Raw genomic sequence first — 541,783 nt, 5'->3', positions numbered from 1 at the left:
ACAGAGGATTGGGGGACATTCCTCTAGTGCTGAGGCAGGCAAGGCAGGATGGGCTGTAGATGTGAATATCCTGGCTTCCCCTTCGGAGTCAGAACTCCCAAAGGCCCATGGACATAGCTTGGGGAACTTCAAGGCACCCGTTTTCATTTTCTTTCTTTCTTTTTTTAAGTTTATTTATTTTGAGAGAGAAAGAGATCGCAAGCAAGGGAAGGGCAGAGAGAGAGAGGAAGAGAAAGAATCCCAAGCAGGCCCTGCACTATCAGCCTGACATGGGCCTTGAACCCACAAAGCCATGAGATCATGACCTGAGCTGAAATCAAGAGTCTGATGCTTAACCGACTTAGCCACCCAGGTGCCTTCCACCTTTTTTAGGCTTATTTATTTATTTTGAGAGAGACAGAGACAGAGTGAGTGGGGGTGGGGCAGAGAAGGAGGGTGAGAGAGAGAATCCCAAGCAGGCTCTGTGCTGCCAGTGCAGAGCCCGACATGGAGCTCGAATTCACGAAACTGCAAGGTCATAACCTGAGCCAAAACCAAGAGTTAGACGCTTTAACTGACTGAGCCACCCGGGTGCCCTGCAGTTTCTTTTTTTAAAGTTTATTATTATTATTATTATTATTATTATTTTTGAGAGAGAGAGAGAAAGAGAGAGAGAGAAAGAGAGAGAGAGAAAGAGAGAGAGAGAAAGAGAGAAAGAGGAGAGAGATGATGAGTGGGGGAGGGGTAGAGGGAGAGAGAGAGAGTTTCCCAAGCAGCCTCCATGCTCAGTGTGGAATCCAACACGGGGCTCGATCCCACAACCCTGGAATCGTGACCTGAGGTGAAATCAAGAGCTGGGTGCTCAACCGACTGAGCTGCCCATGCGCTTCCATCCTTACCATTTGCATTTTCATGGTCCTGCTCCAGTGTGGCTCAGGGACAGCAGAAGCAAGTGACTGGGGGAGACTCCTTGGGAAGGTGGGCCCTCGAGCAGCCTCACCTGGTCCCATACACTCTGGTCTCTGGATAACTTTGACATGTCAGGAAGGCCTTGCCCGATCCCCCTTTCTCAATCTGTGAAATTAGCGCCTCCTTTATATACTTACAAAGTACTCCAGCCTTCCCCTTTCGTAACATTCATTACACCTATAACTATTCAGTATCTATTTAGCCTAGCAGACCATTGGTTCCATGAGGCGGGCACCATAACTTGTTTGTGGTTTTATCCTTTTCCTGTAACTCAGTGGTATCGCTGACCGAAGTGGTGTGCAACGAACGAATGAACACATGCATGCATGCATGAATGAATAACTAGCTCAGGAGACCACTGTTTATCCCACTAGACTACTGACTAGTTTATTTTATTGTCTAGTAGCTCTTGGCAGTTTCATCACTGTGAAAGGCAGTTTCCCCATTTAAGAGAGGAGATGAGAAAACCATTAGCTGAGCCTCTGCATTTGCAGGCAGCATTCAGAAACCACAGAAGGCCCTAGAGCTAAGATGCGTTCTTGAAATTTAAGCATCTACATTGACATATGCCCATTACGGGACTCTTCAGTAAGCTGTTGCTGGTATCTGCAGGGAACGAAGACTTTCCCCTGTCAGGTTTCTAAGTTGAAGATGGCCCCAAAGGGCCATCATTTAACTGACCCAATTAGCTTGAGGCATGACCACTGCACGGACGGACAGAAACAATATGCCAGAGGAGGGATCATCTGGCAGAAGGATCCTTGGACTAAGAGAAGTGGGGTGGGGGTGTGGTCAAATAATTCAAATAATTTTGTGCTTTTATGTATGTGTGTTATACTTTAAGAACAAAAATGAAAAATGAAAAATGAAAAAATAATCTTGGCAACTTTTTACCCCAATCAGTAATAATAGTAAAAGACATTTGTTTCGTGTTCAGCGAGGGCTAGATACTCTTCAAAACACTTGGCACGCATTTTCTTATTTAATCCTGAGAACAGCCCCATGAGATACTTACCATTGATTGAAAAGCGATGTAATGAACACCTACCCATAGCCAGCATTGCCCAGGCCCTGAGAGACAGCAGTAAGTGAGGGAAAGAAGTGTCCGTCCCTGCTGTCCCCATGCAACTCACATTCCAGGGGATAGGTACTATTATCAGCCCCGACCTGTAGTTTAAAAAATGGAGGTTCTGGAGGTTCTGTTTAAATCCTGTTTCTGGTAATTGATCAGGCCAGCATTCATTTCCAGAAGTCTCTGACTTCAAAACTCCTAACCACTCTGCCATGCTGCTTCCTTTGCTTTGATTCTCCCCATAGATTGTGTAGACAACTCTCGAAACTGGCCCAGGAGTTCTTCAGTACCTTGTAAGGCAGATTCTTTTCACTTATTTTTTAAAGCAGAAAAGTTTCATGTCACTGAACACTGTGAGGGAGGGTGGATTGAGGTGCTCCAACATTGTTAGAAGGACACCCTTTCTAAGCAGGATAGCTGCTGTCCTTGGTGTCAACTTCCTTCTCTGGTGGGAACTCCCTATGGCAGCCTGCGGCTTGCATGGCCCCTACGACTGGCCATCCTGAGAGAGTTGGCATACTTCTCTCCTGGGTTCTAGCAAAAATCAGGACAGTGCCCAGCTTGGGGCATGTATCTTTCGCAGAACTAACTGCTTGTAAGGCCAAGGGTATGGGTATTCTTTTTATAATTTTATTTATTCTTTGAATATGTTATATATTCAAATGGCACAAAATTCAAGATGGCAAAAAAGAAAAGGTTCCAATGGAAAGGTGCCCCTCCCACCCTGTCTTCTCAGCACCAGCTTCTCTTCCTGGACTTCCTTGTTCTTTGTGTCTGCCGGTGGAGAACATTCTAAGACAAAGCGAGTGGAGACATCACTGGGTGGCTCTGCTTAATGGATAAAGAAAGATGGCGGGCTTGTCCCAAGGTTCCTAAGACATTGTTCCTAAAGTGTGATAGGATCTGGAAATATTTCCCCCATTCATACTGAGGCCATCTGCATGTGAGTCACCTTCTGTTCCATGAAGCCTGCATTCCAGAACTTCTGAGAAGCCAGGCCAGTGATTGGGAAGAGTAGTCCCCAAAGGAAACAAATACACTTACTTGTTCTGTGTCAAGTGTGGGGGTTTGTAATTTGGTTTACTGGGAGCCCACTGTGGACCTGGTGCTTAGACAAGGGTGTCGCCAGCAGGGACAAGACCCAGGAATGGAGCGACCACTCCAAAGGACTATGTTCCCTCCGCTCCTATGAGTTCTCCTCACTCTTGGTGCCTGTTTCTAATAACTTTTCAAATGACTATTCAAAACACCTAATTCTCTCCTATCCAGTTCCTATGCAGGTAAAAGACATTTGAAACATTGAGCTATTGGTTTTAAGAGCACCCAGAGTAATTAGTTCTCTGAATCTTTGGTGATAGAAGACACAGATCGACTCTGGTCACTAGCAGTAAGCCCTGTTCTGGGGAGGGAGTCAGCTAGTGTGCATTGTATAAGCTCACTGCTGGGGGTTGATTTAGTGTTACAGTCGGGCTGTTTGGCAGGACAAGATAATTATTTCTAATGTCTATTGAATTTGTCTCTTCCCTCAGTTCCAAAAGGACCAAGAATATGTTAGGAATGGGTATTCTTGACCATCCTTCTGAGATCATGCCTAGTATTTTAACTCCAAGGCTTAATGAAATAAGAAATATTCAAGGTCATAGAGTTGGCATGCTGTTTTGCTTTATCTTTTATTTAAGTGGATGTTTTCCTTTGCAATGAAACGTTTTGTTACCAAAGACCATTTTGGCTCTGTTTCCGTGCCCCCATCAAACTCTCCAGACTCTTGCTAACCCAGAACCTATTTAAATAAATCATGTGCATATTGGTATTCTGTGGGAACTGGGGTTACAAAAAAAGCTGCCCATTTTTTCTTGTATCAATCCTCTAAACACTCTCTAAATTCTCCACCCATGGCTACAAGTTATTGACAAAAGAGCGTGAGGCTTGGTGCATCGCAAGAGGGGATGACAGGTCAAACACTGATTGATTCCAGCGTTCACTAGGCAAGAACCAATGTCTCTGATCAGAATTATTCAGAGACTGGCTGGAGATCTGGGGCTCTCACAGGGTTGGCTGAAGAGTGCTAGCAGGGGATGGTAGATAAAATTCAATGTGCTTGGTAAGAACAGAAAACGAAGATGATTGAGATGTGGTCCGATTTGGGGGACCCTAGAGTCTAGGATGGGAGATGGAGGTTCATTCAGGAAATATGGCTCATCTACTATGTGCCAAGAATTGCAGAAACAGAGATAATAAGATGGGGGGGGGGGCTGCTTGCTTGTAGCTCATAACTAGATGGGGAGACAGACACGTGCACAGAGAACTGTGATTGCAAATAGGAAGTGAGTGCCAAGTGCTCTTGGGAGAATGGATGGGGGCATGAAGGATCAGTGATAGCTTCATGAAGGAGATGACCAGAGCCTTGAAAGATGAAAAGGAATTTGTCAGGCACATGAGACAGGAAGAACATTGGGGAAGGAGTCGCTGGGAAGGAGAAGCATGGAGAAATAGTAAGTGGGAATGTTCAGAAATAACAGTGATGATGATCACTTACGTAGCACCAACATCAGGTACTGCTCTTAGATTTCAGGTATCCTGGCTCACTTAATCCTTATGCACAGATGAGATTGGATCGTGTGCCTGTGATCGCAGAGTTGATTAGTGGTAGAGCTGGGATTCCAACCCTGGCAGGCTGGCTCTGGAGCTTGTACTCTTCACCGCCACACTCTGTCACCGTGTGCCCTGAGCACAGGACATAGGGGTGGAGGAAAGCTGTGGAGAGAGATCAGCAGGTGTGTCAGGACTGGATGGTGGACAGCGTTGTCTGCCATCTGCCGGCGCGGAGGCTTTACTCTGTAGCACAGAAGGATTCGGCGTAGGCGAGCTTGCGACCCGAGCTATGCTTTGGAACAAGCATCTTGGCATCTGTGATGATGAACTAGAGCAGAAGAACCTGCGAGTTGACTTAAGGCCACTGCAGGTGTTCAGGTCACACCCGGTGCCACCTGAAGGGCAGGAACCATGGCCTGAGAAGCAGGGAGCAGATTGAGAGCTATTTAAGGAGCAAAAAGACCAGGATCAGAGGAACAATTGGATACAGAGGGGGAGACAGGAGTTGTCTGAGACCGAGGCTTATAGCTTGGGTGCCATTTGCAATTGCCAGCCCTGCCCTGCTTCTCTGGGCTGCTGCAGTGTGGGGATTCCGTTCCTCCACTGAGATACTGCTACCGTCCTTGCCCCAGGCTGTTCCAGTGTGGGCCAATCAGTCCCCTTTAGAACCACAGACACCAGGCTGCAGAAGTAACAAAGGAGCAGAGACTTGCACTCACACAGAGGAATTATAGCACAGGAGTAGCTGTGTCTTCTCCCAGGGGGTCTGAAGCTCTTCCCACCGCAGAGTCTGATGAACCCAGATCCTCTTTCCTCTGAGTCTTGGGGCCCCACATCCCCATTTCCTCCTACCCAAGAAAGCAAAAATGTAGTTGGCATCATTAAAACTTCAGCGCCCTCGAAACAGTTTACATTTTTGGGCAACACAGGTATCTCTTCACTGTTTTGCCTTCTCCCTCCAGACTCATTTCTTAGCCTCACCTCTGCATACTCAAGAGGCTCATTAAAGCATTTCCCAAACAGGCGAACAATCTTCTCCCAAAGATGAATTTTGCTGCCACCCCTGGAATGCAAAAACAGCTGCAGGCATCTCTGAAAACTGCAATGTTTTTATTCCTCCCATAATATTAAATAAGACCAAAAAAAAAAAAAAAAAAAAAAAAAAAGGCCAAGCACGGAGACCATTTGATTTAACTCATGTCTTCCTGAACAAATACTTACTGAGGGAGAATTTCCACCTCTAGCCATAGAGGGTCAATCCTCTTGCTAAAGACGGTGAGAAAAGCTGGACATATCAAAAAATAGTCTGTTGTCTGTTGTATTGAGAGTTCAGCCAGCTCTTGTCCAGGCTGCAGCCCAGCTTCATGGTGGCCCAGAAAAATCTCAGCTCCTGAAACGGCATTAAGATGGTCCTAGGCTGCTAGTGCCCCACCCCCACCCCCACCCCCTGGGCACCTGGCAAAAGCAGACAGAAATCTTCTCTGGTGGAAAGTATCATCATCTGAAGCCTCCTCTTATGCCTATAAACAATTTTTTCTTCCAATATAACATCTGACATTCAAATCCATGTACGTCAGGCATATGGTGGAGTGAATACGATAATGTGACTGACGGCCATCAGGAAAAAAGACAACAGAAATACAGCAGCTCAGATGTGAAAATGGTCAGACACAGATTTAAAATAGTTTTTGAGTAACGATTGTATGTGATGGGCATGGAGGGTAAAGTAGGCAACACGCAAAACAGAATTCCTGCCCTTCGAGTGTTTTATAGTCTCGTGGGGGAGACAGACATTCATCAAATAAATCACCCTGTGGTAGATGATTGCAAATCTGGGTCCAGTTCTGAATGTACAGTGGTGTGGCCCCTGTGGGGAACAGTATGGAGGTTTCTCAAAAAAATGAAAAATAGAAATACCATGTGACCCAGCAATTCTACTTCTGGGTGTGTACCCAAAATGATTGAAAGCGGGGTTTCGAAGAAATATTTCTACACCCATGTTCATAATGTCTTCGTTCACGACAACTGAAATGTGGAAGGAATCACGGGGCGCCTGGGTGGCTCAGTCGGTTAAGCATCCGACTTCGGCTCAGGTCATGATCTCGGGGTCCGTGAGTTCGAGCCCCGCGTCGGGCTCTGTGCTGATGGTTCAGAGCCTGGAGCCTGCTTCAGATTCTGTGTCTGTCTCCCTCTCTCTGTGCCCCTCCCCCGCTCACGCTCTGTCTGTCTGTCTCTCTTAAGAATAAATAAACATTCAAAGAAATTTTTAAAAATGTGGAAGGGATCCAACTGTCCGGTGACAGATGAATGAATAAGCAGAATGTGGTATAGATGCAAAGTGGAATATTGTTCAGCCTTGAAAAGGAAGGAAACTAACACATGCTACAACGTGGGTAAAGCATGACATTACGCTAAGCGGAATAAAGCAGTCACAAAAAGACAAACACCGTATGATTCCACTTACGTGAGGTCCTTGGAGTCATCTACATCATAAGGACAGAAAGTAGAATGATGGTTTTGCTGGGGGCTGGGGGAAGAAGGGGGAGTTATTAATAGGTATCAAGTTTCAGTTTTACAAGATGAAGTGAGTTCTGGGGATGGGTGGTGGGGCTGGCTACACGACAGTGCGAATGGATTCAGTGCCACTGAGCTGTGCACTTGAAAATGGTTAGTAAATTTTATGTTATGTGTATTTTAACACACTACAAAGAACAAAGGAAAAAATGGACCTAATCCCACTCTTCCCTGTAGCCACCCCTTTGTGATGTGACTTTGCAGCCCTCCCAACAGGTGAAGGATTTCCCATTTGTCAAATCTGAGCTAGCATTGCATTTGAAGCAATAGTTCTTAGAGCAACAAATAGAATGTGTCTGACAAATAGAACGAGGCAGACGTTCTTAGAGTTCTCTGATCATTTAAATTCCAGGGTTTTGTTCTGTTATCTGTGGTCTGCTGGTTTTTCTTGTTGATTTTTTTTTTTTAAGAGAGAGAGAGAGCAGGGGAGGAGAAGCGAGAGAAGGACAGAAAGAATCTCAAGCAGGCTCCACGATGTCAGTGCAGAGCCTGACGTGGGGTTCTGTCTCACAAACCACAAGATCATGACCTGGGCCGAAATCAAGAGTCAGATGCTTGGCTGACTAAGCCACACAGGTGCCCACTCGTTGTTTTTTTTACGCTCTTGTTTTGCGAGGGTTATGTCGGCTCAGTGTCCTAAGGCATGGACAGAGATTGGCAAACTTTTTCTGTAAAGAACTGTGTAAGTATTTTAGGATTTGCAGGCCACACACTGTCTCTGTCACTCCTTTCTTTTCCCTTTCTTCCTCCTCCTCCTTCTTCTAACAGCCTTAAACATACGAAAACTGTTTTTAGCTTGCGAGTCTTACAAACAGACTGTGGCCCAGATTGGCCTGTGGGCTGGAGTTTGCTAATGTCTGGCCCAGGATGTCTTTCTCCAAAGAGTTTTGTGTTTCTTTCAAGTATTTAGGGGCATCATCAGTCTGGAACTGCTTTAACTAAATTTATGGCTTATTTTTTTATTGGACCGCTTAGAGGATGTGAATATGGGCTACAAATAGATGAGGACAATTTATTTTTTCTTTTAATCAAAGTATAATTAATGTACAGTGTTATATTAGTTTCAGATGTACGATATAGTGATTCAACAATTTTATATGTTACTCAGGGCTCATCATAAGTGTACTCTTAATCCCTTTTATTTATTTTACCCATCTCCCACCTCTCCTCTGGCAACCGCCAGTTTTTTCTCTGTATTTAAGAATCTATTTTATTGTCTTTTTTGTTGTTCATTTTGTTTCTTAAATTCCACATGTGAGTGAAATCATTTGGTATTTATCTTCCTCTGACTTCTTTCACTTAGCATTATACTTTCTAGGTCCATCCATGTTGTTGCAAACAGCAAGATCTCATTCTTTTTTATGGCTGCATAGCATTCCATTATATATATATATACCACATCTTCTTTATCCATTCATTTATCAATGGGCACGTAGGCTGCTTCCATATCTTGGTTTTTGTAAATAATGCTGTAATAAACATAGAGATGCATACATTTTTTTTTTTGAATTCGTGTTTTCATTTTCTTTGTGCAGATACCCAGTAGTGATATTACTGGATCATATGGTAATTTTATTTTTAATATTTAAGGAACCTCCATGCTGTTTTCCACAGTGGCTGCACCAATTTACATTCCCACTAACAGGGCACGAGGGTTCCTTTTCTCCACATCCTCACCAACACACTTTTCTGTGTGTTCTGTACAGAATGGGTAATGATCTGAGCCATTCTGACAAGTGCGAGGTGATATCTCATGGTGGTTTTGATTTGCGTTTCCCTGATGATGTGTGATGTTGAGCATCTTTTCATGTGTCTGTTGGCCATCTGTACATCTTCCTTGGAACAATGTCTGTTCAGGTCTTCAAGGGCGGTTTATTTCGGTTCAGCCTTCCCTTGAGGAAGTAGTCCTTTGAGAGTCCTGCCATGTACGTAGAAGATCTTCAATCAGATGCCCTGCCTCAGGTATGCTTTGGTTTCTGAGTTCTTGCTCTCAAAGCTGTCAAAAGCAAAGTTCAAGTTTGCCAGGATTTGAAAATGCCTTTGCACAACAATAGTTTCTTCCCTCTTCCCTGGGTTCCTGTCTTTCCTCCGGTTTTGGCCTGATAACTCCTTTGTTTTCATGCTGGCTCTGCAATACTTCTCAAGAACTTTTTAGAAATATTTCACTCATTAAAAAAAAAAGAAAAGAAATTTTTCACTCATTACTTTTGGTGCTTTGTAGCAGGCAGGACAGTCCAAATAACCTAACCTGCTATAATGGAAAGAGAAGTGTTGGATGAGAGAATTTTATTTTCTTCTAAAAATTATATCAAATAGTCTTTGTGCAAAAAGTGACCGGAGAGACCATTTAAATTTGTTTCATTTGGTTATATTAGTAAGTCTTAGTGGTAAACAAAACATGCTGTCATTAGGAGAGGTGTGCACAGCAAAGGAATGTGAAAAAGATCGATGTGAATTTATGACCTTAAAAAGAAATATTTTTCAAGCTCTGTTACTAAAAGTGACCCAACAGTAGCAGAAACACTGTACCGTGCAGTATGGTTTTGCATAGTTGAAAGCTGCTAAGAGAGTAGGTTTTAAAAGTTCTCATCACACACACACATACACACACATTTGTAACTATGTGTGGTGATGGGTGTTAACGAGATGTATTGTGCTGACCATCTCACCATGTAGACAAATATCGAATCATCGTGCTGTACATCTGAAAGCTGACATGCTGATGTATGTCTGTTATACTCAAGAAAACAAAACAAACAAACGAAAGCTCAACCTAGCATCCAGATTATGATGAATGAGTATCATTTTCCACCTAAAGAAGTAGGAAAGGTCTGGATGATTCTGGAAAATTGTATTATTTTCCAGAAGCAAGGATAATTTCTCGTATGTTTGGGTTGAAAGGACTTAAAGAGGTTCCCATTCGACAAGTTGTGACCGTCTGAGCATAAAGAATACAAATAGTTATGACTATAATTATTTGGAATGAATTCAGTACACAGAAGTCCACGGTTCCTAATGACACTCAAAAGAGAAAGGTTAATAGAAAATGAACAAGAAAGTTGTTGTAGGACAAAATAAGGTAATGGATGAAACCAAATATGCTTAATTTTCATTCCTTTAAATAAGCATAAGAATCTTGGGACGCCTGGGTGGCTCAGTCAGTTAAGCATCCGACTTTGGCTCAGGTCATGATGTCACAGTCAGTGAGCGTGAGCCCCGCGTCGGGCTCTGTGCCGACAGCTCAGAGCCTGGAGCCTGTTTCGGATTCTGTGTCTCCCTCTCTCTCTGACCCTTCCCCGTTCATGCTCTGTCTCTCTCTGTCTCAAAAATAAATAAACGTTAAAAAAAGTTATAAAAAAAATAAGCATAAGAATCTTGATAGAGTTTCTGGTGCTTTTTAAATACATGTTGGGTTATTCAATAAAATTCCTTTAGTGTTTTAATCTGTGTAGGCAAGAATGAACACAATGAAATGTGTTCACATGCAAATGAGCCAAGAATCCTGGAAAAAAATCAGAAAGGTACCAAGAACAAGAAGGGATGTTTGAAATCAAAAGAACCAGGCTGATGTGGGGTCAGCCATTGTTCTGCATCAGTGGTCATTTCCAGGAGGACCGAAGTGAGTTCGAGGCTGATAAATTGGCCAAGTGTCCCCAAGAGGAGAAATGACGGCATGGACAGACTCTCATGTTTAGATGTTCTTGCTAATTATAACGAGATTCTGACAAGGCTCACTTAAAACTTCAATAATCCCTGGGGCGCCTGGGTGGCGCAGTCGGTTGAGCGTCCGACTTCAGCCCAGGTCACGATCTCGCGGTCCGTGAGTTCGAGCCCCGCGTCAGGCTCTGGGCTGATGGCTCGGAGCCTGGAGCCTGTTTCCGATTCTGTGTCTCCCTCTCTCTCTGCCCCTCCCCCGTTCATGTTCTGTCTCTCTCTGTCCCAAAAATAAATAAGCGTTGAAAACTTCAATAATCCTAACAGAGAAGGTCAGTAGATCACAATGACAATCAATTGTCTAGGTAATTCTGAGCTTCTGAAACTTCGGGAGACATCATATCTGGGAAAGAGAGGAAAAGTCAAAAGTCTGAATTTTTTGTGAAATCAATTCCCATTGATGTAGTGAGTGAACTTTTCTTCTGAAAAAAGCCCGGGCCAATGACGGGGGACTCAGGTTGGAATCTCCTGGGACTGTACAGCCGGGTCCCGTGTTTCAACCAAGAGCTGATAGGTTGACACCCCAGATTCTACAGATTGAGCTTCGCTGAGACATCATTGGTTCCTTCTTCCGAGTCTAATAAAAGATGACTGTGACCATGTGTGGTGGTGGAATGTCCCACATCGATGCTCTCCACCCGCTGCACATAGCTACTGAACACCAGTGAGAGGGCTAGTGGGAACTGAATTGTAAATTAGGTTAATTTGAATTTAAATTACCATATGTGGCTACTGGCTGCCCATATTGGGCAAAGCAGGTATAGATATTACGTGTGGTAATATTATTACAATCATGGGAGGTAACCCCGAAGAGGGGGACGTTATTAAAACTTAAATCAGTGGTATTAGTATTTTTTTTAAATGTGTTTCAATGCGACAGTAAAAATCAGATGGTGTGTGTGATAATTAGGGGGTGTTTAAGGTCTTTAGGAAAATCTGGTGTGAGCGCTGCGATCTTAAATGTGTAGAAGGATCGAGTGAGTCGGTAATCAGCGTGTTCATGCTGGTGGCAACTTCATTTTGACAAATCCTTCCATTGCGATTTATATTTTGTGCAAGTCGTGTGTGACCGAGGGGAATGCTGATGGGTTCAGTGTATTACAAGATGCTAAGTGCTTCGCAGAATTATAAGATCAATACGTCTGGATATTAAACAAAGTTCGGGGCGTAGTGAGTGTTCCTCTCAAAAGCTCCTGGACACATTTCTTCCTTTGGATTTTCCTATCCTGGCTCCATAAAAGTTTCTGAATACAGATGTGCTTTGCTTGAAGAAAACTCAGCATGGGGCTCTGTGACTTCCGACCCCGACCAGTTCTATCCCTGGGTCGTCAGTTTTTTCAGGAAGGTCCAGTGTGTTTAAGCAGACAGTATCCTTCAATTCCCTCTGCTTAGCCTTCCTAAATGCATCCTGGTAGATCACCTGGCTTTGTCCACATGGAGCTCATCCTACCAGGACGTTCTGATGAAAGACTCAGCCAAGGATGCTGCTCCATCTGCTGGTCCCCACTAACAGGCTGGAGGCACACTCGGGAGCCGGGACTGTGGAGCCAGACAGATGGAAGTTTGAACCCCAGGTCTGCCACTTAAATCTGTGTGACCTACAGCTAATGATTCTGAGCTTGGCGATGATGGTAAAAATAGCTACTTCTCAATGGGTTTTGTTAGGATTAAATGACCTAGTTCACGTATAGCGCTTGGCATTACTATTGACTTCTCAATAAATATCCGAATTCTCCATACTCAGTGAATCAGCTCAGATCCCACCTCCACCCACAAGGATCCCACTTATGGTCCCTATTGTCTGAATGACCCAAAGTGATAGGCCGGTTTTCACTCCGACCAAGAGCATCCGAGTTTGTCTTTTTGCAAACTGGAAACTGCAAATTTGGACTGTTGGTTAAGCCTACCATTCCCTCTTTTTAGTTAGGGAGATTATTCTCTAGTCTGTGTCTCCGTTCCTTTTCCATGTTTCTTCCTCTGTCCTCGAGCCCTAGCACTGGTCGGTGAACTCACTGTCAGAGAAAACAGAAACTTCCAGAAGAGACTTCTGCAGGCATCCCATACTGCTGCTGCATCTGTGGCCCTGGCCTCTGCCCACCCGCCCCACCCCCCTCCTGCCCCCTGGCTGGTTCTGTGGATGGAGGGCCTGTGTGTGTCTTTGGCAATGCCTCCACTCTTCAGCTGTGATGGAGCCCAGCCTCCTCACCCATGCAAACACTTCTGGCTCCTTCCCCCCTCCCCCCGCCCCCAATGGGCATCCATTCCGTGTACCCCCTCCTTCATTCCCAGGGGCCAGCAAAACATGCGGAAATGTGTCCCTTCTCTGCTCCCTGTCACAGCAGAGCTTCTTAAAGAGAAAGATGTTGTCTCCATTTCTTCTTCTCCCCTGAGCTCTCGAACCCTCTCGATTCAGGCTTTTGCCCTGATGGACAGTATTGTCACCAAGGTCATCAGTGACCACCCCATCGCCACGGCCACAGGTCAATCCTCAGTCTCGCCATCCTTGATCTTTTAGGGGTCTTTGGCACGGCTGCTCTCTCCCTTCTCCCAAAATGCTTCTCTCTCTGCCTTCCAGGACATCCTGGTCTCCCCATCTCCCACTGGGCCCCCACTCTCAGGCTCCATCTCCGGTCCCCTGCATCTCCCAGCCTCTGAATGCTGCAGGGCTCAGGCCTTGGAGCTTTTCTTTCTTCCCCTCTTGCTTGGTGGGTTCATGCAGTGGAGTTTGAAATGCCATCTGCACACCGAAAACTCCCAAGTCTTGCCCCTGGCTCAGGATTCTCTCCTGGACTCTGCCTTAGAGGTCCAGATTCCTATGAGACATTTGCAGAAGACCGGCTATTAAACATATCAAATGTAGAATGTCCCGAGTGGACTCTTGATCTTGCCCCAGAAACCTGCTCTTTCTCCTCTGAGTGGATGCTTACTCCGGCCTTCTGGTTGCTCAGGCCAGTAACCCGGGACTGGGAGCCACCGTTGCCCCTCACTTTCTCTCACACGTCACCTCCAGTGCTTTATAAATCCTGTTGTGTCTACCTTCAAACGTACCCGGATGTGACCATGCCTCTCCGCGTCCCCCGCCTGCTGATCTATCCTCACGGTCTCTCAGGCGGGTTCTTGTGCGAGCCTCATTCCACCCTTGCTCCCTAGCGCAGAGACCGGGATGAGGCCTGGTTAGCACCTCACTCAGACCTCATCATTCCTCTGTTCAGAGCCCTCCATGGCTCTATCGCATGCAGCATGAGAGCCAAAATCCTTGTGATGGCCTCCGTGGCCCTACTAGGCTGGTCCCTGCTGCTCTCTGACCTCATGTGCTGGCTGTCCCCACCCCGCTCTGCTTTGTTTGTTTTTTAATTTTGTAAATTTTTTTATTATTTATTTTTGAGAGAGACAGACAGAGAGAGACAGAGAGAGAGAGAGACAGAGTATGATGCTTGGACAGCTCTTCCCCTAAGTGGCGAGAGGCGGTCTCTGAAAATGGTTCGCTCGCTATTCCCTTGACCCAGAAAACCCTACACCACCATGCAAATCAAGAGGTTCAAATCTTTGTGTGCACTTTAATTTTTTTAATGCTTTTATTCATTTTTGAGAGACAGAAAGAGTGTGAGTGGGGGAGGGGCAGAGAGCGAGAGAGATAGAATCCGAAGCAGGCTCAGAGCCTGATGTGGGGCTCAAACTCACAAACCGTGAGATCATGAGCTGAGCTGAAGTCGGACGCTTAACCGACTGAGTCACCCGGGCGCCCGTTTGTTTGTTCTTTAAGAGAATCACATGGTGGCTTTATTCTTCTTGCTACTTAAAAAAGGTGATGTGTTGATGGTTTGGGTGGTTAACATCAGACGGGGAAGACCAAGTCCACACCTTGTCCTGCATCACCTGCCACCACGGGAGTCTTCTTGGTTGTCACTTGCACCCACAGTGACAGAATAGGTCCCTGGGTAGAGGTCCTTAGAGCTGTTGGGAGCAGGTTGGGATGACTCTGGAGCACACTCTGATGCTTGATAGGCGCCTCCAACACCAAGGGATGTGTCTTTATTCTGACCATTCCCCATGTTCCAGCCCAAGGGCAGCTCCGGTTTCCCTCTGTGATCACCATAAATATGGTTGCCCCTCTTTCCTTTCTCCACGGAGAAGAGACGGAGGGCTGGCTGCCGGCCATCTTTCTCAGGAGGGCAGATCCAGGGAAAGCATCCTTGAGCTCTCTCTGGCCTCCTTGCTGTTCTTGACCATATTGGAGATGCTCCATCTTGGGGCTTGCCTCTCTGTTTCATCCCTTCAGCTCCCTTCCCTGTGCCTCTGCTCTGTCTGCATTGGCTTGCTTCCTGGCTGTTTGCTCAAAATGCCAGGCTCACTCCCTCACTACCTCAGGGCCTTTGCACTTGCTATCCCATGCAACTTGCTCCTGTACATTGGGAGTTTTATGGTCTCAGTGAGGCTTTACCTGACCCCTGTATTTAAAATTAGAACTCTCATCTCCTGATACTTTCTGTTTTCCATCACTGCATTGTTTATCTGTTTCTCTCAACTCCCATCCCCGTTGAAGGTAACTCCACGAGGCTCAAGATTTTAAAACTGCTCATCTCTATTTTTAAAGTAATCATTTCTAAAACCAAGGCACACAGCAGGCACTCAAAATACTCATTGAATAAATGAATGAATGAAGTTAACTGAGCTTAGTTAACTTCTGTGACAGGCAAGAATTTTTCGAACTATAATTACTTTCAATTAATTGGTCAAAACCAGAGTTTTAAAAGCTGTTTTTTTTGTGTTTGGTATAATTAGTGTTCTTTTTTTTGACGAGACCTTGTACAATAGAAAAGGATCACATTGTCGCGAGATTAAAAAAGGCTGAAAAGAAACACTTTTAATTTTAAGTGGATGAAATAAGACTTCTTCCTCTCTTCTCCGAGCCCTGTATAGATTGCAAATTGTTTTGAGAGAAGAATCATAAAATTAACATTTCATTTGAATTCCTGAAACCAGACACATGGCGCCATAAAAAAAAAAAAAATCGTGGCTTGAGTACATTGCGAGAGATTTGGGGTTTCTCCCAGGGGGGAAATGGTTTGACTGAGGTCATGTTTTCAGAAAAGACCACTGGGTGGCATGGGTCACTGAACCTCGAAGGTGGCCTGGCAGAGTTGGTGTGGAGGGGTGGGGAGGAAACCGGGTTTGCATCAGCACCTGCTCTTTTCCAGGACAGGAGGAGGCCTCTGGCGGTCTTCATGAGCACCCTTGAAGTGGGCGGGGGGGGGGGGGAGGTAGGGGGTGGGAGGGTTCCCTTTTCACATATGGGAAAAACAAAGTTCAAAGAGGGCCACTCCCAACGTTATGACTCTAATAAATGGAAGAATCAGGATTCGAATACAGGTCTGAATCTCATACTTGCTCTGGCCTTGTACAGACAAGGACACCTTGGCCCACAGAGGAGGGAAGACTCGTCCAGGGTCCCAGGAGGTAGTGGACCCGGTGATCCCGTCCTTGCGGTCACCCTCCTCCGTGGCCTCGTAGCCATTTCGCGGAGTTTCTCTGTCTTCCAGCTTCCGAAATGGCCTTAACTTTTTATTGCTTTTCATGTCTTCAAAAGCAATAATACATCAGCATTCAAATAATACAGAAAGGTAGTCTATACACGGTGATAGTTCCCCATAAGGTCCCCAAGCCACCACCATCAGCTTGAAATTATCCTCCGTGTGTAGACACACACGGACCCACACAGACACGAGTCACACTGCAGGTATCATTTGCTAACCTGCTATTTGCCTTCTGGTCTCTTATGGGAACTTTTCCATGTCAATAAATGGTACAACATCATTCTAACCATGGCATAATATTCCACAGATGAATGGACCATGTGCCATGCTTTATTTAACTCCCTCCTAATGGACATTTGGGTTGTTTCTTTGGGATACATTTCTATACCTTGCCCTCCAAAGTATGGTATCAGGTGTTTTAAATTTTCACCAACATGTGGGCAAAGCCCATTTCCTCACTTTCTCACCAGTAATGTGTTTTAGCATCTTTTCTTTCCAGGAGGAAGAGAATCAGGAGTGGAGAATCAAGCTGGAGTCAGGAGAGTTCAGGAGCTCACGAGAGTCAGCAGGAATTCCAGAACATGATGGGCAGGGCATTTGAGAAACAGTGTGGGGACGATGGAGACACCACCGACCTGGCCCCTCATCTAGTCCCAGCAGAAAGAATTCTGGTTCTAGATTCTTTTCACACAGTAACTCACAGCTGTCCTCTCTAGCGGCCTGCTGCTTGATCTAAAGACACGTTCCTCAGCAGGGCCTACAAGGCCCTCCAGTGTGGCCATGAGGGCCACATTTGCCCCATACTCCCACCACACGTTCCACATTTCTGTTTCTCAAATGGGTGCACTGGGCAGTCTTTACCACTTCCCAGTCCCATCCCAGTGCAGTTAAGGGTTCTGCTTCTCATTCTTCCCCAGGCCCCTCTGAGAGCCAGGAATACCACCCTACGCTTGGGAGATTATGTATGACCTGGATTGTTGACCAAAGGGCAGCTCCAATGACACTCAGCACAACTTTGGGGTCCAGAAGAGTGTCCTACTTCTGGATCATCATGGGTGACCGGCAGGAGCCGTCAGTGAAAGCCCCTTTCCAGAGAGTGGTGATGGCCGTGTGTATGTGGCCCAGGGCTGGCCCCGTGGTGGTCTTTGAGCCTTGGCTTGGCTTCCACACTGCCTTGCCATTGCCCAGGACCCACCAATATCGCCCATGGAGGACGGCTCGTGGCCCAGCTGCCCTCCCCCACTGGGTGCCCAGGGGAGATGTGGTTGATCTCTTCTCTCCCTTCTCCATTCCACAGCTGAAGCTTAAGTTCTACATCCTTTCCTTTCAAAGTCTCAAGAGAGACTCTTTTTTTTTTCTCCCAGTAAAACCCAATTCTTGCAAATAATAAATTTTGGCTTTCAAAATTACTGTTTCTGACATGGGGTTCAACCAAAAGGCTATTTTAAGAAGTTGAAAAATAGAGCATTAAATATTTATCTTTGCATTCCTGATAGAAAAATCCTAATTATCTTTGCAGCAACCAGGATGCTTCTGACTGGTTTTTGAAACTTTACAGGTAAGGAAATACGAAAAAAAAGGACAAAAGGTAATCATGGCTATATGCGTTCATGTGACAGGCAACTTTCATCTTATCACAGGGCCTTTGCACATGCTCTGGCTTGCTTACTTCTCTCTCTCATGATGATTCTCCAAAGCTTCCTTCATATCTCAGTGCAAGGATCACCCCCTCAGGCAAGCTGACTCTGTCTATCCTCTGGTTCCATGGCCTCCTAGCACCACATGCTCCCCTTCCTTAACATTCATCAGAGTTACAATTTTACATGTGTTTCATGGTGTTACGATCAAATCTATCTCACCGCTAGACTGAGCTCCAAGAGGATGAGGACCGAATGTCTTTTCCCGTCCTGTTTGTCTTCCAGTATTTCACACAATGCCTGGCTTATTCTTGATACAAGAAAAAGAATGAGTGAATAACAATCACAGACCTTACCTGTGATCACAACAGCCTTGGAATCAGCCATGGCGGTAGTACTTACACCACAGAAATCAGCAGATTTCTAACGAGCCACATCTCGTTTGCTTCTCCTTACCTCCATCTGTTACATGTTTACCAGTTCACCCCTGGGCACATCTGATTTCTGGACGTTTTCCTCCTTAATGTCTGTATCCACTTCCACACTTTTGATGCAATGTTACGTAATCTTAATACGCCCATGGTCAGTTCTTTGTCAAATTTTCTTCTAATTAGCATGCATTCTTTATTCTATGCAGGCGTGCAATGTAAAATCAACCCGAATTGAAATGTGTGATATTTGAATGACTGCTGTAATAGAACCTAAGGACTTCGCTGCAGATCATTTCGCCAAAGTGTGTTGGGATTTCAGGGAGCACAAAGGCAGAAGGCAGACTTCACAGTTTTCTTTGTTAAGAAACCACAGGTGGGCTTATTTGGTGGCAGCATGATGACACAAGACAGGCAGTGAGCAGAGGGACAGGAGAGCTCCACTCCGTGTTCCATTCTACCATGTAAGGGCTGTGCAGCTCTAGGAAGTCACCTAGTCTCTCTGGTTCTTCTCCCTAAGTGAAACACGACAGGGTGGAGTTTAATGGTTCAATTGTAGGTGTTACTGAAAAAAGGTGCGGGCAAAGTTAACCACGTAGCCTCCAGGTCGAGGAGAAAAGTGGAAGGACGTGCTTAGCACAGATGGGTGGACAGGTGACACTCTGGGGGAAACCAGAGCACAGGTGTGAAAGAGGCCACTCTGCCAGCGTTCTTCTGAGTCCCTGGGGGCAGGCAGCGTGGGGCGGGGCTTGGAGTGTTGGGGGCGGGGGGAACTGCTGTGTGCCAAACTCTCAGCCGGGTGTTTTGTCTCTTAACTCACTCCGAATGTTCCTGCCCCCCAAGAGGTAGTATTATCTCCAGGATGGGAGTAGGAGAACCAGGAAGGGGGACTCCAGCTTGACGTGAGGGTGACAGTCTGGTAAGTGGGAAGTTTAAAGTGATACATCAAGATACAGGTCACAGTGAGGGGCCAGTCCCAGATGTCCATTTTCAAGGGTGATACTATCGCACTGGCTCGTTGGCTCTTAATGCCCTCACCCGGGTCGGGGGTACTAAAAGGTCACACTGTAACCACTGGTGGAGAGGAGTTTTAGAGCGAGCTGTAGGTGTGCTGTAGGGGGCCCCCAACAGCCCCCTTATTACCCCGTTGGTAATAAAAATTGGACCAACGTTTGGTTGGTTTTATTATGATTAAAAAAATTTTTTTTAATGTTCTTATTTATTTTTGAGAGAGACAGACAGAGTACAAGAAGGGGAGGGGCAGAGAGAGAGGGAGACACAGAATCCGAAGCAGGGTCCAGGCTCCGAGCCATCGGCACAGAGCCCGACACGGGGCTCGAACTCGTGACCTGTGAGATCACGACCTGAGCCCAAGTCGGACGCTTAAGCGACTGAGCCCCCAGGTGCCTCGGTTTTGTTATGATTTTTAAATTCTCTACCACTACTGCACCTCCTCACTGACCCAGCTTTGGCGAAAGCCCCCACTGCCCGTCCACCTCAGTATGCTGCTGTCAAATTTCCTTACGTCCAGAGAGAAGGGCTATTCAGAAACTTAATTTATGCCCCTGCAGTCTGGGGACGGTGGTGGGATGGGGTCTGATTCCCATCTGAGAAATCTATGGGGAAGGGGGAAGGGGAGGCTGGCCAGCCGGGATGAGAGGGGCACTCAGGGCAAAGGAGTGTTTTGCTCACACCAGCTCTGGGCCCAGAACCCAAGCGGCCTCAGATGGAGTCATGCTAGGTCCCATCTGGTTGGTCTGCTGGAGGAACAAAGACAGCAGGGTTGCTTGACCAAGAGAATGGCAGATGAGAGTCCCTCCGTGATGGGGGGCGGGTAGGGGGCCAATCCCCGAAGAAGAAACTACAGAACCACACTCATGAAAGGAAAGGCCAACTTTAGACACCTGGCTGTCCCCAGAGAACCCAGAGGATGCACAGTGCCCACCAAATAAGAAATGTTCTGTGTCTTCAACGCCCAGCTTGGAGCCCAGCATGGGGCTTCACCTCACGACCGTGAGATCGTGACCTGAACCAAAATCAAGTCAGCTGTTTAACAGACTGTGCCCCTAAAAGGGAGAACTCTTTGCCCCACTAGGTCCCAAGCATCAACAGCACAGGGTTGGCACCTGTGTTGCTCATCAAAGCATCTTCGACACCTGGCACAGCATCTGGCTTTTACCAGGTAGTCCATAAATCTCTGTTGAATGAATTGGTAAGCGTGAATAAAGCTGATTGGGCTGTGTTGCGGAGGGGTGAGTTTCTTGCGGTGAGCACAATGGAAGCAGGTGGTCCCTGCAGTGGGCTTGCAGAGGGTCCTTCTTTACTTGGAAATTGGCCAGATGGCACCTACATTTCCTTTCTGCACTCTGGGTTCGTGGCCTCGCTCTGGCATGGGCTACTGTTCCCATAGGGAGTTCGCACCTAAACCCAGGATAAGCCCAGAGCTTAGAAAGGGTGTGCTCTCTGCTTCTGCCGTTGCTTTTTAGCAAAAATGAAATCATTGAGCAAAGTGCCAATCTTTGTGTTTGGTGTTTACACATTTTCCCTCTTATCCTTGAAACAAGCCTGAAACGCAGGTATTACTTTCAATCCTTAACCTCAGAAAGGTTAAGTGATTTACCCAAGGCCATTACTCCAGCTAGTAAGTTGCCAAGGTGGGATTCGAGGGCAGGATGATTCTTTTTAGGTGATGGGGTGTGGGTTCTGTGAGACTCTCCCCCTCCTTATTAATGAGGTGGGAAGCTTTCTCAGGCACGTTGGCCAAATGTTCAGATGGTTTGGGGAGAAATCCCATGGGGTTTTAGGATTGGAGGAGGCAGATTTTGAGAGGAAAGAGGGTAGACATTCAAAGTGCTTGGGGCCCAAGGAAAGAAAAGGTACGGGAGGACTCAAGCCCTTTATCTGCCTTTGCAGGTGGGCGTTGGGGCATGCTGATGGCTGTGGACTCGGGACGAGGAGCTAAAGCCCAGTGTGTAGTAGGATCTCTGAGTTTTGAGGAGTGGCCAGTGGGTTTCTCCAGGCCTGAGAACGCGGATAGTCACTGGTAGTCACTAATCCCTCACTCCAAAGGGAACCACTCTGCTCCTTTCCAACCATAGAGAGCTTTGCGTGGTTTTGAAATTTCTACAAATGGGGTGACGCGGTGTGTAGGTTTTGTGTATTGGGCTTCTTCTGTTCAGCTTTACGTTTGTGAGACCAATCTATGCTGCAGCCGGCTCATTTTCATTGCCAGACGTGATTTCATCACAGGGATTTGCCGCTCTTTGTTTTTTCCACTCTGCCAATAAACATTTTCTCCCCATCTGGGGCTGTGACAAAAAAATGCTGCAGACGTTCCTGTACACATCTTTTGGTGCATATATGTCCATTTTCTCTTGTGTATATCTAGAAATGCAATTATTGGGTCCTATGTTCAATTTTACTAGATGCCACAAAACAGGTTTCTAAAGTGAGTATACCAATTTACACATCCACGAACAGTGCATAAAGATTTATTCACATCTTTGCCAATACTTGGTAACAGTATTGGCAACTCTCTCTCTCTCTGTCTATCTACCTATCTATCCATCCATCCATCCATCCATCCATCCATCCATCCATTGTGTTCTGAGAGTCTTTACCATAAAGAAGGTTGGATATTGTCAAAAGTCTTTTTCTGTGTTAACTGAGATCATTGTATGGGTTTTTCCTCTTTGTTTTATTAATGTGATGGGTTACATTGATTAATTTTCTTACGTTGCGCCTCCCTTGCATTCCTGGGATAAATCCCTCTTGGTTATGGTCAATAATCCTTTCAACGCTGTCGGATTGGATTTGCTAATTTGTGTTAAGGATTTTGCATCTCTAGTCATAAGTGACACTGGTCTATAATTTCCTTTATTTTGGGGGGGATGTCTTTGGCTTTGGTATCGGGGTCATGCTGGCCTCATAGAACGAGTTAGGAAGCGCTCCCTCTTTAATTTTTTGAAAGAGTTTGAGACAGATTGGTGTTAATTCTGTAAATATTTGGTGGATTTAACCAGTAGATTATTCTGGGCCTGTGGTTTTCTCTGTGGGAAGTTGTCTTTTTTTTTTTTTTAATATTATTACTAATTTAATATCTTTACTTGTTACAGGTTTTTTCAGATATTTTGTTTCTTCTTGAGTCAATTTTGGTAGTCTGTGTTTTTCTAGGAATTTGCCCATTTCATCTGGGTTATCCCAAGATTTAGCTGATCTTTGTGTGCAGTGTTATGCAGCCATTTAAAATGATCCTATAGGGGCGCCTGGGTGGCTCACTCGGTTAAGTGTCTGACTTCAGCTCAGGTCATGGTCTCCCAGTTTGTGAGTTCAAGCCCTGCATCTGGCTCTCTGCTAACATCCTGGAGCCTGCTTCAGATTCTGTGTCTCCCTCTCTCTCTGCCCTCCTCTGCTCGTGCTCTGTCTCTCTCTAAAATAAATAAACATTTAAAAATTAAAAAAATTTTTAAATGGTCCTGTAAACAAGTATTAAATGATAGGGGAAAATGTTCACACTATATTGTTAAATGAAAAAGCCAGATTAAAAAATAATATTACATTCTGATTCTTCCATGTTTGTAGAAATCATATAATATATATCTATATATGTTTAGAAAAGAGCAACCTAGATGACCATGTTCAGGGAGATTAGCAAGGGGTGATGGAATTTTGGGTGTTTTTTCTTACAGGGTAATATTTATAGTTTTCTTTGGGCTTCTCTGTATTTTCTAAAATTTCTCAAATATGCCATTTTTGTAATAGGAAATAAATGATAAAAGTTATTTTTTAAATTTAATTTAAGTTCATTCATTTGGGTTAAGGTTCTGTATCTTCACTGTAACCCATGATTCCAATCAATGTTCAGGCTGTGATCCCTCAGTAGAGCTCTAATCTGTTAGATAATTAATTGTCACCTTGGAAAGAGGTGAGTCAGGCAGCATGGTCCTAAGAGAACTGGACAGGCTGATTTGGGTTTCTTTCTTTCTTTCTTTTTTTTAAGCTTTTTCTTTTTTAAGTAATCTCTACACCCAACGTGGTTTGAACTCATGACCCCAGATCAAGAGTCACATGCTCCACCAACTGAGCCAGCCAGATTGGTTTTGAGGAGGAAGATGGAAAAGGTGGTGGGGTACTGAGGAGGCAGGACTGAGCTTGGTCCTGGTAAGGTCTAGGCAGTTAGAAACCAGGACAGTGGGCTGGAGAGGGGCAGGTGGGAGGGATGGGAGAAGGACTTTACAACTTTGTTTATAGCAAGTCCTAATATCAGTGCATGTCTGGAATTTGTGGGTCCTGAGTTTATACAACCCAGGGTGCCCTCATTCAGAAGAATGACTCACAGATAATAAAGTCAAGGACTCAAGTGTTTTCTTAGAAGGAAAAAAAAAAAAAAAAAGAAAGAAATCGCAGGATGCCCCTGGGTGGCTCAGTCGGTTAAGCGTCTAACTCTTGATTTCGGCTCAACTCATGATCTCATGGTTTGTGAGTTTGAGTCCTCTGTCAGGCTCTGTGCTGACAGCTCAGAGCCTGGAGCCTGCTTGGGATTCTGTGTCTCCCTCTCTCTCTGCCCCTCCCTAGCTCGTGCTCTGTCTCTCTCTCTCAAAAATAAATAAACATTAAAAAAGAAATCCCAACAAATTGCTGGGTCCAGGAGCGCCAGGGCCCTTTCTTCTGCAAGGCCAGAAATGCCTGTACGCTGTTTCTGATTATCACCTGGCTTCCCCTCCCCTTCGGGAACCTTCTTCCACTCCCAGCACCTCCAGTCTCAGTAGCTTCGTGGGAACTCTGCTTTTAATGGTCTTTTTCACTGCAAGCCTTTCCAAGCCTTGTCCTGGTTGGTTCTCACACTCCTGGGCCATACAACTACTGGACAGCAGCGACTATGAATTCTTGGAGGCTTATCTTGCCTGTGGGCTGCTCATACCTCAAGCTGTTCCCTTCTCTTAAAGCAGAGGCTTTTCTTTCTTTCCTGCTCTTCCTGGAAGAAGAAGGGAAACTGAAATTAGGATTTGCGAAAGGAGATCTACGATTCTGCCCCAAACAAAGGCTGTAATATATGTAAATCGTATTTATTCATTCCCCCCCCCCCCGCCCCCCGCCGCCGATATTATCGTGGGTGATTGGGAATTTATGGCAAGTGTCAAATCTTGATTTCTCCAGTGGGGAAATTGTAGGTCAAGGGGGTCACACAGATAGGCCTAAGATTTGTAGTTTATATTTAGGTCTAACACACAGCCGAGCATTCCAAGTGCTCAGGGAAAATGTCACTAGAAAATATATTTCCCTGGATGGTAGATTTCCAAGTATTACTGCGTATCATGGGCCATTTTGTTTTTGTTTTTAATCTGAGAAATTCAACCTGCAGAGCACACAGTTATTACTTAAGCCTCAGAGCACTTCAGTGGAGAAGGTTCAGCAAACATCTTTGCTGCACAGGTGAGAGAAAAACTGAAGCATGATGAGGTTGCAGGGACACATCCAGCGAAGCTCAGATATCAAGCAGGCTCCTGTCGATCTCTGCCTCTTCTCCCTTCCCTGTTCGGTTGCTCAGGAGACAAAGAGCGAGGATGGTTGTGTGAGCAGCTCTTTGGGCCAGTTAAGGCGGGACGCCTGGAACCTTCCGCTCTTGCTCTTCTTGGCACTCTCTTAGTTGTGAGGAACAGAATCCAGTTGAGTGAGCCCAACCTGGAAAGGGGAACTTTGCCACAACACTCTAGGGGTGTCTCATGGAACTCCAGAGTGGGAACGGAGCCACCTGTGGAAGCTCCATGGAAGACTCCGGACGTTCTTTCCCTCCATCCCTCGCCTCGGTTTCGGTCTTCATCACTGGTGACAAAATTCTCTATCTCTTCCATTCGTGGTAGAGAACATGGCTTCTGAGTTTCAGCTCCAGGCAGAGACTGGCTCGCTGGAGTTCTCTGTGCCGGTCAGGGAGAATCTGATTGTCCCAGGGACAGGCGGCCTTCCCCGGTCCCATCCTGTGTTGTCCCACAGTCTAAATGTGACTGCCAGCAGCCTGCCCTGGGAGATCCAAGGCAGTTCCAAGAAAAAGGGGAGGGAGGGGCGCCTGGGTGGCTCAGTCGGTTGAGCGCCGACTTCGGCTCAGGTCACGATCTCGCGGTCCGTGAGTTCGAGCCCCGCATCGCATCGGGCCCCTGTGCTGATAGCTCGGAGCCCGGAGCCTGTTTCAGATTCTGTGTCTCCCTCTCTCTGACCCTCCCCCGTTCATGCTCAGTCTCTCTCTGTCCCAAAAATAAATAAACGTTGAAAAAAAAAAAAAAGAAAGAAAAAGGGGAGGGGTTGTTAAGAGCTGGGCCAGTCATCTCCAAAATGCTTATTTTAGGTGGAAATTTTATGAGAGCACTGAAGGCCTCATTAAGGTCTGCCTTGGGGACATCAATCTTCACTTTAATCAAAATGGCACAGCAGCCCCTCCCTCAGAAGACTGCCCAGTCCTTATTCTGCTTTGTGAACATTCATAATGTATAAAGAGCACTGGCGGCAGCCGTGCCTTTAAGATGCTTGGACAGCTCTTCCCCTAAGTGGCGAGAGGCGGTCTCTGAAAATGGTTTGCTCGCTATTCCCTTGACCCGGAAAACCCTACACCATCATGCAAATCAAGAGGTTCAAATCTCTGTGTCCACTTTAAATTTTTTTTTAATGTTTTTACTCATTTTTGAGAGACAGAGAAAGAGTGTGAGCCGGGGAAGGGCAGAGAGAGAGAGAGAGATAGAATCCGAAGCAGGCTCCAGGCTCTGAGCGGTCAGCACAGAGCCCGACGTGGGGCTCAAACTCACACACCGTGAGATCATGAGCTGAGCCGAAGTTGGACACTTAACTGACTGAGCCACCAGGGTGCCCCTGTGTTCACTTTAAGAACACACGTGAGGGGCACCTGGGTGGCGCAGTCGGTTAAGCGTCCGACTTCAGCCAGGTCACGATCTCGCGGTCCATGAGTTCGAGCCCCGCGTCAGGCTCTGGGCTGATGGCTCAGAGCCTGGAGCCAGTTTCCCGATTCTGTGTCTCCCTCTCTCTCTGCCCCTCCCCCGTTCATGCTCTGTCTCTCTCTGTCCCAAAAATAAATAAACGTTGAAAAAAAAATTAAAAAAAAAAAGAACACACGTGAAACTGCTAGGGCCATCGAGGGTATGCATATCCAAAAAGCCACCAAGTATCTGAAAGATGTCACTTTGTAGACACAGCGTGTGCCATTCCGTGTCACTGCAGTGGTGGAGTTGGTAGGTGTGGGTGTGCCCAGGCCGAACCGTGGGGCTGGACACGGGGTTGGTGGCCCAAAAAGAGCGCTGAATGTTTACTGCACATGCTTAAACATGCAGAGAAGAATGCTGAACTTAAGGGTTTAGATGTAGATTCTCTGGTTATTGGGCACATCCAGGTGAACAAAAGCCCCCAAGCTGCGGCGCAGAACTTACAGGGCTCGTGGTCGGTTCAACCCACACGTGAGCTCTCCTGCCACGCGGAGATGGTCCTTACTGGGAAAGAGCAGCTAGTCCCCAAACCGGGAGAGGAGGTTGCAGAAGAAAAAGAGATCCCAGAAGAAGCTGGAGAAACAAACACCTATGGCCTGGGAGTAAATTCTGCATAAAATAAATGCAAATAGAAGTAAAAAAAGAAAAAAAATGCTTAGACACCCTTTAAAGGAGGTTGTCCTGGTCCCTCAAAGTGCGAGGCACAACTGCCTTCAATAACAGTGGCCTGGAGGGGGCCGGATAAGATTCTTTGAAAAACTTCATAAGGAAAGCAGAATTTATGTTACGACTTCTTCTAATAAATACTGCTGAGGCATGGGAACACAATGTGGATGAGCTATCATCCCTGCCGTCGAGGAACTTAGTCTACCGGGGGTAAAACAGATGCATAAAGAGGATATTAAAATACGTTGTGGCAGGTGTTAGGTGCAAGGTGTACGTGAGGGAGGGAAGGTGGAAGGGACAGTGGGGACACCACAGAGAGGCACCTCATCAGACTTGGGGTGAGGGGCATGACTTGGAGAGATGGGGAACGGTGGTGGTGGTTAGGGGGCAATTTCTGGGAAGCAAGGATATCTGAGTTGAGTCTTGAAGACACAGAGGATGTCTGAGCTAGTTAGGAGGGAGATGAGAATGTCTAGAAGAGTAAGAGAAATTGGATTAATCCCACAAAAAGGCATATGCAGGTAGCTTTCAGTATAGGTAAATCCATGTCACGTGCTCAGGACATTCGCTGATAGACACACTGTCAAGTGTACATGCACACACACACACAAACACACACGCTCAGGCAAGTTGGTGAAGGATCAAGACCTTAAGAACACTGAATAGTGTTTGTGCTCTGATTATATTTTCTAATGCAACTCAAGAGAAAAAAAAAAAATGTGGTCATCTCGTCCAGCTCATTTTAAAATGGTAGATAAGGGGTGCGTGGGTGGCTCAGTCAGTTAAGCATCCGACTTCGGCTCAGGTCATGATCTCACGGTCCGTGAGTTCGAGCCCCGTGTCGGGCTCTGTGCTTACAGCTCAGAGCCTGGAGCCTGCTTCAGATTCTGTGTCTCCCTCTCTCTCTGACCCTCCCCCGTTCATGCTCTGTCTCTCTCTGTCTCAAAAATAAGTAAACATTAAAAAAATAGATAAATGGGTAAGGGGCATTAAGGAATCTACTCCTGAAATTATTGCTTCACTATATACTAACTAATTTGGATGTAAATTTAAAAAAATATAAAATAAATTATAAAAATAATAATAAAATAGGTAAATAAGTAAATAAATAAATAAAATGGTAGGTAAAATGGGCCCGATATTTTTGAAAGGATATTGTTTGATCGGTGTGATAGTTTATTTTATATGTCAACTTGGCTAGGTACCCATAATAACCAGATATTTGGTCAAATACCATTCTGGATGGGCTGTGGATGCTTTCTAGGTGAGATTAATATTGAAATCAGTAGACTTTGAGTGAAGCAGATTACCCTCCATAATGTGGGTGGGCCTTATATTATAAAATATCCAATCAGTTATAAGGAAGGCCTTATCCAATCAGTTAAAGGCCTTCAGAGAAAAAGACTGAGGTCCCCCCAGGAAGAAGCAATTCTACCTCCAGACCGCTTTCAAGCTGAAGCTGCATCATCAACTCTTCCTTTGGCCTCCAGCCTGTTGGCTTACCCTGAAGAATTTGGGCGTGCCACTTGCCAGTCTCCAGTTCCTTAAAATCTGTCTCTATCCTATTGGTTCTACTTCTTTAGAGAACTCTTGACTCCTACAGTGTGTCTACTTCATCCTGTAAGGTTTTATTTTTATCTATTTATCTTAAAGAACTCTATGCTGTCTACTGTACTATCTTATGTGCAACTAAATAAAGAGGCTAGAGGGGCACCTGGGGGGCTCAGTCAGTTAAGCACTTGACTCTTGATCTCAGCTCAAGTCATGATCTCACGGTTTCATGAGCTGGAGCCCTGCATCAGGCACTGTGCTGGCAGCACGGAGCCTGCTTGGGATTCTCTCTCTCTCCTTCTCTCTCTGCCCCTCCCCCACTTGTGCTGTCTCTGTCTCTCTCAAAATAAATAAAATTACATAAAGAGGCTAGAAAGTGGGATTTTTAAAAATGATTTATTTATTTATTTATTTATTTATTTATTTATTTATTTATTTATTTTAGTGAGAGAGAGCGTGAATGGGGAAAAGGCAAAGACAGAGAGGGGGACAGAGGATCCAAAGTGGGTTCTGTGCTGACAACAGAGAGCCCAGTGCAGGGCTCGAACTCATGAACGGTGAGATCAGGACCCAAGTCAAAATCCATTGCTCAACCAACTGATGCACCCAGGTGGCCCAGAAGTCGAATTTGATGTCAGTCTTCAATATGGGCGACCTGTAAGTGATTTAGCTCAGGGAGTCACTCTGGGGAAGTTTTCAACTGAGCTGTTCACACTGAGCGACCTTCTTGCTTCTTTTACTATCCGTTCATAGGGTTTCACTTAAACACTTGCCCACATTGTCTATAAGAATGGAGGGTTTCTTTTCTCTTCTTGCTCCTTCTTCCCTCTCTCCTCTTCCCTCCTATGCACAGATAATCCATGTTAATGACATGAGCGTATACAATTATATATACACACGTATTATTTTTGTCTTCATTGTTTTTATTACATAATCTCTAGATCTCGCTTCCCCCATTTAGTAAGTGGGCAGAGACGAAGCCTATGTTTTATTTGCTGCATTGTGTCTCATAGCATGCATGTGACAACACTTCTTCAACCAGTTTCCAAGACAGCTTTTCACTCTGTTTTGAGGGTGTTTGTTTTTTTGGTTTTTTTTTTTTTGTTTTTTGCTTCTACAGTGCTGCAAAGAACATCCTTGTACATATGTCCCTGCAAGTTTTACCACTACTTAATTACTTCCAAAATATGCCCCAATTAACCTACTTTGGTAGAAAAAACAAAATGTGCTGTGATTTTTAATCAAATACCATTTAATTAATCACCCTGAGAACAGATTGAGCTTTCAATGTTTTTATTTATACTTTATTTCTCATATTTTGGTATCTCTCAATATGTTCCTCTTGTACTTAAGGAAAGATGCAGAAGCCCTCAGCACAGTGTTATTAAAAACTCAACTTTCAAGAAGTTTATTTATAATAAGTTAGATGAAAAAAAAATGTTCCCCCTTACCCCCCCACCCCAGATTTGAACATAGTTTTAAGATGTGCAAATGCAAGGGTATAACTATGATATAAGAGTTGTTTCTAATTATATACATGGCATTTGATATACCATTGTCTCAGATCGTCATTTTATTTTATTGTTTTATTTTATTTTACTTTTTTTTTTTATTAAAGTTGCCATACAGAGACCTTAGTTTCAGGTGTATAGCATTCTCCAAATCTATACATTACTCAGTGTTCATCATGATAATTGTGGTCGCCGTCCATCTCCATACAGCACTGTTACAATATTATTGACTATATTTTCTATGCTTTTGTCTCAGATCATCTTTTTTAAAAAAAAAAACTTATTAACATTTATTCATTTTTTGACAGTCAGAGAGAGACTGGGCACAAGCACGGGAGGTGCAGAGAAAGGGAGACACAGAATCGGAAGCAGGCTTCAGGCTCCGAGCTGTCAGCATGGAGCCCGATGTGGGGCTTGAACCCATGAACCGTGAGATCATGACCCGAGGTGAAGTCAGTTGCCCAACAGCCTGAGCCACCCAGGCGCCCCATGTCTCAGATCATCTTTCAGAAAGTTTTATACATAGTGTAGAACAGGCACTTGTCAGCTGTCTTCTTGTGACAGTCACAAAGATTGTAAGTAAGGATAATCTTTTAGAAAAAAAGTAATTAACAGGATCTGGTGGTTATGGCGACAGAGTTCTGATTTGAGCCCAGAGCTAACAGCAAGCCACTCAGTGCTGTCAAACACTGCTGTGGGGCAGCGGAAACAGCTAGGTCCCTTGGGAGAAGCAATTCATGAAAAGGTTTGAACTCTGTAACCTGGCAATCCCAGTTCTAAAATAATTCGGGATACAAAAAATACATGTTCAAAAAGTTTTCTGTCACGGGTTTTTATTTCTATGAATAGGAATGGAAAGAAACGTAAATGTCCCATAGTAGGAGAAAGGTTAAATAATTGGAGAAAGATATGATGGACTATTAGACGTTATCAAGGAAGGTTGGGGAGAGCAGGAAGAAGGCATAGGGATATTAACAGGATAGCACAGGCTACAAAGTTACGTGTGCAAATTGGTCACAACTGCATTAAAACCTATGCAAGCATAAAAGGCTAGCGAGAACTAGAATAGTTGAGGATATGACGTTTTGGGGGAGGGGAGGATTTTAAGGGATACCATTTCCCAAATTTTCTAAAATTGTGTTACATTACTGCTGGACCTTGTCTTCCCAACCAATTAATCAGTATAAAGAGCCCACTAAATAGTAAGACCCTCTTCGATGTGGCCTCTTCTCTACGTTTAGTCATGGGGCTAATTCCGCCAGTCTTGAGGTCGTTTTCTGGGTTATTTACCCTGATGTGAGCGTTCTCCAGTTGTTTCCCTAGGACAAGGTGAGCCTAGGGTCCTCCTACTCTGCCATCTTCCTCGGAAGTCTCTTACTTCTGTATTTTTTTTTTCTCAAAAAAGAGAACCAAGTAAGAACATACGTTTCTCATAAGATTACAAATTCACCCTTATGATCGGTGAGAATTATCCGGATTGAAGTGACATAAATAAGGGGACAATACAGGTTTTCATAGCAATTGCGTCTTTTCAAGACAAAGAATATTTGAGAAGAGATCACACAGGAAGGATTTTGATTGTTTTGTTTAGGTTTTTCAATTTATTATAACTCAGAATTGATTCAGTCGCACAATATCACAATCTACAAATGGACAGAAGGTGGAAGAGGACAGAGTTGACCGTGATGATGAAATTATGATGAAATACAGAAACGTATGGAAGGAAAGTGACAGCATATCCCTGTGTTCCCTGAACCCAGCTCTGGCAAGACCTAATAGACCCTTGTTTTGCTTATGACAAAAAAATAAATAAATAAAATAAAGACTGGGTTGAAGTCCCTGAGAACTTCTTCCTGATCCCGTTTCCCCTTTCCTTGCCCAGAAATAATAATTTTGGTTTTATCATTCCCATGCATATTTTTATATTAATTAGTACATCCGTGTGTATCTGAATTATAGGTAGCATAGTTTTCAAGTTTTAAACTTATTGCCAATATTGCTGTCCTGAGCACATCATTATGAACTTGCTTCTTCACTCAGCATCCTGTCTTAAGATTTATCCACACGGACATAGGTAGCTTTAGTTTAACTATGTGCCTGTTGTAGAGTAGTCCACTGAAGAAACTTGCTACAGTTTATTTACCCTTTCTTCCATTTATGGACATTTAGGTTGTTATCCATATGCTTTCTTCTCTTTATGGACATTTCGGTTGTTTCCATTTTATGCTTTCATTGCAATGCTGCAGTGAACATTCTTTTTTTTAATTGGGTTGATAATAATAATAATAATAATAATTACTGGTGCAGCCACTCTGAAAAACAATATGGAAGTTCCTCAAAAAATTAAAAATAGAACTACCCTACAACCCAGCAATTACACTACTAGGTATTTACCCAAGGGATACAGGTATGCTGTTTTGAAGGGGCACATGCACCCCAATGTTTATAGCAGTGCTATTGACCATAGCCAAAGTATGGAAAGAGCCCAAATGTCCAACGATGGATGAATGGATAAAGAGGATGTGGTGTGTATATACAATGGACTATTACTTGGCAATCAAAAAGAATGAAATCTTGCCATTTGCAACTACATAGATCACTCACATGAGGACTTCAAGATACAAAACAGATGAACATAAGGGAAGGGAAGCAAAAAGAACATAAAAACAGGGAGGGGGATTAAACATAAGAGACTCTTAAATATGGAGAACAGAGGGTTACCGGAGGGGTTGTGGGAGGGGGGTGGGCTAAATGGGGAAGGGGCACTAAGGAATGTACTCCTGAAATCATTGTTGCACTATATGCTAACTGACTTGGATGTAAATGAAACAAAAATAAATTTAAAGATAATAATAACAAAAAATAATAGTTATTATTATAATTCCAGCATAGTTAACATACAGTGTTATATTAAATTTCAGGTGTACAACATAGTGATTCAACAATTCCACACATTACTCAGTGCTCATCCTAAGTGCACTCTTAATCCCCAACCCCTATTTCACCCATCCCCCACACCTCCCTCCTGTCTGGTAACTGTTTGTTCTCCACAGTTAAGAGTCTGTTTTTGGTTTGTCTCTTTCTTTCTTTGTTTTGTTTCTTAAATTCCACATATGTGTGAAATCATATGGCGTTTGTCTTCCTGTAACTGACTTATCTTGCTTAGCATTACACTCTCTAGATCCATCCGTGTTGTTGCAAATGGCAAGGTTTCATTCTGAGTCATACTCCGTCATATGCATGTATCTCTCTCTCTCTCTCTCTCTCTCACACACATCTTCTTTATCCACAGTGAACATCCTTGTCCGCTTACACACACGTGTGAGTCGCTTTGCTCTGCATACCTAGGCGTGTAACCACTGACTTCCAGAGTAGCCTCTACAAGATAAGGTCAGATTATTCTCCAAAGTGGTTGTACCTACTCATGCTTCCCAAAGAGTCTGTGGGAGTTCTTGTGGCTATAGGTAGTCCCTGGTTCTTGGTGTTTTTTTTTTTTTTAATTGAAATAGAGCTGACATACAATGTTATATTCATTTCAGGTGGACAACATAGGAATTTGACAATTCTGTGCGTTACTCCATGCTCACCACGGTCAATGTGGTCCCCATCTGTCACCAAACAGCATTATTACAGTGTTATTGATGGCATTCTCTATGCTGTACTTTTCATTTCTGTGACTTATTTATATTATAATTGGAAGTTTGTACCTCTTAATTCCCTTCACCTATTCTACCCAATAAAAATTTTAATTTTGACAATCTGATGTCATAAAATGTTACATAATCTGCAACTTTCTGATTCTGGTGTGCTCATATATTTCTTCATTGATTATAGTCCACTCCAGTTTGCTCTTCTATGAATTTTCTGTTAGGTTTTCTTTTTCTCACTTTCTCACTGTACTGTTTGTCATTCTGTTATCAAACTGTAGACGTTCTGTATGAATTTTGGACACTAATCCTTTGTCAATTATATGCATCACAAATATTTCCTCTCATTTTGCATCATTAACTTCGTTCATGATAACTTTTGTTGGACATAACAAGTTAATTTTAATGACAAATGTATCAGGGTTTTACATGAGGTTTGGTCCTTTTGCTTCTCATTTAAGAAATCTTTTTTTTTTAATACTTCTTCACAGCCTTAAATGTATTCTATATATATATTTTTAATGTTACAGTTTTAATTTTAATTTTTTTTCAACGTTTATTTATTTTTGGGACAGAGAGAGACAGACCATGAACGGGGGAGGGGCAGAGAGAGAGGGAGACACAGAATCGGGAACAGGCTCCAGGCTCTGAGCCATCAGCCCAGAGCCTGACGCGGGGCTCGAACTCACGGACCGTGAGATCGTGACCTGGCTGAAGTCGGGCGCTTAACCGACTGCGCCACCCAGGCGCCCCTACAGTTTTAATTTTATTTTTTTAATTTTTTTTTTCAACGTTTATTTATTTTTGGGACAGAGAGAGACAGAGCATGAACGGGGGAGGAGCAGAGAGAGAGGGAGACACAGAATCGGAAACAGGCTCCAGGCTCTGAGCCATCAGCCCAGAGCCTGACGCGGGGCTCGAACTCACGGACCGCGAGATCGTGACCTGGCTGAAGTCGGACGCTTAACCGACTGCGCCACCCAGGCGCCCCAGTTTTAATTTTAATAGTAAGTCTTTACTGGAATTTATCTGATCTAATGTGAGTTAGTGATTACACTTTAATTTTTTCTTTTGGATGTGTCACAGCATAAGTTATTAAACAACTCATCCTCTCTGCTTTGGTTACAATGCTGTCTCTGTCATAGGAGGCTTTCGTATGTGTGGTAGTTCTGTGCCTACACTCTGTCCCACTCCACTGATGTCGTTGTCCATTCCTGAGCCAATTCCACATTGTCTTAGTTGTTTTGGCTTCCGATAAAGCTAGCTTTCTTGTGGGCAAGATTCCCAACCTCCTTTTCAGAATTATCTCAGATATTTAGGTCTTTTTAGTCTTCCAAATGAATTTCAGGATCGATTTTGTTTTTCTATTGGGATTCTGATTGGCATTGCATTCAATATCAATATTTTAGAGAGAATTGCCATCTTCAGGATGTCAAGCCTTCCTCATCCTTAAACATGCTGTGCCTCTCCGTTTCTTTTCATCTTCCTTTATATCTTTTACAATGTTTTATACTATTCTTTAGAAGGCTGTGAACATCTTTCACTAGATTCATTCCTAGGTGATTGATGGTTTTGTTGCTATTTTGAACGATAACTTTTGTCTATTACATTTTTGAATTGATCGTTACTGGTATTTAGGAAAATTATTAATGTTTGTTATCCTTGTGTTATGAACTTTGCTGACCTCTCTTATGACTCTAAAAGTTTATCTGTAGAATCTCCTATATTTTCTGCACTGATAATCAGCTGCAGTTTGTTATACTGAAACTTTCAAACTCATATACCTCCGATTCCTTTCTCCCCTAGTGGGAACTGACTTTGGTCTCCAGTACAATGTAGAATAGAAGTTGTTCATAGGAACATTCTTGCTTGTGCCAACTTTTATGCTTCTGTGGTGGCACTATTGTATACATTATTTACTTCAGGTTGGAAAGAAAGTGTAACCGCTACTTGTTGGAGACACAACTGTACATATTTATAAGATCTGTGTTTTGTAAACTGGAGGCCACAATACCTCCTTGGGTTGCGAAATCAGTGTAGTTGGTTACAACTCACATTTTTTTTAACAGGTGAAATAGAATGGAATGAAACAAATTATCAGGATGCATCAGGTGATGCATCTATAACAGGTGAAATAGAATGGAATGAAACAAATTATCAGGATGCATCACTTCTATTAAAGGTGAATATTGTTTGTAGAATTATCTATCATCTATCTGTGTAGGTGTGCACTTGTGTGCATTGGTATACTAGGTTTTGCTATAAAATATATTTCTTAAAGGGACCACATTAAAAAACCATTTGGAAAATTCTATACTATATCATGGTTATAAATTTTGTTCTTCAGATTTATCACAGTCTTATGAATTTTTTGCCTCAGTGACCTATCTGTGTTTGATAGAAGTGTTTCAGAAATTTTGGACTCTGATTATGGATTTGTCCATTTCCTTGCAATTCTGTCTATTTTGTTATATATATTTGGAAACTATGTTTTAGAAGCATATAAATTCACAATTTTTCTATCTTCCTAGTAGATTATTATTGTTATGTAATGCCCTCCTTAATTCCCATGAACTTTTTGCAGTAAATTAACATCCTTGCACTAGCTTTACTTGGAGATGGACATATATAAGTTTTTCCATCTCTTTACTTTCAGTCCATTCAATCCAATATATGCATTTTGTCATAAATGCATTTAGTACAATTTCATGTGCTGTGATTTCCTATGTACTTTAACTTATTTTGTGTTTTCTCTTTATTAGCATTTTCATTGTGTCCCTCCTCACCCCCTCTCCAGTCCTTTTTGACTATTAGGCTGCGAATTTTTAAATACTTCTTTTATTTTTTTCCTCTGTTGATTGTTAATCCCTTCTTTTAATTTTCCTAAAATTTTAACATATGCAATTTGAATAAAAGATATTCTAACAAACACATTGTTCTTTAGCATTTCTATCCTTTTTAAAATTTTTTTTAATTTTTTTATTTTTGAGACAGAGAGAGACAGAGCATGAACGGGGCAGGGTCAGAGAGAGGGAGACACAGAATCTGAAACGGGCTCCAGGCTCTGAGCTGTCAGCACAGAGCCCGACGCAGGGCTCGAACTCACGGACCGCGAGATCATGACCTGAGCCGAAGTCGGCCGCCCAACCGACTGAGCCACCCAGGCGCCCCTAGCATTTCTATCCTTCTAAACATAGCATATGCGCAATCAATATTTAATTAAGCATAAAAACATAATTTGTGAATTTTTTCTCACCATTATTTCATTGTTTCTTCTATCCCTGACCTCTGCTGTAGTTTCACATTTCTTAGGGTAGTTCTATTTTTAGTTTTTTGAGGAACCTCCACACTGTTTTCCGGAGTGGCTGCAACAGTTTGCATTCCCACCAACAGTGCGAAAGGGTTCCCATTTCTCCACATCCTCACCAGCATCTATAGTCTCCTGATTTGTTCATTTTAGCCACTCTGACCAGTGTGAGGTGGTATCCCAGTGTGGTTTTGAGTTGTATTTCCCTCATGAGGAGTGACGTTGAGCATCTTTTCATGTGCCTGTTGGCCATCTGGATGTCTTCTTTAGAGAAGTGTCTATTCATGTTTTCTGCCCATTTCTTCACTGGATTATTTGTGTTTCGGGTGTGGAGTTTGGTGAGTTCTTTATAGATTTTAGATACTAGCTCTTTATCTGATATGTCATTTGCAAATATCTTTTCCAATTCTGTTGGTTGCCTTTTAGTTTTGTTGATTGTTTCCCTTGCAGTGAAGAAGCTTTTTATGTTGATGAGGTCCCAATAGTTCATTTTTGCTTTTAATTCCCTTGCCTTTGGTGATGTGTCAAGTAAGAAATTGCTGTGGCCGAGGTCAAAGAGGTTGTTGCCTGCTTTCTCCTCTAGGGTTTTGATGGTTTCCTGTCTCACATTCAGGTCCTTCATCCATTTTGAGTTTATTTTTGTGAATGGTGTAAGAAAGTGGTCTAGTTTCATTCTTCTGCATGTTGCTGTCCAGTTCTCACAGCACCATTTGTTAAAGATGCTTTCTTTTTTCCATTGGATACTCTTTCCTGCTTTGTCAAAGATTAGTTGGCCGTACATTTGTGGGTCCAATTCTGGGTTCTCTATTCTATTCCATTGGTCTATGTATCTGTTTTTGTGCCAATACCATGCTGTCTTGATGATTACAGCTTTGTGGTAGAGGCTAAAGTCTGGGATGGTGATGCCTCCTGCTTCGGCTTTCTTCTTCAATATTACTTTGGCTATTCGGGGCTTTTGTGGTTCTTTTTACTAACATGCATCCTTTACTAAGTGTGTAAATGTGGGGCTGTATGTGGGAGGACTCATTTAGTCCGTGTGTTTTGAAGTGTCTTTTTTTGTCCCCACTCTTAAATAATAATTTAGCTGCATATAAAATTTTAGGCTGACAGCTGTTTTCCTTTAGCGCATTAAGGATGTTACTACATTGTCTTGTGGCCACAATTGTTGCTGAAAATAAATCATTGTCAACCTATCAGTTTCTTCTGGGTCTTTTTTTTTTTTTTCTGTATTTTCTCTCTGATAGCTTTTAGGGGCTTCTCCTTATCACCAGTGATCTGAACTTTCACTCTCATGTGTCTTGCTCTGTCCACACAAAGAGTGGTCTTTCCATCAAAGGACACGTGTCTTTTGCAATTATGAAAGTTATAAGATTTAATCTCTTCAAATATTACTTTTCCATCATTCTCTCCATCCTCTTCTTCTGGAACATCTTCCAGATATAGGTTGGAGTCTCTCAAGTTATCTTCCATGTCTGTTAATTACTGTTTTAAAAATTATTGGGGCGCCTGGGTGGCTCTGTTGGTTAGGCGTCCAACTTTGGCTCAGGTTGTGGTCTCACAGTTCATAAGTCTGAGCCCCTCCTCGGGCTCTGGGCTGACAGCTCAGAGCCTGGAGCCTGCTTCAGATTCTGTGTCTCCCTCTCTCCCGGTTCCTCCCCCACTCATTTTCTGTCTCTGTCTCTCTCTGTCTGTCTAAAACATAAATAAACATTAAAAAAATTATCTTGATGTCACTCAGGACTAAGCCCTGTGTGTGTGTCTCACAACTATTTCCCAATTCAGTGCTCTCTGGATCTAATCTAGAGCTTATCTTACCTTTGTATTTTGGGAACCCTATTCTTTTAGTTCCACAGATATATATTTGCGTTTTCTTTTTTTTTTAATTTTTAAAAAAAAATTTTTTTTTTCAACGTTTATTTATTTTTGGGACAGAGAGAGACAGAGCATGAACGGGGGAGGGGCAGAGAGAGAGGGAGACACAGAATCGGAAACAGGCTCCAGGCTCTGAGCCATCAGCCCAGAGCCTGACGCGGGGCTCGAACTCACGGACCGCGAGATCGTGACCTGGCTGAAGTCGGACGCTTAACCGACTGCGCCACCCAGGCGCCCCTATTTGCGTTTTCTTAAAACCCACTTGTTTTTATTTTGATTATGTCTCTTTTTTGTGTTTCAAATTTCTTACTCATTATTAATGGATGTATTACCTTGGTTTGTGCCTTTGAACATTATAGACTTATTTAGACTTGTTTTAAAGTTTTCGTAGGACTTTCATAAAATTAACTCTAGGCATTTCATGTTTCAATGAATAATTTCGATGGTTCTGTAGGCTGTCTTCTTTGGTATTAGATTTCTTCATTTGTTATGACAGCCACATTTTGAGTGTGTGTGTGTGTATGTGTGTGTGTGTGTGAGAGAGAGAGAGAGAGAGGGCGGGGGGAGAGAGAGTTTCTCTCATCCTGTTTGTCTAGCAGCTTTGGGATTTGCAGTTGCCTCAATGTGACCCTCCTCCATGTACCGAGCAGAGCACCAGGTGGAATTTGCTCCACAGTGATGTTGGGGCTAACACAGATCCAGTCATGGTCACGGGGCAGCAGGTGCCTGGCTCAGTTCCTAGCCAGGAAGTTGTATCTACAGCCTGCTTTTCTAAGCCAAGAATCTCCTGTAAAACTGTAGTCTCAGGAAGTGAATTGATAATTGCTTTTTCTTAACAGCCTTCTTCCTATAGAAGGAGGAGCCCAATCCAGCCCCTGGATTCAAGCAGTGAGCCTAGCTCGGATCCACTTTTGAGCATGAAGCTCTGTTAGTCCCCATTACATGGTAGAACGCAAAATTTGAGCTGCCACTATGTGCTTGCAAACTCGGAACATAACAAACTCATGGCTTCAAACCCTCTCACCACTTTATAATTCATTGCCAGCTCTGGTCAATGGAGATGTTTATCTTTTTTCCTGCTATTATATTTTATAAATCATTGCAATGTATTTGGAGCAAAGGGTGGATCAAAGCATTCATCCTTGGTGGTTCATCTTGACTGGAAGTCCAATCTACGTTGTCAAGTTTTTCTTTTTGTTCAAAAATCCATTTAATTTCAGTTTCTGAAAGTTACGCATTATAGCCATATAACTACATACTGAAGATAATATTTTTATTAAATGATTTTACTTGTATTTCTTATAAACAATTTCCAAAATTTATAAGCATTTTTATTGTTTTGATGAAACTAAAGCAACTTAAAAGTCTGTTGCTTTGCTGGGGATTTTTGTGCTCTTCATGTAAATGTGGCATCACCCCCCAGCAAAAACAACACAAAAATTCTATGATTCAACTGTAGAACTGGGTGGAAAAAGTGCACAATTGATGTGTTGATAGAAGTCCACCTGCTGTGGTGGGGAAGAGTATTGGGAATCCCTGGGAATTCCTCAGTCTTGGCTTTAAGTCCCAGTGCCACTGATTACTAGTTGTGTGACTCTGGAAAGGTTACACAGCCTTTTAAGCCTCATTTTCCTCAACTTCAATGTGTTGGTAATAGCAGAAACAAATAGGATTGCTTGAGGATCGAAAGACGAAATGCCTATGATGTGGTTACATCTGGCACATAGTAAGTGTCCAATAAATGTTAAGCATGATCATCATCATGATTAAATCATGAGTATATGTGTCAGTTAGCTTTGGTAGATAAAACAACCAAATCATGAGGTTAGGAAATAGCTGGAAAGTTCATCTGAAAAAAAAATAATAGCAAAATAAACTTAACTCTTTTATTATGCATCATGTATGGTCCAAACAATGAAAACCACATCAGTCTTCACCACAGAACAATAAAGTTGTATCAAACCACAGCAATGAAGAAAATTTGGCTAAACTGAGTTTTCCAGACTAGTAATTTTAATCAAATTTGCCCCAGCCTCCAGTGGTCAAAATATCACCTTCAAATTTTCCATAGCTATGAATCAAAACCTTGCCAGGAGAGAATCTGCCTTTCTCACCACTAAAAAGTTAGCATCTTGACATTTTTCTACTCTTCTGTTTTTATCAGTAGTTTCTATTAATGAAATCACAGTTCATTTCTTCCCTCCTGAGTTAAAAAAAAATCTTAACAAACTGAAGGATGATCTCAGTCTGAAAGAACAGTTCAACTCTGCGATGATGCAATGCCTATAAATATTGTCCTATTAGACAAGGGCTCAGTGGCTTAAGTGGCCTAGTTAAACAATTAAAGCTAACCTGCTTGGTCCCTTGGGCTCACAAAACCAAGAACTTAGGGACTCAATACAATCCCAGGGGACTCAACTTTAAAGGCACCTTATTTAACTTGCTTTTAAAAATAGTGCATGGTGCGTTCGTGTGTTTAACTTGGCAGACACACTGACTGGGGGGGTCGGTCTGTCTGCCTGGTTTAACATCCACACAACACCTTTCTTTAATGGATGTGGGGCAGAAGGGTGCTAAAACGAGGTATTGATGCATGTGTGAAAGCTTGTCACTTGTTCACAGAGTAATGAGACAACCGTAGGGGGAAGGAGAGGTCAAAAGCAGGATCTCTGCTAAAGAGAGAAAAAGGACTGTGTCTCCAGGGCTGAATTCACACCATATTTGGAACAAGCATCAATATTGGAACACATGACCCCTCTTTCTTTGGGAGCTGGAGAGGAAACTTGACATGCTGGGATTTCAAAGACACATTCAAAGGCTTGTGGGTTCACCTTTAACACCAGCCAGCATGGTTACCGGCTCACTATTGCTTATGTCTTCAAGGTGAACTCCATGGAAGAGTAGATATATTTATATTGGAGGCTGAAGAGCTCTCCCTGTCCTGCCCTGAGGTGTAGAAGGACTCTGCCAAGTGGGAGCCTGGAATTATCCACTTTCTGGTCTTATTATTGCCAAGGAAGAACGTCAAGAGAAAATAGAGACACGGAGTATTTTTTTTCTCGTAGATACCTGTTGGCCATTTGTACGTCTTTTTTGGAGAAATGTCTATCCAAGTCCTTAGCCCATTTTAAAAATCAAGTTATTCGTTGTTTTTGCTACCTAGTTGTAGGAGTTCTCTATATATTTTGGAAATTAATCCCTTATCAGATAGATGATTTTTAAATATTTTCTTTCCTTCTGTAGGGTACTTTTTCACTCTTTTGATTATTTCTTTTATGAAAAAAAAATGTACATGACTCATCATCAGGGAAATGTAAATCAAAACCACAATGAGATATCACCTCACATATGTCAGGATGGTTAGTACACTAAAAAAAAAAACAACAAGTGTTGGTGAGGATGTTGAGAAATTGGTACCCTTGTGTACCACTGGTGGGATTGTAAGATGGTGTGGCTGCTATGGGAAACAGTATGCAGTTTCCTCAAAAAATTAAAAGTGGACATTTCATATGATTCAGCAATATCACTTCTGGATATTTATCCAAAAGAAATCAGAATCTAAGAGATAACCACACTCCCATGTTCATTGCGGCACTGTTCATAATAGCCAAGATGTGGAAAGAACCTAAAATGTGCATGGACAGACAAATGGGTGAAGAAAATGTGATGTGATACACACACACACACACACACACACACACACACACACGCATACAACGGAATACCATTCAGCCTTTAAAAAACAGGAAATTCTGTCATATGTAACAACATGGATAAACTTTGAGGGCATTATGCTAAGTGAAACGAACCAGTCACAGAAAGACACGTACTGCATGATTCCACTTACATGAGGGATCTAAAATAGTCAAATTCATTCACTCGGAGAATTATAGAGTGGAGTGGGGTTGCAAGGTCTGGGTAGAGAAGGGGGGTATGGGGAGTTATAAATCAATGAACATAAAGTTTCAGTTAAGCAAGATGAATAAGGCCTAGAGACCTGCTGTAGACATTGTACCCATAGTCAGCAATACTGATTGTGCACATAAAAACTTGTTAGCAGGGTAAAGCCTTATGTTAAATGTTCCTAACATACTACATTAAAATGAAATGAAAAAGAGAAAATTGAGAAAGCAGCCAAGGAGAGAACCTTGGAGAATGACGGAAGTTTGTAAATGTGCAAACTGAATCTTTCTGTGGTCTGGCATTCCCAATCTTGATGTCTTTGCTCAGACTCTTATCTTATGTTTGGATTCCCTTCTGCCATCTGTGTCTGAACTCTTCCAATGCCTCAAATGGAAGTAATCCTTCTCAATATGATGTCTGTTCCTGTTTATTGGCATTGATCACTCTCTCTTTCATGTCATAGTTCTTTGTACACACACACACACACACACACACACATATGTTTCATGGTCTGGGTTTTCTGGTGACCAAGAATCTCAGCTTCCTGGTATTGTGGTCCGAATAATCACTGAGCTTCCAGAAGAAGGAGGAGGAGGAGGAGGAGGAGGAGGAAGAGGAGGGGGGAGAAGGAAGACAAGGGGAAAGGGGAGGGGAATGAGATAATGAGGAGGAAGATGAAGATCATCATGATGGCAGCATATCTGAGTGGAACAAATATAACTTTGCAAGGCAGACCGTCCTTGGTTTGAACTTAACCCTGCCATTTGCTAATTGTGCAGCAATTGGCAAGTTCCTCAACATAGAAGAGCAAAGTTATTTTGAGAATTAAATAAGTTAACCTACAGTTGTATGTGCTCTCTTCTAGAGCACCACAACAGATGCTCCAGAAATAGTAAATTTGTTTTTCTTCTCTGTCTGCCCCCTACCCAGTCCATGATGGTTCCTAGCTTTAAAGAGATTCCATCTTCAATGTACTAGTTGGGAATCTTTCAGTTGCAAGTGACAGAAACCCAGCTTAAGTAATGTAAAAAACGAACATTTGCTCATGTAATTGCAAAGGCAAAGCAAGGCTTGATCCAGGGCTAGTGTCGTGATTGGAACCTGGTTTTTCTCTCTTCGCTTCTTAGCTCTGCTTCCTCTGTGATCATTCACTTCTCAGGCAGGCTCTTTACCTTATGGCAGATGGCCACCAAAGCTTCAGTTTATGTCCTTAGCCACATCAGAGGAAGGAAAGCACCTTTTTTCCTAGCTGCCCTAGCCAAGGTCTGAGAATTTCATCCAAGTGGTTTTTACTGGCCTGGCTTATATCACATGCCCATCCCTGACCCAACACTGTGGTTTGGGAAATGTGACACACTGAGTGATGGCATTGAGTCTCATATTTTCTCATAACTGAGGGAGAGAATAGCCCTGCCTAATCCACATGTACCAAGAGAAGGGAAGAGATGGTTCCTTAAGGAAAATCTGGGGGCTGTGACCAGAAGAAGGTGACTAAGTGACAGGTAGGAAAAACCTCACCATGACTTACATGAAGCTAGATGTGCCTAGGGAAAACTCCTCTTCTGCTTGGTGGAATTTCTAAAAACTCTGTACAGACATACAGACGCCTTTACACTTCAGTGATCTTGGGTTTCCTTATCACTTTCCCGGTGCTATAGAGTGTGTGTGTGTGTGTGTGTGTGTGTGTGTGTATGGTTCTAGTGAGCTAAGTGACATCTTGGGAATATGGTGGTTCTCTCAGCGTCCTGGAAGGAAAAGACACACTCAAAGGGGTTGGACGCAAGGCCTATTTATATAGATGTGGGCAGAGTTAGCCAACAGCAGGTAGTGAAGCTCCCAGGGTCTAGCCTGGTGTAGCACAGAGAAGGAAGCGGATTACCAGAGTCCAGTGGGAGCTGGGATTGCAGAAGAAGGTGACCGCAGAGGAGTTGTGGCCTAGGAGGAGCACAGTCACTCTCCGGAGCCATGGCAAACAGGGAGGGAGCAGGGAAGTGAATACTCCAACCTCCCTCTACTCCCACACTCTATTCCCAGGCTGTTGCCTCGCATTGGCCAAACCCGAGCAGAAGCCAGACAGCAAGGGAGCCCAGGTGAGAGCATGCACAGAGCAGGCCAGAGAAGGGCAAAGCACAGACAGTAGCCAGCAAGGTCCTACTGTTCTGCAAGTGTTACTCTCTGGGAGGAAGGCACGGTGTGTTAGCCACTTGGCCCGAGATCAGTGCAGTTGGGGGAAGGGGAGTGTTTAGTCAGCGTCTGGCTAAATTCTGATTTATTCTCTTTGCTTTTGGAAATGTAATAATCTCTCCATCAAAGCTCCATCTATCTGCCAAAATGGTGCATGTCCTTTTGTACAAATGAAAGAATTACTGCTATTATACAAACACTGAAAGGGGAACACATTTGCATGCAAAGGCGAAGAAAGAAAAATCCTATTTGCAATAAAATTAATTATACCAGTGTGGCGAAGAGACACATGAGTATCCATTTAACACTTGGACAGGAGCAGAACCAACTTTCCTTGCCAACCCTGATGAAATAATGGAAGCCCCAAAGAAAAGGCCTAGATAGAATAAATAGGAATTGGGAATTTCTGGCCATTTTAAGACTCCCCCCACCCCAACAGAAACAAAAGATTGAAATGAAGGGTTTTTTTTTTTGCAAATATTAACCATGAATATTAATGTTCTATGGCTGATGCCTGAACCCGAGTTCCTCGTGAAAACGGCCTTTTGATGGAGGAACGTCAGCACGCAGGGTTTGCGCCTCGTGTCGTGGAGAATGTCCTTTGCATCTGAAACCAGAAGGAAGGTAGATGCAGGTTTGGAACCTGTCAGGGGTTTCTTACACTATTGTATTTGATCATTGGGAAAGAGGAACTTTGAAAAGAAAGCAATCACCTTTTTTCTGGAGAAGGGAAATCTGAACTGTCAACCAAGGGACATTCAGTTGATAAAATGCTCCCTTACTGGAAGCCTGGGTGGCTCAGTGGGTTAAGCATCCGACTCTTGATTTTGGCTCAGGTCATGACCTCACAGTTTGTAGGTTTGAGCCCCACACTGGGGTTTGTGCTGATGGCATGGAGCCTGCTTGGGATTCTCAGTCTCCTTCTCTCTTTGCCCCTCCCCCACTTGCTTGCTCTCTCTCAAAATAAATAAACATTAAAAAAAAATGCTCCCTTACATCCCAGGCTCTTCATGTCATATAGATGCTGGCATTTTGCTTGTTGGTCTGCCTCAACCAGATTGAGAGCTTCCAGGGCACAAGGACAGCCTACGCAGGTCTTATTCATCCCAGGTTTCCAATGTTTGGTACAGACTAGGCGTTCCATAAATGTTGAATTGAGACATTTATTAATGAATGAACCACAGAATTTTACTTGGGGCTCCATGTAGCCTCAGAAATCACCAACTTCAGTGGCTCTGAAAGAATAAGTGTACTCGGGGTGAGGGGTTGGGGGGGTTAAGGAAGAGGAGATATATATGGGAGAGACTGTTTTGAAAAACAGGGCCCCCAGATCCACCTGCCATTACAGCCTCCACCTGGGTATCAGGACCCAGCGAGTGTGAACATTTATTTTGAAAAGCTCCATTAGGTGACTCCTAGCCCAACCTGGTTGAGAACCACTGGCCTAACATCTACCCACCCAGCCACCCCTCCAACCCTTCCTGTTTCCAGGACTCAGCTCAGCACTCGACACAGAACAGGTGCTCGCTCCTGAGCAAATGAATGTCACAGGGGAGACTATTCAGAAGTAGCAATAATTTGCCCGAGGTCGCCTACAGTCAACTTTGGGTGGTCCAGGCCCTCAACGCAAAGACTCATCACAGAAGAAATGTTGACTGTGGTTTTTCAACACCTTCCCCACTGCTCTCCAAATTTGATTAAAGTTGAAGGCTCTCAAGTGTGAAAGAGGATATATGTCAGGACTTTCTGGAGAAATGGGATGCCACTAAACAGTGGGACCAGCCCTCAGAGGACGAGTGGGATTCCCTTGCTAGATCCTCTACTTGAAGGGTTCAAATGTGATGGACGCTCACTTTTCCAGCTTGATTAAGATTAGATGCAGCCTTTGTGGAGGCAAAGCGTGGACTAGAAGCTGTTTAATAGCATGAACCACACACCTGCGTCATCTTCGATGGGAAATTACATTGCTACCACGTAACTTGGAATAGGTGAGCGATAACGAGCACACCATTGAATACTGGCTCTGTCACCTACTAGCTGTGTGACCTTGGGTAAGTTACCTAACCTTTCTGTGCTCCTGCCTTGTCATCTGTAAAAAGGGGTTATAATGGCACTTCCTGGGGTTGTTTGTTGGGATGAAATGAGCTAATGTATGTAAAACTCTCCGAACAGTGTTTGGCATGCGGTAGGTGCTGATCCAAGTGGGAGCTGTCATTAGTATTACTATTGTGGATGGCATACCCCACGGGAGATGGGGCTGATGTTAACTTTTGTTGCTTGTCTACAAGGCTCTGCATAATTTAATAGATGAAGTAAAGACTGACAGTTGAGGTTGTCTTTACTGTATGACACTGAATCAGATGGAGCCTCTTTGTGAGAGAGAATACTTTGTTTTCTTAGGCATGGTGGTAACGTAAATGGTTTCCTTTGCATTTCCCGAATCCCAGAATCTTAAGTAGTGGTAAAGGGCCCGCGGTTCATCTCAGCCTGAACTGACAGGAAACTGACTTGCCCAAGGTTGCACAACTAGCGTGGCCTGGTCTTCTAATTTCTAGACCGTGCTCTTTCTGTCCGTCACCATAGTTACAATAACTCAGCGCATGGAAATGCAGTTTGTTTTCACATCTGTAACGTTTAAAGTGAAATGCACGCATATATACACACACACACACACACACACACACACACACACATCAAGGTGCAGACAGCACTTCGAGTTTGCAAGGAGCCGTCAGCACTGAATTGGAATGCACCATGTTCTCTGTTTTAAGGGAGGTGATGAGGCCACATCAATGTACCGGGGTCTTTAGTTATAAGTCACAGAAATAAGCTCTCACTTGAACGCTCAAGGAATGCATTGGAAGGATAGCAGGTGGCTTGAGGATTGAAGGAGACTGGCAAATCAGGCTCAGAAGATAACCAGGACGAGAGGCCAGGCAGCGACTACCACAGCCAGGGGTCACCCCTCAGGGTCAGTGTAGTGAAGATGCTGTCGGGTGCAGCTGCCCCTGGACACCAAGGCCAGAGCCCCTACTCCAGCCACTGCTGCTTCCAGTGGATGCTCACCCTGGGGCTCAACTGTCATCAGTTGTCTCTTACCTCCTCTGTCTTTGCATCACGCTCTGTGATTCAAAGCCCCAGAAGGAGGACTCTGCTAGCTGAGCTAGATATCTGAGATCTGGTGTGGTTGGCAGCTGGGGGTGCGGGGCCAGAGGGAGAGTCTCTGGCCTTCCCATGCTGGGCATTGGGAGGAAGGTCGCTCCCTACAACCAAGATTTACAAAGAAGGAAACCCCCTACTTGGAATTCTTCCCAATGAGAAGGTGACAGAATGCTGAGTAATCACAAACAAATGAATAAACACAATAGAAAATCCATGACATAAAAAAAAAAAAATTCCAGGAAAAGTATATGGCCCAGATGCCTGCCCTCCTCCCTTTCTGGAGTCAGCATACTCTACTTGCCCTGTTCCCTCCCAGCTCTTCTTTACCCCCATCGCTTCCCTGTGCCGAACAAAAGAGATGCTCCAAGGAGGAAGTTCAAGGTCAAATGATTCTCCTGCAGCTCCGTTTACCTCGGTCACCACCAGATTCACCCTGGAACCCTTGAGTGTCTTCTGCCTCCCATTAATACAAAATCCAACTGCCTGACTAATTTTTTTTATTGTGATAAAATTCACATAACATGAAAGTCACCATTTTAGCTATTTTTAAAGTACACAATTCAGTGGCATTGGGTACATTCACAATGTTGTACAACCATCACCACTATCTAGTTCCAGAGCATTTTCATCACCCCAAAAGGAAGCCTCATGCTCATTAAACAGTCATATCTCATCCTGCTTCCCCTGAGCCCCTAGAAACCATTAGTCTGCGTTCTGTCTCTATCGATTGGCTTATTCTGGAAATTTCATATAAATGGAATCATATGCTAGGTAACCACCTTCCTATTAATTTTCTGCCTGCTCCTGCTACAGGTTCTCTAAGATCTGTCTCCTCCCTACCTCTGAAACCTCATCTCAGCACATGACAGGGAACCAGCACTGGCTATTCAACCCTTCCCCCATAGAAGGGAGAGGGAGGAAACATCAGAAAGATAATGAGAATCCCCTGGAGAGACAGAAAACGGTTGGGCATCTCTGTATGATTAACAACGACACAGAACAGAAGAGGGCTGGGTAGGAGATGGGGGGTAGGCCAGAGGAAAGCTGTTTAGTTGAGTAGTATTCTTTCTCTTTTGGGGGCCGTTCACTGCCCACCCCTTTAACTCTTCAAGGCAGAGAAACAGCAGGGCCACATCAGTGCTGGCCGGGATGGTGACATATAGCAGGGCAGCAATGGGCTAGATGGGGCAGGGAGTGATTCAGGGCGGGTTCAAACCATCCTACCCATCTCTGAGTGTCCCTTCTTCCCTCCAGTGAAGGGCAAAAAGAGAGGCTGGATGGCCAGTGGGGTGGAGTGGACCGATTCTTGCTTAATGCTGCCGGATCCATTCTCCACCCTTCTCTGCTTTATTCCTTCCCTGGGTGGCTGAGCCCTCTGGATTGCATCATGTGGACTTGCTGGAGGGTTTTCTGTTCGGGTTGGTCGATGATAGGCACTTCCAGACTAAAGAATGGGAGGACAGTAAGGGTCCAAGGTGCTTTTTCCCTTCTGGCTCTGCTCTGAAGCCATTCCCCAGGCAGGACCTCTGCCTGACTACAGCTCCTATGAGGCAGCCTCTCCTTCACGTTCCCCTCTCGTGTTGCCTCTGGTTGGTCTTCATTCTTAGGGGTGGTAATGGTTTCCTGCTGTTGTTGGTGTCTGGGTGCCTCCCCCTCTCCCAATAGTCCTTTCATTGAAGTCTTCACTTGAGCCACACGGGGTGAGCTCTGTTTCCTGCTGCGACCTGACTGATCTAGTGTCCATTTCCTCCCCCAGCTCCTAAGCTCCTGAGGAATAGGAACATTGTCTTAGTCACCTCTGCATGCAAAGGTTATCTGGCCATAAAATGTTAAATGAATCAATCAAAGCTGTGCTGAAATCTGTCTTTTCCCATGAATTTTGCAAAGTCAGAACAAAGAGCAAGCGTAATCAGCAGCATGTTCTTAACTTCTATTTCCAGGAAAGCAACTTGCGTTCTTTCCACATTGCCCCTTCCTGAGGTTCCCAGTGCCTTCAGGTATGGCCTTGGTGTCCCATTGCAGTATTGGACAGGGACCCAGGCAATGCTTGGACAAATTAAGGTGTTGATTACAATTGCTTGTCCAAATGCATTATTTTAAAAGGGCTACATATCCCATGTGTGAAACCTTTCTACATAATTGCCAGCACAGTGTATCAAACAATTTGTTCAACCCTTCAGGCTTCTAAGGTGCTTAATCTCATTTATTAAGTGACTCTCCTCCACTAAATAACCATCCTGGTCTCCTTCCTCTAGGCCTTGTTGCTACGGATAGACAAATCTGTGCTCTGGACTTGCTGGCTAATATATCATCGCTCCCCACTGATTGAAGGTGATCAGTGCTGGGAATGCAGACATGGGGGGAGGCTGGCAAGTTAAATGCATGATCCAGAGGTCAGATGTGGGGGGAGAGAGAAGGTGCAGGGGCGTTCTCAGGTCTAAGAGTTCAGGTAGAAGAGGTCAGAATCTGAACCATGGGTCTAAAGCCATGGGCACCACGGTAAGAAGACAGTCGGAAAGCAGGGCCACCTTATATGCTTCCTTCCCAGACCACCCCCCTTCCCTCCCTCACTATTTTCAGAGTGTAGAAACAAGCGGCTGAAATGTGGGGGGGAGGGTAGAGATCTGGGTAACTCCTGGTATAGGCTAAAGCTTGAGGATTTCTGTTTGTATTTCTAGTTTCAGCTGTCTTTTGTTGGGTTATACTGGAGAGTCTTATTTTCCTTAGTGCTTACTAGTAAATGATAATGCACTTACATCTTTTTGAGTATATTTGCCCTTCAGAGACTTAGAGGATGTGAAAGCTGGCAGAATTGTTAAAGACCCTTCATATTATCTTTATTTTACTAATGGGAAAATAGAGTCCCAGAGAGATTGTTAAGTGTTTTTGTTAGGACTACTCATGTTAACAGACAGAAAACTAAACTCTAACAATGAAGGGAAGGTTATATTTCCATATAACTGGAACGTATGGGACAATAGTTTCAGGTATGGCTTGATCCAGCAGCTCACTGCTCAACAATGTAACTGAGGTTTCTGTTTATTTTCTATTTTCCCATTCTGCCTTCCTCAGGATTCATCCACTGCCTGGCAGTCTAGTCTTTATCCTTGTGGTCACATATGGCTGTATTAATTCTAGGCCTTACATTATTGATAGGAGCTACAGCATAGACAGCAATCTTCTTTTTGTCAGGAGTCCTAGAAAATGTCTTCTCAAATCTCATTGTCTGGACTGGTCTTCATATCTTCCTTTGAACTAATTTCTGTAACTAAAGAGATGGGATAGAATGATTGCTTTAGGACTATTAGGCCTAACTCCTGGAGTTTGGAGTCAGGTTAAGTAAGACCGTTTGGGTTAGAGTGGAGAAAAACTGCTTTTCCAAAGGAATTTTGTGGTTCTGATGGTGGTATAATGAAGGAATGGGTACTGGGGAGGCTGACTGCAAATATCCAAGGACAGGGACTCAGCCAAAGTCAAGCAGATGGTTGTGGCCAAGGTGGGACTAGAACCCACCTAATGTCTTCAACATTTGCCATAGATGGCTACATAATGCCACTCGAGGTAGCGTGTGTTTCACAACAGACATACAAATGAAACTATGCATTTGCTTGTTACATTGTTATTCTTCAGCTATGATCACAAGTAAGTACAAAAACACACCTTGCCACTTAGGAACCATATGAGTACAATTGTCTGAGTTACTTAATTTCGCATCTCATTAAGGCATGAAGACTTTCAGGAGAAATTGAGTGGATTTTTGAGATCAGAGTCATATCATTTAAATAAGTGCCTTTTAGTCTTACTGAGGGTTTAGCTGTCTTCTGGAACTTTTTTTTTTTTTGAATTGGAATACAGTTATGGGACAACCTGTATGAGATGCTTTAGGCCTGAATTTTTTCTTCTCGTCCTTCTGGGGAAAATGCTTGTTAATGTCCCTCAATGACATCTCTTTTTCTTAGTCAGGAATTATAGAGGCAAAGAAGAAGAAAGGAAGGGTTGTGAGCACCTGCCATGGGCCAGGCACTGTGTTAAGCCCTAAAGATAAAGAAAGGAAGGCTAAGCCTTTGAGGAACTCCAGGTTTAGTGGGAGAGGCAGATAATTAAATGGATAAGTAAGATACCATGACAGTAAGTGCAATGGTGGGTAGAGGGTAGGGTGCTTTAAGAACACAGAAAAAGGCAGCGAGTTCAGAGCAGGGAGAGCCAGGAAAAGTTTTCTGGAGGAGAACTCAGCAAAGGATGAAGCTAGCTGGGTAAACAGGGAAGGGTGTTCTACACAGAGGGGCCTCGTGCACGCAGAGGCATGAAATCTTACAGTGTGTGGACATGAATCTCCAAGCAATTTAGAAGGGCAGAAATGCAAGGGCAAGGCAGAGAGTGGGGAGCAAAGATGTGGGAGAGGCAGGCCAGGGCTGGGTCCCAGAGCTTGAAGGCTCTCCCGTGGGCGATGGGATGCTGCTAACCACTTGTCAGTAGGTAAAGACACGGTTTGTGTTTTAGGCATATTTCTGTATCCATTAGGTGCCATGGTTGCAGGCAACTCTGGTTAATTTCCAAAGAAGGAATGGATACTTTGGAGAGAGGTAGAATCGTCCAGAAAACCGAAGGAAGAACCTCAGCACCCGGGCTCTGAAGGGAACTCCCAGCACAGAGATAGCAGGAATTGACTGGGGGTCTCCTTGGTTGGGAACAATCAGGTCCAACCACTTTCATTGTTTATGTGGCTCTGCCTGGGATCCACATACCAGATGAAGACTGTCCTATTGCCTCAGCTTGAGGGCACACCTAGCCTGGGTTGGGTAAGCTCAGCATCTTGAGTGACAGTCTCACCAAGCCTGTATCTAATGGGAAAGGGTGGGTTCCCAAAGCAAGATCAGGGTGTTGCTATCATAAGAAAGAGGAATGCCAGCTATGTAAGCTAAAGCAATGGGTGTTCACTTCCACAGCTCTTTGGAAGCTGGATTTGAAGACAAGAAAAGATGGGGGTGGGAATTAGAAGGCATAAGATGATGGGGGGTGTGGGTCAGGGCTGTGGTAGTACCAATAGAGAAGGACTGTGGGATTTAGGAACACTTAGGGGATAAAAATTGGTGGTTGACTCTAGAAGAGGGAAGAGGGAAAAATCAAGGATAACTCCCAGGTCCTAGTATGCAGCAATAGATATCACTACTGGAGAGAAAGGAGAGAGTGGGGGCAGGGAAGATGACAAGTTGCTTAGGACACACTGAGTTTGAGAAACCTGTGAACATCAGGTGGAGGTTAGAATTTGAAGCAGTAACTGAACTCATAGACACGGATAACAGAACGTAGAAAGGATTTTGGAAACGGCCACAGAAAAAGCTGGCCAAGGAAAAAGCCAAGACAGAAAGAGTGGAGAGGAGGAAGAGAACCAGGAACTCTCAGGCTCACAGAAACCTTCAGGATTCCAGGAGAGAGATTTCAGCTCTGGTACCAGTAGAAGCCACATTCTAGGGAACTAGTGTATAAATGGGAGATGAGGAAGTTCTGGTAAAAACATGTATGCCACCTTTGCAAGAATCTCAGGTGTGTGGGGCGCCTGGGTGGCGCAGTCGGTTAAGCGTCCGACTTCAGCCAGGTCACGATCTCGCCGTCCGTGAGTTCGAGCCCCGCGTCAGGCTCTGGGCTGATGGCTCGGAGCCTGGAGCCTGTTTCCGATTCTGTGTCTCCCTCTCTCTCTGCCCCTCCCCCGTTCATGCTGTGTCTCTCTCTGTCCCAAAAATAAATAAAAAACGTTGAAAAAAAAAATAAAAAAAAAAAATAAAAAAAAAAAAAAAAAAAAAGAATCTCAGGTGTGAAGGTCTGGGAAACTGCAAGGTAGCTAGCTGTAAGGCGTACAACCTCAAGGGAGCTGCGTGTTTTCTTTTTGTTTCTGTTAGATACATTGATTTTTTTTTTAAATGAGAACAATTGACATGCCATACCTTTCACTCCCTTAAAGTATATTATCCAGTGGTTTTTAGTATATTCACAAAGTTGTATCATCATCACTCCTATCTAGTTCGAGGACATTTTCATCACCCCCAAAAGAAACCTCATGCCCATTAGCAGTCACTCCCCATTTCTCCTTTTCCATGGTTCCCTGGCAACCATTCACCTACTTTCTGTAGATTTGTGTATTCCAGACATTTCGTATAAACAAACTCACATGCCATGTGGTCATTTGTGTCTGACTTTCTTCACTTAGTTTTCAATGTTCCTCCATATTATAGCATGTATGTGTACTTCATTCCTTTTTATGGCCCAGTAATATTCCATTGTATGGATAAACCATAATTTACCCTGTCATCAGATGATGGACCCTCCGATTGTTTCCACTTATGGCCATTAATGAATAGGCTATGAACATCTGTGTGCAAGTTTTTGTGTAGATGTTTCCAATTTCCTTGAGTATATACTTAGGAGTGGAATTGCAGGGTCTCAGTGTATTCTTGCTGGGAGAGACTTTATCTTTTTTTTTTTTTTAATGTTTAAAAAAAATTTTTTTTTTCAACGTTTATTTATTTTTGGGACAGAGAGAGACAGAGCATGAACGGGGGAGGGGCAGAGAGAGAGGGAGACACAGAATCGGAAACAGGCTCCAGGCTCCGAGCCATCAGCCCAGAGCCCGACGCGGGGCTCGAACTCACGGACCGCGAGATCGTGACCTGGCTGAAGTCGGACGCTTAACCGACTGCGCCACCCAGGCGCCCCTTTTTTTTTTTTTTTTTAATTTTTTTTTTCAACGTTTATTTATTTTTGGGACAGAGAGAGACAGAGCATGAACGGGGTTTAATGTTTTTTAAATGTCTTATTTATTTTTGAGACAGAGAGAGACAGAGCATGAGCAGGGGAGGGGCGGAGAGAGAGGGAGACACAGAATCCGAAGCAGGCTCCAGGCTCCAAGCGGTCAGCACAGAGCCTGAGCGGGGCTCGAACTCACAGACCGCGAGATCATGAACTGAGCCAAAGTCAGACGCTTAACCGACTGAGCCACCCAGGCACCCCTGGGAGAGACTTGATCTTGTTTGCAGGCTGAAGGTACTGGAACCAGCACAGAGGGGAGAGTATGGACAGGGGGTGGGGGAGGAGGAAGAGGTAGGTGCTGGAGAAGGGCCACTTACTTCAGCCTCACTCACTTTTTCTGCTGGCAGAACCCTAATGCCCTAACCTCATTTCTCAACTACTAGACCCTCTGCACACACATCACACTTGCTGGATAAAGCACCCCTGGGACCCGTCGCAGATGCGTCCAGGCTGGTGGCTCGTTTTCTGTTGCAGTTCACAATTTTGGGGTCTCCTCTGGTTAGAGCCTGGCCTATTCTGGTTTGTTTTTTCTCCCGTAGATCCGTTCACAGGTGAATAAGGACCATCCACCATGTAGTCTGAGTTTGATTCCTGGTTCCTCAGGGCCATCCAGGGCTCCCAGACATCCCGGATGAGGAAGGACGCCCGGTACCCACCGCTGGGGACCGAGAACGCCAGCACTCCGCTTTCTGCGTTGCCCTTCGCAGCCACCGCGCACGCGCCGCTCCCTGCCAGGGAGGAGGCGGGGAGTGGGCGGGGCGGATATCTCTCAGACCAATCGGAAGCGAGCGCCCCCGCCCGCCGGGCTGGTGGACCGAGCTTGACCCCGGCGGTGGGCGGAGTAGGCAGGGCCAGCCGCGCGGCCGCGGAGGGGGCGGGGCCCAGGGCTGGAGGCGGGGCCTGGGGCTGTCAGTCCCGCGCCCGCCGCTGCCGCCGCCGCCGCCGCCGCCGCCGCCGACGCCGCAGCCGCCGCCGCGGTTCCTTACATGCCGTGGCCCGCTGGCTGCCAGCGCTGCCGCCCGCCGCCCCGGCATCCCGAGCCTCCTCCCGCCTTGCCGGCCCGGCGCGCAGGTAAGACCGGCCGCGCTACCGAGCCCTCGCGCCCCCTCCTCGGCATCGGTCTGCCGCTCGGGCGCCCCCTCCGGGCTGTGTCAGCGCCGCGGCTCCCCTGGCCTCCCGGGGGCGGTCCCGGGGGGCGGGACGAAAGGCCTCCCCAACCCCCTACAACCCCCGGGCGCCGCGCCTGCCGCGGGGTCCCCGGGCCGCGCATCTGCAGCCCAGCGTGGGGCCGGTGCCGAGCCCCCCCTTCCCCGGCTGATTACACAATCGCAGGGGCTGGGGGCGGGGGTCTCCTCCCGAGGCCCGGCTCCACACCTGTCCCCGCGACGCGCTCCCGGGCAGAGGGCAGAGACCCAGCGCGACAGCGGGGGCCCGGAAAGTTTCACTTTGTGGTCGGGGTTTGTTGACATCTCAGAGATGCGGGGAGATGGAGGCTGAGCCTCAAGGATGCGCCTGGCGCACAGCCTTCCCTTTGCCCCGGGGTGGCCCTAGTCCAGGTTTCCCTTCCAGAAGTCCTGCCTGAGAGCCCTGCCCCGGGGCTGGAGGCTGCTGCAGGGCACACGGGTCGGTCAGCCTTGTGTTAGCGAACCCTGGCCCCAGGATTGCAGCAGCTGAGGACAGCTCAGCCTCCCGCTCGGCTCTTCCCCCTTTCCTAATTTAGTATTGACATTTAGACCAGGTAGGCGAATTTACTTAGCGTTTCCCTGACAGTTTATATTTGTGAAGTGCTTTGCCATCCCTGATTAGTTAATTAACAAGGTGGGAAAGCAAAATAGATCCTGAAACCCATGGCTAATGCCTTGAGTCTAGCAACTCTTTAAGAGCCACTGAGAGCTTTAGGCTGTTTGCGATGAGATGCTTTGGGCCAAGGTGCTGCCGGGAGAGCTATTCAGTGTCTTCTGGTTGCCTGGGAAGGTTTGGGTAATAATGGCAAGGCTTTCTCTGCCTCTCCCTGCTTACGCTGTTTATTCAGAGTCGCCAATCTCATGTTGAGTTATTTGATCTCCACTTAAGCAAAGGAGGTTTTAGAAGTATTGCTGAGGAAGTAGCTAAGGAAAACAAACAAACAAACAAACCTGAGATTCAGATTAAGTTTGGATACTTGTCTGCTTTCCCAGGATGCCCCTCCTGTGCAGAAAACCTTGGCTCTTCCTGTTCTTTCCCCATCTTCCCGTAGGACTGTATCCAACTGGGTTGGCGTTACTGGCTTCTCATTTCGTACACAGACCTCTTGCTACCTGTGGTGTACTGACCTGCCTAGGGACATGCTGTAAGAGGGGGCTTAATTAACACTTTTATCTTCCCATTAAGCAATACAGCCTGAAATCTCTTGTAATCAGGCACTGTTGTAGTGTTGAGTCTTTAATAATATCTAATTCATGTTAATAGTGTTTCTGTAATAATCTTTCTATTAGCATGCCAGCTCTGCAACGCCAGTACGTTTAGTATAGAGGCAGCAATTTACCAGAAATATTATCATGGCGAAAACAATTCTCCCGCAGATTTGCAGCCCACTTTACTTAGATAATGCCTGCTAGAGGCGGTTAAGGTTTTTTATTCTTTGGTGCAGTAGGTGTTACAATGCCTTTGATCTATGAAGTCCTTCCTCCCTGTAGTAATGGTCTCAAGCCACTGGGTCACTTAAATATTATTTTGAGTACTGTCATTTGAGTTTCTCCCCATGTTGATTTCTTTTGGGACAGGGTATAGAGCTAACAAGATTTAGTTTGATTTGCCAGCCTAAATTTTAAGAAGGATGATTCTTACTGTGTTCGGGCTTATGTTAGAGGTCTGATGGTAATTTTATTAGCATATGTACCAGATACTGTTTTGGGTGCTTTATGGATATTAAGGTATCTAATTCTCACCTGACCATGTAAAGGAGGTGTCCTTGAGGCCCCTTCGATTGACTTAGGTCACACAGTTAGGTAAATGACAGCCAGATTCTAAGCTAGGCAGCCTGGGTTCAGAGTCCACGTTCTGAACCAACCGCTGTACTACCCTGTCTCTGTAGGTTATTCTTTCAACAGGTATTTATTTCTTCCTTCTGTCTGTACAACACTGCATTCTGCAGTGTGGGTGAAGAGTGCTTTACAGTGTAATAGCAAACACGGGGTTAGGGGTTCTTTTTGTGGTCTCAACTCTACTGCCAGCTAATCTGTGATTTTGAACGACATACCCGATCTCTCCCTGCCTTCCATTCCCTCACTGATGGAACAACAGCAGTTGAAGCAGATGAACTGACTAGACTTGACCTGTGGGGTGCTGGAGAGATGAGTGAATGCATGTCTGAATTAAATATCCTCCTCTCTAAGGCACAGTATAAGATCAAGTATCCAATGAGTGGATTGTGCATGTGTGTGTGTGTGTGTGTGTGTGTGTGTGTGTGTGTGATGCGAAGGAGCGGTGGGTGTGTGCTCTGGGCTGCCAGTGGTTGACAGGCTTCATCTTAAATACTTCAATCTGATTTTATTCTGTTGCCACTAGCACAGTCCCTTTGGCAATTAAAAAAAAATGCAAGACAACACGGAAAGAAGTCATCCCATAGAAGTGGGGTAACCATGTGCAGCACTGTGGGAGGGGCATTTGTGGGGGACAGTTTGGCATTACTGTGCCAGAGGCTTGGGGTCAGATGATGATGGCAGGCTCTGAATGGCAGGCCCAGGAGTTCTGAGAATCACAAGTCAGGGTTGAAAGGAAAATTTAAGGTCATTATGTTTAACACCTTCTTCCTTTTTCTCCCTCCACCATATATCCAGTGGATAAATCCCTTATGTGTGTGTGCCTTCCCACTCAGCGCTCATCCTGCCCTTGCTCAGGCTTCTCCTGGGTCAGACACTGGGTGGGCTCCACAAGTCTGCGCACCAAGGAAGCTGGGATTGTATCCAGTGACAGGGAATGGGAAACCGCAGAAAGGTTCTGGGTCCTCTGGCTTGTGCTCTTGAAAGACCATCACTGGCATAAAATGTGGATTAGAGGGAAAATGTGAAACCAGGAAGTTAGTGAGGAGGCCTTGGCCAGAATCTAGGAGTGGGGTGATCCAGTGGCACGGGGGTAACAGAGGGAGGAATGGACAGAATCTCCCACACCCACAAACATCAGAGAGGAAGAAACAAGTCAGCATCTCCCTAGGGTGAGGGGGGCTTTGGAGAACCCCTGAGTAGAGCTGGGGAGTCTGATGGGATGGGGAGGAGAGACAGCTATGTATGTCTGTTCCCCAAAGATGGATGATAGACTGGGGCTAATGTAAGGCCTCTGCAGACTGGAAAACATTTTCTTTCTTCTCAAGAAGGGAGCATCCCATTTAAATATAGTGGGAAACTCCTTCTGCCTAATGAAGAAATCTAACAGTATTTCCCCGTGGATGTTGCAACCTCTTACACCGGCTGGTTTAGCTGTGTTGTGCTTCTTGGTCACATTGGGAATCTGGTGTTATTTGAAGTTGTAACAGGAGAACATGTTGGTGATGCCTTTTTTGCGATTTCGTTAGGAAACCTTCTTTTGGGGGATTCTGTTTTCCAGTGACACCAGTTAAATGCCGGAGAGCCAGCATACCTTGGGGAGTGCTCAGAGAGTCATTAGAAGTTTCTCCTTCTAACACAAATTATGGGGGCACTTCAAAGAAGGCCTGGGTGAAATGATTACCACATTAACAGGCAAACAGGATAATTTGGAGGAAACCAGATTTACACGGGGAAACCACAAAGACAGGAAAAATAGCTGGGAGTGTTATGAGTTTAGTTTTCTCTTGTTAATTTATGTGTTTCTGGCTTAGGATGCAGCATGTCTTAAATATTTGTACTCACAAATTTATTTTATTTATTAAATTTTTTTTTAAGGTTTATTTATTTTTGAGAGGCGGGGGAAGGGCAGAAAGAGAGAGAGACACAGAATCCTAAGCAGGCTCCAGGCTCTGAGCTGTCTGTCAGCACAGAGCCCGATGCAGGGCTCGAACTCACACACTGTGGGATCATGACCTGAGCTGAAGTCAGACATTCAACTGACTGAGCCACCCAGGCACCCCTATACTTACAAATTTATAAGTTAAAATGTGTCTAATACTGCATATGGAAATGAACTGTATATCCTCAATTTTTTTTTTTTTTTTTGCCAAGACAACATGGGACTTGGGTTTTCAATATCCTTTAGACCAGTGGTTCTCAAGCAGGGGCAGTTTTTGCTGCCCCCACTCTCCCAGGGAACATGTGGCAATGTCTGGGACAGTTTTGGTTGTCACAACTGGGGCTGGGGTGTGTGCTCCCCTCATTTAGTGAGTGGAGACTAGGGATGCTGCTGAACATCCTATAATGCACAAGACAGCCCCGCCCCCCACAACCAGAAATTTTTCAGCCCAAGATGTCGATAGAGTTGAGATTGAAAAAATCCACTTCAGATCATAGAAACATTTCTTTTAGGAACAAGGGGAAGTTAAAGGGAAGAGGAAGAAGAAGGAAGGTAAGTGTTCCTTGACTCTCTGAAAGTGATAATAGTACCCTCACTTTGGAGCCCCTGGGAATGGGAGCCAGCTAAACAAGCTGTTGGAACCCAGGCATCTGTCTGCCCCCCAGGAACTATTTCAATAACTGGATTGCTCAACATACTAGTTTGGAACCAGAAGTAGAGGCCCTTGTAGTGGGATGAGGCTGTAGGGGTGATTTCTGGAGGCAGAAGGTTTACAGGCCAAGAGGGGAAGTTGGGTTGTGCCAGACTCATTTTGAAAAGTTCTAGGGAATTTTTCGAAGGTGATTTTGTCGAGGACACCAAGGGTGAGGCTTAGAAGATGCAGTCTCTGCTCTGGGAGGGCATGATCCCTCTGGGCTGTCGATCTGAGAGTCTGAGGACTTCCCAGATTTTTCTGTGTCCCAATACAGGGTGACAAACACTTGGTTTTGTTTTCAGGTTGTATCTGTGTCTTCTCCCTGCACCCCTTTAAAAACTTTCTTACTAGGGAACATTTTAAACCTATACACAAATTGAGAAAAGAGTGTAATGAACCCCTGTTTATCCAATGTCCAGCTTCAATGATTGTCAGCACCTGGCTGATCTTGAATTTTACACACCACCCCCCCCCCCCCGTTTTAGACTCCCCTCCTCCTCTTTTTTTTAAAATCTAGAAAATAGCTTAAATAATTCCTGATCACCTGCCTACTAGGAGAGGCTTGGCAGTGAAGGAGGGAGGTGATTTTCCAGTACTTGGGTCTCCCTGGAGGAAAACTGATAATGGACATGTGGAATTCTGAGGGCCTTGAGAGGCCAGGAGGTAGGAATAGGCCCAGGCAAATGTAGGATGGGGGAGCTCAGCTCACAAGTACAGGGGACTTGGCACAAGTTTCTTTCTTTTTAAGCCTCATTGATGGAGCCGCCTACTTCCTTCGAGTCTCTGCTGGTAGGAATGTGTTTCTGGGGTTTGCAGTTGAGGGCCCTCCCTGTTCCTGGAGGGAGCTTCCTTGTGTGTTTCCTTGTAGGATGACCCTTTCCTGTTTCATGGCTCACTCCATGTGTGCTGTGTGGCATGAAGTCAAGTGTTCCGTGTGGCCCTCTGGCTCTGGCCTGAGGGGTCCTCACTGCCTGACTCCTCCCTGGAAGGCACAGGGCAAGGCACGGGTGGGACATAGGGGTGTCATTTCCAGTGGTTGTGGATCCTTGTTTGCTTCCCTGTGTTTGTTAGCGGATGTAGGGCTGTCCTGTTGTATTTCCTGGCGGTCCATACCAGATAGGGACGGCAGTGCAGTTTAGGCTTTGCAAACAGGGCTTTCTGTTTTTTAAATTGTGTCTCCTGGAGCTAAAGGATTAAGTTTTATGGTTTTTTTTTTCTAGGCCATTGGAGAATTGGCATGCGTTTACTTGATTCAGTGTTGTGTTGAAATAGGCATCCCAAAAACATGGCTGTAAAAGTTGAGAGAGTTCTTGAATCAGCAGATAATTGATGTCTACGAATTTTTTTTTTTTTAATTTTTTTTTTCAACGTTTATTTATTTTTGGGACAGAGAGAGACAGAGCATGAACGGGGGAGGAGCAGAGAGAGAGGGAGACACAGAATCGGAAACAGGCTCCAGGCTCTGAGCCATCAGCCCAGAGCCCGGTGCGGGGCTCGAACTCATGGACTGCGAGATCGTGACCTGGCTGAAGTCGGACGCTTAACCGACTGCGCCACCCAGGCGCCCCTTGATGTCTACGAATTTTAATTAGTGCTGGTTTCTAGAAATGTAGACATTCTGGACAAGGTTCACAGGCAAATACTTTAGTGTGACGTTCTGGACGCCTGAATGGCCGTAGTTCCCATCCTCGTTTTATTTACTAAATACGTTTTTACCCTTTCCTTATTCCACATCGATGTTTAGGTGGCACCAGCTTATTATGAGCATCCTGTATCCACAATCGTGGATTTTCGGGTATCACGCCTTTCTGTGGGGAAGGCGGGTCCTACTCTGTTCTACTAATTATTACCCTGTGCGTCTCCTATGTGCCGGGCACTTTACTTATATTAACTCTGTTAGGACCCTTCTACGTAGGAATTAGTATTCCTGTTTTGCAGATGAAGAAACTGAGACTTAAGTTGAACTGAGAGGTTGGGAAATGCCAGGAGGTAGCACTGGCTGTTAACCCAGGTTTAACCAAAGCCTGAACGCTTTGCACTGAGCCTTGGCTCTCAAGGTGAAAAGTTGGTGGGAGTTTGTAGGAGGGTTGGTAGAGAAGATGGGCCAGGTGAAATCCTGACACTGAACCCCCTGGGAAACATTGCTTTTGAGTCTGATAAATTACTTGTGTCCTCTTTTTGAGCTGACTATATAAAACAGAATCACACTCAGCCATATTTGGTCAGCAGATGTGTCTTGTTTGGTCTGCCCAGTGTTTTTATTTTATTTTTTTTTAAATTGGATTAGTTGTCATCATTTAAAAAGTGGGAGATTTCACACTAAAATTTCCAAATTTCTTGGCTTCTCTTGAACCATCAGGAGATCTGGCAACAGCAGGCCCACATTCCTCCTTGGCGATAGTTAGTAATAGTGGCTGCTCCTAGCTTTACCATCTTACCACCCCGCCCTCTTCACTCGTTTCTGTTACTTGCCAGGACTGTTAAGGCATTTGAATTAGAGGCCCCCTTATAGACATTACGCACATGCTCTCTGTCAGGGATGCTTTGGTGGAGGCTTGTTCTGTATTTAAATTAATGATCCCCAGCAATTTTTCCCTTTGTAGAGCGCCTAGAGAGGATGGCTGTACTTGGCATAAGAACAGACACATCCACAACCCCCTTCTCCCTCCTTCACTAGCAATGGCTACGTGGGCTCTGGATGGGTTCTTGGGCTGAGGGTGGACCAATTAGATATCTGGGATTTGGATACCAAATTGGTGAGTTGAGGAGCCTGAGGCAGGAAGGACTGCTCGATGCAGGCTGACAGTAGTGACATTGGAAAGGTAGATGAGTGAGCAAAGAAGCTGGGTGGCAGGTGCATGGCAGCAGAGAGGGTGGAGCTGCCTGGTCTCTGCTTCCTGTGGCGGGGTTCCTCCGTAGACATAGCATTCATTCAGTGGTGTTTACTGAGTGTTTACTATAGGGCCAAGCACTCTTCTGTATTCTTGTGGTATATCAGTGAATAAAAACAGACAAAGGTCTTTGTTCTCAGAGAGCTTATATTTTGGTAGGGGAAAACAAACAACTCTGAACAACACAAAAAGCGAATAAATATAAAATAGGTAAGGGGGTGGTGATAAGTGCAAGGAAGTAATATAAACTGAGTAAGGAAACAGAGTGGATGTTAGGCATAATGCTGTTATGTTAGGTTGATCAAGGAAGGCCTCTTGATTGAGTGATACTTGAGCAGAGATGTGAATGAAGTGAGGAGTGAGCCACGAGGAAACCTAGGGGTGCAGCATTCCCTGCACAGGATTTGGCCAGTGCAAAGGCCCTGAGGTAGGACTCTGTTTGACTTGTTTGAAGAACAGCAAGGACGGTATTGTGGCTGGAATTCAGCAACAAATAATGAAAGGGGGCGTGGAGGGAAGGGGGGGCCTTACAACTATGTTAACGACTGATGCTCTTCTAGTGAAATAGGAAGCCACTGGAAGATTTTGAGCACAGGTGGCATAGCTGGCTTCCGTCTTGAAAAATGTAGATGTTTTATGGGGAAGAGACAGTAAGGCAGCTAAGGCAAACCCAGGACAACTAATTAGAAGGCAGTGCAGTAGTCCAGATAAAGTACAGCAGTGGAGGCGGAGGTGGTGAGAAGTGAAGTTCTGAATATATTTTGAAGATAGAATTGACAGGACTTGAGGACGTATTTGGTATTAGATACGAGAGAAAGAGAGGAGTCAAGATAAGTCCAACCTTTGAATAGAAACATTACTGTGTTAGTTGGCATTTTCCTTTCTTTTCTTAAAAAAACATTGAAAAGCAATAAGGGAGGTGAAACGATAATGATGAAAGCCTTTAAAATTATTCTATTTTTTGGCAAAACGGGGAGAGAAATTTAATCCAGTGACTTCAAAATGTATGTGAAGACTGTCCTGAATAGATGAGATCAGGTGGAAGCCAAGCAGGAGGAAGAAATGAAGAAAAACAACATAGAGATGGTGAGAAGGCCCAGTAACTACAGATCTCAGAAAGTTCTGGGAAATCATGCTCTTTAAGGTGAAAAATGCACGCTGATGTTTTATCCCTTGCCTGTAGCAAGTGTTGTGGGTGTTGGGTGTCCAGCTGGAGGAATATACCTTCCTGGATGTAGTTTGACTGCAAGAAGCACAAGAAGCGGGGTTACCTAAAAACCCACACAGGCAAGCCGCCATGTTTATGAGAAGTATTCTGTCTCTGTGGGAGTGGGGAGGAAGAGGGCCTTTGGGTTGCAAAAATAGCTCATTTAAAAGAGTATGGTGGCTGTCCTCCCCTCCCCTGGCAAGAGGAACCCCATGCAAATACTGTAGCTGCTAAGGAAAACTAACTCATTCAATGATAATGAAGAAGGAAATGGTAGACTTTGATTTCTGATAGTGGTAGGCAAGCCTATTTGGACTGAAGTTCCTGCCGAAAAATATTAAGATGTTGGGTATATTTTTTAAATTAAAAAAATTAAATTTCCTTAAAAGCACTTAAGGGACTATCAGGCTGAAATCTATGGCCAAGTGGGAACCGGAGGGATGTGCAGATCACTAGAATGCTTAAGTTGCTTTTACCCTGAGGACATTGGTTGATTCTAGTAAATAGGGCTTTGGTTTTGGCAGCCTTGCAGGACAAGGAGGTTAGAAGTCAAAGTCTGTAGCTTGCCCAAGGTGGAGAGTCTCACAGGAGACTTTTTCCATATAAAACTGAAACTATGCAGGGTAAAGGTGACCCAAAAGTAAAGCCATCTCTTCCCATGCCTTAGAGACAGCAGAGAAGGTTGTCCAGTGGCTGAGAGGAGCAAGATGAAAAGGAAAAGGTAAGCTGTAATCACTGGCCAGCCTTTGCACAGATTTTGAATATGGTTTTATGCCACCTTGATTTTACAGAACCACAAGCCGTGAATTTGGTTTGAGGTTGTTACCAGGTCACTAATGCTATCCCCCCTCCCTGTTGTGGGACCCCAGCCTTGTCATTATTACATGAAACCAACAATGAAGCCACCATGTTGGAAAGCATAGCAGAGAAACTGCATAGGGGAGAAACTGTATCCAAGTGACATTATTAGAACCATACCTAGTTTTTCTTTCATTGCTTAAGCTTTTTTCAGTTGGATTATTTATTATTTGGAATTAAAGGAATCAAAACTGACACAACAATCGACACAAAGATCAGGGTAGCTGAGTGTTGAGTTCAGAAACACTCACAGACCTATGGGATTTCACCTCACTAGATTGGATACTCCTTAGTCATCTTTGCTATGGAACCTCTCTTCCCAATTTTTAAAGTTGGAGTATCGCAGGGTTCAGGTCTTGGACCTCTTCTCCATTCCTAGATGAATTTATCTTGTTTTAGGGCATTAAATATGTATTTGTACCTGACTCCTAAGCCTATATCTCCAATTTTCATCATTCTTCTGCAATTCAGACCATTTTGATTCTACACTTGAGTGTCTAACAAGATCGGAAACTTAACATGTCTTATACCGAACTCCTGGTTTTCAACTTCCCTACCCCAAACCTACTCCTTTCCCTTTATTCTCAGGCTCATAAGAGAGCACCACCATCTACCTAGTTGCTCAGACCAGAAGTCTAGAAGTTATCCTCGAGTCTTCTCTTTCCTATAACTCCCACCCTTAGGCCAGCAAGAAGTCCTGTTGACTCTGCCTTCAAAATGTAGCCTGAATCTGAGCACTTCTCCTGGCCTCCACTGTTCCCACCATAATACAAGCCATAACCATCCTTTGCTTGGATTATTGCAATAGCCTCCCCCAGTCTATTCTATACACATTAGTTTGAGGTGTCTTTTAAAACATAAATCATATTGTGTTACTTGCCTATTCAAAACCAGTGTTTTCCTATTACATTTGGACAGATCATTTCCACAGTCTATAGGACTGTGCACAATCGGACTCTTAAGTAGGTTTCTAAATTTCTCTTCGTTCTCTCTCACTAACTCTGCTACAGTTGCATTGGTTTCTTTGCCCTTTCTGGACAATCCCAAGTACATTACCACCTTATAGCCTTTGCTGTTATTCCTTCTGATCTGTTATGGCTCATTCCCTTACATCATTCCGGTTTATGATCAGATATAACCCCTTCAAAGTGACCTTCTCAGGGGCGCCTGGGTGGCGCAGTCGGTTAAGCGTCTGACTTCAGCCAGGTCACGATCTCGCGGTCCGCGAGTTTGAGCCCCGCGTCGGGCTCTGGGCTGATGGCTCGGAGCCTGGAGCCTGTTTCTGATTCTGTGTCTCCCTCTCTCTTTGCCCCTGCCCCGTTCATGCTCTGTCTCTCTCTGTCCCAAAAATAAAATAAAACGTTTAAAAAAAAAAAAAAAAAAAAAAAGAAGTTCTAGCCGTTGTAGCAAGGGCAGCAAAAGTATAAAATACACACGGATTGGAAAGTAAGAAATAAAACTATCACTATTAGGAGGCAACATGATTGTGTATTCAGAAATTTGAAAGAATCTATAGATACACTCTTGGAATTAATAAGAAAATGTAGCAAGGCTGATGGAAACAAAGTCAAAATATAAAAATCAGTTGTACTTCTGTATACTAGTAATGAAGAATAGAAAATGAAATTTAAAAAGATGATACCATTTACAATAGCCTCAAAATCATCAAATTCATAGGAATAAATGTAATAGAGATGTACAAGACCTTTACACTGAAAACAAGAATATGTACTGAGAGAAATTAAATAAAACTTTAGTAGATGGAGAGATATACCATGTTCATAGACTGGATGACTCAATTCCCCCAAATGTATCTGTAGAGAGTGCAAACCATTCAAAATTCCAACAGGCTTTTTAAGTGGACATTTACTGAGTTTGAAATTTGTATGGAAAGGAAAAGGGCCCAAATTAGCTAAGACAATCATGAAGAATAAGAACAAAACTAAGAGAACTTCCACTACCAGACATCTAGACATATCATAAAGCTATGGGAATTAAGACTGTGGTATTTGTGCTAGAATGGGCAAAAGGCCCAATGGAACATATTAGGGAATTTAGGAAGAGACCTTAATATGGCCACTTGATTTACAACAAAGGTAACACTGAAAGGTAGAAGAAAAAGGGCGTCTTTTCAACAATTAGAGCTGGTTCAATTTAATATCCGTATGGAAAAAATGAATCTTGGCCTCTACCTCAAACCATTCACAAAAATTAATTTCAGCTGCATTGTACATCTAATATAATAAGACAATAAAAGTCTTAGGAGAAAACATAAGAGAATATCTGCATAACCTTGGGATAGCAAACATCTTTTAAAGAAGACACAAAAGCACTAACTATAGAGGAAAAGATTGAAAAACTAGGTTAGGTTGAAATCAAGAACTTTTTTTTTTTTGAAAGAGAGTGAGTGCTAGTGGGGGAGGGGCAGAGGGAGGGAGAGAGAGAATCTAAAGCAGGCTGCACGTCCAGCACGTAGCTCAACTTGAGGCTCCATCTGTGAGATCGTGACCTGAGCTGAAACGAAGAGTTGGACGTTCAACCGACTGAGCCACCCAGGCACCCCTGAAATCAAGAACTGCTGATCAAAAGACACCATGAAGAAAATGAAAGGATAAGTCATAGAGTAGAAGATACTGTAAATAACTAAAAATCAATAAGGGAAAGTCAAATAGCCCACTAGGCAAAAGGACTGCCCAGTAGACAAAAAAAAAAAAGTAAATGAACAGTTCACACAGAGGATGTTCAAATGGTCAATACATATATTAAAAGGTACTCAATTTCATTTGTTCTCTGGGAAATGCAAATCAAAGTTAAAATAAGTCTCTCTACATATCCACTAGAATGGACAAAATTAAAAAATTAGATAATACCAAGTGTTGACAAGAGCATGAACAACTGGACTCTTACATATTATTGGTGGGAGTATAAACTGATACTGGTTGTATCTACTAAAGCCGAACACACATACTCCATACTCCAAATCCCATGCCTAGGTATATACCCAACATACATGTGTATATATGGTTATAAACAGTCACGTATAAGAATGTTTGGGGCATCTGAGTGGCTCAGCCGGTTAAATGTCCGACTCTTGATTTCAGCTCAGGTCATGATCTCATGGCTGATGGGATTGAACCCTGCGTCAAGCTCTGCACTGACAGTGTGGAGCCTGCTTGGGATTCTCTCTCTCCTCTTTTTCTGCTCCTCCCCCCACTCATGTGTGCTTTCTCTAAATAAATAAACAAACAGACAAACATTAAAAACAAAAGGATTTCATGGCACTCATATTATATTATTAACAGCCTCCAACTAGAAGTAAGCCAAATGTCCAAAGGCAGTAGAATGGATAAATTAATTATAGTCTATTCATACAATGGAATGCATACAGGAATATGAGTAAGAAATCTATAACTGCGTACAAAGGCTTCGATGAATCTTAGAAGCATACGCCTGAGGAAAAGAAGCCAGATAGCAAAACAGGCAGAACTAATCTTATGGTGATGTAAGTCAGGATAGTGGTTGCCTAGGGGAGGTAATGACTGGAAGGGGAAATTAAGGGGGCTTCCTGGGTGTGGATCATGTTCTGTTTTCTGTACTGGATGGTGTGGCACACAGGTGTGGCACATGGGAATATGGCATGGGAGGCTCATGAAATTTACTTTGTGGAAATTCATCAACTTGTGCATTTGTGGACTTCTCTGTATCTTATACTTATTACATTTTTTATTTAAAAAGATCTGGATCCTTACTAAATTCTTAAACCAAAGTAAGTTACAGCTAGGTTCAATATTTAAATATGAATAAATAAATAAATACAATTCATTTAAATAGCAAATATTTAATATTCGTTAAAAATGAAAATTTCACAATTAAATATGGGTCAGCATTAAAAAATCTTGGTACTATAAATTGGACTGCATAAAATTAATTTTTTTTCAAAAAGCACAATTAAAATTGTAATTAAATCAAAGGTAATTGTCAAACTAAGGAAAATATTTGTAAAATAATAATATATTTTGTGTTGCCAATCATGTCATCAAATATTAAAAGACCAAGTGTTGCTAAGGTTTTTCAGAAGAGAACTCTGATGCCCTGTTATTGGGACCATTTCTACAGCATTTTTAGAGGCATTTGGCAACATCCTTTAAATTTAAAATGTGCATCCTCTATGACCTAACAGTCAATTTCCAGGGATTTTATCTCAGAAAAAATATTTGCATAAATGTGTAAAATTATATAGATCAAGATCCAAATATTCATTAAAGCATTTTTTGTAAGCTAAGTTAACCAGTTGGTGTACTGGTTATATAAGGTATACTCTATATAATAAAATATACTATGTCTGGTAGAAAGACTGATATTGATCTGTATCGACTGAAAAAATCAGATGGTCAACAGAGATTGAGTGCCAAATGAAAAGAGTAAATTGATGAACACTTATTATCTCATTTAAAGAAATATATATTTTGTTGAAAAATGTTTGGAGGGGTGCCTGTATGGCTCAGTTGGTTAAATGTCCTACTCTTGATTTCAGCTCAGATCATGCTGTCACGATTTGGGAGTTCAAGCCCTGCATCAGGCTTTGTGCTGACAGTGTGGAGCCTGCTTAGGATTCTCTCTCTCTCTCTGCCTCTTCCCTGCTCACATGTGTGCATACACACTCTGTCTCTCAAAATAAATAAAAACATTTAATATATATTAATATATTAATATTATAATATATTATATATTATTGTATATAATTATTATATATTATATATTATTGTATATAATTATATATTATATATTATATTGCATATTATATACATAATATTAATATTAATATATATTAATATGGCAAAGATACAACTCCTAATGAAGGCATTTTTTCCCCATCCTTCTTGCCTGTCTACCTTTATCTGTCGCTTATCTTCCACATGCACCCTACCTTTCAGTTTTCTACAGAACACAGATACATTCTCCTTGGAAATAATTTAAACAATATGGAGCATATAGAGAAAAAAATGTGGAAGTCTCCTTCCCAATTTTACTGCTCTCCCAGGAATTTTTCCTGTACATTTGCTCATGTGTGTATGTCTAGATACAAAGTCTTTTTTTAATTTTTTTTTTCAATGTTTATTTATTTTTGGGACAGAGAGAGACAGAGCATGAACGGGGGAGGGGCAGAGAGAGAGGGAGACACAGAATCGGAAACAGGCTCCAGGCTCCGAGCCATCAGCCCAGAGCCTGACGCGGGGCTCGAACTCACGGACCGCGAGATCGTGACCTGGCTGAAGTCGGACGCTTATCCGACTGCGCCACCCAGGCGCCCCCAAAGTCTTTTTTTAAAACATAAATGGGATACTTGCCCTCTACTTTTTAACCACATCCTACTATTGGCTGTTCCTCGGACTTTCATGCTGTTTCACCCCTACAGGAAAGCCCCTTTTGCCCTTTTCTCCAGTCCCTGTGCAATCAGCAGTTACAGCATGTAATTATTTGATGTTTTTACTAAGGACTTTGGAAGGGGGAAGTTCAAAAGGGACAAAGCAGGAGAGGAAAGCAGACACAGCCAGGGCCACAGGCAGCTGAAGGACGACGGGCAGTGTGGCAGGACACCATTTCCAGTTATTCACTGAGATTTTTGTCCCCTTAGTTCTTTTTACTTATAGCGCATTCCCCTGCCTAGACAGCCAGGGCATTTCACGTTCATTGCCTCAGGGGACAAGTGACAGAGCAGAATTCAGAAATTAATGCTTGGCTTTTGATTTTCCAAAGCCTGGTCCTCACGGGGGCACCAAAGGACTCAGTGCAGGGACAGTAGTTTTAGAAGGGTACCTGATGAGTAAGAGAAGCCTTTTCTAGCACCCCTCAATCTCTCCTCCCTTTCCCAATGTGGTAATGGTGCCCTTGGTGAGGGGAGGGGGAGGTTAGAAGGGAAGGAGGAGAGGCACATGTTTGTGGACCCTGAGGAGGCTGGCAGCACCTGTGTCGAGCCTGAATCCTATGTAAGCCCCTCACAAGTCTGGGGACAGATACCAGAGGAAGGCTGTGCTCCTGTGTTTAGGCAAAGCCCAGGACAGTGGTGTGACGGTGCTTGCCATTGCCAATATGGCCCTGGAGCATCCAAGCAGAGATGGCCAATATGTCCCTGGAGCATCCAAGCAGAGATGGCCAATATGGAGCTGAAGCATCTAAGCAGAGATGGCTTCTTGCCCTATGGAAGCAGAGAAATCCCCCCTGCCCCCCAGAGCCCTTGCACAGCACAGGGCAGGGAAAATGCTCCTGAGAGGGGCGGGTGAGGCTTGGAGGTTGGCTTAGAGAGGGCTGAGGAGGCCTGTGGTCGGGAGAGGAAGTCTCTGTGGTGCTCTGAGTGGCAGTGATCCAAGGCTAAGAGGGAGAGGGGAGGTGTGGGCAGAGGCTGGGGGATGGGGGAAACTTGGAACACTGGGTGCCTGCCCTCTGCCTCTGACACCTTGGCACTCGCTGGGTAAGGCCCTGGGAATTAAGATGTAGCTCTGTGGACACGAGGCTGGGGGAGAGACTTTGAATTGCCTGCGATTACATTTGGAGGATTTAAATATAAATTAGATGATTAGAGGAGAGTAAAGTTACATTCCCTGCACACCTGAGTTTGAGAACTGAGCATTGTCGCCATTACAAACAGAAGAGAAGAGATTCAGTTTTATTTTTTGCTTTGATTGTGGTGCCATTGGGCTTTGGTGTGACTGGCTCAGAGCCCAGGGATTTCCTTAAGTATGATCTGTGGGAGCCATCTCACTTTCTCCCTTGCTTGGCTGCTCCATGGGGCTTCCATGGACCTTTGGAGGCCAGCGCAGTTCTGGAAGTCACGGATGTGTTTGCCATCCCAACTGTCTATGAGCCGAGTAGGAAGGATGAAAGCAGAGTGGGACCTTTCTGGACAATACTATACAGGAACCCAGCCCCTAATGCACTCAAAGTCGATGCTGAACCATCCAAGAGATATGGATGAGAACCAACAAGGAACCGTGGGTTGCTTTTTGGTTTTAAAGTGAGCACCATGCCCAACGTGGGGCTCGAACTCATGACCCCGAGATCAAGAGCTGCATGCTCTACTGACTCAGCCAGCCAGGAGCCCCAAGGAACTGTTTTTTAACTTATTAAATTTTGGGGAAAATGCCGGTCACTGACTTGCATTAATTCAAGGGTTGGTTAGGTGATTTTCAGACCTATATTTATCAGCGGTTCATAGAATTTGGAGTTAATTCTGGAAACCACCTGGCAACTTTAGCATCATTGTTGCCTAGAAACTCCACTTCAGTGGACATCACAACACAACAAGCTGATGGTGATGAAATGACAGAGGGGTGGCACTGGACTATACTAGGGGAAGTTTTCTCTTCTCTTCTCTTCTCTCTTCTCTTCTCTTCTCTTCTCTTCTCTTCTCTTCTCTTCTCTTCTTTTCACGTTTATTTATTTTTGAGAGAGACAGAGTGTGAGCAGGGAAGGGCAGAGAGAGAGGGAGACACAGAATCTGAAGCAGGCTTCAGGCTCTGAGCTGTCAGCACAGAGCCTGATGTGGGGCTTGAACTCACAAACCTTAAGATGATGACCTGAGTTGAAGTCAGAAGCCACCCAGGCACCCTGAAGAAGTTTCGTTGGAGCTGCTCTAGGGACTCTATAAAGCTCGGGACGTAGGTGCTTTTCGTGGCCCAGTTTTATTTGTGCTCTGCTGTCTCCCCATTATTTCAGATTTTGCTGATCTTTGTCACAAATTTTAATCTACTCATCTCTTCTGTCCCCTTTCTTTTCCTGCCTTCCTGCTTATGCTTTGCACACTCTGTTAACCTCTTGGCTCTTTGCTGTGGCTGTTGGTTTTTCTCCTTTTCCCTGAACCCTGACCCCGCTTACCCTTGGCTTCTTTCTTTCCTTGTGATGTGCGCATCCTTGCTCAAGTACAGGCTGCATTGTTAATTTAGTGGCCTGCCTTTTTCTTTTCACCTAGCAGACTCTTCACCAGCTGGGAAGGAACACGTATCTGCTCTTCAGGAAATGCTGCCCTTTGGGTGGAAAAGGACTGGTTTCCTGGCAATGCCAGAATGAAGATCCTTCTCTGCTGGAAACAAACAAAACCCCTTTATCTGGGGAACTTCCTATTTCCTCCACTGAAAGCTGTGGTTCTCAAACATGGGGCATTATGCCAGGGGCACGTGAAATCATAGGATAAACTGGGCACATCTTCCTAGATGTTACTTGGAACTTTGGGGGAAATTGTCTCGAATTTTTCTTCCTCATCAAAACCACTGCCGCATGTGGGTTGAAGAGTCAAATTCACGTGGCATTTAAAGATTAAACAGGAGATATAAAAATTTCATGCTTCTGGTAAGCTGCTTTGGGTTATGTCTTCAAAATTCCTGGGGTGTCTTTCTACTGCTCTGCTGTCAGGAAGTACTTCAGTGGAGAATTTTGAGAAGCATAGAAGGCTTTCCCTGGAAATGACAGACCGCTACAAGTTTCACCCAGTGAATTCAGCACCTTGGGCTGATTTAATGAAGTTGGAAAAAACTTTGAAATATTAATGGAGATTGTTTTCCTCCCCATCCCTTAAAGTTACCCAATGCCTCCACTTATGCTGTTATTAATTCATTGCCTGGGGAGCATTTGGATTGTTAAAGCAGAAAGGTAAAGATAAAGAAACAGGGTTTCTATCGAGATTTATATATGAATTTATATATAAATTCATAGCAGAGACCAGCAAGTCTTTTGGTTTGTGAGAGTTGGGTATTGAACATCAAAAGCAAATCTCTTTGAAGGGATCGGTGTGTCCTGGGTTGAAGTGTGTTTCCCCCACAATTTGTATGTTGAAATCCTAACCCCCAGTACCTGAGAATGTGACCTTATTTGGAGATCGGAAGTTACAGAGGTAATCTACTTAAAATGAGGTCTTTAGGATGGGCTCTAGTCCAATGTGCCTGGTGTCCTTATGAAAGAGGAGAGGGAGTTTGGACACAGAGATGCATAGAGGGAAGATCCTGTGAAGACACCTAGGGAGAAGATGACCCTGTATAAGCCAAGAAGAGAGGCCTGGAACAGACCCTTTGCTAAGCCCTCAGAAGAACTAACCTTGCCAATACTTTGATTTTGAACCTTAGCCTTCAGAACTGTAGACAATAAATTTGTTTTTTCTTTTAAGCCCTCCAGTTTACGGCAGTCCTGGCAAACACGAGGGATGAAGTTATGCCATAAACCACAGATTGGAAATACTGTATGTCCTGAAATCTAAGATGTTATGAGTTGTAGGATACACCCCAGTTTAAGAGTTGTCTATGTGTAAAGAGACGTACATCCTAGAATCAATAACTATGGCAGTGTAGATGAGGGGCAAAAGTACCTTGTTCTATAAACTAAACACGAACTAAGCAGAGATTGGGAAGAACTGGAGGAGACGTGCTAGAGTTTATATTGCCATGGGTTCAGGGAAAGCGATTTAGTGGCCTGTCTTTATGCCATAAGTTGCTGTTCCCCAAGGTGAAGCCTTGTAGAGGAGTACTTTGTGTCATCATGGGATAGCACCAGTGAGAGTACAAAAGGACAAGGTAACAAATCTAAGATTGAGATTAGAGAGTATCACAGAACAGGGTCCTAAATTCCTGGTCTTCAAGATAGTCTTGAAAGAGAGAAATGGGGGAAGACACTGAGAGCGAGTGAGCCAGTGAACCCAAAGGAGTGTGTGGTTGACGTTAAAAGGATGCAGATGATCCTTCTAGAACTGATGCTTGAAGGCCAACATGAGAACCAAGGACATCGGTGAAGGATTTGGTGGGCATAGAGACCAATGACCAAAGATTAGGTAGGAGGAAGGCAGTGCGATAGAAGCCAGGGCAGGCACCAGGTGCCCAAATGCCTGAGCTGTGTTTGATAGAACCTTGGCAAGAAGGATGATAGAGGTGTGATATTTTGAAATCACCAAGTCTAAGCTTGAAATTATTACTCTTACCCAAGAGTGACTGGGTTTACCTGAAAATAACCTGGATTGAATTTTCTGACTTTGGAGGGAATTGAGGAGGTAGGTCAAGACAAATTAATTCTGGTTAAAATCAATTTGAGAAAAGTGTATTTGACTTTATACACTCATACTTGTCTAGATAATGTTTTGTTGTTGTTGTTGTTGTTTTTTTACTCAGTATACCAGTTTTCACTTATAACCCATTGCCTACCCCTCCTCCCACATTATATGGATTTCACTTGCACCAAGAACAGTCAATTGTTTGTCTTATCCATTTCCCCTTGGTTTCCTAACCTGCTTTGAGTTACAGACCACTTGAGAATGTGATGGAAAGTATGACTATTTCTGTAGAAATGTGCATGTGTGTGCACATCCATATCAAATTTGGCATGAAATTTCAGGGACTTCCCAACCACTCTAAAACCCCTCACACTGTCAAAAAATGGAAATAAAAAGTAGATTTGTGTTAATAGAAATGTATTAAGAATTCTAGTTCAAGATAAGACTTGGGTACGTTCATTCACCTCCCTTGCCTTCCTAGAAACCACTGAAATGACAGTTAAAGATATGTAGAGAAAAATGAATCCATGACAGCTCTGAAAACAGGAAGGAGTGCTCTGGGTAGACAAGAGATTTCATCAAATTTCTGGAAGATGGAAATTATATGGGCTTGCATTTTATTATTTTGAAAGTTCAGTATATAATAGGAAACCATGGCCTAAAACTCAAATGGAAGATTCCATGGGGCAAATCTCTCTTCAGAGAGGCTCTAAGTTTAGGATTGGTACATATAGAGGATAAAAATGAGCTGTGAGGCAGCAGTCTGGGTGGTTAACTGGAAAGATGTCCTCAGGACATTTTGGCTTAAGTAATTCCTTCCTTTCTTAGATGTGTATAGAGTTTGAATTCTAAGAATTGTTTTTGTGAACTTATAAAAAGATTTGCTGAAGGAAAGCTCAAGGTCTGAAGTTGGAGCAAGGAAGCAAGGCAGAATGATATTTGAAGCAGGCCCAGAGGATAAAGTGGAAATCCTGGGGGTTGAACAGGAGGGTAAAAAAAAAAAAAAAAAAAAAAAAGCCATTTCAGACCAGGAGAGAAATACTTTTAGGTGCTCCACTTTTGTTTGACAATGGTGGGAATTCCAAATCCCCCTGCCTGCTCTCCACCCAGGTATTCCAAAGAGAAGGATCTCTCCTTACAAAGGCCATAGTCTGCCTTCATATTTAGAACAAATAGACCCTGTTAACTGCAAAGGAAACTTGCAATGAGCTACCTATACTTTCTACAAACTCCTTCATCAGTAAATATAAATGGTCAACTAAGGACCACTTGACATCTGAGGGAAATCAACACCATAAAAGATGAAGACCAAGGTAAACAAATAAGAAGTGACCTGGAAGGATATGGAAATATTAAAAGCAATTCAGAGATTTTCACATAGATGAAATAATGACACATTGCTATGAAAAAGATGTAATTAGAAGAAGAGAAAAAAATGCTCATAAATTAAAAATGTAATTGTTGAAATTTAAAAACGTAGTAAAACGTCTGAATAACAGAAAAGACACTAATAACTTACAAATGACTAAACAGGAAGATGTAGTTAAAAAAACTTTCTGAACCCGGTACAAAAAGATAGCAAGTTTAAGAGATATGTAAAAAAGACAATAAATATGGTTTGAGAGGGTCTAATATTTGTATAAAAGATACAAAGGAGGGGCGCCTGGGTGACTTAGTTGGTTAAGCATCCAACTCTTGATTTTGGCTCAGGTCATGAGTTCAAACCCTGGGTCGGGCTCTGTTCTGTCAGTGCAGAGCCTGCTTGGGATTCTCTCTCTTTCCCTCTCTCTCTCTGCCCCTCCCCTGATCATATGCACTCTCTCAAAAATAAATAAATAAACTTTAAAAAAATAAAGGAAATATTCAAATAAAACAATAAATTTCGTCTGAGCTAAAGAATCAAATTCTTGAATTTAAAGGAGCCCACTGACTTCTAAGCAGAATGAATGAGAAAAGACTCAAACTAAGACACACTCTGATGGAATTTCACTACTCTGGAAGTGAAGACAAATACTATGAATGCTCTAGGCAAGAGGAAAAATCAGATTATTCACAAGGAAATGGGGAATAGATTCACATACCACTTTAGTAATCAACTTTAGATGCTAGTAGACAATGGAATAATACTTTCGAAGTTTGAAATGAAAGTAAACCAAGAATTCTATACCCAGCTATATTTTCTTATACCCAGCTGTAATAATTAGGCTGCTTTTGACTATAAGAAACAGAAAGCCAACCTCAAGGGGCTTAAATAAGAAGGAAATGTATTATCTCACTTTATATGAAATTCAGAGGTAGAACATCACAAGTGTTGGTAAATTCATCAGCTTAATATGATAAATGACAAAAAAACTTTCCTGATTCTTCTGCCATTCTGCTGCGTCATCCTCAGCTTTTTGGCTTTGTAATCTTCTCTAGTTCTTCTCTAGTTGGCTAGTTCTTCTCTAGTGACAAGATGTCCACAGTAGTTCCAGGCACCACATCCAGAAACAACAATGTCCAGAGGAAGACAAGAATATCTCTTATTCAGAAGTGCTGATAGGGGCGCCTGGGTGGCTCAGTCGGTTAAGCATCCAACTTCGACTCAGGTCATGAGCTCACGGTCTGTGGGTTCAAGCCCCGCATCGGGCTCTGTGCTGATAGCTCAGAGCCTGGAGCCTGCTTTAGATTCTGTGAATCCCTCTCTCTCTGACCCTCCCCTGTTTATGCTCTGTCTCTCTCTGTCTCAAAAATAAATAAACATTAAAAAAAATTAAAAAAAAAATTACATCTTTTTCGTCACGTTTTTGTCCACTAACATTTTATCACATGCTTATTCCTAAGCCAATCATTGGAAAGGTAATAGGATAACCATACTGATGTAGGTCAGGAATTACCCTGCATGGACACATGGAGAGGGAGAATGCCTGTATCAAAGAAGATCCTATTATGAGAAGCATAGGGGTGGGAGTAGATGAATGTTGTGACATGCAGTAGTGTCTGCTGTACCAGGCACATGAATAATTAAATGTGAGAATAAAATAAACATATTGTCAGACATGTTGGGACTCAAAATTTGCCTTCCACATAGCCTTTCCAAAAAGAACAATTACTGGAGCATATTCTCTAGCCAAACAATACATGATCAAGAAATGATGAAAATATTGGACCCAAGAAACCATGGTAATAACTCAGTAGGGCAATGAAAATAAATCCTAGTATAACAACTAGGAGCAGATCTAGAAAGCAACTGTTAGCAATCAAAGTCAAGAATGTCTTCAAGAAGAAAGTGGATTCCATTACACACAGTGTATCCTTAAGAATGTTTATGGGCTCCTGCTGCTTATGGCTTTCCCTTTCTTCTCAGAAACTCTGGGGTGCAATGGAGGCTGGAGTGGGAGGAATACTTTTCTGCTTTGCATTTTCTATTCTTCTGTACTACTTTTTTTTTTAAGTGCACGTATTGCTTTTACAATAACATTTTAGTACAGTACAGATATTGGCATGTTGTGGAGTAGGCTGCTTTCTCATAGGCACCAGCACTAGAAAAGTTGAGAATCCTGCAACGTGAGGAGGTGCTGTATAGTGACCACTGGCTGCCACTTTTCTGTGTGCTCTCCTGGCACTTCCTGGACCTCTGTTCTCACAAGAAGTGTCCTGGTCATTACAATGTGTCTTCCTATGCTAGATGCTCCTCTGTGAGGAGACTTGCCACTATATGATGGTGAAGTTTCAGAGGTGGTGGAGGGTCAGTATTACTTAGAAAGTCCTCAAATTGCCCATGAGACACTCTGTTTACCTGCAGTTCTGGAGACTGTGATTTCTCTCACTAAGCTCAATAAAACTGGTTTCTCTCCACTCAGTTGCCGTTCTTTGACTAGGCACTCAATGAAACTCATGGCTTGTGGTTACACACCACACCACACCACACCACACCACACCACACCACACCACACCACACCACGCCACACACCATACTACACCACACTGCACCAAACCAAAGTATCTTCATCTCCAGAATCCTGCTCAATGTGACAAAATGCTCATACTTGGAGAGAACTGTAGGACCTGAGTCGGGAGAAGGAACAGGGACTCACGTCCCTATCTCATGATCCCTCAAGGGCATGTACTTTTGGAAAGAAATGCTGCCTGTAGTGGCCTAGCCTCTGAAAATCTGTCTTCTCTCTGTTTGTGGTAAAGGTGAGGGGCAGGGCGCCTGAACATATGTGCGAGTAAGTCGGATACTTGCCTGACTCACCTCCGCTGAATTTCATAATTGTGCTTACATTACTCAGGAAAACCCAGATTCGGTACTGTGCACATGATCTTTCCTAGCGATGAGCTTTCACATACCTTGTGGTGACCTTAAAGCTCTCTGTGTAGAAACATGTTATAGAAAAAAAATCTAGAACCGGAAATTCCCAGGAATATCATAAAAAAGAAACTAGCTACAAAAGACTGGACATCCTACTTCCAAACCACTCCTGTTGAAGCGGCCAGGGAAAGATCATAGGCATTTGGCACGATTTCCCATTTCCCATTTTAAGCTAGAAGCAGAAATATTGAATTTTAGTTGACTGTGATGGTTGTGCAATTTAATTACCAGCCTTAACTTTTAAACACTGGAGAAGGCTTTGTTTGAGAGAAAGTATTGTCAGACGAGTGGTGCATTAGACTGATGGCTAAGATTTCTTTCTTTTTAAAAAAAATTTTTTTAACATTTATTTTTTTTGAGAGAGAGAGAGAGACAGAGTGTGAGCAGGGGAGGGGCAGAGAGAGACAAGGAGACACAGAATCTGAAGCAGGCTCCAGGCTCCGAGCTGTCAGCGCAGAGCCCAATGCGGGGCTTGAACTCACAAGCTGTGAGATCATGACCTGAGCCGAAGTCAGATGCTTAACTGACTGAGCCACCCAGGCGCCCCATTGATGGCTAAGATTTCTATACACAACACTTTCACTGCTGGTTCAGAGTGTGGCTCTAGCAGTTTTCTCTTTCCTGAATGTTGGTTGCAAGGCAAGATTATCAGCCATTTGGATACCTTCAGAAGCATGCACTGTGGGCACCAACACAGGGTCCTTAAGCGAGGTGCTAGAACAATAGTCCTCTAGCCCTCCATGAGACAGGGAAGCTTCTCGAGTTCATAAAGGTAGGCTCTCACTTTAGTCTTTACAAAATAAAGGAAGGCTGTGCCCCCTGCCTCTCCCCAAATGTTTGTGCTGGGGTTTTTCTGATTCCTATATTCATTAAACAGATACATATGAGTGCCTGCTATGTGCTGGGCCCTATTCCAGGCTGTCTTAACAGACAAAACAGATTATTGTCATACAACTTATTCCTACTAGAGGGAGACACACAGAAAACCCTATATTACTTATCCTATATTAATAAGGAAAGCTTATGTTCTTTAGAAAGAGGTAAGAACTTTGGGAAGAATAGAGCGGGCGAAGAGGAATCGTGGGTGAGGGGTAGGCCTCATTGAGAAGGTGACATTGCAGCTAAGTCCTCAATGGGATGGGGTGGAAGGGACAGTGTTCCAGACAGACGGAATGGCCAGGGCAGAGCCCTGTAGGTGGGAGCATCCAGGACAGCAAGGAGGCCCGTCCTGTGTGTGTGGAGTTTCCCCTTCCTCTCGGATACAGATACTGACCGTTGGAAGTAAAGGCTCCGGAACCACGTGATAGACACGCTTGCAGAGAAATCTGATGTTTGGAACAAACACATTAGGAGCTATTTTGTTTATGAAATGAGTCACCACGGCAGTGCATCAGGGAACCCAGATTGCTGGTGCCCACTCCCAGAGTTTATGAGTCAGTAGATCTGGGTTGGCGCTCGAGAATTTTGCCTTTTGAACAAGTTCCCAGGTGATGCTGATGCTGCTTCTTTGGTCACCCCTGTTTGAGAACCACTGCTCACATACAACGGGATTTCTCTAGCGGGAAGTCAGCGGTACATGTTAGGTATGATTTCTTGCTTGACACCTTGTTTGGTTGTCATAAATAACTTCTATTCCTCAGGAATTTATACCGTCACATGTTGTGAGGCTCACGTGGCCATCCGGGCCAACCTCTTACCTTTCTGGGCAATAATTTTTTACCATTTTAGCCCCAGCTTGACCAACGAGGAATGGACACCTGAAGAGGTTGTGGCTTGCCTAAGCGACATACTGAAGTTTCTGAAAAGATGCCGGTATGCGAAAGGAATGAAAATATGACCTCCCCTTCTTCCTTGTTTCTAACCACTGGATGTACAAACCGGCTTCAGTTTGGCTTTTCAACTGGAGAGGGGCACATTATGGTTTTAAAAGAAAATCAGAATTCCTGAGACCTCGCTGTGATCTTTGCCACATTTTTAGGCCCGGAGTGCATGTTGGGCTCTGCCTGTTTTGAACTGGTGTGCTTCTGATTTCTTCCTCAGGCCTCCGATGCATTTCCTTGGTTTGCTTTCCTCTCCTCTTTCCACCTCGGTTATGCCAGGGCCTGTCCCTCCCTCACCTGGCGGCCCTCCTCCCAGTGAAGATGTCTTGCTGGGAGGGGCTCGCTTCGCAGCGTGCAGGGGCCTCTGACACGAGGTGGCTCATTGCAAGCACCTAGCCTGGGACACTGGCATCCACTTGATCCTTTTTTAGTGGCAAGATTTGTGAGATGAAAAAACTACACGTTTAACAGTAGCTTCATTTCACCAAAATCTTCAGTTTATGTCTCCCCAAAGGCATGTCTGAAGTTTTTCTCTGTACTCTACCCTTGAGATGATGAGAGGGACATTTTTTGCCCTAAAAAGATATTTGCCCGTTGAATTGGTCCCTTCACCTCCCCGCACCTTAGTTTCCTTGTCAGCAAAGCGGGAAATGTGATCCGTCTTTAGAAGGGAGACCTTTAGAGGTTCTGGGGCTTGAAGGCTTGGTTCTCTGCTAGTCTGAGCAGCCACCTGGGAGGTGCAAGGTTTCAGGATCTGTGCCCGGAAGGAACGCCTGAAGGGCTTGCTTCCGAAAGCAATTTATCTTTGGTCGTCCCTGCCCTCCCTGTGGCCCCGTTGACATTAGGGTGTGTGGACAAGGACCCCTCTGCTGAATTAAGGATGGGATCCTTTGCAGAGGGGCTCAGAAGGCAACAGGGTCTCATTTATGTTATGGTTTTTTTTCCTTTGGTATATTATCTTTGAAGAGTCAGCTTTTAAATCTTAATCTCTAGATAAGTCACTAATATCTTCAAAAAATTAGCAGTTGAGACAATACCCCGGAAATCCCTGGAAGGCAATAATGAATGGCGTTGCCAAAATTTGTAACCTCATGTTTGGATTTGAATAAATGTCTTTCTTGTTCTCGCTGTCTAGCCGCCGTGTGTGGGCAGAATGCTAGAACAGTCTACCCTCTGGACCTTGCCCCAGGCAGAAGTGGGGACACCCCCCATGGCTCAATCTGCTGTACAAGCACATGGCAGGGTGCTTGGGGGAGGCTGGAGCCAGACTGTCATCCAGACATTCTCCTTCTGGGCTGCAGACTGTATATAGGAAAGTGGAACCCTCTAGTCTCACTGGGCCACGGAGGCAGTTCACAGATCTGGCACCCCCTGTCCCCCAAGTCCTGTCAGGCCCCACTGGATCAGCGGTCCACACTGGTGGTGCCTGGCTAGGGCCTGGCATCTATATTTAAAAGCACCCTTGGGTAATTCCAAGGGGTCGACAGCACAGTGTTAACAGGGAAGCCGGCTGCTTCTGAATCTGCTTTTGCACATCTGTCTGAGCTCGTCTTAATCTTTCTGGGCACCTGGGCAGGTAGAGGGATTTCCCAGCCAGTGAGGCTGTCATGTGAGCGGGCAGGTGAAACTGTGACGGGTGTTATTTGCCACTCCTTCCTGAGGGACACATCCAGCAGGAGCCTGGGCCTGCAAGAGGACCCTCTGGTTACCGTGGCTGCTGGGCCATCTGGGGCTGTCTCTCTGAGGCCTCTGCTCTGAAGGTGTCTGTTGGCAGGCACTGCAGTGGGTGGCAGGGGAGGAGAAGATGATTTGGCCCCATCTTGGCAAGATGTCCTCTGCGTCAACGGTTAGTGCTCAGACAGTTGCTGATTGTCATATTGTGTGTCTGATGCTTTTCCTTTTTTTTTTTTTTTTTTTTTTTATAAAATAAAGACCTACTGTTTCTAACGAGAACTGGCAATCAACCAGAAAAGTGTGAATTTAAAGCTTACTTAGAGAGGGAAGATACTTTTTGCAATTCGGCTACTTTTAGTGCATATGAACAGGGGCACAGGCACCCACTGATCAGAACAGCCGCAGGCCATGTGCTAGAGTGGGGTCCTGGAGACCCCTGCTGGGCCTGGGTTATTCCTCCAGTTGATGGATCATGGGGACGTTCCAGGGTCTTGGGAGAGGGGCCAGGGCAAGGTGGGCAATGGTGGGACAGTCAAGAGATTTACCAAACGGTAAAAAATGTCAGTATTTTACCAACCAATATGCCTATAAGGGTGCATGCTGTTGAGATACCAGATCTGCTTGTAAAAGATGCTAAAAGTTCTGGTTGGCCTCTGTTAGAGTATGGGACGGGCCAGGGTGGGTGGAAAATACCATGAAAAAGCATGGTTATGTCTGGTCGTTGTTGTGTGTGTCCCCAGGGCTGGACAGACACGTAGAAGGTACTCAGTAAATATTTTGCAACCCTTGTGACTCCTAACAACAGGAAGTCAGAGTTGCCTAAAAATTAAGGAAACACCACTGAGCGTGGTAATGTACCGATGCTGCATCGGGTCCTGGGTAGAAGGGTTATCCCCAGACACTGAGCTGCCTTTTGTGGGCACAGCATCTGCAGGAGGGAGAGGATGCTTTCTTACTACTAGTGTGGGAGGAGCCCACAACCTGGATTAGATAAACCAGATCGTTCCCAGCCTCTTTAGACTGGTGTCCCAGCCGGTGTTGGGGCTCCACTGATAGGTGCATGTTTCTGAGCTGATAGTTCTGTGTCTACATTATGTTATTACATCTTCTTTTTCTGTTTTTCTGTTGTAGATTACTTGGTTTCAGTGTGGTGTTCATCATCGTAACTTTTTTTTTTCTATTTCTTTCTTCTCCATTTTTACTTTCTGATTTATTTTGAATGGAGGCACTGAGTCTAACTTTGGGGTTAGGAGCCTGGCTCTGGAGCTGGATTGCCTGGGTTCAAATCCAGCTGTGTGGTATGCGCCCTCTCTGTGTTTTGGATTTCCCATCCGTAAAGGGAGTGATAATAGGTCCCACCTCATGGGGTTGTTGCAAGTATTACTAAACATAACACACTTCGCATAGTACCTGGCAAATCCTAAGTGCCGTACGAATGCTTGCTCCGTATGTGATTTGATTTAAATGACCAGATTTCAGCTATGCTACCCAAGACCTAAGAGCTGAACCAGGTGGCTCTTATACTGTGTGTGTGTGTGTGTGTGTGTGTGTGTGTGTGTGTGTGTGTGTGTGTGTGTGTGTGTGTTTGGTTGGGGAGTGATTGGATTTTCTGGTTCTCTGTTTTGGAATTCAAAATAGAATTTGGTGAAAATCTTTGTCTAGAGGGTCTTTTAGGTGCTGACAGGAATGTGTCTTTAGCATACTTCTCATCAGTGTGTATTGTAGGAGGATTGTTGCCTGCTTGCCGTCCTGCCCAGGTGACTGTCTGGAGGAGTATGATGCTGTATCTCCATTTTTGGGATGGAAGAAGCCCCCCCAAGTATCTGAAAGATAAGCTGTGATAGTTAAAACTGTTATCCGCCAAGCACATTCTCCCATCCTGCTCTTCTTCCTCCAGGAAGCTGTTCTCCCACCTCATGTGTCTGTCTATTACTGTGACTCGTGCCACCTCGTTCCCTCATGTGGACGTGTGACCAATGCTAGGCCAACCCTAGTACTACATCCTTCCAGTCACAGTGATTGGTTTACAGATGGACATTCGCCCCATCTAGGCCACAGAGATGCTTCCCTGAGGGTTTTCTACTAGATCTCCTGGGGGAGGACCGTGCTTTTCATTTATGTTGGCAAGTTGTAAGGATGTTGGCCTGGGACCGCCAGAAGCTATCCTCCTGTGATATGGAAAGAGTCTATCTACAGTAGGAAAGAATGAAGAGAACATTCAAGGAGAAGAAGATATGCACAGACTAGAGAAAGAGAAGCAGACAGAGACAGAAACAAGCACCTAGATCCAGCTTTACCTGAATTGGCCTATACACACTAAGCTTCTCGGTTGTGTGAGTTACTAAATTCCCATGTTTTGCTGGTTTGAGTTGGGTTTCTGTCAACTGCAGTTAAAACAATCCTGGCTGGTAGATTCTGGAAATGTTTTATGATATTAAATTTTCTAGAATGCCCTGATATGGCCTCATAAGAAAAAGCTAGAACAAAAGAATAGATCAACTTGCTGTCTGGCTTGACTCTTGATTTAAGAGTAGGTCATTAAGGCACTTCTTCTGTGACCTGATCACTCTCTGTATTGGACTTCACAACTGACTCTGTGCTTTGCTTTGTGTTCTGTCTCTTTGGGATGTGGCTCCCTTGACTTGGTGGCTTCTTGATAGCTCATTTATCATTCCAAGTCCCACTCAAATGTTTCTCTTCTGAGGCCATCTCTGATCCTGCATTCCCTCAGCACTTCATTTTTCCTCGATTTATCTCAACCTGCATTATGTTATGTTTGATTGCATGACCCATTGTCCTTTGGAGTCCTCCTGGCTTAGAGATTCTAATGGTACTGGCTTGAATGCCCACTGATGGGAGGGGTAAACTCGGCCTTCTCCTGATCAGATCCTGGCCATGGGACTGTTGGAAGGTGTTTGAAAAATTCTCCTCTAACACTTTTATGTGTTAATCATTGTATTGGCCTCTTTGCACCAATTCAGATTTCTTTCGATTGAAGGAGTGAGAATGGGATCCAATGGAGGGGGTTTAAGGTAAATTATTATGGAGGACTTACTTTTTGACTTAGTTGGTTTGTATTTTGTGAATTTTCTTTTTTTAAAAAAATTTTTTTTTCAACGTTTATTTATTTTTGGAACAGAGAGAGACAGAGCATGAACGGGGGAGGGGCAGAGAGAGAGGGAGACACAGAATCAGAAACAGGCTCCAGTCTCCGAGCCATCAGCCCAGAGCCTGACGCGGGGCTCGAACTCACGGACCGCGAGATCATGACCTGGCTGAAGTCGGACGCTTAACCGACTGCGCCACCCAGGCGCCCCGTATTTTGTGAATTTTCAACCACGAGCGAGCTTGTGTGTTTTTGTCATTAGAAAAAAAAAAGTATTAAACACAATAACATGATTCCCAGTTATGTAGGTGGGATCCAAGTAGGAGAGGCAGAGGGAAGTGGTAAGGACAAGCTTGTTTTATCTTCTAGCCATATTCTTGTACTATCGAAGACACAAGCAAACTGTTTGTTAGTTAATGCTTGACCATTTCAAATGATTTCAGGTGGTAAGTTTTGAATGACCAGACCTCAAATAAGGTTTTATGATCAGATTCAACGATTACGTAAGCATCCAACACTGTCTAATGCATATGTTTAATTTCACATTTGACAGAACTAAACCACACCGAAACAACTTACTCTTAGGATATTAAATACATGCTGGGTGATGTACAACATCCATTTAAGATGGAAGGGAGAGGCCTGCCTGAAATGCTCAGTATTCTCAAAGCATGTATAAAATTGAGCAAAAATCATGAAATCACGAGGGTATACTTTTGCTTAAGCCTCCCATCCCACCCCCTCCCCCACTTAACAAAATGTGCCAAATATCCAGGATCAAAGATCGATGGAAACAAATAGTGATGGTTAGTTTCACTGGGCAAAATTCAGCGCCCAGTTGCTTGAGTGTACAATAGTAAGACAAAACTTACTTGATGTAAAACTTAATTTAGGGCAAAGCAAGACAGAATACAATCTTCTTCGGACATGAAATGCAAACTGAGCATGCTATGTTCGATTTTACAATATATTGACTTTACTTTTTCACGTTAATCTTGTATTTACCCCCTTGCTAATCTTTATTTTAACAGACCGGCTTTTAACACTCTGGGGCTGTTTTGTTCGCTGACGTTAAGCCAGGGTACCTCGGGATATTTTACAAACACATCCATTGAAATTGCTGACTTCTCCAGTTTTGACAATTTACTAAACTGATATAACAGGTAGTTCAATTTAGCCGCTGTATGGAAGGCAATTGTTTAGCACAGTTTGATATTTAACACTGCGGCTTAACCATAAAAACTACAATGTATGCTAATATGTTCTATTCAGGCCTGTTTCCAACAAAGCCTACAATTTAGCCACTTCGAGTTCCTACAACTGCTGTTTACTAATAATGCTTGATTTCAACCGAAGAAACATTCCTTCAATGCCAACAGCATGGGCAACTCGTATTTTGAGGGAAGGCGATCATTTGGTGAGTCTTTAATCCTTCCGCTAGAAGTTGGATGTAATTTTCACATCTCCCCTGTTTTCTTTCTTCGTATTATGTTGTGTCTTGGATCCTTAACAGAATCCAACCGAGTGGTCACAGTTTATGCAAGGGATGTATTCCTAAAATACCCACAAAACTTGCACAGTTCCCATCTAATTTTCACGGAGGAAAAATGTGAAGATTCGCTTGACTCTGCACAATGAGAGGATGTATTGTTTTATGCAACATTGTTTGAAATGCGACCGCACTGTCTGTCTTTTGCCTTCAGTCACATCTGTGGAATCATTAGATTGTCCGTCTCTGTGTGTTCATCCTGCTGAGTTGAGAGTGGGAGCGGAGCCCCTCCCTGAATAGTAGACATGGGACAGCCACCATAGGAATGACGGCGGATCTGTTTCACCAACATGGACACGAAGTCATTGGCATTCCTTCCATTGAGAGGTTGATTTGTGTCCCTTCCTCTGGACTCAGGGCTAGTTAAGACTGTTTTGACCAATAGCGTGCAGTGCAAGTGATGTGGTGTGACTTTCGCAGTGTAGCAGGTGGAATAATGCCCTCCCCCTGGCCCCTATGGATGTCCACTCCTAATCCCCAGAACCTGTGACTGTGTTACCTTACATGGCAGAATGGACTTGGATTTTGTTAAGGGTCAAGTTAAGGCTCTCGAGATGGGAAGATCATCCGATGGGCCCCGTGTAACCACAAAGGTCCTTATAGGAGGGAGGCAAGGGCGTTAGAGGCAAGGGGAGGTTTGAAGATGAGGCACTGCTAGCTTTGAGGATGGGGGAAGGGGTCACAGGCCGAGGAATGCGGGCGGCCTCTAGAAATTGGAAAAGGTAAAGGAACAAGGTCCCCCTTAGAGCCTCCAGAAGAAAGGTGGTCCTGCCAGCACCTCGGTTTTAGCCTAGGGAAACCCATTTGGGGCTTCTGACCCCCAAACTGTAAAGTAATGAATTTGTATTGTTTGAAAGCACTAAGTTGGTGGTAACTTGTTACAGCAGCAAGAGGAGTCTAACACATAAGGCTGGGAAGGCCTGGTTCTCCTGAAACATCCCCAGCCCTGGTGTTGTCTCCCAGGACATACCACGCTGTGCAACCCGAGCTGCACGGAGAAGAGGGGTGTGGGTATTCTGTCGGCAGCTGCGGGGGGCCAGTCCTTGAGTGATCCCAGGCTCCAGTGTCAGATCATAAGTGAAGAAAGCTCCATATGGTCCTAGTCTCCAGCCATTCATGTTCCCCCAGTGGTTTGAGTCTTTCCAGCTGAGTCCCCAGACATAGTGGCTCAGAGACAAGCTATCTCTGTTGTCCTCTACCTGACTTCCTGATCCACAGACTCCATGAATTTAATAAAATGGCTGGCATTTATGCCAGTAAGTTTGGGGTGGCTGGTTGGGGCAAAGGAGGAGGTCAGAATATGGGAACCAAGGCAAAATATCTTAGTTGTTGCCCGAACACCAGTGTGGGTTGGCCCGCGGTCAGAGCTAAATGTTACATGCTGGTTTTCACTGATGCTTTGATGAGGCTGAAGGAAAAGGAGATGAATTCAAGAAGTCTGAATCCTCCGGTGGTTTGGTGTGGACATTGTGTTCTGGAGACCCCAAATTGATGCAAGGCTTTTTTTTTTTTTTTTTGGAAGAGAGAGAGACAGAGCACAAGAGGGGGAGGGGCAGAGAGAGAGGGAGACCCAGAATCCAAAGCAGGCTCGAGGCTCTGAGCTGTCAGCACAGAGCCTGATGCGGGGCTTGAACTCACAAACCGTGAGATCATGACCTGAGCCGAAGTTTGAAGCTCGACCGACTGAGCCACCCAGGTGCCCCAAGGCCTTTTTGTTGAGGCCTTAGGGGGTGGGATATGCAATCACACTGCGTCAGTTAAGATGATCCTAGCAGTAAGCAGCAGTCAACCTGGACGCCAGTGGATGAAAATACAAAGATGTTTACCGTTCCTGCACAAGAAGCCAAGAGGGAGCGAAAGCCAAAGAGGGTGGCTTTAGCGGCTTAACAAGATTCTTCTGCTTGGCCATCCTTAGCCTGTTGGTTTGTCCCCAGGCTTGTCTCTGTGTGGCGTTAAGCCCAAAAGCACAAGTTTGGAGGAAAACATGCAGCCATTTTAAACGTATGGCCACTAAGCCCAGGTGGACCCTCGCGTTGCCTGACAGGCCTGCACGATGACTAGCCGTGTGTTTGCCATTCATTCGTTTACGTGGCAAATGGTGACCGAGCTCCTCTGTCAAGTGCTCATTTCTCACTTCCTGTCTCTCCACGCATTTCCAGCATGGCCTTTCTGCCCTCATTCTCAACGATGACCTTGTTTCCTATGCTTTTGAGAGCATTCAAGCGATCAGAAGAGAAGCTCCTTACTACTACATCTTACAGCAGCTGCACCCATAGCACCCAGCCGTGCCTTCCTGCCCGACCGCGGACGCTCCTGGCCGTGTTCTCGTCTGCGGCTGGCCCTCTGCTGGTGCACAGGATCCTAGCCCTGCTCCCCCCCCCCCCCCCCCCCCCCCTGCTCAGGAGCATCGTGTCAGTTCTCTCTTGCATCCCCAGTTTTTCCTTTTCCGCTGGATTACTATTTTCTGTTGTTGTTAATGTTTATTTTTTTTTGAGAGAGAGTGCCAGGGAGGTGCAGAGAGAGGGAGACAGAGAATCCCAAGCAGGCTTCACACGCGCAGCGCAGAGCCGGATGTGGGTCTCGAACTCCCAAACTGTCAGGTCATGACCTGAGCCGAAGTTGGACACTTAACTGACTGAGCTGCCCAGGCGCCCCTCTGCTGGATTCTTCTTCTCAGGATACAAGCATACTGGACTCTCTCCCACTGTGGTCTCTCTTCATCCTTCTTTAAGCACACCTCCATCCTTCCTTTTGCTTAGGGTGGTGTCTTAATGAAAATGAGGACATTTTGTATGATATATTGTGTATATATATATGTATGATATAATATTCATACATATACAAATGTGTATATATTATATACTTGTATACATATCTGATGTCTGTATCAACTTTCTCTTGGTATTTGCACTGCATAGCTTTTCTAGCTTTCTGTATCTTTATATCTTATGTGGGTCTATTGCAAATGGCATGCATACAGCTGGACTGTGTTTTCTATTCAGTCTGACAATCAGACTTTTAGCTGGGAAATTTCCTTCATGTTTAATGCTACCTCTGAGCTATTTGCGTCTACATCTCTTAGGAGGGCTTGTTTCTATGTTGTGTTTTCTTTCCTTTCTTACCTTGTTTTCAGTTAAATCAACCCATCATTTCCCCTTTCCTGGTTCTGAATTTATGCACCCTGTTCATGTTTTTCTAGTGGTTACTCTGGAAAGCTTTAACTGCATTTACCTCCCTCCTGATTATAAATGATTACTGCCATACATTTTATTCCTCTTAAAAAAACCTCACAAGGCATTTTTGCTGTTTTGTACCAATGGTGTTAATTTGGTTCTGTCCACATCTTGGTTACTTTGGTCTTTTTCCTTCTTGCATCTCTGATCTTTCATCTGGGATTACCTTTCTTCCTCCTGCAGAACATTCTTTAGAATTTCTTTTAATGAGTATCTCCTGGTAGCAAATTCTCTCAGTTTTTGTTTGAAAATGATTTTATTTGGCTCCCATTTGCAAAAGATGTTTTCACTGAGACTGTAATTTGAGACTGGCAATCGTTTTCTCTTAATATGGTGAAGACCTCATGACATTGTCTCTGGCCTCCACTGTTGCAATTGGGGAGACAGCTGCCAGTCTTTGAAGGTAATCTTTGTTTTCCCTCTGGCTGCTTTTAAGATGTTTTCTCTGTCTTAATTTTATGAAGTTTTACTGCACAATTTGTCTGGAGGTGGGTTTCTTTTGTGATTGGGTTTCATTGGGCTTATTGGAATCTGTGGTTGGGATCTGGAAGGCTCCGTGATGGAGAGTAAGAGGTGCACTTGTGATGAGCACTGGGTGATGTAGGGAATTGTTGAATCACTAGATTGTACACCTGAAACTAATATAACACTGATGTGAATTAACTGGAATTAAAATAAATACATAAAACAATTATCACACGTATACACATATACACAAAATATCACTTCTCTCCCACTCTGTCTCTTCTTGTTCTGGGACTCTGAATAAATGTCTGCTGGACCTTATCTCCTCTGTGTCTTAATTTCTCTTTTGTATTTTTTTTTCTGGTATTGTCTCTCTTTGCAGTATTTTGGGTAATGTCTTTGGACCTTTTCACTAATTCTCTCTTCAACAATATCTAATCTGTTGTTAAATTTAGCCATTGATCTTTGTGTGTGTGTGTGTGTGTGTGTGTGTGTGTGTGTGTGTGTGTGTGTGTGTGTGTGTGTGTGTGTGTGTGTGTGTTTAAATTCTGGAGGTTTTCTTTGGTTATTTTTCAAGTCTTCGATGCCATTTTCAGATTCTGGTTCCTGGCAGATGTTGTCAGGCTTGTGCTTTACTTCTTTAAACAAGGTAAGCATGATTGTTTTATAATTTGCCTTTCATAATTTTCATGTTGCAAATCTTGTCTTATCTGCTTCTGCTGATGTTGTTTCCTAGGGTGCATGGGTATTTTTTCTCATAATTTCTGGCAATTCGTTGAGGCCTAAGATGAACATGCTCTGCCCCAGAGAGGATTTTTTTTTCTTTTGCTTCTGCCAGGTGCTTTGGGTCTCGGTTAACTACCTCTCACTCTCTGTGCTGTGGCTTGTAGTGGACCGTCCCCCTGATATCTGTCCATTAGCAAAACTAGGCCTTTCTGTTAGAAGCGAATATACTTGTTTGCAATAAACAAAGCTTCTCTGCCCTCTAGCCTTTGTCCTCCGTGGTTTCTCTTTATCCCTTATGTCTCTATCCTTTCCCTTGGCTTTCCAGGTGACTTTTCCCCCTCCTCTTAAGCCAGGACTCCTCACCATAGCTGTCATTTCTAGGATGTTAATTGTGCTTCTGGATATTTCGCAGGCAGTTTCAGGTTCTCAGTTGGTGTTGCCTTTTTCCTCATTTCTCCCTTAGCTCAGTCGTATCGACTTTGATCCAACAGCTTTGATCTCTTTGTTTTTCTTTTCCATACAGGTGACATTCTTTTTAAGTTTCCTTCAGAGAACAGAATTATTTGAATTCTTCCTTGCATTTTTTTCTTTTTATTGTTGAAGAGTTACTATTTGTTTTCTACTTGTATTCTTTTCTTTCTTTCTTTCTTTCTTTCTTTCTTTCTTTCTTTCTTTCTTTCTTTCTTTCTTTCTTTCTTTCTTTCTTTCTTTCTTTCTTTCTTTCTTTCTTTCACCAAGGACGGTTTGAATCCAGGACTATTATTTGGTAAAAAAAAAAAAAAAAAAAAAGAATTAGAAAAGTTTTCTTGATTCCTTTACTTCTTTATCTGGCTACCCTTGAACCCTCTCCTTTGTGGAAGAGAGTCTGTACTTCTGTTAAGCCCTCCTAGAAGACGGGCCATGGGCTGAGACTTTTGGTAGGGTTGCTATCAGCAGGAAATTTTCTTTTTTTTTTTCTAATTAAAAATGAAGCTGGGGTGACTGGATGGCTCAGTCGGTTAAGCATTTGACTCTTGGTTTTGGCTCAGGTCCTTATCTCATGGTTTGTCAGTTTGAGCCCTGCATCATGCTCTGCACTGCTGGTGGGGAACCTGCTTGGGATTTTCTCCCCCTCTATCTTTGCCCCGCAACGGCTCTCTAAATAAATAGATAGATAAATAAATCTATCTATCTTTTTTTTTTTTTTAATTTTTTTTTTTTCAACGTTTATTTATTTTTGGGACAGAGAGAGAGACAGAGCATGAACGGGGGAGGGGCAGAGAGAGAGGGAGACACAGAATCGGAAACAGGCTCCAGGCTCCGAGCCATCAGCCCAGAGCCTGACGCGGGGCTCGAACTCACGGACCGCGAGATCGTGACCTGGCTGAAGTCGGACGCTTAACCGACTGCGCCACCCAGGCGCCCCTAAATCTATCTTAAAAAAAAAAAAGAAGCCAGACAAAACCTTCAGGAGCCACTCAGCTGCTCAGAGCGATGTGGATCTGGTGTCCTCGTGAGCCCTTCTAGCTTTGGTGTCCCATCCCATCCTGCGTGGGCGTGCGCCAGCCACTTAGGAATGCAGAATTTATTCCAAGGGTTGGCTTAGGTGAGACTGTCTTTTTTCCTCCACCCAGCTGCTCCTTTGTTTGCTGTTCTGCTAAGACTGTTACTCTTTGGTGGTTATTCTCTTTTGCCTTTCTTGCCTTCTCATTAAGATTGGGGGAGGGGTGGAGATATCCACCAGCAATCTCTCTCTCTCTCTCTCTCTCTGACTATACTTAAGGAAAAGGATAACAAAGTATGCATCACGTTTTGAACCGTGGTGCATGTTCTCTAGAACATTGGCTCTTGTCAGTTAAAGCAGATTTATGCGCATTATTGATATGTCGATCTTGCTTTTGGTGAGTTATGGTTATGTTGTTTTAAGAAATTTAATTTTTTTAAATGTTTATTTATTTTTGAGAGGCAGAGAAAGACAGAGCATGAGCAGCAGAGGGGCAGAGAGAAAGAGGGAGACAGAGAATCTGAAGCAGGCAACAGGCTCTGAGCTGTCGGCACAGAGCCCGAGATGGGGCTCAAACCCACGAACTGTGAGATCACGGCCTGAGCCGAAGTCGGATGCTCAGCCAACTCAGCCACCCAGGCACCCCAAGAAATTTTAGATTGGGTTTAAAATGCATAATAGGTATCAGTGAAAACTTGCTAATGGTTATTACTTTTTCCTTCTTCGAAGAACCATGTATGCTGGTCTTTTGCTTTGTTGCCATTTAATTTGGTCTAACCAACATTTATTGAGCATCTGTTTTAAATTAGGCAGAGCCCTGACAATACCAAATGGTTTCTCTCTGTCTTCTAGCTTGTCAAGACTTGTTTGTATCTTAACTATTTCTTTTCTAAATTGGCAAATTTTAGTGATACACTTCTAATTCTCTCACCCGTTCTGTCAGCAAGTAATTAATGGAAATGTTAAATAGTACTGGGCCAGAACTGATCCTTGTGGAGCTACATTTATTAAACCCCCAAACTGACATTTACACTGGCCTGTTAATCAATGTTGCATTTCCTGGATACATAAATGACAGTTTCCCAGGCTCGTGATGGGCAGGTCATGCGAGATGAAACCTGCGTTAAACAAATTCCTCTCCTTGAAGGACGAGAATCCTCAGATTTATTCTCAAAACCATGTTGATTTTTCTCCTGGCCATAGCTGTTAATTAGAAGAAGGTAGGGTTGGCTTTCATGTTTTCCAGAGACTTCAAGTGATGCAGTAGGCAAAGGACTTCGTTCCATCCATGCCTTTCACTGCTTTGTTTGCAAGACAGAAGAAAGGCAAAGTGTAAGAAGAATCTTGTTATCTTCCAGTTCCCTTTTTGTATTTCCATCCCTGCAACTTTTGAAGTAGTTGTCACTCAAATAGATTCTGACCTTCGCAGCCCCTTTGACATGGCCCCAGTTTCAATGCTGTATGTTTGTTGTTAATTAAAAGCAGGCAAACCAGGAAAGCCTGGGAAACGCCACCATAAAGAAATCCACTTTGAAAGTGGCATATCCTTCTATGTACATATAGGGGTACTTACCAGTGGGGTCAGTATGCTCCCACCCCCACACCCTTTCATGCTCGGCTCATTTTCAAGAAGGAAGCATTTCTTTATTTTGAATGACTCATGTCAGAAATACTTGCCTGTCCCTCCTGTTACTGCCTATAAAGGCAGCAGACCCTTTGCAGCAGTTTTTCTGGGGCAGCCTCGTAAGAGCCCACCTGCACCTTGAGAATCACCCAGGCCTCTCTCTTGTGGGGCAGTGGATCCTAGGAGTGCTTCTGACTCGGCTTCCCTCAGACTCACTCAGCCATGCGCCCATATCCCCCTGCATCTGTGGGCACACCTCGCCCTGGTGTGATCTCAAGTTCTCTGCTCCTTGGCTGGGACACGAGTTTCTCGGGGAATATTTGCTCAGCGGGACTTCTGCTCCAGTGGAACTGTCCCCCGGGGTTGTCTTTCAAGGCATTTATCCAAGAAGAAAAAATGTATTTGCTCTTCTCTGCCCCCCCCCATCCCTGCCCCCTGGGGTGCACCTGTGTGTTAGGGTCAGTGAGCCTTTGTTGTACCAAATCAAAGAGCTCATGCCCCTGCACCTCAATGGCTTTCATTCACAGCACCCCTATTTTTATTAAAATTTTTAAAAATGTTTTTATTTATTTTTTGAGAGAGAGAGAGCAAGCAGGAGAGGGGCAGAGAGAGGAGACACAGAATCTGAAGCGGGTTCCAGGCTCTGAACTGTCAGCACAGAGCCCAGCGTGGGGCTCAAAACTCACGAACTGCGAGATCATGACCTGAGTCGAAGTCAGACGTTTAACCAACTGAGCCACCTTGGCGCCCCATTTTTTTCAATTTTATTTTTTTAATGTTTATTTTGGAGAGAGAGAGAGAGATAGAGAGAGAGAGAGAGAGGGAGACAGCACAAGTGGGGAAAAATTCACCAAGTTTACATGTGCAATGTAATGACTTCAGAGATGTGCAGCTATTACCGTAAGCAGTTGTAGAATATTTCCATCCCCCAGAAGGATCTATTGTGTCCCCAGCCCCAGGCAACCACTAATCTACTTTCTGTCCCTACAAAACTGCATTTTCTTGGCATTCATCTAAATGAAATCACACGATATGTGACCTTTTGCATCTGGCTCCTTTCACCTAGCATAATGTGGATGAAATCCATCCATGGGGTATCTGTCGTTGGTTCCTGTTTATTGCTGAAGAGTATTCCAGGGTGTGAATAGCCCATATTTTGTTAATCCATTCGCACATTGATGGACATTTGGGCTGTGTCCACCTTTCAGCTGTTATGAATAACATTGCTGTGGACTTCACGTACAAGTCTTTATGTGGAAAAACTTTTTCCTTTCTGTTGAGTAGATACTTAGGAGGGGGGATTGCAGGGTCATGTGATAAAGTTATTTTTAACTTTTTAAACAATTGCCCAATTGTTTTCCCCATTTGTTTTAAAAAAAAATTTTTTTTTAACGTTTATTTATTTTTGAGACAGAGAGAGATGGAGCATGAATGGGGGAGGGGCAGAGAGAGAGGGAGACACAGAATCTGAAACAGGCTCCAGGCTCTGAGCAGTCAGCACAGAGCCTGACACGGGGCTCGAACTCATGGACCGCGAGATCATGACCTGAGCCGAAGTCGGATGCTTAACCGACTGAGCCACCCAGGCACCCCTGTTTTCCCCATTTGTATTCATTTGGTTTCCTCGGACACTTTCCCCAGGTGGTTGCTGCATTTTATGTTACTGTCAGTGGTATATGAGAATCCTGTTTCTCAGCATCCTCGCCAATACGTTCCCTTGTTTGTTAAAGGCTGGCTTGGAGCAGACACATTCTGAAGGCTGCACCACTATGTCTGTTCCTTTGCTAGGCATCGTGCCTTCGCTGGCCCGAAGGTCCGTTCACTCAGATGGTTTTGCTCCCGGATGCAAGGCTAAAATGGCTATAGAAATATCATTTCCTGAGACTCGTATTCCTGCTTTCGTAACTAGTAGTGGATTTTTAAAAGTTTTTCTTTACGGTAGATATTTTTTTCCTATAAAGAAGGAGAGAGTGCCCCATTCCCCCCAGATGTATATAGTACATTTGGCAATACAGTGCAGGGAGGTAGGGAGGAGATAATTGTGTCAAATTGTCTGTAGAAGATAGTGTTACTGTCAATATGCAGAGATTGCTGAGCCGTGGAAACATGTGCTGACATTTCCTATTAGGCCAGGTGGGACCTGACTTTTGTGCATCAGAAGGGCCTAAAAAAATTAAAAAAAAAGAAAGGAAAAGAGAGTGAGGCAGTTGGAAGAGAGAATGAGATAGTAAGAGGCCTGAGGGAGAAGCATGCAGTTTGGCCTTTATTACCCAGATCCTGTGACTGGCTGTGTGTCTTCGGGAAGGAATTAAGCCTCCTTGAATCTGAGTTTCCTCCTCGGGAACTTGAGGATAACTGTGTCAGCCTGGTGGGTGCCAAAGGCCTGGAGCCAGGGTGCGGAGTGCCTCACACAGAGCCTGGCACTCAGAAGGCGGGGATAACGGAGAAGGACAAGGAGGGGGCCGGGAAAGCTGGTTCTGGGTCAGGGTGAATGCTACGGAGGGTAGACCAGTCATTGTCAAACTTTTATCTGCCTGAGAATCACTTGGAGACCTGGCTGTGTATACTCCCCACATTTATGATCCAGGAGGTCAGGGTGGGGCTGGAGAATGTGCATTTCTAACAAGTTCCCAGTCCTGCTGCTGTTGCTGCTGGTGCAGGTGCACTAAGAGCCACAGGTGTGGGAGGGAAGAACTGCTGAGGAGCCAGGGCACAGAAGCAAGGGTCCTATACTTCTAAGATTTTGTGAGGGTTCCCCCCACCCACCATGGCTGTGTATCTTTTGTTTATTGCTTTATTCTGGGTAACCGGAAGAGTGCCTGGCACAGAGTAGGTGCTCAATAAATAGCTGTTGCATGAATGAATAAAAGCTGAGGCTTACGTATATTTGTTTGCTAGGGCTGCCATAGCAAAGTGTCACAGACTGGGTGGCATGAACCACAAATGTATTTTCCTACAGCTCTGGAGGCTGGAGGTCTAAGATCAAGGTGCAGGTAAGTTTGGTCTCCTGAGGCCTCTCTCATTAGCTTGCAGACAGCCACCTCCTCACTGTGTCCTCATGCGGCCTTTCCTCTGTGCATGTGTATCCCTGGTATCTCTTCTCTTTCTTCCTTTCTCCTTCCTTCTTCTCCTCTTCTCCTCTTCTCCCCTTCTCCCTCTCGTTCCTCTTCCTCCACCAGTCCTATTAGATGAGGGTCCCATTCCCTATGATTTCATTTAACCTTAGTTATCTCTTTCAAGGCCCTGTCTCCAAATACAGTCACATTAGGGGTTAGGACTTCAACAAATGAGTTTTGGTAGGGACACAATTTAGTCCATAATACCACTGTGGTGAGCCTGACTGCTGACCGGGATTGGGGGTGGGGGGTGGTCATATTTCTCAGCTTGGGCTTGCAAAAAGGTTGAGGACCCCCAAATCTAGTAGATTCCTTTGTGCGTTACTGAAAGGCTGAGTTAAGACACAGACTTGGGTCTTAATGGAAAAACAAAGGGAATCAAAACACTGACAGTTTTGAGAAGGAATTGTTTGTTTCTTTTATTCCAGAACCATCCCTATTGACGGTATGATGAGTTGTTTTTTTTCCCCCTTGACTTCATGGTGTGAGACCGCATGGGATTATTTCTCAGTTACGTGTCGCTCATAACCCCAAGTCTTCCCATGCTTCTAAAATTTGACTAGAGCCAGAGTACCCGCGTGAGGTATACTGTCCCGAGTGGGGTCAAGGAAAGCCACATTGCTGTTGTCCCGATTGTCCCAATTGCACAATGGGACAGACACAGCAGGGAGTCCCTCTGTTTTGCCTCTGGTGATGAAAGGAATTATGGAATTTGTCACTGATGCTTTGAGTCGTACAGCATCTACTCCCCCCACCACGCAGCGTCTGTGCATTGTAGGATCTCAATGAATACGTGACCCCAGAGACCTGTATTTTATTTGCAAATGTTATGATTAATGGGTTTGATAACATAGGTGTTTCCTGAACAGCCCGGTCTCCATCCCCTGTTCATGCTCAGGCGGGAGCATTGTCAGCCTGGGAGCTGCCGGAGAGATCTGCTCACCTCCTTGCCTACACCTGCTTCCTCCCCCTGCTGGCAGGCCAGGACCACCTGAGGCTGAGAGAGGAAGGAAGGAAGGCTGCTGGGAGACAGGGGAATGTGGGGGTCACCTCCCTCTCCTGGAGTGGCTGTGTTCCCTCATCTGGCGGTAGCGGGAGGTGGCAACTCACACAGAGGAAGAGCCAGCTACAGCGGCGGCATTGTGGACTTGCAGGAGCCCTGGAAGGCGCTCATTCCCATCCTGTCCTTGCCAGGTCCTGTCCTGAGCCCCCTGCCTGATTTTTGTGTTCTCTCCCTCTCTCCTCTCTCTTCCCATTCAGCCTAGTTCAGCGCACTCCGTGCGCCCAGCTCCTCCTTCGCATTACGCAGATCACCCAGTCCCTCTCTCCTATAGTTGTAAACAGGTGGGCTGTGAGCCCCCTCAGGGGTTGGAAGCCAGAAACTTTGGAGATACGCCGAGCATCGTGGTCGTATTAGTTTGCCGGAGCTGCCGTAACAAAGTGCCACAAGCTGGGTGGTGTAGCTTAGAACAAGAGTTTCTTGTCTCTCAGTTCTGGAGGTCGGAAGTCCAAAATCAAAGGGTTAGCAGGGCCACACTCCCTCCAAAGGTACTCAGGAAGGATCAGTTCCAGGCCTGCCTCCTACATCTGGCAGTTCCCTGGCTTGTGGCAACATAGCTCCTGTCTTCACGTGGCGTTCTCCCTGTGCGCATGTCTGTGTTCCCCTTGGGAACATGGGAACATGTCCCAAAGTTCCTCTTTATGGAAGGACACCAGTCGTATTGGATCAGGGGCCCACTCTGTGCCAGTATAATCTCATCTTAATTTAACTAATTACATCTTCAATGGCCCTCTGTCCTTAACAGTAGCTTTGAATTACGATGAGAAATAACTTTAGAGATAGTCCGACTTGGGGTTTCTAAGATAAATAAATAAACACTGTACCACACATCTTGATAACGTGCTTGCTTTTAAGATAGCAAGAGGTGGAGGTGACATCTTTTTTCAAATGAGGAAGCAAAGAAAGGGGGCAGTAACATGCACAGGTGTGAATTCTTGGAAGCAGAGAGAGAACAAACCGGCGGCTTAGTGGGCCTTCAGCTGCCTGTTTTGGGGTCGCATTCTGGAACAAGCAAGACCAGCAAAGCAGGCTGAGAGTTGGGATTTCTGAGCTGGGTTTGTGGCATCGGATGGCTCCACTTAAGCCAATGACTTGCCCTCTCTGGGCTATAGGTTGCTCCATCTCGGGAGGGAGAACAATGGAGCCTTGGAGAGGAGTGGCGGGAATGAATGAATTATGCTACAGACGTGTTTAGGTGATCGTCAGATGAAAGGTGTTCTTTCAGTTACCACCTGGTCTGGACACGAAAAATGACCTTCCCTTTCCTTTTCCTTTTCTCTCCATGGGTCGTAGCTGCGATTGCAGGGGCAGAGGTGAGCACTGTTGCTATGGAGGTGAGCATGGTTGACCTAGAAGGCAGATCAAAGAGAAAATCAATCAGGTGGACGAGTTCACTGATCTTGACATAAAATTCCGAGCGTGGCACACGCTGTTCAGGTTCCAGCACGTTCCAGGAACGTTCGCCCTCCCTTGAGGGCTGGCCAGGTATGCCTCCCCTGCTCAACTGCTCTCTGTGCCCTTTGCCACTCTGTGAGCCCGCAGTAGGACCCTTGATCTCTGAACACAGCCTTGTGGGTTCATCAACTCCCAACGGGTATGTTCTTCAGAAGCATGATTCTCACTGGACATTTGTCATCACAGAGTCTCTTTATGTGCTCCCTAGCAAGATGCACAGCACCGGGCTCCTGGTGCACGTGATCACTGCTTAGAGGATCTCGGCCTTCAATTTCAACTCCTTTGGTCTAAAGACGCATTCTCTGAAAACAAGCACTGGCTATATGCTTTCCTTTGGAGCAATAGCGAGAAGCAGAATTCACTTCTACTGTGCTCAGATGGATGCATTGTAACTAAGACCAGCTGAAGGAATGATGAGAATTCTTTAAATTGATTTTTCTTACTTCCAAGAAAATACAGTGCTTTGAATCACTCACCAAGTGTGTGGTGCGAGTCACAGAAGACTTCAAGGACCAGATGACCAGGTTGATTCATGCAGTCAGTATTGGCCTATGGCCTGGTATGTGCTACCATAGAGGCTGACCTAGAAATATTGCAGTGGGCATCCTTGTGCTTGGGGAGTTATTTGGGTGGAATTCATTTCTGTTTATCCACTTGTCTCAGGGAGATTTTCAGGCAGGAGGCTGACTTAGGAATGTTCTCTGGATCGACATCAGTGTGGGCATGAGGGACGCAGGACTGGGTAGAGGGGGAATCTGAGCTGTGACGCAGTCACAACAAAGGCTTCAGCTGGTCCCACGGGAAGCTTGGGAGCTGGGATAGCCTCTCAGAATTGAGACAAGGGGACGAAACCTTTGTATTCCTGTATCTGGCAGTCAGTGGACACAAGGACTGCCCTGAGGAAAGAGGTGGAGGCAGCCCTTCCTGTCCAGAGAACTTCCCAAAGGGGCAGCTGAGAGCAACAGCAGTGATGGGAATGAGGGCCTCAATGCTGAGGGGCAGGCTGTGTGGAGATAATGACTGTGGCAGAGCGTCCACTGCTCCCTCAATACATTAATGCTGAGCATCTAGTACTGAAGCTATGGTAAATAACACAGGCATGGCCTCTGCTCTCACAGAGCCTTCTGTTCCATAGAAGGCCAACAAGTGAATAGACAATTACAGTATGGAGTTTACAGTCCTATGGGATTACATGGGTTGGGGGAGCCAGGAAGGCTGCCTGGAGGAAATTACATCTCAGCTGAAATCTGAACAATAAGGAGCTGGTTATGTGAAGAGGGGTGTGGGAAAAGTATTCCAAGCAGAAAACGTGCAGGACATCCCAAGGGCCAGAGGGGGAGAGCATCACATCTTTGACGAATGAACAAGGTTCAGAATGGCCGGAGGATACACAGTATGTGCGGGCATGGGGTGGGCTGGAGACATCGTTATAGCTGGAGGGGTGAGCTGGGGCCAGGTGTGACAGTGCCCTGAAATCATCAAGGGAGACAAGCTGGCCTAGTGGGAGTTTAGAATAGGAAGGGAAGAGGAGAAAAGAGAAGGGAAGAGACCCCAGCGCTTATGGGATGGGCTATAGATAACAGCAGGTGGTAGCAAATGAAGAGTCAGGAATAGGAGGAAATCCCAAAGACTTTTACTCCTCCTTCTAGTTCAGAATCCTGTCATTATGTTTATGTTTGCCTGAGCCTGTGGGAATCTCACACAACAAACAGGCATCATCCTTTCTTTGCTCTTCCACGGGACTTTCCTCCAGTCCTCCCATCCCCATCCTTTACTGTAGCTATGTTCAGTCCTCTTCTTGCCCAGGGCAGTCCTCTGTCCCCTTCTCAAGCTGCTACTCTAGGCTCCTCTTGCCTTTGATGCCCACTTCCCTGAAGATACTCATCTTTGGTCTGTCTCCACACCTCAGATGCCCTCATTCCTGTGCTCATAATCTAGTTTCCATCCCCTTCCGTGGAAATTCCTTCAAGTGGCGTGGATGACCGTTTTCAGAGACCTTCTCTGTTGTTATCTTCTAGACTCGCTATAGCATTTGGTTCTGGCGCCCCCCCCCCCCCTTTTCTCTCGGAGTGTTCTTTTTCGAGCTTCCTGAAACTGGGGCCTCTTGATTCTCTTCATGATTCCCCCACTTTTGCCTCCTGTGCTTCCTACTCTTACTTCTCTAGAAGTAGGAGGTCCTGTGATTTTATCCCTCTTCCTTCTCTCTTTTCTAGCAATTCTGTGTACTCCCATGTGGACATCGCCCGCTCCCCAACACCAGATTGGCATTTCCAAGGCATGCTGATTTGTCTACCTGGTTGTGTCCTCAGAGCTACAGACTCCAAGTTCTATTTTCCTTTATCCTGCATCCATACTGATGCTTCTTCCTACCTTCTGATTTTCGTGAACTACATTCTTCCTATTCATCCTTGTTGGAAACTTGAAGCTTTGACAAATCCTTCTTTTTCTTCTCCCTCTGAACCCCAACCCTGCCCCATAGGCTGTCAGTTACCAAGTATTATCAGACTCTTCCTTTGCATTCTGGCCTTCTTTTCAATATTGGTTGATAAGTCATTTAACTTTTAAGCCCTAGTTGCCTTATCTATGAATTGGGAACAGTAGTTAACTTGATTATCTCATGAGGTTCTTATATTTATCATATATGATGTTTGATAAAAGTAGATAGTGCTTTAAGCCTCTATTATCTAGACAAGCGCATTAGCCTCGTAATTGGTTTCCCCAACTTCAGTCACATTCTCTGCTTCCAGTCCATCCTGCACAACATTGTGTAATCTATGGAAATGATCTTTCTGTGGAGAACTTCTGATCATGTCACTCCTATGCTCCCAAACTTTCACTGGCATCCTACTACCTAATAAAATACAAGTTCCCTTCACAGGCATTCAAGACCTCATGGCATATGGCGCTGTGTTAGACATACTTTAACACAGTCCCCCAATGACCTTCACTTTCTCTTATTCCTTGTGTGTGGGCTAGACCTAGTGACTTGCTTCCAATGAATAGAATAGGGCAAAAGTGATGGGATATCACTTCTTTTATTAGGTTACAAAGGACTGTAGCTTCTGTTTTGCCAGCCAACACTCTCTCTCCCTTTCCCTCTCTCTTGTGGCCTTTGATGAAGCTAGCTGTCATGCTGGAGAAGCCCACATGGCAAGGAACTGAGTATGGTCTCTGGCCAGTATCCAGCAGGGAACTGAGTCCTTCAGTCCAACAGCCCATGAGGAACTGAGTACTGCCAACAGCCTGTGAGTGCCGACAACCAATGGATGATCTTCCAAGAAGTTCCTGCCCCAGTTGGACCTTGAGATGACTGTGGCCCAGCAGATACCTCGATTGCAGCTTGTGAGAGACCCGGGGCCAAGACCTTGGTTGTAGCCTGTGAGAGAAGCTGGTAAAGAAGACCCGCTTAAATCTTGCCTGGATTCCTGACCCACAGAAACTGTGACATAATAAATGTGTGTTGTCATAAGCCTCTCAGCTTTGGGGATAATGTTCTATTCAGCAATTGATAACTTATACACACACCAATGTCATTATCGCTTACTAAGGCCTCATACTTCTTTGGAACTAAATTCCACGGTCTTTCCAGACCACACTGCTCTCTTGCCTCCCTTATTTTTCTGTGGTCTCTACTTTCCTTAAAACACTTTCTTCTGTCTTCTTGATGTGGAAAAGTCTTGTTCATCTTTTTGCCTTGAGCACTGAGCACTTAGACACTTGCATATAATAATGTTTCAATAAATGTACATTTGAATTATTGAAAAGGATTTCTAAAATAATAATACTTATTTGGAGGAACTTACTTAGAGACAGTGTTTAAGATACTTAAAAATTAAAAATATTTAATTCATAAATATTTACTTAGGATCTGCCTGGGTCAGATCCTATGGATGTGATGTCAAGAACCAGAATGTTCGGTTTGGAACATGGAATTCTCCTTTCACACACGTTCAACCCTTCACCCAGTTAATTCCTGTTTATCTTTCAGAGCTTATCTGTTAAGTGCCATCCCTTCAAGGCAGCTTTCCCTGACTCTCAACATAGATCAGGTCCACCTGTTATATGCATTCACTGATGCCTGTACTTTTCTTTTGAGACGTGCCCCATCATTGTAATTAAATAATGAATTGTGTGAGCGGTGGTTAAATGCACATTAATCCCACTAGACTGTGAGCTCCAGGAGGCCAGAGACCCTTCCTGTCCTTGGTCACCCTTGAATCCTTCCAACTGGTCTAGTGCTTTGTCTCTAATAGGAGACCAGTACGTATCTGTTGAATCAGTGTAGACCTGTTTTTGTCCCTAGTAGTCCCTGGACCCCAGGAAAACATATTCTAGGTGGGGCAGCTGCAATGGCAATCCAGCATGATGGCAAGGGCCATGACACAGATCTCGGTACGGGGTGAACTGCAAATATAGCAGAGGGGATGTGGGAAAGACATCACAGACAAAATGGTAAAGTGAGCTGGGTTTTGAAGGATAATAATAGTTTGGGAGGTAGGGGAGCGGTGAACTTGGTGAGATTTAGGGTTTCTTGCATGAGAACCAAGGCAAGAAGAATCATGGTGAATTAGAGTAGAACTTCCCAATGGGGTGGGGTGCTGTGGTATCCTGGGGTTCCCTGAATAGGTACGGGTTTGCCAATTTGTTAATATTTGTCTATTTACCTGGTATATCCTCAAATACAATCATTTTCTGTGTATGCCTTGATAAGAAGAAGTCTGGGAGGCATTGGATCAGCTCCATATGGAACAGGACAGGTGTGATGGGATTCGGCGAAGATGAGTCAGGGAGAAGGGCTGTGACTAGGCTGTAAAGGGCCTCAAAGCTCTGCTTATGGAGTTTGGGTTCTGCCCTGTAGGACGTGGCAAGTCATTTGTGGTTGGACTACTTTGTATACATTTTTTGATTGATATCAAACTAACGTGGTCCAAATGAATAACTTTTATAAGTTCTACCTCCAATTTTTTCAAAGGCACAACACAGAACGTCCTGTGGTATGGCAGTTTTCACTGTGGTGCTGTGACACATTGGTGCCTTGGATCAGTTGAGAGTACATTATAAGCAATTTACTACAGTTAGTAAAATATTGATGCTTTCAGATTACTAATTTTTTTTTTAACGACTCTTTTTTCAAGAGCAGTTTGAGGTTCACAACAAAATTGAGAGAAAGGTACAGAGATTTCCCATATATACCCTGCTCCCATTATCAATATCATCCACCAGAACGGTAGGTTTGTTACCAAGGATGAACCTACACTGACATATTATAATCGCCCAAACTACAATAGTCGACTTTAGGTTTCACTCTTGGTGTTGTACATTCTGTGGGTTTGGACAGATATACGGTCATTATATTGTCACATAGAGTATTGTCACTGCCCCGAAAATCCTCTGCTCTGCCTCTTCATCTCCCCTCCCTTCACTCCTCGTGACGTTGATCTTCTCACCGTCTCCATAGTTTTGCCTTTTCTGGAATGTTGGAAGCATACAGTGTACAACCTTTATAGATTGGCTTCTTTCACTTGGTAATATGTATTTAATGTTCCTCTATGTCTTTTTGTAACTTTTAAAAATTTCATTTCTTTTTAATACTGTAGAGCATTCCATTGTCTGGATGTCCCACAGTTTACCCATTTACTTGCTGAAGGACATTTCGATTACTTCCAAGTTTTGACAGTTATGAATAAAGCTGCTATAAACATCTGTATGCAGGTTTTTGTAGAAAACACCCTAGTTTTTTATCTTTTTAAAATTTTTTAATGTTTATTCATTTTTGAGAGACAGAGACAGAGCGCAAGTGAGGGAGGGACAGAGAGAGAGGGAGATAGAATCCAAAGCAGGCTCCAGGCTCTGAGCAGTCAGCACAGAGCATGATGTGGGACTCAAACCCACGAACCGTGAGATCATGACCTGAGCCAAAGTTGGACGCTTAACCAACTGAGCTACCCGGGCACCCCCAAAACTCACTAGTTTTTTTTATTTTTTTATTTTTTTATTTTTATAAATTTTTTTTTTTCAACGTTTATTTATTTTTGGGACAGAGAGAGACAGAGCATGAACGGGGGAGGAGCAGAGAGAGAGGGAGACACAGAATCAGAAACAGGCTCCAGGCTCTGAGCCATCAGCCCAGAGCCCGATGTGGGGCTCGAACTCACGGACCGCGAGATCGTGACCTGGCTGAAGTCGGACGCTTAACCGACTGCGCCACCCAGGCGCCCCTAGTTTTTTAAAATAAAGTAAGTTTAATATTTTTTTCCTAGATCAAATCTGTATTTGCTTCCTGGATTGCTGTTGTAAAGTACCACAAACTGGGTGGCCTAAAACAACAGAAATTTATTGTTTCCTTGTTCTAGAGGCTAAAAGTCCAAAATCAAGGTGTCCTGAGGGCCATGTTCCCTCTAAAATCTGTAGAAGAGGACCCTTCCTTGGCTTTTCCAGCTTCTGGTAGCTCCAGATGTTACTTGGCTTCTAGCAGCACTGCTCCAGTCTTCACCCAGTACTTCCTCTGTACATGTCTGTGTGCCTATGTCCAAATGTCTCCTTTTTATAAAGATGTCAGCCATATTGGATTAGGCTCTACCCTGATGACCTCTTCTCAACTACGACTACATTCCCAAAGACTTTACTTCCAAATAAGGTCACATTATGAGGTACCAGAGGTTAGGACCTCACCATATCTTTTTGGAGGGGTATGGGAACACCAATCCATAACAGTAATCCATCATTTTCATTCATGGGCACTTTAATATTCTTTCTTGGGTCAGATTTAACTGGTGGAGTTTTGCATTTAACTTATAGTCATACTATGTCGGAATCTGAATACGTTCATGGCATTGCCGTGCTTGTGAATTTGAATCTATCAGACAGGAAAAAATGTACGACAGCCACTGTCACTTGACTTTTGTTTCTCAAAGACTTTGTTTCTTTTTCATCCTTTAGAAACTGGTCTTTTAAAACTAGACCACATTAATGCATTGGGGATCAACTGAGAGTGATTTTGCCCCCCTCCCCTGCCCTGGGAACATTTGGCAATGTTTGGAGATGTTTTTGGTTGTGACAGCTGAGGTGGTGATGACAGGGTACTCCTGGCATCTTGATGGTATGTGCCCGGGGTACTGTTATATAAACATCTTGCAGCGCTCAGGACAGGCCCCCACAATGAAGAGTGTCTGGCTCAGAATTATCAACTGTGCTGTTGTTGAGAAATCCTGCAACATTGGGTTTTGTGTGCTTCAGTGTCTAGGGTGGTAGTAATAAAATGCTTGGTTTGAGTTAGGTCGGACTCGAGTTTGTCTTTGTCTTAGAAGATTTTCAAAGTTGTCTTTCTAAGAGGCCTTTATATTCTTCATACCTGTGCCACTCTGGTTAGTGTGATGAGGTAAGTTTGAATATAGACTCATCAGTATCCCTAACGCCTTTGAAACATGAGTAAGAATTCCAGTATCCCATTTGGTCCTCCCTTATAGACCAGAGTAGATGTGTAACTTACATGGACTCAGTGTCTAGTAAAGCCCCAGGGGGCACTTAGTAAGTACAATTTTCACAAATGACAAGTGTTTGGTGAGATGAACATTAAAATCAGAATTTGATTGGTTTAAAAAACATTTTTTTTTTTTTAACATTTATTTACTATTGAGAGACAGAGAGACACAGAGCATGAGCAGGGACGGGGCAGAGAGAGAGGGAAACACAAAATCTAAAGCAGGCTCCAGGCTCTGAGCTGTCAGCACAGAGCCCGACGCGGGGCTCGAACTCAGAAGCTGCGAGATCATGACCTGAGCTGAAGTCAGACGCTTAATCGACTGAGCCACCCAGGCGCCCCAGAATTTGATTTGTTGAACGACTTGGTATGAAATTTCCTTTCCTCAATTTAAAAAAGGCACTAGGTAATAATTATTCTTGTATATTGTCAATTATTTGCAAACATTCATTTGGATCATTGGACCCAGGGAAGCTGAGCGCTTTTGGCCAAGAGCAGCCCTGAATAAGGCCTGGGCTTGAGGTTTGGTTGGTTCTGGAGGACTGGGCCCTGGTTCCTTCTCTTTTTTTTTTGCATGGCTTCTCATTTTGGCCCTCAGTGTCTGTGGGTAAATATCTACTGTCTTTATTCTTTTGGATTGAAGTTTATTTTCCATATTCCTGGCTTAAATGAATCTCTTGATGCCTTTTTACTTATAACCCCAATACACTGCTTGGATGAATCACTACTCATCCCCTTTTTGATGGGATTCTTGATCTCTTATCCCAAGGGACTCGTAAACTAATTCTTGGCTTCTGGTGCTTCTCATTCTAGCTGATCATTGCTGGGAAGATTTGCTGTCTATCCATTGTCTTCTTTTTGAGTCATGCAAGGCACGTGACAACATTTCATTCTATAGAGGCTGATTAATTAAAGCCCATGAGGTCATTTGTCATATGTCTTTAGGGCCTCAGAAAAAGGAACAGTATCTCTAATTGGGCTTAAGAAACAAGGGAGAAGAATATTAAAATTTCAAGATAAAGATTTTATTGGATAATCCTGCTGTTTTCATTATTTTTATTGATAATAATCATAAAGCCTCCTTAATTACCAATTATGAAGTATCCTATCCTTGGGAACAGGGAACGTTTTCATCTTTCCTCTTGGGTCAGTTATTGCCGTAATGCCGTGTAACAACAACAACAAAAATCCCACAAAATCTCAGTGGCATACAGCTATAAGCATCTGCTTCTCATTCGTGCATCTGCAGGTCAGTTTGGTGAAGGTTTACTGATCTGGGCTGGTTGCAGGTTTCCTGAGGTCCACTACGCGGATCTTTCACTTTTCCTATATCATTGGCATGCTTGTACTTAAGACATGCGCTGTTCACGGTGACGGCAGAAATACAAGATACAGACTCCATTGGCCAAAACAAGTGATGTGACAAAGCTCCACATTGCAGTAGATGTCCTGGTTACCATTGCTATGGAAAAGGTTTCCCTGAAACTTAGTGGCTTAACACAGCAACAGTTATTTCATGGTCTCTCACGGTTTCTCTGGGTCAGGTCTTCAGGAAGGGCTTAGCTGGGTAGTAGTAGCTGGGTAGTCCTGCCTCAGGGTCTCTTGTGAAGTTCTGGCATAGCAGGAGCTGACCAATGTTTCCAGACTTCTCTACGGTTCCCTCACTTCTCCAGTGTGGGTGAGTTTGGGCTTTCACTCAGCATGGTGGCTCTAGCGTTGCCGGACCATATGCAAGGCGGTTTAGAACTCTGGTAGAGTTTCAGAGAACCAAATGGAAGTGACGTCGTCTTTTATGACCCCCTTTGGAAATCACAGAGCCTCACTCTGTCACTCTTTTGATGGAAACAATCACGAAAGCTGCTTTTAAGGCAAAGAGACACAGGTCCCAACACTGTATGAGAGGGGTGTTGAGGTCACATTGGGAGAAGTGCATGAGGGATAGGAGATAGTGTGGCAGCCATTTTTGAAAAATACAATCCGTTGCAGTGGGGCATGGAAAGATTTTCTGCCACAGTGGAAGGGGAGGAGAGTGGATATTTGTTAAACAAAAGCTCCAACCATCACACCTTCAGCACGTTGTATGGGGTTGTAAACACAGTAGATGCATAAAAATGTATACTGGATAGGTCTCTGAGGCTGGGTACTTAGGGACATGGCCCAGATGGAAGCATGTGCAAAATATTCGTTGAGGGATTGCTTTTATGAAAAACGTCTAATGGAGCGAGAGAAACAGTACAAGACAGGGAGAAGTGGGGCAAAGATACAGTTTCAGAAGTCTGGCTTCAGCCAGGGTTATGGACTGAATGTTTGTGTCCCCTCAAAATTCACATGCTGAAATTCTAACCCTTAATGTGATTGTATTAGGAAGTGGGGCCTTTGGGAAGTAATTAAATCATCAGGGTGGAGCCCTCATAAATGAGAATGCCCTTATAAAAGAGGCCCCAGAGACAGCTGTAGCCCTTTTCTCAGCTTGCAAGGATACAAGAAGACCGCAGTCTGTGACTCCGAAGAGAGCTCACATCAGAACTCAACCTTCCTGGCACCCTGATTTCACACTTCCAGAACTGGGAGAGATACACTTCCATTGTTTATAGGCTACCAGGTCTATGGTGTTTTGTTATAGCAGCCTGAGCAGATTAAGACCCCTTAATCCCATAAGGTCCTCGAGAGTGTGAATTGTACCACAAAGGTTTTCTGGCCTTGAGGCAAGGGAGTTGAACTTGTATTTCCCTGCATCAGTGGGTCACAGGTATCCCGGGGGGGGGGGGGGGGGTGAGGAAAGAGGAGGCACCTCTAGATAAAGCAGGTCTCATAAGCTAAGAGGAATCCTCCAGACAGGAGTGCAGGTGTGAGCCATACCAGCCAGCACCCACAGCAGCAGGAGGAGGATGGGTACACCTGCCTGATAAGTGGGGATCTGGGTGGGATGCCAATAGTCCAACCCCCACCCCCCCGCCCCGTACCACTCAGATCCACTTGCTTCTCACTTTAAACTTACTCTATCCTCTCCCAACTTCTTCAGGCTTCTTGGTCAGAATTTTGGGGTTAATGGGACAAACTATAGTCCCACTGTTACAATTTGTCCTGAGGCCATAACTGATACCCATCATCTCCCTTGTCGACTACTCTTTCTAGAATCTCCTTCCCTGGCTAGCACTTCTGTCAATCAAGGTGGCTGGTCTGGTGGAGTGAGCCAGACTTGCGTCCCTGAGGGGTCTGAGTCCCTGGCTACCATGTCTTTATCAGGCTGTGGTTGTTGCATTTGCCAATTTACGGTTAAAACTGCAATGCCATGGCATACCATGGAGGATCACTTCTCATATCTATCACGTGTCATCCGTATTCTGCTTTGCCTCATTATGGCAGCAACCCTACATCCTCATGAAGATCATGGTCAAACCCACTTGCCAGCAAGACAGCTCTACTTCTTGGCCTACTATGGGAATGAGGAGCTTACACTAAGGAAGCAGTCAGCAGCTATAGCTTTGATTTTAGCAAAAACTGTGTCCTATGATGGAAGCACTCTAGACCTACAGAGCCTCAAGTATCAAGTATAGGAAACACAAATTTCTCCAGTGACATTGAGAGTAATAGTGAGTGAGGCCACTCCCGGGCCCCTGATCCACTTTGTTCCCAGACCTATGAATTTTATTTATTGGGAATGAGCCTTATATTATGGCTCTTAATATTCTTTTGTATTTTAATTAATTTACTTAAATTCAAATTAGTTAACATACAGTGTAGTATTGGTTTCAAGAGTAGAACCCAGTGATTCATCCCTTACATATGACACCCAGTGCTCATCACAACAGGTGCCCTTTTCAATGACCATCCCCCATTTAGCCCATCCCCCCACCCTCCCCCCCTCCAGCAACCCTCCGTTTGCTCTGTGTATTTAAGAGTCTCTTCCGGTTTGCCTCCATTCTGTTCTTATCTTATTTTTCCTTCCCTTCCCCTGTGTTCATCTATTTTGTTTCTTAAATTTCACGTATGAGTGAAATCATATGATATTTGTCTCTCTTTGATTTGACTGCCTTGTTTCACTTAGCATCATACACTCTAGTTCCATCCATGTTGTTGCAAATGGCAAGATTTCATTCTTTCCATTGTATCTATATACCACGTCTTCTTTTTTTATGTTTGTTTTTTTTTTTGAGAGAGACAGAGAGAGAGCAGGGGAGGGGCAGAGAGAGAGGGGAACAAAGGATATGAAGCAGGCTTTGTGCTGACAGCAGAGAGCCCGAAGTGGGGCTTGAACTCATGAGCCATGAGATCATGACCTGCCTAAGCCAAAGTCAGATGCTTAACCAACTTGACCACCCAGGCGCCCTATATATACCACACCTTCTTTACCCATTCATCAGTCAATGGACATTTGGGCTCTTCCCATAATTTGGCTGTTGTTGATAGTGCTGCTATAAACATTGGGTGCCCTTTCGAATCAGCATTTTTGTATTCTTTGGATAAATACCTAGTAGTGCAATTGCTGGGTCATAGGGTAGTTCTATTTTTTAATTTTTTGAGGAACCTCCATACTGCTTTCCAGAGTGGCTGTACCAGTTTATATTCCCAGTGCAAAGGTGTTCCTCTTTCTCTGCATCCTTGCCAATATCTATTGTTTCCTGAATTGTTAATTTTAGCCATGCTGATAGGTGTGTGGTGGTAACTCACTGTGGTTTTGATTTGTATTTTCCTGATGATGAGTGATTTGAGCATCTTTTCAGGTGTTTGTTAGCCATCTGGATGCTTTCTTTGGAAAGTGTCTATTCATGTCTTCTGCGCATTTCTTCACTGGATTATTTGTTTTTTGGGGTGTTGAGTTTGTTAGGTTCTTTGTAGATTTTGGACACTAACCCTTTATCTGATATGCCATTTGCAAATATCTTCTCCCATCCCATGGGTTGCCTTTTAGTTTTGTTGGCTGTTTTCTTCACTGTCAGAAGCTTTTTATCTTGATGAGCGCCCAAGAGTTCATTTTTGCTCGTTTCCTTTGCCTATAGAGACATGCCTCGTAAGAAGTTGCTGCAGTAGGGGGCGCCTGGGTGGTGCAGTCGGTTAAACGTCCGACTTCAGCCAGGTCACGATCTCGCGGTCCGTGAGTTCGAGCCCTGCGTCAGGCTCTGGGCTGATGGCTCGGAGCCTGGAGCCTGTTTCCGATTCTGTGTCTCCCTCTCTCTCTGCCCCTTCCCCGTTCATGCTCTGTCTCTCTCTGTCCCCAAAATAAATAAACGTTGAAAAAAAAAGAAGTTGCCGCAGTAGAGGTCAAAGAGGTTGCTGCCTGTTTTCTCCTGTAGGATTTTGATGGCTTCCTGTCTCATATATTTAGGTCTTTCATTCATTTTGAGTTTATTTTTGTGTATGGTGTAAGAAAGTAGTCCAGTTTCATTTTTCTGCATGTTGCCGTCCAATTTTCCCAGCACCATTTGCTGAAGAGACTGTCTTTTTTTCATTGGATATTCTTTCCTGCTTTGTGAAAGATTAGTTGACCATAGAGTTTTGGGTTTAATTCTGGGTTGTCTAATGTGTTCCATTGATCTATGTGTCTGTTTTTGTCCCAGTACCATATTGTCTTGATGATTATGGCTGTGTAATACAGCTTGAAGTCTGGAATTGCGATGCCTCCAGCTTTGGTGTTCTTTTTCAACATTACTTTGGATATTCGGATCTTTTGTGGTTCCATACAACTTTTAGAATTGTTTGTTCTAGTTCTATGAAGAATGCTGGTGTTATTTTGATAGGGATTGCATTGAATGTATAGATTGCTTTGGGTTATATAGACATTTTAACAATATTTGTTCCTCCAATCCACGTAATGGCTCTTGATTTTTAAATCAAGAGTATATGCTGCCTCCCAGAGGATAGTGTTTCACTTGTGCCAACTATCCTGTCTACACTCGCACCTCATCTGTGCTTTTGAGAGGTCACTCCAATATTTTGTCAAGCGAGCAGCTTCTGAGTGGTGTGCCAAGTAGTAGGACCAATGGATTGCATGGTCTTGTGCCCATGTGCACCTTCTTTGCTGTAAGATGGATTTCTTTGTCCAAAGTGAATTTATGCAGGATTAGAATTTCAGCATAGCAGTCAAGTGGAGACTTTCTGAGTCCTGGTGGCTGAGGCCTACAGGCAAGAAAGATAAATGCACCCCCGAAATATTTGCCAATCTAATTAGGATGAACTATTGCCGTTTATAGGATGGAAGGGAATCAACTTATCAGCAGCTAGTCCGTTGGTCTCCTCTAAGGACGTACCATATTGGGGGCTCAGTAGTGGCCTTTGTGGCTGGCAGCTTGAATGTTCAGCAGCCTTGAGCTGGTAGAACCCATGGTCCTGCCATTTTGGCTGCTCCATTTATCAACCAGCTGCAGTATGTTCTTGCTTTGCCACCCCCCTCCCCCCACCAAAAAAACCCAGCAGCCTTCTATGCCACCCATTCTATGAATGAGAAATCTTAAGTTCAGAGGGGTTAAATTTTTTTTCAAGAGCTTAGAGCTAGTAAGTGGTGGTTCTGGAATTTATACGTGCCATTCCCGCAGCACCACATTGACTCTTCTGTGTTTTCAGACCTATTTCTAGGATATCTATGAATAGAAGAAAAACTCACCTGTGGTTGATTGCATGTGGGTGAATTGGCTTGCCCTTGAAATGCCAGATGTAGATTAGTTTTAGCTTTTCAAAATAGGCTCTGACTCAGGTAACCGTAGTGCTCAAGGACAGGAGCTGGTGCCCTGTCCTGCCCTGACTCAGGGAGTGATTCACACTGAGCTGGCAAAATCTGGGAGGCTTTTGTATTGCGTTATAACCTTTTAGGTATTCATCTTATTCCTTAGCTAAGAATAGATCTGGACTATGAACAACCCCTTCTGAAATCATCCTCCTCCTTTGGAGTTCTGAGTTTCTTTCTGTGTCCAAGCTGGACAATAGGGATCATTGCATTTTGAACTTCTTCTCTCTTCTGCCCGTTTTGTCCTTGGATGATAGAGTTCTCTGAGGTGCTTTTGCATTGGCTGGAACAGTAAGGATGTGGTTGGCTCAGAGAAGTTAATTCACTTGCCTAAGTGATATATGTGGGAGCCGGGACCTGACCTTAAATGGCGTGGCTCCAGAGCCCACACTTTGTTCGACTGTATGAAACTCACACCTACATGTTTACCAGTGTCTTAGGGAATTAAAAACTATTTGGGGGTTGGATCAGGTTTCATATAGTAACAATTTTGGATTGTATTCCACTTGATTTGACGAAATGCATTTCTACTTATTTGCATAAAGATTATCCAGGCAAAACTTTTAAGTTTTCTGAGGACACAGAGCAGTTCTTCTAACTTTAGTTTATAGTGGCTTATTACTGGGAGGTAGTTTTTAGAAAGTATGGTAAAAACATAAATAATTCTCCTTCTTTTATTGAGTAAAGATGAAAAATCATGGAATCATTTCATGCTAATAGAATTAATTTCATATATTAATTTCCCTTTTAAATTGTGTGTGTATGTGTATTTCTGTATGTGTTGTGTGTGTATGTGTGTGTATGTGTAGTCATACAATTTTGACTAAAAGAAAATTTGAGGCCCCTTTCCTACTCCTTGGAGAGCTTTTTAGTCACCCAGGTGATTCACTTCTCATCAGCCTGGAGTGTCGAGAAAGGAGTTTGGAGAATTTATGTATATGAATAAAAACCATAAGCAGGAGCACCTTCCAATTCCCTCTGCTTCATGGTTCATATTGTCGCTTCCATAATTTGTTTTCAGTGATGTTCAAAACCTGCATAAGCTTATATTCAAACAAAAATTAGAAATAAATTTCAAGCTGTATAATATTTGGGCCCACATGTCTTTCTGTTTCCATCAGTGGAAACACTTTGGAGTTGTTCATGTCCCTCCGTATTGCCAAAGCAATTGCTTCTGTATTCTAGGGGAGAGCTAAGATAACCTTGGCCCTCGTCACACAGGAAGTACACTTGTATGGAAACAAGATAGTTGATGTTTGGCATGAATTGGTCCTGCTGGTCCGTTAGCATGGCTGACCTGGAGTGGCTGTAGTTATGGAAACTCCCAGAATGGATTCATTGGCAGAGTCTACTTTCTGTTGCTGTTGGTTTACAGAGATCTTGACCCAGGGAGTGTTGTGTTTCTTGATTAGGATCAGGCTGCATTTCTCCTGGGAACTCCCAGCACCCTGTACTGTTTCACTTCTAATTCTGACCATACGCCAGTGGGTAATGGGCTACAGGTTGGTGTGTGTACTTCTATGAACCATAGCAGCCCAGCCTCCTTCCCCTGAAGGCAGTGCATGCTTGTCTCCCTTACTTTCTCTCGTTGGCCAGGCAACATTTTCCTGGGTTTGGGCCAAAGAGTGAAAATCCAGTGTGATGTTGTCTTTGCTTTTCACCTTCTCCTAACTGTTATGATTTCCTGCAGGAAGCTTATCTACACTGGGGAAGTAATTGACATTAAAGCCTCGTGGTGTTAGCACCAAAGGGGTTATAATGAGTCCCTTGATGAATTCAGCCTTAGTTGGTGTTCAGCTTCAGCTGGGCGTAAGTCCTGGCCACCAGTCTAGATCATCAGGGGAGGAAAAAGAGAGGTCCAGGCAGCCTATCTCTTCTGACTATGGAAGGGTGCCAGAATTTTCCTTCAATTTCCAGATCATCTCCAGAAATAATTGAAGTCCCAGAGGCCCTTTTCTAAGCACCCTGCCCCCTGAGTCATTCCTGTGTGCTCCCATCTCCCGCAATGATTGTATTCCACTGTCCATTCACAATTTTAATTATGCGTTTACTCAATGGGCTTCCCTTCTGGTTAACTTCTCCTGGTAAGTCATTAAACCTCTGAGTCACACGTTCATTATTAAAGAGAGAGGAAGAAAAGGGAAAGAATAAAAAGGAGCTGTGCCCTGGGAGGAACTTGGGGGTGGATTGCTGTGGTGAAGTGTAGCTGGGTCTCTGGAGGCTTCAGTTAGTGCTTGTCCCTGACTAGGGATGTGCCCTGCATTGCAGGCCACCATACTTGCTGCAGTGAGGTCATTCGCCACGGTGGGTTTTAATATGAGTTTCTGCTGTTGGAGGAGACCAATTCTGGTGAAAACGCTTCCCTCCTACTTAACTGTGCCCTCTGAACTTCGGTGGTCTCAAAACAACAATGGAGCTACTAATTAAAAAGGAATTCCAGTTGTAACTTTTGTCTCTGAACGAACGTTAGAGGGAACCAATTCATAACCGACAGAGACACTTACTATTTCCTTTCCTTTCCTCCTCAGTTTTTCCAAAACCATCTCTTCCCCACCCCCTTTCTCCCATTCCCCAGCCCCCCGCTCCCCAGACCACCAAGCTGTTTCTTTCCTTCCTCACCTCTCCCCAAGGTAAGTTATTTTACTTCTTTAAGCCTTGTACACCCCTCTCTAAAATGAGGTTCATGGTAGTACCTGGCCCATATGTTGTGAGGCTTAACTGAGATAAAATATGCAAATACCACCTATACTGTGCCTGGAACATTGTAAATGCCCCTGAAGGTTAGCTGTTCTTATAATTTTCTTTTTTTCAAAAAAAATTTTTTTGATGTTTATTTATTTCTGAGAGAGAGAGAGAGAGACAGAGCATGAGCATGGGAGGGAAGAGAGAGAGAGGGAGACACAGAATGTGAAGCAGGCTCCAGCCTCTGAGCTGTCAGCACAGAGCCCGATGCGGGGCTCGAACCCACGAACCGGGAGATCATGACCTGAGCCAAAATCAGAGGCTCAACCGACTGAGCCACCCAGGTGCCCCAGCTGTTCTTAAAATTTTCAATTCAGCATCCTTAGCCTCAGTTTTGATTTTCTTTCCCAGTGGAAATGTTGCCGAACAAAATCTGGAAGCTGAAAAATGATTCCTCAATAATATTAATAATAGCTATCATGTACCACAGTGTGACTTGTGTACCAAGTACTATCCGGACTCCTCTTTGTGCATTATCTGCACATTTTCCTTTTTTCCCTTCTGTGTATTTAATCCTTACCATAGCCCCGAGGGGTAGATGCTATTATTAGCCCCGTTTCACAAATGAGGAACGTCAGGTTTAGAGGGAGGAGCAACTTGCCCTAGGCCACATGGCTAGTAAGTGCAGGGGCTGGAATTCAAACTCAGGCCTGACTGATTTCCAAGTTCATGGTTTAATCGCTTTGCAAAAATCTGCAAGCCAGCAGTGCTGCCAGCCACTAGGAAGGCATGTGTTCTCTGTGTGGGATTTGACTCACGAGGGCCATGACCCCCTGTTCAGAGACTTGGGGCCTCTGATGATGAGTGAACTGCCCTTGAAAACAGCTGTAGGGGTGGAGCTGGCCCCCACAGCTAGGGTGAAACCACCAGGCCTATCCCAAGGTGAAGGTCCCAAAGGCCTCCTTGATACTCAAAGGCAGAGAGAAATGTATTTTTCTGCAAAGGTTGGCATTTATTTCTTACTAATCAGTTAAAAATTTATGTAGCCTCCCTAATCAGCAAAACAAAGGCTTTCTGTTCTTTTATGTGTGCTAGAAACCCCTAACGAGTTCTTGGGGATTTATTACGGACTCTAGAATAGAAGTAGAAACCGGTATGTCTGGAGTCAGTAGAAACAGATTTTGCCAAAATGCTTCGGCTATGAGGGAACCTTTAAGTATTCCACGCATCCAGTGCTGTATCTGTTCTGGAGAATTTGAGGATGAGATGATGCCCTGTGTAGGGTTCCCAGTGTACATTCTCCCACCTCAGGTGACTTGGAACGTCCTGGGTAGGTCCCGTGCCATCCTTGTCTCCTCCGGTTGTCTCCAGGGGTCCATCTGAGGGTCCCTCTTGGGGACCTGTTTGAGACCCTCTCTAGGCAGTGTAACAGGTTACACTACTCAGTTGTCCTGGGGACCAGAATGTAATGTTGAGCTTTGTACCTTTGTTTAAGGACCAACATTTTCCTGGACCCCAAAGATTTAGCAGTAAGACGGGCCATGGCACGCTGCGGTATTGTGGTCGATGCCTGTTTTCTGTGCACACAAGTATCAAATACCATTATTAGTAACGGCAATTGATTACTGTTCTCTTCTTCCTCCTCTTCCTTCCACCTCCTCCTCCTTCTCTTTCATCTCCTTTATTCTTCCTCTCTTTCTCCCCATATTCCTTTTCCTTTTTTGGTTTCTCACTATGAAAAAATATATATATATATAGTAAGAGAACGTGTCAAGAGGATTTGGCAAATCATTCATTCATCCCTGAAACATTTATAAAGCACTTTAAACCGAGCATGGGGTAGGAGGTACAAAGCTAAAAAAGAAATCTGTCCTGGGGGGTGTACAAAGTCCAGGGTGAAGAGACAGACATCTGACGATCATAAGTAACGCGTTCCCAGAACTTACTAGGTGCCGGGCATTGCACTATGTTACCCTTGACAGGGTCCTCTCATTTAATCCTCACAGAAATACTCTGTGGGGAATTCTGGCATTTTTGCCCCTTTTATACATGAGACGGAGGCAAAGACAGATTAAACAAGTGGCCAAGTTCCACAGCTAGTAAGTCACCGATCTGACTTGAACCCTGGCAGTTTGACTCCAGAGTTAGCATTATTGACAACTCTGCTGCCTCCCTTACAATCACAGCACCTTGTGACAGGTGTTACATCAGTAGGGTCTAGCAGAAGTAAAATTTGAACCTGGCCATGGCAGCTGAGTGGGAGTTTTTGAGGCTGGAGAGGTGAGGGGAGAGCGCTGTGGGCACAGGGAATGGTGCAAACAGAGACAGGGCAGTGCAGAACACCCAGCATCCACAGTCCACGACCACTGTCACACAGGTAGCAGACCAACTCGGTACCGTCTAGAAAGAGAGGGTAGTGATCAGACTTGTATATGAAAAAGACAGCTGTCATTTAAATATGATGAATAGTCATGTTATTAAAAATCTTTGAGGGGGGCCTGGGTGGCTCAGTCAGTTAAGCGTTTGACCCTTGGTTTCAGCTCAAGTCATGATCTCATGGTTTGTGAGATTGAGCCCCACATTGGGCTCTGCACTGACAGAGAGGAGCCTGCTTGGGATTCTCTCTCTCCACCCCTCCCTCTTTCCCTCTCTCTCTCTCTCTCTCTCTCTCTAATTCAAAATAAATAGACATTAAAAAATATTTGTTGAGAATATGAATGATAGGGTCTTTTTCCTTTTTATTCTTTTATGTATTTTCCAAATTTTCCTTTAATGAGCTTGTCTTTCTTACTTAAAGTATAAAGGGCCTGTATGTTGGAGAAGAGAGTTGTGAGATGCTGGCAAGTGCAGAGGGGGGAGCAAAGTGGTGAGGAAAAGTTATTGGTGAGAACATGTAGGAAGTATCACCTATGTAGGAAGCACTTGAAGGTGAAAGTCAAGGGCTTTGGTTGTCAAGAGGCCACATCTGACTTGCCTCCACAAACCTCAGCCCCTCTCATAGGACCTAGCAGGGAACACATTGCACAAATACACATTAGGTCCATGCAAGAATGAATGAGTAAATAAATAAAAGAAGGCAAATGAAAGCAATGTGGCTGGAGAAGAGGGCAGGGACTTGAGCAAGAGTTCTGAGAGGGAACCGCCAGGAACTAAGTACACAGTGGAGTGACAGGGGTGAGGCCTCTACCTTAAGCAGCAGGAAGTTGAGTATCCTCTTATCTGTGATAGGGAAACTGGGAAGAAATGCATGAAGGGAGAAGCAAGAGATGGTTAAGAGTTTGATCTTGAATATGTTGACTTTGAGATTAAATTGATAAAACAAATTTAACCACTTGCTGTAAAATCCAAATTGCATGTGGCAGACAGATGGGCTAAAGAGAGAATGGGGAAGACAACCCTGAAGGGGAATTGCTACTCTTTATGAGGGCCAGTGGATCACAGGTAAAAGCATTCTTCAGAACCTTCTGGTTCAGGTTCCTTCTGCCTCCCTTGTTAGGGAATGTTTAGTTGCCCAAATGATTTATTTCTAACTTCATGTTTTGGTTACTTTTTATTTGAGTGTATCACATACACACCAAAGTGCACACATCTTAAGTATACAGTTTGTAGAATTTTCACAAAATGAACACACTTCTCCAATCTCCACTCAGAATTAGGATAGAACATTACTAGCACATCAGAAGTCTGACTTGTACCTCTCTGTCATTATCTGTTCCCATCAAATATAACTGCTACTACGGCTTATATCAGCATAGGCTAGTCTTTAATCTTTACATAAGTGGAATCATGCAGCATATTCTTTTTTTTCTTTCTTTTTCCCACAATGTTATGTTTATGAGCTTTGTCATCATGGGTTGCATGGATGAAGTCTGTTCTTGTTCATTGTCTCATATTGGACGAATATGCTACCTTGGATTATACCATTGTTGATGGACATTTGAGATTTTTTAAAAATTTGGGCTATTATAAATAAGACTTTTATGAATATTCTTGGCTATTATCTTTTGGCTGACATAAACACTCACTTTCATTATGTATACCCCCTGGAGTGGAATTATGGAGTCATGGGGTATGCGTATGTTTGGTTTTTGTAATTTCTGCGTAACAGTTTTCCAAAGTTCTTGCATCAGTTTACATTTACACCAGCAAGTTATATAGTACAAATTTTTCCATATCTTTACCAACTTTAAAATTTTTATTTTTTTAATTTCTAGAAGGTTTGTAGTATTATCTCATTGTGGATTTAATTTGCATTCCTGATGATTAATGACTTTGAGTTTCTTTCCAAATACTTATTGGCCATTTAGGTTTTTTTTTCTTATGAAGTATTGGTTTAAGTATTTTGTTAGCTGTTAAGTGGAAAATCCATGTCAGTTAATGCCAGATCACCTGTGGATCTGTTTCTACTGTCTGTTTTTTCTCTTTGTTTTCTATCATTTGGTTCTGTTTTCCGGAATGTTTGGTATTTTTCATTGATTGTTGAACATTATGTATGAAAAATTTTGGAGCCTCTGGATGACATCTTCCTTCAGAGAGGATTTAATTTTCCCAAGTAGAGCAAGGGGAGATCACTTTGAACCAGTTGAAGCTGATCTGTTTCTAGTCTGTTCTTAATCATAGGTCATGGCTCTTCCAGACTCTCAGTTGAAAGCCTGGTGTTTAATGGGCCCCTCATCCTCAGTGGTCCCTGAATCTCAGTTTTTGTATCTCTAGCCCACTGATACTTCCAATTACTGTTTGGCCCTGCATTGTATATTAATAAATGTCCCCAGGGGAAAATGTGGTCCTTCCAGGGGGCTCCCTTCAGCAAACATTTATGCTTTTTGGGATCTTAGTTTCTTAAGTGTTGGCTGTCTTGGTTGTTCTCCAATGTCTTCAAGCAGCTAGTGTGTGTGTGTGTGTGTGTGTGTGTGTGTGTGTGTGTGTGTGTTATTGTTGTTGTTGTTTTGGCCAGCTTTTTATAGATGTTGTTAGCAGAAGAATTAGTCTGATATCAGCTACTCCATCGTTGCTGGAAGTATAAGCTTGTTATTTCCATCTTAAATAATGTTTAGAAGGGCATTGCAGTCATCTCCTCCTTCTTCAGTATTTAATTGTCTTTATGGTCAAGGGCCTCAGTGTATCTATCTGTACTCTGTAAGTGGTACAAGAGAAGCAAAGCCATGTATTAAGAATATGGGGTTTCCAGTGTAGTCAGGAGCAGAAACTAGAAGATCATAACTTGCAGATTTCATCTAATGACGTTTCCTTTTGTCCTCCCCAGTGTTCATATATGGTTGGAATTGTGACTGGCTAGCAAAATATCCTTCAATTTATTTATTGTATGTTTTATTTTAATTAATTAATGTATTATTGCATATTTCATTTTTTAAATTAATAAACTTTATTTTTAAAGCATTATTAGGTTTACAACAGATCAATTGGAAAATACAGAAAATTCCCATATAGTCTCTCTCCCTGCCCCCTTTCTGCACAGTCTTCCCTGTTATTTACATCTTTTTAAATGTTGTACAAGATGCAGAGCTTTACCTGGGGAAGATAAATTCTTCCCGAGTGGTTTCTCAGCCTCCATAGTAGCTCACAGTGCAGCAATTTCCCTGTGGGAATGGAGGAGAAGGATAGAGCATTCCACTCAGGAGCATTTTGCTCAGAAGCATAAAAGCAGATATTATGAATCAATGCCAATACAAGGCTCTGATTAGGAACAACCATCAAGATCTTAGAAAACATCTTTTAAATTAATCTGCTGTGTATAACTCCTGGTTATACAAACCCCAGAGGACAAAGTAGTCCCAGGATAGACTTTTTCTATTGGAAATACTCTTTTGGGGAGAGCATGCTACCATATTTTAAGCAAAAAGTCAAATCTTTCTTTCCCAAGTGACCCCTAATGGCCCTGGAAAGGATAGTCTTGGTTAAAACTGTTTATATTAAAAGGTATTAAAAATTCCAGCATTAGAAGGTATTCCCATGGTCCATTTTTTTTCTTTTAAAGAAATTTTAAAAATTGTAGTAAAACATAACATAAAATTTACCATTTTAACCATTTTTAAGAACACAGTTCAGAGGCATTAAGTGCATTCACACTGTTATGCAACCATCCTACCATCCATCTCCAGAACATTTTTCATCTTGGAAAATTGAAACTCTGTACCCATTAAAGAATAACTCCCTACTCCCTACCCTTGGCCCCTGGCAACCAGCATTTTACTTTCTGTCTCTCTGAATTTGACTATTTTAGGCATCTCATATATGAGGAATTGTACAGTATTTGTCCTTTTTAGACTCATATATTTCACTTTAAATAATGTCTTTAGAGTCCATCTATGTTGTAGCATGTGTCAGAATTTTATTCCTTTTTAAGATTGAATAATATTCTATTGTGTGTATATATACCATATTGTTTACCCATTTTTCCATAGATGGTCACTTAGGTTACTTCCTTTATTGTCTTTGTTTTCTAACTAGAATGTTATACTCTTAACCAGATATTTTATATGTTATTATCAAGGAGCTCAATCTTCTTTGAATTCTTCAGAATAAATGTAAAATTTTCAATAACTTTCAGATGCAAGAATTGTTAGTGATATATATTATGGTAACTAGAGATTGAGCATTGCAGGTTTCCAAAATGGGTCCAAAGTGGATTTCATTTTCAAGCAGTGTATGGTCTCGCTGGTAAAATTAACTGGGTACTCAAAAAATGTTAATAGTTTGTATGTGAATACAGTAGGTGATGGGGGGAGTGGATTGGGGGGCAAGATGGGAATGTGTATCTAGGACAGACTTAAGAGAGCACTGATACCAGACTGAGGAGTTTGGACTCAGTGGGTAAGTAGTGGAAGGCCACTGAAATTTTTGGATTGTTTTTCATACTTATAAATTACTTTGTTTCTTTTCTATTTAGTTCTGCTTTTTAAATGATTTAAAATGTTTACGTGCTTTCAAAGTTAAAACCATAAAAGATTGTACATTCAGAGAGGTATAGCACCCGTTCCCATCTCATTCCCATTGTTCTTTCCCTTCTCTGACAGGTAACCTATTTTTGTTGGATTTTGATTTGTTTTTCCATTTCTTCTTTTTGAAAACATAAGCAAATGTGGATATGTACTAATCTTTTCCCTTTCTTATTGAAAAAGTAGAATACTGTGTACACTCTTCTGCATCCGGCATTTTCACTTAAATTCCTTCCTATCAGCTTATAGAGATTTCCATCTATGTCTGCATAACATTTCCATTATATAAATATAATTTATTCAACCAGTCTTTTTTGATGGATATTTGGTGGCTTTTGTCAGTCATTTGCTATTATAAATTGTGTTTCAGTGAATGGGCATGTACACATATCATTTTATATGTTGCCTGCGTGTCTATGGGATAGATTCCCAGGTTAAGAGGTCAAGGCATGGGTAATTTGCTATATGTTGCAAAAATCTCACCCCAAATCCGGCCATACTCCACAGGGGTTATGCCATCTTGCATTTTCACTAGCAATGCATGTGAGTCTCTGTTTCTTCACAGTCATGCCAGCAGAGTATGTTGTCACACTTTTGGATTCTTACTTTCCTTGGTGTCTGCATCTTGGTGTAATTCTAATTTGCATTCACAGAAGTTACTAATATTTTAGGGATAGGTCAATCAGCCTTAATGACTTACTAAATGTGGAGGTCAATCAGAAAGTCAAAGAATTGAAGACCAAGGAGAAACAAATATAGGAGGTAATTTACTGTTTGAGTTGTTCATGGGACACCCATATAGATGTGTCTATCAGGCCACCGGAACCAAGAAAGGGGTCATGATATCCACATAAAGATGGTGACTGAAGCTCTGAGATGGTATGAAGTTGCCAAGGCCAGAAATGCAGATGAGAAGAGGGGCAAAAAAAAAAAAAAAATGTATGTTTGCTACAGCCACAATTGGGTATATCAGAACACTGCCTTTTCCATGCTCCTTTACTTTTAAAATTACTATTGAGGTATTGATTTTTATTACTATTATTATTTTCAGACTTAGAGGTGACAGACCTGCTGTCTACCCTAGTGAAGCACTTGAAAAGAGAATGCATAGGAAAAGGCCTCTAGCCCCTTGTCAATCAAAGTGTGGCCCAGCAATCCAGTAGCATGGGCATCACCTAGGAGCTGGTTAGAAACGTAAAAGCTCAGGCTCTACCCCACATCTTTGACTCAGAAGCTCAAGATGCACAGGTGATTCATGGTTTCTCCATGCCCTCCTTGAGATGCTGAACTTGCTAGAGAAAATAATAAAAACAGAGTTGACTGGTTATGCTTTAAATTTGTGATCCCAAATCATAACTGGATGTTCTACACTTCTTACAATGTTTCTCTAGTGAGATTGCTTTCATACTCCCAAGGGAGTTATTTCATACCTTCTCCCTTCTCTGCAAATCTCTCACCCTCCCTGCTTATTTTCAGATGATGTCCTCCCTTATACTATATGTAGAAAATAGAAGCCATCCAATGAGGACTCCTTCATACTTTCACCATCAAATTTATCACCATGCTGGTACTCATACCCATCTTTTCTTCTCTGTAGTGTGATGTAAGTGTCCCTCCTTAAATTTTTTTAATGTTTCTTTATTTTTGAGAGAGAGAGAGAAAGAGACAGAGTGTGAGCAGGTGAGGGGCAGAGAGAGAGGGAGACACAGAATCTGAAGCAGGCTCCAGGCTCTGAGCTGTTAGCACAGAGCCTGACACGGGGCTCAAACTCACAGATCTTGAGATCATGATCTGAGCTGACATTTAACCAACTAAGTCACCCAGGCACCCCAAAGTGTCCCTCATTAGATCAGATACTACTCTTCTGGATTCCATTCCCCTTCTCTAGTACTTGGCTCCTTTGTGCATCTTCCTTTAACCACCATCACTGGCTCTGCCTTGTGGTGCCTGGGTGGCTCAGTTGTTAAGCATCCGACTCTTGGTTTTGGCTCAGATCATGATCTCACAGTGGTTTGTGAGTTCAAGCCCCTTGTTGGGCTCTGCAATGCTGGTGTGGAGCCTGCTTGGGATTCTCTGTCTCTCCCTTTCTCTCTTCCCTTCTCCCACTTGTGCTTGCATGCTCTCTCTCTCTCTCTCTCTCTCTCTCAAAATAAGTAAACTTTTTAAAAAATGGGGGCACCTGGGTGGCTCAGTCAGTTAAGCATTTGACTCTTGGTTTCAGCTCAGGTCATGTTCTCACAGTTTGTGGGATCGAGCCCCGTGTTGAGCTCTGCACTGACAGTGTGGAGCCTGCTTGGGATTCTCTCTCCGCCCTCCCCACCTCTCTCTCTGCCCTTCCCCTGCATGCGCTCTCTCTCTCTTGCTAAAAAAAAAAAGAACAAAAGAAAAAAAGAAAAAATGGCTCTGTCTTTCCTTAATCATTCCCATTAGTAGACACACCTGATCTGATATCAGTGGTATTTTTTTTCAATTTTTAAATTGTGGCAAAATATATGTAACTTGAAATTTACCATCTTAACTATTTTTTTAATTTAATTTTAAAATTTTTTTCAACGTTTTTATTTATTTATGGGACAGACAGAGACAGAGCATGAACGGGGGAGGGGCAGAGAGAGAGGGAGACACAGAATCGGAAACAGGCTCCAGGCTCCGAGCCATCAGCCCAGAGCCTGACGCGGGGCTCGAACTCACGGACCGTGAGATCGTGACCTGGCTGAAGTCGGACACTTAACCGACTGCGCCACCCAGGCGCCCCTTTAATTTAATTTTTAAAATTTGCATCCGAATTAGTTAGCATATATTGCTAACTATACATATACATATGTATATATGTATATGTATATATGTATATGTATATACACATATATACGTATATGTATAGTTAGCCCATCCCTCCTCCCACACCCCCTCTAGTAACCCTCTGTTTGTTCTCCATATTTATGAGTCTTTTATGATTTGTCCCCCTCCCTGTTTTTATATTATTTTTCCCTTCCCTATGTTCATCTGTTTTGTCTCTTAGAGTCCTCATATGAGTAAAGTCATATGATATTTGTCTTTCTCTGACTGACTAATTTCACTTAGCGTAATACCCTCCGGTTCCATCCATGTAGTTGCAAATGGCAAGATTGCCAAGTAATACTCCATTGTACATATATCACATCTTCTTTATCTATTCATCCATCGATGGACATTTGGGCTCTTTCCATACTTTGGCTATTGTTGATAGTGCTGCTAGAAACGTTGGGGTGCATGTGTTCCTTCAAAACAGCACACCTGTATCCCTTGGATAAATACCTAGTAGTGCAATTTCTGGGTCATAGCGTAGTTCTATTTTTAGTTTTTTGAGGAACCTCCATACTGTTTTCCAGAGTGGCTGCACCAGCTTGCATTCCTACCAACAATGCAAAAGAGATCCTCTCTCTCTGCATCCTTGCCAACATCTGTTGTTGCCTGAGTTATTAATGTTAGCCATTCTGACAGTTGTGAGGGGGTATCTCATTGTGGTTTTGATTTGTATTTCCCTGATGATGAGTGACATTGAGCGTTTTTTCATGTGTCGGTTGGCCATCTGGATGTCTTCTTTGGAGAAGTGTCTATTCGTGTCTTTTGCCCATTTCTTCACTGGATTATTTGTGTTTTGGGTGTTGAGTTTGATAAGTTCTTTATAGATTTTGGATACTAACCCTTCATCTGATATGTCGTTTGCAAAGATCTTCTCCCATTCTGTTGGTTGCCTTCTAGTTTTGCTGATTGTTTCCTTTGCTGTGCAGAAGCTTTTTATTTTGGTGAGGTCCCAGTAGTTAATTTTTGTTTTTGTTTCCCTTGCCTCTAGAAACGTGTTGAGTAAGAAGTTGCTGCAGCCAAGATCAAAGAGGTTTTTGCCTGATTTCTCCTCGAGGATTTTGATGGCTTCTTGTCTTACATTTTGGTCTTTCATCCATTTTGAGTTTATTTTTGTGTCTGGTGTAAGAAAGTGGTCCAGGTTCATTCTTCTGCATGTCGCTGTCCAGTTTTCCCAGCACCACTTGCTGAAGAGACTGTCTTTATTCCATTGGATATTCTTTCCTGCTTTGTCAAATATTAGTTGGCCATACATTTGTGGGTCCATTTCTGGGTTCTTTGTTCTGTTCCATTGATCTGAGTGTCTGTTGTACCAGTACCATACTGTCTTGATGATTACAGCTTTGTAGTATAACTTGAAGTCCGGGATTGTGATGCCTCCTGCTTTGGTTTTCTTTTTCAAGATTGTTTTGGCTATTCGGGATCTTTTCTTGTTCCATACAAATTTTAGGATTATTTCCATCTTAACTTTTTTTAAGTATACAGTTCAATGGTATTGGATACATTTATAATGTGTAACCATCACCACTATCCATTTCCATAAATCTTTTCATCTTGTAAAACTGAAACTCTATACCCATTAAACAATAACGCATCATTCCCCCTTCCCTCAAGTCCCCAGCAACCACCATACTACTTTATGTCTCTATGTGTTGACTACTTTAAGTATCTCATATAAGTGGAATCATATAATATTTGTGTTTTGACACTGGCTTATTTCAGTTAGCATTAAGTGCTCAAGGTTCATTCACGTTGTGGTATATGTCAGTGTCTTTCCCTTCGATTTAAGGATGAATATTTTACTGTATATGTATACACATTTTGCTTATTTTTCATGAATGGACACTCAGGTTGCTTCCATGTTTTAGCTATTGTGAATAATGCCGTGATGAACAAGGATGTACAGATAGCTCTTTGAGACCCTGCTTTTAGTTCTTTTGGGTATATCCCCAGAAGTGAAATCGCTGGATCAAATGACAATTCTATTTTCAGTTTTTTGAGGAACCACCATACTGTTTTCCACAGTGGCTGCACCATTTTATATTCCCACTAACAGTGCACAAGTGTTTCATTTCTCCACGTATTTTCCAAAATTTGTTATTTTGTTTTTTTTATAGTAGCCATCTTAAAGGTGGTATCTCAATGTAGTTTTGATTTTAATTTCCCTAATGATTAGTGATGTTGACCATCTTTTCATGTGCTTATTGGCATTTGTTGATATCAACTGCCTTTTACAAAACCAGCTCTTCCATGACTGCTTGTCCCAGTGTATCTACTGTCCAGTCCCTTTGCTTCATTCAGAGTAAAACGTATTGAAAGAATTGTCTTCATGCTTTGTCTCTTCCTCTGCCCTCCATCCACTTTTCAACCTACTTCAGCCTTTCCTCCGACTCCAGCACACTGCTGAAACTGCTCTTGTTAAGGGTACCAGTGACCTCAATTTTGTCAAATTCCATAGATAGTTTCAGCAAAATTTCACACCATTGACCATCTTCTCTGTCTTGAGAAGTTTTGGGTGTTTGGGGACACCATGCTCTCCTGGGTTTTCTCTCATCACCCTGGTCTCTGTCTACCTACCTCCTCTACCTAACTTCTGAGCATGGAAGTTCCTCAAGGCTCAGTCCTGGTACTTTCCCCTCTCTCCCTTCCCCTCCCCTTCCTCATCCTCCCTCCCTCCATCCCTCTGTATCCTCCCCTTCCTCATCTTTTTCCTTCTTCCCTTCCCCCACCTCTCTCCCTCTCTTTCTTCTCTCCCCGTTTTCCTCTGTCTCCAGTCTTCTCTTTTATCTTCATTTCTCCTTCTCTTCCCTCTTCTTGCTCCATCATCCCACCTATTCCCTTTGCTTCTATTCTATCTTTATCCCTTCTCTCCTTCTCCTCTCTCTTCATGCTCTCTTCCTTTGTGTTCTGTCTCACTTTTCTCTTCACTCTCTTCTTAGAACCTTCCTCTATTCTCTCTTTCTCCATACTTTCCCTTAAAACAAAGAATAAAATTCTTTTAGAGGGACTGTTCATTCCATTCCCTGTTGCCTTACACTCAGCTGGTTTCAGGCATTATATCATCCACCTGGTCTCTGTGGGCATTTGAGTTTGTGATCACTCTCTTAGGTCATATATTATAGTTGTTTGTATAAACATTTTCCTCTATTTCTTGATTGTATTTTCTCTAAGAGTTGGTTCTGCATCTGCTTTCTTCCCAGTTGTGCCTAGCAACATGCCTCAAGAATAATAGAAATCAATTGAATAAAATAAGTAAGCAAAGAAACAAATATAAGTATTTTTGAAAATCTAAAATTGAAAACATCTTTTTATCTTGAAGAAGGTACATTTCTGGAACAGTATGGTTCCCTAATGGGCATTCAGGGTTTTTGAATAGTAGCAACGTATAGACTCCTGATATGACAAAGAGCTTAATGATGATCATTTCCACCATTTAAAAGTATGCTGAAGTGGAGCGCCTGAGTGGTTCAGTCAGTTGTATGTCTGACTTTGGCTCAGTTCATGATCTCATGGTTCATGAGTTCAAGCCCCACATCAGGCTCACTGCTGTCAGTGCAGAGCCCACTTGGGGTCCTCTGTCCCCCTCTTTCTCTGTCCCTCCCCGACTCATGCTCTCTCTCAAAAATAAGTAAACATTTTAAAAAAGTATGCTGAAGTATTTATATTTTTAAAGATTCAGCTCAATTATTTATACATACACACACACACACACACACACATATATATATATATTTATATTTTTATTTATTTTTTGAAAGGGAGATAGAGAGCAAGCAGGGGAGGAGCAAGAAGAGAGGGAGACAGAGCGGCTGTCAGTGCAGAGCCTGACGTGGGGCTTGAACCCACGAACTGTGAGATCATGTCCTAAGCTGAAGTCAAGAGTTGGCTCAGCCAAGCCACCCAGGTGCCCCTAAAATATGTATTTTATTAGAAGTAGAAATAAGAGGCAAAGAATATCAGGATATCAGAAAAGTGTGATAGAATATTTAATGGCTTTTGATTGAAAGCAGAAATACTGTTATGAATAAAATAGTGTTTTGCATTGAGATGAATATATATTCTCTTTTTATGTGTAGATCAAAAATCATCTTTGTTAATATTGCTAAATACTAATACTCTAGGTCAGGCCAGGTGCCTTAGACTAATGTAAATATGACCAATGATGTGATTGAATTATCAATAATGAAAATATACCAATAATGGGAATTGAATAATCAGAAATAAAAATAACTTGGAGACTGAAGACATGTGTTTAGCTGAATGACCTTGGGTAAGTCCTATGCCTTGGTTTTCTCAGCTCTAAAACAAGAAGATTGAATTTAATTATCTGAGATATTTTTGAGCTATCAAATTTCTGTATTTCTGTATTTCTATAAATCAGTGGTTTCCAGTTCTATGACCCTGATGTTTGCTTTTCCAATGCATGCCTGATTCTGTTAAGGAAAAATACCTAGTAAGCCCTAATGGAAACCGTCTGTTAGAAAAGAAAGGAGACAGAATTGCAGGGCTCTGTACCTACTTCCTCTGTAGGTAATCTTCTCCAGTCCTAACAGAAAGAGGAGGTGTGGTAATTTTTTTAAAGGAGCGAGGAAGAGAGGTCAAAGAGAAAAAAAATAGAGAGAGAGAGAGACTCTCCCACGTTTTTCAAGACTCGTCAGCACCTGCCTGGTGGACAGCACCACATTTCGCACCCCTCTAAGCCCAGGTTGCTGGAGTTTTCACTAAACAAGTGGTTTGCATTCTTAACAAAACAAAACAAAAAACAAAACAACAAAAAACCATGAAACCAGAGAGGGCCGTACAGGCGGGCCTCAAGGATAATATTCTAGATATTAAATTGGTTGCTTGGTTCAAGGATGTCACTTTTATTTTGTTCTATCATAACAAACATAACATGAATTCTTTTTTTATATCTATCAACGTTTCCATGATAAAATTAATGAATTAAAAATATGTATCACATTAAAACAAAATGAAGAGACATTCTTATTTAAAGAGAGGCTTCACATCCAGAGGAATAATTAAGAGACTATTATTTATCAATCCTAAAGAGTTTCAGTCACAAAACTCCCTCCTTCCTCAAGGTGGAAGATCAGTAAAGCCAGCAAGGTAGACCCTGTGTGAGAACAAAAATGTAAACAAGAAAATAGTAGAGGTTCTTCACTTTTGTGGATCCCAGAAAGGCTGGCTCTGGGATATGGCCAGGACAGCATTTCAGCCAGGTTCGTGAGGAGTTCCACAAAGCAGAGGTCAAAAGCGTGATCTTGTCTTAGAGCAGAGTCAGATAAGAACTCTTTGAGCAGAGCCCAGATCCTCCCATATTTTTGCATTAAGGTTATAAGAACCTTATATGTGTCTAAGAACCATATTGTCACTACAGAAAACAAAACCTCATGCAGAATTTTTATTGCGTAAAGTTCAGGAATGATTTGAACTGCAGACTTCACCATTTTTGTCTCTGATCATCTATTTTTATACCTGGGGGGAAATCCAGGGAGCCACTAGAGTTCAAATCCTTCCAGACCTGTTGTTCATTTGTGTGTTCTCACCCTGTGTTTATGATTTTCACGGACAGTGTTAACCAACCCCTCTCTGTGGCTTGATTACAATGGATTATCTGGGTTCCCTTACCACACTGCTTCACCTTCCCTTGGCCTTCTTCTTTCCCCTGTCCCCTTTAAAATTCACTCCTGGTATTCAGCAGATGTTTATTGAGCACTTACTATGTGTTGAGAACTGTTCCAGGTGCTGGGAATGAAAGGCTGAACCACATACCCATGATCTAAGCTAATGCTGCTTATAGTATAGTGGGGTGGAGTAAGATAGGCATTAAACAGACATGTAAAGAAATTAATATACAGTTGACCTTTGAAAAACATGGATTTGAACTGTGAGGGTCCACTTATATGTGGACTTTTTTTGGATAAATACAATATAGTACTGTAAATGTATTTTCTGTTTCTTATGATTTTCTTTTCTCTAGCTTACTTTATTAAAGATTATATTGTATGTAATAATATATAACATACAAAATAGGTGCTAATTGACTATGTTATTGGTAAGGCTTCCAGTCAACAGTAGGCTATTAGTTGTCAAGTTTTGAGGGAGTCAAAAGTTATACCTGGATCTTCAACTGCTCAGAGGGTTGGTGCCCATAGCCTCATGTTATCCAAGGATCAATGATGTATTTTGTTTCACACATCTAGAGAAGATGAAGTGCTATGAGAGGCAATAACAGGAAGACCTACTCTAAATTGAGTAGTAAGGGAACTCAGCTTTGGGGTGATGGCATTTAAGTTGTGACCTGAGGGAGCAGACAAGTGCAAAGAGAGGACAGAATTCCGGTAGAAGGTAAATGTGTGTGAAGGCCTGAGACAAGAAAGAGTGTTGACACTGGAGGACCTGAAAGAAAGCTGGTGCTATATACTGGACCCAGGGGTATAAACAGAAAAGAAATCGATGATTTATCCACATATGGAATTCTTTATGGAGATCTGGCCACACTACTATTATGGTTACTGGCATGGACAAATACCCATGATCTGTTGTTCAATGGGAAAAGTAGTATCCTGATTGTATAAGTATCATTCTACATAGGACTATACATTCTTTCAATCAGGACTTCCAATTTTTTTAACTTTTAAAAAAAATTTATTTTTGAGAGACAGAGCATGAACAGGGGAGGGGCAGAGAGAGAGGGAGACACAGAATCTGAAGCAGGCTCCAGGTTCTGAGCTGTCAGCAAAGAGCCTGACATGGGGCTCAAACTCCTGAGCTGCAAGATCATGGCCTGAACTGAAGTCAGGTGCTTAACTGACTGAGCCACTTGGGCGACCCTGTCAATTAGGACTTTCAGATGTGAGTCCTAGAAAGCCCAGTCAGAATTTGCTTTTTAGCAAAATAGGTATCCATTAGTCCACATATCTGAAAAGTCTGTGGGTAGGACTGCCAGACCTCTGACTTTATCAAGCGTTCAAATGTTCTAGACCAGTGCTGTCCAATAGAGACAGAATGCGAGTCATATGTATCATCACTTAAACATGTAGTCAATGCAAAACTTATTAGGGAGATATTTTACATTCATTTTTCTTACTAAGTAGTTTTGGAATCCAATGTGTCTTTTACATTTACATCATTTCTCAATTTGTACTAGTCACATTTCATACTCAACCACTACATGTGGCTAGTGGCTACCATCTTGGACAATGCAGGTCAAGGCGTTAGATCCTCCCAATTTCAATACATGTGAGAATGAACTAGATTGTTTTCTAGAAGGCTGGGCAAAAGCTTCTTTGCATCTCATTGGTGCTAAAAAATCATGTGACCGTATTGAACTAACATTGTGACCAGGAAGAAAGTGATTTACCCCCATGATTTAGGTCCAAACATATGCTTTACCTCAGAAGTGCAGGAGAGGGATAGATCCCCCTAATTTCCATGTATGGGATAGACATTTGTTATTTTGGCCACTTGGTATTCATTTATCTGGCTTTGGGTAATAGTGTCCACATGGAAAAGAAGACTGTTAATGAAAGTTTTCTCTGGGAAGTGAGATTCCTGGGGTTGTAAAGGGTGCTACTTTAATTTTCTGTTTTATATATTTCAGGTTTTAGTTTCTTGATTCTAGCATGTACTGTTTTATTTTTACTTTTGCTTTTAAAGAAGAGGATAGGTTTCCTTGTTCTAAAATGGTGAAGATCAAATGAGGGAATAGTATAATACCAGGGTGACCAAATGTTTTAGTTTGCCTGGGATCGTCCTGTATTTAAAGCATTATCGGTATTGGGGCACCTGGGTAGCTCCGTCAGTTAAGCATCTGACTCTTGGTGTTGTCTCAGGTTATGATCTCACGACTCGTGAGGTTGAGCCCCAAGTTGTGCCCTGAGTTGTGTTCACAGCACAGAGCCTGCTTGGGATTCTCTCTTCCTCTCTCTCTGCCCCTCCCTCACTTGCGCACACTCTCCTCCCTCTCAAAATAAATAAATAAACATGAAAAAAATGAAAGCATTCTGGATATTGATCAGGCTAATTGAGAGTTTAAAACAACATCTTGAGATTGATAGGATACTTTGATGGAAACACCTGGAAGCCCGATACAATGCAAAGCATTCACATTTTGTATTTCTCTGTACCCTCACGGAACAAGGCATTCCAAGAGTTAGTTTTTCTAATAACTGAAGCTCTCCCTTTAAGCATCAAAATGTTTTAACATTAACCACTTCTGATGAAAATATTGCTCTGATGTATTACATTTTCACAATTTCTTAAGTAGAATAAATCGAACATAATGGAACTACTTTTTGACACGAGTTATTGCAGAGTTTTCCACTGGTGGACAGCCACACACTGGTGTGTTGTGAACGGATTTCAGCTGTATGGAAATATGATCCCCCCCCCCTCTTGTGGAAGCCAGGTGGGGCTTGGGGGGAACAGAGGCCCCTGGATCAGTTGCCTCTGGCTATCTTCCCCAGCATATCCTCTAAATGGATTCATTTTCTATGTGCATCTTGACTTGGGAAGGGTAGGGAAGCACTAGTTATTGCTTTGTGTTACAATTCAGAGATTTTGGCAGGGCCCCCTGGGATTCTCCTCCATCTTGGGGTGATAGAAGGTACTTCATTTACATCCACCCTTCAACTGAATTTCTCCAGATGACTACTGCCCTTTGCTCTTTGTGGCATTCTCTTCCTCTTTCCTTGATGGCAATTGCCATTGCTTCTTACTGCCTTTGCTATCGTAGTTGACACAGCTTGTTGAGGTAAGATGAACTATGCTTGAGTGTAGCTTGCCTCTCCCACCTGTAGATTTGGTAGTGGCTGTTTGCATTATTGTCTTTCACACTCGTTTCTTTGCTGTTGCTATATACCATATATTTAAGATAGTCTTAGAATGTCACATTGTGTCTCTTCATTAGAGATAGTAGATACAGAGCTCTTCATTCTTTATTTTTTCCTCAAAAAATTAAAAATAGAACTCTCCTATGACCCAGCAATTGCCCTACTAGGTATTTTTTATTTTTTATTAATTTTAAGTTGAAAAAGGTTTTATATATTTTATTTGTATTTGAGCTCCTTATTCTTTAGAGTGAGTTGAGGGGCGCCTGGGTGGCTCAGTCTGTTAAGTGATTGACTTCAGCTCAGGCCATGATCTTGTGGTTCGTGGGTTCAAGCTCTGGTTAGGGCTCTGTGCTGACAGCTCAGAGCCTGGAACCTGCTTTGGATTCTGTGTCTCCCTGTCCCTCTGCCTCTCCCTCACTTGTGCTCTGTCTCTCGCTCTCTCTCAAAAATAAATAGACATTAAAAAATTATAAAAAATTAGTTGTGTTTTGTGTATATATTATATAACACATATAAATATAATTGCAAACAGACTACAAATATACTACTGGATGCAGCAGCATAATGTAGTGTTATAAGGAAGAAAAGAATATTTGGTATACACACATGTATACAGAGAGAGAGAGAGAAATTCAGAAAATATGGAGGACATTTATACCCTTTTTTCATACCAACCTCATAAAGGTCAGTTGTCATGCTCTCTCAACAAATGGTCCCTTGTTATATTCTAAAACCAAATGTCCTTCTGGTCAGACAACTGGTCTTAGCCAATAAGGCATTTCTGGTGCTTTTGTGTTCTTATGCAAGGGTGGACTTCTTCCAGCATTGTAAGTGACAGAGGGAAATACTCAATGGGCCACACGAAATCTTAACTAACATTATTTTGGGACAGTCTAGCTCAGAAGTTAAAAACAAGATCTTAGGAATCTGACCTGCGATTGAATTCTGGTTCTAGCACATACTAGCTCTGTGCATTGGACAAGTTTCATAATCCCTCTGAGTTTCAGTTTTCTCACTGAGTTTTTGTGTGATGAAATGAGAAAACATTTGTATTGTCTCTGGCCTTGTAGTAAGTGATCACTAAATGGTATTGTTCCATTGTCATTACTGTTAATAGTAGTAATAATAATAATAATAATAATAATACATGGAGTGGTTAATGCTTAATGCAAGACTTACCTTTGGGAAAAATATCATAAATAATAAAGCATAAATATTACTTTTTGGATATTTTTGTCATTGGTCTAATTTTGTGTAATCAGTCACCCATCATATTTCTCAGTAAATGGTGCCATGTATGAAAATTCTGAAGTTTTCTTAAATGGGCTAGAAATTCCCTAGAGTTAATTTATTCTTAGCTAACCATGATGTTTGCTATGTAGTGTTATATTCTGTGCCATGCATTTGCAGACTGGTAGGTGCTTTCAGCCAGACAATTGTCCTGGATTACTGCTGACTGGTACCCAGTTTATATAGGGTCTACCTTCCACTTTATGAAAAGTCGGTACATCATTTATATTTTACTTAATTCCTATGGGGCTTTTCCTAATACCTTACATCTCTCAGAAAACAACAGATGGAGGTATTTCCAGGACATCTATCACTGCTAAAGCCCCTTAGGGAAGTTTTCAAGAAGACAATGATTATTACGGCCACCTGCCATACCTTCTCCTGATTGCTGTTGCAAAAGATGCATAAGTAGTACATTAAAAGAAGTCAAGTCCTGGCTTCTACTGACAGAGGTAGAGAGCTTAAAAGAGAATTCCTCCCAAACTTACAGCAAAAGAAATCTTGACAAACAGTGAATTCATTTTTCTTGAGCCCACTGGAGTATTGAGGTTGCTGGGAAACCAGCAGGCTCAGAATTTAGGAAGAGGCAGTTCTGCATGAAGAAATGAGACACAAGCCCTTACTTACCTGGGAAGAAGGCAGCCAGACACCTGTAAGAATTCAGCCAGAGTGATTGATGAATATGTGGAGTCTGGCTGAGTGCACACTAGCAAAAGGGGGTGAAGCTAGGGGCCCACAAATAAAGGCATTTCTGTGTGAACCCACCATGAGCTCACATAAATGGTTGGGAGAGGCTGCAGAAAGCCTCCCTTGTGGTACATTGCTGGAGGAGAGGAACAGAAGTAGCTGTGGGAGGGGCAAAAAACTCCACTAGGACCCTTTTTTGCTATGAACAAAAGCCTTCATTTGTGTGGTATGTGTGTAAGGGTGAGCACTATCATCCTTAGGTTTCTGGTGAAATCCTACTATATATGGAGAAAGGGAACAGGAAAAAAGTCTTAACTCCTGGGGAAAATGCAGGTACACATACTAGATGTAGAAGTAACCCAGAAGAGGGGTAGGATCACTGAGAAGGCTATACCTCCGAGACTTAATGATGTAGTCCAAGACTGAGGCTTAATCAGAACAACAGAGACCACTTCCTTCCTCCGTTTATTCCCAAACCAGACTAACAAAAAAGATACAAAAATAAATTTAAAATAGAAAGACAAGATGGAACAAATAAAAAAACAGCCAGCAAGATAGTGGGTTTTAATTCAGTCATCTCAATAATCACATTAAATGTGAATGTTGTAAACACAACAGTTAAAAGAGAGAGATTGGCAGATTGGATAAAAAAAAAAAAAAAAAAAGACCAAACTACACTATAATCCACTTTAAAAATAAAGACAGATGGGTTAAAAGTAAGAGGATGGAAAAAGACATACTATGCAAACACTAACCAAAATAAAGCTGGAGTCATTATATTAATATCAGATAAAATAGACTTTAAAGGAAAGACTGTTCTCAGGGATAAAGAATGATTAGATAATTATAAACGGCACACTTCTCCAGGAAGATGTAACAATCCTGCATAGGTGTATACTTAACAACAAAGTTCTGAAATACATAATTCAAAAGCTGATGGAGTTGAAAAATGAAATAGTGTTTTCTCTGTAAATGATAGAAGGTAGAAGAAGGTTAAGAGTATAATGACCTGAACAATGTTATCAACCAACTTGACCTAATTGACATTTATAGAACACTCCTCTTCATAACACATCCTTCTGAAGTGCATGTGGAACATTCACCACAAGATACTGTATTTTAGGCCGTAAAACAAATCTTAACAACTTTAAATTATTTATTTATTTATTTATTTATTTATTTATTTATTTATTTATTGAGAGAGAGAGAGAGACAGAGAGAGAGAGAGAGTGAGTGTGAGTAAGGGAGGGGCAGAGAGAGATGGAAACACACAATCTGAAACAGGCTCCAGGCTCTGACCTGTCAGCACAGAGCCCGACACGGGGCTCAAACTCACAAACTGTGAGATCATGACCTGAGCTGAAGTCAGCTGGTTAACTGACTGAGCCAACCAGGTGCCCCAAATCTTAACAACTTTAAAAGAATAAAAATTATGGAAGGTATGTCTATGAGCCGTAATGGAATTAAACCAGAAATCAGTAACAGAAATATACCCAGAAAACTCTAAAATATAAGGAAAATAAACAATATACATCTAAATAACCTATGTGTCAAAGGGGAAGAATTTGAAAATATTTTTAAAAAACTGAGTGAAAAGGAAATGCAGCGTGTCAAATTTGTGAGATGCAGCCAAAGCAATGCTTAGGGGGAAAATTATAGCGTTAAATGATTTATATTAGAAAAGAAGAGAGGTGCCTGGGTGGCTCAGTCGGTTAAGCGTCCGACTTCAGCTCAAGTCATGATCTCACAGTTTGTGAGTTTGAGCCCCGCGTTGGGCTCTGTGCGACAGCTCAGAGCCTGGAGCCTGCTTCGGATTTTGTGTCTCCCTCTCTCTCTGCCCTTCCCCACTCATGCTCTGTCTCTCTCAAAAATAAATAAACATGAAAAAAAATTAGAAAAGGAGAAATATCTGTAACCACTAATAGAAGCATCTATCTTTTTTTTTTTAAACGTTTATTTATTTTTGAGACAGAGACAGAGCATGAACGGGGGAGGGGCAGAGAGAGAGGGAGACACAGAATCGGAAGCAGGCTCCAGGCTCTGAGCCATCAGCTCAGAGCCCGATGCGGGGCTCGAACTCACGGACCGTGAGATCGTGACCTGAGCTGAAGTCGGATGCGCAACCGACTGAGCCACCCAGGCGCCCCTAGAAGCATCTATCTTTAAAAAAGAGCTAGAGAAATAAGAGCAAATTAAAACTAAACCAAACAGAAGGAAGGAAATAATAAAGGGCAAAAATCAATGAATTGGAAACAGAAAAGCGATTTAGAAGTATCAGTTGAAGCAAAAGCTGGTTCTCTGAAAAGATCAATGAAATTAATAAACCTCTAGTCGGACTGACCCACCACTGAGATGGCCAGGAAACTGCACACTCGGTGCCCTGATCTCAGTTTCTAAACGCCAGTTATGGAAACGAGGACTCCTTGGAAAAGTAGGCTTTAAGACTGAGCGGGGGAAATACATGATCCTGGAGCATCATGTGGTGCCACAAAGTGAGGAAGTGCTAATCAACAACAACAAAAGAACAGGATTGTGTGAAATACAAGAGCTGTCACGAAAGAGCTCTCAGCGATCAACGCTGGAAGGATGTTAGCAATAAATAAATAAATAGTTATAACTCAAAAAATAAAATAAACATCCATTAGTTCATATTGATAAAAACAAAAGTAGAATAATCTGGTTATTTAATGGGGAGAAAGGACAACTCTCTTTATAGAAGAATTCCAATTAATAAATATAGAGGAGTGAGGGAAATAGAAAATCACCTTCGGAACACCACAGCCATAGTTGCTCACAGTTCCCATGATGAATCCTAAAATTAGTAAGTGAAAGCTTGGTTCAAAGTACCCTCCCCCAATATTTGTCAACTACAAAGGGAAAAAATAGTAACTTTATAGTGGAGAAACCTGTAAGACGCTACCTTAACCAAGGGATCAAGGTTAACATCACCAGACATATTGACATTATGACCCCTTCCCTGATTTGATGTACTGAGAAAGGCACATCACTTCTATGGTATTCTTGCCGAAAACTGTAACTCCAGTCTAATCATGAGAAAACATCAGACACACCCAAATTGTGGGACAGTCTACAAGATACATGACCAGTGCTCTGCAAATGTGTCAAGGGCATGAAAGACGAGGAAAGACTGAGGAATGGTCACAGATCAGAGGAGACCCTGGAGAAATGACAACGAAATGCAGTGTGGAATCCTGGATTGAAACCTGGAACAGAAGAAGAACATTAGTTGAAAAACCGACAAAATTAGAGGAAAACTTATAGTTAATAGCATTGTACCAATATCAGTTTCCTGGTTTTGACAATTGTACTGTGGTTATGCAAAATGTTGATCAACCCCAGGGAAAGCTGGGTGAAAGGTATGTGGGACTTCTTTGTATAATCTTTTCAACTCTTCTGTAAGTCTAACATTATTTCAAAATTAAAAGAAAACAAAAATTGGGAGATCTTTTGATGAAATAGCCCCAAGGAAAGAAAGAAAGGCTCTATTGTACTATACGGGAATAACAACTGTATTTTTTATTTTATTTTTTTACTTTTTTCCTCAAAAAATGACATTTATTCAAAGAAAAGAACACAAATGATAAGATGTCCATCCCTTGGCTCCCTTCCTTCCCCTCTGAAGGGACACCTTTAGATGGTGAATGAGACTTGTTTAGAAGAGAATCTTGCACACTACCTCTGGCCCCTGTGATTCCCTGTGTTCTTGGGACCTCAGCTTGTTTGAAGACATCCTGTTCTTCCAGGCACTCTTTTAACTCTTTCTAGATCTTACTTTGGCTTTTTATCCGTCTCAACTAGGTCTTGGAAGTGATGATGACTTTAAAATCCCTTTTTAAAAAAAAAAGCCAATTTTCTTTCTCTAAGAGAGGGGTGAATATTTGTCCTCTTCTCTTCTTTTACTGACTGTCATCATTGGGGCCAGGGGGTGCAAATTAACAGTTCATCTTCTGATTCGAACTCTGTCTAGCCAACACAGCTTTTATTTATTTATTTGTGTGTTTGTCTGTCTGCTTAGAAATTAGATTTGCAGGGGGTGTTACCTGGGCGGCCCAGTTGGTTAAGCGTCTGATCTCATGGTTCCTGGGTTCAAGTCCTGCGTTGGGCTCTGTGCTGACAGTTCAGAGCCTGGAGCCTGCTTCAGATTCTGTGTCTCCGTCTTTCCTTGTCCCTGCCCTTCTCCCACTCTGTCTCTCTCAAAAATAAATAAACACGAGGGGCGCTTGGGTGGTTCAGTCTGTTAAGCGTCTGACTTTGGCTCAGGTCATGATCTCACAGTTTGTGAGTTCGAGCCCCACGTCGGGCTCTGTGCTGACAGCTCGGAGCCTGGAGCCTGATTCAGATTCTGTGTCTCCCACTCTCTCTGCTTCTCCCCCGCTCATGCTCTGTCTCTCTCTCAAAAATAAATAAATATTTTAAAAAATTAAAAAGAAATAAACATGAAAAAAAATTAAAAAAAAAAAAAGAAATTAGATTTGCAGGGAAGCATGACCTCTATAGCACTCTTTGTCTTATACTATGCTGTTTTATACTCTTATGTTTTTGTATGACCCCTGAAGGCACGTGAGTTTTTGATATTAGGTGAATATAATGAATTACATATAATTTATGGTGTTTGTTCATGATCTTTGCTAATCAGACCTCTTTTCCAGTCTGCCTGAAATTTCCAATCCTGCTACTATGGTTTTTTTAGGTCCCTCTTTGGAATTGTGGCCCTCCTATAGAAGTTTGGGAGTACCTAAATTTTTCCAAAACTCCCCAGGAATTTTGATATGCAATCTCAAACAGGATCCTCAGGCTTCCAGGGACTTTCACTCACATATTTTCTTAATTTATCTTAATATTACTTCTTTCTTTTATTCATAAATTTATGACTGTTCCATTTAGGGCACTGATTCTAAACAGGGTCAGAGATTTTTCCAATATCTGTGTTTGTAAAAACACTCCTGCTGGAGAGTCTGTGTGCCTCCTGGTGACATTCAGTGTCTCCCATGGATTTGGGGGTCCCTGATGGGTGTCCTCACATCTGAGGTTGCAGCAGGTAGAATGGTTAAGAACCAGTGCTATAAGGTTTTGTCGTGTGCATGTGTGCTTGTGCACACGTGCGTGTGTACGTGCCTGCATGACTTTAGATCCCAAATTATTTACTTTTAGGTAAGCAGATGCAAGAAGGGGGATCCATCATGGCCTTCGCTGTTTACTTTTTTCTGCATTGGAAACCACCCCGCCGGCCCCCAAACAAACTGAATGATGTAAAAAGAAGGCCTTGAGCCATCCAGCCTGTTCTACTTTAACCAGTGAAAGCTGCTCTAAGGAATTTAGAAGAAAACCACAATTAACTTCATTTGGCTCTCATCTTGAGTGTCACATTAAGAATCATCTGACCTTACCTCTGGTGGGCAGGCTATCCTTTTTGGAGTGATTTGGTAACATATTTTCTGCTTTTATCGTGATATCTTCCCTCTTTATCTTTGGAAGAGGAAAGAGCGTGCCATGACGTGGGAATCAAATGAACCTAGGGTTTAATCCTCATCTGATGATTACTGCATCTGACCTCAGACAAAGAACATAAGCCTCATATTCATCATCTGCAAAGTAGGGGCAAGTCTGGCTTAGAGGGTTGTGGTAAGCATAATATAGCCCTAGTTTATCAAAAAGGAAACCAAGGCAAGAAAGGATTAAGCAATTAACTCAAGGTCCACAGACTTTGAACCCAGATGGTCTGACACTACTCAGAACCTGCCTACCAGGTCCTTCTGCCATGCAGCTCTACAGAGGGCCAACATGAACTTACTTCTGATCTGTCTCAAGATGACCCACTGTAGAGGTTTCTGAAAATACTGTCCAGTGTCCTACATTGGACAATTCTTGAGTTAGGTGCTTAGAATATTTTTATCTTTGACCGTGAGCCTGGCAAGGATGCTGACAGCATATTTTTCAGGTATCCAAAGAGAGGGTGGGTTTGTACATGGACTTAGGCAAAGAGGGATTTGCATGGGCTATAGTTTTCTGCCCCAGCAGGAGGTGTTCCTGGTGACTGCTTCAAAAAACTAATATTATCACTTTAAAAAATGAATGAGTGGGTCACCTGGGTGGCTCAGTTGGTTAAGTGTCTGACTTTGGCTCAGGTCAGGATCTCACAGTTACTGAGTTTGAGCCCCACATCAGGCTCTGTGCTAATAGCTCAGAGCCTGGAGCCTGCTTCAGATTCTGTGTCTCCCTCTCTCTCTCTGCCCCTTCCCTCTGTCTCTCTCTCTCTCAAAAATAAACATTAAAAAATTTAAAAAAAAAGAAAAAACCATAAACGAGTAAGTGAATGAGTGAAGTATTTAATAACTGACATAACAACAGAGAAATTCTCAGCAGAGTGCCTGGAACATAGTAAGCTCTTCATAACTCTCGTCTCCACCCTCAGTCACCTCCTTCTCCTTCATTTGATCTTAGCTTAATATGTTATTTCTTTCCCCATAAACTGAGGTCACTGTCCTTTCCATTATATTATCGTTAATCTCAGTCCAGTATTGAAGAGCACTGATTTTTGGGTGCTACAGCTAAAGTGCCTTTCAGAGTGACGTGAAATTAGAAAGGATGGAAGCTACTTTGGATGACAGAACTGGGTCCCAGGCATCAGGACAAAAGGATGCACTGATTCTCACACTCTGAAATATAATGGGGCTAAATGTAAGGTCTTGTGATGGGGTCCAGAAAATTAACTGCATGAAAGCAGAATGGGAGAGATGTGTGGCTTAGCGGTCACAAATGTAAAAGATACTTGGGAGATGAAATTGATAGTTGTAGTGGTTATGACACAGATTCAGTTGCTGTCATCGACCTAAAATAACAATGGTGTAAATAAACGAAAACTTTATTTCTCTCTCACAAACTGAGAACAAGCAGTACAGGGTGAAACAACAGCAGTAGAAACCCAGGATCCTTCTATCTTGTTGCTCGGCCAGACTTCATACACAAGGCTATCAGGTTCACATTCCAGTCACCGGGAGACGAAAAGAGGGAAGGGAGGGCATGATCTTTTCCTTTAAGAGCAGGACTAGTAAATTCTACAATTCACATCTGCTTTTATCCCACTGGCTAGAAACCAGTCTTCTAGCCACACCTTCCTACAAGGTAGGCTGGGAAATGTAGTCTTTTTTTAAAAATTAAAAAAAAAAATTTTTTTTAAGGTGTATTCATTTTTCGGAGACAGAGAGAGAACGTGAGTGGGGGAGGGGCAGAGAGAGAGAGGAGACGCAGAATCCGAAGCAGGCTCCAGTCTCCGAGCTGTCAGCACATAGCCCCACACGGGTCTTGAACTCATGGACCACAAGATCATGACCTGAGCCGAAGTCGGAGGCTTAATTGACTGAGCCACCCAGACACCCCAGGCTGGGAAATGTAGTCTTTAACTGGTAGTCATGTTCCTAGCTAAAAATTTTACTGCTAGGTATGGAGACGAGAATGAATACTGATTGAACAATTAGAAGACTTACAGTTAAGTCAGTATGATACAATAGTGCAATTTGTTTGCAAAAAAAAAAAAAAAAAAGTCCTGGGCAATATTACATTGTGTTGATAGAAGAATAGTATCTTCTAGAAACTGGAGTTGGGAAATATTTTCTGAAAAGAGCCAAATAGTAAATATTTTAGTCTTTGCAGACCATGTATGGTTGGTGTTGCAAATTTTTTCCTATTGTTGTTTTTTAATATAATCCATTAAACATGTAAAAATCATTTTTAGCTCATGGACTAGAAAAAAATAGCCTTACCAAGGGCTATAATTCGCCAATTCCTATTACAGAGCATCGATGGTGATGAGCGTGGAATCAAGCCCTAAGATGTGAAAAATATGTTCAGGGTTGATGATCAAGATGATGAGGAGGGGACTCTGGATGAATTTGCAAGAGCAATTATTGAAGGCATTGATTGCTTTTAGTTTGGAGAAGCTAAGACTTTTGATGGCATTGTTTTCAGATTTTGAATGACAGTTACGTAGTTAGTATGTTTCCAAAGGGAGGAACTGGAATCAGTGAGAGGATGCTCTGGAGACTGGGGCCCAGCATAAGGAAGGTCTTTCTCATTTATGGAGCCCTTATTGCCAGGCACTGTTCTAAGCACTTTACATAGATGGTCTTACTTTATTCTCAACAATCCCATCAGGTAGGTCCCATTTTTACCTCTACTTTCCAGATAAGACAAGGCAACATTAGAAGGTTATATAACTTACCTAGGCATATAGGCTACTAAGCAGTAGAGTCATAGTAACTTCAACCCTCTACTGCCTTCTTGCATGCAAATTAAATGAAATTAGAGATGTATATAATTTAGCAGGCACTTAGAGGCAGAAGAAGTGTTGTTGCAGGTGATAATCATTATTATAAGCCATAGAAAATACCCTGTCTCTCGTAATGGTGCTTGTATTGGTTTCCTGTGTAACAGATGACCAAAAACTTGGTGGCTGAAAACAATGTATTTATTTGTTTTGGGTTCTGGAGGCCAGAAATCTGAAAGCAGTTTCATTGGGCTGAGATCAAGGGGTCATCAGGGCTGTGCTCCTTCCATAGCCTCTAGGGGCAGAATCTGTTCCTGGCCTCTTCCAAGCTTATGGTGGCTTCTCTGTTTCCTTGGCTTGTAGCCACATCACTACAGCCTCAGCCTTTGTGGTCACATCGCCTTCGCCTCTCTGCGCTCTGCCTCTCCCTTATAAGGATATGTTGATTACATGTAGGGCCCTCACAGATAATTCACTATAATCTCCCCATCTCATGACCCTTAAATAAATCACACTTTTTGCCATGATCCATTCAGTTCCCCCATTCTTTTTTTTTTTCTCAATATTCTTGGCTAATGGCTCTTCTGCTGTTTTTGTTTGTCATTGTGTATTTCAACCTAAAAACTTCTTCTTATCATTGTAATGTGGTTGTGGGAAGAGAGGAGATAGATGGAATTGTAATTGTCTGTCTTCCATGATGATCCTCTCATCCTATATTTTATTCTGGTGATTTTACTTACTCATCTCCATTGAGATTTTCCATTTTTGTTGTTGTTGTTGAAATCATGGAAGTTTAATTCCATATCTCTTTCTCTCCCTCTCTGTCTGCCTAATATTTCAAAACTTACAACAATTAAACTTTACAACCACACGATCAATTATTTTTATACTTTACCATACCTTTGATTGCTTTAGTTCTCATTATACTTCCCATATAACATATCTTCTCCTTTCTTGAGTTCATTATTCTGGCTTTTTTTTTTCTTGGCCAGAATAGATCTTCAAGTAATTTTTTAAAAATTTAATAAAGGGTATTGGGGTGATATAATTTCTGTGTCTTGGAACATGCCTTTCTTTTGTCATCACATATAAGAGAAATTATAGTTTGGCAGCTGGTAGAATTCTTGAGTTACGATAACATTCTCTTAGAATTCTATAAAAATCGTGCCACTGTCTTTGATCAGTGCATTGAAGATGAGAAATATGTCAATCTGATTTTCTTCTATTTTTTTAAATTTTTAATGTTTTTATTTTATTTTTGAGAGAGAGAGAGAGAGAGCATGAGCAGGGGAGGGGCAGAGAGGGAGACACAGAACCTGAAGCAGGCTCCAGGCTCTGAGCATCAGCACAGAGCCCGATGTGGGGCTCGAACCCACGAACCCGGGGCTTGAACCCACGAACCACGAGATCATGACCTGAGCAGAAGTCAGAGGCTTTACTAACTGAGCCACCCGGGCGCTCCAATGATTTTCTTTTCTTTTAAGCAGCCTGAGTTTTCTCTCCTATCAGGAAGTTTGTAGTTACTTCTCCCTGTTTTTGGAGGATCAGCCCACATCCTCAGCAGTATTCTGCTGCCTGGCACTTAGACTTATATGATCTAAGGCCTAAAGTCTTTCTTCAGCTCAAGGAAATGATCTTCAATTTCTTCCCTAATTATTGCTTTCCCCTTCATTAACGATGTTGTCTCTTTCTGGAACTCCTATTTATTAGACTAATTTTGAATATTCTGGATCTCTCTGTTATATATTGTGTCTAATATGTTTATTTCAAATAACCTTCTCCTCCTCCTCCTCCTTCTCCTCATCCCATAACAAGCTGGGGTCCTGCCCCAATTCAGCCTCTACTTCTACCCATATTAGGGACAAACTTCCACTTTCCCAAGATGTTTCGGAGTAGCTGCCGTTCTGTGTGGAGAGAACCATCTTAGTTCCTGATGTTCTTTAATTTGCTTCTGAACTGATGCCCAGGACTCTCTCGTTCACACTCTGATCTGCTGAGCTTGGGATTTTCCAAGACCCTTCTCTGGAAACCTATGCACTTTCTTCTTAAGAAGTCTGTGCAGAACTGTGAGCTTATCAGCACCAATCAGCTTTTCCTCACCCACAATCCACCGACTTTACATCTTCCTTATTTTCTACAAAATGTTGCCTTTATTGACAGCATCTTTCTCTGATCCGCAACACTGCCACTCATGTTTTGGTCATTATCTCTATCTCTATATAGCTGTACCTATATCTATATCTATATATGTTGTTTTTTTTTTTTTGAGGAGTGGGAGTAAATGTATATGCCCAATTTACCATCCCAGAGATCAAAAGCCCCAGAGTGGAAATACAGGGTAATGAAGCATCATCTGGGTTCTGGACCAAATGACCTTGCAGCCTCTTCTAGCTCTGGGAGGCTTGTCTCTGAAATCTAAAGAATAAAGCAGCATAATGAAAGGGTTGAGAATCAACTTTCACAAAAAGGTCCAGAGAGATAGGGTTTAATTTAGTCAGGAGAACAGAGTGAGGTAGGCAAATGGCGAGTCACATTAAGCCTGCTGAAGATAGGGCAAGAGAGACTAAGCTTAAATTACAGCCACAGTGACCCAGGTTGGTCACTACAAAGACCATTTAACTCTCAAACACTTGTGTGACATCATGAGGCATTGCAAAACCCAGGGAAAAAGCTTCCTTCTCCGGTGAGTTTTCTGGAGGGTAAGGGCTGTTCTGTTTAAGGGAAGAGAATGGGCTGAGCCTCCTTCCAGGTTCCCTGGCAGCCTTGGGGTATTATAATTATGACACCTTGGTGCACGTGATGTTGGATGGGGAATAAAGCAGCAGATAAACTCCCAAAAGTAAAAAAAAAAAAAAAATCTTGTTTTCACCTAGCCTTGCTGAAAGATATATATTTTTAAATGTGAGAGACTGTTTTTGTCGGGAACCCTAGCTCCAAATCTTTAGAACCGAATGGAGACATCTTTAATTTCTTCCCCAACATGCTGGGAGGAATGGGGTTTTCAGCGGCCCCCTCTCTCCCTGCAGCTGGAGGTTGCTGGAGACTCGTCCACATGTCCTGGCAGTCCCTTCCCCCAGGGCTGGGTACAAGAGAAGCTGGGAGAGGGTAAGGGGGCAGACTAGGGAAAGGAGTGCAGGGCTCCCTGTGGTAGGTCTGAGCCTTGTCACACTGCCTTTTGGGCTGAGGTCGCTGGTGGCCACGGGAGAGCCAGTTCCAACCTGTGTGGCTGGTGACATTTCCGGCTGCCAGTGCCCAGCCAATCAGTGACATGCCCAGCTAGCTGGGGCGATGACACATAAAATATGATAATTTTCTGCCAAAGAGCCCTGGAAGCAGGGAGAGAAGAGTGTGTGTGTGTGTGTGTGTGTGTGTGTGTGTGTGTGTGTGGCTGGGAGGGATCAGCACAGGCTGTGCCTGCCTCAAGGTGGGAGGCGGACAGTGCATTGGTTTTGGTAGTTTGCCAAGGGAAGGAGTGGGCTCTGATGTAGGGCAGGAGGGACATGCCCAGGGAGTGTCTGTAGGCACATCAGGGATGCTTTTCAGGTAAGCTGCTGCTGCCACAGCTGAGTGGGAATCTGAGAAGAAGCAGCCAGTGCCATTAGGAAGGTCTAGGACTCCCCGGATAAAAAAGAAACTGCAAAGGGCATTTTCCTTCCTTTCAGACACGAGTGAGGTTAGGAGTTTTGGGTTCTTCTTGGTGCTACCTCTTTAAAAGCCAAACCAAAACTGGAATAACTACTATCCAAGTGGCTCAAGTACTTAATAATTTTTTTTAAAAAATTTGGGATGGAGGTTATCTCCCCCTCCCCCACTGCATTTTTCTACCTCTGGGCTCAACCTAGCCCTGGGGGGGAGGGGGGGGGAAGGGTTGTTAACAAAATCTTGAAGAAGGGCCTAAGTCTGAATCTTAGAGACTCTAAAGGCCCAGGTGGTAGTTTGATTCTGGATTCTGGTTGAAAAAGAAAATGTCTTGGAATAAGACCTGGTCCTAGATTACATGATCCTTTAGAAGTAGTGCTAGAACACTTCTTTAGTTTGAGGACCTGGGACCTGAGGCTGGAGGGCAAGGGATAGGGCAAGGAGGGCCCTGTGGTTAACTCCGAAGTGGCCAAAGTCCCTACTTCCTTCAGCCCCTTTGGCAGGCTTCCAGGTCTTTTGACAGCAGTTAGGTGCTTGTGAGGGGTGTCACCCGTGCTGACAGGAGTCCCTTGCATTGTCTGACCCGGTGAATGTGTATGTTCAGAAGTGAAGGATCATAGTGTTTGCATAACATGCTGATTAGTCACTGAGGAGCCCATCACTGCAATAAATATGTGTCTCTAGTTTTATACCTTGCATTTGCAGCCCCCCCCCCCCGCCCCATCTTGTTAAAAAGCCACAGATTAAATCATGATCACTTTGTGCAAGTCTATCCTGTGGCTTTAGGCCTGGGACCGACTTCCTGCTCTCGGAGTAAGAGCTATTCGGAAGTGGTAATTGGTGTACTGTACCTTTAAAAGGTTAAAACCTCGCTCAAAAAAGGTCTGGACTCATAGTGGAAAAGACAAGCGAGGCATGGGTTGGCTCTGGATTCAGAAAACAGCTGCTGATTAGATTCTGTGTCTGCGGGCTGAATTCATTCCGTGTTTTTCAGCAGCAGGAATTCAAGAGGGATGCCGCTGTTTGGGTTTCTGATCGTGATTTATATTTATTCAGAGGAATAACAGAGGGTGGATCTGTTCCCGGCGCGAGCATGCTCACAACCAGCCGACTCTCCCATTATCCAGCTGCCTAGTTTGGTGCTTCGATGTACATGTACATTCCGTGTGCATATGTGTGTATACAAACACGCACGCATGCCTGGACGGACATACGTATGCACAGGTTATTTTTTAAGGACAATTCTTTCAATAAGGTCTTTACCCCTTACTTGAAACAGGTGTTCATGAAAAAAATGCACAAAATCCTGACTGACCGGAATAATTCATGAAGAAGGGGCTGGATCCGTGGGTCAGAGAACACAGGACCAGTTTGCCATCCCAAGGCCGAAGGTAGGGGACTCTGGATTTTTATTCGGCGGATGGATTCCTTGCGCATGATTTTATTTATTGTGCTTTTGCCTGCGGCCGCCTCGGGAGAAATGAAATAGCGGGCTGCGATTCCATCTTGACGTTGCCTTTCTTGGGCAAGGTGTCCGGGTGGGCGGCCGCGCGGCGTGCGGTGCCCTGGGCGGGCTGAGCGGCTGCTCGGCCTGGTGCCGGGGGAGCGGCGCGAGCCTCAAGTGACCCCCGCGCGTCAATCCCGGCGGCCGCGGCTGTAACCCTGTGCGCGCCGCGCGCTCCGCGCTCGCCCGCCGCCGCCCTGCACCCGAGCCACCGGCTCGCCAGGGAGCAACCCTCCCCCCCCCCCCCCCCCGACTCCCCGCCCGGCGATCGCCTCGCCGCCCGTCGCGGCACCTGCGCTTCCTGCTGCCACCCGGGCTGCCGCCCCGGGATGGTTCGGGGTCACCGGAGCGGTCTCCGCTGCCCAAAAGGAGGTTGGGGTGATGCTAGGGGCCAAGGCAGAGGGGGAGCTTCCCCCTCTCCCCTTACAGCCCCCCTCCCGTTACTGGAGCAGAGCAAGCTGCCTCCCCTCCAAACAAAACCGAACAGTAACCAAACTCCTGCTCTGTTGGGGATTCTTGCCCCTCTCCAAGTTGTGCCCCACATGTTACCGTCTTTTAACGCTGGACACCCTGGTGACACTGAGGGGCCCCGGCTGAGACTGCGCGGGCTGCCGGAGGACTGCCGAGCGTGGCGGACAGCCTGAACCCGCGTAGCCTGGGACCCAAGTGCTGTGGAGGAGCTGGGAGGCTGGGTGTTGATTTCCTTGAACGTGGCTGCTTCGGTTTACCGTTGCAGGTCAGGACAACTTCTGTGGTTCGGCCCGCCCTTGAACTTTGGGGGCAATGATTGCAGGCAGGAGGGTCTGTTTCTGGCAGCCCTTGGCATTGTCACCGCAGGAGCCAGGTGCCCCGCCCCCCCTTCCCCTGCCACATCGGTGCGCTTCGGTTGTGTTAAACCTGGCTTGTTTTCTGGGCTTCGGGGGTGGAGAGATGGGGGGGGTGCGCTGAGAATGGGGTGTGCGCTGAACTGATCTCCACGAACGTTCTCCAGCCCTCGTCTGTGTGATTATGTAACCCCAACTAATGATCAGACCCTGCGCCCCAGCAGCTCCCCATTATTTCCTGGGCCTCCCCCGGACTGAAGGAGCTGGGTCCCACGTTTAAGATGTTTTTATGTAACTGTGTGTATGCTGGGGGCAGGGAGAGTGTGGGAAAAGGTGGAACAATCAGAGCACCTTCTGTGAAAAACACAGGGGCGAAGACCACGTGTTTGCTGGGGACAGGGTGGAATTGGCTTTGGGTGGGTGTGGACTTGAAGACCCTCCCATATCCCTTGCAGCTAGTCATTGCTTGTTTGAATTTTCCTGTGGTCCTTCCATCCCTGTTGAACCACGTAGAAGCTTGGAATCACCCCCGCAGGGCCCTAGGTTCCTGAGGGGTGAACACGATCCTGAATCCAGGGTGACCACCCAGGCTCACTTGCTTTGGGTCCCAGCTGTTCTTCATGCCTCCCAGAAAGGGAAGAGTCTCTGGGCCGCTGGGGTTTCAGTTTTGTTCTGGGGTTGGGCTGCACTGTGGAGCTTGAGAAAACCTCGGAGGCCCACTGAGCCGCTTGGCATGTGCTCTTTAAAACTGATGGCTTGCAGAGGCTAGAGACCCTGTGCATTCTTTCATTAAAACGTTGTGGGATTCTTTGGGGGAAGAATCAGGAGCACAGGACAGCTCTCCCACTGGGATACCTTCGGGCAGGAGGGGAAGGCGTGTATAATACTCAGCTCCCTGTTCCTCCCCCACGTTGTTTGGTTAAGGCACCCAGAAGACAGAATTGTCAACATGGGGCTCCTTTATCACACCCCGTAGCACCGCAGCCTGGGGCTGCTGGGTAGACTTGTTAATTTGATGGGAAAGTCTGGCCTCTTCAAGCTAAAATTGTTTTTTTTCCTCTCAGCACCCTGGTGGGTCTGCTTTAAGAGCCAACTACTAAAGGGTACACATGGCAGCCGCTCAAGATGTGTTCAGCTGGCACTGTTGCTGGATTGTCTCCGCCCATTGTGTTTCAGCAGCAGCCACTCTCCTCGGAGTGCAGAAGGGTGTGCTGCCTCCGGGTCCTTGCCAAGTGAGCCTTTGAGGCGGCTAGTGTGTGAAAGGTACAGGCAAGAAGAAGATGCATTTAGTCTGAAGTCCTGGCAGGTTCCAGGCCCCAATATGACGGGAAGTAATGTACCGAAAGCTGTGCGACAACTTGGTAGCTTTTACCTTGTCTCCGACTTCCTGCTCTGTGAGTTACCGATGTCTTTCAGGTTCTTTTCCGACTCCACATTGCCCACCAGGGAGGCCCTGACATACTGTTGTTCATTCTGTCTCTGGTGGGATCAGAGCATGTTTACAGACCTACAGATGCACAGGGAAGGTAGGGTAGGGAACACTGGCCACATGAACAGGAAGCACTGATGTTTCAGGCCAGACTTGGCCAAGTGTTGACCCATGTTCTCCATCTGTAAAATGGGTATAATCATCACAGCCTTACCAAGCCCACGGAAATATCTCGAGAAGAAACTGAGATGGGCTAAAAATGAGACGTGCTCTGTAGCTCGTGAATATTAAGATAATACCACAACCGTCTGCAACTCACATTTTCACAATTTCGCTTATCCAGTTGGGACCTTAGTGGTAAACCAAGAGAGAGAGATGTCATAAATCCATGAGGTACAGTTCGTGTATTTTGACGATTGCAGAACATTTCATACTTTCTTTCAGGAGTCTTCAATTAGGTAAAGTCCTAAGGAGCTTGGTTTTAATTTGTCAAAAACACTTAACAAATTGGAAGAGATTGATACAGTACTGAACATGGGTAATTAAAGGTCTTTTTGACATGTGCCAGTTAGAAGTACTAGTAATGCAAGAAACAGAAAAAATTAAAAAAAAATTGAAATAAGATTTAAAAAGTATAGGAATTAAAAGCGTAGAATTTTAAGGCTATCTAATAAAAGTGCTTAATGTAAGCAATTCAGTGCAATATTCTGTATTTTGATAGGTTCTTCAGAACTCTGTTTTGTAGCCCAGTAACTGATGTTCACAGTGACCTTTATGCATCAAGAACAGTTTTAGTGACGTGCTCTGTGCCCAGTTTAAGAATGCATCTGAATTGGAAGTATTCCCCAAACGATTTTTTTTATCATGATGCTTAAAGGAAAAAGTGCATTTATGGAGGATAACAGAACACTTGAGGTTTACAGATAGCCAGGAGCTTGTTGATCAAAATATCAGAACTATAAAGCACTCCTGTTGAAATTGAGAACTTTGTGACCTTTGGCCAAAATTTAGCAGGTTACGGTTGTGCTGGTATTATACAATGCTTATATTCTAACATTTGATGCTGCGGAAAATACTAAGGGAAACACGGGAACCCCAACCTACCTGCTGGTGACTAGAGACACACGTAGAGCCTTCCAGTTGGCTACTCTAGTGCTGGAATTAACTGGAGGAGACTCGATGATAGAAAAGATGAAGCAGGAGAGGTCAACCCTAGTGGCCTGCATCTCTTACGTCAGAGTAAGATGTAGACTCCCCGCAAGCAGTGTGCTGTTGAAAAACTAGTAAAAAAAATGAGTTCAAGGTATCATGGCAACACTCTCATGCTACACTTTGGTGTTTATGCAATTCTGACATCGTGCTCAAAACTGGAAAGCTATCTGTGTTACACCAGCAGTGCTAAGCTTGGCCTGACCCTTCTGCCGATTTCCTTAGTTACAATTTACTCCCAAGACAAAAGCAACAGAAAAAAAAAAAAAAAAAAACCACAAGCAGAGGGCAACGAATGCTGATGCATTTTTAGAAGTATTTAAAAAATGTTTTTAATGTTCATTTATTTTTGAGAGAGAGCCTGCACACACACACACACATACACACACACACACACACACACACACACACACACACACACACACACACACGTGGGGGAGGGGCAGAGGGAGAGGGAGTCACAAAATCCAAAGCAGGCTCCAGTCTCTGAGCTGTCAGCACAGAAGCCCAATGTAAGGCTTGAACCCACAAACTGTGAGATCATGACCTGAGCTGAAGTTGGACGCTTAACTGACTGAGCCACCCAGGCATCCCCAAGAGTATTTTTGAATTTGATGCATACGTCAAAACATGAAGACACTAATTTAAAGTCACAGAAGAGTTCAGTTTCTAGATGCACATTAATTCATCATTTGGGTAAATCATTTCAAGACATTTTTGAACTTGCTGAAGAAAAAACCTGTTGCTAACAATTCACTGAATATGGTCAGAAATGCACAGAACTGTCCAGAAGTTCCATGTCTATAGGCAAAGGGTTACTGCTGCAATAACGTGGGGAAAAGGGTATTCTCCCAAATCCCAGGGGGCTTAGAAGGCAGAGGAGGTAGGGGTTGGAGGTGACTGAACTGCCCTCTCCAGAGTGCTGCCCTTTTGGAAGGGTCACACTTGGGAATATGTGCTTGGGCCGTAGATCCGGCTTGTTGGTGAAAACCATGCGTGCACGAGTGATAGGATTCCTCTCCTCATAACTAAGTGTTACAAAAATACCAGGTGTGGCTGGCACTCTTGTGAGAAAAGGAGAAGAGTGGGGCTTTACATCTAGACAGATGTGCAGTAGAGATGAGCTGAGAGTGTCTCATAGGGAAGGTGGTCTCAGGAATCTTGGAAACCCTCTGAATGCACATGAGTCCTGGAATTGGGGCTCAGAACCAACTTTTAAAAAAAACCGAGTAATGTATGCACGACTGATAAATCATAGAAAGTGATGCAGAAAAATAACAGCAGAATTATAAATACACGACATGCTCTGTGAGCCTCTGACACCGAAGTTAGTTTGTTCACTCATCCATTGGACTTCCAGGCTTGGTGTTAGAGGCTGAAGCTATCTTAAGATCAGAGGAGCCTGGTAAGAATGGACTGATTTAATTTTAATAGAAGAATTCTGAAAACCTCAATCAAGATTCAATATGGCAGACCCTTGACGTTTTCTACAGAGAGATTTCAAACTTCTGGCAGATCTCCAAATTTGGAGATGCAGAAGTATTTGCATAGGCTCTTGACTTCCTTCTGAATCAGGTAGAAACCTGATTCTACCTCTCTGTCCAGAGAGGAGAGCTTTCCATGATTAGTCACCAGCCACCAATTATTTGCCTTTTCAATGCGCAGTCAAGGAAATAAAGTTTTTCTCACTTGCAGAGTTTCTGTTTTCCTGGCGGAAAGAGCTTTGTCAAAGCTCCCTCTCTAGCTAAGAGACCAGCTCTTGCCCTGTTGCTTTGCAATGCAGAGTTAACACTTGTGCTTCAGGGGGAGGAAGGTTGCCATTCGAGGTTGTTCACAAATAACTGAGAAAGTGAATATTGAAGCTACAAATGCCAGGCATGGCTGGAGTTGCTAAAAAATCATACTTGTGTGCAGCCTTTCAAGCTGCCTCCACTCCCGGGCCCTCAATATATACTCACCACACTCTTAGAAACTTCCCCTGGCTGTCAGCAAATCTCAGTGAAGAGAATTGGGGCGTCACACGGCTGACACATATGGTAAAGGACTAAAAATGAGAGCATTACCATTGAAATCTAGGCAAGAGAAACAGGATGTAGTCATTTGCTCTGTGCCCTCATTTTAAGGATTTCAGAATTTGAGAAGATTCCAGGAGATTTTATTTTATTTTTAAAAAATATTTATTTATTTTTGAGAGAGAGAGCATAAACAGGGGAGGGGCGGAGAGAAGAGACAGAGAGAGAGAGAGAGAGACACACGGAGAGAGGGAGGGAGGGAGGGAGGGAGGGAGAGGATCTGAAGCAGGCTCTGCAGTGACAGCAGCCAGCCTGATTCAGGGCTCAAACTCAGGAGCCATGAGATGGTGACTTGAGCTGGAGTTGGATGCTCAGCCGGCTGAGCCCCCCAAGAGCCTCGAGATTCCAGGAGATTAAGGAATAACAGCCTTGTGATTATAATTATAATAAATAAAAGAGTCAGAACAAATGTACTCTGGAGGTCAGGCCTTGCTGCACCTTACTGGAGAGATTCTTGCAAGGATGTTTCTGGAGTGATTTGGGTGGAAGCTCTTAGAATTTTAAGTGAGTTTAAGAGCTACACCAATTGCAGTTGAAGAGATCATCTTTGCCAGGCAACTAGAAAGATGTGGCAGGAACCACAGCAATTCGTTATAAGAGTGTCTTATTAAATTTTTCTCTGTGAACTTCTTTTTAAATAATGTTGATAAAATAGCCACTAGATACAAAAGAATACTTACAAACTGTATATAAAGGTGCAAAGGTATTCACCAGTCAACTAACAAGAAAGAATGTTACTCTTACCTTTGAAGAGTGTTACTCTCACCATCCTGTCCCATCTCCCCCCTTTTCAGGGATAACTATTTTCTGGACATTTCTGCCTCTTTTCCCAATGCTTTTCTTTTTTTCTGTTTTGCATCCCTAAACAATATCTCTAGCTGTGTATGTTCGTGAACTTTGTGTAAACGGAATCATACTGTTTGTATTCCTGTGTCTTAAGTACAGAGTCAGCCCATGCAGACCAGAAGGCTGCATTGGTGGGCAACAACTGAAATATTTCCATATCCGTTGGTGGTAAATTGCTGATCACCTGACCACCTCTCCACAAACCCCTCCTTCCCCCAAGTGCTCTCACAAGACCTCTTCAATTCCCTTCACCTTCCTGAAGGGAATCCCACCTGGCACAACAGGGCTCCCACACTGTGTTTGGGATCTCTTCTGACTATGGCAGCTGGTTGTTCAATGCTTCATTCCTGGATTTGTTCATGTTGCTGAGTGTAGCTGAAATTTGTTCACTTTGCTGAACTGTAATACTCCACTGAACGAGTATATTGCAGTTTATATATCCTGTCACTAACAAACACTAAAGGTTTTTCCAGTTTTTTTTTCTGTTTTAAATAATGCTGCTGTGAATACTCTTGTTCAAGCCCCCTCGTGAGCATGTATATAGGTTTCCTCAAGGAATATACATAGGAGTAGAATTACTGGTCGTAGACTGTGGGCACCTTCAGTGCTACTAGCCTAGTTTGAAATTAATTTCCATTATGCTATGTGAATTTCACCTCAATAAAAATAACTAGTTTCCACTGTGTTTAACCAATTTCTATACCCAGCTGCAGTGTGTAGTTGTTCCTTTTGCTCTATTTCTCGTTGCTAACGCTTCATGTTTTGTTGGATATTGTCAGAAACTTTTGCCAGTCTTACGGGTATATAATAGTATCTTATCTGGTTTTAATTTGTATACATTTGATTACTCGAGGGGTTCAGCATCTCCCCAGATGCTTGTTGACTTTTGGTTGTGTGTGTGTGAAAGAGTGCCTTTTCAAGTGTCTTGTCCATTTATTTTAAAATTGGGTAGTGTGTATTTTTCTTATTTATTTGTAGAGGTTATTTATGTATGCTGGAAACTATATTCTTAGTGTTGATAATATCCTCTCCTAATTTCTGGAGTATTTCCTGGTCTTTTTTAGTACTTTTAGAGTGGCAGGAATTCTGAATTTTGACGTCGTAAGATTTTATCAATCTTTATTTTATCATTGAGCTTTTCGTATCTTTTTAATGACATCTTTCCCTATGGCAAAGTCATAAAATAGTCTCCTGTATTGCCTTCCAAAAGTTTTAGTTTTGCTTTTCATGTTCAATAGTTTCCCTTGAGAATGATCCTCTCTATGGATTTGATATTCTTTATCAGGATAAGGAACTACCTTTCTTCAGTAGTTTGCAAAGTGTTACTTTTAATCATAAATGGATCTTTCTAAAATACCTTTCCTGTATTTTTGAGAGGATTTATGTAAGTTTTTCTTCCTTTAATTTGTTAGTGTCTCGTCAACTACTTTCCAATGTAAAATTAATCTTGTTTTCCTAGAATAAACCTGACTCGGTCATGATGGATTCATTTTGTTATATGTTGCTAGATTTGTTTTACTAATATTTTGTTTAGAAGTTTTGCATCTATATTCATTCATGAGTGTATTGGACTGCAGTTTTCATTTCTCACATTATCCTTGTCAGGCTTTTGCATCTAGTTCTGCTAGACTTGTTAAGTGAGCTGTAGAATACTTCCTCTTTATCTGTTCTCAAAAAGAGTTAGGGCTGGGATTCTTTCTTCTTTGGGGATTTTTCACTGGAGATTCAGTTTCTTCAGTAGTTATTGATCTATTCAGATTTTAGTTTTTTTTTTTTTTCTGGAATTGATTTTGGTAAGTTAGATTTTTTTTTTTTAGCAATGTATCCATTTTGTCTGAGTTTTCAAAATATTTTACCATAAAGTTATTTATAATATGCTTTTTAATTTTTTAAGCTGTATGGCATCTGTGGTGATATAACTCCATTTATATTACTATTGTGCCTTCTATATTCTTTTGTTGAATACCCTTTTCAGAGTCTTGTCAATCTTATTAATCGTTTAAAGAACAGTTGTTGATTTTGTGATCCTCTTTTATTTTCTAGTCCATTAATTTCTATACTAATTTTTATGATTTCTCCATTCTAAATTATTTAGGTTTGATCTCTTGTTCTTTCTGAACTTCTTTTTTTTTTAAATTTTTTTTTTTTTAACGTTTATTTATTTTTTTGGGACAGAGAGAGACAGAGCATGAACGGGGGAGGGGCAGAGAGAGAGGGAGACACAGAATCAGAAACAGGCTCCAGGCTCTGAGCCATCAGCCCAGAGCCCGACGCGGGGCTCGAACTCATGGACCGCGAGATCGTGACCTGGCTGAAGTCGGACGCTTAACCGACTGCGCCACCCAGGCGCCCCTTATTATTTTTTTTTTTTTTTAATTTTTTTGAACTTCTTAAGAGTTTGACTTTTTTCCTCTATGAACATTATAGGTTGTGTATTTTCCTTATGACTTCATCACACATTTTTTGATATGTAGTATTTTTGCATCATTTGGTTCTAAGTGTTTTATGATTTCTACTATTATTTATTCTCTGACTCATAAGTTAGGTGTGCCTGTGTTTCTCAGTGTCCAGACATCTGTTTTTTTTCTTGTTGTTACATTTTTGATGTTGATTTCTAACTTAATTGTATCATGGTTGGTAAATGTTGTTTGTAAATGTTACTCAACATTTTATATTTGTTGAGTTTTGTTGTGTAAGGCTCAGTATGTGGTCAATTTTCACAGTGTTGCATGGGGTCTATCATTGTTAGCTCTATTATCTTTTGTATAGCTCTGTTGGATAAAACTTCTTAACTGTGTTGTTTAAATCTTTTCTGTCATTATTGATTACTGTCTGCTTGATCAATTAGTCATTGAGAGAAGTGCCTTATAATGTCCAACTATGATTGTGGATTTCTCTGTTTCTTCTTATGGTTCTGCCAGTTTTTTGTTTTATATGTTTTGGGCCTTTGTTAATAGGTACCTACAAGTTTAAAATAGTTTTATCTTGCTGGTGAATTGGATCTTTTATAATGGAGTGGCATCTGTGTCTCTAGTGATTCTTTTAGTCTTAAAGTCTATTCTGACTGATATTAACAGAGATTTACCAATTTTGTTTTGTTTAGTATTATCTGAAGGAGTCTGAAATACATTTTTTAGAATTTTCTTATGTGAGGGTCTGCTGGTGACAGCTTCTCTGTTTTTTTCTTTGCCTGAAAATATAGTAACTTTTTCTTTGTTTTTGAGAGCTAGGGTAGGATTCTAGGTTGACAGTTATTTTCTCTCCAGTAATGAAGATATTATTTGCATGTTTTCTGTTTCCCAGCATTGTCTTTGAATTTTTTTAATGTTTTTATTTATGTTTGAAGGAGGGAGAGAGAGTGAGAGAGAGCGCGCACATGAGCGGGGGAGGGGCAGAGAGAGAGGGAGACTCAGAATTTGAAGCAGGCTCCAGGCTCTGAGCTGTCAGCACAGAGCCCGAAGCGGGGCTCGAACTCACAAAATGTGAGATCATGACCTGAGCCGAAATCGGACGCTTAACCGACTGAGCCACCCAGCCGCCCCTCCACCATTGTCTTTTTTTTTTTTTTTTTTAAATATATGAAATTTATTGTCAAATTGGTTTCCATACAATCCACCATTGTCTTTGAAATCTACTGTCAGTCTTGTCTTTCCTTTGAGAAAAATCTTTCTTTTTTTTTTTCTGACTACTTTTGAATGTTTATTTTTTTGTCTTCGGTGTTCTACATTTTCACAAAGATGCACCTAAGTGTATATTTCTTTTAATTTTTTATATTTGCTACTCATTGGACTTCCAGGATACATGTAATAGTATCATTTGTCAGTTATGGGAAATTCTTATCCTGTCTCCTCAGGCCACAAAAGATGAACCTCAAGTTTACTTTGTTGGGCAGATATCCTCATACTAGCCTCAGGGCTTGGCTCCCATTCTGGGCTCCAACTTGTACTTGGTTTTCACTCTCCGAATATTTCTTACAAACTTCCCAGCTCATTAGTCGTTCAAAGAGATGTTTTTCAGGGTGTCTAGGTGGCTCAGATGGCTAAGAATTTGACTTCAGCTCAGGTCATGATCTCACGTTTGGTAGTTTGAGCCCCGTGTTGGGCTCTGTGCTGTCAGCCCAGAGCCTGGAGCCTGCTTCGGATTCTCTGTCTCCCTCTCTCTCTGCCCCTCCCTGCCCAAATAAATAAACATTAAAACAAACAAACAAACACCAAAGAGATGTTTTTCTATACTATCTAGTTGTCTTTGTTGTTTTCAGGAGAGTTGCCTACATACTTCATTCCCTACAGCACTGGAAATAAAAGTCTACAGAAGTTCATTAGCTGCTAGGGGGTTAATTCTTCTTCCTTGGTAACTTGGGAGAACTGCTGGATTTTTAGCTGATTTTCATTTCCAAACGTTGGCTATTATGTTTTGGCAGGGCATTTCTTCTGGAGGCACCTTTTTTCCCCCAAACCTGGAACAGAGTTAATTAGGATTAGAGATGGTCTCCTCTCTTCCACTCACTAAGGGCTAAATGCTCAGAATTGCTACCTTTTCTTTTCTGGCTACCTTTTTTTTTTTCCCCCCCGTGCCTTGGGCTGAGTTCCACCTTCATGCTACCCTTATCTCTTTATTTTTAGTTTGTGATTGAATGATAAGTCTTCCCACCTGGGGACCAACTCTCTTTTGGGAAAAAAAGAAGTACAAGCATCCAGTTCTCTAAGACTGGCTCTCTCAACTTCCAGCAAGCGGGACTCAGAGACAGCTGGCATCCCCAGACCCTCCCTCTGCCCATGTGGCTGGGTTGCGCTTGACTGAACTCAACTTGCATTGTTTTTGGCTGATGGACTTTATAACTCTCTGTTGCTAGGAGGGGTTTGTCCAGGAGAGCTCTGACTGGTTACTTTCACGTGGCTTACTCCTGGGCAGGTGGGCTCACTTGCTGGTGTATTCGTGAGGGGCTGCTGGGTTGTCATTGTCCCCTTCCCTTCCTGTGAGCCTTCTAGTGGCAGGGCACAGCAGATGGACGTTCCGGCTGCCACGGACCCCCTGCAGACCCGGTGGAGGGAACGGTGCCAATATCATGTTCTGTCCCCATTCGTGTTGCCTGCCTGCCCTACTAACTTCTCTGTTCACCTCTCATCCAGCCAGGCCAGGGGCACCCCTGGTGCCAGGTAGCCAGGCAGAAACTGGTTGAGTTAAGGATTTCCTCTTTCCTTCCATCTTTTCCAGGGTTTGAGATGGTCGGAGCTCATCTTGCTGCTACCCCAGAGCAGGGTGGCATTTGCTCCCCTCTTCCGCCCACCTCCTTTTCTCCCCTGCTACAGCCCCTCACCCCAACCCCATCCCCCAAGGTTTTAGAGAGAACAGTTCAAGGGTGAAAACATTTTTTTCAGATGGAGACAAATGACCTCCCCTTCTCCCAAGGCCAAGTCGTTCTTGGAAACGCCTTTCCTTTTTTTCACCTAATATATGCATACTTTCCACCTGGGAGGCAGAAGCTACAGAGGAGCCCAATGAGAGAGCCTCATGGGCTTGCCAGCCTGCTCTGTGGGTCATTGGCCGGTTTTTGCTGAACATCTGCCCCACTGAAGCAGGCTGAGAATCAGTCTTCCCTGGATATCTGATCATTTCCCCTAATTTGTAATGGCAGTGCTGGAAAGGCTTGGGGCTCAGGGGCCTGCCGCTAGCTTGGCATGGACAGGGAGAGAGTAGGTTTTCAGGAGGGAGAGAGGGAGGAAGGAAGGGAGGGAGGAGAAAGGAAAGGGAGAAGGGAAGAGGAAGAGAAAGAAAAGGAAAAAAAAAAGCAGCAAAGGAAGCAGAACATATCTAACTCTTGCTTCCAAGCCCAGTACATCTCAGGTGGGACTGTAAGATATCAGGTCTCTTTTTTTATTTTTTTAATGTTTATTTAGTTTTGAGAGAGGGAGAGACAAAACGTGAGCGGGGGGCAGGGGGTGGGCAGAGAGAGAGAGAGAGAGAGAGACAGAGAGAGACAGAGAGAGACAGAGAGGGACACCAAATCCAAAGCAGGCTCTAGGCTCTGAGCTATCAGCACAGAGCCCAACGCGAGGCTCAAACCCATGAACCGTGGGTTCAGATCATGACCTGAGCTAAAGTTGGAAGTTTAACCAAATGAGCCACCCAGGTGCCCCATCAAGTCTCTTTTTAAAATTGAGCATAATGTATATATAATAATATTCACCCTTTCAAGTATACAGTTCGATGAGCTGTGACCAACATCTACACCCATGTCGCCACACCACAGTCATGATACAGAACATTTCCATCATCCCTAGAAGTTCCCTTGCGCCCATTTGCAGTCAGTTCTGCCTCCCTGCCACCCCTTTCCCTTTGCCACCACCACTCTGTTTTCTGAAATGAGCGCTTTGCCTTTTCTAGAACTCCATATAGATGGGATCAGAAAACGGGTGCCTTCTGGCTCCTGACTTCTTTCCCTCAGCACAGTGCATTTGAGGCTCCTTCCTGCCGTGTGCATGAGCAGCTCATTCTGCACTGCCTGGGCTATCCCCTTGCACAGATGTACTGCCGTGTGTCTTTCCACGCACCTGTTGATAGAAATTTGGGTTGTTTTCCATTTTGGGCGACTGCAAATAAAGCTCCCATGTAGGCTTTTGTGTGCACCTATCTTTTCATTTCTCCTGGGTAAATACTTAGTCAAGTTCCTTTTCTGGTTTATCTCTCCAGCAATTGGAATACCCATTTTATCTGTCCATGTGCCTATCAGCCTGTCACCAGGTGGCCCCTTATATTTGCCTTCTTATGAGTGAGCGGGAGATAATAAAGAGATTTGGATACCACCACCTGTGCCAAGCTCTAGTATATCCCTCAGACCCTGTCTCTCTATCTGTTCGATACCCTCACTAGACTAGAAACAATACAGCACAGGAATTGAGAGCATAGGCATTGGAGCCAGACTTCCAGGGTTCGTATTCCACCTCTGTCGCATTCTAACTGTGTGATCGTCCTCAAGCTTCTTAACCCCCATGTGCCTGAATTTCTTCATCTGCAAAATGCGGATAATGGGAGTACCTACTGAACGGGATGTGAAATATTGACAGACAGATAGATGTGCTTAACCCATAAATACTATCTGTTGGATGACTCTTCATATAGGAATGTCAGGGTGTGGACCACATAGAGGCAGATCTCTTCCTAGCAGCTCATGATGGGACCGGAATAGTTCCCATCAGCTACTCTGTTGCTGGGCACCCTAGTGGCTGAGCTCCCATTAGACAACAAGCTCTGCCTTGACACTGGGTGGACGGGACATTTTTTTCCCCCTTGTCATCTCGTAGCTCTCCTTCCAGCCAGGGCGCCAGCTGCTTCCTTTTCATTCCTGAATCGAAGTTCTGTTTCGGTGCTCTTGACTGTTAATTATGCTTTGAAAAATATAACTACAAGTCATAAGGGATCTTACTTGTTTGCTTTGTCTGAGTTCCTTCTCTCAGTTCTGGGTCCAGACATGTCAACATGTAGGAAACACGGCCCGGAGAGGCCCCTCCCACACTCAGAGATCCTTATGCCGGGTTTGTGTGAGTCTTCATGCATCACAGGGCTTGAAGCCCTATATTGATTAGAGACATGACAAGGCGGGGCACAGGCCCAGAAGTAGTTTCCTACAGTTCTATCAAGGATGTAACTATCAGGGCCTTGATAGTCGCCAGCATTGTGGATGCCTGTCCCTGACCCTGTCACCTCTGCAAGCCAGGGACTGAAGCTCTTTTCGAACGGCGGCTTCCTTGTTAGGGTGGCAGATATGAGGCCCAAGTGCATCGTTGAAAACGAAGACTTAGCCTAACAGCCCTGCATTCCAAGAAACACTTTCTGGGTCTGAGCCTTTTCTCTCCAAGAAAAAGATGATTTAGGGCCAGGGTGATCCAAAGAGCTAGAGAAATCACCATGTGGGATTGATCTTTGATATTTGCCAAAGTGAGGCACCTGAACAGAATTTTCCTATGAACAGAATAACACTTCCAAAGTACAGACTTCCGTGGGTCTGTGGGGAGTGTTTCTGGAGTCTGGGAGCTCTGAGTGATACAATGTGGTAACTACCTTTTATGGGGCACTCTGGGTAAAGCACCGTGTTAAGCGGTTTCCATGGTTAATCTCAGTTAATGTACTGTGGCGACTTAGAAGATGATGGCCATCCGCCCTTTCAACAGTGATTCCTACCCTGGGGGGTTCTGATTTTATTGGGCTCGGGTGAGTCCTGGGCCTCTGGACTTTTAAACACTCCCCCAGTGATTTTAATGTACAGCCAAGGCCAGGAACTGTTTTAAAGACAAGGGAACCGAGCCTTCAGAGGTCAGAGTCACTGGCTGCAGGTCATACAGCTGTGAGTGGAGATGCAGGGTAGGAGCGCTGGCCTGTGTGGCTGCATTGCTTGGGTCTGGGCGCCCCGTTCTGTGTGCTGATCAGAAAGGTGTCAGCACCTGCTCCTGACACGGGGCAGGCCGTGGTCAGCAGGGACACAAAGATGCTGATGGCTTTCCTAGTGCTTCCTTGCTGACCCAACACTCTTTAGAGTCTGAGCACATGTGTGCTGTGAGTCTAAAAGGCTTCCAGCACAGACAGCCACTGGCCTTGGCTCCTGGCCTGCTCAGGAGAGGGACATGCCATCTGCCTGCAACTCTTGTTTCCACACTTAGCTTGGTTGCATCTGGGTCCAAGAAAACATGGGTGGATTTTCTTGATTTTTTTTTTTTTTTTCTAGTGAGGTCCCATAGTCAGGCAAAACATCTTGGTCCTTCCTGAGCAGAGCAGGGTAGAAGACAAGTCAAGCAAGTAGTGATCTTTTCCACTCCCCACCGCCAATAATGACTGCGACAACGGGGCTCCCAGGAGCTGAGCGCTTACTGTGTGCATCAGGCAGTGCTTTAAGGGCCTTACCCAAATTGTCTCATTTTATCCTCACGGGAATCCTGTGAAATAAATGCTGTTATTACCCCATTTATCAGCCAGGGAAAGTAAAGCACAGAGCATCCGGTGGTGGAAATGAGAATAATCCTGGGCCGTCGGAGTCTGAGGCCCACTCTTAACCATCAAACTACACCGCCTCCCCTCCCCTCCCCCCTGCCCCCCTGCATCCTATTTCACCTTGTTCTTTAACTGTTTCCAGACTGTCATCTGGCGATAGATTCACTTTTAGCACAAGAGGCATGTCTCCATTTCACCATTTCTGGCACAGAGCCAGATTCATAGCAGGTATTCAGTAAATGTTGGCTGGTTGATTGATTCGATTTGATTTCAACTGATGTGCTTTCTGAGGAGCCTACACTGTCACGAGACCGTGAGCATCCTCCGTGTGTTCCAGGAACGTAAAACAGGTTATTTGGTTTTCTGCTGCTCGACTCTGAAGTATTTCTAAATACTCTAAGTCCTTCTTCAGGATGGCACCTCACATTCAGCTTTGGTATGTAGGTGCAGTAAGATTCACGCCCTTACAGTTTTCCAAGAGTAGCACTTCTGTGTACTTTAGGAGCGGATCTTTCTCGGAAGGATTCTTTTCCAGAACCACTTTTCTCAGTCGTAACCACCCCTGGACCATCCAGGCCGCGGGAATGAAGCTGTGTGTGGCGGGCTCTTCCAGGCTAATCCACTCTGATTTAGTAGCGAACACGGCTGGCACTCTGCCCAGACACCCTTGGGTCACTTTGACCAGTTCTGTGCGTCCCCGCGCCCCGTGCAGCTTCTGTGGCTCCTGCCCTTGTCCCCTTCTTCAGATGTTGCCCTCTGGCCAAGAGAGCTGGAGTTTCGGTGGCCAGTATTCACTGGTGTGGGACTGTGGAAGCTCAGGTGTCTTGCCTTGGGAAGGAGGTGCAGGTCTTACTCCAGAAGTCTCCTGGGATCAGGCTGAGGCTGGGACTTCACCTGAGGACAGACCCTGGCCTGGCCTCTCCCGTTCTCTGTGGGCTCCCCCCCCAACCCCAACTGCTTCACCCACCTCCTGGGAATATTTCCTTGAGCAATCCCCTGCCCAGGGGTCCTTGTCTCAGGGCTTGCTCTGGGGGCATGTGCCCTGAATCCTGGGCATGTGGATTGGATGTCATTTAAAGGAGAAAATACCCGTAAGTCTCTCTTTTAAGCTTTTGTGTTAGTGTCCTGCCTCTGCCGTAAACCTCCGCCCCAGCCTGCGACCCCACCTTCTCAGGGCACCACCCACCTCTGCTCTCCTCCCCACTGGTGCATCCGCACCAACAGATTCTGCTGGCAGCCCCCCCACTTTCCAGTTCCCTCCCTCTCTGCTTATTAACCAAACTTGTGTCTACTCTCGGATTCGGCTTCATTTGTTCGGTATCCCACACACAGGTGTTTCTGGAGTCACTGTTCTGTGCCAAGCAGCCTGCTAAGTGCGGGATGTACGGTGTGCCTCGAGGAGACCAGGTGCTTGCCCTAACGGAACTTCCATCTCCAGGGAGGGAAGAACACAGTAAATGAGTCAGCAGGGTGATCACACCTTGAGATGAGGGCTGTGCGGTGGACACGCTAAGTGATGCGACAGAGGACAAGCTTGGGGGCAGCCGGTGAGACAGAAGTGCACGTCTCTCCCCCTGCTTGCTCCTCAGGCCTTGCGGGCTGCTTCCCACCGCACCTACTCCTAGGAAGAGCACCTGTGACCTGCAGATCTGTCAAGGTCGATGACATTGTCCAGACTGCATTTCTCTTACCCTCCGAGCAGCATTTTATTAAGCTTAATTAAAACTCTAAATCCTCTTTTCTTCCCGTGGCATTGGAGGCGCCACCCTCAGCTGATTTTCTTCCTACTGTTCTGGCCCCTCCTGCCTGGCATCCTTTGCCGCTCCCTCCACCCCGCTGCCTGGCCATTAAGAGCTGGAGTGCCCTAGAACACTCTTCTTCCTGTGGCCTCTCTCCCCGGGTGAACCCTTCACTCCCCACCTTGCGTTGACACGCGTCCCGTCTGGACCGCTCTCTGGAACACCTGACTTTCAGTGCAGCTGTCTGCCCAGCGTCTCCACTGGGGTGACTCAGCACGTGCACCACTTGGTTCAGTAGCTGGTCACCTGCCCCCCACCCAGCCCCTGCCCTCTGCCTTTGAGTCTCTCCTCTTCAGACATCCCCTGTCTCGGTAAGGGGCACCCCTATCCCCCCCACCCCAGGTGCTTAAGCCAGGAAACAGACCTCACCCTCTCTCCTTCTCACCACCTGCACACCTAAGCTGTCACCGAGGGCCATCGATTCCTCTTCCTGAGCACCTGGGTTGGAGTGCACCCACTTGTCCATCTGATGTCCGTTCCTCTTGTCCAGACTTGGGTGCTGCAAAAGCTTACTAACTGCTCCCCCACACCTGCTGTGTCCCTTCCAGGCTGTTCTTTTTGCACTGGCCCCGGCCATGTCAGAGGCTTCTTGCTGGATGAAAGAATTGAAACTTGTTAACACAGCCTGCTCACTGCCCCAGCCTCTCTCAGCCACTCGCTCTCAACTGCCCCCTGCCTTCCTGAACATCGCGTTCTTTCCCAATCATGAGCTTTGCATGTGCACCTCCTTTTCCCCGGAAAGCATTTCAGCGAGGCCCTCTGTGGCCAGGTGCACACTGTTTGTGAAGGAGCTGCTTTCTTTTTCCCTGAAGTGTTCCGGTCACCACGGGGAGCCACCCCCCACTCAGCCCCTGTCCCCAGCCGAGAGATCCGAAAGACTGCTGCTGTCTATTCCCTCTCTATCGGGAAATTTGGAAGAGATCTAGGCCGTGGCATGTGGGGAGTGGGGAGGAAGGCACACAGAGTGGGGAGTAGGGAGAGGGGGATGTCTCCCATAGGTGCAGGCAAGAGAGGCTTACATCATCTGTAGAGAATTTAAAAACAGTAGTAAAACCAATTAAAAGTCGGTTTGCTTTTTACTGTCATCATGCATAAGAAATTTTTAACAATTTGATGACGAAATACTTTTTCCCCACCGTGGAGGACTGTTCCCCGCCTCTTCCCCGGATCTGGGAATAGTTCCTGGAGGTCACCAGGAGATAGTAGCAGGAACCATGGTTTACTGACCACCATGTGCCAGGCGCTTGTTAGATCTGTTAGGATTCGTACCACATTAACTCCTCATAGCAGCCCTAAAGGTCAGGCATTATTGTACCCACTTTAAAGGTTAGGAAACTTGAAGGAGTTGGCACAGGCACATCTCAAACTGCTGGTGGAGAAGCCCTGAACGTGGGCGGTTCGTCCTTAAGCTGGTGGCCGTGTTTGGCCTGGTGCAAAGCAGGCTTTCTGATCTGCTTCTGGTTTTCCTCATGGCCCTCCCAAGGCCTGTGCTTCCAAGAAATTTGCTTGAGGAACGGGCTTTGGAATTCAAACCTAGCCTCAAAACATTCCTGACAAGGTCTAGCCTCACCGGAATGCCAGGGTTCTGCTGATAGGGGAGAAGATGGCCCTGGCCTGCAAGCATTTGGTGCAGGGACAAGAATGTAGATTTGGAGGAAAGTTGGGCTGAATATGAATCCTAGACCTACCATTTATGTGACCTTGGGAAGACCATTCTCAGAGCCTTGGTTTCCTCTTTTATAAAATGGGGACCTGGGAGCCGCCTGGGTGGCGCAGTCGGTTAAGCGTCCGACTTCAGCCAGGTCACGATCTCGCGGTCCGTGAGTTCGAGCCCCGCGTCAGGCTCTGGGCTGATGGCTCGGAGCCTGGAGCCTGTTTCCGATTCTGTGTCTCCATCTCTCTCTGCCCCTCCCCCGTTCATGCTCTGTCTCTCTCTGTCCCAAAAATAAATAAACGTTGAAAAAAAAAATGGGGATCATAGTACAGACTGACTTTATAGGGCTTTTGGGGGAGCTAGATGATTCGAGGCCTGTGATGCTTTCATCACCGTGCACATTCCCGTTACGTATCAGACTCTGTAAGGTATGTCAAGCTCATGGCAGAGGAAATGATGTGTAATAGGTATGTGACAAACGTTTCCTTCCACATGAAGGGCGCCAGGGGCAGTGTCATTAATATTTTTAAGGGGGCACTGCACTCTTCAGTGGGGTCCATGAGACAGACAAGAGGGCACTGAAAATGCCTGCCAACATCAAATGGGAAAGCAGATTTCTGGTTGAAGCAGTTTCCTTTGGGGAGAGGGCTTTTTTTTTTTTTCTTTTTTTCTTTCGGAACAATCAGCGGATATGTTCCCTGAACATAACACCTTGTTAAAAAAGGAACATTTTCAGGCACCTCGGTGGCTCAGTCGGTTGAGCATCAGGCTCTTGGTTTTGGCTCAGGTCATGATCTCCCGGTTGGTGAGTTCGAGCCCCACATTGGGCTCTGCGCTGATGGCACAGAGCCTGCTTGGGGTTCTCTGTCTCCCCTCCCCCATGCTCACTTGCTCACTCTCTTCAAAATAAATAAAGAAAACCTTAAAAAAGGAATGGATTGATACAATTCAAGACATCACAGCAGATGTTGGATTTTTAACATTTTAAATTTTTATTGCCTCATTGAAGCTACAAGGAAACATCCCAAATGGCCTTAGCTGTGTTCACCTTCAGTATCTTGTCTGCGTCTCTGTGTCAAGGATGCCAGCCCATGGGAGTGCGCTGTACTTCCTCTTGGCAAAGAGCGAGTGGGGTGGTTGGTGTATTAATTAAGCAGTGGGTTTTTAATGCTTGCAGAATGAATAGATTTGGCCTGTCTTCTAGCTTGGGAACCAGAGCTCTTAGATTTTATGTTATTTCCCTAAAACAATCAATTCTTACAACACTCCAGTGAGAAAATAAAGCTCTGTTCACATCAGCTGGAAGGAAGCTTCGTTTATCTCTCTTCCTACCTGTAGAGACATTACGATTTTCAGAAAGTCAGACCTCGATGTGGCTCTGTGCATCCCAGCCTTCATAAGATCTTAGAGAGGAAACCGTTCCGTCTCTCGTGTCTGTCCAGTGTGCAGGTGTGTGTGCGTGTGCGTGTGTGTGTGTGCATGCACACACGTTCTCACATGTGCACGTAGGGTCTTATCACCTGAGGGCAGGCTGACCTGAAGACGTAGCTCAGCCCTGAGGCCCTGAGGGCCCTCCTCTGAGCCAGGGCAGGGATGTAGGGGAGAATGGCAGAAACCCTGACTATGGGAGTTCTGAGCCTTTGCTCTGGGGCCGTGGGACAGTGCGAAGTCGACACTGGTGACTCGACAGGCCGATGCTTTTTCCTGGTGTGGTGTCGGCACTTCTTCGGCGGTTGGACTCCAGATGATCTCCTTCCCCTCCATCACCCCATCCCACCTCAGAGAAAGAATGTCTGGGAAGGAGAGGCCTTTCCTTCTGTCCTGTTGGCTTTGTGCCCATCAATGGTTGTTTACTGGACACCAAGTTTTTCTTTCTTATGTGGATAGAAAGAGTCCGACTTAGTTTTGTATCCATACAGTGAGAACTTAAAAATTTTTTTTAAATGTTTATTTTTGAGGGAGGGAGAGAGAGAGAGAGAGAGAGGGCGAGCACAAGTGGGGGAGGGGCAGAGAGAGAGGGAAACACAGAATCTGAGGTAGGCTCTAGGCTCTGAGCTGTCAGCGCAGAGCCTGATGCGGGGCTCGAACTCACAGATTGTGAGATCGTGACCTGAGCCAAAGTCAGACGCTTAACCAACTGAGCCACTCAGGTGCCCCGATACAGTGAGAAGTTTGATTCCCAGTTTTACAAGTATATTGAGAAATAAATAACCAAAAAAGACAAAACCAGTGTTTCCTGCCCCCAGGAATGATTAAATGGCTGCTTTATCACGCAGAGCAGCTGAGGCCATAAGAGCAAAGATGTCATTAGTGATGCTAAGCACCAGGGCTCTGTCCTTCTCCCTGCACCTCCCTCTCTCTCCCTCCACCCTTTATTAGCCCCCGTGTCCTCCTGCCAGCGCGGAGGAAGTAGGTCATCCAAGGAATCACCTCCCTTGAAGAGTTTGGGCCTCACCCACAAGCATGGTGTCCTGGAGGTTGGGCCTGACAGTCTCTCCCAGACCAAACTCTAGTGAGGCTCTTCTGAGCTCTTTTTCTACTAGGCCTCAACTTTTAAGCTTCTGTGTTTGTTTCTGCTTTATCCAATTTTAGCAAGAACGCTGCTAAGTTGGTTCGACCAGAATCCCCTATCCTTCATATCTCCATAACCCTTACTATCTGGTTGGGTTCCTCTTCCCCCACCTTCCCCAGGTGAGGGCTGCTTACCCTGGCCTGCCTTTGGCGAGAGTCCTGCTAGCTCTGTTTGGCCACAGTCCCCCCTGACTCCTGAGGTTTCCTCTTCGTACTTTCCCATCCACTGACCCCCACCCTGCTCCTAAGCTATAAATCCCCCTCTTCCTTATTGTCTTCAGAGTTGGGCCCAATCTCTCTCCCCTGCAGCAAACTGCATGGCCGTGCTCCCTACGCCGATCGTGTGGTCCTCCTGAGTAAAGGTATCAAGTTTTCCCAGTGTTTGGCTTGGTACTTACTTACTTGCTGTGCTTCCGGACCTGACCACACTAAAACCTGTTGTGCATTTTCCTTCTCGTATTGACTTACTGATGCGGTGTTAGCTTCTGCTTCTACAAAATGCCCAGCCCAGGTGCTCTTATAGTGTGTGCTTCTGAGAGCGTTTTCAGATGGCCTAGGAAGGTCTGCTTATCTGTTAACCGTAGACTACATTTACCATTAATTTCCAACTAGACTCACTGAGGACCTTCCAAAGCCAACACACAGAGGGCCAGGGGAGGCCTTTGGAGTGGGGCTCCAGCAGAGAGCAAGGTCAGGTCTGGGAGGTTGCTCTCAGTGACCCTGTGGTGGCCAACCTCGCCGAGCCACGACTGAGTTGGGGTGTATTAGGGCCAGCCTCACTAGGGCTCATTTTGAATTTCTGAACGAACATTTTGGTGTTGTTGCATGTTTTGAGAATGGAAGTGTTTGAATGCCATTTTCCGGGGGTGAGAGGGGAAAGAGAAAAAGCAAGTGGCAGGATCAGTATTCAAGGTTAATGCAAACAGTATAGGGTTAATGCCAAATGAAGGATGAGAAGCCACATTTGCTGCCCACCTTTATATCAGGGACAAGTTAGATATTTAATAAATGTCAATGTTAACCTGCGAGGCATCCCTGAGAATGAGCTAATGTAGGAGTGTGGGCTGTGGCTCCAGATCACTGGGTGTGAATCCTGGTTCCTCTGCTTATTAGCCGGGTGATCTTGGGCAACTCACTTAACTTTTCTGCACCTCAGTTTCCTCATCTGTAAAATGGGGATGAGGCTAGTACTAGGGCACCGGGCTGTTAGGAAGATTAAATGAGTTAATATGTGCAAAGTGCTTTGAACAGCACCTGGCACTTGGAAGCTGCTGTGTAAGTTTTGTTAAATAAATTCAAGGTACCTGTGGCTCTGAGAAGTGAAGTCATTTGCACGAGGTCCCTGAGCTGGTAGGTAGTGGGTTGGGATTTGAACCCAGTGCTCCCTGGAGCAAGGTTTTTCAGCTTCAGCCCTACTGACATTTTGGGTCAGACGATTCTTTGTTGGGGGGCTGTCCTGTGCTTTGTAGGGTGTGGAGCAGCATCTCTGACCTGTGCCACTAGGTGCCAGGAGCAATAGTTGTGACATCTCCCGTTGTGACAACCCAATGTCTCTGGATTTTAACAGATATCCCCGGGCGGGGGTGGGGGGTGGGGGGGCAAATGGCTCCCGGGAGAGAACCATGGGGCCACAGGGGCTACCGCTTGGAAGGTGTAACAACAGGCTCATTTCCCAGTTCTAAGGTGAAAAGATCAATTTCCAGTTGTCACCTTTGTTCTTTAGAGACCAGCGGTCAGCGAAGATGGGGCCCCCGGCCGCTGGTGTCTACACACACTGCAGCCCAGAAGCCTCTCCATCCGCGCCCAGGCCAGCGGCTTCCTAGCCACATTTGTGAGATGTTCCCTTTTCTTCCTTTGGCTGGGCATGATGTCACCAGCCCATAAGAGAGCCTATAAGGGAGGCTTGGCCCGGGGCTGGCAGCACCCGCAGGCTGCACCTGCATCTATGCAGCCAGACCCACCCCGCTGGCTTTCCTCGGAAGCACAGCTGGCGGGTTTAATTGGCGGTGGAACAGGAAGGGTCCCCGGAGCAGAAGGGTCAGCAGACGCGAGGAGGACTAATACCCACGGCTGCCGTGTCTCGATGCCGCCCCTCCAAGCGCCTACTCTCATTTGCCTATTTCCCGGTCCTGTGTTCACCTTGTGACCTTTTCTTTGTTTTATTAAAAAAAAATTTTTTTTAATGTTTATTCATTTTTGAGAGACAGAAACAGAGCATGAGCGGGAGAGGAGCACAGAGAGAGAGGGAGACACAGAATCCGAAGCAGGCTCCAGGCTCCGAGCGGTCAGCACAGAGCCCCATGCAGGGCTCAAACTCATGAATCGCGAAATCGTGACCTGAGCCGAAGTCGGGCGCTTAACCACCTGAGCCACCCAGGCACCCCCACCTTGTGACCTTTTCTGTGCTTTCAGTTGCACGAAGTCAGACTTGTGGCAGTGATGCGCTGTGTGGTTCAGCGTCGGCACAGACGTGGGATGCGAGCAGAGCACCCAGCGGCTGATTCCGCTACCTCCCTCTGCAAGAAATCCGCTAGCCCACCACTTGGTGTCCAGAAAACTCTGAGTTAGCAGCACCTGTTGCTCTGGGGGTGGGGTGGGGCAGGCAGGGGTGATAGTTGTTGTTTTTTTTAAGGTAAAATTCTAGTGTTTGGGCCGACTTAAAGAGAGCTACACGAGGTCCTATTCAAATAATCACTTTTGTAGGTTAGCAGTTTTAAATCCGTACTCACAGCTTGGGTGACTCAAATTTTTGGTTCTGGTCCAGACCTTGCGTTTCCCTTGTTTCGGTGCAAGCTCATCTCCCAACATGCTCTATTCCTGTCCGCTGGAAAGGGGATGTCTGCCCTGGTGTTGAATTGAGGCTGGGAAACAGGCAGTTCGCCAGTGCCGACAGATCTGGGGGTGCCATTCGCGTTAAAGTCTTTCACGGACACTTCTCTTGTGAGTTTGACTCTTCCTTTTTCCATTGGAAGGCCAAGCTGTAAAATCAGGATGCGGGAAGACGAGTTTGTAGGGTGCGTTGTGGAAGATGGCTCCTCAGCAAACACAGTTAACCCCTGATCCTCTCTGGAGGGCTTCCTCTTGAGTGAGCTGCTGCTCTAAAGCAGCCCAAATGGCTGCTCAGGACAAAGAGAGGAAGGGGATGGCCAAGGGCTTCTGGAGGGTGCTCCCTCACTGGAGGGAGCCTTATTTGTCCAGCTAATATTTGTGGATCCTCTCCAGGCACTGTGCTGGGGACTCACCGATGGCAGTGTGCAGGAGCTCCTGGCCCAGCGGACCCAAGTAGAACGGATACCCCAAATCCACCTGAGACGTGAGCTCGGCCCTCAGTGCACTAATGCATGCCATCAGGCCTTCCCTCCCCCTGATGTGCTTTCAGTGAGTTTGTGTTTTGGCAAAGTTAAGTTAAATCTCTGAATCCCTCCGGTTGGATACAAACCATCTTCTGTGAGTAAAAATAAATGTGAAAACCCAGTGTTGGGAGATATGTCTGGGGGCTTTTAGTCTATGGTCTGCCTACTGTTTCCTTGGTTTTCTCTGTGATCCTGCACCTTTTACTGGAATTCTTGTCCCTGTTAGCCCCTGGTTGAAGGGGAAGACCAGCAAGTTTGGACACATAAATCAGACAGTGTGGACAAGTTTCCCGAAAAAGGACCAGGTTGTGTCTAAAGCAGAGGTAGTCCTTCCGGCTGAGCGCTTCAGAGCCATCAGATGGCAGTGGCAGTCTGGGGACCCTGGAGCTCCTGGGTCAAGAAAGGGTCAGCCCATGTTTCCAGCTTGCCTGCTCATTTCAGGGCCCCCATGTGGTGAGAGGGGGACTTAGGGTAACAGGTAGACCTCCCAGGCAGGCCGGTGATTCAGACCTCTTTCTAATAGATTACCTGATAATTACATGGTAAGGAGCAGGAGCGGTGCCCGAGCCAAGTATTTATTTCCAGGTGAGGGCACTGTCTTCTTGGGCGCAGGTAGGGCCCATTGACATTTTGCAGGTTATGTAATGAACCTTGCACAGAGATCAGAGCTAACTGTCCCACATTTCTCAATTCCCCTGAGCTGCTCTGGAGCCTCTTAGAGAATTGCCCCCCGGGGCAGCTAGCTGCCTGGCTGGCCATACCTTGCTCAGGCATGGAGTCAGGATTCTGAAATCAGACACACAGGGGCTTGAATCCTGGCCCTATCGCTTACCAGCTAGGTGACAGGGAAGGGCTGGTGTTCCTTAAATTCTCTGAGTCTCAGGCTTCCCATTTGTAAAATGGCCAAGGATTAAATGAGAAACTATATTAAAAGGACCCATAGAGCTGCCTGTCCCATAGTTCTTTAGGACTTAAGCTAGTTGTCATTTTGCCCAGGAATCAGGCCATTTCTGGCTTCAGGGTCCCTCCTGTGGTGTCCCAAGCACGCTCTGTACTCTAGAACGTGGTCATTTTTCTGTTTTCCCATTAAGCTGTAAGTTGCTTGATGGCAGCGGCTGTGTTTAGTTTTCTTTATAGACCTGGTGCCTGGAACAAGGCAGCTAACACAGAATGCTTGCCACATTCCAGGCTCCGTTCTGATTACTTCCCATGTATAAATTTATTTAATGCACACGGGGACCCATGAGTGGGTGTACTGTTATTATCCCCATTTTACAGACAAGAAAGCTGAAGCATGGAGTGCGTGAGTCACATGCCCAAAGGCACACAGCTAGTAATTGGCAGAGCCAGGATTCGATCCCAGGGAGTCGGCTTCAGAACCCAGGCTCTTACCCACTATGCAAGCTGTCTCCTACGAGTTGCTCACTGGGTGGTGAGTGGGTGGAGCAGCGTTATTAGTACCGGTTAACTCTGGGCAACTCACTTACCTTTTCTAGGCCTGTTACTTTGTTAGTGAGTGGGAGTCGAAGGGCTCTTACCAGGGTGAAGTGGGAGTAATGAATGTAGAGGGAGCCACTGTGTCTGCAGGGTCCCCATAGTACTGAGTCCTCTCTTCCTGCTGGGGGCTCCATGCTAGAGCTGCTCCGGCTGCACACTTCCTTGCCCTCATTTTCCCAGGCCTTCCCACCTTCCCACTCCCGGGCTGCAAAATGTAGGTCCCTCACTCTGCCGGGCCTTCTTGCTCTGGAACTCACTGAACTTGTGCCCTTGGCAGTCCATGAAAGGAGCTGGAGGCCCCCACCCTGCCCTTTAATCTCAGAACACGGGAGGTTGGGTGTGTGAGTTATTCCCGGAGTCAGGCCCAGCAGGAGCGGTGAAGCAAGGTGTCCCTTCAGCCCCAGGAGAAAGGGGGGGTACCGCCCTTGACATCTCCACAGAGGTCCGGACTTGGCAGCTGCACTCTGGGGAGTGGGGAGGCAGAGGAAGGGGAGGCGTGATGTGGCCGGGAGCTCTGTGCTTCATGTCTGTAGACATTCCAGCTGTGCAAGGCTATGACTAAGACTCCACAGCAAAGTGCACTTTAGAGTGTGTGTGCACGTGTGTGTACGTGTGTGCACCTGTGCGTAAAGAGACAAATAAGCTTGATTCCGGAGCTAACATTTCTACTCCTGACTCTTTATCGGGTATGATTTGAAATCATTTTCTTGCCTCATGTGTCTAACAATGCCCTTCGTCTCTGTAAGGCTCCCCACATCAGCCAGCCTGGGTTCTGCTTCCTCTCTGGCACTCCCTCAGCCATTCTCTGCAACCAGATGCTCCACTTTGCTTTTCTTTCTGGATGGGCCTTCTTTTCTGCTACGTCTCCTCCTCTCCTCGCATGTCTGACAGTGCCCTGTGCTTGAGAAGAAGAACTTAGATCTGTCTTACTGATGAATAATTTAAATCAGTTGAGCAGATTTGAGGGAGGATGGAAACATTCTATATTTGCACTGTCCAGTGCAGTAACCATCAGCCGCACGAGGCTGGTGAATCCTTGAAATGTCACTCAAGCAATAAGGAACTTGATTTTTAATTCTATTTCATTTAAATTAAATTTAAATAGCTCCATATGGCTAGTGGCTGCCATTTTAGACAGTGCAAGTCTAGGGAATACGGCACCTGGAAGAATCAAATCAGGTTCAGTGATGTCGTGTGGGAATGTGGGATTATCTATCCTTAATCTGGGCTCTTGGCTGTAATAGAGTCAAATTTCGTCGGTGTCGGATTGCATATGCACGTCCTCAAAATGCCCCTTGCCTGCCTACCCAGGTGAGGTAGAAACCTAATGTATTGGCTGTGGTGATAGAGCCTGTGGCTAATGGCTAATTTATCACTCTTTACCCTTTTCTGCTCCAGTGCAGGGTGCCCAGTGACTGGGTGCTCGTGGGGTGAGTTGCAGGGAATCCCAGACTCAGGGTACCAAGTCTGGCAGGCTGGGGTCTGCTATTTCCTGGCTGGGAAATTATTTCACCCTCAGATGTGTTTTGAGATTTTCGTAGGGCTTGAAGCTTATGCAAATTTGGGGGACCCCTTTAAGAGAAAAAAATGTAAAATGACAAATACAAAATGAAGTACAATTGTGAAGATTTACTTAGAATGAGAAAAGAAATCCCATCCAGCATAAGTTTGAAAAACCCTGACGCATATCACAAACTTTACAAAATCCAGAAAAACGACCAAATGTTTTTATGAATTATTTGCCTATCAAACCTCTATGCTTTCTTCCCTTGGCATCTTTTGGCTGAATACTCTCTGATCACCTCTTCATATGATAATGATTTTGTAATTTTTGTAAAGGGGGACTGAAAAGATCATTTAGTGTTTCTTCTCGCATGGTTGACAAAATTTGTTTTTTATTATTGATAGTCAAAATGCATAAAACATGACTTTGTACACAGACATCCACTCTGGGCTGTGTGGCTACAGGTTTGGTCCTGCTGTGCAGGAATTCTGATAAAATCTACTTTGCATAACTCCCGTCAAGAAGTGAAAAAGTGTTTGTAGGACTCTGTTCGATGTTTCATCAAATGTATTCCTGACAGGAGAAAACTTCCCTTTATGAGTAGATATCACTGACAACTAAAGTCCCCTCCTACAATTCCCCATGTCTGATGACTGGAAGAAATGTTCACAGCCAAGCTTCTGGCTCTGTATATTTCAATCCTTGTTTTTCCTCCCTTTCCCATATGTCTGAGGGGCCAGGTGTTGTACCTTTGCGTCTCAGTGACGGTGAGCTGGCCCAGTGGACGGGAGGCATGTTCCCGGAAGCTGTGGGGATAGCTGTGGGGGCAGATATAGCAGTAAACCTGCCTCCGTATTAAAGTGGCTGTGAGCCACAGACAGATACCATTACACCTAAACTAAATTTACCCACAAGTCTACTTCCCCTTAGCTGGATCCCAAAATGCCCGTAGCCACTGTAAGTCCATTTGACATGAAAGGAGATATAACAAGAGGAGACGTCAGAGTGGAAAGAGACAGTGCTCCGAACCAATTGCCGCTAAAATATCTTGATTTTGTACATTTCAAAAAACAAGTCTCTGCCTTTCTGTAAATACATTGTTAGGGCTCGAAAGGGACCCGTGCAAAAGGTCTCAAGACTTTCTTCGTTAGTTTCATGGTCAGTCTGCCTCTGTTCTTTCGCTCTGAACCTCAGGATCTTCATCTTTAAAATGGGAAGAAGACCCCTTTCGTAGAGTCATCCTGAGTATTAAATGAGCTGTATTTGAAAACCCATTAACATTCTACCTGGAGAAGAGACGCTCAGAGGGTTTAAGAATGAACAAATGAATGAATGAATCAATGACAGAATTTGCTAGCCATCTGCTCAAGTCCGGTGGCCTGTGTTGAACTCACGGTGTCTCCCAGCCTGCTGGGCAGACTCAGGGGAGGCTCCTCACTGCCAACCCAGGGGAGCCGAGAGTCAGAAACTGAAACCCAGCTCACAGGAGCTGAACGCTGAAGGGAATTTTTGCGTGGGCAGAATTTGGTGATTTGCCTTCAGCCAAGTCTTGCTGCTGCTAACTTTCCCACGTGCTATGCTTCAGGGGGACTGTGCCTGAATTATGTTAAGGCCAGGGTTGATCCTCCAGTGGTGTGAGACTGGAACGTGGTTCTCGGCTGGTTCAGAGCCTCCCCCGTAAGAGGGACTGCTCTGCTGGGAGTGTAGGGGGGTGATGCCTTTGGAATTGGACAGCTGGCACCAGGACACTCCCCAACAAAATTCCGCAGCCAGACTTAGATAGCCTGGATCTGAAAATTGGCTGTGGGGCCAGGAGCTGCATGATGATAATGAGAGATCCCTGGAATTTGGAGCGTGTGTCGTGAGCCCCTGAGCCCCACCTGGGCCTGCCCTTGGTGGCTGTGGCCTTCTGTCAAACATGGCATATCGCTGGGGGATGGGGGCTGGTGAGCAGAGTCTAGGCACAGACGGCAAATCTGGAGGACTCTGGGCCTGGTGAGGAAACACCACGAGGCTCCAGCAGAGGCTCAATCTGCCTCAACTCTCTTGTCCTCATATTCAAGTGAGGACATGGGTCCTGATCACTTCTAAAATTTCTTCCATTACTAACCTTTTAGGATTTAAAAAATTCAACCAGATTGAAATTGACCCACTCCAAGTGGTAACCTTCTGAGGTTGGAGAGATGGGTAGCGTCAGCAGAAAACATAAGCCTCAAACCCTTGGTGTCCCGATTTCAGTTCCCCATCCTTCTGGATCAGCACTGCTTGACCGTAATCCTGTGGTGGTCAGTGCGGCCACAGGAAACTGTACGTTGAAGGCACTGTAGGAAGAATGCCCGTGCATCCTTCCAGATGGCGGGGTTGCGTGTGTTCGTGCTCCGCACAGCGAGAAAAGCAGGCCTCTCAACGGTCTGGTGTCATGCCATTTTTTTTTTTTTTTTAAGCAGAAAAACCATATCTGTGTCTTCGTGCATAGAAAAATACGGGAAGGAATTAATCCCAAATGTGAACAGTGCTTCTCTCTACTTGGTCAAATCATAGGTCGCTTGATTTTTTTCTTCTTTTTTTTTTTACATTTTTTGAAGTTTTAAAAAAATGTATTTATTTTGAGAGAGGGCGAGCACAAGTGGAGGAGGCATGTAGACAAGGAGAGACAGAATCCGAGCAGGCTCCATGCCATCAGTGCACGGCTCGGTGCGGGGCTCGAACTCACGAACCATGAGATATGACCTGAGCCAAGATCAAGAGTCGGACGCTTAACCGACTGTGCCACCCAGGTACCCCAGTTTTTTTCTGAACTCTTTGTAGCCCACCCCCCAGGCAAATTTGCTATCTTAATTGTGTACTATTGCAATTTTGGAATTAGGAGAAGGATGGCAGGTGTTCATAGGGAGGGGTTTGGGAGCCCCTGTCACCCTGGGAGACCCTAGGGGAGCGGCTCTCCTCCATGAACTAGCATAATGATCATGCAGGAAACTTGTTAAAACTTGATTTGTACATTTTTACATGTACAAGTAAAAATTTTGGGGGGGGCCACACTCCAGAGATTCTGACCCTGTTGATCTGGTGTGGGGCCCAGAATCTGCCAGTGGCACAAACATTCCAGGGACCGCCCTCTGGGGAACACTGGCCTGGGGACTCTCTTTGTTTGGAGCTGGGCTAACAGAAGTGTCAGGAGGGATCTGGCTTGAAGCAGGCAGGTGAGATGAACATCCATCCAGCAGGGCAGCCGAGACTCTGACATGATGTCTTCCAGGTGGAGGTGGCTCCAGGACAGAGGTCAGGGACAGGCAGGGTGAAGCCGGCAGGCAGTAAGCTGTGGGAAATAACCCTCAGAGCTCTCAGAAGATCAAGCTGTGTCAACAGCAGCTTGCTGTCAAATCCTCTGTCCCCCCAGGCTGCCTTGCACAGGCATGGGAGGGCAGGCTGGGTCCCACGGGGCCCCAGAACAGCCAGCCCCAAATAAGAATTCTGGTTCTATTTCTTACCAGTTGTGTGGTTGTAGGTGAGTCACAGTTTCAGCTGTGGCTTTGTGTAATGTAAACAAGGTCACCAGCCTCATAGACATTTCGTGGGAGAACGAAGTGGTCCATAGCAGGAGGTGACAAACAGTAGGTGACTGCTCCTTCTCACTCTTTGGCCTCTTGGGAGAAAGGCGACACGAGAGACCCCTTAGCCAGGGGGAAGGACAGCCTGGCTCACAGTGCTGAGGTCTGATTGCTGCCTAGGTCATCTCAACAACAGCTTCTTCCCTGCAAGGCGTAGTTTTCCTGGAGGATAGTTGCTTCCAAGACCTCCAAGCAGGTCAAGCCCAGCCTGACCCAATGCTTCCTTCCAGCCCCAGTGTAGCCAGTCTGTGTCTGGGAGTCCTCAGAGCTGCAGGGTGGAATCCTGGATGGTGTCCCTCAGGCTCTGTCCATTAGGAGGACTTTGCTTTCACCTTCATGTCCCCTAAGCAGCCAACTGGCTCCCTTCTCCTAGATGGTCCCTCATGTTAATCCGGAATGTCCAGCAGGCAACTCTGTCTTGCTTCTTTTTGATATTTAAAAAAATTTTGCCTTTCACCCTGCTTACAACACAACAAGCCAAGACTGTAATATAGCGGATCCTATCCCTGCTATTGAACTTCAGTGCCAAGCCTTTAGCAAGAGGCTTTCCAAGTGAAAGGTTATGTTCTTTCATTCCTTCCACTATTCCATTCATGCAACAGCTATTTCTTGAGCACGCACTGCCACAACAATAATTCTCCTGTGTCGGGGCTCATTCCGTGCCCTGGGCTGGATAGTCCCTGCCTTCCAGGAGCTGCAGTCTACTGGGGATGCAGACAGGCAGGCGGTTATTTACGGCGTGATGAGCAATGTGGGATGGAAGGGATGGGCTGCCTTGGGAGCAAGCTGAGATGGACACCCCACCCCCCACTCCAGAGCCTCGCTATTACATAATACAGCCAATTGCACAATGATCTCTTTTTCATGTGACATCTGCTTCCCCGGCAGCTCTCCCTTCAGCCATCCTTCCACATGCCTACCTAGGAGACGGAAGACCTGCCGGGGGCCTCTGTCCAGAGCTGGGACTTCGAAAGCTTCAGCCCGTCTAGGGGTGGGGATTGGCCCAGCCGCAGAGCAGTGTGTCTGCATAGGTGTGGGCTGCCATCTTCCTTTTCAATTTAAACCGAAAAACAGAAGTGCCAGCCAAGCACAGGGACAGCCCTTTGGTTCCTTTTTCCTCCTTAATGCAGCAGGCAGCTGTTTATCTGAGAGAAACAGGTTTGCCCAGTGGAACGTTTATTTGGTTTCTTTGGCTGATCATGGGAACACACCTGCCACTTTGCCACTTCCTGCAAGTCAAGCGGTTTCTTAGAAAAGGGACAGATTCCTTAAAATACATGGTGTGGTTTGGGGGTGAGATACGGTTTCTTGGAGTTTTATGATTTAATGTGTCTGCAAAAACATTCGAGCCACAAGGTAAAAATATATTGACTGTCCCTGATGGGAAACTGGACTTTCCTTGGGGTTAGGGGCTAGTCATTTTAGTGTCTGTGCCCGGTTTCATTGCTTTTAAGCTGTCATTTGCTCCTCTTCCTGTTTCTTAGCTCATCTCTTATACGTCTCTCCAAGTTCAACGTGGGCAGGCAGTCACTGGTTCACGAAGGTAAAATGTCTACCTGTTAACCAAAATAAGTTAGCCAAAGGTCTACAAGGAAAAGGCAAATAATAAATTTTCTTAGCTCTTATTTTTAAGTACCCCTCTTTCAAAGCATACTGTGGGCTTAGGGTGCGTTCTGAAAGTGAGGTATTAAAAAAATAAGATATAAATGTGGGGCACCTGGAGGCTCAGTCGGTTAAGTGTCCGACTTCGGCTCGGGTCATGATCTCGTGGTTTGTGAGTTCAAGCCCTGCGTCGGGCTCTGTGCTGACAGCTCAGAGCCTGGAGTTGGCTGCGGATTCTGTGTCTTCCTTGCTCTCTGCCCCTCCCCCGCTCACACTCTGTCTCTCAAAAATGAATAAAGTTAAAAAAAAAAAGAAAGAAAGATACATAAAAAATAAGACATAAACTACACAAAATAAGATGTAATATATTATATTATATATTATATAATTTTTATATTTTTATAATGTTTTTATATATTTTTATAATATGTTATAAAAAATATAAATTATAACTATAATGTAAGTTCCAAATTACAAAAATATATAAAAGATACAATTTATGATATAAATTATTAAAAAGATAGATATCTTATACCTAACGTATTACATATATTTCATGTATTATATGTGTACCCAGACATACACAGTGGGCTGTATATTAATGTGGTCATCCTCAATTCCTATACCTGCATCTGAAATAGTGTACAGTCCGCCTAATTGTTATGGCAAATAGCCGGGAGACAGTTCTGAATGTATCTATTAAAAAAGCAGAAGTAGGAGCGCCTGGGTGGCGCAGTCGGTTAAGCGTCCGACTTCAGCCAGGTCACGATCTCGCAGTCCGTGAGTTCGAGCCCCGCGTCAGGCTCTGGGCTGATGGCTCAGAGCCTGGAGCCTGTTTCCGATTCTGTGTCTCCCTCTCTCTCTGCCCCTCCCCCGTTCATGCTCTGTCTCTCTCTGTCCCAAAAATAAATAAAACGTTGGAAAAAAAAAAAAAGCAGAAGTAGACTTATATTTAGTGTGCTGTACTTACTAAGACAGGAAAAAGGACCATGGACATTTTGGAACATTTACAAATCAGGATTTGGAAACGACTGCCTGTGTACTTCCCAGAAATGTAGAGTGAGCAGCACACCCTGTTTCTAGAACTTTCTGTAAGATTTGCTTGTAAGACGAGAGCGTCAAGCACCGGATAGGAATGTGAAATTGTGGAACCAGACTGGCTGGGGTTTGTATTGGGATCCCAACCACAGCACCTTGATCCCGGCTACTTGACCTCTCTCACCTGATTCCTCTTTGTTAAAGTGGGTGTTGAGATAGCACTGACTTCTCACGGTGGCTATGGAGATTAGATAAGATGGTGAGTGCACAGCCCTCCGCATGGGCCCTGACCCACAGTGGATGTGGCAAGAGCTGCCATATAATCGTCTCCATCAGCCCTGTCGTCATCACCGTGGGGATCGTCCTCTCCCCTTCGGGCCCTTTGCTGCAGCCAGCTCCTTCTCCAGAGGGGCTTGAGTTTGAGGAACGGAATTGTGATTCAGTGTTTCTGGGAAGTTAGGCTAGCAACAAAGCGCGTTCTTGAGTTTTATATTAGTGCTTCTAGAAATAATGACCTTTTATGCTTTAGTTTGGTTATCAGTAAAATCAGATGAATGCTGCTGTGTTAGCCCTAGAGAATGAGCCCTCTTGCGCAACCTTCTAAAGCCTGTTGGTGCTGATACCGGATCCAAGATTGGGAAGATTCGACTCCTGGGACATCACTTTCCTGTTCCCTATCAAGCCCGAAAGCAGCACCGTGAGATGGAGAAGGCGCACAGAGGTCAGACTGCTGTCGTGCCTCCTTGTTCAGATGACGTCCTCACGTCTGGAGACCTTGAAAACTGATCTTGAAATCCAGGGCTTGGTCTCTTCCGTGTTTATTTTTTTTAGAAATTAAAATAGAATCTCTCAAGGGCACAAGTCTCCCCTCTCCCTTGGTCTCCTCATCCCTGCAAACCCTGCTCTTCCTGAAGGTGATAGCTAAACACCGGCTCGGTGTGCTATATCTGCAGGGCTTGCTGGGGGTCCACAGGTGAGTGCTGCATTGAAGGGGCCACGGAAGTCCCTCTGTTGTCATGCTGAGGGCGTGCCCTTCCTGGTGAGCAGTTCCACTGAGTCCACGGGCTGAGGTTCCGATCCCGGCTCCACCACTGATTCATTTAATGACCCTGGCAAGTTTGTTTAATTAGCCTCTTTGGGCCTCACTCGTCTCATCTGTAAAATGGGGTTAATAATAATAAGTACATCATAGGGCTGTGGTGGGGTTTAGTGTAGAGCACTTGGAACCATCCCAGGTGCAATAATCAGGGCTATGTGACCGTTTACCACTGGAAGTAGCTTTACCTTGTCACTACTCGTCACCAAGCCACTTACTTGGGCCACGAATTTCCTAATTTTTCTGAAAAACGAAGAGAAAGTTCAGATGTTCTTCAAATACAAGCTGTAGAAAACGAAACAGAGACAGAGGTGATCACAGTGTGTACCCCTCGGTCTGAAGTATGTGAAATCTGTCAGACGTACTTCTCCCGGGGGAGGAAATCAGAGTCGGAACAGGCAGAGGTGGGCAGGGGAGACCGAGCAGGGGGCTGCGTGCTGGAGCCCCGGGAACAAGGGGAGGTTTGCCTGCGACGCTGTGATTCCCAGACTCAGGCGTGCTGTGTAGTACTCCAGAGCACGTCAAAGCAGAATCGGTCTTGTTTTACTTCAGTTAAGAAACTCATGGAACTGGGTTGCCTGGGTGGCTCTGTCAGTGGAGCAGTTGATTTCGGCTCAGGTCATGATCTCACGGTTCGTGAGTTCAAGCCCTGCATTGGGATTCTCTCTCTCCTTCTCTCTCTTCCCCTCACTCCCCCCCCAAATAAATAAATAAACTAAAGAGAGAGAGAGAGAGAGAGAGAGAGACAGAAATGTGTGGTATTTTCAGGAAGAGGGAAAGAGAAGGTAGTGTGAAACAAATAGCTCAAGGTAACACACGCAGTGGAAAGTTAGGATCTGTTTGTATGATGCGCTGAGGGGAATCCAAGCCTGCAGGACTTGAATATCTTCCTTGAGATCTGCCCCAACGATGGGAAGCGACGCCTGGGATCCCTGTGGTGGATCACACATCCTGCCCGCGTAGGAGAGACAGCCCTTCATGTAGGGGTGACTGTGCTGGACGGGGCCTCCTCTAGACAACTCCAGACACTGGGGCAGGCAATGCAGATCAGCTGCGATCACACATTGGTCCCAGAGCACCTGCTCTCCCACTGGGTTGCCCTTTCGTTGACGTGAGGACAGACAGCCGGGCATTTTGCATCTCTGGATTTCCAGGAAAGGCTCAAGAAATGCTCAGGTGCCTATATTATGCATGGATTACAAACCTGGGGTAGCCTAGGAAGTAAAATTTTAAAATGGGGCAAGTGCTGATAGAAATATTCCCAAGCTCGGCAGGGTCACATCCTTGCTTTCTCTCACAAGCTGCCCCTTGTTCTTCGGGGCAAGCGGAGTGTGAGATGTTCCTGCTGTCACTTGGCCTTGTTGATGGAATAGAAGAGGTAAGGCAAGGAGGAAGGAGGGAAGGAAGGAAGAAGGAAGGGACGGAGGGAGTCTTTTTTTTTTTTTGTTTTTTTTTTTTTTTGTTCAGCTTAGACCAGTTTTTCTTTCACTTCTGCTTGGTGAATTTAGATCCTGTGATGTGTGTGTGTGTGTGTGTGTGTGTGTGTGTGTGGGTGGGTGGGTGTGGGTGTGTGTGTGGGGGTGGTGGGGGTGGTGGTTTCCTTTTCCACCCTCTCCCCAACATCAATTTACATTTCATCACTTGCAAAAGTGATTGTAAACTAAAACCAACTATCACACAACCAGATTTATGCTAATGAGGTGATTGTTCAGAGATAATCTCACCCCTTTTTTTCCCTGTGAAATTATTTCTTTCTGAGCCTTAGGGGTTTGGCTCCATTGAAACACAGCAGGACCCTGTTATACTTTCGGAGAGAATGATGAGGAACCCTTGCAAAATAGGACGTCCTTAAAATTGGTAGGTAGGGTCCTGGTTTTCCTGTGTCTTCCAGAAAGTTTTACAAATTGCCTGTTCTGTGGGTTCAGAAACCTAAATCCTCCACAGTTGGGCCAACTAACTCATGGTGCTTAATTCATATTTGTGGATTGCCAGATATGCAATTAATTAAAAAACACTCTTAGGTGGATGGTTCCACAGAAACTTGCTAGGATTCCCTGGTGGTTTTTACAAATGAAATTAGGCCTTGTGGGAAATATAAAATTATAGATGTATGTGTATTTCTTTAAATCTCAAAGGCAAGAATAATATTTCTGAATCCAGTTTTCCTTCCTGTCTTTAATTTATGCTTTCATCCTTTCTCTACAGCGGGGCTGTTTGTAGATCTACTCTAGGACTACATTTGGAATCAGATAATTTTGTTGACTCTGTAGTCAGAAAACGCATTGATTTGGTTTCTAGCTTCTTGATAATGAACGTCAGAAAGATAAAAGGAATTTCTTCGAACATTTCGCCATCTTTCATTGGTAGCCTTATTGACATCTACTTAATACTATTATTTAATATGGATCCCCTTTCACACGAGCCGTTTGCTGTATGACCCGTATCCATTTTTGTGTTTGGGTATCACTGGCGTGGGGAGAACGGTTCTAGCTTCAGAAAGTCAACACACACACCTGGGATAGAGCACGGAGTTCGGTGGAATCGACCTTGCAAATAAAATGCTGGGATTCACTTAAAGACAATTTCTGCATCTTCAGAAAGCCTTCTGTTGAAGGGAACCGGGATTCCGTTAAAATGACTTGAATCCGGGTGTGAAGGGCTGTGGGGAAGAATGGTGTCTTTGTCCAAGGCCAAACAGAAATACCACAACTTCAAAAGCCCATCCAGCCTCAGGAGCAGCCCGAGGGCTGACTTACCCTGCTGATCACTTGAATGCCCCCAAGAAAGAATTCCCTGCCACGGATTCCCCGGGGCGTTAACCCCCCTGTTCTGCCTGGAAACCTCAGTTAGGGCAGTTTCCTGAGTGAATTATAATACTATTTACCAAAAAAGAAAGAAAAGAAACTTGAGGAGCTAGCACTTGGCTCATTAGGGCCCAGTGAACCTCTCTGTGCATCTGACCTTCCCACTTTGCAGAGCTGGGGTGGGGGGTCCCGCCCAGGGCTGCGGAACCTCCGACCTGCAGAATTTTCCGGGCTCCACAGCCACCATCTATTTCCATAATGATACTCATCTCATCAGTTAGTTAAGAAGTAGGAAAGAACATATTTCTAAGACAGTTTTATCTGAAATGAATCCATCTTATCCGAGTTGGTGCCTCGCTAGGAGAAAATGTGGTTGAGGGGGAGAGTTTCCAAGTGCTGGATTTCAACCTGACATTTAGGGGTGGCCAGGTAGTACAGAGACGATGTCGGGAGATCACATTTTAATGTTTACTTATTTGAGAGAGAGAGAGAGAGAGAGCATGAGTGGGGCAAGGGTAGAGAGAGAGGCGGACAGAGGATCCAGAGTGGGCTCTGTGCCAACAGCAGCAAGTCCTATGTGGGGCTTGAACTCACAAACCACAACATCGTGCCCTGAGCCCAAGTCGGACTTCCAACCGACTGAGCCACCCAGGTGCCCTGGGAGATCACATTTTAAAGAGGAAGGGGTCCTGGTGCGGTTTTTAGGCGAGCTGGGTTTGGTAGTACCGGCGGTAGCTAAGAGCACTGGTGTTTGTTCAGCATTAGATTATGGGCTGGACGCCGTTCCAAGAACTTCACATTCTCAGTCCTCCCCAAAACTCACTTCGTTCTCCCCCAAATCCCCTGAAGTAGATTCTATTATCATCCTTATTTTATAGATGTGGTGACTGAGGCGTAGAGGTTAAGTAACTCGCTCGGAGTTTTGTAACTACCAAACAGCGGAGCAGGGACTCGAACGGAGTCTGACCACAGAGCCCACCTCAGCTCCGTGACTCAGTTCACCTCTTTTGGGCTCCACACTGTGACCCTTGAAACATATCGTAGACTCAACATTTCAAAAATATTTCGGAGAGCCGCTGAAGGTTGCCATTTAAAAATTTTGACAATTGGGGCGCCTGGGTGGCGCAGTCGGTTGGGCGTCCGACTTCAGCTCAGGTCACGATCTCGCAGTCCATGAGTTCGAGCCCCGCGTCAGGCTCTGGGCTGATGGCTCAGAGCCTGGAGCCTGTTTCCGATTCTGTGTTTCCCTCTCTCTCTGCCCCTCCCCCGTTCATGCTCTGTCTCTCTCTGTCCCAAAAATAAATAAACGTTGAAAAAAAAAAATAAATAAATAAATAAAAATTTTGACAACTACCATTTACCCTTCTTATAATTTCATAAAAGAGAGGAGAACATTAATTACTCCCCCCCACCCAATAAAAGGTAGAAGGACACGATTTCAGATTAAAGAGCAGTCCTTCCTGAGAAAGGGAAGTTGTCAACTTTATTTGAACAAACACCTAGTCGTTGATTTGACAAGTGTGCCTTGAGTACCTGCCGTGGGTTAGGGATGGGTTTACAAAATAGACATAGTTCCCACTTATGTGGAACTTGCATTCCGGCAGGGGAGACAGCAATTTAAAAAAGTAAACCAAAAAAAAATTGTATAACTACAAGTTTGTTAAGTGTCCCAAAGGACATGGGCACAGCTCAGGGATAGAGAATAAAGATGGGAGGGGGGCAGGTGCACCGCTAAGGAATCGTCTCCCAGGAGGCGAGGAGACAGCATGTGTGGTGGGGGGGGGAACGCAAAGGAACCAGCATGCGTGAGGTCAGTATAGCTCTGGGGGCAGGAGGAAGGCAGAGGAAGCCATGTGGCTGCTGGAGCTAGCTCAGGGCCCAAGAGGAGGCCACAAAGAACAGCCTAGGTCTTCTGCCCTCTCAGGAGCCAGGTGAGGAGCTTTGTTTTTTGTTTTGTTTTGTTTTTTAATTTTTATTTAAATTCTGGTTAATATATAGTGTAATATTAGTTTCAGGTGTACAATATAGCGATTCAACACTTGGCAAAACTGGACAGCAACATGCAAAAGAATGAAACTTGGCCCACTGTCTTACACCATACACAAAAATAAATTCAGAAAGGACGAACAACCTAAATGTGTGGCCTGAAACCATAAAAATCCTAGAAGAGAATATAGGCAGTAACTTCTTTGACATTGGCCATAGCAACTTCTTTCTAGACAAGTCCCCTGAGGCAAGCAAAAATGAACTATTGGGGCCTCATCAAAATAAGAAACTTCTGCACAGCAAAAGAAACAGTCAACCAAACTAAAAGGCAACCCACAGAAATGGGAGAAGATATTTGCCAATGACATATTTTTTTTTTGAACTTTTTTTTTTTACGTTTATTTATTTTTGAGACAGAGAGAGACAGAGCATGAACAGGGGAGGGGCAGAGAGAGAGGGAGACACAGAATCTGAAACGGGCTCCAGGCTCTGAGCTGTCAGCACAGAGCCTGACGCGGGGCTCGAACTCACGGACGGTGAGATCATGACCTGAGCCGAAGTCGGACGCTTCACCGACTGAGCCACCCAGGCGCCCCTGCAAATGACATATTAGATAAAGGGTTAGTATCCAAAATCTGTAAAGAACTTCTAAAACTCAACACCCCCCCAAAATGAATAATCCAATTAAAAAGTGAGCAGAAGACACGAACAGATATTTTTCCAAAGAAGACATCCAGATGGCCAACAGACACATGAAAAGATGCTCAACATCACTCATCGTCAGGGAAATGCAAATCAAAACCACAACGAGATGCCACCTCACACCTGTCAGAATGGCTAAAGTCAACAACTCAGGAAACAACAGATGTTGGCGAGGATACGGAGAAAAGGGACAACACTGTTGCGCTGTCGGTGGGAATGCAGACTGGTGCAGCCGCTCCGGAAAACAGGATGGAGGTTCCTCAAAAAGGAGCTTTGGTTTTACTGGGAGTGCAGTGGAAACCGTTGCAAGGTTTTAAGCAGGGGCGTGATGTGATCTGATTTAGATTTCGTGGCCTACCTCGGTAGGCCGCAGGGGAGGGCAGGTGAGGAGAGGCCAGGAGGAAAGCTGGGGCCGAGTCAGGTCGCTCTCGCAACGGTCAGGGCCGGAGAGGCCGAGGAGGTTGGGATGCGGGAAGATGGGGACACGGAGGGCAGTGGTAGCAGGGGTCAGTGCTTCATCTCAGTCAGGGTCACGACGGGAAGCAGCCGACTCAGAGTGTACATAGGAGTGAATACAGGCAGGGCTGGTGCTGGGGCTCATGGCCGTGCAGATGTTGCCAGACAGCGGAAGGGCTGAGGAGAGGGGGCTGTTACTGGAACCCTTGAAGGGAGCAGCGACCTTCGGTGAAGGTCAAGCCAGGCCGGTGTTCTGGCCCTCTCCCCTGCGGGCAGGGAGCTGGGGCATGAATTCACTGACCTCTCCACCTCCCTCCCTCGTCTCTCTTGTGATCTCCCTGTTGGCTGGAAACCAGGGGGCAGGGTCCCATTGATGTGGTCCTTCCAGGCCGGCCCCGGCACAGAGAGCAGGGCAGAGAGGGTAGGGGGCAGATGGGGTGGGAAACAGGACACAGTCGGCTGCACCAAGACGGTCTCCAGATCTGGGTGTGAGCGGCCAGGTGGAGATGGAAAGGCCGGGAGAGGAAAAGGCGGCCGGGTGGGGGAGCGTCAGGAGCTTCCTGTCCCCAAGGACTGGCATTTAGGAACCACTGACTGAATCCCAGGGGGGCTCTGGGTTTTCGTCTGTAAAACCAGCAGCTGGACTGAATGACCTCTGCAGTCGCTGGCAGCTGTTTTCCTAGAGGATCCTGTGGAGGGCTTACTGAGTGTTTCTCACATGAGACCTCTCTGAGTCTTCTAGAATCGCGTCCTCCTTGCCGCTGCCCAGTCGCTGAGACGGAAAGGCCGTGGCGGGAGGGGATGGGCGGGGGGGGGGGGGGGGTGTTCTGGCCTGGCCCTCCGCAGAAGCAGCAGGGTATTGGGCGGCTGCCTCATCTCCAGTCTGCACTGCTGTGCGTGTGTCCCCGGGAAACCCTGTCTCTGAGGCCCTGACTGGCAGACACACCAGGCGAGGAAGAAGAATACTCATCTCTTTACAGATTTGTGTTCCAGCCAGCCAAGCCCAACACCAGGCAGAATCCCCTAAGGAAAAGGAAATCGGTGGGCAATCTTCAGGCCTTTGTTTTGCCTTCCAGACCATCATCCCAGGTGAAATCCCAGCAAGTAAATTTGTTCCCTCTTCCCTCTCTTGGCTCCCCTTTAAAAAACCCGGTAGATAAGAATAAAAAATGCAAACAGGCTTCTGTGATCTGCTCATATCTGTGCTGATGGAACTTCAAGGAGTATTAGCTATATTCCCGATCACTTTTTAAGGCAAGAAAGGATGGTTTCAGTGAAGCCAAGGAGTCTGCTGTACCCTGAGTTGTCACGAGATCAGGCCGGTGATGCTGGGGTCATATCATGACTCCTGAGCGGAGTCGGGGGCAGATGTAGAGGGGCAGAGAGGAGGGGAAGGAGGTTCCTGACCCCAGAGTGAGGCCGGTGTGAGGGCTTGGGGCCAGAAGCTCTGGGAAGCTTCCCCATGTTCCCAGAGTTCCTTGTTGCCCATACCCTAATTTGATCTCTCATCGCTCAGCGCCCAGCTCCTGAACTTCTGTTAAAGCTTCAAAGCCCTAAGATTCCCTGCCTCTGAGGAATCGCAGTCCCCCTTCTTCTCTTTGTCCTCTTCTCCTCTCTCTAACTTTCTGAAGACGATGGGGAGTTCTGGAAGGATTTTAAGGGGAGTTTATTACCTTTCAGAAAACGGGATTAAGCCTAGTGTGAAAAACATGTCCGCGAGAATCCAGAAAATGGAAATGTATCAAATTGCAATTTGGTGTCTTGGGAAGTTACCTTGTATAAAAGAATGAGCACCTCTGAAATAACATAGGTATGTGGTTGTAAACATACCGATTTGCTTTTTTTTCGTTCTGATGGTAGTTTTGTAACACGACATCGCATGAGACACTTCCTGGCCTCAGCTGAAGGCAGGATGTGAGGACCCCCCCCATGTTCTGAAGAGAAGTGCTGGGTTCTGGGCAAGGCTGGCTAACACATGGGCTGCACTGGCTCCCCACAGGCAGAGAAGGATGCTGGAGTCCCTACCATGAGCTTTGCCTGGCCCCCCTCAAGGGGGAGAAAGAGGAATGCCCCCTCCAGGTGCTTTACGCCAAGTGAGGGGCTCCGTGGCCTGATGTTGCCGCAGCAGTGGAGCCTGGTAACCAGAGCTCCTAGGCAGCTGGGTACATGTCCCCACGTCCTGACTCTCCTGGAGAATTCTGCCAGTAACAGGCCAGTCAGGACTGCCCCTGAAGACAGAGCGAGCAGAGGACCACTGAGGTGGGACAAAGGTAGCCTTCTCCCCGGGTGAGGTGGGCACAGGGGGGGTGACCGGCAGAAGCTGTCCTGACAAGACTCTGGGCCAGGAAGTGCCTGTCGTCTCCTTCAGCAAAACAGTCCTGATGTGTTTCTGGATGCACTTGCTTCCTTGCCTACTCTGGTTTCCTCTCTTATTTTAAAAATCTCTCTAATAAGCACTTAAAGAGTGAGTCTATTGATGATTTCTATTACTCAGGATAAGTTTGGCATTTTCTTATAAAGTTGAACATCTACATGCATGACCCAGCAATTTTCCTCCTAAATATTTACCCAAGAGAAATGAACATTTATGTTGGAAAAAAGACTGCACATGGGTATTCATAACAGCTTTATTCATAATAGTCTAAAACTGGAATCATCGCAAACCCAAATACCCATCGACTAGGGGACGTGTAAGCAATTTGAAGTCCCCTCATATTCTGGAACACAACTTGGTAATAAAGAGGCATACGCTGCTGATTACAGACAGTGCTGGGTGAGAGTTGTCTAAGGATTATGCTGAAAGAAGCCAGATAGAAAAGGGTGTGTGTTGTATAATTTCGCTTATATGAAATCCAAGAATAGTCAAAATTCATCTATTGCCCTGTGCTGGGATTGGGGGAGGTAGGACCAGGGGTCACCAGAACGGGGGGGATAAGGGAAAGTTCTGGCATTATGGAAATTTCTGTGTCTTGATTTAGGGTAATGCTTGCCTGGGTGTATATATTTGTCAAAAAATATCCAACTGTTCATTTGAAATGTGTGAGTTCTACTATATATGTTATGCCTCAGTAAAGTTGATTTTAACAAAAGAATGTAATAAATGGAACATAAAAGTTTTCTTGAAAAAGTTAGTAGGGAGGGGCGCCTGGGTGGCTCAGATGGTTAAGCATCTGATTCTTGATTTCGGCTCAGGTCAGGATCTCATGGTTCATGACATCAAGCCCCACATCGGGCTTTGCACTGATAGCGTGGAGCCTGCTTGGAATTCTCTCTCTCCCTCTCTCTCTCTGCTCCTCCCCCACTCATGCTCTCTCTCTTTCTCTCTCTCTTTCACAATAAATAAACATTTTAAAAAGTTAGTATGGAGGGATTTGCTGGCTGACAGTCCGGACTCACTGATTTGCCAGGGTTTTTGCCTTATTAGCCATTGAGGACTTGGGGCTTCTTGAAGTAGGCCTCTTGTCTGTCACCAATAGTCCTTCCTGTCGACTCACTGAAGGCTTCTGTGAAATCGTTGAGAAGGCTGTTGTTTTATTGATTTAGTTGTCAAATACAGCACAGATTCTGGAACAGTGTTTTACAGAGATAGTGAAATCATCCCCCTATCTGGTTATTTCAGCAGATCAGCTTGACCCTGGCCTCTGTGGAAGCATATTCATCATCCGATTCATTATCAGGAGGAGTCTGCGTCCACTTTTTCATTGTCCCCTTAATGCGTGAAGGTCTCAGAGATAATTGTTACAGTTAATTTCAGGGTCATCAGGCGACTCCTCCACACTTCTGCAGTCTGTTCTCCTAGGGCTTAGTACGTATACTGGACAGTAAGATGAATAGACTCTGGAATGTGTGCAGTTTGCTCAGCCCTAAATGGTATTTATTACAGAGCAACCCACTGGCATCTTCTAAGCCTTAAACGTGTGCTTTCAGCGTGCTAGGTGCTGTGAGATGTATGAAATCGAATATCAGACTCCAGGCCTGGGGACGCGTTGAGGGCTCATTTGCTGCCGCTCTTAATTTCACACAGGTACAGCGCTGAAGCAGCTTCGTGGGTAACGCAGCGGTTACAGACTGAGTTGTGTCCCGCCTCCACCTCCAGTGCATACATTAGCATCCTAACCTCCAACGTGGCTGGATTTAGAGATAGGGCCTTGAAAGAGGTAACCAAAGTCAAACGAGGTCAAGGAGGTAGAGCCTTCATCCAAGAGGGCTGGTGTCCTCAGTAAGAAAGGGGAACAACAACAGGGATGTGTGTGCAGAAGAAAGGCCATTTGAGGACACAGTGACAAGGTGGCCACTTGCAAGCCGAGGAGAGAGGCCTCAGGAGAGACCAAACCTGCCCGCACCTTGATTTTGGACTGCCAGCCTCCAGAACTGTGAGAAAACAAATAAATGCCTGTTGTTTAAGCTCTCCAGGCTGTCGTGTTTCGCGGTGGAAGCCCTGGCAAACTAATCCAGCAACCGAGACTGGAAAGTTGAAGCAGACAAATCATCTACCTGCCCTTGAGTTATTTCGTTTCAGTAATAGGAAATCTCGGAGATCTGGTCTGAGTGGCGTGGGAACTTAGTGAAAGCATGTCCAACTCCTTGGTTTTGGCCTTTCTTTGTTCTCATTCTTCTGGAACATAAAAATAACTATATTCGGTGAGTTCTTAGTGTGTGCAGGGCACCCTTCTACTGAGTAGTTCGTGTGTACTAACTCATTGAATTATTAAGGCGATCATCTGAAGTTAGTATTCTTTTTTGAAAGTCTTAACTTAAATCCCAGTTGGTTAACATACGGTGTATTCTTAGTTTCAGGTGCACAATATAGTGATTCCGCACGTCCATTCATTACCTGGTGCTCATCACGACGAGTGCATTCCTTCATCCCCGTCACCTGTCTCACCCCCCCCCACCCCCACCCAACTTCCCTACTTAATAGTCTCATTATTCCCAAGGTACAGATTTGAAAACTGGAGGACAGAGAGGTTAAGTAGCTCGCCCAGAGCTGCACAGCTAGTCTTGACCCCTGGAGGGGTCAAGGCCCTAACCCAGGCAGTCTGTCTCCACCCACCTTGCCCTTAACCAGCACTCTCTACTACCTCTGCCAAGCACAGGATGACACCCACGGGCCTGTCCTCTGACCTACACCAGAGAGCTGCCCCTGTGGAAAGGAACTCTCGGCCTTTTGCTTTACATCTTATTGTTTTCAATTATATGTTTATCAATACATTTATAAACAAATTAATAAGTCTCCTTTATTAAATTTAGAAGTCCTGTTGATTGTGAGGTCATTTGTAGCTGTGTGAGGTAGACGGCAGGGCACATTTTGCAATTTTAGAGTATGAACGGAGCTTTTGAATGCTTTCGCCGATGGACTTTTACATCCGTTCAGCAGGTGTTGACAGAATGCCTACTGTGCTCCAGGTACTGTGTCAGGTGCTGGGCGTAAAATGACAGATGAACCAGATGTGATCTCTGTCTTTATGGAACTCGTGAGGGCGATGGAAAGTAACTCAGAGTCCTGTACGTGTAAATATTTAGTTACAAAGTGAAAGTGGAGAGTAATGAGGAAAATTTGACCCAGTGTGGGAGCTCACTAGTCATTGGTGAATGAGTGAGTCAAAGAATGAAGGAATGGGGGCACCCGGGTGGCTCAGTTGGTGAGGTGTCAGACTCTTGGTTTTGGTTCAGGTCATGATCTCACGTTTTCATGAATTCGAGTCCTGCATTGGGCTCTGTGCTGGCAGGGAGGAGCCTGCTTGGGATTCTCTCTGTCTCTTTGCTCCTCCCCCACTCATGCTGTCTCTGTCTCTCTCTGTGTCTCTCAAAAATAAATAAACTTGAAAAAAAAAAAAAAAAAGAATGAAGGAAAGACCGCCCAGTCATTCTTTGGAGAAGTGACATTTTGGCTAAGGTCTGAGGTGAGAGCAGGTGAGGGTGGCGGTGGGTGGCCAGTGACCATCAGGACTGCAGCAGCCTCCCTTCTTGGAGCAGTAGGGACACTAAGTCTGGGCCGTCAGTGACCTCAGACCCTTGACTCAGGACTTGTATCCTGGGAGAAGCTTTTTCCTCTTTCAGCCACACACATTGCGTTCTGTTTCTTTTCAAATTAGACATTGTTTGGGCTGTCTCCTCATTGTTTGTCCTCTAAATGTGTCACCTAAAAGGTTTGTTCCTTAATAATTTACATTTTTATAATGTCTGAGGTCTGGTTTTTTTTTTTTTTTCCTCCAGGAGGAACACATTTTCAACTTCCTGATGAAAGCTAATGGAAAAAGCACTTTCACTGTATAAAAATTTATGGGTAGGATTACTGAATACATGTGCTCCATAAAGAAAATTACTTGTGTATGGAAAGACCGATCCCTTCCATGGAAGCATTCGGGTTCAGTGCAGCTTTTCTGCTTTGACATCAGATCTCAGGGGTGGCTGCATGGGTTCTGCTGTGTCCCTCGGGGCGGGGGGGGGGGTGCTGGTGTTGGGATTTCCTGATGCACCCTACTCATACTGAGCGTGCTTTCTGTTCATCTGTTGGCGAAAGGGAAGCAGTCCTCTTCCATCTGTATATATGAGGGACAATTAGCAAACAGGGCAGCTGAATTCTTTTAGCTTTTTGATCCCTTGCTTTGGACAATCAGATTTCTCAGTGTTGAGATGTGACCCCTCCCACCCCCAACCCCATGTAGTGTCATGTAGTGAAGCCAGAAGGCCCTGTTCCAAAGTTCACCAAGGAGGTTGATGGAGAGCCAACACTTGCTTTTATGCTCCTGACCCAGGCAGTGTATAATGTGGAGGACATGAATAGACAGGAGGCTGCAGTCCGGGGGGGAAAAAACGTACACCATTGGTTGGAGCCCCAGCTTTGCTGTGGGGCAAGCCCTCTGACCTCAGGCAAGTCATTTGACATTCTGAATTTTAGTTTCCTGGCAGAAGGGGAGAAATTGGTGTTTATTGAGTCATTGTGCCAAGAGCTGTCTGTGTTTTTTAAAAAAATTATTCACATAAGCCTTTCATCAATCTTATAGAATAAGTATTAGTATCCTCACTTAACAGATGAGGAAGTTGAGGCCTAGAGCGTTTGGTCCCACGCCCAGAATCAGTGTACTTGTGAAGGCAGCGCTAGGATTTAAAGCCTAGACCCTCCACCAAAGCCCGTGATTTCCCTTTCCTCCCTCCTTTCCTGCAGGGTGGTTGTGGTGAGCACTGAGGAGCCATGAGCAGGTATGTTCTAAACCTGAAAGCAGTCGCTTGTTTTTCCCCACGGATAATTGGTTAGTTTGGCTGAAATCTGACGCTCCTTTAGGATTGAATATAAACAATTTGAGACTGTTGGCTCCAGGGGTATATCTGTTTTCATTGTTTGTTAGTTCATCTGCACCCCTCCCCCCAGGGGCCTTAACAGCAAGATGTTTATTTGCATAAAGGTATCCCAGTGCAAATGGGGACCTTGTCACAGCAATGCTGCCATCTGTCACCCACCAGCAGGGGACCCTATCCCTGTGCATTCTAGATATTTGTGCATTTGCAGGGCAGTTACTCTGTGCTTACTACTGAAGAAGTCAAACCTCTATCTGACGGAACTTAATATTCCAGTGAGAAAAACAAAAAAACAAGACCAAAAAAAATAAAAAAAAACTCATGAAAAATTACATAAACTATTGATGATCAGGGTTAAGGAGACAAAGAAGCTGGGTGAAAGACAAGGAAGCTGGAGGCCAGTGTGGCTAGAGTTCGCATCAGCCAGGGCAGGGACGTGCGAGGTGAGGCCCGGCAGGTGGCCAGTGCAGGCCCGGGAGGTGTTTAGTAGGCCGGTGGAAGGATCTACCATGCTGGGTTTATTTTTACTGTTTAGAGACATTGGCCTTTATTTTGCATGGGCTGGGAAGCCTCTGGGGCCTTTGGGAAGGAGATAGAGAAGGGCAGAGATGGAGGCAGGGAGCCTTGATGAGATGCTGTGACAGTGGTCCCCAGAGGAGTGGTGTGGCCTGGGTGACAGCAGTGGAGGGGTGGGAAGTGACTGGGTTCTGGCTGTGCTTTGAGATGGAACTGATGGGATTTGCCACGCCCCCCTGGTCTGTCCGCCCTGTACTGCACAGGTGACAGACGAGGAAGAACCCAAGTTAGGCCATTGACCAGTTGGCACCCCCATGGCGGGGAGTCGAGTGGGTACAACCACACGAGTATGATCAGATGAGACCTCACGGTGCAGGGCGCGGCCATCTGGACCTTGTACATCTCGGCTTGAACACAGGCAAGACAGAATGGCTCATGATGTGCACAACATGCTGAGTGAAATGAAATGCATGCTGTGGGCAGGCCCTCCTGGGGCCTGAGCAGGGACCTGCCCTGGGGCCAAGTGCAGCTGGAGAATGTCAAGGGCAGTCCTTGGGTATGTGGGAGGGTCTGAAGGTGTCAGCCGGGGGAGGGAAGATGGCAAGGGACTGCTTGGTGGGGACCAATCAAAAATGTTGCAGCTTCTTTCTGGGTGCCAAGGGTCTGCAAACTGCAGCCTGCCTGTGAGCCAAATCCGCCTGCTGCCTGTTTGGGTCCAGCCCCTCAATTTAAGAGTGGTTATTACATTTCCAAATATGTTCATTAAAAAAAGTCAAAGAAAAATCGAATATACAACAGAGACAGTGTGTGAGCCTGCAAAGCCTAAAATATTTCCTGTCTGGCCCTTTACAGAGAAAGCCTGCTGCACGCAGATTATGGCCGGGGAAACTGGGACCAAGACGGGGATGCCCATCCGCCCCAGTTCATGCCAGTCTCTGGAAGATGGTGCTTGGGTGGATTCCTGGTCCGGGAATGCCGGTGCAGACCAGCACACTCCCTGGAGTCCCTGCTGAGCACCCTCTTCTACGAGGGAAAGTCCTCCATAGCCACTTAAAGACTGAATGATCAGAAAGGCCTGATCTGGCTCCCCATCGTGGTGGCTGTGAGGATCCTGGGGGGGGGGACGACAGAGTAATAGATTTTATAAACTTTGAAGGTGATGGTTTTGCCTGTTGGGTCTGAAATACTCAGAGGTTTCTGTTACGGGTTCCCTTGGGACAGAGTCTGGGTTTAAGGCAGGACGTGTGTGGTGAGTTGGGACATTTAGAGTCTTGTCCAGCTCTTTGGGTGACCTGTGCTCTGACACTGCCGACTGTATAGGGCGGTTTGTTGGGGGAACAGACCAGCCTCATGTCCTCTGAATGCCTAATGGGCCAGCTGTGCTCCTTGGAAAAACACCCAGCATGCCAGAGATCAGCCAAGGTCAGGGAGAAACTGATCCAAGAAAAGGCTGATTTGGAGAAGGGAAGATAGCCAGCAGGGAGAAAAGAAAAGAAGAGGTAGGGGGTAGGGGTCACCTTGTCAAATATACCTGACCTTCTGCTCCAGCCTGGTTGTGGGTCCAGACCCAGCAAATCCCACAGGGAGCAGCCAAGTTCACTGTGAGACCTTGGCAAGTGGCCTGCCGTGGAGAGCAGGCCGCACTACATCCAGAGGTCAGGAGGCAGGCCAGGCAGTGGCCAGCCCGAGGTTGACCCGGAGCTGCAGGTCAGCCTGACCTCTTTGGCTTCCAGCTCTGGCTGAAGAAGGGAGGGCTTTACTGTCTCCTTCTGCTGATGTGGTGGCACCCGTGGTTTCCACTGTGTCCCTGTCCCTGGGGCTAAGTGAAGACCCAGCCTCTGTGAGCAGTGGCTTGGGCAGAGAGGCTGGAGCCTGGCCCCTGCCCTGTGGATTTGTCCATCCTCCACCTTCTCAGCCCACAGACTGAAGGCATCCGCACCCCATCCTTTGAGAACTGCCCATGTCAGGGGGACTCAAGAGTCCTGGAATGTCAGCCTGGATCTGCCTCCAGGGGTGAACTTCAGCTTGGCTGGGTCATCATCCACCTCTCTGTCTATTCAGGGACAGCAGGGCTGGGACACCAGCTGCGGTCGCAGTAGGGGAGGGAAGGCACGGAGGGGCTCAGATTTTGATGCTCTTTTCTGTCTTAAAAAGCCTTAGAAGCTGACTTGTTAAGTGCTTCGGGCCCGTTTGTGAACTCAGAGCTCTGTGGTGTGTCTTTGTTTGTTTTTAGCCGCCCCCCCCCCCCCCCCCGAAATCCTGACCTCCCTGTAATAGGCAAATGCTGTTAATCTGGAAACTAGCCATAGCTGAAGCTGCTGCCACTGCTTCTCCTCCTCCTTGCCATTGCCGTCAATTTTAATTTTCGTGACTTTTTCTTACAGCAAATGTAAGGTCCTACAAGCTAATTAAATCTGATTTCACTCCTAACTAACAATTTACAAACCGAATGCAAATCTGAAGTTCCCTGGTCATGTCTTGCTTTGCATTAAAAAAATTCCCATCTCTCCAGAGTATAATCCAGACGATTTCCCCCGGTCATTTCTAACAGGGCACACAGCACATAGAGTAGCCCTTAAAAAAAAAACAAAAGTGTATTTATTTATTTTGAGAGAACAGAGACAGAGCGAGTGGGGAAGGGGCAGAGAGAGATGGAGAGAGAGAGAATCCCAAGTAGGCCCCTCCCTTGCCGGCACACAGCCTGATGTGGGGCTCGAACTCGTGAAATCATGAGATTATGACCTGAGCCAAAACCAAGAGTCAGATGCTTAACTGACTGAGCCACCCAGGTGCCCTCCTTTAAAGATAGTTGGAGGCGATAATGACAAGGCCAAGACTAGAGATCATCCCTGCAGTCGGGGAGGTGGTCATCCGCTGAGGGCAGGGGCCTGGCTGTGCCTCTGTGAGCCCTCAGGATTTGGGGTTCCAGTGGACGTTGCTTCCTCTCCCACGACCGTCTAAGGGTTTACAGGCAGAGGGCATTTAGCAGGAGGGCTGCACAAAGGCCTACCTCATCGTTGGTGCCCCTTGGCGGTACCAGGTCTCCTGTCTGTCCCTGTAATTCCTACCCCGTTGCCCCTAATCTGTGTTTAGCTCCAGATGCTGTTATGGCTCTAAAAGCTGGCATCAAGGAGGATATAAGCAAGGGCTTTACATTTCCAAGGAGAAAGTAGATTAAAAAAAAAATAGATCTAAGTAGCAAAATTGAAAAGATGCCTGAGCTAACCCCTAGTGGGGTCAATTCCAATGATGGGAAAGTTTGTGCACCTTACGACAAGTCCCTTCCCTTTTGCTATTGAACTGCCCCGGCCTCAGAAGCTGGCAGGAGCCACGGTGCTCTCATTAATCTCTGCAAGACTTCTCTGGGAACCCAGATTAAGTAGCTCCGTGAAGGGAATCTGCTTATCAAAATACTGATGAATAGGCTGGGTCAAGGGTGAGAGTCAGAGGCAGCCAGTGCTGAAGCGTAAACCCCTTGGATTAGAGTGAGTCACTCGATCTTTATGCCTGTTTTAGCTGCTAAAGCAATTTGCAATCTGGATCTGATGCTCCTTTGATAGTCTTTCTTGTCCCAAGTTTTTCCATGGGGCAGCTGCCACTCAGCTGTGTCACTGGGTAGCCGCCATCCAGACGTCTTCCGTGAATTCCTTTCCATCCTGGCAGCCACGATTGCTCCATTCTGTATCTCCAAAGGTCCTCCCCATGTCTCAGAGCCCCTCTGAGAAGAGAAGTAGGTGAGCCAGACTGTTTGCCAGATACGCTTCAGCGCCTTTTTTTTTTTTTTCAACGTTTTTTTTTTTAAATTTATTTTTGGGACAGAGAGAGACAGAGCATGAACCGGGGAGGGGCAGAGAGAGAGGGAGACACAGAATCGGAAACAGGCTCCAGGCTCTGAGCCATCAGCCCAGAGCCTGACGCGGGGCTCGAACTCACGGACCGCGAGATCGTGACCTGGCTGAAGTCGGACGCTTAACCGACTGCGCCACCCAGGCGCCCCTTCAGCGCCTCTTTATGGTAGATCCAGTGCTTCTGTCCAAGTGTCACCCATCAGAGACCTATTTGTGGAACAAGCAGGCATGCTTCAGTGTGAAAGGACCAGCCTGAAGACAGCCATGGGCCACTTCGCTGTTCTGGTTTTTGGGGGGCTTTAGAAACTGTGAGAAGTTCTACCACTTTTCTGGATCTTCATTCTCTTATCCATAAGAAGTGGGCTGGGGGTGACGACTGTCTGGCTCTTATAGCCTCTGGGTCTTTGCAGCCATCCAGCTCTCTCTGTACATGGCACACCCTCCACGTGAACCATTTGTCTCGCCACCAAGAGCCCTGCTCCTGCTACCTGACCAGGGTGCCATAGGTGCAAAGGGAGTTGGGAAGGAAGGGAAGAAAGCTGTATGCCCTGATTCTGAGACCACTGGGAGATCTCAAGCCAAAGAGCTTGGAGGACCTGAAGGAGCAGGCAGCACGGCAAAGTGAATAGTTGCTGGCCACTTTGATGTGGAGGATGGCATCTTCACCTCTCCAAAGTATTTTCCAGGATGGATAACTGGGGGTGGGGGGAGGGGATTTTTCTGCAGACAGCTAATCCCGTTCAGAAATTCTTCTTAGCTTCGCTCATGGCCCTTCTTAACCTGGATGTACCGCCCATTTCCAGCCATAATCAGCTCTTAAAATTGTAGATTTTAGTTTCAGCTTAGCAGAAGGGACATCCTGGACTACAAAATGTCCAAGAACTCATCCAGGGTCCCATAATCAATTAACTGGGAGAGCCAAAATTTCCGGGGTCTAATGCACAGATGAGTTTTGACAAATTCATGCACCTGTGTAACCCAAATCCCCATCCAGTGAACCAGAATTAGAATCATTCTCTTGGCCACAAATGCCAGATTATGGAAAGCACAGAGCCTAATGGGATTTCAGCTTCCATTAAGAAGACCTTCATGTCCCCTGCTGTCCCCATTCCCTGAAGTGGCACACAGCATTGACCCTTTGCCTTTCCTCTTTTGTCCCATTCCCAGGGCCTATATTATTCTTTGAGATGGAGTTCAGATTTCTACCTGGTTTAGACAGGGTTGTCTAGGAAACTAGAAATAATAGCAGATTCCAGGCTGTGCAGATCGGCTGATCCTTGGCTCCTTCTTTAGAGCCACATAATACCAAGCTTCTCTGCTTCTTCCCTACACTCTCCTGCCCTCAGGTCACTGGAAGCATCCCCACGTGGGCCCTGGGCCCCATTTGAAGCAGATCTGCCCCTCCAGCTTCACTTACAAGGAGGCCGTGGCTGGTAGCTATAGATGCTGGGTGACACAGGGACGGATGATTCTGTGTCTGGGAATGTGTGTGACAAGCGGAGGAGGAGCGCCTCTGAAATTAAGCTTCTGTTTGACTCATCTTTGTCTTCCAGGAACTGGAGGAGGTGTGCATTTCAGACTGTTCACGTCCATTCCACCTTAAGCATTTGCCTCTTGGTTTTTTTTTTTTTTTTTTTGCACTCATTGTTTCCTTCCCTCCCACTGTCATTCAGAGTCACTGCAGCTGTGAGCATGCACTTGGGGTTACCTCTCTGAAAGGGAGCTGCTTATCTGCCATCTGTATCTGTGGAGTGAGAACACTTGTGTCTACGTCAGCAAAGCTGGGGAATCATGAGACCCCTTGTTTCTAAGGATCTCTATCTGATTCCCTTGCCTGACTCTGAAAAATTCAAGACTCCTGACTTGCCTTCAATATTCCTTTCACAACTAGCTGCCTGTCTTTGTTGAAATTTGTGGTCCTCTGTCCGGGTACATCTGTGGTTCACCTCCTGGACTCCCAGCATTTCTAAAGAGGTAGGAGGCAGGCTGGGAGGGAATGGGAAATGTGGAGAGTTGCAGAGTAAGGTGATGGAGAAAATGCATGCCAGGATGTTGGCAGGGGTTGGGGAGTGGAGGAGGAGGAGGAGGAGGAGGAGGAGAAGGAAGTGGGGGGACGAGGAACAACTGATGGGAGGGACAAGGGACAAGGGAGGGGAGGAAGAGGAAAGAAATGACTCAGTACTTCTGCACCGAGCAGTGAGCCTCTGCTTAAGTGTGAGAATCACTAAATCCCACCATGCTTCAGCAGAAGAGAGGCTTAGAAATCTGGGTTTCTGAGTGTCCCCGTTCCCATTCTCGATGGCTGAGATCAGCCTGTGGTCCGATAAACTCGTAGGGAAGAAATCAAGAGCAGAAGAGGCAGAGGGGTGTGCAGAACCCATACTAACTGGCTGTTTGGACAGACAGATGTTTCAATGATGCTGGCTGGAACTTCAGCTGTGTTTGTAATCCCCTTTAACGGAATTACAAAGCTTCATCCCGTGGCCTCCTGTTTCCAGTTGATGCCTGCTTTTTGGATGTTTGGGCCTTTGGCCTTTTCAGGCTCTTGTAAAACCGCCCTTACTGTCGCAGTCTGAACGGGTCACTTCTTACCACCTTAGCTCCAACCTGTTTCTTTACCTTTGACGATGCTGCCTTCACCTCACAGCCACCAGCTGTGAATTGCCTGATTCATCCTTAAGCCCTCGTACCCAGTTCTCCATGCCCCTTCCATGTTTGCTTTGTGGTATCTTGCAGATGTCTTTTTTTTCTCTCCCATGGCTGACACTGTGGTCCAGCCACGGCCACTGCCAGCCTGGGCCATTGTGAAAGCTTTCTAATGTTCTTGTCTATATCCCTAGCCTCTTCGGAGTCCCCACAAAAAGCTCAAGTCTTTAAGATTCTCCTTTAATTATGCTAATCTGCCGTTCACACATCTCCAACTGCTCCCTACTGCTTATTGGATAAAGCCCAGACTTCTCTGTGTGGGATTCAGACCTCTCTGAAATCTGGCCTCCTTCCTCCCCTATCACATTCTCTCCATCTCTGCCTTCCTTACGCAAACGCCCTCCGGGGCCAAGAGCACAGGCCACATGCTCTGCCCTCCAGGCTGCTGTCACCGTCGCCCCTCTCCCCCAGATGCAGGCTCCCTTCCGATCCACCTGCCCAGACTTTCCTTGCCCTCCAGCGTGGAACACAACCCCATTTCCCCGTAAAGGTCGGCTGGCCTTCTCACTATGCCAGCTGCCCTCTGGGGCCTCTAGTGGCACTCACTGCAGGGGTCTCTCTTTGACTCCTGATGTGCTGTATTGCCAGCTGCTACTATGAATCTCATCTCCTCGGTTGAATCACGAGCCCTCCGCATAGAGCACGGAGGTTTTGCATTTATCAGCCCCAGCTCCTGGCCCAGTGCAGCACAAATTCTTTTGGAGGGATTGAGGTCTACTGTTGAAGCAAGCTACAGAGTGACTTTGCATCCTCGGCTATACCGCGATCCCCCGACCAAGGGTGGAGGCAGACTTTTGTTCGGGGTCATTGGCCAATCAGCCTGTGACTGAGGGTTAACGTGCAGAGCTCTGCACAGCATGTAGTTCTCCCCGCCCCCACTCCCCATCTGAGGGGTGTGCTAAGGGGCTGGCAATAAGGCCCCTTTCCTCGTAGTTTGGAGTTTCACTCGTGTTGCCAAGAACCTCATCCTGGCTTTGCCTCAGTCTGATTCCACCTCCCTCCTGGAGGATGTTCTTCTCTTTGCTCCACTGTGTCGGGTTTGTGTGCTTAAGGTGTGCCCACAGGAAAATCTGCCAGGTTCTCACCCCACATGTGACTGCTCCCTCAGAGTAGTAACTTAAGAGATCTGTTTCCAACTGCTGTGATGCCCGTGGGGCCAAAGCCAGCAAGAAGCTTCAGCTGTGGCAGCCAAAATGGGGGAGGTGTTAGGGGGTAAAAATCCCCTTAGTGAAAATGTAGAAGGTCCTCTGAAAACACTGCGGAATTCTGGCTGTAGGATTCGGATACATTCAGTCCCGCTTCTCATCCAAGAACAGCTCTCTCAGAGCAGACAACCAGCAAATCTGAATCCAGGTGTCTGCTTTCCTACAAACACAGTGGAATTCTCCAAGTCCTCACAGGCTTTTGACCAGCTCAGGAGAAAACTACAGCGTAAATACTTGTGGGGGAGAGGGATAAGGAGAGTGTTATATGGCAAGTGATTGCACCAAAGCCGAATGCAAAGCAAGGAAGGCTGAGGTAAACGGGCCGCTGGCCACAGCCTGGAAGCCTCTGTGCTACATGGTCCTTGGGTGTGAAGGTGTTTGTAACAGGATTTGGTCTGTGCCCCTGCCCCAAAGGTTTCGCATCTTGTCAAGGGGGAGACTTCAGGAATTCTCTACTATTATCTACCAGAATTATCTACTGGAGGCATAGCCTTGCCAGTTTGACTTTTCCTTCTGAAATAATTCGGGCATCCTTACGCAGAGGTTCACGAAGGATATTTAGAGCTCAGGTACATCTTTGGAAAACATGGAGGCCACTGATATTGGCGGCTTCCCAGGATCCAGCCGTCGATTTGCAGAGTTTGTTTTCTATCAGATTTGCTTCCTGCTTCCCTGCTGGTCTGGACCCGAGTTAAATAATCCCAGGGTGGCAGAGAACCTCGGAGCTGACATAGTTCAGCTTTCCGCAAGGTAAAGACATACCTTGATGCGCGACCATCCAGCCCTGTCGACCCTTCCCACTGGTGGGGGGTTTCATGTCAAGCTGTCTTTTCTTCCTGCATCTAATTACTAAAACGGACTTTCTTTTTTAAACATGAACAGGCGGTTCACAAGAGAAGCAATACAAATGAAAAACTGTTCAATGTCCCTGGTAATTAAAGAAAGGCAAATTAAAGCAATGAGGTGTTCTTTCTCCTAACAGATCGGTGAAGATTTTCTCGAAGGTTAGTACTCAGTGTAGATGAAGATTTGAGGAGCTGGACCATTTCTTGCTGTGTGTTGAAAGCCTTAAAATTCGTATATTCTTTGACTTGGCAATGCCTTTCTAGTGCTTCCTTCCTTTCTTTTTTTTTTTTTTTTTTATTATTTTTTTAACGTTTATTCATTTTTTGAGAGACAGAGAGAGACAGAGCGTGAGCAGGGGAGCGGTGGAGAGAGAGAGAGGGAGACACAGAATCCAAAGCAGGCTCCAGGCTCCGAACCGACAGCCCAGAGCCCGACGCGGGGTTCGAACCCACAAACCGTGAGATCGTGACCTGAGCCGAAGTCGGACGCTCAACCGACGGAGCCACCCGGGCGCCCTACCTAGTGCTTTCTTTTAAGGAAAGAATTCCTGTTTGTGTGGCAGGGGTTAAGCTGTAAGGATATCCCTAGTGGTGATGCTTCTGATGCAAGGTAAGAGGTAGCCACGTCTCTGGTGGGGGCTTGGTTAGGTCAATAGTGCCGCATCCTAAGCGCTTTTTAGGCATTTTATATTAATGAACTCAATGCTCACGATATTACTACGAAGTAGGCCTGTTATTTTGGAAACTTCACAGATAAAATAACTGAGCCATCAAGAAGGCAGGTTACTCCAGCAAGATGATCTAGATGGCTAAGAGGAGAGGCAGGATGCACGGGCGGTCGACCTCTCTAGAACCCACACGTTCTTAACCCATATGCTCCACTCCCTCTCCTAACAGACATGTGAAGTAGAAAATATGTGCTAAGGGGAATGTAGAACACTATCCCATTTCTGTTTCAAATATCAAAGACTTCTTTAATATACTCGGCATTTATCATAATTGGAAAAAATTTGCTCACAAAATCTATTTTTTATATTTAGCCCAACTCTCATTTTCTGTAGCCTTTACCCATTTTAAAACTCACCCATTTACCAAATTTTCATTGAGTTCTTCCAATAAGCCAGGCATGGTGACAGCTGTTCAAGATTAGTAGGGTCAAAAATTGGCCAGACCTCGCTGGTATAGAACTTCCTTTTGAAAAAAAAATTTTTTTTAAGTTTATTTTTTGAGAGACAGAGAGAGAGTAGGGGAAGGGCAGAGAGAGAGAGAGAGAAAGAGAGAGAGAGAGAGAGAGAGAGAGAGAGAGAAAGAGAATCCCAAGCAAGCCCAACACAGGTCTTGAACTCACAAATGGTGAGATCATGACCTGAGCTGAAATCAAGAGTCGGATGTTTAACCAGTTGAGCCACCCAGGCGCCCCTCTAAGCTGGTACTTCTGTGCCATGGGGAGGAGTAGTGAGAAACAAGTTAACAGACATTAACTTGGGGCTGCCATTTATTGATGCCAACTGTGTGCTGGGCATCCTTCCAACTGATGTTGATGTCCCATATGCACCCTTTCAGTCCTTTACGTGACTCCTTTTGTGACCCTGGGAAGCATGTGGCTTTAATCCTCAGAATCACCCAGTTATTACAGTCCAGCCACATAAGCCTTCTTTCCTGCCTCAGGACCTTTGCACTTGACGTTCTGTCTGCCCAGAACACTCCCTCTCCCATTAGATCTTTGCATGGTGGTGTCCTTATCATGCAGCTAATAGAGGCCTTCACTGAGCTCCCAGTGTGGTGTGGCTAGGATCCTCTAACCTCCACAGTCATTCTTCATCACTCCCATCACGTCACCTTGTTTTGTTTTCTTTGTGGCACTTATTACTATCTGACGTTATCTGGCATCGTTTCACCCACTGGATCGTAAGCTCCGTGGAAACCGTGTTCCTTGTCCTCTTGTTCACCCTGGTGTCCCCAATACCTAACACAGTCCCCAGCACACAGTAAGCGCTACTGGAGATGGGGGGAAATGAATCGATGAAGGATGGTGAGCACATCACCTAGTGATCTCCGAAGTGAGATACGCATGTTGGAGGCCGTGGAAGATGAGACGATCCACTGTGGGGAAGGAAGAAAATGGGATAGACAGGTGGATACATAGGTAGACAGGCACACATGCATATATCATCCTTTCTTTCTATTTTTATGAATGACAGAGTATGAATATAATAAATAAATAGGCCCATATTCGGGTATACTTACATGTTTACTGCTAGGGCACGTTGCCAAAAAACTTTGGGCATCACTGGCCTAGAAGGAGAATCATATGAGGAAACAGGCCATTCCAACGTGGTGTTATAAATGCTCTTTACGGAGCACAGAATGCTATCAAAGTGTATCCAACCTGCCTTGGAGGGTTGAATAATGTGAAAATTTGGCAATATTGGTAATCGGTAATAATATTAGTAATTATTGTTTTTAAAACTATCCAAATGTACACAAACTTTTATTTTTAGACCATTAAAGCAATGTAAATGACCATAGCCCTTATGGTAATTTTCCTAATAGATGGTGAGAGAGCACTTCAGATTTCACAGTTAACTAGTTAGAGCGGTTAATTTCTGAAGAGTTCAAATATGGCTGTTAATGACCTGTGGTTAAATATCCAACTTGTCTTTGCTTTCTTTTTCTTTTTTTAAGCATTTGTGGGTTTGTTTGTTTGTTTATTTTTTATTTTTTATTTTGAGAGAGAATGAGTGAGGGAGGGGCAGAGAAAGATGGAGAGAGAGAATCCCAAGCAGCTCCAATGCAGGGCTTGAACTCACACAACATGAGATCATGACCTGAGCCAAAATCAAGAGTCAGATGCTTAACTGACTGAGCCGCCCAGACACCCTGGTCCTGGCTTTCTGAGCGGCAAAAGTAATCTGAAAACTAGAAAAATAAACACAGCTTTAAATTCGGTCTTCTAGCTAGAGAGGCGTTGGGCATAGCAGTAGAAGAACGTGGGCTCTGGAGGCTGGTGAGCTTGGGCTTAAATCCCACTCTTCTTGCCTCTGTCTTTCTGCGTGACTTTGCGCAAGTCCCTTTTCTTGGACCCCTCGTCTACAAAATGGGCTTACCATGCCGTCATGGTGTGAAGACGAGACAGAACAATGAGCATGAAAGACCCAGGTCCTGGCGTGTGGGGTGTCTTTCTGAACATCAGCCCCTCTCTAGGTCCTCTGTTTAGAGAGAAAACTCCATGTGCTTAGAAAGCACGTAAGCACACATATCCTTCAGAATACCATCAAGAATGTGCTTTTCCTTTTCTGTACTTGGTTAAACTGAATCATGCTCGAACAATTCTTCTTTAAGTAATTTAAATGGATTTCATATAGACCACAGCCATCCTTCCTGGGGCGGTATTGACTCTTGACATTTTGCTGGTGATACTCTCAGGCTAACTCGCCTTTCCTTTCCTGGCTTGAGCTCGAGCGATGCTGTAGCTAGATTTCTGTACTACAAATAACTCATGTCTTCGGAGCATCGAGGGTTGCAGTTGGGTTGAAGCAGAGTAAACAGAGAGAAGCCGGGACCTTGGCCTGGGAACCTCCCGCGTCCCGGGAGTGAGGCCTGTTGTGGAATGGGGGAGGAGGGCTGGGTGGCCTGTCTCAGGGAGAGGAATTGGACTGGGAAGGCAGAGCTCAGCAGACTCCTTGGCATGCACTGCAGAAGGATTCCCTGAAGGGCTGCGCAGAAAAGAAATGTGCTGTGTGCTTGGCAGGCCAGAAACCACAGAGAACCTGGCAGTGCTTTTTGAGGATTTGGGAGCAGAAAAGCAGACTCCCTAGGTGGTTATTTATAGAGCCGGCAGCAGTAATGATCAGTTAGAAAAAATAAATTATAACTCAGTTGAACCTGAAATAACTTTTCTTTTGCAACCCCAGGCATTCCACGCAGGCCTCTTGCACACCACTCCCTCCTTCCTAGTGTTCCTGGAGGCTGAGGGTCCACGCCAGCTTGCTCGTGCCCTCCCCGAAGCTTTGGAGCTGTGGACTAGGCAGCCGAGAGGTAGTTTCTGTCTAGAAACAGAGAATTCTGGCCGGATGACTCCTTTCTTTCTCCCCTGCACCCCCAAATTGCAAACCCTTCTTTCCTCCCTCAAAGTGTCTGTAACATGCAACAGAAGGTGGGCCTTGTGGGGAACGTAGTACCCGTGGCACGCTGAGCCTTCGCTATCGCACGTCTTGTTCACGTGAGAGTATGCACATCAGCGTGTGTTCAGCGTCTCTGTTTTGGCTGCAGCAAGGGCTTTTCGGCACAGTGCTTTCGGAGAAGCTGGTGGCCGACTCGGAGTTCACAGGCCCCCAGTGTTTTGTCCCCCAGTCAGCCAGCAGGCGGGACCACCATGATGTTCACACTGACAGCTTGGCAGTGGGGTCACCGAGAGCTGCCCGACCCACCACTTGGCATCTTGGCGTTTGGGCATCCATCCTGTTTTCCCTCTCCTGCCCAGCTGCTCCTTCTTTTTTCTCTCCATTCATTCATTTGTTCATTTGCTTTTCAACAAGCATTCGCTGAGTATCTGCGATGTGCCAGGCACTGGCGATGCAGAAATCAATCTAGAGGCTACAAACTGGTGGCACTTGAGGCAGCCTGGCCTGCAGATGCATTTGATCTGGCTCGCAACGCGGTGTCTTAAATTTGAACGTGCTGCTGACGCGTAAAGATGGGGTGATGTCACGTGAGAACGCTGATACCAGGCTTCTCCCCCAAAATCTGAAGCTCTGGCTGTCTCGGCCTACATTTCAACGTGGTGGTGTTTTCCACGAGGACAGCTGCCTCCCTGAGGTAAGGTCAGCCCCTCTGGTTCAGCACAGATCCCGAGACTCCCCAGTTGTGCGGTCACCACCAACACAACTCCCATCCAGGAGGAGTTTCACACGAGGAGTTCCCCTATTTGTGGGACCTGCCCAGCCCCACGTGCATCACCCATCTGTGACCCTTGGTGCAGACCCTAATCTGAGGGATTTTGTGGTCTAGCGGAAGAGGCAAATGGGTAATTTTAGTCCCAGGAGAGTGCTATGAGAACAGTGCACTTCGGGAGCACGGGGTGGAAAAGATTGATATTGACGAACAGAGTCAGGTCTTCATGGAGAAGGTGAGTTTGGAACCAGACACTGAAAAGGCAGTGAGAATGTGTCAAGATTAAGCTGTGAAGGGTGCCCCAGACAGAGAGCTTGTCTGCATAGAAGCTCAGAGGGGTGAATGAGCAGGGAAGTCCAGTGTGAAGGGGTGAACGAACCTGGGCAGAGCTGGGGGGGAGGCTGTTCTCTCTTCTGTGGGATGCTCCACAGCCAGCTCTTTCCCAACCCCAAACTAGAGACCACGGGGCCCTTCACACCCATTTCCAGCTATTGGACTCCATGTTCAGTGCCTGCTCCAGAGAGTGGGGGTGGTCCTACAAGCAGGTCCCAGACCTGTCTGCCAAGATTTACCTTGAATAACGGAGTCCTGCTGTTCCTCCCCACCCTGATCCAGAACTCAGGGAGAGTGGGAAGACAGAAGGAGAGGGAGAAGATAAGGCAGGTCTGTCTCCACCCACAGAGGGCAATGGGTGGTCCTGGGCACAAGCCCAGTGAGTGGATTAGGCTGAATAAGGCTCCATGGTCCCTCCCACCCAGCATCTTTCTCTCTACGTCCCTTGAAAGCCAGCCATCTCAACATGTGAATTCCCTCGTCCTCTCCCTGGCACGCTCCCACTTTCATGATCATTTATAGGCTTGTATCTCCCAAACTGGCACCATCAACCCAGAGCCGAGGGGTGGCAGGGGGAGACTTGTAGCTTCTGGACTGTTCACCTTGGAGAGTTCATAGGTATCTCAAACCCTACCAGCTTCCATCCATTTCATACCTGGAACTCCCTTTCTTGCCCCTTCTACACATTGAAATCCTTCCATTCATTAAGCCCCTTGATGCATGACGCCTCCCTGAAGCTTTTCAGATTCAAGCAACCACCAGCACCCATCACATCATAACATTGCCAGAAATGAAAGGACTTGCCCATGATCCAGATGCCCTGATCAGTGCAGCATTTAGGAGCCAGAAGAGAACTCAGCTACTGAAGGTGACCCACATGCCCCACCCTGTGTATTTCTCTTCTGACAGTGAACAGAGCAGTTCGTGGTGGTCGTGATGAATTCTGTGCCCCCAAACAGAGTATATACTGCTCAAGGGAAGGAACTGGCTGCTGTGCTTGTCTTCCCCCAGATTCAGGGTAAAGAGTGTGCTCAGTTGTATGTGATTAGTAGCCAGTTACCTGACTGGATCGAACTCTTGGTAGAAGGGGTAAGTTACTCTTTGTATGCAGATTTGTCATTAAGGTTGTCATTTAAGGAAGAGTAGGGACAGTGTCCAGTGGAGACAGGAGTGACTCGGTCAGAGGAGGTGACATCTGTAACATGAAGGCAGCTTATGGCCAAGAGCCTCTTTTCCCAGAGCATTAAAATTTGGTTAATGGAGGGGCGCCTGGGTGGCTCAGTCGGTTAAGCTTCCGACTTCGGCTCAGGTCATGATCTCACGGTTTGTAAGTTCAAGCTCCACATCAGGCTCTGTGCTGACAGCTTGGAGCCTGGAGCCTGCTTCGGATTCTGTGTCTCCCTCCCTCTCTGCCTCTCTCTCTCTCTCTCTCTCTCTCTCCCTCTCCCCCTCTCTCTCAAAAATAAACATTTAAAAAAAATTGGCTAATGGGAAACTGGTTACTGTAGGGTTGGGAAGGAGACCTGGGGGAAAGGAAGGCGTGTAGCCCCTCCTTCCCTCGTAAGGACATCGAGAAGCCAGTGTCTGTGGGTGAGAGGGAACCTTGGCTTCTCTGAAGTCCCCATCTCTGGGAACTCTGGGTTATCCAGAGAATTTTGGCCAGAAATTGAGGGATTTCAGCCAGTTTTCTACCACTTGCCCTGGTTCAGTTCCACTGACGGTTTTCCCCATGCTCTTCTGTGGTTTCCCACAGTGGTCTTCTCCTGGGCTTCCTTCTGTCTGCGCCATCCATGGCGCTGTGACGCTGTGGGCAGCTCAAGGTGGCCAGTGCCAGTGCCCCAGGGCTGCTGTCACTGGGCTGGGGGCTTCCACGCACAGCCTGGGAGCTGGGCATAGTGGGTAGAGCTAAGAGAGGGCACAGAGCAGGACTGGGTGGAGAAGCACAGCCCGAGAAATTTCACAGATTTGGATCCCTCCAGCAACTACGTGGTCTTATTATTAATCATTTAACAGCAAGGTATGGTCTTTTACTGTTTAGAGAGTTTCTACAATGCTAACTTCCTCGATCCTCACAAGCACCCTATGCCCTGGGTATTTCACATCCCCATTTTACAGATGAGGAAACTGAGGCTCAGAGAGATTTAAATGACTTGCCCAAGGCTTGAAACCAAATCTTTTGACTCTAAAACTTCTCATCATTTCACTATAGGATTTGCCTCCCGCATCTTATAACCAGGTAGACCTGACCCACCAGCACCCTCTCTGTGTGAAAGGGCACCAGAGCTGGGGAGAAACTCAGCCCCACCCCAATCCCTGGAGCTTCCTGTCTGCTCTCTCCTGTCGTTGTGGACGCCGGCCTAAGGGTTTATTTTCTCTTTCCACATTGTTTTGAAGCATAGCAGTCCAATTCCTACTGTTGAAAGGGCAAGAAACTGGAAAGCAATCTCAAATTCCAATTTTGGAAAACACGTTGGAAAGAGATACTCTGTGTAAGGCTTCTGTACATTCATTCGTTCACCCAACAGATGTGTCCAGAGAGCCTGCTGCGTGCCAGGAACTGTTCTAGGTGCTGGAGTTACAGTGGTGAACAAGACAGACCAAATCCTGCCCTCTGGGAGCTCACATCCTAATGTCAGGCGGTAATAAGCAAGTAAATAATAAAATGTTTCGGGCGATGCTAGGGGCTATACAGAAAACGCAGAAGTGTGGTGGGGCAGAAAGTAACTGGCAGGCACAGGAAGTGAGATCTACTCAGGTTGGTGCTCATGAGAGACTCTTGATGAAGATCATACGAGCTAGGATGTGGGTGACAGAAGGAGCCTGGCATGAGAAAACGTGAGGCGGCAGTTTTCCAGGAAGAGGGACCAGGAAGGGCAGAGGTCCAAGTGGAGACTCAGAGGGAGATTTTAAGGAAATAATATTACGATAGTGGTGACATCACATGGACTGTCATCACTGTGGCTCAGCAACACTGTGCCTAGTGAGAGGAACTTGTCCTGGGACCCTACAATGCATAACGGGATTTCTGTGAGAAAACCAGTTCCAAGTTCCGTGCAGTGGAGTCACAGTTGAACTTGGAGAATCAGGAACTACTTCCGTGGTTTATAGGAACTGACCGTGGCATAAAACGACTGCCTTGGTGTAAAGGACCAAAAAAAAAAAAAAAAAAAAAAAAAAGAGAAAACCTGATTGTGCAGACTCTCAACCCTGGTGACTCTTGTAATGAGAAAAGTCAGGAGGTTTTCTAAGACTCCATACTTAGGATTTTAAATAGTACTGCTGGGATTTCTAGTTTGGGTTCTGACATTGATGATCTGGGTTTCATTGTACCTTCGAACCGGTGACTTAGCCTCCCTAAACGTAGTAATATTGTATTCAGTGAGCGAGTTGCATTAGATGGATTCCAGGGCGCTCCTTATTCTTTTTCTGGTAATGCCTTCAAATGCCTGCGTTTATCAACAGTGAGTTTTCTTTGTGTTGCACCCTTTTCTGTGCCTCTGCTTTGGGTGAGGTGTGAACGCTAAGTGAAAGTGAGTCATTTGTAACGGTAGCAGATCCTTACCATGATAGACGCCACTACTAACCTCTCTTGATGGAGACCAGTTGTTCCCAGAGTGTGGTCTCCAGACTGGCACGAGCAGCAGCACCCGGGAACTTTTTAGAAATGTCCATTCTCAGCCTCTACCCCAGAAGCCTTGGGGATGTCACCAAAAAGTCTGCGTTTGCAACAAGACCTCCGGGTGACTTTTTTGCACACTAAAGTTTGAGAACCACTGGCATAGAGTGTATGTACTTTAAGACCTGGGGACTGCCCGTGACGGGGTCTTATATTTCAGTCGTTCTTGTGGTCACAAGAAATGGTTATGTTTGTAAGATGTTTATCCAGCTTGGCCTGGCGAACAGCCCTGTGGCTGTAAAGTAGAAGGAAGGCGTCTGGCCCGTGCTGCTGGGATCGGGCCCCAGCTCTTCCGGTTACCATCACATCCCCATCCACTGCCTCGAGGCAGAAGCTTGGAGGAGAGCGTTAGCAAGGGGACGCGCTCACCCTAGAGGAAGCCTCGACGGAGGGCACCACTGGATGTGCTTCTGCGGGGGCTGGTTTAAGTAGAGCAGGTCGTTGATCATGGTGGGCGTTCACACATTTTTAAAGTGTGAAACTGTCCTGAGGTTACACATCTTTGGCAGACAGATCTTCTTGCACTTGTGTTATGAAGATCAGCGGTGTCGAAAGGCCGTGGGTCCCAAACAAAAAGTAATCTGGTGACGTGCTGTCCACTGAATTCAGAGTTCTGATCCAGTTTGGTCTCTTGTCTAAATGTCCGCTTATAAATCTAGAATGAGGTGACCAGATGGTCCAAATCACCCAGGACTGTCCCGTGTTTCCCCTTCCTGTCCCTCTCAGTCTGGTGTCTCGGATTTGGCCCTGCGTTGCCCACTCCTGCTGGATCTTGTCCAGTCGAGGGACAAAACGTCTTGACAGCTTCCTGAAGAATGGGAAGAAAGGAGGTTCTGAAAGCACAGATTGAACTGCGTCGCCAGAGACTGAGGAAGCGGATGCGGGCGGCGAGGGCTCCCCCACCAACAGGAGCCCCAAGGAGAGCCGGCGCTGGAGGTGTGCAGGCCCAAGAAGGGTAGAAGTAAGTCTGTTTCTCTGGTAGGGCTTAGAGGAGGGTTAGTACTAGGTAGGGATCGGGGGGCGGGGTGGGGCTGGGATGGCCCCTCCTGGGCCAGAAGGCAAAGAATGGGAGGCAGATGGGCCAAGCAGGAGGTAGCAAGGGCATGGCGAGGAACATGAGCGCTTCAGCCCAAGCTGGCCTGGCCTCTCTGCTCACGCCTTCTGCCCCCCTTTCTGAATTCTCTCATCTCTGCTCAGGCCGGGGCCCCTCCTTCCTCCTGTCCTCTTGGCCCCGCCTTCCTTGTTAACCTCTTGTGCCGTTCCCCTCCCCTAGCTCCTGCTGTGTCCCGCCCCTGCCCACTCCATTCTGCTTGCCTCATTTCTGTCCATCATTGACATGATGACAACAGGAGAGTGGTAGGGTCCGATCGTGATAAGTGCTCTCCCTGTTCACAGATGCCAGCCATGAGCAAGAGCCCCCTACAGCAGCTCCCGAGCAGTCCGCGTAGGACCACCCAACGGAGGACACACAGCAGATCTCTGTCACTTAGCAACCGCAAAAGCTGGAGCAAAGGCCACAGAAGCTGAAGCGGCCCGGGTCCAGAAGCTTTCAGAATAACCCTGAGGAAAGGGTCTACTGAGTTACAACCAGTTTTGCCAATGCATGTTATGGGAAGAGACCCCCCCCCCCCCCACTCCACTGGATCCCATCATACCTGGATGCCTCATGGACCTCGAAGATCTCCTGTCTACTTTTTTAAGCAGATTGTTCCTGTTCCAGCTCTGGTAGTTCTGGTTAACCTTCTCTATGAGGAAATGTTAACTTTTTTTTCTGTCCGAGTCCTGGATGAGGCTGTCTTCCCTGAAACTGGGTCATTTTAGGCTAGAGGCACCTCTGAACATTGCTGCTTCTCAGAAGTTGCCCAGTTCGTGGCACTTGTTTCCTATGTGAACAGGGGTCCACTTCTGACCGCTATGTCTCCTGGTCGGCTCCGGGTGCCTTTCTCCCCTCCCCTGCCCTGTCCCAGGTGAGACTCGCACAGTGGGGACCCTGCCTCTCCTGGTGAGGACCATGTGCTGTGGCCGGATGTGCGAGAGAAAGTCTGGTCAGGTGGAATGAATGTCTTCGTAAGTTTGGGGGTGACAGGAGCATGGCTTCAGCCCTGGGAGAAGGTAGCTTCGAGGAGGCTCACACCTCAGCCATCCCCCTGCTTCCACCCTCACACCCTTCCTCTCACCTCCTCGAGGACAGTTGTCCTTTTCTTCCTTCAGTTAAAAGTAACTTTGGTTGTTGTTTTCATTATTGAAAAGCAGCACATCCTTGTTAGAAAAACATCAGAAATATAGGCAAAAAAAAAAAAAAAAAAGAAAAAAAAGGGAAAAAACCAGCCCCAATCCTACTTACCCCAAAGACAACCATTGAGACTCTGTTGAAGAGCCTTCGAGATCCCTTTCACATATATTATATATGATGCTATATACACACACTTGCACACATATATGTGTGTGTATATATAGAGATATGTGTGTGTAGATACATAGAAATATATGCATACACATCTGTATAATTGCATATATAAATGTAACATATATGGAACTGCAGTGTCAAAATGCAACATATATTCTTTGGTTACGCACATTATCATTTAATGCCTTATCATGAGCGTTAGCTTTCTATATCAATAAGCTTTTTTTTTTAATGATTAAGTAATGCCTTTAATTACAGAAGAGACAAACGAGACCAGAAATATCAAGTAATTTTCAAAAAATGAGGGCACTAAGTCATTTAGTATGAGGAAACAAAGCCGAGTAGATACAGCTCAAAAAATGCACATCCCCATTTCCTCCTCCTCCTCCTCCTCCTCCTCCTCCTCCTCCTCCTCCTCCTCCTCCTCCTTCTTCTTCTTCTTCTTCTTCTTCTTCTTCTTCTTGCCATGAGTTGCGTGAGTCTATAGCAATGGTAATTATGGAGATAGACTATCGTTTATTTACCTAATCTCATATGGTTTGATGTTTAGGTTGTTTCCAATTTTTCTGTTTTAAGCAGCATTGATAATAACATGGTTCTAGTTAATCTTCATACAGTTATTTCCTGAAAATAAATCCCCAGAAGGAGATCAAAGGACAATTAGTAAAGGTTACGAAGACCTTGGAGTATGGAGCCAACATTAATTGCTTGGCACCCAAGTGCATTAGAGCCTGGGCTGCTGGGAAGGCCGCATGTGCCCTTTCTTTGATGACTTTGTATATCCACGCTTGGGTAGCTCTGGCCTCCTTCCCCTTGCCCAGAACAAAGCATATCCATGAATGAGGGCAACGTTAAGCAGATGGCAAATGAGAGAGTGGTGTCTCTCTGGGTTTCGTGTTGAGATGTGTCTTATGATTCCTCATTGGATGCTGTGAAATAGTCACTCATTCCAGTGCCCATTTATGAAGCAGTCACTGTTGCAAGGTGCCAAGCTGGAGAATGAGAAGACAGGGATGAATCGAACAGGGGCTCCATTCTTGGGAAGGTCCACAGCCTAGAGAAGGCCAACGACTAAGTAACGCACACTTACGCCATAGCATAGTAAGAGGAAAAAATTAAGTGTGGTTGTACACCACGAGGCAGAAAATCTGCAACAATCCGAAAGTCTCAAAGAAAAAAACATGAAACCACACGTAATCCACTGGCCCATTCATGACACCTGTCACTTCTGAGTGTGTCCTTGAGGCGATGACACTGCTTGTGGTCATCCTTGCTGGATAGCACCTCCTTGAAGGCATTGTCTGTGTGCCTCCAGAGACCCTGGCACCAGCTTATACAACATATTCTGAAATCTGTTAAATGTGAAATCCAAATGGGAGGAAACAAAATTAAAGGTAAAGGGATTCATGACTTAAACAAAGTCTCAATGTTTTATGTATGTAGGGAAACTTGCATTAATTCATGTCCTTCTGCTTGATGGAAACGTTTTCAAATATTTCATTATGAAAGTAACAATCTCATTTAAGAAAATATGAGAACCAGAGACAAGGAGAACTGTCCCCCTATTTCACCATCTTACCCCGGGGCTGGAGGCATTTGAGACCTTCACTCAGAAAAATTTGTATTTAGATGGTGTTGAGGACAAGAGCAGAGGCATATGGGAGTTTTGTGAGATTTTTCCAATTTTTATTTTTAATGAAAACATGTTTAATGGTTAATTATATTCACTTTGTTCAAAATTTAAATAGTACAAGAACATAGAGATGGGAAGTCTAAATGGCTCAGGCATCTAGTTCCCTGGAGATACCCAGGGGTATCAGTTTCTTGTGAATCCTTCCGGAGTTTGCCATACATTTAAAACCATGCATGTACATAAAATATGAGTTTTTAATGGAGGGATTGGCAATATTCTTACTGAATGTTCTAAGTTTGGCCTCAGCTATCCTTGTTGATGTTAGTGGCCTGGGATACAGGTGGAGAAGAAGAGAGAAAAGGGCAAAAAGGTGTACGTGTGTGTGTGTGTGTGTGTGTGTGTGTGTGTGTGTGTGTGTGCGCGCGCGCGTGTGCACGTGTGTGAAGGGGAATAGATGGTTGTTGCTGAGGGAGACAGTGCGGGGAGGATGAGAAACAAAGGGCGAGAGGAATCATCCATTCATTAATTTATCCAAGCTGTATTTATTGAGCGTCTATGATGTGCCAGGGTACTGTTCCAGACCCAGGAGAATCAGGAGTGAACCAAGTCAGAATTCCTTATCCTCATGGATATTGTTTAAAAATGGAACCCATGAACATAATAACTAAATTGTAGTCTGTTAGAATGTGGTGAGTACTATGGAAAAATTAAGTAGGATGTAGGAGATAGGGAGTATTGGGGAATAATTTTAAAGTGAGTGGTCAGGGTAGGCTTCATTGAGAAGGGGACATATGAGTAAAGACTTGAAGGAGGTAAGAGAGTGAACCCTGTAAATATTTGGGGGAGGAGCATCCGGAGAAGGAGGAGGCAGTGCACAGGGCCTGTGGCAGAAGTGTGAGGCCTGGAGGCCGTTAGCAGCCACCCCTCCACCCCTCACCTCGGCCTAGTCTACTTCTGGTGACCTCTGCGCTGAGACTGGCTTCCCTCAGGTCCCGAAGAAGCCAGGGTCAGGCAGGTGTGTCCAGCTCCAGTGCCAAGATTATTCTGTACTAACGTTACCTTTTCCTTTCTCTACATGTTGATCCTGATGTTTTATTTTACTCCTCCCAAGGATAATTCTGTGGTTTGGATGTTGATTTAGCCCAACTAAGGAAAAGGGTCGGGGAGAAGTAGCATAGTTGTAATAGAAAAAGCAAGATTGAGGCTCAGGGGTCCTGAGCCTTTTGTATTGGTCACATCATTCATCCTCTCTGGTCCTTGGTTTCCTCATTTGGAAATTGAAGGGGGTGTACTTAGATGGCTTTAGGTCCGTTCTCGGGCTCTGTCACCAGCTAGGATGAGAAGCGGTGTCTGATAATCCTGCAAGGGAGGCAAGGGACAGTCTGCCTGCAGAGGACTCTGTGCGCATGCTCATATGTGCTGCCACCCAATTTTCCCTCTTGGACTAGACGAGCTTGGAGCTCAGCTTCACCCTTAAAGTAGAATATTCCATCCGAGCAAGTCCCCAGTCCCTGGTGATACCCAAGAAGACACTGCCATACTGCTAATGGCATTCCTGTCCCTGTTCCCGTTAAACCCTAGAAGGGTCGCTTTCCTCCATGCCCCTGAGCCGCACCGATTCTCAGCCTGTGTGGACACGGCCCTGGTGGGATCTGGGGCTCCTTCTTTTGTTCTTTCTTTGGCTTCAGAGGTGCTCTCCCCTCTTGGCTATCAGCAGTTTGTGTGCCTGGAGTCTTTCATCTGCCTTGGTGAGTTAGGCAGTGTGGGGAGGAGAGGAAGTGTGCCATTGGCATCACCGTGGCCCCATGTGGAGCAGAGTCACTGTGAATTTAAAACTCGGAACGCGCGTAAGAGGTTGTGGGGGCAGAACTGGAGCCTTCAGCAAGTTCACGGAGGAGGAGAATGCTAAACACAATAGAAGGCTTTTGTCTTTCACTCTTTAAGTGTGAGTCACCTTGGTTGTAGCTGCTGGCTGGCCCGTTTCTCAGTGTTTCCTCTGGTTTTTCTTAAACTGTCCATCTTTAGCATCCTTAGGTGCTGTTAAACCAGGCAACAGAAGAGCGGCTTCCAGAACTGGGTTTCTCTTCCCTTCCCTGGAGTTTTGTTGTTTTGTTTTTCTAGTGGGGGCGCTGTGTTCCCTCAGCGTGGTGGGAAAAAGATCCTAACTCGCGCACCTGCAGTTAAACATGGATTCCTAGAGGCTTCATTTGTTGAAATCAACTTCTGAGTTAGGTGATTTTCCCCAATCCCTCTTCAAATATACGCTGTATACAAAAATCCCTCTACTCCTTCTTCCATTTCACGTGCTGCCCTTTGTCTCCATCAACTGTGGTAGAGAGAAATTTTATTTGGAATATTCATAACAAGTCTATCGCTAATTATCACTTTAACAATGTGTTATGGAGTGTATCCATGCAGTCATCTGGAAAGGCACATATGCCACAAAATTTGGGATTTGCTGTGTACTGTGTGTGCCCACTCTCAGTGTTTCATCAGATCTTTGCTCTGGGAGGAAGTGTAGAGGTGCTTTGTAAGGGAGAATGGGGGACTGACGTTGTTGCTGAAGGCATGCGTCCTTCGTTCCTGTCCTCGGAGCAGCGATTCCCAGGCTGAATCGCTTTTGAGTGTAAGAAAACCCAGAATGAGAAACAAAACCCATCTGCAGAGCAAAGCCCCATTCTGGAAAGCTACAGAGACGGGATCTGAGGTCACCCCAGGTCCCCGCCAGGTGGACAGATTCCAGACAGAGATCTAATCACAGGTGAAGAAGAGGCTGCTGGCCTCAGTGCCTTCCTGACACTGGCAAGTGGGGCGGGGCTGAAACTGCCATGGGATTGGCAACCTGAGAAGCAAATGGAAAGGAACTTGGGCATCTCCCAAGGGGAAAAGGAGGACTGCCCTTCCCAGTTCTTTCTTCCTGCTCTCTTTTCTCCTGGGAAGGAGAAGGAACTCGTGCTGAGTTCCTTTTTCAGGAGGCTCAGTGGGTCTCTGAGCCTGGCCAGTGTAGAATTACAGCATCTCTGGGGCACGTGGATCTCTCCCACCACGGCTTCCTGATGGAACCGGGCAAAGTCCTAGAGGCTGCCTGCAAATGAGGCTGAGGGTAATGGAGCAGAGCCCCTGGTCTCAGATTCAGTGCTGGTGCAGTAATAAATCAAGTGGCCTCTAGGAGGAGCTAGTAATGGCTCAGCAGGGCCTGAACTACCAACCGGGCTCCACGTGACTTTACAAATCTTTGTGGGTCCTGCTTTTCATGTTAGTGGGGGATTCGGGCTCAGTCTTTTCTGGGAATCCTTGGACTGTTCTGAGGGAGTACTTTGGGTGGCTGTAGAGTTGAATCTGTTGATAAGCTTTTTTTAAAAGTGTTTTTATTTTATTTATTTTTGAGAGAGGAACAGAGCGTGAATGGGGGAGGGGGCAGAGAGAGACTGAGGTGCAGAATCCGAAGCAGGCTCCAGGCTCTGAGCTGTCAGCACAGAGCCCGACGCGGGGCTTGGACTCATGAACTGTGAGGTCTTGACCTGAGCCGAAGTCAGATGCTCAACCGCTGAGCCACCCAGGAGCCTCTATAATAAGCTTTTTATAAAGAGTTTTTATTGCATTTGGAGCCTGGTTTGCTAGATGTCCCTTATAGAAATTATAACCGTAATTATTATTTATTGAGTATTTACTATATGTTGGGGCCTTTATTCATCAATAAGTTGCATTAACAAGTAAACTTTTAAAAATTAAAAAAAAATTTTTTTTGAGAGAGAGCACGCACAAGAGGGGGGAGAGGGGCAGAAGGAATCTTTTTTTTTTTTTTTAATGTTTTATTTATTTTTTGAGAGGAAAAGCGAGAGAGAGAGAGAATGCAAATGGGGGAGGGGCAGAGAGGGAGGGGGCCAGAGGATCTGAAAAGGGCTCTGTGCTGACAGGCTGGCAGCAGAGAGCCTGATGCAGGGCTCAGACTCACGAACTACAAGATCATGACCTGAGCTGACGTCAGATGCTCAACCAGCTGAGCCACCCAGGCTCCCCCTCATTAACCAGTAACATTAATGGGGAGTTTATGATACACCAAACTCTCAGGCACTTGAAGAGATACTTACCTCCCAGATCTAGGAGAAAGCTCCCGTTGGAGTCCTCATTTACAGGTGAAGAAACTGAGGCTCAGAGCATTAGCTAAGCTGTTCTAAGTGGCCCTGCTGGTAAGCTGCATGAAGGAAGGCAGCAGTTTTAGGCCTGTCTTTCCACAGCAGTGTCCTTCTTTCCCATTTTAAACATTTTAATTTTTTAATTTTTATTTATTTTTAATTAAAAAAAATTTTACTGTTTGTTTATTTTTGAGAGAGACAGAGTGTGAGTTGGGGAACGGCCGAGAGAGAGGGAGACACAGAATCTGAAGCAGGCTCCAGGCTTGCAGCAAAGAGCCTGACGTGGGGCTCGAACTCATGAACCGGTGAGATCATGACCTGAGCTGAAGTCAGCCACTCAATGGGCTGAGCCACCCAGATGCCCCTAAACTTTTTTAAATTAAAGTTTATTTCTTTTGCGAGAGAGAGGGGGTGGAGAGGGGCAGAGAGAGAGGGAGGGAGAGAGAATCCCAAACAGGCTCTGCACTGTCAGCGCAGAGCCCAACTCCGGGCTCTATCTCACAAACTGTGAGGTCATGACCTGAGCTGAAACCAAGAGTCAGATGCTTCACAGACTGAACCACCCAGGCGCCCCCTTCTTTCTCATTTTAAAGCTGCGGGAGAAGTGCCCCGAGGAACAGCCTGGAGACGGTGGGGTGAAGGGCGATAAGCAGGGTGTTTCCTGGCTCTGGGTGGTTGGTGGATGACGCTGGTTCAGGAACAGGCTTATCAATGCTGTGCCGCGTTTGGCGATGGGGGCTTTGCACCTGTTTACGATGCATTGTAAAAACTCGGCGCTGGCTGCTTCCTTCAAGAATTGATTTAATAAACCTTGGATTTCTGACTGCTTTGGTTTCTTTGTTTTTGTCTGAGGTTGTGGTGGGATCCTGGAGTTGAGTGGGGATGTGTTTGAAAGGGATAATCCTAGGTGTATTTAAAAAGCAAGCTGCCACAAACAAATTCTGATGCAGCCTTCATCCACAGGCAGGTAGATGTGGGCAGGTGCGCTGTGTGGAGCTGGGATGGGCGGAAGAGGTTGTAGGGTTTGTAGGTGGAAACGCCGGCTGGCTTTGTTGTGGTCCAGCCTGGGCCCAGCCGGGTCACAGCCATTAACTGCACCAGCACCACGCTAATAGGTGGGTGATTCAGCTCCTTCCTGCATTTTATTACCGGACAGAGACTGTAACAGCCCTTTGATTTAGCTAGTTAATAAAGTAAGCTATCAGGCTCCTCTGTTTAACTACTGACTGGATCGCCTGGGGCTTGTTGCTTTCTGGGAAGCTTCTGATATTGTTTCAGAATTGAAAAGAGAGAAAATGTGGGATTTTCAGGCTCTGCAGGGCTCCTACTCCTTCCTGGGCAGCCCCAGCAGCCCAGCGTGCCCACAGCTCTCCAGTGCCAAGCCCCCTCCCCGTTATCTTGTACAGTGACTGGCTGGCTGGCATGGCCGGGGATCTGATAGGCTCTTGGGTGTCATGCCTGCAGGTTACTATCTGCGATGCCTGGGAGGGAGCAAGCAAGGGAGGGGATGGTATGAGAACGTGGAGGTCTCCAGGTAGAGGCTTATGTTAATTTCCTAGGACTGCTATAACAAATTACTGCAAACTGCGTGGCTTAAAACAACAAATTTTTTCTGCCCCAGTTCTGGAGGCCAAAAGCCCAAGGTCCAGGCGTTGGGTAGGGCCATGCTCCTACCAAAGGCACTAGGAAGAAGGCATCCTTCCTCTTCCTAGCTTTTGGTGGTTTCTGGCAAGGCCCAGCGTTCCTTGCCACATCGATGTGTCACTCCAGTCTCTGCCTCTGCCATTATATGGCATTCTCCTTATGAGTCTTTGTGTCTTCTCCTTGTCTTACAAGGATGCCAGTCATATTGGATTTGGGTCCCACCCTAATCCAGTATGACCTCATCTTAACTAATTATGTCTGCAGTGACCCTATTTCCAAATAAGGCCATAGTCTGAGGTCTGGATGGACATGAGCTTGGTCGGGATCCGGGGGAGGGGTGGGCAGAGAGTCACGATTCACCCCAGGCCAGGCCCTTGAGGAACAAGTGGAGAAGATGTGGGGACCATGGTGAACTGATACCTAGAAGGAGATGTGGAGAGGCCCGGGCTCAGGCGTCTCAAACAGTTCTAGGCTGCACGGTCCAGTTGAACTTGCTGTGACGACAGGAATGTTCTGTAGCTGTGCTGCCCACCACACTGGCCACTTGCAATGTGGCTAGTGTAATTGTGGAACTGGATTTTAAATCGCATTTAATTTAAACTGAACCGTCACATGTGACAAGTGGCTACCGTATTGGCAGATGCAGCTTTAGACCCTCCGGAGACTGAAAAGAAGAGAAGGAAGGTGTGAATGTTTTCCAAGTTTGGGCCCAGTCATTTGCATCCAGGGTGGTTACTAGGTGTTTATGAACCTGGGAAAGGTTGACGGTTGCTCCACTTCCCCTCTTGACTAGAAGAAGGATGTCACACAAAATCCTCTGCTGTAACCGTGTGTCACAGAGTAAGCCACGCTGCAACTCACTTGGGGTCCTCTCGTCCCCCGGTGGTGCTCATTAGTTAGGGCTGGGTCAGCACCCTCACTCGTCGGTATCCATACACACAGAGCATTCCCACTGCCCGCTGGGGGGATGCCCATGCAGGGCCCTGTGATCCTTTAGTTCCATCCCCTAGAATGCTCCTGTGGGCAAGTTAGGAAGGAGGTGCCAGGCAGGTGGCCCCAGGTGGCCCTACCCTCGTCTCCAGGGTCAGAAAGGCTTTCCTGGAGGATGCATTGAGGAAGCAGAGACCTAGTTCTGCTGCAGGGAGCCCTGTGAGTGTTGCTGCGGCAGCTCCAGACCTCAGGATCACAGGCCTGGAGAGCCGGAGGAATCTCAGCAATTATCAGGACAGGGGGCTCAAGAGTTCTTAAACCACCAGAGCCTTGCCGAAGGAAAAACCATTTGGACTCTTGACCTGCAGAACCAATAGCAGGGGGCTGCTTTGGATTGACAGATGAGGGGAGAAGGCCAGAGACCTTGTAGGGCTCCCCCTTGTCTTCCTTGTGGACCCTGAAGCACAGTGAGGGAACCACAGGTCACGGCTGACTCCCCTCGGGCAGACCAAGGAGAGGGCCAGAAAGGTCGAGAAATTTGACAGGGGCACACGGCAAGTTGTGTGATGAGTGTTCTTGATTGGCAGATTTCTGATGGTCCGTTCCTGAGCCCTCCCCAAATCCTTGACACCCTTTTTGACTGAAGGTAACTTAGTCCAGTTGTCAGCTGTTAGGAGCAAACTTTGGGATTTCTGTTCTAGGAACAGATGCCCTGTAGGGCTTTAATTCCATTAGGAAATGGTGTTTGGTTTCATTGCTATTTTTATTTCGTAGACTGGCCCAGATTCGTAGGTGGTCCTAAGTTATGCACGGTTACCCCTTCTAGCTGCCGTGCAGGTACCAAGCAGGTACCGAGCAAAGTCACCTCACTGTGTCATTTAATCTCCTTGGTGTGGCTTGGATCCCTGGAAGGTTGTATAGATGAGAAAACTGAGGCTCAGAGAAGTGGAGACGGGATTCCAAGCTCATGGGCTTTGCACAGGGTGATGCCTCCCCCTTAGGAAGTGGGAGATACATGTGAAATACCCTGCATCACTTAGAAAGAAGGTCCTAAGAAAAATCAGAATGTCACTTAAGGGTGTAGATCGGACCATGTGACTCAGCAGGGAAGGGAAGGCCAGAACTGAGGGTGACCACAAGCAGATGTGAGGGAGCTAAGCACTCAGCAGCAATGCTGTGGGTCTGAAAGCATGGAGAGAAAGCAAGGAGTGAAATGACAGAATTGTGGAAAGGGAGAAGAGCTTATGGTTGTCAGCGTTGGGGAGGGCAGGGTTGGCTATACAAGGGGATGTGAGGGCTCTTTGTGCCCATGGAAATGCTCTGTATCCTTCCTCTATTGATGCCAATGTCTGGGTTTGATACTGTGACATTATAATATAGTTTTATGGGATGTTATCACTGTGGGAAACTGAGTGAAAGGTACATGGGATCTCTCTATATTATTGCCCACAACTCACAACTCCATGTCAATCTACTGTTATCTCAACAGGTTTAACTAAATATATATATAAACCCTGGGGCGGGGGGGGGGGGTGGAGAAAAGAAGAAAGGAGTTCATGGGGTCATTTGTGTCAAAGGGACAGGATTCACTTCCTTTCACGCACTGAAAGGAGCTTGAACGTTGTCTTCTGCAGCTGAGGTGTATCACATGACTGCTCCAAGGGTGTTTAGGCTTAGCATGGGCCCTGCAGAGCCAACAAGGCCGCCCCTGCCTGGGAGCCACTGTGGTAGAAGGCATGACGAGAGACAGAGTGATGGAAGCCAGTCAGAATCCTCAGGGGGGGTGGGATGTCAGATGGATGCTGGTCAGGCAGGCAATGAACACTCCCTGAATGCCTACTGGGTACCAGGCACTCTTCTAGGGCTAGGGACCCATGGTTAGGAAAAGCAGCGTGCCTGTCTATAATTCTTATATTGTAGAATGAAAGACAGACAATGAACATGGAACAAGAAAGTGGGCATTTCAGATGCTGATAGGTGCTACGGAGAAGACAGAAGTGCAAAGCGTGACAGAGGGTCTGAGGGGCTGCTTTTGCTGGAGTGGTCAGGGAGGGCTTCTCTGAGAAGGTGACATTTGAGGAAGCCTTGAATGACGAGAAGGAAGAGCAGGTACACAGTCCTGGAGACAGAATAAGCTTCTTGTGTTTGAGGAAACATGAAAGCCTTTGTATGTGAGGGGTGGGGTAGGGTGGGGTGTAGTGGTGGGGGGTGAGGCAGGAGAGGTGGACAAGGGCCAGATCCTATAGGCCCGAGGCTTTGCCAAGGAGTTGGTATTGAGAACCCCCTGGAAGGTTCTAAGTAGGGGATGGGCATAGTCGTCTGTGTGGGGGATGGGTTGTAGAGGGGCAAGAGTGGAAAGGAAAAGAGCATGCTGTGCTTTTGCAATAGTCCAGGCAAGATGGTGATGGCATGGCTGGGGCTTTGGCGGGGGAAATGGAAAGGTTGTTGCACTTGGGGAGACTCTGGAAGCAGAGCCAGCAGGGATTACTGGTAATTAGAACGTAGGTTGGTGGAAACCTACGTAATTAGAACGTAGGTTGGTGGAAAGAAAAAAAGCCAGGATGACCCCTACGTCTGCCAGTCCCAACTTACCACAGCTAGGTCCAGGGGACTGGTCATATTCTTTTGGGCCCTTGTGAATGTCCTTCACTAGGAATGAATGAGGATTGGCTGAGACCCAGTAACATGGGTGGTGTGGGAATCTCTGTTGCCAGTTTCACGGATCTGGGTTCTTACGCTCATTCTGGCTTCGGGGATCAGAGAACGCGTTCAGGTTGTTTTGTTGATATCAGCACATCGGGATGGTGAGGAAGTTCCAGAAATCATCCTGGCAGCTGCCCCATATGCCCCAGGAAGAACTGTGGTGCGTTTTTCACCATCTGGGGCCAGCCCTCAGGCCAGGGCATCTCTGGACCCTGGTGACTTGTCCGTGGGCCTGACGCGGCTGTCTTTGTTCTCCTGAAGCCACGCTGGCCTTATTCTTCACTCTGTGGATGTCACACTCCAGCTTCTAGCAAGGAGACTTTGCTCAGATTGGCTGATTCTCCACAGGGCGTGTCTGCACGGCAGGAGGCTCAGGCCCAGGCTCAGGCAGTTGGACCTTGACATCTCTCCTGAAGGTCATGGTCTTTGGCCTGTGCACGTACTCTTGATCTCATCATGGCTAGAAGATTGTGGGATACAAAACGTGGAAGCCAAGAACTGGCCGTGGCCCCCACGGACACAGCAGGTGCCACGGTTCGTGGACTCGCTGGTTCATGAAGTGTCCTGCAATGTAGATGTCATCTAGAAAGACAAGTGTCAGATGGACTGGAAGCTGTCTCCTTCGAGCAGAACCGTGGGCGTCTCAGCGAAGGTGTCCCTGTCTCTGCAGAGAACTGAGCAGGGAGAAATTGTCTCTAGGTGCAAGGAGAGGTTCTGATAGTATGTAAAGATCTGATGGGGTGCCTGCAGCCACCACCCAGCCTATCCTCTGTGGCTTCATGCTTCTCCAGTCCATCTGTGAGAGGGGTAAGTGAGGGCGTGATACGCGAGGTCGGCCACAGGCCCAGAGGGAGCAGGGCCAGCTGGTCTCAGGAGGCCCTTCTAGTCTCTTGACCTTTCTCATTCTGTGACTGTGCTGGGGCTTCGTGGCTATGCTCTGACAGCCAGGTGAGCAGACCCCAGGGAGGGAGGTCCTTTCTGGGTGGGCTGGGCAACATCTCCTCGGAGGCAGCTTCCTTTGAGAGCTCATCAGGTCTTGGATTTCCCTCCATGGCGGCTTGTGTTAAGTTATTGTCCAGATGAGCTGGATGCCACCAGCCGGAGGACTCGTGCAGGGGAAGCCCCTTTTCCCTGTGGCCTCGGTGGGGGGGGGGGGGGGGGCGCTTGTGTCCACCATGATGCTGGAAGCTGGCAGGGCGGAGGAGGGGCTCTGGAGCCCCGCTCAGCGATTTCCTGGGCCGCAGGGTCCTGCCCTCTTTCCATCAGTGGTGATTACAAACACGGGAGGCGGAGGAAGGGGCACGGAGTCTCACCTCTACCATTTGTACCTTTGCGCTTTTGATCAAACCCCTCAGTTCCCCAGAGCCTCATCACCTGGTGTCGAAGATCGGGATGATGCCGTGTTCTCGTTTCAGTTTCTTCCCTTCTTCTTCCTTTCGCTAAGCCTCTGGGCCTCAAATAAAGATGGCCGGTGGACGAAAGCCCTCAAACACTAGCCTTCCCATGTGGCATTGCCTCGTGTGGGAAGCTGGCTTGGTGGCTTCGGGTCTCCTGCCAGTGCTGGTGCCATAAGGCAGTGTCAGGGACAAGACACCGTGGTCTGCAGGGCCTGGACCCCCTGATGGACCCCACCTTGAGGACCGTTGTTCTTTTTCTTTTTTTCCTTTCTTCTTTTTGGAGAAAATTAACTTTATTTCTACTTATTTATTTTAAAATTGTAATTCCAGTATAGTTAACATACGGTGTTACGTTGGTCTCAGGCGTTGTAAGCATTTGCTCCTTTGAACACAGTCCGGACGCGGGCTTTGGGGGCCTCGGTAGTAGGACGCCCTTGACTTTGTTTCTCACTGCAGAACGCGTGATGAGTTTATTTGAGCTGGATTGTTGTTTCTGTGCTTTTTCCTGCCGCTGAAATGACAAGCCCCCACTTGCATTTGTAGGATTCATCCCCAGACCAGAGCCCACAGATGCGGGGCCCTCACTTGTTCCAAGGTGGGGGAGGGGGCCGGACTCCCAGTGCCCATGCACAATCTGAGTTCCGGCCTCTCAGCTGGGGGAACACTAGCAATAAAGGGTACAGACCGGGCAGATCTCGGTTTGAATCCAGGCCTCAGCATTTATTGCTTGGGTGGTTTGGGTGGTGGTAGGTAATGTCTCAGTTTCCTTATCTATAAAATGGGATTGTTTCAAAGACTAAAGTCAATAATATTTGAGGTGCTTGGCACTTTGACGGAACACTTAACTCATTACCTACTCTGTGCCAGGCGATGCACTGGAGAACCCTCGAAGACCCTTACCCATATCCTAGAGGGCCACAGACCAGTGGTCAGGCAAATTCCTGTCCCCTCCCTTATGAGTTTTCTGGTATATGAGGTGCTTTGATCACCATGACCATCCTGGGCGGTAGGTATAAAGGTGGGGTCATCTCCACATTATGGACGAAGACACTGAGTCCCAGAGAGGTGCGAGAAACTTGACTGGGGGCGCCTGGGTGGCTCAGTCGGTTGAGCATACGACTTTGGCTCAGGTCATGATCTCATGGTTCATGAGTTCGAGCCCCGCGTCGGGCTCTGTGCTGACAGTTCAGGGCCTGGAGCCTGCTTCGGATTCTGTGTCTCCCTTTCTCTCTGCCCCTCCCCCACTTGTGTTCTGTCTCTCTCTGCCTCTCAAAAACAAATAAACGTAATAAAAAAAAAATGAAAAAAGAAAAAAAAAAGAAAGAAACTTGACTGTGGTCTTGTCACCTGGGTTTGCCAGGGCTGGACCAGAGGCTGGGCTCTGGCTTTTAGCAGGAATTCCTTCTCCTCTGCCTCTCAAAGCCTGGTCCCTGGACCAGAAGCACGTGGAAAGATGAGCAATGCAGATCTCAGGCCTTACCCAGGATCTTCTGAATCAGAACCTGCCTTTGAAGAAGGTTGCTCAGGGGTGCCCACAATCAAGTTTGAGAAACTTGGCTCTGGACCAGGCACATCACTTCTGGTTGAGGGTCGAATGTTGACTTGTCCGCAAGCCACGATTCCTATCTTTAAACACGAGAATGGAACTCTGTCGGGTGGCGGCATAGTGTGGTGGCTCCATGACAGAGCTCATGACCTCGACCTTCAAATCCTGGCTCCACCACTTATCAGCTCTGTGGCTCCGTGGTGCCTGGTGCCATCTCTCCAAGCTTCAGTCTCTGCAACCCCAAGGTGCATAATAAGAGTACCTACCTCAACATGACTGTTTCTCACATTCAAAGGGGGTAGCCATTAAGAGCCAACATTCCTTGAGGGCTTGCTCAGGTCAGGCACTGTTGTCAGTGCTTCATAGGAGCAGCGTCCTGCTGGCCCTGGGACAGCCTCCATCAGTGTTTGCTTTTATCATGATCGTGACCTCATAGGACTTGAGAACACTTTGTGGTATTTATGGAGAGAGGAGAATGGTTATGTCATAGTGCCCTAAAGCTTTGATGACCTCCACGTTAAACATATCCCTGGATTCAAAGTTTTTCTAGCCCTCACACCATCATGAAATTGGCATCTGAATGTCCATACCCATCAGATGTTGCAAAATGCTCTGGGAAGCTCCTTTCCAGCTCAGAAATCCTATGATATCCAGGTAGTTGATAGGGTAATTCTGAGCTGCATAACCACGCAAAATTACAGCGTGCTAGAGATATCAGAACGCCTAGCGATCATTGTACTAGGCCACCTCATTCTGCAGACAAGAAAACTGAGGCTCAGAATGGTTGAGGGGCTTGTCTGAGGTCACACAGGTGGCTAATGGCAGAAACAGAGCATGACGAGGACTCCCTGCTCTCAGCCCAGTACTTTCTACTGTGAATGTATGTGCGTCTCCTCATGCGTTCCTTCAGCCATATTTCTTAAGGCCTTGCGTTGTGCATGGTGCTGCTTAGAAGCTGGGCATTTGGTGGTGAGAGGCATAGCCGGTGTCTGTGCTCTGGAGTTTACAACCTGGTGGGAGAGTAGGGAAAGAGCACGAACAAATAGGAAAGAAAATGATGAGACAATTTCAGATGTTGATGACTGCATAGAACGAGGTCCAATGGGTAACATGTTAGAAATTGACTTGGGCAGGGAGGCGTTAGGACTGTCAGAGAAGTCCTCTCTGAGGTGCGTCTGAGATGAGCTATGAATAAAGTGAGGAGGGAGTTGCACAGGTATGGGGATAAGAGACTTCTGGGAAGGGCCAACTTGCTCCCACCTGGTGGTTCTTTATCCTGGTACGAACTGTCACCCGTCAGATTCCTCTAGGTGTGCCCTGGGGTGTAGAGGCTTACTGGGGAGCAAGGGGAGTGGGTTAGGCAGAGGGAAAGCTGGGCTATGGTGCAGTTGCAACGGGGTTCAATTCTATAGTGTTTTGGAGCTGAGATGGCTCTTCAGAGTTGTCCTACATGGAGGCAAAGGGGCCAGGCCTTTGTCCCCACGCAACTGATCAATCGTTGATACAGGCTGCTTTTCCGGAGCATGTGTGGCTCCTTTTGGTGAGGCGGTTTGGGTGATGCAGTGCCCTTTGTTGAAGGCAGTGTTAGGGATGGGTCCACCTGTGAGCCGGCAACATTCCCAGCAGCTGGGAGAATGAGGGCCTCGTTCTGGGCAGGGCTATAGCTTCTACCACAAACTGTCACTAGGACCCCAAAGAATTTTTGCTGCTGGGACTGTCCCACTGAAGGAAATAGGAGATCTTTATCTTGATTTGTTTTTTGCATTCTCTGCATATTCATTTGTGTATCACTTAATTGGTGATGTTTTACTGCCTTCCGACTAATGGGCCAAAGGGGCAGCAATGAATTGGGCACATTTCCCGTCCTGGACTTTACAGGCCTTTGGGTGGAGAGAAGAAAGTCTACAGGAGACGGTGAAGTGTCTCCACGTAGGTCTTCCAGTCAGCGAGTTGCACAAAAATACTTCTTCCGTAATAGATGCTGCAGTCACTTAAACATTCAAATCCATCAATGAGACCTTTACATAACATGCTGCATCTGAATACGTTCCTCCTTATTTAATGGACAGAGGTCATAGGAATTTCATAAAGCCATTTGATTAGCGTCTTTGGGGAAAAAGAAGGAGGGAAGGGAGAGATAAATGGCCCTGTACAACTGAATAATAATAAACGTAGCAAATACTTGTTGAGTCCCTGTTCTGTGCCGGGTGCTGCTCTGAGCGCTACATGTGAATTGACTCCTCAGTCCTCCCAATCTCTCTGTAGGACACACACTGTTGTCATTTCATTTCACAGATGAGGAAATTGCAAGAAATGTAAGAGTTCTTGGGTCATTTTTTACAAATTAGGAATATAAAGGCAACATTTAAAAAAAGAAAGCAATTAATAATCTGAAATTATGTGGACCCCTCAAATTTCCTTCTGACCTTTGTTGAATGTATATGAGTATGTTTCCTAATTTCTACCAATCTCTATATATGCTAGATTGCATTGTCCTTTAGAAGTTTTTTATATGTAGGGATCACATTTCCCCCCTTAATACTGCATCTATGAGGATCATTTCGGAAAGCAATAGGAAAAATGGTTTCCTGTGCTCAGAGGCTTCTGTTTGGATTGGCACGTAGCCACCGATCTGGACTTACATCCAGGTCGTTTTTGGGACCTCGGACAAGCAGCAGGGTTAGAGGAGAAACAGAGAAGGAAAGCCTCCGGATTTTCTAACTCATAAATTAAAGTACGTGAGAGCATCTGAGAATGATAAAACACTGTGTCCGCGTGATATTTTTGTTCTGTCATTATCATTTGGATTTCTGCAATTATGTGTCAGATCTGATTCTGGTTTCTTTAGAGAAAAGCAAAGACTGGTATTTCCAGTAAGCATGACGTGTTTGGATGGATGGTGTTCCCATGTGGTAAGGCTTCACCTCCATTCAGGGTGTGATGCAGGTGTCACAAAAATGGATGGGACGTGGCCAGAGAGGTCAGATCAAGAGCCCATGCAGGACTGGGAGGGCGTGGCTCCTCAGAGGCCTGGGGGTGTGAGGGAGGGCGTGGCCTGAGCCAGCTCCAGGTGAGCCCTGCCTGTGGGAGTGTCGTACCGTGTCAGCCAGAAACCCATGTCTTTAATGTAAAATCTTCTGATTCTTAGCCAACTAATCCAGACTTTTATAGAAGACTGTGTGAGCCAGAGGAAACACATCCACAGACTAGATTGAAAGGCTGCACTAGATGCAAGCTCTGCACCACGGGAGAGATTCTGGGTGGGTAATTAGGAGGTTGACCAGGGCACAAGGTGCTCATCAAATCTCACGGAAGGAGTTTGAGTTGGTACTTTGAGCTCTAAGATCTTGGGCAAGCCACGTGTTCTTGATCTGCTTTAAGTTCTTCATCTATACAATGAAGCTTTTGCAAATTTACAGAATTCACCAGGTTTGAGGAGGCACCTACCACTACCAGAGTGGGGTGCCTGCTACATGCATTTATGGTCCCAGTGATCCCACCAGTGTTTAGCAAGGGTTCTCCACCTTGGTGGCACGTGACAATCACCTGGGAAGCAAAAATATCCCCACCAGTCTGCGCCTCAGACTTCTCACACCAGAGTCTCTGAGAGTGAGATTTTGGCTCTATATTTTGTTTTCAGTCTTCCCTGTTGGTTCCAAGGCTGGCCAAGGTGGAGAAGCATTGCCTTGAAGTATCTCTCAGAAATGTCTTCAGAGAGACATTTGGTCCATTCTCAGAGTTCCCCTGGGAAGGTCATTCTTCATGGCTTAAGGAGGGGGCCACGCTTTGGAAATATTCGAAAAGCAGAAGTCAGTCAAATCAAATCAGTAATGCCATATGGGTTGTTCCAAAAAGTGAGTTAGGTCTCTTCTAAACAAGGTTAAACCCATGGTGTGGTTAGGAATTGCCTCTGACAAAGGCACCTCCTTCCAAAGAGTGTCATGAGCATGTGTGATGGTGTGGTGGTCAGAGGCATTGGGGAGTCTCGAAGTCCAGCAGACATGTTGCCAATGGCCACCCGGTATCGTGACCTCCAGAGGACCCTCTAAGCTCCGAAACATGCCAGCTGCCTTTACCAGCATCCAGAGTGCACTTGAAAGAATTAAAATAATTATTTCCTACAACGCGCAAATGGATGTGAGGTCTGGATGTAGACAAATTTTGTGACGTGGAAAGAACTCTGTGAAAAGGGAATCTCCGATCTCAAGGAGAGCATGGTGTGGACAGCTGAGTTTTCCGTAGGGATCGCCACCTCCATGTTCACCCACCACCTTCCTGAAATTTCTCACTAGCTTTATAGCCCTGGGCCTCTCTCTCCGGGTCTGAGCAGTCTTGCCAGATGGTTGGCATGTGCCAAATCTACCTGTTGGTAAGGGCTGACCATCTTCCCCCCGTTCCTCCAGTTAACACAACTGCCGAGAGGGCACAAACAGCTCAGTAGTGTTTCCGAGACCCAGGAATCGGCCGAGTGAGGATGGTTGAGGCATTTGTGAGTCTGGAGAATGCTACTCCTAAGGGTCACTCCTTTTTATTTTATTTTATTTTATTTTGTTTTATTTTAGTAAGAACATGACATGAGATCTATCCTTTTAACAGATTTTTTTTATTTAAAAAAATTTTTTTAATGTTTATTTTTGAGACAGAGAGAGACAGAGCGCGAGTAGGGGAGGGGCAGAGAGAGAGGGAGACACAGATTCTGAAACAGGCTCCAGGCTCTGAGCTGTCAGCACAGAGCCCGATGCGGGGCTCGAACCCACGAACCGTGAGATCATGACCTGAGCCAAAGTCGGACGCTTAATCCACTGAACCACCCAGGCGCCCCCTAACAGATTTTTAAGTGTACGATACCTATTGTTAACTATAGACAAGATGTACAGCAGATCTCCAGGCTTATTCATCTTCCTTAACTGAAGATTTATGCCCATTGAACAGCATCTCCCCGCTTCCCCTCCCCCACTCAGACCCAGAAACCACCATTCTTTGATGGTGAGTCTCTCCTGACTCCATGAATTTGACTATTTTGGATACTTTGTATAAGCAGAATCGTTCAGTAATTGCCCGGTTCATCTCCCTTAGCAGAATGTTTCTAAGGTTCATCCATGTTGCTTATGGCAAGATTTCCTTTTTCAGGATTGAATAATATTCCACAGTAGGTATATACCACATTTTCTTTATCCATTCATCTACTGGTGGACACATAAAGTTGTTTCCACATCTTGGCTGTCATGAATTATACTGCAGTAAGCATAGAATGCCGGTATCTCTGCAAGGTCCTCTGATCAGTTCTTTTGGTAAACACCCGAAAGATCATACGGTTCTTCTATTTTTAATTTTTGGAGAAACTTCCATCCATAGTGGCTGCACCAACTTACAATCCCACAAAAGGTGTGCAAGGGTTCCTGTTTCACATGGCTCACATTTAATCGTTTTGCGGGTTTCCTCGTCAGTCTTCAGGTGATAGTTTCTGTGGGGGAGACCCAGGGTCACTGGCTAGGACTCTGTCTTCTTTGTGGATACAGCCACTGGGTCAGACACTTCTCGAAGGGCTGTCCCTGCATCTATTCAGTCAGTCATTCATGCAACATGCTGGTCCTTGTTCCATGACATCTTGCCTTCAGGGAGCTTACATTCTTATGAGGGAAGGCAGGCAATCAAGAAACAAGCTAATATATAATGGTAATGGTAATGAGTGCTGTGGAGATGAAGGTAAGGAGGGAGGGCATTATGCCCATTTTATGTGATGGAACTGAGGCTCTTGGGGGGGTTAAGTAACTTTCCAAGGTTCTACAGCTACTGAGGGATGGAGTTCATGCCCAAACTCAGGGCTGCCTGACTGTGAGAAAGATGTATGGCCGGGTGTCAGGCCTGGAGCTGGGACTGGAGTGTTGAGGTGACTGTGGGGTCCCATGTCCTCCAGGTAGCATTTGGCCTGGCATGGAAAAGGACAGGTGGAGAGACATCCAGCTAACTCAGGACTGTGACCACTTCCACCAGGGTTTTCAGAGGGAGGTAACATCCCAGGAGCCCCTACATTGTCCGTGGCTCCCAGAGGGGTTTGGGGGAGGGGGTCCCAGGTGACATTTGGGGAATTGCTGGTTGAGCAAGTACAGGAAAGGCTTTTAAGGCAGAGGAAATAGCATTTGCAAAGGCAGGGAGACCAGAGTCATGACTTGTTGGAAAACTGGAAATAAAATCACAGATGCTTCCCAGAGGTGTTCTTTGATGCCAGTATTTGAAGAAGCCAAGGAGCCGTCCTAGGGGTCCCAGGCCTGTGCCTCCCCTGCCTGCTCTCTCCCTCTGTTCCTTTGCCCTTTCCCTCCTCTCCCTCCCCACCTCAGCACCTCTCTCTCCCTATCTGTCCCCCTACACTCTCTCCTCATAAGCCTTGGGAAACGGCAGGCCCTGCTGAAACGGCCCCGTGAATTCGAATCAAGGAGATATAAGTGCTGCTTTGAAAAGAGTCATCCTCACGTTCTTCCCTGAGACTTGGTTCCGTCGGAGTACTTTAGTTCCTGGAGTGTTTAATGTATTTATAAATGATCCAGATCTGTGACCTCCAATCACTCAGGTCTTTTCTTCAAACAAAGCCCAGTATTAACCCAAAGAAGGAAAGAGTTGCTCTGGTGGGGATGGGCAGGGGGTAGCGGGCCCATAGTGAGTATTCCTCACTATCCCCAGCCTACCCATTGCCAGCAGCACCTCAGGTGCCTTCGCTGGAGCCTGTGTGGTGCCTTGAAGTGATGTAAAAGCTCATCTAGAAGGAGGCATAAGAGGAGCATTAGTTTGCAGGCAATGGTGAATTGGTAAAGCTGGTGAATAGCAGGGCACAGGTATCACAAAGCCAGGAGGGTGAGGGGTGGAAACTGACACAGAACCAAAAATTAGGTGTTTCTAGGTTTTAGGCGTCGCCAGTGGGGACATCGAGGAGCGCGCTCTTGGCGACCAGTGGAAGAAGTGACTGTAATGTGGGTTTGCGGTGTCACCAGGAGGCACCTCTCCCTCCATCCGGACTCAGGTCCCTTGACGACTTCAGGAAGGATTCCCTGATCTTTGCATCAGCAGTGCCCAGAGCTTTGGGGCAGCCTGGTTTCCACCTTCTCTGGGCAGCTGTTTCTCCTGCCCGGGTACGGTGGAGGCAGGGGGATTGTTTCAGGAAGAGGAAAGAGCTGGGACCTTGGAGTCAGACAGATGTGGGTTCGTGTGGCCTGGGGAAGAAACCACACCTGTCCGAGCTTCACTTTCCTCATCTGTGGTACAGAGGTAATAAGTTCTCTGCTGAAGAAGCTATGAGTCAATGAGTCGGTGTGGACTGTTGGCGCTAAGTGCACGGGGGCTCCGATGCACTGTTATCTAGGCCACTGCTGCCTGAGCGGGTTTTGAAGTCGCTGATGTTTCTCCCTGACTGTTAAAGTAATACGTGTTCATTACAGAATATTTGAAGAGGATACATAGGTATATAGAGAAAAAAAAATCACCCGGGTATCCCGCCACCTGGTGACTTTAAATGTTTTAATGCATATCACGTAATATACATTAAATTAATATACTGTTAATGTTTTGATGTATTTCCTTCCAGTCTTTTTTCTATGTGCAAATGCGCATATACTTAGAAATGGTTTTTACTGTCTGTGTAATTTTGCATCCTTTTAGCCTATCATGAACATTTTCCTGTTTAATAATTTACAGTTATTTCGAAAACTTGATTACAGGTGGATGCATGATGTTCTATCATCTGGATCTACCATCATTTGCTTCTTCATTCCCCACCCCCCACCCCGTGATCATTTAAGACGTTCCTGGGTTTTGCTAGTCTTAGTTATAATTAATAATATCGGTTCGCGGGGCGCCTGGGTGGCCGCAGTCGGTTAAGCGTCCGACTTCAGCCAGGTCACGATCTCGCGGTCCGTGAGTTCGAGCCCCGCATCGGGCTCTGGGCTGATGGCTCAGAACCTGGAGCCTGTTTCCGATTCTGTGTCTCCCTCTCTCTCTCTGCCCCTCCCCCGTTCATGCTCTGTCTCTCTCTGTCCCAAAAATAAATAAACGTTGGAAAAAAAAAAAATTAAAAAAAAAAAAATAATATCGGTTCGCAATGGTTCAGTGAACATCCCTCTACATATTCTTTGGGCCCATCTCTGATTATTTCATTGGGTTAAACTCCTAGGAATCTATTTACTGGGTCAAAGGGAATATAAAGCTCCTGACATAAGGTTGTGTGAGTTTACACCCCTGATCCGGGATTTGAAGGAAGGGCAAGATCTGAGGTTACATTTCCTCTCCTGTAAAATGTAGACAGTAGTATGAACTTGACCGTTTTCTTAGTACTGAATGGGGTTGTGTGCATGAATCATAAAGCCCCTGACCTAGGGTCTGGTGCCCTTCTTCCTTTGTTTTCTCTGATGCTCAGCCCAGTTGTTTTGTGACATAAAACACATTGTCATTACATGATCCTTAAAAGCCTTAGGCACTTGACACCTCACAACACATATGTGAAACCCTGAATAACTGCGGCTACCAGTCCCAGACTAGAATCTCCCATCTCCTAGAATGCCTGAATCCCTCACATAGCCTCTTCCAGGAGAAGGACCATTGTCAGCCCCTCACCTCTGTGACAGTGACCTGGGGAAGCAACCATGAGAAAGAAAAATAAACCTTTTTCAAAATGTTGACTAATGAGTGATAAAATACACAGAGAGCTCACAGATTCTGGAAAAGAAAGGAGGAGCCCCGCTTGTGGGAGAGAAGACCTCAAGTAAGTCCTGTACCAGCGCAAGGGGGCGACGGTGGCATAGCCCAGCAGGGCAGCCATGTCTGATTGTGCAGGTCACACACTGCACAATTCTGGGTGCATCATTCACAGGCTGGCTCATCACTCAGGGCTGCAGGGAGGTGGAGCTGCTTATGGGACCAAGGGTCTCTGGAGGTCAAGGTCAATAGTGGTGAGGAGTAAATGAGTTATTGCATGGAAAGAACATTTAGAACAGGGCTTGGAAGCTGGTGATCACTGGAAAATGTGGCCTCTGAATCTTATTCATGGGAGTTAATGTTCCTTGTGTTCGTGGGAAGGACTAGCTTGTCACAAACGACATAGACCAGACACCAAAAATATCTTTCTAGTTGCTTAGGCCTGACGTGAGGATAGAGCTAGATTGGTATAAACGTGCTCTGAACACTGAAAAGTCCTGTGCAGATTAAATCTGTTACTTGAGTCCACAAATCAGCTTCTTTGCTTCTGTTGCCTACTTTGAAATAGCAAGTAACCAGACTTTTATGTGCCAAGAGAGAAATAAATGGATTTTTAAAATTTTTTTGTCTCAGTGCTTTTGAGCTCCTGGCAGGACTGTGCTCGTGTCCTAGTGCCCTCAGGGAATGACCAGGGCCCAGAAACGGAGCTGTGTGTCCTCCCAGGGACACCAGAAGGACGGACAAAAGCCGCTGTCTCCCCCCCCCCCCACCTACACGCTGGGTGTTTATTGGGTTTCTTTGTTGCCCTCCCCAAAGGCTGGGAAGGAATGTGCAGCCGAGGCAGAATGCCTCTTCTGTCCATCCCCCCCCCCCCCCCCCCCGAGGTCACCACTCTGGGGTGGCCGGTGCCTAAGGAGCGTGTTGAACGAGGTAGAGGGCAGAGCCGGGAGCAGCCAGCCACCAGCAGGGAAGAAGTCCAGGACGCCGCCTCCTCTCCCAAACTGCAGGTCACAAGGAGAGGTACCAGAGGCCTCCCGGCCTGAAGCACAGAGCCTGGACCCTGCAGCCAGGCTGACTGAATTCCCGTCTGCCACTCACTGTGTGACCTTGGTCAAGTTACTCTAACCAAGACCGGTCAGGGTTTCAACGTATGAATTTGGGGAGGCACCATTCAGTCCTTAGCACCAGGGAAAGGGGAACTGCACGAAATCATCAAAAGGAAGTAAAGACAGCAAAGAACAGAACATGAACGCTTAAACTAGGGACAGGTCTCAACCACATCCTACAAACGTTAACACGTCTCTTCCAGATTCAGAGCAGCGTAGACCAATGGCGGGAAGATGCTTGGGGTTGATAGAGAGCTCCCTTTTCTGGATAAAGATGCATTGTGTGATGAAAAGAGAGTGTAGGAAATTTTGAGAAACCACACTGATACCCCCCAATCTGGGGATTGGGGAAAGTGCAGAACCACCTTCCTGGAACTCCTCGCCTCCCTCCCCTGGTAAGTACTACCATCTAAAGATGGAGGCCAGATGAACCTCAAACCACTCGGCTATTCTTTCTTTGTCCCCGTGAAAAGGATGGGGCACAGTCTGTCAGGAATTAGCATGGAACATGAGCAGCACAGAGAAGGGCAGTGGTAATTCTTGTAGATGGCTGTCAGCAATTCCTCCCATCCCTCTATACACCCACTGCGCCTCCCACCCAGGAGCCCCTCCCACCCTTGAATCCGGCTGGCCCTATGACTTGTGACTTGCTTTGCCCAATATGATGTTGTGAAAGTGACACTGTGTAGCTCCAGCCGTAGACCTTTGGGGACCTGGCAGCTTCCTCTTTTGTTCTCTCAGAACCCAACGGCAGTGTAAAGAAATCCAGGCAGTCTTGCTGGAGAGAGAAGCCTTGGAGGACAAATGACCACAGGAAGAGGGAGAGGCCACATGGAGGAGAACCTACGTGCTCAGCCAACAGACTGTGAGTGAGGCCGTCTTGGGCCCTTCAACTCCAGTCAAGCTGCCCAGTCACTGAGCCTTATATAGATCCCTGACTCACAAAACCAGGAGCAATGAAATGGTGGATGTTTGAAGGTACTCCATTTTGGAATGGCTTAGTAGGCAGCAATAGGTAAATGAAGGAGGACTTTCCCATCTCAATGGCCAGCTCGCCACAGAGTCTGGGTATACCCCTGACCCAAGGGAATGTCCTGCTGTAGAACTAGGAGCAAAGTTAAAGTGAGTGAGTGCCCAGAGACTATGGTGTTGGTGAGACTTCCCAAGGCCTGGCCCACCCTCCTTTCCAACTCAGCTCAGACAGCCAGAGGACTGAGCAGACCACGGATACCCATCCTTCCAGTCCCTGTTCTAAGGAGAGTAATCCAACAGTGCCCAGAGAAGAGGGAAGTGGGGCTTAAGGAGAAGCTACCACATAATCGGGGGAATAGCCACCCCAATAGAACTAAGATGAACCAAAGATGAGGGACTAGTGGAAAAAATAAGACCTAGGCAAAAATTCTGCTTCCCCTTCTTTGTCTTCTGCAAAAAGAAGAAATGGAACATGGCAGAAAGAAAGATGAGGGAGAACCCATTTTGGAAGAACATTTACTCCATTATATGGAAAATGACTTTCTTAGCCAATCGCTTTTGTAGTGTCAAAGAAATCACGAGAAAATGGACCTTATGAAACAAGAGGAAAAATAAGAGACAGTAAACAGTGAGATGAATAGGGAATCGGCACGATTAAGGCAGGAAATTGATGATAATGGTACCACTGCAGAACTTGGAGTGCTCTGGAAATAGCAAGGAATAGAACCATCACTGCATAAAATTAGTGACATGGAGGGGAGGCTTGGCAAAATTACATAAAATACAGAAGGAAAGGGTAAAGGGCAACACACGTGTGAACAAAATTGATAGTTCTGGAGAAGAGACAAAGTATATATCAAGAGCTGGAGAAGAGACAAAGTATATATCAAAGGCTGATCTATCAAGAACAAAGTACTATAGTTGCTGATTTTCATATAGACACTGAAACAAGTGAAAGAGAAGAATTATTACAAGACATGTTACAGGAAAATGTATCCGAAATTAAAGAATCATCAGTTTGTAGAAAGGGCTCATCAACAGGGAAGGAGAAGTTCCATTCCATTCAGCAGGCTTTTATTGAGCCCTAACTTTGTATTCAGGCACTGTGCTAGGGACTAGGGATACCAAGAGAAACAATTTGGAAATAGAGCCTGTCCTCATGAAGTTCACAATTACTGGAGAAGACCGACATCAAGCACGTAATTACAATAACCACTGAGTTTTATTATGGGAAATGGAAAGTACAATCTGGGAACCCATTGTGGGGAGGGATTTGGGGGCCACTGGCCACATCTCCAGGTCAGGGGACATGTCATCCCCCCAACCCTCATAGCATCCCTCTTGTCTATTTGCAGTTAATCTCTGCTCTTGCCTCCAGCCCCAGGCAACCACTAATCTACTTTCTGCCTCTATAAATTTACCTTGTTTGGACATTTTATTTAAATGGATCCATACAATATGTGTGGTCTCATGTCTGAATTCTTTTACTTTGCATAACATTTTTGGGTCATCTTCATTCTTGAAGGATATTTTCACTCAAGATAGAGATCGGGGTTTACCTTTTTTTCCTTTGAGCACTTTAAGGATGTTCTTTCATTGTCCTCTGGCTGCCATTACATTTTTCTAATGAGCAGTTACTTGAAATTTGATCCTCTGTATGTGATGTGTCATTGTTCTCTGGCTATTTTCAAGACTTTCTCTCTGTCTTTGGATTCCAGCAGTTGCTCTATGAGGGTATCTAGGCATAGTTTTCTTCATATTTTACTTGCCTGAAGTTTACTGAGATTCCTGAATCTATAATTTATGTCTTTTACAAAATTTGGGAAAATTTCAGCCACAATTTCTTCAAATGTTTTTTCTACCCTCATTTTCTGTCTTCTATCCTTCTTGGACTCCAAATGTGCATGCTAGCTCTTTTTCTATTGTCTCTCTATTCCCAAGACTCTGTCCATTCATTAAAAAAATTTTTTTCTCCCTGTTCTTGAGATTGGAGATGAGATCTCCATTATGCTTCCAAACTTGTCCATTGAATTTTTATTGCAGATATTGTATTTTATAATTTTAAAATTTCCCATTTGGTCTTTCTTTTATAATTCATGTTTTTCTGATGGTGTTTCCTATCTTCACATGCATCGTAAGTATATTTTCTTTTACATCATTAAGTGTAGTTATGACAAGTGCCTTAAAATTCTTGTCTAATAAGTTTAATATCTGGGTTATCTTGGTGTTGATCTCTGTTGATTGTCTTTTCTCTAGAAAAGAGATCATGTTTTCCTGTCTTCATATATCAAGCAATTTTGGACAACTATGCAAAGAATCCTGGACATAGCTAATGTTTTGTGGTAGAGACTCTGGATTCTTATGGATTTTTCCAAAGAGCCTGTTGATTTTGTTTGTTACTTGTTTTTGTTTTGTTTGTTTTTTTACCATTTTATTTAATTTATTTTTTATATTTCTGCTTACTTGTTTTAGCAGGCAGTTAACTTGGTTGGATCCAAGCTTAAAACTCAGTCTCCTGGGTAACAATTTAGAAGTCGGTCAATTTCTTTGTCCTCAGGAGGGCTTCTCAGAGTCTAATCTGCATATGCATGACCAGTGGGTCCAGAGATTTGGGTGAAGTTTTTAATTTGGGACTATAGCTCTGGATCTTTTTTTCCTGGGACTCCCCAGTCACTTCCTGTTATTGCTATTACTGGAGTTTTAGACACCCCCAAGGTGGTATGGCCTGCCATTAGTCTAAAAGCTGCAAAAATGGGAAACTTATCCCATGCCAGTGTCAACTCCCCTCCAGACTCGGCCTGTTTTGGGTTTTCACTCTGCAATGCCTTTGGGTCATTGTTTTTTTGTTGTTTTGAATATATAATTGTTACCTGAAGGAGGGTCAGTCCAATAGGAACTTACTCAGCTATACCAGAAGCTCAGTTAGTGCTTTTACATCTGGGTGTAGTTACTGATTTTTAAAAATCAGTAGATGCGTTATGCATCTGGTATGACACGGAAGAAAAACGAATCAGGAAACTAGAAGGTAGAGCTGAGGAAATGACCAAATTATCAAAATGTAGCACAGAAAGATGAAAGTGTAAAAAATGCGAAAGAAAGGAGAAAGTCTACGAAGGACTTGTCTACAAAGAGTATGTCTACGAAGAATTCCAAAGGGAGAGATTAGCGAGAATGGAGAAGAAGCACTAAACAAATGACTCATGGCGAGAACTTTTAGTAATTGAAGACATAAATCTGTAGATACAGAAATCACAATGGTCTCCAAGCAAGATAAAGGAAACTAAAACTATCCAATGCATATTGTAGTGGAACTGCAGCACACCAGTGACAAAAAGAGCTTACAAAATAACTGGAGAAGAACAAATCATCTACAAAAGAAAAACGATTTGACGTAGATACCACCATAACCATGGAAGCCCCACCCCCACCATGCCCATGGAAGTATACCTCAATTTCTGAGAGAAAAGAGCTAGTATAGAATATTATACCTTGCTAACTTATCATTCAAGGATAGGATAAAATAAGACATACTACGCAATAAACTTTGGGAAGAAAGAAATTGAACCCAGGTGGGAGGAAGAGAGAATGATGTTGGGCACAGATACGGGTACCCATGTGATGACATAGAAATAAGCATTCACTTTTTAAAACAACCGTAACCACAAATTTGAGGGTATAAAAACCAACTAGAACAAAAATATTGAACGATAATAATGTTAAAGTGAAAAGTTTTTGGGGGTCGTTTAAACATTCTAAAGTTCCATAAGACTCAGCAGAAGAATAGAGAGCTAACTTCAGACTTGGGGTGCTTTTAAAAATTTCAGGTGTAAACCAAAATGGGAGGCATTAGGATGTACAACTGAAACAGGAAGTTACGTGGAAGTTTGGACAGGGGCACCGAGATGTAATTATATGCTACTTTCAAAATGAGCTACTAGATCAAAAGGCAGAATTTCCAAAGGAAATATTTGACCTTGACTCTGTTTTGTTCCATGACTCTGGGACCCGTCAGCAATAAGGATTTTTTAAAAGGGTCCATCCATGAAGTTGTAACACTTCTGAACTAGTTTTTACTTAATAATATAACTTCAAAACACATAAAGCAAAACTTGGCAAAATGACAAGGAGAAATGGACAGATCTATTGTTATAAAGGGAGATTTAAACATAAGTCTGTCTACAACTGACAAATAAAAGGATTATTAAGGATACGGAATATTTTAACAACACAATTAACAAGTTTGACCTAAAGCACAGATCAGCAACTTATGAGCCATAGGCCAATTCTAGCCCACATCCTCTTCCTATAAATAAAGGTTTATTGGAACATGGACATATTAATTTATTTAGTATAGACTGTGGCTGCCTTTGTGCCACAAAGGCAGCATTGAATAGTTGAGACAGACTGAATCTGCAAAGTTGCAAAAATTTACTATCTGGCCTTTGGAGACCATTTGTTGACCGCAGATCTAAAGCACTTATACAAAGCCCTGCCCCCCACAATCACGTGAACATTTGTAAAAATTGATAACGTAGCAAATATCAAGTAACAAAAAGTAACTAAACATCATATCTATCTCTAACCACAGAAAGAGAAGCAATACCATGTATATCTCTGACCACAAAGCAATTAAATCAGAAGTCAATGATTGAAAGATAACCAATCAATCTGCCCATAAGATAGATATTAGGGGGAAAAACCTTCTTAATACTTAGTGACTCAAAGAAGAAATCTTAATGGAAATTATGCATTTGAATTGAATGGTAATGAAAATGCTACCATTTCAGGGGCGCCTGGGTGGCTCAGTCGGTTAAGCGTCCGACTTCGGCTCAGGTCATGATCTCGAGGTCCGTGAGTCTGAGCCCCGCGTCGGGCTCTGTGCTGACTGCTCAGAGCCTGGAGCCTGTTTCAGATTCTGTGTCTCCCTCTCTCTCTGACCCTCCCCTGTTCATGCTCTGTCTCTCTCTGTCTCAAAAATAAATAAACGTTAAAAAAAAAATTTTTTTTTAAAGAAAATACTACCATTTCAAAACTAGTGGTAAATGGCTAGGACAGCTCTGAGAGGAAAATGTACAGCTCCAAATATGTATGCTGGAAAAGAAGAATCCAAGTCGAAACATAAGAAAAAGAACCAAAGAGTAAACTCAAAGAAAGTAGAAGAAAGGAAATGTTAAAGACTGAATTAATAAAATGGAAAATAAAGAACCAATAGAAAAGATCAACTAACCCAGAAAACAGAAGATAAAGAATCCTTTAGCAAGACAGACCAAGAAAAAAAAAAAAAAAGGACAAAGGGAACAAATAAACATTATTGACAATGAAACTGCTTTGTGGTTAAATGGCAAAGGGCTGGATAGAGCCGGGTGATGGGCACAATGCATTCTTTTTATTAGTCTCTGTACATTTCTGTATGTTTGAAAGATGTCCTCACACACATACACAGGCACATGAAATAAAATGTGCAAACAAACAAACAAACAAAAAGAGTGTGGGCTCTGGATTCAAACTGCCTGAGCTTTGAGACCGGTTTTACAGTTTATTAGTGAGTGCCTCGGGGCAAGTTACCTAAAATCTCTCTGCGCTTCTGTTCCTGTTGCTAAAGTGGAGATAATAATAGCATCTGGCTCGTTGGCCCTGTGCTCACTCCTTTGCCAGGCGCTGGGATTTCAGGCCAAGGTTTCACTGACACTGATATTTAAAACTCTTTCTCTGGACACAAACCTGCCCCAGAATCATGTAACACGTCTCCCATCACCTTTAGACGGGACTATTTAAACTACTCTGGAGACCTTGGGAAGCTCTCTTGGTGCTGGAAACTCCACCGAGGGATAGTCAGGGAAAGGTGTAGAAGGAGGGGTGCAGCTGGAAGTGCACGAGGAAAAGAACCAATATTTATTGACTCGCCACAGTGCATCAGCTAGTACACTAGATGTGAACACCTGTTTCCGCCTATGAAAGGTAATAAGCATGTTATCTATCGACCACTGACTGTTTCATTCAGTGTTGCATGTCAAGATATCTCCGTACTGTGGTACATCTTGCTCATGGCTTCCAAGGAATGGGTGGTATTCAGTGTCGTGCCAAATCTGGCCGTACTTCTCCTTAACCTTTCCCGGAGTCTTGGCGGGGCGGGGGGCCCTTACGTTGCCTTCAATCCCTTGTAACAAGAAACAACCTTTATGAGTTTATCCATAAATGATGCCTAACAGAACTCTGTAGGCATCTCTCTTGGATTTATAGCTGGGGATAAACTTTCTGGATCACAAGGAAGATACACATTTATTTAAACTAAGTACCGCCAGGTTGTTTTCCAGAGTGGCTGCACCCATTTGCTCCCACCAACGGTACATGAAGATTCCCATTTCCCTATATACCAACACAAGTATTCTCAGTATTTACAACATAAGCGTTTAATAGTATCTCATTGTGCTTACTTGGACTTTTTCTTATTATTAATAAACCAGAGGTCTCTTAAAGCACTGTTATCCATTTGGATCTCCCTTTCTGTGAATTTCCCCTTTGGTCTCATATGCTTTGCCATTTTTCTGTTGAGTTTCTTGTCCTTTTCTAATTGGTTCTCAGGAGTTCCTGTATATTCTAGTAATTTACCTTCTGTAGAATTTAGACATCATAGATATCTTCTCCTGGTCTCTGTGTGTCGTAACTTTGCCGTGGTATCCTTCATCGGACAGTAGAGTTGGCTTACAGTCACTTTAAGAGGGCCACTTTAAGAGGGCAGAGTCACTTTGGAACCCAGGTCAGTCTCCCTCCAGAGTCTGTGGTCTTCCAAAGCCCCCTCCCCCACATTGCTTTCTCCAAAGAGCACAATTCCACACTTGGCCATCAAGACAGCCTTTGGATGTTTAAATTTTTTTTTTTCAACGCTTATTTATTTTTGGGACAGAGAGAGACAGAGCATGAACGGGGGAGGGGCAGAGAGAGAGGGAGACACAGAATCGGAAACAGGCTCCAGGCTCTGAGCCATCAGCCCAGAGCCTGACGCGGGGCTCGAACTCACGGACCGCAAGATCGTGACCTGGCTGAAGTCGGACGCTTAACCGACTGCGCCACCCAGGCGCCCCATGATTTTTAAATTTTTTTTTTTTTCAACGTTTATTTATTTTGGGGACAGAGAGAGACAGAGCATGAACGGGGGAGGGGCAGAGAGAGGGAGACACAGAATCGGAAACAGGCTCCAGGCTCCCGAGCCATCAGCCCAGAGCCTGACGCGGGGCTCGAACTCCCAGACCGCTAGATCGTGACCCGGCTGAAGTCGGACGCTCAACCGACTGCGCCACCCAGGCGCCCCAGCCTTTGGATGTTTAGAAAGGAAGATGGTAGTGCATCCCAGAATGCCATGAATGCTGCAGAAGCCATGATCATTGATGCTTGAAAAATGAGGTTGCATGGCCTTCAAAAGGTCTTTCTGCAGCTGCTCATAGCTCGCTTTCTTTCTTTCTTTCTTTCTTTTTCTTTCTTTCTTTCTTTCTTTCTTTCTTTCTTTCTTTCTTTCTTTCTTTCTTTCTTTCTTTCTGCCTACCTTAGCATAACCATCACCTTCCTGGTTGTAATTATCAAGTTCTAAGCATATGTCTAAATGTGGCCTCTTGGTGATCTGGGATCACACTGACAAGCCAAGCTGAATATGCAAAGCTTCCCAGACTCCCCATGTCCTCTGCTCAGCCTTGCGTCCCAGCAGGCAGTGTCCTCCTTTCCCCAGCATCCCCCATGCGGAGCCTTGGGTAATTCACCTCTGACTCACTTCTGCCCTGCCCTATTGGTGTATGTGTGTCCCTCACGGCTGCAATGTGATCTGAGGCCTAGATGTGGGTCTTAGCTTTGCCATTTGTCAGCACTGGCAAGAAAACCTTTCCTGACCAGCAGAGGATTCATCAACAAGCATTTGACAAATGTCTACCTTGTGTTAAGTGCTGTGATGGGTACCGGCAGTTTGACAGCAGATGACATAACCCTTGCCCTCAATTTGCTCACAGCTTGGAGGGGGTGGACATACAAGCCGTCGGATGCCTACAGAGTGGGGAGCGTGATGATTAATTTGGCCTGAAAGGAGGTGGAGGTGGTCGGGGAACGCCTGTTAGAGGCGCTGGATCTTGAGCCAAATGAGGGATGAACTTCCTGGGTGGGCAGTGCTGATGGAGGGCAGTGGCACGTCAAGATGAAGCAAGTTGGATGGTGTGCCCGGGTGACTCAGTCAGTTAAGCATCTGACTTCGGCTCAGATCATGATCTCGAGGTTCGTCAGTTCAAGCCCCACATCGGGTTCTGTATTGACAGCTCAGAGCCTGGAGCCTGCTTTGGATTCTGTGTCTCCCTCTCTCTCTGCTCCCCCCCGCCCTTGCACTCTCTCTCCCTCTCTCAAAAATAAATAAACATTAAAACAATTTTTGTTTCTTTTTTTTTCAATATATGAAGTTTATTGTCTAATTGGTTTCCATACAACACCCAGTGCTCATCCCAAAAGGTGCCCTCCTCAATACCCATCACCCACCCTCCCCTCCCTCCCACCCCCCATCAACCCTCAGTTTGTTCTCAGTTTTTAAGAGTCTCTTATGCTTTTCCTCTCTCCCACTCTAACCTCCTTTTTTTTTCCTTCCCCTCCCCCATGGGTTTCTGTTAAGTTTCTCAGGATCCACATAAGAGTGAAAATATACGGTATCTGTCTTTCTCTGTATGGCTTATTTCACTTAGCATCACACTCTCCACTTCCATCCATGTTGCTACAAAGGGCCATATTTCATTCTTTCTCATTGCCACGTAGTATTCCATTGTGTATATGAACCACAATTTCTTTATCCATTCATCAGTTGATGGACATTTAGGTTCTTTCCATAATTTGGCTATTGTTGAGAGTGCTGCTATAAACATTGGGGTACAAGTGCCCCTATGCATCAGTACTCCTGTATCCCTTGGGTAAATTCCTAGCAGTGCTATTGCTGGGTCATAGGGTAGGTCTATTTTTAATTTTTTGAGGAACCTCCACACTGTTTTCCAGAGTGGCTGCACCAGTTTGCATTCCCACCAACAGTGCAAGAGGGTTCCCGTTTCTCCACATCCTCTCCAGCATCTATAGTCTCCTGATTTGTTCATTTTTGGCCACTCTGGCGTGAGGTGATATCTGAGTGTGGTTTTGATTTGATTTCCCTGATGAGGAGCGACATTGAGCATCTTTTCATGTGCCTGTTGGCCATCCGGATGTCTTCTTTAGAGAAGTGTCTATTCATGTTTTCTGCCCATTTCTTCACTGGGTTATTTGTTTTTCAGGTGTGGAGTCTGGTGAGCTCTTTATAGATTTTGGATACTAGCCCTTTGTCCAATATGTCATTTGCAAATACCTTTTCCCATTCTGTTGGTTGCCTTTTAGTTTTGTTGGTTGTAAAACAATTTTTTTAAAAGATGTATGCTATTAGTTGATTACAAATGGCCTTGTGGACTTGTTCTGAAATAAGAGAAATCCCAGGCTTCCTGTCTCACTGGGTTTGAGTGGTCTCCTCCCAGGGGCTGTCTCCCAGGTGCCCACCCCAGTTGCGCATGAGGAAAGTGCTGCATTAAGACTATGCTTTCTGTTAAGTGTTGGGATTCATCTTTCCTCCTTGTTATCTTCATGTACGCTCTCTAAGCTTTACGCGGGAGCTCCTGAGAGGCTGGAGTGGAGAAGGACTCAGGATTGTGGAATCTGGCTGACCTGGATTCAAATGCGGGGTCCACCGCTTTCTACTTGCTAATTCTGGCCCTGCCTCTGACACCATCTTGGTTAGTTCAGGATGCTTCACGGTTCTTTGGGTACTCACTCCAGGAACCAACAGCTGGCTGGTTACATCAACAGTGTGTGGGTTTTAGTGGTTTAATTCTGTAGGCAATTGTATTCCTAAGTTCTGGGGGGCGCATTCTACGTGTAACTCAAAGAAAACCTAAACCTCTCTTCTTGGCCTGGGAGGTCTTGGGTGAATCAGCCTACATCATCTTCTGCTGCTTTCATGGAGCTCTTGGCTAGTGCTAGCCAAGATCATTGCCGCCTCAGGGGCCTTGCATTGCCGTTTCTTCTTCTTCTTCTTCTTCTTCTTCTTTTTTGATGTGTATTTAATTTTCAGAGAGAGAGAGAGCGCACGCAAGTGGGGGATGGGCAGAGAGAGGGGGATCAAGGATCCAAATCAGGGTCTGTGCTGACAGCAGCGAGCCTGATATGGGGCTTGAACTCACAAACCGTGAGATGGTGACCCGAGCTGAAGTTGGACGCTCAACTGACTGAGCCACCCACGTGCCCCTTTTTGCTGTTTTCTCTGCTGATTTTTGCATGGCTGGCTTCTTCTCAGTTACCACGTGTCAGTTCACACGTCATCTCTTGGTACTCCGTAGCCACCTGTTTTACTGTCTTTATAAGACTTATTACCTGAAATTACCTTATGTATTTATTTACTTGTTTATTGTCTGTCTCCTCGGCTAAAATACAAGTTCTGTCTTAGCAGCAGCCTTATCCGTCCTGATCACTGTTGTGTCCCCACGCCCCACGACATAGACAATATGCATTGAATAGATGCATTAGTCAGTGGGCAATTGAATACATGGATTTGCTGAAAGAAGAAGCAAATCTCCATTTCAAAGAAGGAAACTAACTTCTTTGGTGCCTATAAATGCCTGTGGAATTGAAACATAAATATTTGTGGAACTAAAACATATTAATGCATAATAAAGCTTTTGGTCGAGAGCGCCATGGAGAGTGATCGTAGGTGAGTAATTACAAGATTAGTGTGCTGTGGGAGGCACCGGGGATTGAGCCTTACGTATTTTAGGCCAACTCTTGATCCTGTAATGGAGTTTGAAAAAGTCTCCACCCAGGTTATGTAAGCTCCATGGCTTTAATGCGGGGGGAGGCACAGGCCTTGGAGAAACAAGGCCTGTGTTCAAGTTCTGGTTCTGCATCTTCTCGGCCGTATGACTTTGGGCATCTCCCTTAACCTGTTTGGGGCCTGTGTCTCCTCACCTGTGCTATGGAAATGTACTAACTGCCCTGGTAGCTAGGAGGACAAAGTGAGGTGATGGATACGGAACACATGAAATAAACGTTGGCTTGATGCAGGATGGGGGGAGCAGGGATGGTCATCATGTGACCCCACTGCTCTCCAGGCGACTCCAGCCCTGGCAGTTTGAGCTCAGAGGTCATGCCAGATAAATGTCTGCTGAGTGCTGGCTGAGGGACACACACTCTCCTCCAACCTCTGTGGTCAGAAGCCAGCTTTCCCCAAGCCTCACAGACATGACGTATTGGGTGTTGAATTTCATCCATGGCCAAAAAAAAAAAAAAAAAAAGAAAAAGAAAAAGAAAAGAAAAGTCCTTGTCTTCTTGGCTTTTACTATTCAGTATCTTCTGGTGATTTTCCTCAGGTAACAGAACTAACAGTGCCCAAGGTGAAAATATCAAGCTTCTTTCTTGGAGGATGGGCTGTGCAGGGGTCAGTGGGGGATGGGGAGGAGTACTGTGGGAAGCTGTAGAAAGGTATCCCTTAAGTGGGGAGGCCCAGGCCATCATGCTTCATGGTTGGGGAAGAACCTATTGCCTCCATCACGAGGTGTGCCGAGTCTGTGAGACGCCTACTGTCATGGTCCTTTCCATATGTGCCTCTCGTGGGAGGACCCAGCATTCAGACCCCACTGCTCTGACCTGGAATTAAAGGGAAGGAGTTACTTGCATGGGGTTCCTCAGTTGTCCTATTCTGACAATCTCCCGTGTGTTAGAATTACTTATTGAGTATCACATATGGGCTCAGAGGGCCCTCAGTGACTTCTGGTAGCCCTTCCTATTTCGTGGCCCTGCGACTCTAAGGCTTCTGCTTTGGGGCTAAAAGATGTATTCCCTGTGGCCAGTGGCAAAGAGATTTCCACAGCAGTTTCTACCCACTGTGTTCCTGGGGAGAGAAAGAGCTGGGAAGAGACAGCCGGAAGACAGCATGGGCTCTCACAGTCTCCCTGGGGCCTCACCCACTGTGTTTGGGAAGAAGAACAGCTGGTGATAATTGCCTGGCAGATGTGTGTGTCACTGTTTGGGGGCTGTCAGGCCAGTGCTGCCTCTGGGTCACCAGAAAGACATGATGTGTTTGACAGTCATGGCGCCCTCTGCTGGTGGAGGTTGCAGGACAAATGGAAAGAGTGTTCGCTTCTGGACAGGAGACTCCCACTTCTGTTATGGCTGTGGGATCAGGGAGTGCAAAGTTCGCATCTCTACAACAAAGGCATTGCACCAGGACTGGAGGCAGCTAAGGCTCCTGCTGGCTCTAAGAGTCTCTGAAGCTCCACAGAGCACCAGCTTTCGGGGCATGGCTGGATTTACCCAGGTCCAGAAAACCGCTGTGCTCTGAGCACTGTAAGGTGGAGTGGCCCCTGCCCCATCCTAACAGGAAGCATCTGTAGAGCAGAGAACCTTCCCTTCTCTGTCTTATCTGTCTTAGGGAGGGGGATGATTCTCATTTCACAGATGGAGAAACTGAGTAGTGGGTTCTCAGACCAGTGGTTTGCCTTCTCTGGAGCCCCGGGTCCTGCCAGCAGTCTTGGTAGTTGCTAATTTCCCTTCCTTGGACAAACTTGTCACTCTCACTTGTAAAACGATGTGTGCATTTGGGAGCACAAGACAGATGTGACCCAGCTATTGGAGAGGGGACGCTTGAAAGCTGCTGAGCAGTGCCTAGGATTCAGGCATTGCCCCAGCTGGCGCTATCCTCTATTTATTCCAAACCCATGGCATTCTGTTAGATATCTGTCTATTTCAAGCCAAGACAGAGTTGTACGCTTGTGTTTCTTGTGTTTGTGTGTGTGAAGAAAGACAAGGACTGACTCTGGCTCCCTCTTGAGGACAGCTCTCTGCGATTAGGCAGCCCTGCATGCCCGGGTGGCCGTGTGCTACTGTGTCTGACTCAAGGCAGCAGATAGTTTAATGACCAGGGTTGTTTTGTTTACGGAAATATCATCTTGGGGGATCTTTATGCCATTGTAAAGAAGGTTTGACCAAGTACCTATTTGTCTTCTTAAGCAGGTGCTCCTGGGCACTCTTCTTTATAACTTGGGCACTTGGGGGCTTCTCTGGGCCTCTGCTCGCTCATCTTTAGAACAAGGCAATTTTTCTAGCTCTAAATTACATGACTCTTTGGGAGTGTGGACCTGTCTTTACAACTACAATAGGGATGGCTGCTATTTTTGTCAGGGTTGCTCCTCTCTTGGGAATTTATCGTGACTCTAAAGTAAAAAGAACTCACTCTTTTCCTAATTTTATGCCTCGCCTTCCTGTTTCTTACCTTCTCTTGATGTTTTGCTGTTCCTCGCCTCCCCCCCCCCCCACAACCTGAAGATGATCTGAATTCAGCAGGAAGCATCATAACACAACAGTTAAGGGCAGTGTCTCTGAAGGGGCCCAGCCTGGGTGTGTGGTCTGGGTTCATCACTGACCAGACGGGCGACTTTGGATGAGTCACATAACTTCTCCATGTCTGCCTCATTATCTGTAGAAAGGGGATAATGCCAGTGCCTGCATTATAGGTAGATGCATGTAAAGTGCTTAGAACAGTGCAAAGTAGCGTCCAAAAGAACAATTCATTGTTACTGTTGTATGGGGTGAGGTCGCAAATGTAACCCAGAGTCACCGCAGACTCGTTTCCTATAGGAAATACAGCAAACAAGCAAACAGACAGGAGACATGGATTCTGAGGTTTCCAGTTATGTCTGTTCTGACCAGCATAGGCCACTAGCCAACGTCTCCCCTGCCCCCCCCCCCACCCCCACCATCAGGAGGAGACCCCAGCTTGCTGGCCAGCAGAATGGGCCACAGAAAGCAGGTCAAGTCAAGGGTTTAAGAGATGGGGTTACAGCCAGGAGATTATTTATTAGGTATCTAGTAGGCAATAAGCACTGACTGGGGGCCCTGAGGGCCACCCACTACAGCAGGTATAAGAAAAGATCCAGTCATTGGAAGACTCAGATAACTGGGAGAGATAAACAGGTCAATAAAGAATCAGAGTGTCCTGTAAAGACTAAAATGGGGCACCTGAGGAGCCTGGAGCTGCTGGGGAGGGGTTGGGAAGTACCCAACGTCAAGATATAGAATAGGCGAGATCCAAGCGAGTGTGAGCCTGGCAAAATCAAAGTTTGAGGGCCATTGCAGAGTCAAACCCATGGCCCAAGTGCCACCTAGGTCTCCTGGCTTCTCAAAAAGACCCACACTATAAATGGGAGGTAAAAAGTTAGAAAGCGACTCCTCAAAGTAATAAGAGTATGTATATATATATATTTTTTTTCTATGAGACACAAATAGTACAACAATGAAGCTAAATTTATTTTGAGTTGATTTCTTTTAAAAGGAATGTAATCATGTGTATAAACTCTGAATAACCACTGTTCACCACCACTGTTTTTAGGGGCCCAGCCAGGAATGAGGGTCAGTACCTTGGAGAGCTCCAAGGGGGTTCCAAATTGCTGAGGCAGGCAACTGGCTCAGGGTGAGGCAGAAGAAGCCTGCTGCCCGACCAGCAAGGTGCCCGCCCCTATCTGCTGTGGGCATCATTACAAGGGCTGGTGCTTCTTTGGGCTGGGGGCCCCAGTGAGGGGGTGGTGGCAGATGGGGAGCAAGAGTCCAGGATGGAGACGGGGTATCTGCCCTGGATGCAGTCTTCCTGTCACCCAGGAAAGATCATTGTGCCGATCCTGGATCAGCCAGGCCCTGCCACTAGGATGTCAGTAGAGTTTTGCCATCTTAAAGGTGATTGATAGCATTTCTCTTTTAGCGGAGGTGACTTAGTTACTTGAGATAAGAATTGGAAAAAGGTTGTTGCCGCCTGAAGGCAGAACCAAAGAGCTGGGACAAACTCAGTGGCAGTTGTGCTATTTCAGCCTCGTGGATGCGTGGACTTCTCCTATTACCCAATCCATCCAGTTCTTGTGGGTTGCCGGGGGACTGTCCAGAAGACCTCGGTGAGGCCAGCCTTTGAAATGTTTGTGGTTGGCTTTTGGCCCTGAACAGCGGAGCCTGGTTAAGTTTGGTGTAAAACCTGACTGCAGTTTGGGGAGAAGCATCTACATGCGTCTGGTGTGTGCATGGACACCGTCCTTCCCTATCACGTGGTCATATGGTTTGGCTCTCTCTCTCTTACCTGGAGCAAGGCATTGAAAAATAATTTATAGGTTTAGGGAGGTCCTCAGCCAGGTGTGGACTCTGGTGAGGTGGTGATGTCAGCAGATTTCATCCTCAGGGGTCCTCCACCTTCCCTTTTGCTTCCATGTCAGTTTAGACCCATTCAGGTTTCCCTGTGCACTTACTGTCTTCTGTGCCGGCCTAAGGTATGTGCCCACGGTCACCTGCTGCGACCGTATGGCCTAGAGTCTCGGGGACAATTCTGATTATAGTTGATTTCATTTTGTTCACCAAAAAATGATTTGTTGCATGTACGACTGAGTGCAAGTTGGACCTTACGCTTTTGTGAAACATAATAAATAAATATAAAAATATTTATAAAAATATAAAAATAAAAACAAATCCATGTGTCAGGGAAATAATCGTCACTGAAACCACATGTCTGAAGTTTGCATGTAGGAAATATGGTCACCATATGTTGAAGACAGAGAGAGGAAGTAATTCCCATCTCCTGGGCCAGTTCAATCCACTGGAGGAATCACCCGTGTTGAGAAGGAACACGAGGCTGCACTGAGTTCTGTGGGAAAGAGGGTCCTGATTGATTAGTGATGTCTGCTCTGAGCATGATGTGGCCAGTGGTAGTGTGTGCATTGCCTTTAGCACAAGCCATTTCTGTTCCAAGGTCCTACTGTCTTCAAGCTGTTCCAAGTCTCTCTTGTCAACATAAAAAGCTGCCTCAGTCATCAACGGTAAAGGAATATTACTCTCAGGTGATCATCCCAAAGGCTGGAAGAGATCCTTGCCCCAGCGAGGCCTTCAGGAGTAGGTGGGGGAAAGGACTATTTGGGGACTTTTCAGCACTCTCTGCACAGCACAGAACTAGCCCTGAGGGTTGATGGGGGATGGGAGGGAGGGGAGGGTGGGTGATGGGTATTGAAGAGGGCACCTTTTGGGATGAGCACTGGGTGTTGTATGGAAACCAATTTGACAATAAATTTCATATATTGAAAAAAACCCAAAAAACAAAAAACAAAAAAAACCAAACCAGGTTTGTTAGCTTGAGACCGCCTAGTTTAACAGGAAGAACTTGGGGTTCAGAGGCAGACAGACCTGGCTGTAAATCCAGGTGTACTGTGTGACCCTGGGAAGGTTACTTAACTACTCTGGGTCTCAGTTTATTCCTTTATAAAATGGAAATAATAATAATACCTACTTCCAGGTTTATTATTAGAAGGATAAAATCATATAACACACTTAAAGCACCCATATGGTGCCTCCCATAATCGGGAGCCCTTGTAACAACTTATAAGGACTGAGGATCGTGTTGCTTGCTACAGATTGGCTATTTGAATATGCCTATTTTAAATAGTGGATGTCACTTGTACTTTGGGCAATATTCCATCCTATTTCTACTCCCAAATCCGAAAAATAAATAAAGGAAGTGACCTTTACTAAGCAATTTGGAATTTCAGTGGAAGGTTCTGTAATTGCTGGTTAACAGGCCCGGGAAACCAGCTCTTGTGCAGTAATTGGAGGTGTGCAGGTCAGGACATTTAATTACAGCCTGGCCGCCTGGAATAGAAACCTCGCCACCATGACAACACCTTTCTGCATTGGCCTGATTAAGTCAACAAATTGTTGGTTTCCAGCCCGAACCGGATGGTGACAAGGACTTTTTCCCTTCAGGTCTTCATGTGCCGGTCAAGCAGTTTTACAAAGATGAGGCGTGGCAGGGGGACACCCATGTGGAGGACAAGGCACAGTGGCTGCTCAGAGGTGCTGGTGGTCTGGTGGGTGAGACCAGCAGAGATGGACTTAGGGAGAGGAAGGCGGCGTAAGGTCTGCAGGGACAGCACAGCAGAGGGGTCAGCAGAACATGCCCGCTGGAGCCTGCCCACCCAGGTGTAGATCCAACCCTACCACTTACATTGGTGTGTGCCTTGGACAAATTACTTAACCTCTTTGGGCCAATTTCCTTATCTGTGAAATGGAATGAGTCATAGTACCTACCTCCTAGGGTTGCCGTAAGGATTAAACAAGTTAATGTTTAGTAAGTGCTTACGGTCGTGTCTAGGTGTTTGATATTATTATTGGGGCTACGACTCTAATTTTCTGGAAACGGAATGACTTCTGAGGTCTAAGTTATCATGAAAGATGGCAGGGACTATTGCGTGCCTCCTCCACAATTCCACCCTTGGCTGGAGCCTCCTGACTTGTGCCCTCGCCCCCTGCTGCTGGACACCTCTACACCTTTCCTCCTGGTCTTTGTCCTCTTGACCCCGTCACCTGTTCCTACACACGCACCATTCAAGATGCAGGCCAAACATCATGACTGTCATCAAATCCTTCCTGGTCCTCTGTCCCTGAGTCAGCCTGTCTCTTGACCTGCCAGAGCATCCTTAGCCTGACAGTATTGGCCCTTTCCACATGCCATGATGGAGACAGGCAGATGTGGGTGTGCATTCTGGCTCCCAACACCTCCCCTTACTTCTTGTCCTTGCAAATGGGCGCAACCCCTGGGAAGGTTGCAAAGAGGCTATGTATCTGGCCCATCATTGGGTTCCTTTGAAGATTGCACTTTTCTCTTCCTCCTTCTCTTCTCACCTCCATCTCCCCGACTCGGCATGAGGTCTGGCACTCCCGAGAGGTCACACGTGCTAGGTTCTGAGTGCCCTTCCTCTCCTGTCCTCTGGGTTCATAGAATGTACCACAAGGCCTAACGCATGATGAGAGTCAACATCTGTTTGCATCTCCCTCCCTCCCTCCCACCGTCCTCCTCGTTTCCTATCTCCATGCTCTAGCACAAGGCTGTCTAGTCATGGGGAGGGGCCCTCAGTATGGGGGTGGGAGTGGGGGTGAACCCGGCTCAAGCAGCATGGGAGAAGTTTCTGGGGCTGGGCCCAGGGCCTGCTGCTTGGCTCAGCCTTGCTTTACCACAGGAGAAACTAAATGTGCTCTACTTTCAATTTGGAAACATATCAATGGCACTTTGCCTCCCACATCAGAGCACAGGAAAGGGGCAGGGGTCAAGAGTGGGAGGGGACCTGGGGGTGGGATAAGTCTAGAGGAAGAGGGGAAATTAGGCCCCGGCAGCCCCAGCTGCTGGCTCAGTGACTGAATGACCTGGGGATGAGTCACCCCACCCTCCTGACAGCTGTAGGGTGTATGTGGGTGGGTGGGGGTGAGGATGGGGGTGGTGAGCGCGTCACATCTTGGGCCTATCGGGTTGACCTTTCTTTGGAAAAGCTGGGAAGGCATTGGGCCGGGAGTTGCCCAGCCCACTGAAGTCCTCCTGAGATGCTATTGCCCCCCACCCCCGCCCCCCCGCCCCCAGGGATCTGAGTGAGCCTCTGCCCCTGCCGAGAGCTCCATCCCCGCTGATGTGCTGCGGAAGGAAAACACAAACGTGTCCCTTCTGGCTCAGCATTTACTCATAATGATGCCGTGGCAGAAGCCATGCTTGCCGGCCCCTGGCTGGGGGCAGGTGCTGGGTGGACACTTCACCTTCTCACCGCCACGTTCAGAGGCGGGTGCTGCTCTTACCCTATTTAACATACAAGGAAAGAGGTCACGGAGGTATAGTTATTTGTCCAAGGTCCGAAAGAATTGTGAGTGGCACAGGGGGGACTCATTCCCAGGCCTGTAGGCATCTAAAGCAGTCCATCACGAAGACATTCTCTTGGTGAATGACAGGGGATGTGGGAGCGGAGCAAAAGACAATGCCAAGGAGATCTTTGGATCATCTCCCCCCCACCTTTGTGTGGTCAGCGTGGTCATCCTGGCTAGGTTTCCTGAGGCTATGCTACCCAGTGCTGTCAGCAAGGAGAGGGGAGACATGAGGGGGCATCTCTGGGGGATGGCAGCTGGTCTCAGCTGAAAGGAGCCTTGGTGGGACAGTAAAGGTGTTGGCCCAGAGAACAGAGGAGAACCGCCAGAGGCCCTAGAACATTCAGGAATAGAGGCAGAGGGCAGGCTTCAGAGGCCTCATCAGGCAGGAAAGACAGAACTGGCATCTTAGGAATACCTACAGCGTGTCAAGCCCTATGCTAGGAATTGGGGGGCCCGTATGAGAATAAGTCTGACTTTCCGCCTGGAGGAGGCACAGTGTGGTAGGAGAGGCAGGTGAGTGGATCGGTATCGGCCACATAATGCAGTCGTGCTCCAGGAGACGGGCGTGTGCTGCTGTAGGCAGACGTGTGTAAGATGCTCCGGTGGAGCAGAGAGCGGCTGTGGGTCCAAAAGCGCGTGGGGATGGTTAGAGAAAGATGCCCATTTGAGCCGCGTCTTGAGTGGTGAGCCGTTGTTCCCCAGGTAGCCCGATGGAGGCGGCGTGGAGAAGCGTGCCAGGGAGCTGAGTCAGCCAGCCCCACAGGCAAAGGCAGGGAGGGGGAAGGCAGATGGGCCGGGGCTATGGAAGGAGCAGCCGGAGGGGTAGGCAGGGTCCAGTGGAGAAGCACTATGGGTACATCTAGTGGCTCCTGGACCACTGGGAGGTGAAACCGAGGAATGAGCTAAATACTTAGATCGGAACTCAGAGAACTAAATACTTAGATTGGAACTCGGCTCTGGCAGCCGGCACGGAAGATGGAGAAGGTAGGGGGTGGGGCTGATAGGGAGGCTGGGGGATCCTGTCATGAGGGTGGATGATGGAGAGTCCTGCTAACAGCCCAGCTGCCACATCAAATCTGGGGATCTAGAATGTGGCAGGTGACCCCAGCCACCCCTGACTCTCCCTTGCTGGGCGGTGACCAGAGGAAAGGTGAAACCGCATGGCCCAGGGTCCTGCAGGTGGAGGCAGGGACAATGAGACAGAGGCGGGACTGAACTTGTCGAGTCAATGCTTTGTGCCAGACACTAGGCTGGGTGCTGTGCCTTCCGGGCACATGTCCTGTGCTCAAACTTCAGATGGGAAGATGGTCGCATGGCTGTTGGATGGCAGAGCTTAGGATTCCACACCGGACCTCCCTGACCTTAGAGTCTCCCCGCAGCCATGAGGGGCCAGGGTCTTTGGACTTTCACGGGCTCATTGTTTCCACCAGCTCTGAGACAGCTGCTGCTCCTGGTCTCATTTATTCACTCAACAAACACTAATCTCAACCACATACCAGACCCTGGGGGGACTCAGGTGATTTAGGCATAGCAGCTGGGTGCAGAGCACTTACAGCGCTACAGAGGAGAAACGCACACACACACACACACACACACACACACACACACACACACACGCCACAGCCAGGGAGAAGCAAACCAGACCCTCTGATGAGAAGTTTTCCATTGGAAAATGGGAGATGCTCTGTAGAAAAGGTGATGCAGAAACCTTTTTCCTTCTCTTCTTCTTACATCTTATGTCCTGTTCCCTTATCTTCCCAACTCTCATTGGAAATTTTTAAATGTTTACTTATTTTTGAGAGAGAGAGAGAGAGAGACAGAGTGTGAACTGGGGAGGGGCAGAGAGAGAGGGAGACACAGAGTCCGAAGCAGGCTCCAGGCTCTGAGCTGTTAGCACAGAGCCTGACGTGGGGCTAGAACCCACGGATCAAGAGATCATGACATGAGCTGAAGTCGGATGCTTAACCGATTGAGCCACCCAGGCGCCCCTCCCCAGCTCGCATTTTAAAGTGAGGAAAACATAAGGTCTGGAAAGGGAATCCTGACTCTTGCTTGCATACCTTCTTGCCTGGAACGCAGTGATTTAATGAGCATTCTCCCTGGACCAGTCTGTCCTCACTGCAATCCTATAGTCATCCCCCAGTTACACAAGGGGTAAATTGAAGCTTGGAGGGAAGGCCCCAGTCTTGCCCTGGCAGGCCGAGGCAGCTGTCTGTCCTTCTGCCTCCCTTGCTGAGTAGAAGTGCACTGGTGTATGTCCATGGGCATTTTGACTTAAAGGCATCAGACCAAATAGGTGTCCAATTGGGACATTAAATATTTAAAATCCTTTCACGTAGTTTAATTGTCTGGACACTATAGGGTTGGGGAATGAATGGCCTCATGGTTCTTGTGCATTCGCTCACCAGGAAAGTTGAAAGTTGGCCTCACTTTCTCCTGGAAGCTTCTTGCAGAATTAGTTCTTATCCTCTCCTGTATTTTATACTGTAGCCACTTCCCAGGATTTAAAAATGTGTGTGCATGTGTGTGTGGGGGGGGGGGGGGGTGGGGTGGAGGTGAGGATGGGAGTGCTCTAAAACAGTCAAGCATGTGATTAAATTTCTATTTGCTCCCACCAGCCTAGGGAAGGGTAAGCTTGAGGGAACCACAGTTAAATGCTTGTAAACGTTTTTAAGACAGCCATAGAGAATACATTTTTATAGGTCAAGCCATATTGACCCAAATGGGGTGGATAAGTTTGACGTCCACGGTACATTGTTTAATAATCTAAGAAAACCTGATTTTCTGCCTGTTTTCTTCTTTTCTGTCTGTTTGTTTCACATAAAAGCTATTTTTCCTAGGTTGGGTCACCTTAGGGAAACGAGTCCGAGCCTAGGTTAGGACACCAGGGTTTGCTGTCAGTTTCGCTACTTAATGGTACTTGACCTTGTAGAAGCATCGAATGCTGCTGAGCCTTTATTTCTTCAGCTGTAAAATGGGCAGAGTCATCCTTACCTGGCAGGTTTGTCTTGAGGATTAAATAAGCCGATGTGTGTGAAGCATTGGGCACAAATCTCGGCAGAAGGCGGGCTCTTAGATTTTGCTTCAGAAACTTCTAATCTGATGGCGGAGAGAACCATGAAATCCCATAGCGTACAGAACTGTGGGTAAGTGCTGATCCAGGAAGGTCTGTGCCAGGTGTGCTGTGGGGATCACCAAGGAGGGAAACACCACCTGCCCAGAGAGAGATGAGAGGTGCGGACATTTAGAGTGGGTTTTACGCAGTGAGTGAGAGCTGTTTGTATACCCTACTTTACTCCGAATAAAGGTTTGAGAGGGTTTACAGACTCTACCTGAAGGTAAAATAAAGTAAGTGAAGACATACGGAATAAGGAAAATAAGGGGAAGGAAGTAAAACAAGGCCATGAGGCAGGTTAGGACATAAAACTCCCGGAGGTGGTGAACCTATTTGCCGTTAAGCTTTGTAGCAATGAAATCAGAAAGGGAAAACACGAGCGGGTGGGCAGCCCTCACTTACCCTGTTCATGGGATAAGAACAAGTCAGTGCCCACAATAGGTACGACTTTCCCTGGTGTTGACAACTGGGACGCATTCTCTCCATGACTCCTCAACAAGGGGACTCTGTGTGACGTAGTCCTTAGTGACATCACTGCAATAACCATGTCATTCCAATGTGAATGCTTCTGAGACAGGGAACAGTGTTCGTAGCAGAGGGAACAGCATGAGCCCAGCTGCCAGTCTTTAACAGGAAATGTCTGCAGCCATGGTTCTTGGTTGAGGATGACCCCGTGGGGCTCCTGGGTACCCAGGGAAGCAGTCGGGGTGAATGGCATTGAGTGAGGTGGGGGTCCGTAGGAAGGGCAATGCCGGGGTGTGGGAAACCTGTTTAAAATTGAGGCAAGATAGAGGTCAGGGCTTCTGTGGCCCTTGTGGTTGGACCATTGGTAGCTGGGTTGGAGACTGAAAAGGCGGGTCCTCGGGAGTGCCAGAAGCTGGATTGGCCACGCTGCCTCCTGACTCTTGCCCCCGGAGGCTGATCACCTTTGTAAACACATGGCAAGACGTTTTCTTGTATGAAATTTAGAAAAAACAAAAACAAAACAAACAAAACCAAAAAACAGCCCCCGTTCTCTGCAGGCTGTCAGGAAGCAATGTGAGAGACATGAGCCGCCCCACTGTCAGAGCCTCATATTTTGGGGGTTTTGTCTGTTCTATTTTTGAGGCTGGTAAACTGGTTTCCTGTTTGTTGCAAAATGGGTGGTTGTCGCTGTCTGTGCCTGGACTGAAGGGAGGTGGCCTCACCAGCTGAGGCCTGCTGTTCTGCCGCGGGCCGGTTCCCTTCTGTGCAGGGGCCAAAGAGGAACCCAGGATCGCCGGGCCAGGAACAGGGGCACTGTGCCAGCCGCTTCCCGGGGTGCCCGGGCGTTTGAAGTTGCCACACTTAGTTCTGCAGTGCCACTTTGAGAAGGCTAGCTCCCTGTCGCAGAGGGGGGAACACTTTATACCCAAGGGTCAAATTAGAGACTAGGTAAGAGGGCAGGACTTGGAAGAAAGAGCCCTCTGTCATTGGAAGGAGAAGAAGAGAGAAAAGCTAACGTCAGTTGGCACTTGTTCTGTGGCTGTCGTTTGCACAACTCCCATCTCCTTTGTTACATATTACTCCCATTTCACAGAGGAGGAGTCTGAGGCTCAGAAACATTTAGTCGACTAGAGTCATTTACCCAGGACCTCGGCACTTTGATGATGCCTCCAAGAGCAAGTTCAATATCCCTCTCCTGTCTCCATCCCCCACTATCTCTCTCTCTTTTTTTTTTTTTTAATTTTTTTTAATGTTTATTTATTTTTGAGACAGAGAGAAACAGAGCATGAACGGGGGAGGGGCAGAGAGAGAGGGAGACACAGAATCGGAAGCAGGCTCCAGGCTCTGAGCCATCAGCCCAGAGCCCGACGCGGGGCTCGAACTCACGAACCGTGAGATCGTGACCTGAGCTGAAGTCGGACGCTCAACCGACTGAGCCACCCAGGCGCCCCATCTCTGTCTGTCTTTTTAATGTTAATTTATTTTTGAGAGAGAAAGAGGGGCAGAGGGGGGCAGAGAGAGAGAGGGAGACATAGAATCCAAAGCGGGCTCCACGCTCGGATCTGTCAGCACAGAGCCCCACACGGAGCTTGAACTCATAAACCATGAGGTCATGACCTGAGCCGAAGTCGGATAACCGACTGAGCCACCCAGGCACCCCAGTCCCCCCGTCATCTCTTTATTGAAGTTTAAAGAGGCAGGACAGCCTGCCGAAACTCACACAGCTAGTGAGGAGCAGAACCAGAAAGTTAAGTAATTAGTGATGTCCGGTCTACCGGTTTTCCAGACCGCCTCGGACGCTTTCTGAACCGGCAGGGAAACGATGCCAGTCACACGTGGGGTGGCGTTGGAACCCCCGGCCGGGCCAACCTAGTCCAGCCGGCCGTGAGGGTCTACACGTGCAAACACTGCCTCTCTCAGGACAGCTGTGCGGTGATGACCTCCGGGTCGCAGGGTTCTGCCTCTCCCGACCCCTTCCCGGAACCCCTTTCCATCCCATTCCGGACCCTGCAACTCCCCCCGAAGTCTTTTGGGGTTAAGACAGTGAAGGCCCTTCTAAAAGTGCAGGTTTGATTTATTGGCTGGTTATTCCCTTTCAACCTGCTCCTGGATCCCTGGGGGCATTCTCATTAGGAGGACTGAAATCTATTTCCACACGTGTATTTTCTCAACCAACGGATACAAAAAGTTGTTACTAATTTCTTGCAGGTGTCCTTAAATTCCCAAGGCTGGAAGCACTGCCTGGGGGCACCCTGGGGCCTCAGCAGCTCTTCTCAAAGGATGAGTTTTCCAGATCAACCCGCCCCAGGGTCAGGGAGAGGGCACAGGGTCAGGGGAGGGATAAGAAAACCCAGGAGCCCACATGGCATGCCTTGAGGAGCCTTGAGAGAGGAGGAAGGGAGGCCGACTGGAGGGGCAGAATTACCTGGGCAGGAAGGGGAGGGCTGGCTTTTGCTCACTGTCCTGCACTTTGCTACCTCCTTCCCATTTCCTCTCCCCACCTCTTCCTGCTGAGGGCCTCCCTTCCTTAGATCAGACGGCCCTCCGCCAAGAAGCTCTTGGTCCTCTGTCCAGGCTCCACGAAGCCTTCTCTTATACTGCTTCTCTTCTGACCTGCCTTCGTCTTACCGCTTCTGACTGTATTTACCTCAACCCAGTCCTCCCTTGTAACTCCTTGCGTATGAAGATACCATTAATCATAGTCCGTCCCCTCCCCCCCCCCCCCCATCATGGTTCAGGGCCTGACAACGTAGAAGGGTGAAGGGAGGTCAGGTAGGTGGCTGATTCCTTCCTTGGTCTCAGGGTGGGTACCAGCTGGCACACTGCCGGTGGGACAGGGAAGACGCGTCCCCACGCAGGCCGCCCTCTCACCCCTGATTCCTCACTGCTTTGCAGATTTTGTGAAGGGGGCCTCTGCCCTGCTTTTGCATTTCCTCCCCTCTTCTGACTACCCTTGAGCTCCCTCCTTAGTTCTGAGCCTTTTCCTTCTGAAGTTTTCTGCTACCCTGTTGCCGCATAACAATACCCCAAAACTTAGTAGCTCAGACCGGTGGTTTATTACGTCTCGCAATTCTGTCTGGGAAGTTCTCTGCTGGATGTGGCTGGGCTCACGCCCATAGCTTCATTCAGCTCTGCTTGAGCTGAGCCAGGGGGTCCCATAGAGCCTCACTCGCATGCCTCGGGGCTCGGTGCTGGCAGTTCTCGTCCACGTGGCCTCTCATCCCCTAGTAGGGCCGGACCCAGCTTCCTCGAAAAATGATGGTCTCTGGATTCCAAGAGTGTGAAACTGCCAGGTCTCTTAAGTCCTGGGCCAGAACCGGCTCAACATCCCTGCTGCCCCATTCTTCGGGATAAAGCAAAACTCAAGGCCAGCCAGGTTCAAGCGGAGGGGACGTAGACCCCCCCCTTGATGAAAGAAATGGCAAAGTCATCCTGCAAAGGGTCTAGGGCTACTTAGAAATGCCCCCCCTGCACCCTTCTTTATTTGCTTTGAGAGATAAAATACTCTTTTGGGAAACCTTTGTGAAATGGCTTTTAAGGAAGCTCTCTGAGCACGGCATGGTCAGAAATTGATGCTCTGGGCCCTGGCAGATCCAAAGCTCTGGAAGAGGCTGTTTGCGGAGTGGGGCTGGTGATGGCTGCTTCTGAGGAACGTGGACACCCACCTTCCCGGTTAACACAACCAACATCGTATGGACTCACAGCCCCTGAATTTCACAAAGGGCTTTCTTAACATCTGAGCCACAATAATGTGTGCAGTGCCTCAGACACCACTCAGATCTTGCTGAAGTTTTTCCTGGAGTTTTCTGAGCATTAATCCCCCTATGAAAATGTATCTGACAATTTTTTTTTTTTTCATTTTCATCCTGTGTTTCTTAGACTGCAAGTATTTTTAAACTCTTCTTCATGGCTATAGAAATTAGGGTCTTTTGATCGTAAGCAATAGAAACTAATCCTTGCTAAGTTTTTAAAAAAGAAGAAATGTATTAAAGGTAGAAATAAGACAGTTTTGTTTAGGGGTCTGCAGGAAGTTCGAACATGAGTGGCAGCAGAAGAAAGGAGAGAGACAGAAAGTGAGCCTGGAAAGGGAGCCATACACCAGATAATGGAAAGCCTTGAGTGCATCTGAGGAGTTGGGGGTGTAGCTTATAGATCAGCATTTTCCAAACTGGGCTCCTGGAAGAACCCCATAGCCTGGGAGCTGTTAAAAGATGTCTCTGAATAGAGAATTCCATGACCACATAAGTTAAAAAAAAAACTTTTTTTTTTATTAAAAAAATTTTTTTTCAACGTTTATTTATTTTGGGGACAGAGAGAGACAGAGCATGAACGGGGGAGGGGCAGAGAGAGAGGGAGACACAGAATCGGAAACAGGCTCCAGGCTCTGAGCCATCAGCCCAGAGCCTGACGCGGGGCTCGAACTCACGGACCGCGAGATCGTGACCTGGCTGAAGTCGGACGCTTAACCGACTGCGCCACCCAGGTGCCCCTAAAAAAAAAAAAACAAAAAACACAAAACACTTTTTTTTTTTTTTTAATTTTTTTTTTCAACGTTTTTTTATTTTTGGGACAGAGAGAGACAGAGCATGAACGGGGAAGGGGCAGAGAGAGAGGGAGACACAGAATCGGAAACAGGCTCCAGGCTCTGAGCCATCAGCCCAGAGCCTGACGCGGGGCTCAAACTCACGGACCGAGAGATCGTGACCTGGCTGAAGTCAAACGCTTAACCGACTGCGCCACCCAGGCGCCCCTAAAAAACACTTTTTAATGCTTGTTTATTTTGGGGAGGGAAAGGGACAGAGTGCAAGTGGGGGAGGGGCAGAGAGAGAGGGAGAATCCGAAGCAGGCTCCAGGCTCTGAGCTGTCAGCACAGAGCCTGATGCAGGGCTCGAACCCATAAACCGTGAGATCATGACCTCAGCTGAAGCCAGATGCTTAACCGACTGAGCCACCCAGGCGTCCCTCCATGACCACATAAGTTTAGGATATATACTTAGGAGATTATATAGCTATTTCACTCTTGGAAGATCATGAGAGTATTAAAGGCACTGAGAAGTACCACATTAAAGGGAACAAAGGAGGAGACCAGTTGGAAAATTGGGAATAAAGCTCCAGGTGAGAGATGTCCAGTGCTCTCTGACCATGGGCCAGAAAGGGAGGACTCTCTCCATACCAACTCCAGAGCGGACATAACCCAGCCAGCCCTACAGGATATTATAAGAATAAAGCACTTTAATACTTTTGAAAAGGGCATGCATGGAAGAAAGGGGCTTGGTTGTAAACCCGCTAGAAGAGAATGTAGCTCATGTGGAAAGTAAACTCTCTGACAAAATGCTAATTAAAAAAAAAAGAAAGTCAGTATTTCTAGAGCCCTTAGTTCCCTTTGGCTTTTGCTGAAAATAGTAAGTTTTCCCAGACAGTGACTTTTGTCGCCACGATTGAACATCTCTGCATTCTTGCTTCCAGGAGTGCAAAATATTTCCTCTCTCCCTTACTGGTTCTCTTTAATTTGCTTAAATGAAATGAAGTATTTGATTAAAAAATTCTCTTTCTTTCCACCTCCTAGAAGAAGGGAAGGGGAAAATCTCCCAGAGGAGTTCATCTTGGGTAGAAACACGGAATTTAGGCTGGGACCGCTGAGATGGAGACTTGTCTGAAGAGCAGGTGCTTGGCTTTGCTTGCCACAAAGCTGCAGACCCTGTCGCTCATGGGCTTCCAGGGCCAGTCATGAAGGTTCAGGGGAGTGACCGCAGCTGGGCCCTGGTTAGAAATGAGCAGAGGAGGGGTGCCTGGGTGGCTCAGTCGGTCAAGCGTCTGGCTTCGGCTCAGGTCATGATCTCACGGTTCATGAGTTTGAGCCCCGCGTCGGGCTCTGTGCTGACAGCTTCGGATTCTGTGTCTCCCTCTCTCTCTGCCCCTCCCCCGCTCATGCTCTATCTCTCTCAAAAATAAACAAATGTTAAAAAAAAATTAAAAAGAAATGAAATGAGCAGAGGAGGCTGGAACCCCAGTTGGGGCCCCGCACTGGTTGGGAGACACCTGCACACCTGGGCTTTGGTAGTGGGTGCTCTGTGTTCCTCAAGAATGTTCCTGCAAAGACACCTCCACCTCAGGAGGACCGTAGGTAGGGAGGCTTCTGAGTGACAAAAAAGGGCTCATTTGATGATGACTTTTTTTTCTTTTCTTTCTTTTTTTTTTTGCCATGGCCATCCTGCTCACACCAGGAAAAAAAGGGAGAGGAAGGCTTTGTTTTTTTTTAAATCAGTTCCACAACGTAGCTTCTGGAAGAATCAGAGAGAGAAAAGGAGAAGGATGGAAGCCAACACCTATTTTTTTTTAATGTTTGTTTATTTATTTTGAGAGAGAGTATCAGCAGGGGAGGGGCAGAAAGAGAGGGAGACAGGGAACCCCAAGCAGGCTCTGCATAGTCAGCAAGGAGCCCGAAGTGGAGCTTGATCCCACAAGTCGCGAGATCATGACCTGAGTTAAGATTAAGAGTCGGACGCTTAACCAACTGAGCCATCCAGGTGCCCCAGGAGCTGATATCTAGTAAGTACCGATTTTATGCCAGGAACTTCCAGCTTGTGTGTGTTTTTATCCACATTGATCCTTAGTGCAAGCCTGGGAAGTACTTACTCATTTTAGGGAAGAGCATACATGCTGTTTGCTTGGTTTTTTAAATTTTGTTTTAATGTTTATTTATTTTTGACAGAGAGAGAGAGAGAGAGAGAGAGAGAGAGACAGAGCATGAGCGGGGAGGGGCAGAGAGAGAGGGAGACACGGAATCCGAAGCAGGCTCCAGGATCTGAGCTGTCAGCACAGAGCCCGATGCGGGGCTCGAACTCACGAACAGCGAGATCATGCCCTGAGCCGAAGTCGGACGCTCAAGTGACTGAGCCACCCAGGCGCCCCTGTTTGTTTGTTTTGTTTTTAAACCCACTGTTTTATTTTATTGACTATAAAAGAATGTATTGATTTTAGAAAAAGTATTAAGGTGAACATTTTTAAAATGCTGAGACCTGGTAAGGGCCCAAGCTCATAAGGTGTGGCATGTGTATTTGAACTAGAGAGGGGACATGGCATGTGCTGAGCTTCCTTCTCATTCACTCAACCAGCACTGACTGAGTGCTTTCTGCATAGGCTAGAATACATCATCTAATTTAATTTTCTGGGGGAAAAAAAAAATCTGTCAGGAGGCTAAGTTAGTAGCGGCACTGGGACGTATTTCCAATACACGTACAATAGATGCAGAAGTAAATAGAGATGTGTTTGTGCGTGGGTTAGGATGCACACATATATTGCCTCTCTGTCTCCACCAGCTTGACACTTTGCTAGAAATGAGCACACCCGGTGCCAGATCTTAGTTTCCGAATACTACTTTCCAAGAAAAGGAACCAGAGCTCCTTGGAGAAATGGCTGATTCTGGGGGCTGGGCAAGGACTATACAAAATGAGCCTGAAACATCTTATGGTTCCAGAAACTTAAGAACAGAAACGGTGGCCAAAGAGAAAGGTGTGTCTAAAGGATGCAAGAACGCAAGGGCCAACTGACTGACCAAAGCTGAAATGATGCAAGCAGCAAAATAAATGATGATTGTTTAGAATGATAACCCAGAGAACCCATGGGTACATTTATTACAAATAAATAATTGGATGAATAAATAAATAGGGAAGAAGGCACAAATCTCCTTTCAGAAGAATTCCAGATGATATATGCTACTCCCCTTCCAGCAGATGGAGCTTAAACTCTCTTCCCTTGAGGGTGGGCTAGACTTAGTGACTCATTTCGAAAGAATAGCATATGGCAGGGCAAATAGAAACTTCATACTTGATAAACCTAGCAGAAACAGCTTAACTAAGCGATCAAGGTTAACATCACCAGTTCTAACTGACATGGCTGTCATGTGACCCCAGAAATAATGCAAGGAAAAGAGCACTTCATCTCTGTGGTATTCTTCCCCAAAACCCATGACCCAGGACTAATTACGAGAAAAGAGCAGAAAAACCCATATTGAGGGATATCCTACAATGTCAATGAGGGACAGGGCCCCAGACTCTCCAGAAATATCAGGAGCATGAAAAACAAGCCTGAAAACGGTCACAGATTAGAGGTTAGTAAGGAGATCTGAAACTAAAGGCAATGTGGGATCCTGGATTAGATCCTGGAACAGAAAAAGGACATTAGTGGAAAAACCAATGAACTCCAAACAAAGTCTGGAAGTTAGTTAATAGTGTTGTATCAACGTTAATCGTTTTAGTTTTGGCTCACATACCATGGTTGAGGAAGATGTTAACGTTAATGGAAGCTGGGGGAAGTGTCTATGGGAACTCTCTGTACTATCTTTGCAATTTTCCTCTGAGTATAAAATTATTCCACAATAAGATTTTGTAAATACGCAATGCACAAAGGAAATATAAAAAGCCCAGTGAAAATGGAAAAAGTTAAGTTTGCCTAATGATTAAAAAAAAAAAAAGGCAAGTTACAATAATGAGATGCCATTTTTATGAGTCAACTTGGCAAGTGTTTGGTTATAAATCCTACCATTCATAGTGTTGTGTAGAGTGCGGGGTCCTGGACGACTCTAAACAAGCACTTGTAAACGTGAAAATCGCTACAAACGTCATGGAGGCATTCTGGCAGCGTATATGGAATAGTTGTACATTTTCACCTGTCAAGTGTCTTTCAGGGATTTACACTAACAAATGGGTAGGAGAGCCTGGAAGGATGCTCTTCGTACCATCGTTTGCAATAGTGAAATGATCCAAGCACACAAGAATGTGGGAATTGGTCCTGTAAGTTCTGGTACATACACGCAGTGGCATACCAATTTGGCAAATACAAATGGTATCCCAGAATACTGTTTAACAAATGGGAAGATACTTGTGATATAAGAAGTGAGAAAAGAAGGCATACACAGAGTGATACAAATTTAGGGGAAAACTATATACCTTCGGGGACACCGGGGTGGCTCAGTCGGTTAAGCGTCCGACTTCGGCTCAGGTCATGATCTCGTGGTCGAGGAGTTCGAGCCCTGCGTCTGGCTCTGTGCCGACAGCTCAGGGCCTGGAGCCTGCTTCAGATTCTGTGTCTCCCTCTCTCTCTGTCTCTCCCCTGCTTGTGCTCTGTCTCCCTCTCTCTCAAAAGTAAACATTTAAAAAAAAAAACAAACCTATATACGTGTATATAAAAATATTTAAAGGATAAATACCAAAATGTTTGTCAGAGCAATTTCTGAGTGGTGGGATTACCAGTGGCTTCTATTTTTCTTCTTGGTGGTTTTCTATATTTTCAAAATTTTCTGCAGTATTCTTTCTTGCTCAAAGGGCTTGTGTGCTGAGCCCCCCCCTCCGCAGGGGAGTCACAGTGCCTGTTAAAGTGGAAAAAGTTCTGAATCCTGCAGGACAGAAAACTTTCTACTTCAGTAAACTCAGTCTTCCCTGGATTTATTTGATCACATTCCAGAGTTGTACTTAGCACATAGTTGGTGTTCATTATATATTTTGTGAATAAATGAATGAATGAATGCTATCACTGATGGGAGATGCAGAGCCTCAGTGTTCCTTCTACAGCTCACTATCCACCCACTTGTTCTAGTGGCCTCTCCAGCAGGCAGCTTCTCTGCCTCTCTATGCATGACCCATAGGAACCAGTCATGAAACCCAAGCATTGGGCAGAGAAGTGATGGACCAGAGGAGTAGTCAGATTAAGAAAAGGACCTTTAGAGCAGTCGGAACACCAGCCCAAGCCGTTAGTGGGACCACTGTGCAAATAGGGAGCCTTCCAGATAAGGCAGAAGATGCCCAGAAAACTGACCAAGGTGTCAGAGGGATTAGCATTCCTGGGAACAGGCTGCACAGATGTCCTGGGAAGGCCTAGAGGGTAGCAGGCCCCAGATTCCCAGAACCCAAGCTCTCTGTGATGGCGTGTGATTCTGAGTATGTCCACTGGCTTCATGGCACACGGGGCAGGAGCCTTCCAGGACAGCTCACTCCTGTGTGGGCCAGTACTGATGCTTGGGAAGTTCTTCCTTAAGTTGAACTGAAATCCTCCTCCTTATAATTCCCATTGATCATTAGCCTTCTAGGGAAGTTGTCCAACCATCCTGCCATAGACGGTGGCCATCCACATCTGGAAGAACAGAACACAGGTTTCCTCAAGCTTCTCCTCTCCTGCTTGTTCATCTCCCTGTCCTTCAGGGACACAACTGCCGTCACTGCAGGGCGCTGGGGGTGGCAAAAATGCATTCAAACACAGCTACTTTGCATTTCCTGGTACGGTTCTGATCATTCTCCCACCTCGCTCTATTTTCTGTCCAGCTATCTTCAGCATAGGCAGCGAACTTAAGGGGAACTGCCATGGTGTAGATTTGAATCGCACGGAACTTGACCTTTCTCGACATCAGAGTTACGGTAGAAGGGGAGAACTCAGCCGGGAGAGTTTCTGCAAGGCTGGCCACCTCCCCCTGCTCCCTGGTGTCCTGGCAACAGCTGTTTCCATGTTCTCAGCAGCCGGTGGCCGTCAGGAGGACAGGTTTCAGGATGGCAGCAGCTGGGTGTTTTCCCCTTCACTTCTTGAGCCTCCCGCTCTAGGACATGAGCACCCACTCATACATCAGGGAAGGGAACTGGGGAGGGACAGGTGGCCATAGGCACAGCCGTGGTGGGTGGAAGTCGGAGCCTTAGAGAAGGTTTCCATGAGCACCAGGGAGACTGGAAGGGAGGCTGAGTTACACATTCAGTCATGCACTCGGCAGACATTTCCTGGGGTCTCCTAGGGGACAGCGCACCCAAGAGCAGCCCCGTTGCTCTGTGGGAGACCCCGTGTTCTCCCAAGGACATGGGAGATGAAGTCGTCTCGGGGAAGGTTTCCTGAACAACTTCTTTTATGCCCAGAGGCCGGAGACAGAGGTGAATGATTGGCTCCTGCCTCAAGCACCCCAGGACCTGGGAGGTGCAGGTGGACAAGTAAATGATGGCATGATAGAGGTGCCATGGTAGATATTTGGGAGCACACAGGACAGAAGACTGGTCACTTCTTCCTGATGAGGGTGTGGAGAGTGAGTCTGGAAAGGCTTCATGGAGGAGGTGTCTTTCGAGCAGGGTCTAGAAAGCAAAGGGGCATTCCCAGGTGGTCTAGGAGGGGCACTGGAGAGAGTGCAGAAGGGGTGATGCCTGAGAAAAGCATGATGCTTGAGGAAATACAAAATAAATAAATAGGTTTGGAGGCAGGGTTTGGGAGTGGGGAAGGGAAGTGTGTATCTGGAGAGATGAGTAGGAGACAACTCAGGAAATGGTAGGTCTGCTGTATTGGATGGGATTAGATTTTCTGCATATAACAACAAACTAAAATAGCAGTGACTTAGACACATAAGGATTTATTTTCTTTCCTCTTAGGGAACCAAAGGTAGTCAGCCTAGACTTGGTATATGGCGATTTCCACCATATAAGCAATATCCCAAAGTCCTCTCCTCATTCCCTTCATCCACAGAGCATGGCTCCATCCTCAAAGTCACCTCATGTTCCAAGATGGCTACTAGAGCGCCAGCCATCACATCCCATCCATTTTACATAAAGGAACAAGAGAAAGGCAGAAGGGCATGCAGCTATCTGTGCTCCTTTCACAAAGCCTTCTTGGTAGTTCTACCCAGTGATTTGCACCTACATCTTATTGGCCAAGGCATAGTCACCTAGCTGCAAGAAATGAGGGGAGGTGGGAATTTGCAAAACAAAATGCCCAACTTCAGCCATTTCAGCAAGGTGTCAAAAGATCAGAAGGAATTTTCCTCTCACAGAAAGGGAATAGGGTGTTCCAGGGAAGAGTAGCAGGTGCAAAAGTGAGCAGGTATGAAGGACCATGGGCTACTCGAGGAACAGTGAGTGGATCCGACCGGCTCGAGTGTAGACTGTGTGTGTGCGTGTGTGTGTGTGTGTGTGTGTGTGTGTGTGTGTGTGTGTATGTGTGTGTTATGTGTGTGCGTGTGTGCACACATATATATGTCTGTGTTATGGGGAAGGAGTTAGGATGAATTTTGAGAGGAGGATGGGGTTAGGCGTTGAGGGACTGTGAACACAGCAGGACGTTTGGACTTTGTTCTGTAGGAAAGCGTAGATTGTGCACTTTCGGGGAGTAAGGTAAGGGTTAATCAGATAAGGGTTTTTGGAAGATGAGTCTGAGCTGATGTTGGAGAGAGAACACGGGGTGGGGGGAGTGCTGGTGTCCTAACAGGTGCATCTTGTTCATGGGGCAGCGAGGGAGCAGGAGACACTCTAGGATGGGTGTAGGGGTCAGGGAAATCAAGTTGGTGTGGTGGGAAGGGGCCACGTTGTTGGGGCCCAGAGACTTACTGTGGGAAGAGATGGGGAGTCTCAATGATTTTACGTTACGTGGGATTTGACCTCATTATGGATTCTTCCACGGCCAGCGGGTGCATATGTGTCTTAAGGGTGCTTGGTCTTGCTTTTCAGAGGAGGAAAAAAAGGAAACTCACTTTTTTTTTTTTTTTTAATTTTTTTTTTTCAACGTTTATTTATTTTTGCGACAGAGAGAGACAGAGCATGAACGGGGGAGGGGCAGAGAGAGAGGGAGACACAGAATCGGAAACAGGCTCCAGGCTCTGAGCCATCAGCCCAGAGCCTGACGCGGGGCTCGAACTCCCGGACCGCGAGATCGTGACCTGGCTGAAGTCGGACGCTTAACCGACTGCGCCACCCAGGCGCCCCGGAAACTCACTTTTTAAACATATTTATTTATTTCTGGGGGGAGTACAAGCAGGGGAGGGGCAGAGAGAGGGCGGAGGATCCGAAGTGGGCTCTGTGCTGACAGCAGCGAGCCTGATACGGGGCTCGAACTCACAAATCTGCGAAATCGTGACCTGAGCCAAAGTCGGAGCCACCCAGACCCCCCAGGAAACTCACTTTTGCCAAGTGCTTCCATGTACTGGGTTCACCACCTCATATCGCATTTTGCAGATCTGAAAACAGAAACACAGAGAGGTTAAGTAAGCAACATGCCCACAGTCACACAGCGAGAAAGTGGCAGAACCAGAGAAGCCAGTCCCACCAGTCCCCTGGACACAGGAGTCAGAAAACAACACCTGACCCTGTTTCATAGATGGGTTGTTTTTATTCCAAGGGGTTATTTTGTTTTACGTTACATGGGCTTTGACCCAGGTGTCGTGTGTCAAACTATTGGTGACAAGCCAAGTATTCATAAGATTCTTTTAAATGTACTTGTTCAAATGAAGCCCTCCCGAGTCTCTTGTGAGGCAGCATGACGGAAGGAGAGAATGTGGGAGGGAGGCTGGGAGAGCAACCAGTGGTCTGGTCCCAGCCCAGCTGGTGACTCCACTGGTGGCCCGGGTCCCAGCCCTCCACTTCCTGTTTAGAGTTTCCTCCTCAATGAACTGGAGGGTTCAGACTGGATCAGTGTTTCCCAAATAGTCTGTGGGCTCCACCTTCACAATGCCTGCCATGCTAGCCTGCCCCTTGTGCTATTGTTTATTTACATTCGTCTTTAAATATATTCATGTTGATTATTATTATTTTTTGGAACTCAGCTTCGACATAAACAATAAGGTCTGTAAGGTCATGGGTTTGATTTGACTTTCTCTAACTCCTATTAAAATAAACTGATGACTATAAATAAAATGCGAAAGTTTGTCTTCGGAAGGACGATAGCTAACAACTGTTGAACCGAGCGCTTTCCTAAGCACTGTGCACACGTGGCCTCATTCCATCCTCTCGGCAACTTCTTGAGGAAGGTACTTTATTGTCCCCATTTTGCAAATGAGCAAACCGAAGCGCAGAGAGGTTGGGTATCATGCCCGGGATCACACAGCTAGATCCACCTGAAATAACCTTCTAATCCACCAGCTTTGGGAAGCTCAGGGCAAGTCCTGGCTCGGACTCAGGTGTCACAATTCCACAACTGGTTTCATGGCTGCAGGCGTGGTGCCGTGAGCTGTGAAGGGGGCTGGCCGGGCGGTGGTGCCCGAGCAGGGGGCACCTGCAGGGGCTACCAGGAGCAGGCAAGGAGCGCAAGCTGGAGCTGACTCACTGGGCACCTCTGGGGACAGAGAGCAGGGGACCTGGGGACTGGGAGGGGACGTGGGATTCTGCTTCAGCGGGTAGAAGGCTGGGCCCAGCGGCCTCGCAAGTTGAGACGGAGGAGAAAGGAACAGCTGGCTGATGTGCCCTCCTTTCCAGGGGCAAGTTTAGAGACACTTGTTTGGAGTTTTCCTTGTTCCGTGAGGCATTCGTTTCCAGCAGGATGATTCACACCATCCCTGGCTTGCTGCACATTTCTCTCCCGTGGATGGGATACAGTATCGAGAAACTCTTGTGCCCAGGGCACTAATTACCTGGATCGCATCCCGGGACACCATTGCTAACAGGATGCCTGGTGACTCACCTGTGCTTCCCTGTAACGAATGGACTTGGCATTGCCCAGAGCACATCAGAACCGCAGGATCCACTGTGCTTTGTTCCCTCCTGGGAAGGGGAACAGCCCTGTCACTTCCTTCTGCTCAGGCCTCGCCTCCTCCTCCCTGCTAGGGCCCTGGCTTCTGACCTTCTGCTAGGGGTGACTGGCTGGGCAGCCTTGGGTGGCCACTGTGCCTGTCTGGGTCTGTGCTCATCTGGATACAGCCCAAACTGTCCCCTGGTAATTTCGAGGTGTCTTCCACGGCGTCTCTCACATACCCACAACCCCACACGCAGGCTGTGCTCACCTTCCTGCCTTTCTGCTCTGGCCCCTGCTTATGCACATCTGGCCTAGAAGCTGCTTGAAGAAGCCTTGTTCCTGCCTCCACCTATCAGGTGGTGGCCATACCTTTCCAGGGGACTATATCTGGATGGCCCCGAGGCCTCCGGTACTCACACACAGGGCAGTCTGGACTCTGAACAGAGATCGGTGGCACTTTGTCACCTGAGCCCCAAATCAGCTTTGCTTTGGCCCAAAGTCACACGAGGCCCCTCGGCTTCTGTCTCTGATCTCTCTCTCCACAGGGGCTCAGGACCAGTCAGGGTCCCTAGGGACATCTACCCACCCCCCCCACCCCCACCTCTTTATTTCTCCCACTCCCTCTGCCCTGCTCGTCACCAAACATTCTTCTCTCCAAGCTTGAAAATAATCTTGTATCTGAATGAAGCCACATACAAAGTAGTCTGCTGTGTGCATGTGGAAAGGGTATAGCGTGTGTAGAGAGGGCTGACTGTCCAGGTCTGCATGGTCCAACATGATAGTCACTTGAAACATAACCAGTGCAATTGAGGAACAGGATTTGTAATTTTCATTTCAATGTAAATTTAAAAACTAAAGCAGTGTAGAGCATTTTCCCATTAAACACACTTTACTGTTCAGGAAATACTACAGCTCACTTTAACCTTTGCATCCCATAAGATACTACTGTGGTATTGTAGTGTGTGTGGCCATTGCCAGCACTGTTTCCAGGACCTCACTAATTATTTTTTAATATCTGTTACTCAATGAAATGATGGTGTTTTGCATTTATTGAGTTAACTGAGATACTTTACTATAATTAATTTCACCACGTTTTTCCTTTTTCAACAGGGCTACTAGAAAATTACAAATATCACCCATATTATATTTCATGGGACAATGTTGGTCTAAGAGCAGAAGCCAGAGGACTTTTTCTGTAAGAGGCCAGATAGTAAATATTTTACACCCTGTGGATCATGTGGTCTCTGTCGCCACGACTCAGCTCTGCCGCCGTAATGCCGAAGCAGCCACGAGTAACACAGAAATGAATGAGTGGAACTGTGTTCCAATAAAACTTTATTTACAAAAGCAGGTGGCAGATGAGATTTGACCCGGGACGTCTCGTGTGCAGACTCCTGGTCTAGAGGAACAGCGGGCGAGGGGAAGTGGACTGTGAGGTGTAACATAGGAACAGACGAGGATTAAATGAGCAGCCCCAGGGCTAGTGCAGACCCTGAGCAGATGATGGAGAAAGTCCTCCAGAAATGTAACTGGGAGACAGGAAATTCACATTTACTGAGTGCCTCTTGTGAGCCAGGCTTTTTTCACATAGTTCACTTGTACTGACTCCTTTAATCCTCTCAACAACCTGTAGAGCAGATACAAGTACCATTATTAACCCCGGTTTCTTGATGAGGAGCCAGGATTCACGCCCAGGGAGCCTGCCCCGCTGCCTCTCTCTGTTGTCTGCTTTTCTCACCGCGTCTCCCCGACTCGACTCGAACGGGGTGGGTGTTGGCAACCTAATTTCACAGAAGCACACTTGGCGCTTAGCAGGGCCGAGAGCTTGCCTGAGCCCACATCCTCCACCGGAGCCTGCCCTTGAGCCTAGGTCGCCTGTCTCCCAGGCAGAGTTCTCTTTCTGCTGTGCATCTCCTTGCAAGGGTTGCTCTTGTTTGCAAATCCGGGCCTTGATGCTTCCCTGTTCTGGGTGTTGACTCCCTGGAACATGTAGCAAAGGTGATGTCTTTTGGCATGGGGCCAGGCACTCTCCCTGCTCCTCCGGGATGCGGGGTGGGGGTGCCCTGGGGAGCTGCAGACTGAGCTGGGCTGGGTTCAGGGATTCCGTGTCGTGTCCTCTCCTCATCACAGCCAAAGACAAGGAGGTGGCGCCGTGAAAGAGTCCCCTGACTTTGTGCTTGTTAATTGTCTTCTCCTGGGTTCTTACTGATCCAAGGAGGCTGGAAAAAGCCTGGAGTGGGGGAGTCAGAGAAGTATTTTTCTATATACGTATATAAATTGAAACAAAACCAGTATCGTAGTTTGTATACAGCTTTGTACTGTTTTTGTTGTTGCTTCATTTAATGTTATCATGGGCCATGTCCCGCATTAATAAGTATTTTCAGAAACAGAGGTTTTAGTATTTTCCCAAGATTCCATTTTACAGAATCATAATTTATTTCACCACTAATCCTTGTTGGATGTTCACGTTGTGTCCAATTTTTTTTTTTTTTCTGTTCTAAACAGTGCTCTGGTAAAACATCTCTGTAGGTAAATCCTTGATCTGTTGCCCTATTGATCTATTCCAGATTCCTAGCAGTGGGTTTACTTGCTCAAAGTATGGAAAACTCTGGATGTGGATTCCCCACACATACACACACCCGGGGCCCTCCCCAACCCCCACACCCATTCCTTGTCCACTCAGTCAGCTTTAGGGCCTCTTGGGTTGATCAGATGGGCAGGCAGACAGGAGAACTGAAAGCAGAGAGAGAAGCTGAACCGATCTTATCAGAAAGTTCTGGAGGGCTGGCACAATGGGAAAGCTGCCAGAGGGGGACCGAGAAGAGCATGGCCAGGGAGGAGAGGGGTCTGAAGAAGGATGTCGGGGCAGGTTTGAGGAAGGGGCAGGGAGGGATCAGAGCAGCGGTCCTGGAGTGTCACTTGGATGAGAGAGAATCATGGCCAAGGATACTAAAGAAGCTTGGCTCTGACATGTGCCAGGTAATTCCCTTTGCTACCTTCTTGGGAGACCCCAGTCAAGAATTCACAGTGCTTTTCAAAGCTCTGTGGAAACTCGATTTGTGTTTCTTTTGGATGTATCATCATGCCAGGGCAGGCATTAACGTCCAGTTTTGTTTGGGCTGCAGGAGTTTGATGGAGATGATTACATTACCTGCTAGCAAAAGAAATTGTAAAAACCTGTGCCCTAACCAGGACCCTGTTTTGTGGCTCCCTCTCTAAAATGACTAATGGTTTCAGAAAAGTGTTTTCTATGTAAACTGGGATGGGATGGTAGGACGATTAGTCTAGAATTTATGAGGCTTGATCCTAAGCCAAAATCTTATTCATTTGCTTGAGCAAGTCATGGAAACACTCGGGTCTCTGACCCATTACTTATGTAACCGGCTGGCCCGACCCATCCCCTCTCAGTTTGGGGTATTGCTGCTGTACCTCAGAATCTCCCGGAGTGCATAAGTGGAGGCCCCCTGACCAGCCCCCAACACACATAGACTTAAGGGCAAGTAAGTCCGGAGCGCTGACTTTCCCTGTTCTGAGTTCAGGGATTCCTTCGGAGCAGTGCTGTCTGATAAAGTGATGTGACTCACATACGAATCACACGTATCGTCTAAATTTTCTGGTAGTCGCATTAAAAAAGGTAAGAAGAAACAGTTGACATGAATTGTAATGATACATTTTCTTTAACACAGCATATCCAAAATGTTATATTTTCAATATGTGATTAATATAAAAAAATGAATCGCGAATGTGACTTTTTCTTCATACTATGTCTTCAAAATCCAGTTTGTATTTTACCGTTACAACATACCCTCAAGGTGGACTAGCCACGTTGCTATAGCCACAGTCGCCCTTGAGCCCACCTTCCTCGGTATCCACCCAAGGGCTGGAGGGGAGGGGAGGCGGGGCCTGGGCTTCCCCATGGAAGAATGCGCTGAGGAAGCACAGCGCCCTCTAGAGGCAGCGGCGTGTCTGGAGCAACTCAGCCTGATCTGGTCGCGGGTCTCTCTGCCCCTCTGCAGACCCAGAATCCCCTCCTTCTTCCGCATGTCCCTGCAGGGCCAGGCAGCTTTAGTTTTAAGTCCTGGAAGCACAAAAAGATCAGATTCTATATCCTTCCCCAGATAATGGGCTACTTGCCCAGCCCCGCACCTCTTTGGGGAAGACCTTCCTTCCATGATTCTGGCCGTGGTCACTCGCCCTGACTGACCATTGCAAGGACTCACCTTCATCAATTCTGGGGTGGCCTTGTCTTTTCCCTTTCTGAGGGACGCTGCCCTCCGTGGGCCATGGGTGATTTCCTGTCCCCTTCATCCTGAAGAACATGCACAAATGTCATCCCCAGCAAGGCGGCCAGCTGTTCTTATCAAAGAGGGGTGAGGTGGATGGGCTTGGAGCTTCTCTGCCTCGCTAAGTGTCCTCGGGCTGTTATTCTCATGACTCCACGCTTTCAGGAAAGATGATCTTTTTTTTTTTTTTTTTTGCATTGAGGAAGAGAGGACCCCAGTGACTGGAGAGTGTCTTGAAACCGCCCTGCCCACTGCCCCCTCACAAATGGCTCTGGGAGCCCCTCCAGCCTGCGTCACCCAGCTTCCCTCCTCCCCACTCTCCTTTTGTCAAGTGGCACACGGGGATGTTATTTATTGTAGCATTCCGACAGATAAAAACCATTCCAATGATTTTCAACCCGGCAACGTCCTCTCTTTGAGTCAGTGTGTGAGTCATCTCCTTAATGCAAACCCTTTCTGCCCGTCTGTTCCCCTGTGGCCCAGCTCCTCACCACTCTTCCTGACCCCAACACCCACGCCTGACAGAAACCTAGCCCACAGCAGCCTCCTCGGCCAAAGGGCTTCACTTTTCCTCCCGTGATTCTGTCCAGGGCCTTATTCTGTACCCGGCTCCCAGGAAAACACGGCAGGACCCCTGAGGACAAACACTGATTTCGAGTCAGCTGCGGCCCCAAAGATTCAGTTTGGTGTGGGAGGTCGGGGTTTGAAAACGATGGCGCAGGAAGGGGCTGTCTTACGTGTCACCACGGGCCAGAGGAGGTACTTAGCTCTACCCTGAGATGCTAGAGCAGGACGGCTGAAAGCAGCGGGAGGTGGCGACGGAACTGAGACTTGCCCGATGACAGGTGACAGAAGGACGTCGCAGCAGAAGGAACAGCATGTGCAGTGCTCAGAGGCAAGAAAATCTCGGTTCCCTCCGACCCTGCCAGTGGCGGGGCCTGGCTTCAGGCGAGGAGGTGTGTTGGGGACCGGCGGAGACTGGGGAGGGGGTGGACACAGGGGTCCGCCCTTAGGGCTAGCATGCCTGTCTCTATCCCACTGACCCCGAGAAACCACAGAAGGGCTTGAAGGAGCCCTTGCGAGGGGGAAGAGCTCACCCCCGTGGCTGTGCGGAGGATGGTCTCAGAGTGAGAAAGACACCAGCAAGCTGGAGGCAACACAGCGGAGGCTGGAGAGGAAATTGCCACCACGGTCCTGGCGGGAGACAGCGTTGATCCGAGGCAGTTGCATGGAAAAGGTGCAGCAGCTTCTAGAGCTCGTTAGGAGCGTAGAGGAGACAGAACGAGGAGCCATTTGGATCTGGCAGGTTCATTTCATTTCGGCGACCGTTTATTGAGCTGGGTAAGGAGCTCATTAAGAAATGGCATTTATGGGTTAGTGGGGAATGATCAGGAAGGAGGAATCAGGAATGACCCCTAGGGTTTCTAACTTGGGCAGCATCACATTAACTTGCCTGGCACTAGCTTTCCCTGCCTGGTGGTGGAGACTGGCCGGATATCAGGGCCCTTCAATGGTCTGCTCCAAGCTCTGATTTTACAGCAAAGGGAAGAGAAGCTTGGGGAAGTGCCCGATCTACCCAAATGCGCACAGCCGGCTCCTCTCCTAAATCAGGTTGGCTGTAAAGCCAAAGGAAACTTCTCCACCCACTGCATAACCCTGTGTCTTAGGAGGCTTTTATTCTCAGTCACCCCTGGGAGATCCAGAGATGTTAACGGCATTACAAAGCAATGGGGAGGCAAGAACTTGTAATTAAAATTCTCAGGTTTTGTTATTCCTGCTCTTCATTCAGATGTCGGTGGAGCTAAGCCAGCCAGCAGACTTTTTTTTTCTCTCAGACGCTTGTCTGGGGGGGTCTCTGGGGAGAGGGCCGCTGCCTCCTGCCTCACGAATCAGCCCCATGCTGCCTTCCTTGCCTGGCTTACCACAGAGCTCGCGAGAAAGCCCTCCATGCATGTTTGTGGAACTGACCTGGTGGCTGATCGGAGCCGCTCAGTCTCCTGAGCCCCGCACAATCAGGTCAACCCCCCTGAGGTCAGGTGGAACCTCCAGGCCCTTTCTGCATCTGCTTCGACTCCCTGCTCCGGTTTGAGCTCTTTGGCACGTGCCCCCACTTGGCAGACGGTGACCTGGCCAGCTCCCATCTACCCAAGCATCGCTCCAGGTTCCATGATGGCCCCGGCTCTCTCTGCACGGTGTGAACTGATTGTCCCTCCTTGGGCCCCTCCTCCAAGACTCTGGGCCTATGCTTCTGGGTGTTTTTGTCTGTCCAGTGTTGCTTCTTTCGATCCCGATCACCCACCTAAAACCTCATCACTAGCTCCATGGGAGGGCTGATCCCACCCGTCAGTGACACCGCTTACCCTGAACCAATTTCGGGTCCTGTTATGTCATTTCATTTACTCTTTTCCAAACCCTGTGAGAGACGGACCTCATCTCCATATCGAAGTGAGGAAAATGAGGTTCAGAAAGGTTAAGTCATTTGTGCAAGAGCACCCAGCTGGGGCTCAAATCTGCATCTGTCTGACCGCAAAGCCTGTGCGCTTTTACTTTTCTCCGTGTGCAGCACGCGCCCATCACTGGCCGCCTTTACCCGGAGAGAAGGGTAGGAGAAAAGACTTCTCTTGCCTTAATATTTTGCCACTGATATTTGCTGAGCATTGTTCCCTATGCACTTTGCACGTGTAATGCATTCGCTCTCACTACAGCCCCGGGACTCCCATTTTCCAGTTGAAGAAACTGAGTCACAAAGGGCAATTTGCTCAGGCTTCCCCAAGTGGAAAGTGGCAGAGCTGAGATTCAAATCCGGGCAGCGTGACTCTGCGATGCTGCAGCCACCTGGCATTGGCACCGGGAGAGCACGGGGACATGCACAATGGATAGATGCCCCTGGGCAGCCCGTGCCCTTCAGGAAGGCCCCGGCAGGTGGACGTGGGACGAAGGCAAGCCAGGCAGTGGTGTGTGGGCTGTAGCCATTCAGGTAGGGGGCCGTCATCTGGTCTTGGAGCATCTGAGGCAGGGAGCAGAGGCCCAGGCAACAGAGGTGCCTGACAGAGACGTCCTCCTCCCTTCCACGGCACACTCCTGCCTCACGGCCATATGCATATGCTGTTCCTTCTGCCTGGGAAGCTCTTCCCTCGGGTGTACATCTCGCTTGTGCTCTCTCACACTTCCTGTGTCTGCTCAGGTGTCTTCTTTGAGAGCTCTCCTTACCACCATGTTTAGCATAGCACCCCCACCAGTTCCATCCCCTTGGCCTGTTTTATTTTTGACATACTATGTATTAATACGTCTCCTCCATGAGAAAATAGGCTCTGTAAGAGCAGGGACTTGGCCTGTTTTACTCTCTGGAGTATACCCAGCCCCTAGGGCAGCACCTGCCTCGCAGTCCTGCTCCTGCTCCATCAACATTGCCTGCACGAGTGAATGAACGAACGAATGGATGAGGCCAGACCCCAGTTCCTAGAACAGAGATCCGGTGTTGGAGCAGGACCAGCCGTCAGACTGACCTGCATCACCCCCAGCTGTGCCAGCCCGGGGTGGGGGGCTCATGGGGCGGGGTGGTGGATGTCTGGGACTCTGCTCCTGAGGCCGCCCCACGCTGACTACCTGGACCACTGGGGCAGAGAAGCAAGTTCCCCTCTCCTGCCTCCCCCACGGCAGGTGCCCGGGGGCGGGGACAGAGCAGACCCAGGCCACTGCAACTCTAGGAAGGGACAAGCACCTCCCTTAGCTTGTCTCCTCCATCTGCTCTAATCACTGACAGCGGCCAAGAGTCAACGTGTGTGTCAGTGCATGGCTAACGGCATCTGCCGTCTCTGTGCCTTTGCTGAATGTGCTATCATGTCACCTCCAGACAGACAGGGATATTGTCACTTGTGCACGGTGACTGGCACATGTGGCTGCTCCAGAACCACCTGCTGGATGGGCAGGTTTGTTGACTGTGTGATGTGGCCCTGTGTCCAGTGCTGTTGTGGGGCCACGTTGTACCCTTGCTGGTGATTCCACACCCGCTGTCTCCTGGTGTTTTTACACGGGGCCGGAGGAGCCCGGCGGGGGACAGTGCACGTGGTGCCTGGGACAGTGCCTGACCCAGGGAAGCCCTCAGCAGACGTTCGCTCATAGAGTGAGCTGCTCCTGTTCCCATTTGGCACATAGTGACAGTGAGCCATGGGGAGGTCTAGCAAATGACCTACCTTGACCTTTAGCCTGGCGCTGTTTCCACCGCACACCCAGGAAGTACGCACAGTCGAACTGTTATCTGTTGTTTGAACTCCTCTGATCAGATCAAGGAAGGGTGCAAGCCTCCCCAGTGGGCTCTCAGGCCACATCATAGTTAAATATCACGGGCCACGGATTTGGCTTCACTGGGTGATGGGTTTGGAGATTTGCAAGAGGGCCTGTGGCTCCGTCGGCCCGCCCCCCGCGGCCTGGAGCCCTCGGCACACAGCCGTGATTCTGAAAGCTGACAAACGCCCAGTGTTCCCGCAGACAGGCCAGAGAGATGGGGCCGCGCGGCCAGAACAGCTGGGTGGAGGCTGGTGGCAGGAGGTAGCATGAGGCCCTGCTTTGTTCCTGGATGGTCATGGGGTCAGTCAGAAGCACAGAGAAGCCCCTTTCCTTTCCCTCTGGACCGCAGCCCAGGATTCAGAGCTTCCTGCTTGCCGGCCAAGGAGAGCCGCCGGGAGAGCCCCAGATCGGCCTCTGCGCTGAGGCTGGCAGGCCACCAGCACCCAGGGCTGCCCAGCCCGCACCAGGGCCTCTCCACTCACACAGCCCTCCTGCCCGCTCCAGGGGTGGCACGGCGAAACAGAGGCCAAACCAGGAGCCTGAGCCCCAGGCCTCCCCAGCGCGCTGCTCAATGTCTGTGTGGCCTTGGGCAGGTCACCTTGCCCCTGCCCGCTCTGTTTCCTCACAACCCTGCCGTGGAGCTCAGAGGAAGAACCGAGTTCCATGTCTGCCCCCTAGTGTATGTGCCTCGGTGAAGAGGGGTGCAAGAAAGAGGAGGGAAGGAAAAGCAGGTATTCCCTAAATATTTAAAGTGGCCAAAGGGATTTCCACAAAGATGGCAGAGTGAGTGCCTGTTGCCAGAACTCCCTTCTCTCCAAACGAACAGAAGTCACAGATGGAGAAGGGGACGCCTTCTCTCCTGAAAGCCGACGGTAGCCACAGCCTCATGTCCCAGGCCTGAAGGCTGTCATGAAACAGTGAGATCCACGTGAAGTGAATTACACACTGAAAAGCCAGCTCCCCCCGCAAAGTGCATCACAGACTCATCCACAACCTACTCTTCACCTGCTTAAGGACAGGGTCACCTTTCATCAACGGACAGGCAGACAGACCCAAAGACAGACCCGGGTTCTCCGCGACTGGCAGTGGAAGGAGACTCCGTCAGGTGCCGGGGCCCCCTGACTTTGTCCCCCGGAGCACATCCACACCCGTGCACCATTGCCTTGGAGGGTGGATGTGGCCCGTTGGGCCTGGCACAAAGGGTATACTTGGGAGATGTCTGTGCAGCCTCTTTCAAAAAAAGGATCTCTCATGTTTCTCCATGAATACATGGCCAGTGTTTAAGTTCTGTGCCCCCAGCATCAATGACAAGAACAGGTTTCTTGCCTTCATAAAACTCTGGAGTCCATTAGATTTTCTTTTGTGGACTACATGGACAGGGCCTGATCAGGCAGCCTCTTTCCTTTTGTCCACACTCTGACTGAGGGCTTTGTTTATATGCCAAGGAGCTCATTCTTTTATCATTATTGTTATTTGAATGGCAGGAAGCCCAAACATGTGTAGATTTCCCCTTGCGCTAGACCTTCTGTGATCTATTCATCACTGACAGTGAACACATAGAAACTGGGTTCAGGGGCCTGTAACTGTGTCCACATTTAACTTTTGAGACAGTTCTAGGAACTCTCCATAGCCGAGCAGGCAGAACCCTGGGATATCAGGTTATCTGCAGAGTAACCTGTCGACCTTTCTGGTGGTTTGACATCAGGGGCAATGTGGTTTATTTTGCCATACAGTGAATCCATAAAATCATGGAATTTCCATGTCGGAAGCTCAAGTATCCAAGCCAGTCCTACCATCTTCTTAGAGATTTGAGGTGATCTGAAAGGATACCAGACTTGTTGGGGTAACTTGTGGTTTTCATTTAGATTCTGAAGCCAACATTTACCAGAAAGAACAGTATAGTGTCTGAAGGTCCTCTTACGGGAATCTGATTTGATTCAAGTATATATGCTTCACAGAAATTTCTTCTCCAATAAGGACTATTAAAAGGGAGGCTTTTGATGTTTGTCTTGCATCAGGAACATGAAGGATAGATGGATGGATGGATGGATGGATGGATGGATGGATGGATGGATGGATGGACAGATGGATTATTGGATGAGTGAATGGATGGTTGAATGGATAGAAAGAGACAGGGGGAGTGAATGGGTGAGTTTGTTTCAAAGTTTTCATGCTTCAATCCCCCAAATAGAATTTGATTTAGATATTCTATTACCAAAAATAGGAGGCGTGAAACCTTAAGTGAAAATCCACACATGATCTCAATTGGATGTGGTGCTCCTAAGAGTCCTTACTCTAAATGTATTATTTAATCATCTTCTGAATTAATTCCTTTTATTAGGCAAGATGTGATTTTTTTTCTATTTTTGAATAATCTATCCAGAAGCCCTGGGAGTTCCCTAATACACACAGTCCATGGTTTATTGATGACAAGCCTTTTTGAAAAGTTTGTGCAAAAATATTTCTGGAAAATTCAAATATCTACTAAGTACATGCTCGCTTGGTGCCTGGGTTCTGTCTCAGAAAAAATGGTATTTAGTTAGAAGTAGCAGACCTTTAAAATCTAAAACTCAGTTAATTTTTATTGTTAAAACTTTCAAAGCATGCTTTTCTTCCCATGTATCAGTCCACTTAGGCTGCAGTGACAAACAACCCAATGTATTCATGACTTAGGAAAATAAACACTTATTTCTTGCTCACTTTACATGAGGACTGTGGCATCTCTGGGTTCTAAAGACTTCCACATACCTTCCTATTCTGGGACCCAAGCTGATGGAGCAGCGGAACCTGAGATACACTGTTTTCTTGCTGCAGAGGGTAGACTCAAGAGAGGCCAAAGCGATGGGCTCAGTTGGTTAAGCATCTGACTCCTAGTTTTGGCTCAGGTCATGATCTCATGGTTTGTGAGATTGAGCCCCATGTCAGGCTCTGCGTTGAGAGCACAACGCCTGCTTGTGTTTCTCTCTCTCCTCTCTCTCTGCCCCTCCCCTGCTCATGCTCTCTCTCTCTCTCTCTCTCTCAAAACAAATAAATACACATTAAAGAGAGAGAGAGGCCAAGATGAACTTAACAATCAATCAGAAAGCTTCTGCTCAGACCCAGGAAACAGTACCCCCCAATCATCTTATTGAAAAAGCAGGTCACAGAACCTAGACTAAAGCCAATGAAGCAGAAACATATGTTCCCAGGACTCCCGGGGAGGTCACATGACAAGGAGTAGAGATGTAGAACCCAACTGCGAGGAGGAAGTAAATAGTGAGGAGTAGTAATTCAACGCATCACACATTTAATACATTCTTAGTCTTTTGGTTAAATCTCAGGCCTACTGAATCTTTGCCAGTGACAGTGAATTTGTTTTTAACTAGCAGGCCTCTTTCACAAAGATCCATCCCTGCTCTGTAACATTCTCTAATTTAATCTATTTTAAAGTTCTTAGCTCTACATAGTGGGAAATTTCCTCTTTGAGTGATATAGCAGAAAAGAACCTGACTGAAAGTCCAAGGACTTAGGCTTAGACCCAGCCCAGCTCTGAACTAGCCATGCACTCTTCTCTGGGTCTCAGCTGTCATATCTGTGCAGGTCAGAAGTAATGACCGTGTAAGTCTTTAAGAAGAGGGAAGCACCAAAGAAATATATGGCTGTTGGGGCACTTGGGGGCTCAGTCAGTTGAGCGTCCGACTTCGACTCAGGTCATGATCTCGCAGTTCGTGAGTTCAAGCCCCACATCGGGCTCTGTGCTGACAGCTCGGAGCCTGGAGCCTGCTTCGGATTCTGTGTCTCCCTCTCTCTCTGCCCCTGCCTTGCTCACGCTCTGTCTCTTTCTGCCTCTTAAAAATAAATAAACGTTAAAAAAAAAATTAAAAAAAAGAAACATATGGCTGTTAGAGACTGCATTCAACGTGTGGAACAACTGGCCAAGGCCAATGCAGGCCGTAGCACCAGGGCAGCATCCTGGAGGCCCCAGTTCACTCTTTCGATTCTGGATGGCTGGGGGTGTCTCGGCAGGAGGAGACAGCACAGGCTTTGGGGATGCTCAGAGTAGCAGCTGGGTACCAGCTGGTATAGAGGTAGTTAAGCATTTTAGCAACCAGTACAGTGCCTCCCAGCTGCCTATCAGCCCTCTGTGATGTTTTCTTTCATATCCCCGCAGATAAAAAAAGGCAGAGTTACCAAGCAGAAAGAGTATTAAACTGGAAATCCCGTGACAGGAGTTCTAGGCTTAGTTCTACCGGTCACTTGCAAGGCAAGTCACTTAACCCTTATGTGCCCAGTTTCTCTATCTGTGGGAGGCAGGAAACAGCCCCTACCTTACCAAGCTGGCATCAGGAGAACATGGGGTGGTGTGAGGAAAGAGCCCCCCCCGCCCCCGGTCCCCACCACAGCGTCTGACTCACCTAGAGCTGTTGCCCGAATGTGCAGCTGAATCTGATCCTATCTTGACTTGAGTTTGGGTCCCCATTCTATCACGCTCTAATTCCATGAATGTGATTCCTACAAACTTCATGGAATGGGTTGATCTATGGGACAGAAAAGGGATGGGTACAAAGGGTTCAGAACAGTGCCGGTATGTAGTAAGTACACAATTAAATCTTCTTTATAGTCTCTGTTGTCACGGATCTCTGGACTGGTTTGCTGAAACCATCCCCAGTGCTGCTGCTTCCGTCCTCCTTCTCCATCACTTCTGACGGCTGTCGTCTTCTTCTCTCTCCTCTGTTCCTTTTTTGCTGTTGTTCCTCATTTGTTTCCTCCTTTCAACCTCTCCTGCACATCAGGGGATTGGCTTTGAGAGCTATGATGTGTTTGGCTGCAAGTAACAGAAAACCCTGCTGAGCTGGCTCACCCGATGACACAGAAACGTGGACTGTCACACAGAAGGAGGCAGGGAGCTTTGCGGCCCAACCAGCCGTGCACCTCTCACCTCCGTCCGTCAGCAGGATTGCCCTTGTAATTAGAAGGGAGACGATGCCATTTAGCAACTGGGGCTAAATGTTTTCTTGTTCCTACCCAGGTGCGGATAGATATTTGCAGAGAGAGGAGGACGCACAAGCCCGAGTCATTTTTTTAAATAATTTTTTAAGTGGTTTTGTTTATTTTTGAGAGATAGAGAGACAGAGCATGAGCAGGGAAGGGGCAGAGAGGGAGAGAGACACAGAATCCGACGCAGGCTCCAGGCTCTGAGCTGTCAGTACAGAGCCTGGTGCTCAATCACTCATGCCGTTTGTTGGAGGGGGGGGGGTGGTGGGCGCGGCATCAGGAAGGGTCCCCTAGTGACCGCTGGGAGTCTCTGAAGAAGCCAAACCCACCCAAGAGAGAAGAATCAGCTCAAGTACCTGCCAAGCCCAGGGAGAGACACCATCAGCTCCCAAGAGCATCAGACAAACACAGCCTTTCCTGCCCTTTACCTTGTGCAGCCTCCTCCCCCTCGCCCACCCACCACACCAAGAAGGAGCCAGAGGCAGCCCAGCAGGGCGGGGTGGGCACAGTGGACAGCAGGAATTGATGACAACCAACCTGCTCTCCCAGGACCTGGGCCTGCCTGAGCTGCAGAGGGGAGAAACTTTAATTTGGTTAAAGTTTCACTTTTTTCCTATTATCACTATTCCAGGGTGGCCTTATTAATTACCTAATTGAGACTATTTTATGAGTGCAAGTGGCCAGAAGATTTTATTTATTTATTTATTTATTTAAATCCTCTCTCATGTACAGAAGAGTTGCAAAGGGATGTTCTCCCTCCGGAGCAGCATTTCTCAACCTTCTTTTTCATTATTGCCCCACCCCCACCCCGGAGCATTTTGACATGTTCATTTCTATAATTGATCCCCCGTGACATTTTAACACCGCAGATATGCTATATATATATATATATATATATATATATATATATATATGTACTTATGTCCCGTGGCCACGAACCGTTGCCATAAGTAAGATTTTTTCCAGCCCAGCGAGCCAACTTTTGCCCCTTGGGGGTAACACCTCGTTGGCAGCGTGTGCTCTAGAGAGTTCCGGTGTATCCTGCACCCAGCGTCCCCTGATGTTGGCACCTTACCTAACTGTGGTGGGTTTGTCAAACCTGAGAAGTTAGCATTGGCACGATACTGTGAACTAAAGTACAGATCATATGTTTTGACTTCTGTGGTTTTCCCACCGGTGTCCTTTTCCCGTGCCAGGGTCCCCTCCAGGGTCCCAAAGTGCATTTAGTTGTCACGCCTTCCTAGGTCCCTTCGTGCTGTGACAGTGTCTCTGGCTCTTTTGTGCCGGTGACTCTGACACTTCTGACGCATGCTCGTCTGGTATATTGCGGAATGCTTCTCGCTGGGGGGTTGTCTGAAGTCTTCTCGTGACTAGACAGTGATTCTGAAGCTTAGGAGAAAATACCGTGCAGGGGATGCCCCTTCTCATTGCATAGTGTCAGGGGTCCGCCGCTTCACCATGACTTATTACCCCGTGATGTTAACCTCGATCCCTCGGTTCAGGTGGTAGCTGCGGACGGTCTCCGCTGTGCGGTTCCTGCTTTCCCCTTCCCATACTCTGTGCGTAGAAGCAGGTCACGTCTGGACCACGCGTGAGGGGAGCGGCACTAAGCCCCACCTCCAGGAGGGAGGAACATCAAAGATTTTGTGGACACCTGTTAAAATCGCCACAGTAATGAAAAAGAACTGGGGGAGAGATACTGTGAGGCTGTGCAAATATCCTGTTTCTCCTTTAAGTTTTGCCCCCCGCCCGTGTCAGCAATGCACCTGTGGCAGTCCTTACTGTGGTGTCTAATAGTGATGTTGTATTTTCCTCGCTGGCCTATGTATTATTTGGAATTCTTCTGTAAGCAAGAGTTATCCCTTCTCTCCATTTATTTCTTCATTCAGTAGGTGATTTGTGTTAGTATGGGCTCATGGATCTTTATTTTATTCTTTGCATTGTAAGGCAACACTGCTGTTATTTGTTTTATTCCTCAAATTATTCCAGTTTTTGGTCATTAGAAGCTTTTTCTGGTTGCTCCCATGTCCCTCTGACATGCCTCCATTTTACCCTTCCTTCTTACCCTTCCTCCTCTCTCCTTCCCTCCCTCCCTCCCTCCCTCCCTCTATTCCTTCCTTCCTTCCTTCCTTCCTTCCTTCCTTCCTTCCTTCCTTCCTTCTTTCTTTTTAAAACACTTTCTTACTTTCTGGCACTCAAGATGTTCCAGGTTCAACTTGTATTTTCTGTGCCCTAGTGCTAGAATCAGCCATCTCTCCAAGGAGTCCTGTTTCTTAGAAACATTTAATTACCTGAGAGTGACCTGGAAAGTCATGAGATGTGCACTGGATATCTTCCAAAGGGCAGAGGAGAATCAGCTCTTCAGCACAGGCTCGACGGGCTGATGGCAGATAAAAATGAAGTTGCTTTTTGATTAGACGACAGACAGCTCCTTACTCAATTTGACAGTAACCCTGAGTCACTGCCCCCTCATAGGGTTGACCAGACGGGCTGAGGCATGTGAAATGCTTTGGTAAGTGGGCACTGCTTTCCACATGCAAAGGCTGATTCCTGTGGCCGGTTTTGGATACTCTGTTGTTTCAGGGTCTGAGGCCCCTGAAAGTCAAGGAGTGGAAGAAATGATTCTTGCTGCACAGAGGAACCATTTAGTGTGTGATTCTCAGCCTCCTGGGGCCATGACGGTGGGAGAGACTGATCAGAAAAGACTTGCATTGCAACACCTTGGCTGACTGCTTCCACAGCAGAATGGACGTGAGGTCAAGGGGACTTCCTAACATCACAAGGCTGCTGTTTCCTGGAATGGCTGCAATGAAGGGTCTGTGGGGAGACCAGCTGGACGCCTAACCATGCTTCTGGCCCAAGGCCCCGAGGAAAAGCCCTGAGCTCAGAGATCAGGTTTCACTGGAACCTTTCTAGTCGGGCCCAGAAAAGCCAACAGGGCAGGTTTTAGACTTCTAGTGAACTGTTCAAGTTACATTTGGAATAGCCTAGGTCAAACCCTGCAACTTCCTCTCCGCCGACCCCCAGAAGCAGCAGCTCTTTAGTGTAGATGAGACAAAGACAGTTCCTTCTTCTGCATGGGTGGGTTTCCTCTTCACCCCCCAAAGGAGTTCCTCTCATCCCCCAGAAGGCAGCTCTCACTTTGCAAGAAGGGAAACTGGTTAACAAGGGACTGTACTTCCAAGAAGCTCTCTGCCTTGCCTGTTAAGGTCAATTCCAGCACCAGTGTGCCCAACTGGTTTCCATGGGAAGTTTTACAGGAGAGTTTACAAGTTAGTCTGAGAGAAAGGAGAGCAGCGTGGGTCAGAACCAGGCCTAGGAGGCAAGTTTTTTAGTCTTTTGACCTCGGTTTCTCCATCTGTAAAGTGAATGATGTTTGCTATTTTCTGCTCCAAATACCTTCATGAGATGAAAGGTTGCTATGAGGAAAAACACTGAGTTGAGAAGAATACCATATTAATGAATCCTGAGCAAACTCGACCTGAAGCTTCCTGTTCATCTGCTGACAAATGTAACCTAATGGAAAAAGATGCCAGCGAGGATGGAAAAGTTGAGGCCAGATGATCAAAAGCGCTGCCGGCTCAGAGAATCCATGCTCCTGGTTATTCTTGGGTTACTGACACACACTGAACCAAGCCCAGCTAGAGGCGAGGGTGGGAGCAAACTGTCACCAGTCCAGGAGGTGTATCTCAGCCGGTGTGGGTCAGGGCAGGCTCAGATGGACATCTGGAAAGAAAGGGGAGCAGGCAAGGGCATTCCCCCAAAGGAAGTACTGTTACATGAAGTCCTTACTGCCAAACAGGAGGAGAAAGGCAAAGGGATGGGAAGGAGGAAGGGGGTTGGCATTATTGAGCACCCGCTGTATGCCAGGAATTATACCAAGCACCTTGCAAGTGTTATCTCACTGACTTTCCAAATAGCCCCATGATGGTCATTTATTTGGTCACCAATAAGTTCTTTCTGAAGGTCCACCATGCATAAAGAACTGTCCAGGGTTGGGGTACCTGGGTGGCTCAGTCGGTCAAGCGTCCGACTTCAGCTCAGGTCATGATCTCACGGCTCATGAGTTTGAGCCCCACGTCAGGCTCTGTGCTGACAGCTCAGAGCCTGGAGCCTGCTTCAGATTCTGTCTCAGTCTCTCTCTGCCCCTCCCCCGCTTATGCTCTGTCTCTCTCTCTTAAATATAAATAAACATTAAAAATTTTTTATTAAAAAAAAAAAAAGAACTGTCCAGGGTTCTGAGGATATAGCAGGGAATAAAACAAGACAAAATCTCTACCCTCATGGAACTTACATTCTAGGGGGACAGACTGACAGTACATGGAAGATAATGAGATTGATGTATAGCCTGTCATACATGGGAAGTGCCACGGGGAAGGTGGAAGAGGGGGCTGGGAAGGTGTGGGGTCATGACTGTACACAGGGTGCCCAGCAAGAGCCTTGCTTTGGTCTAGAGCTAAAAGTCTAATTTCGTTTTGCTTCTTGCCTTAATTTTACCAACGTATTATTTGTGCCACAGATTATAAAATGAATCAACACTGAAGATTAACTTGCAAAGAGTAGGGTGGCAAACCACATTGTTTGTAAGAGCACGAGGCTCATAGACCTTCCCAAAGATAATCAGACAGTAGGGGTAGGAACCCAGTGCTGGCCGACATCTGGCTGTGACTGGAAAGCTCGTGCCGTCTCCACTGGGCTAAGTTTCAAGACATGTCATGGTTAAGCAACAGGAGATGAGTCTGGGCTGGATGATGAGGACCCCCCTCCCCGGGGTGACCTTGCAACAGAAGAACTCAAAGAGTAAGACAGGAACAAGGTTAGTAGACTGAAGAAAGAAGGGTTTATAAATAGCTGGGGGGATGAGGAAGGTGGAAAAAGGAACAAAGCTGATGGGACCAGGGAGGGAAAAAAATAAGTAAAATAAGTCGGACTGCTCAGTCATCCTTTTCCAGCACTGAGGAGGCTGGACCCCTGCCCCCCACAAATTTCTGGGAGCTCCCCAAAGCCAGAAGTAAACGAAAGGACAGACAAGAAGCCTGAGAGGCAAGAGTGGGAGGGCTTGCAAGATCCAGAAGCCATGCACTGCACGCTCGGGTTGGCTTGCTTGGCGGAGGGTGACAGAGTTGATGGCGTGGTTTCTCTGAAAATGTGAGGTCACGGGCACCCGGCAGCCATGCTGATTCAGTCACTGTCCCATGCCACCCACACCGTGATGATGGCCTAGAAGCTGATTATTACAATGACCTTGAGTCGTGAAAAAAGGTTGGCTTTGCTCTCAGGACATGGCTCTGCCTACTGAGCCAGGGGCAAGTGTAAATGTCACCTCTGTGAAGCCTCTTCTGGTCTCCTATTGGAGCCCTCGGCTGACAGATTGTCACGAACTTCATGTGGCTGTCTCCCCGCTGGACTGGGGACCCCTGAGGACAGAGACAGAATTTCTGCTCCCTCCCTAAGTCTCCAGCGTCTGGCGTGATGTTTTCCCCATAGAAGGGATGCAAAACTATTTGTAGAAAAAGATGAAGACCTATTTCAATCAAAAAGGTTCAGACCAAGAGCTTCAGCCCTTGGAGAATTCATCTTCTTTATACAAACCTCCGACCCCGCAACCCAGACCCTCCAACTTTCAAATCGTCATTCCAGGCGACAGAATCTCCTCTCCAGGGCCGCACCGGCTGCCGTCCCTCAGGTGGCTCGGCATTGAAGGGTGACCCTCCCTTGCCCCTCCTGTCCTCAGTTTGCATCCCCCTTTCTATCAGTCATAATGTTCAACTGAGGCGGCTTCTCTGCTGTTTCCTACACCCGCCTCCGCCTTTCCTTTCTCCCTTCTCCTGTTTTAAGTTCGGGGCCTCTGAGGTGGGCGTGACAGCCACCTTCCACTTCCAACGGGCTCTCCAGTCCCCCCAAGCAGTCAGTTGCACATGCCCCCCCACCACGTTCAAATTCCCAGACCCAGTTGGGCTGCCATTTCTTCTTCCCTCCTCAGAAGCCTCGGGCGGCCCGCCCTGGTTTCCCCTTTTCTGTGTGCGTTCCCTGAACACCCCTTGCATATCGAGAGCTCCTTCTCTATCGCCTGCTCCCAACTCACCCTACCCATCCCATCTCCTACTGTTTTTCTGGCATGTAACCCTGACACCGGTGCCTGCCGTGTGCTTTCCAGCCCCCGTGACTCTGCTCCCGCAGTCTTCCCTCCATGGCCGCAGGCCACATCCTGTCCTTCAACACTCACTGCCAAAACCACCTCTTCCAGGAAGACTTCCCTGATTCTCCTCCCCATCTCTACTGGTGGCAATCACATGCTTTCTGAGCTTCCACGGCATTTAATCCTCACCCCCGTCATGGCATTTGTCACCAGGGGAAAAGGAAGCCCTGATGTTTTTGTCCTGTGCCCATAAAAGCTGTCATGTGTACCACACTTTGGAAACCCCCAGTCCAATGAGCGAAGGGCGCTCAGGCTGTAGGGGACACGAAGGTGGGGCTGCGCGTGGGGTGGGGCATCCAGCTGGTGATGGAAGCAGGTGGGAGGGCCAAGCAGGTCCGGAAGAGGAAGAACGCACACAGAGCAAGCCAGACCAAGTGTGGCGGTGAGGGGCAAGATTCCTGGGACCTCCAAGCAGAAGGGGAGCAGCAGCTGGGCAGGACAGCTGCCCCAGGATTCCGGCCATGTCCTTGGAGAACAGAGGCCTCGGGATGGGGCAGGCTGTCAGCAGTGTGTCCCTCGAGCGTGCACGTCATCCGAGGGTGGCAGCTCAGAGCAGAGATGATAAAGCAGTGTGAAAGAGAAGGTCCCCGACTCCCATGGGATTTGATGGACAGGAAACTAGAGCCTGAGGGAAGGTGCCCAAGGTGACTGCAGTACTGCTGATATGTGGACTCTCCTCGCACTTGACCTCTCGTTGGAGTGTTAGCATTCACGTTCTCAGGCACGCTGTCACCATTGGCAGGCCTGCAGCCCCCGCTGCTCAGACCAGGCTGCTTCTGCAGGATTGAGCTGGCTGGGCTCTGGGAGGGAGACATAACTTCCACTACACGCTCTCTCTCTCTCTTACACACACACACACACACACACACACACACACACACACGCACCAGGCAGGACCTCCTTCTGTTAGGATCCCTTCGCTAGCAATATTTTTTCCAAGTGTCCCTGTCACCTCCCCCACCAGAGTGGCAGTCCCAGTGCCTCCATGTCTGGCCACATACACTTTCTCCCAGAACATCTTTGATTTCCAACAAAGAGCCTGGCCCGCATCTGAGAGGGGAGGTGAAGTGAGGGACAGATGGGGCAGAGTGGAAGGCCAGGGCAGGAAAGCGCATGTCTACTCTTCACCATCTTCTGAACCACAAGAGTGCTGAGGAAGGTTGGAGGGACCAGGTGGCTGGGCCTTGTCACTGCTCTGCTCTCTCCTGGATCCTGACATAATCTCTGACTGTGCTGTTTGCCAGATCGCGGGGCCAAGGAGAGGCAACGTGGGAGGGTTCTGGCGCGTTACTGCTCCAGTGATGGGAGAGGACCCCATAGCCCCAGGTCCCTATGCCATGACCAGCTCCAGGGCCAATGCCCCGGTGGAAGATATATTCGTTATTTCATTGATTCAGTCAACAAGCATTTATCGAGTACCCACTGTATAGTAAGACCTAGAGAAGATGCACAAAAAGAACATGCTAGAGTTTACACACAAGTCAAAGGTAGTAAAGTTTGCACAAAGGGGCATGGAACACAGAGGAAGGATTAATCCAAGGGTCAGGTGTGCATCAACCTGTCCAGATGAGAGAGAAGGGTCCCAGCAAAGCAGCCTAGAGAGAGAAGCAGAGAAAGTGAGGAGGGGCGGTATGAATGGAGCACAGGCTGAGAAAGCAAGCAGTGCCTCTCGCACTAAGAGGTGGTGGCATTTTATAGCAGTGTCTCAGTCGTATGCCTTTGCAGCCACTGTTTTGCGTAAATTGACTACTGTAATATACAATGGTCCTGTGTGGCAGGTCCTCTTGTTCACCCCATTGCACAGATGATGAGACCAAGCTTCTGAGAGGCTAAGTAATTGCCCAGGGATTGTGATTACTGCCCAGCCCCCACTGCTCTACCTCTCTCGTCCTTAATCTCGGTTAATGTCTGGCTTGGTATTCAGGAGATCCTTACACGGAAACCAAGGTACAAAGCAGTGAATGACCAGTGCATGGACTCACAGCTTGTAGGGGTCAAGGTCTGTCACACCTCTAGGTCACACCTACACCCAGGTCTCCCGACCCCCAGATCTTTTAACTGGCACAATCTCCCAAGATGCCAGGGCACAGGCTGGAATGCCAGCTGCCTCGTAAGAGTGAGTGAGCGTGGAAAACAGTTCGGAGGTTCCTGAGTAAGTTAAACCTAGAGTTACCATGTGATCTAGCAAATTCCTTCCTGGGTGTCTACCCCAAAGATTGGAACACAGGTGTCCAAGCAAAAACTTGTACATCAACGTTCATAGTAGCACTATTTACAGTAGCCAAAAGGTGGGAACAACCCAAATATCCACCGACAGATGAGCAGATAAACAAAATATGGTATATTCTTACAATGGAATGTTACTCAGCCATAAAAAGATGGAATTCTTTACACGCTATAGCATGGATGCACTTTGAAGACATGCTAAGTGAAAGACGACAGACCCATATTATATGATTCCAGTTATACGGAATACCCAGAATAGGTAAATCCATAGAGAGAGGGAGCAGACTGGTGGTTGCCAGGAGGGAAAGGGAAAGGGAAAGGGAAAATAAGGGTCACTGTTAATGATGATAGCATTTCCATTTGGAGTGATGAAAAAGTTCTGGAGCTACATAGTGGTGATGGATCCATAACACTGTGGATATACTTAATGGCGCTGTGTCGTACACTTCAAATAGTTAAAACTTTTCTATCACGTGTATTTACCACAATAAATACAGAGGGAGTGAGGGAATCCTTGGAAAAGTGACTTCTTTGGGGGAAAGCTGAGGGTCACGGTACTCTAATGGGAAGCACTGGGGAGCACACCCCTGGGTCTCTTACAGAGGAGGCGTCTATGATTCTAGAAATATCCTTAAACTTCCCTGAACTCTGGAGAAAAGGCTTCTTGCAAATCAGTAATCATTAGGTCTTATGCCACTTCATCACAAACAGCAAAAACAACAACTCATTCGTCCATCCAGTGTGATATTGTTTTGGATTTCTGCCTCCAGCCTGGAGTTTTCCAAACTCTTGTGAACATCACAGTCACTCCAGAAGTTTTGTCAAATGACAACCCCAGAGATTCAGGTTCAGCGGGCTGAGGTCAGAAACCTATATTTTATGAAGCTTCCTGGGAATTGGGATGTGGCCTTGTCTTCAGATGGGTCTTTGGGAACCACAGCCCTGGCCCTCTGCAGTGTTGAAGGCCACGCATTAGACTCTGGTGGATAGATACATCTGCAGATTTCCATCCTGCACCTGTGCTCAGCTTGTGTCTAGAGCAGATCTATTCCAGGGTTAACACTTTCCCACCCCTTCCCCATGGATCCCACATCCAGCAATGCTCCTGCTCTGAATGTCGGCTTGTCAACTTTCTGGCTCTTTGGGGTCCTTACTGTTGTCTAGATCTCTTATGAGAGTCCTCACAACATAGTGCCCCTCAGACCAAAAGCCTAGAAACTTAGTCCTTGGGAATGGTCTGGGGGCCTCGCAAAACCTGTCCATTCTGGGGTAGGCAAGCCTTGGTTGAGTGTGGCCCAACCATATTGACCCCAGATTTGTCCAGTTCAGATTGGAGGGCACCACCAAACATTGCACACTTTGTTTGTGATTGTTGACTTAAAAAAATATATTCTATGAATAATACATAAATACCATTAAAGAATAGAAAATACAAATAAATTGAAGGGAATGTAACTAATTAATACCAAATCCTTCTACTCTGAGATAACCACAACTAATATCATGTTGTATAACCTGCTAGACATTTTTCCGTGCAAATATGTGCATGTTCAGCAAATACTTATTGAGTACCTACTCTGTGTCACGCACTTGACTGGGAGCTAGGAATCCTGGAGTTCATGATGCAGACAAAAATCCCTGCCCTTATGGAGCTTGCAGCCTATATAGTTGCATACACTTAAAAAAAAAACAATTCAGTTAAGAAATGGGCAAACGGCACGAATAGACACTTTTCCAACAAAAGACATCCAGATGGCTAACAGACGCATGAAAAGATGGCTCCACATCACTCATCATCAGGGAAATACAAATCAAGACCATGATGAGATACCACCTCACACTTGTCAGAATGGCGAAAATTAACAACGCAAGAAATGACAGGTGTTGGCGAGGATGCAGAGAAAGGGCAACTCTCTCGCACTGCTGGTGGGGATGCAAACTGGTGGGGCCACTCTAGAGAACAGTATGAAGGTTCCTCAAAAAACTGAAAATAGGATTATTGTATGATGCAGCGATTGCACTATTAGGTATTTACCCAAAGGATACAAAAAATACAGATTTGAAGGGGTATGTACACCCCAATGTTTATGGCAGCATTATCAACAATAGCCAAGCTATGGAGAGAGCCCAAGTGACCATCGACTAATGAGTGGATAAAGGCGATGTGGCATATTTATGCAATGAAATATTACTCAACCATCAAAAAGAATGAGATCTTGCCATTTGCAATGACGTGGATAGAGCTAGAGTGTATTATGCTAAGCAAAATAGGTCAGTCAGAGGAAAACAAATAACCATATGATTTCATTCATGTGGAATTTAAGAAACAAAACAGATGAACATATGGGAAGAGGGAAAGAGAGAGAGAAACCATAAGAGACTCTTAATGATAGAGAGCAAACTGAGGGTTGCTGGAGGGAGATGGATGGGGGATTGGCTAGATGTGTGATGGGTATTAAGGAGGCACTTGTGATGAGCACTGGGTGTTGTATGTAAATGATGCATCACTAAACTCTACCCCTAACGCCAATATTGCACTATATGTTAAGTAACCAGAATTTAAATGAAAATTAAAAAAAAACAAAGACTATGTATTTCTTTTAAGCAGTCTTTTTCCCTTAATAGTATATTGTGAATGTCTCACCATATCAATGAATGTAGGTCTACATCATGATTTTAAAGATTGTATACTATTCCATTGGGTATGTTTATAATAATCTATTTAACCAACTATGGCATAAAGTGATCTGGTCTAATTTTCCCTGTTATAAATGAGTTTAGGATGATCATCTTTATCTAGTGATCTTTGATGCCTTTTTGATATTCCTTTAAGATAAATCCATAAAAGTGGAATTTTGAGGTCAAAAGGCATATGCTTCCTTTTCTGTTTTTAGGATGGTTCCTTTTTTTTTTTTTCAAGAAATCTTTTTGTTTTGAAATATAAATACAGACTCACAGGAAGTTGTAAATATATTACATAGAGGTCCCACATTCCTCACACCCAGTTTTCCCCAGTGGTTTCGTCTTACATAACTACGGTACAATAGCAAAACCAGGAATTGACATGATTACAATGTGTGCATGTGGGTCTGTGTCATTTTATCACACACGTAGATTCGTGTAACCACCACTCAAATCAAGATACAGAACTATTTCATCACCCCAAAGATCTCCCTCATGCTAACTCTTCCTGGTCATAGCCACTGCTCTCCCTCCAACCATTTCCAACTGTTGCCAACCGCTAATCTGTTCTCCATCTCTATGATTCAGTCATTTTGAGAATGTTATGTAAACTGAGTCATACATCATATGACCTTTTGTGAGTGTTCTTTTTACTCAGCCTGTTGCCCTTAAGAACCATCCAGGTTGTGGGGCACCTGGGTGGCTCAGTAGGTTAAGCGGCCGACTTCGGCTCAGGTCGTGATCTCGCGGTCCGTGAGTTCGAGCCCCGTGTCAGGCTCTGTGCTGACCACTCAGAGCCTGGAGCCTGTTTCAGATTCTGTGTCTCCCTCTCTCTGACCCTCCCCCGTTCATGCTTTGTCTCTCTCTGTCTCAAAAATAAATAAACGTTAAAAAAAAAAAAAAAAAAAAGAACCATCCAGGTTGTTATGTGTATCCCTAGTCTATTCCTTTTTCTATTGTTGAGTAGTATTTTATGTAACCACAGTTTAAGTAATTCACCTTTTGAAGGGCAGTGTTGGCTTTGTACCAGTTAGGCTGCTATGAATACTTGTGTACAGGTTACGTGGGTAAAAGTTTGTATTTCTGAGAGATAAATGCCCAGGAGTACTATCATTGGATCATATGCTCAATGTAAATTCAGTTTTTTTAGAAACTGCCAAACTGTCTTGTAGACTGGGTGTGCCATTTTACATTCCTACCAGCAATGTATGAAAGACCAGTTCGTCTACATCCTGGCCAGCATTGGGTATTGTCATCACTTTTACTTTAGCTGTTTTAATACCTGTGTCATGATTTTTGAGTGCGTGGTTTTAATTTGCATTTGGCTAAGAGCTAATGATATTGAATATCTTTTCATGTGCTTATTTGTCTTCTGTATGTCCTCTTCGGTGAAGTGTTTCTTCATGTCTTTTGCCCATTTTCTAATTGGATTATTATTTTTACCATCAGGTTTTGAGAGTCCTTTATATGTTGTGTGTACTAGTCATTTATCAGATGATGCAGTTTGCAAATATCTCCTCCCAGTCTCTAGCTTGTCTTTGCATCCTCTTAACGTGGTCTTTTGCAGGGCAGAAGGATTTCACTGTGATGAGGTCCATGCATTGAGTTTTTTCTTTTCTGGATGATTCTTTTGATGTCATGTCTGGGAACTTTTCACCAAGTTCTGGGTCTGGAATATTTTCTCCTATGTTATTTCTGAAAGTTTTATAGTTTTACCTTCTATGCCTAGACCTCTGACTCATTTGGGCTTAAATCCTATAGGAAGTAGTGTATATGGTTTGTGTTGAGCTCCATTGTTTCTGCCTGCGGATGAGGAGTTGTTCCCACACGGCTTGTTGATAGGACTTTCCCTACTTCGTGGAATTGGTTTCGCTCCTTTGTCAAATCTGTTCTGGTGTAGGGCCACTTCTGGGTTTGCTATTCTGTTCCAGTGATGTATGGATGTATCCTGCTGCTAATACCACATGTCTTGGTTACTCTGATTATATAATCAGCTTCAGAGTCAGGTAGCGTGAGTGCTCTCGCTGTATTTCTCTTTTTCAAAATCATGTCAGCTGTTCTAGTTCCTTTGGGAGGAACTTTGGAGAGGTTACCCGAGTGCCCCCCAAAGGTGGTACTGATGTAAACTTCCGCTAGCTGTGTAGGGGAGTGCTGTTTCCACACACCCACACCAGCACGGGCTCTTATCATTCTGGTTAGATCTTTGCCTATCTGATAACTGAAAAATTGTATCACATCCTTGTTTTAAATTGCATGTCTTTGGCTGCCTTTGAATCTAGGCAGGCAGGCAGGCAGCCAGGGCTCTCAGATGTTAGGTATAAAAGTTTGGTAGCCTCGTGACACGAAGCTTCACGTTTCAGGTTTCAGAAATGGCCAACAGAGATGGCAGACAGGTTTGTGTGGCCTCCCCTGAATGGCTCCTATTCCTCAGCTCATGGCACCGTACATCCTCTTCCTTGCTTGTTTTTCTTCTCTGCTTCTAGAGATGAAATCATCCGTTCAGGCAGCCACACGTGTTCACCGTCAGGCAGACATCCCTCCACAGAAGAGCCAAGATGTACCTTCAAAACACATTCCGAAGTTGACCACTTGTCACCTCCTTGATCCCTACGCTGGTTCGCAGGCTCCCGTCTCTGGGGCGGATTACGGCAGTGGCCTCCTAACAGTGTCCCGGCTTCTATGCTGGTCCTCTGGGGTCTGTTCTCAATCCAGAAGCCAGAGGCTCCAAATCCTCTCTTCTCACCCAGAGTCAAAGCCACAGTTCCCGAGTGGCCTGCACGGTCACGGTCATCACGCCCACGGCCCCACGGCCTCTGCTTAGCCTCCACTTTCGCCACGTGGCATTCCTGCCTTTCCTCAAGCACATCCAGAAAGAGATATGACCTTGGTGCCTTTTGCTGTTTCCATCTGTCTGAAAGACAGTTCCCTCTGTCTACAGCTGCCACACAGCTCACTCCCTCGCCTCCTCCTGTTCCACGTTGGAACACCCACTCCAACACTGCCTTCACTGCCCTGTTTCCTCATGGCGCCCGTCACCCACTGACACACTGTATGTATTGGCCTTGCTTTTTCGTTAATTGGTTGTCTTCCCTCCCACAAGGGCAAAGATTTTCTTCGCTTATTTACGGCTATACCACTAGGATTCAGACACCGCCAGGCATGTAGTGAGTACTCACTAAATACCCGAGGAATGAATGAATGACTGGCCACCTGGCCATCAATTCCTTAAACATTTCGGATGTTTCCAGTTTTTATAACAAACAATACCAACGTGTTAGCGTACGAACAGAACAGAGTATCCTTGACGTGAAATGCTCAAGCACAGTTATGCCTGTTGCCTTACGGATTCATTTCTAAAATTGAATTGCTGGGTCAGGGGGATGTACACTTTAAAAGCTTTTGGAGATTATTTCTCCAGAAAGGCAGCATCAATTTCCATGCTTACCAGAAACGTGTGAGTCTTTTCCCCACACACTCACCAATACTGGGTGTTGTCATTTTTAGAAAGCCTTTGCCAAGATGTTGCTTGCCACTGTATTCTCAATGTGAGTTTTATAGAAGGAGCTTTATATAACTGGATCAAAACCGACCATCTTATGGCCAACCAGACACGGTCTTCCTATGCATGTTTCTTGTCACCATCCTCGATAAGAGCCAAAGGCAGAGCCCAGATATGTAACCAGCAGCGGTGGGGCACAGTGTCCAGACATAAAGCTTTCCAGGTGTCTCACACAGCCCCCCTGTAAAGGGGGCATTCAGAGAATGGAGGGTATATTTTTCAGACCACTGTCTTGAATTGTTGCTTTTCTCAGCTAAGCCCTGAATAGGACCCAGAGAGCCAGTAGTTCAAGGCTCGCCCTAAACCGATGGCTCTCAAACTTGCAGAGACTCAGGATCACCTGCCGGGCTTGTTCAAACACACACTACCGATACAGTAAGTCTGGGACGGTGGGGCCCCCAAATGCACATTTTTAACAAGTTCCCCGATGATGCTGATGCTTCAGGTCCGGGAACCACACTTTGAGAATGGCTGGCCTCGAGCATGGATGTTTATTTTGTCTTTTTCCCACTGGTCCTTCCCCGCCCCCCCTGCCCCCTTAGGCTGGGTTAGGCCCCAGCTTCTGTGCCCTGGGGGGTGTCCATTATTGTACTTGTCCATATGGCAATGCTATGCAATCTTTTCCTGGGGCTTTCACCCCTGTTTGGAGGGGGACTCTGGTACAGGGACCACATTACATCTTAGCCCCTTTAGGGTCTGTTAAGCTGCCCAGCACAGAGGCCTTCCATGAAAGTTCCCCGGAAGAGTGAGGAGTGGCGAACGGCCTCCCCCAGGGCCTACGTCAGACTGGTGTGGGCTGACTAGCACATAAGCAAAGGGTAGAGGTCACCCCATGGTTTGAAAGTTGGAAAATTATCCCAGGATGTACTCTCACTTCCTCTGATCGTCAAGAGTCTGATGTCATCCAGAAGTCATTCAGGAATGAGACAGAACCAGGCCAGTAGGCTTGTTTTACAGGTGAGGAATTGAGACCCCAGGAAGAGGAGCGACTAACTCAAGATCGTACCCCTGGGTGATGATGCAAGTGACATCCCCACAGCCTCCTGTACAGTAGGTAGAGGGACAAGATGAGTGTCAAGATGATGGACCTAATAGTGGGTTCTCCAGGCTTCCAACAGGCTTCCAGCACCTCCCTTTGCCTATAGCCAGAGTATGAAGCCATGGAGTGATGCTGATGTGTGGGTGGGACTAGGTCACCTGTGTGAATGGGCCCAGGCCGTGCCTGGCACATGAAGGGCATTTGACAGCCTTCTGTGACTTCCTCTGGACATCCCAGTGGTCCCCTGACCCCCTACTCAGTGCCGTTGTTCCAGAGGGCGGTGTGGTCTCTGGCCGCACTCTGGCCGGGCGAGTCTTATACCCCCAGAGGAGGAAAAGGGGGAGAAGCTCAAGAACTCTTCGGGTTCTTCCAGGAAGAATACGCACCTGAAAGTGCAGATGGTCCCTCATGTGATGTCAGCCCCTGATCACATTTCGTGAACTTCCCTTCCCTCCTCACCACATCCTCCTGGGGTTTTCAGTGTTAGAACTCAAGTGGAAGGTGCAGGCCAAAGTTAAATATAGAAAGGCACCTACTCATGGTGAAGTGCGTGGGCTGAGCCTTGGGTGAGGGGGCGTAAGCACCTGCTAAATTTAGCGGCCTGACTTCCTCTCTTGTCCCCTTACATGCCATTATGCAAACAACAACGCTTGTCAGTTTCCCTCTGAGGAAGATGGGAGGGGGCGGGGGGGGGGGGGGAGGGCGCGCGGGGAAGGGGTGAAGAGGACTTGGAAACGAAGCCCCTCCCCCCAGTAAATCACAGCCCCTCTCCCCTGGAGGGTCCCATTGCTTGTCACTTCTTACCCCTGCAGCAGTTCTGAGAGCTGGGCATGGAGGGTGTTGCTGATCTCACTTGGCAGGTGAAGACACTGAGCCCCAGAGAGGCTGTGGGACTTGCCCAACACCATCTCCGGGTGGAGCCCAGACATAAGCTCAAGGTTTCACAGTGACTCCTCCACCAGTTCCTGAGAACCCGGCACAGCAGTGCTCTGGGCTTGATAGCCCAGCGGCCAATAAATAGCACCCAGTCTACCCAGGGTCCTGAGCGGATTGTTAACTGCAGGTATAAAGCCTGCACGCTAAGTAGCACCGGCCCCATCTGGGAACTCAGAGATGCTGAAGCCCGGCTCCATTCTGCTGAATCAGATTCTGTATTTTAATAAGGTTTCCAGGGGGTTCATGTGCATATTTAAGCATACCACAGCACTGGACTAATAGTTGGAGTGGTGCTTACTTAGAGAGTCACTTCATGGAATTTTGGGCTCTGGAAATTTGTTTCCTCTACTTCCTCATTTATTCCACTGCCGTTTATTGATTGACATCCACATGTGAGGCCTCACGCTAGAATCTGAGACAGAAAACGGCTGCAAACACACGTATAAGCACTGGCTGTGTGTTTCGCAAGATGGTTGGCATTTATTGGTTTCCTTTTCGGTGAGATATAATTGACATATAGCATTGTATTAGTTTCAGATGTACAACACAACGATTCAATATTTGTATACATTGTGAAATGATCACCAAGAAGTCTAGTTAACATTCATCACCACATATGGCTACGGCTTTTTTTGTTTCTTGTGAGGAGAGCTATGAGGTCTTAAGATCTGTTCTCTTAGCAGCTTTTGAATACCCAATATAGAATTATTAACTCTGGTCGCCACGCTGTACATTACATCCCCAGGGCTTATCTCTTTTATAACTAGAAGTTTGTACCTCTTGACCCCCTTCCCCCATTTGGTCCACCTCCTGCCTCGGGTAACCACCAGTCTGTTCTTTGTATCTATGAGTTAAGTTTTTGTGTTTTGTTTAGTTTAGATTCCACGTGTGAGATCATACGATATTTGTCTTTCTCTGTCCGACTTATTTCACTTACCACGTCATCAAGGTCCCTCCATATCATTGAAATGGCAACATTTCCTTCATTTTGATGGTTTAATAAAATTCCATCGCGTATGCATACCACGCTTCTTCATCCATTCATCCGTTGACGGACGCTTAGGTTGCTTCCACGGTTATTGTAAATATTGCCGCACCGAGCATCAGGATGCAGATATCTTTCCAAGTTAGTGTTTTCATCTTCCGCGGATACATACCCAGGAGTAGAATTGCTGGATCATATGGTAGTTCTATTTTTCATTTTTCGAGGAGCCTCCATTCTGCTCTCCATAGTGGCTGCACCAGTTTACGTTCCCACCGATGGTGCACTAGGGTTCCCTTTTATCCACATTCTTGCCAACACTTGCTATTTCTTGTGTTAGTTTGTTTAATTGTGGCAATGACCTCATAAGGTAGGTATGTGTAGTTTGTAGATTGGGGAGCAGGAATCTTTAGGCAAGCCAGAAAGGACTGAGCAATCAGCTATGCCGGGGCTCTGTTTTAATTTTGGCTTTAGGCTACAGAGACACTTGCTCAAGTAACGCCTCTTGTAGGTTCTATGAGAGCCGGGGCTGCTCTGGTGGGACAGAAGTGTCGCCCTCCCCTCGCCCCACACCACCACTCTTCCCTGTGCCCTCTGGAGCTCCACAGAGCAGGCTGAAAGCCACTCATGACTTCTTCATTTTGCAGATGGGGAACAGGAGCCAGAGAGAGGAGATGCCTTGTCCAAGGTCATGTAGCTAATGAATACAAAGTGAGTTAGGGCTGTGTGGGGCAAAGGTGAGCTGTGTTCCACACAGGGTCCATTCCATCCCAGAGAGCATGTGACTGACTGCTATAATGACATTCCATGGGTACATCACTTTATTGTAGCATTTCTAAATTTTCTTAGGAATTAAGGTGCACCAACAAGATTGGATTGACAGCTACGAGCCCTCTCTCCAAAATTATTCTCATTCATGTGTCTCCATTTCTGTGTCTCTCTGTGTCTGTCTGTCTGTCTCTCTCTCCCTCTCTCTCTCTCTCTCTCTCTCTCACACACACACGCACACACACACACACATCTGTCCGTCTGTCTCTCTCTTTCTCACACACACATACACACACACACACACACACACACACGTCTGTCTGTCCATCTCTCTCTCTCTCTCTCTCACACACACACACACACACACACACACACACACACACACACGGCGTCATAAGGTCTCATAGAGTTGAGAAAGTCCCTGCAGCCCAGAAGAAACCTGGATTCCTGGGTCAGGAATCCTTATCTGGGTTTTTGCCTTTGGGAAAACCTGCGGGGTGGAAATGAGAAGGGCGCAGGTGGGGGTTGGGTGGACGGCCATCCTTGGGTGCCAGAGGTGACCCATCCTGACTGGAAGGGCTGAGTGGGAAGTCACACATTTCAACAAGCCTCTTTTACACCCACACCTTCCAGTTGGTGACATTCACTGTCTAGAACTTGATGGAAGGTTGGAAGGAGTCTGTGTTGTGACTGCAAATAGAAGAAACTCCTCATTCTGTGACCTGAGTAGGGATGGGAAGGGCAAGTGTGCGATGACTGGGGGCACATCACCATGAAGTCAGCGTCAGCTTTCGCCAAAAACAGGTGGCGCCCATCGATTGCCCCTGTCTCGGGTTCTCTGCCAAGAGAAGAACAACCATGCTCTGAGCCGGGGTGAGAGCTAGGCAGCCTGCTCTGAGATGTCCCTGTGGGCACCCATCTACAGAGATTCCTTGACGGTCAGTATCCCCGTTTTACAGATAAGGAAAAGCAAGTCTCAATGCGGCTAAATAAGCAGCTTAAAGAGCCCAGCAGTTGGGGGAGAAGCCATGTGACATTTGAAATAGGAGCCCTGGCTCAGTAGGAGGTTACCGGGTGCAGACCCCAACAACGTGGGGCCAGCTGTGTGACGTCTCAGCTTCGTGTCTCTGTCATACGGTGGTGACTGTGACAGCATCAATGACATAGAGTTAGTATGAAGATAAACATAACTGAAGCACTTAGAGCAGAACCTGGCCCGTAACAAACGCTCCATAAACATTAACCGCTTTTACTGTTGTGTCTGTACAAGTGCTCATGCTGGTGTTACTTTAAAGTCTGTATTCAAACGTTGCCTTCCTGATTGTTTTTTGCAGGTAGGTGGACCACAGTTTCCCATTCGACAACTGAAGGAAGTGAGGCAGAGAGAGGGGAAATGGTCCCGATCAGGGACAAGATCGGGGACAGAGCAAAGAGACTTTGTTTTGGTGTGTTGTTTTTTCATAAAGCCAGGGCTTCTGGTCACCTGCCTGGCCCCTGGCCCCTTGGTTTGCTCTCCCTGGAACTGAGGGTCCCTTGGCCTCACCCAGAGGAACGTAAAGCCAGTACGCTGGGGCCTTCTCGTCCAACCAGCCTCTGCAAAGATTCTGACTTCTAACTAGACTCCCACCTTGCATTTGAGTCCAACCTCACCCTTCACTCTGCATTTGTTAAGAGCAACTCCATGCCAGGCCCTCACGACAAAAAGAAAAATAATATTTACAGAGAAACCATGCTCCTGCCCTGGCCCCAACCTCAACAATGGAGTGTCTTTCCATTGCTGCCTAGTCGCTGTGTTGATAACATGCCCGGTCCTCCGGGTCCTCAGAGTCCTTCTCGCCGGTGGCCTTCTTTCACCTGATCCCTTAAGATGAGCAGGTGCTTCTGGGTGGAATCACTAGATCAGAGGAAATGGTACCTTTTTCAGTCTTTTGGTTCATGTTCTTAGTTGGCCTTTAGAAAGATACCATCTTAAAGGTGTCTGCCCCAGCATTGTCTACTGTATTCCCAGCAATCGCCTATCAGTAAGGGATGGTTTATATAAAATGTGACCATGGGTCACGATCTCGCGGTCCGTGAGTTCGAGCCCCGCGTCAGGCTCTGGGCTGATGGCTCGGAGCCTGGAGCCTGTTTCCGATTCTGTGTCTCCCTGTCTCTCTGCCCCTCCCCCCGTTCATGCTCTGTCTCTCTCTGTCCCAAAAATAAATAAAAACGTTGAAAAAAAATATTTTAAAAAAAGAAGAAAAGAAAAGAAAAAAAAATGTGACCATGGGGGTGGGGAAGGGGGAAAAAAAAGTTACAGAGAGGGAAGGAGGCAAATCATGAGAGACTCTTAAAAACCGAGAATAAACTGAGGGTTGATGGAGGGGTGGGAGGGAAGGGAAAGTGGGCGATGGGCCTTGAGGAGGGCACCTGTTGGAGTGGGCGCTGGGGGTGGTATGGAAGCCAATGTGACAATAAATTTCATATTAAAATAAATAAATAAATAAATAAATAAATAAATAAATAAGAGAATCCAAAAAAATAAAATAAAATAAAATGCGATCCCTCGACAAAACACGATACGATGTGACTGTTAAAGGTGACAACATAACGTGGATATTCAATGACCTGAAAAGACATTGATAACGTAGCAATAAATGAAAAATGTTGTACATCTCATAGACGTATAACATAAAACCAAACTGCATGTGTGCACAGAAAAGGGTCTATCAGAAAGGACAAGGGTGAGCAGTGGGGATCTCTGGGGTGGGATTATAAGTCATTTTTATGTTCTTTTTATACTTTCTGAAATATTCACAATAGGTACCATGTTTATAGTCAGAAAAAAAAAATGGTAATTCTTTCCTCATCTCCCTGCCAGAAATGTGCGTGGGGGTTGCTGGTAGCCTTGGAAGGGGGCAGCTGTCAGACTAGGTCCCGGATGCCTAGCACCAGCCTGGTGCATGGTGAAGGCTGGTGTACCAGGTCCGGGTGGGGGGGGGGTCCCCCTGCCACAGTGCCGCTAGGCCCTGACTGGCCCAGCATGTTCTCAGGATCAAAAGTCTTGCTGGCCTGGACCCCTGGCCTGTCTTTGGCCCTGGTTCTCATGAGCAGGGATGGCAGCCCGGGAGCTGGAGAAGAGCTTCCTCATCATTTCATCTTCTCCCCTCTCCTCTGCCTAACCCTGAGGTCTGCGTATCAGACGTTAGCTACTTACCTTATTCCCTTCCCTTCCCTTCCCTTTCCTTCCCTTCCCTTCCCTTCTTCCATGGCCAGTGTTGGGCCTTTATATCAGACAGACCTGAGCTCACATCCTGTTGCTGCCTCTCAGACTGAGGCGGCAGTCCTCAGTTTCCTCCTCTGCCAAATGGGAGTCATAGCGGCCATTTTGTAGAGTCGAGGCGTAATTTAGGGTTTAGCGTCCCCCCTGACCCGTGGCTCCCCTGAGCATCTGTGGTGGAGGCAGGGTGTACATACCCAGGTAAAATATTCCCTGCCTCCATCAGCCGCTAGTGAAGACTGGCCCTGGGTGGGGGCACATAATTCCCAGTCACTTCCAGCCCTCTGTGTTCTCCCCGGACAGGGAGGTCCGGGGGCTGAGACGCAGGCTGCTCTGCAGGGTGAGGCTCACACATGACAAGGGGATGAGCAGGTGGGCAGAGCACCGATAGTGTCTGTTGCAGACCTGGCTGAGCTGGCTGAGCTCAGTGCCATCACCCCCTGGGATGTGGCTCCCCACAACAGACCCTTCATGAGTCACAGCGACCCAGGGACAGATGCCCTGAGTCAGGAGGCACCACAGACCAATTGGGACCTACCACCATGCACATGGGCATAAATAACGCTAAGTCCCTTCGAGTCTTTTAAAAAAAATTTTAATTATGTTTATTTTTGAGAGAGAGACAGAGATGGAGTGCGAGTGGGGGAGGGGCAGAGAGAGAGGGAGACCCAGAATCCAAAGCAGGCTCCAGGCTCTGAGCTGTCAGCACAGGGGCTCGAACTCGTGAACCACGAGATCATGACCTGAGCCAAAGCCAGACGCTCAACCAACGAGCCAGCTGGGCGCCCCAGTCCCTTTGAGTCTTTTTATTGGGAGGAACGTGACGGGGAGGTCGGGATGGGAAGGGGTGTGAGTCCCATTGCCCTTGCCTCCCACAGCCGAGCAGAGAACAGAGGGTGAGGACTTCAGAGCCACAGTCCTGGGCCCATTTCCTCCGCAAATCTGTCACCGTGCGAAGTCCCTGGTTTCTAATCTGAAAACGGGGTTGATGGAAAGTTGGCGTGAGAAGCAAATGGATGATGGATGTGAGGTGATTAGTAGAGGCCCAGGCATTTGGTACTCATTATTACTGTTGTTTTTATGGGAGATAATTTTTGTCTAAATACAATTAGTGGTTTATAATCTATGGCTCTTTTTACTGCATTCGCCACAGAGAGAAACCGTGGAGGCAGCAGGCAGTACATCAAGTTATTTATTTAGAGTGGGAACAGAATGGGTGGTGCAGCCACCTCGAATATGCTATTTAGGGCCAGAAAGGGCCGTAGAATCATCTAAGCAGGGGGCGGTCACTAGGTCTTTGTGACGTCTATTCACCGTTCCTTCTTTCACGCATGCAACAAATAGTGAGGATTATTATGGGCCATGTACCGTGCTAGGTACCAGATACCCTGGAAGCTGCGGGTCGTTGTTGAAGCCCTGGCCAGGAGGCCTGTGACCCAGTCGCCACATCCTTCTCAGGGGGTTTGTTATATTTCTTCCAGGGAAGAGGGGAGAGCCTCTGGCCAGAACATTCTTCCCACATGCCCATGCCTGCACACCCGGTCCAGTTCAGGCTTTCAGCTACCAGCACTGTCCTGCCCTTCACCGTGGTCTTCAGAGACCTGAGCTGCCTGGCACAGTGGGCCCGGAGCCACAACGGCCCCTCCCTGTGTTTGAGGAAAGACGTGGCGAGTCCACAGCTAGTTGTGATTAGAACCCCAGGCCAGGGGTTTCCTCTGCTTTGTGCTTCTCGAATGTGGTGCCCACGTTCGTGTAGAGTACCGGAGGCCTAGGGCACCGCAGCATAGGCCTGGCTCATCTTTCAGCTGAAGAATTGAATACATGTATATTTGATCCCATGGGTAGATATGTGCATAGATTGTGGAGTAGAATTTTATGCGTGCGTGGATTCCATTTTAGTTTAGTTTTATTTATTTATGTATTTTGAGAGAGAGAGCAAGATGGGCAGAGAGGGAGGGAGAGACAAAATCCCAAGCAGGCTCCACGCTGTCAGTGGAGAGCCTGATGTGGGACTCGAACTCACGAACCATGAGATCGTGACCTGAGCAGAATCCAAGAGTCAGAGGCTTAACCGACTGAGCCATCCAGGGGCCCCTACGTGCCCGTGGATTTGGAAGATAAAACAGTTAATTAACTAAAGCATTTTGGCTTGTGGGGATTGCTTTGGGTGATGTCCCTGGACCTCCCCACTCAGGACTGCTTTGGTGGAAAATGTTGAGAATGTCACCATGGTGATATCCGGGAGATAGTAACCCCCTATACTCCCCTGCCCCAGCAGGAGGAGTATGGTTGTAAGAGAGTTGAAGGAAATCACCGTCTCTGGGTCATTTGGGCTGGAAGTCCACGGATGGGAGAATCTTAGGAAAATGAACCACCTTCCTCCTTTGGTGGTGCTGGGGCCCCAGCTTTTTTCCAGAGCCCAGCACCTTCCGGAACCGTGATTCGTGAGGCTCTGGCTGATGTTGAAGCTGTTCTGGCAGCCATGCTTCAGGCCTCTCTCTGCTCCATGGCACCCGATCAGAGGGACCTTCCCCAGCCACACCTCCCCCCTGCACCCTGCGTTTCACCCCATTCTCTTCAAACAAAGCTGGCTCGTTTCAGCACTTAGCAGTACCTGACAGGTTAGATATGTATGTGTTAAAACGTAAACCCCACTTCTCTTCACTCCTTGAAGGCGCACACCCTATAAAACCCTGCTTAACCACACTCTGACTGGCCAATACCATATCTTGGTTTGCAGGAGAACAAACAAAATCAAACAAACAGGTCAACCCAGCTACATTCAAGAACGTAAGCTCCTATTAGGTATTTAACCCTCAAAACAGCTTCTGAAGAGTGTCAGGAACTCAGCTACATTTGACATAATCTCCTAAGTCTCTTACATCCTGCACTTCTGGCCAGCACACCGGGATCGTGGCCTTATTTGGTACATGGCTACCTCCCCAAAGACTGGAGCCTCCAGTATCGGGAACCTGGTTTGATTCATTCTTCCCCTGCATGCAGTAAGCACTTAGCAAAGGTTCGGTGACATAAATTTCACAGAAGTCTGGCTGGCCTCTGAGCTCCACATGGTAAGGAAGGACTCTGTGTGTTACCAAGGAGGAGAAGGGACCAAGGATGGGAGAATGGTCGCCGAGAGTTGAAATGGAGTTTTCCGGTTAATCCATTCTTGGAACATTCAGAAACTCCCTCCCTTCACCCCTTTCCCCTTTCATTTCCCAAACACTCCACTTGATCAGGAGTGTCCCCATTAATATGAAGGTGCCTGATTGCATACTCACCAATCACGGAATGCATACCCTTGGTCCATCCATTGGTCCATTCCTCCAGTGCCTGCCATATGTTGGGCCCTGTCCTAGGTGCTGGAAGTTTGGCAGCACTGAACAGGCAAAGTCCTTGTCTGCTCTTAAGGGGCTTACGTGGCCAGGGACAGTAAACAAGTCTCAGCTCACATTTGGTGGACATGTGCCAGGTCCTGTCGATGCACTCGTCATGGTGGGTTCCTGTGCAGGGATGCATTTTGAAGGTCAGTTCTTCGTTGTGCAGGGTGTATGACATGTTGCAGGTTTTAGTAAACTCTGGTTCCTGCACCCTGCTGTCAGCGGCACCTTCCTCGCGGCCTATCCCCGTCACTAGAACACCCCCAAATACCCACTCACAGTTAAAAATGCCCCATCAGGATGTGGTACTGCCCTCCTTTAGAGACATGATATGATCTCATTTAATCCCCACAACTCGTGAAGCTGGTTCTGTTACCAATCCCCATGTTACATAGAGTGAAAGTGAAACACAGAGATATTCAACACCTTCTTAAAGGTCACACAGCTGGAGTGATAGATTGGAACCCCAGGAGGCTGGCTTCAGGGACCGTGCTCTTCACTATTTTATCAACGGCGGCTCTCAAGCAAACACAGAACTGGAAACTCTAGGCAGTAAGAGATGCTGCGCTGAAAATAAATCGAGATGATGATAGAGGGAGGAAATGTTTCCTCTGTGTAAAACATCACACTGACCCAACAGGGAGGAAAGAGAGCCTAACAAGAATCAAGCGCAGCCTCTCCACCCCCAGGGCTTTGCACACGAGCGGTCTGGACACATCATTAAAATGGGGAGGGTGATGTGTGTGAGTACACATAAGTGATACAGACTTTAGTGAAACCCTCTGCCATGATGTCGTGAAAGCCACTCACATGTGCAGCAGAAGAGAGGCAAGGTCAAGCAAGCCAGACTCTAGGAAGGAAGGCAGCCCTCATTCTCTCTCCATACGCAACCAGTGAAAAGGTAACTGTTGGTTGGGTGTAGGTCCAAGCTGACAGCACTGGTGTGTATGGAACATGGGATATATGTGCCTTGTTTGGCATATAGTAGGTCTTCAAATGTTGGATGGATGGATGGATGGATGGATGACTGAATAGATAAGGTTTAGTAGCAGCCCCACCTGGAACTTCTGGTTGCAGGGGCCAGATATATTCAGGCACCAAATTAAGATGGTAAAGAATTAAGGACTAAATTACCAGTCAAGATCAATTTTAGGAAGCATTTATTTATCTTAAGTCAAGAAGGACAGCATTTTCTATCATGTTTCTTGGCCAGCCACCGTAGACAAATGCCCCAATCCTCAGGCTTCATAGTACATCTTAGAGAGTTGAGCACCTACTGTGTGTCTGCGTTCAACAGCCATTATGGCTTTTAGTTTTCAAAATAGCCCTGCACTCGACAAATCAGGAAGGCAGAGCAATACAGTCGGTGGTTGAGCTGGAAATCAAAACCGGGGCTGTCACATCCCTACAGCCCCCATCACCTCCCCTGTCACCCACAGGAAAGCAGTTCTGAGTGGCTGTAGCCTCAGTGTGACTCACCTAGTTGTGGGTTGTCTTGAGGTGTGACAAAGGGCTTGGCAAGAGACCCCAGGTCAAGGAGGTAGGAGCGAGGATTAAAGAGGAAGGAGCCTCGGCTTGTTTCCACTGGGGAACCCAGGGAGGGCGGCTTGGTCAGCAGCGGGGCCTGTTAGTCACTGAGATGAGGGTGGGAAGGAGCATGAGGGTGGTTTGAGGGTGTGGAGCGATCAGCCCCCCACCATGGAAAGATAGCTTGGGACCCAGAATCTTCTAGAGAATGCAGGGGTGGGGAAACAGGTGGGTTCCCCTTCTCCTGCCTCTGACTGTTCCATTCTTCCTCCAGTCTGTCTACCACATTCTAGCTTCGGGGAGGTGGAGGGGGAAGATGCTCAGGGGGACAAGGAGGAAGGAAAGAGAAGAAGTGACTTGCCTGCTTCTCTTTGCAGGCAAACAGACCTTCGTCCCTAATGCAGCTCTTCCCTCTCCTAGCTGTGCGATCGCTCTCCCTCTCTGAGCCTCCATTTTTGTCTCACGGGGCTGTTTTAGAAATTAGATAAGAAGCTGTATGTGAAAATGCTTGGACGGGGCCAGCACATGGTGGGTGCCCAGGAAGTGGCTCCTCTCTTCCTCCCTTCCCCTCCCTGGTTGAGTCTGATGAGAGCAGAGAAGACCGCCCGCCTCTGGCCAGGCAGGTGCAGGGGGACTGAGCCTTAGCCATCTGCTCCCTCTCCTTTCTGCTGCCTGACTGCCTCAGCAAGGGTGCCGCTGCCAGTCACGCCACAGTCATGACAAGGGGCATCTGAGAGGGGCTGCTCCCTGGACACCAAGAAGCCTCAGGGATGCGGAGACCAGGGCCTCATAAGGCCACGAGGTTTACCTGGTCACAGGACTGGGGACGAATGGCACAGCCAGGGCTGGCACCCAGGACTGCAGTCTCTTCGTGCAGTGCTCAGGTCCCAGTTCCTCCTGCTCTCTGCCTCCTCAGCCTCCGTGTGGGGTCGGGCACGGAGTGTGGGCTTCCCACGCGCTGGTTGTAGGAATCAACGAAGGAGGAAATGTGAGCGCCTCCAGCCAAGGCCTGTGTGATGTTGCAGAACCAACAAACGAATAAAAAGAACACTTCGCTCAGAGCCAGGCTCTGTGTACATATTCATTTCCTCCCTCTTCTCCATGACGCTTTGCACCCAAACACGCCGTCGTGGACTGGCCCTGCCGGGACTGGAGAGAGAGAAGTGGGCAGTGTGATTCCACAACCTTGCTGCCCTCCCCGAGGTCGGCCCCATCAAGTGCGTTCCTCTGCTCCCTGGCTGCCCACCCCTGCAGCTCTCGCAGTCACTGCTTTCTGGATGGCCTCGGAGGCAGAGGCTCGGGGCCGTGGGGCTACCCCATCCCGGTGCCCATGTCTTCAGCCCGTCTCCGGGCCAGCGGGGTGCTTTGGTGGACAGAGCCTGGGGGATGTGGAGGACCCGGGTTTGCATCATGGGCCCGCCACTTCTCAGCCGTATGACCCTAGGCAAGTTATGTTAACTCCCGGGTCCCCTTTTGTCATCTCTAAAATGAGGATAGGTACCTTCCCGCCTACACCATGGTTTGGGGGGGAAAAGGCTGTCGATGACTGGAGGCTGGAGTGGCTTTGAGAACACTCCAGAGACATTCGAGCTGCGTTCGTGTGAGAATGCGTTGTCGCTGCCCCTGTGTCGTTGCCAGTGCTTCCTCTTCTGAAGCAACCTGGGGACTAGACAGCCTGGATTTGACCTTGGCCTTAAGCGAGTCCCGTGGTCTCTGGGCACCTGCTCAGTTCTCCTCCTGTGTGAAGTGAGTGTGATCAGCCTGTCTGCCTCTCCAGGGTCATCGGTGAGCATACAAGATAGTGTTGGGCATCTGTGGCTAAGAAGGGCTTTGTAACTATCAGGTGGATTTGGGTGCGATTGCGCAGGGTGGGGAGAAGGTGTAAAGGAGCCCAGACTTCCTTCCAAGAGAGGCAGATGGGGGTGAGGGGAACCCCAACTCTCTCGTGAGCTGGGCGTCTACCGAGGGCACACGACTCACTCTCCCGGGCCTCCGTGTTCCCATCCGAAGAGTTCCCTGTGCCCGGCGCTCAGTGGGAGGTCACTAGGATGGCACTGTCATGCGGTTGCCTCCGAGTGGCCTATGGGGACTGGGCCTCCCTCTCTGGGCCGCCACCGCCCTGGGACAACAGAGCCTCTCTGACCTCACTTGGCTCCTGCCAAAGTGCTCCCCTGGCTCCAAGTGCTTCTCTGAAACTGCCTGGTTTCCTGGAGCTCCCCGGTTGCCACCGGCTGCTCTGTGCACGTGATCTCCAGCTCCAGATGTCGAAATCCTTCTCCAGGCTGCCCGGAAAGCCCCAGCCGGCTGTGGCTGGGCAGGGGCAGGGGCAGGGAGGGCTCCTTGGATATTGCCCCACAGGGCATCTCTTCAGGCTCTGTTTGTAGACGTCCCTGTTTCCTCTGTAGGAAGCAGTGGGCAGCTGAGGGAATTTGGGCTTCCGGTGGCTGTGAGATTATTCCAAGCACAATATCATCATATGGACAGTGTATTTGGGGAACTGTGTGAAATGTTGTGGTTTAATGGCTCCATGGTCTGCTACAAACGGAGAAGATGCCGGAATCCACCCTCTCGGGAGTGTGAGTGCTGACGTGGGAGTTTTCTGCTCACAGGTCTCTTTACGCTGTGCCTGGGGACGGAGGGGGCAGGGAGGCTGGCTGTGCGTCGGGACAGAGAGGGCAGGGTGATGCGCCTGTGAACCCTTATAGAATTAGCTCACATTCTGCCAAGACTGTTGCCCCATTTTATTGGTGAGGAAACTGAGGCACAGGGAAGTGACTTGACCAGCCCGGGAAGGACAGTACGTGGGTAGCAGAGCCTTCACTGGAACCCAGGATCCTCTGACCACAAAGCCGCTGGTCTCAGCCTGGGCTTTTTGGTGTCTCCCTTCTAGGTCCTAATCCAAGTGCCGGGAGCTGACCGGCTGTGTGACCCTGAGCCAGTCACCTGATGTCTCCGGCTCCACTTTCTCTCTCTGTTCTGTGAGAGGATAGGGCTCGCTCACTATTTCTCAAGCCTTTCCACAGAGAGGGTTAAGTGAATTTCTTGGGAGTTTCATGTTTCTTTTTAAACATTCTCATGACATTTAATATTCTCCATGATTTTATCAATGTTTGTTTAAAACAATTTTTTTAATGTTTTTTTTTTTCTCCCCAAGTCTCCAAGTAGACTTGACGCCCTGAGAAGCTGTGCCGTGTACCCCTGGTACAATGCCAAGGTCCCCAGCTGGGCTGAGAGCCTGGGGTGTTAGTGATTCCTGAGGGCGAGGATTTCCACGTACCTGATGCTTGGTCGGGGTCTGCGAGGTGACGCCGTGCATTGATATGTCCCCTGGACACGGTAACAGTGTTGGAAGGCCCTTCTCCTGCCCCACACCTGCCTGCAGGGCCTACCCTTCCCGGCCCCATCCTTCCTGGGGCAAAGGCCTGGGGCAGGCCTGCTCCAAACTGGTCATCCCTCCCATTGGCAGCAGATGACTCAGGCCAGAACCAGAGCAGGGTAGAAGGGGACCCTGCTGTCCCAAGAGCTGGCCAGTGCTAAATTTGAGCGTCTGCGTTACCAGCTGTGGCCTCGGGCAAATCACGTGCCTGAGCTTTCTGGTCCTTTATAAACATGGCATGGATCTGGGTCCTTCTGCACAGGATTATGGTGACACAGAAGAGGGCAGGGGTAGGAAAGATCCCAGCCATGAGGGACACTGCAGGACAGGTGGATGATGCCTGCTGTATATTAGGACCGGAGAGCCTCAAAAATCTTCAAGTCGTTTTCCCATAAGAAGCTCCTTTTCCAAAAATCTCTCCCTTCCCCCTATCGTTTCCAGCCTGAGGGCCTCATGGTTACCAAGGCGTCAGGTTAAGGCGAGAGCAGCCCTTATTAAAACGCAGTTGTTACACAGAAATGCTGGGCTGAGTTCTGCACCCCACCTGTTTAATCGACCGTGTGACCTTGGCAAGTCATCTATGTCCCCCGAGCCTCTGTTTCTTCATCCGTAGACCAGAGATGCTAAAGCAAGTGAGTTGCTGTAAAGAAGATATTTGTAAGGTGCTCAGAGGCTAGTGAGACAACAGATGACACAGTGGGCCTGTTGCCGCCTGGGACGCTGAGTCCAACACAAGCTAGGTCACAGGCCTTTTGGGGACACAGCGGTGCCAGGATTGGAGGGTTGGGGGACCCTTCGTGGCAGAATTTGGGGTCTCATCTGAGAAATGAAAAGTACAGGATCACCCCAGAAAAATGGGGCTATAGTGGGTCTTGCAGGGAGTGGAAATGGCAGGACTGTAGGCCAAGGCCCCATACTAACCCCCCGCACCCTGCACAGGCAGTACCTCAATGCTCCAGACAAAGCTGGTGTTCACCCTGCTTTGCAGATAGGAGACCAGGCTGAGACACGGTAAGCAGCTTGCGTGAGGCCACCTGGCTTCTAAGTGGCTCAGCCAGGCTTCAAACCCCGGAGTCTGTGCTCCTAAGTGGGCCTCCCCCACTGCTGGTGGGTGGGCATCAGCAGCCACATTTCCCAGTAGGTAAAAGAAAGGGCGGAGAAGACCTCACTATGTGGTCGGAGCCTGGAGGAGTCAGCTCTGGGGACAGAGGGCCTCAGCCACCACACCAGCCTGTCTCTAGAGCGTCGTGTTGAAAGAGTCAGAATTCCTCCGGTCCTCCAACACTTCCTTCAAGGCCTCACCTTTCTGATAGGCCCATAGGACACCCTAATCCTGCACAGGGCCATCACTTTCTGTTTGTTTCTTCTTCAAGACTCCAAGTTGCTAAGGACACATGCGTGGTCCTCTTTGTGGCTTACGCGCTGGGCATCTAGCACAAGATCTCAGAGTCAATGAATGTTTGCTGAAGGAAGCCAAAAATTCCTAGTGCTGCCTCTGCCCATAGTAGATGCTCAAGGTGTGTCTGGGGCACGAAAGGGTGGCAGGCAGTTCAGCCTTCTCCTTTCATAGCTGAGAAAGCCGGGGCCCAGGGAGATGCATCTTCTCAAGGCCCCTCTTTAGATTACATGGTGTCCCCTGGGTAGCCCTGTTTCTCCGGTGGAGAAAAAGTTGGGTGAGCCGTGGGCCCATCTCCCTCTTCCTGAAGCCAGAGAGCCTCACCATCCCCAGGACCCCACCCTTGCTTGGCCCATCCGCCCCTTCCAGGGGTTTCTGAACCTTTGCTGTTTGCCAAAGGAGCTTGGCCTGTAATCTCATCCACAGGAAATGCAACCTGGTTGTGCAGGAGGGAGAGGCTCTGGGGACACCTTGGGGGGTTCCCAGCCGGGGATGGAGAGCAGACTCTTGTCTGCTTCCCCGAAGTGGCTGCTGTGGAGACATTAAGCCTGGGCACTGCTTGCTTCTAAGCAAGCATCAGAATTTGGGAGCCATCAGATTGCCCCTTACGTGGGAGCAGCGAGAGCTGTTGTAAAAACCAGGGGCTCCCAGACACCCCGGGCGGGCACTGGCTGCAGATGCTGCCTCATTGAACGGGAAAGGTGGCTCTTCAGAGACAGGCGTCTCCCCCGCACAGCCTGCAAATCATTGTTTTAATGAGTTGTCACTTGGACAATGGGGCTAAGTCTTGGCCCTGATTCAGTGCTGTTGCCTTCTCCCCGCTCCCACCCTTCTATGTGTTCCCCTCCCTCCTGCTTGCTGCTTTCTCTCTAGCCTCCACTTACTGAGAGAAATGAAATCTCTCAGCGTTTGAATGGCAGGGAGGGAGGGAGGCGCCCAGACAAAGAGAAGGCTTTGTCTGGCGGTGAATTTGGATAGCAGGTGGGTGGCGGGGAACGCACAGACTTCCTCCATCCGCCTGTCACGGAGCTCGCCTAGTGTCGGAGGAGGAGAGATGGGTTCAGTCCTCTGGCAACGCCTGGGTCTCAAATTATGGGGTTGGAAAGAGAGCCCCAGCCTGCCAGCCCCTGATAGGAGAAGGGCAGACTAGTAGCAGTTGCTCTTTGGGGGCCCGGGGTGTGAGTAGGTCTGGAAGCTCCTATTTAGAGCAGCAGTGAGCCAGATGAGGCTGGCCCGTGGGACCTGGGCTCAGCATCTCATGACACCACCGACTCCCACACCGCTGTCGTCAGCTTCCTCGGTTAGGGGACGCTCACCCCTTCCTCTCCACATGGCCAAATGGACTAATCATCTTCCTCACCATCATCATCGTTGGCATCATCGTCACCATCATGGCGAGCGTTTACGCATCAGCCGCTGTGTGGCTGACACGAAGCACCTGTAAATCCGAAAGCAGTTCCCATGCAGTAGCTGTTCAATAGAAATGATTTGCAACGGAGTCCAGTTTCCACTTCGCCAATAACTTCTTGGGCAAGATGGCGCCACCTCTCTGGGCCTCAGGTTTCCTATCTGTGAGATGGAGACAACGATAGCACTTTCTGCAAAGGATTGTTGGAGGCTTAAGTGCGTTGGGGCACATAAGATGCTTGGAAGAGGTCATGGTGCTTGCAAACGGTTTTCTAGCGTTACCGGAGCATGCTGGTGGGGCAGTTCCTTAGCACTGGAGAAAGGATGCGTTTGGCGTCACAAATATTGAACCCACAGTCACTTGCCCCGAGTGCCTTATCAGCACCCACTTAACACTCCAAAACCCAGTTGCATCATTTCCTCATTTTTACTGCCCACAGCCCTAATTTTGCTTTTCCTCTACATTCTACGTCTCAGCCAGTGGCATCAGCCCACACATGTCAGGGGCTCTGTTCCTCTATTCTTCTCCCCACTCGCAATCCCCCCCCAGTCCAGGGGGACCAGATGCCATTGCTTCTGCTCCTCAGTGTCTCTAGTGAGGCTCCCCACTGCCCACCCCACCCCACTGCCCACCATCCGCCGGGCCCACTCTTCTCTCCTTTGAAGCATTACAGCCGCCTCCTCCTGGTCCCTGAGTTTCTGCCTCCTCATTCCCGGGCTGCCCTCCCCACTGCCGGCCTGAGGAGTCTTTCTGAGTCTCACACATGGCCCACAACGCCTCTGCTGAGCACCCTTTGGTGGCAACAGGTGGTCAGTCATCAAAGTGCTTAGTGGCCGTCGGCTGTGTCCGCCACCAGCCTGGGCCCCGTGCTGGCAACATCTGCTAAGAACCCGCTCTTCGTACATTTGTCAAATGAATGTTTGTCGTTCGCCTCCTCTGGGCCAGACACTGTGCCCTGCACATGCCAGCCAGCTCAGTAATCCTATGTGAGGGAGGCGTCATTGCTTTGTTTTGCAGTGAGAAAGGCCGAGGGGCTAGCACGCGTGGTGGGGCCTTGATCTGATGCCGCGGTCTCTGCGGCCAAAGGCGCCGTCCGCTCGCCGCTGCAGGCAGCACGTGTGAGCCACAGGAAGACCCCGCGGGCCTGGGGGACACAGCCTCTCCTCCCTTCTGAAAGGGGAACGAGGGGTGATGTGGTGGCTGCGGCAGGATCGGGACATGAAGAGCAGAGCTGGGAGCAGGTGGCAAGATCCCATCTCGGCCAGCTGCGAGGCAGGGAGGCACACGGGCTGGGGGTGGAGTGCGAGCTGGGGTGGGGGGGGGGGGTGGTATGGTGCGAGTTCTGAGCCACTGAGAGCCAGATTTCTATGGCAGGTGGTGGGGAGGGGCCGGGGTCGAGATGGAGGGGGGCAGCTGGAGGAGAGCAGGGTCAGGAGTGGCCTACCAGGGGCACTAGCCTGGCGGCCGGTGTAGACTGTTGGGAGGACATTAGAGGGACAAAGTGAGGAGCCAGGGAGGCCAGCCTCAACCCTTTGCCACCTCTGTCCTCCGTGGAGCCCCCCTCTCTGCTCTTCTGTGGGCGCTGTTCTGCTGCTTCTTGCCCTGGCAATGCCGGCTCACCCCCTGTAGGGCAGACATAGCTAGTGCCCCCTGAGTCACTGTCCCCCGGCACCCAGACTCTCCGGGCACAGACCTGTCCCCAGCACAGGGGCTGAGGCTGAGTGGTCGTGGGTGCCCAGTTCCTGGCACAATCCGTGTTTGCCAAGAGACGAAGAGAGCAGATGGGAACCCTGGCTCCCAAGACACTTGGGCGTTGGCCATTGTCAACCCCGGGGTATCCGAATCCAAGGACATTCCAGCCCTTGGCCCTCCCTCGGCTCGTGTTCTCATCCTCACCCCCACCGCCAACCCCTGGTCTCGGCACAGCTCAGTATGGCCCATCGCCCAGTACGGCCAGGAAGATACTACCGGTCCCTGGGGGTGATGACAGAAAAGACTTGGATTATCCGGGACCCCCATGAAAATTCATTGCCACGTTTCCTCTGTGTGATTTCCCAGCATGCTCCGAACTGCTTTGTGTTTGCAAGATGGAGCTCTGCTTCTGCTTCTGTGAACCTGGCATGGGGCACCCGCTCTGCACCAGGCGCCGGGCTGGGTCGTGACGACCCTGGGGATCAGGCAGGCTGGGGGTGCTCTTGCCTTCTGTGGAGGCTGGAAACCTGATGCCCTGTGCCCTCCTGCCCACCCCAGGCCCCACCTAACCCCGCAGGGGCTCCTGGACAGTGAAACTTGCTGTGTGTGGCATTTCTGTGGGGAGGGGTGGGCACCCAGGCCCGAGCAGAGGGCCGGTCCTGGAGGCTGGTGCTTCCTGTCCCAAGCGTTGCATGACGGGGAGCGGGCAGAGCAGCGAGAGGGAATCGTTCAGCACGGCTCAGCGGGAGCAAATGGTGGGCATCTTGCAGAGGGATAGGGCTCAGTCAGGAGGTGAGGGTGTGTGCTTGGGCACATGGTGTGGCCTTTCCTTACCCACCCCGCCCAAGGCTGCTTTCCCTGCTTTTCCGTGCCCCCGGCCCCAGGCCCCACTTCTGAGATGGCTCCTCCCGTGCCTGGCATGCCGATGTTGGCTGTTGGCTGGGACCTCGGTTCCTCCCGACATGGTCATCGCCACAGGCTGTTCCAGTGCCCTTGTGGTGTGGCCGCTGGCTGCCCTGCTAGAGAGTGGTCCAAGGGAGAGCAAGGTGGAAACACATGTCTTTCTGTGACTGAGCCTCAGAACTCACCTTCATTTCCACGACGTCCCATCAGTGACGCAGTTCAGCTCCATTCAGTGCGGGAGAGCCATCCAGGGTGAGGATCCCTGTGGACGAGGACCACGGACAGGCCTCTGGAGTCTGGCTGCCATCAGCACCCACCCCGTGGCGGGCTGATTTTCTCTACCGCTCATCCCGATTGCTGAGCTCACGGGTTCACAGGGGCTCATAGGGCCCTGGCGGGCTCAGGGCTTTGGCAGGGAGGGGTTTTGCCACTGTGGTAGACCGGAAAGCTGGCCAGGTGGGTGGCCTGGAGCTTCTTGAGGACAAAGAAGACCCTCGGTATTAGGACCCAGGACGCTCGTCTCTTAATGGGCTCTTTTATCCAGTTTCTTCACCCAACACTCAGTGGCAGTTCTTCTCTGGGTTACTTTAAAAAAAAATTTTTTTTAACGTTTATTTATTTATTTATTTAATTTTTTTTTTTAAACGTTTATTCATTTTTGAGACAGAGAGAGACAGAGCATGAACGGGGGAGGGTCAGAGAGAGAGGGAGACACAGAATCTGAAACGAGCTCCAGGCTCTGAGCTGTCAGCATAGAGCCCGACGCGGGGCTTGAACTCACGGACCGCGAGATCGTGACCTGAGCCGAAGTCGGACGCTCAACCGACTGAGCCACCCAGGCGCCCCTAACGTTTATTTATTTTTGAGACAGAGAGAGACAGAGCATGAACGGGGGAGGGTCAGAGAGAGAGGGAGACACAGAATCTGAAACGAGCTCCAGGCTCTGAGCTGTCAGCATAGAGCCCGACGCGGGGCTTGAACTCACGGACCGCGAGATCGTGACCTGAGCCGAAGTCGGACGCTCAACCGACTGAGCCACCCAGGCGCCCCTAACGTTTATTTATTTTTGAGACAGAGAGAGGCAGAGCATGAACAGGGGAGGGGCAGAGAGAGGGAGACACAGAATCCGAAACAGGCTCCAGGCTCTGAGCTGTCAGCACAGAGCCCGACGCGGGGCTCGAACTCACAGACCGTGAGATCATGACCTGAGCTGAAGTCGGATGCTTAACTGACCAAGCCACCCAGGCGCCCCTCTCTGGGTTACTTTATACAACCGCATCTGTTTTCCACAGTCGTCCTTGTTTAAAGACGGAGGTGGTAAGTGCCCTGGCCCTAGAGGTGTGCAGGCACTGGCTTCACGGCCACTGGGCAGACAGCACAGCTGCGAGGGGGAGATTCAGATAGGGCTCCCCTCAGCCCTGAGTTTCTACGACTCCCCGCTTTGGTTGTGACCTGTCTGCAGTGGCAGGGTCCTTGTTCCTCCTCACAGGCACACTCAGCCGCCCCGCAGGAAGCCTCAGCTCACCCCATATGATCCCCTGAACAGAGCTCTGGTCTATGGAAGCTGTCCCCTAACCACCCCCCTGCCCAACCTCCCACCTGTGGAGTCTAAGTGCCCGGAATCCTGGCTTCCCGCCCATGCTGCCCACATCCCGCTTGGGAGCTTCCCCCAGATAATCAGGACCATTAAGAGCCCTCCTAATGCCACCTGACCTCAGGCCTGTGATGGGCCCTGCGCCGGCTACCCATGCATTATTAACGCACAGAGAGCATGAGAGAAGCGCCCGGATGTATTACCCCCTGGCGTCCCCCGTGCATTAGTTTGCAGCATTTGGAGTATGCCTCTGGTGGCTCGGCGATGCCCACCTCCCAGATCTGCCCCAGGAGTCAGTGCTGATGGGGGAGCTGGCTCTCCAGGTACTGGGCATGCGACAGGGGGGAGCAGGCAACACTGACGCCGGGGACCCAGGGGGGCTGGACTAGGCAGGTCTGGCACATTCAGGTTGAGGAGGAGAGCAGTTTGAAGGGTCACCTCGTCCACTCCTCACCTCCGCAGGGAAGAGGGCCAAGGCTCCAGGAGGAAAACAGCTGGGTCAAGGTTACAGTGAGGTGGGGCACAGGCCTGGGCTCCTGTATTCCACCCACCCCCCATGAGTCTTCCTTGTGTTGAGTCTTGTCAGCTTCTGAGGCCTTAGACAGGCCTCCTCCCAGAGGAGACTTCTGCGTAGAAGAGAGCCTTTCTAGTCTCTTGAGGGGTCTAGTGAGAAGGTCAGATGTAAAGCCCCCTACTCTGCAGTTGCATTTCCTAAGATTAAAAATGCTCAGCTCTGGGGCCCCTGGGTGGCTCAGTCAGTTAAACGTCCAGCTCTTGATTTTGGCTCAGGTCGTGGTCCCACGGATTTGTGAGACCGAGCCCCGAGTTGGGCTCTGCACTGACAAGGCAGAACCTGCTTGGGATTCTATCTCTCCCTCTCTCTGCCCCTAACTCCTTCTCTCTTTCTCTCTCTTTCAAATAAATATTTGTAAAAAATGCTCAGCTCTGATTGGGTCTAGGACCTCGTCCTGGTCACTTTTCCTCTCTTGGCCTGAGTGTCCTCATCTGGAAAACAGGCACAGTAATCTTGGCCTGTCTGCCTCCCTGCCTTCCTCCCCTGGCTGATGAGGCTCCTGAGAGGTAATGCATGAGAGGGAGACTGGAGACTCATGGAACCTAAGATTACATGTTACATGCAGGGACACACCTTCTCTTTCCTGGTCTCTTAAAGGAGCCTTGCACCTTTCAGTGCAAAATTGAATACTGGGCTGGGTAACGTAGAGTTAAATGGAAGTAATAAGAGGAATGAGACAGTACCTGTGAAACCCCAACGACCATAACATTCAGGAAGCACTGTTCTCAAGCCCAGCCCTGCTACTTACGAGCTGATGTCCTCGGTCTGGACCCTTCTTCTCCCTCTCTTCTCACTTTCTCCTTCTGTAAAACGGGTAGGCAGTTGGGAGGGAAGTGATTAGACCTCCTCAGGCAGTATTCCAGCTCCAGAGTCACTGGGGACTCATTTAGATGAAAAGGTAAATGACTAATTTCAGGTCCTTTTCTAACAGCAAATTTGGGAAGGGACTTCAGAGTCCCGAGAAGCACCTGGGACCTGGATGTGGAAGGCATGGATGAGGGTCCTTGGGGATGAGTTTTGCCCACTGCCTTTTTCCCCCCAAGGGCCAGTGCCCACTCAGTTTCTTCCCCATTTTGCAGATGAGTCAGCTAATGTATAGAGAACGGAGTGAGTTGCCTCCAGGCACAGAGCCAGAGTGAGGGATAAAATGGGCCCAGGGCAGACCTGCGCCAGTCCCCTGTACCAGAGGAAATAGCAAGGAAAGAAGAGGGGCTACCAATGGTAGACCACCTCTGTGGGTTTTCTGCAAAGTGCATCCCCTCCGGGATCTCATTTCATTCCCACAACCCTCCTGGGAGGTGCGGATGGTTGCTATCTCTCCATTTTACAGATGGAGACACCGATGCTCGGGTGAGTGAGCAGGAGCCCTGAGGGTGATGGGGCCGGTGGCCTGATTTCTGCTTGTTCCTGGATGGCCGTGTGGGGGCCACGTGGCTGCAGCAGCCCGGGTAAACTCCAGTCCGTGTGAGGGGCCGTGACGGAGTGGGTCAGCCACAGAGAGGCAGGTGATGTACGGGAGCAGCAGCCGCCCTCTATGCAAATGAGGCTCCGCTCTGAGCAAACACCCGGTGGAGAAACCCTCTCCTTCCCCTCCCGGTGACCCCAGCCTGTGCCTTGTGACACCTTCGCCACTGCAGCTGCCCTCGCTCTGACTGTGCGTCCCAGCCAGACCAGTTCACGAGAGCCATGCCCTCCCCCTGGGGGATTTCCCCGAGTCCATCTGGAGGCAGTCACAGCCTGAGCAAAAGTCTGGCTGAACGAGCCAGTCCTGCAGTCAGAGGCCGACAGAAGCATCCCGGGTGGCATGCCCGTGTCGCTTCCCGGGCCAGTCTGACCACCGGCAGTGGCACCTTGGATCAGAGAGCTCCCCACCCTGTGAGGACAAGTCTGACCTCCTCCATCCCCAGTGCCCCCTCTGCCCTGCTCTGTGCCTCTGCTCCTTGCTGTGCCCTTCGCATTACCCCTCACTCTCTGCCCTCTCCGCCCGTTCTGACACTTGGGCAGAACCCGTTCCACATCCCCGCCCGGCACCGAGTACCCCAGCCCTTGGGGCTACCTGCCAGTGCAGCACTGCTCAGGCCCTTTGCAGAGCGCCCAGCCCCCTGGCAGGCCGGGTGCTGCCCCAGCTGAGGCTGGTGGTCGTGAGCCTGGCTCTGGATTAGGTGCTTTATGCACACAGTCTCCCCGACTCCTCACAACCTAGAGGCGTGCTTCTCGTTCTGGATTCGTAGATGAAGAAGAGTGCTCAGAGAGGTCAAGCCGCTTGCCCGAGGTGACACAGCCACCAAGTGGGAGAGGTGGATGAGGAGCCAGGGCTCTGTCTGCAAAGCCCGTAATAAAAAATAAGACCGGCCCTTGTTCGGCCTTTTATTCCCGGGGCCAACAGGGCACAGAGTGGTTAAGGACCAGGAAGCGTCGCATAAGTGTTTAAGTGATGAGACTGGATGCTCTGCCCTGGTGGGTGCCCCCCCCACCCCGGGCATATTGACTGTGCAACATTGGGCACTGCCCTCCTTCACCTCCCCTGTGCTCCCGCAGGCACAGGCGAGGGCTTCCCAGGAAGTCCTCCCCGCGGTACTGTGGGCTCAGGGTGGTTGTAGCCATTTTCTAGAGAGGAAACTGGAAACTGAGGCCCAGGGAGGTGTAATCAGGGTCCCAGAGGTACCCAGACAGCTGGTGACCCAGCCCCCAGCCCGGGGCTCGGGCTCTCAGCCCTGTGCTGCGTTCCTTCCCTGGGTTGGCAGGAGGAAGCCTTCCTTCCCAAAGCCGCCAGGCTGCCTCTGGCCCGAGGGGAGGTGACGGGTGATGACGAGGGGCACAGATGGTCAGCTGGTCCCCCACCCCCAGTCTCTGAGAAGAGAGGAAATACCAGGCTGTGGGGGATTCCTCCGGCGGCGCCGCACCCCTGGGCCACTTCCTCTGGACACTCTCGTTTTCTTTGTCACTTGTTTTAGTTTCTGCTTTTCTTCCCTCGTTCCTTTTTTTCAAGGTCACTTTCATTTCCGTCTCTCAGTGTCTCCCCCGCCCCACCCCCACCCTTCCTTTCTGTGTGGGGCCCCCGTCTCCCTCCCACAACCTTGGGATCCCCAGTGGCCTGGCCTGCCTAGACCTCGGGTTCCCGGCTCGGGTGGAGGGTCAGGGGTGGGGAGAGGCCGGCACCCTGTCCCTTCCCCCACAGCGGGAGAGCGCGCGAAGGTGGCTCTCAGGTCGCCCTGAGAGGCTAGGCAGTGCTTACGAGTCCCCAGGCTCCCGGTTTAGCCTCTCTGGGCCTCAGGCTCCTCATCTGTGAAATAAGAATTCCAACCTCAGAGGATCTGAGGAGAAAATGAGATGACATATGTAAAGCTCAAATAACCAGTATTTAGAAAAATTCAATAAATACCAGTTCTGCGTCTCCAGGAAATGCCTCTGCGTTCAGTCTCCTACATCTGTGGTCATCTCCCCCCTCCACCCCCCCCACCCCCACCCCACTCCCAGCCCATCTTCACCGGGACCCATGTCTGGCCAGAGGCAGAAACGGCTCTGGCGCTGGGCCCCCAAGGCCTGCACGGGACAGGTCTGAGAAGGGAAGGGAGTATGGCCATTGGCACGCTCTAGGTTCGCACAGCCCGCTAGCCAGAGCGGGAATCCCCACCACCGCGCCCGGCACACGGGCCTCATTCCGTGCAGGCCTTGCAGACGACCACTGCTGGTGAGAAGCTCGGTACTTCCCAGGGCAGCCCGTCCACTGTCGGACGGCTCGGCTTGTCGGAAGGTTCTTCCTTCTGGTGAGCTGAGACCTGCCTGCCTTTGCTTCCACCCTCCCCCTCGGGCCATCTGCAGACAGACCGCTCACTCTCTTCTTCCCCCGTCGTTTCACATAGTGGAATATTGTGTCTAGGCCACCCCAGAAGTGCTTGAACCGTTCCGCCTGCCCAAGACGCGGTATACCACAGCGGTTAAGACCTCAGACTCTAGAACCCAACTCTGCCACCTCACCTCCTGGCGTGGCCTCTTGCTGCCTGTGTGACACTGAGCCCCCTGTGCCCCAAAGAGGGACTTATATGAACAGGTGTGTAATGGGCCAGCATGCTGTAAGTGCCCAGTGAACTTTACCTCCTACCACTTCTCTTGTTCAAAACCAAGCATCCACGGGTGGCTCAGTCGGTTAGGGTCCAACGTCAGCTCAGGTCATGATCTCACGGTTCATGGGTTCGAGCCCCGCATCGGGCTTTGTGCTGACAGCTCAGCGCCTGGAGCCTGCTTCAGGGTCTGTGTCTCCCTCGCTCTCTGCCCCTCCCCTGCTCAGGCTCTGTCTCTCTCCCTCAAAAATATAATAAACATTAAGAAAAATAAATTAAAAAAAAAAGACCAAGCATCCACGATTCTTTTTAATTAAAAATGTAAACCTAAATAAAATAATTATTAAAATAAATATTTATTATTAATTTAATGTTATTTAAAAATAAATTAAAATAGGGGCGCCTGGGTGGCTCAGTCAGTTAAGCCTCCAACTCTTGATTTTGGCTCAGGTCATGATCTCGTGGTTTGTGAGTTCAAGCCCTGCACTGGGCTCTGTGCTGACAGTGTGCAGCCTGCTTGAAGTTCTCTTTCTCCCTCTCTCTCTGCCCCTCCCCTGCTTACACACTCTCTCAAAATAAATAAATGAACATTAAAACATTTTTTAAAATACATTAAAATTTAATTTTTTTATAATCGATGTATAACATTATATTAGTTTCAGATGTACAACATAATGGTTCGGTATTTATATATGTTGTGAAATGATCATCACAGTAAGTCTGGTTAATATCTGTCACCACACGTAGTTAAAACTTTTTTTGTGCGATGAGAATTCTTAAGGTCTACTCTCTTAGCAGCTTTCAAATATACAGTGTTATTAACTGTAGTCACCAAGCTGTACATTACACCCCCAGACTTACTTATTTTTTAACTGGAAGTCTGTACCTTTTAATTACCTTCACCCATTCTACCCGCTGCCCACCCCACATAATTCTTTTTTTTTTTTTAATGTTTATTTATTTTGACAAAGCAAGCAGGGGGAGGGGCAAAGAGAAAGGGAGAAAGAGAATCCCAAGCAGGCTCCACACTCAGCTCAGGGTGGAGCCCAACGCAGGGCTCAATCTCACACCCGTGAGATCACAACCTGAAATCAAGAGTCAGACACTTAACTGACTGAGCCACCCAGGTGCCCCCACCCCCCATAGTTCTTAGCAGCCACTCAAAGATCATCATTCCCAGACCCCTCGTAAGCCATGTTGTCTGCTGGGCTCCAGCTGGCCATCTCCCTCTTCTAACTTGGAGGAGGAGCCTGGACCTGTGGGGACAGCCCCTCATCAGGAAAGAGCCTGGTTTTGGAATGACACCTGAGGTCACATCCCCCCCTCCCCCATATGCCTCTCCGTCCCCCTCTTCCCAGGCCTGATTTACACGGGCAACATCGTGGGCCCATGTGCTCCTCCAGGGCTTACAAAATGTTCGAGACGTGAAAAAGAAAGAGTTTTGGTTCCAAAATATGATAATAGCTGATCACCATGAATGTTTAGTTAATATATTCGAGCATGATTAATTGTTTGGTTTCATTTTTATAAAAACAGCCCTCTCTTTGGGGGCTGCTGTGCTTTGCCTTGCCAAGGCTCCTGATTACAGACAACGATCGCTGAGAAGGCTGAGCTGATCGTTAATCTTATTAGCTACTCCCTGCGAATAATTTCAAAAGCAAAATTATTTTCAAAATTCAGGGTTTTTTTTTTTTTTTTTCCAGCCAAGGAATACATTCAGAATGAGATGTGTTTTATATCATACGGGAGAGGACTTCCAAAAGTGACAGCACCTGGGTCTTACAATGGCCCAGGGACAGGTTGCTTTGTCTCTGAGTCACTAGCTCCCCACCTGCAACACGGGGACAGTACACCTGCTTTCCGAGGTTGTTGAGCCTAGCCCGGATCTCTGGGAGTGTCTTTTGAGGACCACTAGAAGAAGGGGCAGAGGGCAGGTGACCCTGGCTTCCTATGAAGTTTCTATACAGACCCTGGCTTATTAGCTTGATTTTCTGGGTCCTATGGATGTTTGGTCCAGGCTGCCACTAATCCTATTTGGAAGGAAGCAGTACCATAAGCAACAGATTATACTTTGGGCTCTGAGTGGTTCTGGGAGATTCTCAGTTAGCCCTTTGCTGCTGTGTCAGGCAGTCCCGCAACAGCCCTTTAAGGTTGTCTGTCCCCAGCTGTAGCGGAACTCGTCAGGAAGAGAAGTCTCTGCTCTCTTGCCTCTCAACAGCTTTTCCTTGTCAGGGACCGTCATCCCTTTGTTTTGTAACTGGGAGAGGCTTGTGGCAGAGGTAGAGGTGGGGAGACACCAGCTGGATAAGTGGAGCCAGGTTAGAGGTCCAGCTGCATTTCGGCCTGCCTTAAACGTTCTTGGTCCAAGGATGCTATTCAAAGCCTAGAGGTGCCTTTGTACGTGCCCATCCCGCCCAGAGTTGACTGTTTCATTTGACGAGGGTAGAGAGCGTTGAGTCCTGGGTTTCAGTTCTGCCTTTCTCATCCACTTGCAACGGGACTTAGGACAAGTCACTTGTGATCCCTCGGAACCTCGGTTTCCTCCTCTATAAACTGGGGCAGCAGGGGTGCCTGGGTGGCTCAGTCGGTTAAGCGTCCGACTTCGGCTCAGGTCATGATCTTGCGGTCCGTGAGTTCCAGCCCCGCGTCGGGCCCTGTGCTGACAGCTCAGAGCCTGGAGCCTGTTTCAGATTCTGTGTCTCCCTCTCTCTGACCCTCCCCCGTCCATGCGCTGTCTCTCTCTGTCTCAAAAATAAATAAACGTTAAAAAAAAAATTAAAAATAAATAAATAAATAAACTGGGGCAACAAACAGCTGGCCCACCCTTTCCCTGGGTTGCTGTGCGATTATTGGTGGGAAAGGCTTGAAGACCGTCATTGTGAAAGGAGATGACCGTCTTCCTATTTGTCTCGGCATGAGGGCCCCGCTAGAGTCCTTCACTAGCTTCTGCTGGCCCCAGCCTGACTCCCACCCCAGCCTGGCCCAGTCCTGGGGGCCACAGCCCTCAAGGGACAGAGCTGTCTCAACTGGGATGGAGCTCGTGGCCTTAGACAAGACCCAGAAGGTGACCTCAGTGCGGACCAGTGCCTGTGCCTCTAATGACTCACAGATCCAACACCATCCCTCTTGTCCTGCAGGGCCTGTGTCTTTAAAAGTAGAATAAAACAAAATCAAATGATCACCAGGGGAAAAAAAATACATCTCGCAGATAAGATAAAAATAGTCATCCCTACTGTTCCCTCATCACCCACCGGACATGCCCATAATCAAAGACGGGAATTTGTCCAACCAGAGAAGGACTTTGAAGTGATCCCGTGTAACACAGCCTTTGTTGCCGATTTGCCGACTGAAACCAGACAAGTTCAGTGACTTGCCCGGGCTTGCGCAGGGTATGTGTGAGCTGGGGCTGGGCTCAGACCTCCAGTTCTTCACAAGGCACCCGGCCCCTTAGCAGCACACCTCACTGCCCAGGCTCCGCCCCCTTATAGTCACCGGCTCCCAGACTATGACATCAGCTCAGAGAAGGATGCCTTGGGTCTCCTTCGTATGTCTCCCAAGATCAGGGAGGGTGGGTATGGTCAGACGTTCAGGAACCTCTGGAGTATGTGGTCTGGGCCAAGTCTGTTCACTGGTCCTCACTTTTCCCATCAGAATGGTATCCCACCCTACTGTTCGTTCAGTACTAGGCGTCACATGTCAAGGTGGCCTCTTCTCCCAGGAGGACCCAGCCTCACCAGCTGCGCTGAGAGGAGGTTCATGGGGCCACACCCTGACGGGGGTGAGCACACAGGAGACTTCTCTGAACGCTGCATTTGCAGAGTGAGCAAACTTTTTACCTAGGCTTTATGATTAGGCTATAGACTGTGTGTTCCCCCAGAAGCACATGCGGGAACCTAATAAATGTGATGGTATTGGAAGGTAGGGCTTTGGGGACACAATTAGGCGATGAGGGTGGAGCCCTCAGGAATTGGATCAGCACCCCTGTAAAAGATCCAAAGAGTTCCCTTGTCTCTCCCACCACGTGAGGACACAGCGAGAAGACGCCGTCTATGAGCCAGGAGGCGGGTCCTCACCCGACGCTGAATCAAGCCAATGCCTTGATCCTGGGCTTCCCGGTCGCCAGAAAACTGAGCAACAGCTTTCTGTTGCTTATAAGCTACCTTGTCTATGGATTTCCATTATCGCAGTCTGAACGGTGTGCTTATTTGGAGTGGCTTCGGAAGGTGAGAGCGAATGGTGGTGGAAGGGGATATAAAAGCTCATCCCAAGACACTGCTACCTTGATGCTAATTTGATGCTAACTTGTAGAAGGCAGTTCCTGCTTAGGCGGCTCCAAGGCTGTTAGGATCCCAGGAGACGCGAAGGGCTGTGTTCTCTGGATGTACAGGCAGAAGGTGACATTTGAAGGAAGTGGGGAAAGCTACTTGCTCTCCATTGCTACAGCCAAGTTGCTAGGACCTATAGGAGGGGCAAAGGTACTCTGTTGTCACTCACTCCTTAGCAGGAACTACTTACTCAGATTGCTGTCCAGCCTCGACCAGAAGAAACCTTTAGGAGCGCTTGGCCCTTTGTCTGAAAGTGGTGCTGCCTTTCGTTCCACTGCTAAGCTAAATCGATACCTCCCTCTTCCCAATTTGGACAAATCTATTGGACAAAATTGTTTGGGCAAATTTATTTGGACCAAATCATTGTGTAGGAATTATCTCGATTTTACGTTTTTCTCCCGTTGGCTTTCCTCCAGTTCCTGGCACCTGGTACTGCTTGATGGCTGAGGCGTGCTCACAGGCAATAAAATAAAAGTAGCAAACAAATATCAGCGAGAATGATCAGAATCGGCCAATTCTGCTGAGTTTCACACCATCTTTTTTTTTTTTTTTTTTTTTTTTTTTTTTTTTTGCGGTGGACGTGCATGTGTGGGGGTTGTGGGTTGTGATTTTATGGTGTGGGCACATTTTCTGCTAGTAAAATGGTGCCCAGTTCATGGGATGGAGCCAGAGGTAGAGTATTTCATGGAGTTCCCCTCCCCCCCCGCCCCTCCCCCCTCCCCCCCCCCCCCCCCCCCGGTCCCCAAATTCCATGGCTTCCAGCTGTGGCAGTGCTCTGACGATGGAGATAGTGGTGAAGAGAAGAGGGGCCCTGGGAAGGGATGGGGTCCCCCCAAATTCAGGCTTCATCTCGGACATGCCCCCACCCCATCCGAGGCAATCAAGTCCTGTGTACTCAAGATCTGTCAGGCCCCCTTCGTCCCTCTCCCACTGCTAACAGCTCTGTCTTATCTGGCTTTCTGTCCCTACTTCTGACTGCCACCACCGCGCCCCTCATCTCTTCTCCGCAGTGCACCAGGGGATCCTTCAAAAACACAGATCAGGTCACATCATCCTTTGCATTACATCCTTTCGTAGCTCCTGTGGCCTCCAGTATTAAATGCTAAATTCCCTTGGAGTGGCTTGCAAGGGTCCTCCGGATCTCGCCCTGGTCTTTCTCCTCTCCCTTTGTGCTATAGCCTCCCGGAGGATAGGGAAGTTCGGTGCCTCCAGGCCTTTGCAGACATGCTTCCCTCTTCCTAGAAAGCTCTGGGCTGAACCTCCTTCCCCAAAACTGGCAGGCACTTGCATGCATGTGTGCGTGCACACACACACACACACACATACACACACAGACTCAAAGGAATTCCTACTCAGAGAAAGCCTTCCTTGACTGCCCCCTCCACACATGAGGCCATCTATCCAATGTTCCAATGTGCTTCTGCACCCCTGGAGTCACTCCACTCCAGGACTTGTCACTCTGCAATTGTCTTTTTGCTAGTCTGCCTCCCCTAGTGGACCGTGAGTACCTGGAGAATAAGGGACTGTCCTGCCATATCCCAGCTGCTACATACAAAGGAGGAAGGAGAGAAAGAAGGAAGGAAGGAAAAAAAGAGGAAAGAGGGAAGGAAGAAAGGAAGGAAGGAAGAAATGAAGGAAGGGAGGGAGGGAGGGAAAGAAGGGAGGAAGGAAGGAAGGAAGGAGAGAAGGAGGGAAGGAAGGAAGAAGGAAGGAAGGAAGGAAAAGTGGGCCAAATTTATTTTGCCAATCTCATGGTTCAGTCAGGACCAGCCCTGGCATCCATGAGAAGTTCATGTCAATTCAACAAAGATTTCACAAGCACCAGCTACCTCCCGGGCTGGTCAGAAGGGTAGAACAAGGGCTCTGCTCTGGTGGGAGGTGAGACAAGTCTACAGTGGGGCAAAGCAGACCATGTCCACATTACAGAGGAGACACACACCAAGAACCCCGGGAGCCTGCAGCGGGGAGGAAGTACACCGACTGCACCAGGTTGGGGGAGGTAGGGATGGCCAGGGGCGTGCTCACTGCTGGGACAATGGTGTTTCTTCGCTCCCTTTGGAAGACTTCCATGCCCACTCTTTCTGGTGGAGTCAATCACGTCACATCCCACCCCCCCATGCTGCCCCATGGGTCCCCTCTTAGGGACCATACTTGTGTGTCCCTCAACACAGCAGAGAGTAAGGCTAGAGCACAGACTTGCGTGACTTTCTGAGCACAGACTTTCTGTGTTCCAGCCCCGGCTCTGTGCCTGGGAGCAGAGTGACTGCAATTGTGGGTGAGTTACTCAACCTCTCTGGGCCTCAGTGTACTCATCTGGTATATCCTTCATAGTATCGTCGCCAGTGTTCAATGAATTAATAGAGGTAAACCCTCAGGCCTGCATCTGGCACAGGATAAGAGTTGTATAAACTTTGCTATTAGCATTAGTAATTAACCTGTGCACCCATCTATGCCTCTTGCTCTGGTGCGTGAGCTTTTTTAACTGTTGCGATAACATTTGACATGAAATCCACTCTTTTAGTATTTGTTGACTATAGGTGTGATGTACAGCATAGTTCTAGGCCTTATTCATCCCACATAACTGAAACTTTATACCTGTTGAATAGCACCTCCCATTTCCCTCTTCCCTCAACCCCTGGAATCCATATTCTACTCTCCGTTTCTGTGAACTTGACTACGTTTGTACCTCCTATAAGTAGAATCAAACGCGATCTGCCTTTCTGTGGCTGGCTTCTTTCTCTTAGCATCATGTCCCCTGGGGTCATCCATGTTGCTACCTGTTGCAGGATTTCCTTCCTTTTTAAGGCGAAATAATATCCCCTTGCATGTGAATGCCACATTCTCTCTATCCATTCATCCATCAGCGAACGCAGGTTCCACGCACACCTTGGCGATCATCAGTAATGCTGCGGGAGTATCGCAGGACAGATATCTCTTCAAGATTCTAATTTCAAAAAAATTTTTTGGAGAAATACCCAGAAGTGAAATTGTTGGATCATATGGCAATTCTATTTTTGATTTTCTTGATGAACTACCAATGGCTGTGCCATTTTACATTCCCACCAACCGTGTTCAAGGATTCCAGTGTCTCCACTTACGGGCCTCTTGACCCTCAGAGCCCGGCTCTGGTTCTACCTGGAGATCCCTCAACACCTTGCGTAGGAACTGCCCATAATAGGCTTTGAAAAGGTGGCATAATAATGAGGCATATTCGGTGCTTGAGTTGGGTGAGCCAGGACCAGACGAACACATGTCTCTGGATGGACCCAGGCGTGTCCACGTGGAGTGGACCTGTGCATGGGCCATTCTATTTGAGGGATGTGCCAGTGGAGAAAACAGTGGCAGTTTTCTACCTTAGCCCCTTCAAGAGTGGCACTGTGGGGCACTGTGAGCACATCTGGTTCAGTGTGCTGGAGTCCCCTGGCTGCTCAGAAGATGTTCCAATATCTGGGCCCCAGATGGAGGCCAGGGAGGATGTTTCAGCATGGGCAGGGGAGGCGTAGGATGGGCCAAGGTGGCTTGGCTGAAACCAAAGCCAGAGTCTGCTGACTCAGAGAGGCTGGGCCTCTGGAGTGGCAGGTGTGAGCTGCAGACCCTCCAGTCTGAGTCCTGGTGGGACCAAATTGCTCCCCATCTTGGCTTCCATCCTTGGCCTGTGCAACTTAGGGCAAGGGACAGCCTCTGCTGGTGCAAAGGCCTTGGGGGCTGGGAGTTGCAAAGGCCCTGGGGGCTGGGAGTTGTACTCTCCTGGCTTCAAACCCAGGCTTTGCTACTTAACCAGGTATAGGACTCAGGCGCAAGACACCGCAGCTCTTCAAGGTTCGGTTCCATGCGTGGTGTGGCCGTGAGCCATCATCCCACCTGGGGTGCCCTGTGGTTTAGGGGAGGCTGAGGAGGTGCTCTGGGTGTGTCCCTGTCCTCATCCCGGTCCTTGTATCATCCATCCGATGTGGTGGCTTTTGCCCCAGAAAGATGGGTGTCCCAGGAAACCCAAGGCCTTGAGATGAGCCTAGGACTTCTTGATGGGCATAGGAAAATTGGTCCCAGGTCTCCTGAACGGTGTGGGTCAGCCGATGACTGCCTGTTGGTCAGAAATATCTGTTCTGGGGCCACCTCCCTCCCGTGTCAGGGACGCACTCATTTGGGAGTTGGAACAATTCAGGCACAGGAAGGAAAGCCTAGGCTGCCTCAGCTGGTTTTAGATAGGTGAGCTATTCATGTGAATGAAGGAATTATTGTTGGTCACATCTTACTTTCAACTTAGAAGAAACCCAAATCATCACTGGAACCTCACTGTTGTCCTACACCCTCAACGTTCCACCGTCTGTGCTCTGTCACTTTGTTTCATCGTCTGCCTGTAATGCTACTCCCGTACTGAGCAGTGGAGTCTGTTTGCCCAAATCCTCCCCATCTTTTGAAGCTCAAATGAATCCCTCCTTCCCCTCCTCCTCCTCCCCTTCCAGGAAGTCCTCTGGGGTGCCCTTTGCACAGCTACTGTTCACGGCTTCTGTAGCACCCTCTGAGTCCTCCACTCTGGCTGTTGGGCCCTGGTCTTTTATCATATCAATGGTGTGGGTCTTATCAGCCCCACTTGGCCATGGGCTCTTGCCCTCCTTACCTCCGGACAGGCCCCAGTCCCATCAAGGTTCGTTTCAGCCCAGCCAAAAGGGAGGTTTAAAACATGTACCTCCGTCCAAGCTAGAGTCTTCTGGAAACTTCTCTGCTTCCCTTCGGTCTTGGATCCCACTGCCTGGGGTGCGTTAAAGTCTTATAGCCATAATTGTAACACATGCCTCTATGTGTGTGTGTGTGTGTGTGTGTGTGTGTGTGTGTATGAGAGAGAGACAGAGAGAGAGGGGTGGGGAGAGTTAGAGACAGAGACACAGGAGAGCGTGGAAAGAAGGGGAAAGGGGATTGATGAGGATTCAGGCCAGGCCACACACACAGAAGGTTTCTGTTTCGAGGTGGGAGCGAAACAGCCCTTATTCTCCATCAGCTAACATGCTGGGGCAGACCCTCTGTGGGATACTTAGCCTGTTAGCTGGGGCAGGTCAGCTGTTCAGATCACAGCAGAGTTCAATCTCTGTCACCTTCAAAAAGAGATACTAGTGTCCTTAAAGTTTCGCTAATAATTATCACAACTGCAAGCATTCACCGTGCTAAGCCCTTTACATATGTCATCTTAATTTTCATGAGCACTATTTGAGATAGATGCCACACTAGTCCCGTTTTTCAGATGAGGAAACAGAGGTTCGGAAAGATCCCGTGCTATAGCAGGTGTGAGGTACAGACACACGGCCGGTGTGTACCACGCCCAAGATCATCTCCGTCACCCACACGCATCCCCCTGGGCTAGGAACCTGGACTCCGGGGTGTAAGGGCCTGGCTCTGCCGCTGGCTGCCGAGTGTGGGACATTCAGTGCACCAGGCCTCAGTCTCTCCCTCTTTAAAATGGACTCAGCGCTGCTGAAGGGCCCTGCCGGCCGTCTTCTGCTGAGAACCTGTGCTTGAGAGACTGAGTTCTCTGAAGCTGAGATGCGGTTGTGTTCATTCTGGAATGCCCAGCTTCTCGGCCGTTCTGCAGCCTGCGTTGGAATGTAGGCTCCATGGCAGTAAACGCTTCTGTCCACGTGTCATATGTCTGCCATATGTCAGGGCCCCAAATAGCCGGTGCTTGGCATGTGGTAGGTACTCAGTTAATATCTGTTGACTGAGTGACACCTGTCTCACCCCAGAGCCCCGCCCCCCGTCAGCAGCCAGCAGCCAGCGCCCACACTCTGGCTGGCCGGTTGCCCACTCGGTGGCGCACGAGCCCTGGACCAACAGGCAGCAAAGTTGGCCTCTCCCCCTGCTTGGCCAGGAACCAACAACACGATTCTGGGCAAGTCACCTAACCTCTCTGAGCCTCTTTGTTCGCCCAGAGCACTGGATGAGGAGTCTGAGAAACACCAAACTCATTCCCGCCTCAGGTCCCTCGCATGTACCATTCCTTCTGCCCGAAATACTCTTCTCCCGAATGCTCTCTCCACTGCTCCTTCGCTTTATTCAGGCCTCTGCTGAACTGTCACCTCCTTACAATCTCACCTCCTTAGGGAAGCCTTCCCTGACCACCTTCACTCAAACACCTCCTCTGGTCACTTTCCCTCCCCCAAGTTGTTGATTTCTTTCATAGGACTCATTTGTTGATATTTATCTGTCGAGTGTGGGTGGACTATTTCTCCAATAGAATTTAAGCTCCAAGAAGGCAGGGGTTTTGTTTGATTCAATGCCTAGAACAGTGCCTGACGCCTAATAGGTGCCCAATAAATATTTGTTGAAGGAAGAAGAAAGGCAAGGGCCGGCGTCATGGGGCTGCCCTGGCCCAGAAACCTCCACCCGGGTTCTGATCCCCCAGAGGCTGAGCCCCTTGTGACTGCTGTCTGCCCACCTGCTCACTCAGCCTGAACTCCATGAGGCCCAGACACCGTCCCAGACACATTCTGGGCACCTCCCTCATGGGAAAGGAAGCCCAGAACTGCATCCTGAGGGGACAGGATGCAAGGCACCTAGCTCTCCTCGCAAGGGGAAGACAGCAAGGCTGAGGCTTGGGGGAAGGCTGGTATCTTCTGCTGAAATAAGAGTAGTTGTTCAGTAAACATACCCACTTTCCATGACATGCTGCTTGAGGTCTGGTGGCTGTTGCCAGCACTCAGACGACTGGACAAGGAGGCTCCCGTGTCTGAGAGGCGGGAAGAAGAGCGAGGCGCCCGATGTCTGGCGCAGCCTGGCTTCCTGAGACTGCTTTGTTCCCATCTCCCACCCTTCTGGCCCCTCGTGGCTCCCCACAGGTCTTCCCCGCCCACAGGAGAGGCAGCCCCTCAGCCCAGGATTCGTGGCTCTCCATGACCCAGCCCCACCCAGATGGCCAACCTGCTTTCTTCCACCGCTCCTCCCGGAGGCCTCAGCCGCAGCAGGGTCTGGGAGCTGTGTCCCCACTGCCCGGTGACCAGTCCCCTCGCCGAGCTTTACTCGTGCTGTGCTGGCTGCCCCCAGTGCCCTCCACTGCTCCTCCTCCAGAAAGCCCTCCCTGACTACACCCACGCGTGAGACCTCTCCCTCACTGGGCCCCTCCGGGTCCCCTGGACTTGCCCACTTCTTTTTTTTTTTTTTTTAACTTTTTTTTTTTTTTATTTATTTATGGGACAGACAGAGACAGAGCATGAACGGGGGAGGGGCAGAGAGAGAGGGAGACACAGAATCGGAAACAGGCTCCAGGCTCCGAGCCATCAGCCCAGAGCCTGACGCGGGGCTCCAACTCACGGACCGTGAGATCGTGACCTGGCTGAAGTCGGACGCTTAACCGACTGCGCCACCCAGGCGCCCCCGCCCACTTCTTGAGGATGCTTGGGAAATCGATATGGAACAACTCGATCCATGGGCGGAGCCTCCTGCCTGTGGGAGGCCCCGTGAGAATGGGAGAGAGCTGGGGTAGGCAGTACCTCCTGTACCCTCTGCACCTCCTGGCTCGATCCAGTGAGATAATGAACACGGATGTACCCTGTAACCTATAAAGCCCTGTTCTGCCTCAGCCCAGGGTCCTTTATCTGGTCTGGACTCTTGCACCGGGATCCCCATGGGCCTCCCTGCCTCCAGCTCACTCAGCCCAGCTAACCTCCCCACAGAGGTCTTGCTGAAACACAGATCTGGCCATTTCCCTTCTCCAGCATCCCCTCCTTGTAGGTTCTGGCCCAGTGAGCCTGTGCCCTGCTCTCAGACCCTCCTTGTGCTCTCCTACCTCCTTGCCTTTGCTCAGATCATTCCTACTGCCTGGAATGTCTCTCCCTCCCTTCCTCATTCTATTAGACCTTCTTCTCCCTTTGGAATTCCCTGACCCTTCCAGGAACCACTCTGGGTCCCCGGCTATGTGTCCTGCCTCATTTATTTGCACAGAAATGTCACCCTCTTAGAATGTCACCTCTGTTAGAGAAGCCTTCTCAGACTACCCCCGACTCAAACACCTCCCCTGGTCACATTCCGCTCTCCTCCCCAAGTTCTCCGGGCGCTGCTGTGGCCTTCAGGGTTGGCTTGGCACAGAGAAGTGCTAATATAAAGGTTTCTCCCGGGGGGTGGTGCTATGGAAGATAGTCTGTGTGCCAGGCCTGGCTCTCTCTACATGTCAGTTTATCAAGGCCAAGGCATAGTCCTTTAAAAAAGCCACTGTCTTTTCACCTATGATAGGACCAAGGCCCAGAGATGCTAAGGGCCTTGCTCAAGGTCACACAGCAGTATGCGGCAGAGCTGGCCTGGGATCCCTGGTTGGGCTGATCTCACAGCTTTCCGCCATATCGCCTGACTGTGACAAAGGTAAGGATAACAAATCTCCTTCCGAAACACGACTGTTGATAAACTGCCCTGGGGAGGCTGTTTGTCTGCTTTTGCTGTCCAGTTCTGCATCTCCCGCGAGCGTTTCCATCTGAGCCCCGGCAAGCAGCTGGCTGCAGCACCAGGGGCCGTGTCCCCAGCCGCCTCCCCGTCCCTCATCGGGTCTGCTGTTGTTCCCTTCCAGGCCACTGGGACCCCGGCTCCAGATCGAGGTTAGACCCAGTGCTTCTCTCTAAGACTCCTCAGAGCGCCAGGGCCCGCCCTGGGCCCGTGTCTGCCCCAAGCCGCCTCTCAGCCCTGACATCCAGGCTGCAGATCAATAAATCTGTCTCCTGCTCTTCTCTCCCAACCATCTGTGTTCCCGGGTGGTCCCCGGGGAGTCTGCCAGGCTGGCTGCAAGCTCCCAGGTCGGGGAGAAGAAGTTATTTTGGGGCCATCTGTTTGAGAGGTGCCTCTGGCTGGGGTTCCACAGCTGAAGGAAGTTACCCAGGCAGTGGGGGGCTGCCTGGAGGGGACAGCAGTCAGGGAAAGAGAGCCACCTTTATCTTTAGGCTCGGGGCCAGGACACGCGAGCCCTCCCTCGAATCACGCAGACCCGTGAGATCCCAGGCGTAGCCACATCTTGGACATTTCCCTGGGGCAGATGGTGCCAGAGGGAGCGGGGAAGACAGTCTGAACCACACCCCCCCAACTTCTTTTAAAACACATACACACACCCTTAAAATTGGGTTGCCAGTGACAACCTGGCATATCATCTTTTTATATTATTCTTAGCCCCTCTGTTGCCTTAGCAACGGAACAATGCTTTTAAATATAGCAGTTAATTTTTTCAGCTCCAGCAACAAAGTTCTGGTGCTGTCCAGAAGGCCAATGGCTGTTTTCTCTCCCAGGGGCAAAGCCCTTCAAACTCATCTGGCCACATGTCAGCCCCAGAGCGCGAGCTGAGCTGGGTGTCCTGACACTGGTAGGGACCCTCTGGGCTCCCTGACCCGGCCGCGCTCCAGAGTCAAGGTGCTGAAGAAAGAATCTGGGTTCTGGAATCAGCGGACCTGGGTGTCTGTTCCTCCCTGACCCTGAAAGCCTAGCTGTTTCTCTCTGACACTCAGTTTCTTCTCCGGTTAATGGGGTGGCAGTTAATGGGGGTGGTGCTTCACAGATTGCGGTGGGACTCGAAGTTGCTGAAGGAGGCGAAAGTGGCACGTGGGGAACACTCCAGAAATGCATCTGTGCTTCCTCCTTCCCTGTCTTCCTCCCCTCCCCCATCCTTCCCGACCTCTGTCCCCTTCTTCCTTGCCTCCCTCTCTCTTTTGCTCAACCTCTCTTTTTTTCTCAACCTCTCCTCCCCACTGCCTTGAATTATTGATGTGAAATTCCCAGCCAGTAACATCAGAGGGTTAAAATCCATAACCAGCCTTCCTCTGGCCTCCCCTCGGATCACCCTCCCTCCATGGGCTGGTGAGCTCATCAGAGTCATTAATCATACATCAGGGCTTGAGAACCCAGGCCCCTGTGGTCCCTCTGCTGAGCAGCCCCGGGCAGGAGGCAGCCCAAACGGGATGTCTTTTCGAAGGGCTGGACTGGAGCAGAGCAGGCACCTCGAGTGGGAGCTTATCTGGGAAGGGGGTGGTGCTGACAGCCTGTGAGGGGCTCCATCGGGAGCACTCCCTGGTGCTCCTCAACTCCCGCACGCTCCCTCCACCCTCCTGCACCTCTCTCCAGACCCTCCTCCCCTGGCTGGCTCACCACCCACTCTGTGCATTCCAGAGCTCAGCATGGCAGGTCTTCAGGCAATAGACAGAAAGTTTCTAACTGCTCAGAAACAGCCAAAACATGGCACGGCTGCTCAGCAGGTAGTGAGCTCCCTGTCACCGGAGAGTTCAGTGAGAGGAGAACACAGTGGGGCAGGACGTCGTGGAAAGGACTGTAGAGCCAGGTTACAAATGGGGTACTCTGGCTTCAACCTATGATTCTGGAATGGAAACAATGATATTAAAATCACCATATAATTTTGCGGAACCTTAGACACTGATTTGTATCCTCATTTACCAAAAAAAAAAAAAAAAAAAAAAAAAGAAAGCGAATTTGCCCAGAGTCATTAGTCTGTTAAAGAAGCTGACCCCGAATCCACAGTTCTGCCTTCCCTCCTTAATCTTCAGGTTTAGCTTTCCTGGCCGGTAGCAGTCAGGGGGATGGTTGTGGACCTGTGGAGTGGCAGCTGGGTGGGACCCCCTGAGTCCAGGCTGGCTGCTGGGGGCCCTTCAGGAGCCCAGGCCGCTCCCTGGGAGCAGGCCGTCTCATTCAGGGCAGATACCACAAAAGGACCCAAGTGCCCTCAGAGCCGTGGGAGCCCTGAGGAGGGAGTGATGCCCACGACGGGCCACAGACTCTTGCGGGCAGTTCACACCTTCCTCTGCTTCACCCTCTCCCGGCTCTGTGAACGCGGCACAACATCCAGTCTTGACAGGTGCTCCGCTGAACTTGTCAAGGTCACACGGCTCAGAAGTGGAGGGACCACGTGCGTCTGACAGGAGGGCACCACTGACATCCGTGGGAGGCGGCAGAGGGGAGGGACAGCCTGCTGTGCCAGCACAGCCACAGCCCTGTCTTGTCAATCTCCATCGCCTGCGGCCAGTTGGACACTGGTGAGCCAGGAGGTGGTGGCCACGGGGGACCCCCGCCTAGCAGAGCTGCTTGGTGCTTTCTGCCCCCGGAGAAGATGAGGGAAGGGTGCTGGCGAGGGGGGCAGAGAGACTGTCATGGTGAGCAGGGGATCAGCTCTAGCCTGTAAGACAGGAGACGTGGAGCAGCTCCGGACTCTGTTGCTGGTGCTCTGTGACCCCTGAGGCAGACCATCTTGGGGCCACGGTTCCCCGCGTTACTCAAGGATGGAACACTCATTGCCCTGCTTGCTTCGTGTGCTAATGTCACCTTGCCATCATTAGCATCAACCTGACCATCTACCTAAAACGTCAATCGGTGGCAGGTGCCCACCGTCCCCTTACCCTGCTGGATTTTTCTTTATAACATTACCTGCCCTGACATTCTATCATTCTCCTCTTCGCTTATCTGTGACCGCCTTTCTCTGCCATGAGACTGTAAACCCCATGACGGTGGGAACTGGAGTTCACTGAGGGCTGTGTCTTCAGCCCCTGAACAGCGCCCGGCCCATACGAGCACAGAGCATGTCGGTGAATAAATGAATGAAAAAACGAATGAATGAAGGAATTCACCCACATGACTAGTGTGGCGTGTCCTCGTGCTCCTGCAGCCCCGTCCCTGCCTCCTTCTGGCGGTTGTCACAAGGCACTGGGATTGCTTGTGTGCCATCTGTCTCCCCACACACTGTGAGATCCCTGAGGCTGAGCACGGAGCCTAGCCTGGAGAAGGTGCTCGATAAACATTTGTCAAAGCCACGAGTCAAAGCACTTGGCCACCCTGAGCCGCAGTTTCCCCACTTGTGTACCAGGAGTGTGGTCACCCCAGAAGCTTTGTAAGCACCCTCCCGCTGTGACACTCTGGTATTTGTAACCTGTTGGCCGGCTTTTCTGCACCTGCTCCTTGATGTGTTTGCTGCCCGGTGCTTGTCCTGACCGTCCGGGGCTGCTCACTGGCCAGAGCCTGCCTTCCCCTTGAGCAATTAGAACCTCAGAATAGCCCCATTGTTTAGAATCAGGTGCCTGGACCCTGTATTTATCTCCAGCGTGCTGAGTGTGCCCGAGTCCCTGCCAGCCACATGCTGGGCATCATTGGGACCGCTCGGGCTTCTCAGCCCCGAGAGGCCATGTCTCTGGCTGCGGTGCAGAAGGCAGCCAGCGCCAGGGGGAACAGGAACCAGTAAGGAAAGGCATGGAAGGGAGCCAGTCTCCACTGAGGCCTGGGCACTTGACATGGATGCTTCATGTGTGTCCTCATGAAGGCCACACAAGATGGGTGTCATTAGTCCCATTTCACAGCCCAGGGGTTGGGGGCCGAAGGAGGCTACCCTTCACCCGGAATTGCCTCCAGTTCGTAGAATTTAGAAGGGACAGACCTGGGATCTGAACACAGGACTGTCAAACTTTGTCAGCTTCCCCTGGACGGCGGGTATGATGGTCAGCTGCCTTCAGCCCTTGAAGCTGTCGCCTGTGACTCCCAGTGAGCAAGTGAAGGACGGAACTAGCCTTGTGGACGCTGTCATGGGGTCTATGTTTGCAAATAACCAGGCCTGATTTCTGGCTTCTTGTCCCCTCCTCCCCACCCCCTGCCCGTTCTTCCAGAGCCATTAAATCTCACGTCCTCCCTGAGGGACCCGGCATAAGCCTGGAGAGCTACAGAGTGAGAGAGGCCAGGGAGTTGAACCAACCACGCCCTCAGAGCAGAGTGGGTACCCAAGGCCAGCCCAGACAGTGGCGGTGGGAGGAATCGAGCCCAGGCCTGCAGCAAAGTCTGGAGAAACAGAGTCCAGACAAGTAGCTGATATAGGACTATCAGGGGGGCATCCCGGCACTGCCACTGATCAGACAAGTGACCTTTGGCAAGCTGGCCTTCGGCTCCCTTATCTGTAAAATGGGAGCAGTGATCGTCACTGCCTGACATAGTTCTCTTTGGGGATTTGCTCAAGGGGAGTTCATGTACAATCCTCACCCAGCAAGAAGCACCTGCTTCATAAGCCACCATTGGCCACCATCATATCACGACCGTGCTGCACAGTCCCAGCACTGGGGACTTGGGAGCAGGGTGTGGGGCTACAGCTGGGCATTGGACCAGGACTGAGGAATAAGGCAGGTGCTGGGCCTTGGGGACAGAGCAGTGACACAGCTTCCAGAAACAGGCACAATATTAGAGCAGGCAAGTCTGAGCCATCAGGTGATGCTGATGATTATAAGACGGAGGGTTGGTCCGAGAACAAGTGGTAGGACTGAGCCTGCAAGGGGACCCAGCTGTTGGAAGAGGAGAGATGAGGGAGGAGAGAGCCAGACCCTCCCTGGGGGCTTAAGGTTGGCATCATTCTGAGTGATTAGGAAACATGAATTTACAATTTCACATGTTCAGCCTATTGAAGCAGAACCATGGAATGTCAGAGCTGTGTGACCTTGGAGATGATGTGGACTTCCCAGGGTCATCGCAGGGTAAGAACACGTCCCTGCTCATCACCGTGCCTCTCTTTCCCTTTTGGTCACATGAGAGCGGTACCTTAGATGGCTTTTAGGATCTTTCCAGCCCCTAACGTGACCCATAGGGGGTCTTTCTGGGGCTTGTTCAGCATCAGGAAAGGGGTAATGGACACTCTGAAGAGGCAGTGTGCAGGCGTGGATGCAACAGGAAGAACCTGACCCCCCCGTCTAATGCACGAAGAATGAGATGGAGGGAGGAGTGTTGGACCAGCTGCTGTCCCTTTAGTCTCAAGCAAGGCTGTCTGTCTGAGGCACTAGAGTCACTTGCATACCTTGGGACTCAAATTGCCATAAGCTGGAAATCTTGCCGGGGCTCTTCCAGCTTCTGATGGAGATTGCTTCCTGACCTAGGCCTGCTAGCCCCTGACTGCCCCACTCCGCTCCAGGCACTGTCCCTCCGATGCACCTGTCCAACATCTGAGCCACAGAGGCCAGAAGCTCATCCATGCCCAGGGCTGGCAGGGGCTGGAATTGGCCTGGTTGCCTTGAACTGTGCATCTGGCGTTCCCACGGGTGGTGGCAGTTGAGGGGGCGGGGCCATGTGTCTGCTGAGCTATAGCCTCCCTCAAACCCTGCTGTGTCAGTGACTGCATCCCTGGGTTTACTTCTGGGTTCTGCCTCTGTTTCCCTGCCGTAGACTCTAATTCTCTACGAGGGTCAGAGCTGCACATGAACTGCAGACCCTGAGACCCTGACTGGCTATTACAATTCCACCCAGACCCCACTTTGGGCTAGACTCTGCTTCCCATGACCGTCAGGCTGCTGGCCGGGTTCTTGTCCTAAACAAGGCAGACATCCAGGAAATGGCCCTGCCCTTCTCTTCGCTTTAGAGATTACCACCGCCAGCTGGGACACGGAAGCTGCCTGTGTCCCACCTGTGAATGGCCTGCTTGGCTCCATCACAAACTTCCTCCGCCTTCTGGATGCTCCCTTCTCCAGGCTTATTCCTGCCATTGGCCCTTGGTGCTGCAGTCCCAGCCTGCTGCTGGGGCACACATTCCCATGTGTGGGAATTCCCAGCACTGGCTGGGTAGTAGGATGCTTTGGGCAGCAAATAACAGAAACGTAACAAGTGGCCTAAGCAATGAGGATTTATTAGCTCCAGAAGCTTGGAGATAGAGGCAGTTCCAAACTGAGTAACCCAGCAGCCCAATAATGTCAAGGGTACAAGTCCTTTCCAACTTTCCCATGCTCTGCCAACCTCACCACCAAACTGCATCATCTCATCCAAGGTCATAGGACGGTTTCAGGGGCCATTTGCACACATGGTGGTAGATGGTGCAGAAGAGGAACATCTTCCCCAAAATCTCTCTCTCTCTCTCTCTCTCTCTCTCAGTCTCTCTTTTTTTTTTTTTTCTTTAGCAAGGAACCCCTTTCCTAGAAATGCTGAGAAGGATTCCCTTAGCTGTAAAATGGGAGTAATAGGTCCCGTTAGCAAGAACTGAATCACATGCCCATGTCTGACCAGTCACTTGCAAATGGAATCAAACTACCTTTATGGCCTTGGATTAATCATGGTTTACCCCCTGGGGCTGGGGAAGGTGGGACCCAATAAAAGCAGGTCTCCACCAACAGAGAAGAAACAAGGGAAGCTCCTGGATAGCTCCCAGTATTTAACTTGAACTTTTCCTGTTTGGGTTTGGTGCCATTTTGACTTCTTCCTCTTTGTACCCATTAGGGCTCTTTGGTGTAAGCAACAGAAGCTGACTTTAGACAACATAAGCAAAAGGGATTAAGTTGGAAGGATAATGAGAAACTCCAAGAATTGATGGGAAAGCTGGATAACAAGACTCAGAAAGGACTCAGGGCTCCTCAGGGGAGCAAAAAAACAAATTGGTGGCTGTCTTGCCAAGGCCACAGAGATGGAAGTTTCCAGGACCTAAAAGCGAGCATCCAAGTATCTAGCTCCGCTTCATGCCCTCCCCTGGGCTGCAAGGGAGCCTTGGTTTACTGTCCCCCAAGACCAGGACCCCCAAATGAAATCAGGGTGCTATTACAGAAGCGGGGAGAAGGGATGCCACAGCAAATGCCCACCACAGGAGCTCATGATGCCTGGCATGACGGTGTGGTACATGTCCCTCACATCAGGGCAAAAGATGCACATTCACAACTGCATGGGGACAGCTGCTCAGAGGAGGAGACACATGAGCCCTCTGTCAGGTCCCCACAAAGGTGGTCCCCCTCTGATATCACCCTGACAGGTAGATGATTCTGTCAAATCCTCCTAGAGGCTTCCTGAGCCACTTACCTGGGCAATGGCCCCACCTGGCTTTTCCCAGCTGCTCTAGAAATTCTATCCGTGTGTCTTCAATTCACCAATTACAGGAAACCGGTGATAGCCCCAGAACATTCCTGAGCCTTTCTTTAAGAGTGTGTGAATCAAGGGGCACCTGAGTGGCTCAGTTGGTTGAGTGTCTTACTCTTGATTTTGGCTCAGATCATGATCTCAGGGTTGTGGGATTGAACCTCTGCACTGGGCATGGAGCTTGCTTAAGATTGTCTCTCCATCTGCCCCTCTCCCCTGATCACATGCTCGCTCGCTCTCTTCTCTCCCTCTCTCTCTCTTCTCTCTCTCCGATAAGACTGCATGAATCAAAGGTCAATTCCCAGTCTTACCATCCCCTTGCCATGGCAGGTTTTGGAGTTGGCCAAGTGTATTGCTGCAAAGAGCACACCATTATTGAGCACCTACTGTGGGACAGGTCAGGCACTAAGCACTTAGCATGCACTATCTCATTTAACCCTTATATGGCTGTCATTTTCCTTTTCTTACACATGAGGAAACTGAGGTTTGGAAAGAAGCAATGACTTTGCCATGGGCATAGCCAATAAGTAACACAGTGGAATTCAAATAGGATCCAGAGCTCCTGTCTCAGTCACTTCAGTACAGTGTTCCACACCCCACTGCCAACAGGCTTCTTTTCTTCCTTCTTGGAATAGGAATGGGATGTGACCTTGGTTCACATGTGTGTCCTCTAGGCTTATTTACCCACCAGAGAGCCTCTTCACCTTAGGCTTCAGCCTACCTGTCAGAGCCTTTGAATTGAGCCAGAACTGCCATCCTGGAGAGGTCAAGTCCTTCCTTACCTCACCCAGGGCCCTCCATGGAAGCACAATCATGAGTCCCACTTTCTTATCTTCACAATGAAGACTTGTCTTTTCCCTCATAGTTGTGTCTCTAGAGGACATGGCTCTACCTTCTGTGGGTGCAGAGCATCCTTTAGGCTGCTCTTGCCCGTGCCTTCGACCTGGAAGAAGACCAGGGACTCTCCAGGTCCCCAGAGGGATGGGCCAATGGAGCAGTTTGCCAGCTGGGCTCCGAAAAGTCCCAGAGGCTCTGCCTCTTCAGGGGTGGTACCACTCAGCTTCTACCAGAACACCCCATCTTTCTCTGTTTCTTGTCCTGGCCTTCAACGTAAGTTGAAAATTCATGGGTCCATTGGAGACACTGATACTTTTTCCGCCAAGATTCCATGTGATTTTCCACAAATAAAAAACTCCTAAATCACCGTGGCCACCAGGAGAATTGCCCCTACAGAACCATAGCTTAATGTTCTCTCTTGGGCATCATTGGAGGGCTGATAACCAGGAATAGCCATATATGCAGGAAACAGTTAAGCATATCGGTAAAAAATAGAGAAAGTTGTCCATTGTTTTGCTCGACTCTCTTGAAACAAAGACCCTGGTGACCAAGCCCTCTCAGAAAGAGGAGAGTTTGACCTTCCTTGTTCCCTGGCATCTTCCTACTATTGACAATAGAACCCCTTTGATTTTACTCTTTGCCTTGGCTGCTAGGATGTCCAGAGCTAAGCTATTCAACTAGGCATCTCTCTTTATTTATTTGTTTGTTTGTTTGTTTGTTTGTTTTTTAAATTTATTTTTGAGAGAGAGACAGAGCACGAGCAGGGGAGGGGCAGAGAGAGAGGGAGACACGGAATCCAAAGCAGGCTCCAGGCTCGGAGCTGTCAGCCCAGAGCCTGACACGGGGCTCGAACCCATGAGCCATGAGATCATGCATAACCTGAGCCAAAGTCGGACGCTTAATTGACTGAGCCACCCAGGTGCCCCTAGGCATCTCTCTTTTTAAAACATGTGTATTTCACCTTTATATAATACCTGTGCATTTCTTAAGAATTAGAAAGTAAAAACTAGTACAAGCAAGCAAAAAAAAAAAATCTTACTCATCGTGTTAATATTTTCATCTCTTTCTATTTTTCATGTTTTATGTTCTGTCTAGGTACAGTTTCATGCAATTTCATTTGCGTGGGTTTTTTTTTTCTATTTACATAGGTGAAGTCATCCAATCTATAAAACTTTGTAGCTTGCTTTTCTAAACTTCATATCACATTCTTAAAGGATGCATCATATTCCACCAAGTAGGTCAGAGGTCAGCAAACTTGTTCTGTAAAGGACCAGAGAGTAAATATTTTAGGGTTTTGAGCCACCCTGTTTTTGTCCCCACTGTTCATTCTGCAGCTGTTGCACAAAGGCAGCCAGAGACATTGTGTATGTGAGTGGGTGTGGTTGTGTTCCAATAAAACTTTATTTACAAAAACAGGCTGCTGGTGGGATTTGGCCTGCAGGCTGTAGTTTGCAAGCTCCTAATATTGATGTGCTCTCATTTTCACAGACCTGTTAGCCATTTTCACGTGTTGGCACTTAGATTTGCTTCCAGTATTCAGCACTTTGGTATTATAAATGAGGCTGCATGGGATTTGCATAGAATTTTTTCCCTTAGACTACATTCCTGAAAACTGGGATGACTCTGCCCCGAAGTATGGATATTTGTGAGGCAGAGCTCTTGGTGAAAGCTGTGAAATTGCTTCCCAAAACACTCTGACGACTTCCACTACCCGCAGCGATGTGAAAGCGCTATTTCCCCAAACCCTGTGCGCATCGGGCATTGTCCTTGAAGACACTTACATCCAGTCTACCCTGCCCCTTTACATCCAGACTCTGCTTTCATCTGATGTTTGAGCCTTATGCTACACTTTTATTCTTTAATCTTCCTGGTGTCCTTTTTTTTTTTTTTTTTTTGAAGTGGGCAAGATGTAAGCAACCAGGGGTCAAGTCCAGGGGTGGGGGCACCAGGGAGGCACAAAGTCCTGAAGGTTCAGGGCGGGTGGCACTGACCAGTAGGGCTGACGGCCGTCCTTCTCTGCCGGATGAGGGACTTTGAGGAGCGGAACTTCCAGAGTCTGTGGGCCAGGTGGGAGTTCGATAAAGGAAACGTGGAGGGAAGAGAAAAGCCTGGATTTGCGGGTCAGATGATTCAGGCTTCCATCAGGCTCCATGTTTGTGAGTGGGGGCAGGTTCATTGCCTCTCTGAATTGCTCATCTGTAAGGGGGACAAGGCAGTCAACTGCACAGGATTGTCATGAGGATCCCACGTGATCTTTAATAACGAAACTTCACATAGTGCCTGGCATGTAGGAAGGACTTCATGTGCCTTTGTTAAGTGGAATTGACTTGAATGTTAGGGTCCTAGGAGTGATGGGAAATAGATCATATGGATATCTTTTAAAATCAGAGAAAGAGTATGGCTGCAGTGCATACTGCATGGTGGGCCTTCAAAATGTAACGGATGGATGGAGGGATGGAGGGATGGAGGGATGGAACTTTGAAGCCGAACAGCTTCAGCTTTGTCACTTGTTAGTTACACGATCCTGGACAAAGTACCTCCCTTTCTAGGCCTCTGCTTCCTTCTCTGGAGGATGGGTTTAATAAATAAGGATATTTATGTAGTGCTCACAGATGAGGAGGCTGAGCTATGGGGTGGCTTATTGCTTCAGGGTCTCACAACGGCTACCTGGCGAGACCAAGATGCCCGCCCACAGGCTATTGTGAAGGTGAAAGAGACAAGGAATGGGAAGTCTCTGACTCGGTAAATGTTTGTTCCTCTCCCTAAGCAGGTTGGGCTGCCAGCCTCAGGGTCTTGGCTGAGGAAACGGAGCACAGGGGTTTGCAGCCCCCGCAGGGACAGGGACTGCCTCAGAGGCAGCTGCACGCCGGCTGCGAGTTGCTTGCACTGGCACTTAGGAGGAACTCTCCAAAGGGGTTCTCTAGAGACCACCCTTCCCAGGGGGCTGCTTCCCAAGCAGCTGTCTCGCCTCCACAGGGCCCAGTCTGCGCTGGGGCCAAATGGAGAATATGCCTTTTCGCAGCAACATTTTGGCCTTGAGAGGGGCGCCCAAGCTGCTGTCACAAGGCGTGTCCCTAGCAGAGGCATCCAGAACCCACATGAGGGAGAGTGTGGTGGAAGGAACACCTGGCACAGGACAGTCCATAGGATGGGCTCCATCACACTGAGGGCTGCTGACCGCGCCGGGCTCATTATCACTGTCACTATGGACTGGGGCCAGGGACAGGAGGCTTTACCTCCTTCATATGACATTTAATCCTTTCAGGGGGGTGGGGTGTGAGTATCCCCATTTTATGGATAAGGAAACTGAAGCAGGTACATGGAGGTAAGCACACAACTGGTGAGTGAGTGACAGAATGACAGAATGACAAATGAGGACTTGAATTTAATTATCTGACTCAAGAGCCCATGTTCTTAATCACCAGTCATATTTACCATCCTTCATTGGACATGAAACCTCTTGGTTTTAAATTTTTTTTTTAAACGTTTGTTTATTTTTGAGACAGAGAGCATGAACAGGGGAGGGGCAGAGAGAGAGGGAGACACAGAATCTGAAACAGGCTCCAGGCTCTGAGCTGTCAGCACAGAGCCCGACGCGGGGCTCGAACTCCCAGACCGTGAGATCATGACCTGAGCTGAAGTCGGACGCTTAACCGACCGAGCCACCCAGGCGCCCCAAAACCTCTTGGTTTTAGAAGAGCCTTCAAGTCCTAGAATAACCGATCTCCTTCCTGCTGGATTTGGCTATGACCCAGGAACTGGGGGACTCTAGATTCCTTGAGGCCAGAGCTCCAGCTACTCTTTGGACTTGCTCAGTCCATACTTGAATTGACTTCTTTCCGGGGAGTATGTCATCCATTCAATGATCCCACAGATGGTTATTGGGGATCTTGTGCATGCTAGGCCTTGTTCTAGGTACAGGGATGCATCGTGAATAAGAATTATAATTAACCCTTACTATGTAGCAGGTACTATTCTAGACGCTGCCCATAGATTAGCCCATTTATTACTCACAACACCCCCATAGATACCTATTATCCTTTCTTTATAGATGATGAAATTGAAGCACAGAGAGATTAAGTAATTTGTCCAAGATTCCACAGCCAATAAGTGTCAGAGCCAAGATTTGAGCCCCGGCAGTCTGGGGTCAGCCTCAATATGTTTAACTGCCCCACACTGTTGTGGCTCTCATAGTTCCTGCCTTCGTAGAACTTACAGTCTTTCTTTTCTAATAGGTATGTTGAAATAGCACCAAAACAATTTAATTCCAGTTTGTTTGTTGAGAAGTGAACTGGGCAGTGAGAATAGTGATCCTGGATTTATAAAGTACTTGACATCACAGGGCCATTGGGAAGGAGTCATGGTCACAAACGGGTCCTTCTCCCACTTCCCACCATGGCCTTGACTGCTGTGTGCCCTTTGGCAAGTCTTGTCACCCCTCTGAGCCTCCATTTCCTTATTTACAAAATGTGTTGTCGATACCTAGTCTAGCTGCCTCTAAGCTCTTTTGTGGAGACTGAATGACATGGCAGGTGTAAACAAAATTTCACAATAGAAAAAAAGAAAAGCACTGGGCAGGGATTTGTTATTGATCAAAGTGAAAATTTGGTGAGTTTGATGAATGAATGAATGAATGAATGAATGTTCCTAGCAGGCCTACAGCTTGGCTTGGGTAACAAATGGCTCTCTTGAAGAGATCTATTGAAGTTCTTCAGGATCCCATCAGGGCTCTGTCCTTGGCCATGTTCCATGCTCCTGTCCCTTGAGTTATTTTGCATCTGATTTTGTGAGCTTCCAAGACTGTTTTAGCAAACACTTATTAACGTCTGTTGGGAGACAGGCCTTGTGCTAGACTCTGTGGGGAGACTGAGATGGATTTGGAATGGTCGCTGCCCTCAGGCACTCACAAGCTAGGAAGAGAAATGAAGATCCTGTTTACTACTACTAATACCATAAGCACCACAAACAACACTGACCAGCATTTATCAAGCATTTAGCTGATGCCAGATATTGTGTTGAGCTTTTATATACATTATTTCCTTTAATCATTACAACAGTTCCACGGATTACTAAAACTCCTGTCCCATTTTACATACAAGGAAACAGAGAGTCAGATAGTGACTTACCCAAGTTCACACAACTCTGAAGTTACAGAGCTGGACATGAACCTGAGAAGGAAGATGTGGATAAAAGTAATTCTATTATAAGGTAGAAACTACTGTGTATCCTACTAGAGGGGGTAAGGAGAAGCCTTTTAGCACTCGGAAAGAGACAGGAAGCAGGATGATGGTGGTGGTGATGATGGTGTTGATGGTCCTCCTGCTGTTGATGGTAGTGATGATGATATTTATGAGGATGATGGTGATGGTGTTGCTGCTGCTGTTGACAGTAATGATGACGATATTTATGATGATGATGGTGATGATGGTGATGGTCCTGCTGTTGATGGTAATGATGACAATATTTATGAAGATGATGGTAATAATGGCGATGGTCCTGCTGTTGATGTGTTGACGATAATGATGATGATATTTATGATGATGATGGTGATGGTGATGGTGATGGTGCTGCTATTGACAGTATCGATGACAATATTTATGATGATGATGGTGATAACGGCGATGGTCCTGCTGTTGACGGTAATGATGATGATATTTATGATGATGATGGTGCTGATGGCTATGGTCCTGCTGTTGATGGTAACGATGACGATATTTATGATGATGATGGTGATAACGGCGATGGTCCTGCTGTTGACGGTAATGATGACGATATTTATGATGATGATGGTGATGATGGTGATGGTGCTGCTGTTGACGGTAATGATGATGATATTTATGATGATGATGGTGATGGTGATGGTGTTGCTGCTGCTGTTGACGGTAACGATGATGATATTTATGATGATGATCGTGATGATGGCGATGGTCCTGCTGTTGATGGTAACGATGACGATATTTATGATGATGGTGGTGATAACGGCGATGGTCCTGCTGTTGATGGTAATGATGATGATATTTATGATGATGATGGTGATGGTGATGGTGATGGTGCTGCTATTGACAGTAACGATGACAATATTTATGATGATGATGGTGATAACGGCGATGGTCCTGCTGTTGACGGTAATGATGATGATATTTATGATGATGATGGTGCTGATGGCAATGGTCCTGCTGTTGATGGTAACGCTGACGATATTTATGATGATGATGGTGATAACGGCGATGGTCCTGCTGTTGACGGTAATGATGACGATATTTATGATGATGATGGTGATGATGGTGATGGTGCTGCTGTTGACGGTAATGATGATGATATTTATGATGATGATGGTGATGGTGATGGTGTTGCTGCTGCTGTTGACGGTAACGATGATGATATTTATGATGATGATCGTGATGATGGCGATGGTCCTGCTGTTGATGGTAACGATGACGATATTTATGATGATGATGGTGATAACGGCGATGGTCCTGCTGTTGACGGTAATGATGACGATATTTATGATGATGATGGTGATGGTGCTGCTATTGACAGTAACGATGACAATATTTATGATGATGATGGTGATGATGGCGATGGTCCTGCTGTTGATGGTAACGATGACGATATTTATGATGATGATGGTGATAACGGCGATGGTCCTGCTGTTGATGGTAATGATGATGATATTTATGATGATGATGGTGATGATGAGGATGGTGATGGTGATGGTGCTGCTGTTGACGGTAATGATGATGATATTTATGATGATGATGGTGATGGTGATGGTGTTGCTGCTGCTGTTGACGGTAACGATGACGATATTTATGATGATGATGGTGATAATGGCGATGGTCCTGTTGTTGACAGTAATGATGATGATATTTATGATGATGATGGTGATGGTGCTGCTATTGACAGTAACGATGACAATATTTATGATGATGATGGTGATGATGGCGATGGTCCTGCTGTTGATGGTAACAATGACGATATTTATGATGATGATGGTGATAATGGCGATGGTCCTGCTGTTGATGGTAATGATGACGATATTTATGATGATGATGGTGATGATGAGGATGGTGATGGTGATGGTGCTGCTGTCGATGGTCATGATGATGTTATTTATGATGATGATGGTGGTGGTGGTGATGGGAGTATGGGGATGAGGATGATGGCAATGATGGTGATAGTCCTCCGGTGCCCAGTTGTTAAGCTTCTGCTTTATGCCAGGTCATTCCATCCTCATAACAACTTTGTGACATCAGGGTCATCATCTCTGTGTTAATCATGAGGACTCTGAGCTGGTGAAAGGCTGAGGGCCTGCACGTGAGCAGACATCTACTCTGGGCCGGACTCAAGCCTGAGCACATCTCACTGCAGAGCCACCACTCATCCCTGTACCGGGGTCCCTAACCTGTGGGCCATGGGGCCAGCCATTGCAGAGACGCTTCATAAATACCTACTGAATGAATATTGACTGAGTGGATTCCCAGGGCGTCAATGCCTTAAGCCCAGAAGGCATAAATAACATGTCTTGGATGAGTATGTGTAACTGTTATTTAAATATAGGTGGTAGTGCTGTGATTACTAAAATACAAGTTAATTGTAAAGCATTACGTTCATTGTGCCTTTTGCATTATTCTTTATTTTCCCAATGAAAAGATACTAAGCGCATATTATGAGGAGTTTGGAGAGATGTTTTTGCAGAGAAACGGGTCCTGGTGCTGAAAGTGGTAGGAGACATCATGTCGTCCTGCAGGGCACGTATAAAATGCTGTGCCTGGTGTCTGGCCCAGAGATAACTCGGGGGAAGGAGGAGACCCACCAGGATGGGGATTGGGAGCCCGTGGCGTTTGTTCTGCATCTGTAAGACCGGAGCTGTCATTCCCAGTGGCTTTCTCTCTGTAAGACCTGACACCAGCCTCTAATAGCCTTCCCAAATGGCTATCAACCGCTTGCATGAGTGAATGAACAACGAAAGAAAGAACGAGTGAATGTTGACGACCAGTGCTCGGGGAGCCCGTGAGGGGCTGTGCTCCCCAAGGAGTACTTGAAAGTAAGAGTTTCCCAGCCCGAGATTCGGCTGCTGACTGGGCTTGCAGCTCTGAGAGTGGGGTTGGGAGGCCGGGGTTGCCTCCCTGGGGGAGCCTGATCTTAACCCCGTGATGCCTGTGTTGGAGAAGTGGTGATGTCTGGAGCCATTCTCAGCAGAACTGCGCTCACCATTTTTGGATGCATTTTTCAAACCGAAGTGTAAGCTGACAGATGGCGATGGAATAATATTCTCACTTTCTCTACTTCCTACAGGCCTCCCTCCAACACAGTCCTTCAGGCTCTCAGAAATCTCTGACACATCTCAACCATGAGACCATGGCTGACTTTGGGCAGGTAAGCCCCCTCCATCTCTCCCCTGCCACCCCCCATCCCCCCGCCCCAGGACGCAGAGAAATTTCAGCACAGCCCAAAGACCACTAGCTGTGCTTGTGGCCAGGAGGTAGGTGGGAGTGACTTCAGCCTTGGCAGGAGAATGGAGCCCCACCCTCTGGGGAGACTTAAGGAAAAAGCTACCGAATGTCCAGAGCCCTGCAGCTAGCATTTCTGCAAATGGCAGCATATGGCGATGGGAATGTATCCTGGGATGAAAGCCAGGGAACTGGTCCTGACCCCAGGTCTGCCTTTACTGCTCAGAAAAATCTCAAGTGAGAACTTCCCTTGCTGCGTCTCTGTTTCTCTGTCTGAAAAATGAGGGAATGAGACCCAGTGAACCGGGTAGGACAGAAGCCAGCTGTTCCAGGCTCCAGCCAAGGCCATGGAATGATGGAGAAAGGCAGTGGAAACGCCACCACAGCTGTCCGCCCCTTCCCCGTTTGATCGCTCTATGGACCTCACATCTGCAGAGAGCCTGCACTGGGTTGTGTGTGTGCTGTGTGTGTGCACGTGTGTATTTGGGGGCAGGACCTACGCCTCTTCTAGCAACCTCTGATTGAACTCCAACTCAGACATGGACGGTCGCTAGCCCCATACCTGCCCCCTCGTGGCTGGGCGGAACACCACGGTCACTACAGGTCGCCCAGATGGGAAGGGCAGAGTCTGCTCACGCACTGAGAGCATGCCTGCAGCAGAATGTGGGCGTGAAGACCAAGCCGGGTGAGGGGCAGCCAGGATGGAAGGCCACATTGACCTGACAGTGAGGCTCTCATTAGAACCGGAGTGAGTACAAGGCCAAAGCTCACGGGCGGATCTGCAGGGCAGCGGGGGATGGCTGCCTAGGAAACAGGGCCTAGTGATGAGCGATGCATGTCAATGCCCTCAGGAAGTTTCCCGTCCAAAGCAGGAGATGTGTGCCAGTAGCTACATTACAGGAAACCTGTGAAGGCAGGAGGGTTCTCTTCTGTCTGGGTTTGGTTGTGGGGTGGTTTAGGGAAGACCATTCATTTGAAGGTGACACTTGAACTGGGCTTTGAAGGATGAATAGAAGTTCACCAGGTTTTTAAAAAAAAAAAAATGGAAGAAGGGCATTCTGGGCTGAGACAGTAAGTGCAAAGGTGGAGAGTGGCTGAGATGTAGACACAGGGCAGGAGGGGGTAGAAGCGAGGCCGGGAGAAGCGAACAGGCCTTTGAATGCCACGCTGAGGGGCTCGGATTGCACCCCGTAAGGTCCAGGCAGTCAGCTCCGTGGTGCCAGGAAAGGCCTCTGGGCCCCGGGCAGAGACTGAGATCTAAGAGGAGGTGCCCACTAAACCTGAACAACCTGAACAACGGGGCCCAGGACAGGACACCGCTTGCTGACGTGTCCGTGGCCCTCAGATCTCCCCACGCCGAGCATCCACAGGCAGTGCAGGCCCCCTGTGCTATGGTGGAGGCCTCTCTGGAGACCTATGGTGATGGCTGCTGGGCTTGCCATCAGAACCCCTTATTCCCCCGCCAGGTCCTCTTGTCCTCCTTCCCCCATCTCTGCAGACCAGGCCACCCCCCAAGACAGCACCCCTTTAAGGACCCAATGCTGTTGTCAAGGCGCTTTCCAGCCCTCTCCTGCCCTAGAGTTGTTTTCGGTGTGGCGGGCAATGCCACGCAATTTCATACTTTTGCAGTTTCCTCTCTCGGCCGAACTCGGGATGCTCTGGTGTCCCTCATCTCATGAGAGAGCAGACAGAGCAGGTTCTGGGGCCCCGCAGCGCTGGGCTCCAACCCTGTGCCGTCACCCCCCTGAGGAGCAGAGTAACCAGTCTGGGCCTCAGGGCCTTCATCGCCTCAGGTTTCTCCAGGACGTGACGCCGGAGCGGGTGAAAGTCTGGCTCCCTGTCCGTCGTACAGCTGCCAGGTCCGCCCCATGCTTCTCCACCAGCTCACATCCCTGTGATGGAGCTGGGCTACCGACAGGCAGGGTAACTGAGGAGGACCTGTGAGTTTGGGGCTCAAAAGATGGCATGAACAGTTAGCCCCTGTGCCGTAACAGGCAGGCAGGCCAATTCACTTGATTTTCCTTTTAAAAAGTTCCCTCAGCAGAACTTTCCTGACACCCCTTCCGTTCCAGGCCCTGGTGGACACTGGGAGTCCAGACAGGGATAAGATGGTCACTTCTGCAGAAGAGACATGCAAACAAATAAATTGCAGTGCACCATAAGAGAGGAAAAGCACTGGGGAGGAGGGGCGTGTGGGATGGCCCTGGAGGGATCGTGGGAGTCTCAGCTCCAGAGGATACGGGGAGGGAGGCAGGGTGTTCCGGGCAGAGGGACCAGCATGGGCAAACCATGGCCATAGGAAGCATCTTGGTGTTGTGGGGCATTGGCGTTGGGGTTTGTGACAACCTGCCCTGCAGGGGTCCCCACCACAGAGAGGCATTCAAGGAAGCCTAGCACCCTGCCCCCTTGTCAGCTCGGGAGGGTCACATCCAGGGCCAGGCTCCACAGTTTAAGAAGAATAGCATTGGGGCACCTTGGCTCAGTCAGTTGAGCATCCGACTTCGGCTCAGGCAGGTCGTGATCTCGCGGTTGGTGGGTTCGGGCCCTGCATCGGGCTCTGTGCTGACAGCTCAGAGCCTGGAACCTGCTTCGGATTCTGTGTCTCCTCTCCTCTCTGGGCCTCCCCCTCTCGTTCTCTCTCTCTCTCTCTCTCAAAAATAAATAAACATTAAGGAAAATTTTTAAGATAAGAATAGCCTCAACAAGCTCCATGATGAGGCCTGATAAGCAACCTCTAGTGCCAGAGGCAGTGAGGAGCTTCTGAGGCTCCGGCTGAGGGCACACAGCCACCCACAGCTCTGAACTGGCCCTGGACACATTGTTGCTGTGTTTGCGCTGGGAGTGGGGGTGGAGATGAGGGAAACTTGGTCCCTGCCCCTAGTGTAGACAGTGAGGCCCAGGCTCTCGTGTGCCGGTGCTGCAGAAGCTCTAAGGGGGGGGGGGGGGGGGCATTCGAGGAGCTCTGGGACCGTAGAGAAGGGGGAGCCAGAGGGCATCCTGAGGAGGGAATCTTAGCCAGATGGTTATAATAAAAATAGTTCTAGAAATGAATGATTACTTAGCACTTACTACCCGTCAGGCACCGTCCTAAGGGTTTTGCGTGGATTGACGCTTCACTTGCACAAGTCCACAAAGCAGGCACTCTTATCATCCTCCTGTACCGATGAGGATCCCCGATGCACAGACAGGCTGAGTAGCTGTCCTAGGCATGCACAGCTGAGAAGTAACCTAGCCAGGCTGAACCCAGGCGTTCTGGCCTCAGAGTGCCTGCTCGAATGGCCTAGGGTAGCCTAAACACTAAGACCTCTCTAAGAACTTGAGCACCGGCAGGGTTGGGACTATACTTTGCTCTAGCCCATAGTAGGTACTCAGTAAAAATGTGTTCACGAACAAGAATGCACAAATGCATGGATGAAATGACCCTGAAAGAGTTGGGGCAGAAAATGGGGATGGGGACAGGATGGGGACAGACACTGTGGACAGAGGCTGTGCAGCCAGAGCAAAGGCCTCAGGTCCCCAGCTGGGGTTGCCTGCAGGCACTTCCAGGTCTGGAGCTGGACCAGACTGGATAAAAGAGAGTTTGAATGGCAGCCTCTCTGGCCAACCCTCCCTGTCCTGAAGGCCTGGCACCTTCCGCTGCAGCCCTCCCTCCCCACCCTGTCCCACATCAGGAAAGGGCGGGCACTGTGCTATTCATGTCTGCACACCACTCTTTGTCACCCAGTCCCTCGGTCTCCTGGGGACTGATCTGACAACAGGACCACAAGTCCCCAGAGGCAAGGGAGGCATGCACCACCCAAGAGGGGCCCAGGGAAGACAGTTCAAAAGTTGTTCCCATAAGAAATTGCTTTCTGACGGAGACTTCAAGGAGCAGGTGTTTTCAAAGACCTTCTCTTCAAGCTCTGTGGGCTATGGATGGAAAACCAGGCTTGGGACCCAACTCTGTGGCTTCCTAGCTGGGTGCCCTTGGGTGATGAATTTGCTTCTCTGTACCTCAGTTTCCAGCTCCATAAAGTGGGAATAAAAGCAACTACAGAATTAAAGGGGGCAAGGTTTGGGGCAACTACTGTACAAGACCAGATTCAGTGAAAGGTTGGGTTCTCGACTTCCTGCTTTGCTTCTGGGGCCTCAGTTTCCTCCCTGAAATGAAGGTTGGAAAACATTGATATTTAATACCAGCTAGCTTTGACATCTTAGGATTCAAAGTTGCCAATGCCAGTCAACCAGATACCTAAATATATTCACATACACACACACATATAGGCTACATGCCTTAGGGGTGTACATTGTAATCATTTTTATAAATTTAAAATGTATATTAAATTACATTTAATATAAATGTATATTATATTAAATTACATTTAATATAAATGTATAACTTACCGTGTCTTGTATAGTGTTTCCTTTTTTTTATTAAAAAAAATTTTTTAATGTTTATTTAGTTTTGAAGGAGAGAGAGAGAGAGAGAGAGAGAGAGAGACAGAGCATGAGCAGGGGAGGGGCAGAGAGAGAGGGAGGCACGGAATCTGAAGCAGGCTCCAGGCTCGGAGCTGTTCAGCACAGAGCCCGATGCGGGGCTTGAACTCACGAGCTGTGAGATCATGACCTGGGCTGAAGTCGGACACTTAACCGACTGAGTCACCCAGGTGCCCCTAAAAATTTTTTTTAAATGTTTCTTTATTTTTGAGAGAGAGAGAGACACAGAGTGCAAGCGACAGAGGGGCAGAGAGAGAGAGAAACACAGAATCCGAAGCAGGCTCCAGGCTCTGAGCTGTCAGCACAGAGCCCGATGCGGGGCTCGAACCCGTAAACCCTGAGATCGTGACCTGAGCCGAAGTCAGACGCTTAACTGACTGAGCCACCCAGGCGCCCCTATAGTATTTTCTTCTGATTACAAGAGTAATGCATATTTATTGAGAACATTTTGGAAAGTACGGGAAGATTCACCCACCATTCCACGTGGAAGACCGAGATACAGCCTCTCAGGTATTTAGTGAATTCCTCTCCCACATTTTTTCTTTGCACATATCTTTTAAAGATCTCTTTGGGATTATACTCTGCCTTCTATTTTTTCACTCAAGCTGAGCTATGGGAGCAGGGCCCTGGGCAGGGCTGCTGTCCCCGCGCTGGGAGGAACCGGGGCCAGCTGCTTCCACAGCTGTTCTGCACAGGCTCCTGGGCTCCTGCCCTGGCGGCTGGCTGGAGGCATCTGACCCTCCGATGTTCTGTGTCGCTGGCGGCTGCACATTCTCCACTAATTTTAGCCTAGCCTCTCGGGCCTGCTGGCCTTGGGGCCCGCACATAATGGACGCCTTGTGTAGACAGCTGCCGACGGTGCAGGAAGAAGCGTCCCACCTTAAAATGTTCCTCGTCACCGGCCAGTCCTCCGCTCTCGGAGAACAAGCCGGCTCCCTGTTCCTTCTCCCACCAGGAAGGGGCCATTGTTGACGTTCATGGCCCAGCAGCCTGGACCCAGCGGGCAGGTGATTGCTTCTGTGGACGGGGCCGTGTTTTTACAGGACAGGCTTTGGTTGGAGCTGGAACAGCTGAGAGACTTCCCGAGAAATTGCTGGGTGGTGGGTTTGCAGCAAGGCAGTAGGGTGTCCGAAATGTCCCTCGGTGTGTGTGTGGAGCCGCCTGGAGCCCCACCGCGATGCTTTACCTCTGTCGAGCACGTACGAATGTACAGTGTCCTCTGACATCCCAATTTCTCCTGGCGACGTGTGCGTTGGTGACAGTGCTCCCCTGTTACAGGAAGGGAACTGAGGTTGAGAGGGGGAAGCAATTTGCTCCCGGTCACCCAGCAAGCCCGCGGCAGGGACGTGGGTCTCTTGCGCTCCAAGTCTGGGGCTCTTGCCTTTCATCGGCACCATCCAGGGGAGCCGTTCCACCGAGTCCGTACCCATCCGCTCTCTGTCTCTTATGTTTGGTGCTGTCTTTCCCAAACGAGGTCCTTGAATTGTCACCTTAAAAGTCAGAACCGTTCATTGAAAATAAATATAGCTCGCTGGCCTGTTTCTACAGCACAGATCTGATCACGGAAGACTTTGACTTCAGAAGGCAGGAAGTCTCTCTTTGCCCACATGCCGTAGCCTGACGTCCAGCCTCCGCACCTTGCTCCCTGCCGGACCCCGCAAGTGGGGGCTCCCGCAGCACGTAGACATCTCTCTCGTGGCACCTAGGTAGGGCTGGGGATTTTTCCTCGTGATCTGCTTCCTGACCAGAATGGAGCTCCACGGGCAGGAGACCCGCGAGCTGCTCATCTGAATGTCCCTGGGGTCTGCTCTGGGCCAAAGTGTCAAGCCCAGTAAATGTGTTGGCCCCCAACCCACCGTTCTTCATGAGAAACCGGATCTTTAATCCAGCCTTAGAGCTAAGCCAAGGCCTGCCCGGCAGCTGCCAGCCCAATAAGGAAGTGACTGCTTGGCTGGACTCCCGGGAGGGACCTGCTGGGCCAAGAAACCCCGACCCTGTGCAGGCTGGGCGGAAGAAAACGGGAGGGCGTCCCCAGGTTTGTGCTGGAGACCGAGCCCTGTCCCCATGCAAATCTTCCGCCTCCCCATCCCCCACTCCCCCATCCTCTGGTGACAATATAGCCTGGGTCATGTGTTCCCCAGCCCGGACAGTGGCTCTTTGACCAAGTATGATGCTCTTCAGGAACAATCCATGGGCATCACATGCTGCTCTGGGGGAAGAAAAGTACTCTAGTGACTATCTTGGTTTAGTCAGGGCAGGACCCGTGCTCTCTGACTCCCTGTGGGACTCCTGTCGGGGCCATGGCCCCACAGCCTCCCGAACTTGGGTGCTTTGGATGTGGTTATAGGAGAGGCAAGGCATTTAGAGTCCCACAGGCTCAGCTCCAGCCAGTCCTAAGTCCTGCCTCTTAGGGATGGGGCGATGGGTTCCATCTCTCTGGACTTCAGTTTCTTTTCTGCAAAATGGGACCGGTGACAGCAGCCTTTCAGGGCTGTTATATCTTACAGGGAAGGGCTTTTCAAAAAGTGCAGCAGCATAGCTCGCACAGCATGACTGCCTGTGTTCCCTTTTCTGGAGGGCTCTCCAGGCCTCGAGAGCCTCCCTGAAAAGTGCCCAGGCTGCTGGGTGAGGGTTGGTCTCAGGGGGAGGTGCGGGCAGAGGTCGCACACGGCACATCCATCTAGCTGTGACCATTTCTCTGATTCTGACATGGTCTTCGGGGGTTGGCCAAAGACAAGGAGGAGGAGAAAAACTCCTCTTGTTTTCTGATGGAAGTCCGTGAGAAGTGAATTTTCGCGATGGAGTCATTTCACTTTCCTTTTGGCTTTCTAGAGAGATGCCTTTTGCTCATTTGTTCATTCATCCGTTCATCCTACAAGTCTCTCCATGGCCTCGGCCGCCAGTCAGATGGGTCAAGGGACGCCCTAACAGGACGTGTGGGGGCCCTGCCTCTAGAGAGCCCAGTATGGAGCCAATACATGTAGTTCAGGGTGAGAAGTGACGTAGGAAAGGCACAGTGTTGGGTGAGGGTGTGGTCATTTCCTGCAGGGCTGGTTGGAAAGAGGCACCAAAGTGAGCCCGTTAGAAAGCACGGAGGTAGCAGGCCCCAGTCTCCAAAGAAAGAAAAGCATAAACTACCCAAGAATAAACTTAAGAAGGTAATGTGAATTGGTCTATACATTAAATAAAATCCCAACTTTTTTTCATAAAATTATTAGAAAGTAAAATAAACGTGGGAGAAGTGCCTAGAAAAAGTCAGTTGTTGGTAAAAGAATAAGCCTTTGGCTCAATGGACGGAACAGAGAGTCCAGAAGTAGCCATAAGTGGGCACAGCACTCAGAATGAGAGTCGAAAAGGCAAAAGATTCCTCAGACGCTCTCAAGGCAACCAGCTAGCTGTTTGCAGAAGAAAAACAAAACAAAACAAAACAAAACAAAACAAAACTGGATCCATACCTCAGTCCTGGTGCCAAAATAAATTTCTAGGTGGTAAAAAAAAAAAAATCATGAAGCCATAAAGATATTAGAAGAAAAACAACGAGGGAATTTTTGTATCGTATCGAGTTGGAGACCGGGTCCTTAAGTGTAAAACAAATCCAGAAGTCATGGTAGAATATAATTAAAGGCCCTGTGGGGAGAAACCACAATAATGAAGGCCAAAGGGTGATGCCAAACTAAGAAAAGTGTCTCAACATATGTCTGACGGGCGGAGCGTTACTAACACCAGTGTAGAAAGAGCTCGTAAATGAAGTGAAGACAAGTCGGTAGAAAAAGGGTCTGGCAACTTGTGAACAGACCGTTGGCTGGGCCCTTAGTAAGTACCGAATAAACGTTAGCTATTTTATTATTGCCAATAAGGATGTTCCTCGTAGTATTGTTTATGATAGTGAATAATAGGAAACAACCACGCTGGCCATCAGTAGGGAACCACTGGTTAATAACTGAACACATGCTCACAGAGAGGCAGCCATCTGGACATGGCTTTATTTACAGACACGGAAAGGCACCTCTCACATATTAATGGGTGACGTCTGTTTTTAAAAAGTTATCAGAAAGAGGGGTACCTGGGTGGTTCAGTCGGTGAGGCATCTGACTCTTGATTTGGGCTCAGGTCACGATCTCACGGTTTGTGAGATTGAGCCCCGTGTCCCGCTCCCTGCTCAGCATGGAGCCTGATTGGGAATCTCTCTCTCTGCCTCTCCCCTGCACGCAGTTGCTCTCTCTCTCTCTCTCTCACAATGAATAAATAAACATTTTTAAAAATGTTTAAAAAATCAAAATAATAAAAAAGATATCAAAAAGAATATGGAAGGTATGTTCCAAAAGGCATAAAAGTATACATCTGTGTATCTAGAAAAGTTTAGTCAATTCTTGTTATTCACAGCAGTTATGTTCTATGATGTTCCCACAAACACTGAATTAGTGAGAGCTGAGCCATTGCTCCTAGGAGGAATACAGCATTAGGTTCCTACGAGCCTCTGGTCACAACGTTCTTGTCAACTGATCGACACATAATGTTATTTTATGTGGGTCTCTGTCAACAACACCTTAGTTAATAGATATTGTTAATTCATTAACACTGAGCTCATGGCCAACGGTAACGTAACTCATGCCTGAAGGCAGCTTATCTAACACATGTGTTTTCTCTGTTAAGACACATCACAGAGAAATCACCAACAAAATGCATAAAAATGCAACCAAAAAAATGGCACTGAAAAGACTGTTAAAAGGATACTTGTTTACACACAAGAGCTTCAAGGAGAAGGCAGCACCGTGCTTCTTGACCTCCGCTGGAAAGATGCACGTTGAGTGGCTCACATTTTTCACTGCTCTGCTTATGTCTGCAAATGACCACAAGAGTACCATGAATATTGATTTGGGCGGGGGGGGGGGGTTACAAATAAAGTTTAGAAAGTAGGTGAATTTGCAAACACAGACTCTGGGAATAATGAGGTTGGACTATATCTGGAAATGCAGTCGTGTTAGTGGTAGTTACCTGAGGGTCAGCATTTTCCCCTTCTTCCTTGTACTTTACCTTTTTATAGTGGGCATGTATGAGCAATAGAGGCCAAAGCAATAAGTTTCCTTTTTAATTTTGGGAAGCAAAACTTATTACCAGTGGTATTCCATCGTCAAGATAAAATCCAAACTTGTTAGGATAATGAAAACAGCTATTACTTTAATCCATTGTTTATGATGCACCACACAGACTTCTAAGCCCTTTACCTATAGTAATCCGTGTACTTGTCACCAAGAGGGATAGATACCAGGAACATTTTCACTTTACAGCGGAGAAAATGGAGGCAGAGAGAGGTCACATAACTTGCCCAAGGTCCCAGTTAATAAGGTTTGTTTTTATGTTTTACTTATTTTTGAGGGAGAGTGAGCGTGAGCAGAGAAGGGCCAGAGAGAGAGGGGAACAGAGGATCCGAAGCGGGCTCTACGCTGATGGTGTCAAGCCCAATGTGGGGCTCGAACTCACAAACCATGAGATCATGACCTGAGCCGAAGGTGGGCATTCAGCCAACTGAGCCACCCAGGTGCCCCGAGGTCCCGGTTAATAAGAGCAGAGTCTAGATTGGAACCCTGGCAGTCTGACTCCAGAAGCCATATTTTAAACCAAAATTCTGGCACTGGGTTGCAGAGGTGCCCAGGAGCATCTGACCACATCCTTGTCCCCAGAGACCTCCAGTCTAGATTGCATGCACACCAGGCATTGGGGGTTCATGGAGGGGAGGTCCTTTCCAGCCCAGCCTGAGGGCTTAGAGAAGGTGGTAGGGGCCAGCACTCCACAGTGTGGCCCCCCTTCCTTTCTTAACTCCATACAGGTATTACACCCTCCCTCCCACTAGAGGATTCCGTGCCCCGCCACACCCAACCGTCCCCCCGTCCTTGAGCCTGCCATGCCTTCTCACACTTTGGGGCCTTCTGCCCATCCCCCAAGGCTCAGCTCAAAAGTCACCTTCTTTCTCAAGCCATCAGGAAGAAAAGAAGCAAGGGCTCCTTCTCCTGGTTGCCCTTCTATCTTTGAACTCTGTGGCCGCTATCTCTACTCACCCGTCCATCTACCCGCCTGCAACGAGCTTGTCTTGGAGATCTTGTCTTTGGATCCCCAGCACCCAGCACGTTCCTCACACATTTGATCTATCAATATGAGTGTGTTGAATGACTAGTTAAACAAACAGTTGGAAATACCGAAGATTATGAGATCCCCCAAAGATCTAGGCAAGCCAGATTGTAACACAGTTGTTGTTGAAGGCCGCCAAAGCTCTGGAGGGTTCTGGAGGGCTGAGCTGTCTGGCCAGGAGCCTCTCTGACCACAGAATCAGGAGGCAGAGCTGACAAGGCTGCAAGACCATTAGCCAGGGTGTTGTTTCTGTGGCTTCTGAAAAACCCCCACCCCAGTGGGATAGACTAAGAAAGGTCCCATTCAGCTTCTCTTGGCATTTCCAAGGGAAAAGATGGGGTTTGGATTGGCTGGGCCAGGGACATCTTTTCTAAAATAGCTTCATGCATATTCAACTGCTCCCTGAAATAGTTGAGTGGCTATTTTAAGCAGCTTCTACTCAGATGCCCACACATAATGGCATCTACCTTGAGCATGTAAACCAGTAAGAAGCAAAGAAAAGGGTACGGGAGGACAATGTTAGGAGGCTTTTGATGGATTCCTACCACTCCTCCCCCACCCCTTAATGTGTTTTCTTCTCAGGGACTCTCTTGCATGAAATTGAAAGTCATGGTTACTATGACAACTCACTAGAGGAGTTTTCCCATCCAGTGACCTCACCCACCCAGATCTCAGAGAACACAACTGCTCCAGGGCAGCGGTACCTTGAGGCTCAGTAACAGAAGTCCATAGCAGAAGTCAGTTCATTTGCTCCGGAGAAAGCTCCTCAGTGCCCACCTCTTCATGCCTTACACACAATTCTAACAGGTTCCGGCAGATGGGAAGTGGAGGCCGGGGCAAGGCTGGGAGACGTGGGACCCAGCTGTGGGGGGGGGGGGGGGGAGGGAGTGAGGTTACAACAGATAATCCAGCTGGAAGGGTGAAGAGAGAACACCTTCACGAAGGAAATAGTCATTAACAAATATGTACTGAAACATCAGCGTACCCTGTGCCGTTTGCTGGGGAAATAAATAAGGCACCGGTCATCAAAGGAACAGGAAAATAAACAATTGTAAGTGTATTTATCTAAGCTGTAACTTTGTTGCCCCCTCCACCCCCCCCCTCCCCGCAAAACAAAGATTCAAAAAAGAAGTTGGAAATATAATGTAGGAAGTGCCACCATAGTGAGGTGAGGACCCAGGAGTCCCAAAGGAAGGAGACAGGTCTGCTGGGGAGGTGAGGCTTGGGCAGAGCAACGTGAGCTTCCTTGTAAGACAAGCAGGCGGTGGTCTCTGTTCCAGGTGACAGGCTCAGCGCCCGCAGAGGAGCGGAGGTGAGAAAGAGCGGGTCCCCTTGGGGAATGCCCAGAGCAGGGGGGGCTGCAGCATGGCACCAAGGAGGAGGTGAAGCACTGACAAGAGGCGGGAGAGACCACGCAGCCACGTCTCTGGGGCTGTGGAGGCTCTGCTCCGTCAGAAGAACTCTCTGGGGCCCCCTCACCTTTGGTCAGAGACCCCTACCCACCTAGTTACGTCTGAAGGTCTCCCTGTGCCATAAACGTTGAATAACGATTGGAAGAAGATGAGATTGCGTTAAAAGCTTCCCAGTAAGAGGGGTGACTACGAGAAGGAGTGAGAAGTTCATTCCAGCTTCGCAGGCGAGGTATCAGGAAAAGGAAATGACCGGGGAGGAAGCCCTGGGTCCCAGCAGGAGGGCTGTGATGGGGAGGGAACCTACACAGGCGCAGCCGGCTCAGCTATACGTCAAGTGGAAGAGATGGCTTACTTTTACATGTCTGTATTTGTATTCATCCTGTTGCCCCGTCATCACCCAGAAAAGGTTCTGTTTTGTTTTGTTCGGGGCACCCTCAGAAAGGCGGGAAAGTGTGTGATACCTTTTAGAAAGGTTTGGGTGACAGCCACAGATGCAGCTCAGGAGGTAAGCTTCGGCTCTCTGCGGGATACCTGGCAAGGCAGGGCCTGCCCACGCCTGACTCCTGAGCTGGCTTCTGTGGAGCCTTCAGGAGCCCTCAGCAAGAGTCCTGGTGTCCAGAGGTGGCTACATCTGTCTGTCCTGTCATCCCTCCATCTGTATGCAGCTTCTTTATTCTCCATTTGTCCGTTCGGTCATTCATTCATTCATTCATTCACTCATTCAGTCAGAGCTACAGACGGGGAAGTCATTGGCACAGAGAATGGTTTCTTTGCTGAATTTTCAGGGATCTGTGATACCCCTGAAATTATGAGAGAAGGAACACGTCCCCTGTGTTTATCTTCTGAGGGGACTGTGCATAGCTTTCAACAGATTCCCAAAGGGGCAGGTGGCCCCCAAAAGGCTGAGAACCACTGATAGAGATAGGAATTATTTTATTTTAATTGAAAACAAATGATTTCACCTTTTGATAGTCAAGCAAGGTGAAGGAGTGCTGAGTGAAATCCCCAGTTCAGTGCAGAGCTGTCTAAGATGATGAAGTGGCCCTGGGGACTCTACCAGGGTCCCCAACTTTGCTGTATTCCTAGTGTGTATGCAGTGCAGCTGAGCTGGGCCCAGAGGCCTTCCGAACATCGAGGACAAGATCCCCAACCTAAGACTCCTTTCTGTTTCTCTCTCTTCCCAACCACAGTCTCTCTGCAAGGCCCCTTTCCAGCCTGTACTTGGCAGAAAGTGAGGAGGCCCTTCTGCTTTGGATAGATTTAGAAAGCTGGAAGAAATCTGAGAAAGGAGAAAGCATATGAGCTGGAGTTGCAGAGGTCTGGGTACTGAATAGGGCTTTGAAGGGAAGGGGAAGCTGAAGTTTATTGATCAGTTACGAAAGTCAGGTTATCGTCCTTGTCTGGAAAACCTCTAGTGGCTTTTCTGTCTCTGTAAAAGCTGGAGGTCTTATAAATGCCTTCAGAGCCCCAGTGATGTGGCTGCCAATGACTTCTTATATATCCCATGTCCTCTGGCCTCCATACTGTTCCTCAGACTCTGGCCTCAGGGCCTTTGCACTTGCTGTTTCCGCTGCAAGGAAAAATATACACACGATTCACTCTTTCACTTCCTTCAGGTTTTTACTTAAATGTCTCCTCCATGAACCCCTCTCTGACCCCTATTTAAAATGGCAAGGGTGCCTGGGTGGCTCAGTCAGTTGAGTGTCCGACTGGTTCAGGTCATAACCCCATGGCTCGTGGGTTCGAGGCCTGCATCGGTCTCTCTGCTGTCAGTGCAGAGCCCGCTTCAGATCCTCTGTCCCCCCCCCACCCCGCCCCTGTCCTGCTCACTCTCTCACCCTCAAAAACAAATAGACATAAATGAAGTAAAATAAAACAGAATAGCAAAACGTCCTACTGTCACTACCCCATCTCCTGCTTTGCTTTTCTTAATGGCATTCATCACCGTCTAACTTGACCTGGTCTATTGTTATTCCCAGTGCCTGAGACCGTGCTTGGCCCAGAGTCGATGCTAAATTAACATGTGTGGGATGAATGAATCTACTCTTCTCATGCTGTGAGGTAGCAATTTCAACATACTATACTCTGCTGATCCCATAATAACTCTACAGGGTGAGTTTTAGTCTCTCTTTGCCAGATAAAGAACCAGAGACCCATCAGCTGGAACCACTTTCTGGGTTCTGGGGTCACAGACACCCCTGCTGTCTTTTCGGTACCCACCTTTCTCCTGCAAGGCTTTAATACTGCCTTCACCAGGGCTCCTTGGGCCAGGTGAGAGGCCGGGTTTGTACGTGACCCAGCCGTGTCCGGGTCGGACAGGATTTGACATGTCTTAGAGGCATGAGCCCCATTTGCTCATCGGAAGCAAAATACAGGTGGAAAGAAAACAACTTTATGGGGCTTTTGATGGATTCCTACTCCTCATCGCCACCCACTGTATCTTAAACACCAGCTCACTTTTCTGGAAGAGATTACTGACCTGAGGACTTTGCTCTTTGAAAAATGAGCCTGGAACCCAAAATAAGCCCAGAATGCATCATATAGCCACAGGGTGAGGCAACGTCAGCGTATATAAGCCAGTTCGTTTGCTTGTAGCAGAATCCATCCGGGGGTCCTCTGCCCGTGTCCTTCACTCTTACACACAACTCTAGCACACACCCAGCCTGTGGGAGTAGGGGGTTAGAGAAGATGGCAAGACAGAACACCGGCCGCGTGGATGGGGAGAGACGCACGCTACAACCCCACACCCCTGCCGACAGGTGCTCTGGTTACCGAGAATTAGGAGGATGGATATACACAGAATGTACCTTTAGGGAACTTACAATCCAGCAAGAGAAACAGACGAAAAACAATGGAATTTAAGCATATTCATTTATTCAAATCCTCACCCTAGTCCAACAGGGATTCGAGAGAGAGACCGGGAATATGATCTAGTAATATTCTGCAGTTGAGGTGAGAGTACAGGCTCTCCAAGGGGGGGGGGTTGGCCGGAGCTAAGGAGGTGGCTGGAGCCATTTGGTGACCCAGCTGGAGTGTGGGGCAGGCGACCGTCCGCCCATACTGGGTGCTGTGAGCGGGTCCTGCCCCTGGAGGAACTTCCAGTCCAGTGAAGCAAAGACTTGTACCTACAGCCCCTCCCTCCTCACTCTCAGAGGCCTGTTCTCAGCATATGGAAAGCCACAGGCTAACGGGGCCCGTGGCATTTCCTGTGGTGACCGAGGCAGATGCTGCTGTGGGCTTGGTCCTCCTGGACCCCAACTTCAGGATCGCGGTCCCTGGAGGTTCCAGTCACAGGAGTAGTATCTGGCGGCAGCTGGCCTTCAGACAGCACAGTACAGGGTGCAGAGCCCCACGGCACCCCTAACCCCGTCGTCCCCCTCCCCCCCCCAAGAAGGCTGGGAGGGCCAACACAGGCAGAGGACCACCCAACAGCCAAAGAAGGTGCCACAACAGGTGGGCAAACGCTGGGGGTCTGCCATGAGACTGAGCCACGTTCAGATCCTGCCTCTACTCAAAGCCGGCTGTGCACCCTCCCCCTCCCCCCCCCGCCCCCCCCACCCCCCCCCCCAAGCTTTGGGTGTCTCGCCAGCTAAGTGAGAACGGTTGTCCTACTTTGCGGGTTTGTCATCAGAATCAAGTGAGGTGAGGCATGCACATCTACCCAGCAAAGCAAGCGACCACTAGAGCTCTGTGCGTGGCAGGCTTTACCTGTATCATTTCAACCAATTCTCCAAGCAACCTGCAGAGCAGATCCCATCACCTCGTTTTATAGACTTACAAAGGAACCGAGTTAGCCAAAGCCCGCCTTCCCCCCCCCGCCGCCCCCCGCGAGCAGTTGATGGAAACTGAATACCGGCTCCAGAGCCCCACTTATTAAACACGAGGCTGCAATTACGCGCCTCGCCTCAAATCTTGTATGAACCGAACCTTTGGCCCACACGGGCTTGGCCACTTGCCACGTTTGTGGAGGTGACTGCTCCCCCCACCGCTGACCCAGGAGGAGAGAAGCACCAGGGGACTATGCAGCAGGGAGTCCCTGGAGACCCTGGACAGGGCAAGTGAGCTTGACCCCGGAGGAAATGGTCAGCAGCTGTGGCCTGGGGAAGGAAGGGCTGAGAGGTCACGGGCATCAGGCAGAGCCTCACGACCAAGGTGGTTGGTGGCTTTGGAAGAGCAAACTGGTGACCTGGAATCCAGCGGGCTGGGCTTCCCTTTCCCACTTCCTTCCTGTGCCGTCTGTCTTGCTGAGTCACCTCCAGGAAGTGGGGGTGGTGAGGTGGAGAGTGAGGAGCCCTGGGTCCTCCCTCACCCTCATCCTCGCCTCCCCGCGTGACCCTCAGTCAACCACTTCCCCTTGCTGGGGCTCAGTTTCCACATCTGTCGCACAAGAGGCCCGACTAGATCTCCCACGTCAGGCACAAGGCCTCTCCAGAGGGGAGAACCTCCTGGAAGACAGTTTAGGACAAAAGACCACCCAGCTGGTAATCAGTTAGGGATTTAAGGGTCACTGGGCCCCATAGAAACACCCCTGCGTTCCCACACTTTGCTGGACTTCTGCATGAGTCCTGAGTGTCACCATCGGGGGGTGGGACCGGGAGGGCAGCATGGGGCAGGCCCTCCAAGTGCTGGGATGGTGATGGTCACAAGGTGCAGCAGCCACAGAGGGCTTGCCTGCAGGCCCTCAGGCTCTAACTCAGCTCTGTCCTCTGCCAGCCTCCTCTGATCTCTGTTTCTGAGTTTCTACTGAGTCCTGGGCCCTGGCTAGGGTCTGAGTGAGTCCTAAGCTCAGGAGTCTCCGTGCAGGTATACGGTGCTGTGCGAAAACACACAGCCACCGTGGGCCTCTCTCAGCTCTCTGCGGTGTCCGCCTAGAGCTCTGGGCCATGCATCAGTCCTTCCATTCACCAGACCCAGGAGAAGCTCGCTTTGGCCATCCAAAGTTCCAAAGCTGTTTACAAGACTTCCCCCTCGGGACAGCATATTCTGACGTCAACACGAACTCCTTTCTGCGAGTGTCAATTCCTAGCCCAGGCTCTAAGATGTAAGGACATCTGTGGCTAGGAGGAGTTCCAGGGAGCCGAGAAGAGTGTGTTCCAGGACCCAGGGGCTGCCTGGGTAAATGAGACAGTGGGTATGTCATCTGTCTGTCCTCCTGCCACTCTGGGGGATGGTGGGATTACAAGGGAAGGGGCAGAATAGGGTGTATGGAGCTGGAGTCCAGCTGGATTAGCATGGGTCTGAAGCCCCTCCTGATATGGCCTCGCCCCCCATGCGAACCTCAAAGTGCAGGTTTCCTGCTGTATTTCAGGCTTCAGCCTCACCACTCGGCTTGTGCAGTTCCCCATCTTGCTGTATCATTTCATGTTTCTGTGTCTTTAATTGGACCACTTCCCCTCCTCTCCCCTCCTATTTCCAATTTCGTCCTTCTCGTAAACTCTCATCTGAGACCCCATTTAACGTCATCTCCAAGATGTCTCCCTGGACCTGTCCCATCTCCCTGGGTGTCACCTCTGTTACACTCTTCCGTTGTTTCCTTTCTGCGCCCCCGCCCGCCGCCCAGCCCTCTGGGTATATGTCTGCACTGCTCCTTGAGCACCAGGACTGTGCCTCGGTGGCATTTGTCTAGGCTGGGCCCAAGGCTTAGAAGGTGGTGGATTCATTTCTGAGGAGAAGAATACCCACGAGCCTGTTACCAGGGTTCAGAGGCAGCATGATGGTGGAGAGAGACCTGGGCAAGCGTGGTCAAGTCCCCAGCTCTGCCACAAACAGATCGTCCATCCTCAAGTGCCACCTGTCCCCAGCTGGGCTTCAGTGTCCCCTCTGAACAATGGATTAATTTATCAGGTCTTTCAAAAGCTGACATTTCGGGGTGTTTCTGGGAAGTCGGTAGGAGCCTTCCTTTAATTCACTGGCCCATTTCATCCACCCTCCCAGTGTCCATTCGGACCAGGCCAATTCAGCTGCTGGGGCCACAGGGAGGAATCAGCCCCTTCCCTAGAGAGGTCATAGCCCAGTTGGGAAGATATACACATCCACAGTACCCTGCTGAGCACAGAGTGCTATGGCAGCCAAGAGGAGGCAGCCCTCAGCGGGCCGTGGTGGTGGTCAGAGGGGACAGCCTATTGGGGGTGGGCCTGAGGGACCCAGGGCAGCATAATTCACAGTGAACACAAAGTGTATAAGCCATTGGACGCAGCCGATGGCACGAACAGAAGTTGTGGCCTCAGCTGTTCCACTGTGCTGGGGTATGTAACTACGTGTGCCTAGGTGTGTCTGTATATGACAGGGAGAGAGACAGTATATACAGGGGCTGTGAGATAAGAGGGCCCCGGCTGACATATTATATCCCCAAGGCCCTTGGGAAAGAGCTTTCTAATTAAAGTCCTGGCTGGTGGGGGCTGGGCTTCCTTGATTATGTAATAGCCAGGAAATGTCATCTGGGCAAGCCTGAGAGGGAGGACAGATGTGTCTGAGCCATGCTCCATTCCCAGAGGTGAGCTGGGAGCAGATTTGTAAATGAACCAATTTGCAGATAGTCAGAAAGAGCATCCAAGACGGAGCGGCCAGTCCGTTCTAGGAGGAGCTAGGAGGAGCCAGTAAGGCAGTTGCAAAGCTGTGGCAATGGGACCCATGTGCAGCCGGACCCAAGGTCTCTCTCCTGGCTCCTCCCTCCCTCAGGTCCCACCAGCCAGCTGGAGCACCTGCCCATCCGTTATGGTGGATTCTGGAGATGGGTGGATGGGGACGAGCCAGCTCAGCACTGTGCTGGCATGGAGAACACGTGCTGGGTGAGCTGTATCCTTGTGTCCCATGGCCCCTAAATCACCCCCAGGGCCAGATGGGCAGGAGGCCTGAAGCTGTGTGAGAACCGGCTGAACACTTCTGCATCGCTTGCTGGGGAGAGAGCACAGCCCATCTGAGTTCAACTGTGAGTTGCCCCCCGCACTCCCAAGAAACAGCCCTTGGAGCCTATTGATGAAACACATATCAACTCTCAGCTTCTGGGGGATGAGAAGGGCTTTTGAGAAAGACAGACATTAAGCATCGTTTTCCTCATCTGTAAAATGGGGATAATACAGGTACCACTCCTAGGATTTTATTGTGAGGATTAAATACACGTGAAATGTATAGCCTGGAGCTTGGCACATAGCAAGTGCTTAATGATTGGTAGCTATGATTATATCCGTAAAAGGCAGACTCCCATGAGGAGTTTGTCAATTTTGGCTTAGATTCCATACGCTGTTTTAAAAGGCTTAGGGTGCCCGACAGGGGGTAGGTAGCCAGCATGAGAACAGGGTGGCACAAAGCCATTTCTGGGCAAAAGGCGAGTTGTAACTTCAGCACCAGCAGACAAGACCCCCCTTTTCCCAGGCTGGGACAGAGACGGCGGGGCAGTGATCTCAAGGAGAAGCAGGTAGAATATGGCCTCGGGTCTGTAGGTGCAGCCAGGCCAAGCTGGGCTCTGTGCCTCCGGTCCGTCCCACTGTTTGGCCCTCTGAGTGACACCCTCCTGGGGTTGGAGTTCGGTGGAAGGGAATTTGAGTATGAGGCGAAGGCCAGATTAACCCGTCTGTCACTGTGGACATGTTCAACACTGAGGGGACCCGGGGGGTCTCAGCAGCTTGGGCTGAGAGGTGACTCCCGGCCTCAGGCCTGCCCCCCCCCCCATCCAAGCTGACCCACAGAGAGATGACGGTGTCATAGCTGTGGCCGTCCTGACTTCTGTGTGTGTGTTTTGCATGTGACAGCCAGGATCTCTCAGGAGGGGCCTCAGTGGCCCTGGCCCATCTTCCTTCACGGCAGGATCCAGACGTGGTTGCCGTGGGTATGAGGCACAGGGCCCAGCCCACAGACAGAGTGGCCATGAACTCATGCAGGGGCCAGACTCTCAGTGAAGTGAGCTGGTCCTGAAGTTCCAATGAGTGACAGTGGAGAGATGCCCCAGCCCCCAAGGGCGCTACGATGAGACCATGGCAGGTGAGCACGGGCAAAGCCCAGGCTCCCCTGGGGCATGTGATTTATAGTGAGAAAATTGATTCTAGCCCCAGATGGAACTGGGTTTCCCACATCCTCCCAGGCCGGGGTAGGATGAGCTCAGTGAGAAGCAGGGCTGAACCTTCAGGCACGGAGCCCAGAGCCTGGAGTTGAGTGGGGCTGGGGTAAAGGAGTGGCTCATCACATCTGCCCAATGCCAGTGGAGCCCCAGCTGCACATCACTGCCCGTGGGCTGGCCGGCCCCCCTCCATGCCGGGGGTGCACACCGTCCTCCCAGCCTCTTCCCAAATGCACGCAGCTGGTCTCTGGGCCACCAGGGTGGGGAGAGACCAGCTGTTTCCACTGCAGGTACGGGCAGAAGAGCCCCTGGGCACCCAGCTGGGGAGACAGGCTCCGATCTTTCTGTGTTCACCAGCAGCCACGGTGCTGTGGAATGAGCATGGGACTTAGGTTCTGACAAATGAGTCCAAATCAGGCTCTGCCTCGCCCTGCTCTGTGACCCTGGACACGGGAAAGCTTCTGCTCCCTCATCCACTCAGTGAGGTGGGGTTCCAGAAGGCCCTCGTCGCGGTAACTCTAGAATCTACCAGAATGGGATGCAGGTCAGAGGAGGAGGGGGAGTGGCTTTGGGGAGGCGAAAAAATATGGAAAAAAGAACAAGATTCATGCAGCCTCAAGGCTGCCTCCATGACAAGGGTCCTTAACATTCCAAATGCCCAGTCCCAGCGTGAGCTCCCCTAACCCGGATCCTTGTGGCCAGTCCCTGGTGGAGCATCTTCTCCCTGGGCCACACTGCAAGCACCTCACCCCGTGCCCGGAAACACCCCCCACCCCCGGTTGTTGTGAAGTCTCCATCTTGATTGACAGACCCTGAGCCCATGAATCCGTCTCCCCCTGGAAATCTGGCCGTGGCAGTGGGGAGCGGGGAGACTCTAGGATGAACTGGCTCGGAAGCCTGAGGCCCCCACCTCTCCCTACCTCGTCTTTGAGATTGGGGGTGGGCTCTTGGCTGGAGGGCTGACAGAGTGTGGGCAAGCTCTAAGCCTGGGCATCCAGGGCCTTGAGGGGGTGGGGCAGTAGTCCCAGCCACTGTCACTGAGAGACATGGTAAGCTCAGGCCCCTGGGGCTGGCGTTTCTCTCCACAGGAGGCTCAGATGGCTGGGGGATGGGTGGGAGACAGTGGTCTCGCTCAGACTGCACAGTGCCTGCTGTGTGGTTGTGGCTCCAGGGAAGAGGTGAGTGGGTGGAGAGGAGCAGGAGCAGGGGGCCACCCTGGGAAGAGGAAATGGACAAGGCCACATCTCTAGGGCCACAGGAATTCCAAGCCCCTGGCCTAGAGCAGCTCAGCTAATTACAGTTTCCCCTAGTTGGTGGGAATGAGGTTCCTAAGAGAGTGCCAGCCTTGGCTGGGACTGGCTAAGGAGGGCAGGGTGGAGCTGGGGAACGGGGGGCTCTGGTGGCCGGCTGCCCAATGCGTCGTCACAGTCAGGCCCCCATGAAGGGCCGCCAGCTCAGCCTCCCTGGAGCATAGCATCCAGATCCCAGTGGCCCAGGAGTGTAGCAGACATAGATGCCTGCCAGGAACAGGCTGTGGGGATCGCAGCGAGTAAACAACAGAGGAGAATCGCCTTGCAAACCACACTCAATGGAAATCTCCCCCACAGCCACATCGCCGAACGCAACCAAAATATTTATTCTGAGTAGCAGTTTTCAGAATTGCTCTCTGGAAGGCAACGCAGACTGTCCAACTTCCCGGGCAGTCCGGCACAGAGGGGCACGCCCCGCCCTCACCCCGAGAAAGCCAGAGCCCATTAGATGGAGACTCAGGTCAAGTTCAGCCTTTGCGGAGTCCCGGCCTATCCTTTCAACACGATCCAGGGGAGACTAGAAGCATCTTAGGCCCATCTGGAAACCATAAGCTGGCTCCTTGCCTCAGCGACCTGTCACCGCTCAGCTGGAGCTGCCATCCCTGTGGACACGCCTGACTGCCCAGCATGTGGGGGAGCAAACCCATCAGCCAACCTCTTGTCATTGCTGAATTGACAGACAACGGCCAATGTCACGTATTAACCAGATACTGAACCCTAGCTGGAAGATCTCACACAGTTCTCTCCTCTTGTGCCCGTGGCCAACATGAATCCTTTCAAATAAGACCCATAGACTGTCTTTCCAGAAAGGACTTCTAGACTGGACAGGCTTAGCTGATGGTTATTAAGGCTTTCCTAGCTGGGAACACTGCAAGTCTCTTTTGTTTATTTTGTCTTGCGATTCCTCATGGCGGCCTTTGAGGTAGACATTTTACACAGGAGGAAAGGTAAGCCCAGAGAAGTTAAGAAAGCAGCTCAACGTCACACAGCTAGTGTGTGTGTGGCAGAGCCTAGATTAGAGCTTGGGTCTTTAACACCCTATTCTAGTGTTCCTTATCTTCCATGGCTCTATTGCACTACTCTATCATTGGCTTGTCACGGATTGGATAGGAGGGCACCACGAGGCATGTTAGAGTAAACGCAGGGCTCCCCATGCATGCTTATTTTCGTTACGACTGTCCTTCCGAGAGATTGTTTATTTAGTGCTATGGGATGACTTTGGACCTGGATGTAGCAGACAACATTTTTTGAAATGCAAGGGACAGAAACCGAATTCTTCCTGTTTTAAAAAAAGAGAGAGTGGGGGAGGGGAGAAGAGAGGCTGAGTTTTGTCTTATGGTCTCATTTCCCTGGGTTGGAGGAATGGGTAGACTTGAGGCATGGCTAGTTACAGGAAGTGATACAATGTCATCAGGTCATCAGACTCTTAGTTTTCCCACGTGTTTCGTTTTACACTATTTTGTGTCGACCTTGGTCTCACCTGCTTCCTGTGGGCTTCTGTCGCACAACATGACACAGTAGCTATAGGGTGTGGATCAGGACCACCAGCCCCCGCAGTGGCTCCCAGCCTTCCCCATCCCAGCTAGTAACCTCCGAGAGAAAAGCAGCCTTTCCTCCTAGCCGCTAGAGAGAGAGGAATCCCAAGGAAGGGCTCTGCTCTGGTGGACCCAACATAGGCCACGTAACAACTCCTGGCCCAGTAGACTGTTGTGTTTGGCCAAAACGAAGCGAAATCGAAATGTGAGTCATCCTATATTGGCGCATCCTTTCAACCTTACGGATTCAGAAACTGAGGCTCAGAGGCATTGCATGACCTTGCCATGCTCTTCTAGTGAATTCCTGAGACGCCCGCAGCTGGAGTCTGTCCCGTTTTCCCCCTCACCCTGCTCGGGGACGATATTGGGGTCACAGTGATCCTCCCAGCCATCTTCTGCCTCACTCCAGGCTTCTCAGGGGGCGCTGGGAAAAACCTGCAGGCCAGAAGCGACTGTGGCAGGGGAATGTGGGACAGTGTGTATACAGATTTAATCAGGGGCCAGGGAGAGCTTTCTTGGGGAGGTGATGTGCAAAGTGAAATAGAAAGTTTGGAGAGGAATTGACTAGGTAAGGAGGGGGCGTACAGGAAAAGCAGTCCCAGCAAGGGACGTGGCATGTGCAAAGGTCCTGAGGCAAAGGAGGCTGGAAGAATACCCCTGTGCCTCAGATAGACTGATGGGAAGATGAGGCAGGTGGGGCCAATGAAAGAGGCCATGGAGACCACTAAAAGAAATTTGGTCTTTGTCTCAAGAGCAGAAGAAAGTCATTGAGAAGATTTAAGCGGGAAAGCCTGGAGCCCGTGGGTAGCTGGATTAAAGGCTAGAGTAGAGATTGTTTGGGGTGCCCATGGGAGGGTGGGGTCTGTAAATGAGAAGCCAACAGAAGTCTCACAGGGTCTCCTAGGCTACTCATGCCCAGAACTGCAAGAATTCTGTGTGCTTCAAAATTGGGTACAGAGGCTGGGACCCATGGAAGGTGGGGAGGGTGTCTTTGTTCCAATCATGTGGGTTAAAGATGAGCTGTTTTATTTACCAGCCCCTCAGGGCTCTTCATCGGTGGGCGCCCACTGGGAATCTCTTAGAGGTCTGTGTAATTATCAGTGTTTTCCCAACATATTTGACCATGAGAAAGGCTGTGGGGAAGGGCACTCCTCAGAGGTGCTTGAGAAGGGACTGGATCTGATCCCAATATAAAGCCTCTATCCTGATGCCTGTGGCCAGGCCGGCCCGGGATGAGACTACACACAAGTTAATAGGCCGTTATAAGAAACCCGTCGATGATCAGATCCACCGCAGACTTTTTGGAGAGGTCCTGGGTACAGGACAGGGAGAAAGCTCCCACCTTCTCTGTCCCCATTCCGATGCCTTCTTCTCCTTTCCTCTCTGGTTCCTGCCCTGAGAATTCTATGTCCTCAGAATATCCCAGCCTCAAAATCAGCGTCCCGAGAGTCCTAGAGAGGCTGTAAGCATGCGTCCCATTGGACAGGATAATGTCACCAGGATAAATAACAGTGTGAAGGCCTTTGCTCGTGTCCGGGAAACAATGGCACGCGTAAGCAATAGGTACGCCTCCTTCCTCCACCCATTGATTTGTTTAATGATCATTTAACAAACGTCAGGCCCTGGCCTGGACGCAGGGGACAGACTCGGTGCCAGTCCTCCTGACATTGGGCTGAGCTTATATCTGGGTGGCATTTAATTCTGCTGACAAGCCTGCTTCTGGTTATGCCAGGGCCACCTTTGGGGAGGTAGGGGGGGTGGGGCGGCTGGTGTCAGAGGGGCCTGGTTCCAAATGCAGCTGTGTGCTCCCGGGAATGTGCCATGCGCTGTGTGCATGTGGATTTCCTTCTCTGCATACGACAAGTGACACTACCTTCTGCAAGGCTAGGTGAGGGGTCAGGGAGGTCCCACGTCCCTGGAACCCAGCACGTTCTCACCTTCTGTCTTCCCTACTAGGATTGGACCAGGCAACTTCTGATAGTTTAACTTTTCCCAAACTAAACATTTATATACCCCCTCCCCCAACGCAGTGCCACATGCAATTTAGAGTCACAATCAAACCTGATTTATTTGTATGTAGGGAGTCCTCAGAAACACCCTGCCAGATAAACCTTCAACTTTGAGGAGCTAACGGAGCCTTTTTATTTTTTTATTTTATGGGGTTTTTTTGGTTTTGTTTTGTTTTTTGTTTTTTTTTTTATGCTCAGTTAAACTGGATACGGGCTCGTATTTTAGGTTTGCTTCAAGCAGTGAAGTATAGTGAGAACAGCCCTGGGTGAGTGAGTGACAAGGAAATCCAGGCTGTGGTCTGGTTCCTTGCCTGCTAGCCACCCAGAGCACCCTGCCCTTCCGAGCCTCAGTTTCCCCACCTGTGAAGTGGGGGTGACAACCTTTCCCTCCCAAGGTTGCCGGAAGAACTGAGGGAGAGACAGAAGCCATTAGGAACAGAAAGCACTGTGCCTGAAATGCCTGTCTCCCCGAAGCCTCTCAGCACTTCCCCCTGTCTCCTTCCACCTGCGACCACCCCTCTGGCTTCTGGGAGACCCCAGCCATTCCTGACCCAGCTGTTTGGTTCCAGTTGCCCTGTGGTTAGAGCACCAGGCCTGCTGTTCTGGGAAGTCTGTGTCTCAGGCTGCGTCCCTAGGGAGGGTGCTGAGCCCTGTTTGGTGTGGGGAGAAGACGGGCTGGGGAGGAGAGGGCGGAGGAGGGCCAGCCGGGGGGAAGTCGGGTGAATACTGTGTCGTGTTTTTCAGATATCTCCGTGTCCGCAAAGCGAGAAACGCGGTCTAGCCTTACATATTTTATATGTGTATGTGTTCCCAGTACATTTCCTTCTAATTTTTAAAACCATACGTAACGTCAGGGACATTTAATCCATATGGTTCTGATTCCTTAACACTTAAATCATCCAAATGTTGTTTTGTGGGATCTATTTGCAAATCTCTTTACATAAGCTTTTAACTCCTTCTTTCTCTAGGGCGTCAAGGTATTGAGCGAGGGCTCTCTCCCCCTCCAGGTTTCCCCTACCCACCAAAACTGTCCAGAGGCCTTGACCACCCCTGCTCTGGACACCAGCTGTTCGGGGCTGGGAGGAGCCTGGAGAGAGAGGAAGAAAGACAGGCTGGGGTCCATCCCCCAGCTCCACCCCATCCCGGGCTGTGTGATCAAACTCTTGATTTCTCACCTGTAGAAAGGGACAAGGGATAAACATCTTAGCGGGGTGTTAGAGGAATTAAGCAAGGAGATGTAGAAAGCCCATAGCCCAGAGGACTCGTCTTCCACAAAGGGAAACTTCCTGTGCACCACAGGGCAGTGACAAGGCAGGAAGAGGCTGTGGTGGACTGTAGGGTCATTCTCGAGGAATCTTAAGAGGGCATCACCAGGTGGAGAAGTTGAGTCAGAGAAGTGAAAAGGAATCCTGCCTGTGGGACCGGTGACCGAGGCAAGAATGGAACCGTGACCATAGTGGCCAGGAGGGCGTGAATGGCTGATGTCAGGGGGTGCGGGGCCCAGGGCTCGGGTGGGAGTCTGGAGGGGGTGGCTCCCCAGCGCGTCCCGTGTTCGGTACCTGCCCTGTGTGTGCCAGGGAAGCGAAAGAGGACCCTGCAGGACCAGGCAGGCCATGGAGGGAGGGGACAAGGAAGGTGGCCCTCCCAGACCTGGCCTTTTCCACAGATAAGAACACCTACCCAGGCTTCAACGTCCAACTCAAAAGGCACCTGCTCTGAGTAGCCTTTCTGGGAAGACTTGTAAACAGCAGGCCCTCCTGTGTGCTTTCTTAGGCTTGGTCTTCCTGGGCTCTACTTATCTGGGATGAATCTTCAGGACCTGTGCTGAGGGCTGGGCACGTGGGGCTGGCTGAGGGGCATTCCTAATCCAAGAGGCCCTCCCGTGCCGGTTGAGGCCAGGCCGACCCACATTGGATCCAGCAGCTTTGTGGGAAGGCAGGGTGAAAACAAAGATGGCAGCCGCAGGAACCCATGGCTGTTGGATGTGAGACGGGAGGCCAGCAAGGGGGATGCGGATGTCCTCCTGGTGCAGCACAGCTCCGAGGTCCGTCCCCGTGGCAGGGGCCCACGGGCCAGCTCTGTTCTGGACACCACCAGTGTCTGTACCCACAGAACAGGATTTGTTTCTCTGGCAATTGCAGACGGAGTGAATCCCAGACAGAGCCGAGTCTCTGGGACGGGAGAGCAGATGCCCAGTCTAAAATTAGGCTGCTGAATGCAACTTCATCTAGCCTGTGGGAACTGATCTGCTTCTTACACCTGCCGTCGTGTAGCAGTGGCAGAGTGGGGCCCCTGCCTCCCTGCAGGGGCTGTGCTGTGATGTGACAGCCAGCCGGGGGTCCAGCACTCTACAGTCTACCTGTAGTGCTTTCCTGCTCTTTCTCCAGTTCACTCCTACAAAACCCCTGAGAGCCCCACCCCACCCAGGCCTCAAGAGCTGGGTCTTTCTGACTTTGGCACTGAAGGCTTTCCCTAGAAGGTTAAATAACCTGTCCAGTAGCATCCCCACCAGTGAGGGTCCAAGCAGGTCTAGAGCCCAACTCCAAATTCAGGAAGCAAGAAGGCCCCCAGGAATGAGACCGAGAGAAGTTAGTGGGCACCTGGGGGAAGCCGAGGAGGGTGGAAATCAAGGAAGATCTCTTCCTGCCTTTTCTCCGTCTACCGTTCCCTCCTGCACTCAGGTGTCCTTGGACTCTTTCATTGCCTGCCCAAACTAGGCCCTGCTCCCCGAGAAAGCTGTGTATCCTGGAGGCCTGCCTCAGGGGCCAAGCCCACAGCCACCACCTTCGTTCCTTTCTCCTAAGCTACAGTTCTCACGGTGGCCCCCCAAGGCCTCCGAGTAACACAAGACATGTTCTCACCTCAGGGCCTTTGCTCTGGCTCTTCTCTTTGCCCGTAAGGGTCCTCCCCCAATATCTGCACGACTCCATCCTTCACCTGCTTCTGGCCCTTGCTCACATGCCACCTCCTAGGCCAAGCTCTCGCTAGCCACCCTATTTAAGTCTGTGCCCCGCCTCCCACCCCTGTGTTCCCGAGCCCCTCACTCCGTTCTTCCCGTGTTTTCGGCAGCACATACTTCCGGCTTATTTATTCACCTAGCTATTCACTTATTTATTCTGTTTCTTGTCTCTTGTGTGTCTCTTCCCTCTACATTGTAAGGTCTGTGGGGCTTTTGTCCATTTTGTTCACTAACATACTGCTACTCTAGGACTCCAGGACAGGACCTGACCTATAGCACATACTCGCTGAACGTCTGTTACAGAATGCGCGTATTGGGGCCAGGTAGAGACAGCTGGGCCCAGGGCAACATCCTTCCTCAGGCCTTCCAGAGGAGAGTCCCCGCTGTCAGGACTGGGGCTGCCTTGGGGATGACAGGGTAAGGGTGTGATTATGCCCCGTACTATGTAGGGCTACCCAGATAAGTGTTAAGTATTTATTTGTTCAGTCGGCATTATTGAGCCCCTGTTGGGTGCTAGGGGCCCACGGAGGGGTGACAGCTAGTGTCCATCTTCAGGCGAGTGCGGCCAAATCTAGAAGGCAGCAGATGGGAAATTCAGTCTGGAGAGTTGTGGCACAAATGGGACTCTGGTTAAGGAATGTGGGCCCCTCCCGAGGTCCAGGCAATTCGGATGTTAGCCCTCTGTGTGAGGCACGGTTCTCTACTGAAACAGAACCACCAGGAAGAAGGGCTGAGAACCAGTGAAGCCAATGGTACGAGTCCCAGGCTGGAAGCCATCAGGCTCGAAACTCAAAAACAGCTGGCGTTTCAGTCGGAGACCAAAGGCTGGAAAAACAACCCAATGTCCCAGCTTGGTAAGTCAGACTGAAGGGCTCCCCCTTACTTCGCCTTTTTTTTGTATTCGGCTCTTCAGTGGATTGGATGAGGCCCACCCACATGGGGGAGGGCAATGTGCTTGGCTCAGTCTACAGATCTGAATTAATCTCATCCAGAAATACCCTCATAGACACACCCAGAAAAGGGTTTGGCAAAATATCTGAGCATCCTGTGCCCCAGTCACTCTGACACATACACACATACGTATACTCTGGTACATACCTTGTGGTAAGTACCACTAACCGTCACACCCTCCTCCCCACCCCCTTCACCTGCTGTTGGTCCTTCGTCTCCAAGCTCAGACCCAGCTGCCAAATCCACGCGCCCACCTCTCCCTCCCCAGGTCCCTGGCTCGCTCAGCCTGCCACCCTTGGGGACACTGCGTCATCTCCCAAGCTCCCCTGACCCAACCCTTTCTAACTGGCACCCCACCGGGTGCCCCAGGACACTTGCTGGGATTCTCATCCAGTCAGATTGAAGGTGGGGTTGAGGGGCAGGCTGCGGGAAATCGGCGGGAAGGCCTTCGGGAGACAGGCCTCAGGGGGCTGGTTTCCAGGATGGAGGGAGCGTGGCTGTGTTAAGTGTCTGGAGTTCCTAGGGGAGCAGTGGGGACCCCCCAGCTATGGGAAGTATGAGAGAAGGCCCTCCAGGTGCTCTGTATGTTGAGCAACTGGTAGGTGCTAGGTGCAGACCCTCAGCTCTCCTAACGTAGGGAGGCATCAGACACAAATGCTTTATTATTTGTTCGCCAGACACAAATAATACATATTATAATATGCCAAATGCTCTGCTGATGCACGCAAGGCAAGTTATAGGAACACCGAGAAGGAGGCTTTTAATTCTACTGAGGGGGTGGGTTGCTTGGGGAAAAATAAGAAAAACAGCCTACTTGAAGGAGACCCTATAGGATGAGTTTAAGGAAAGTTAATAGGGGAGCTGAAGGGATGAGTGGGGCGGGGGGGGGGGAGGGGGGAAGGAAGGGCATTCCAGGTAGAAGGAACAGCATGAGCAAAGGTGTGGAACATGAGAGTTTATCTTGTGTTTGGGGAACTTGGGACTGATCCTGCTCAGGCCAGGCCCACCTTGCAGGAGGACTTAAAGGCTGCAGGATGGAGGTTGGAGTCTCGCCTCCTGCCTGGAGGGGTTCCGAAAGGCTGCAGGGGGAGTGAGCCTGAACAGGGCTGGAGCAAGCCCATTTCCAGATTTCTTTACTGTTGTTAGGTGGAGGCTCTAAGAGGTCTCCCTCCTTCCCACATCCATGTCTCTTTCTGGTATGGTCTGCCTCACTTGTTGTGCTATTCACTGTCACAGTTACTTTCCACGTGTGCAAGCCCTCTCTAGAACCAGACTGTCCGATGCACAGGCTCCAACATACCTCACTGATCTTGCTTTGGGACCTCTTCCCGACCACCCACTGCCCACCCGCCCCCCCCCCCCCCCCCCTTGCCCTGGGCCGGCCACACGGGCAGTAGCAATCACTATAGGATAAAAGTCACACAAGGGGAGAAGGCTTTCAGGCCATCCCAGAATTTCCCTCTCCCCTCTCGCTGCTCCTGAAACTCTTTCTCTTGTCTTACCTGTTACTATTTGCCTTGTCTTTGTGTTTATGGGTTATGATTAAATTCTCTCCCCTCCCTTTATGAGCTATTGTCAAAGATTGAGTCTTATGCATCAGAGTCTCCCCCAAAGAGCCTGAGTGGAGGTCGTGGGGCCCCCTTTACTGAGCACCTACTACATGCCAGCTTCTGCTCTTGATACCGAAAATGCGTTTTCTCCTATAATTTCATCAGCTCTCATTTAATCTCTGCAATCCTTTCCCGAGATGTGTCATCCTCCCATCGTATAGCTGTGAAAACTGAGGCTCAGTGGAGTTAAGTGGCTACTAAGTGTCAGAGTCAGGACCTGCACCCAGACTGTCTTAATCCAAACCTTAGAAGTTGGTGTGCTACTTGCTGTTCCTCCCATTGGCAAGTGCAAAGCCATGTGCAGAGTAAATATTTATTGTTATTGACGATCTTGCAAGTCAGTCCCTGGGCCTGCGGAAAACCTGTTCTCTAGCTGTCAGGGGAGCGTGTGGCTTGACTAATCTTCTGATTTCCTGGAACCAGAGGCCCCACCCTCCCCACCCCACGGGAGTCCCCTGAAATGCTGGTGAAGAGCCAGAACCAGGCAGACACAGGACTCAGGCAAGGCCAAAGAGTCAGTCTGAAGTGTAGGAAAGGAAGATGCTTTTGTCATTTGGGGAAACCTAGTCAGTGGACTCGAGGCTGCTTGCCCTCTTATAGTCATTTACTGGATAGGATGGCCAGAGGGGCAGAAGTCTGTCCTCAGCATGCTCTAAACACCTGTGACATTCCTAGCACTAAGTAAGATGTGGTTGTGCACAGAGCTGCAGAATCTAAAGACACAAACAGACAGAGAAATAAAATGACGACATGTAGTGGGACACGTGCCAAGATAGTCTGTACCAAGTGCTAGAGGTTCACTGAGAAGCAAGCAGCCAATGCCACCTGGGGGGGGCGGGGAGCAGGGAGGCCTTCATAAGGGAAGTGGCCTCTGAGCTGACCTGGAAAGCTGAAGGGGGGCTGGCCAAGCAGGTATGAGTGAGGGGAACAGTACAGGGAACTGCATGTGCAAAATGCACGTGGCAGGTTCAGAAACAATGAGCGATTCTGTATGGTGGGAACAAAGGGCAGATAGGGGTGGTACAGGGGGAGGGGGGCTTGGACAGGTAAACTGAGGCGCACTTATAAACGGCATTAATACACAGGGTAGTTTAGCCAGGCAGGACCCACCTGACTTTGTCCTAGAGAGTTCCACCTGTGTGGAGAATGGATTGTTAGGCAAGGTGGGCATGGGGCCAGGGAGCAGCCTGCTGTAACTGGGAGATGGTGGTGACTTGGCCTGGGCAGTAGGCATGGAGAAAAACTTCTGGCTTCAGGCGTGGGGTGCTGGGGGCCCCCATTAATGAAGGCAAACCCTATGGGAGAAGGATTCTAGGTCACCATGTGGGAACAAACTAACCATTGCTATTATTTTTTGAGCACCTAGTAGGTAGTAGATACTCTATCAAGGGCTCCAGTGCAGTATCTTTCAAAGCTTCACAGAAGCCCTTGGAGATGAAGAAGTCAAAATCAGCAACACCATGTAATATGCCTGAGAAAGCATAGAGCTGCGATCCGAACCCAGGTCTATGTAGCTCTGAGGCCCATCTGTTACCCACAGCATCAGGTCAAGGATGACGTACATGCCCCATTGAGTCAGGAAGCTGGAAACTCAGCCCGCAGGCTGGGGAGAGAGGTTGGAGCTGAGTCTTCTGGGACCCCGGGAGGTGGCCTTCATAAGCTGTGAGAATCCCTAGGTCTGTGTCCCGGAAGAGGGATGGCAGTCTCCGGGAGAAGTGAGGACTGAAGTTTCATGCGTACCACTGATCCGTCGAGACAGCACCCACCACATATACACACGAATGCACACCAACACTGCACACGCACAAGTGGTAAGACAACACAAAGCATCTGAGTCCAGAAAATCATAGCCATAGGGGACGGGCGGTGGAGAGGGGATGGCCAGTAATCAAGTGCCAAGGCCTAAGCATAAATAACCTGGAGAGCCTACAGGGCGGGTTGCTCAGCCCTCCCTGGAAAGCTTTCCCAAGAACACTGTGGCAGTCCCCGGCTCCTTAGGAACGACAGCGTGTTCCCAAACTGTATCTGTAATTTGGTTGTTAGGAGCTGAAAACAAAATTTCACAGAGAGGCAGCCTCCTAGATGACAGATCAGATGCCACCCCGGTCCTCTGCTATAATCTCTTTTAGCCTGGGAAGTCTTTACAGTGTGATGTTGGCTTTACAGCAGAACCAAGCCCTGTGTGTGTGTGTGTGTGTGTGTGTGTGTGTGTGTGTGTGTAGCATTTCCATGGAAACAAGCAGTCAGCGATCTAACCTGGGACACCTGGACCACAGCCTCCCTGAATTGTAGCCCAAGAAGTAGTAGAATGAATCTCATCTCCCACCTTGTGTGTCCCCTGCCCCTCCCCAGGCTTGGCAAATAGCAAGGTAGCATTTAGCAAGATGCCTGGGGAGGATCTATTTACCCGCCAGTGTCCATCCTTGGATGGAGCTCCTAGAACACAGGTTTGTGAGTCGTACGTTCCCATAACAGGGAAGGGGCCTGATTCATCTGTCAGGAATGAAGGAATGTGGGAAGGCCCCCGGGGCCAAGCTCTGGGAATTTCTCAAGACCTGGCCCAGTTATATGCTGGGGATGGGCTGATAGGAAGGAATTGGCACCTGGTACCACCTGCCTTCTAACCTGGGATCCATCCAGCTACGGGGTGGGACAGGTGCCCCGGGCCCCAGAGTAAGTGTGGTGGCTCACGGAGCAGAGTTGGGCTCAGTTGCTAGCCTTGAAGCATCCGGCGCCCTGAGCCCTGAGGCTAGAGTCCTGAAGACCTTCCGGCCTCTGGTGAGAAGTGGCACTAAAATTGGGGTGGGAGCTGAGTCTCAAGGTGGGGAGAGGTAGCTCTGATTGTGGGAGAAGCTGGGTGAAGACTTCCAGGCTGACATTTCCTGGCCTGGAGGCTGGCCACGGATGGATGGGGCCTGTGTGGCTCGCAGGGTAGAGAGCAAGATCTTTGAGGGTTCGGGGGAATCCAGTGTGACTGTATCTGGCACAACTTTCCTTCATCCCTTCTCCTCCACTTTGTGAAGGCCAGCTCAGAACGGTGTGTCTGGGGATTGGGATGAGGACATCCCAGGCTGCCTCGATGGGGCTGCACAGGATGAGTCTGGAGCGGGAAGATGAATTCCCAAGCTATAGGAAGTTGGAACAAAGAAGCAGTTCAAGGAAAGAGCTCCGGCAGGGCAGCCGTTCCAGGGGTGAAACCCTGGCCCAGATTCCCAAGCAGCCAATCCAGTCTAGCTGGGAAGCCCACCTTCCACCCCAGCCCCTAGCCTGGACCCCTGGAGCCCCAGCCACAACTCTCTGTTGGATCGTTCTGCCCCTCCCTGTATTTTTGTCTTTCAGTTTGCCCCAGGATCATTCATTCAGTTAACAAGCATTTGTCAACTTGTCAGTCCTGGCAGGAGAGAAGAACCAAGTTGGAAGTTCCTTGTAGCTCCCAATCTGGAGAGAGGGGAGATCTCTCCCAGCTGACTGCAGTGTGGGGATACAGCTGCATCTCTAGAGGCAGGAAGCATTGGGCTGACTATGGCAGCACAGGAAGGTGACTGAATCCACAAGGAGGTTCCCATGGGGCAGAGCCACTCCTCAAAGCTGGGGGAGGGCATCATGGGGCTGGAGCTAGGCTGTCATCTGAGCCTTTGCACGAATGACAAAAAGTCACTCCTAGGGGCATATGAATGATGACAAGATGTCCACTTTCTCCCACAAGAGCTGTTCCCACCTGAAATGGTAAGCAGGGCAGTGGGGACAGGGCAGGAGTGGCGTGAGGGGCAGGGACCTGACCCAGGGGGCACCCTGTCCCACCCAATTGCCCTAAACAAGGGAAGGACCTGTATCACGGAGGGCAGGCTCGATTCAGGGCGTGAAGGACAGCAGGAGGACTGGAGACCTCATTTCAGACAGAAGAGAAGTCTGTGCAGAGATCCAAGGAGTGAAAGCTGGTGCCAGGTTGGGGAGCAGGGGGCACTGGGCAAAAGGCACGGAGGGCCTGGAGATGTAGCCGGTCAGTGGGGCCTTACACGCCTGCTCAGGGAAGAGGGGACGAGCCAACTACAGCTGAGATCAGGCCCTGGGAGCTGTTGGAAGATGGAGAACACTGGGGTGGTGGTGGTCAACAGAACAGCGGAAGCTTGGCGGTTGGCAGCAGGTGTGCAACTGTGCATGTGAGTGTGCGGCCCGTGTCCAGCAGCCGACCCACCCCCACCGGCACCTAGGAGTGTGGTGCCCTCCATTAAAGTGGTGGTCTGGAAGGGGACTGCTTGCTCTGACCTGGCTTTGGAGGGAGGGCAGAGCCTCTGCAGGAAGCTGTTGTATGGAGAAGGCACAGAAATCCCCAGGGCCACTAGCTCTGTCCTATGGGTCCAGGTGGCCTCTGATCAGACAGAACCCATGCCCTTTGATAGGCAGGGCCTTGAATTTGAGGGTGTTGCTTTGGAGCCAGAGGAAGCCTGGGGCCTCCAAGAAGCCTTCTTGGAAGCCCTCCCTGGTCAGCATAGTGGTCAGTCACCTTGTGGGTCCTTAAGCTTTCATGACCTGGAGGAGTGCCTTCCTCAGTTGGCACCCTGGGCACTGAGGTTGCCTGGCTCTAGTCCTGACTTTGCCCCCAGTCCCCATAACCTCCTGAAGCTGTTCCCTGCCAGCAGAAGCTAGGCTAGAGTCAGCCAAACCCAGGGTCGGCCCTGGTTCCGCAGAGTTGAACCGGGAGCAAATCACCTGACTTGTCTGAGCCTCAGGGTGCTCAAATACAGATCCTGGCTAGGTCTCCAGTACCCCAACCCCTCGCCATTCTGCTCCCTTGGGAAACAGGCCGGTGGGGGCCTGGGGCAGGGGTGGGGGCGTGCAAGTGCGCTGGGGACTGGCCAAAGCCTGGCCCAGTGTGCTTCAGGTCCCAAGCCCTGGGATCCGGCAGTTTCTGGCAAAGTCAGGCCACTGGGAAGCCCCGGGGTGCCCCCTACCCCCACCCCAGCCCGGAGCCCAGGGAGGCCCTGGCCAGGCCCGCCCCGCCCAGTGCTCGGTAGGGCGTATTCCCGCCTTGGGAGGCGCGGGCTTCCCGGAGCGGGGCTGGCACCGGGGGTGGGGGTGGGGGGAGCTAGGAGGGGAGCGCGCACCTTGGGGACGCCGATGGACGCCCGCCCGGCCGGGTGCGGCCGAGGCGGGGCGCCAAGCGGCAGGGCCCGGGCGGCGGCGACCGGGGCTTCCCTGACTGCCCTCCCCGGAGGGCCCGGGAGGAAATGACAGCGCGGGAGCCGGGGCGGGCGCGGAGGGAGGGGCGGCGCCCGGAGTGACACGGCCTGTCACCGAGGCCGCCGCCACGCAGACCCTCCCGCGGCCGCCGCGAGCCGGGGATTCCCCAGGCGCAGACCCTCCGCGGCCGCCGCGGGGCCGCCGCGTCCCGGCCCAGCGGGACCCCGGCCGCGGGGGGGGGGAGGGGGTGGGGATCCCAGAGCGGCGGACCGCGGGGCCCCGGGCACACGCCGAGGCCGAGCGGGCCGGAGAGGCGCCCCGGGCGGGCGCCGGGGTCTCCCGGGCTGGGCGACAGGAAACTCTGGGGAGTGAATGGAAAGAAGTGGGTGGTCCGGCCCCTGCGACTTCCCCTGACATCACTGCCCAAATAAGGAGCTTCCAAGCGGCCGCGGGGCGGCCCAGAGCCGCGCCCGCCGCCGGCGCCCGCCCGCCAGCCCGCCCCGCGCCCACCCCGCGCCGCGTGGGCCGCCTGCGAGCGCCCGGGGCACCGCCGGGCGGAGCCGAGCCGGGCGGAGCCGAGCGAGCGGGCGCTGCCGAGCCGCGCGGAGGCCGGGCGCGCAGCCCAGCGCAGCCCAGCGCAGCCCCGGCGCAGCCCAGCCCGGAGCAGCGGAGCCGCGGCCGGCCGGCAGGTAAGCAGCGAGCGCCCCGCGCGCCGCGCCCCGCCGCGGCCTGGCCGCCCCGGGGCCCCGCACGGCCGAGCGGGCGAGCAGCCCCGGCCGGGGCCGGCAGCGGGCGGACTGGCGGGCGCCGCGCCGGTGGGAGAGGGCTGGGCGCGGGCGCGTGTGCAGGGGCGCGCCGGTGCCAACTCCCGGGACCTCTGGGACTCCTCCGTAGCCCGGGGTTGCCTGGTGCACGCGCTCTCCGCCTGTGTTTCCCAGACGCTACTTCTGTCACCGCCCTGGGGTGACACGAGCGTTCCCGCGTTCACACTTCTCTCGCACACCCGCGCCTGGCACAGCCCCGCTCGCCGTCGGCATGCGCAGCCCCCTGTGCCCCGGGCAGACCCTCACCCCGCCACGCCTCTCAGGCCCGGCGCTGCCTTTCACGGTGGGACACAGCACACCCGCGGGGACTGCTGAAGGGCTTTGGCAGCCCTGGCCACGCTTCCCCCTGGAGGCGGTGGCAGTTTCAGACTGTCACCGCCGACCAGCCTGGTGCTCCTCTGGTATATTGGGAGTGAGTTAAACAACGTAGCTCTGGCTCTTCCCGCCCCCCTTGCAGAATGGCACCTGGCACCGGGGGTGCAGTCTAGGGGGTGCTGTACCTGGCATGGTCGGGAGGGTGTGGTGCCTGGCAGGGAGCTACTCCCGGCCTCACAGCATGGGTGTTCCAGAGCAGCTGCCACTCCATGGGCATTTCTCTGAGCACCCTCCCCTCTCCTCAACCAATGCAGGGTTCCAGGAGTGGTGGCGGTGGGCAGAACAGGTGCAGATGGTGTCAGTCACCGCTTCTTGCAGGGGGCTCTGTGCAGCGGCTGCGATGGCTTATCTATAAACTATGCAATGTTTTCTTTGACGGTTTGATCAAGGACACGGTGGAAACTGATCCAGTCAAGTTAGGAGTCCGTCACTTAGTGGCTCTGGGAAGATTCTTTAATTTCTTTCAGGCTTCATTTTATCATCTGAAAACTGGGGATGAGGGTCCGCAGAGGAACGTTGTCAGGGAGAATTGAGATCATATAAGCGAGAACGTTTGGTAAATAGAAAGCCCAGTGCACGTGCCACTTACCCTGGTTTGGATGATTCTGGGCTGGTATCTGCCATGGCTCTGCTCTGTGATTGAGGGAGATCGAATGCCATTGCTATTCAGTCATCTGCAAGAAAGGGGGCACTAATAAGTGCCCTGTGTGTCTGCTAACAGATTCCCCAAAGTGTGTCCTGTGGGATATTAGTTCTGAAAGCTGCACCGTGAGTAAAGGTTTCCCTGATCCAGTACGTCTGGCAAATTCTGCAAGCTCTCTGTCACCCTTCTGGCCAATCACAATCCACACTGGCAAATTAAAGGTTCTGAGAAGTACTGCAATAAAAGAACCTGTTTAACGTTGTCAAGCCAAGCATTTCCCTAGCTGATCCCCCAGCCCTTTTCAAGTTACACGTGCTTGCTCTCGGAGGAAACAGTGTTTCTGGGGCTACCAGCATTGATGGCGTGGGATTCTGCATTTGCAATCAACTTTGGGAGCCAAATTCTAATTACCTTCTTGAATTAACAGTAGGCAGAAGCTCAGAGAGGTTCAGTGGCTCATCTGAGGTCACACAACTGAGCAGCGGCCCAAGATAGTGATAAAACAGGGACAAGAACCCAGACTCCTCACCTGGTGTCCTCACCCCATTCATTCAATTACATCCAGAAGTTGGTAAGTCTCTTCTGGAACCAGTTTTGTGGCTTTATGTGGGCACTCTGCAGTGTATATTTGACAGATACAAAGATTTAAATGAGTAATTGATGAATGAACCAAATGATGATCAGGTGGCTACTGTGTGTCATTTGTTTTGGGAACTTTAGCACGTAAAGATGTGGAACCCAGGGCACCTGGGCGGCTCAGTCAGTTAAGCATCAGGCTCTTGATTTAGGCTCCGGTCACGATCTCACAGTTCGTGGGTTCAATCCCCACGTCGGGCTCTGCGCTGAAAGTGCAGAACCTGCTTGGGATTCTCTCTCTCTCCCTCGCTGTCCACCCCTCCCTCTCCCATGCTCTGTCTTTCTCTCTCTCAAAATAAATAAATAAAATATAAAAAAATAAAAAAGATGTGGAACCCATGGTGAAGAGTAATGGTATCAGCGTCATCATACTCACACATCAATTTCTGAACACAAATCCTTCTCTCCCTGCACACAGACATGCTCATGGTCTGGATCACACATATGCCCCACACATACACACATGCTCCTACATATGCACATGCTCACCTGCTTCTATACACACACACTCCTATGCACACACTGTCACACACATGCATCCTGTTATGCTCCAGGCTGCAGCCAGGAGGCACTCATAGCCATAGGCATGTCCCCTTGTCCGCACATCTCCAGAGCTTGTGGGGGTGCCTGGCATCTGCTTTCCAAGATGGGTACTGAGCATATACAGGAAGCCCTTGCAGGGCTAGTCCAATGTTTGCATTTCCCCAGTGTTGTTTCATTCCTTCCATCTGCCATACTGATCCCCCACCTTCTTCTTCTTCTTCTTCTTTTTTTTTTTTTTTTTTTTTTTTTTTTGGTCAGCTATCATTTGGTCACACATGATGTGACTGACACAGCTCTGGCTTCTGTGTTTGTGTTACATCAACCATCAAAGCTCTGTCAGGGCAAGGACTTCGTGTCATTTGTTTGATTGGAATCCCCAGCTTCTAGCGGAACGCCTGGCACAGAGGAGAGGTTCAATAAGCATTTATTGAATGAGTGAGTGAGCAAATGACTGCTGGCTGCTGGCATGGCTGCGACCCAGGCCAGCATCCAGGGGGATTCGCTCAACACGTTTGCTAAGTGCCTGCTGGGTCCCAGGCACCTTTCTAGGGATTACGGCAATGCAAACCATTTAATCCTCTGTTCCGGGAGCTTACGTTCCAGTGGGAAGAGAGACAATGAATGGTAAGATAACCCTGAATAGTGATACACACCACAAATGTGTGACTGTTAGGGAGAAATGGAGGAAGCTAAAGATAGGGCCCAAGGAGTCTTCTCGTGAGGAGTTGACATTTATCCCGGGATCTGAATGACGAAGAAGTGACAGGCATGCAAAGATTCGGGGAAAGAGTATCTGAAGCAGAAGGACAGCAGGTACAGAGGCCCTGCAGCGTGAAGGAGCTGGGCTGAGGGCCTGTGGAGAGGCCACACTTGCAGTTCGTTGTTGACTCCCCCAAGCACCGCTGGGAGGGGGCAGTTGCCAGTGTCCAATCTTCATGGTTCAGTCACGAGAGCCAAACTTGGTGTGTGCTGGGCTTTGGGCACAGGGCTGCCTCTGCCGCCTCAGAGGGCTGCCCTCCCATCTTGTCCGCCCCCACCCCTATAAATGAGGGAAGACTTGGGCTCCAAAGGCCCCTTCCAACTCTGCCATAATAAAAATTTGATGCCCTGTTTGCAGGAGGTTCACAACAATTCAGGTGGTCCATCTGGAGGGATTGTGAATTACTTGCGCTGCTTCCATTATTAATAACCATGATGTCATACATGTGTGTAGTTCCTGGTCAGCTGCAGAGCCCTCTCTCCTATTATCCCCTCACTCCGTGGGCTAATCTGCCGGTGGGGGGGGGGGGCGGGAGGGGGTAGGGTCTAGGAAGGAGGGTCTGGTGGAGCGGGAAGAGAGCTTGGTCACTGCCATTACCACCACTGCAGGTTCATTCAAGCCACTCCTCCAGCCCCTGAATCCCTGCTTCCTCAGCTGCACAGCAGGATACAGGAAAACCTACCTCCTGAAGCCCTGGGGTATGAAGTGAGAACCTGCATGTCCAGGGCCTGGCACATAGTACCTGTTGGCTCCCATTTGACAAATGAGGAACTCAGAGTTAAGAGAGACTGTGGCTTTTTTTGGGTCCACTTCTGTTATCTTCACTCTTCCCCGCTCAGGGATGATGGGTGCATAGTAGACCCTGGATAGCTATTTTGTTGAACGCGTTTGCCTAAGGTTGCACATCTAGTAAAGGGCATACCTAGGACTCGAACTCGGGCCTTGGGGCTCTAAAGTCCTTTTCATAAACACCACACTGTTTGGGAGTAGTTGTCGTGGTTAATAAAGACACACTGTTGGACCCCATTTGTGGATGATCAGAATTACTGCTGCTTTCTCGAGCATCCTAGAGTTGTAAGGTCTCTGCTTCTGAGGCATGGTGTTCTTTGTAAACGAGTCCGTGGATTTCATAAGAAACATTTTGGAACCCTCTGGAAGAAGGTGTGGATGTGAGAAAATGCCCTCCTGAGGACCGAGAGCATGGCTCTTAACCCAGGGCGTCCTTTGCTGTCACCTGAGGGGTTTTTAGCAGAAGAGCTCCAAGTTCTACCCCAGATGATTCAGAGCCTCTCAGAATGGCATGTGGGCATGTGGAGAAGTGCCCTGTGCTAGAAGGGCAGCCTGGGGATGAGAAGCCCAGCCAGCTGGGTGCCCAGGAAGTCTGGCGGGCCCTACCTCTGCCTCCAGTTTCCGTGTGTCCTTAGTTGTGGCTCTAACACCCTCGACCCAGGCCCACACCAGGTGCATGGTGACAACATGAGCTATAGAGCCCCACAGACCCAAGTCTGCATCTCCTCCTTTCTAGCATGTTCCTTGGCCACACTCCTTAACCTGTCCTAAGCCTCGCTTGCTTGTCTGTATTGTGAGAATGCTAACGCTTACCTACGAGGTGGCTGTATGGATTATAGGAGACCACCTGTCAGGCATCTTATGAGATATCTGTGCCTGGCCTGTAGCAGGTGAATAGCAAACAGTAGTTTCAGTGATGAATGTAAAAAATTCATGATAATAATAAAAACAGTGACAGGATTTGTGAATCAGCTACTGAAGGGTTCAGTAAAAATGGACCAATTTGCTCCAAACACCAGACTTTCGAGTCTGGCACACTGCAGGCCATACTTGGCAGTCTGCGGGCTAAAGAGTTACCAGCTGTGCCGTCTTCCCACACCTCGTCATTGGGGGCTGAGTGGGGACCCGGGCCGGCATGCCTCTGACAGATCCATTGGCTCAGAGAGGGGGCTGTGAGGTTTGGAGGTCAGTGTTGATGTTCAGGCTGGCAATCAACCCCATCAGTCTGCTCTCCCGCCGCTGAGGCCAGTGAACAGGGCAGCTGGGGGGAAACACCTGGCTTGTGGGAAACACAGGCGGTGCACGAACCTCCTCTGCCATTCATGCATTTACTCACCGACAGTGGACTGTGTCCTCCTGTGGGCACAGCTCGGGGCTAAGCCCTAGGAGACAGTCTGCCTTCTCAAGAAGCTCAGAGTCTCACAGATCCAACCAGTCACTAGCCACGTGGCCATAGACAAGTTGCATTTCTTCTCCCGATACCGGTTTCCTCGCCTCTAGAATGGGATTGTTCTGGCTACTTTACCGGAGGAATATTCTGTTGTTTGAAGGACCTGCCTGTCTCCGGGGTGTGAGGTTTTAGGGTCTCTACTCGAACGGTCGGGCAGAGCACGAGGGGTTTGGAGTCAGAAGAAACTCCACTCTGCTGCTGGCTCTGCCACGTCCTTGCTGCGTGATTTGCTGCATTTTTTAACTTCTCTGTTTCCTTTTTCTCACTGTATAATGTGGTTATGACACCTTTGTTGCAGGGCACTATGCGTGTTAGGTGAGATGATGATAGAGAATCTGGCTCTCAACGAATGTGACTCCCATTTCCTTTCCGTCTGGCTCTTGGCTCTACTGTCCTGTGTGTTGCTGTTTTTTGGAGAGTCCCCTCTACCCACTGCTGCCCAAACTCATCAGGTGCCCGAGAATGGGCACGGCAGGGGCGGGGTGGGAGTAGGGAGGCAGACGGCCAGATTGGAAGTCCAGGAAATAAGCACGTGCTTCTTGGTGAAATGTGGGCATGGGAAGGTGTTTCCAGCCCAAGAGGAATCGGGACCAGGATGCAGAGCCGGGAGTCCTGGGTTCTGTCCTGCACCCACCACTGGGTCACCTTGTGTCATTTGCCAGTTCCCTCCCCCTCTCTGCACCTCAGTGTCCTCCCTGGGGCCAGTCTGCAGGATCCGCTGGCTTTCTTCCTGCTCTGAGAGGCCTGTCAGCCTTTGATATGCGAGCGGAGCGCCGGGTGGCCACAGGAACAGAGTAGGTTGGCTGGGTGTGGGGATTTCACCAGCTTTTTCCAGCCTGGGCTCGGCTGGAATCGATTGTGCAGAGAGGCCGGCACACAGCCCCTGGGCCAGAAAGAGACTGTGGTTTCTAACTGACAGAGCTGCTCCCGGAGAGGAGGCAGGTGAAGGGACATTAATGGCATTAAATCAAATTAAAAGAGGAGCATTGCTCCTTTTTTTTTTCCCTTAAAGAAGGCCCAAAAGGCTCAAACCACCTGCTTCCCCAATAGCTTTCCTTTTCTTTGAGTTAAACAGTGTGTTTGGCTGGAAAGAGTTTGTTTTCAGGTCACCTGGAGGGACGCAAGAGGTTTGCAGAGCAAAACTGAGCATTTAGATATTCATTTACCAAGTATCTGTTGAACACTTACCAAGTGTCAGGCACTGTTCTAGGCACAGAGCTGCAGCAGTGGTCAAAACAGACAGCAGTCAGTGCTCTCCTGGAGCTTAGAAACCAGCAGAGGGAGGCATGCATTGCAAAAGGGGCACCAAAATGTGTAATACGCCAAATGGAAAAAAAGCCGTGGAGGGAAATAAAACAGGGTAGGAAGCTAGAGAATGCCAGGGGGAGGGATCCAGGGGGCCCTCGTCTGCAGGATGGTCAGGGAAGTTTTCACTGATAAGGTGACATTTGAGCAAAGCCACGAAGGAAATGTAGAATTGAATAGACTAATTTGAGAAGAATGTCCTTTTTCCATGGCATACATGGAAAGATCCAGACTTCTGGGTCTTTAATATGCAAGATCTACGGAATGATCTTATTTGGAGCTAACCTGGTCAGCTCAGCCAGGCAGCTCAGACTCTGAGCTATCCTGCTCTATATACAGGATACCGAATCTAATTCATGATTGTCGTTATAGCAACGCTAATAATAATAACAGTGAGCTGGATAGGACTCTAAGTGAATTGGGCTCTGGGCCTGTCCTCAAAGTCTGTCTTATTCTAACAAGGTAGAAGGTATCACCTCCATGTTGCATCTGAAAACTCTGTATATGGAGTGACAAGCCCAGGACCATCTTCCAAGTGAGGGGTAGAGTGGACCCAAAGTCGACTTTGCATCGGACACCGTGTGTCTCCTTACAGGGCCACTAGGCACCAAGCTTACCACTTTGCAGGTGGTAGGGGATAATATTTCTGGAAAACAAAATAAATCCATAGACTAAGAAAGTATGACAACTAAAGCAACGTGGGATTCTGGACGGGCACGGAAAATGGACATTAGTGGAAAAACTGGGGAAATACGAACGAAGTCTATAGTTGAGCTAATAGTAATGTACCAAGATCAGTTTCTTAGCACAGACGGACCTTGGTTATGTAAGATGTGAGCATTAAAGAAAACCGGGTGAAGGGTATATGGGAACTCCCCTCTGTCTTTGCAAATCTTGTGTCCGTATGAGATTATTCCAAAGCTATAAGTTTGTATAAAAATAAGTGAATAAATCCACATATACTCCGACCACCGGCCTCCTCAGGGTTACTGAGGGAAGTCATAAAAGGTCATCAAGTAATTGAATCCCCGCTGTTATTAGTCACCCCGAGTGTGCTACCTGGAGTTGCCCGTGTGAGAGAGAAGAAGTAAAAGTATAAACCGGCATGTGGCATGATGCTAGGGGAGAAATGTTCTCTTGGAGGTATCTCCCCTGGAGACTGCCCCCAAATGAATTCCTAGTATACCGTCTGACCTACATTTTAGGCGATTCCAAGTATGCCCTTTACACGTGACGAAAGTTCACCAGCTCATTTTCGCCTGATGCTACAGCAGACAGATGGAAACCTAGTTTTATCTGTGGAGCTGTATCATGTGACTGTATGAATCGTAGTGAGTAATGGCTGAGAAGGAGTGGTGCCAGGTAGTGAGAACAGAATCGGAGAACTGGAAGGGCTTATTACTGCGAATCGGGTTTTCTTTTAGGGTAGAAAACATTTACGACCAGCGAAGGGTGTCTTCTGGGTCGAAGGAAAGAGCCTGCGGTCAAGGGATTCTAAGCTTTGGTCCCTACGTGCTGTGATTCCCCATTCACAAAACACGTGAGCTGGCTTCGGTGGATCTCTGGAGACCCTCCAACTGAGAACCTCTGAGCCCAGAGCAGGTGATTGGCCCCGGCTCGCCTCACAACTGCAGAGCACCATGACTTAGCCTGCCTGGGCAGCTTGGTCTCCTAGGTGCTTCCAGAAGGCTCGTGTCACTCCACACGTTGCCTTGGTGTGTGCGCATTTGGTGTTGCCCTGGAGTACAGGAGGGGCAAAAGATGCTCAGACAGAGGACAGGAAACCATCGTCCTAAGTGTATCAGAAAGTGTTTCATGTTTACAAGTGTAGGATGACCCTCCAAGATGGGCTCTTTATTTTTCAGCAGGCTCTGATCTTGTAAAATAAAGAACTCCAGCATTGCCCACGGCGTGCTCCGTAGAACATAGGTGCAGAGGGGTGGAAAGATGTGTTACAGGGAGAAAATAAAAGTGCTTCAGCCACGTATCATAAGGGCTGTATACTGCAGGACTTCTGGGTCTTTAATATGCAAGATGTGCATTGGAAATATCCAAAAAAGTGTGTGTGGGAGAATGTGTGTGCGTGTGCGTAGAGGCGGGTATTATGTGTAGTTTTCCAAGCTTGACTGATCAGAGAATTCACATATAGCTCATATAGATGTACCTATAAGACATAGGACATACGTATATGAATATACGCGTGAGGAATGTATGTGTATATACAAGGAGTAGCTGGACTAGAGTTTCATACGGAAACATTTGGGGGAACACTAGAGTTATCTGAGGTCAAAGCTGAAAAAAACACGAATGCTAAATTGTGGCTCTAAAACTTGGTTCTGCATATTAGTTTCAACATGTCAGTTTCACACATTTTTTTTTTCCTATTTTGTTAACTTAATTTCTTTTTTCTCAGAAGAAAAGTGGCAACTCGCATGCAAAGAACCCTCCCTCCTCCCCTCCGGGTTGTGTTCATGGGAGACAGAAGTAATGTCATTGAAATGAGGGTAACCAAGCCCATGTGACAACTCAGCGGTGGGCCTCTAACCCAGAAACCCACCTGTGACATTGGTGTTTCTAGAGCTAAAAAAGAACCACATTAAAAAATGCCACTATGGGCCAAAATCTGGTCTTTGTCAAGTCTGGCTTTTGCATGTGAGATCTGTACGTACACAGGTGTGTTTTTCACACTGAAAGGAGAGCATTGTGTTACTGGCCCATGTGCCCGTCCGTGGACATGCCCGGGTGGGTGAGGACACATTTTGATTTGATGACCGTTTCGAGCTAGGCTGATCCTCACAGCACCCCCAGATCGCAGCCTTTCCCCACTCCAAGTTGCCCCCAGGGGAGAGTCCTGTACCCTGCCTGCCTGCCTTGTCGAGACCTTCCAGCAGGGCCCCACTTCAGCCTCCGTGTTCCCTGACTCCCGTCCCCACACATAAATCATGCCCCCGACCCAAACCCTGCTCTCCTCCTCCAGGCACATCCCAGGCATGTCCACATCCCATCCAAGGTGCAGGGTCCAATCCCATTCTGTGATTGCCTCTGTCAGAAACTGAATTTCAATTTCCTCACCTGGTATTATGAGAACAATGTGCTCTTAAAGACTCCACGAATAAAGTAAGGGAGACATGGCAGAAAGAGGAAACATTTAAGGTGGGGGAGGGGTCCTTTCTCTACGGTTTAGCTTGGGGCGGGGCGGGGAAGCCTCACAAACATCTCATTTGAGGACAACATCGTTGGTTCAACTCATCCCTCAGACCCTGGCCTGTCCCACATCTGAAATGTGTGATCTGAGATGTTATTTGAAGTCTTTAAGCCTCTCTTTCTCTGGCCATAAACATGGGCGGAAGCTACCACCTCCCTCTTAGGGTGTCGATTCGGTGCTATGAAGCTTGTGGGGAGCCTAGAGCAGGTCCTGGTGCATAGAAAGCTACATGTTACTTGTCATCGCTATTTCTGAAAATTCCATCAACTAGAAAGCAAAACAAAACAAAACAAAAAAACAAAACCAGGCAAGTCTTTAAAAGTGTGCAAAAGATATAAATAGGTAGTTCACAAAATAGCCCATGAACGTGGACTAATGCTCTAGCTACCAAAAACCGAAAGATTGTACGTTAGAATGCTTACAGATGGCAACAATGTAAAAACAAAGAGAGATCTAGTGGTGGCAGGGGTCAAAGGGAACGCGTGAGCCTAAATTGGTATCAATGCAAATGAAAAATGTACATGCCCGCTTCTATCCAGCAATTCCCCAGCTGTAGGAAAATGCACGTGCACCAAGATGTGCTTGCACAAGGGAGAAATTGTTTGAAGTAGGGAGAAATCGGAAGGGCCCTCAGTGGCCGGCAGTGGCAATGCTTAAAAATATATTATGGTGCGTTTGTCACCGTGGAATGTTTTGTGGCCATTTAAACAGAAAAGTGAATCTGTAGGTCCCAACATGGGAAGACATTTCCAACATAGTCTTACCTGGAAAAAAGGTTTCTGTGTGATATGTTTAGTACAATTGTTTAACAGAGAAAGTTAAACAATTATGTATGCACCTGCACACTGAAATATGTTTTTGTGCTCATGGAAACAGAGTGGGAACATACTGGGGAACTGTTAGTGGCAGTTTCATCTAGGGAGTAGAATTTGGGAGGGCAAGAGCGCCTGGGTGGCTCAGTCGATTCAGTGTCCCGTTCTTGGTTTCGGCTCAGGTCATGATCTCATGCATGGGATCGAGCCCCACATCAGGCTCTCTGCCGACATCGTGGAGCCGGCTTGGGATTCTCTCACTCTCCCTCCCGCTCTGCCCCTCCCCTGCTCCTGCCCACACTCCCTCAATTCTCTCTCTCTCTCCAAATAAATAAATAAACTTTTTAAAAAATTGGGGAGGGTGGGGAGGCGCTTGCCCACATTTTACGTTAAATACTTCTGTGGGTATTTTAAAGTATTTTTTAAACGAAACAAAGAAGAGAGCCCAAGGAAATGAAAAGACTAATACTAATCTGTGCAGTATAGGATCATTGAGAAGATTAACTGAGATGATACTTGACAAGCAACACAGTGCCTGGTGCTTTAGCAAGTGCCCTTGGAATACTTATTTCCTTTTCCGGTCCTGCATGGACTGTGTGCCACCTCCTGTCCCCTCTGTGGCCATCCCAGTGTTTTCCCCAGACTGAAGGCTGCTAAACACGCCTGCTGACACACTGCGTGCCTGCCCTTGAGGGGCCCCCGGCCCCATCTGGGGAGCCCGCCCTGTCTCAGTTTCCAGCAGTTCCCCTGGGGTCTTTTCTCACGGTCCCCACACCTCCTGTCTGCCAGAAGATGCCTCTCCTCACCTTTCAGCATGGGGCCGTCTTGGTCACCAGCACATTCTGAGGGTGAATCTTATCATTTGGGTCAAGTCGGCTCACGGATTTCTCTTCTGTTTCCATTCAGGGCCAGGCTTTCCCACCCCGCACCCCTCCGGCCACCTCTTTCCTGGGGCATGTGGGCTTTCCTGGGTCCCTTCCCCCCCTGGCTTCCACCTGGTCCTAATGAATTCCATCATGTCTGCTTAAAATCACTTTACTTCCAATTTGCTAATTTAATTCTAGTCTTACAGAATTTTGGCAACCCTGCCAAATTGGGTGCCAGATGCAGATTTAATGAGCATATTTTCAGTTCTTTCTTTCCTGTCTGCATGAAGATGCTGAAGAGAACAGGGTTTGGAACGAGTCCCCAGGGGGCTCCCTGGAATATCCCTCCCTGGGTTTGACCCTGAGCCACCGGGCTCTGACCCTCCAGCCAGGTCTGTCCCCCGTGGGACGGGAAGAGTTCGTGTTCTGTTCCTCCGGGAAGGGAGTTATTGCATTTTCCTCCCTGTCCTAGAAGCCCCAACCCAATTCCCATCATTTGGACTTCACAGGAAATGTATTTGGAGAAAATTGCTTATTTCCTCCGGCCTATGTCTTCCAGCAGCCATGTGCATGCAGTTCAACAGATGTTCAAGGATTCGTCTATTCTATTTCACAAACACATACTGAGTGCTTTCTAGAGTGATTTCTCAGTGTTTTCTGTTGACTCCCTGCAAGAGAATTATGGGCCAGGGGAAAGCGGGGCTTGGGAAAATGCAAGAATCCCGGGGCCTGCCCCTCGGCTATAGAATCCAAGAGTGTACAGGGTGGAGGCTGGGATTCCACCCCCCAGGGGATCCTTGTGCCTCTAGCATTTCCCTGTGTTACTTCATTTCAAATTCAAACCAACCCCTCACGGAGACATTTTTATCTCCAAGAGTAAGACTCAAAGAAGTCAAGTGGGTGGCTCAAGGCACGTAGTGGTGAGTATCAAAGCTGGGACTGTGCTAGAGGCTTTTTGATTCTAAGTATAGGGCTCTTTCCATCTCCCCGTCACAGCGGCTCAGGACCCGTGATCACGATGCACGGCTCACGACTGACACACAGCCTGCCTGTGCCTGTCGTCGTAACCCACTCGGGCCCTACTTTACAGGCGAGGAAACGAAGACTCGGCTGTTTTCACTGCCAAGCTGCCAGGCGTGCAGCCCTGTAAAAGCAGGAGCCAGGACCCACACCACATCTGATTCTAGCTTCTGTGCCAAGCGGCGCAAAGGGCTGAATGGAGAATAAGTGGGAGTTCCTTCACGGAGCGGGAGAAACCCAGCAAAGCTCTGTGGCAGTGAAGCCCTTGCCTTTGGGCAAAAGTCACCTCTGTTTCTGAGCCTTGGGCTTGTCCTCGGCACAAGGGTAGGGTTGGTGATTTCCAAACACTTAAAACAGTGGGGCCTCCTGCATTCCCTCCTTGTAGCCCAAATACAACCTTACACGGTATCACCGTTTATACCAACAACACTGGAGACACTTGAGTGGCTCTGGGGTTTCTAGAAGGCAACTTGGGAACATCCTGTTTAGCCTCCAGCATGGGTCATCCATGAGCCTCCTCCCCCACCCCCTGCCCAAAATGACATGGTGCCTGTGGCCTCAGCTTTGGAGTCTGGCACGCCGGGGTCCAGTCTGGGCTCCACCACTGTCTGAATGCGTGACCTTGAGCAAGTTGTTTGCTTTCTCTGACTCTCGGCTCCTCTGTAAGGTGAGGATGAGAATAGTTGAAGAATTCTCAGGGGAAGAATAAATGAGCTAAGTGCATACAAAATACTCAGCACAGGACCTAGCATGTGGAAGTTGTGTTAACTGTCGTTTTCCTTAGATACAACATGAGAGATTAAACAGTCATGGCAAGTATTTCCCAGGGCCTGAGGGACACCCTGTCGTATAAGTGTTGTGGACAGTGAGGCGCAGATATTTGTTAGTCTCTACGGGGGATGTGATCTCATTCTTAGAGGAACCTCCCAGGGCAGTGAGGGGAGCTTTGGGAAGAAGCAGGGTTTGAACCTGGCTTCTCAGACCGGACTCCCAGGGCAGAAATACAGAAGGCTGGCGGGACTCGCCTCCAGTAAAGGCAGAGCTGGGGACCAGCTGGTCTCATGACAGTGGCTGCTTCCCTCTTTGGGCCCCCATCCCAGGTAGGGCCCAGGCTCAGAGAAGCCCAAGGAGGGGTGGTAGGATCAGAGCAGCATGGGGGTCAGGGCCAAGGGTGTATCCAGCAGATCCCAGCCTTTGGTGGCAAAAGCAGAGAAGGAAAGGCTGAGATGCTATATAGACCTGCAGCTCAGGGGTGGTGAGGCGGTGAAGGAGGGGGGGACAGCTTTCCACAGGGGTGCCGGTGATGAGACGAGAGTGCCAGCCCAGCCCCGCAGTCACATCCCTGGGGGGGGGGGGGGGGAATCCCTCCCCCTCCCCCTCCCCCACCGCGCAGTGGTCCCCAAACCCTGGAAGGGGCTCTCATGCCCGCAGAGCCACAGTGACAAGAGAGAGTGAGTGTGTGAGAGCCAGTGGAGCACCAAGGAAGGGACGTTTTCCCCCCTCAGCGGGGTTATTTCTGGCTCTGCTCCTGCTGTCACTGTGGAAACTGCACGTGCCCGGTTCGGTGTGGAAACATGATGAGTTTTCCAAGGCTGATGTGCACCAAGCAGTCAGCCAGGAAGCCGCTGTGGCTGCTGCTGGTAGCATGTGAGTGTATAACCCCCCCCCCCCACCCCAAACCACTGCTCTTGTCTCCTGACTCTCTCTCTCTCTCTCTCTCTCTCTCTCTGCCTGTGCTGCCTTTCTCCTGAAGCTATATTTGGGGGAGATGCGTTTCATGCAGCACGATAGGCAGAATAATGGCCTCCAAAAGATGTCCATGTCCCGATTCCCAGAACCTGTGAGGATGTTACCTCGCATGGCAAAGAGGCAGCAGATAGCATTCTGGCTGCTAATCAGCCAACTTTAAAATCGGGAGATTATCCTGGATTATCCACTTGAGCCCAGGGCTATCGTAAGGCCCTTGAAACGTGGAAGGGGGAGCAGAAGAATCAGATTCGAGGAAGGCTCTGCCAACCGTTACTGACTTTGAAGGTGGAAGGGGCCATGGACCAGGGAACTCAAGCAGCTTCTAGAAGTTGAAAAGGAAAAGCAAATAAACAGAACGGATCCTCCCTAGAGCCTCGAGGAGAAACGGAGCCCTGCCAGCCCCTTGATTGTAACCCAGTGAAAATGCATGGATTTCTGTCCCCCAGAACTCTGAGATCATAAATTTGTGCTGTTTGAAGCCACTGAATTTGATGGTGATCTGCTACCGTGACAGCAAGTAGTATATACCAGGGAGGCTGAGGCTGATGTGGCTGGAGTGCCTCAGCGGGGAGAGTCGCAGACGTGTTCTTCTGTTTTCCTGAGGTCTGGTCACAGGTCCCCGCTGGCTAGCTTGCTGTCCAGGTGGGAGAGTGACTTCCCCTCTGGGAGCCTACAGCTCCTTAGACCCCCGGGCGGGGTCTCCTGCAGGTGCACGCTGTGAAGGTGCTGTCTCCTCCGCCTGGAACACCACTCCTCTCCCCTCTGTCAGCCCTCCAATTCTTCAAGGCCCCCTGTCCCGTCCCCTCTAAGTAACTTCTTCCTCTGACACCTGGTGCCACCCCTGTGGGACCTGACACTCTGGTGACTTTGCGTTGTCTGGGTTTTAACCACCAGCCTCTGCTGCTCCTCCCCCGACACCCACCCACCCACCCACCGGCCACACAGCAGGGAGTTGCCAGAACCCAGAAGGCCGAGTGGATTCGCTGGTTAGAGCTGGTCATGCCCAGACATGTAGGAGCCACTCTCCGTGACGAGGAGGTCTACACTTGCCCACGGGACACCCAGGGTCAGTCCTGGCTGTGGCGTCTGGGAACCCTTGGGCAGATCAGGCTGGAGGTGAGCAAGATCGATGGATATGAAAGCCCTTGAGCACACTGCGGCCATGGGTAACCTTTCTCCCCGAGGTGCAGCCCAGGAGTGACAACTATTCTCCCACCTGGGGCATATGCCACCCTTCTGCCTGGGAGCCCCTTTTCCCTTGCTCTCCTGGGTCCTTCCCATATGCCTGGAGCTGGGCAAACCTAGAGAAAACATGGAACTCCAGGGTCAAGACGTGGGGAGGCCGGTGAGGTGCCCGAGACGCAGAGTCCAAGGTAGTATGCCCCTCAGTGTCACACAGATGGAGCCTGGAAGGTCTAACCCCACGCTCCCTTTTATAGATGAGGAAACTGAGGGCTGGAGAGTGGAAACGCCTTGCTCAAGGGCGCAGGGGGAGCTCCTGGCAGAGCTGGGACCGGAACACCCCTCTGTCACCTTCAGCTCCAGGGCGGGTCCCCTCTGCCTCCAATTAAATGCGTGAGTAAGTGGCTGAGTGAGTTTATTACTCCAACACTGTTTCTTGGGTGCCTACTCTCTGTTAATACTCTGTGAGGGGCTGGGCTGCAGCTTGGGAACAAGACAAACAGTCCTTCCCTGAGAACTTACATTCTTTAAGGAGAAAGTGAGTAATTATGCATTAGCTCCTTGATTACAGTGGTGATGAATGCCGTGTTGGGGATGGTCGGATGGTCGGAAGTCGCGGGCTGTGAATAGTTGTGCAGGATAGTCTGGGGCGGGGGGGGGGGGGGGGGGGGAGGGTGCTCCTCATCAGTGTGCTTCCATGTAAGAGTTTCTAATCCAATTTGGAAGACAGGACCACTGTGTCCTCAAAGGAATAGCACAAGGCTGTGGTAAGAAGTGAAGGAGCTAGGCTGGAAGGAGGGCCCAGAATTACAGCCCTAGCGCCTTACCTTCGGTCTCTCCCTGTTTTGGTTAACAGATCAAGTGCGGTCAGCCCTCACTGGGCCGGGGGGGGGGGGGGTTCTTAGAGGAGGAGCCCTGCAGCCAGGAAGGCAGGGGAGACCAGCAGGTGGAACAAGGCATTGCCCTGTCCTGGACTGGATGCATGCGATGGCAGAAGGGGCTGGAACCCAGGCTTCTCTGCCTGGACAAAGTCTGGCTCTCAGCATTGCCTGGAAGGAACCTGGCTTCTAGGAACTTAGGCGTCTCTCCCTCCCACCAGCTCACTGTGGGGCTTTGTACCCTCACCTCTCTGTATGAAGAAAGCCCAGGGAACAGCACAGGAATAGGTTTGTGCTGTTGTTTTGTTAAAGCTCCCTGCCTGTCTGTCGGGTGGGGCCCCAGATGACCCGGGGGCCAGTTCCATCTCCCACACACTGGCTGGAGGGAGGGCTCTCAGGAGCTGCTCCTTTCCCTGAGCCCTATTTTATCTGTAAAATGAAAGTGAGAAAGACCAGTTACTCCCAATTGTTAAAATTGGGAAAAAAAAAAAAAAAAAGGAACAGATGTGCAAGGGTGTTTTAAATCCTTGGCTCATAAAGACATAGAAGATGCCACCAAATGAGAGCATTCCTTCAAGGATCAACAGGGCACCTTGCATCATTTGCAGAGTCGGAGACCCAGCTTGGCTTCAGGAGGAGCAGAGAAGGATGCCTGGCTCTTTCTGTTTGCTTTTCTTTAATCGGGAAGAATTATTCTGGCTGATAAATAATATCCACTCCTCAGCAGGGAGTTAGAACAGAAGAGGTTCTTTAGAGATGGGCTTGTTTGGTCTTTGGTCTGACGGAAGAGGAAACGGAGTCCCGGAGAGGCACAAGGGCAAGCGCCAAACTGTGCGGGGTCCTGGGGCTGCAGCACAGAGAGAGATGGCAGGTTCCCCGGGAAAACCTTTTGGTTCAGGTGGACCTTGGACCCGCCGGTTTGGCAAAATCACCTGTTGCTTGTCCTGGATGTGGTGACGTCAGAGGCAACACCCTGGAAGGCAGGCCAGTGGTCGTGTGCCGATTCCGCACCCCAACTGCTGTGCTGAGCGCGGGAGTACACAGCCAGTACGTGTCGTTCCTGCCCCCGAGACACTGGCTATCTGCAGGGAAGGCAGCCCAGCGCAAGGAAAACTGGTACAGTGTGATGTGGTTGGTGTCACAGCAAAGCTCTGGGTGGAGGGCCAGGAGCGAGAGGGAAGGGAGCTCTGGCTGGGCCCCGGGACGGTGGTGGGGCTGGGGCAGAAGGAGGTTTGGCCAGAGCTGAGCTTTCACAGGATGGGAGGGGAGTCTGGCTGGTAACGAAGGGGAGGGAGGACCCTCCTGAGAGAGGAGACAGGGCGAACAAGGGTTTGAAGCCTGGGAAGAAGGCAGTGTGCTCAGGAATTATCAGGTAGTTGAAAGGCAAGGGGTGAGGCAGAGTGTCAGGAGAAGGGTGAGGCTGGACGGTCACGGTGGCCCTATGGGGAAGAGGCTCTGACCCTTTCCAAAGGCATCTGGATTTCTGATGGCAGTCAGCAGGCATCAGAAGTGGTCATGGAGCACCGTGATCTGTGCTGTTCTGTGACGCAGAAATACCCCTCTGCACTGCACGGACCAGTGGCGGGGGGTGGGCAGGGTGGAGAGGAGCTAATGGGTTTGAGACCATTCAGGGGCCAGTTCACTGAGAATCTGGTGACATATGGGATATGGGGGATGAGGGAGAGGTCACTGATGGCTCCTGGACTTCTCGGGATGCGCTGGGTGACTTTCAAGACGCCCGCGCTGAGATTCCGAATCTGACCCTGGCCCTTGGGCTGCTCACCTGGGACTCAGCAATAGAGGCCAGTTGGTCCCAGTCCCTGGATGATACCCCCATCTGCTGGTTCCCCCAAGAGGAACCAAGAAAAGCATGTGGATGCTGTCGGGATGTTGATTCATCTTCACCAACACACCTACAGATATTTTCCCGTTACCCGGGGGTAGTAAATTGAGAGAACTCAGTGTTTATTCACTCATTTATTGTCACCAGTTATGTTCAAGGCTTTGTGAGTGATACAGAGATGAATCAGACACATCCCAGTCCTGTCCTCAAAGTTCGTGTGGTTTGTCTGTGATGCCGACAAGAATTTGTATATATTGTATTACACACACACGGGAGAGGAGGTAAATGCCACAATAAAGAGACCAAATGCTATCTATAAGAGATCATTTCTGGCCAGGGAGGGTTGGTCATGGAGGGCTTCGTGGAGGAGGGGGCATATGAGCTGGGCTCACAATGGTGGATGTGGTTGGATTCGGCCACAGTGGCATGGAGACAAGCATTCCAGACAGAGCCCTGCACGGGAGGGGACGTGAACGCTCTGAGCAGGCAGTTTTGGCAAGGGCAGGGGTTTGTACGGGAACGGTGACGTCAGGGGCATCCTGGCATATTTGTGAGGGTGATCCCAGGTGGGGACTGTACTCTCCAGGAGGAACCGCTGAAGGCGTTGGGACAGGAACGGGCCAGGTGAGAGCTGGGTATCAGGGCAGTTTATCTGGCCTTGTGGAGAGAGTGAGCTCAGGAGGACAGTTTGGACTCTGTCATGTGTTGGTCTAGATGAGGGGACAGGCACTGGGTCTTAGCAAGGGTGACAGAAAAGAACTTCATCCACAGTTATTGACGCTTACTGAGGCTTTAGGCCGGGCGCTGTTCTAAGCATTTTATGTGGATTAACCAATGGAGTCTTCCCTACATCCGACCAGGTAGACGCTACATTTGTTACCATTTTACAAACCAGACCAGGTAGACGCTACATTTGTTACCATTTCACAAACCAGTTCACTGAGTCGCAGAGATGTGAAATGAACAACCTGACCCTGGTCACACAGCTAGGAAGCCGAGGAGGAAGGATTCAAGCCCAGGAGCTTGTGCTCCTAAATCCCACTCTAGAAAGGTCTTTCCTAAGGGGACTGAGCAGATGAAAGGTGGTCCTGCCGGGGTCGGGCCCATTCCTCCCACCTGCCCGGCAACCCCGAACAGTGGCTCTGAGGGCTGACCCAGGCCCTCCTGACCCCCCTATAGACTGGGAAGGGCCCAAAGGGCCCAAAGAGTCGGTTCACCGACTCGAACGGCCTACATATAGGAGGTGGCAATGCAAATAATTGATGCAATGGAAACTTTCTATGGAAAAAGGTACCCACTCAAACAGCCACAGAGTCCAAAAAAAGGAAGAAGGGCAGAGCAGACCCAGAGGGCTCTGTAGCAAACAATTTCCTTTGGCATAGCCTCCACTGCCTGACTGAGCCCTTGAACTGGCGGGGGTGGGGGAGGGGCGGCCCTGGGCAGGAGTGGGGGCAGGTTGGGACCAGAAGCTCAGCTGGGTCCCTTGAGGGCCCCGGGTCACCAGGCTTCCCCTCTCAGCTCAAGAGGCAGTCATTGTGGGGACACAAAGCAATTGTCCCTCCAAACACCCACACCCTGCCCGCTTCTTCCCAGCGGGTCTCGCTTCCTGACTGCTTCCTGAAGGTGGGCCCGTTGGTTGAAGCTGTGCATTCCCTGGGGTCTCCCAGAGTCCAGACCTGCTCTTCTCTCTCTGTGTCCTCCTGTTATGGGATCTGGAATCTCCTTCTTTTAGAGGGCAAAATCCTTGTAAGTGTAAGTAAAGCTGAACGATCAGGAATGACCAAAAGAGGAAGAGCGGGAAGGTCATTGTTTGGAAAGTCACCTCTATGTTATTTAATTCTTCTTCTGACCATTTTAAAGATGGAGAAACTAAGACCTGAAGTGTTAAATGGCACCTGAGGCCACACAGTGGCAGAGGCTGGAGGTACCCAGTTTTATCTGTGACCAAAGCCTGGGGCTGCCCTGCTGTGCGAGGCCACCCCATCTCCTTGTTTTCTGAACGTCTGCTCCCTCGACTGTCGTGTGATGGTGAAGGAGCCTGCCTGTAGCATCAGTGTGACAGTGACATAATGTAGGGACAGCTTTGACACATGGTAGGCAGTCAACAAACATTGGTTTTCCCTCCCTACTTGTCTCTTCTGTCTCTCCAAACTGGGGAAGATGTGATGAGCCTTTTGGGGAGAAAGCAGCCCAAGTGTGGGGTGCCTTGGGAGAAAGGGCCATAATCGCTGATTTTCTGGCCCATCTTCCCTACTTGATCTGTGACATCTGAGGCAGGGGCCCAGGTCTCTTCCCCTTTGCACCCCGTGGTCTAGCCCAGTGACGAGGAGGGCCTTGTGGAAGGTCACTCAGCTGGAGGCAGCGGGACCCCAAGGGTGAGCCAGTCCAGTGGGCTTTCTACCACACCAGCGAGGGGAGACTTCCGGTGCGAGAGGGCCCCCACAAGGCGTGGCCCAGTATGGCAGGAAACAGCTCCTCTACACCTTGTCTGAGCCGGTGCAGTCCCTGGGGTTTCGACCGCAGCTCCTCTCCCTGCCACTGTTTATTCTCCTGGACTCCTGGGCTGGGTGCCCTCCATGTGCCATTCAGTGCCTCCCTCCCCATCCCTGCAGTGCCTGAAAACCGTGAATATTCCTTCTGCCTAGTCCCAATATGGAGCTTAGGGGCCCGGATGTTCCTGCCTCTCACGACACAGAATCCCTTACCCTGCCCTTGAAGTTCCTCTTTTTCTATCCTCGAAACAACTGGAAATGTATCAGCATCCTCTGTTTTTAAAAACCCTGCTTTTACTGAGAGTCACCAGATACTCTCAAAACAGGTCTTGTCCACCCATATCAGAGGCCCTGAGCCCCATTGCCTTTCTCTCTGCTCGCTTTCCTTGTCTGGGACACCTGACTCTACTACATAGGAGGGAGCAGCCTCTCATCTGGACAATGCAGCCAGGACCCGGGAGAGATCCAGAAGCAGCCTCTGCGCTGCCCAGTGCATATGGACAGTGTTCTCAGACTCAAGTGCAGGCATTTGAAGCGAAGGTGAGCACCCCAGAAAAGTGAGAGCCCCCAGCCTGGCTGCAGGGAAGAAGGCAGAAAAATTTGCAGAGCCAATCGTGAAACAGGATCTCTAGGAGAGAAGACTGACAGAAGAAGGGCAGCTTGCAGAAGCTGGAGAAGGGCTAGGGCATTTATTGAGTGCCTCTTGTCTGCTGTGTCTGTGCCACATCTCTCACACATGTTGTCTCATGTGATCTATACCACAAACCCAGGGAAGGGTGATGTTTTTCACTTTTTTACTCGTGAGGAAAGTGAGGCTCAGAGAAGTTAAGTAATTCATCTGAGGTCACACAGCTATTCCTGGGTGAAACCAGGGTCCAAACCCAAGCCCTTCTGATGCCTGGACCAACACTCTGCACCACCCATGAGGATTGTGTGGCGCTGGGTAAATGAGGCTTGCCAGTAATTCTCCGTTTCCCCTCCCGTTTGCTAAGTAGCCCAGCACAACCCACCAAGGCTATTCCTTGTGATTCTGCCATGTGTGTCGCAGTGTCTTGGGTGTTCCTCTCTCCTCAGTGACCCACAGACCATGATAGCGGAAATAAAAATACAGACGGATAGATTTGTCCCACGAATCCCCGCCCCACGCAGATCAGACTCAGCTCAGCCATGTGCCAGCCTTATTTGCAGGTGTCCTGTTCACAGTGGTGGGACAGGCTGTGTGTCAGGAGGGCAGCCAGGGCCTTCTCTGGGATCGGGGAGTGAGGTCCAGTGCTGGAGTCGTGGCGTCCTGGCTGCCTCACGCTGTGGCAGTGAGGCTGGCCCCTGCAGACATCTGGGGCTTTTCTTTCATTCCATCACAGCTGAACTTCCCCTGCGGTGATGCCAACCCCAGTGCCCAGGCCGGATGTGCCGCGATGCTTTGGTTCCATGGGGAGGGTGGGGAGTGGAGAGGATGGCCCTCCCTCCCCCTGAGGTTTTGGGTGGGGCCTGCAGAAAAGCTGCAGAAGAGTCCTTCCTGCCATGGGTGGGCGCCACCTTGCACATGGGCCCCTCTTTCCCTGATAGGCCTTCCTTGTTCAGCTATTTTCTGAAAAGAACACACTTTGATATCATTTTTTAATTACTGTCTTTATAGAAGTCATAACATGCTTATTGTAAAAAAAAAAAAAAAAAAAAAGAGAGAGAGAGAGAAAGAAAAGAAAAAAGAACAATTTAGAAATGTATAAAGAAGACAGTGCATACTCCAAACCCTGTCCCTTTGCAGTCCCAGCCCTCAGATGAGCTGAGAGCTTGGGGATTATTCTCCAGGCCCACAGCAGTCACAGCCATACCGATATGTGTGTGTCTGATGCTACTTTGCCCCGTTTCTCACACCATTCCACTGACAGGAAGTGAGTGTAGTGGCTAAGAGTGGGGGTTCCAGAGTCAGATGGACCGAAGTTCACCACTTACCAGGTCTCCTAACCTTGCCAAGCCTCATATGGAAATTGGGGTCCCAGTCCTGCCTTGCATCCTGCTGTGGCAGGGGAGGGAGATCGCCCAGGAGAAGGGCTGAACTCCATGTTCAACACCTAGAAAAAAACCACTGAGAATCTCTGTTATTGGTAGGAGTGTGTAATTATTTTCCATTAAGAAATAGTCCCATGACTATTCCATTGGGTGGACTTATCAGCATTCACTTATTAAACCAGTTCCCTAGTGATGGATAGTAAGGTTGTTTCCATGTTCACTGGTAAAAATGTTGCTGCAGTGATCACGTGTGTGTGACATCTGTGTGTACGTTCCTGGAAGATGATGTATATTTGTGTGTGCACTTGGGAAGCCGCTGGCTCCACGTAAATTTTGGCCACCTCTTGTCTCCAGCTCTGATGGTGGCCATCATTTTCCTCTTTGCCAACCAAATGGGGGAGAGTTGATATTGACTTGAACTTATATCTTTTTTAATTATTAGTGAGGCCAAGCATCTTTTCCTATCTTTATTAGACATTTTCATTTCTTGAAAATTATTTATTTCCTCTCTCCATTTTGTTAGCTTTTCCTAATGTTTTGTGGGTACTTATTATATATCATGGATAATGACCCTATTTTTAAAGTGTTTGGTTAGTTATTTTTGAGAGAGAGGGAGAGAGTTCAAGCAGGGGAGGGGCAGAGAGAGAGGAAATCATAGGATCCTAAGCGGGCTCCACACCATCAGCACAGAGCCCAACATGGGGCTTGAGCTCATGAACCATGAGATCATGACCTGAGCCTAAATCAAGAGTCAGACATTTGCCTGTGGGGCTTAGTCTGTTGAGCGTCCAACTTCAGCTCAGGTCATGATCTTGGCTTCGTGAGCTCGAGCCCCACGTCGGGCTCTGCTGACAGCTCAGAGCCTGGAGGCTGCTTCGGATTCTGTGTCTCCCTCTCTCTCTGCCCCTCCCCTGCTTGCACTGTCTCTCTCTCAAAAATAAATAAACATTTAAAAATTTTAAAAATAAAATAAAATGTTAAAAAAATTTTTTTGAAGAGTCAGACACTTAACTAACTGAGCCACCCAGGCACCTTGGCCCTATTTTTATATGTTGCAAATATTTTTACGTAGCCTGTCATTTGCTTTGTAACTGTTGCTGAGGCCTTTTGTTGTATGTAGGGCTTAGTGTTTTTTATGTAAGCACATTTATTCATCTTTTCCTTTAAGAGCATGGAGGTCCAGTTCAGCCTTTGAAAATTATTTTCCAACACTAAGGTACACAAATATTCTAATAGTTCTGGTATTTTCGTGGACTTGCTGATATGTATTGTTTATTTCTTTTTTTTAATTTTTTTTAACATTTATTTATTTTTGAGACAGAGAGAGACAGAGCATGAACGGGGAAGGGGCAGAAAGAGAGGGAGACACAGAATCGGAAGCAGGCTCCAGGCTCTGAGCCATCAGCCCAGAGCCCGACGCGGGGCTTGAACCCACGGACCACGAGATCGTGACCTGAGCTGAAGTCGGACGCTCAACCGACTGAGCCACCCAGGCGCCCCTGTATTGTTTATTTCTTTAATCCCAATAAATTTGTGTTAAGTCTGGTGCACATACTCTATTTAAAATAGAATCCTCGGGGCGCCTGGGTGGCGCAGTCGGTTAAGCGTCCGACTTCAGCCAGGTCACGATCTCGCGGTCCGTGAGTTCGAGCCCCGCGTCAGGCTCTGGGCTGATGGCTCGGAGCCTGGAGCTTGTTTCCGATTCTGTGTCTCCCTCTCTCTCTGCCCCTCCCCCGTTCATGCTCTGTCTCTCTCTGTCCCTAAAAAAATAAATAAACGTTGAAAAAAAAAAAAAAATTTAAAATAGAATCCTCCACCTTCCCTCACCGTATCCCATTTATTTCATGCTTGTAGGTTTACACGCATCTTCCCTGGCTAGATCCTTAGATCCTGAAAAGCAGGCATCTTTTCTATTTTGTTCACTGCTGACTCTCCGGTGCCCAGAACAGTGCCTGACACATAGTAGGTGCTTAGTAAGTACTTGTTGAAGGGATAGACAGCCAGCCAGTTGTCACAGCTTTCTTATTTAAATAATCCATTCTTGGGGCGCCTGGGTGGCTCAGTCGGTTAAGCGTCCAACTTCAGCTCAGGTCACGATCTCGCGGTCCGTGAGTTTGAGCCCCGCGTCGGGCTCTGGGCTGATGGCTCAGAGCCTGGAGCCTGCTTCCGATTCTGTGTCTCCCTCTCTCTCTGCCCCTCCCCCGTTCATGCTGTGTCTCTCTCTGTCTCAAAAATAAATAAACGCTAAAAAAAAAAATTTTTTTTAATAAAATAAAAAAAATAAATAAATAATCCATTCTTCCTCCACTGTAATTACACCTTCAACAGCCTCTTATACGGTTACTGGTCATCAGGTTCTCCCTCTTCTTCGGTTTTACAGTTTATAATTTTCTAGAAAATCGTCAGTTTTCAAATTCATTGACATCAAGTTATGTATGAATTTCTCTCAATTTAAAAAAATGTTCATATACCTGTTTATACTGCCCTTCTTAATGGTTATTTGTGATTGTGCCCTTTCCTGTTACTCAGATCAGCCAGGGCTTTGTCCCTGGGGTTGGTCTCAGAGAGCCAGTCTGCAGCTGTGTATTTCTTTCATGGTGGCTGCTATGCTTTTCTCGTTCACTCATTTTTGTTTTCAACTTATTCATTTCTTCCGGATAGATCATTTTGTTTATTCTACCCTTTATCAGCTTCTTGGGTTAGATGCTTAATTCATTTGGTTTCAGTCTTTCTTATTTTATCACGAAAGCATTTAAGGTCTGAATTTCCCTCCAAATGCAGTTTTGGTTACACTCCCCAGATTTGTATTTTATTTTATTTTATTATGTTTTAAGTTTATTTATTTATTTATTTATTATTATTTTTTTTAATGTTTATTTATTTTTGAGACAGGGAGAGACAGAGCATGAATGGGGGAGGGCCAGAGAGAGAGGGAGACACAGAATCTGAAACAGGCTCCAGACTCTGAGCCGTCAGCACAGAGCCTGACGTGGGGCTTGAACTCACGAACCGTGAGATCATGACCTGAGCCAAAGTCGGACACAACCGACTGAGCCACCCAGGCGCCCCTATTTATTTATTTTTGAGAGAGAGAGAGATTTAGAGAGCGAGCAGGGGAGGAACAGAGAGAGAGAGAATCCCAAGTAGGCTCTGCATTGACAGCACAGAGCCCGACGTGGGGCTCAAACCCATGAGCCATGAGATCATGACCTAAGCCAAAACCAAGAGTCAGATGCTTAACCTACCGAGCCACCCGGGGGTCCCTTCCCCAGATTTTTCAAAAGAGGGATGCTCAATGTCATGCATTCATAAATATTCTACAAAGGTAGTTTTGTGCCTCTTTGACTCAAGTTATTTAGAAAAGCATTTTTTAATTATCATGCGCATGGTTTACTTACTTATTTATTTATTTAATTTATTTAGCTGCTTGTTAATTTCTAACTCCGTTGCATTGGGACCACAGACTGTGGTATACATGTTGGAATTTGAGATTTTCTTGTAGTCAGGTACGAAGACATTGGAGAAAAAGATGTTTTCTCTGTTTCTTGCATATGGATGAAGTTAAGCTTACCAGCTGTATCTTCAGAACCTCCCTACTTTTCTTTGGAGATTACTTGTACCATCAGACTTAGAGTAATGTGTTCAAGACACTATTCTGTGTTGGTCTTCTTGTGGTTCTAAAACTGTATGATTTCATATATTTTATGGTTCCACTGTTCAGGGTGAAGGTAAGGTTCATGATTCATGTGCCTTCTTGGAGAAATAGACCCATTAGCAATCTAAAGTGCCCCATTTTATTCTATTTAACATTTTTACATTTTGTCTGATATTAACATTAACTTTCCTGGATCTTTTGTTACCATTTTGCTTATTATGTTTTTTTGCCTTTTTTTTTAGTTCAACCTTTGTCCATTTGTTTTAAGTGTATCACTTCCAAACAGCAGATGGCTGGATTTTTTTTTTTCCGTTCAACCTAATCTCTTATCTCAAAATATAGTCATTTAATTTATTCACATTGTTCTATTTATTGATACATTTGGGCTTGTTTTATGTCTTTTGGTTATGATACCTTTTCCTTTACCTGTCTAACACTTAATTAATTGAATTAATTAATCGAATTTTTTGTTTCTCCCCCTGACCCCACACACAGTAGTTAAGAGGTCTGTATCTTTTTTTTTTTTTCTGGAAATGGTTACCCTTAAATTAAAAAATTAAAACCCATGCTCCTCTAGTGTCAAGGAGCTAATTCCCAGCCAAATGAGACCATTATTATCAGCATTTGCTTAGATTTGACTGTGCATTTTTCTTTCATTGTTCATCACTGTTTCCTGTGTATCCTGTCTTGCCCTTTCTCGAGTTACTTATTCTGATACAGTTTTAATTTTGTGGTAGTAATTCCTTGAGTAATTGTTTTAAGAAAAGATAAGTGGCATACTATTTTTAGTACTTCTGTCTTTGGCTTTGAGAGCCAGTGGAGTAACAGATCTTTTAACCCTTTTTCCTCAGACCTCTGTAGTATTTGTTGCCTTCTGGCAGTTAGTAACGTCAAGTCCAATGGCAATTTGATTCTCAAAATTTTTGGAGAGTCAGAGACAAAGCTGAGCCCACTGCTGACCTGGGTAAAGGGTGGCATCACCTCCATGGAGCTTTATCATATCCAGAGGAGGCAGCAAGATCGGGATTTGCTGAGGGTTGAAAGTCTCCTTTAAAATGGATATGTCAAGGGGCGCCTGGGTGGCTCAGTTGGTTTAGCATCTGACTTCAGCTCAGGTCATGATCTCTTGGTTTGTGAGTTCGAGCCCTACATCGGGCTCTGTGCTTACAGCTCAGAGCCTGGAGCCTGCTTCAGATTCTGTCTCCCTCTCTCTCTCTGCCCTTCCCCTGCTCTCTCTCTCTCTCTCTCAAAAATAAAATAAACATTAAAAAAAATTTTTTTTAAATGGATACGTCAGTGCAGGAGCTTCATCAGGATGGTGCAAGGAATACCACACCACAGGCTGGGGGTGAGGGTAAGGGGGGGGGGGAATTTTGAGGCAAGGCAAGGGACTCCAAGAATCTTAGGGCACAAACTGTTGAAGAGCTGAAGGATCCTTCAGGAAGTTTCTGCAAAGAGCAGTCAAAGCATGTGTCAGGGCTAGAGTCTCCTGGAAGAGAATCATGCTAAGGAAGACAGTAAGGTGTGGGGTAGGTGGCTTCGGGTCTCCTCTCCTTCCCACTCTTGTCTCTTTGGAAACCTGAAGGATTCACTCATTACCCTTGGATTTCAGTAATTCTGGCCAGCCAGCCCTGCCCTGGCTCCCGCGGCCTCTGAGCACAGTTCCCTCCCTGGCAGTTGGCACGTGGGCCTTTCCCTGCCCCTGGTGGGTGAAGCCGGCTTAGCTTTGATTCGATTTTCTTTTCTTTTTTTTTTTTTTTTTCAATTTTTATTATTTAAAAAAAATTTTTTTTTAACCTTTATTTATTTTTGAGACAGAGAGAGACACAGCATGAACGGGGAGGGGCAGAGAGAGAGGGAAACACAGAATCGGAAGCAGGCTCCAGGCTCTGAGCCATCAGCCCAGAGCCCGACGCGGGGCTCGAACTCGCGGACCGCGAGATCGTGACCTGAGCCGAAGTCGGACGCTTAACCGACTGAGCCACCCAGGCGCCCCTGATTCGATTTTCTGTCATTCCTCCTTGTCTGCTTTTGCTCAGACTTGCTGGCCGGCTGGTGCTACTCTGAGAGTGTTCTTACTTGAACCTTTCTTATTTCGTTGGACGTTGTTCTGTGTCCCCGGAGTTTGGGGGAGAAGAGGTAAACCCATGGGCTCCACCTACCATGTAGAACGTCAGGTGTGTGTAACATTTTCCTGGTGACCGGATGCAGGCGGGTCCGCCCGGCCCACTTACCTGCTGCGGGAGGCCAGGAGCAGCATTCGGGCAGTGCTGGCCCCGCTGGTGGATGGCAGAGCAGTGGCTCGCTCCCTCCACCTGAGCCCGTCCTCTGCTCCAGCCACACCTCTGGTCCCCACTGCATTACCTCGCTGATTAAGACGATTCCGTGACCTCCCTCGGCTGCGAGATCAAGCCCAGCCTGTTACATATACCAAGTTCTCCCCCTGCCCAGCTCTCGCCTCCCGAGCTATCACCACCTCTCACCTCCAGCCACACAGACAGCATGAAATTCTTCGGACACTCGTGCAGTTTGGGGTCTCCTGTCTACGTACACTTCTTACAATCTCTTTCTCTCTCACCCATTCAGACATCATCAGAATCGCCTACTCTTTTCTTCCTGACTTCAAGGGGTAGTCGCTCAGAACCAGTGAGTCTATGCATCCCTTTGTTCCTGGCCCCTCCTCCCACAACAGTGATCCCCTTGAAGGCAGGGACTGAATCTTTGCCCTTCCCACTGGGCCTGACCCAAAATAGGTGCTGAATGTGCTCGGTTCAATGAATGAGCAACCCAGCTAGGTTCTAAAGAGGCTTGTTCTACTCCGACTGTGTGTGAGACCCTGTGCCAGTCTCCAGGGGTGGGGAGTGGGTCAGACCGACCCCGCCGAGGTGTGTGCAGTCCACAAGGCCTGCGAGACTCCGGACTCTCTACGCTCAGAGGTGGGGAATTGTAGACAGTGTTCATAGGATAGCCCGTCCTAAGAAATCAGGGTTTTGACCCTGGGAGGGACGGAGCACAGCTGTTTGTATTAATAACTGAGATCTATCAGAGGATGTGGGGTTGACGAAAACCGAGGAGTGGTGAGAAGTTCGGATGCTTCGGGCAGCAGGATCAGGGAATGATAGACGGAGGCCACTGTGGGGTGGCGCAATGCTGCCCTGGGGTGCGGGGCAGCGCTGGCTGGATTCCAGAGCAGCTGGTGTGGCGGGGAGGGGAGAGCAGAGTGGCTTCAGTTACCTGCACATTTTGTAGGAGTCAGCAGCGGGACGTAGTTGCCGGAACATTAACTCTTCCAAGGCTGTGCCAGTAAAACCACGGTGCCCAAGAGAAGGAAGTCATGACAGTGCCCCAGGCCCATGAGCAGGTGACTCCAGACCTAGATCGCTGGGCGTACTGTGGGATAACGCCCAGAGCAGCGCCAGGCACTGGTCTACCGAATCACTAAAACCCTGGGAGGTAGTTGCTATTTCTTAGCCCCGCATTCAGGCATAGGGAGGCGACACAGAGGTCACGAGTACAGGGCCGGACGGGGACCCAGGTACCCTAGCTCTAGGAGCCACATCCTCAGCCACCCCAGCGCACTGATTCCAGCAGACAAGCCAAAGCCTAGGCCCAGGGGAGCAGCGTGGATGCGACACACACACACTACACTCAACTAAAACAACTCAGGCTTTCTGGAGCACGAAACGCCCTCCCCTGTATTTTCTCATTTGATCCTTACAAACAGCGTGTAAGTTGATGATTGAAAACTGGTGCTCCCTCCTTCATCCGCTGACCCCTGAGCCCCTTCCCTTTGGCCTCGAGTGCTCCATTTGGTTTAGTGATTTGGGGAATCCGGTTCTTCTGCCCAACTATTGGATTTAATTTCCACGCAGACCCGAATATGCATCACTTGTGCAGGCCGTATTCGTTTTCTCTCGCCGTGTAGCAAATCATCTCAAACTTAGTGGCGCTTGTTTGTTAGCTCATGGTTCTAGAGGTCAGAATTCTGGTACAGAGAGGCTGACTCCTCTGCTCAGGGATGAAATAAAGGTACCTGTGGGCTGAGCGCTTGTCCTGAGGCCCTGGGGAAAATTCTGCTTTTCCAGCCTTGTTCACTTGATGTCAGAATCCAGATACAATCCATTGGTTGTAGGACTCGGGTCCTTTTTCTTGCTGGCTGTCAGTGGGGGGCGGGGGGTGCTTCTCTGCACCCCTTCAGGTGGCCTTTCCACATGCCCCCTCCATCTTCAAGGAAGCAACCTTGCAAGTCAAATCCGCCTGATTGTAATTCCCATGACTTCCTCTTCTGCGACCAGCCAGAAAAAAACTCTGCTTTTAAAGGACTTTCTTGGGTAGGGTAAGCCCATGGAATAATCTGTTTTGGGGTCAGCTGTGTCCTGTAACGTAACCTAAGCACGAGAGCAAAGTCCATCCTATTCACAGTCCTGGAATTATGCAGCATGTGTACATCAGGGGACGGGAAATCTTGAGGGCCATCTTAGAATTAGAATTCTGCCTTCTTATTGGTGAAGAAACAGGGGACTCAGAGAAGTTAGGTGCCGTGTGCAAGATACAACATGGTACCAGGACCACCATGCTATACTGTCTTCCCAAGGGACGTGGGGATCAAGCCCAAGATGGGCAGCTTGGGAGGAGCTGGGGGCCTGGGCCTCCTGGGACCAGGCAGAGGTTGTTCTGTGTCTGAAGAAGTTGACCTAGCAACCTCTTTGATCATACTTTTTTTGACCGTCTCCTGCAGGATTCAAGGCACAAACCTGGCAGCCTCTAACTAGTTCGTGGTGGAGCCTCAAGAGATACTGGCCAGGCAAGCTCTCCCTTCCAGAGGGAAGAGCAGAGCATGAGAGGAAGGCCACGTAGCAGAAGTGGACATGAATGCTGGTTTCCAAAGAGAACAGTGTTTTAGTTTTGGTCATCGAAAGTGGTGCCTTCAGCACAGGTAAGAAACAGGCCATCAGTGAGTATGCTCGATGGGGGCGCCATTTTGGTCTTTTGCATGAGCTCGCTACTGTTCTTCCTCTTCCGAATGTATTGTTGTTGTTATTATTATTATTGCCTTCCTTGAGCCTCTGTGGAAACTGGAAGTCATCAGGACTTCCTTGGCCAAGAGCAGAGACCGTGAGGGTCAGCACTCTTTCCCTGCCTCCACGTTGCCTCCCCCCAAATTCAGTTGTCTTCCCAGTTCCTCAGTTTCCATTCTGTCCGTGGCAACAACTCCTCTCGAGAGACCACAGCCTCCTCACATGACGGCCCACACACCAGAGTTCCACCGTCTTTTCTGTCCCCCTCTCCACCCACCCCCATGATGGCTCTTGCCTGAAGAGCCCCTGGCCACCCCCTAACTACTCAGAGGAGCACAGGGGGTGTTGAAGACTGAGCAGCGTCTCTTCAGGACCCTCCCTGCAGTAAAGAAGTGAAAGGATGTAGGGTTCTCAGCCCTGGCTACACATTAGAATCATCTAGAAAGTTTTTAAAAATTTCTAGTAGCGAGACCTTGTCTCCAGAGATGCTGGTTGAGTTAGCCTGAGGAGGGGCCTCGGCGTCCATCTATGTATTTGTGTATATAAATATTTAGCTCTTCCGGTATGCTCTGTGGCTCCAGATTAGAAGTTCAGGTTGTGGTTCAGGCTAGGTGTGTGGTGTTAGAGCTCTTTGGGCTGGGAATATGTCTTTGGATGTTTTGCCTGGCTTCGGGGTGTGTCAGAATCACCGAAGTAGGTTGCAGGGGTTGCCTGGTGAAAACAAAGGGGGCACTTGGGTGGCTCAGTCGGTTAAGCGGCCGACTCTCGGTTTTGGCTCCGGTCACAATCTCACGGTTCGTGGGTTTGAACCCTGCGTTGGGCTCTGCACTGGCAGGGCAGAGCCTGCTTGCCATTCTCTGTCTCCCCTCTCTCTCTGCCCCTCCCCCACTCGCACCGTCTCTGGCTCTCTCTCAAAATAAATAAATAAACTTTACCCCCACCAAAGCAGATTTGCTGGCCCACCCATGTTCTCCGAAGCAGACTCTTGGGACGGGGGAAACAGGAATCTGTATCTTGACTCAGACGCAGCCGATGTGTGGGTGCTCCGGGGCCTCTTTCTGGGGACTCTGGTGATGCTCTCCCTGTGTTTGGGTCTCTGGGCTTGGCTGTGAGTCCTGAGGGCCTTCCCAGCCTGGTGTGCGGTGAGCAATGCCTCATCCCCATCCTCCTAGTGGTTTCGCACTTACAGAGAGGAGGCTAGGGCCTCGGGCAGCCCTCTAAGAGGGCACCACTGTACCTAGTTGTTCTTCCTCTATGGGGACCCTTGGGGTAGCTGGGCCCAGGCCTCTGCCCACAGCTCGGCTGCACCACGTGGACCCCCTTGACCCAGGCCGTGACCGGGGTTTTCCAGTGGAGGTGGGGGAGTCACCCCTGGACTCTGAGGAAGAAGGACTGCCTCACTCTGTGCCTCACCCTGTGCCTCACTCTGAGAGATGTGCCACGAACTAGTTAGATGTGGTGCTTAATAGTGGAGGCTCTGGACCTTCCTGGGTTCAAATCCCAGCTCAGGCACTTACCGGTTTTGTGAGGCATTTACGATTTAGGAGGCAAGTTGCTTGGTCCCGCTTGTAAAATGGGAAAGTAATGGCGCCCACCTCACAGGCTGCTGTGCAGATGCAGGGAAGGCCCCTGGAATGTTGCTGGACACGTAGTAAGGGATCCCTGAATGTGAGCAGCCCTTCGGACTTGTGCAGGCAGGTTGGCCACCTCTCTGCCCACCTGGTTGCTGTGCTGTGACATGTCTGCCATGCTCTGGCCATCTGGTTCCCAGCGTAAGAGTCAGAGTGAAGTAAAGCCACCAACGCTGCGTATGGGGCCTGGGACTTTTATCGGCAAATCCGAGTACCGCACAGACCCGAGTGAGGCTTGGTTCTATTGCCCCTCTTATAGAGATAAGGAAACTGAGCACAGAGAGGTTCAGTGATTTAAAGACAATCACACAGCAAGTAAGGAGCAGAGCCTCTGGCCACAAAAGACCCAGCACTGTCTTCTCCACCAAGACGCATCCTGAAGAAAGGCAATAACAGCTTCAAGGATGACCCTTCCCCAGGAATATCGACATTTTCATAGGAATCAACAGTGCCATAATGAGTCGGTCCCCTTCCATGGCATCATGGGACGTCTCGTGGTGCCGAGGTTTAGCAGTTGTTTCCATCTGCGTATGTCACAGCCTTTGTGGGTCTTCTCCGCCAGCAGTCTCGGGGAAGGATCTGGGTTTATTAGGGTAGGTGCGCAGGAAATACTTGAACCTGGCTGGAAACAGAAACCTCAGAGGGATATGCAGGAAGAGATATGGGAGGACCGTCAAGGAGAGTACAGATGGGGATCCTCCCCAGACCTCACATTGCCTTCCCCTACTTCACTGCTAAATGCCCTTTTTGTCCATGTGGGCTCTGACAGCTGCAGGGAAGAATCCGTAAGGGATGGGACTGGTCTAGAGGGAAATGAGCTGTCAGTTCCAGCAAGAAGTCTGGTCCCCAACCCCCTCCTGTGCTCTCCCTGGGGAATAAAAGCCTCTGTGATTAATGGGGTGCCGACTCAGGGCTTCTGGAGTGTCCAGGTGCTCCTGGCCCACTGCTGGCACAGCCTCCCTAGCCACCACGGAGGGTGCTGGAACATATGGCCTCTGAATGAGGGAGAGGGCTCAGGCCCGGGCAGGTGGGGATATCAGGTAGGACACAGCTGGGGGCCAGCCTTCATTGACATTGCACACTCCCCTATGCTGGGGAGGCCCATCCACACTATGTGAGCTTGGGAACGGCTATGTTTGAGGTTACTGGAGGGCAGGGAGTCATGGCCCCCCTCTACTGGGAACCTGGACTGAGGCTCTCTCCAGAGTAAATGTGATTTCTGAGTAAGCCAAGATGAACCTAATTTGAAAAGAGACATTAGAGCATTTTCTCAGCAGCAAACCCCTCGGCCAGTAGTATGCAAACTTCTACGGTCTTAGAAGCCATTTTTAAAAGTCGAATCCTACATGGAATGCCAATAATATCAAACAGATTATATTGGCAGTTTATTGATATGCATTTATCTTTTATTTTTTTAATGTTTTTATTTATTTTTGAGAGAGCGCAAGAGGGGAAGGGGCAGAGAGAAAGGGGGACAGAGGATCTGAAGCGGGCTCTGTGCCAACAGCAGTGAGCCCAGTGTGGGGTTTGAGCTCACAAACTGCGAGATCACGACCTGAGCCTAAGTCGGACGCTCAACCAACTGAGCCACCCAGGTGCCCAATTTTTGACATGTATTTATTATGAACGTCCGTCAATAAAAACATTGAGATCTCAGAGTCTAGATTAAGGGTCAAAAAACTACTGCCCACGGGTCTAATCCAGGCTCTTTCCTGATTTTTGTAAATAAAATATTGTTGGAACATAGTCGTGCCATTCACTTACACATTATCTATGGCTGCCTTCCTGCTCTGGTGGCAGAGTTGGGTAATTGTGACCGACTGTCTCTCCCACAAAGTCAAAAATATTTACTCTTTGGTCCTTTATAGAATTTTGCCGGCCTCTGCTCTAGATAATCATTTTATCACGTACCAACTATAACATCTAATGTTGCCTTTTTTGTTTTTATTTTGTTTGGCTTGGTTGCACAGTATTAAGCAAATTCCAAATCATTATCTATAAGATGATGTGAATGGTAACAGACTTCTAACCGCTTACCTTCAGCCCCGAATGATCTTCAGTTCAATGTTAGATGGACAGTAGGAAAGGAGGAGAATAGTTCTGGTTTGCATCACTGAGAGTATCAGGCAACGGCTTGCATTCCTTCCTATTACAACACTCAGACAGGAAGCAGACAATCTTGATGACGTCTTCGTGATAATCCACCTACTATATTCTCATATCATGCAAAGTTTCAGAGTGTACGTGTTTGTGCGGTTTTATGTAAGGATGTATAGTCCTGAACCGAAGAAGCAACATGTCCAGTAAAGAGCTCCGAGCTTTCTACTTGAAGACCTATTTTATACTGAAGTTCAAGACCTGCCCAGGCTTTAGTCTGAGTTCTGCCCAAACCAAGTTAAGCTGGCCACACCTGTTGTGTGTACCTGGTGGGTTACTATGATGTGCTAAGGCACATGTTTGAATGCACAGGTCCATTTTCCACCACGGTTTTATTTAAAAGGAGTCGAACTATATTTTTGGAATAAACTTCTCGAGTGACCTTTGAAGAACTTCTAAAATACCTCCGTGGAACACAGTTTGAAAGCCCCCCCCCCCCATCAAATATTGGTGGTTCTCATTTCTGTGCTTCACGGAGCCGAGGATGCTGAGGGCTGGGGGCGGGGGGGCGGGGGGGGGGTCAGTGGAAGAAGTTCTTGGGAAACAGGGAAGCCTCCTGGGCTCCTGCCGAAACTTGGGGTGTCTCCTGATGATTGTTGATGACCTAAACACAGCTCCCCTGGCTGCTCTCGTGACTTCCAGCCATCAGCTTGGGAGAGGAGGTCTGGAAGAATGTGGGGAGATTGGAATATGTGCAGGGAAACCTGTGGTGTTGGCGGGGTGGGGGGGGTTGGATATGGAGGGAGTGCACAAATGGCTTCTAAGTAGCATGCAGAGGCCTTTGCAGCCACTCAGCAGACCCGGGTTCAGGCCAGGGTAGAGGAGGCAGGATGGCAGGGGGCAGCTGGCTCAGCACTCTAAGCAGGTTTGTGCAGGAGGAGGGTCTTGTGAATGCCTGGGATGGGGACCGATGCCCCAGGGAGTTGGTGGCTGGGGTTGGGCAGTGGCTTTGGGCATTTGAGGCAGAGCCCACAGAGTCAGGAATATAACCCAGGAGTCCCGACTCACAGGCTGCCTGCCTTCCCTGGGCGGGGGGGGGGGGGGGGGGGGGGGGGGGGGGGGGGGGGGGTGCAAGGGAGGGAGGGGCCGGCTCTCAGGGATAAAAAAGCACCAGCTCTTTCTGAGGTTTTGCTGCTCACCCCGTAGAAAAAGAACATTTTTAGATTTTTAAAAGGATGACCTCATTTTTTTCTTATTTACATAGCCCTGTTTGTTTATACAGTCCTTTAAAAATAGCGAACGTGTGCTAAGCTTAGCACTCTCTCCCGCCACAGCGGCAAAGCCAGAGTGTGGGGAGAAACACCTTTTTCTCTAAGAGAGGGGCAGCCTTGTTTCCGAGGACAGATGGGAGCAAAACAGGACAGGTAGGAAGTTTCGTGGTTTTTTGTGTCGCTTTTCCAAAATAGCCACACTCCTGCCTCCCACTTCCTGCCTGACTCGACTCAGGGAAGATTTTCTCCTATAGAAGACTTGTGTTCTGTGCATTCTCAGGGAGGCATGAAGGGATCTGTCAACAAGCACACACGCTTGACCCCGAAGACCTCGAGCTTGGCTCTGGGCTTGCGTTCTGGCTCTGCTGCCTACCGGCTGTGTGACCTTGGGCAAGCCGCTTCACTTCTCTGTGCCTTATTTGTAAGATGAGGAGAACAGCACTTACCTGCACTTGCTGTGCACAGGAAGTGAGGGAGTATGTGTAAAGGGCGTAGCCCGGTGCAGGCACACAGCAACTCTTAATAAATCTCGTGACAGGGGCGCCGGGGTGGCTCAGTCGGTCAAGCGTCTGACTCTTGATCTCAGCTCAGGTCATGATCTCACGGTTTGTGAGACCGAGCCCTGCGTCGGGCTCAGTGCTGACACTGAAGAACCTGCTTAAGATTGTCTCTTTCTCTCTCTCTCGGGGCGCCTGGGTGGTTCAGTTGGTTGAGCATCCGACTTCAGCTCAGGTCATGATCTCCCGGTCTGTGAGTTTGAGCCCCGCGTCGGGCTCCGTGCTGACAGCTCAGAGCCTGGAGCCTGCTTCGGATTCTGTGTCTCCCTCTCTCTCTGCCCCTCCCCTGCTCATGCTCTGTCTCTCAAAAATAAAAACATTAAAAAAAAGAGAGAGATTCTCTCTCTTTTTCTCTGCCCTTCACCTGCTTGCTTTCTCTCTCTCTCAAAATAAATAAACATTAATAAACAAATAGATCTCTTTATAAACAACAGCAATGATGTCATATTCGCCCCCCACCTGGACAGTTAACTAGCCCCCCAACCACCTTCCCTTCCAGCCAGCTCATCTGCCCCACCCATCCCTACATTGTCCCAGAGGGATAGAAAGATAAAACACAAATCCGACCATGCCGTCCCCTGCTTAAAACCCACCAATATCTTCCTACATGCATGGCCGGGATCAGCAACATTTTTTTTCTAAATGGCCAGATAGTACATATTTTAAGCTTTGCAAGCCACACGGTCTCCCTTGCACCTGGTCACCTCTACTGTGCTGCGTGAAGGCAGCCACGGACAGCGCGTAAAGGAATGAGTGTAGCCGTGTTCCAGTAAAACTCCGTGGACAAAAACAGGCAGCGGGCCGGATTTGACCTACAGGATATGTCCATCTCCTCGGCTCAGCTTCCCTCATCCAGCCCGTTCCTGTTCTCCGTCGCTCTTCCTCCTCCTCCCCAACTGCTGTGCAGAAAGGACTCCTCACACTTTACCCAAAGTTCCTTCCTTCTGGAATCTCCTTCTCTGCCCCCACCCTCGTGCTTCTCCACCATGATGTTAGGAACCGTTGCCCTGGGTTTCTGTGGGTTCTCTGGATTTCTGCTCTGGGCATGTGTGCAAGCACCCTCTGTCTTTGCTTTAAAGAGGACACCCCTCACGCAGGAATTCTGCCCCCCTCCTTCAGGTGTGCTGGTGTGTGTTTAAGTGTTTGTAGCTGCTCCGTAAGCATTGTTACTGAACACAAAAGACCTGTAAGACAGACGGCTGCCCTTAGGGAGCTTACAGCCTGGCTAGGAAGCTAAGATGTGAGATGGTGAAAAGCCAGCCAGCAACCCAGGATGGAAATGACTGGGAATGTGTCTCTTGGGGTGCCCAGGACAAGGTGCTTCTGACCTTTGTGGAGGAAGTAGAAGTCATCTGAGTTGGACCTTGCGGGGTGGGAAAGAGGTTCAGAGAGAGGGAGGTCAGGAAAGCTCTCCGTGCTGGGGAAATGGCAAGAAATAACACTCGGCTCTGGGTTCAGGCTGGTGAGCGGACAGCCCACCCTGGTGACCACTGAGGGCCTCCTGTGAGAGACTGGGGCCTGGGCCTGGAAATCAGGGTGGGGCCTGCTCCGGGGCTGGGGCGGTGCAGAGGGGGTTGGAACATCTCTCGAGCCAGAATTTCCCCAAGTGTGGCTCATAGACCACCCCCTACAACAGAATTGCCTGGGGTGTTTCTTTATTTTTCTTTACTTTTATTTTTTAGAGAGGGGACAGGGGAGAGAGAGAGAGAGAGAGAGAGAGGCAGAGGCAGAGGCAGAGAGGGAGAATCTTAAGCAGGCTCCACACTGGGAGAGACTCCACACAGACGCAGAGGCTCAATGTCAGGACTGTGAGATCCTGACCTGAGCTGAAATCAAGAGTTGGATGCTTAACACAATGAATCACCCAGGTGCCCCTGGGTGTTTCTTTAAAACACAGATTCTGGGACGACTGGGTGGCTCAGTCAGTTAAGTGTCTGCTTTGGGCTCCGGTCATGATCTCACGCTTTGTGAGTTCGAGCCTCGCGCTGGGCTCTGTGCTAACAGCTCGGTGCTTCAGATTCTGTGTCTCCCTCTCTCTCTGCCCCTCCCCCACTGACACTCTGTCTCTCTCAAAAATAAACATCAAAAGCCCCCACAGATTCTACAGCCCTGTCTCAGGAGGCTGGGGGGCTAGAGAGGGTTAAAGCCATGGTCTGTAGGAGGAAGAAGGCTGCAATACGGTTGAAGGTGATGGCCACACGCATTCTTTAGATTGACATCACCCGTGCACGTCTCTGCCAGGCTGGGAAGAGGCGAAGCAGGAATGGATCATCTTTTCCAAGAGCAGATAAAAACACCCAAGCTCAGACAGGGGAAGTGACTTGCCCAAGATCACTCTGTGAATTACTTGTGGACGCGGGACTGGCTAGTTTGGCACAGGCTTCCCCTCACAACCCCAGGGCCCGGGGTGGTCCTGGAGGTTCCCCAGAGAGAGGAGAAAACAGGTATGGTGAATATCCCCAGACCCCAGCACAGGCTGGCACACAGCTGAACCAATGAGGGAATGGGTGGGGTGGGTGGAAGAGGTGACGTGGGGGCAGAAGGGTGGGATTCTGGGGTGGTTCTGACGCGGCGAGCCCGGAAGTGTAGGAGAATGGCCATACCCGATGCAGAGGGGGAGAGATGAGGTTGGCGAGAAGCATATTGCACTTGATGGTTGGCCAAGCTGAGCCGTCACCGCTGGAAACGTCTGCCTGGGGAGTTCCGGGGCAGCACCGGTGATGTGTGCAGCCGTGGAAGCTGCGATTCAGGGCAAGAAATGGCAGAGAGACATGCAGGGGATTAAGGACCAGCGCCTGAGGGATGAGCACACACATCTAGAAGAAAAGGCTCTTCGTGAAAGAGCCCACGAAGCGTGCGGAGAAGCGGAATCGGGACGGGCTGGGGCCGACCCAGAAAAGAGGGGTCAGCCGCCAGTCACCCGGGAACGCCCTTCGGGCCCCTCTTTAGAACAAAACCGGCCAACCTCAAAGAAATGGTGCCATGGGTAAATAGAACTGTCAGTCAAAATAAAAGCGAAATCACGAGGTTCTGTTTGCTCGAGATTTGGGCTTCCGATCAGCATGGCCGCAGGTGTGGGAGAGCAAGTGGGAACAGGAACCGCCTGTCCCACCTGTCGGGACAAGCCATTCGGTCTGTGCCGGGTGCTGGTTGGCACCCTCCCGTGGGATCGTGTTGTGGCTCCGGGCCTCCTTCTCTTCTCCTGGGTCTGTCTTAGCTCCTTCCCTTTCCCTTCTGGCTCTGCCTTTATTCGCTCAGCCGATATTTATTCCTGGGAATAAAGCTCTTCACAGAGGGATTTGGCTGAGGCCCCCAAATGTGGCCTGGTCTACGAGTCTCCCACTGGAGAGCTTTTAAAGCGATAGATTTTAGACTTGCAGATTCCCTGAAAGCGGGGAGGGGCCAGCCACGCCTGGGTCTTCTGAACCTCTCTCGGGATTAATCAGCTGTTCCGAAGCAGCCCTACCTGGGCCCGGCTGAGGTCTGGGTTCTTCCCCCATTAGGTCCTAAATATATGGCATTGGGGCAGCCTCTCAGCTGGCCTCCCTAGAGCCTTCAGAGCCTCTCCTTCCGTTGATCCTGCCTGGGCCACCAAACTCGTCCCCTCCCCCACCTCCAGCTCACATGCACTGTGGCACGGTGCCACCATCACCCTCCTCCATCCTTAGAGGTGGCTCATCCTTAAAATCAGCCATGCCTAAAAGAGAAGATGCCACATCCCGTTCTAGGTGACAAAAGGCGGATTCTACCTCTTGGAGCTACATTGTGATAGGGGAAAGAGACGCACATATTCACCTTGTCACATATCATATATTTTGTATTACCTACAAAATAAATACATAGATACTATCTTTTTTCTTTCTTAGTGTTTATTTATTTTTGAGAGAGAGAGACAGAGCACGAGCCGGGGAGGGGCAGGGAGAGAGGGAGACACAGAATCCGAAGCAGGCTCCAGGCTCTGAGCTGTCAGCACAGAGCCTGATGCGGGGCTCGAACTCATGAACCCTGAGATCGTGACCTGATCTGAAGTCGGACGCTTCACCGACTGAGCCACCCGGGTGCCCCAGATATTATCTTCTACTTAAGTAAAATACATAGTATGTGGCAGGGTGAGTCAGGAAAGAAAAGGAACCAAGTAGTCAGGGTGGGCCTCGGAGGGTGGCATTTGAGCAAAGAACTAACGGGGAAGCGAATGAGCTGTGTCCTCCCTGGGGAAGAGTGTTCGGGGCAGAGGCATGATCACATGGGGGGGGGGACCTCCCTGGGGCCAGTGTGGCTGGAGGGGTGAGGGGTGGGGCCTCGGAGGAGAGGAGGCTGGAGAGGGGACGGTGGCAGGCGGGCAGATAATTGAGAAGTCCTTGGAGATCTGCCGAGGGCCCTAAAAGGTATACCCTGACTGTGTGCGGAGACCGAGCTGCAGGAGGCCAGCGCAGGATGGGAGACCAGCTGGGAGGCTGAATGTCGTCATCAGGAGGTGATGGTGTCACAGACCAGGCTGGCGGCTGTGGAGGCGGTGGGAAGTGGTTGGATTCTGGGAACCGTCTGAAGGCCGAGCCAGCATAATCTGCTGACAGATGGGATGTGAGGTGTGAGAGAGTCTAGGGAGGAGAACCCTGCGGATACTCACATTTATTCAGTCTGTTCTCAGGCTAGTCAACGGCTTTCAGCCTCAGTTTCCTCATCTGGAAAATGGAGCGGTTGGATAGATAACATCCAAGGTCTCTTTCGCTTTGAAAACTCACTCCTTCAGCTCCAGGACTGATGGCTGGGGTGGTCGGGGAAGGCTTTGTGAATGTGGGGTAGAACTTGTGCTTAAGAGAGAGAGGCGCTCAGGGCGCCTGGGTGGCTCAGTTGGTTGAGCGTCCTACTCTTGATTTTGGCTCAGGTGGTCGTGAAGATGGAGCTCTATGCTGAGCATGAAGCCTGCTTGGGGTTATCTCTCTCCCTCTGTCCCACTCCCCCACTTGCACTTGTTTGCTCACTCGCTCTCTCTAAAAGAAATAAAATAAAATAGAAAAATAGAGAGAGAGGGAGAAGCACTCAACCAGCACCACTGTAGAGGGGGAGGGGCAAGAGGAACATTCTTAGAAGGGCAGGAGCGCTGATGGGGAAGCAGGGCCACATGGCCCGTGAGCGATGCTTGAAGAGCAGAGAGCAGTCACCGTGGCTGAGACCCAGTGCCTTGGTAGGAAGGTGCCAGATGGGCTTACTACACCCTTTGGAATAAACCAGCAGTTTCGGGGTCTGAGCATTTTTTGCAAACAAGGAGGCCCTCAATTTTGAGCATTTTCTGATGGACATGCTCAGGCAGGAAGGACCAAGGCTTGGCTCCCGTCTGGGGAGAGTTAACCTTCTGGCCCAGCATTGCATAACCGCAGAGTCTGCTGAGTGCAAGGAGACTCTTCTGTGTGGCAGCCAGAGTGGCAAGCCTGGTGGCTCCGGGCTCTGGCACCGTCCTGAAGCGGAACAAACAGCCCTCCCTTCCCAGATAATGGCCCTCATTGAGCATTGTGTCCATGGCTAGCGCCCAGCACAGGGCCGCTCAGCCTGGGTAAGTTTCCTCTCTTGGCTCCTTAGCAAAATATTTACACAGTGCCTTTCTAGTAAGATGGTTCCTAAGAACCAGCAGGCAGAGAGAGCTGGAGAGAAGAACCCCCCGGTGACCCTGCTCCCAGCTCCCACACCCCACGTGTGAGCCTGAGCTGGTCATTGCCCTCCAGGGCTCATTCGTAAAAGAAAGCACTGAGCTAGAAGATGCTTGATGGTCTGTCCAGCTCCAAAATCATTGGCATTTTCCCTAATTGAAGAATGAGGTCCGTTTTCTTATCATGTGGCGGTAGAATTTCGTTGGTCTTTTTCTCAGGGAGGCAGGTGTATGGCTTGGCAGGGGCTGAAAAGAACTTAGAGGGGCGCCTGGGTGGCGCAGTCGGTTAAGCGTCCGACTTCAGCCAGGTCACGATCTCGCGGTCTGTGAGTTCGAGCCCCGCGTCAGGCTCTGGGCTGATGGCTTGGAGCCTGGAGCCTGTTTCCGATTCTGTGTCTCCCTCCCTCTCTGCCCCTCCCCCGTTCATGCTCTGTCTCTCTCTGTCCCAAAAATAAATAAACGTTGAAAAAAAATTTAAAAAAAAAAAAATAAAAAAAATAAAAAATAAAAAATAAAAAAAAAAAAAAGAAAAGAACTTAGAACCCCACCTCCTTGGATCCTACCTACTGCACCACTGACATCAGAAAAAATACTGTCTCTCTCTCTCTCTCTCTCTGTGTCTTTCAATGAGGAAGAGGTCACCCCAGAAGGTGCCGTACTTTAAGAGGTATCTGGATCAGCCATAGGGAACATGCAACCATGTTATGAGAGGAACATGTAAGGAAACTAGGGAAGAGAAGACTGTCCTCAACCCCATCTCAGGGATTGTCCTGGAGAAGAGGGGTCAGAGATATGTCCTCAAGACAGAATCAAACCGGTGAGTTCCAATCACATGGCTCATCCTTAGGAAGTTGTGGCAAACAGTGGGCCTCATAGCTATTCTCACCCAAAACACACATACCCCTTTGACCTGTGGTCATTTCTGGGAACCTGGCCTATGGAACAATAGCATCCATCTGTAAAGATACGTGTGCAAGGGATGTTTAATGCAAACTTCCACCGGCAAAAAAATTAGAAAAAAATATATGAAAACGGAGCAGTAGAGAAAGTTTGAAGGTGCCATATCCAAACTGTGGCCCATTATTCAGCTATTAAACGGAATGAGACAGACCCTGAATCTGTTTAGGAAGGGAGTAAAGAGCACTGACTGGGAACACAGGGTCTAGAGACAGATTTTGCTAGTGTTCAAATCTGGATCCCACTACTTACAAACTGTTACATGACCTCTCTGACTGTCAGTCTCCTCTTTGGCAAGGTAGGGATTATAATAGCGCCTTCCCTATAGGCTTGACGCACGTGAGGTGCTAATGACTGTGCCTCGTATATACTAACCGCTCAAAAAATGTCAGCCTTTGGCCTAGAAAGATTGTTCATGAGAAAAGCTAGATGCAGAGTAATGTGCATAGGGTGATGCCATTTTTATAAAAACAAAAGAATACATCCCCTGATGGTTTGCAAGAAAAAGAAAGAAAGAAAGAAAGAAAGAAAGAAAGAAAGAAAGAAAGAAAAGAAAGAAAAAGTGCTGTTGTCCCAGCTTGTTTTTTTTAACGTTAAATATAATTTATTGTCAAATTGGTTTCCATACAACACCCAGTGCTCATCCCAACAGGTGCCCTCCTCAATACCCATCACCCACTTTCCCCTCTCCCCCACCCCCACCAACCTTCAGTTTGTTCTCAGTATTGAAGAGTCTCTAATGGTTTGCCTCCCTCCCTCTCTGTAACTTTTTTTCCCCCTTCCCCTCCCCTCTGGTCTTCTGTTAAGTTTCTCAGGATCCACATATGAGTGAAAACATATGGTATCTGTCTTTCTCTGCCTGACTTATTTCACTTAGCGTAATACCCTCCAGTTCCACCCACGTTGCTGCAAATGGCCAGATTTCGTTCTTTCTCATTGCCAAGTAGTATTCCATGGTATATCTAAACCACACCTTCATTATCCATTCATCAGTCGACGGACATTTAGGCTCTTTCCAGAATTTGGCTATTGAAAGTGCTGCTATAAACGTTGGAGTACAAGTGCCCGTATGCGTCAGCACTCCCGTATCTCTTGTGTTGCCCCAGATTGTGAGTCGTCTCCTGGGAGTAGCCCCTAAGGGAGGCCTGCAAGCCGCTTTGGGAGCTAGTGCCAGTGCCCTAGAAAGTCCCTTCCAAGCTCAACACTGAGACTTTGTGGGTCCACTTTGGCAACCTCCATGTACAACCTAACGTGGCATTTGATCCAAAAAATAGTCTGTGTGTGTGTGTGTATATATATACATATATGTATACATATACGTATACGTGTACGTATATGTATACATACATATATACACACATATATACGTATACATATATATGTGTATATATATACATACATATATACGTATACATATACATGTATATGTGTATGTATGTGTGTGTATATATATATATATATATATATATATATATATATATATATATGCCAAGACTTGTCTTATGCAGGTGGGGAACACAGATGTTGGTTGGTGGCTTGGTTTTACAGAAGCGTTCATTGCCCTGATGGGGCGCTCATCAGCGGAGCCCTTGCGCATCCAGCTGGGGCTCTCCAATTGTCTTCCCGGATCACTTCAGTTTGTGTGAGCCACGCCAGTGATGCCATGGCCAGGTTTGGGATGCACCCTCTGCCTTGGTTGGCCTCAGTCGTGCTCAGATTCACCCCTTAAGTGCCACAGGCTTTGGAAGTGGAGAGAGAGGTGAAAAGCTGAGAAGACCCCCAGCGAGGGTATCGATGGAAATCAGAGCCATTTCTTCCACTGCGGTTAAAGTCATTTGAGCTATAGCACAGAGGATTATATTAGCGGAGGAAAAAAAAAAAAAAACACTTGTTAAGGGACATTGTATTTATTTATGTATTTAACAAATATATTTAAATTTTAAAAAATATTTCAACCAGATAGAAACAACAATATAGACAATAATATAACAAATGGCAGAACACCCACGGCCCCACTTGAAAAACACTTCAGCAAATACAGCTGGAAGTCGCTGCACAATCTGAGGTCCCTCCCTCCCGCCATCCCAGAAGTGATCATCATCCTGAACTTGGCAGTAACATCCCACCAGTGTTTTCTGAGCACCTGCTATGTGCCAGGCAGAGTGCTGGGTGCTGGATTTACCATGGTGAACAAAATGGACATGGTTCCTGCCCTCACGGGGCTTGCTGTGGAGTTGGGTGAGACCCCACCCGTGTATTAACCAGCCTCCTTCAGTGGGTTCCAGTCTTCGGTTATATAAATGCTTATCCATCCATCTGGAGCCATGATGAAGGTGAGGCTGGGACAGGTCCTCACACTGTCACTGGCCTTGTGATTTGGGACAAGGACCTTCTGCTCTCTGAGCCCTAGCATCTTCATCTGTCACATGTAGGCTTTAACTTGGACGCTGCTCAGGGGCCCTTCCAGCTCTATGATTACAAGGTTTGAAAGGAGACCCTAAACCAGGTCTGATGCATAGACTGTCTCCATCACTCCATCAGGTGGAGGGGATGAGGGGAAGCTTTGCTGTCCATAAAGGGAGATGTACCCCAGTGTATCATGAGTTCTACTAGTGGGACACAAACCGTTAGAACATGAGGTGATTTTCAGAGGAACATGCGTGAAATTATCTATGTTAATAGTAACGTCTTTAACTCAGTGAAATCCTAGAATTATGCCTATGATCCCTATTGCTTCGGTGGAGCCCATGTTTTAATAGGGCAAGCTCATGGGGCGCCTGGGTGGCGCAGTCGGTTAAGCGTCCGACTTCAGCCAGGTCACGATCTCGCGGTCCGGGAGTTCGAGCCCTGCGTCGGGCTCTGGGCTGATGGCTCAGAGCCTGGAGCCTGTTTCCGATTCTGTGTCTCCCTCTCTCTCTGCCCCTCCCCCGTTCATGCTCTGTCTCTCTCTGTCCCAAAAATAAATAAACGTTGAAAAAAAAATTTTTTTAAATAGGGCAAGCTCAAGTCAATGTAAATGAAAATATTACATAAATAACAGAACAGATGGTACATGTTTCTGGCAAAACTTGGAATGATGGTCACCGAATGGCACAGTGTTTCCCAAACAAAAGCCGATGATGTAAATAAAGGGCAGTCTTAGATGCCAGCAGACCCAGCCCATAGGAGCTTAAGTCGTACTGGAGGGATGACTTCATGGATGGCTCCCTTTTGGAAACAGCATGAGACACATTCCCTTCATATCTTAGCGCCGAGAAGAGCTGTGCTTTTTTCCGAGCAACTGGTGTGTTTATCATCAGGACACTGAGCTGTGTTGTTGTCCTTTCTTTTCACTGCCAAGAAGTTGCCCCCTGATTCCGGGCCCCGAATACAGCCACCATGTGGGGCCTTCTCCCCTCCTTATCCATGTTCTTTTATCCCTTCTGGTCTAAGCCTTGTGTCTTCTATTTCCTCTGGATTGGGTTGTCTTTTTTTTTTTTTTTAACCTTTCTTTAATTTTATTTTTGAGAGAGACAGAGACAGAGCGCCAGCTGGGGAGGGGCAGAGAGACAGGGAGACACAGAATCCAAAGCAGGCTCCAGGCTCGGAGCTGTTAGCGCAGAGCGCGACGCAGGCTCGTGAGAACCTCGAGATCATGACCCGGACCATTTAACCGACTGAGCCACCCAGGCGCCCCTCCCTGGTTTGTCATTTTTAACTCATGCTCCTATTTTGTTTTTGTAAACTGTATCAGATCCTCTGTGGAATAAAGCAAGTTAAAATTGCAAACAAACAAAAACACAAAAAGGGAATTAACAATTACTTAATCAATTCATGGACAAACTAAGACCAAAGCGTTCTTGACTCCACTCAGCCTGTTGGGATTTCCTGCCAGGAGCAACTTCCCCGCTAAAAGGATGCCCGGGGTCAGAGAGGGTGGGGAAGTAGTTGGGATGTCCATTCTGCACCCCCAGATCTGAACCAGCCAAGCCGTGGGGACCCACAGCTTCTGTTGAGCTTTGAGACCATCTTAGAAATGGGGCTCTCCATTCAAAGCCAGAATAGCAGGTCCAGGACTGGTGTCCTTAACATACCTCTCTCCCTTTCAGAGAATGGGATTTGCAGGTAGCTGGTCCCTTGGGCTCTCCTGAGTACACCACAGGGGTCCCACCCCACAAGGAACATTCCGAGTACGATTCCCATGCTTAACTGGTTCCTAACCACTGGTTCTGTTGCTGGCCCCAGACTGTGACCACCATCCAGCTCCCATGCTGCGTGGTCCCACACATCTGCTGCCGGACCCCATGCTGTCCTGATGGCTCATGGTGGCCGACTCCAACCAGCATGTCACCACAGGCATTATGGCCTCAGAACCCCTGGGGCCCAAGATGCTCTGAGAAACTCCGTGAAATACTGATATTTTTTAAAGCAAATGACTAAGAACATTATGCTAAGTGAAAGGAGCCCGACACGAAAGACCACAGATTGTATGATTCCATTTATATAAAATGTCCAGAAGAGGCAAATTCATAGAGACAGAAAGTAGATAAATTAATGGTTGCCAGAGACTGGGAAGGGGGAGGAGAATGTGGAATGACTGCTAATGGGTACCGGGGTTCTTTCTGGAGTGATGGAAATGTTCTGGAATTAGATAGTGATAATGGTTGCACAATCTTATGGATATACTAAAAACCACTTCATTGTGCACTTAAGAGAGTGAAATGTATGTTATGTGAATTATACTAACACCACCTAATATAGCAGGTTGCAGAAGTTATGTTTATGAGAATGACACTCAACATTTAGAAAATTCTATTCATTGGGGCGCCCGAGTGGCTCAGTCAGTTAAGCATCTTGATTTTTGGTTCAGGTCATGATCTCACGGTTCATGGGCCCGGGCCCCGCGTTAGGCTCTCCACCGGCAGCATGGCACCTACTTGGCATTCCGTCTCTTCCTCTCTCTCTGCCCTCCCCTGCTCGTGCTCTCTCTGTCTCTCTCTTTCAAAATAAATAAACGTTTAAAAAAAAAAAAGGAAAATTCTATTCATTAACAGATGGATATTTCTAGTTTCCTAGTTTCCTTTTTTCCAGGAAAGAATTAAGGTAACTTCTGTAAACTACTCATCAACCAAGGTTTTCCACAATCGTGAATTCATTCATTCATTTATTCACTCATCAAGCCACAAACACCTGTGGGCGCCCACAGGGAGGGCACAGGGAACGTAAAGGTAATTTAAACAATAGCCTCTGCTTCTAAAATCTGTAGGTAAAGATATAACACATGAGACTCTTAGCTCGGTGAGGCAACACAGCGTAAACTGGCTCATGCCCAGCCCTGTGCGTGTAGTAAGCAATCGAGAATGTGCCACTGTCGCTGCCATGGGAGAGGGGAGCTGTGCATGTCCTGTGCAGAAGGGCAAGGGTGTGATCCTGTTTGGGAAAGAGGAATCACTTACTTGGGCCTAACGTATTGGGAAACCCGTTTGTAGAGGATTGTAGTGTGTGTTAGAGCATTTGGGAGTTCTGGGAAGGGAACGGGAAGTCCCTGCAGGTGAGTGAGCAGGGTTGGCACTTTGGGGACATGACTCAGCACCCAGCAGTCCTGGCTACCCTCCAGCACTCCCTCCCCAGGCCACCCCTGGGTCCCCCTTCCAGATGCCCTAGAGCCTCCGGGGCGTGTCCTGCGGCATTTAACCCTGCCACACTGGTGCTGGCCTGCAGCGGGCAGAGGCTGCCCCATTTCTGCGGGATAAACAAGAAATGCTATCGGGTCTTCTGAGGTTCTGGGCAAAGGAAAAGGGCACCAGAGTCTCAAGGTCCCACCTCTGCCCACCTTCTCAGGATCCAAGATGAAGGGTGGAGGCTGGGGCTGGCCTTGTCAGGCTCTGGAAGGAGGTACTTGGGAGGGTAGCTCTAGGCCCCGGTGTATTTATTTTTCGTGTCAATAAACCCCTCCTGGTTCTTGAGTTCAGGACTCCGTATTTGTCAGGGTGAATGAAGGTCAGGAGGCAGAAAGGTTGGGAGTACTGTGGGCCCAGGTGGGAAGGAGTGGGAAGGGGGAGGTTGGGAAGCTGGAGAGGTGTGGGGCATGGGCATCACGAGCAGGTGGGAGGGCGAGAGGAGGTCAGGTCCTGGAAAAGAAGCCTGGAACGGCAAGAAGTGAGAGTCCATACCCAACAGGCCTAGCTGGAGGGCTCAGTGTGGGCTAGCGTGAGGCTTTCTGGGGTGGGCAGGCCCCGGGGCAGCTGGCAGACCCAGCTAGGGAGCAGCAGACTCCAGAGCACCAGGGTAGGTAAGGTCGTCAGAACCCAGCCGAGCGCAATACCCTCTTTTTTTCAAATATGGGAACAGGCAGCACAGATCAGGGATGACTGCCCCGGAAGCACAGTGAGGTGGGGGCGGAGCCAGGCGGCTAGATCCCTGGGCCTGGGTCCATCCCCTTGACCTTGAGCAAAATCCAAGCTTTTCCTTGTTTCCGGGGTTAAGTGCTGCCAGTGCCACAAGGGGAGGTGGTTAGGAGCACATGCTCTGGAGCCACCTGCCAACCTTGACTCCCAGCCCAACTCTTTATTGCATGTGCGCCCCCTGGGCAGGTCGTGTGACTTTCTGGGCCTGACTTGCCTCATCTGTAAAATGGACTTAAAGATATTACCTGCCTCACAGGGTTGCTTTGGGGGCTCAACGAGCTTCAAGTTCTTAGCAGAGCGTCTGGCACATAGCGCTCAGTAATGTCAGTCCCCCTTGTAATGATCCCAGTTGATTCTTAGTTTGTCTTCTTGTCATAAGATGTGTTCATCTTTTTTTTAAGTTAATTGATTTTGAGAGAGAGAGAGCAGGGAAGGGGCAGAGAGAGAGGGAGAGAGAATCCCAAGCAGGCTCCATGCTGTCAGCACAGAGCCCGACGCGGGGCTCAAACCCACGAGCCGTGAGATCTTGACCTGAGCTGAAATCATGAGTCAGCGGCTCAAGGACTGAGCCACCCAGGCGTCCCACTGTGATTCATCTTTCTTAAGGCCCCAGTCCCTTCGTCAATCTATAGCTTATCTTTTCTTCTGGCTGTTTTCCTCTTTCCTGAATTAAAGGCACTTGGTCCTGGGTTGTTCTGTAAGAAGGAACTGATGGTGTGCTGTACCCGTTCAGTTTACCGTCTGTTCCTTCACTCATTTATTTGTTCACAACGCACCGGGTGGCCAGAGACCTGTGCTCGGAGCCTTGGGAAATGCAGAGTGGTGCTTCTGCAAGGGTCCCTCTCCTGCCCTGCATCCTCAGCCCCTGCCTTCCGCCAGGGTAGAATTTTCAAACCCACCTGGTTTCAGTTCGGATGGAGAAAAGGATGTAAGGAGGTGTGGGTTGCAAGGAGCCCCCCCTTTTTTTGTAACTCAGCTTCAGGAAATTCTACTTGACAACATCTTCTTGCTTGATGAAGACACAGCTAGAGAGATCAGGGGAGCAGGTAACAAGCTAGAGAATGCAGAGAACTGCTCCCCTCGAGGTCACAAACTGTGCATTCCCCAAGTGTTTTTGGAGCTTAGTTGTCATCAAAAAAGGAAGACCGAAGTGGGAATTCCTGACAAGACATCGTGGTCTTGTAGATATGGAATGACACCGAGTTCCTGGGTGAGGCCAAAGAGGCTGGACTGGTTGTAGGCCGACCCATGGGGCCTGCCCCGACATTGAACTGGTACAGGCCCTTTGCTGACCTGCATTTCGGAGTGGCTCTAGGAGCCTGTTTCTCGGGAACTGTTTCCCTTGTCCCTCTCTGGCCCATCTTACAGGACCCTTTTCAAGGAGTTTGACCTGATTCCCTCTACGCAATGAGACTCCCCTAGGCCACCTGCTTTAGTCCTCTCTTGTTCTAAGTAGCTCACCTTCCCTTGGGCCAATATTAGCCATTAAGCACCATTTATTTTTGTGTCTGCCACTGTGCGAGGTGCTAGGGATATAATGGCGAGTGAGAGAGCTCCTTGGCCTAAAAGAAGCCTGTCTCTTCGGAGGAGAAAAGCCTGTAAACAAACTCCAACACAGTGTGAGACATACAGTGGTATTTGAATGTTAGAGGGGCACAGAAGGCTTGCTGGAGGATTTGATGCCTGGGGTGCTGTGAGGTCAGGGCTCTCCAAAGGAGTAGAACCAGAAAGATGTGAATACATATATTTGGAGAGAGAGAGAGATTTCTTTTAAGAAGTTGGCTCACACGATTATGGAGGCGTGGCAAGTCCAAAATCTGCAGGGTGGGCCAGCAGGCTGCAGGCCCAAGAGAGTCATAGTTCGAATCCAGAGGCCACCCGTCTGCTAGCAGAATTCCTTCCTGCTCAGGGGAGGTCAGTCTTTGTTCTGTGCAGGCCTTCCACTTATTGGATGAGATTCACCCGCATTCTGGAGAGGGTCTGCTTTACACAGAGCAGAGCAGATTAATGTTAATCTCATCTACAAAATACCTATGCAGAAACATCTAGAATAACATTTGACCAAATGTCTGGGTACCATGGCCCAGCCAGGCTGGCACATAATATTAACCATCACAGGTGGGTCTGAAGGACATTGAGGAGTTCGCTACAAGTCTAGGAGGGACAGGGCATTTGGGGTGATGGAACGGTGTGTGTTCTGAGAAGTCTGCAGCTCCCTGTGGTGAGAACACACAGGCTGGAAGGAGAAGGTGAGAGATGAGCCTAAAGTTGCAAGCAGGAGCCCCTGAAGATGCCTTCAGAGCCATGCCATGGAACCTATACTATGTAGGGAGCCTAGGGGACCTTAGAAAGGGGAGCTGTTGTAGACTAAAGACAGCCTCTGGGCAGCCTCCGGGGGGGACAAGGTGGAGTCCCTTTCTCCCAGCTCTTAGTGCAAACAGCTACATGACTCTCAGCTCTTGTGGGTGGCAAGGTACAGAGGGTTCGTGATCAGTTACCTCCAAAGGCTCTCCCCAGAAGCTGAAAGAGGACAAAAGCAGCAGGCTAGGTGCCCATACAGTGGCTTGCAGGCCCCTTGGGTAGTCCCGGTCACTGACTACTGGTGGGTGGGCCACAGTCTGCCCAGGCAAGCTAGATAGGCTGTCCCAGCTCTTCGTAGAACTGGGTGGGTTTTGCTGCCTCGGTGTCAGGACCATCGAGGGCACACTGCACGGGGGTGGACATTGTGGGGTTCTAAGATGATGGCCCTCAGCTGGAAGGACCCATCTTCCCTCCTGATGTGTCACTAGCCTAGAAAGGGCATTGGCCTCTCTGCCAATGAACCACGACACGTGATTTCCTAACCACCAGCACGTAGGTGTCCAGCTCCACGTCTCTTCTAGAATTGCCAGAAGGTAAAGCCGTTTTTGGAAGGCTGACATCATAATATTGGGAAACAAGATAGAATGCGGGCCAAAATATCGATAGGTCTCAGGAAGATAGGAAACCCGTGAGATGGCATAGACAGAGAAATCAGAGCAGGAGACCCCAAAGGCCTGAGTGATTGCTCAACCCCTCTCACCTTCTACGTGGGGAAGAAGGTGGCCAGTGGCAGGCCATCCCAATCTTAGACATACTATCTAAAAAAAGCGATGGGGCCAGGGTCTGAGAGAAGCCCAGCTGAGGGAATACAGACTCCCTGCCAACCCAGTGTGGGAACAGGGAGCACGTGGGTGGCATGGGCAGTCTGCCTCCAGTGAAATCTACCACCACACCCACTTCAGGAGTCCCCTAGCTGCCTTCCTCCCCATAGTCCTTACAGGAAGACTTGCCATCATAATCCTCCACCCTCTTGCTTAGAACCCCTCCCCCCAGTAGGATGGGCTCATGATCTCACTATCATATTCAAGGACAAACCTGTCAGAAAAATAGACCAGAAACCTCACAGGAAGCCCTCTCCGGTTCATTGTTGCATCAATATCCTTTTCCTTGTCTTTGTAGTGATAAATATTTGCTCAGGGCACATGGCCACCCAGCTACGGACTGCATTTCCAAGGCCTTCTGGCAGTGAGGGGGGGCCATGTGGCTACTGCGACCTGAAATAATGTGTCCAGTTCCCAGTCTTGCGATCCCTTTTCCCTTTCCTGCTGACCACAATGTAGACACGATGGTGGAAGTTGGAAGCCAAATGCTGTGGATGACAGAGGAGCAAGCGCAAAGAGACTCACACTGTGAAGCCACCATATCAGCCCATGGCCACTTACACTCAGGCGTACACAAGACAGAAATAAACCCCTGTCTTATCCAAGCCACTCTTACAGACGGGTCCTCGTTGCAGGAGCCAGAACTTGTATCCTAGCACGTATACCAAATTCACAATGTAGTCCTGCATTCACAGATACGTATAGACAGCCAGGATGACCAAACATGAGGGGGAAAAAAAATAGCAGAAGGAGATGGCCTAAAATGGAAAAAAGAAAAAAAGAAGAGCTCATTCCAGATGAAGCAGATTGTTCAAAAATAAGAGACCCCTAAAATAAATAATCGTTAGTATCCCTGGCCATAATTGAGATTATTTCATGCAACAGTAAGGAACCAGTTGCTCTGAAATGGAATAATCAGAGAAATAGGAAATAATAGGGAAAAATAGGAAATACTCAGAGGAAAGGAAACAATTATTGAAAATTAACACTACAACTCCTGAAAAAAATTCGGTGGGTGGAATGAATGACACAATTGATACGAATGAAGGCCAAGTTGATCATCTAGAAGTTAAAACTAATATCCCAGAATGTAGAGCAAAACATCCAGGAGAAAAAAAAATTTATATCCATAGAGACCAGATTTGGAGGTTCCGTATCCATCAAATAGGAGATCTAGAAGCAGAAACTACATACAATGGCAGAGGGAGGGGGGGGATAGAAATAGTCAGCAATATAACAAAAGAAATTTCCCAAGTGGAAGAAACACCTAGAGATTGAATTCAAGATAGGAATTAATGAAAAGGAACATTTAGACCTATCTTGTTGAAATGTCGGAATATCAACAATGAAAAACAAAAAGCTTCCAGAGAGAATAAGATCTTACATCAGCATTTCTCTTCAGTAAAACAAGATGCCCAAGGAGAGTGGAGCAGTGCCTTTAAAACTGTAGAGGACATTGATTTTGAACTACAAATTCTATCCTCTCAAACTTTGACATCAAAATATTTTTTTATGTGTAAGAGTTCAGAAAGCTCATTACTCAGTCATCTGTATTTTTCTGGGGAGAAACATGAAAATGAAAACCTCCTGGAGTTATTTCAATCAAAAAGGGAATCCAAAAAGGTGATGACGTGCAATTCAAGAAGTGAAGGAAGCCGTAAATACTTTAGAGGAAGATGGGTTGGTTCTTGACTTATGGTAGACTTTTCTTGTCACGAAGTTTCAATCATATGGAATTACATTTCTTTTTCTTGAGTCCATTCATACTAAGTGGTTCCCCAGGGAGTGGTGTCTTCACAATCATATTGTTGATTAGCTTCAATTCTTAAAATTCACCCAAGTCTATAGACTAGGCTTAATTATAGAAGAAGCGTGCTGGGGCGCCTGGGTGGCGCAGTCGGTTAAGCGTCCGACTTCAGCCAGGTCACGATCTCGCGGTCCGTGAGTTCGAGCCCCGCGTCGGGCTCTGGGCTGACGGCTCGGAGCCTGGAGCCTGTTTCCGATTCTGTGTCTCCCTCTCTCTCTGCCCCTCCCCTGTTCATGCTCTGTGTCTCTCTGTCCCCAAAATAAATAAACGTTGAAAAAAAAAATTAAAAAAAAAAAAAAAGAAGAAGCGTGCTATGAAAGATGGCAATGGAAGAGTAATAATATATAACTAACAAAAATTTGAAAGTAGGCAGAGGAAAGGAGGTGGAAAGAAGAGAGTGCGGACACGTTTCTTCATTGTTCACGACAGATAGTGGAGAGATATTATCTAAAGCTGACAGACAAGGAAACTGCCCTTTAAGGAGATTATTGGAAGATGTTAAAGGCAACTGCGAAGAAAACAACCAAGATGTGACTGTCAAATATGGTGGGATGGTTGGAAGGAAGTTGGGGAGAAGTAACAAAAAGTGACAAAAAGTTACTCAGCTTTCATAGCAGGGAGTCAGTACCATAACTGAGTGAGGATGGTTTCAAATTCTGGGGCCTGGAAGATACTAGACTTTGGGGAGATTAATAATTTTAGAAGAAATGGGACTCCACGGCCAAACAAGTACTGCGTCGCATCAGTACCTGCTGCCACACAGCACACCTATTTTGTGACTCCAGGCATCAGATGTGTCACGACTGTGGGAAGGCTCATTCGTTCGTTCAACAAATGTTTATGGAGAGCTCACTGAAACAAACAGATCAGAAGCCTTATTTGATTCGTGTCCTCAGTGGCTTCCCCCACCCCTGTGCTCTGAAGACCTGACCTTCTAGCAGTGCTGGACTGCCTGCCTCCTCACACGCTCGAGGTTCACCCCAGCACCATCCTGCCTTTGCCACACTAACCCACACTTTGACTTTTCTGCGTGGCGAAATCCCTTCGTCCTTCAGAGCCCAGTGTACCTTCCCTAAAGCCTACCCTCAGGAACTCCCTCTCCACCCCCAACCTGTACTCAATCTATTAACATCATGGCGTCTACCCCACCTTGTTACCTGGTTTTATTTGTGTCTCTCTCCTTATAGGCTTTGTATCTTTAGGTGCAAAGTCCATGCCTTTTTTTTTTTTTATTGAGTCATAACATATGTACAATTACATACACATATCTGAAGTATACAATGCCAAGAGTTCTTACATATATACACTTATGAAATATATACATAACCAGATCGATATATGGAACATTTCTATCACCCCAGAAATCTCCTGCATTTCCCTTCCTAGTCAGTATCCACCTGCCCCACCAGAGCTAAACTAACCACTATTCTGATTTCTAATACCATAAAATTAGTCTTGCCTATTCTTACACTTCAATTAAGTGGAATTATACAGTATATAGTCTATTGTGTCTGAATTCCTTATTATTATATCTGTGAGATCCATCTATACTTTTTCTGTAGCAGAACTTCGTTCTTTTTTATTGCTATGTAATAATTCTTGTATGAATATGCTGCAATCTATTCATCCATTCTATTCGTTGTTGGCATTTAGGTTTCTTCTAGTTTTTGGCTATTATGGATAAAGCTACTATGAACAGTCTCGTTTGTGTTTTATGATGGATAGATACATGCACTTATGCGGGATATCTTCTTCGGAGTGGAATTTTGGGGTCATGGGGCGGGCGTGTGTTTGGCATGGAGATTTTGCCTATCAGTTGTCCAGGCGGAAACTACTTACCTTCCCACCAACGGTGGGACAAGAAGAGTTCAGTTGCTCCACATCCTTGCCAACATTTGGTACCCTTTTGTCTGTTTAGTGTTAGTCATTCTGGTGAGCGGGGGGGGGGGGGGGGGGGGGGGTAGATTTAATTTATATCTCCCTAATGAGTAATGGTGCTGACACCTTTTCATATGCTTATTGACCATTTAGATAACCTGTTTTTTTAAATGCCTGTTCAAACCTTTTGCCATTTTTTAAAGTTGTGGTAAAATACATATAACATAAAATTTACCTTCTTAACTGTTTTTGAAGTTCAGTAGTGTTAAGGATTTTCACATTGTTGTGCAATGTGAATGAATCTCCAGAATTCTTTTCATCTTGCAAAACTGAAGCTCTATACTCATTAAGCAACAATTTTTCAACCCCTCCCCAGCCCCTGTCAGCCACCATTCTTTCTGTCTTTAAGAATCTGACTATTCTAGTATCTCATATAAGTGGAATCATACAGTATTTGTTGTTTTTGTTTGTTTGTTTTTGTGACTGACTTCTTTCTCTTTTTGTGTGACTGGCTTATTTCACTTAGTATAATATCCTCAAAGTTCATCTACGTGGTAGAATGTGTGAGAATTTCCTTCCATTTTAAGGTGGACAGGATAATATTCCATTGATGTATATACCACATTTTGTGTATCCATTCATCCCTAGTGAACACTTGGGTTACTTCCAACTTTCGGCTGTTGTGAATAATGCTACTATGAACATGAGTGGACAGATACTTCTTTGAGACTCTGATTTCAGTGTTTTGGAGTTTATACCCAGAAGTGGAATTGCCAGATCATATGGTAATCCTATTTTTAATTTTTTTGAGGAAGTGCCGTACGGTTTTATAAAAGCTATCCCATTATACGTTCCCATCAACAGTACACAATGGTTCCAATTTCTCCACATCTTCGCCAACACTTGTTATTTTCTGTTTTTTGTTTTTGTAGGGTAGTTTTCCCAATGTGTGTGATGTGATATCTCATGGTTTTGATTTGCATTTCCCTAATGATTAGTGATATTGAACATCTTTTCCTGTTTGTTGACCATTTGTGTATCTCCTTTGGAGAAATGTCTATTCAAGTCCTTTGTTCATTTTTTAATCTGGTTTTTTGGTTTTTGTTCTTGAGATGTAGGATTTCTTTATGTATTCTCGATACTAACCCCTTCTCATATATATGATTTGCCAATATTTTCTCCCATTCTATAGGTTGCCTTTTCACTCTGTTGATTATGTCCTGTCCTGCGCAAAAGTTTTAAATTTTGATTAAATCCAGCTTATTTTTACTTTGATTGCCTGTTCTCTTAGTGTCATATCCAAGAAATCATTGCTAAATCCAATATCATGAAGTATTCCCCCTATGTTTCCTCCTAAGAGTTTTATAGTTTTAGCTCTTATGTTTAGGTCTTTGATACATTTTGAGTTAATTTGGGCCATTTTTAATTGGGTTGTCTGCCTTTTTAAACTCATTTTTAGGACTTCCTATATTCTAGATGAGTCCTTTGTTGAATAAGTATCACAAATATCTTCTCCCAGTCTGTGGTTTGTATTTTTACTCTATTACGTTCTGATGAACAGAAGTTGGGTGTTTGGCTCTGAGGATTTTGCCAATGTTCAGAAAGTTTTCTGCAGAAGTTTTTCATTTTAATGAGGCCCAATTTACCAATCCTTTCCTTTATGATGATGAGATTATGCATTTTGTAAACTGTGTAAGAAATCTTTGCTGGCCCCAAGTTCATGATAATATATTCTTGTGTATTCTGCTTTTTTTTTTTTTTTAATTTTTTGTTTTTAAAGTTTATTTATTTTTGAGACAGAGAGAGACAAAGCATGAACGGGGGAGGGGCAGAGAGAGAGGGAGACACAGAATCAGAAGCAGGCTCCAGGCTCTGAGCCATCAGCCCAGAGCCCAACGCAGGGCTAGAACTCACGACCGCGAGATCGTCACCTGAGCTGAAGTCGGACGCTTAACCGACTGAGCCACCCAGGCGCCCCTCTTGTGTATTCTTCTATTAGCTTTATCACTTAATCTTTTGTATCAAGGCTGATCATCTTTTCATGTTAACTTATGTGTATGGTAGGGGTAGGGCCCAAGGTTCATTTTTTTTTTTCCTGCATAGATATTCAGTTGTTTCAGCACCATGTATTGAAAAGACTATTATTTCCCCCACCAAATATAATAGCACCTTAGTTACAAATCAGGTAATTATATATGAGGGGGTCTGTTTCATTACCTTGTTGTTTCCATTGATGATTTTTTTTTTTTTTTTTTTGGTCTCTCCTTGTGTTGGTACCATACTGTGTTGATTACTGTAACTTTAGAGTAAAGTCTATAATTTATGTCTGTTTTCATATTGCTGGTCTGGCATTGAGAAGGCCCATTTAATGCTTGCAGACTGAGTGAATAAATGAACAAACGAGTTGTAAGATGATCATTGTAACTCCCATATCACTGCTAGTACAGTTACATTCATCCTGCCATGTGGGCAAGAATGATATGGACCACAGGTAGTCCCTACTTTTGTCATTGTCCAATTTTAGAATGCACCATATATGCTGCCCAGTCTCCCTGGTCATTTTTCTTTATATAGTTTATTCTATAATGTGTGTGTGTGTGTGTGTGTGTGTGTGTGTGTGTGTGTATGTGTGTGTGTGTTATAGTGTAGTCTATCAATTGCCCTTCATAGTAGACCAAAGAACCTTAACAACCCAGGAGGCTTGTAGACAAGAGTTCCTTTTATACCATGGTCATTTGTGTAGAAACAAAAAAACCATCCAAGGGACAGCTAGAGACCTGCTGTAAACTAATGAGAGAGCAGGCCACGGCCAAATGTGGAGTGCAGGTGTTTCCTAGGCAGTGTTGATGACAGACTGGCAGAACGCAATGGCCAGAAGACAAGTCTGCCCTACCCGGCCCAGCTCTCGATTCAGGCTCGTTCTTCCCTAAGCCCTTTGACCCGCAAGTACTGCCTGGACCACTTAGATAAGCAGGTCGAGTTAAGTTCAGAGGCTCACCAGCTCTCACCGGCATCCAGAAACCTCTTTTAATCTTTACCAAACAAGGTGGATATACATAAATGCTGAGTTAGGTAAGTGGATAGATAACAAGATTTATAACAATAGAGAACTTAGAAGATTAATGAACTACAAGCATCTGGGGGTTCACCAGACCCTTACGGAGGCCAGACTACAGCCCCTGACTGTGGTTCATTTCCAATGTCAATGGGTGCAAGACTTAAACATTGTAGATACTTTTCTAGATAAAAGGGGGAAACAAAGCTCTTAACAAGGCCAGCCCACATGATGGCAAGGAAGGCTGCTAAGAATAGCATTTACTTACCCATGTGTTAGGACTATGACTGGAATCCAAGTTCTGTCTTCCAGGACTCTGCTGCCTTAAAGGGTGTCTACTGCAGAGATCACCCAATGGCCCAGGTTCAGGTTCTGGCTGTGCCATTACCAGCTTCGTGATTCTGTGCCCGTGTCCTCATCTGTAACATGAGAATGGCAATGGTCCCTGCCTGATACAGCTATTGTGTGGAACAAGCGGAAAGCCCCAACACATGATATGAGTTCAGCTGTCAGCCTAGACACAGGACACTGGTTAGGACTCATGCCTGAGTTGTCACAACCACACATACTCAGGACTAAGTCTGGCCTTCCCCGGGTCTAATGGAGCAGAGTTCTGTCTGCATTATTTCTTGGTCTTGACTGTAAAACATGTTCCTGCTTTCCTCAGGGATGTTGCTGGAGACCTTGTCTGCCCTTTGATGTCAGTTCCACCTTGGTCCCTGGGTGCTCTAACAGGAATACAAGCAGCAGCCTGGTGTAACTCACCCGGGAATGCCTAGGTTTCTCTTTCTTATGAATAGACTTTGCTCTTTGACCAGTGAGCAGAAATTCCAAGCCCTGTCTGGGTTTTGGGGTTAGGAAGGAGGAGAGAGAAAAGTAGGCTTGCAGAAACCACAGTCATCCAAGGGAAATGATTTGGGAGCCTCCCAGACAGTGAATAATGTACTACTCACTGGAGGGAAAGCATTTATCAAGAAACGCCAGCCCTGAAGTGAACAGAGTCATGCAGAGTGGTTTACACATGGGGAAGAGAATTTGGTGCAAATGGAGGTGGCTGTAGTTAACCAGGAAGACTTCCTGGATGGGCTCTGGGAAGGAAGATGAAGTCCATCTGGGCCCTTGTGATCAAGGTCAGCACTCTTGGGGGGTGTTGCTGGGTGGCAGTCTGCTCTCAGGGTTCAAAGCCTGCCTCTGCCCTTTCTTGTGTTATCTGAAGCAATGAATGTCAGTTCGTGGAGCCTTGCTTGGTCCTCTCATCTGCAAAAACGGGGACCTGAGTGAGGATCAATATGTCAATCTTTAGTATAGCCTGGGGACATGGTAGATGCTCACTTAAGTATTTTGAAAATATTTTCAATATTTTACTCAGTGCTGGGGCCAGTGCCAGGCACTAGAAATAGGAAGACGAATAATGCCTAGTCTCTGTCCAGGCTGGGAGAGACAGGTTTGCTGGGAAGATGCTGATGAACTGGTTAAGCCACAGGCCTGACATCCCGGGCTTCTTAAGGAAGCCCCCCCTAGCTGACAAATTAGGTTAGTGGAAAACTTCATCCCAACATAGGCAGTCCGTCCGACCCTGGTAGAACCTATTTTCCATGAGTGAATCCAGGCCAGAGCGTGCATGTGTGTGTGGTTGCTCTGAAAACCTGATCCAGCCAAGAATTTGCCTCTGGCCACCCAATGGGGTGGACTGTGCCCTCCACCTGCTTTCCAAGGGCCAAGGGCCAGTACTAACCCCAGCTCACTCACAAGATGTGTGGCACAACCGAGCCTTCACAGTTTGGGCCTTTTTGTTGTTGTTATTCTAGGACGTAGGAGGGAATGTGTGGAAGCTCCTGCCTGTGCCCTGAACTCACCCCAGCACAGTGTGGGGTCCTTGCCCAGACACTCTGGATTCAGGAGCCCCAAAGCCCTGGCTGGGGCAGAGGCCACAAACTCAACATTCCCTGTGGCAACGTTCCAGCCTCCCGTGCTCTGCATATGTTGTACCTCCCTCCTAGACTAGAATCCCTTCCTTCCAAATCTAGCCATCAATATTTTCCCCATCTTTCAAGGCCCAGCTCAAACACAACTTCTTCTGGGAAGCATTCCCTAACTCCTCTGTGGGATTAGCATTCAGATTCCTTTCCCTGTTCCCTGGACGACAGCAGTGTGTAAACGCAGAGAGGTCAAGAGCATGCCAGTTAGAGGTGATGCACAGTGAAAACTGCAGGGCGGAGAGAGAAGGCTTGGGAAGGTGGGGTGGGGCCTGTTGGAGCTGACATGCCCGTGGCTGAAATCTCCCTACAGTGGGGAGCTATTGAGAGTTCTTGACAGAGGGAAAGGCTGGGTGAGGTTGGCAACTGAAGAGATTTCTCTTCCCACAGTGAATGGTGGGGTGTTGTGGGGAAGGTTGGGAGCCTAGAGGCAAGGTGATTAGTTTTAAGAGGCACTTAGAGGAGTTTTTCTGTAGAAAAGAACAGTGTATGTCAGATTTACATGGAGAGATTTGTAAAAATGTGGATTCTGGGGCCCTTTTCCCAGAGCTTCTGTTTTGGTGGATCTGGAATGGGGTTAGAACCTGTGCTTTTAGAAAATGTCCCAGGGCATTTCAGAGGGGTGAGGTGGATTCTGAATATTGATGTCTTGACATCAATAATGATGTTAGGACAACTGGATACCTGTATTGGAAAAAAATTAAGCTTGACCCTCCTTCGTTCCTTATACAAAAATAAATGCCAAATGGAACCAAGATCCAATGGAAAGGAAGTAAGCAGAAGAGGGAAGGATGGAGGGAGTGAGGAATGGAGGAACAGAAGAGTGGAGGGGCAGAGGGAGGAAAGAAAAAAATTAAACCATAGAGGAACCAGAAGAAATCAGGTGACATTCTAGAAAATAATCTTGGACGTGAAATCTAAAAGTCCAAAAGGGAAAGATTGACCCTGCATTTGACCATGTAGAAACCAAACTTTTCTTTTTTTTTTTTATTTAAAAAAAAAATTTTTTTTTAACGTTTATTTATTTTTGAGACAGAGAGAGACAGAGCATGAACGGGGGAGGGCCAGAGAGAGGGAGACACAGAATCTGAAACAGGCTCCAGGCTCTGAGCTGTCAGCACAGAGCCCGACGCGGGGCTCGAACTCATGGACCGCGAGATCATGACCTGAGCCGAGGTCGGCTGCTTAACCGACTGAGCCACCCAGGCACCCCAGAAACCAAACTTTTCTGTTGAGAAAAGTTAAAGACTACCGCTAGATAGAAATATTTGCAGTTAGTATAAAAAGGATGAAAATGCCCAGTATCTAAAGAGTTTACATAAACCAATAAGAAAAATATAATTTTTAGAAACATACACAAAGGATATGAAAGATAATCCCGTGAATGAAATAATGGGTTAATAAGTTTATGCAGAACCCTAAGCTTCACTAGACATCAAGAAACACAGATGTAAGAAAAATAAGATATCATTGTGGTCGGCAGAATAATGACCCCCAAAGATGTCACACATCTTAATCCCTGAACCTGTAAGTATGTTACCTTTTGTGGCCAAATGAGTTTTGCATGTGTGATTAAATTAAGAGTCTGCAGGTAGGACATGAGCCTGGATTATCCAGGTGGGCCCAATGTCATTACAAGAGTCCTTACAAGGGAAAAAGAGAGGCAGGGTAGTCAGCATTCATGATTCAGTGTGAGAAGGATATGGCCGGATATCCTTTGCTGGATGGGTTTGAGGACAGAAGGGACCCTGTGCCAAGGGATGCAGGCAGGCTCTAGAAGTGGGAGAAGGTAATAAAAGCGATTCTTCCCTGCAGGCCCTGGCGAGAAGAAGGTTGGGAATGTAGCCCTACCTTGATTTTAGCCTAGTGAAAACCCATGTCAGACTTCTGACCTCTAGAACCATAAGATGGTAAGTTGGATTGTTTTAAGGCACTGTTTGTGATAGTTTGTGACAACAGTAGGAGGAAGCTAACACAACTATTTTGCCTCTCATGTTAGGAAATGTTAAAGAGTTTGGTTATATTCTAGGTAGGAAGGAGTTTGGAGAAACAGTCCTCACACGCAACTGGCAGGTGTGTAAATTTGTGCCTTGGGGAGAGCTATTTGTCAGGACCCAGCAAAAGCTTCAGGGTAAATTCCTCTTGGCCAAGTATTTCCCCTTCTAGGAATATAGCATGTGGTTACACTTACACGAGTCTGCAGAGGATATTCTAATGCTTTGTGGGTCTCCAGCCCCAGCACCCTGCTCTCTTCCCTGTTGAGCTGACAGCTAGACTTATGGAAGCTTCCAGAAGTGGAGGCTGAGTTGTCTGATATGCTAACTTGCTGGCTCTTGAAGCTCAGTTTCTCCTTGTGGTTCGAAGCTGGTTTCTAAGCCAGAGCTCTCTGAGGGCTGTGGCCTAAGTGGCAGACAACACGGACCCCATGGCCATTCTGCCACCATCATCAGGTGATGCCTTTCCTCCCTCTGGCCCCAGTTAGCCAGGCTCCTGGACCCTGTCAGCAAAACCCTCTGCCTCTGACCTTATGTCATGACTTTGATAAGTACCAATTCTCTGGAGAAGCAGCTTTTTTCTCTGTTACTTCAAGTTTATATTAAAATTTTACACGTACCCTCAGCATAGAAGGGATAAAAGAACCATTTTCTTGGTGTCACTTGGTCACAGTGATTAGAACTTGTCCTTCTAGGGGTGCCTGGTGGCTCAGCCAGCTGAGCATCTGCCTTTGGCTCAGATCATGATCTCGTAGTTTATGAGTTTGAGCCCTGCGTCGGGCTCACTGCTGTCAGCCTGTCAGCACAGAGCCTGCTTCAGATTCTCTGTCCTCCTCTCTCTCTGCCCCTCCCCAACTTGTGCTCTCTCTCTCTCTCTCTCTCAAAAAATAAATGAAACACTAAAAAAATAAAAGACATTGACCTTCTAAAGGAGTTAAAATGTTAAGAAAGTGTTCATGCCAGTCTGAATTGCAGTCCATTCCAAGACTGAAGCCTTCTTAGTTCTCGAAGGTTTGCCCCATGTCTATACCCGCGGTTCCAGCTGCCCCCTCCCACTGCCCCTTGTATTAAGCAACTCAGACCTGTCATGAAGTACAATCAAGGCAGCACAGAGCACTGGCCCAGGAGCCCGAGGGCAAGTGTGGCTCTGCACTGGTCATCGTCCCCCGTGGCTCAGGTACCCTGCTGAAGAGGGAAAGGATGGGCCTTCCGGCTCACAGGCCTTACTGACTCCATGGTGTGGACATGCCCTGGTCGCTCCTCCCTCAGAGAGTGTGGGCAGAAGGGCCCTCTCTATAAAAGCACCAGGCCCAGCTCACAGGTAGAGGCTGGCTGCTGACCCTGGGTAGTGCCAGCCCAGTGAGTCACCTGATGACACAACAGTCACCTAACTGTCTTCCTCATCCACCCACCCCTCCTACCTGGCCTGCGAGCTGCTCCAAACCTCAGCCGTTGGGACGCTTCCCCACCTACCCCTGGAGAGAAGGGAGGACCATAGGGCTCAACAATGTTAGTGTCCTCCTTGGCCAACTGACCCCCGCTCAGACTCAGTCATGCCACAGGGTTCCATCCATCCACCGGAAGAAGCAAAGCTTACCAGTAGCTAGTATTTGGGGGATGCTTTGACATCCTTGCATGAACGGGTCAATAGAAATAGTAAGTATAGTAGACCCTTTATGATCCACACACAGCACCCAAGGGTCCCCACCAGGTGCAACCAGGCCCAGGAGTTCCAGCCAGGAGAATAGTTCTCTGTCCACACTGCAAATGACCTCTCTGCCTCGTCCTAACTTAGGTTAGATAAGCGAGGCCCTGGGTAATGCCATCATGGTGGTCTTCTCAGCCTTAGCTGGGCTCCCCATTTCTCCTTTCCAGCAGCCACAGCAAGGTCAGAATGAAAGCTGGAAGACCTCCTTTTCTGTTAAGCCTCTAGACACCTGCAGATACTCTCCAGGGATATGGCCATGCCCCTTGGGGCCAAGCCATTGCTTTCATAGAACATGGAGCCATAGACTGCTGTGTCCATTGAGCCGCAGAAGGCATAGAGGGCATTTATTCATTGAGGGACGGAGCCCTGACCAGGGGTTGGGAGGCACAGGGTGTTCTGGCCCCGCTTGCCATCCCTGTGCAAGATTAAGGGAAAATCACATTATCCTTCTAGCCTCAACCTCTTCATATGTCAAGTGAGGGGATTTGACTAGACACCCAATCTCTAAGAATCCATTAGGAGGCCATAGTGGGATTTCAGCCCCCAGAGCAAAGCTGAAAAGTTTGCAGCAGACACCCTGAGACAGCGCTTGTGCCTGGTTTGAGTCACAAAGGTGACTATTGATTATAAGGGAACCATTGTTCCAGCTTGCCTGGGACAGCCCTGGTTGGTTCCCATTGCTGCTCCGTAGTTGGTAATATAGTGCCTCTTTCACTCTCAAAAATGCCCCAGTTTGGGTGATATCTTACCTGGCCACCCTACTGATGGTGATATGAGAAACGAGACTCGTCTGCCTTCCCCGCACTCAGCCTGCCCTGTGAGGATGCCTCCTCTGCCTGAGTTACAGGAGGCCTTTGACTTGCTCAAAGAATAGCCCTGGCTGCGTTGTGACCTTCTGTTGGCAAAAGTCAGTCACCTGTTTGCCGGGGGGATGTCGTTTGAAGACAGAGGTGACCTTGTGCACCATTCACTGCCCCTGTCTGAAGTGCCACATGAAAAAGCTGTTTTCAAGCAAGACTTTGCTTCCTGCAAAGAACTTAGATATTTCTTCCTCTCTGACTGTAGGGACTCTGTGACGGACCACATCTCCCTTTCCTCTTTGACTGCTAGGAAAAACTGGAGGAACCTGCCAGAATGATCCTTCTAGCTATTTCTTGATGGAGTAGTCATGGCTGTGTTAGACTGTGAGCCTCCACAGCCTGGGGTGGTGGTTTTACCTTCAGCATGAAACCCAGGCTTGGGTCAGCAAGGGAGACGCAAGCCGTGAATGGTGCCCCTCCTGGCCACCTTCAGAGCCCAGGGCCAGAGAGGGAATAACGCTAACCCGAGAAAAACCTATCCCTTGGAAAACTCATCCCGGAATAACACACCGGCACCTCCCCCTGCACCACAGGAGGACCAGCTGTAGGACAAACCCACCTTTGTCTCGTGGCATCTATATCCACTAACATGTTGGACTCCATCACGGCCCTGAGGCACAGTTGAGGCAGGACTTGATATTATCCCATTTTACAGCTTGGGCAGCTGAGGCTTCGCAAGCTGACCCTGCCTCAGAGGCCTCCCATCCCCAACTGCCCTGCAGTTCCCGGAACACCACAGGTGACATTCAAGTCACCCAACACCACCGTGAATGCGGGTGAGGGAGGTTCGGACCATTGCTTGGGTGCTTAGAGTCAGGGGCTGTGACTTCTGGTCGAACCTCCCTGGTTAACCTTGTAGGGATATCAGCACATCTCACAGACTCCTGCTGCACGGGCCGTGGATAAGTTGCAGTAACTGTCTCTTCTCTTGTGTGTGTATTTCTGTGTGTGTGCTTTTGTCAAACAGAAGAGCGTGAATTCCCCTCTGCGGCCACTGATCTCCAACACGGGACCAGAGGGGAGCAGGGGCCGGCCGGAGCTGCCCGAGGCGCCCAGCGTGGCTTGTCTAGTGTGGGGACCAGGGATGATCGGGCCGTGCACACAGATGTCTCCAGCCTCCAACCGTTCGCATAGCACACAGGGGACTCGTGGGTGGCCATTTGCCACTGCCAACTGAAACACTAGGATGGCAACGTTGACATCCTTCATGACGTTTCCAGGACAGACATTCAGGCAGAAAGTGCTGGCGCATTTTCTGTCTTCGAAGTAGAGGGCCATGCCTCACCAGTGTGAATAGTTTGGGCCCCGATGACCTCCTCCGAGTCCGCTCGCAGCCAGTGACACTCGCAAAAAAAATAAAATAAACAAAAAACAAAACTCCCAAAGCCCATCTTGGGTTTGGCTTCCGGCAGCTCTTGACCAATGTGGCCAAAGCCAGACGCCTCCTTGGGACACTTGGATTATTCATAAATGCAGCCTGCCCCGACCCTCCCTGAATAGCATCTGAAGTCTCTGTGGAGGTCATGGATCCTGAACAAAGTGTCAAGGGCACCAAGAAGGCTGAGGGAAGTCCCCGGAAGCGGCTGACCAAAGGAGAGGCCGTGCAGGCCAGTGTTTCGTCCAGTGCCCCGTACCCAGGCAGCGGCACGACTGCCACCCCAGAGGGCCCCCTCCAAGAGCTCCTCGCCCCGCAGCCCTTCCCGGGCCCCTCGTCGGTTCTTAGGGAAGGCTCTCAGGAGAAAACAGGCCCTAAGAGGTCCTCCATTGAAACCTCCGTCCCCATCTCGAAGCTTCCGCAGCACCCTCTGACACCAGCATTCATGTCGCCCGGCAAACCGGAGCATCTCCTGGAGGGGTCCGCGTGGCAGCTGGTCGACCCCATGAGACCTGGACCCTCAAGCTCCTTCGTGACCCCTGGGCTCCATCCTCCAAGCCAGCTCCTGCCTTCCCACGCTTCCATCATCCCCCCCGAGGACCTGCCTGGCATCCCCAAAGTCTTTGTGCCCCGTCCCTCCCAGGTCACCTTGAAGCCCCCAGAAGAGGCGCCCAAGAAGGAGAGGAAGCCGCAGAAGCCCGGCAAGTACATATGCCAGTACTGTAGCCGGCCATGCGCCAAGCCCAGCGTGCTCCAGAAACACATCCGCTCGCACACGGGCGAGAGGCCCTACCCCTGCGGCCCCTGCGGCTTCTCCTTCAAGACCAAGAGTAACCTGTACAAGCACAGGAAGTCCCACGCCCACCGCATCAAAGCCGGCCTGGCCTCCGGGGTGGGCGGCGAGATGTACCCCCCGGGGCTGGAGATGGAGAGGATCCCGGGGGAGGAGTTCGAGGAGCCCACCGAGGGGGAAAGCACAGACTCAGAAGAGGAAACAGGCACCACGTCTGCCCACCCCACAGAGCTCTCCCCCAGGCCCAAGCACCCCCTCCTGTCCAGCGGCTTGTACAGCTCTGGGAGCCAGGGCTCCAGTCACGACCGCTGTTCCTTGTCCCAGTCCAGCTCAGCCCCGTCGCTTGAGGACCCCACCCCGTTCTCGGAACCCTCCTCCGAACACCCCCTGAGCCAGAAACCCGAAGACACCCACACGATAAAGCAGAAGCTGGCCCTCCGCTTGAGTGAGAGGAAAAAGGTGATGGACGAGCAGGCGTTTCTGAGCCCGGGCAGCAAAGGGAGCACGGAGTCTGGATATTTCTCCCGCTCTGAGAGCGCCGAGCAGCAGGTCAGCCCCCCGAACACCAACGCCAGGTCCTATGCCGAGATCATCTTCGGCAAGTGCGGGCGGATCGGGCAGCGGACCGCCATGCTGACGGCCACGTCCACGCAGCCCCTCCTGCCGCTGTCCACCGAAGACAAGCCCAGCCTGGTGCCTTTGTCTGTGCCCCGGACGCAGGTCATAGAGCACATCACCAAGCTCATCACCATCAACGAGGCCGTGGTGGACACCAGTGAGATAGACAGCGTGAAGCCGAGGAGGAGCTCGCTGTCCCGGCGCAGCAGCATGGAGTCCCCCAAATCCAGCCTCTACCGGGAGCCCCTGTCGTCCCACGGCGAGAAAACGACGAAGCCCGAACAATCACTGCTGAGCCTCCAGCACCCGCCCAGCACCACCCCCCCTGTGCCTCTGCTGAGAAGCCACTCAATGCCTTCCGCCACCTGCACCCTCAGTACCCCCCATCACACCTTCCGAGGTAGCTACTCGTTCGACGACCACGTCACCGAGTCCGAAGCCCTGAGCCGCAGCACTCAAGTGCTTACCTCCCACCCCCGGATGCTCAAGCGCCAGCCGGCCATCGAACTACCTTTGGGAGGGGAGTACAGTTCCGAGGAGGCCGGGCCCAGTAGCAAAGACACAGCCTCCAAACCCGCGGACGAGCCGGAACCCAAGGAAAGTGACCTCACCAAAAAGACCAAGAAGGGCTTGAAAACGAAAGGGGTGATCTATGAATGTAATATATGCGGTGCTCGGTACAAGAAAAGGGACAATTACGAAGCCCACAGGAAGTACTACTGCTCGGAGCTGCAGATCACAAAGCCCGTCTCTGCAGGTGCTCACGTGTCCCCAGAAGCCGAAAAGAGTCAGGCTGAGCACGAGCCCTGGTCCCAGATGATGCATTACAAGCTGGGGACCACCTTGGAGCTCACTCCGCTGAGGAAGAGGAGGAAGGAGAAGAGCCTCGGGGATGAGGAAGAGCCGCCTGCCTTTGAGTCGACTAAAAGTCAGTTTGGCAGCCCCGGGCCATCCGATGCTGCTCGGAACCTTCCCCCGGAGTCCACCAAGTCACCAGCAGAACCGAGTAAGTCAGTGCCCTCCCTGGAGGGACCTGCGGGCTTCCCGCCGAGGACTCCCAAGCCAGGGTCTGGTCTCGAGTCGGGGAAGGAGAGGAGAACAACGTCCAAAGAAATTTCCGTCATCCAGCACACCAGCTCCTTCGAGAAGTCCGACTCCCTGGAGCAGCCCAGCGGCCTGGAAGGGGAAGACAAGCCCCCGGCCCCGTTCTCCTCGCCCCCGCCCGCCCCACACGGACGCTCCGCCCACTCCCTGCAGCCCAGGCTGGTCCGCCAGCCCAACATCCAGGTCCCCGAGATCCTGGTGACGGAGGAGCCCGACCGGCCAGACACGGAGCCTGAGCCACCTCCCAAGGAGCCCGAGAAGACAGAGGGATTCCAGTGGCCCCAGCGCAGCCAGACGCTTGCCCAGCTCCCGGCAGAGAAGCTGCCCCCTAAGAAGAAGAGGCTGCGCCTGGCAGAGATGGCCCAGTCATCGGGGGAGTCCAGCTTCGAGTCCTCCGCGCCCCTGTCTCGCAGCCCCAGCCAGGAGAGCGGTGTCTCTCTGAGCGGGTCCAGCCGCTCCGCCTCCTTCGAGAGGGATGACCACGGGAAAGCCGAGGCCCCCGGGCTCTCGTCCGACACGCGCCCCAAACCCTTGGGCACCCACATGCTGACCGTCCCCAGCCACCACCCGCACGCCCGAGAGATGCGGAGGTCAGCCTCAGAGCAGAGCCCCAACATTTCCCACTCCACCCACATGACTGAGACACGCAGCAAATCATTCGACTACGGCAGCTTGTCCCTGACAGGCTCTTCGGCGCCGGCCCCAGCGGTTCCCGCTGCCCCGGCGGCCCCCACAGCCCCGCCAGAGAGAAGGAAATGCTTTTTGGTGAGACAGGCCTCTCTGAGCAGGCCTCCAGAAACTGAGCCAGAGGCCGCCCCCAAGGGACGACAGGAGAGCGAGGAACCAAAGCCCTCATGCAGTAAGCCTTCCGCCAAAAGCTCACTGCCCCAGATATCCTCGGCGGCCACCTCGCACAGCGGGCACCCGGGAGGCAAGAGCCAGGGGCAGGACAGACCCCAGCTGGGGTCCACTCCGCCCTACACAGAAGCTCTGCAGGCGTTCCACCACCCCGTTGCCCAGCTCCCCCTGCATGAGAAACCCTACCTGCCCCCACCCGTCTCCCTCTTCTCCTTCCAGCCCCTCTTGCAGCACGAGCCAGGACAGTCTTCAGAATTCTTCTCCACCCAGGCCATGTCCAGCCTCCTCTCCGCCCCGTACTCCATGCCGCCACTTCCTCCCTCCTTATTTCAAGCCCCGCCACTTCCCCTCCAGCCCACCGTTCTGCACCCGGGCCAGCTCCACCTCCCCCAGCTCATGCCTCACCCAGCCAGCCTCCCCTTCCGGCAGCCCCCTTCGTTTCTTCCCGTGCCGTACCCTGCCTCGTCGGCACTCTCTTCTGGATTTTTCCTGCCTCTGCAATCCCAGTTCTCGCTTCCGCTCCCCGGTGACGTGGAGAGCCATCTGCCCCAGATCAAAACCAGCCCGGCCCCGCTGGCAACGGGAACCGCCGGCCTCTCCCCCAGCACAGAGTACAGCAGCAATGTCCAGCTGTCCCCCGTGGCTCCCCCGGCCAGCTGCTCGGCACCCACATCAGCCCCCCCACTGACCCTGCCCGCCTGCCCAGACACCATGGTATCCCTGGTTGTGCCCGTCCGCATTCAGACCAACATGCCGTCCTATGGGAGTGCCATGTACACCACCCTGTCCCAGATCCTGGTCACCCAGTCCCAGAGCAGCTCAACAACCGTGACTCTTCCCAAGTTTGAGGAGCCCCCGTGCAAAGGGACAACTGTGTGTGGGACGGATGTGTACGAGGTCCGGCCTGGGTCGGCTGGGGTGAGCGAAGAGCAGAGCAGAGGTTTCCCGACTCCATACTTGAGAGTGCCTGTGACATTGCCCGAAAGAAAAGGCGCCTCCCTGTCCTCAGAGAGCGTCCTGAGCCCAGAGGGGAGTTCTTCAACGGTCGGGGGGAGCAAACGTGTCCTTTCACCAGCTGGCAGCCTTGAACTTACCATGGAAACCCAGCAGCAAAAAAGGGTGAAGGAAGAGGAGGCTTCCAAGGCAGATGAAAAACTTGAGCTGGTAAAACCATGCAGCGTGGTGCTCACCAGCACGGAGGACGGCAAGAGGCCGGAGAAATCCCACTTGGGTAGCCAGGGCCAGGCCAGGAGGGAGCTAGAAACACTGTCCAGCCTATCCTCAGATCCGTCTGACCCGAAGGAAATCAGTCCCCTTCCTCACTCCTCGTTGTCCCATGTGACGGCCCCAGGCTCAGAGGCTTTGAAGGAATACGCCCAGCCATCCGCTAAGCCTCACCGAAGAGGGCTGCCCTCACTGAGTGTGAAGAAAGAAGATTCCAAGGAACAACCTGACCTCCCTCCACTGGCACCTTCCAGCTCGCTGCCTCTGTCAGAAACGTCCCCCAGACCAGCCAAGTCGCAAGAAGGTACGGACTCAAAGAAGGTACTGCAGTTCCCCAGCCTCCACACGACCACTAATGTCAGTTGGTGCTATTTAAACTACATTAAGCCAAATCACATCCAGCATGCAGATAGGAGGTCCTCTGTTTACGCTGGTTGGTGCATAAGTTTGTACAACCCCAACCTTCCGGGGGTTTCCACTAAAGCTGCTTTGTCCCTCCTGAGGTCTAAGCAGAAGGTGAGCAAAGAAACATATACCATGGCCACAGCTCCGCATCCTGAGACAGGAAGGCTTGTGCCATCCAGCTCCCGCAAGCCCCGCATGACAGAGGTAAGTCTGCCTTGTTCTCCTTCTCCTTGCTGTATTGCTGAAGCCTGTGCTGAGCTTTTAAAGGCACACTCTCCTCAAGTTCTATTTGCATCACTAGAGCAGAACCAGTGGGCAGATTTCCTCTCTGTCAGCTGTGACTGACCACCATATGAGAAAACATATTTATTGGGTTTCTTTGTGTGTCCCTCATCGTCAGACTAGATACATTTTGATAAAGTAAGCTCTAAAGTGATCCTGCTTTCCCATTAGTAGTTTCTATTGTAAAAGCAAAGACACCATCTGAGTCAGGACAAAAAAAAAAAAAAATCTCCAAAAGACTGAATCGGAAACCTTGGCTGATGGGAAAGTCTGCAGCAATTTCAAAACTTTATGCCACTGCCCACGTTCCTTCCTTGTCCTGTCAGCCTTTTCCTGCTTTTCTTATTCTCTACACCTGCTATTTCCATTCTCTGGATACCACTCAGAATCTTCCCACTCCCAGAGTTTCTAGAATTTGGCACAAACAACTCCTGAAATATTTCTTCTTTCTTTTCCACGAGCTGGCTGGAAAAGAAAGTGTTGGCTGCAGCGCTCCCCCTCACCAGTAGGGGGCAAGATCACTCACAGCTGTGCTGCGTGGCAGCACCTTTCCCTAAGGGTTCACATGTACTCCTCCGTTGCCTCTGATCTGAGGCTGCTCCGGGAGCCATAGAGTGACCCCTGCAAGTTCAGGAAATTGGAAATTTGATATTTCCAACTTTGCTTCAGATACCCAAACAACTCCATACCCTGATAAGGCCAGCCTAAGGACCCCGGCCGTGCCATGTCGGCCGATTGACATTGTTCTGTCGATTGAGTAGCCTCAGTGTGCCAGGCGCTGTGCTGGGCCCTTGAATCCAGTCAGTGGTTATTTCTACTTATGAGGCAGGGGGACCATCTCCTCCTCATCCTATAGATGAGGGACCCAAGGGTCAGGGGTGAGAGAAGTCAAGGCCATATATGGTAGATGTTTGGCAAACCCAGAATTTGCACTTAGATCTGACTCCAGAGACTCAATTTTTTCTTCTTCCAAATATTTGAGGAAAGAAGGCCGTAAAAGTGACTGCAAATTTGAAAATGTTCATCAGTGTGTCGTCAGGCCAGATGCTTTGCTCAAATCAGGCATAAATCCACTAAACTAAATTCATCTTACAGATAAATGAACAAAACTGTGTTCTGGAACTTCTCCTGTGTTTGCGTCCTCCTCTTTTATCATTGAGTGAAATTTGTGCACTGAGTTTGTCCTTAGCTCAGCTGGATATGCTTCACAGGATTGTTTCCCAGATGTATTCTCTGACTGTCCTGTCAGTCTACGGACGTCCCTAAATGAGATTTCCACTTTTGCCATAAAGTGGCAAATCATGACTGATTTGCTCTCCTGTGTATCTTGCTGGCTACGTCTACTCCCAAAATGCTTTTATGCTTATATTCATACTTACAGCTTCTTGTGCCCCTGCTGTGGGCCAAGTGGTGTGCTAGACTTCACTTTCATCCTCACAACCACCTTGAAAGTTAGGGTACTACATCACCATTTTATGGATGAGAATGCCAACGCACAGAGAAGTTAGGTAACCTGTACAGGGCTGCACGGGACATGGCGGAGCCTGGATTCAAAATTAGACCTCACTCCAGAGCCCTTTCAAATGATCTGGGCTGCCTCCCCGCTTTAATGACTGTACACTGAAAGGCCATTTACGAAAAAGTAAGAGTTAATTTAGCTTAATGGAGTTCAGCAGTCTTTTGCTTAAAATGCCGCTTTCATAAAATGAGCTGAAACCTGCAAACTTTTTCTCGGAATAACTCAACAGATTCGCTGGCAGATTTCCTGCCAGAAGTGTGCCAGTCTGGTGCGTTAATATTAACTGCATGGCCCACTGCTTGATGCCTTGCTACAATTACACCTCTCTCTCTCTGGCCACTGCTTGCATATCTCCCGTGATGGGGAGCTCACCATCTATTGGTACAACCCAACCTATCTTTGGACAGTGCTCCAGGGAAGTTCTTTACTGTACTGAGCTTGGAGCTTCTGTTCTCTGTTAGTAGCTCTGAAAAGGCCCTTCAGGTTATCTTAGCATTTTAAAGATCTTCCAAACTGTCTTCATGAAGGTCTAGGTCACCCTATTGGGTTTGAGTTTGGTCATAGGTACTTTTTTCTGTACATAAGCCCTGGAGGAACTCAAGCTTATACAAAAGTTCATGTGGGAGCCACATTCCAATCATTCCCCAGGTTTCTCCTGCTTCTTTCTCCTTGGGGATCATTTTGACAACCACATATAGCAAACAGAAGGAATAAGGATTCCCGTGTCAGGTTTCCCAGATTTGAATCCCACTGCCTCGCTTACTAGCTGTGTGACCTTGGGCCAGCTACCTACTCTGTCTGTGCCTTGGTTTCCTCATCTGTAAACTAGAGATACCAAAAATACTTAGCTCATAGGACTGTGGAGATAAGTGAGTTAAAATATACAAAGTGTGTTTAGAACAGTACTTGGCACATTGGCACTCAATAATCGTTTTTATGATTGAAAGACAATCATATTATTGTCTTTAAAAGCCAACATGGAGCCCTGGCCCACCTGCTCCGTTCCAGCAGTGTTTCCTGATAGAGTGGTTCATTGCCACCCAAACCAGCCTCCTCCAGCTTAGCCCAGACATCACAGCTGGTTGTGAGAGAGAAGTCATCCATCGGCCTGGGGGAGGCCCCTTGCTCATTCTGTGGGTGGCCCAGATGGCAGGCTGAGATAGGAGTGAGAACAGCAACTCTGGAAACCCATGGGTATTACACGAAGTCAGCTGCCTTCTGCCAAAGCCGTGGTCCATAGCCTCACTTGGTTTCCCATCTCCAATTCTGAAGGGACTGTTTGGGGGGGGGGGGTCACTGAGTCATAGGCATACTTACCTGACCTGGATCTTCAGGATGATCTAAATCCCCTCAGAGGTGAGCTAAACCCAGAAAGATGAAGTAATCCACCCAAAGGCGGCTCAGCACGCACTAGCCCATGTGGAGCCAAAACTCAGATTCCCTGATGCCCAACCAGCTACCTTTCTGCTCAGCCCAACCCACCTTTATAGCGGCAGGTGTCATGGCTGCCACAGGAGCCTGGGGCTTAGATCGCCCCCGCCCGCAGAGACATGGTTGCTTCTCCCACTGGCTGTAAACCTGACCTTGATTGACAGCAGCATAAACGAGGGCAAGAATCTCACTCCTGGCACCGTGGGCCCCAGCCCCCAGCCCAGCATCACTGCTCCCTATTCAAGGGTATGCCCACCTGCTGCTGCCATCAGAGGGTCTAGAGGACCTGTTGCTCTCATGAGCCAGCTCTCCCCACTGGGGCCCACAGCTCTGTGAAAAGATCGGGTTCCCTCAGACTACCAGCCAGAGCCTGCACACCCCCCTCCAGGTGCATGCCCATCAGTGAGCATGGTCAGGGCCCTCGGGACGCCTGCACTCTGCTCCCAGCAATGTCCTTAACTTGGAGGGTGACCTTGACTTCCTGATCTATAAAAGAGAACTGGACCAGTTCATCTCCAGGATGGAGTCTTCATTTATTTGCTCCGCATTCCTTACCCATCCTCTCTGAGGCAGGCCCTGTTTGGGGTGCTGGCATGACCGAGGACACCAGCATAAGGACCTGTCCCCAGAAGGTCCTAGACTAGTGTGAAAGGAAAGGCAAACACAGCTCCCGTGGGAAAGCCTGGTCTTCCCAGGAGAAGGACCTGGTCGGAGTCCCAGTTTTGACACTAACCACGTGGCCTTGAAGAAGGGGCTTCGCCTCTCTGGGGATCCATTTCCTTCTTTCTGCGAACTGCAGCTACTAATGCATCTGCACAGGGTCGAGGGAAGAGTAAGTGAGCTACGCACAGTTAAGAGTAAGCGTGCAGTGCCATCAAAGGCACCGTTCTATGACTACCGTTTAACAGCAGTGATTTTGTCATTCTGCGGTGGGCCAGGTTCACCTCCCTTCGCTGGTTTCCCCGGAAGGCCAGAAAGATCTAGCTAGAGTGCAGAAGTCAGAAGAGAAGCGAGGGAAGCCGGAGGAAGATGCTCCTGCCTCCAAAAGAGGGGAGCCAGCGAGGATCAAAATCTTCGAAGGAGGGTAAGAATCACGTTTGGTTTGCAATATTTGGTTCTGCTTCCTGTGGAGTAAGAGGTGGCACCGTCTGTGTTGAGCGGCGGTGAGCGTCTCTCCCGGCGGGGCTGTGCCCACAGGTGCTTGCCCGCAGGCGCCACGTTCGTGGGACTCGAAGGCCACCTCGGTTTCAGAACGCCGGGCTCTCTGGTGGGGGATGGGAACGGGGCGTCTGCTGAGGACTGGAGCAGTCTGGGTCTTTCTCCAGCCCCTTCGTTCTCCCGATGCTGGCCAGGTTTCTAGTCCCTGCATTGGGGCCGCTAGTGCATCTCCCAGGTCCTGTCTGGACTGCCATTTACCTTGGTGCGTGTTCCCCCCAAAATCACCTCTGTCCTGCCCAAGCGGCCACCTTGGCCTGCCTGGTGTCCCACAGGGGACTCGGGCTCTGCCCGCAGGCTGTTTGCAGGGCTGATAACGAAGGCAGTGCTCGCACCAGCTGTCTACACCCGTCTCCATTCTAACTGGTCGGGGTCCAGGACTCATTGGTTGGTCAGTGTTTGGAATATCACCCCTGGTGTTTTACCTTTGGTGCTTGTCTTTGGAAACCTAATGATCCAAACATCTCGGAACTCACACTCTGGGGCCCTCTGGGCTCTGGAAGGGTACCTTGTTTCGGACTTGCTTTGTGGAAGTTTTGTGCAAGCTGTGTTCTATGTGACCATGTGTTTGCTCCCCGGGATATGGGTGTCTGTAAGCAGATCCTGTGGTGTCTGTCTCAGGGTCCTGTGTCTGTGTCTCCAATGTGATCAATGCAGCCCTCCTCGTACCCAGTCCCAAGGGACAACGGCATGAGGGAAAACCTACCTTCCAAGAAGGACAGTCCTCACGGACACCAGCCAACACGGGGTATCACTGGGGGCCCGCCATTCCCTAGCACCTGGAGGTGCCGAACTCACAAGGTCAAAGCGGGAGGTGCTGGACTCCTCTCTTGGTTGGGGAAAACAGAGGCGGCCAAGTTCCCGGTGGCAGTGGCCAGCAGGGGCTGTCAGCAGACGGTGTTTGGAAACAAAAACTTGGGGAGTTGGGTTGTCACGGTGACATCGAGGGGGTTGGGGATGACAAAAAATGGCAGTGGTAAGAATACCACCCTGTAGGGCAGAAACATCCCACCCAGAATTCCAATAGTGGCTCCATTGGGAAATACTAGATCAAAGGTTTTTCAAAATACTGACCCTCTTCCCAACTGGGGACAGACCAGTTTCCTCTCCTGCTATTTGAATAGAGCGCCCTCTTGTGTCTCTGTGTTCTCATATCATTGGGTACTTAAAAGGCCCCCTAGGACTTCATCCAAGGATTGATGCTTCTGGTCACAGGGACTTGCCTTCTTTCCTCTTGCTTCAAGGGACGCCAGGGTGGCTCAATCCGTTAAGCGTCCGACTCTTAATCTCAGTTCAGGTCTCGATCTCAAGGTTGTGAGTTTCAGCCCCGCGTTGGGCTCTGCATTGGGTTCTGCGCTAGGCATGAAGCCTTCTTAAAAAAAAAAAGAAAAGAAAAGAAACAAGAAAATCGCCTTGCAGAAGAACTGTCTGTGAGGCCCTGAGGGGCCGCTGAGTGATAGCTGGTGTGCACAAAGAGGTTTGCTTCTTCCCTGAGAAGCAGCTGCCCCCAGACTGGAGGTCGGGTCCCCGAGGCGGCTCCCTGCTGCCCTTGTTCCCCTGGGAAGCCTGAGCTCCGGAAGGACAGCTGGCAGGAGCCTCCCCTGATCCCGGTTAGTTCACATCTCCAGCTACGTGCTGGAGTCTCTCTGCCACATGGTCTGCCTTCAGCTGAAACGTGGAAGGTTACACCCGAGTCCCCTTGTCTTCCTACCGCCTGGGCATCGGTGCCCCCCCGTTGTCCCATCCAGGTTGCCATTTAGTCCCACCTGCTCTCTTCCAGAATCTCCCTCTCTTTCCAGGTCCATCCTCCCTGCCCCTCCCACTTACCTCTCTTCCGCTCAGACAAGCCCTCACGTCTCCAGCTCGGTTTCCTCATGTGTTAGAGGGAAAAAACAACATGCTCTGTTGATCGGCGGAGGATCCTGTGCTATGCCACCCATGGGACGTGGTTCATGGCACTGAGCATTTTGTCACTACCGTACCCATCTCATGTGTCTCCCTCCAGGATGATCTCGCTCTGTTCCGCAGGCTGTGAGACATGTCCTCCTCACTCCCTCAGCTTGTCACATCCAATTTGAGCGCTTCAGGGTCATGTAGTGTCACCCGTCAGATTCTCTTCTCCCGCAGCCCAGCTGTCCCATCTGGGCCCTCGCTGCACCTCCCACGCCCCACTTCTGGTGACCCCTCTATATCCGTGGTTCTCTGGGGGCTGGTATCACCCCCCCAGGAATGTTTGGAAATTTGGAGTGTTTTAGATTGCCATATACCTGGGGGCACCTCCGGCATTTCATGGATGGAGTCAAGGATGCGACCATCCATGCAACCAAGCACAAAACCACTCAAACTGCCAGGGATGTCCCCCACCCAGAAAATGACTATGCCCTTCAAGCAGACCCATCTGAGGTCCACAGTTTTGTCTTAGATCCCTGTCTTCCTTTTTTCTTTCATTTTCTTCCCCTCCTCCTCCCTCTCTGCCTCCTCCTCCTCTTTTTTCTTCTCCTCCTCCTCCCCCTCCTTTCCTTCCTCCTCTCCTTCCTTCTCCTCCTCCTCCCCCTCCTCCTTCTTTTCTTTCCCCTTCTTCTTCTTCTTCTTCTTCTTCTTCTTCTTCTTCTTCTTCTTCTCCTTCTCCTTCTCCTTCTCCTTCTCCTTCTTCTCACAGCAGACATTTATATTTCACTTAAGGACACATTCAACAAGGGGTTCTGTTCCTAAGAACCACTAAGGCATCTAGGGCGACAGAGACTGAGAGAGGAAGATGGAAAATAGCCAGTTATGCACTGCCTCCTACAGCTTCCACCCAGAAGCTTCTATTTTCTTGCAATGGCCAGGGCAAGCCCCGCAGCCTCACCTGCTGCATGCGGGAACCAGAGGTACTTGGTAGGCAGCACTGACTACTTTGGTGGCTTTAACATACATCTGCAACTTGTTTTTACTCAACAATGTTTTCGAGATGTATCCTTGTTGATTCACATAGATCTGATTCATAGCAGTAAGTCAATAAGCCAGACACAAAGAGTAGATACCATGGGACCAACACTCATGAGTCTTTTTATCATTAATCAAGCTACTCACTAGTCTCCCTACCTTCTTCTTGACCTCCAACCCAGCAATTGATCAATTAATCAATCCATCAAGGTGGGGCCATTTATTCAGTGTCTTGTGGGCGCTCTGGGCCAGAAGATACCCAGAGCCAAGGGGATAAACCATGGTTCTGCTCTTAAGGTGCTTGGTGAGTGGTTCAGGTGGTAGCACAAGGCTGAGGTGTGGATTGCTCGTGTTGAGATGCTCACAGCAGACAGGGATCCCTGGGTCTAGAGCAGCCAGAAGAGGTTTCCTGGACAGGGTGGGGCTAGGCCTGGAAAGGTGGGTGAGACTGGGACAGGCCAAGAGGGAAGGTAGCTCAGTCAGCAGTCTGAAAGTAATGGCAACCCACGTACTTGGTCAGACTGATTTCTTTTGGCCTGAAGTGTTCTCCCTTGTCATCACTTCTCTCCTTGGTTTCAAACATTGTCACTGCACCAGTGGCACTAAATCTGGGTCTACGGCTAGAACCTCATTCCTGAACCATACGCCCTTGCTTCTGATGCTTCCTGGGCCCCTCAATTTCAGCATGTACTGACCAAGCCACCAACAGAATCTTCTTCTACATCCAGACCTTGGATGATGTACTCAGACGTTCACACTCAAAACCTTAGTATCATCTTGGACACCTTTTCTCCTGATCCCCCCCCACCTTCCAGTTAGTCCCCAAGTTCTGGTGTCCACACAAAGTGGTCCACGACTCAGCTATCATCTCTCTTCATTCCCTGTTCCGTGTCTCTGGCCTCCCTCTCTCCAGCCTCCCAGGTTGGTGCCATTGAGTGCCTTTGATCATGGTTCTGCCTATCAGACTTCAGCTTCAGGGCCTTCTGTGGCTGCCATACCCACAGAATCCAGTTAAAACTCAACCTGATCTTCCTGGACCCACAGTCCAACAAGCCACTACCGTCCATTACCCTCTGGGCCTGCTGAACTCTGCCCTGTGCCAAATCGTGTCCAGCCTTCAGAGGCAGTACTCAACCCTCTCTTTTAACTAACATCCCAGGTCCCTCCACACTCCCTAGTCCTTTGTGTAACTTCTGGAATAACATTGGCACTGGAATTCATTCCAGGACCCCTCTTGACTTGGGTCCTAGGCCCTTGCTTTGTACACCTATGCATCAGTTCCTATTTATTGCTGGCACCCAGAGCCCTCTCTTCATTTCCCATCACTTCCACACCTGAACAAAGCCTGCATTTTCCAGACAGCCTCTGGAAGCGCCCATCAGGAATGTGTTGGCTGTCTCAGCCAGCACCTATGCATTTGGCCTTCGTTGTTTCAGAAGGGCTCCTTTGTTAGGGAGTGTTGTTTTCACACATACAAAGTTATATTGTTCATGGAGGGTAATGCTTATATTGTCCTAACTCAAGTTCATTTGTGGCAAGGAAAGCTGGGAGCTTAGCCCCAAGGGCTGGTGTGGAAGAAGGAGAGGTTGGGATCCATAGGAACTACCCGGCTGCTGAAAATAGTCATCCAAGCTTTGAGGAGTGGGGAGGTCGGTGCTTAGGTCTGAAGAGAATGATGAGCTCAGACAGGAAGAGCCAGGGGAGCCAGGCCCAGCTGAGGTGGGATATTGGGAAAGGTGGCCATGGGCAGGGAGCAAGGGATTGGTATGTGTGTGTGGGGGGGGGGGGGGTATTTATATGTTGCCCAGGGCTGCTCCTGAGCCCTTTGGGCATTTATCAGAACAAAACCCACCCCAGACCCTGCCAACTGTAGGACCTCAGCTACTGGGCTGAGAGAAGACCACCTGGGCTCCTACTGGAGGGTGCTGGATCCCATCTCTTCTCACCTACCCCAATATACCGCAACACATCACTCCAGCCATTGGTTCTCTCCTGACCCATTTGATTCAGCATATCCAAACTTAAAGTTTCCCACCTTAAAAACACGCCTTTAACTGAAGGGTCTATATCACCAGATTTCTCTGCTTCTCTTTAAAGGAAAACTCCAGAAGGAGTTGACTATACTTGCTTACCTCCGTGTCTTTCCTCCCATTCTCTCTCAGTCCATTCCAGGTAACTGCTCCTAAAACGATCAATAGTGCCCTCCACCCTGTAGAATTCTGTGGTCGGTTCTCACTTCTTCCCTGCCCTGTCAGTAGCATTTCACACAACGGGTCCCTCCCCCCTTCCTTGAAACACTCTGTCCATTGGTTTCCAGGGTGCCGTCTTTCTTGATCCTCCTCTTCCTTTGCCAGCGGGCACTTTCTCATCATCTTTGATGGTTGCCCGTCGTCTTCTGATTTCTAAACATCAGGGCTCCCAGGGCTCAGCCCCTGGTACTCCCCTTTTCTCTGTCTAAACTCCCAAGGTGACTCTATATACCGTCTGTAGGCTGATGACTCCCAGACTCATGTGTCCAGCTGGACTTCTCCCTGGGGCTTCATGTAAGTCTCCAGCCATCTGTGTAATTTCCACTGGTGTGTTCAGTGAACTCATCCTTAGAACAACACACACAGATACTGAAGAGCCACGGTGACTCATTGGGTTCTTGGTACAATTGTTAAAGAAATTAAAATTTTACTTAATTCAATATTGCCCCACTTGAGGGAGTTCTATTTTTAACAGATGTGCTTTTCTGTCTCATGTATTTTCATTTCTAATAGTTGAACTTATTTTATTCACGCCTAAGAGTTCATGCAATACACCCAACACACGTTGTTTTAATGGTGCACTTATATTTTTTTAAAGTGTGTGTGTGTGTGTGTGTGTGTGTGTGTGTGTGTGTGTTTATAAAATAGTCACTTAAAGAGAATAGTTTTAATTTTTAAAAGTTTGAAGGTCATTTTCTTTCTCGATAATTTTTTTACAAACTCATTTCTTCTTGGACTTTGCAACCTACACGTGTGTTGTTATTTTTCATCCCGAATTTCTGAATTTCTCCGCTGTCTATCCCCCCATCTTTCCGTGATCTCCGGATTATGGATGAGGTTGAATTATGTCTTTGGTAATAGGTGTGATGCCTGTATATGTTTTGAGGAACAAATGGATTAAATTAGTAATTAAATGTGATGAGTTGGAGCTTTTTGGACAGGTGTAAGCAGTACAGTCATCAGGTGAGCCACTCTAAAAATGCAAACGTGGGGGGGGGCGCCTCGGTCGGTTAAGTGTCTGACTCTCGGTTTCGGCTCAGGCCATCATCTCACAGTTGGTACCAATATGGTTCGAGCCTCGCAGTGGTTCTGCACTGACAGCACAGAGCCAGCCTGCTTGGGATTCTGTCTCCCTCTCTCGCTGCCCGCCCGGCTTCTCGCCTTTTCCCTCTCTCTCAAAAGTAAATACATGAACATCAAAAAATAAAATAAATCTCCAACCTGGAACAAAAAAAAAAACGTATCCTGCCGAAAAGTTGGTAATGTAAAAGCTGTGATGTATGACACAGGCAGAAACACCATGTACCTTTACCACACGCTCGCTGAATGTCCTTTTGAAAGTCCCGTTAATGGCCCAAGGAGAAGGGGGTTTCATGTCCATTAGCAAATCTTGTCAACTCAACCTCTGAAACCGTATCCAGAATCTGCCCATTTTTTTCACGTCTGCTCGGTCAAGCCACTGCCGTCTCTCATCTGGATGATCACAGTGTCCGATAATCTCCTGCTTCCCCCTTTCCCACCACAGTGCATTCTCAACCCAGCAGCTACAGTGATCCTGCTTAATGTCAACAGACCCTGTCACTGCCGTCCTGCGCCCTCCACAGCCCTCGAGTGGCCTATGTGTGCCGGCCTCAGCTCCTCCCTGGCCACTGCCTGCCACTCTACCCCTGTTCCCTGTGCTACAGCCAGTGGCCTCTTTGTTCTTTGTCAGACATGCCTCTGCCTCAGGGCCTTAGCACTTGCTGTGCCCTCTGCCCAGAACACGTTTCCCAGGAGTCCCATGGCTCCCTCACTTCTTTTAGTCACCCTTCAGCGAAGCCTTCCCAGACTACCTACCCACTTGTGCCCTTTTCTGGCATTTCTTTATTTCCCTTCCCTGCTTTATTTTTTTCTGTGTATGTACTAGTTTGTTTCTATTTCCCCCACCAGAATGTAAGCTCTGTGAGAGGGCAGGAATTGTGTTTTGGTCGTTGTTGTATCCCCGATGCTGAGAAAAGTGCCTGGCACATAGGCAAGGCTAGAGAATGTTTATTAAATGAAGGAATCTCCCTCCAGCATGGTCAGGAGACTGCAGGTGAGGGACAGGTCCCTGGACTCAGAAGCTCTTAGAATCTGTGAGCAGGACTGAGGCTCTGGATCTCCGGAAGGAGCAAGGACAAGAGTCGGGGCTGAACCAGGCTGAGCACGTGGGGTCAGGCTTGGTCTGGGGAAGGTAAAGTCAGATGGTCTCAGTCATGGGGCCAGCATCTGGGGTTGGGATCCAAGGTCCTTTAGTTGCTGACCTGCCCTGCAAGTGTTAAAGGTCAAAATGAAACATGGGATGCCAAAAAGGGCTGGCTTGTGGGCAGTCAGCTCTCGGGCCAGGGCCTGCCCTGAGCAGATCCCTTGTGTCCTTGGGGCCCGGGGAGAAGTGGCCCTGGGTGCCCTGCCATGGCTGTGGTGCCCAAGTGAGTCCAGGCTTCTGGGGCCCTGTCTTCTTCCTGAGAGGGCCCCAGTGCCCTGATCCCTCCTGAATTCTCAAACTTCTCCCTCTAAGTGTGGACATGCAGCCCCGAGTGTGGCCCCAGGGGGCAGGGGAGTGAATTGTCCAACCCCATCACATGTGCCCACACTGGGTTTTATTCTCATTCTCCTCCTCCCCAAGTCCTCCTCATCTCTCCTAAGCAATATGACCTGGACTTTGGGAGGGAGGCATGGAGGGCAGGATACGGCAGAGTCCTTGTGAGACATCCCGTGGCTGAGACCAGGAAGATGGCCGTGAAGCTGGGGAAGGTAGCTGTAGGACTTCGGATGAATCGAATATGAAGGTTGAGAAAGAGAAGCCTGGCCTCTGGAATGGCTGCCACACTTCCGGCTCGAGTGACAGTGGATGGACGGTGGTGTCATTTACTGAGATGCACAGGGATGGGAGAGGAGAGTGTAAAAGAGGTTTAAGGAAGGGGAGATCAAAACTTGGTGGACATGTTAATTCTGAGATGCCAGCGTAGGTCCAGGGGTTCAGGGAGGTGTTTGGCAATCCGGACAGTGAGCCTGGCATTCAGAGGACAGGCCTGAGCTGGAAATACACATTGGGGATATGCATTTGTCAATGCACAGATGCTATTTAGAGGCCAGGTCTGGCGAGGGTCACCTGGGGAGACAGAAGGAGAGAAAAGTAAAGGGCATCCAGGACTGAACCCAGGATCCACCAGCTAGAAGCCAGTAGAGACAAAGCTGCAAAAGAGCTTGAAAGTTGGGGCGCGTGGGTGGCTCAGTCAGTTAAGCATCCAACTTCGGCTTAGGTCATGATCTCGCAGTTCGTGAGATCGAGCCCCACGTTGGGCTCTGTGCTGACAGCTCAGAGCCTGGAGCCTGCTTCGGATTCTGTGTCTCCCTCTCCCTCTCTGCCCCTCCCCTGCTCACTCGCGCTCTGTCTCTTTCTCAAAAATAAGTAAACATTTCTACAATAATAATAATAACAATAATAAACTGAGGGATCCTGGTGCTGCTAGGAAAGACTTCTAGCCAGGGGTAGAAATGGTTCTGGAGAGGAGGGGCAGAGAGAAGGAGAAGGTCCAGGGGGTAGGGCCAGAGCAGTGTTGAGAAGGGGGCACTTCTCTATACAGCAGGAGGAAAGAAAGATGGTGGCCGCCATGCAAGCAGAATTGAGGATTTGAGCTGGGAATTAGGGAGGGTTCTTTCAGACGCAATCCAGGCTCTGGGTCTTCACCAACGATAGACTTGTGAAGGGCCATTTTGAAAACAAGGGCAAGAGGAGCACCTTGGTGGCTCAGTTGGTTAAGCATCCAACTCTCAATTTCAGTTCAGGTCATGATCTTGCAGTGCGTGAGTTCAAGCCCCACATGGAGCTCTATGCTGACAGTGCGGGGACTGCTTAGGATTCTTTCTCTCTCCCTCCCTCTCTGCCCTACCCCTGCTTGCTGTCTCTCTCTCTCTCTCTCAAAATAAATAAATAAACTCTTAAAAAAAGAAAAAAATAAAGACCGGACACCTGGGTGGCTCAGTCGGTTAAACTTCTGACTTCAGCTCAGGTCATGATCTCACAGTTTGTGGGTTCGAGCCCCACATTGAGCTCTGTGCTGACAGCTCAGAGCCTGAAGCCTGCTTCAGATTCTGTGTCTCCCTCTTTCTCTGCCCCTCCCCTGCTCGCACTCTGTCTCTCTGTCTCAAAAATAAATAAACATTTAAAAAAGTTAAGAAAGAAAGAAAAGAAAACAAGGGCAGGAAATTTCTGTTCCCAGGAAATCACTTAGATTCCTGAGAAAGGTATTCCTTTGTGAAGATTATCCCCTCCGGGCGCCTGGGTGGCTCAGTCAGTTGAGCATCAGACTTCAGCCCAGGTCATGATCTCACAGTTCATGAGTTTGAGCCCCTCATCAGGCTCTGTGCTGTCACAGAGCCTGCTTCGGGTCCTCCGTCCCACCACCCCTGCCCTTTCCCTGCTCGTTCTCTCTAAGTACATAAATAAACTTTTACAAATTAAAAAAAAAATTTTTTTTTAAGATGATTCCCTCAAATAAAAATACAAGCATCCCTCATTTTACCGGGCCTCGCTTTGTTGCGCTTCGCAGATATTGCTTTGTTGTAAATTGGAGGTTCAGGACCTCAGTGGAGGAAGTCACCGCAGATGCGGTAGAAAGAGCAGGAGAACAGGAATCGGCTGCGGAGCCTGACGCTGTGGCCGAATGGCTGCAGTCCCATGAGGACACCTGAAGGGACGAGGAGCTGCTTCTTAGGGATGAACAAAGACAGGGCTTTCTTGGGGTGGAATCTCCTCCACACACAGCGAAGAGACCGCGAGGATTGTTGAAATGACAACACAGGATTTAGGATATCACCTGAACTGAGTCGATAAGGGAGTGGCAGAGCGTGAGAGGACTGACCCCAGTGCCGAAAGAAGTTCTACCGTAGGTAAAACGCGATGAAACAGTGCCACACGCTACAGAAACATCGTTTGTGACAGGAAGACTCAGTAGAGGCCGCAAACGTCATCGTTGTCTGATTCGGGGACATTCCCACGGCCACCCCAACCCCGAGCACCCCCACCCTGACCAGTCAGCAGCCACCGACACTGAGGGCTGTGACTCTCCCCCAGCAAAACGATTACAACTTGCTGAAAGCTCAGGTGATGGTTATCATTTTTTTTTTTAGCAACAAAGTGTCTTTAAATTAAGGTATGTACATCTAGACATGATGCTATTATTACCCACTTACTAGACCACGTATGGCGGAGCGTAAACATAAATTTGTACACATCGGGGAACCAACACGTTCACCTGCCTGGCTTTGTGGCACATTCTGGAAGTGAACCCGCAGTATCTCTGAGCTGTGCTTGTATTGGAGGTTAATCTAGTTAGCTTGACTCTTGGGACTGGCCTGGCATCTTTCTCCTGAGTGCTCGAAGGACCTCCCAGGGAACACTCACTCCAAGCATTAGAGAAAGCTGCTTCTGTCACTACGAAACCCAAGTCACGGACAGTTTAAAAAAAAAAAAAAAATGCATGAAAGCAAAATGGACCAGAGGAAAGACATATTGATCATGGGGCAGACTGAGTGTCTGAGTGGGCTGGGGCCAGAGTCCCCGGAGCCCTGAGGACTGTCGGAGAAGACCTAAATGCATCCTATTAAAATTTAAAGGAGAATCCATTTCTTAAGCAGCCGCTGCCTCTGGGCTCCTGTAGGGGATCTAAGGCGGCTGGGGACGCAGCCTGGGAGGAGGGAGTGTGGGGAAGTGGGCTCCTCACCCCAACACGCTGAGGCCCCTGAGAGCCGAGGACTCAGCATCCACTGGGCCTGGACAGCGTCTGCCTGAGTCGTGGCCTCTCCCGTCCTGGGGAATCCGGCCCAGAGCCCAGAAGGAAGGTGGCTTCCCCATCTCTCTCCTGTGGGAGAAGTGGCCTCTTAGGGAGCAGTGACATGCACATCCTCTCTCTCATTCTTTCTGTCTTTATCAAAGTTACACATGCACAGAATTTAAAGAACCAGATTATTTCCAGGGCGCCTGGATGGCACAGCTGGTTAAGTGTCCAACTCTTGATTTCAGCTCAGGTCACGATCTCACAGTTGGGGAGTTCGAGCCCGGCGTCGGGCTCTGCGCTGATGGCACAGAGGCTGCTCAGGATTCTGTCTCCCCCCCTTCTCTCCGCCCCTCCCCTGCTTGTGCTCTCTCTCTCTCTCTCTCTCTCCCTCCCAAAATAAATAAACTTAAATTTTTTTTTTTTAAAACCAGCCAAATATTTCCGTAAATTTTGTTTATGGAGAAGAGCAGTACCCTTCCTCTTTGTTTAGTTGTACATCTCTAAGAAATGGGCCTGGGCGGCTGCCCCAGTGTGGCATTTCAGCTTTAAGTAGTAATTAGTGACCCAAGAGCCTCTCTGCATTCGTCACACGCCCCCTCGCTTCCCCATCTCTCGTTAGAGTAGCACATACATAATTCACAGCTAAGTCACATAATGAACTGCGGTTTCTTTTTCTTTCCTGTACAACGTTTCTGTTTTCTCTGCAGATAAAAACTGTGTGTGTGTGTGTGCGTGTGTGTGTGTGTGTGTGTGTGTGTGTGTTCACTTATTTTTCCATGTATTTATTATGGATTCAATTCATAGCCTCAATTCAACCCTCACCAAGACGGCGGCACGGGCGGTCTGTGAATTCCATCTGCTGACACAGGCCCCTTCCTGCTCCCTCTGCCTGGGGCACAGCTGCCCCCCTCCCCACTGAGTCTCCCTTCACCACCCCCCAGCGCCCCCCCCCCCACCCCGGAGATTCTCTTCCTCCTATATTGGCTCTCCCCTCTCTGGGAACTCACATCTTCCTTTTCCTCATTTACTTCCTCATTTTTTGCAGACACCATCCTTCTGTATAGTGTTCTAGAGAAAGTGTCTCTGACAGGTCAGTTTTTTTCCTGTTCCATTCTCTGCAACCCTCTCTGGATCTTCCCTTCCTGTTCAGAACTGTGAAAGGTCACCCGGGTGGCTCTTGGTGCAGGGTGGTCTGCCTCTGTCAGTGACCCTTCCAATCTGACACCTCGGGGGGCTTCAGCTTTAAGAAATGATCTTGCATTGCTTCCTCGATGACGTCTATCCCCTCTCCCTGGATCTCCTGTGGTTCAGGGCTGGGACCTCCTGGCTTGTTTCTCTGATTTTCATACCTCTCTGTCAGATTTCCTATCTCTTTGTCTTTTCGCGTGACATTCTGGGTACTGCCCTCCATTTTGTCTTCCAGCCATTTTGTTCATGTCTGACATCACATTTTTAATTGTCAAGAGCCCTTTGTTTTTTTCCTGAATGTTTCTTTTTAATAGCATCCTGTTCTTATTTGATGGATCCTGGTACCTTCGCTTATCTCCCAGAGGCCATGAAGGTCAGTTGTCTTTGGTTTTAGTTTTCTTTTCTACACGATGTCTGCTTCCCTCAGGTTCCCTTTTATCCCTGTTTGTCCCTTTTTTCAGGTGCCTTCACTTGTTTAAGACTGGGAGGCTCAAAGCTGACCGGCAGCTCCGGGTGTGAGAGGGGCTCATTGTTGGTGCGCATCCCAGTAGATGTCCATCTAGGCTGTTCCCCTGGGGTCTCTGCAGTGGCAGGGTCTTTAGGTCTTTCTTCTTGGGCAGAGCCCCCGTGGAGACTCAAGTGGCCTGACTGAAGGGTGTAGGGTTTCTATTCTGGGAGCCACAGGAAAGAAAAAGGTGGGAGGGGGAGGGGAGAAGAATCCCAGCATCCAGTTGTACATCCCCTTCATCTTTATGGTGTCTCTGCCTGCCCTCAGCTTGCCTGACGCCTTCCTCAAAGGCCTCTCGTTTCATCGTTTGCAGAGAAACTTCCAGACTTTCTCTGGGCTGGAGGAGGGGCGGTCTCCTGGCTGCTAGAGTTGAGGAAGGGATGGGGGTCTAAAAACAGTCATCTTGGGAAGCACCTGGCTGGCTCATTTGGTAGACCATGTGACTCTTGATTCTCAGGGTTGTGAGTTTGAGCCCCATGTTGGGCGTAGAGATTACTTTCAAAAGTTAAAAATAAGTTATAAAATAGGGGCATCTGGGTGGCTCGATTGGCTAAGTGTCCGACTCTTGATTGTGATCAGGTCACAATCTCATGGTTCATGAAATCGAGCCCCATGTGAGGCTCTGTGCTGACCACAAGGAGCTTGGGATTTTCTCTCTTGCTCTCTCTCTGCTCCTCCTCCACTCATGCTCACTCTCTCACTCTCTCTATCTCAAAATAAATAAATAAACATCAAAAACTAAAAATAACAATACATATATAAGTAAAAATAAAAACAGTAACCCTGGGGCGCCTGGTTGGCTCAGTCAGTAGAGCATGCAACTCTTGATCTCAAAGGTGTGAGTTCCAGCCCCACGTTGGGGGCAGGGTTTACTTAAAAAAATAAATTAAACAAAGAAATAAGTAAATCGCCAGCTCCTGTCATTCCTCTGTCCCTGCTTTTAAAAATATAAATAAATAGGGGCGCCTGGGTGGCTCAGTCGGTTGGGCATCCGTCTTTGGCTCAGGTCATGATCTTGTGGTCCGTGAGTTCAAGCCCCACGTCTGGCTCTGTGCTAACAGCTCAGAGCCTGGAGCCTGCTTCGGATTCTGTGTCTCCCTCTCTCTCTGACCCTTCCCCGCTCACACTCTCTCTCTTTCTCAAAAATACAAAACATTATATATATATATATATATATATATATATATATATATATATATATAATCAGTCATCCTTTTCTTGATTCCTCCCACCCCCATCTCTAGAGTCCTTGAGAGATCCTATGGTGGAAGTCAATTTGGTTCTCGTATTCCCTGCTGTCAATTTAAGATTCCACTTTCTTGAACCTGCAAAGTCTTTTTCACCCATCCATCTCTTTCCAGCTTCTGAAAGCTTTATTGCCAGTGTCCTCTCCTACCCTTCCCTTTTTTGTGGGGTTATTATGCCAAAGGGAAAGAAAAAAAGAGAGAGGAAGGGGGAAAGAGAAAGAAGGGCAGAGTAGAGGGGGAGAGAGGTGGGGGAGGTAGAAGAGAGAAAAAAGAAAGAATGCTTTCCCCGCCATCTTTAATAACAGACTACCAGTAGAGCTGTTTTTAAATACGTCTCGGCCATGGAACTCATTCTTCTGAGGAACCCCAGGGAAAGCCACCCTCTCAGGCTCCCTAAACTCCTAGGAGTCAGAGGAGCACAGGGCAAAGTGCCAGTTCTAGAAAGTCTAGGAAGTCTTTAGGCTCTGGACTGAAATAGAATCAGATTCCAGCCCCGCCTCCAGCAATGACTGGCCAGTCCCTAAAAACAGGGTCAGTGGTATCTACTCCACAGGCTGCTTGTAAATGAATGGCAAGATACTTTCGGGCTGCTTATCGGTACCTGGCATCCAGGAAGTGCTCAACAAAGGTGCCCCTTCCTTCCTTCCTTCTTCACTGTTCTTTCCTTCCTTCCATCTTGCTCTCTTCCTTCCCGCCTTCCCTCCCCCAGCATGATTCTGATCTTCTCTGGGCTACAGTGCTCTTTGTGCCCGGTCAGTAGAGCCTCTGAGGCCTATAAGCCAGGGTGTCTTTGACGGCCACATGTGGACCCCACATCAGAAGGGGAAGGGTTGGAAGTCAGCTCCAGTTCCATGACTGGTTGATCTAGTAACAATGAAAAAAAAAAAAAAAAAAAAGAATACATCACACATGGGCTGTGGGGCTGATGGAGTGTGCAACACGGGGTTGAGCACGGGTCCACCTGGATTTGATTCACTACAAATCACAGGAACCATTTGCCTTTTCCACCATTGCTTGAAGTGAGGCCCCCTATGGGGAAGGAGGTAACATGGTGTGAGCCCAGTCATGGCAGGTGTGGGGAAGTCTATCGCCTGTCTCCGTCTCAGCTTCCTCATGGGTAATTAATCAGAGGATGTGGGAGAGGGCTTGAGCCTTGGAGTCGGGGCTGGGGTCTCAGTCCTGACTCTGCCATCGCTGGCTCTGAGATCATGGACGGTGCCTTTGCTCTTTGAGAATCTCAGTTCCCATCCGTAGAACGAATGTTGGCCACGTGGTCTGGGTGAACCATCTCTGGCCGTCATGATGTCACACGTAGGATCTTCCAGTTCTTGTCAGCAGATGAGCTCATTTACCACTGCAGTCGGTCCCGGGAGGAGATGTGGCTCAGACACAGTCTTCAAGGGAAAGGCCTGGGCCAGGGTGCCGTGCAGGCCGTTGTAAGCGCTTGTCTCTCCCCGAGGAGGAGCTGGCCTTTCCTAGCTTTCAGAGGATCTAATCCAGGCTCCTCTGCAGGGACTACCTGGGCAGGAGTCTTTGGCCATATGCCCCACCCTGAGATGAGACATCTGTTGGGAAAGATTTCTTTTGGCGCCCGGAGCTGGGTATTGGGTATTGCTTGCCTGAGCACACATAGGTGAGGGGGACAAGGAGGGCAAAAGAGGCTAAATTTCTAGGGTTCTCTGGCCCCACAGCTCAGAAAAATGAGAAGAGAGTTGCTTTTTCCCCATGGTCTGGAGTCTCCTGGAGGAGGGGGTCCCAGCTGCGGTGTCTCGCCATCAAGCATCAGTGGCTCCTTGCTGTCCACGGGGTGCAGGCCCAGCCCCAGGAGACACTGATGCCTCCAGCTGGCCATACTCCGCTGCCCTGCGTCTGCCCGCCTTGCTCTTTGGTGCTCCTGGGGTGCCCTTCTCCACTCTGGAGGTGGGGAGGCTTCCCAGGGCTGTTGTGAACGTTAAGTCGGATCGGACACCAGAAACTCTTCCCCGGAGCCTGGCACAGTCCGCCCCAACCCACTGTCAAGCAGAGGGCATGGGTGGCATCCTTTCTCCCTGCGCTCAGAGCGGAGCACCCGTCTAGGTGTGGCGATAACAAGAGCACGGCTTTGGCGCCAGCCAGACCTGGGTTCAGATCCTGGCTCTGCCACTGATTAGAAAGTCACTTAACCACTCAGACTTCGCAGCTGGAGAGTGAGAGTAATAGTACCTATTTGTCAAAGTTGTTGAGAATAAGCGGAAACAACGTTTGTAGGTATCTGGCACGTTACCTGGCACGTAGTAAGTTGACCTCTTATTCTGCCATGAATTATCGGTATTTATTATATGATTGCCTCTCCGAGTAAAGGGTAAATTCCTGGTACCTGCCGCTTTCTACGAGCACTTTGTGGTAAAGTGTAACCTCGGAAGCCATATGGCCTGCGTGGGAATCCTGGATCTATCAGGGTGACCTTCTGATGTTGGGTAAATTAGGTAATGCCTCTGTGCCTCAGTTTCCCCATGCATGGAAACGGTAACAGTCATTACATCTCAAAAGGTTTGCATGAGGATTTACGAAGATGCTCCATGTAGCGAATGTCCCATGCTTGGTGCACAATCAATACTCAGTAAAAGTCCACTGCTCTTGGTATTCTGAAAGAGTCCCTAGAAATTATCTAACCCAGATTCCTCGCTTTGCCAATGAGGAAACTATGCCCTAGGGAGACATTAACACAGCATGTTAGTGACGGAAGCCATCCTGTTGACCCCCCCTCAGAACGTGCCAGTGGGAGGCAGGAAGGAAGGTGGTGTCATACATGTATAGGTGTGTGTGAGGTATGTCACTGTACTGACAGCAGGGAGATGGTTCTGGAATGGTACTGCCTTGGAAACGTGCAGTGCCTTCAGCTCCCATGAAGAGAGAGGACCAACCCCACAGGATTCCTTTGGTTCTAGAGACAACACAGGGTGGCCTGGTTGGGGGGCCACAACCCACGCAGGTTGAGGAGGGCACCCGTCCCCAGGCGGTGGGCTGTGACTGGGGCCGGTGGAGTGTGACCAGCCGGGGAGGCCTGGGGTGGCCTTGGAGGGAGGACCTGGGCACCGAAGCGTTGGGGGAGAATGCGATATGGAATTGGCAACTTGCTCTCAAATGGTTCGGGGAGAAAGTTGTTTCCCCCCACTATACTTTTAACTTTTCTGTGTGTTTGTAACAGTTCCAAAATAGAAACGTAAGATAAAAAAGAGAGAGAATAAATTTGGCTCGGAAGAAAAGAGACTGAGGAAGCCAGAAATCGAGGAAAGAGTTGAAAAGGGATACGGGCTGTCAGGGGCTGCTGGGCAGATTTCTGGACAAGTGGAGTCAGCCAAGGCCAAGAGGGGGAGCTGAGGGCATCAGACCAAAGGACGAGTGGGGCCTGAAGTCCAGGCAGAATTTTGGACCCATGATGTGGACGGGTGTCATCTGTCACTGTGGGTGGCTTACAGACTGAAGAGGGACAGCCCAGCTGGCAGGAGGGTTGAGGGAGGTATGTCCTGGGGCATAGCAGCCAGCAGAAGACAGATTGGGCCGGAGCCGGGCAGCAGGGGGCCTGGTGTGCCAGGCAGGCAGGTTCCCAGGAACATGGTGGCAACAGACCGGGCAGGACACAAGAGCCAAAACGAGCCTAAGGCAGCCAGCAAGAAGCCAGGCTGTGAGTGAGGCCTTGTGACCTTCTGGCAAGTACGGCTGGCAGACCGGGGCCAGGAGGCAGCCAGCCAGGGGCCAGGCGAGGGCTTCCGGGGACTGGAGCCAGGAACAGGGAGGGCATCTCCCCAGGGATGGTGGCAAGGAGTGGAGGCAGCTGGCAGGGTCCAGAGGGCCAGGGAGGCTTGTCCATAGGCTGTGCTGTACAGCCTGGGGCAGGATCTCTAAGGGGTCAGGTAGGAAAGCATGTTCACCCAGTGGCGGCCAGATCGGATGCAGGCTGATTCAAAAGGAAGGAGAGCCATCCCCTGACAAAGAGGAGGAGGCCAGTTCCTGTAGACTTTCAAACGTCAGCAGATCAGGCAGCTGGGCTGTCTCCGATCTGTCTCTCAGAAGTTTCTGGGACTGCTTAGCCTGCAAGCTCAGGAGCAGGTTCTGAGAAGCGTGATTTTCCTAAGGGCTGTAACCCACTGGCAGTGGCTCTCTGTGGACTCTGGGTTCTCACCATCACAGTGAGTGGTGCATCCTTCGAGTGGGGAAGGCAGCTGGGGAGTTGCATCCTCTCTGTGACCAACAGGAGCCCCATGGGGCAGAGCAGGGGATGGGGTTTGAATGGGTCTGGGCCCAGGGAACCCCAGGGGGCCAGCCACAGGGTGAGCAGTGACCCAGGAACTCCCACCAGGGATGGAAGGACGCAGCAGAGGTGGGCCTTGGGCCCGGCTGCAGCCTCACCAGACAGACGGGTGCTGTCCGCCCGGACCCCAGCAGGATATCGGGGGGTCTGGCTGCTGCAGGAACCCACGGGTGTCCCCACACTGATCTAGGCTCTCTCCCTTCCCCGTTTTAGAGGCTTAGTCTGCCCCATCCCTCTGAATGGCCCCCGAAGGTCGACTCTCACCTGAGGTAGAGGAGAAGCTGCTGTGAATGTAGTCAGGCTCTGCCTGGGGTCCAGCAGGATGGGGCCTCACGCCTGCTCAAGTCCCCATCAAAGGGGGGGGGGTGCCCTTCCCCTCACTTCCTTGGGTCTCCTCTGCCCAGAGTGGCAGGAATCCCTCTCAGTCCAAACACTGAAAACAGCAAGCAGGGCTCCCCCAGGTTCGCTGGCGTCGGACCACACTGGCAGGGGGAGCCTTTCTCTGCAGTACAATGATGAGATGGGGGTCAAGGGCTGGTCTCTGCAGGACGGCCCAGAGGAGCCGGTTGGGGTCCCAGCAGCCTCGGTAGACAGGCCTGGCCATCCGCCATGGGGCCCCGGGGGGTGCTCTCAACACCCCACCTGCTGGGTGGGCCTAGGGGACACTGTCACTCTCCTCCCAGAGAATCACAGCACAAGCTCACGACGCTCAGAACTCTGCTTCCACCCTTCCAGGAATTCCTCACAGGCCGCGTTCCCTCCCTGGACTCCTGGGCACTTGGCTCCTGCCCATGTCAGCCTGCTTCACGGCAGGTGCTTTGTGTCTGCAGCTACCTGGGTGAGAGCCTCCCGCAGGCTGTGATGCAAACCATCAGCGTGAGTTTGGGCAGTACGTGGACAAATGCTCCTTATTTCCTCTGTCACGTTCTATTTTAATGTGTGTTAGAAATAACGTAAAACAACACATGAAACCTGCAGTTCTGTGACGGTGAGGCCTTAGGATGATGCCTTGCGGGGGCGGGGGAGGGGACAGGACACACAGGGGCATGCTCAGGAGGCCTGTCTCTGAGCCCTGACGCTGGAGAGCGCGAGATGGGGGTCCTCGGGCTGGGTTCTGAAACACCAGCCCCTGGAGCATCACCGCAGCCCTTTACAGTGCTCCTAGAATATCACTTCCGGTGGGTAGGGCATGGCAAGAATTGGAAGGAGGCAGCAAGGAACTGGAGGTTGGACACTCTGGGCTGGGTCCTTTTCTATGTTTTCGGGGAGAATCGCTGCGTCTGGAGTCCAGGAGACCTGGGAGTGGCCTTGGCTCTGCCCAGATGGGCCGTGTGATTTGGGGCAAGCTGGGACAGGGGCCCTGGGAAGTATGGAAGCGGCCTGTATGGGGAGGCAGAGCAATGTCAGTGGGAAAGCCGGACACAGGCTGGACTGGGGGGTCCAGGCCCGCAGCCTCGAGCCAGCCCACCTGGGCTTGAGTCCCTGCTCCGTCACCTGCTGGGTGTGTAACCTCTCTGTGCCTCCCTTTGTCACCTGCAAAGTGGGGAGAGTACTAGGGCTGTGCTAGGACTGAACGTGTTACCATGCGTGTGCCGGCACCCGCAGACGTGCAGTGAGCGTCAGCTTGCGGGGCCCTGTCCCTCCACTCTGACACCTTCTGGATGGCTTTGCGCAGGCGGCCATTGAACAGGAGGACCGGGCACCGCTCCGGAAGCACCTCCGAGGACCGGCAGCAGTTTGACAGAGGCATGGGCAGGGCAGGGGCGGGTTGGAGGGTGTGGGAGAATTGTTCCAGATGAACGAACTGGCAGAGGGGAAGGCTGGAGGCTGCCAGAACAGGGGGCTGATGCGGCCTGAAGCGGCCGTGAGTGGGGGGCAACCGGAGAGGTGGGGAGGTGGGGGAGGGGCCTGGGGTCCCGCCACAGCTGTCAGTTGCGGGTGGGGAAGGACCTCTGTCCCTTTCCATTCATTTCATTTTTGTGAGAGGACAGGGGGGATGAACAAAATAGGAATTACTGTAAATTGTAAACACATCGTGCATTTGGAGCTATTTTTAAATCCCCAAAGCTTGGCATTTCTGTGACTCCACCACGCAGTTGGCCCTAAAGCCTGGCTCAGAAAGTCTTTGCTGGCGCCCCAGTTCCCTCCGGTTCCCTCCAAAGCACCGCCTCCTCAGTCTCTTCTCCCTGCCCTGGCCTCTGTGTGACCCATGCTTCTCTGCTTCAGTGCCTTTGCTGATGCTGTTCCCTCCTCTCTGGAGGGCCCCCTCCCCCTCTTCATCCCCAAATCGTCACAGCTGACCTGTCCTTCAGGGATCATTCCCATGGCACCTCCCTGACCTTCCTCACCCTGCCACCGCCTGCCAGACTTCATCTCTCCTTCTGAACCCCCAGGACCTGTTATCTTCCCTTAACTTGACATTTTTATTTTCTGTTTGGTCAGACAAACGGATGTTTCCCCTGATGGCTGGCCTTAAAGCCCCCAGGCAGGGGAACTCCACTTCGTAAAATCCATGCGTGGTTTAAACATGTATGTTTAAAAATGTAGGCAGCGGCACAATACGAATGATCTTTGGTGTGATATATATGGTGCCACGTACTAGCTGTGTGGCTGAGAGCAAGTCGCCGTGCCTCTCTGAGCTCAGTGTCTCCATCTCTGGAACAGGGACAACTATCTCTATGTCATAGGCTGTTTTGAAACCCGGGGGCTGGAGGGTGCTTCAGCGTCTGTCCCCATTCTCGGCAAACGCCAGGGGATCTGCAGGGAATGTTAGCAGGATCTGTTCCCTTTCAGCCACTTAGAGCTGACTCTGCATCTTATCTGGACTTAGCTCTATAGCCACAGGGTCACTCTGAAAGGCACCGCGTGCTGTAAATAGCAGTTGTAAGTGACACTCGGTCCCGGCCGGGCCAGTGCTGCTGGAGGGCTGCCCGTGGCTTTCTGGAGATACCGTGTTGACTCAGTTCTCCACTGGGCACCCGGCCGAGTGCAGGGAAGTGTGTGGGGAGCGGTCCTGGTCATCTGTAACAAGGGCACGCCCAGTCACATCAGCTCTGCCTTGGGAGGGGGGAGTCTTTGGTCGTAGTCCCGGCTCTGCCATCAACGTCCATGCGACCTTGGGTAAGGCACACGCCCGCATACACCGGGGTCTCCTTACTTAAAACCTTTCTGGTGTATCTGTTCTAACGGTGTAGCTGGACCCTCTTGAGAGCTCCTTCTGTTCTCTGTCTGGAAGTCTCCTCTGTCAGCTCTAGGCCTGCTGAGAAAAGCGTTGCTTGCTTTTCTGTGCCCAGGGGTTGACCATTCTCCGGCCCCGCGGGGAGCCTGCTTCAGCCCCACCTGCCTTCCCCCCCGGCAGCACTCACCGTGCATACTCAGGAAGGACCCCAGGTAACTGACTTCAGCTCTAGTGACCATCGGACGAGGTGCAGCACGTGGCCCCTTGGGCTGAGCCCTGTTCCGACGGCAGTGCCCCCCCCCCCCCGTTGTTCCCCCTTCATCTCCATCTGCAGTAACCACAGCCATCGTCTGTTGGGTGCCTGCTGTGCCCCCGGGTACAGAACTGAGCACTAAGCACCTCACAAATAGAATTTCTAATCCTCATCACCACCTGTTAAGCCGTATTTGTACATGTATACACACGCACACACATGCCCATTCTCCAGTTGAGGGGGTCAAGGCTCAGAGAAGCAAAGGAACTTACCTACGGCTCAGACAGTGAGGAGCAGAGCTGGGAACCAAAGCCAGCCCTATTGGTTCCGGATCTGTGTTCTTTCTACTACAGCTCCATGCACTGGGGCGCCCTACTTTCTGCATCCTCTGATGCTCGGCCGCCTGCATGGCCGGCTCCTGATGAGACCCCGTTGCTGCCCCGCCCCGGCCCCGGGTGGACCTCACCAAACGCTGGTGCATGGAGATGGTGGAGATGGCAGTGCTTCCCCAGCGGCCGTGGCGGGGGATGGACATCTCTGCCCTCTCCCTCTCTCCTTCCACGCTCTGGAGAACAGTCGCCCCATCAGCAGCATCTTCTCCAGCCGTGAGAGCTGGAAGGGCGTGTGAGCCAGAGAAGAGCGTTGGGGGTTCGGTGTCCTGCCTCAGCTGCTCACTGGTTGGGTGACCCCGGGCAGGTGATGTGACCTCTCTGAGCCTCCCTTTTCCTCATCGGAAAAAGAGGAACAGCGCGACACGCAAGGGATACTTGAGCTCCCGTAATGAGGAAGATGCCTCGGTCGTGCTAAATGATCATAGATGCTCAGTTGGTATTGCTGTTGCTCATCTTGTCCGTCCAGTGCAAACGTGTAGCTCAGCACTCATGCCAAGTCCTCGGCAAGTCTGTCAGACGGGAGACTTTCCAACTTCACCTTGACCATAAAGGTGATATAGAGCTCCCGCCAGAAGATAAAGAGCCTTCTGGGGCTGTGTCAGAAGCTGTGACCTCTTGAGGCTTGCGGCCCCAGGGTGAGACTGGGGGTCACAGAAGCAGGGTAGCTGGCTCCCAGAGATGCAGGCTGTCAGGTGCCTGAGGACGGAGCGTGACGACGGCTCTGTCTGAGGTGCGGTTCCCAGTCCATGAGAAACTTCTCCAGGGGCTTAAGAAGCTTCGACATCCCCTTCACTTACCGTTGAGGATTTCAAAAGAACCAGCCTCTGCTGCCTCTGCAGCAGCCTCTGCCTCATTTCATACCCCGGCTCTGTTTTCTCACGTCCAGTACGTGCTCACGCTCAGCTTCACCTTCACCGTGCTGGGGACCGGTGACGTGTTCTCTGCTAGCTGGCCCGCGTGCCTCTTCATCTCGGACCAGACTTCACGGAAATGGCATTTCTGAAGGAGAGCCGAGCTGGTGGCGGCAGGTCTCAGTCTGATCTTAACGTAGGAGCTCTGGGTTGTGCCACGTCTTCCCACCCTGCCTGCCTCTATGCAAAGTGCCTCTTCCGTCTGTCGTGCTGAGAACTGTCCAAAGCATTGAAAATTTTAACGGGGGGTGGGGGGCGCCTGGGTGGCTCAGTCAGTTGGGCGTCCGACTTCGGCTCAGGTCATGATCTCACAGTTCGTGGGTTCGGGTCCCGCGTCGGGCTCTGTGCTGAGCTCTCAGAGCCTGGAGCCTGCTTCGGATTCCGTGTCTCCCTCTCTCTCTGCCCCTCCCCCGCTCATGCTCTGTATCTCTGTATCTCAAAAATCAAGAAACATTAAAAAAAAAAAAAAGTTTTAACGGAAGGGAAGGTGAGATGTGATAGGCAAGCAGGAGCTCAGATTGTCCGTGACGTGACCACTCCAGCTTGTAACTATTGCCATGCCCCCTCCCCTCCACGTTCCCCTCGTGATGACACTAATTTGGCTGCAGTGTTGAATGGTCACACAGTTAAGGTGACGGGTTGGAGAAAGGCTATGTGTACAGTTAAAACTGGCACAGCGCCCCCTACCAGGGGAGTCTTGTTTTGCAGTTGGCAAGCGCAAATAACCCTTTATTCTTAAGCTTGGAATTCCTTGGAAAGCTCTTACGCATTTTGCATCTGTATCATCCTGATATGGCTTCTAAGGGTTTGGTTAACTTCACTGAGGCTGCACTTAATTCTGCTGCATTTTCTTTATCTGGACCTTGATCCTTCGTCCTACTGATTCCCGTTTCAAAAGTATTCTCACGTGGACAGCTGGAGTCTAACTAAGCCTGGTCAAGCCCCCTGTTGTGTGGGTCACGTGTCACAGGGGGGAGCTGAAGCTGCCTCGGCCATGGATTCAACCTGAAAGTTTGGATGCTGGCATGTTTCCCATTCCAAGTGAGCAGCTCCCTCTTCAACACCGGAACTGGTTCCTCACCACCATCGCCTCCGCTGGCTTCGGTCTTAAAAGGCTTCCCAGGGCACCCGCATCCCCATCAGCATGTTTTGGATTCCTTTGCAAACCTGGCGGGGGCTGGGGAGGAGGCAGAGGGGATGAGGGGGCGGAGCCTCCATCATTAACTGCTTACTCTATCAGCTGGTGCCTATGTGGCCCCAGATGAACAGTTCTACAGGCATTGTAGCACCAAACCATTGGCTTCCTTTCTGATTTGGGTGAGAGGGACATCTCCAGGCTTCTCCGTCTATAGAAAACTGGGCCGTTTGGTTTTCCTTACATTGGTGAAGAATAAATTAAAAAAAAATTTTAATGTTTGTTTTTGAGAGAGACGGGGGGGGGGGGGGGGGGCAGGGCAGAGAGAGAGAGAGGGAGACACAGCATCCGAAGCAGGTTCCAGTCTCTGAGCTGTCAGCACAGAGCCCGATGCAGGACTCGAACTTGTGAACTCTGTGAGATCATGACCTGAGCCAAAGTCGGACACTTAACCAACTGAGCCACCCAGACACCCCAAGAGTAAATTTAACTGTAGTGAGTGCTAACAAACAGAGCGCTAGAGAGAGCAAGCACTGATGGAGCGCTCAGTACATGCTAGGCACTATTCTAAGATTGTAACCTGTATTAAGGAAATTAGCCTCACAATAATCCTATGAGTATACACTATTATTTTTCAGTAGTTTTTAAGTGGAAACCTATCATACATAGAAAAAGCAATCCAAGTCATAAGTACACAGTCCATGAGCCATTAAACAATGAATACACCTCTGTAACTATGCTCACCTACCCCCCAGATCAAGAAATAGGACATTATCTCCATTTTACAGATTAAGGAACTGAGGCACAGAGAGGTTAAGTAACCTGTCCAAGGTCACAGAGCTAATAAGGGGCAAAACCTGGTTTCAGCCTCGGGAATTCTGGCTCCTAAGTCCGATTCTCTTCATTGCTGCACTTCACTGCCCGCTACGAAAGCTATTACTGGGGGACACCTTCCCAGGAGGAGACCTTGCATTCACTGTGAGATTCGAATACGCTGCACGGCCTGTTCTCATTTGCCTCTCAGTGCATATTTGTGTCTCTGTGCTGCAGGACACACTAAGGCTTTAGAGACCACAGTGGCACAGCAGTCGATAGCCATGGCTCACAAGCATTGATCAGGCACTTAGTGTATACACATTTCAGCAGCTGCTACTCTAAGACAGCCTTGGGCAGTGTCCCTTCTAGCTGCGGCCGCACTGCGGCCTCAGCATGTGCTTCCAGAACACCACTCGGACTGAACACCCTCCCTATCCCCCACCGCCTGCCAGACACAGGCCCAGCTTTTGTGCTGGCATCTGAGACTTTCCTAAGCCAGCCTCAACGTGACCTTCCCGCCTCAGTTCCTGCCACTGGTCCTACAGAATTGTGTTGTGGCTTCCACAGCAGAATTCCTGGAAAAAACACCTGTCACAGATTCAGTGCTCAACAAATGACAGCCCTTTCTTTTTCCGTGATAAGAGATTGCACCTCTGACCCTGGCTGACTTTCTTTTTGGTGCTTTTTTAGTAAAGAATAAGACAGGTGTTCAATCTCCAGGATCTGGTCATGTTCCCATTCTGAGCCTGCTTCCTGTCTGGGGAAAAAGGAAGGGAAGCTGGAGGAACTAAGTGATCCCAGTCCTGCTTCAGCTGGGCTGGGTCCAGCCCTCCACCCCACCCCCCGGGGGGCCCCTGGGTGCTTATGGCCCATTCCATCTTACAAAGGACAACCTGGAGGGACCTGGGCCAGTCTGAGAAGGAATCGGCATCCACCCTGAGTGGAGTAGCTGGGACTATAGCAATGACAGGCCTGGAGGAAAGCAGTCTTGGGTGGAGTGGCACGCTTTGGACACTGTCACATGAAGCGGAGTAGCACTAGCCAGAGCTCAGACTCGGGTGGGAACACAGGTTGACAACTTTCGCTTCATGGAAGAAGAGCTCCCCGGAAACCGTGAGACCCCAGGTGCCAAGGCGTGTGCACTCATAGGACAATGTGCACCCACGGGCTTTACAATGACCACATCAGAGGATTCACAAGGCTCCACCACCCGCCCCCCCCACCGGAAGTCTGAGGTTTTAAGGTCCTGCCCAGCATGGATGTTCTTTAACAGTAATTTTCAAATTGTTTTTAAATTCTCAGAACTGTTTTTTCAATGTTTAGATTTTATTTATTTTGAGAGAGGGAGGGAGAGTGCAAGCAGGGGAGGGGCAGAGAGAGAGAGAGAATCCCAAGCAGGCTGCGTGCTGTCGCTGCACAGCCCGGCTTGGGGCTCCATCCCGTGAACTGTGAGATCATGACCTGAGCCGAAACCAAGAGTCAGACGCTTAACCTACTGAACCACCCAGGGGTCCACAATGAACAAAACTCTTTTCTACAGGGTTCAGTTTACACAGATGCCTGGTCTGAGAAGTAGCTCAATGCGGAGGGGAAAGGGAGGGTGCAGAACCCCCGCGCTCAGCCTCCCCACCTCCCTGAGTGAAAGTCATTATTCTAGAACCCTGCGCGCCAGGGCCTGCTGAAGGCTGGAGCAGCCCTGTATAATGTGCACATGTAAGGAGTGCGCGCCTCTTTGGTGGTTTCACTTCTCCGAACATGAGAGGCCCAGCTTCTGGCTTCCTGCCCCACTCCCTGATCTCCCTGTCTGGTCGGAAACAGGGCCTTTGGCTGCATTCTTTTGACCCTAGCCGGTGGTTCTGGATGTCTGCACTTGGTCATTCACTCCACAATATCTCCACCGACTGTACCAGTGTCTTTAGAATAAAAGGTGCCTCCTATTCTTAGATCTGTGCCTGCTGGGTCCCCAGAGCTGCTGCTGTCTCCTGGGCAGCTGGTGCTGTCTACTGATGTGCCCCTAGAATGACAAGTCGTGATGGTAAAACCAGGGAATGGTCCAGTGCCACAAATGCAAGCCTGCGAAATGGACAAGGACTCACGTCAGTGGGGGTGGTCCTTCTGGAAGGTAGAAAACTGGCTCCTTGACCTGGTCTCCCCTCCCGCCTCTGTCAGGCCACCCGACTTCTGGGATCTGTCTTCTTTCCTCCTGCCCCTGCCTGTGCCCTGGTTTGGACTCCATACATTACCAGATGAAAAGCGGTTTCTTCTAGGAAAACCGCCTAAGACCCCCTCCCCCTCCCCCTCGCTGGCCCTCCTCCGATCATCCATAGCACTTTGTACATTGAGGGGCTTCTGTTTTCTCTTTGTTTTATGATCTTTTAAGTACCTGTTAATTCACACTTGAGACCAAGGTCAAAGTCTTCTTTAGCTTTGTATTTCTGGCCCTGGCCCAGCCTCAGGCTCAGACCAGGCCTTCGTAAGTATTATTGAGTAAATACACAGAGTGCTGCTTAAAATAGACACTCCACAGGTGGGCTCTGTGCCCATGCCTGAGTTACACACGTGCTGTGGCATTCCTGGCCCAGCAGGCCTGTCCCTGGACTGCCCATTACATGCCCCCGACCCCAGATGTTGTGATGTAATGTCATCTCTGCAGAACCCAGCAAAAGGAGAGTCTAGGATGGGCTCAGAACCCAGCGAGAACTTCCCCTGTGGCCCACAGCCCAGCCTCCCGAGTTTATTTTTCACCAAGGGGTGTGTTCCCTACCTCTTGGTAACTAAATATTTGTAACAGGTACACAGCTCAGTGGCCTCTGCCACCTGGCACTTGTTCCTCTCCCCATGTCCTTTCCTTTTGAGCTCCCCCAGGAGCGTGTCACTGCAGACAAGCTGACGGGCTCACTGTGGCCCGACCTCATAGGGGCACAGTGACCCCTGGGAACGGACTCTAAGCCTCACTTCAGAGGACAGGCTCCCTGCAAAAGTGGGACTTAGAGCGACGGTGTGCGCGTTTCCGATCGCATCTTGCTTTTGCTTGGAGTGATTATCCGCAAATTTGGAGGACTGGTGAGAGTTTAATGATAAAATATTAATAATAAATGGAGAGGTCAAGAACATACCGACAGAAAACCCTCATAGGATCTCAGATTAGGAAGGTGACTTGGAGGCCATTGAGTTCACCCCCCTCATTTAAGAGAAAAACGCAGCTTGGTGGAGAAAAAAGTCATGGTCATGAAGGTCAGATGTGCCCCTACCAGCTTCGTGACCTTAGGGAAATTACTTTGAGCCAGAAGTTTAGCTCTGGCTGGATCTGCCTCTCCTTCTATTTTATTTGCCTTGAATTGTGTCTCTTAAAACAGGTGATTTCATAGCAGTTAAGCACCTGAACTTTGTAACATGTGACCTGTGTTCAAACTGTAGCTGTTAACTTACTGGCTGTGTGACCTTGGGCAGGTTACTTAACCTCTCTGTGACTCCATTTCCTCAGGTGTAAATGGGGATGGTTAGAGCCCCTGTCTTAACGGGCCACCATGTGATTTAAATGAGAGGTGACGCATAGAAAGCATTTTAAGTAGTGCTTGGTACCCAGGGAGAGCTATATAAGAGTAGACTAATAGTATTCATTTTTTTTAAAAATCTGTATTTGTGGTTTTCTCGATAACCTGGAAGATCAGCCAACATCATGCAACACATGGCTGGAAAGGCGTAGCCACTGTCCCTTTAGAGAGGGACTGTATCCTGCTTTCCAGCCCGCTTCAGGCCCCACCCCCATGCCACCGCTGCTTGCGCTGTCCTCTTGCCACCCTCCCCATTCCTGCCTCCATTTGTGCGGGAATAAATAGATCTATTTATTTTTATTGGAATCAACGTGAAATATTTAGTGGATAAATATGCCCATTTTACAGCAGGTCGTAGGAGTAAACAAGCTGTTCCCCTTCTGTCACTGAGCTGGCCGTGTCACGGGCATGCAGTAGCCGTGAATTTCCTCCTGTTCCTTGGTCTCCCAGCCTGTTCATCTGGCCTCTGGGTGAACAGTGCTAGTGACAGGGAGCTCACTACCTCGCAGAGCCGCTCCATTGCTGGATCTTTGTCATATGCAGAGCCAAGAACAACTCCCCCATCACCTTGACTGAAATGCATTTAATTTCCACCACATGCCCTCTTCTGGGACCTGGAGCAGAGGGATGTGCCACGTACACAGAGTTCCAGCGTGCCTGGTGGAAGCTGCAATTTTCAGAAATGTCTGTGAGGTGTCTAGAGCCCCAAGCCAAGGTGTTATGTGCTGAATGCTCACAGTCTGGGAGCTCGGCATCATCAGGTATGGGATTGGAAGAGAAGCCGCAGAAGGCAGGAGGTCATACCGTGTCGTGTGTAAGAGCACTGGGGGCAGATCTGGGTTCCAGGCTCTGCGTCACCTCTTTCTAGTTGCCTTGTAACTTTGGCAAGACACTCAACCTCTCCATTTCTGTTCGCGTCTCTATTAGAGGAATAGAATAAGACGCTCTTGAAGATCCTGGCACCTCCAGACCTCTCCCACCAGCCTTGTTCATTGCTTGACCGAAGACGGCAGAACTGAAAGCTGCGTCCAGGCAGGGGGTCTGGTGCCACGGCCATGGTCGGACTGGCCGGGCTCAGCTGCTTTGCTGCCTGGCCATCACAAGTCTGGGCCTCAGGTAGTTAAGCTGTGTGGTCTCAAGGTCCCTCTAACTAAGACATTCTGGAACCCAGAGAAACAGCTATTCTTCTTGAAGAACAAAACTAAACATTTCGCGGACTGGCTGATACTGGTTTGTCAGGGAAGCAGAAGACAGGCAGGTAGGTGGGGCTCAGAGAAATGGCTCCCTGTCCCGGGAGCTGTGAGTCAGCTGCTTCCAGGCCTGTCAGCATGGACTGTCTTGTGGTCCCAGAACAGGCAGGGGGTCCCTCACTTCTCCCCCCTGGGTCAAGGGCAGCCTTAGGCAGACGGGGAGGGGCGAGCAAACCTGGGAGGCACAACTGGGCCCCTAGAGGCCCCACCATGGTTTTCTGGTTTCCTGCCCCGGCTCTCTGCAGGGCATTTTTCTGTTAGCTGTCAACACCTGTGGGTCCCACCCAGCGCTGGCGGCCCTTTCAGGAAGGGCTGGGTGGAGAACGATGCTGTTCTTGTTTGTCTGCAGTGTTACAGGGCCCTGGGAATCCTGGAGAAGGAAAGTGCTAAGGAAACCTTGGGCAACATCATCTGAAAGTATTTGGGCAGCAAGTCTGTGCAGAGATGGGGAGCTGGGCAGAAAGATCGCTGATGGGCTGATCTTGGCCACGTCACTTAAACTTCTTGGGCCTTGGTTCCCTTTTCTGTAAAATGGGGACAATGGTAAAGCGCTGATGGGAGGACTGGTTGAGGTCGGGGCATGTGACGGCGCTTGGTGTATCTCCGGGCAGTGAAGATGGATTGTTTCCTAAGGGACTGAAATTGACCTACCCAAGGTCACCCGGCAAGCTCAAGCAGGAGCCAGAACTTGAACCCAGGTCTCATACTGACCTACATCCTGTGAGCAGAACAGTTGCTACCGGGGAGTGGGGAGTGTTCAGCCAGTCCATCGTGGCTAGGAGGACCTGGCTATGTGGCCCGTGGGGTGGCCACAGCATTGGGTTGAGCCTGTGCTCTAGCCTCCGAGAGTGGGGATGTCAAGGCCGAGAGGCTGATTATAGCAGAGCCAGGGAGAGAAGGCCTGGGTTTGGCTTTCTCGTGTGCAGTCAGATGTGCTGGGCACTTGCTGGGTGTCAGGCGCTGTGCCAAGCCCTGGGGATAGGCCAAGCGCTGAGACGGACACAGTCCCTCCTTCATGGGGATCATGGGGACCACGCTTGTGAGAAAACCACAGCTCGACAGTGTGAAGGAGGAGCAGGTGGGACCCCCAGGCTCAGAGGTGGAAGAGAGGGCTCCAAAGGAAGGGACCTATTGGCAAAGTCCTGAAGGAGCAGAGGAGCTGGTCAGATGGAAGGGGGTGGTGCTGGGGAGGGCAGAAGACCAGAGGAAAGGGACTCTGAGGCCCCGTGATGTTTGGCACAGTGGGGAGCGGGGCTCTGGAGAGGTAGCAGGGCCAGGTGGTGCAGGGGCAGGGCTTTATCCTGAGGGAGATGGGGGGGGCGTCGCCCCCAGGCTGGGAGGAGAGGCAGGACTGCATGTGTTAGGGAAAGCCCTTCTGGCTGCTCTGTGGAGAAAAGATGCAGCCTCAAGGGGGAGAGGCTGGTGGCCCTGGCTAGTCCGGGCAGGAGGCGGGTCTCCTTGGACCACACTTGGTCAGGGCTGTGGTGATGGACCGAGTATAAAGAGAGAAGGCAGCGGAGGCACTGAGGGGGAAGCCCAGGCTGCCGGCCTCACCAGCCGCAGAGGTGTGCATGCCATTTACGGAGACAGGCACCCAGAAGGAGGTGGTACTGAAGGAGGGACATGGGAACAGGGTTCTGGGCACGTGGGTGCGAGGTGCCTGACGACCACCAGGCAAGATACTGAGGGGGCAGCTGGATGTGCAGCAGAGAGGTCAGAGCTGGAGAGAACAGCGTATCCATTGGCTGTTGGGTGATAAGTCAGGTGTTCACAGAGGGGGTTCACTGGGAGGGGTGAAGAGAGGAGAGTGCAGGCTGGAGCCTGGAGAGGGGTAAGGAAGGAGCTTGCAGAGAAGGGTCACCAAGCCAAGCAGGCGCCTCTGGAAAGCAGGCCAAAGGGCAGACAGGAAAAGGCAGCTGTCCTTTGGATTTAGCAACCCGTGACCTTGGCAAGGACAGCTGGCCAGGGAAGCTGGGTTGTGGGGGCTCAGGAGTCGGGGTGGTGAGGAGGCATGGACAAACAAGCATGGACCGTCCTTTCCAGGCTTGGGCTGAGAAAGGAAGCAGAGGGAGCAGTCGCTGGAATGGGTGTGGGTCCAGGGAGGCTTTGCAGTTGGTTGGTCAGTTAGTGACAAGATTGAACTGAGTGTGTGGTCCATGATGGCGGAATGTGCCAGAAAGCAGAGGCAGAGGCTTTGGAGCTGCTGGGGAAGGGGTGGGACCTCTACACAACAAGGGGGGGCTGATCCTGACCCGGCGTGGGGGGGGAGCGGGGGGGAGGGAGGGAAGTGAGAAGTGGGGGATGGTCCTACCCAGGAGGAGGGTCCAGCCCACACAGGACGGCTGCCCCATGCCTGTCCTTGGGCTGGGCCCTTTGGGAACCACAAAGCTGTAAAGCTTTATGGATCCTGGTCCCAGCTTTCAAGGAGCAGAGAAATCATAGGCTCCGAGCCATTCAACCAGGACCGCCCTCGACAAGTCCCGGGGCCCCTCAGTAACCATCCTCTTCCAAATCTCCGTGACGTTGCCTCAGCTGGCCGCTGCCCCCTCCAGCCCCTTTCCCCTGGCTTCCAAACCTCCTGAACTACCAGGAAGTTGCTGCTTTGGTGCCGTCTTTCTGCCCACCCTCACATTTGGGAGCCTTCTAGGCCCTTACGCTGTCCTCCTGTTATTTTCAATCCTGTCCTGAGTGGTCAGCTTCCCCCTCACAAATCTGCGCATCCCATATGCCGAGTCCTGAGGATTTCCAGCCGTGTCCTGGGCATTTCTTCAAGTCCTCCTCACAGGCATCTCACACTCAGCAAAAGACTAGAGTCCTGCATTGCTTCCCTCCAAGCCCACAGATGGTATCACTCGAACCAGCCAAGTTGAAAACTCTGATCTTTGTTTCTGCCTCACTGTGACCCCTACCCCCTCCAGATGGCCGCCTGTTCTACGACATGTGCCTCTTACAGGGACTCGAAGTCTCTCCTCCTCCACACCATTCCCTGTGTGGCCAGGGAAGCATCTTCTGTCTGAGACTTTATCTTTGAGACAACTTTGATGGAGTCTACACTTCTTAGCATGACATTCCAGCCTGACGGAGATGGTGATCCAGTTGGTCCCGCCCTACCCACCTCATCTGCTTTCACCCACCAAATCCTCCGGGCGTTTTAACACCTCTTGCCTTTGTTCCTGGTCCCTGTCTGGACCAGCTTTCATCCCTCGCTGTCCTCCCTGGCCCTTCCCAGCCCCCTTGTGCTCCCCAGCAGGTTGCACACACCTTCCATGGTCAAGGCACACGAGTCAAGGCACAACCCTTGAAGGTTCATACAGAGTCCTTTCTGTGCGTGTGTGTACACGTAAGCTTGTCGTGTAGGCTTGCTGTAGAGGAAGAAATGAGGGGTCCGAGAGCAGCCTCGGAAGATGGACTCCAGTACCTGATGCTGAGTTGGCTTGAGCCTAGGGTGGAGCCCAAACACAGGAGAAGTCAGACTGATGGTGGGCCAAGCGCCCAGCACCCGCCACAGCAGTGGGGTGGAGGGAAGGGGGACACCGAGGGATGCCTGTGTCGATGGACGTTGGAGCAGGGGGAGGGTGTCGTGGACCCGGCGAGCAGGGCTGAGCGGAGGTTGGTGTCCAGGTGGCGGCAGATCCCCCAGTGCTAAGAGACTAAGCCGTTCTCACTTCTTCCCTGGCTGCGAAAAGGATGCTCCATCTCAGAATGGGTCCCAGGGGCAACAGAGGGACACAGGAATTAAAATCAGGTGTGGGTAGCTGCTTTGGGTCCAGGAGTCCTGCTGTCTGGATGCGACCCTCTGTCACTGGGAGATAGCCGTCCCCTGTTTGCCCATAGGGTGCTCTTCAGCAGAGTGACAAGAGTCGTGTCCCCCTACCAACCACCCCCACGGCCTCCATTTCTTCCCCTTGAGCACAAGATACCACTTCGCCCTGGTTTTAGATGACGTAAGAGGCATCCGTTGGCCGAAGCTGAGGTGACAAAAGCCAGGACCCGTAGGGACCTGTGGACAGCGGTCCATGGTGAGAGAGTGTATGCGTATGAGTAGGAGTGCGTGTGGGTGTGCATACGTGTGTATGTGTGAGTACGTGTGAGAGTGTGTGTGAGTGATCCCTCTGTCGCTGCCTGCTGGCTCCCTCCCTTAGAGTCACTTCTTTCACGTCATCCTGTGACATCCTCGCAGCCATAAGCTGATGGTCCCTGCAGAGTAGGGTTGAGTCCCAGCTGCTGTCCCAACTTCCTCACCCTGTCCCAGCCACCTCCCTGCCCCTCTGCGCCTGTTCTGAGTTTGAGTGCCAAGGCCCCCGGGCAAAGACATGTTGTGCAGTGCGAGTGTGGGGCACAGGCAGGCCTCCTGCTGGGTTCTGGGGCATGTTCAGCTGGCCAAGAGGCCACACCGCCCCTAAGGCACCCATGCCTTGTGAGTCAGAAGGCTCTCCTGGAATCATCCAGGAACCCCTCCACTGTCTCCATCATAGCCTTTCCTGCCCCAGTCAGGAGACGTGCACATCTATAGCAGGCCAACAAGGCATTTTGATGAGGATCGTATCGAGTGAACCTCATTGGGCTTCCTTCTAGGTGGAAATAAGAGCATTCTGATTCAGGTCCAAGAACATTGGTGGCCCTGAGGCCGGGCAGGTGGTCTGGCTGCCCCAGGAGCCACCCTAGGAAAGCTTTTGGCCCTGTTCCTGTGACCCTAGGGGATCGCTGGAATCTGGGTCCTGAGAGCTTTCCAGCTCATCTGGAGATAGGGTCGTGCAGAGAGCGCGGGGCTCCTGGTTTCTCACTCTGAGAACAGGGAAATGATGGCCGTCCCTCATACCTCCCCTCACACCAGTGTCCAGGTGGCTTCCTCGCAGACTGTTGCCCGTTGTGAGAGGCGGATAGGCTTTGGGGCAGATTCAGATCCTCCTTCCATACCTTTCTGGCTGTGAGAGCTTGAGCCTCGAGCTCTGAAGGGCTCTTGCTCGTGACTGTGATTCAATTTGTGTAAAGTGCCCAGCACAGCGTGAGCACTTGGCAAATGGTAGCCGCTAGAGCTGTGGTCGTCACCTTCTCTCACTCTTGTCGTTCCTCTGGTGGCCCAGAGTGGCTGTCCCTTGTGGGCTGGTGTGGAGGCTGGCTCTGGAGCGGAGGCCCTCTGCCAACCGGTGGCTTCACTTCCCGGCAGGAAGCACAGGGTCTGCTGCCTCTAGAGAGAAAAGAGGGGGCAGCCCTACCTGTCGGAGGGCAGGGCAGGTGCAGGGGTCCATGGTGGATCCCCAGGGCGACCACCCCCACCCCCACCCCGAGGTTCTCTCTCGTTCCGCGTCCTCCTCTCCCGGTATCCGTAACGGGCTGGATGCGGCTAGCAAGCGTGTGCATCTTCTGAGGTGGGAACCTGCCTCTTCTCCTCTTTTTTTTTTCCTTTACCATGACGCCTGTTGCTCATAGGTACAAATCAAACGAAGAGTATGTATATGTGCGAGGCCGCGGCCGAGGGAAATATGTTTGTGAGGAGTGTGGAATTCGCTGCAAGAAGCCCAGCATGCTGAAGAAACACATCCGCACCCACACTGACGTCCGGCCCTATGTGTGCAAGCACTGTCACTTTGCTTTTAAAACCAAAGGTAAGAGACAGTCAGCTGGGGCACTGCCCCTTCCCGCTGTAGGGAGCTCCCCTCTGGGAGCCCTAGCACAGAGCTCAGGGGTCCAGACCTCTCCGCCTGGGGCCTGGGGCACCCCCCTTCCCCGGGCTCCCAGGTGGCCGAGCAGCCGGCTCCAGACCGGGCAGTGGCGCCCCCTGGCTGCCGCAGCCTGTCCTCTTGGATCCCACACCGTCCTCCACCTGCGCGCTCCCCACCCCCGCCGCCTGATGGCGCTCTTGCACACGGTTCCTGGTTTTGATTTTATCTCCTCACCCCGTCCTTCTGCATGTCTCCTTAGCCCTTTGTCCACTGAGCTGGTGAGCTCCAGCAGTTGCACTCGTCACCACCACTCTTGCGTTTGGAAATCCATTCCACTCCGAGCCACTAAGCACACTCGCATGGTCACTTCTCATGGCAGCGCTCGCCCCTGCCTCCACCCTCCTCACCACTCAGACCATGTTCCTGCCCGCCCGGCTCCTGCGCCGCTCTCCCCGCAACCGCCCCGGCTGGCAGGCCTTGCATTCCGGCCCCAGCCGCACCCCGAAGCAGGGTCAGCACAGGCCCTGGCCGTCATCTGAGAAAGGAAGAAGGACGGGCCACGGAGGGCACGCGTCCCACAGAGCTGTGCTAGGAGCTGGCGGTGGCCTGGCCGGCGGCAGCTGCCCGGCCCTTCGTGTGAGCAAGTGGGGCCGAGTCCGTGAGACTTGGATCAAGCCCCTCCCCCCACTCATGGCGTTGACTGTCCCCGCAGGCCAGGCAGGGAAGACAGTGCGGCTCGCCCGTTGCTTCCTGGTAGAGGAGCAGAGGGACAGAGGTGAAGCAGAGAAAGGCCTGGGGCTCTCGGACACCCCCCCTCCCCGGTGGCTTCAGCCTCTTGTGCGCTGCAGATTCTTGGGGCAGGGGCATGAGGGCCCTGGCTTCTCCTTTGAGCAAGTGGGGGGCCTCCAGGCTGGCCCCCACTGGAGCCTTGTGGTGTTTCTGCAGGAAGAACTGGAGAACGGATTCAATTTTGCCACTCGTTGACCTTTCTTCTGTTGGTGAAGCTGTGCCCAGTGAGAGAGGTTGGGCCGCAGCTTTGAGGGGGCCCGGGCGGAGGTGGCCAGCCTTCCTCACTTCCTCCTCCTCTTGCTGGCCCCTTCCGTTCTCTCTGTACTGGGTCAGGGGCCAGCTCACCACATCCCCTGGCTCATGGCCCTTCTCTGACCCAGTTCCACCTCTGGTCTCCTAACCCCGTTCACCGACCCCTGCCCTCCTCTGCCTTCTGGCATTCTCAGCAGACCTCAAACTTTCCCACTTAGGCTTTGGTTGGAATGGAGGTGCCGTCCCTCCTGCTCTCTTTCTCTGGTCTTCTTCTCTCTTGGCGTCCCATAAACAGTGTTCCAAGAGGTCCCCAGGGAAGGCAGATAGGCCTGGAGCCCGGCCCCCTGCCTCGTGCATGCTTCCAGTCCCAGAGCCCTGCCATGTCCAAGACAGCACAGCCCCGCCTGCCTCTGCCCTGGGTGCGGGCTCTGTCCCCATGTGTCCTCTACAGCCCCACCCACCCCTGGCCTTAGGCAGCCAGTGGACCTTCATGGAGAAGAGAGATGGGAATCATTGACAGTCTAAGTAACAGAGTAAAAAAACCTCTTGTCCAAAACCCCCTTGAAGGGAAAGGAAGTGAATCCCCCCCCCCAAAACCAAGTGATCATTAATGCTAGAGCTGTAACTAGAACCCAGGACCCCTGTCTCAGGGCATCGCCCCCATCACCTTCCTCTCTTGAGCAGATCCCCCCCTTTCCTAGAAGGAGTGGCAAAATCAGGTGGCTGATCAAGTGGCCTCTGGAGTGGGGTGCGTCCAGGGGACCACACTGTTCTGTTCTCATTGTGAGGAACCCAGTCTTGAGGGTGCATCCCAGCCCAGGGCCATTTGGGTTCCCTGTGCCCAGCACACAGAGAACCATCTCGGAGAGCCTTCACCTTGACACATGAGACTAGAAAAACGCATCCGGCTAAGTTCTCCGCCAGGGCAGTGTCTCCAAAGAGGGGTCCCTATTCAGGTCCCCCTGCCTTTTTGGAGAGGAAAGGCCTGGTCTGTTTTTGTCAGGTCTGAGAGAGGCCGGGTCCCCGGCAGGAACACTTCTTTTCCAGCAGTTCTTTTCATTGGAGGCCATGCCAAGCCTACCGGCAGTCCCCGCCCTGGAGGGTCCAGAGGGTATAAGCTGAACAGAGGGGTGCAGATACCACATATGCCTTGGGGCGTGGAGTCCTGGGTGTGAAGGCTTGCCCAGGCCACCCCGAAGGCCAGGCCCAGGAGGCTCTGTTCCCAACCAGTGATCAGCGAGGGTTCTGAGCTCTCTTCAAATGCTCGTAGAGGCTTCCGGAAGACAATACCTTCAGAGCCGAAGCAGTAAGCGAATCTGAAATGGTAGAATCTCAAACTCCGTGACTTCTGAGAGGGACTGGTGGCGGGTGGGTGATGGCAAGTTGCAGCAGAGAAAGCTTGCCGTTGGCCCTCACTGCGTGCCGGGAGTGAGGGAAAGGCAGCACACTGAGCCTTCTGTTCCTCCGGGGCCGTGTGTCTTCCGGGAGGCGTGGGCCTTCCCCATCACTCGGAAACCTCAGGAGCCTCCTCTTAGGCTCTCGGCTTCCTTCAGGCTGCCATCCCCTCCCTCCCCTCACCCTTGGGCTCTGGCTGGGCCTGATGGTCTTCAGGACCCTCCACCACCACCACCTGGCTGCGCCCAGGCCCGGAGAGCCCTTCCTGTCCGTCTCTGTCTGCCTGTCTGTGTCTCCGTCTCCGTGTTGGACATTGTGGTGGCAGCTCGGGCCTCTGGGCGCTAGCTGAGGCGTCTCAGTGGGTAGTGCCGGGAAAGGCTGCCGGGATGTCCCTGTGGAGGTCCGGGGGTCCCCTTTCCTCTTCTTAGAGGGTTCCCAGATGCCAGCAGGGTGACTGTGCCGTGTACAGGCCCTTGCGCCGGTCGCCGCAGGAGATGGAGATGACAGCTGTGGGCAGGCCTCAGTCTGTCAGGCCTGCAGGGACGGAAGGAGGGCGGTTGGTCAAAGCTGAATGACGCAGAGTCATTGGACGATGCTCTCAGTGGAAGTTCCACCTCTCTTCCAGCCACTCATCATGTTCATCCACTTGCCTTTCCTCCTTCATTCCAGGACTGTGGGGCTTCCGGTGAGGGGTGGGACAGCTGGTGTGGAGCTGGGGACTCTGCCTGGCCAGCCAGGGCTCTGCCCCTTGACAGAGAAATGGTGTCCAAGCCAAAGAAGATGTCTGCTGCCATTGGGTATACCTCCCTCAGTTCACAGAAGAGGTCCGGGGAGGGGAGGGCAGGGAGAGCACCGGGTAACACTCGGGGCTGCTCTCCTATAACCCACATGGCCTGTCCTGGCAGAGCCCCCTCAGACTCCGTGACTCCTCCCTGCGGCCTCCAGCGGCCACTGGCACCTTCTCCTGGGAGCCCCTGAGCCCAGACTGGAGGATAAAGCCATTTGCATCTTCATTTCAGCATCTCTGTCCTCCACACCCAGCATGGCGCGTGGCAGAGTCCCTGGTGCTCAATAAAGAGTGATTGTCATGGGGGTGGGGGGCACACAGTATGGGAGGGAAGGCGGTTCCACGTGGTGAACGTCTGCTCTCTGCCGGGCACACCCTGCTACCACTCTACATGCACTCTCTCATCAGCTCCTCCCGGCATCCCCGAGAGGTAGGTATTACTTGAGAGTTGCAGGAAGTGGGGGCTCAGAATGTTCGGAAACTTGCCCAAGAGCGCACAGCTAGCAAGTGGCAGAGCCCAAGCTCAGACCCAAGATCGGCAAGCGTCTAGACCAACCTGGGTTGATTGTGCCAGCGTGCAGCAAGCAAGACCCCTGGAGTCCTGAAACCTGGTTCTAGACAGGGCTCTGTGCTAACAAGGTGCCTCGGCTGGCTGGTTCGCTGTGTTGGCCAATGGGAGCCCTCCCATGACATCCCAGCAGCTGAGACCGTCAGTAATCTTCTCTGACGGCATCACCAGCCCCGAGGCCCAGAGTTAGAGCGGAAGCATCAGAACCCTGGGCCTGATGGGGGTTGGGTTACACGGTCTGCAAAGTTCCTTCCAACACCTTGCTTCTGAGATGAGGAGAGCACTTCCCACGCGCGGTTATTGTGCACCCGTTGTGTGCTCGGCACCTAACTTGGTCAAAAAGAGACCTAAACCTTCCTGGCAGAACACATACAATAATATCATAGCCGTAATGAGCAGTGTTCGTAGTCCTCTGTGGTCTGGGGTATCAGGGGACAGTGGGCTGGTTCAGAACCTCAGGGGACCATTGGTATCTCTGGCCCATGGAAGACCCCAGCTGCCTTTGCCACCCCTTGACATCCTACTCAAGCTTGGCTTGCTCATGACAGTGAAGACAGGAACCCCCTATATTAGATCTCCCTATATTAGAACCCCCTATATTAGGTCTCCCTTTGGAGCCCCTCTGCTCCCAGAATGTCTCTGGAAGTTATGACTCTGCTTCCCCTTTGGCCAGGAGTAGAAGATACAGGTTTTTGTCTGGTTATAGGAGGAAAATCTGAGTTGGGAAGGATACAACCACAGACTAGGAGTAAAGGGAAGAGAGAGGCAAGACACAAGTGCCCTTCCATCCCTGCTGCCCTTGACTTCAAGGGACCCCAGGTTAAGGTTCCCATCATCCCCTCAGCAAAAGCCTACACGTTCCTTAAAATTCTCAGAATGGTTATGAAGCGCCCTTTGGTTCACCCATGGGCTCTCTCCTCTTCGCCTGCCCACCTATCCATCTGTCCTCCCATCTACCCGTTTCTCCCATCTCCTACTTTGTCTTCCTGTCCATGTATCTTCCCATTTCTTTTCTCCTCCTGACTGTCCCTCCCTTTCTCACATCTGTCCTCCCGCCAATCCAACCTTCCGTCCACCTTCCCCGCATTTTCTCCTCCTGCCTGTCCCTCCTGCATGTTTATGTGCATGGAGCCATTCACCCATGCAACCCAACTAGCCACTCCCCCATCCACCAGGCCCCTCTCTTCCTCTCCAGTTCTCCAGCTTCCCATCTGTTTATTAACCCATTTTCCAACTCTCCTTCCATTTCGTTGTTTCATCTAACCACTGATTCCCCATCTGTCTATCCATCTGCTTATCTAATCATCCAGTGTCCTATCCATCTGTCCTTATTCTTTCGCCCCGTATTTCCTCTTACCCACTTACCCGTCTGTCCATCCACCCATCCATCCATCCATCCATCCATCCGTTCACTCACCAGTCTCTCTATGCACCTGCTCAAGTATCCATTCTTCTCTCTTTCATCCATCTATTCAAACTTGCCGATTCATCAGCTTAGTGCGATAGACCACCTAACTCGGGGAACATATGGTTATTCTATGAGTGATCATGTAGAAGTGTAGCAGTCTGCAGGGCAACAGTGAGAACATCACAATTCGGAGGTGGCTGCCGGGCCCAGAGGAGCATCCTGGGGCCTCTGGCCTGCATGCTCCTAGGGAAGGCTGGGGTGCTCTGCCTCTCCTTTACAGAGTGCCCCTGCCCACAGAGGCTAGTGGCCTGTGAAGTGCTGTGCACACACGGGAGAGAACTGAAGGCGTTGCTGCCTTTCCCCTGATTCCACAGAACTGCTGCTCCTGCTTATCAGCTGTGGGGCTGGACTGACCGTGTAGGGCAGAGTCAGGGCTGGAGTGGGCAGAGCCTTTGCCCAGCCTTCCCTGCCTATACCCTGTGTCTGCGCTGCACAGTGACCTGGGGGAAACTGAGGCCCAGACATGGTTTCTCTAAGGAAGTCAGGGCCTGGGCCCTAGCTCTGTGGCTTACGGGTCTCTGTCCAGCAGACTTCTGTATACCTTTTGCCCTTTCTCTGTTTCTAAGAGAAACAGAAACTTTGTCCTGGTTCCTCTTCCCACACCCTGTGGGCTGCCTAGACGTGGCCTCAGTTGGGAGGGCGTCCTACCTACCACGTCGGTTAACAGGAGCCCTCCGGTCATCCAGCATCTGAGAAGGCCAAATGTCCTGCTCTGTGAGTGTCACTAGCTCCTGGGCCCAGAGTTAAAGCCAAAACTGGAAAAACCTCTCACACATGAGTTGTCTTTTAATTTCTTTTTCGTTTGTTTTTTAATCAGCATCTCACTTCCTCATTATACCCTCTGTCCCCACACAGCCCCCGTGCCCACCCTCCCCCAGCTCCCGTGTGCTGTCCCGAATGGCGGCCGTGGTGCACATCCCAGCGCCTGAGCACCCGGGCGGAGAGGGATGGCCCGGCCCCCACCTGGCCCCTGCGGCCAGCAGGGCCCTGACTGCCTCTGCGAGCCCCGGGCCTGCCCTGGCCCCCTGCCCTGCGGCCAAGCCTGAGTCTGTTCTCATTTCTTTCCAGGGAATCTGACTAAGCACATGAAGTCAAAGGCCCACAGCAAAAAGTGCCAAGAGACAGGGGTGCTGGAGGAGCTGGAAGCCGAAGAAGGTAACGGACTGCCAACTTCCTCCTCCCCACTCTTCCTCTGCCTGCTTTTCCACCTGTCCTCCTCGCCCTCCCCTTCCCTTCCGTCCTCCTGTCCCGGCTCCTTCCTCTCCCTCTTCCTTGTCCTGCCCTCCGGTTTTCCCACCTACTGGGAGATAAAGGTTAAATTCACAGACCAATGGCCCCTACTCTCCTACACTTGCAGCTCATGCTGTGCAGCCATAGCTAGTGTGAATTAGAGTCTACCTGGGAGGGCGGGGGGGGCGGGGGGGGGCGTGCCTGGCAGGTGGCTCACAGGTGTGCAATGAATGTGTCCTGAACAAACTAACACGTGAGTACTGGTAGTCAACATTGACCGAGCACCCACTATGCATCAGGCGTATTCTAAACACACGCCGTGAATTATCCCGTAAACCCTCACGGTGACGCTGTGAGGTGAAGAGTGTATTCTTCTACACTCCGAACCCGCATTCTCACCTACACGCTCTGGGCATGGGCCTGACAGCTGGGCCTTTTAGAGCTTGAGGAGCAGGAGAGCCAAAGCGAAACCTGACAGCCCCTTGTCACCTCCCAACGTCATCCCACATCCCAGCACTCCACCCTGACCAAAGTCCTCCACCAGCAAAAGGCATAGGAGAGCCCGTGTCTGAAAAGACCCAGCAGAGAGAAGTTGAGTCAAAGGCCCTGGCCCAGCCACAGCATCCAGGGAGGAGGCCAAAGGGACTTTGGCAGGTGGACAGGCAGTCCTGCCTGCAAAGGGAGGTCAGGGAAACCAGAGGCGTTCCTCCTGTACCCAGCAACCCTTTGACCAGGCTCCCTAAAATCAGAATCAGGACATGAGTGTCACAAAGAGGAGTGCGTACGTGTGTGTGTGTGTGTGCGTGTGTGTGTGTGTGTTTCTGATTTCAGGATGTGTTTACAGTCTTACAAGAGAGTCAAAGCACATTTCCTTTCATTTATTTTTTTTAATTTTTAAAGTTTATTTATCTTAAGAGAGAGAGCATGAGCAGGGGAGGGGCAGAGAGAGAGGGAGAGAGAGGATCCCAAGCAGGCTCCATGCTGTCGGCACAAAGCCAGACACAGGGCTCAGACTCACAAACTGTGAGATCGTGACCTGAGCTGAAACCAAGAGTTGGATGCTTAGCCAGCTGAGCCACCCAGGTGCCCCAAGTACGTTTCCTTTTAGGTGGAATAAGTCACTTTTACTGAACTAAACACAATGAATGTGGGACCGTTCCGCCCAAAATGAGAATGTAGGGTTACCATGTTTATCAAGAATGTACATCAGGCCATTTACACATGTTGTCTCACTGCATCCTTATAACTAACTAGTGGGAGAAACCCGTGTTGCCCCAGTGTAAAATGAGGAAAGTAAAGCTCAGACAGGTAAAGGCAGTTGTTGAAGGTCATACAAAAATGCCGGCTCCACACCACCCCGATGCCTGGTGGGCTGGACTTGGTGGCCTGAGCCTGAGCCTTGAGCCCAGAACCCTCCCCAGGTGAGAGTCAAACAATTGCACCTGGCCCCACACCAGGGGTCCACTGAGGCACCCAGGCAGGGCTGTTCCCCTCTCCCAACCTCATTTTTCCAATGAGGCACAAAAAAAAAAAAAAAAAAAAAGACAACCCTAACAACCCTACCCACCTAGTTTGAGGATGAAATCAATGCATTTATTCTAGAAATAACTACTGAACACCAGCCCTATTCCAGGCAATGGAGATGCCACAGTGAATAAAACCTAGTTCCTGGCCTCTGGAAGCCCACATTCTCAAAGGGAGGAGGGCAATGAACAAATGTGGAATAGGACAGGAGCACTGAGTAGGAAGTAAAATGTAAACGAGTGAGGGGCTGGGAAGTGTAGGGAGGGATCTCTCTGTTAGGATGGTGTGAGCAGAGGACATGAGGGAGGGGTCAGGAAGGCAGGTGGAGTCTAGGGAAGGGCTCTCCCCTTAGGGCCCTGGAGGAGCAAAAAATGCAGAGCCCCTAAAGGATCAGAAGGGCGGGGAGATGGACTCAGAGCAGGGACCACAAATGTCAAAGGATGGACTTGGCAATGCAATGGAGTGACGTCCCCCAACTTGCAGTGACTCTGTGTGCACAGGACTGTCAAGAAGGGGTGCGGCTGTAGGCAGTGATCAGGCTGAGCTCACGTCGGCTTGGACTGGGTGGGGTGGGGAGAAGTGGTAGGATTCTGGAAACATTCCTCTGGTAGAGCCTCCAGGTTTTGCCACCACAAGGGGGCGCTGGTGGTGCCATGAGAATAAAGGAGCCGAAGCCGAGTCCGAGGTTTATGGCCTAAGAAACTGGAAGGATGGAGTTGCTACTTCCCGCGATGATGAGGATGCAGGGAGGAGCATGTCTGTTAGACACCAAGTGGCTTTGGGGTGCACAGTCTAGGAACGATTGCCTCCCGGTGGCCGGGCCCACGCTGCAGCCTGACAGTGAGGAAGTTAGACACCAGCGCCACCGTGTGGCCAGACCCCCTCGGCGCCCTCGAAGGCTTCATTCGGTCTTTTCCGCAGTCCCCAGGCCAGCTCGGGGCTTTGTGGAACCTTGGTGGTGATCCCGGCAGCGGCCTGGCGGCTCCATGAGGGGCGCTGGGAATGGGCCGCCTGGGCAGGAGCATCCTGTACCCTTGCAGGAGCCCAGACATGGGGGGCCTGAAGAACCCTGTTCTGGGCAGGGGACCTTTGGCTCCCGTCATTTCTACCCTGGGTGCTTAGGGCAGCCTGAAGGAGCTGTTTAGGAGCCCTCCTAAACACTGCCTGTCTGCCAGGGTACTGGGGTACTTGAGCTATTTGCTAAGTTGTATTGCATACTTCCGATGTGTCAGACCCTCATGAGCCCCCCACCAGCTTCATGGGGAGGCTGTTGTTGCTCTTACCCCCACTTTACACATCAGGAAACTGAACATAAGAGAGAGAGAGCCAATTATACAACATCATACAGCAAGGAAGGGTAGAGCTGGGATCCAAACCCAGACCATTTCCTGCTTCTCGATGCATAACATCACTCTTATACTGGCAGTGTAATAACGCAGGGGTTGTAAATCTTAGTCCTGACTCAGCCACTACTCCCTGGGTGATCTTGGGGAGGAAGCACTTGCCCCTCTGGGCCTGGATTTCCCCGTATGTAAATGAGGGGTGGGGCTAGGTGAACTTCTGGGTCTGAAATAGGCCTCGCTAAAGTCTTAGGTGGTTCCCACCCTCCTCCCCCATCCACATTCCTACGACCTTCCCCTCTGCTCCCAGCCGCCAGGAGATCCTGCCCTGGGTCCCTTGGCCCGCCCTTCACCTGCCAACCCCAGGTCCACCCCATAGTTTCTGACCCTCTGTCATCTATTTCACGCATCTTACTGCTGCATGCTGAGCTGTTTGGAAGCACGGATGCTAGGATTCCCAGCCCCAGGGCAGCTGGGCATGGTGGAGTTTGAAAGCCTGGTTGCATCGGTGGCCAGAGTCAGCTTGTGGGTCCAGCTCTCTCAGTCAGTGGGGGGAGAACAGGGGCTGGTGTGTCCCAAGAGCAGCGGTGGGGCTGGCGATGTGCCTGGAGATGGGCCAGCAGGACCCAAACCCTCAGGAGCCTGACAGGTGGGCCAGACGTTAGCAGAGCTCTCCCCAGAGTCTGCTGCCCATATCAGAGAGGCCTCAACCAGACAGGTGTCATGTTAAAGGTGACCCGGATGGGTGGGCCGCCCCCACCGGAAACCAGACCGGGAGACTAGTATTTCAGGGCTCCGCTGCCTCCTGCCTGAGAGCAGCGTCAGTTCTGCCAAGTGCAGCAGGTCCTCTGGACGAGAGCGGCTGGGATGGGGCCCTGCTCTGCAGGCGTAGGCCAGCGTAGCCAACACCCCCTCCCGCCCCCCGAGGCCAGCACCTGTCACCTGCCAGATGCTGTTGTACCGCCAGCGGCAGCCCGGCCACGGTGGCAGGTGTGTGTGTGCCGACGGACCATGGCCAGTGCTCCCGGACCGGCCCGATGGCTGCCGTGTCCCAGAATAACAGATTTCTTCAGGAATGCGTTGAGCGACCGTAATTATGGGAACCACGTCTCGGTGCCAGGCGTGTGTTTGTTCCTCGTAGCGAACCCCGCGAGGTGAGACTGCCACATTCGTTTGACAAGGCGGGAGACAGAAGCACAGCAAGGTGACTTATGTTGCTCATGGGGGAACCCGCACTGAAACCCTCGTGAGAAAAGCAAACCGACAAAAAGGCTTGCCTTTGTTTGCTCTGGTTCAATCCCAGCCCTTCCACTTCTCTCACCTGAACAGGTTACTTAACCTTGCTTACCTTGGGTCCCTCATTTGTAACATGAAGATAAAAACAGGGCAGACCTCCCGGGATCATTTGAGGACTAGATGCATTAACACCCAGGAAGGCTCTAGAACTGAGCCTGGCCCGTGGTAGACACAAGGCAGCTTTTGTTCACCGTGATAGTGTGCAAAGCGTTCCCATCTCTGTCATGGCCCCTGTCCTGTCAACAGTCTTGTGCCACTGACACAGCCCTTAGGCCCCGTGCGCAGACAAGGACGTGGGCATCGAGGACGGCAGCGTAGGGCTGGCTGTGACCCCAGGGTCTCCTGTGTCCCCCCCTCAGGAACCAGTGATGACCCGTTCCAGGACTCAGAAGGGCGAGAGGGCTCAGAGGCCGTGGCGGAGCACCAGTTTTCAGACCTGGAGGACTCAGACTCGGACTCGGACCTGGACGAAGACGAGGATGAGGACGAAGAGGAGAGCCAGGACGAGCCATCGGGACCGGCCTCGGAGGCACCCCCGCCTGGCCCGCCAGCCACACTGCCGGCAGACTCCTCACCCGTCCCGGGCCCTCAGCCCCCAGATGCCACCTCTGGCGACCAGGCCACGCGGGGCAGCTCGGTCTTGGAAGCTGAGCGCTCGGCAGCTGGAAGTTGTTCCACGTCCAGCCAAAGCATCCCGTGCCTCCCCCGGCTGGGACCGGCCCCTCCGGGCCCCGTGGAGAAGGACACAGGCTCGGCCCTGAGCTCCAAGGCTGTGTCCCCAAGAAGGCCGTGGTCCCCAAGCAAAGAAGCAGGCAGCCGCCCAGCACTCACCCACAAACACTCACTAACCAAAAGCGACTCGTCTCCCCAGCTACACCCACCGGCCGGAGAGCCACAGGCCTCAGCCCCGAGCCCGCCGGGCCCCCAGCCAGGCCCTCTCCCTTGTGGGTCTCCAAGACTCGAGCTGTCTCCTCTCACCCTCCGCCCCCTGGGAAGGGAACTGCCCCCTCGAGTGCATCCACCCCCCGAGCGCAAGGGGGCCCCAGATCCGGGCCCCCCCAGACATTCACCCACCAGGAGACGGTCCCCGGGCCAGGCCGAGTCACCGCCACGGTCAGCGCTGCCAGGGAAGTGGGCCTTGGCTGGGCCGGGCAGCCCCTCAGCGGGCGAACGCGGCCCAGGCTCGGGGCTGGCCCCGCGGGCTCCCTACCCGCCCCTGCCTCTACCTCACAAGCTTCTTGGCAGAAGCCCCGAGACCTGCGCCTCCACGTGGGTGAGTTCCTGCCCCCGAGCGGCTGGGCCGCTCGTCCCCGACGGGTGGGGGGCCACGGCGCACTCCTCCCTGAGGCATCAGACCCGTAGCTACACAGCCCTGCCAGCTTGGTGATCGCTAATGACATAGCAAACGTTTATGGGCCACCTTCTGTGCCAGCCCCCACCCTGGGGCTCCCGAAGGTGGCCGGGGCAGCCTCGGGAGCAGCAGAACGCGGGCGCCGGGGCTGGCCCTGGAAGCAGGCGTAAACACTTTGCCCTTCCCCTCCCATCTCCCCAGCCCCACGTCTCCAACATCACTGTCACCAGCACCCTCAGAGACACCACAGCCGACACCGTCCCTGCCACGCCGTCAGCACCGTCACCGTGGCCGTCCCCAGGGCCATCGCTGCCATCACCACACTCACACGCTCTCGCCACCACCGGTGTCGCCACAGCATCACTGTCCACTTCCCTTGACCTTCCAATGCCTTTTCTGTCACCGCGTTGTCACGAACCATTCACTCCCAGCAGCATCCACGCCATCACTCAGAGACTCGAGTTCCCGCAGGAGCGCAGGCTAGGAATCTCTCCTTGGTTTTCGGTTTGGGGGTCACGTTACGATGCCCGATGGTGGGAGAAGATAAAGAGCACGGAGTGGGAGCTCATGTCCAAGGGTAGAGTTGGCTCAGGACCGTTCTGGGAACAGGAGAGGCAGCAGAACCGAGAGAGAGGGCCAGGCGCGCGGCAGGCGGGCATGCTGGCCAGAGGCACGAAGACCGTGGGGCCCGATGTGCTCACGGTCACTGCGGGGCTGGGGACGGCCGCCGCCAGCACAGGGCAGCTCCACGGGCAGGGAGTCGGCACTCAGCTCCCCCCAGCTCCGCTGGGACTTGCTGTGTGATTATCAGGCGAGCCCCCTCCTCCTCTTTTAGGCCTCGGGGGTCTCCATGTGCCAGCACGTAGCCCTTGCCTTACCCTGTCTTGTTTTCTGACCCCAGCAGAAGGCCGCGTCCCGGAGTCCCTCCTGCTCACCTGGCCCTGCTCATCCTCCCTCCTCCCGACCCTTCTCGGCCCCCCATGACTTCCACGGCCACACCCCAGCCCGGACAGAGGAGAACATCTTCAGCCACCTCCCTCTGCACTCCCAGCACTTGACCCGTGCCCCGTGCCCCCTGATTCCCATTGGCGGGATCCAGATGGTGCAGGCCCGGCCGGGGGCCCACCCCACCCTGCTGCCGGGGCCCACGGCCACCTGGGTCAGCGGCTTCTCGGGAGGTGGCAGCGACCTGACAGGGGCCCGGGAGGCCCAGGAGCGAGGCCGCTGGAGTCCCACCGAGAGCTCGTCAGCCTCCGTGTCCCCTGTGGCTAAGGTATCCAAGTTCACACTCTCATCGGAGCTGGAGGGCAGGGACTACCCCAAGGAGAGGGAGAGGACGAGTGGGGGCCTGGGCAGACCTCCTGACTGGGAGCCCCGAGTGGCTGAGGTGCCCGCAGAGCCCGTACCCACCCACAGCCCCCGCACCCCGCCCGAGGCCTCACCCCGGCTGTCCCACGGCCGCAGGCCAGAATCCTGGAGCCCCCGCCTGGAGTCACCACGCACGCCGGCCAACCCCGCGGCCTCTGCCGCCTCGCCCCTGGACCGCAGCAGTTCGGTAGGCTGCCTGGCAGAGGCCTCCGCTCACTTCCCAGCCCGGAGGAGGAACCTCTCTGGGGAACCCAGGACCAGTCAGGGCTCCCCCGAGCCCTCAGGAAGTGGGGGGCCTGGGGCACCTCCACATCAGCCCAAGGACAGGGGCCCCCCAAGCACTTAGTCTCTCTCCGACTGCTTCAGCATCTGGCTTCCGGTGTTCAGCAACAGACGCTTCCAGCCAGCTTCCTCGAATCATCTCGCTCTCATGGGCTCCCTTTCCCATCTGTCCATCTGTCCAAGCAGCTTCTCCTCAGTCCCCAACTGTTCTATCTTCCCACGTATGCAGTTACCTGTGCCTTTTTCTATACCTTTGCTTGAAAAGAAACAAAACACACGCACACATAAAAGAAAAAAAAAAAAAAACCCACGAGGAGTCTGAGGCTGTGAATATGTTGTGCTTTTTTGAGAAAGGGTGTAGGTGGGGCCTCACCCTGGGCCACTGCGGTCTGCAGTCACCACCAGCCCTCCCCCCAGGCTGGCGAAAGGTAGCCATTTGCTGAGGGAAAGGGGGATGCACTGAAAGAGGAAAAAGAAAAAAGCGAGAAACTTTTACAAACATATAATTAAATGTAAAAGCAAGCACTCCTATGTACAGATGTTTATGGTTCCTATTTATTGCCGCTTTATTCCACCCCAGCTAGTGACCACTCTCACTGCCAGCAGAAGGGCCAGCAGCCCAAGGCAGAGGGACACAGGCAGGGGGACCCCACTCAGCCTCCACAGGCAGGCCCAGAAAACTCCAGCTTTCTTTTTCCCAGGAAAAAGAAAAATGTTAACCTTTCCTAGGATTTCATCACAAGTGATAGGAGCAGATGGGAGGTGGGAGCTTGTTGGTTCCCTCCGGCCTCCCTGATATCCTGGTGGTCTGAGTCATGGACCCATCCTGGCATCCTGACAAATCCCCCCAGCGCCCCACCTGCCACCTCTCCCCTCTACCCCCTCCCCCCAGCCCCTAGGCGGCAAAAGGAGGCCTGACTGTTCATCTCTTGGGTCCTGAACACCTGACTGAGGCCTTGCTTCAGGGACCCAGCTGCAGACTGCCTCCCTTATTCTAGAAACTACCCACGAGGCTGAAGTGACAGGGCCCAACCCTTAGGGGTCAAGATCCAAGGTGCATTGCCTTGCCATTCCTGAGGCTGGGACTTGGGTTTCATTTCATGTTTGGTCCCTGAGGTTCAAAGGGCCCTTGTTTCCTCCATGGCTGGGCTTTTCCAGTGCTCAGCACTGGAACTTTACCGGGACCTGTTTCTAGACCTCTTTTCAGTAGAACTGGATCCCGCCCCTGCCCCCATCTCCACCTCACCCAGTGTAAGGCCTCCACTATTCCCAGGAAGTACCTAAAACCATGACTGGTAGGAACTGCCCAGAGCTGTTTTTAAATCTCTTTTAAAAAATCACACACACACACACACACACACACACACACACACAAAGACAGGATGGTGTTTGGTACTTCTCCTAGCCTCCTCAGATTCTCTTGCCCTAAAAGTGTCCTAAGCCCGTTGAATTCGTCTCCAATCAACCAGTACTAGTCTCCTCCCTCCTCCCCATCTCCTCCTTCAAGAAGCCTCCCTGGACTTCCTGGAGCAAAAGCCTACTTTGTAAGAAAAATTATATGACCGGAAATTAAGATCCCACGTTGAAATATAGAATTCTTGTTTACCCTGCCCTGGGAGAGTCAGGTTTTCTCCCAACCTTCCAGAATTTATTTTCTTTAGTTTCTACAATGGGAAATTGTAGAATGGGAAATTCTACAATGGGACTCACTGACCACTTCCCTGTCCTCGGCCAGCCATGTGAATCCTGAGCCTGGGGCCTCCTGAGCTGTTAAAGTGGTTTAGACAGGACACTGGTCGAGGCCGTAATTCCCTCCTCTGCCAGTTCAGGGTCTTTCTCTGCTTGGCCTCTGCTGAGTAGACAAGCCAGACCCAGGTTCAGCTTCAGGCCACTGTCTTGTTTCCCTTAGGGCCTCTCTCAGAGCTAAGACACAAAGGGAACAACAGGGAAGGGCCCCCCCCTGGAGGTCTGCTGGGCTCCAGGGTACTGGGGTGAGGTTAGCCAGCCGTGCTCAGCTGCCTGGCCCAGAGTCCAGGGCTCCCGCCCAAACTGGGAGAAGGCCAGCAAGCCCAGCCTTGACCATATGGGTGCTATTTTGGCCTCACAGGAAGCGGGAAGGTACCAGGGCCCGGTTATAGCCCAGGCTTTCCTCACCCTTACCTCTCAGCCCTACCCATGGAGACTTCTAGCACCGGAGCCTGGGAACTGGGAGCCCAGGTTTGAAACCTTCCTGGGCAAGATCTTCCAGCCTAGACTTACAAAGTAGTGGACAGGTGCCTCTGCTGGACGAGCCCCTGACCTTGGGGGTGGCCATGCCCCTCCCCCCAGCCATGCACCCCAGCTCTCCTGGGCATCATTTCCCCTATTCTCAGACAGCGTGCCTACTGAGGTTGCCTTCCTGGGAGACCCAGTCACAGACAATGTGGCCAGCAGGTGAGAGTCATCGAAGCCACTCAGGCCCACAGGCACAGGCGGAGGGGACAGGGACCAGGACACCAGAGATCCATTTCTCAATAACAGGGACACAATGCACAAACAGAATCTGGCCAAAGGGCTGCTGCCCCACACAGTTCCCCAGAGGGATGGAATCGATGCCACCAGCCCGGGACCTATGTCACCGGGCACAGTGCTAACCCCTTCTGCCAGACTCTATCCCTGTTCCCCCGAGCACAGAGACCCCAGCACACACACACACACACACACACACACGCACACCTCCATAATTCTGGAAAAAGACTCTCACTCCATGCCCTCCATGGGGCCCCCTGTCTACTCCCAACCACTTCCACATTTGCAGTTTGCCTGTGAGGCTGCCGTCCCTGTTCAGGGAGGCAGAATAGAAAGAGGTGCTGATTGGTTGCCACAGACACCTGCTGACGCTCTGCCAAAATGTGCCAGGCGGCCATTCCTTGGTACGGGCCCACTCTGGTCCTTGGGTGCCAGTGGTGTGGCAGGAACCAAACTGCACAGGATCCAGAGCCGGCCCTCGCCTTCTGTTGTGGACTCCAGAACACTCAGCTCCCAGGCCTCCCCTCCAGGATGCCCTTCACCCTCGGCAAGTTCAGGATCATTCTGGGTACTAACCTTGTTCCCCTCCGAGGCACCTTGCCCCAGCGCCCCCCCCCCCCGCGCCCCCCTCCCGGCCTTCCACCCTTGGCTTCTCCTCTGGCCCAACCAGGACGCTGACAGCAGCAAAGCATCCACTCTCCCTTTTCTATCACCTCCATCCTCCAGACCCCAGAAGTCCCTCTGCCTCTCTCTGTGGGAAAACATCGGAAAGAATTAGCTTCCAGATCCCTGTAGCCCCTGCTCCGTTCTCACCCTGCACTTCTGAATAGGAACCAGCAATATATCTGAGCTGAACTGCTCTCCAGCCCTTTCTCCAGAAAAAAAAAAAAAAAAAAAAAAAATCCTTCTTAAAGCAAAAAGTCCTGCCTTGGAGACAGATCTGCAGCACTGACCAAGGGGAGAAAGTTCCCAAAGACCTGTCCCTACAAATTCTGCTTCCGTGTTGTGGCTCCAGTCTGCTTTCCATTAGAAAACCGCTTCGGCACTTATGATCACTTTACTAAACCTAGTGTTTAAAAAAAAGAAGAAGAAGAGAAAAGAAACAGAAAAAAGAAAGGTGTAGGCAAATGTAAGATACATGATTTCTGTAAGATAAATATTTGCCTTTTTTTTTTCTAAAAGGTGTATGTATTCTGTATGTGAAATTGTCTGTAGAGAGTTTCTATGTTCTTAAATGGCAATACATTCCAAAAAATCGTACTGTAGATATGCACAGCGGCCACACTGGGATGGGGTAGTTTTGCCTGTAATTTTATTTAAACTCCGGTTTCTACCCTTGCATCTTGCAACGTCAGTATGGTATATAACAGTGCAAAAGAAAAAAAAAACTCAAAAAAATCCATGCAGGTCTAAAGCACAGAGTCTGATGTACAAAAGGAAAAAAAAAATGCTCAGTATTGATGTGTGTGACCTTTGTTGTAAATTACATCTGTACTGTGAATGAGAAGTTTTTACAAGTATAATAATTGCCTTTATTACAGCTCTGGCTGAGTGTTCAGCCTGAGGATATTTTTTAAAAAAAACACACAGCACGTTGGAATAAATTTGAAAATCCCAACATAGCCCTGCTTGCCTGGCTCATGGTTTTTCTGGAAGGCTGTGGAATGTCAGAGCTGGAGGGACACTTGGTATCCCAAGTGTCTCTTTTACTATAGAGCAATCAGGCCCAGAGGAGGCAGGTGGCCAGGCCACAGTCACACAGCCTGGGACTCCCGTGGCCCCTGGCTTCCAGGCCTGGCGACTAGATACCACACCGTGTGGTCTGGGGTCTGTGTTTCCCAGGGCTGCCATAAACACCTCCCACTGCATAGGCAGCATAGGCAGCTGAAAACAACAGAAGTCTGTTCTTTCACGATTCTGGAGGCCGGAAGTCTGAAGTCTAGGTATTGGCACAGTTGGTTCCTTCTGGAGGCTCTGAGGGAGAGTCCGTTCCATGCCTCTCTCCCAGCTTCCATGGCCGAGAACGATCCTTGACACACCTCAGTTTGTGGCCACATCACTGGGATCTCTATTTCCGCCTTCCTGCTGCCTTCTCCGTAGATTCCCTACTGCCCCCCTTCTCTGCTAAGGACACCTGTCATGGGATTTGGGGCCTACTCTATCAAAGATGATCTCACCTCTAGATCCTTAATTGAATGTATCTGCAATAACCCTTTTCTCCAAATGAAGGTCACACTCACAGGTTGTGGGAACTAGGGCGTGGGCTTCACTTGGAGGGCCATCATCCAACTCACTACAGAGTAAGACCTGGAATCAGATTATGACACAGCTACGTATTGCCTTGGGCAAATTACACAACCTCTCTGGGCCTGCATTTGCCAACTGTGACATGGAGAGTGGTTGTGGGGATTACATGAGATCGTATATACAGGAAGGCTAATGGAGACTTCAACACTCTTCTCCGAGCAGGCCTTGCATGGGGTGCTGGGGATACCAGGGAGAAAAGACAGGCATGGGTCCCTACCTTTTGCATTGCATACTGATTTGCTGAGTGACAGTGAGGGGCCATGGTTGGATACAACAGTGAATAAAACAGTCCCACTCTCGAAGAGCTTACATTCTAGCATGTCATTGTGTGTACATTACATCCTGATGATGGCACTAACAACCCAATTGCAGTGGCCATAATTGCTGTGGTGGGAGAGAACAAAAGCTCTAGTCCAACTGTGTCGCAGTCATCCTAGAGACCTTTCCCGGAAAACAGCTAATTGTCAACCGAGGAAGGGGAAGCCATGAGAAGGAGCAGCCCAGAAATCCAGCACTAAGAACCCAAGAACCAATGAGGGGGTCACTGCTGACTTAGGGAAAGGCTGGCCTAGCACAGTGTCTGGTGCATAGCAGGGTGGGAGGCAGGGACAGCAGATCCAGATGCCCTCCCAGGGGAGAGCGGGGCAGTAGCTGGAAGGGGCACGGGGCCCAGGGAAGAAAAGAGTTGAGTGCTGGGGTGGGGGCTGGGGTGGGGGGTGGGGTGGGGCAGCGTTGATGGGAAGGAGATGGTGAGAATGAAGCCGCCGCCATCCCACCATCCCGTTACGACCCATGGGAAGAGATGCAAAGGAAGTCAGCGTGTCTGCAGGGTGAGAGGAAGTTGAGAGCATCCCCGCAGAGGCAGTTTCTCTGTGAAATGGAGTGAGGCCACCTGAAGATTACAGACTGGAGAAGGTGTGAAGGACCTTTGAAGGGAGCAGGAAAAAGCCGCCCAGAGGAACCAGGCACTGAGGGCCGGGTGCTCAACCGCAGCACTCAGCAGCCACGGCGGGTGCGGGCGTGGGCAGCCAGGTCGATGCATTGGGGTGGGGGTTCTGCCCAGCCAGGGGACGGAAGGACAGCGGGGTATGGGAGGTGAGAATATCAGCAAATGAAGAGGTGAATTATGCCAACTTCGCAGTCTGGGAAGCAAACAGGGGTGGCCGATACAGAGAAAGGCCAGTGGTCAAGTGACCGGGGATTTGGATGAAAACAGAAAAGGCTGGGAGTTATCTTAGCTCATTATTTCAGAGGCGAGCCAGTTGTGGCTAAAGATGGTTGACCTCCGGCGTGACTGCAGAGGTGCCGTGAAAGAGAAGGCTGCTGCAGAGGAAGAGGCCAGGAGGTGAGTGGCCAGGGCATGGAGGTCATGTCTGATGACCGCAGCGCTTGGGTGGAGATCGGGGCTCTCAGCTAGGGAGTAGCAGTCAGGAGAGGGGCTGCCTGCCGCATGCACAAGCAATCCAGAAACCCAGGGGCTGACTCGGCAGAAGCTTATTTTTTCTTTCCCTTGGTAACTCGTTCGATGTGGGTCAGCAGAATTCCATTCAGCCCGATCACTTCGAGACCCAGACTGACAGAGGCTTCATCTTCGGGCTCCCGTGACCTCAGGCAGATGAGAAGAGCCCGGGGCTCCCTTGCACTGACAAATAAATGCTTCCAGCTGGAAACAAACCTCCCTCCACTCCCGTTTCACCAGCCAAAGCCAGTCACATGGCCAGGCTTAAGGAAAGAGACCAGGAGCACCTGTTAGCAGGCCTGATGACAACCACACAAAGTTAGGACTTCTTGAGATCGGAAGTGCCCAGGAGGGGAGCGGATGTCAATGATGGCGTGGGGGGGCGGGGGGGGGGGCGGCTAGGGGGAGAGGCGGGACAGAGCCTGATGACATCAGCCTCAAAAGTGCTGGGTTTTTCCGATGAGAACAATAAAGGTCTAGAAGAGGCCCCAGAGAGCGAAGACGGTATCTGGCCTTAGAATCGTGGGGTGTGGAAGGATGAGAAGCCCCCGCACCGAACGGCTGCTTGAGAGCAAGTCCTTGTGGGGAGCCTAGGTCTCAGTCTAGACCAGTAGGATAAGTCTGAAACAGCCCCCAAAGAACTTTAGAAAAGCATAGTACATGCCAGGCCCAGGGCCCAGCATTTTACAAACCTGATTCGCAACAACCCAAGACGAAGAGGGTCACTGTCCTAATTTTTAGAGGAGAAAACAGAAGTTCCAAAGGACCCCCACCAGCCCAAAGTGCCCAGCTAGTCCGAGGCAGTATGAAGACTGACCCCAGTCTGACTTCAGAGCAGGTCCTCAGGGAACCCCGTGTTCCTCCCCTCTCTCCACCCTGGGTCTCGGACAACTCACCTCCTTCCGGCCAGGGAGCCGTGGGACAAGGCAGGCCCAGGCTGGGGCTCCTCCCCAGCAGCCGCCTGGCTTCTCAGCAGGGACATCTGGTAGCCACGTGGGTTCCCCGTGCCTGAAGCCACAGGCCCAGGGATGGACCAGCAGGCGCCACAGTTTGGCTCCCCATATGTGAGTGCGTGCAAGCTGCATGTGAATTCTCCGCGGGACCAGCCGCCTGCCCTCACCTACCTGCCGTGGGGCCTGAGGTCCCCCCAGTCATTTACACTTGCCACAAGGCCTCCCGCGGCTGCTCTCTGGAGGTCATGAAGTACTTTCCCTTTTGATAAAGGCAGGATGAGGCACACACCCCCATTTTCCACATGAAGAGCAAAGCCCCGAATCACACTCTAGCGAGTGACAGCACCACTGGGCTAGCTACACCTGACCCAAAGCCTCGGGAGGGCTTAGGCTGTGTCTGTGGCCATTGAGGCCTTAGCCACGCTTTGCCTGGCTCCACATCTAGGACTGGGTTGATCTTGCTCTCACCCCAAGGCCTGGACCCTCTTTGGGCTCAGGACCTGGAGACTCCTGGGGCCAGGCCGCGGCGGCTTCAGAGGGCAGGCCAGCCTGAGACGAGCAAGCGTGGAGACAGGAAGGAGAAAGGGTCAGGGGAAGAGAGAGGGCCGCTGAGAAAGCAGACTGGGGCCGGTTGCACGGGCTCATCACAGGGTCGGGGGCTTGTCGCCCCATCCCATTTATAGAGAAGGCAGACTGGGGCTCAGACAGACACTGCTGCTTCCCAAGGTGATCGTGGTGAGTGGCAGAGCTGGGATAGAAAACCAGGCCCTTACATTCTGGAAGTGGTTGGCTTCCTATGGAAAGAGAATCTGCCTCTTTGCCACCAAGCAGCCCTCGAATCCGGGTCGGGTTTGGGGGACCCCAGTGTACGTATCCCCTGATCCCGTCAAAACCTCAGCCACTTTAGGGAGACCTAAACTGCCCCCTTTTATAGATGAGGAAACTGATGTCCAGAGCTGGGAAGAGCTTGGCCCAAGGCCAAGGCTAGAATTGCTGAGCCCCCAGCAGAGCCACCTGCACACCCTGCCCACTCCCTCCCCTACCCCAGGCCCGAGTTCACCTGCCTGGCTCTCCTGCCCGGCTCTGCCTTTTTAGGAAAGGAAGGAGCAGCTCTGGTGGCAGGCAGGCGAGTGGGCAGGCGGCCATGCTAATCCACCAGCTCCCGGCAGCTCTGGTTACCGTGGTTTGGGGCCCCGGCGGCCCCGGCTGGGAGTGCCAGCCCAGCCAATGGGTGCCGCCAGCTGAGCTACCCTGCCAGAGCCATACAAGGCCTTGCTGCAGCCCAGTCGCAATCCAGCATAGGGCAACCCCAGTGCTGGCACCGGCCCCGCCCATGAGCCTCCCAGCCCAGCACGTCCTCGGACTCTGCCTAATCCAGCCTGGGAGTAGGCAGGGCTGGGGTGCACGTGCACCGGGCCCAGGGCTCCCCAGGGTCAGGAAGGTGGCACCACCGGGGCAGAGGCCAGAATTGGGGCAGGGGCCTACTTGGCAGTAGGGAACCCAGCTGGGGTCAGGAGGAGGGAGCCCAGGCCTGGTCCAGGCTGAGCCGTCTCTCGACAAGATGCCCTTCTGTTCCCATCATCCCTTGGGCCTGACTGGCCACTCGTCCTGCCCTCTCTGGGAAGGGTGCGAGCAGAGTTAGCATCTGGTCCTTTCTGGGGTCTTCCCAGGGTCCAAACCCCAACTTACCTAATCTGTCCTGAGTGTAAGGCATATGCACCTGTCAGAACTAGAGCTGTCCACTGGTGTGTGCGTGCTGTGAGAGTCACGCACATATATGCCCCCGTGTGGACCTTGTGTGGTTCATGGTCATTGCTATGGGTTCTGGGCCTGGAGAGTGGAAGCAGGCAGGGACAGGCGACCCCTCCCCAGCCAAGCTCAGCCCATCTGTCAGCTCATGGTGCCTCCAACTCAATGCTCACAAGATCCCCGGGAAGCAGGAAGTTTGGCCCCATTTGACAAGCAAGGAAACTGAGTCACGGGTTATTTCCCCAGGCCAGGGTGCCAGGATTCAATCCCAGAGCAGTCTGACTCGAGACCACCGGACCATGCACACTTCCTCCTCTGGGAAAGTCAGATCTTGGAGGGACGGAAGCTGCCACGTGGACGGAAGTGTCTACGGAGGAATGAAACTGACAAGAAGGATCCTCTGTTCCTGTGGGGGGCAGGGGTTCCCCAGGCCCCTGCTGCACCACCATTGCCCAGAGCCACAGCCATGGCTGCCTACATGTTCCGAGGCCTGCACGGAGCTTCCCTGACCACCACTGACAATTGGATTCATCGTGGAAGCCGCTGGGTCCGAGCATCCTTATGTGTCCTACGTGGGCCAAGCTGAGCTTGGAGCCAAGACTGCGGTACTCTCCAGGGCCACCCGGCAGGTGAGGGAAACGTGCCGGCACGGGGGGGTGGCGGGCCAGGCTGGCATTGGGCTCTGTTTGCTCACCCAAGAAAGGAGGAGATAAATATAGACACAGGATTACTCAGACACAGCCTGGGAAAACCGGCTCCACACCTTGACTTCAGCCCTGGACCAGTCTCACCTTTACATGCCTGCCCACTCCATGCCTGCTGCCAGCCCTGCCCCGCCTCCTCCCAGGACTCCCCACCTGGAAACTCTGGGACAGCCCTTCCTACCTGCTCTCTGGGGGAGGGCAGAAACCGAGGCCCAGAGAGAGCGGGGCGCTTGTCCCAAGTCCCCCAGCAGGTCAAGAGCAGGCAAAGTTAGGACCACACCTGGCCTTAGAGGTCATCTTTTCAGGCTCAGGCACTGTGTCAGTCCAGACTCAGTTTCCCCATCTGTGAGACGGGGGGTCCGGCATACCCAGCCCTCCGTTGCCATGGGCCTGCATGTAGGATGGAGCTGGAGACCACCAAGCAGACAGGGGATGAGGCTGGGGTCTCATGCACGAGGAGATGCCGGCCTGAGTGGGATGCATATGGCTTGGGCATTTGCACTCTGGGGCCAGACTGCATGGGCTCAAATCCCGGCTGCCCGTTTTTCAGCTGTGCGGCTTCAGGCAAGTTACTTAACATATTCATGCCTCGGTTTCCCCATCTCTAAAATGAGAATAACAATAATAGTTATTCTCATATGTTATGATATAGTATAAATATTACACATAATATGTATTTCATTCATATAGCATAACAATAATAGCCCACAATGGCACCAGCCTCCTAGAGTGTTAGGGAGGCTTAGATGAGTTACTACAGGCAAAGCACTTACACCAGGGCTTGGCACAGAACAACTGCTCTATGCATGTTTGTTAGGATTATCCAGCCGAGGCAGGTGGGGGCTGTGATACAGGGGCCCCGGGTGGGTAGCTCTGAGGCTCCCACCCGCCAAGGGCACAGGCTGGCCCTGGGCTGGACAGTGTACAGGTCTCTGCTGTGCTACGGCCCCTGCAGCAGCTCCCCTCCCTCCCTGCCACCCGCAGCTTCTGGACTCAGGCAGACATGGATTTGAACGCTGACTCCACCACGTACGGGTTGTGCGGACCTGGGCGAGTGAGTGGCCCCCTCCAAGGCTCAAATCCCACCTTATCCCTCCAGGGACTGGTCCGAGACTTACCCAGGGGAGTGTGTGGGAGACACGCGGCTCAGCCAGGCAGATGGGTTGTCTACACCTGATCTCATCCTAACCTCTTTCTCTTACTTCCTCCAGCTGTCCCCAGTGGCTGCGCACTCAGCCTGGAAGAGGCCGTACCTAGCTGCATGACCCTCACACATGCAAGGGCCCTCAGGTATGGGAAACACGCACCACCTCTGACACTGTGCATGAGCGCAGTTCGCTGCCCACCAGCCTGGGGGACCCCAACGGATCTGTAAGTTCCCCCCTGCACACACGGCCCCCCTGCACCCCTCATGCGTGCATGAATGTCCACACAGGTGTGTGTGCCCTCCCCCATGCATGTCTGCACCCACAGACATGTCCATGCACCCATGGGCACCCAGGGCACAGCCATGCCCATGTATGCCCACCCACGTACGGGCACAGAGAGGCAGGTGCCCACAGGTGAGTCCCTGCACATCCTCACCGGCATGCACGCTCCCACTCGGGGGTGTCCCAGCCAGGCCCGGCCCTAAGGTGGCCGTCTTCACGGCAGAGGAATGCAGACAGTTGGGGATACTCTGCCAGCGGACGTGAGGGAGAGGCCCAGGGGAAACCACACGGGTAGGAATCTGGGCAGGCATGCCAGGCTGAGGCGGGGCCCTCGGGTGCCAGGAATTGTGCTGAGGGGAGTGCACGTGCAGATACCGTTCACCTCCATCTCTCCCATCGCCCAGGCCCAGGGGTCTCACAGACCATCGTCCCCCACCCGGAGTGGCGACCAGGTTCTCCCTGCCCAGCCTGCCACACGGAGCCCCGTCTCCCGCTGGGCTGCAGTGGCCAGTCTGAGCTGTGTGGGGCCACACCGGGTGGTCTTCCTCGTGGGGGAACCTCTGACCACAGAGATCTACAGCAAGAGTGCAGTCATTGACTCTGCTCAAGGGAGGTGATGGACACGATGCGGAAGTCATTAGAACCCCTTGTGTCCTGACCCAACAGCCACTGTGTGCTAATAAGGTGCTTGCATCTACCAACTCCCTGAATGCTCACAAAAGGGGCCCTATTCCCACTTACAGATGTGGAATTCAAGGTACAGATGTGCAGTGACCTAGCCAGGTCCCTGAGCTGGCTGACTTTGGAGCCCAGCATCCAACCATGGGGTGTGTGTGTGTGTGTTGTGTGGCCTCTGCCACCCAGCACATTTCGCACAGCTGGTGGAGAGGTCTACAGGTGAGGCCTAAGCACCGCAGGCAGCATGAAAAACGCTGTCCTAGACGCAGGGATCCCCGGCCCTAGGGGGCACCAAGGCCTGCCAGGGCCCTGGCCACATCCACCTTCCCCAGGTTGTGGCT

At 48.7% G+C, this 541,783-nt stretch overlaps 1 protein-coding gene across 4 annotated transcripts; it reads left to right on the top strand.

The window, feature by feature from the left end:
• The first annotated feature begins 56,007 nt into the window (after positions 1–56,007).
• On the top strand, positions 56,008–533,784 carry HIVEP3 (HIVEP zinc finger 3). Of its 4 annotated transcripts, none has more exons than XM_086716639.1 (10): positions 56,008–56,162; positions 152,092–152,203; positions 366,988–367,068; positions 434,540–434,737; positions 470,790–476,403; positions 480,370–480,515; positions 515,772–515,947; positions 522,332–522,418; positions 527,013–527,926; positions 528,909–533,784. In XM_086716639.1, the coding sequence occupies exons 5-10, from the start codon at positions 471,346–471,348 to the stop codon at positions 529,716–529,718; spliced, it is 7,191 nt and encodes a 2,396-aa protein (XP_086572765.1). In that variant the 5' UTR covers positions 56,008–56,162; positions 152,092–152,203; positions 366,988–367,068; positions 434,540–434,737; positions 470,790–471,345; the 3' UTR covers positions 529,719–533,784. The 4 variants fall into 4 exon arrangements, with proteins under 4 accessions (XP_086572765.1, XP_086572763.1, XP_086572766.1 ...); XM_086716637.1 differs by having other exon boundaries at positions 528,906–533,784; XM_086716640.1 differs by having other exon boundaries at positions 528,206–529,031.
• The last annotated feature ends 7,999 nt before the right edge of the window (positions 533,785–541,783 follow it).

This window comes from Puma concolor, chromosome C1 (assembly GCF_028749965.1).
Source record: "Puma concolor isolate L17-30 chromosome C1, mPumCon1.1.hap2, whole genome shotgun sequence".
Classification (NCBI taxonomy): Eukaryota; Metazoa; Chordata; class Mammalia; order Carnivora; family Felidae; genus Puma; species Puma concolor.
The sequence above is the reverse complement of the archived record's forward strand: the minus strand, read 5'-3'. Positions and strand labels throughout refer to the sequence as shown.

Bases quoted from the DNA above. Each gene is read 5' to 3' on its own strand.
- HIVEP3 (XM_086716637.1), top strand. From the start codon at position 471,346: ATGGATCCTGAACAAAGTGTCAAGGGCACCAAGAAGGCTGAGGGAAGT. The intron at 476,404-480,369 runs GTAAGTCTGCCT...GCGGTGGGCCAG, and splicing joins GCAAGCCCCGCATGACAGAG to GTTCACCTCCCTTCGCTGGT. The intron at 522,419-527,012 runs GTAACGGACTGC...TCCCCCCCTCAG, and splicing joins GGAGCTGGAAGCCGAAGAAG to GAACCAGTGATGACCCGTTC.